General features: G+C 39.1%; 39 protein-coding genes, 1 long non-coding RNA gene and 3 other non-coding genes across 72 annotated transcripts; 23 read left to right on the forward strand and 20 right to left on the reverse strand.

Moving 5' to 3' along the window:
- Positions 1 to 202: 202 nt before the first annotated feature.
- On the reverse strand, positions 203 to 13,389 carry LOC143431249 (uncharacterized). Of its 3 annotated transcripts, none has more exons than XM_076907832.1 (7): positions 13,257 to 13,389; positions 12,229 to 12,436; positions 11,280 to 11,466; positions 9,866 to 10,066; positions 1,039 to 1,205; positions 857 to 952; positions 203 to 717 (listed from the first exon to the last, which is right to left on the reverse strand). In XM_076907832.1, the coding sequence occupies exons 2-7, from the start codon at positions 12,352 to 12,354 to the stop codon at positions 310 to 312; spliced, it is 1,185 nt and encodes a 394-aa protein (XP_076763947.1). In that variant the 5' UTR covers positions 12,355 to 12,436; positions 13,257 to 13,389; the 3' UTR covers positions 203 to 309. The 3 variants fall into 3 exon arrangements, with proteins under 3 accessions (XP_076763947.1, XP_076763946.1, XP_076763948.1); XM_076907831.1 differs by having other exon boundaries at positions 12,229 to 12,388; positions 13,249 to 13,367; XM_076907833.1 differs by having other exon boundaries at positions 12,229 to 12,403; positions 13,263 to 13,345.
- Positions 13,390 to 25,259: 11,870 nt separating this feature from the next.
- On the forward strand, positions 25,260 to 26,849 carry LOC143431255 (abasic site processing protein HMCES-like). Of its 2 annotated transcripts, none has more exons than XM_076907841.1 (6): positions 25,260 to 25,304; positions 25,392 to 25,614; positions 25,817 to 26,128; positions 26,206 to 26,313; positions 26,416 to 26,570; positions 26,699 to 26,849. In XM_076907841.1, exons 1-6 carry the CDS (start codon positions 25,285 to 25,287, stop codon positions 26,832 to 26,834), a joined length of 954 nt encoding a protein of 317 aa, XP_076763956.1. In that variant the 5' UTR covers positions 25,260 to 25,284; the 3' UTR covers positions 26,835 to 26,849. The 2 variants fall into 2 exon arrangements, with proteins under 2 accessions (XP_076763956.1, XP_076763957.1); XM_076907842.1 differs by having other exon boundaries at positions 26,657 to 26,778.
- Positions 26,850 to 27,678: 829 nt separating this feature from the next.
- On the forward strand, positions 27,679 to 38,839 carry LOC143431371 (tyrosine-protein phosphatase non-receptor type 2-like). Of its 4 annotated transcripts, none has more exons than XR_013102703.1 (9): positions 27,679 to 27,919; positions 28,858 to 29,019; positions 29,101 to 29,363; positions 29,452 to 29,677; positions 29,756 to 29,908; positions 30,243 to 30,408; positions 30,490 to 30,703; positions 30,979 to 31,245; positions 38,444 to 38,839. XR_013102703.1 is itself a non-coding variant. In XM_076908050.1 (9 exons), the coding sequence occupies exons 1-9, from the start codon at positions 27,824 to 27,826 to the stop codon at positions 38,508 to 38,510; spliced, it is 1,458 nt and encodes a 485-aa protein (XP_076764165.1). In that variant the 5' UTR covers positions 27,679 to 27,823; the 3' UTR covers positions 38,511 to 38,839. The 4 variants fall into 4 exon arrangements, 3 of the variants coding, with proteins under 3 accessions (XP_076764165.1, XP_076764163.1, XP_076764164.1); XM_076908050.1 differs by having other exon boundaries at positions 30,979 to 31,089; XM_076908048.1 differs by lacking the exon at positions 38,444 to 38,839 and having other exon boundaries at positions 30,979 to 32,136.
- A 1,928-nt stretch (positions 38,840 to 40,767) lies between these two features.
- On the forward strand, positions 40,768 to 41,138 carry LOC143431206 (uncharacterized). Its single transcript, XM_076907771.1, has one exon. The coding sequence runs from the start codon at positions 40,938 to 40,940 to the stop codon at positions 41,136 to 41,138; it is 201 nt and encodes a 66-aa protein (XP_076763886.1). The 5' UTR covers positions 40,768 to 40,937.
- A 2,705-nt stretch (positions 41,139 to 43,843) lies between these two features.
- On the forward strand, positions 43,844 to 46,630 carry LOC143431280 (uncharacterized). Of its 2 annotated transcripts, XM_076907877.1 has the most exons (6): positions 43,844 to 43,939; positions 44,289 to 44,543; positions 44,659 to 44,817; positions 45,278 to 45,673; positions 46,101 to 46,275; positions 46,433 to 46,630. In XM_076907877.1, the coding sequence occupies exons 1-6, from the start codon at positions 43,913 to 43,915 to the stop codon at positions 46,468 to 46,470; spliced, it is 1,050 nt and encodes a 349-aa protein (XP_076763992.1). In that variant the 5' UTR covers positions 43,844 to 43,912; the 3' UTR covers positions 46,471 to 46,630. The 2 variants fall into 2 exon arrangements, with proteins under 2 accessions (XP_076763992.1, XP_076763990.1); XM_076907875.1 differs by having other exon boundaries at positions 46,101 to 46,630.
- Positions 46,631 to 51,526: 4,896 nt separating this feature from the next.
- Positions 51,527 to 53,613, forward strand: LOC143431256 (uncharacterized). Its single transcript, XM_076907843.1, has 3 exons — positions 51,527 to 51,841; positions 52,340 to 52,699; positions 53,162 to 53,613. Exons 1-3 carry the CDS (start codon positions 51,824 to 51,826, stop codon positions 53,474 to 53,476), a joined length of 693 nt encoding a protein of 230 aa, XP_076763958.1. The 5' UTR covers positions 51,527 to 51,823; the 3' UTR covers positions 53,477 to 53,613.
- Positions 53,614 to 54,271: 658 nt separating this feature from the next.
- Positions 54,272 to 55,131, forward strand: LOC143431171 (uncharacterized). Its single transcript, XM_076907726.1, has 3 exons — positions 54,272 to 54,621; positions 54,696 to 54,843; positions 54,916 to 55,131. Exons 1-3 carry the CDS (start codon positions 54,500 to 54,502, stop codon positions 55,129 to 55,131), a joined length of 486 nt encoding a protein of 161 aa, XP_076763841.1. The 5' UTR covers positions 54,272 to 54,499.
- A 2,630-nt stretch (positions 55,132 to 57,761) lies between these two features.
- On the reverse strand, positions 57,762 to 59,012 carry LOC143431347 (uncharacterized). Its single transcript, XR_013102700.1, has 3 exons — positions 58,917 to 59,012; positions 58,647 to 58,750; positions 57,762 to 57,771 (listed from the first exon to the last, which is right to left on the reverse strand). It is a non-coding gene; the product is annotated as an uncharacterized LOC143431347 (long non-coding RNA).
- Positions 59,013 to 59,445: 433 nt separating this feature from the next.
- Arpc1 (Actin-related protein 2/3 complex, subunit 1A) lies at positions 59,446 to 61,395 on the forward strand. Its single transcript, XM_076907835.1, has 6 exons — positions 59,446 to 59,881; positions 59,954 to 60,214; positions 60,296 to 60,586; positions 60,661 to 60,839; positions 60,900 to 61,169; positions 61,242 to 61,395. The coding sequence occupies exons 1-6, from the start codon at positions 59,815 to 59,817 to the stop codon at positions 61,278 to 61,280; spliced, it is 1,107 nt and encodes a 368-aa protein (XP_076763950.1). The 5' UTR covers positions 59,446 to 59,814; the 3' UTR covers positions 61,281 to 61,395.
- Positions 61,396 to 62,785: 1,390 nt separating this feature from the next.
- LOC143431250 (uncharacterized) lies at positions 62,786 to 72,214 on the forward strand. Its single transcript, XM_076907834.1, has 7 exons — positions 62,786 to 62,924; positions 66,937 to 67,295; positions 68,625 to 68,918; positions 69,260 to 69,551; positions 70,430 to 70,625; positions 71,252 to 71,400; positions 71,757 to 72,214. Exons 1-7 carry the CDS (start codon positions 62,828 to 62,830, stop codon positions 71,903 to 71,905), a joined length of 1,536 nt encoding a protein of 511 aa, XP_076763949.1. The 5' UTR covers positions 62,786 to 62,827; the 3' UTR covers positions 71,906 to 72,214.
- A 1,358-nt stretch (positions 72,215 to 73,572) lies between these two features.
- On the reverse strand, positions 73,573 to 74,612 carry Polr3h (RNA polymerase III subunit H). Its single transcript, XM_076907845.1, has 5 exons — positions 74,441 to 74,612; positions 74,178 to 74,361; positions 73,957 to 74,097; positions 73,762 to 73,883; positions 73,573 to 73,673 (listed from the first exon to the last, which is right to left on the reverse strand). The coding sequence occupies exons 1-5, from the start codon at positions 74,549 to 74,551 to the stop codon at positions 73,620 to 73,622; spliced, it is 612 nt and encodes a 203-aa protein (XP_076763960.1). The 5' UTR covers positions 74,552 to 74,612; the 3' UTR covers positions 73,573 to 73,619.
- Positions 74,613 to 74,671: 59 nt separating this feature from the next.
- LOC143431254 (ribosome biogenesis regulatory protein homolog) lies at positions 74,672 to 76,407 on the forward strand. The gene is made up of 5 exons (XM_076907839.1): positions 74,672 to 75,123; positions 75,198 to 75,456; positions 75,535 to 75,836; positions 75,920 to 76,093; positions 76,166 to 76,407. Exons 1-5 carry the CDS (start codon positions 74,981 to 74,983, stop codon positions 76,293 to 76,295), a joined length of 1,008 nt encoding a protein of 335 aa, XP_076763954.1. The 5' UTR covers positions 74,672 to 74,980; the 3' UTR covers positions 76,296 to 76,407.
- A 338-nt stretch (positions 76,408 to 76,745) lies between these two features.
- LOC143431253 (uncharacterized) lies at positions 76,746 to 84,095 on the forward strand. 3 transcript variants are annotated; one of them, XM_076907837.1, is made up of 4 exons: positions 76,746 to 76,925; positions 80,609 to 81,154; positions 83,073 to 83,222; positions 83,461 to 84,095. In XM_076907837.1, the coding sequence occupies exons 2-4, from the start codon at positions 80,714 to 80,716 to the stop codon at positions 83,953 to 83,955; spliced, it is 1,086 nt and encodes a 361-aa protein (XP_076763952.1). In that variant the 5' UTR covers positions 76,746 to 76,925; positions 80,609 to 80,713; the 3' UTR covers positions 83,956 to 84,095. The 3 variants fall into 3 exon arrangements, with proteins under 3 accessions (XP_076763952.1, XP_076763951.1, XP_076763953.1); XM_076907836.1 differs by lacking the exon at positions 76,746 to 76,925 and adding an exon at positions 78,356 to 78,449; XM_076907838.1 differs by lacking the exon at positions 76,746 to 76,925 and adding an exon at positions 79,505 to 79,689.
- A 147-nt stretch (positions 84,096 to 84,242) lies between these two features.
- Positions 84,243 to 85,586, reverse strand: Nf-yb (nuclear factor Y-box B). Its single transcript, XM_076907844.1, has 2 exons — positions 85,317 to 85,586; positions 84,243 to 85,048 (listed from the first exon to the last, which is right to left on the reverse strand). The coding sequence occupies exons 1-2, from the start codon at positions 85,429 to 85,431 to the stop codon at positions 84,501 to 84,503; spliced, it is 663 nt and encodes a 220-aa protein (XP_076763959.1). The 5' UTR covers positions 85,432 to 85,586; the 3' UTR covers positions 84,243 to 84,500.
- Positions 85,587 to 89,046: 3,460 nt separating this feature from the next.
- Positions 89,047 to 90,641, reverse strand: LOC143431272 (uncharacterized). Its single transcript, XM_076907867.1, has 4 exons — positions 90,197 to 90,641; positions 89,704 to 90,012; positions 89,352 to 89,554; positions 89,047 to 89,288 (listed from the first exon to the last, which is right to left on the reverse strand). Exons 1-4 carry the CDS (start codon positions 90,552 to 90,554, stop codon positions 89,121 to 89,123), a joined length of 1,038 nt encoding a protein of 345 aa, XP_076763982.1. The 5' UTR covers positions 90,555 to 90,641; the 3' UTR covers positions 89,047 to 89,120.
- A 589-nt stretch (positions 90,642 to 91,230) lies between these two features.
- Positions 91,231 to 93,204, reverse strand: LOC143431270 (alpha-(1,3)-fucosyltransferase 7). The gene is made up of 3 exons (XM_076907862.1): positions 93,001 to 93,204; positions 92,376 to 92,533; positions 91,231 to 92,249 (listed from the first exon to the last, which is right to left on the reverse strand). The coding sequence occupies exons 1-3, from the start codon at positions 93,202 to 93,204 to the stop codon at positions 91,316 to 91,318; spliced, it is 1,296 nt and encodes a 431-aa protein (XP_076763977.1). The 3' UTR covers positions 91,231 to 91,315.
- A 136-nt stretch (positions 93,205 to 93,340) lies between these two features.
- Positions 93,341 to 95,656, forward strand: LOC143431172 (ribosomal L1 domain-containing protein CG13096). Its single transcript, XM_076907727.1, has 4 exons — positions 93,341 to 93,548; positions 93,967 to 94,671; positions 94,742 to 95,307; positions 95,404 to 95,656. The coding sequence occupies exons 2-4, from the start codon at positions 94,058 to 94,060 to the stop codon at positions 95,574 to 95,576; spliced, it is 1,353 nt and encodes a 450-aa protein (XP_076763842.1). The 5' UTR covers positions 93,341 to 93,548; positions 93,967 to 94,057; the 3' UTR covers positions 95,577 to 95,656.
- LOC143431374 (ankyrin repeat domain-containing protein 40) lies at positions 95,598 to 96,950 on the reverse strand. 2 transcript variants are annotated; one of them, XM_076908056.1, is made up of 3 exons: positions 96,652 to 96,950; positions 96,261 to 96,532; positions 95,598 to 96,156 (listed from the first exon to the last, which is right to left on the reverse strand). In XM_076908056.1, exons 1-3 carry the CDS (start codon positions 96,822 to 96,824, stop codon positions 95,810 to 95,812), a joined length of 792 nt encoding a protein of 263 aa, XP_076764171.1. In that variant the 5' UTR covers positions 96,825 to 96,950; the 3' UTR covers positions 95,598 to 95,809. The 2 variants fall into 2 exon arrangements, with proteins under 2 accessions (XP_076764171.1, XP_076764170.1); XM_076908055.1 differs by having other exon boundaries at positions 96,246 to 96,532; positions 96,652 to 96,944.
- A 281-nt stretch (positions 96,951 to 97,231) lies between these two features.
- On the forward strand, positions 97,232 to 102,918 carry U2af50 (U2 small nuclear riboprotein auxiliary factor 50). 4 transcript variants are annotated; one of them, XM_076908052.1, is made up of 9 exons: positions 97,232 to 97,320; positions 97,444 to 97,480; positions 98,154 to 98,383; positions 98,473 to 98,733; positions 98,819 to 98,969; positions 99,078 to 99,133; positions 101,669 to 101,950; positions 102,173 to 102,337; positions 102,402 to 102,918. In XM_076908052.1, exons 2-9 carry the CDS (start codon positions 97,459 to 97,461, stop codon positions 102,531 to 102,533), a joined length of 1,299 nt encoding a protein of 432 aa, XP_076764167.1. In that variant the 5' UTR covers positions 97,232 to 97,320; positions 97,444 to 97,458; the 3' UTR covers positions 102,534 to 102,918. The 4 variants fall into 4 exon arrangements, with proteins under 4 accessions (XP_076764167.1, XP_076764166.1, XP_076764168.1 ...); XM_076908051.1 differs by lacking the exon at positions 97,232 to 97,320 and having other exon boundaries at positions 97,327 to 97,480; XM_076908053.1 differs by lacking the exon at positions 97,232 to 97,320 and having other exon boundaries at positions 97,327 to 97,480; positions 98,819 to 98,957.
- Positions 102,860 to 103,860, reverse strand: Hoka (hoka). Its single transcript, XM_076908058.1, has 3 exons — positions 103,686 to 103,860; positions 103,257 to 103,340; positions 102,860 to 103,182 (listed from the first exon to the last, which is right to left on the reverse strand). Exons 1-3 carry the CDS (start codon positions 103,726 to 103,728, stop codon positions 103,022 to 103,024), a joined length of 288 nt encoding a protein of 95 aa, XP_076764173.1. The 5' UTR covers positions 103,729 to 103,860; the 3' UTR covers positions 102,860 to 103,021.
- A 3,239-nt stretch (positions 103,861 to 107,099) lies between these two features.
- Positions 107,100 to 112,459, reverse strand: LOC143431369 ((E3-independent) E2 ubiquitin-conjugating enzyme). 2 transcript variants are annotated; one of them, XM_076908047.1, is made up of 9 exons: positions 111,986 to 112,459; positions 111,537 to 111,710; positions 111,301 to 111,459; positions 110,587 to 111,243; positions 110,302 to 110,512; positions 110,036 to 110,219; positions 107,960 to 109,941; positions 107,507 to 107,878; positions 107,100 to 107,337 (listed from the first exon to the last, which is right to left on the reverse strand). In XM_076908047.1, exons 1-8 carry the CDS (start codon positions 112,205 to 112,207, stop codon positions 107,514 to 107,516), a joined length of 3,954 nt encoding a protein of 1,317 aa, XP_076764162.1. In that variant the 5' UTR covers positions 112,208 to 112,459; the 3' UTR covers positions 107,100 to 107,337; positions 107,507 to 107,513. The 2 variants fall into 2 exon arrangements, with proteins under 2 accessions (XP_076764162.1, XP_076764161.1); XM_076908046.1 differs by lacking the exon at positions 107,100 to 107,337 and having other exon boundaries at positions 107,398 to 107,878; positions 111,986 to 112,457.
- Positions 112,460 to 112,815: 356 nt separating this feature from the next.
- Positions 112,816 to 115,365, reverse strand: LOC143431269 (uncharacterized). Its single transcript, XM_076907861.1, has 9 exons — positions 115,121 to 115,365; positions 114,733 to 114,919; positions 114,512 to 114,647; positions 114,210 to 114,427; positions 114,086 to 114,146; positions 113,857 to 113,985; positions 113,447 to 113,782; positions 113,287 to 113,369; positions 112,816 to 113,196 (listed from the first exon to the last, which is right to left on the reverse strand). The coding sequence occupies exons 1-9, from the start codon at positions 115,155 to 115,157 to the stop codon at positions 113,070 to 113,072; spliced, it is 1,314 nt and encodes a 437-aa protein (XP_076763976.1). The 5' UTR covers positions 115,158 to 115,365; the 3' UTR covers positions 112,816 to 113,069.
- Positions 115,366 to 115,799: 434 nt separating this feature from the next.
- On the forward strand, positions 115,800 to 119,890 carry LOC143431214 (galactokinase). Its single transcript, XM_076907787.1, has 7 exons — positions 115,800 to 116,033; positions 116,545 to 116,731; positions 116,801 to 116,943; positions 117,014 to 117,311; positions 117,379 to 117,700; positions 117,779 to 117,850; positions 119,867 to 119,890. Exons 1-6 carry the CDS (start codon positions 115,872 to 115,874, stop codon positions 117,837 to 117,839), a joined length of 1,173 nt encoding a protein of 390 aa, XP_076763902.1. The 5' UTR covers positions 115,800 to 115,871; the 3' UTR covers positions 117,840 to 117,850; positions 119,867 to 119,890.
- On the reverse strand, positions 118,404 to 132,696 carry LOC143431213 (sodium-independent sulfate anion transporter). 2 transcript variants are annotated; one of them, XM_076907785.1, is made up of 11 exons: positions 132,673 to 132,696; positions 125,646 to 125,982; positions 121,931 to 122,166; positions 121,450 to 121,651; positions 120,963 to 121,183; positions 120,507 to 120,852; positions 120,012 to 120,314; positions 119,196 to 119,341; positions 118,913 to 119,083; positions 118,599 to 118,752; positions 118,404 to 118,512 (listed from the first exon to the last, which is right to left on the reverse strand). In XM_076907785.1, the coding sequence occupies exons 2-11, from the start codon at positions 125,836 to 125,838 to the stop codon at positions 118,475 to 118,477; spliced, it is 2,010 nt and encodes a 669-aa protein (XP_076763900.1). In that variant the 5' UTR covers positions 125,839 to 125,982; positions 132,673 to 132,696; the 3' UTR covers positions 118,404 to 118,474. The 2 variants fall into 2 exon arrangements, with proteins under 2 accessions (XP_076763900.1, XP_076763901.1); XM_076907786.1 differs by lacking the exon at positions 132,673 to 132,696 and adding an exon at positions 127,849 to 127,869.
- A 4,509-nt stretch (positions 132,697 to 137,205) lies between these two features.
- Trnas-gcu (transfer RNA serine (anticodon GCU)) lies at positions 137,206 to 137,287 on the forward strand. Its single transcript has one exon. It is a non-coding gene; the product is annotated as a tRNA-Ser (tRNA).
- Positions 137,288 to 139,109: 1,822 nt separating this feature from the next.
- Positions 139,110 to 149,050, forward strand: LOC143431131 (sodium-independent sulfate anion transporter). 3 transcript variants are annotated; one of them, XM_076907664.1, is made up of 9 exons: positions 142,072 to 142,294; positions 143,312 to 143,496; positions 143,793 to 143,930; positions 144,166 to 144,444; positions 144,686 to 144,995; positions 145,270 to 145,572; positions 146,658 to 146,892; positions 147,025 to 147,257; positions 148,694 to 149,050. In XM_076907664.1, exons 1-9 carry the CDS (start codon positions 142,105 to 142,107, stop codon positions 148,705 to 148,707), a joined length of 1,887 nt encoding a protein of 628 aa, XP_076763779.1. In that variant the 5' UTR covers positions 142,072 to 142,104; the 3' UTR covers positions 148,708 to 149,050. The 3 variants fall into 3 exon arrangements, with proteins under 3 accessions (XP_076763780.1, XP_076763779.1, XP_076763776.1); XM_076907661.1 differs by lacking the exon at positions 148,694 to 149,050 and adding an exon at positions 147,520 to 148,129; XM_076907665.1 differs by lacking the exons at positions 142,072 to 142,294; positions 148,694 to 149,050 and adding an exon at positions 139,110 to 139,269 and having other exon boundaries at positions 147,025 to 148,129.
- Trnas-aga (transfer RNA serine (anticodon AGA)) lies at positions 139,620 to 139,701 on the forward strand. The gene has a single exon. It is a non-coding gene; the product is annotated as a tRNA-Ser (tRNA).
- A 114-nt stretch (positions 149,051 to 149,164) lies between the features above and the next one.
- Positions 149,165 to 189,606, forward strand: LOC143431133 (uncharacterized). 2 transcript variants are annotated; one of them, XM_076907670.1, is made up of 8 exons: positions 149,165 to 149,254; positions 171,104 to 171,154; positions 177,998 to 178,258; positions 184,708 to 184,913; positions 186,053 to 186,254; positions 187,191 to 187,418; positions 188,314 to 188,624; positions 188,908 to 189,606. In XM_076907670.1, exons 3-8 carry the CDS (start codon positions 178,010 to 178,012, stop codon positions 189,416 to 189,418), a joined length of 1,707 nt encoding a protein of 568 aa, XP_076763785.1. In that variant the 5' UTR covers positions 149,165 to 149,254; positions 171,104 to 171,154; positions 177,998 to 178,009; the 3' UTR covers positions 189,419 to 189,606. The 2 variants fall into 2 exon arrangements, with proteins under 2 accessions (XP_076763785.1, XP_076763786.1); XM_076907671.1 differs by having other exon boundaries at positions 149,175 to 149,254; positions 178,001 to 178,258.
- A 2,258-nt stretch (positions 189,607 to 191,864) lies between these two features.
- Cluap1 (clusterin associated protein 1) lies at positions 191,865 to 193,864 on the reverse strand. Its single transcript, XM_076907678.1, has 6 exons — positions 193,722 to 193,864; positions 193,439 to 193,635; positions 192,966 to 193,364; positions 192,651 to 192,889; positions 192,397 to 192,575; positions 191,865 to 192,194 (listed from the first exon to the last, which is right to left on the reverse strand). Exons 1-6 carry the CDS (start codon positions 193,741 to 193,743, stop codon positions 191,926 to 191,928), a joined length of 1,305 nt encoding a protein of 434 aa, XP_076763793.1. The 5' UTR covers positions 193,744 to 193,864; the 3' UTR covers positions 191,865 to 191,925.
- Positions 193,865 to 194,080: 216 nt separating this feature from the next.
- LOC143431138 (large ribosomal subunit protein mL62) lies at positions 194,081 to 195,080 on the reverse strand. The gene is made up of 3 exons (XM_076907677.1): positions 194,861 to 195,080; positions 194,426 to 194,614; positions 194,081 to 194,350 (listed from the first exon to the last, which is right to left on the reverse strand). The coding sequence occupies exons 1-3, from the start codon at positions 195,017 to 195,019 to the stop codon at positions 194,096 to 194,098; spliced, it is 603 nt and encodes a 200-aa protein (XP_076763792.1). The 5' UTR covers positions 195,020 to 195,080; the 3' UTR covers positions 194,081 to 194,095.
- Positions 195,081 to 221,004: 25,924 nt separating this feature from the next.
- On the forward strand, positions 221,005 to 247,181 carry LOC143431128 (uncharacterized). Its single transcript, XM_076907648.1, has 7 exons — positions 221,005 to 221,065; positions 234,060 to 234,139; positions 234,829 to 234,916; positions 237,313 to 237,485; positions 242,015 to 242,976; positions 243,257 to 245,947; positions 246,039 to 247,181. Exons 1-7 carry the CDS (start codon positions 221,043 to 221,045, stop codon positions 246,300 to 246,302), a joined length of 4,281 nt encoding a protein of 1,426 aa, XP_076763763.1. The 5' UTR covers positions 221,005 to 221,042; the 3' UTR covers positions 246,303 to 247,181.
- Wmd (serine-threonine kinase receptor-associated protein wmd) lies at positions 247,067 to 249,381 on the reverse strand. 2 transcript variants are annotated; one of them, XM_076907674.1, is made up of 6 exons: positions 249,126 to 249,381; positions 248,388 to 248,686; positions 248,083 to 248,312; positions 247,790 to 247,926; positions 247,453 to 247,677; positions 247,067 to 247,340 (listed from the first exon to the last, which is right to left on the reverse strand). In XM_076907674.1, exons 1-5 carry the CDS (start codon positions 249,238 to 249,240, stop codon positions 247,466 to 247,468), a joined length of 993 nt encoding a protein of 330 aa, XP_076763789.1. In that variant the 5' UTR covers positions 249,241 to 249,381; the 3' UTR covers positions 247,067 to 247,340; positions 247,453 to 247,465. The 2 variants fall into 2 exon arrangements, with proteins under 2 accessions (XP_076763789.1, XP_076763788.1); XM_076907673.1 differs by having other exon boundaries at positions 247,067 to 247,677; positions 249,126 to 249,380.
- Positions 249,382 to 250,661: 1,280 nt separating this feature from the next.
- Trnaf-gaa (transfer RNA phenylalanine (anticodon GAA)) lies at positions 250,662 to 250,734 on the forward strand. Its single transcript has one exon. It is a non-coding gene; the product is annotated as a tRNA-Phe (tRNA).
- Positions 250,735 to 252,565: 1,831 nt separating this feature from the next.
- LOC143431137 (uncharacterized) lies at positions 252,566 to 330,288 on the forward strand. The gene is made up of 4 exons (XM_076907675.1): positions 252,566 to 252,952; positions 319,513 to 319,655; positions 327,866 to 328,160; positions 330,017 to 330,288. The coding sequence occupies exons 1-4, from the start codon at positions 252,886 to 252,888 to the stop codon at positions 330,229 to 330,231; spliced, it is 720 nt and encodes a 239-aa protein (XP_076763790.1). The 5' UTR covers positions 252,566 to 252,885; the 3' UTR covers positions 330,232 to 330,288.
- An 8,521-nt stretch (positions 330,289 to 338,809) lies between these two features.
- On the forward strand, positions 338,810 to 376,266 carry Engase (cytosolic endo-beta-N-acetylglucosaminidase). Its single transcript, XM_076907873.1, has 8 exons — positions 338,810 to 339,173; positions 339,242 to 339,685; positions 339,780 to 339,954; positions 340,030 to 340,248; positions 340,381 to 340,736; positions 340,822 to 341,004; positions 341,138 to 341,250; positions 376,146 to 376,266. The coding sequence occupies exons 1-8, from the start codon at positions 338,941 to 338,943 to the stop codon at positions 376,199 to 376,201; spliced, it is 1,779 nt and encodes a 592-aa protein (XP_076763988.1). The 5' UTR covers positions 338,810 to 338,940; the 3' UTR covers positions 376,202 to 376,266.
- A 213-nt stretch (positions 376,267 to 376,479) lies between these two features.
- Positions 376,480 to 384,947, forward strand: LOC143431135 (uncharacterized). Its single transcript, XM_076907672.1, has 5 exons — positions 376,480 to 376,922; positions 378,397 to 378,683; positions 381,687 to 381,980; positions 383,629 to 383,772; positions 384,236 to 384,947. The coding sequence occupies exons 1-5, from the start codon at positions 376,643 to 376,645 to the stop codon at positions 384,491 to 384,493; spliced, it is 1,263 nt and encodes a 420-aa protein (XP_076763787.1). The 5' UTR covers positions 376,480 to 376,642; the 3' UTR covers positions 384,494 to 384,947.
- Positions 384,948 to 388,558: 3,611 nt separating this feature from the next.
- Positions 388,559 to 392,316, reverse strand: LOC143431130 (solute carrier family 53 member 1). Its single transcript, XM_076907660.1, has 10 exons — positions 392,141 to 392,316; positions 391,760 to 391,851; positions 391,483 to 391,636; positions 391,136 to 391,380; positions 390,610 to 390,871; positions 390,179 to 390,546; positions 389,643 to 389,985; positions 389,277 to 389,446; positions 389,066 to 389,199; positions 388,559 to 388,990 (listed from the first exon to the last, which is right to left on the reverse strand). The coding sequence occupies exons 2-10, from the start codon at positions 391,826 to 391,828 to the stop codon at positions 388,729 to 388,731; spliced, it is 2,007 nt and encodes a 668-aa protein (XP_076763775.1). The 5' UTR covers positions 391,829 to 391,851; positions 392,141 to 392,316; the 3' UTR covers positions 388,559 to 388,728.
- Positions 392,317 to 396,959: 4,643 nt separating this feature from the next.
- On the reverse strand, positions 396,960 to 402,268 carry LOC143431275 (breast cancer type 2 susceptibility protein homolog). The gene is made up of 12 exons (XM_076907871.1): positions 400,546 to 402,268; positions 400,316 to 400,462; positions 400,151 to 400,239; positions 399,849 to 400,082; positions 399,609 to 399,759; positions 399,334 to 399,543; positions 399,044 to 399,254; positions 398,778 to 398,971; positions 398,429 to 398,688; positions 398,165 to 398,351; positions 397,713 to 397,988; positions 396,960 to 397,484 (listed from the first exon to the last, which is right to left on the reverse strand). Exons 1-12 carry the CDS (start codon positions 402,157 to 402,159, stop codon positions 397,128 to 397,130), a joined length of 3,930 nt encoding a protein of 1,309 aa, XP_076763986.1. The 5' UTR covers positions 402,160 to 402,268; the 3' UTR covers positions 396,960 to 397,127.
- An 836-nt stretch (positions 402,269 to 403,104) lies between these two features.
- Polr1f (RNA polymerase I subunit F) lies at positions 403,105 to 405,209 on the forward strand. The gene is made up of 4 exons (XM_076907698.1): positions 403,105 to 403,392; positions 403,571 to 403,713; positions 403,814 to 404,009; positions 404,082 to 405,209. Exons 1-4 carry the CDS (start codon positions 403,202 to 403,204, stop codon positions 404,956 to 404,958), a joined length of 1,407 nt encoding a protein of 468 aa, XP_076763813.1. The 5' UTR covers positions 403,105 to 403,201; the 3' UTR covers positions 404,959 to 405,209.
- Positions 405,210 to 408,545: 3,336 nt separating this feature from the next.
- Positions 408,546 to 461,363, reverse strand: Cyc (basic helix-loop-helix ARNT-like protein cyc). 10 transcript variants are annotated; one of them, XM_076907650.1, is made up of 15 exons: positions 443,244 to 443,412; positions 437,292 to 437,724; positions 428,098 to 428,538; positions 425,733 to 425,804; positions 424,100 to 424,337; positions 416,550 to 416,642; positions 416,160 to 416,277; positions 413,392 to 413,574; positions 411,845 to 412,085; positions 411,551 to 411,689; positions 411,289 to 411,407; positions 411,120 to 411,202; positions 410,463 to 410,623; positions 410,221 to 410,362; positions 408,546 to 409,251 (listed from the first exon to the last, which is right to left on the reverse strand). In XM_076907650.1, the coding sequence occupies exons 1-15, from the start codon at positions 443,257 to 443,259 to the stop codon at positions 409,067 to 409,069; spliced, it is 2,664 nt and encodes an 887-aa protein (XP_076763765.1). In that variant the 5' UTR covers positions 443,260 to 443,412; the 3' UTR covers positions 408,546 to 409,066. The 10 variants fall into 10 exon arrangements, with proteins under 10 accessions (XP_076763765.1, XP_076763774.1, XP_076763766.1 ...); XM_076907659.1 differs by lacking the exon at positions 443,244 to 443,412 and adding an exon at positions 442,769 to 442,898 and having other exon boundaries at positions 410,221 to 410,368; XM_076907651.1 differs by having other exon boundaries at positions 408,547 to 409,239; positions 410,221 to 410,368.
- A 1,461-nt stretch (positions 461,364 to 462,824) lies between these two features.
- LOC143431143 (nitric oxide synthase-interacting protein homolog) lies at positions 462,825 to 464,138 on the reverse strand. The gene is made up of 5 exons (XM_076907680.1): positions 463,916 to 464,138; positions 463,734 to 463,845; positions 463,268 to 463,668; positions 463,072 to 463,180; positions 462,825 to 462,993 (listed from the first exon to the last, which is right to left on the reverse strand). The coding sequence occupies exons 1-5, from the start codon at positions 464,089 to 464,091 to the stop codon at positions 462,922 to 462,924; spliced, it is 870 nt and encodes a 289-aa protein (XP_076763795.1). The 5' UTR covers positions 464,092 to 464,138; the 3' UTR covers positions 462,825 to 462,921.
- Positions 464,139 to 464,474: 336 nt separating this feature from the next.
- LOC143431195 (uncharacterized) lies at positions 464,475 to 465,355 on the reverse strand. 2 transcript variants are annotated; one of them, XM_076907753.1, is made up of 2 exons: positions 465,188 to 465,348; positions 464,475 to 464,999 (listed from the first exon to the last, which is right to left on the reverse strand). In XM_076907753.1, the coding sequence occupies exons 1-2, from the start codon at positions 465,210 to 465,212 to the stop codon at positions 464,545 to 464,547; spliced, it is 480 nt and encodes a 159-aa protein (XP_076763868.1). In that variant the 5' UTR covers positions 465,213 to 465,348; the 3' UTR covers positions 464,475 to 464,544. The 2 variants fall into 2 exon arrangements, with proteins under 2 accessions (XP_076763868.1, XP_076763869.1); XM_076907754.1 differs by having other exon boundaries at positions 464,476 to 464,999; positions 465,206 to 465,355.
- A 13,982-nt stretch (positions 465,356 to 479,337) lies between these two features.
- Positions 479,338 to 492,130, reverse strand: LOC143431235 (adenosine receptor A1). The gene is made up of 3 exons (XM_076907812.1): positions 491,881 to 492,130; positions 484,318 to 484,534; positions 479,338 to 479,998 (listed from the first exon to the last, which is right to left on the reverse strand). Exons 1-3 carry the CDS (start codon positions 492,128 to 492,130, stop codon positions 479,338 to 479,340), a joined length of 1,128 nt encoding a protein of 375 aa, XP_076763927.1.
- Positions 492,131 to 576,716: the final 84,586 nt, after the last annotated feature.

The following is a 576,716-nucleotide window of genomic DNA, read 5'->3' on the forward strand; positions in this document are numbered from 1 at the left end:
CAGATAATTCACGAGTGTGTCAGCCTTTTACTTCCGCTAGTCCCGATAAACACAAAGTTCCGTTGAATCGTCGCTGTGGTTTAAAACGACGGAAAAAATTCTACAACGAATTTTCCAAATAAAACCCCGTTATTGTCGATTGAATAATATCTATCATTCATAGACGATGGTATCGTGAAGTTTCTATTCGTAAAAATGATCGACGTTCCCCTAGAAACTGGTTTCGAAACTTCAGAACACTCCATCGTCCATCGTTAAAGAAGAATAACGCAGATACGAGGTATCCTCGTCAGTGGCGCACGAGTACTGTCATCGTTCGTTCAGATTCGGATTGTATATTGGTCTACTGCTCAAGAAATTGGCTCCACTGGTCGGGCTGGTCCTGACTTGCACGTATTTCGGTCGTTTGTGCCTGGTGCTCCAGTGTAAATAGGTATACCAGCCGGATATTAATGCTCCAAACGCGTTGCAAGTGGAGGAGAAGATCAGAAGAATGGTCAGGATGCTTTCGACCTCTGGACAATTTAGATCCACGTATTGAACCGTCGTCTCAGTCGAGTTTGACGAATCGACGCGAGACCTGCATACGCAGGCAGCTTGAAGCAAGTGCGCTGGTTTGCATTCCAGGCCCATGAGACGCGCCAGGTGCATCACTGAGAATACGCAGGCCAGGGAGCAGGTCGATGTCGCCAGAACTGCTAGTAACACGCTGACCAACTATTTAACAAGAGAAAAAAAGAGTTTGCGTTACTAAGACCATTCTAACACGAGAACGATCAAATTTACCATGAATGAAAGATGTGATTTACACATTTGAAGCCTTTAACGTGTTAATTTTATTTAAATAAGAAAAAACCTTGGTGGACGTGAGGCAGAACCCGGGGCTCAAGCCTGGATACTCCTTCTTGAAGCAGCAGAGCAAGCAAATGCCAAAGCTGCCCGAAAGTAACAACTGTAAATGAAGAGAAGAAAGTAGGTAAACGGTGATTCACTGGTGGGTTTTCCAGGATGATTCGAGAGGATCGTTGCGATACTCACCGGCATGCCACTCCAATAGGGATTATCCGCGACGGGGAGATGAGGTGCCCAAAGCAATAACCATAACGACAACGAAATGACCGCAACGCCAATAATTGTCTGCAGCGCCGCTAAGCACCGTCCTAATCGCCAGTGATAAACTAACGGCGGTAGAAATTTCTGTGGCCCTGGAAACAACGAAAGAGAAATAGAAATTAGATTCTTAACCATATAAATCGCTGTTACAAACATGAAAAAAAGAACTTGAAAGTAGAACTATCCGTTCTAGCAGTTGTGTCACAGCGTAATTTGCGTCACGATTGCGATATTGCAAGACAAGTGGTTAATGCTCCAGAATTAATAAAGTAGAGACGGTGTTCAACCTACATAAAACTTGACGAAGTGCTAAAGGATAGAATCAGCAATACCATTCAATCACCTATCAGATTACATAACACGTCCATCCTACATGCTCGTTCCTTACGCAAAGAACAGATACAACGTATCTATTATACAACAAGTATTAAGTTCACGCTATGTACAATTCAATATATGTAGACTTTATTAACAAAAAAAAAAAAAGAAAAGATACGCGGACAGATTTTTATTACTGAGTCATTCAATATGACAGAAATGATGTGCATAACATGACAAGCACTGTAATAATGCAAATTAAATGTAAATGTAAGAATGAGTGTGCAAAGAGAAATTTTGTGTGATTGCAGAAAGTACAAAGGAATAAAAATTAAACCAATGTAATATTGGGCAATATAAGAGCTGTACGTCTTTTTAAGCACCATTTATGCTGTTATTAAGAAACACTTGTAAAGTAAGTAGAAAATAAAGAAACCAAACCAGCTGTACTTTAATGCGAACCCTTCGTTTGACCTACATATGGAAGAGAAAGATTTCCTCTAAGCCTGCCACGCTTCTTTTTACACCGTACCGCATATGTAGACGGCGCTATCTCTCGGTGTTTTTCTCGCGGTTTGCGACACACATTTTCCCATAGCGATCGACGGTCGATACGAGACGGCAGATTCCAAGAAACGAATGTAGGGCCGAAAGAAAGGAGAGTTTCCGAACGAAACGGCCTCGCTGTCCCTCCTTACAAGGTATCCTAACTGAAACGATCGTGGCGTGCCGTCCTTGTCGATCTCCCGTCAGAAAATTCGCCCACTAGAGTCGTCTGTACGAGATCTCCAACGAGAATTCGAAAGTAGAGATAGAAAAAAAGGAAAAGAAAGAGCGAAAACGCTTGCACGCCGATGATCACTCGGACAATTAAGTTGCGACAACTTCGACGTAGATAGATCATGATTCCATTAACGATCTTGTGAAATCGGTAGGAGGCATCGTTCAGGAAGTTCACGTGGGAGAATTAACGAGTTTTCATACCTGTACAGAGATAGCAACGAATAATGAATATCTTCTTACACAAGTATTTAAAGAAATCGATGAAAATATGAATCCAATAAAAGTTATTGTAAAAATTAGAATTGTAGTACTTTTGTATCAAATTTAGCTTCCTCTGTGCTCTTTCGTTTCAGCTGTTCGGTGGTTAAATCGACCGGGACGGGTTCTTAGAAGGACGCTCATTGTTAGAAGGAAAAACCTAGGCCACAGAAGGGGAGAATAATCCTCAGAAATAATTCTCCCTGATTTAAGACTACGCATCTAGCTGTGGTTTCTTCTGCTGCAAAAGAAAAATGGCAAACTCGTTTTTAAGTATCTCACATACTGACCACTGAGCAATAAGTCTGAAAGCTACTGAAACACTTCATATATAATACTGACCAAAAGGAATTAAAATGCAAGCTTATACGTGTCGCATGAAAAGTGGATTCGTTCGAGTTTACAGAGTATCAGAATTGCGTACAAGTTTGAGAACTAGAATCTTTTTTATGGGAGGAGATTCTTTGGCTACAGCCCTCCAGGATATCAGTCAACGCTCGAGGAATATCAATGCGCAGAGAATCGTTGGCGAACGAATAACGCGCGCGGTGGAAAAAGGAATATGCACATAAAATTTACGACGGGCCAAACAACGACATCGCGTTTTCATTCGTGGCGCTACAATCGATATACGGAGGTCTCTTTCGCACGAGACTCGCATACGAAATGAGTTCTAACTGTACCAAACGTATACATAGAGAAGAATAAAGAAAAAGAAAAATTGAACTGCTCTAACAATAAGGCGCGTCTCTCGATCAGATTTGAATAGACATACATGCATACCTGTTTCTACAGAGCACGTGTAATTTTTACAGACGAACAAATACGCGGCGACCACGTCAAGGACGTTCTATGATCCATGATCTTCTTTTTAGAGAATGTTACAATGCGGATGCAGAAGTACGAGCAATGTTGTATTAAAATTTCAAGATCAATGTGTAATATTTTTAATAGAGCTTAAGTAAAGTGAAATCTCGAATATTTAGCGCTTGTAGATTGAGATATATGTGTCAGTTGCGAGTAATCTATCAGTTTTTTTTTTATAGAAGAAACGATTCACACGATGTAAGAATGCGGCACTTGAGTACGTGCCGTTCCCATTGTATACCGGTCTTATGTAGCGTTTGTACACGTGTGTACGTTCTGCTCATTATAAAAGAATTGAATGCCAATGCTGGTACGAGACTGTCTGGAGGGGCAGGGCAAAAATCGCGTCTGCCTACCTAAAACGAGAGATCCTTATTGCGTTTCAAATGGTCAATGCAAAAGCTTCAAAGTCTCAATTAAAAAAAGAAAACTATTAATCTAGCAATTACTGATTAACGAATGGAAATAGTCGACTAATTATTTGGACATTAAATACCGTATGGTTTGGAATGAGTATAGAATAGCTGAAGAATTTGTTGTAAATCAGCAGAAACGCAGAACGAGAATACAGAAGCATACTAAGTGGTACGTTTTTCATTATCCGGTGGCCTCAATGCATGGATAATGATGGAGTGTTCGACTTGCGTAAGAAGAAACACGGTAATTGTGTAACCGCATTGTACAGAGCCACTATCGCCCACGAATACTTCCGATCTCTTGGAAATCCACGATCATCTAAGGATACCAGTATGCGCGATCCCCCGTTAACTCCATAACTGCGACAAATCGAGTAAGCTTTTATCAAACAAATTGCAAGTGTATTATACATATATATGTGACAATTAAATTATTTAAATTGATTTCTATTGTATTGTGTGGATAATAACTGTGTTGAGTACGCATTACAGTCAACCCTTCTAAAACGTGGCACTCTTATAACACGGTTTCCATATAGCACGAAGCTAAAGTTGCAAAAGCCCTCCTAATTTTATTTTATAATCGTATGCATTATAGCTTGGTGATCTGAAAATAGAATTTTCATGTAACTCAGAACAGATAAAATTGATTTATATTTTACTTATTTCTGAGTTTCATTTAATACGGTTTCCATATAACACAGAGCTAAAATTGCAAAAACCCCCCTAATTTTAATTTACAACCGCATGCATCATAATTCGATGCTCTGAGAATGGAATTTCGATGTAAAATTCTTTACTTATTTTATTTCATAATCGTATGCATCATAACTTGGTACTCTGAGAATAGAATTTTCATATAACTCAGAACAGATCAAATTGATTTACATTTTACTTATTTCTGAGTTTCGCTTAACACGGTTTCCATATAACACGGAGCTAAAATTGCAAAAAGGCTCTCCTAATTTTATATCATAGTCGTATGCATCATAACTTGGTACTCTGAGAATAGAATTTTCATATAACTCAGAACAAATTAAATTGATTAGTATTTTACTTATTTCTGAGTTTCGCTTAACACGGTTTCCATATAACACGGAGCTAAAATTGCAAAGTCCCTTCTAATTTTATTTCGCAATCGTATGCATCATAATTCGATGCTCTGAGAACGGAATTTTCATATAACTGATTTATATTTTACTTCTGAGTTTCGTTTAACGTGATCTTCATATAATGCAGTAGGAATTAATCCAGTTTGCACCAAGCTAAATCTAAGTTTCTTAGCGATATAGGGTTGATTAAACCTGTGTTTTTTAAAAAGATACACTTACAGATTACACTATATATAGGACAAAAGAAGTTAGATTGTAATCAAACACAGCTATTGAGACAAGCGTGATAAATAATGTAGAGAAAACGATTCATCTTGATAGAACAATATAATTACAAGTGCAGAAGACAAGAGTAATTGGACTTCGTGGTATAAGTATACAATTGTTGATAGTATATATGTAGGTGAACATTTAGATACGAATGTTTTGATAACAAACAATTCCGGTGTGACTCATTTTTTATCGACGCAACTAGAACTTCCAAGGGTACGTGATAAACCTGCCGCGTTTATAAATCGTAAACTTCAAACAGGAGTTTTTTATAGTAATTAATGAGTTTCAGATAAAAGTTCTCTGTATCACGAAATCCTTAACATCTCTTTCTATCTAAATTTTTATCGATTCCTGCACTTTTCTTTGTTGATTTCTTCTTCTAAAATAGAATCTAAGAGCACGATTTTTCCTTGACAATTTTTTAATAAATATTACTCATCACAGTTATCAAAACAAGATATTGTGAAGAAAATTTTTATTAATTCCTGCACTTTTCTTTGTTGATCTCTTCTGAAAGTAGAATCTAAGAGTACGATTTTTTCTTGACAATTTTTTCATAAATATTACTCGTCACAATTATCAACACAAGATATTGTGAATAAAATTGTTATCAATTCCTGTACTTTTCTTTGTTGATCTCTTCTGAAAGTAGAATCTAAGAGTACGATTTTTTCTTGACAATTTTTTAATAAATATTACTCGTCACAATTATCAACACAAGATATTGTGAAGAAAATTTTTATTAATTCCTGCACTTTTCTTTGTTGATCTCTTCTGAAAGTAGAATCTAAGAGTACGATTTTTTCTTGACAATTTTTTAATAAATATTACTCGTCACAATTATCAACACAAGATATTGTGAATAAAGTTTTTATCAATTCCTGTACTTTTCTTTGTTGATCTCTTCTGAAAGTAGAATCTAAGAGTACGATTTTTTCTTAACAATTTTTTAATAAATATTACTCATCACAGTTATCAAAACAAGATATTGTGAAGAAAATTTTTATTAATTCCTGCACTTTTCTTTGTTAATTTCTTCAGAAAGTAGAATCTAAGAGGACAATTTTTTTAATAAATATTACTCGTCACGATTATTAAAACAAGATATTGTGAATAGGTACTTAGTGTACTAATAATGAAACTCAATTATATTTGTTATTCGAATCAAACTACCGCCTTACATGAAATGTTTCTACTTTTCGAGAGTGAAACGAGAGGATTCCTCGTGAAACTTGATGTCATAACGATGTTGCTTTTGAAAGCAAGTACCTTACGGCTTGTTTTATGTAACTCAATTGCAACTGGATTAATTGCAACCAGGCAATCCGCTGTGAAATCAAAATTTTCATCGGTTCGGATTGCACAGCATTGAATACAAAGTACGAATCGAGGAAAAAGGCGTTCACGAGTGGACGCAAAGCGGAACAAGCGATTAAAGTTACGCCCAAAGTTCGTGCACGCTAACCCGTGAACAAGCGCGCTCTAAAAAAGATCACATGATATATTTCCGGTTTGCTACTTCCGCTGCTCGCAGAGCGAGGCATGTATAATCACTTTTAAAGCGGCCACGGTGGCCAGCGGAGCAAGAAGTCTTCACCTCCTGCTTCTATTTGCTTTTAACGAAATTATTTTAGCAAGTTAATGAGACCCAGCGCAGGATGAAAAGGGAAACCTTGAACGTCGACAGAAAATACAGAATCTTTACCTTCGAGACGAAGACTATTGATGTTTGTTCACCAAAATGGTCGACGTGGACGTACAACACTTTGTTTCTAATATCTGGATACAAGTGAAATACCGTGGTTAAAGATGAAACAAGAAACCATCGAATTTACACGCTTTCCTGCATCCTCTCAATCATAATCTTCTCGACTGCCTTGGCAACAACCTCGATACCAGTCGTTTAACGCGGCACGAAATTACAACGGCCATGCAAATCACGACATCGTCGTTCGAGTAATTTTCAAGAAAAATGAACCTGTTCTACGACGGTTTACGTGCTGATAATTACTCGGTTGGACACTCGCCATGGTTGTGCGTGCGATCTGCTTTTTTTTTAACAGAGTTGAACCTCGAGAAGGAGAATTTTTGCGACAGTCTTCTTTAGATTGTAGATAATTATCATTGTCGTGTCATATGAAATGTCTTCTGCCTTTTTAAATACTTAAACATATATTTTTCCATTGTCCATCTCTTATTGTATGACCTTCTATCCTCAATGGTGCTGGAGATCTCTTTTTTTATCCACATTTCAGATATAATTTCGTACTCTGCAAGCAACTCATATTTTATAAGTAAAGCAAGAGAAATTTATGAATTAAAGTATCTTAAATTCTTCTAAATTACATGGAGAAAATATTTCTAATAGAAAATTCAATTTCTGGTTGTACATAAACTAGAGGTTCAATATTTATTAAATGAAAGGAAACTTAATACGCGTTCCTGGTTCTGGTCGATGAGTATGGAAAGAAAATGGTGTGCAAACATTTCTTGCAAATCCTGCACGTTGATCGATAAAGATATGTCAATTAGAAACGAAAGTGTATTATTTAGCCGCGCAGGAAACGAGCGTTTCATATCCTACGACCTCGCGTTACTTCACACTGACCTGGGTAGAAAAGAAAAAAACGATTCAAGCGGGAAATGAAATGCAACAAAGTACGAGGTGCAACGTAAGCCAGCGTGGACGCGCTTAAAATTCAATCAATTTCTGCTCTATCAGCTACGAATAGCTCTGAATTAACCAGTTAACTGTGGAATTTAGTTTGAGAAGATCAGCAACGACGTGTATACACGTCGAACGCAGAGCAAATGGTGCTATTATACATTTCTACGAGAAACGAGGAAGGATTACATCTTTATTCGTCAAAAAAGCTAACGATTCGTTTCTGAATACGTTCATTCTTACTGAAAGCTTGAAAATTGTCAAAAAATAATAAAATACGTAAACAAGAAAAATTGAAGATAGCAAGAATAAACAAGAAAAATAAGAAAATAGTTTACAAAATTTCAAGCTATGTATATAAAGGGAACGTACCACCAAATGATATTCTTATTACATTTTATTTTATTGAGATTTTGAGTTTTTGTAGTGAATGGTAATTTTTTATTTCACACGACGAGTATACACGTCGAACGCACTGTAGTGGAGATTTGGTTTGACGAGTATACACGTCGAACGCACTTAACTGGTTAAAGTCTAAAGTTCTTCAGGGAAAATCCCCGTTTCACAGCAAGGAAAATCTGAATGGAGCCCATCGAACGCGACGTAAATAATGTATTAACAGGTTCACGATGACATTGTACTTCCCTTCTGTTTTAAAGAGTACTTATTGCACCGTGAAAGGCTGATAGGCGACATTCGAGCCTCGCGCGCGTGAATTTATACTCGTTCCGTGTTCTGGCTTCGTTAATCAACAGCCGTTACGTCCGCATTACTCAATACGAAAGGAAAAAATTCAGATGTCATTTCGTTACCAAACACTTGACCATACAGAACATTCCTCCGCGTCTCGCGACTTTAAAAATTCTTGTTACTAAAATTACAGACACAGACGTGCACCAAGAATCTGCTGGCGACGGAAACCTTGAGGAAATAATTTCGAATCACCTAATCTAACTCTGATACCCTCAATAAACGATCGTACATGTGCAATGACTCGACGTGTGATACCGTGCGACTTGATAGGCACGTGCTTGGGTGAATTCTAGGTCTGACCCCTCGTTTTTCTAGAAAATTAGTCAATAGAGAAAATACAACGACCCATATACTTGTAATAATGTGAATTACATAGCATTAATCTGATAAGGTTTACTGTTAAGTTTGTTCTCTTGGAACAAGTGTATTATTGTAAGATTGTACGTTCTTATTCAGGGGTGGATTAAGCGATAAGCGGCTGTGTAGTGTCCAGGATGACAAAGAGCCTCTGAGGGGCTCCAAATTCTTAAAATATCCTAACCGTTTGAATGATAGACGGCGCGATCGAGCTCCTCCTTGGAACTTTGAGGCGTAGAAATTGAGAAGGGCACTGCTTGGAAGTTTTAAACGTAAGATTTCTTCGAAAGTCCGTGGTACTCAAACGGTTAACTCAAAAATTCAGGAAAACTCTCCATAAAATAGTCAACTAAATCTAAAAAGAAAATGTTAAATTTATGGCCTTTAAGTTGCACTTTTTTTAGGGAAGGTCGGCAATTTTTACAGCTTAGGGCTTCCACTTGCTTCGATACGTCGCCGTTTTTATCACGTTATTCTATTGCAAATAAATAAGAGCTTGGAACAACGAGCAGAGAGAAATAATATAATTATGTTGAGACAGTTATTTAGGTTCGCATTTCCCTGACAGACTTTTTATTTATAGCGAGATAAATTACAGCGTGTTGTTCGAGAGAAAACAGAATAACAAGCACAAATTTACAATGTAAAACGACCAAGGATGCCATTGTACTAACAGCGGTAAGATAAGATGTTCGACTCGAAGCGTTCAACGTGAAAAGTGTACCGTGGTATTAAAGAATTTTCTAGAAACGAATTAAACGTTCCATTTCTAAAAAAAGACGCTAATAAAATAAAATTGTATTCGTTGGATTAATATTTCTTTAAAAAAATCTTAGAAACGAAGGACGAGCAATTAAATCCTTATACTTGTGCCTATTCGAGGAGAAGCGAGGAAGAAATTAACGAAGCGAAATTTATGAGCCAGGTAAGGAAAGTGGTTGTGTACTCACGATGGCCGCTACGGTGCAGCACGATCATCCTGCTGTGCCTGAGGGAATTCCTCGTGGGCGTGTGACGACCGGCAATTTGAGCGGCTGCCAGATTAACGGGAACCGTGGTTGACAGACAATTGGCCATCGATGGGGCACGACCTAGCTCCTTCTCCTTTTCAGGTCGATAGATTTTACCGATGTTCCCCGTCGACACTGCACCTGTCGCGAGAAATTGCAGTCATTACAGAGAGAGTATGCAACGAGAGTAATAGAAAAAAAGATAGAACTTAAAAAAAAAAAGAAAATAAGGAAAGAAGAAAAAAGAAAAAGGAAAGAAGAATTATTTATAATAAATTTTCATTCCAACAAAATTGATATCTTGTTAAATCTGAATGTACAAAGTGAAACGAAAAATGTGGTAAGATAATTTGGCTGTTTCAAATATACAATAAGAATAATACAGAAAAAAAGATAGAACTTAAAAAAAAAGAAAAAGGAAAGAATTATTTATAATAATTAAAGATTTTCATTCCAACAAAATTGATATCTGGTTAGATCAGAATGTACGAAGTGAAACGAAAAATGTGGTAAGATAATTTGGCTGTTTCAAATATACAATGAGAATAATACAGAAAAAAAGATAAAACTTAAAAAAAAAGAAAAAGGAAAGAATTATTTATAATAATTAAAGATTTTCATTCCAACAAAATTGATATCTAGTTAGATCAGAATGTACGAAGTGAAACGAAAAATGTGGTAAGACAATTTGGCTGTTTCAAATATACAATGAGAATAATACAGAAAAAAAGATAGAACTTCAAAAAAAAAGAAAAAGAAAAAAGGAAGAAGAATTATTTATAATAATTAGAGAATTTCATTCCAACAAAATTGATATCTGGTTAGATCAGAATGTACGAAGTGAAACGAAAAATGTGGTAAGATAATTTGGCTGTTTCAAATCTCTCATTCCGATCGTTATTAATCGGCAAAGCGGTGCGGCTAGAAAGCGCGCGAAATTTTCCGCCCGGCTTTGTTTTGCTATCGCAACGCGCGCGAATAAAATGAAATTCGAGAAAGTTTGCTTCGAATATTTAGCGCCAACAAGGTGACGACCGAATTTCACCGGCGGCCGTTCTATTTTCAGCTGTTTAACTTTCCTAAGATAGTACAATGGCATATCCGATTTTGTCTGGCACCGAAAACTACGATGCTTTTCTTAATTAACTGTGCTAAATAAAAAAAAGAAAAATATCCAGACAAACAGTATTCCATATGAGTATTTCATTCTCCAACTTCTCCTAATTTTTCTCTCCTCCTTTTATACGGAATTACCAATTATCTATGGAATTATAAATGAAGGATTAAAGTAATTATTTTCGTCTGGGGATATTAATTGGCTGAAAGGGAAGAACGGAACGTTCAATGAACTTACCTGTAACCTTAACGCTGTGGATCTTCGACACGTTACCAGCACTGACTGCGCTGCTTACTCTATTATTATTGTTATTGTTTATATTGCTGGCCGTAGCCATCGACGAGTTGATGCCGTTGTCGCGAACCTGATTCAAGTTGTCTGCGCTCAAAGCGGAAGTCACGCAAGGTGTCACCATCGGCACGTCCTGTGGGGCAAGAGAAAGACGCGAAGGATTACTTTTAAAGGTATTACATTTCGGTTTCAGTGTCTCGAAGAATGCAACAACGATGCATTGTTTTTATACCAACAATGAGTCATTAAATACGTGCTATTGTTTATATCGCAGATAAATTAATTTTAATGGTAAATTGTGCGAATTCGTTTCGAATAGCTTCATCAGTATCAAGTTTAAAAATCGAATTTATCAGCCAGCAAATTATTCACAACTGCTAAGAACTTTGCATTCCATCTCGCCTAAAATTCTGACACGATTATGACAATATTAAATGCCTGGTCTCGAATGATTATGCCAGTCGATAATTCTTATACAATGCGCGTTGCGGTTTCGTCTCACTCTCATCTTTCGCGTGGCTAAATCTGCGGTTAGACTATCGACAAGTCATTGGCTACCAAATTAATTGAGCGCATTAAGTAAGTCAACTATAACGTTACTAATCCACATTATCTCTCAAACAATTTCGATTCACCATACGTATGCATTTAAACAACCTGTAGAAAAAAGAGAACTTAACGATCTGATTGTAAGTGAAATGAGAATTAATTGTAAGTAAAATGTTCTTGAGTTGGGTATTAAGTGAAATGAGAATTAATTGTAAGTAAAATGTTCTTGAGTTGGGTATACTTAACATGTATGTCACCATTTCTGGATATGTAACAGGTTCGTAGCACTGATTGGACTGCGAGATAGGAACGTAAACAGTGGCACGTGGTACACAGCGAAGCTCACCTTAAAATTGTCATAAAAGCTAACAGGACGGCTCCTTGGCGCGTACTGAATCTCCTCCTCGGGCTGCATTGTGCTACCACCGTATGTCGTCTGGTCTAAGGGTTGCGCGCGCACCTCGCCAGACATCCTGCGCTTCTTCCTTTTTTTTCTCTTTTTTTCCCTCCACTTCCGGCGGCTACGGTCGACACGATGAAACGTGAAAAAATTCCTTCCGTGATCGCGTCGGAGACACGCGCACTTTATTTAAGACAGATCTTTTTTCAAAAATCAACATTAATTTGCAAAAAAATTGCATTTTGCATTTGCAAAAAACAATCATAATTTGTAAAGAGTGAGGTACTTAAATGGAAACATTTAAATAATAACGAAATAAACGAGTAACTGGATAAGTACAGCGAAATTTTCATGAAAAAATATGCCTTTTAATGCATTAGTCTTTGTGCAAAAATTAATCAGAGATTTTGTAGACATCCTGCGGCAGAAAAACGACACGAATTATTAGTTTAACAGATATTTGTGTTCCATTATTGCAAGCTGAGTGAAATACTGACACACTTATTTGTAATTACTGAGTCTTATTTGCACACGTAATAAACTGTATCGATTAATACATTAAAAAGTTTGTTTTATCGTTGGATATAAACTTTTAAGCGACATGAATTTACCCTGGATTGTTATTCTATAGAATCATATGCAACGAAATTTAGTTGTTTCCATTTAAATACCCCAACTTGTATAATTAGCTGCAGCAAATAGGTACTTTCACTAAAGAAAATCTATAATACATAAAAAGCTAGTACATAGTAGAGCTAATACATTAAAAAATTTGTTTTATCGTTGGAGATAGATTTTCAAGTGATATGACTTTACTCTAGGTCGCTATTCTATAAAATCATATGCAACGAAATTTAGTTGTTTCCATTTAAATACCCCAACTTGTATAATTAGCTGCAGTAATAGGTACTTTCACTAAAGAAAATCTAGATGAAAAGAACCTAAATTCCAAGTAAATAGCTTAACATCCATACCAGAACTTTCGTGTCAGCTCATATCAAGATTTCACCTCGCACAAGCAGAGAAACCACTTTGATCTCCAAATCGCGAATCTTTAACTTCCTGGAAGCGCACCTGCGCCTTACTCGGTCGTCGCACGAGTCAGAATGGTCGATTCGCAGGCGATGGATCAACGCAAAATTTCTCTTGGCGTCCCTCGATGTGTTGCAAAACCCCCTGTCGAATTTTCTATCTAGCATCGAGCGAATGAAAACGAGCAGAGGATTGGCACGATCGGCGTTCCTTGATTTCTCTGACGATCCATCCGCGTGATCGAGTCACGTGCGCCAGCTATCCGTCACCCCGTAAACTTCTGAAAAACGAAGAGAAATCGTCATCCAGGGAATATTCGCATCGCTTTATATCAATTACTCGAGAGATGGAGCATGGTGTATCGATTGTTACTGCATGATTTCCCTTGAACGTCACTGAAAGTGAATTCAATGAATAAGCTTTTAAGATATAACGAAGGAATTCTAACTAAGTAACTAGTAACTCTAATTCTAAGTAATTAGTAACTTATGTGTCCATAACTAATTTTTACAAGCGTTTAGAAAACTATTATACACATGATTAATCTGAAATTTTATTTATATGAACGATCGATATATAAATTTATATAATTGAACTTAAGGTCAACGAAGACAGCCAACCTTTATGGAAATCATGAATCACTTGGAATTACAAAATAATGAAGCGTCACACCTCGTTGCACGGGGAATGTTTCTTCAGGAGGAAGGACTGACTAGTCCCTTTACAGACCCTCCAATCGCAGTTAAAGAAAAGTGACTTTTTCCCGTGGGAACTGCGGTGCTTGCCACGAGTATCGCTCACCATGGTTGATTCGATCGACCTGACCCCATGGGAGAAAAAGCTCAAGTCAATTAGATACCAGTTTCGCAGGTCGTATCTGTTAGAGCCGAAATTGTAGATCTGGACACACGATCCGGCATTACGGAATTCCGTCTCGTAATGTTTCGCAGATGAATTTCAAATGACCGCACCACGCGTACAGGAAGTTATGCAGAAGCTCAATGTGCAACTTCACGAGATCCTGTATCGTAGAAAGTATTATCATTCCGACAACTTTCTTCGCTTTAGTATTAAGTAACTGAGAATGCGAATGCGGAATCAAAAAATGTTAAATCAAACTCAATTATGAAAATTTATATTTTTATAAATATAGTTAAGATTCTTCTATACCTTCCTGAGTATTGAAATTTCTTAAAGTGAAGAATGACTACAATTGGTCTTCTAATCTTCTTCGTCCTACGGTTTAATATTCTTTACTGCATTTTTTAATGTCAGTAGATGGCGCTTTGCTCTTAATTCACTTAACAAAAAACTTTCTGTCCTACGCTATTTTAAATATTTCTTACTTTCCTCCTTGCATACATTTTGCGTGCATTATTCTTTCTCTCGACTCCCTTTTCTACATTTTAACCCTTTTCTTCTCCCTTTTAGTCGCCTCTTACGACAATCAGAGGATTCTGTGAGTGTATTCTGATCCCCATCAGCACAGAGATTTCTCCTTCGTCCTATAGTTTAACATTCTCTATTGCATTTTTTAACGTTAGTAGATGGCGCTTTGCTCTTAATTCACCTAAAAGAAAACTTTCTCTCCTACGCTATTTTAAATATTTCTTACTTTCCTTCTTGCATACATTATTTTTTTTCTCGACTAAAATTCATTACCCTTTTCTTCCCTCTTTTAGTCGCTTCTGATGACAATCAGGCGATACTGTGGGTGTATTCTGATCCCCATCGACACAGATTCCTCCTTCGTCCTACGGTTTAACATTCTCTATTGCATTTTTTAATGTCCGTAGATGGCGCTTTGCTCTTAATTCACTTAACAGAAAACTTTCTGTCCTACGCTATTTTAAATATTTCTTACTTTTCTCCTTGCATACATTTTGCGTGCATTATTCTTCCTCCTTGCATACATTTTGCGTGCATTATTCTTTCTCTCGACTAAAATTTGTTACCCTTTTCTACATCTCAACCCTTTTCTTCCCTCTTTTAGTCGCTTCTTATGACAATCAGGGGATACTGTGAGTGTATTCTGATCCCCACCGACACAAATTTCTCCTTCATCCTACGGTTTAACATTCTCTATTGCATTTTTAAATGTCAGTAGATGGCGCTTTGCGCTTAATTCACCTAACAGAAAATTTTCTCTCCTACGCTATTTTAAATATTTCTTACTTTCCTCCTTGCATACATTTCGCGTTTAATATCTTTTGCGTGCATTATTCTTTCTCTCGATTAAAATTTCTTACCCTTTGCTAAATCTCAACCCTTTTCTTTCCTCTTTTAGTCGCTTCTTATGACAATCAGGGGATACTGTGAGTGCATTCTGATCCCAATCGACACAGAGATTTCTCCTTCGCCTACCGTTCGACAATTGTGAGCGCGACTTTACTTTCACGATACCAGATCCGAAGTTAATACCGACCGGTGTTGCACAACATGGTACGCAACGCAATGAAACCGTGGCGCGTTGGGGTTCCGTACAATGATGTGACCTACCTATGCCCAGGCCGGTGTTCGGGTTACGGCTGGAAATAAGTCATTTCTCCATTAAGCCTCTTTATGCGGCTCTCACAGCCACGTCACCGTGACCGGTAGTTTACTGCACTCCAGAAAATTCCTGAACGTCTACGGAATTACGATGATTAACAAGCTAACGTGGCATGTTCGAGAACCAATTAAATCATTCGATATGCAACAATAGTTCGTATCTCGTGATCTTAAAGAGAACTGTTCAAAATAGATTTACGTTTCACGTAAAGTGACCAGACGTCCCACATTTGGGTTTCTCGTCCCACTTGGGCAATACTTTGCGTTTTGGAAAGAAACAACTGTGTGTTCGTTAATTATTTACATTTTTTGCAAAGTCGATGTTCGAGTTGATATTGGATGGACTTAGAAATGTTGAAGAATATATTGCGAAAGAAGTGGAATTTCTTTAATAATTGCGAGGAATATTGTAGCAATCAGAAAATGATGAATTATTGAAAAAGATTCATAGTTTGGAAATAATACCTTTAATTGCTACGTCGAGGTTTTAATTACTTAATGTTTGCGTCAGTCTCACATCTGATCACTTTAGTTTCGTGTGAATTGCAAGATAAATAATAACAAGGAAAACTTAGCTAACATTTAAAGCACAAAAATGCTCTGAATAAGACTGTATCAAGTGGAGTCTCTATCAACCATTTCCAGATATTTCCTTCGATTTATCTACTGCGCAACAAATCTGCTTCTTTTTTTAGCTCGCTACATGATCACATAAAGTTTACGCATTCCCGTCGATCTTCATGTAAAAATTACGTGACTAGACTTCGCGCGCTTAATTATAGGAAACGAGATAAACCCATCACGCTTCTATTTGTGCATTACGTGGTATTACGGATGCACGCCTGCCAAAATGTAGTGTTGCCAACTATGAGTAAAACAAAAAATTGCTAAAATTGCGTAACCGCTTACTGAAGCAACATGAACTTGTTTTCTGCGTAGAATCCTTCCGTTATAGATTCAATATTTGTTTATAAACTTTTTTATCCTACATTTACTATTTTCTCTACGAAATTGAGTTACTTAACTATTGCATGCTATAATTTTGAGTACTTTGTCAGAAAATAATATTAACAGAAAGAGAATTAATTAATTACATTGGATAGATTTTTCTCGCTATTGACTGTACGTGATAATACGTGTTTGGATTTTCAATAATATGCTATCAGAATAAAGTTACTATTTTATTACTATTATTTACTATTTTCTCTACGAAATTGAGTTACTTAACTATTGCATGTTATAATTTTGACTACTTTGTCAGAAAATAATATTAACAGAAAGAGAATTAATTAATTATATTGGATAGATTTTTCTCGCTATTGACTGTACGTGATAATACGTGTTTGGATTTTCAATAATATGCTAACAGAATAAAGCAATAAATTATTTTGTCGATTTGATTTAAAGCATACCACAAAGTAAATTAAGAAATTATTACCAGACAGTAAATATCTTTTTTTATCAAATATCTCAAGCTTAGACTTTCTCCAAGATAAATGTAACATCATAGTATGTTAAATTACAGTAAATGTGTACCAATTAATTCGAAGTATCCCCGTGATTGAGATCACGTCGATGAACATTGCGTGTCTGATTTAACAATTGCGTTTACTAAAATTCAATCTACTGCGTCCATAATTGGTACGGCTATGTATGTGTGTATATCATGATCAGAATAAAATAAGATACTTATCAATGTCTAATTGAGAGGATAATTTATTTAGAAAATTATCTGTGTTCCTCTGGCATCGACCATGCAACCAAAAAGCAAATTGTAATTCTTAATTAAGTTGCGTACGCATTGTTGTTGTTTTTCTACGTATTTTAATCGAATAATCGAAAATGAATGGAAAATTCGACGCGTTCCAAAAACACTTTAAGGCGACAATTCTGTACGACCACGCGAGAAACATTCAGGACGTGCGACTTGCGGTTATTCTAATTAAATTCTCCAGTTACAAAACGGTTCCCAGGGTTCACGAACGCGCGACACTTATGCGAGGCCTGAAACTGCGATATCGCACCGTTTCGCGCGCTATTGTCCAACGTCACTTATTCCAAATGAGCTTTAAAAAGAGGCAATATCACCGGAAGGATCCCCGTCTTCAGCTTTTGAACGCTTATAAACGCGCAACGAGCATCTTCACCACGTGTCGTCCACCCAAACGCTTGCCAGATCGCAATTGGAGTTTTAACAAACCTTTAAAAAGTGTACAACTACATTTTCCTTAAAAATAACGCATCCCTTAACGTTGAACGATTTAAACAAGGTAAATATAAAAATTCTGCAATACGTTTCTGTCAGGTTTCTCTTAAACGATGACAAAATTAAAACAGAGTGAAACTGTTGGTCTCTTTTGTCGAGAAGAGATCAAATAAAAATCTTAATCAGACGCTTCTCGATACAGAGGCCTTCGTTTTTATACGTTTATTGTGCTGTTATCATCGCGCAAGACAAATGTTTCTGTTTTTCATTTACGACTCACGTACAGCTGCTGACTAAATCTGGTGCGCACGAACGTTTAAGCGACGCGAGCATATTCAATTCCAATTTATCAGCCGAACGAGAGTGAAACGAAGGAGAAATTGCCAGCATAAATACCTAGGAATCGCATAATCGTCGCTGGAGAGCCGTGGAACATCCTCCGTCGATTCTCATCAGTTTCATCCACAGGTGTCGATTCCTTCGAAATTCGTTACGCAGCTCGCGCGAACCGTTCGTTTCGACTAAAAAATACAATTGGAATTCACTGTGCGTGGCGTTACATAATCAGTTCTATGTTGTTCCTCTTCACTGTTTACTCCTGAACGTTGCGCGTTGAAACAGCGAGCCACAGAAAATCCAACGCTGGAAAACGAACTTCCTTTAAAGGTGGATGTCTCGTGACACCGATCGTAGAGTACTTCTGATGCAGTGTAAAAAAGTAGCACGTAGAGGAGACCACTTGTTGAAGGTTGGATCGAAGGGATTGTCGATGGAAATTTTATTCGTGCGCCGCGAAATTTTTTTGTCTGGAATTAACGACAGGCTCGAGAATAATTTCAAACTGACTGTGAAAAGATAAATAACACGTTGTTACTTCGCTGATGCCGCGGTGACAACTGAAGTCTCCGGTTTCGCGCGTCTCGACGAGGCTCTCGAGACCCCACCAAACTGTTCACCAAAGTCGTGGCGCACCAGGTGTCAGCGGGCCTCAAACAGAACGAGTCCGTGGCTCAGGTAAGGACGAAGGTACGATACATTCTGAGGAACGCTCCTTCGAACTAGAGATTCTACGATTTGGTAAAAAATAAAAAAGAATAACGACCGCTACGGTCAATAAAACGAAAAGTGGTTTAACCATTTGTTCACTGAGTCTCTAAAAAGTTCTCTGAAGCTTGTTCTAATTTTTTTAAATACTTAATGTAGGTGTAAGTAAGCGCTTTGTAATTTTAAGTCATCGTCGAGATTATATAATTATATAGAAGTGGATTTCAATGTCCCAATGGACCTCAGAACGTTTAAATTAACGCAGTGAGGAAACTTATTAGTTCTATCAGTGAATGAAAGGTTGCATTATGCTTTGCTTTTATTTTAAACGTAATGGTTTCTAATTAGTTTTGTACTTACATAATTTCAATCATTTGCAGTAGAACAGTATGTCATATGTATACGTTTGTCAAAGCACAAATTTAATTGCACAATTTATGACAATTGTTGATAATAAAAATCCGTATTGGGTAAGTAATTTATGATTTTTTTTTTTTATATACTAAAAACTAAACAGCTGGACATACAAATATGCATCGCCGTAAGCAATAAAAAAGTCGCACAAAAGTTGTTTATGAGATAAACACGTAGTCAACAAGTGGGCACATGTCAACTGTTAATTTATGTTGATTCTTGGAACAATTAGCAAAATTGTTTACGTAATATTTTTTATACAGCAATTATGACATCAGAAATGTTTTATTGAGTAATAAATGTACGCAAGTGTCGTCTTCCATTTTCCTTGTTACATCATTTACACAGCTTTATAAATATACAGAATGTTTTTACAGTTGCAAGAAATCTTTTTACAAATTAAATGACTATCAGTTTTATTGCCAAAATGGTCAGTAAAAAAATATTAAGCGATCAGTATAAATTAAATTAATTAGTTAAATTAATAAATGGACAATATAAAGCAGAAAAGAACATAGCATTAAACTCGTTCTATTCTAAGTCGAAAAATAATTACGTTTTCGACTAATTGGTACTTACTTTAGCTGCCAGTGGCGGCTTCACATATTTTCAAGAGATACTGACCCTTCACATTTAAATTACCAATCAAAATGGATCAAAGTACTGACCACTAAAATACAAGTCATTCTTCCAAATATTTAATTTAAGACTGGTTAGTTTTCGATTACGAAACTGAGAAAAAACTTAGCTCCCTTTTTTTTTAGTATCTGAGCACCACTGTCCCCTCACTTTCACGTCGTTCACTGGCGTTTCAGGAGGCTCGATGAAGGAAGTTGTCATAGCGAGAAAAAGGGTGAAAGAAGAAGGGGAATCGGTCAAGCCTACCGGTTGACGTTTACCTTGAGCGATTTCTTGCAGACTTATTACATCTTTTCTTTCGATATTCTTCTCTTTTACATTTTACGGCGATGACTACGATGAGTATGCATTGTTTTTCTTTAACACATTGACGCTTGCTCTAAATTAGACGATGATCTGCTAAAAACGATTTGTTCTAATCAGTTGACTCTTAATATCTCGGATGAACGTTACAAACTTACAGAATAAAATTATTTTTTTTTTTAATTTGCGTCTACAGTCTCAAAACATTGAAGGTTTATCGAATAAGCTTCTTGTTGCAGGTGTAAGAAGTATCAAACCTATTGGGATCATTAAATTGTGTAATATTTGTTCTCACCTAAGCATTTAAGTTTCAGGAACTTCTAAGCAGAGTTCATTCATACTGGATTGCATCTAGGTCGCATGAAAAACAAAGTAAACGATTACCAAGTTCAGAATCGGATAACTTGGATCGTGTGTCACGCTAGAACACCTCGAGTAGACTGATCTTTACCTTGATTGCGATATCAACTGGCACGATTACGTGTTTTTATTTATTCGCGTAACTGCGATATCTAGGAAAATATCGCAGACCTACAACTCTTACGAAGGTTCAAGTACAAGACAGGTGACGCCTAAAATTCGATCTATCTCAGTGGTACAGGCAACCAGGAAATTCAGACGCGAACGAACGAATACATAATTTCCATTAGCGTGGCAATTCGCGCTGGTGCATTAAACGATGGTCGATTGTCTCACATTTTTAAGGCACACACTCTGCGCATCGCTCTACGCTCGCTTAGCACTTTTCACTAGCTTACGTCAGCCTCCTCGTTTTATCTCAATAAACTAAATAGATAAAATATTGAAAAACACGCGATCTTTTCCAGACCAGGCCGATACCGTGGCACGATAGAAATTTTTCAATCACAAAGCCGCTATTACGCTCCAGATAAGAAGAAAGGATCGAGACAATTTATTATCAAGCGCGAGCGGAACATTTCACTTTCGTTCGAGCTGGACGTCGGGGCAATCGCCAGCTGCCCACACGAACGCGCGCCGTTCATTCATCCACGATCACTTCCTCCGCCTTTAATGAGACGACACCACCTACGACCGGTTCGATGGAAATTATGATTCTTTCCCGTTCGAACGGAACGCACCAGTCTCTTGTCTCATCTGTCTCCTCGACTTTGTTCTCGTCGAGAGTCGTTAACGGTCGCAGGGGTGGGGAAAACGCCGCCAGGTTCGCGGATACCTGCAGATGAAACCGGTCTCTCGAAATCGTCTAAGTCGGCGAGCACAAAAGGACCAACCCGTCCAAGCACGAGAAATTCCATCGCCAGCGAAGATAACGCGTTGTTACTGATGTTAGTCGGTGCACTTTAATCGTTCGTCGATTTATCGATCGTTTTACAGCTGGACGTAAACAGGAAGCGAAGATCGGCAGGCGAGTATTTCTTTGAAACGATGGGAAATTCCTACAAGATGGAAAAATAAATATAGTTTCCTTTTTTTTGGTGAGAATATATGATCAGTTAATTAATTTTAGTTTAATAGAAATTATAGCGAAAATTGCAATTGGAGAGGAAAAAGCTTGGGAGCGGAGATTGAAGCTTGAGGGGGTCAACTACATTGCCCGACTTCCTCTTTAATTTACCAATACAACGGTACATGTTTTTCCAAAACTATTGAGTCGATTTTAACCAAATTTTGCAGGTCTATTCTTCGTGATATAACGAAGCTATTGAATGAGCAAAGTATTAAAAAAATAAATAATTGTTTTTTCTACAGCTTTCCAAACTTGGTGATTTTTTTTCATACTTAAAATTTCTTTTTTTCTTCAAGTAATAAGAATATGAAAAATTCATCTGTTCAGTTAGTTCTTCTATGAGTGCTTGATAATACAAAAAACAATCATCTTCTTATTACTTACAGTTTGTCTAGAATATCGAGAAAAATCCTTAACCATCTAACTTTGTCATTCTACCAAGTATTTTCACCTCGACAAATTAAAAACTAATTGTTTCGTCGCAATTTATTATTATTTGTATACTTTTATCATTGCATTCGATTTCAAAGAAATATTATTTTCGCCTCTATTCGTCGAATCATATTTCCTATAACGATTTGTCCTTGTTAATACTTAGAAGTTGTTACTCAAATTGTATATAGTAATACCATGGCTATATTTCGCAATATGTGTCTATGATGAATCATTGTGAATATTCAGTCCCGATTAGCACTCTAATTGAACGTTAATAGGGAACAGCTATTTTTGATTAGCACCGTCACACATTAAATTAAACCTCAAAGGTATTCCTCAAATATTATTTAAATTAAGTTGGACTAATCTGAAAGGAATATAAAATTTCTCTGAGGAGGAACGAATATTATTTAAATTAAGTTCGAATAATTGAAAAGGAATGTAAAATTTCCCTGAGGAGCAAAAACGATCGGGCAATGCTTCTCGTTTTTGCTTGTATTATAATTTACAAATTGTGTCGAGCGTGCTGGGGCTCTTATTACTTGCTGATTGAAGCCGTGGGTTTAAACCGGCAAAAGTGCACGCGCATACATTTCTGATCCGCGCGAATCAATGCGTAGACATGCCTCGTTCCCGACATGACATCAACATGACAATGAACCGTGATGAGGTGGCGTTCAGGAATTCGGGAGAGATAGAACAGGATTTTATACGAGGATGAGACAGGGTCCGGGAGCGCCCCACGAAACCATCGTGCTTTATCTACGAGTATCCTGGAATGTTAATGGCCCACGTGGGACCGGTTAAAATAGCCCCCAAAAAGATGTACAAACGAGTCGAGACGATAAAAAAAATTGCAGCCTAAAAAGCGAAAAATGAACGAGGAAGCTGACGCGACGCTACGATTGTCAAAAATCTCGGATAAGCCACACAAATATCGATGAGAAGAGTATGCATTAATAAATGGTAATAAACGAATCCGTGGATTGGAAAAAAAAGATGTAGAGCGAGCCATTGGATGTAGAAATCGGGTGGTATCGAAGTGTAAAAGAAGCCCAGCTATTATCGCGCGTTTATGTTTGCTTTCTAAAAAATGAAATCGAGACGTACCTTCTTGGACGGGGGTGGAAAATAAAAGCGGGAAATCGCCGCGAGGAATTGAATTCTATCGAAATGCGGAATGAAACCGCACCCACGGGGCTGAACAATGAGCGACGGGTCGAGAAGGAGGGACACATTCCTTTTATACGCGTATAGACGCATCATGAATGCTCGCTGAACGAACTCGGTGCATTTTGCCACTAGAAAATACTGGCACGAAACGCTTGTTAAGGTATAGCCACTAATTTGCGGCGCTAATGAACTCAGCGAGAAAAGCGATTGTTCCCTTTCGCGATTTCTCTTTGCAGACAGCGTATGCGTAAAGATGGGCGAGGATCTTCGCGAGAAAAAAGTATTGGACGAATTATTGCACGTATTTGAGTAATTGCACCCGCGTGCGGATGAAAACGAAATGCACGACTGGATGAAATAGTGAAATGCTTCATCACGTTCCATTGCCCATATAAGAAGCCATACAAAATTAAATATACCAGAGTTGGCATTGATTGATGTTATACAAGATTAAGAAAGTCGTTACGCTCGAAATTTGTTTGCATCAGTGTCAGTATTGTTCACATTATCACAGAACTATTATTGAACCCATGTATCGTGTGCTAACTTGTGTTAAATGAGTCCTTTAATGTTAAGTGCTACAATGACGAGAAACGAGTGACGAGAAAAATCATATTGACTACGAAAATTTTACACATATTACCACTTTTTTCCGTCGAAACTCGCCGTCCAGGTCTTTAAAAAAGAGGGTGAAAACATTTATCGAATCTGCAGAAACTATGACAAAGTTCTTCGAGTTCAGAGTGACTGCTTGCTATGATCTGACCTCTCTTGTTTCGAATAATTCTCGAAAAGTTCTTTGAATTGGAATCTTCCCAGACCAAAGTTTATCTAACACAAAACAATACAAACAGAAAACTTTTAGTCATTTTCTGAGAAGATCAAATGAACGTTTTGATGAATGACTTAGCAATACATTGCACTTCATTTTTACTCTTTGAAAATGTCAGGTTGGCAAATATATCCTTCCCAGAAATATAATAAAACGACATACTACTTTTAATTCTATCAAATATAAAAGAAACTTGTACTTTACTGTTCAGTATTTTAATCTTCGTTGATCCAGTATTTAAATACGAAGGGTTAGTATCCTTTGAAAATATATGAAGCTCCCACTGGCGGCTAAACAAATACCAATTAGTCAAGAACCTAATTATTTTTCCACTTTAAATAAAATAAACTTAATACTATGTTTTTTTCTGTTACGTATTGTTCGTTTATTAATTTAACTAACTAAAAGTTAATTTAAATACTAACCATTTAACTAGTTGCCATACAACAAATGTTATTACCAATTACAGATCCATCGAAACCAGGAACAACTGTCTACCTCTATCGGCAGCAAGTCAAGTAACCATAAAGTCCATAGATATTCTATCATAAAATAAATATACTCCTCGCTCGAAGAGATATAAAAACAACAAATAAAACGATTGCATTTTTTCTACATCCACGATAGCCACACAATCAGCAGCAGCCCATGACTAAAATTGAACGAAGGTGTAACTCGCAAAATCGAACGACCTTCTTCTATTACCCTAAAGAAGGAATTAAAGGGGCGCTGCAGTGGCCACGTTCGAAGCTGCGCCTGCACACAACAATCGATCATTTTAAGAGACCACAAATTGCGAATCTTCTTATGAAGATCCATGAATTACCGTCCGAGATAAAGCATCGAAGTTGGCGCCGGATAAGTGCACGGAGCGGCGTGTGAACCATGTGCGGTCGAACGGCTTGGTGAGTAACCTAATCACGTAATTTCGATAATTAATTCGTGACACGCGATTCTCAAGCTGCAAAAGAAACTTACGAACATTTTTACAGCACCCTAAATCCGGATACCTTGCGTCGTGCTTGCAACTACGAGGATGCAACCGGCAAACGACGCACCACCGCGTGGACCAAAAGTGATGTTGAATACGTTCCATCAGCCAATATTGGGCCTAAGGACGCTCTTCCGTGCATGGTTGCTGGCTCACACTTTGGCAACGAAGACGAGAGAGTTCTTTGCGCCATGATGTGGAGCATGATCCCACCCTGGCACGAGGTTGGTGTTTACAAACAATGTTAGGTTGACTGGCGTTTTATAGCCTTCGAGTTGGAGGAGTGGGGGAGAGCGCTGTCACGTGGTTGGTATTTAATTAAACAATTTAAACGGCTATCGCAATACTTTACGAGATATCGATATCTTACTCGTTTTTGTTTCATTTTGATGATGCATGAGTGCAGAAAAATTGTTGATGTTTCAGGGTGATTACAGGAAGCACAATTTGTCGACGCATAACGCGCGTCTCGAGAATATTGGCAATTCGAAATTGTACAGTGGGCCACTTCGCAAAGGGCAGAGGTGTATTGTGATCTGCGAAGGGTACTACGAATGGAAAGCTGGGAAGACGAAGAAAGATGGAAAACAGCCTTACTATATTTATGCTGCGCAGGAGAAAGGAGTTAAAGCAGATGATCCGTCTACGTGGAAGGATGAGTTCTCTGAGGAGGACGGATGGAGAGGATTTAAAGTTTTGAGAATGGCGGGGATTTTTAATACGTTCAAGACTGTTGAGGTAATTGGAATCGGTAGAATTTTCCGTGCGTGTGAGATTTAAATAGAAGAAGCTACTAGGATTAATCATGTTTTCAGGGTAAAGTGATACATAGTTGTACGATAATTACGACCGAGGCAAACAGTGTTCTCTCCTGGTTGCATAATCGGGTGCCTGTATTTTTAAACAAAGAGGAAAATGCCAGAGTAAGGAAACAAATATCTATTAAAGATTGTTACCGTGTTACCATGTTCCAATACTTTTCAAGAGAAATGAATTTTTTGATACACTTATGTTCTCCGTAACAGGTTTGGCTAAACGAAGAGCTGTCGGTAGCTGAAGCTGTTGACAAATTAAACAAATTAACATTATCAGATGGTGATTTAAGTTGGCACACAGTCTCGACTCTTGTAAACAATGTACTGTGCAAAAGTAAAGATTGTAGGAAGGAGAGAAGTCCAGTGTGCGTACAGATACGTATATAAGCGTGTATAAAATGGTGCAATTAATAATTCGCTGGTGAAATTATAAACTTTTAATCCCTTGAAGTGACACGCCAGACTATTGATTCAGTAATTCCATTATGTACAGGGAGGAGAAAAAAAACAGCTCCAGTAGTTTTATGGCTTCTTGGCTGAAGAAGGGGTCTGCAGAGTCAGCTAAGAAGAGAAGCATCGAAACGAACAAAAATGACAAAGTACCTGAAAAAATTTCAAAAATGGAATAAGTTCCTGATGCGAAAATACGCGGTCAGAGTTTCTCAGAAATGTTCGTTCTCGTAACGTAAGATTGTATGTAAATATCGATATTTTGTAACGAATAATTTTGAAGTTAATTTATTTAATTTATAATTTTGTACAATTCACTACTAATGATAGTAGTTGATATCTTCGTTATAAATGTAATAATATTTGAGTTTCTTTTCCACAACGATTTCACAAGAGCTATTTTATATCTTACAAACGAAACTCCCATTGGTACACGTACATTTTCTGTTCTATTCCTCGATGACAAACGTTTCTCATCGTGTCATAGTTATTAATAAAAAAAAGATGAACAAAAAATACCAGAGTGCGAGTGATGATTACTTTCGCAGAAATGCTATGCGTGTTAAGAGCAGAGGTGCACACGGATTTACGATAGCGTAAGCGGTGGCCACGTTTGGGCCAGTAACTGGCCCCGAAATATTCCCGTAATTACTCTTTAAAGCACGATTCCGCGAAACGAAATCTTAATTGGCGCTTATCGCGGCGCATGTGCAGACGGTGGCAAGATGGCAACGAGGCATTGCTCCGATCTCATTCGGCGGTAATAAAAAAAAAACCTAGGAAAGGTGGGGAGGGCGGCTAGAGAAACTCCGATTTCCCGAAGATGTCAGCACGTTGTCTCGTATTTCGCGCTGGTTGCAGCGGCGGATAAGGCGATCGGTGGTGGTCGGAAGACGGTGAGTGGTGCAGTGTGTACGATAGAGAGCGAAGGTGTAAGTGGCACCGACTCGAGAGCTGTGGTTGCGCGTTTTCCGTCTCCCGTGCGGCGGGAGCTGCCCTTCGCAAGGATCCGCGTCACGCATGGCACCGCTCCGTGCCTGAGACGCCTTTTTCTCGGAGACAGAGAGAGCAAGATCGCGCACGGCCGGGGCCCAGCCTCTTCGCGTGCCTCGTCTCGTTTTGCCGTTTTCGAGCGCCGGAGAGACCGAGTCGCGAACGAGCCGACAGAATGACCAGCCAGGAGACGCGCGAGCATAGCATCAGCAACGTAGAGACCGAGTACCTCGAGATCAACTCGGAGGGAGCCTGGCCGACCCTCTATCAGGTACTCAGATTATCGCCCCTTTCCTCTCTTTCTTCCGTTTTTGCGTCTTTCCTTCCGGTTTCAGCGAGAGACCGTCAGCTTTCCCGAGCGAAGGGGACCAACGAGCGCACGAACGCGTCGACGGAATTGTTTTCCGCTGACACGGCCGATCATGCAGAAATTACGAAATCCTGCGAGCGTGGCTGATACTGCTCCTCCTCCTAGACCCTTCTGTTAACGCGCGTCGATCCGGATTAATTACGCGGGCCACATTGTCCGCGAGATCGCGGACCTTCTTTTTTCAACGGTCGTCCACCCGCTGTCGGGAGTGGGAAACCCGTGTAACAGTAACGTGTATGTCACCCACGGGCCTGTTATCGGAATTTGGTCCGTTCAGCGGAGAGGACCGTTTCACGTTGGTCCGCGTTCAGCTCGCTTCGCGATTTTTTTCTATCCCTGTTTTTTTTTCTTCTTGCCTTCGTTGCTCGACGAGCAACGTGCTCGATTAATTTATGCTCTATAAATAGACTCGATTTACCGCAGAACGATGTTATTCGATACGATAACAACAGGCGGACAAATTTCCTCGCGATGTTGTTTGTTCTTTATCTGAACGTCCGCCTGTGAACGTTCCCGTTTCTGCTGGCACGTACAATGCGCGGATTGTTTCTCGCGATGTCCACGGCCGTGTCGTTTTACTTTCTCGGAAAGCGGTTTTCATGGGAAAATTCGCTGGCCGCGTACAGGCGCGTGTATTATGAGTTTCTTGTCCAAGGTCGCGATGGATCCGTCCAAAAATGTATATGAATCGTACACACGTGTCCAATGGTTTGTGTTGACAACCAGGAACACACGAGATTTGTTTACCAACGTGCACGCAAAAATTATGCGCATAACGAACAGAATGAAAGGCTGTCGTTGCTCTGCGTCTCTAATCGATGGAACGTTACCTTTTCCAGCACATACGTAACGAATGTAGCAATTTTACGTATACGTGTAACGAATCAAAGAAACCGCAAAACAAAAATCTGAACCGTTATAGAGATGTTCTGCCATATGATCAAAGTAGGATCGTTCTTAAAAGAGGTCCATGTGATTATATTAATGCTAATCTCATAAAGGTAAATATCGCTGATTACGACAGCTTCGATCCCGTTTCTAAGCGAAAAGAGTGTAATGACAATTCTGTGTTTTCATTGTAGGTAGATCGCGCCCATAGACAATACATACTTACGCAAGGACCATTGGAAAATACCGCTGGCCATTTTTGGCTAATGGTATGGGAGCAAAATTCAAAAGCCGTATTAATGTTAAACAAAATAATCGAGAAGAATCACGTTAAGTGTTATCAGTATTGGCCTCTTGGCGATTCAGCAATTAATACTATGGTTTTTGAGGATGTTGGTATAAAAGTAACATTTATCAGCAAAACAGAATCGTCGGATTACACAACTAGGACGTTAAAGTACGAGCCTAACGTAGAAGATTAAATTGTATACGCTTAAGGCATTCGAAGAGGCGTCTTGTTTCATTGTTTGTAATTTGTTCCACAGGTTAACCGATTTGGAAACGAATGAAAGTAGAGAAATATTACATTTTCATTATACCACTTGGCCAGATTTTGGCGTTCCACAAAGTCCGACAGCTTTTCTACGCTTTTTAACGGATGTTAGGCAGTCCCAAGCGTTAGATCAAAATGTTGGTCCACCTGTGGTACACTGTTCCGCAGGGATTGGAAGATCGGGAACATTTTGCTTAGTCGATACGTGTCTTGTTTTGGTGAGCACATTATATACGTGTCAGATATTAAATGACATTATTATCAATAAGAAAGACATTCTTCTTACTATGTTATAGATTGAAGAAAATGGGTTAAATTCCGTGAATGTTAGGGAAGTATTGATAGAATTGAGGAGATACAGGATGGGTTTAATCCAAACACCGGATCAGCTGAGATTTTCATATGCTGCTATCATCGAAGGAGCGAAACAGTTGCCATCCAACAACGTGGTAACTAATACCAATTCACAGTGGTACAATGTTATTAGTTTCTTATGGATTAATTTAACGAATAAATATTTTCATTGTATGTTTTATGTACACATAGGGTAATTCATCTAACTGTCGCCTGAAATTACCCATAAATTATTGTTATATGGAAATATCGTAAATTTTAAAGGATGTATATATTACAATAATTTTTATTATTTATCGATTTTAACTGAATCAATCTGTGTTTGTCCTTGTAGAATCCTGTGTCTGATGTGAAACTAACTCTAATAACATTGTGCCACTGTGGTGCGATGTAACCCTCGACTGTCACTAACTTTTGTGCTATTTACAGAATATTAATAACGAAGTAGTAACAAATCATTGCAATCTGGTAAGTAACATTAGTAATTGTTCGAACGAAGACGAAGATGAACCACCTCCTTTGCCACCTCCACGAGGTGAATCCTTAACACGTAGCAGGGAGGCAAATTTAACTTCAAATCCTGTAACAAAAAATGGTAAACACGCCTGTAGTCAGTAATTAATGGAAGTTCGTAATTTTTTAAATATAGTATTTATTTTTTTATTTTTGATATCAGACGAATTAAGTGGACCACCCGATAAACCGTTGCCCAGGGAGCCGTTAGTTCACAGAGAAGCACCCACCACCAATCCACAAAGTGGTGCGAACTCTACATTAATCACAAATAATTTACACGAACAGAACTCTGATGGTGTTGTAGTGCCTAATGATACTGTCAGCGACGGTGAAAATTCATTACAAACAATTAGTCCTCCGTCCAGTCCCGATGTGTAAGTCATTTAACACTTTTAAGTCCATTTGGGAGTCATTTGTGTGCACTGTCAATTACTTTAATCGAATGGATTATTTTTCACGCTTTCCTTGTATAACCAAATTCTGTTAAAATTTTATATTTAACTACGTTAACTATCTCTTAAGATTCGAAGGGATACTTGATTAATTATTAATTGAAAATGAATGCGTCGGATATGAATGATGATGAGATAGATTACATTTACATGTTTCGATGTTGCTTTATCCTTTAATATTTATGTTGCTTAAACAGGAAAAACGAAGTACGTCATCGTAACAAAGAGAAGAAGGAACGTTTGGCTGCACAAGTGCGAGAAATAAAGCGCCGACAAAAGGAGACTGAAGAATGGCAGAAGCTCAAGAGGTCATTATTTAAGCCCCTTTCAATAGGCATAGGTGCCGCAATTGTTGGTGGGGGTATTCTAGCAATCTGTGGCTATCTGTACATGCGTGGTTAGGACCGAATTGTTTTCTATGTCACACACGTGTACATGGACCATCGAGTTCTCAGTGATACTAGGTGATTCGCACATTCGAGAATAGTTACTTTTACCACGATGATAATTAACAGCTCCATTGCACATGCCATTGATTGCCGTTTCGAAAAAAAAGAGAGAGAGAGTAATTAATTAAGAGGGAAAAGTATTTGGTGTTAAATAATCTGAAGTAAGACACACAGAGAACACACTTTTACACACATACAGTCGTCGTGGAACGTTATATCGATAAGAGACTATAAATTGAGTCGGCAGAAGGAGAGACACACGCTGATTATCAAAGGAACGTTAAAGAGAAGTAACTTATTCTAATGAAGTGCATTTTGTAAATGACATTGTTGCACGATTTAAAGGTGAGGAAAAGAAAGAACGATCAGAGAAGTCAATGATAAATGAAAACGAAGGAGAAGAGGGAAATCTTCGATTTGTATTTTTGTATTGTGATTCACTCGATATGAGTACGTAGCATGTATACTAGAAGGTATACATTTTTTTGAAAGTCCTTTCGTTAGGTTTCCGTGAAAGTTGCACTTTAACGAAGTGGATAGAATCATTTCGTGTTCGTATTTCCGATTATATAATGGAGTAAGAGCCGCATTAAGTTGGATTTTTACCTCGTGACTTTTTTCCCTCCTCAATTAAGAGTAGAAAGTGTATCTTTTTTTCATTTAGTTGAATGATAACAATAACGAGGCATGTCCTGCTAACGGGAAGAAAAAAAGCACGCGTAAAGATCTACAAATAAGTGAAGAGTCAATGTCTTCTTATTCGTGTATTGTAATGACCTGTAGGCCCTTTGTATACTATAGACATTACACACGAAGTAGGTGGCACGACGTTTCAACGAGCAAATCGATTATTTACTTTCGAAAGTAATAATCAATACAAAGGCAATTAAAAGTATTAATTCACTACTTCTTTTTTTTTTATTTCTTACAACACTTAAATAAATTTAGATTTCTGTTTTTCTTTTTCTCTTTTCTATAATTTAATTTTCTTTGCTGGTGATATTTACGTTTTTAACAACAGATTTCAGTATCATTGAGTTGTTCAAACAATTAACCTTCGATTGAATTAGATCTACTATTAGCAATTATCCAGGGTACCAAAATCATTCATTAAGAAGTTTATAACCACTCGATCATCTTGCTAGATTTTAATGAATATATTCGTGATAGGCGTAGAGAAATGTTAACGATCTTTATACTTATATAGCATACTATATAAATGTTTTTTATAAATAACTTGGTCATCGAAGTAGAGTTCATTCTTATATAGAACATTTGTGACGGGGTGAAGTCACGCACTAGAAATTAGCATAAGCGATGCCTGTGACGTACCATGGCCCATTCTTAAACAGTTCAATGCTATTTGTTTTAAACCAAACTCGCATCGGTTTCGTTCGAAGCTTGTTCCTGGGGCTATGAGTAAAAAAAAAAGGCAAAAAAACAAACAAAGAAGGAAAAAACGAACCATTTTGACTTTCTCTCTTCCTTGAAGAAACGCAAGTCACCGATAATATTTCATTTAATAATGGCAACTGGTGCCTTCGGTATTTTGTGCACTTCGTAAGTAACTCACGCGATTTCATAAAGGAAAAATCTCATGATCATTTATAACGCGAGCGATTTTGTATATGGCGTAGCTGAGAGAACTTTTTACACGAAAGAACACACACGCTTGGTATACGGAAGACCGACAATTAACGAATTTTGTTGGGTAAAATTAGCGGCAACGTAGGAATATGATTTGATTAACTTGCTACGGTGCTCGTCATATGCTGTTCTGCGTGTTGGGTTCCCGCTTTTTCGTTGCGCGCGATTAAACTATTGACAATGTGGGTGCCAAACGATAAAGAAGCCAACAAGAATTTTGTGTATCGTCGTGCATAATTAGTACATACAGAAGCGTCTGATATTTCAGCGAATCGATTTTCAGCGTCAGTCTTGAATAAGTGCATCAACGAGAGTTGGGCATTATTCCTTCGAGCTTCGAATTTTTATTTGTTCTATAAATAATATCGTTATACGTTGTTTAAGAATAAATCCTCGGATTTTATTCGTTATTTACTATTTGTTATTCGAAGCGGAATTCGCCCATCTCTTTGCACCAATATTTTAAGTATCAGAATTGCTATCTAGTTACGTACAACTGCATCAAGTACTGGATTGACTAAATTCGAATAGCAGTCAACGATTCGTAGGAACTTCCTCGCATGTTTGAAAACGAAGTACAATGACCAAGGATAATCCTGTCAGCTTATTCGAAGGCTACTTGAAAGTTATCCACTCGGTTACTGATACTTTCTGTGCAGTTTACAGGGTGCAGATATCAGAACTGATGGTGAAAATCGATTCAATCAGGGTAACATGTTACGACAACAAAAACCGTATCATGATCGCGTTAGTAAATTCTTTCTGAAACACGAATTCTAACTAATTTGCTCAATGGTGAACCGTTGAAAGCGCACCGAGCATCGCGGTAAGACTGAGTACACCTAATTGTTTCTACGAGCAGACGGAAGTTTAAATGAGAAAATAATGCGTAACATGTTTTTAAAAGAGAATTGAAACCTGTACTTTTAAGCTGAGCTTCTATGTAAACCGTCACGATCAGTCGAAAATTCTAGGAGTTTTCGTAGGATCGTGTTCCACGGAAGAGAAGAGGAGATCGAGACGAGGGACCGTCCGTGTCGATCTCCTCGTTTCTTCGCGAAGAAAACGCGCGTGCCCGTGAACGAACGTATTTTGTACTTTTGTACTACGTTGCTAGCTATTTAGGTGGACGATTGGAACGCGATCCGATGCGTGTGCGAGGGGAATTAATTTTCGCATACCCGTTGCATTCACCGTGTACGCGTCCGCGTGTCTACGATGCACCAAGTGCGTACATCTCATTTCATCCAAGACGAGACGTTCCATTTTAGGCGATGTTAAAGCATATTCGACGTTAAATACAGTATTCTCTCGTCGGTACAGTTCACCTATGTGTGTATGTGCACCGTTCTATCTTGTTACCTGATTTTCGTGTGGAACAGGCGTGAACAACCCGCGGAACTAAACAAGTTTCGTCGTTACCGATTTCTAAGTAGTAGAATACAGCCACGATCAAGGTTTTACGGTACAATAAGGACACCAGCGAAAGTAATTTATTATAAAAGAAAAGAAACATTTAAAAAATATGAATCGATATTATTTAAATGTTTGAACATTTTTATGAATTAAAATGAGGGTTTAAAAAGCGTAGAGATGACTTTGTATCCTTATTGCACTTGTTGCTCCAATGAAACGATTAGTGGGAATCTAAATTGAAAGAAAAAGTGTAATGGAATGGAAGTGGTTGTAAAAAATTTGCGATAACGTCCACGATTGCGTAGAGGACACTGCGATTTTTTTTTTTTTTTTTTATCACTTCGATTCCATTGTCTTCTTGTTATCTTTGGATTAGATCTGCGGCGAGAGAAGATTGTTCATTCCTGGTCTAAGATATATCTATACGTTTATATGTATTATCGTTAGACGCGTTCCCTTTTCTTCGTTTTAACGATTTTTAACGAAGCGCTCGAACAAATTAGCGGTCAAAAGGTGTGAGAGCAGCGCGGAGACGGTCTTCTTGAAACAAGAAGAGCGACACAATTTCGCTAGCCTTCGCATAAAGCCATCGCGTTGAACGAAAGTAACAAGTAGCGTATTTAGAGAATTCAACGAATTCGATATTTTTTATATTTTCTTTTTTGACCTTATAGTAAGGATATTTTGTAATTGGAGATTTTGTAGTCTGAGCTGCGTTTAAGGCTTCCAGGTGTTCGGTTCAACGCCGTTAGAAGATGATTTGTACGTTGTGATTAATTCTATTTGAAGCAATTTGAAGGTTTTCGAGTAGGATAAGGAAAATGTTTCTTTGTTGTGTCAGTGTGTAGACAACAGTGCACAGACTTCTTTCAATTGTAGTGTAATACTGGAATTAAAATTCTGATGTAATTGGAATTATTCCAATTTGAGCTTAGTATTTCAAATATTAGTGACATAAGAATTTTGTAACAGACCAGGCACTTATCTCTTGATTCATGCAGAATACCAGTTCCACGTGATTTAGAAAATGCATTAATCGACTTTAACATTGTATGAAATGTTAGTAATTTGAGTTCAAGAGATCATACGACTTTAATGTTGTTACTAGCACTATTGGAAATATCTATCTGATCAGTGTTAGAGTTATTTTAGTAAATGTTATCAGAAAATTATTTTCTGACTGTGTAAAACCAGACGATATAGTCTGTTACACCTGGAAGCTTGTAACAGTTCAACAAACGAATGAAATTAAGATGGAAATTCGTTTAAAGCCATGTATAATTCGGTGTCTTTCGTCGTGAACAATCCATTGTGGCGTTCCATGTTTCTTCGCCTAAAAATTCTCCAAATTCTAACGTTGTTCTTACTATTATTGAGGAAGAAAACACGAAGGTTCGGCGTCAAAACGTTTGTCCAACTCCCCTATTGTCGTTAATCGAGGGAAGCTTCCTGACAAGAGAGAGAGGGAGAGAGAGAGAGTGTATGTGTGTGCGTGTGGGAATGCGAGGGCGTATGCGTGCGAGAAACGAAGAGTGACAGAGGAAACGTACTCTCGAGAACTAAAATTCACGACAGACACGGTGCTAATTGAAAGTTCCAAAAAAAAAACACTGAAGAAAACGAGGCAGAAGCAAGGCAGAAGAGGAAAGGAGGAAAACACGGACACGCTTCGACGCGCGTGCATGCATGAAAGAGCGAAAGTGAGTGCTGAAGGAGTATGAAAGGGAGTGAAAGGAAGAAAGACAAAATGAAATATTAGGGAGTAACGATCGTAAGATTTCGCTCGAACGATTTTCATACATTTTGCTATAGAAGAGTATTAAATGCGAGAACAAAAGAAAGAAAAGAAGAAAGTCGCAGTTTAATGCAGCTTTAGAGGATCGATGCCATCGATTATGGTAGAGCATTTTATATAGAAATCGCACGATCGAGCTCGCAAAGAGGATTAAGAAAAAAAAAAAAAGATACGAAGAGGGGAAGCTTTTGTACGCAATTTCCGTTTTTTCTCCACCGGTTAATCTCTCCGTCGTGTGTACAATAGACATAATAGTTATGATACTACAAGGAACCGCAGAAACATAGCCAAGTGCCTACTCGTACGAAAGAGGAGGAAGTGAAAAAGGGAATACCTTTAGTGAGAATACGACCGGTAGTAGCATTTAATAGTTATGACACTGTACGCAACCCCTCGCCTTTTGGAAGAGCGTAGCCATCGAGCAAGTGAATCCTTTACTATCCGACAATATATACTTATACTTACATATATACATATATTTAGGAATAGATAATCGTTCCAATAAATCTATTATCGTGTGATAATAGATGATGATAAAACTGTCCGACACGGTCGAGCCACAGGATTTCGAGCTCACCTTCCTAGACACGTACAAGATTATTTACGCGTAACATAGTATTTTAAAAACGAAATTCTCGAATGCTAATCTTACGAGACACGATCGCTCGGCGATGCTTGTTGGAAGAGATCTGGCGAGCTAATGAAAGCAATACACAGTGGATTGGAAAGTGATAGCACACAGTGTTGGTAGTGCACAAAATTAAATAATTACATTTTAGAATCGTTTTTGAAGAACGTTGACAAGTACTTGTCGCTACATTCCTTCCAACGAGATTCAATTATACAAGGAGAACGGAAAAATGGTCTTTGTGGTTCGACGCGCGATAGTGAAATCACCTAAGGCTAAGAAACAAGTTACGCATGCGAAACGACAAAGAAACGATCGAACGAACTAAAGGACGAGGATCGAGGGTTTTTTTCTTAAACAGCGATCCGTAGTTATCCTGTTTGCAAACAGACGAATCACGGGTAATGGTAGGAAGTTACTTCTCCCTGAAGTCAGACTGCAATCCTCGCAACTCGACTTCAACGCAGTTAACTATATTTGCAATGTACCATCGTAGAAGTGTATCGAGAATGTGGTATTTTAAATTGTAAGGTTTAAAAAAAAAAATACGAGAACACACACGAGACAAATAGAAACGTTATACTTGGTAGAGTTAGAGGGAAATATGATATAGACATGGAGGGTCGAAAGAAGTGAAATGAGAGAGCGTACGCATCACTGATTCGATGGAAAGAAAGAAAATGGAAAGGAAAGAGTATGAAACATTTTTGCAATTTCTTCCAATTGGCAGCAAAGAATACAGTTTCGACGAGAACAGCTGGGAAAATGATTCGAACGTCACTTCGCTTCTTTACACACCCTAATTAGAAGGAGTTAGACCCAGGAAAATAAAAAAGAATCAATGGATAGCATGGGAAACGGCTTGCATGCAATAAAACGTTGTTTACGCGACAAGAAAAAGCAAAGGAAAAATCTATACGTGCGGCAGCATCGATGCCCTCACGACGCATATTCTTTTTTTACTCCCAAATGTAGAAAAAAAAAGCAAGAACAACTCGTAGACGAGGTTCCCCGATTGCATATTTAGATCGATCAATACAGGAAAGGATTTTTTCGTACTTTCCAACTTTTTTTTCACTACCACTACCCCCTTTTTACTAACACGGCCGGACGATCGACTTTGGATTCCAAAATTCTAAAGTAATCGTTTCATTTCTAAGAAATCTGTACACGTGTTCTAATTTTCAGATGATTGTAGCACTTTCAATTAAAATTATATACAAAATTGCTGCAACACGAGTGTTCACAAAATTAAGGCGTCTCGCTTGAAATTTGTATGTAACAATTTCGAAATTTTATTTGTTTTCTTTTGCCACTAAAACTTCAGAACAAAAATAGTATTACATAATAGTTACTGTAAGGTTTGCCAATCGTAAAGAGAGTGGTTAAACATATGTTTTAGAAAGTGCATCTGGTATCTGTCGAAATATGTTTTTATATATGAGAAAAGCAATGCCCTTTTAAATTTTTTGAAGACGAACTTTCGAATTCATAGTCTATCGATCGGTCAGCCCACCCCCAACGTTTCACCTAACAGTTCCCACGGGAAGATTGGTATGAGTGAATCTGAGTCTATCGATCCCGATATATACTAACAGCTCTAACTCGATCCTCGCGTGTCTAATAGATGTGTCTGTACTAATCAATTTTGTCTTGCGCTTGTTTTAATTTCTCGTACTTGTCTTCCCAGCAGCCACGAAATACCCTTATCTGGTGATTTCTTTCAGATCTAAAAGCGAAACTACTACCGAAAGCGGCGAAACCGTGCACGAGGAGGCTGAACCTGCGAATTAAAAGCAAAACAAAAAAAAAACAAAACAAAAAAAAACAAACAAAAATGAAAAAATAAAAAAACATAGAAAAAGTAAATATCTAAACGAATCGCGCAACAAGATCGCGTTAACAGTTTGAAAAGAACACGGAAACAAAACAAAATAAAAAGTACGGTTCCTCGTTTCCTAAATCGAGTTCTTTAAAAAAAAAACAAAAAAAAAAAAAACAATGAACATACAAATAAACACAGAAATATACGCGAGAACATTCTAGAGAAGCGAACGACGTATTTATTCGACACGATGAATGCCTAACTGAAGAAAATAAATCGATTTGTTTGGTACCAGAAATGCTACACTTGATTCGACGTTTTCAATCCAACGAAGCATAATGCTTCTCTCTTGAGACACATCCTCTTTCCCAATCAATGAATTATGACTCTCTGCTTCCTCGTGATCGATGAGAAGAGAACGTGTTCAGATACCTTGAATCGATCGGAGTCCTTGAGCGATTCACTTCGTTATTGGAATTCTTGGCCTTTGAGTACACTGCAAAATGGGATCATAAAGTTAACGGGGAACGTATTGAAGTGTATACGAGATATATTAAATCAGTCAATCATCGAGTTGAACGATTACAAAAAAAAAAATCAATAAATTAATTTTGTTATAAAGAAAAGGACACAGCAAGTTAATTCTGTCATTGATAACTGCATTACCTGTATACTTACTATATATTTAAGGCTATAGAATTTAAGTAATACCATTAAATTTGACAATTTTTTAATTCTTCATTCAATGAAACTCACCTTTCTTTATTTTAAATTTAATGTTCGGTTAATCTGGAACCTAGTGCATAATAAAAAACAATAGTACAATGAAAAGGGAGTAGAGTAGAATCTAAAAGATATAACTATACATGGATACTTAACTGCCAGGTCATACGATGTTATAAACGACTTACGTCACTTCAATCTCCATTTTTCAAGAACGATAATGGACACTGTATTAAATTGCAGCACTGCCATCCTCAACGCAATTGTTCTAACATTTTTAATATCCTCGGACAACGACACATAATCTGTACACTAGTAAATATCAGATGTAAAATAGTTAAAATAAAGAAACAGTTTGTTTGCAGACTAATCTCACGAAAAAAAAGTATATCGAACCTTCTAATTTTGTTCAAAAGAATAACAGATACGTAGAGAGGAAACCCCAGATATTTCAAAACCATCTAAAAAAAAATCAAAGTTAGTAGTGGGACGATCTAAATTAAGAAGAGTAATAAAATAAATCACGAAATGTTTGTCGTTCGATTCCATTTGAACGAAGCTAAATTTGAATGCCTTAATCAAAGAAGAATTATGCAATAACAACGCAGTTTGTAATTTATACAAGTCAGCGGAAAGTACGTAAATTCTCGTCTAATAAACGCGTCGAACGTGTGAACGAACCAACAACCGTACACTAAACAAAATATCGTTCAAGCGTAAGCTCTTGCCGGCTCGTTGCGCAATTTCAGCGTCAGCTCGTATCAGGTTCCACGAAAATGCAAAACTGATTCATCGTTCGTCATAATCGACTCGTTAATCAAACATCAAACATTTTCCAGCGCTGGAAATGGAAGCGAACTACGGAGATTCGCCTCTGTTTGATCAGGATTGACGCGCGCGGCGTTCCCCAACGCCAGCGTCGCGCTTCACCCCATTTACGCTCGTTGGTCACCTGGTAAACAGGTGGAATGACTAAAAAACATGCACTCGAGGATGCATCCGATGCTTCTAGTTTACCAGGTCAGTTATCACTTCGCACAGAACGTCATTGTACGATTAGCGTGCTCCCGTTTGACGTCATTGTTTCCTATAAATGCTGCAAGGATGCTTTGCCAGGGCACAAATCCAACACGAAGCTGTTTCACGCAGATCTAGTGACTTTTCGTAAGACAGACGCTGACTAGTACAAGTTTGAAAACTGTGCTCTTTTTATCCTTATTGAGTGACAATTGTCGAATTTTCGTGAACAACTTTCGAAGAGCTCTACTTCCCTGAGTGTTTTGAGGCTTCGATACTGAAGTACTGTGCATTTCGAGGGAGCTTACACTGAAACAACAAGATGGTAAGATTACGTTACAGATGTACACTTTGAATTCTTTTTTAGTTCAGTATAAAAATAAGTAAAGAAGATACTTTTTCAAAATTGCAAACATCATTAAGTCTAGAGTTTTATCAAAATTAATATCACGCAAGAGTAGAACGTAACAAAGTGTTGCATTTCTTGATTTCAGAGGTCCATAGTAATCGTTTTGTTCCTAACATTTTTGGGCTGCTGTGTCGCGCTTCCGGTTCTACCGGACAACTCCAGCCCGATTATTGCGATACCTGTTTTCCTCCAAGAACCAGAGAGTCCTGAGAACAACCGACGCGATAGCTCATCGCCAGTAGCTTACATGTTTCTCGATAAATTGACCGCGCCAGAAGAGCGTGTTGGCGGCGCCTTGATCGAGAAGCGCAACGTGAAGAGTAACGACGAGGACGATCTTGAAACGGCCGCTGGCAATTTCGCCCTTCGACCACTGTTCGTTTATCGACAGCAAATGGCTAATAGGCACCGAATCAGGGAGGCGAATAGCCGCAGGAACCGCTTCTGAGTCACGTTAATGGGGCTGGTTTATCCTGTTGACAACCTGACAGACCAAAGGACTGCGATTTCGAAGGCAACGGGACGCGAAACTTTCGCATTCCACAAACGAGAAACACCTCCAGCGACTCGTAATCGGATACCCACGACCACCTGTGGACAAAAAAGAAACTTGAGGTTCCAGAAGAAGACTGTCGTTATCAAGTGCAATTTCATGAAAGAGAGGGATTAACTAACGATAAATTATGGAGACTAAACGATTTTAAAGAACAAAAACAGAAAGGAGAGCTGAAATTTTGAATTATGGATTTTGGAACAAATCTAATGAGAAGCATTGTTTCTGAAACGATATGAAACAGTTTAAAAGGAAGAAGAATCTGAAAATAAGCGAAGGTTTGAATCTAAAGAGTTGGATGCGATGATGTGTTGCTTTTGTTACTGAGAAACGCAATTGTAAAACCTCTCTGAGCATGAAAATCAGTTTCTTAGTACCGTTCGATGGGGAATACTTAATTGAAGACGGAAGTAGATCAGTCTTGCAGAAGCCATTGCTCACCACTTAACGAATTCGTTAGTGCACGAGTATAAATAGTAGAGCTGTTAATTTGACGAGCAAACAGACGATGTGACAAGCAGCAATGTTACTCCTGCAACAAAACAAGAACACCCTTGTTATTTAATACGGCTATGAAATATGTCTCGACTTACTCGCGCTTTCAAACTCATGTTCCATAATAGGATAATGAATTTTATACTATTTTTTGTAAGATAAATAATACTCTAGTTTCAAGGAAAAGCTATTAACCAAAGTGATCACTAAAGTTATGCCTATTTAAAGCAATATTGTTAACTATACTAGCTATAATGTTACCAGTAAACTATTTTTAAGATACAATTTTTTTATGTATAATTGTTTATTAATGGTACTTAATAAATTTCTTATGATAGTTTAAAATTTAATATGTTGTTCTGACATTTTTATAACTATATTAACTCTAATCCCTACAAATCCGAAACATTCTGTTATATCTGTTAACAATAGATGCCTTATTCAGCATATCTTCTTACTAATCAGTTTCTTAGAAATCATTATTGCAATCAAACTATTATAAAATCTTTTAGCATACAGATTGTTTGTCTTTAATTTTATCTTTATTTTTATTTGCTATATATTATCTATGGAATCATTAATATTGACTAATCTTACAAGCAATCGTTATAATCTATGAAGTACAAAAATCATTTTAGTTATAGAAAATAAATAAATAAATAAAGCATTCGATTTTTCTTTTTGTATGTTACAAGGCAGCATTTTTTTTTATTGCAAATAATTAATCAAACAGTTGTTGTCTACTATCTATATTTAAGCGAAAATATTATTTCCCAGAGAATATGGGAATTCTAATGAAATTATGATGTGGTTTCCTTTGATAATTGAACCAGTGTCCGCCATCAATTCCACTTCTGCCTCTAGATTCTACAAGACCTTTTTTCCAAGATCTCATACCTTCTTCTTCTCCTTCATCTTGGACGTTCTGAGTATCCCATTCTGCGTGATCAAGTTGATTAGAATATTCTTCGTTAGGCAGGTTATCATTCAAGGAATCTTTCGTTTCTTCCTCTTTTGCAGCTCCATCGCCGTTTTGAAACGAATCATCTGTAATTATTTCTTGATCAGAGTCATTAGAATTATACAGCTTTGTATATTCTGCATCTTCATCGTCTCGTCTAACGCGATACCAAGACTCCTGAATGAAATTTTTAATTAATTCTTCTTGACTTTCTTTTTCATCTTTACTGTATTTTGAGACAAACTTTGCAATATTCAATATTGGCGATTCTGTTGGTGAAAGTTTACTCCCTTTTGCAGAAGATAATGGTCTTTCTGGAGTAATTATTGAACTCGAGCCATTTCTTAAAATATAATAAAGTCTTCCATTATCTGTCTTTGCGTTAACATTAGAAGTATTAAAAGTTGAAACAGTTAGGGGATCTATATTGCTACATTCGATTGGCTGAAGAATTTTCATTAACAAAATCCAACTGAGGAAATAAAATTTGCGCTCCATTTCGTTTCTGTCGTCACTGATGAGAAATGATTCGATGTTAATTATTGATTCAACGATTAAACGATACGAACTGGTCAAACCACAATGAGAAACTAAGAAACCGGAAGACGGAGTTCGTTCTTTTATAGTCAGCGAAACAGAAACAGTCGCTAAATTGATCGCTAAACATTCCAATATTGTTAACGACGCACTAACCACGAAATTAGGGTCGAGGGAATCCGGATGATCTAGAATTACGTTTTCCGTTATCAGGATTCTCCAGCGTCAGAAAACAAAATGAACTGTTGCGAATTGTTCGTGAGACTTAAGGCTCTAATAAATAAAAATTTGTATCATCATCAGCCAGCTGATTTTCATCGTTGAAGACAGTTTATCACCAGCACAATTGTTTCCAAAACTCATTGCTTTCATGCGTCACATTCTATTTCCACTGAAAAGAAAGAGATGATGATTCTGCGATTATTTTCGATTAACAGGAGTTTACAATAAACATGAAATTACAAACGAGGGGACAGGTTCAAGGTGCAGCTAGCTGAAGTGATGTACCGCAAGGTTGATACTCACGTCTGTTAGCAGGACAACGATAATTCTTTTGGCAGCTGGTATAAAACGAGAACGAACCGTTATCGCTGGTCAGAGTCATAAAGACATCGCCCAAGTTTTGATCCAAAAGAGAAGAATTCGAAAAGCTCAGGTGGAGACCGAGACAGATTCTATGGCTGGAAAAATGCAGTACAAAATGGTACCACAAAGCGGTATAATTATCAATATTAAGGCTGAATGAAACGAATAGATAATAAATATATAGAACATACTTTTATATTAGTAGAAAGAACGATTGCATTATATTAATAAAACACTGCATCATGTAAATAAAAAGAAATAAACGAAAAATTAATGACCATGTTAATTGTGCGCTGTGATGTTTAAAGAAATTATTGAAAGATGAAAAATATTCATAATAGTCCACAAGTTTAGATTTTTCATTTTTCAATAATTCCTTTAAATATCACAGAACCCAGTTAACATATTCATTAATTTTTCGTTCGTTTCTTTTTATTAATTCAATATTGCTATTATTTCTTTTGCAGATATTTCTGTTAGAGTTTCTTTTTTGTTTGATCCTAATTCTCTGTGGGAAGACATCGATGGGGAAACCTTTGACTCCTGAGGACGTGGAAGACTTACTACCACCGACACCACACGACAAGAACGAAACAATGGCTGCAGTCGTTCAGGATCCTGTTATCCAAGATGCTGTGCATCTCGCAGCTGAGAATACATCTTTAAATGGATTAGTCGTTAAGAAACATGTTTTCATAATGCCAGCTGCTAATCCTAATATGGTTTGTACAAAATTATAAATATTGCAAACTTTAGTAATCAATTTTTAAACCTTTCTATAACACAATCAATTAGTCATGATACTTATTCTGAAATTTTTTAACTATTTTTTTAAAGGTGATTTCGAAGCGCGAACATCTTCTTGTTGTTCCCACCGAGAATTTGGAAGACGTGCGAAAAAACATAACTGAAACCAAGCAAACGGAGGCTCAAGAGGATTCTTCGAAAGATGCTGAAGCGTTCTTCGAAAAAGATGAAAGTACTTACGCGTCAGAGGTAAAGTATGATAAACCAATATGGGACATTCCACTCGATCGAATCCTTGTCCGTGCTCACCGTCGACCTGCAAATAAACGCACATCTATTATGTTCCATTCGTATCTCGTTTTTCAACGAATTATTTTATTTGCGTTTAGATTGATACTTTCACAAATTCTTTTTTCCGTTACAGAGTTTAACAATTTTATGTAGATTGAAAGATATTATTCATGAGCGTGAACATAACAGTTATTCCTGAATGCTATACTTTAAACTTGTCACGTTATAATTTCAATTACAAATTGCAATTAAGACGCATAATATTCGAGTTTGAAAATGAATTATTTATTTGAGACCTATAAAGAGGGAGAGATAAATTTATAGAAGATAAAATTTCTAGTTCGTCCGCGATTCGTTATCTCACTACTACTAGCGAATGTACTGAACAAACCATATCGTCGCCTTTCACGATTTCTAGGAAAACGAAAGCCCATCAGAGGGAAATAAAGACGAGTTCTTCCCAGAATCGAACGTAGCCCAGTCGACGGCCTCGTCAAACGAGAAACGCAAAAGCCCAACGGAATTCCTGCAAGATACGCTGAGTCACAAAATCACGCTGCCAGAGGATCCCTCCACGAAGAAGGTGCCCGTTCCAATCGTCGCGGTCATCGATCCCACGAAGACTGAAAAAGGCGAAGTGAAAAGTCCCATCGTGGCTATTCTGCCCAACCAATTCAACGGTGATGCTTTAAACAACCAGGTTCAATTCTTGAAGGACAATAGCGACAAGATCCAGAAGAAAGCCCAAAATTATATCGACCAGAACACGTTGACGGTTGATCCTGATTATTGGAGGTTCTCGACGCCATCAGAGGTAAATTGCGAGACAGAATACATGTAATAAAATAACAAATTAAGGTATTATTTATGGTGACGGTGATAGAAATGCAAAAGGGTAGATAAAAAGTAAAAAACTAACAATGAGTAAAGTTTAAAAGAAAAAAAGAGAGATTCCGACTTAAATGTGGTGCAAATAGAGAAAATATCGGGCCCTGACAAAATTTAACAAACTAAAATGGTAAAATTTGTAGAGCAATAGAAGATAGAAGGGATAATAACGATATAGGAAGGTCGTTGCATTTGTTTCTCCTCTTTCTTCTACAAAATACTATTCTTCTTTGTACACAAGAATTACACGAATTGCGACACGCTATTATCCTTTGTAAAGAGGAAGAAGAGAGGCAAAAGCTATGCCTTCGCATAACACGATCAGTAAGAAAGAATTTCCCCTTCATTTACAGATTACTAACGCTTTAACGCCGACGCAAGAGAGCGCATCGATCTCTTTGTATCAAGATCATCAAGTCCCAAGCATGGGGACGGAAGAAATGTTTCTGACGCCAGTAATGCTCCCGCAATGGCAAATGTTCGCTGCAACTGTACAGAACGAGCAAGCAGACGTCTCGCGTGAAACAGGTGACATGGACGTAGCTGAAGATATTATATTTAGGCCTCTGTTTAAATATCGACACCAAACACAGCAGCGGTCTAAATACTATGACGAAAGCAATCGACGATACACATCGTATCGCGACCGTGGCAGTTATTATCCGAGACGCAATTATTTTTACAGACCCCGCTACGACGAATATTAAATACGAAGCGGATTAACAGGGGCAGAAGAATAGAGGGAAGCACAATTTATGCTTCGAGAAAGCATAAGTGGAAAAAAGAAGAAATTACGGTGTAATATGTTTATTACGCCATTTTCTTATGTATTTGTTTCACGACTATATGCTTGTATTTATAATAAAAACTTTGTTTCGATTTATATTGATCTGTTTCACTGTTTCATTGATGGAAGCATCATTGTGAATTGCATATCTATTTTCTGAAATGAAACTTCTTCTTCGTGTGATATCTATTTTCATTTGTATGATTTTGCAAAGGTAATAGATAAGTTTAATTGTGCAGAATAGTGCAGAATTATGAATATATGAATTGAAACAGCAAGAGCCAGCTTAAGGCTATCAGGATGATTAGAGCATTATGAATGACGAGAAGGTCGTCAACTAATGAAGATCTCAATGGCATCGCTACTTCCGCACGGACCTTCAATGATCACTCCAATGAAAAAGAACGCGTTTACATCAATTCAAGACTTTTCTGCCATCAAACAATTTCTGCATATTTATCTTAAAGCCTGAGTTTTTCTATTACTAAATGAACATCACTAATTTTCTTTAAAACCTTTCTTAAATATACTGAGGTTTTTTCTAAGGCATGAATATTTCCAACATGAGTACAGATATTACTGAATGCCAGCACTTGACCTCAATCTTTAATAAAAAAGAAAAATGAAGAAAAGACACTACGCATACTAGGTACTAAGTGCACACATTTACCAGACTACATGTATGTATGTTTCTTCAATGAGATTGATGTCACTTCCAAGAAATTCAACGTGCAATAGACGAGAATCGCAAAACACAAAATCACGGCGAGACAAGATCGGTTAGTTCTAAGCATTCTTTTGAATAATTAAGAATAATTGTATTATGATCGTAAAATAAGTAAGAGTATTAATTATTAGAAATCATATAATTGATAAAGTATAAGACAAATAATAGATCAATGCGTTTAGCGTCCTATGATTTTACGGAGGCTGTACAGTCGTTGTACCTTTTAATGGCCTTGAAGGTTTGGAATTAAATACAGATAGTAACGAGACTTTTAATGCTGAAAATAAATATTTAAAAAAAAACAAAAAAAATGAATAAGCATTTACAAAGTAAACACTGACTCTGCTCTCGCATCTAATTGCTACAAAGAACCTAATATTATAATTATAACTTGAACAATTGAACTCTGAGAAATATTGTAATATCACAATGAATCAATTACGAATTAATATAAATTTATACATACGTACTGCTTTCTTACCTTCATGTTATACCTTCTTTTAAATGATCAATGTATTTTCAAATTTCGTAAAATACATAATATCTTATTACTGCGTTAATTGTTATGATGCTCGTCGATCCTTATTTTTCTTCTTTGAAAGATGCAATTTAAATAGAAAATCTGTAACAGAACAAAACGAAGCAGTTGAAACACAAATATGTCATGGTAAATCCAATTATAGTGAAATTATACAATAATCAAACACAAATCATACTTCAAAAGTGTAAGTAAGATCTATGTATATATAGATGTAGCAATTACAAAACATTGAAATACATCAACAATACAATAACAAAAGAAAAACTCAAGAATCTATTTATATTTATAATAATAACGTTAATCGAAAATATATATTAATTAAACAACGATAATAAGAGAATAATAATGCCAATAAAATAATAATTTGATACAGTACGCAGTCGATAAGTAAGCTTACCTATATACCTCAAGAATAGACGCACACTTTATCGACACGACGAGACTACACCACACTACATAACAAATCGTACTACTACGCGCTCCTTGCGACCTGTACGTAGCACCACTAAACATTTTCCCCCATTCTGCGTCCATCTTATGTCGTCACACTGTCCCCCATTTTGCTATCGCTGTAAATAATTCAGCAGATACAAATTTCCCTAAAAATCCATAATATGTACATAATTATTCTACCTTAATAAAAGAAATTCGTGCTGTACTCTTTCAATTTATTTTGTATTATATAATATATGGTATAAAATCATTCTTTGCTTTATTGCATGTACAAATTTATAGTATTTGTAATACATATACATATATATATCATATATGTAAATGTGTTCAAAGAAAATAGTATGAATCTGTTTTATTAAAATAGTATAATTATGTACGTATTATGGATTATTTTTTGGAAGATTTATTTATCATAGATTCTCTTTTAACACATTTACTGTACATTTTTTCATGCAATAAAGCAAAGAACGAATTCAACTTTTCATCGAGTAATTTTTATTATACACAAAACGATTATTTATATTATTGTATTGTTTATACGATGATTATTGCAAATATAACATATTATATATTTAAATAATTGATTTAGTGTCGTAAAAAGGTATATAACCAAAGAAATCTCATTTTCTTCAAGGAGAAGTTTGTCAGTCGAATGGACCAAATATTTCAACTTACATTTTTCCAAAATTAGTTGAAAATTTCCATGAAAAAATAGCACAACACGTTCTAAAGGTTACACTTTCACTTTTCAAGAATAATTTAACCATTAAAGCTCCATTTATTCAACTTAAAAATGAAAATTTAACGTAGCGACAAAAAGAGACGCTATCGCCATGACAGTTTCAACTGTTCTACGAGAAATTTGAATTTCGACGAACGTTCGAACGTGATTAATGGAAAATTTGAGCAATATTGTTATGTTATTGCTCCTACTGCGAATTAATTTATTTAATACGTGTTAAATAATTAATTATATGGAGAAAGTACTATATACAAACCGAGCTGAATTAATAAACCGAGATTTCAGCAATTTTTATTATCGAAAGCGAGATATTACGTACCACAGGAAACGTAGCTTAGTAAGAGTAACCACATCATTTTTACTTACGTGTTTCGTAAAGAAATGTTGAATAATTTGCGTAAGAAATGATAAAATCACGTTTTCTTTATACTTCTCTGTCTTCTTTTCAATATTTAGAATTCACGAAATACAATTTAATATCCTGTAAAAGAGATTTCTGTTCACTGATTAATAAGAGATGCAATAGCGACGAAAGCACAAGAAGGAAAACGAAATCAACCGAAATATTTCCGCCCAGCATAACTAGTCAATTGCGATTGGTCGAATTCAAATAGAACACCCTTCGCGGCAGGTGCAGGCAACCTTTTCTAAAAAAAAATATTAATAGCTATTGTTATAAACTTTTCTCTAGTCATTGATAATGATTCAGATACACTGACACGAAAGATATAATTTTAAACTATTCTAGGCATTCGTTGGCCAAAATTGAAGATCAAATACATAATGACAATAAATTATAACCAAAATATTGTAATCACAATTACCAATTTGTCTTCGAGGAATAAAATTGCGATCAAATATGTAACCTGCTCTACGATTTCCATTCGTAAACTATCGACATCGAAAGACGACAATGAATAAAGCAAAAAAAAGTTCATTTAACGATACAAAAGGCACATCTTACCACAGACGATATACAGAATAGATAAATCATCCGAAACATTTTTATGTCCTGTGATTTGGGGTGTCTAGAGCCATCATTTATCATTTAAATATCGTTTCATTGTCACTCGCAATGTTACCGATTCAGTATAAAAAGATTGGAATTAAAAGTGAGTGAAATAATACAATGTACCTCGTCTAGAATAGTAACGAAATAATTATGTGCGAGCTGAATATCATCATGAATTTTCAGATGTATCTATCAAGGTAGATTTAATATTTTGTTGCTTGGATTGAACGTAATTCCTTAATTCTTGTTGCTGTTTTAAGTTGTAGAGGGCACAGCAAAGCCTGTGTTTCTTTTGCATAATCGGTGTTTCGAAGCATGGAGCACATAAAATCCTATAAGAAGATTATTCTAAGAGAGTTAATAATATAAATCCTTATGAACAATCTAATTCAGCATGAAAGGGACAAGGCTGTTAATCCTAATTAATAACAGAAAATCTGAATAAGTACAGATTTTTCCTATTTGATTGAGTAATGATAGGATTCAGACTTACTGCAAGATTCTTGTGGTGATTGAATGTGTCCGAGGAACAATTGCAAATTAATTTTCTACGAATAGTTTTCGATCTATGCACCATAGACCTCAATTAACGCTACGTTGTTAATTGGGGAAATAGTTAGTCATTCATTTCATCGTTGATCCATTCATCGAAGATGTCGGGCAGATGTGCGCGTAGGGTGTGTTACACGTCCAACGATTACTGACTGGACATTTAACACCTGTGAAACATATGTGCTGACTGGTTCGAGAAAAACGCTGGGAAAATTTGTCGCGTCAATGCAAATAACGAATGAAATCCTTTCTAAGAAAAGAATTAAGGTTTCAAGAAAAGAGGGCATGCTCTAAATAATAAGCTGAAGATCTAAAAAGAGGTGATTCCTCAAGAATGAATATATTGCGGTAATGTGATTTTAGAAATTGTACAAATCTTATTGAAATACGATTATTTCCTGAATAATTCGGGGATTGATAATAAAGGAATGTCCAGTTGAGGTTTGTGAAAATTAATTGATGATACTATGAATCTATGATAATAATAATTCTACTTTATAATAATAATTTCGTATATAATTTATGTTTAAGGTATTTGAAATAAGACTATTAAGACCATTTTATCGATGCAAATAGGAAGCGATGGTTTTTAGGATCTGTGGCTTCCTTCCTGAGATAACATTTATTAAACCACGATCTAGAGAATCTGTTGCTTCTTACAGTTATGTAATTGCGATACAAAACGAAATTGTGGCAAGTAAAAGAAACTTGAGCGTTAAATTATAGAAGAATGCCGAATAAATAGAAAGAAGTGATCGATCGATAGTATTCAGAAATTTACGTTCTCCTGGAAAAAGTAACAGTGTCCTACAAAAAGAAGAGATCCAGGTCTCGATAAATTGATATTCAAGAAGTCACAAACGATACCGCTATCTCGCATTATACGCAGAATCAAAGGTCGAGGAAGAGAGAGAAAGATCGAATTCGGAGAGGAAACGCGTTCGAGCTTACTAAAAGCCAGTTCGAAAAGGATAAGAGAAGCAAGACGACCCTCTTCCCATTCTTTTTCTCGGGGATCGGGCGTGAAAGGTGACTCACTTCTAAACTGGAAACCGCAACTACCGCCTTCCTCTCCCTGTACACGGCGTGTGTACCAGCGTTTTAACTTAATCGCGTTCCTTGAGATCGGAAACGTACCACGTGTATATAACCGATGGTCGGATAATCTGTTCCCTCAATCGTGATTCAAGTGTCGCTGAGGACACAAATCGCCGTGTTCGCACTCTCGATCCCCTGTAAAGTGAAACGTTGATCTTAACGCCATGTGGACCGTGTTAGTGGTAAGGTCATTTCCTGTCCTGCTACTCCTTTGGAATCCTACATCGATTTTTTCTATAAACATTTCCGGTACAACACAATTCCAACAATTTAATTCTTGCAAAATGTATTGTCGATCTTTTCAGAAATTCGCTTCGTTCTTCTAAATATTTAATTGAATATTTAGAATCAATTATAATCGTAGTGGTGTGCGTTAACGATTTCATGCTAGTAGCTTCTACAATAATTCCAGAAATAGTAATAAATAGTGGAAGTAATATGACTGAATGGTACGCATATAGAAGAAAATATTTGATGCGAGCGTAAATAAAATTTGTTTATCATAACATTTAGATAGCATGCCTTATGCAATTAATACGCAATAAGAACAGCCCAGCCTCTTTCATATCGCGATAACGATTATCTTGAAACCACAATACAAAATCATCAACACATTTCTTAAACACGTATAGATATGTAGTTATAAAATAACGAGAAACTTATTTAATATTCTTTTACAGGTCGTTTGTTTGATAGCATCCTTGGATGTCAACGCAGAGGGAAGATCATTGCACGGAGAGACTTCTTTAAGGCAGTCTGATTCCGCTGTGGCAGGATTAAGAACCGTAGAAAATATACCGTACAGATTTCCAAGAAAATTCAGGGAAAACACTCGTACTAGGAGGTTGCACATAAAGAATCAACATGGATTCGATGGAAAAGTCGATAAGATTCATATCAATTCCGAAGAGGATCTCCCTGGAGTGAGAGCATATGGACTGCAAAAGAACGATCTTAAGAATAATGGCCAGATCGAGAAAATGATACAGAAACGCAGTATGAAAGAAGTCGAAGACGCTTCGAGAAGAGCTGCGCGTTCTGTACGTAAAGAAAATATTGCTTTTTTCAAATTTATTCCAAAATTATTAGACTCTTTTATAACGCGATTATTATGTTACACGGTATAAGAAATCATGTATGAGAATTTTTCTCGCATAATGCGTACTCATATCGCTATAATATGAGCCGTTTATTTTCAAAGTGCCCCAAGTCAATTTTTCAAAAAGATTAAGCGAGCTATTTTAATATTTATATATTATATTTTTCTATCAAATTAAAGATTCTCAAACTTTCACAGACTAATATTGGATAATTATCGTTGTTGAAGATTTCAGGTGTAAATTACGTCTTTTTAGAAAACTGCAATGAAACGAACCGCAATGTTTGCGAAACATTTTTGCTGAAAAAATATGGATTGCGTAAAAAATTCTCAGCTATGATAACTCCGTAAAATTCGCTGATTTAAGCACAAAGACTCATCAGTTTTCCTTAACCAATTCCAGATCGAAGCCTACGGAAAATCTAAGGAGCAGCTTGAAATGAACGGACAAATTGAAACCGGACATTCTTCATCATCGATCAGACATCCATACCCTAATGCTTCAGGAATCAAAGTAACCAGGTCCATTGAAACAAACCTGAAACAAGATAAACCGACAAATGAACTGACAGATCTAGAAGGCCAGGATGCCAAAGTGTTCAGACCACTATTCGTGTACAGGCAGCAAGTGGCAAAAAGGCAACACAGAGGAAGGAATCGCAATCGCGGTTTCCCGGCTGGTCAGAGGCCTTATTACAATCTACGACCAGTTTTCTGAAAAACGCCGTCCATCGATGCATCCGCTTCATTTAATTGCCCAGGACAGCGTCGCGATAATACAAAATGGAATAAAGAGAAGTGGCCGACCGTTTTACGAGATATATGCAAACGAGAAACCGACTGAGCGGAGTGTTTGCGCAGTGAATCCTTGAAGACGGCTAATTATCATAATAATTAACCGATTGAGTCAGCGCCGCTCTGTGCTATAAAAGAAGAAAGCGGTTCTTGAATACTGTTGACGGGAATGAATTACTTGTAATGATCGAAAGCGCGATAAATTGCCGATGACGGCTCGAAGACAACGTTAAACGTCGGAATTCCAATTAGCATTGCTGCTAGTACACGATGATTGGAATTTATGATTTTTGTAACTACGAATGATGATTAACGATTGACTTCTATCGTGTAAATGTAGTTCGTGCAATTGTTCAGAATCAGACACTTTACGAAAGGAAATATAGTTGTAGTCATATCAAATTTTGTTTGTTTGTTTTATACACGTGTGTATTTCCTTTTTGCAAGGAAAATGTATGAAATTTAATGTATTATGAGTTTCCAATTTTTATAGTTAAATGAAACTATGTAATGATCAACATTTAATTATTCCTATACCAATTATTTGAGATCTGATATTTTATAGTGCACCCTATAGATTTTTGTGATAACAATATATTAATTTGACTATAACTCAATGGCTTGTGTAATTGAGTTAAATATCAAAATGCGTAATATAATTATGGTTGATTTAATTATTTAAAATTTTTTTTTAATTATTTTAAATTTCTTGTATTGTATTATATCGAATATAATAATATTATCGTATTATATACGTATATATAAGTAAAATAAAAACAGAAGAAAGATGGCTATACGCGATTATATTTATGCTATACGAATTGTCCAGTATGACAAATTTATAATGAAATATTGTCATAACAAATACTTCCATACTAATCGTCAAGAAAAACACTATTCCTTAGAAAATATTTTCAGTATTTAATTTACTTCAATATCATTTACCATGTGCGACACAAAAGAAACAATTACGTTATTAACCGCTAAAAGTCAAACGAATAGTAAGAATAATAACGATCTAATTGAAATTAAAGAAGAGAAAGAAAGTACACAAAAAATAGAGAATGGGTATTTCAGAATTCATAATATTACTGAATTATAAATGTGATAATAATGATAATAGAATAAGTGTATTATTTTAGGCGAAAATCGCCAATCTTTCATTCGATATCCTTAATTGTGTTGCATATACTGGACTCAATACTTCTAATTATACTTTTGCCATTTATCATTTGGCAATGGGTTGCTGCTAATGATCAACTGAAAATTATTTTAAAAGCCGTGGTAGAAGTAAACATCCACTCACGGTATCAATTAAAATTTTAAACGACCTAATATTAATATTTTTTACGATTCACTTAGGTCGCAATGGAGCTAGTTATGTGGATAATTTTCGCAGGAGTATCTATTTTTATGACCACCACGTTTGTTCTAGAAGACGTTTACTTTCGAAAAAACGACTCTGAAAAATTGGAACAATTACTGGCGACTGGAAACGGCGCTTCATCCAGCAATAACAAAATGCCGAATGATTATAACAAACAGGATAAGATGACAGCTTCTGAAAGCAAAGATTGATTCTTTCTATTATTCTTTTTTTACATTGTTATATTTTATTTTTACCTTTATTTTTTAGTCTTTTGTAAGATCACCTCTGTAAACTGGAAAAAAATGAAATACAACTTTTTTATTGGCAACATGTTCATTATTTCAATGATTTACTGATTTAAATAGATAATTAGATAGGCAAAAGGTATCGTGACAAAGGTGAAAGTTTCCATGGAATTTAAATATTTGGAAAGTCTTGAGAATACCCAAAGGGCAAGAAATGTGATAAAATTTGTCCATTACCGTTAGAATGGTTCTGCTTATATAAAAGGATAGTTCAATTTTAGATACTACTCAAGTTCTAATCATAGGTACTATGCAGTTGTTAAGCACAATCCTTCTGCTTGTAAATTTCTTACCAATTATTTTTTTTGCACATCAAAGATTTACACTTTATATAAAATAACTCTTCTGTAAAATTTTTTTAGGCCTTTCTTGCAATAGGATCGTCGCAGAGACATTCCATAGTACAACCTAAGGATTCCAGCATCAGCAAAACACTTTTTAAGGACGTGATGTCTCACGAACTGAAAAAATCACAAATATTAAAAACCAAAGACACGATCGATAGTGTAAGTGCTACGTATACAATACTAAAAGCTTTAAAGAAACCGGGCAGCAAAATACTGGACACAATAATCGACACGGCATTAACTAAATTAGAGGTGCCTAAGGCTCTCTTACTTACATTTTTAAATGTATTGTCCATTCAAATTCATTCTTTAATGGATAAAATTGAGAACGACGACGTTACCTATATATTAGAATCGTCTGTATTTGATTTCGTCACAGAAGTGATGATGCCATTATTATCTGAAGGTAATAATAAGAACATTTGGGAAAATATGATGGATACCGAGAATACTTTTCCTACGAATGACCACTGGTTACAAGAAGAGATGGAACAAACTGAAACTGATAAAGGTGTATTAGTAGAACCAGTGATTGAAGAACCTTTACTAAAATCGCCCACGGCATCATCTCTGCGAAAAGTTTTCAAATTATAATATTTCTCGACGCTTCTTCGAGTGTCTTGAGCGGAGCAATGATCTATTCATTGAACAACCAGTCACCGAAATGTAAATCTGAACTTCGGCCTTGAACTTTCTCTTGCTGCTACTCCATTCAATTATTTGCTTAAAAAAGCAATCCTCTGCGTTTCTAATGTAAATAGTAGAAAATACAGAAATAAAAAAATTAAGTTCTGATAAAGATCAAAGATGTGAGCTCTCCAATTAAGTTAATTTACATTAATTCACCATTCTTGAGCAACCAAATTTCCAGTAAAAATATCAGTGCTTTCAGATGTAAAATAAAGAAAATTCATCAAAGCAGACATATTTCCGCTGAAAAATAACAATCTGAAGTGTTTTCCAAATTTATATTCGTTTCTTCCTATCATTTGACAATCATTTTATGATTGTATCGTATAGCGTACCGGATGTAGCTATGTATTCCGGATTTGTTGACCTGTGCAGACCTTTGCCACGATAGTCATCAAATTGCAGATCATTCAATAAAAATTACAATAAAACCAAGGATGGTTTCACAGTTAAAAAGAGTTTATTTTCAATTATGCCATCATCGTCTCGGTGACCAGGGACCCCTGGGGATCTTAGAAAGCGCAGGTAGGCGATCCAAAACAGTTAGGAGGATCCCAGTTGATTAATGGTGTTTGCGAATTTAAGAAATTCGAAAGTAAACGCGTGTGTATATAGAAGTGTATGGCTACAAAAGGCTTGGCCGTTTAAACGATTTCGTGTCTTCTCTTAACACCACGTGCGATAACTTCGTTGTGCGCATCTTACTCGTTGCACTTTTTTAACGGTGAGTTGCATCACATTTCTTGATTCTTCACGCTATATTCTCGAAGGATCGTGGGAAACTCTTCTACCTAGAAGCATAATATATTAGACATTTCTATAATATTTTTGATATGAAATCACTCTTTCATAGTCATGCTTCATAATTCAAAGTAAAATTAGTCGATCAGTATTAGTAAGGTACACACAAACTACAGTTCAATCTTACATGAGTCAGAGTTAGAGGAAAAGTTTCTTTTTAATACCACAATTTCCTGCATTTCACGTGATGTGTAAATGCTAAAGCTATAAAAATATTTTTCCTTGTTATAGTTCCAGTACAGTTTGGAAATTACTAGACCACAGTATATCATTACTTTGCTCTACTATATATTCTCATCCGTAGCTCAGTATTATCAAATTAATAATTTCATTAGAACACTGTGTGTCCTGCTGGTAATAACATCTTGGTACAGTTTTCTCTAATCTAATTTTTTGTGAAGAATATTCTGACATATATAAAAAAAATTAATACCAATTTCTGCTGCTCAGAAGATGAAGAAAATTCTCGCTCTGTTCCTGGTGTGTTCAGTGGTCGATGCTAGCCCATACTGGAATTTCTTCAACCGTGGACATTCTGGGCCTCATCAGCCAACAAAATTTCCTTCATTCGAACCCCCACTAAAACACATGCATCAACACCACCATGACATACCTGAATCGTATCACTTAGATAATATACGGCTCCAAGTCATTCAGAACTGCGATCCGAAAGACGAATGTTCTCTTGCAGTGTTGTGTCGTAATCCTGCAACAGGTGTTATGGTAAGTTGTTATATATACTGAAATTCATGATCAAATTATATACAGTCTATTGAAAGATGTAATCAACATATTTGCATATGAACTGAAAAATGTATAATGATCAACAAATATCACCTAAATTAATTTGGTAAAATGATTTAGCCAACAAATAATAAGCAAGCAGAAATAAATTCCAATTAATTGTTTGCAGATGATTACCGAAATTGGTAGCGCATCAGTAACAAAGCAAACTGAAATGCCTAATACTGACGATCGTTCTGTTGATGAACCTGATACACAACATAATGATAATAAAAACCCAGGTAACGGAGATTCTACAGTTACACCACAGCATATTATTTCTACACCAGAGCCTCAAATAATTAAGGATCCCCCCCCTTACTATGGAGGAGAAGGTCGCATTGATGTAAGATTCGGAGGCGACTAAATGATTAGAAATTTTAATGAGATTTAATTAAGTTTATGTTACTTATTTTCACTATATGTATCAAATTCATATGTATATTCCTAATAAAATTATAAATATAGAAATGTTTTTATCCTTCTTAATATCTTTGCCCATAAGAAGATCTGTTACAGAACATATGCTGTAATATGATCCAATACTTAACATACCACATATTACATTCTCATCTACATCTTTCTGTCTCATCGACAGAAGTTGTCTTTTTGTTTCTAACGCATCAACAATTACATCGCCATACATGATTCTTAACGTATATAAATACTATTTATCAACATGAAATAAAAGATTATGAACAAATGCGATTCTCTCTTGCTGCAAGTCTGGTATTTGTCGAATAGTGTACTCGATGAATCTCATTGAATATGTAATAATTTTACTTTCCAATAACTTACGTTTGTCAATATATATTAACCATTCTTGCTGTAGTTAACGCTTCGTATCATATCAACGACGTCTCGTTGTCAAGCTCACAGGTCATTGGAAGAGAAAACAAAAGCTGAAAAACAAAAGTGAAAGTAAAACACTGCAGTTAATTCTGGGATTCCCGCAGAACATAAGTTGTACGATGTGGCTAGGCACTTGATACTTAAAAGAAGGACCTTTAAGGACTTACTGAATTACATATATCGCTTAATATAATATCAATGATAAGTTAAAAATACCTTTATAGAAACTTATTGCGATGTTCCATATTCCAACATTACGTTAGATATTTCTACAAAATCCAACATAAACTGATCACTCGATACCCAGGAACTAGTGTACCGCGTTTTTCAAATTGGGTTTAACATCAGGACTACCAACGTGGAACATTAATATTTAATTCAAACTTACATTTTGCAAAATAGAAATAAGTTAATAAATAAAAAGAGAAAGAAGAGAAGTAAAGCAACATATTCAATCCAATTTAATAAAAATAATGAATAATAATTAATATTAAATTTTGAGAATAATATGTGGGATATATATGAAATATATGTATATATATCTCTCTTGTACATTAATTGTAGCCAAGTTTGCGATAAAATCTTTTTGTATATAAACAGTAACGACACTAATAACGAAATGGCATTAACGAATAGATTTGACGATATTTATACGTAGTTCGTTGATTTCTATTAATTTCACGCATAATATCACTAATGTTTTCAATCGATGTTGGTAGTAAATTTTGATAGAGGACGCTCTGATAAAAAGGAAAAAGGTACTGGAGTGTATCGCACACTATAATTCCTATCTGGAACAACATAACCTTAAAGGGTGCCTTGATAACCCGCTGTAGGCGGATGAACTGTCAATTGTGGTGTATTTAGGGGAAGTGTTGTGCATCGTATAATTGATCATCGATTTGGGAAATTCGTGTTGACTGACCAGAGTCCACGAATTTCCGGCAGATTTTTCTAGAAAATAAAAATTCGTTTACATATTAATACGTGACCGCACCCGTCTGTGAGTGGTTACGTGCAGTGATTCATAGATATAATTCACAGTATCGCACGTTTCTTCGAACGATATATCGTATGTAAATTTATCGAATTTCTCGTGAAAATTAAATAGAAAATGACAGAAGTTCATAACTTAGGTGTTGATGCCATCAGCTGTCATGCTTGGAATAAAGACAGAAAAGGTTTAACCATCGTTTAATGAAACAAACTCCCCATTGGCTATTAATGGATTAGTCTTAATGTACTTTTTCCAGAGGTGGTTATCTGTCCGAACAATAATGAGATACAAGTTCACAGACGTACGTCGAGCGGTTGGAAGTTACTGCAAAATCTACAGGAACATGACATGCACGTAATGGGTATCGATTGGGCGCCTAATTCCAATCGAATAGTGACATGTTCCGCAGATAAGAATGCGTACGTTTGGACGCAAGAGAAAGATGGAAAGTGGAATCCTGCATGGGTACTTTTAAGAATAAACCGAGCAGCGACTTGTGTAAAATGGTCTCCATTAGGTATATTATTAATCTAATTTAATTATAATCTAATTTAGATTAAGTACGGATAAATGTAAAGACTGATGTGACATGTTATAGAAAATAAATTCGCTGTTGGGTCTGGAGGTAGAGTAATAGCTGTTTGTTATTTCGTGTCTGAAAATAATTGGTGGCAATGTAAGCACATAAAGCGCCCGTTAAGGTCTACCGTTACTACGGTCGACTGGCATCCAGACAACAAAGTTTTAGTTGCTGGATCCACAGATTACAAAGTCCGTGTGTTTAGCGCATTCATTAGTGATATGGAAGTTGCACCTGGTACTGGTCCATGGGGTCACAGTAACAGTTTAGGAACATTACTTGCTGAATTCCAAAATACTCCCAATGGAGGTAGAGAGAAGTATTCTTTTCTTAATACCTTGGATAGTATCAATTTTCTTCTAATCTCTTTTATATGTATCTAGGGGGTTGGATACACTGTGTCGCATTTAGTCCTTGTGGTAATAAAATTTGTTGGGTAGCGCACAATTCGTCAATTTGCATTGCCGATGCTACCAAAGGAAATGCAGTAATACGATTGTATACGGAGCATTTGCCATTTTTAAGTTGCGTTTGGATGGGGTCCAATTCCATTGTCGCCGTGGTATTTATTAAATTATAAATTACCAACAGTAATGAATATAATTTAATTACTCTTTTCTAGGGACATAGCTGTATGCCAATGCTGTATTCCATAGACGATAATGGTCAACTATATTTTGTATCAAAATTAGACAACACGCAGAAGAAAGAGGCTGCCGGATTGTCTGCCATGCGTAAATTTCAATCGCTAGATCGTCAAGCAAGAACTGATACAAATGACAATGCCTTGGATAGTATCCATCAAAATACGATCAACTGTGTCCGCAAAGTATCAGATAACGAATTTAGTACGAGCGGTCTAGATGGTCAGTTAGTAGTTTGGGATCTCAAGGTAAATATCAGCCCTTCTCTATGTACGATCGATACAGACGAATTATTAAATCAATCTCGTTTCCCAATCTAGCTTTTGGAGAATTCTATCGCTGGTCTCAAGATAGCATAAGTGAAAATCTTTTTTTATACCAGAAGAGAGAAGACGGAAGATATTACATCAAATACAAAGATGTATAAATGTTAAATCTGAAACGAAAAGAAAGAAATATACGATTTCTCATTAATCTGGTGATTTCGATTCTTTCTATACAGGATACACGTTAAACTTCTAATTAATTATATCATTACACAACATAATATTCCATAAGAAGTATTGTCTAGTCGTTTAAAAAATTACTTAAGAAAAAAGTAACTCGCTGAGACAACACTTCTACGGCGATTTTACGTCCATGTAGAACCCCCCACGCAAACTACCAAGTCGATTCCCTTGGTGTGCGTGCAGAACGCTCTATTCAAATCATATCTGCCACATCCCTCTTCCTGATTTTCGCGTTACGTCACGCTCCATATCGTAGCGACGAACGCGACGTCTGTCTCGGTTCGACGAGCAGTTTGCATAGTTTCAGGCGTCTAACGACGCGTATGTCGGTTCACCGGTCGTCAGGCGTAAAAGGCTGGTTCGCGCCTGGAAACCACACGGTCTCGTGCGCCTCAAGTGGGGGGCAGCCGGACAAGTTCAGCGCGAATATCGATTCAGTCTCGCGCAAACCACCCCCATGTACCGTGCTCGTTGCAGCAGCTCCACCTTCTAGTTTTGTTTTCCGCTCGGTGTCATGACTGACACATAAACAGTCCAAGATAGCGACTGGTGCACCGCGGTGAAAAAAGGACCTGTACGCGGTTTGCGTACGAGAGTGACGCGTTCAAACGTCCTGACGAGCATCAGGAGGACGTGCGAGACGCGTAAAACAAGATTCATCGACGACAGAAACATCTGTACCGATGTTGCTTATCGATTCGACAATCCCTCGAAGGCATTCCATTTGTTCACGCTGCTAACAGTGAGGTGGTCGTCAAGTTTATTACATAAACTCGTGCCGTGACGTGATATCGAACGACTTGCTCCCTTCGTTCTACGTGAATAATATTGCTCGTCGAGCCGTACACGGTTGTATCTTATCTCGCGCCCTATCGAAACGTAGCTCCGTCGTTGCCCCTTATTTTCTCTCTCTTCCCTCGCCTTCCGTTTTGAACGTCCGCGTTCTTTTTGTTCCTCCTTGGTACACCTTTCGCCGAACGGTTCGCGCGACAGTCACGGGCTGTCGATTAAAATAGATCCTTCCAGCGAAACGTTCCATCATCGATTCGCCGCGTGCGAGCAGCTCTCTCTCTCGAAGGGTCGCCTTTCTTTCCTCTTGGCCACGCGCGCCGATGCAACCGATAAATTTAGAAGGCTGTCGAGGATTATGATCGAACATCTTTCATGGAACTGACGCGGTCGAGGATCTGCTAATTGCCATCGCGTAAGCGGAAGGAGAAGATCGAGGCGTAAGAAACGGAAAGGGTAGTGGCGGAACCGTGCGAAGTTCCGAAGATTGAGTTTCGTTCGCGTGCCCGTCGAATATGAATCGCTTCAATCACGGCACCACGCGTCCTTATACGTCTTGACTACGTGTCGTGGTTGAGCAAGGGGAGTGCGCCTCCGCTTCTTGAGAGATGTCTTCGATATCAGCGCAGGGGGTTGTCGAAAGAGCCAGCGCCGAATTGACCAAGAGAATCAACGGTCTGGGGCTGAGAGCATCTAAACATCATGGTTGGTCAATTGTTAATTAACACTGTTCGTTCTTTTATCGTGTGCGATGTGCAGCTTGAAACAATTGGAGATGTCTATCTTTTGTACGCAAGGGATTTAAGAGAACGTGCTTGTTGTTGAAAAATTGAAAGGCATGTTCGATGTTTAACTTTGTTATGTCTCTGATTTCTTCTCAACACTGTGGAAAATTCGTGTACACTAATTGTGTATCGTTTAAGAATGTAAAACGTACATAGCAGCTGTTCTGCTTTTTTATTTCTTACATCTAACTTTTGAACCATCGAGGGTAGCTTATCGAGCCTTAAACTGATTCGAGTAGACGATACTCTAATTATTTCAAGCATCTCGCAGCTCATTTTATCCTTCACCAAAATGGCCCTTTGTTCGAGGAATGATTTACAGTCGACAACGTTGGTCGAGAATGATGTGGAATTCTATTGGAATTCCAATCCAACGTGTCGCGATAATGTCTCGACTGTTAATTGACCTTTTTGCTTGTTCCATTTGTGTTAGAATTTTGAATGGTCGCCGAAAATCATTACGTAATCACGATAACGAATTGATTTCTTGTTGAACCGCAACCCTGAGCAGCTCCTTCCGTGGTGTTCCTTAATTCTGCATTACGCAACGTCACTCGAGCATCGGTTGATCGTTTCCTCGTTGTTGTCCCGGTGGTTCTCCTCTGGTACGCTCGTTAAAACGGCCACCAGGTGCCTTTAGTCGCAATCTAAACTGCAATGGAATCGATAGCATTCGTCCTCGTGCACGTGGAGACGTAGAAACCGAAAGAGCTGTTTCTAATGGAAAGAACTTCCTCCTCGAGTTCCATTTCTCGTCAGCTTCAAAAACTTCCCTGCATGTACAACACAGAATTAGTCCTCAACGTCGCGTACAATTTTTACTTGCCACTTTACTCGTCACTCTCAAGATCAAACTGGATAACTACTCTGCTCGATTCAACTTACGTTTTTTTTTGATTCGAACTTATTTTCCATTTCTTCTTGGAGTTAATTTTAGTCGAAATTTTACGCATCATTTACATAATTCACGGTGAAACCAACTCTTCAAGTGCCAAGCGAATTTTACGAACACGTTCCCAAGAACAAATTTAACGTCCGCCCTAATTTCGACCGGTCCGATCGTAAAAAAATGCAAACGATGCGTGTGGATAGAACTCGCTCGATTCTTCTGAAAACTACATATTATGATAAGAAAACAAAAATTGTTCGAAAGCAAAGAAAGATTCTTTTGAACGATAAAAATCTACCTGGCTCTCGCGTTAGTCTCGTGAACTTACAGAATTGCCAATGTCCACCCACGCTGCACGTTTTACAGCCACCGCGCAATTAAAATTACAAATTCTATAATCAATCCAAATGTCAGGCGACTGTAAAGCGTGTACCGTTAAATTGATTACACCCGATTAATTAGAAATTCGACGCTTTACAGCAAAATTTAATTACGCTCCAAATCATTGACGCAAAAAAATGTAATTTGCTTCCCAAAGCGACGAGGTAACAGCGACCGCAAACAGGCGCTGTTATATGCTTTTGACGGTAACAGCTGGATTTATTTCGACCGTTGTTAATTATCGTTAATTGTTACCGTAAGAGAGTCGCGTCTGTTGACGATTCGTGCTTGAAAATACCAGCGGATCGACGATTTGTCGTCGAACGCGAAAAATCGGGCGTCAGGTTCGAATAGAGAAACGGAAGGGACAAAAGGGCCACGTACACACGCGTGCACGCATGTTTTCGAACAACGAAGAACCCGCGACAGGGCAGAAGATTTATTTAAACGCGTAAAATAGGCAATCACGGTGGTTGGATTGCCGCCAACCACCCGAGTGACTGATAAAATCGCGGAGGATCGGCCAGGGTTCTCCTCGAGGGCTATTAATCATTCGCAACACGTCGTCGGGCCGATCATCGCAGTTTCTCGAAACGAGCAACCCAAAATCTAGCTCCTCCGCCTTCGATTACCGTTCGAGGATTAATTACTAATTTATTTCATCCTTTAATCTAGCAACGTCTATTTTATCTTCGTTCTGTTACTAAATCGTGATTTACATTGGAAATTGAAAGTTGTAATCATCTAAATAATCGTCACAGATTTTTAGATTTCCATTTTAGCAACTGTACGTAGATATTTTGTTTTTAGAGGACAGTGGAAGAAATGATTGGAAATTTTTATTCTCTATGCAAATGAAAATTGTCGTGCGCAGTTTTCCAATAGAAATTTACGTGTATTTACATATCACGGTGGTATGATCAACGCTGGCAATAAATCCGAAGTACCGCGGCGCTTAGAAAATTGCAGGGCCGCGATGAATTCCGCGCGAATTACTTGGTAATTGCGAATCTCCATCGATTTCGGGCGCCTGTACTGCTGCGTTATGCTAAACAGAGGTATCTCGTGGTCGAATCGAATATGAAATACGCCACTGTTCGCAGATTAACGATACAGATAAAAGGACGGGAAGCCTGGTTGCGATTTAATCGTGAGTGGACACGATCCGCGGGAAAAAACGTTAGACACGCAATAAAGAAATAGAGACGTACCCGGAGCCAAATAGGACGTACAGCTCGGAAATAAAACGAAAATAACTGCTGCATCTTCGCCGAGTTTACCTTTCGAGAAACGCCTTTAAAGACACGCTCGCCAATCCACGTTATGCGCACGAAACACTCTCGAAAACAATCCCATCGCATTTTCATCTGGATGTAGAAATCCTTTTTTTAAAACTGAAACACACAACGAGACGACTGTTAGAGAAGACACAGATTTTTCTTCTAATCGTTTTCTTGAAACAATTCATTTTTACAGAGTTGCATCTAATTACGTTTTGCTCAGACTTTGGATAAGAACTACGGATAAATAAATTGTTCGTGCATGGTGATTTATGTTTACGAACAATTTTAAGAAACCCTAAATCTTGGATCGATGGTCATTGTGCATGTTTGCGTGAATGAAGGAGAGAATTCATTCTAAATTTGATTTACAAGAGAACATTGTAGGTATTCGGATTCTCCGAACATCATAGGTTTTCCTACAGCCGAATGTTTCGATATCCACGTTCAATTAATTCTCTTACGACCGCCGATGAAATATTTCGCGTCGCTTATGCAACGTCATGGACGAGATATCTGGTGTGTATTTTACTTGGACGCGAAATGTATCGTCTGAAGATTTTGGATGAGACATTCGTTTTTGCAAGGTATCTCGTCGTTGTTGCAAATGCGACGTGAATGGTAAATAAAATACAACGTCCAACGAGAGACGTTTAATTGCAAACGCTGTGGTAAGGCGAACTAGACGCAAAATATTTTGTGTATATAGTTATCGTATCCACAGTGCGTGTTTACCATCGAGAAAAATAAATATCACTTCACGGGAATGATAAGACATGCTTTAACATTACGGAGTCTTCTGAAACCCTATACTTTCCCGCTTTATCGCGTCAATATTTCCCCGCCATTGTCCAAAGCAATCAGGATAATACATTTGCAAATAATTCACGAGCTACCAGTTCGCAGATTATTTAACTCCCCGGTCATTTGTATATCAAATATTGCATTTCATTTCATCTGCCATTAACTGATGAATTCGAGGGCCTTGAATTATCTCTCTATAAACATAAATTGCTTCTTTTTTAGCTTTCTCCATCCTAACATATCCTTATTATTGGGAAAAGTTTCATTTGAATATTTCAATGCATGTAAATTACTTTGAACTAATTGGCTCTACGAACCAGCGGCAGTTAAATATAACTTGTAAGAATGACATAAAGTCGTCAGCGTGTAAGACATGTGACAATAAATTTACTTCACAAGATATCCAACGTTAAAGACATCCCTCGTACAAAGTCCCAATAATACCGTCGTTCGTGAAATTCCAAGCAATTCGCGTAGCTAGTCCTGTGATCCTAACAATTTCTCTAGCAAGTCATATTAAGTATCGATTCATAAGGAAAACGACTACGCCGCTTAAATAAACCGACGGAATGTTTCAGGTGGGGGAAAGGCGAGCGTCATGGAACGCGTCACGCACGTGTTCTGCGGGAGTGGCGGTGTTCCGTACACGAATTTGCAGAGCGCGAACAATGCGAACGCGACCCCGGAAAAGCCGAGCAGGAGCGTGCCAACATCGATGAGCAACATGCCATCGACGAATAACAAGAGCCTGAGCAACGTTGGTACCCCAAGCAGGGCAAGGATATCGAGGAATCGACCGAAAAACGTGCCATTGGCTAGCGGTGGTACGGGCGGATACGTAGCGGCCACCACGTGGGATCAGCTGATGCAGGACGATCATTTTCTCAGCAAATTCTTCCTCTACTTCACCGCCATCGAGAGGAGAATTTTGGCTCAGGTGCCAGCGATTGAACGATCGTTATTAATTAAACTTACTGCAGACGCGTCGCTTTTATTCCTCTTCTTCTTTTGGCTGACGGCTCGGTTCGAGCAATCAAGTCCCATTAGAATATTTCGTTAGAACCAAATGGCACGTGTGCGCACTTAATTCCTCGCATCTCTCGTTGATAACTTCTCGTTGCGCAGGAATTCGAGCGCTTTGGTAAAATAATTCAGTTCAAACAAGCAGTTGCAATAGAAATATTTAATCGATCGGAAGAGCGAGAAAGGAAATGCATCTTCTTACCCTTTTTCTAGAGGTCAACCCTTCCAATCGCTGGCTAATAATGCAATTTTCCTTATTATCACGTCGTTCGTTCGCAGTGAAGGTCATTTGAAGCAAAAGATCACTTACTCTAAATTCCTGGCGCTTTGATCCATTTTTGCATCCATATTACTCGGTATAGCAAAAAGCACTTTTGTTTACTCTATGTTCAACGAAACTTCTGTGTCTGCCAATTACCATGAGTCACCACTGTCTCGCAAAATATGAAAAACATTAATCACTTGAATCTCGACTTTAACTTGCCACAAATTTAACGACAAAATAAACGATACGAACTGAATAATAACTGTCTTCCTAGGATAACAGGACGATTCTTCTTGATCGTAAAATAAGTCAGGTATGATCGAGAAGAGCGCAGTCGTGAGAGACTCTTCGTTAATACATAGTCTATTAAAACCAGACTTCGAAGAAGCATTATCCTATTCTGGTCGGTAGTCACTTTGGCACAATTGTGGATCTCGCTTCTCGACTTAGAACAACAAAGTGGGCAACGAACATAGATGAACCTGCAAATTATAAAGTTCACAAGAAAACTTAGAGCGTTCAACGTATAACGAGAAGATAGGGAGAGAAATTCTTTAGTGATGTTGTTTAAAACTTAAACTGACAATTCTCTACTTTGAACGGAATATTAATATCGATTCGATCTTGATGCAATTTTAACACAAGGGTGTCCCACGGGTTTCTGCATGAACTTCATCAGGGTAATCTACGGTTAAAAATGGAAGCAGTGCGCATAAGATTATAAATATTTTACTAAAAAGTTACAACAATAATGCGTGCGCGAAACATGAAGAAAACGCAATAATAAAACTTGCGATCTACCGAATTTTTATAATCCGTGGAAACTTTTTGGACGTTCTGTGCGTTTAAAAATAAATCAGAAAATGAACAGACATAAAAATTTCATTTTTCTTTGTCTTGGAACGTCCAAAAATTTTCCGTAAATTAGTGTGAATAAAAATAATAGTGAAGTGTAATCGTTCGTTTAATGATTTACAGGTATGCTCAAAATGGAGAGATATACTTTACGCGCGACCTCGATTATGGGCAGGCTTGGTGCCCGTGGTGAGGTGTCGCGAGGTGCGCGCCATGCCTCCTAGTTCGCGTACGCGCCTCTACGCATCCTTGGTAAGAAGAGGATTTCATTCATTGGTCCTTCTCGGTGCCTCTGACGAGGATATCCCGGAACTGACCCACGGATTCCCGTTGGCGCAGAGAAATATCCATTCGTTATCATTGAGGTGCTGCGCAGTTACTGACAGGGGGCTGGAAGCCCTTCTGGATCACTTGCAAGTGAGTTATCGATGGAACTTATTAGTCAACTAAAATCGAAAATATTTGTTAACATGCGAATGTAAGAATCGAGAAATTCATTTTGAAAGATAAGCAGTGGAATGTTTGTACACAAGTGTATCTACATTGGATCTCTTCTACAAAAATACATTTGTTCTTTATACTTTTTAATAACTTTTGCTTTTTCTTCTAAAGCATTCAAGTATACACTTTTACGAGCGTTCCTCTCAGCATATACACATCGAGTGTTCGCTATTAATAAAACAAATACCACGAACAATGAGCACAGTGATCAGAGGAACGACAATGTGAAAATATGTTTAATGCTTCTATATTTTTAGGCGTTGTTCGAGCTTGAATTAGCCGGCTGCAACGAGATAACAGAAGCTGGTCTGTGGACTTGCTTGACACCTAGAATAGTATCGCTTTCCTTGTCAGATTGTATCAACGTAGCCGATGAAGCTGTCGGTGCAGTCGCTCAATTGCTGCCGAGTCTCTACGAGTTCTCTCTGCAGGCTTACCACGTAACCGACGCTGCCCTTGGATACTTTCACGCCACGCAAAGTAGCTCACTTAGCATCCTCAGGCTGCAGTCCTGTTGGGAACTCACTAACCACGGTGTAGTTAATATTGGTAAGGAAGCTTCCTTTTTAACACGTTTCGTGTCCAACGACGTATACATAATTCACAAGAATAGGGAAGAAATAATACATTTAAAGACATTTGTCGCCATGCAAAGTGTTTGACTGCGAAAAAGTTTGAAATCGAAGAGGAGATTGTAAAGATCAAAACAAGACGTTGTATCATTGTCACCTTAAAGTGTGCTTCATTTCTGTCAGGACCGTTTTCTCAGAATTAACTCCGTTGATATTGATGCCTCTTGTTCTAAGGTATAAGAACGTTGTAACGAAACTTTTTCGTTCGAATTTAATGTTCTCGAAGTGACACTGGAATACGTGTTCTGATGTAAAAGACGCACAGACGTGATTCACACGGCGAGGCAGCACCGCGTAAAGCGGGACAGTTGCAACATCGTTCCGCCAGGATCCAGGTAGAAATAATTCGCGATGACGATAGCGTGAAATTAAGTCAGGTGGTGCACAGCATCCGGCCATTATAAATTTAGAATTAAGGAACACCGCTTTATTTAGCTTTCAAGCTGTCACCGTCAGCCTTCAGACTCAAGCTCCTAGATGAGAACGCGTACTTGGTCCGAGGACAACGACCGATTGTCGTTATTTATACAATAGGTTACTGTTTCCCTGCAACAAATTATGTAACGTTTAACCGTGTCCTAAAGCTTTTACATCTCGAAAAGACAAGAAGATGTTGCGACTGTATACCTAAAGCATTTACTGAAAACGTATGCAAAAGCAAAGCTGCATCGCGAAGACCATTCTTACTGAATCATGTTTGCGGAAAAGGTCAATGGTACAAACGTTCACGTAATCCGTATCTGAAAGCGTTGAGTATCGAGAAATTAATGTATTACCCTTTACTTCAATTTTCAGTACATTCCTTGCCCAATCTGACTGTGCTATCGCTGTCCGGATGCAGCAAAGTAACGGACGACGGTGTTGAACTGATAGCTGAAAACTTGTCCAGGCTTCGTTCGTTGGATCTGAGCTGGTGTTCGAGGATCACGGACGCGGCCCTAGAGTACATAGCATGTGATTTGAATCACTTAGAGGAGCTTACGTTGGATAGGTAAGAGCCGCTTAACAGAAACATCCGGCTGCGGAACAACGAGCGGTCGTTCTCTTTTTTTTGTCTTTTTTTAAATCGCATTAGAGCCGCGCTAACCGCGGCTGAATCCGTACGATCCATTCATGTTCTAAATACTGAGAGCGTTAACGAGCGTTCTATTTACGAATCGGCTATTACGCAACGCGTCGATGAATCAGCAATCGTGAACGCGTTCAGACGTCTAAGGAGACGGACTTGCGATCCGCTTAAGCCAAACTTGGCTAACTATATATTGTTTTGCGAGAGCAGAATCTTGGAATCGAACAATTTGGCACGCTATATCGTTTTCCTGTCCACATCAATTTGTCTTAGATTGAGACGTTAACGAAACGGTGATGTCGGTCGAGTGGCCGTCGGATGATTGAGCAAGAAGATAAGATGCTGTTGGCTCGCGATGTTCGAATAATTATAAGATTTATAATGTAAAACTGAACGGTAATATAACATTCGTATGAATATATAGTAGAATGGAAATATTCAAAGTCGTAGAGAGGAAGAAAACAAATAAACTCGTGAATGTTTTGTATTACGAGGATTTGAAGCGTTTCCACATGAATAGTTCGTTAAACTTTGTTCTTCTCGCACAGGTGTGTGCACATCACAGATATAGGCGTGGGCTACATCTCCACAATGGGATCATTGAGCGCATTGTTCTTGAGATGGTGCATACTACTTAGAGACTTTGGACTTCAGCACTTGTGCGGCATGAAATCCTTACAAGTACTCTCCGTGGCAGGTAAGAACAACCTAAGGCCTGCTCTATACAGTGTCCTACATTGCACATCAGAACCTAAAGAATAGAAGATTCAGCGTACCGCTTCTCTGAAACACGACAATCGACGATCAATGAACTTATACTACTTTAAAACTTATTTTATTTCAAGAACATAATACTTGCCTCATACGATGTCCTACCCGGTTGGAACTTGGAGAATATAAATCACGTCCAATACGTTCCTTCTCCTAAAAACATGAACAATCACTAATCAATGACGTTGAGCTATTTAAAAAAAGAAAACATTTAATTGCAATAAAACTCATTTTGTTATCTCGTTTTATATATAAGGTACTAAAAAGTTAAACATTCTACAGGCTGCCCATTGCTTACAAGTAGCGGACTATCCAGCTTGATTCAACTGCGTCACTTACACGAGCTAGAATTAACCAACTGTCCAGGAACGTCTCAGGAGTTGTTCGACTACCTGCGCGAACATCTGCCGCGCTGCCTAATCATTGAATAAATGTATGCTTCGGTTGAAGCACGGTACCGGCTCTGAGAATTCCTTTGCGTTCCACCCAGAAGGCACTTCTATTCCTAATCTAGAACGAGACAGCAACAAAGAAATGTTCCACGTTAAAGCAATACTTAGAGTGAAGGAGAGCACGATGACTGTATAAGAAGAGACGATACGGATATACAGATAAAGAGAAAGCAATTGACGTCCAAATGCGAATACTACCGCGTACTATGTTCTCGCTCTTGTAACTATAAAGGATATAAAATGGAAAAAAAACAGATATAAAAAAAGAAAAAAAGAAACACTAGCCCCGCCCCCTCAAAAAAAAAAAAAAACGAAACGTGCAAACGTTAACACTAAGATAGCGCTACGCATTTTTAATACACTAAAGCTCCTGTATGAATCGCACTCCTTTCTCGCCGATGCTAGACTTTCGATCGTTGTGTTCTTCTTTTCTTTTCGTTATCGTCGAAACTGTTAAAAAAAAAAAGTGAAATGTAAGAAAAAATGCAAAAGAGTATGCGCCTCTCAATAACTCCGTACACTGAACAGATTTTATGCGTCGCCGCTTGATAATAGAGAAGAAAAAAGAACAAAGAGACAGTTTAATCATAGTACATACATAGGTTCTTGCTAAAAAGAAAAAAAATTAAAAAAATAAATAAATAAAAGAATGTAGAGATTGTCTAACGAGACGACACAACAGACTCAACAGTTAGAACTGTGATAAATTTTTATTATACGTATATTGTTCTACTTTGACTATGTTTACGGCGTTGTTTAATCCGCTTCATCGTTTTAAGAAGACGCGTAATTATTGATGCGTTAGACGCATTGCTTTTGGAAGAAATTAAAACAAACGAGTTATTATCCTAGTCAAATGATTGAAAAAAAAAACAGGGAAAAAAAGAAGAGAAAAAAAATATACAAAAAAACATTCCGGTTGCGTCTTAAAGAAAATTTTGTTTTGTGAGAATCACGATTTCGCGTGTTTCCTTTTGTTCGACGACACGTGTTGCTGAATAAACGAACAAAAACAAGAAAAAAAAGCGTTAAAACTCATTGCACATCTACGTATTATCTAGAAGAGAAACGAGGTTTTTAACTTATATTTTACCTATGTATATTCTGCTGTCATGTAATTAATGTTTCCTATATTTAAGGCTTATACCTAGCTAAGTTCTCGAATGTTTTTCATTAAATGTGAATGATGTATCGCAATATAGAAGAAAACATATTTTATGTGTTTAATACTGTTATATAATACTTCGACGGTTATTTAAGACGAATGAGTGTCAAATACACATACACACCACACTCCAAATCAGCACGTATGATACTGGAAGGATGTCTTATGCCGCCGTTGCAGCTGGACATGTGAACGTTTTTTATGTTGAGACTTGTAACTATCCAGACAACTTCTGTGTAACGTTTTTAGCATGATCTCAACTTCTATACCGAACTGAAATTATTTTTTGCGTGTTACCACATGTTTTAGCACATAATGTCTTTGTATATATTGTACAAATATACAATTAATAATTCTGTTACTAATCAAAACTAATTATATAAATATATCCGCACAGTCGAAATTCTATCTGGGTTCGGGTCGCGTGCGATGCGAGTCACGGATATAACTTATAAAAGTGATATATGATAACACGATGGAATGTGCTGTGAAATAAAAATTTATTGATCCGAATTTATTTTTATACTCTTAGGTACTTTCCCACCAAGTGAGCAGCCCGAGACCTGGTTCATCTATAGCAGCCTGGGAAAGGGAATTAAAATAACCATTAGTTTCCACTAAAATATATGTATTGTAATCAATATTTTGTTAATCAGCTAACGATACGTACTCCTAAGGTAAACGGAGATGTATTTTTAGCTTCTGACTTTTCAGTTTCACCGGATGCATTTGGTCCTGTAGGTAATGCCTCTGTGAATGTTTCACTTACTATCCTGAATCGTATAATTTCTCCTAAAATTCGCAGCCTGTTATTGTCTTATATATTGAGCATTCATAAAGTGATTTAAGTTTCTATAGAATTTACCTGCATCCATAAACAAATCATGCTTCTCACCATTTCCTGTATCATATTCCCACACCCATGCTTGTTCCATTTGATCGAACCTCGATGGGTGTTGCAATTTGTGAGGAGGAATTACAATATCCTCAAAAAACCCTAATGTTACTGCAGATGGAAGTAAAAGTAAAATAATAAATAATTCGTAAATTAATATAAATAACAACAGGATATGCTGCAAATATTACCGTGGACACCATCAACGCTGCAGCTCCGTATTTTCCCTATTAATATTTCTTCCATAAATGGACGAAATACAATGAAACGGAATACTACTTTAGTGTGAGATGCACCATCGCCAGGAAAAATGTATGATTCCTCAATTTTTATGATATCATGAAGCGCAATGCAAAGACCAATGTTTAGGTAAACCTAGAGTGAATATATTGATAGCAATTTAATATTCGTTAAAATGCTAGCAGGCTAAGGAATTTTAGTTACAATGATGTACCTTATTAGCTAATTTTCTATTAAGTTCATCCGTAATAGCATCATTTAATTTTCGTTTGAATTCCCATGGTGGAATTCTTACTGTGTCTTTTAATTCCGCGAGAACGAACATTAGAACAATATTATGACATAAGACATGCGTTTCAATCTTGAAGTAATAAAATATACTTCTTTCATATATTTCTAACTTTAATTCACTTACGCAATATTTGTCTTTTTTCTTTTAATAAATCTGCAAATGTATGATTTTTGTTTGTTTATAGAAAACTGTTTGCTTCAAAGCGAGTGTACCGTCATATCACATACCGAGTTTGTCAACATAACCTCCAATACACGTGCTTGAAGACACTCGAGTGAAGGATAGAAATAAATTTGACAAATACCATAGTTAAATACTCCAATCCTTCTGTAGACTCTTAAAGTGAAATATATACATAGTACAAGTAAGAGATAAAAGTTACTGTGATATATATATTTAAATGAAAATAATATTAAATATTTACTTGGGCATATTATTTTAATTAAACTTACAATTAACAGTATGGATGTAGTAAATTCAATTCTGCAAGACAATACACAAGAGAAAGATCCGCGTAAATCTACAGTGGTAAACAAAGACGTGGAAGTAGATGTAGGAACTCTGTTAACATTAGATTACAACAGTTTGGATTTGAAAACATTCAGGTAACATAGAAAGTTTAATGGCTTTACTTGGATGTGCTTCTTTCATATTAATCACTCTCTTCTATGTCTTATAGATCACAACCTGAACAATATCTGAAAAGTTTAACAAGAGACAATGTCCAGATATTAATTAACAAAATTTGGGAACTTCCAACGGAACGTGTCGATGAAGCAATAGTAGCAAAGTTGCCTAAACAAACATTTGTATTACCCAGATCTCGGCAAATTCCAAAACCGAAACCTTTAACAAAGTGGCAACAGTATGCCAAAGAAAAGGGGATCAAGTCCACTAAAAAGAATAAATCCAAACTTCAATGGGATGAAGAATTACAGGTAAGTCTTTCTTTCGTATTATGTTATAAGCCTTTCTGATAAATGCAAACAAATGTGTTCATTTTGATATATTTGTAGAAATGGATACCTACGTTTGGTTACAAACGTAATAAAGCTATAGAACAGAAGGAATGGTTAGTAGAAATTAACGATGAAGGTAAAGCCATGGAGGATCCATTTGCAGCCACAAAAGCAGCAAAAGAGGAAAGAAAATCTAAAAATGAATTGCAGAGGCTGCGCAATATTGCTAAGGCAAAAAATATTAAACTTCCTAAAGTAGGACTTCCAACTAGAGAACATTTTCCTGATTCACAACAACTGTCACAAGCAATGACTATTGCACGTACGTCAACAGCCTCTCTTGGCAAATTTCAAGACAGGTATATTCTATGCTGCGTTCTTAAAATGTATGTTACAATATTTAATGTCAATTTATATACATTTAGTACACATTAATGTATAGGCTATCAAAAGAAAAAGATGCAAAAGGTATAGCGAAACAAGTTCCAGGAATGAAAAGGAAAGCTGAAGAAGTTCCACGAAACTTAGAAGATGAAAAGAAACGAAATACAAATTTAGCAGATAATATATTGAAGAACAAAACTAAAATCCTTCGCGAAGATTTCTCTGTACCAAAGTAAGAGCTGACATTTTTTACAAGCTTTATAAATGTGTTGACTCAACATAATCGAAAATTTTTCTCTCGCAGAACAAAACCAGCTAAGACAGAAAAGAAAAAAGGTAAAAAGGGAATAAAAAGTAAGGGGGCAAAGAAACCGAAGGGGGGCAGAGGGCAACGAGATATGAGGCTTAGAGCTGGTGGCAGGAAGCGAAGATAGAACAGTTAAATATTGAAATCTATTCATGCTATTTCAATCATTTCATCTTATGTTTACAAGTTAAAAAGTATCAAATTAAATATATACAAATATTAAAGCAAAGACATTGTTGATTGTTGCAAGAATGTCTAATTTTACTGAGTATATTTAAACTTAAAATTATATATCAATTTCCATTAAATAATCAGTTTTCTCATTCCTACAAAAAAGATTCAATAAGTAGATTTAATACTGTCCCTTTTATAAATATACAAAAATATACAAAAAGAAATTGTCTGATTACAAAAGACCATTAAATAATTAAAAAAGATTAAACAATTTGAGGAAGTAGAAAGTAAAAGCATAATCAAAATACAAAATGCAGAAGATATATATCAAAATAAAATGAATATAAAGTATAAATTTAAATTACGAATTCTTCTCTCCGTCTTGTGCAAGAGTATAATTAGAAAAGTGGATCAAACAATCGTGATTAAAATGAAGGAGTAGCGTTTCGAGTCGATAAGGCAGGTTACCCCGTAGCCACAGAATCAGGGTAACGCGAAAAAGGTGAAAGGTCAAAAGCAATACGGGATATCGACTCGGTGAAGTCGAGAGGGCGAGGTAACCTGGCAGCGGATACAAGGGAGGGTAAGTGCGAAAGCGGGTTGTCCTAGAATCTGTAAGGGGTTCCACCCCGCATGTGGTTTTGCACGTATTGTATATGTGTACACGTTCAATGCCATCTAAACGAAATACAAACGCATTAAGATATCTTGCGTAATATTGTTGAAATAACAAACACATATACATATATACCTAATATTATTATTTCATTTAAAATCTTAGTTCGAAGAAGAATACTAACATAATATAATACTGATACTGTGTTATGCATCGCGTACTTAAAAATTACGAAAAAAAAGCGAACCTTACCGAATGCAGTATACTGTTACAAGGCTAAGAGCACAGTAATATCATGTATATAACATTTCATATCGAAAGTGCATTATCTAACTCACGTGTCCTATTTAATCACGTCACTGTTAAGTTTCGACGTACAGTAATATTCATAAACCGTATTAGATAATACACTGAATCTTCAAGTTATGGTTATTAGCGAACATAACGGATAAAAAAATCGAACATTCAAAGAGAATCGAATCTCGCTATGGGATCGATGAAGAATCGATATTGTCCAGCAGAATATTTCGATATTATCAATACAAAACCATAACTGCGTCGATACTCGAAATTTACTATCATCCTGTAATCAAAATATAAATCATTCATCGTACTCCACCCTGAAGAAACCTGCTCATTTAAGTCCAATTTTCGATTTACTCAAGACTAAAAACCGTTCTGTCGATGATGCGTGACTGGTGTTCACCACGAAGTACATAGAAAAATCGAACATCGTTACGTCAATGTACAGTAAAGTAGCTGTAACGTTGAAAAAATCATTGCATGGGGAAACAAACAGGTAATAAATTTCTCATATGGAATGAATTAATTCGTTCTAATGAAGAGTACGATTACCTAAAACTGTCCTACGTTTAGCTCAGAGCGAGTCGAGATATTTGGAAAAGACGATTGAACAAAGGGCGTACATAATCGAGCGACGTAGCGCGCGTGCGACTAAGGGTGTGTAGGAGGGGAGAGGGTTGCCGAGCAGGAGGGCAAAGAAGTAATCGCGCGGTGCTCAGTCGGTGGTTGCTCGGGACAAACGGGCGCGTCCACGAAGTGCGGGATAACGATGGAGGCTGCGTTAATTGCGACGGCTGAGTGATACGCACCGTGTATGTACACGGGGATCGCGTCCTGGATTCGTGGCCCGCGTATCCTCTACGCGCGCGCCTCCCGCCCTCTCCCCCCTGTGCCTGTGTCCGTGCTTCTGTGTGCGTGCGTGCCCCTCCGACACACAGTGGTCTTTTAATATTTCACGGCTGAAGGGATAACACGGAGGAGAAATAAAGGAGTAGAAACACAGTGGGGAACGAGACAGAGAAAGGCAGAACGTACGAGAAAAATGTCGCCCACATAATATCAAACAAACGGAAATAAAGAAAGAAAGAGAGAGAGAGAGAGAGATTGAGATTGAGATAGAGAGAGAGAAAAAGAGAGAGAGAGACAGGCAGGTGGAACACACGGTGCAGTGGTTATCCTAAGTTATTGGTACGCGCAGCCTTTTGGTGTTGCTGGCTGATTTGATGCCTGCTTTGCTATTGCTGTTGCTGCCGCCACCGTCGAATCGCCGCCGACGTTGCTGCAGCAGTTGCTAGCGATGCGAATTGAACGAGAATAGAAAGAAAAAGAGGAGGATAATGTGTTATTGAAAGGGAGGGAGAGAAAGAGAGAGAGAGAGTGTGTGTGAGAATGAGCGTGAGAGAGGGTGAGAAAGAAACAAATGTAGCCTTCATTGTTCCGTCGTCGTCGTTTGGTCGTTTTATTGTATAAACTGCTCACTGTCAATGCGCGTTTTCCTAACTTGAGCAAAAAAGAGAGAGCAAAAAAAAAAGAAAAAGAACCCCGGAAAGAAAAACAAAAAAAAAGAAAGAAGGAAAATAATAAATGTGACGTGCCCATCGGCCACCAGCCAGCCTTTTATTTTTTTACGCGCTTCGTGTGTTCTTTCTTTTTAGGGAAATATACTTAAGTAGGACAATCTGTCGCTGAGTACGTCTTCGTCGTGGAGTTTCTCGATCCTTTAGCATTTTTTTTCCAAGATTTCATGTTACTTGTCTTTGTGTACCCTTTTTTTATTCGCTTTCTGCACGCATGTATCATTGCATGTACGTACATCGATACGTGTATACATTCATTTGCCGATATACATTGCCATAGACGGTAATCTCACCTTTGTCTGCTTGCTTTTTTTGTACAAATTCGTTATCCTCTTTTTTTTCTGACTACCGCTTCTTTTTACCGTCGAGTCGATCATTTAAAGTACGATAAATACCCGTTACGATTAGCGTTGTTTCGTGCTGAGTATCGCAGTGTGGCGTGCACATCTGATTTGTTTACTTTTCCCACCTATATATCTTTTCTGTAAGCATACACTGCGTGTGCGTATATCTGACATTACTTAACGACAAAGAATGGTTGACAAGAAGTAAAAAAGAGGATAAAGAATCAGACAAGATGGGACTGGAGAGAAGTTCGAAGGAGACAGAGATAGATAGCGGAAGGGTACTGCAAAAAAAAAAGAACAAAAACATCAGGGTGGGATAAAGAAAGGGATAAACTAGAACGTGTCACGAGAAAAAACAATAAGGAAGAAGAGGGTTTTTCGATTTGTTACATTTGTGTCAGAACCACTTGACCCATTGACGAGTCGAGGAGCAGAACGGAAAGGTGTCAATGCAGAGATCCCCTAATAAAAAATATTCAATTCGAGAATTTTTTTAATTCAGAGGTAAAAATAAGAACCACCGAGGTAAAGATGTGTGTGAAAAAAATGTGATTAATTACTGTGCACACATGTATACGATGTGTTACAATGTACATACATGTATAATTTCTGTAAAAAATATGACAAATTAGTTGCAAGTTATTTTTGTACAAAATAATTGGTTTCTTTTATATTTTTATGAATCTAACATAAGAGAATATCTTCCTTTCGTTGTTCTTTAGCATTAAAAGTAGATAATTCTTATATTTTTTTTAGACATTTTTAATTTTGTACATACCAGATAATCAATAATATTACGTGTTTATTTATCTTTAGTTAGCATTTCTTAATTCGTTATTATACTATCTATTCTTTTATTTAGAATAATTTGTTTAGTATAAATAATAAAACATGATGAATTTTTTTACGTTACACTACAATCATAAACGATTCTACTTCTTACTTCCTAGTTGTATACATATCGATGTGTATACATCGCATGACATGCTTAACTCTAATAATCGTATATTGATATAACGATGGAGCTAAGCAGTTTATGTTTCCCAACGTGTGCTTTCCGTATGTAGAAAAGGAACCGCTATTTTTTGTCATACTAAACATTTAAAATTGGTATCATCGTATTGTGCCAAGCTAATTTTCTCAGTCTACAAATTTCTTTCACATCTTAAATAACGAGTGAACGATTTTAGATACATTACTCGATGCAGAGAATTAGTATTAACCGTAGACTTGAAGAGTTACCTGAAAAGTACTAAAATTTAGTCGATACGTTGTTCGTATATTTGTTTGAAATGCGTACATGTAAAATATCGCTGTAAATAAAACGCTTTTCGTGTGCTTTTCGCTAGAATCGTTAGCGGTAGAGTTAGAATGACGGCCGCCGATAGCGGGCGGATATCCGTCATGTTTCTTGCCTTTGCAGAGGAAAAAGACAGGAAGACGATGCGAAGGGATCAAAACTCGTAACAGAAAGAACGCCTGGCCCGAAGGCGTTAAACCGGGAAGAGTGTAATCGGCGTGCGAAGCGATGTATGCAGCTGCGGGTGGCGCCAGTATTGCGAATAGGAGGAAACAAAAACGGTTGCAGTTAAATAAACGCGTCGCTGAGGGTACGATCCCGTCACGGCTGAAGACTGTTCCAGCTTCTCAGCACCAGCAGCAGCAACAACACCACCACCACCACCACCCCAGCAAGTTTGCTCGTCCGCACGTTGTTCCACCATCTTCCACACCACAACCACAACCACAGCCACCGTCATCTGCATTCCATAGCATCGATCGACGGCGTCATGTCGAGAAGCATCGGCAGGTTGCACCTGTTTCTCCGATTCAATTCCCGATATCACCACCGCCGCTATCCCTCGAGTCACCTAGCTCTGTTACTTGTGCCACAAAATCCAACAACTTTCCATTCCCACCACCATCGATCCTCGATCTCCGAGTTTCACCATCTTCTTCAGAGCTACAGGTGGGTAGATCTGTTCAGTATTTAATTTCTTAAATTGCTCTAGGGTCGTTTCATAATCTACTATCGTCTATTAGCTCTGTTTCTCTTCTTTCTCTATCACACTATAGTTGCTCTTGCTAGGTACCCTATCACGTATTTATACGCAGTCTCCTTGTTGAAGTATTTGATAAATCCTCGTTGCACTCCGCACCTTCTTCTTGCTGGCACACTTTTACTTATAATTAGGAACACACCATCGATTGGCTGTCTGGTGGCGTATGTTAACCCGCGATAACACATCCTCATACAGCTCCAGGTTCGTTAGCTGGTTATCCATAAATTGTAACTCTTTTTTTTTTAGTAATTAACATGTCCCCACTGGTTTGTACCAGCGGATACGAACATCGACTTATGCTGGAGGCAGACAGTGCAATGTTAGGAGTAAGTTGTAGTGTCTGGTACCAATCACGATTGGGAGACCTTTGAGGAAAAACTTGTGTGGTTTTCTTTTTTGATTTTTCGTTGAGGCAGAGGAAGGATAAGGAAATAAAGTTTAAGTTGTATACGGTGTATAAAGAAGTGAAAAGGAGGAGGAGGAGGAGAAGGAGCAGAAGGCCGGTCGAGATCTTAACGATCAATAAAACAGGCAAATGAATGAGCGGAATGCAGGCTGCTTTATTGATTAGAAGGGAGAAGCAACGGTTACGGGGGGGTAAGGTGGTGAACTTTAGAGAATTACCCTCCAACTTGGCCACCAGACTTATTCCGCCGCTTCCACGATATCCCCCACGTTCTTATGTTTACGGGGTAAGTATCAAAATCATTCCAATACGCTGTATCGTCAACAGTAAGCTGTTGGTATCAGAGGGTAACTGCTGCTTCCCTAGTTGATTATCTGTGCATCAACTTTCTGTATCTCGTTTTGAAACAAACAAATTCATATTGTAGTGTATACATGGTGAATACCCCTTTTTGTTATTATCTCTTATCATAGAACAGATGAGCGTCCTCTATATTATTATGCATCAACTTTTGTTCATGCTCAATAAGTGTGATTTCTAAACGCAACTAGAAGGATTGAAATGTATACAAGATTACAGATTTTTCATATTTTCACACTACTTTAATATGAACATTTTAGCAAGACACTAACATAAGTTATTATTTAAAAGTTAAGGGTAGCAAATGATTGTGCGATTTCTCACCTTGAAAAGGTGCTTTGAAGGAATTCTTTGAATAGTGAGATGTATAACAGTCTTTGGACTAGTATTATTATAGTGCAAAAAATTGTAATTTTTACAATGTGCACTACATCATACTCCACAGCCAGAGGTCGATAACTGCTACCAATTGTATTTAATTCTTTATTGTCAATCAGTATGCAATGATTACAGTGTACTTGTGTAGACAAGTTCTACGATACATGTACGTATGAAAATGTTTATTCACATCTCAATTGGTTCCATTTATACAAATTTTTTTCTATGTTCTTATTTAGTACATGCATGCGTGTTTTTATCTTATTATTTATGTGCTGAGTAACGAGGAGAAAAATCATTGCGTTTTTATCTTATTATTTACGTGCTGAGTAACGAGGAGAAAAATCATTGTATTAAATTTTTGTAATAAGATAGTAACAAATAATAGATGTTTCTTTAAATATGAACATGGTTTTAAATGATAGAGAAAGATGTTAATTACATAATCATAATATTGTTGCTTCTGTATTTCACATTTCTTTATATATTTTATACTATAGTACAGAAATACTATTTAAAATAGATTCAGAAAAGTATTCAAACATTTACTTAATATATTAATAGATTATTTGCAATTGTATTAGCTCAAATTTGTTAGATATTGAAACTCTGAATGATTTTAATTGTAGTTTCCAAGGAAAAGTTTATAACGTTAATGTCTGAATGGAGAATAATTTCAGTGTGGCGGAGGACCTGGCAAAGCAGCATGGCAAGGATGCAGCAGACCTTCTCCCCTTCCCTTATCTCCTATGTCGCCCCACGTATGTCGTGGAGATGGCTACAAGACAAAACAATGCGAAGCTCATCGACGATGGATGAAAAGGAACAGGGTAAGTAAACGTATATTAATAAAAATCAAACAAGAAGTTTATAACTTACCTTATACGTAACACTCGATTTACCACTACTTGTTAAAGAAACTAAAAATTTCATTTACCATTATATGAATTGTAATAAATGAAATAACTGTTTCAACGCTTGCTATTATTTTATAATAATAGGTGAAAAAAAAATGTAATTTATTATACGTTCAAACCGTTGAAATACTGTACAATCTGTCGTTCTCAGATAAGAGACGCGAGCTATTGCTATGGGAGCAGTGGAGAAGATGACGATGAAGAAGGAAGCAGTAATGCAAACCGTCGTAGAGGAGAAGTTAGTGCGGCAGTGAATACCGTACTTTATGCGGGGCTGGGAACTACAGCGCTCGGATTAGTTATATCGTTTGTCGGCACTGGAGAGAAAGGATTCCTCAGTCCGGAATTAAGGCTGGTGGGTCCTTCGCTACTGTGCGCCGGTTTACTGTGTTGCCTATTTCGGGTGCTGCTCTGCCTCTGTTTATGCCGTTGCGGTCAATGCCGCTGGCGGTTTTGCCATGTTGCTTCTGACAAGAAAGAGAAAGTGAGAAAAACGGATGCACGTCCAGCTGGAATATTGCCTACCGCCTCACTTTTGTCACCAACGCAGCATCATCAGCAATCGGCCATGTCTTCGAGTGGCGCTGCATCATCATCAACAAAAGCACACGAGCTCTTGCTCTCTCCTGCCCAATTACCAGAGTGAAAACACCATTTATGAACGTTTTCTACGAGAAACTACACGCCGATTAACTGCCGGTTCTTGTCTAACATATAGAGTATCTTTGTCTCCATTCGACCTGAACCGTTTTCGCAAACAAAGAAGAAAAAAAAAGAAATAAAACCATCACAGCCTAATTCTAGTTTAAATGCGAATTCTAGCGCTTAAAAATAATAGTTGAATAAACAATCGGCTATGTTTTTCTACCCCTACCGTGTTTGAACAAAGTAAAATGAAGAAAAGCATAATTATCAATGAACTTTTGAACTTAATTATCAATGAACTGCCTCCTGGTTTATTTCCTTCCACATTTTCTTCATAAGGATTACCTAAATTTTAGTTTATCTTTCTTTCATATGCACATCGATCTATTCTTACAATATCAGATCAGCTTGCTATTTTAAACCGATTTTGTAAAAGTCTCTTACAAAACGCAATTTTCACGTAATAAAAATGTACGTGCATAATTGAAACTTTGTAAATTGCGTCTTGTATTAAATAATTTATAACATCACTTGCGTACACTGCGATCAGGAAAGTTGAAATTGCATTTGGTCAGTAGATGTATAGCTGTATATAACAGGTGTATCAGAAGTAGTGGCACTAGACGCAGTCGCAGCAATAGCAAATAATTGATCTTCATATATAGCTCCTTGCGACTCAGCTTTTCCATTCCCTGTTGTTGTACCAGTTCCCGGTGGATTATCTCCTTTTGTAGCTTCTCGATATTTTTGTAGATACACTTTTAGTGGTTCTACGTAATTGTCAAAGCCAAGAGTTGTCATAGCAAATAGGATGTCTTCACCATTAATAGTTTTGCGTTTTTCCATGTGACACCGATCGCTTGCTTCAGATGTGATAAACGATATAAATTCTGATACGCATTCTTGAACACATTCGCGTGCATCTTTTGCTATTTTTCCAGCTTCTGGTATTGCCCTCTTCATGATTTTAGCAACATTTGCTATTGGAAGAAAACGGTCTTGTTCGCGGAGGGGTCCTCCACCGCCGCCACCCCCAGCTCCTTGCAAGGGATCACTTACACCATGATTTGAATCGTCTGTATTTTCTGGGTCATCTAAAAGAAAGAAGAAGCTTAACATCTTCATTAATTTAAGTTAAATTATAAAGTCTACTTTTCCCATTATTTTTAGTCTTCTCTTTGACTCTTGAGTATAGGATACATACATAAGTGTAACAATGATGTTACACTATGTGTAAAAATAATAAATTTAAATATAATATATGTATTTATTTTTTCAGCACAATAGCAATTTTAACGTGTAAAATATGGAGATATGCAGTTATGTTTATTTAAAAGAATTTTCAAAACATTGCTAACCTACCTTCCATATCGTCAGATTGAACGCTAATATATGATGTAGAAACACCACTTCCTCCAAGGAATGCAGTTGGACCTAAAGGTCCTCCATCGTCACCGCTTTCACCACTATTTTCCATTTCTAGTTCAACTTATACTAAATACACAGCACAACCACTTTAATTTCCTTAACCTGTTCGGAACTTTGTTTCCGCAATATTTTACTGCATTTTTTGGCATCAACAACTTCGTAGCATAAACGAGGCATAATATAGATTTATCATCCAACATAAGGTTGTGTCTCTTTTATGTTACATGTGACATTATCGGCAAAGTATAGAATAGAGCACTGATGGGGTTTTGTTAAGCCCTTTACAATTTAGAATAGATAGTTTAGAAATTATATTTAATTCGTCCATCGAAATAGAAAGCTATTTCAACCTATAATGTATTTACATTTTCACGAATATATGTAGTTTCCGTGTAACCTTTTTTATACTGCTATGTATAGTCATTGAAATATTGTTCTTTAAGGATCAATTGGTAACTGTGATTAGATCTTCAATTTTTATCAAATGTACCTAAAACAGGTTGATATTACATTATTCATTTGTATCAATACATCTGCATTGTTATTAATTATAAAAGAAAATTTTCTTAATAATTACAGACAGATTTTCTTCAGAGAAGATTTTAGTTTCGCCTGGAAAAAGTTGCATTTGAATTTGAAAGTTTTCAGTTGTTTTTCTCTTTCTTTCTGTATTAACATCGCGAGTATTTCTTCCGTTAATCAGTGAATATTAATCCTTCTTACACGGTATTAAATTATATTCCATGGGTTTCAAATATTTAAGGAATGAACAAAAATTTAAACAAAGTATGATTTTATATCCTTCCACGTGAGTTTGTTAAGATCACTTTTTAAAAATATATACGTATATTTCTCTTCTCGTACTTGTATTAAACTTTCATTTAAGTAAAGATAAGTAAAAATATTTATGCATGATTAAAATTTAAAAAAATGTGAAGGAAAAGCATAAGTTATATATATATTTTAGCGAAATGTGAATTGAGACTTTTCTCCTTTCAAGTACGTAAATTTGATTTTGATACATTACGCAATTTGTCTGTTTAAAACATAAATTCAGTAAAATATTTTTTTGTATAATATTGAATATTTTACAGAAATTGAATTTATGTAAAATTTGTAACGTGCAAGGTTTTATAGTATTAATTAGCATTGTTGTTAAAAAGAGAGGGTAATATAGACCACACCGTACTAATTTTCTATTGGTCAATAGCTGATTCGCAAAACAGTATATAAAGAGGTTGAAAAGGGCCAGAAAGCACAGTTTATATTCAGGAAGAGTAGCAAGTGGTCATACTGTAGTGCATCCAGGAACCAGTGGAATCCAGGGACCATCTATAGCATCTAAATACATTTTTCTTCAGTACAAATTAAAAATTGTACGTTTTTACATTTTGGAACATGAAGTAAAACTACATATTAACTGATAACATATTATATATAATAAAAAATAAAATTTGTTTTGCTTAGAATTACAGACCTAACTACTTCAAGTCATATCAGGTTGCCAATATTCTGGTGCAACAAGTAGTCACTGCTTTGGTAAGTTATAGACACAAATGTTTTATTTTATAAAAGAAAGCATAAAATAATACACGAGAATGAGCGTAGTTTCATCTAAAAATTAGGTTAAGAATAATTATATCAAGCCTGGGTTTGCTTGTCATGTTTCCTTGTTAATATATAAATAAAATACTGCGCTGTGTTTTATAAAAAATACAGATTTTTTCAATGTTTCAAATTTCACATTAGACATTCAAATTTATTTTTAATCACAAGACACATTGGACATTCAAATTTATTCTTAATCACAAGAATGGTACCAATTCCAATAACATCATCTAATATCACTACTAATATAGCTTCTGTGTTCTGTGAAAAATACAGATTTTTTCAATGCTTCAAATTTCACATTAGACATTCAAATGTAGATAAGAACACTTTAGTAGCGTTGTACGCAATGGTCACTAGTTTCGTCAGCCGATTACAGCTCTGGTACGTACCCTTAGAGTGTGCAAGGTGTGTGCCAAGCTCGGGTGTCGGAGGCATCCCGGACGTTCTCTCTAGTGTAGGATTATTGCGCCCGGGTGTTTGAGTGAGAATTTTCGGGGGTGAATGAATGTGTTGGTGTAAATCTTCTGCCATTTTTAAATATAGGAGGGCTAGGTAGGTAGGTAGTTTACTTCTGGTATGTTTGTCTGATAGTTTTAAGTAGGTACTGATCGGGCAGGCGCGTTTTTTCTCGCGTGGTTCAACCTGTTTCAGGGAATCAGATTTGAATGATCGACAGTTTAGCTGGCGCGGACGGGGGATGCTGTTCGCCATTGGCTTTACTCGATCCATCATTCGAATCGCCCCGCGGTCGCGCTCGCGATTTGCACGAAACGAACATTTTCTGCTCGAGATTTAGCACGTTTGCACGGACAACTCCCGTTTCATGTTTTGATTCGTTTTTTGAGTCACTTGTTGGTTTAGGGAATCTCGAGCTTAGATATAAGTTTCAGGGTCCTGAGCTTCATGCCCGAAGAAAGAAGAGGCTATATGCTGAAGAGGCCCGGAGAAGAGGGCAACTACTAATGACTATGCATTCAGAGGCAGGCAACCCTCTCGATGCAAAGTCATTGCTTGTTACCACTTTTTCACTATGCTCGTATTTGTATAGTAGTATCTTGTTATGTATCTTGGCCAGCAGAATACTGGCCTCACTGATTTTTGGGCAAAACGCGGTTTAACTTAATTATTAGCGTTGCGAATGATTAACTACGGTTTGCATTAGAGTTGCGTATGATTCCAGATCGCGATATTTTAATTAGAGTTGCGTGGAAATGATAATCGCGATTGCTCCTTTAGTGTTGCGATATACAAGATCGCGTTGGATTTTTAATTGTAATTTGTTAATATTGTTTTGAGAATAAATTATATTATATATTTGATCTTAGAGTTGTGATAATTATATAATTAACTTGATGTTTCTTATTTACTTTGTAGTGTTGCGATTATAAGTAACGCGAGTATTAGAAAGTAGATATAATGTTTTTCATTTTTTTAATTTTGCTTTGATGAATAGTTTTACATTTAGCGTTGCGATCTAGAATTTTCACGGTTTTCAGAGTAGAGTTGCGACTATATAAAATGCCCAAACCTTCCACTGACATTGTGGAAATGTTGCTGCAGACGAGTCTCCAGAGTAGCTAGAAAAGCTACGTTGCAATGTGGGAACATTGCACCTGAAAGGATCGCTGTTTCAAAACTTTTTATAACGTGGCTGCTGTCGTGAACACGCTTTGTTGATACAGTCTTTATTTTATGTTTAATAAACTTTTTTATTATAGGAATATTTCATTCATAATTTTAAGAAAATGATATTGAATATGTACTTGTTTTGTTTATGGTGATACAGATTGAGCATTTGTCACGAAATACTACAGAATAATGTAGTTATTTGTTATGAAAAGATATTTTCATTTCATTTACTGTTGTCTAACATGATTTCTATGATGTTTCTATATCTAATATATATTTTCTTTGTTTGTTCCTATGTGTAACATATATTTTTAATATGTGCTTTTATTAATCCATGAAATAAGTTTGTTGCAGATTTAGAATTTCAGGAAGAGTATGGTGGTGCAAGATACAAGATACATTGTTTTTCAAAATAGTTACATTTTGCTTTGGATCATTTTGTCCTCAAATTATAAAAGTAGATACATATAGATATGGATTTGAGTTGTTTGAAATATGCTATGCATCGATTTTGGATATGTTATATATACAAATGGGCTTATTTGTTATAGAATGTAGTTCGTGTTGCACAGCAATACCCATTCTGTGTTTGAAAAATTCTAACACTTTCCTTGCAATCAGTTTATTATTTTCGTGTACCTCTGAATGTTCCAAATAATCACTCACCTAAAAATAATAATTAGATACAATAGTAAAAACGGCAATTTGTAAATGAATAATGAAAGTTACCTTCATCCATTTGCATTCTGAAATTTCTTTTTCACATTTCTTTATACCACAATCTACAGGAGTTAAATAAGCAACCATATATATGTCAGAACAACCAAACGCGTAATCATGAATATGTCTAAAACCTATTATACATTTAAAGCTAGTTTGAACACCAGTTTCTTCTAAAACTTCCCTTTTTATAGCTTCTTCTAAATTTTCTCCTACAATAAAAATAAATTTATAAAAAATATTATTAGAGATATGATTACAAACTTCATGAGGTCTAGAAATATAAACAATATTATTCGATATATCTTATATTTTATTAATCCATTAAAAAAATTTGTTAATTTGTATCAAAATTATATACCTGGTTCTACGTAACCACCTGGCAATTTCCATCGTGCAGCTTGACTTGCATATTTTTCTTTAATTACTAAAACCTCTTTAGTTTCTTCATTATAAACAAATCCTCCAACTCCTAAATTTGTATGTGCGTAATGTGGAACATTGCATTCTTCACCTATAACTAGCCATCGATAAAGCATAACGTATTCTTGCCTTGCATGATGAAATTTAAATCCTTCTTTAACAAGTATCGGTACCCATTCTGAATGTGATAAAAATACACGAAACCATATCGTGCGTTTTTCATTGCTTATCCAGTGTTGTAATGATGCTGTAAAAATTATGCTTGTACAATACAATTGTAATATTAATATTTTAACAATCAAATGTTTACATGTATTCCTATTGAAATACGGTTAAGCAAATATTTTTTTATTTTATTAAATATCTATATATTTATAAATCAAACAATAAATCTTTAAGATATAAGAATATTAGAAAATTCGATTATATACTTGTAAGGCGATCAGCGAACTCTTCAACTGGGCAAGACTCCTCGTTTGAATCGATGGTTACGCCATTGTAGTGGTCATTACGTCCTTTAAAACATTTCGAAGCCATTATTACAAAATAATTAGTACAATGTTCTTTACGACACAGTATAGGAAAAATAACAGTTCGGTATTTCGGTAAAAGTGATTGTCGTTTTAACACCGTGGTAACATAACAGAGTTTTGAAGTTGCGGTACTGTACATCGGAACATTTACGAATCTATGCTGATGATAAACATTTTCGTAACTTTTCCAACGCAATATTTTATAATCGTGTCTTACAAGGAAGAATATACACTGTGAAAAGTCTTTACGTAACATAGTTGAAACTTTTTTATCCTGGAACACATGATATTATCTTTAATAATATGAGGCATTCTAACCTAATATATGTTCTTAATATAAAAGTTTACAACAAAAGTGTTATATAATTCCTGATAAATACGTTATCTTGTGTACATATAGTACTTAATTATTACATTTCAATTGAACATATACGTTTCAATTAAAATATTATAGTTCAAGTAATATCCATAGATTAATGTATTGTTTTCAATATTTTAAATGAAGTCTAAAATACAATTTTAATTATAATTAGGCAAGCACATTATAGAAATATATATTTTATAGTAGTTCTAGTTACTATCATAATACATGTACACTTGTTGTGTACAATAGTTAAAATACAAGGTATGTTGCACAGTGATCTATTGCTTATTAATATTAGCATATCTACTATAGTATTAAAATATAAGATGTTCATTATATACTGTTCTACTTTTTTCAAATATTTTGTTTTCAAACATGTACCATTTATAAATATATCTACAAATGCAGTAAAAGTATTAATTGTACATCTATGATTTAGTCTTTTTGTCCAATTTTATTTACACTTATAACATATATATTATTACACATTAGCCAGAACAAAAATAATAATTAAAATAATTGTAAAGAAAAAGTAACCATATTTCACTGTAATTACATATATGGAATTTTACAATCTTACACTATAATAATTAAATTAAGTGATATTAAATAGTAATAACATTATCATATGGAAACAGCTTAAACATCAACTATCAGGGAGTACAATCTCGTTTTTTGTTCCAAAAAGATTCTATATCCTCATACACTTTAATAACAGGGAAATTATAATGTAGAGCCTCGCAAATCCGACAATAATGTCGTGAAATACTACCAAAATAACCATGTTCATTGATTACTTTATAGTATTTACGCCATTCATGGTACTCGAAATACTTATCATCGTGCTGATTAAGATAACGAATATAATTCGCTAAAGCTGTCGGATTAGCAAAATCACTAACGTGAAGAAATGAACGCGGTGGTAATAATTGCTCGCAATCCTTCTTTGGTGCTCCCATTATCACTGGAATTGCTAATTTGTGATAACCGTGCCAAAATACTTTCTCCGTTATGTACTCATTGCAATTTGAATTTTCGAAAGCCAAATAGAACTTATACACTTTTAAAGCAGCGCAATCTTTATCGAAATGACCCGGGCATGCGGTTATATTACCGTTTAGGCATTTTCCGTATATGTCAAGATCATGACCCAGAATCAATTTCAATTCGCTAACATAATCCCATCGCCCGTTAGTGCCTGCACAATTGCTACCCATCACTGTCACTAGTTTAGTCTTTATTTTCTTGATCAAATCCCTGGAAAAATTTATATTTGGCGAATTTATAAACGATCTGGAAATCGTTCGACCGTAAGGTACAGGCACGTCGCTGTTCATCCGATAAGTCATAGACCAATTAAATAAACCGTTATATTTAAACAATTCTTGATTTCCGAAAAGAAAAGTATGCATTGGCGATTCGTCGGTCAGAAATATCCATTTTTGGTTCCATTGAGTTCTAATCGGTAATTCCAACACACTTCGTGTAAGATGCAAGTGGAACACAACTGCGTCTGCCACGTCTAAATCTTTCGATCGGTAACTCAATACACATTTTTGCACCGTACAATTTTCCCAGGGTGAAAATCTAAAAAGAGAATTGTAATTATATTTGGATTGAAACTTAAACAAAATTATGGTTTAAAGTATATTAACGTTAGTAAATTAATAAGTGTATATTCGTGTGTCGATAATGTTGTATGTTCTTATTAACTTTTTATTTGTGAAACGTTTAATGTGTCTGCGTTCCAAGAACTTTCCGTATTTCCAAATTAAAATTAAGAAAGGCCTCTTTTTCTTATTTATTACCGGTGGCGGTAAACTTCCCTCAGAAGATAAAAGCCATCTTCCTAGCAAGGACGTCTTACCAATCTGATACGAATAAAGGCGCGCGTTAATAATATTACGTAAATGCTACGTAATTGCACTGTGTTTTATAACTACATAATAAAACCACTTAAAAAATGTTAAATATTATATTACGCGTGGATTAAAATGGAACTAAGATTTTAATATAAAAGAATAAGGGAAGAAACATTTTGTTTCACGACAAAACCAAATACCTAAGCACAGACGTGTATTTCTGTAAAAAGCGATGTTTGTGTATTGATCACTATATTGATCATTAATGAATGTATATTTGATTTAATACTAATCGTAATGTGTATAAAGCGAAAAGTTTGATTGGTGGTTTTGTAGTTATAATACGCAGTATAAAGTCTGCAGCACCATTAACACTCCCTATTTTATAATATACAAAAAGTTCACATTCTTACTTTTTCATAGTAGTTAAAAACAGGGCCTGTGATAAACAATTTTATAACGTAAGACAGACGTACCTGGTTGGCTGTAAAATTTCGCTTTCTCAATAATATCGTAAAGTTGTCCTGTGTTTGTTTTCGATGTTCTGCCTGACTTGTAGGTGGTTCTTTGTCGATTTTTTTACCATGGTGGTCCGGTAATGTAACAAATATCACACAGAAAATCGTAGAACCGACACAAAGAAGTAGTAGTATTCGCACATATCGTGAAATTCCGAACATTGTATTTGCAATTTTTTCGACGACAGGTTGTGGCAAGTGTTAACCGAAGCATATCGGTACTTGGTCGTGACTGCGTTCTTGTTCTTCGTGTTGCTACTTTTCTTTGCCGAAATCACGAATCGCTTAAATGAAACGAAATTGTTCTCCAGTAGAAGACTTTGTTCGAGTGTTACTATAATGATACGCTGAAACGATGCAAACTTTTGTTGTCTCTATGAAGTCTAATAAAATGTAACGAGGTGAAGGATGAAGGGAAGATGTATAGAAGAAAGAAATAGGCCTAACCAACGACCAAGACTACCGTTGACGTGTGCTGCAAGTGATCGTTGATCTCGATTCTCTTGGTTAGCTAAGTGTGACGTTTATGTTGCAGTTGTCAGTGTTGATAAAATATTGTACCTTTACTGTTGTCTTCTTCTGACGAATGTATTTATTCAGTAAACTAAAACTTAACGAATTTCCATCGTTGGCAATTTGCAATCAGTTTGATTTCATATTAATCGTAATGCTTTAATGTCAACAGTTAGCACTTTACCAGTACAATATGTCTAAATTTTAAAGTTGGCGGTTGTTCAATTCATTAATATTTTTTCTGGTATCAAAAATAAATGTGAAATTACTTAATTATTTAATACATCAATTGAGATTTATAAAGAATAATATATATACCTGTATGTATCTATTTTTGTATATCTATATACCTAAATTTTATATTATGTATATTATGTCAATTTATACTGTATATCATTTTTTGAACTATAGGTGGCGTACCGTGACAAATCGGATGCTTCTCTCTACTCTCCGTTTCCGTTTTCAGTTGGAGTTGAAAGTAGGGTAATTTACACGTGTATAAATGAAAATGGTAACCCATAAAATGATTAAAAAGCATAAACAATCGGTAAAAGTAGTGAATGATACAAAAAAACAAAATGTAAAGCTAAAATCAAAATTGAAGTCTGATAAATTGAATAACAAGAAATTAAGTCAAGGCAGAAATACAAATATTAAAAGTGTGCAGGTTAGCGCTGAAAATATGAAGTCGGGTAACAAACAGCTACGAAAAAATGTTAAAATTGATGCAAACGGTAAGAAACTAAAGCATGAGAAAAACACAGAGAGTTATAAAGTGGTAAAACATGCATTAAAAAAGAAATACTTCACTAGAAATAGTAGGAGAGACGTACAGAGCAATACAAAATTTGATTCACGCACAAGCACAACATCTAGGGTTATAAAACCACAGAAACGAAAGAGAGTAGATAGCACTAGTAAAGAAGAAAATGCAGACTGTTTAAATTTGAATGATTTATCAAAAGAACATATATTACAATGCATTAGCGCGATTTTTCATTTAACTGAAGAACAGTTGAAAAGTAAAAATGCATTGTTTGATGGTGAAAGTCAACCAGTATTTATGCAAGTAACATGTATAAGGGTTCCTAAAACTCCAAGAAGATGTATGAGAATGTAAGTTCCTTATGAGAAATCGTGATTAAGCTTTTATGAAATATTATTTATTGGTCATTTTGTTTTTCAGACTATTACCATATACAATAGTATCATCAAGTGATGAAGTAGCACTTTTTGTTGGTGATCTTCAAAGAGGTAGAAGAAAAGATTATGAACCAACAGTAGAACATTATCAGGATTTATTACGCAAACATGATTGTACAAGAATAAATAGTATAATACCAATGAATCAAGTGAAAACAGAATATGATCAGTATGAATTAAAGAGGAAGCTTGTCGACAGCTATGATTACTTTCTTGTTGATGGAAAAATAGCTGGCCATTTATCTCATTTATTAGGAAAAGAGTTTTATAAGAAGAGAAAATTGCCAACACCTATTAGAATGCAAAGTAAAGATTTAAAACATGAAGTAGAGTATGCTTTGAGGAAGTCTATTATGCAGATGCATTCTTCTGGCGATACTCATATAATTCAAGTTGGACATACGTCTATGAGAAAAGAGGAAATTCTAGAAAACATATTAGTAACGTGTAGTTATTTATCTAAAAATTATCCAGGAGGCTGGGCTAATATACGTTCTGTTCGTATTAAAACATCCATCAGCTTAGGACTTCCTATATACATGACATTAAGTATGTTTTAGTAGTTAAATGCATTTCATTTTAACTCTTTCCATTCTCATATAAAAAATATAGTCTATATATAATATCTTCCTTTGTTTATTTTAGAAAATAAAAACTTGGTTGATGTCCCAGTAGTACAACCTAAACGGCCAAAAGCTTATCATGATGTGTCAGGAGAATTAACCACTGCATCTGGTATTGCTGCTGTAACTGTTACTCCTGAAGGAGATATTACTGTTGTGCAAAGAAAGAGAGGATATAAAAACAAAATAAATTAACAATGAATAAAGGATTGTAACTGTTTTTTATATTACTTTATTAAATCTAGTAAACAAAGTTAAAAAATTATTCTTCTACTTATTATTAGGTTTACATTATACATTTTGTTAAATTTAAAATTTTCAATTATTGCATTTCAAACATTATGTAATTATATATGTACTGTGTTTCCTGTTAAACATGTTTCTTTTTTATTTAAAGAGTGATGAAAAAAACTATGATCTCTCTACAATTAATATAAAATAGTTTGATCTTTTTTAGAAATACTTTGATAACCATTTGCTGGTGTTATTGGAATGTTATTTGCTACACCATTTGTATTCTGAGTATATTTATATGTATTTGTAGTATTCGTAATAACTTCTATCTCTTGGAAATTTTGAAGTCGTTGGATATCTTCATCTTTTCTTAACCTAGTATTGGGCAGTTTTCTTAATTTTACAATTTGATTGGGATCAACATTTAATTCTTGAGAACATATACGAATTAGTGCCTGATACGTTAGATCATTTTGTGGTAATTCAATTTCTATAAAGTCTGGGTCAGGAGCATCGGCAATGCGGATTTTTAATACCAATTCTAAAACAAAACATATAAACTTAACATTTTGATTCATATAGTCAATTCCTAATCATAATTAGTAGTATAGAGGTATTTTAATTTTTTACCATCTTGGTACACACTGTTATTTTTTATTCTAGGAATTCCTGAATCTATTATTCCATGCATGTAATCATTTTTCATATATTTAGGCATTGCATTATGTACTGCTGGTTCGCTTATAGTTCGTTGAGAATCAACTGGCACATCCAAAAGCTGTAAAATCTGTGGATTGGTACACACAAATGCTGGAGTTTCTCCAATGTCGGATCTTATGTTTTTATCTGCACCATTTTTTAAGAGCAAAGCAGCTATGTCCAAGAAACCTTTTTTACATGCCCAATGCAATGGTGTCCTTGAAAAAAGATTATGTTGCTGTTTTAGAGTTCCGTTTGCACACAAAGCTGTTTGCATTTGTTATAGATATAAATGAATGAAAGTATTTTCTAGTATAATAAATTGTGACAGAAATACCATCCATCTATAGGGTTTCGAGCATTAACGTCAACCCCTAAATTAAGCAATTCCTGAATAACGTCTGTATGACCACTCCAGACTGCTTTTTTCAAACGCTCCTCTAATATTCTTTTATTTTCCATATTATCATAACTCATAAACAGGTCTACAAGTTTCACATTTTTTTCCATTTCGTATTGATATAGGACATTTTGAAACGCAAAGGATAGCGTTACTTGATACAAGTCTTGGTTTCAACTGAACTGCTATCTAAGCGCCGCGGGTGGTAGCTTAGAATATCTTTTAATGGTTATCAATAACGTAAACATTACAAGTTTGGATATATCAAAGACTTTAATATGAAACGTTACAATTATAAATACTAAAAAATATGTAAAAGTTTCCCTTTCTTGTATTAATCAAAATCTTATGTGAATAAAAAAAGTACTAGCATCTAGTGCACAAAATGATTAAAATTTATTTGTAATAATCAAAAGTATTTTTAATGATTTTATAACTTAATATTGAAAATTCATAATGGGTAATACAGTAACGTGTACTAATTGATCATCAATACATTCAAGTCTAAATATTCATTGCAGTAATGGACCACACAGAGATTAATTCCAGTTGTTCTTCACGCCATCTACTAGAGACAGACATTGTATCAGAATAATTATTCACTAGGTAATATCTACCTATGCAGTTTATCGCCATTTCAGAATAAAAATTTGTTTTAAGACCAATTGACATTTGTTAGCATCATTATTATTTATATTATTACTTCATCCAAGTAAAATTGTGTTACAGATAATAAAGTGAAAAATGGGCGAAGATTATAATGGAGGTAAGCATTGTAAAGGTTTCCAAGTATACTGTACTTTTCGTCACTGTTCCCGCGTTACAGGCAGGTAAATAAGTCGGATGAGATTGTAATGGCCGAAGAAAGATACTCGTGAGACTAGTAAACATATCACGAATCGTTTTGTTTTAATATTTCTCTCCAGAAGTCGTTTGAGATCATCAAGCATTTAACCAATTTTAACGTGAATAAGATAACATTCGAGTATATTTCGTTGAATCGTGTGAATTCATCGATAACCTGAAAATAAGCACCTACGGAGATCGTTCTTATGGGTACATTTTTCATTATGTATATGAGAAATATTATAATACTTTAAATTATAAATTATACTGTGTGCGGTTTACTGAATTAATTTGAACATTGGATTACTTATTCATTTTTTATTCTTTATAATATATTTAAGAGTATTTATAATTTAAAAAATTATAATCTTTGCACATCAATCTTTAAAGTTTAGGTGTAATTTTGCATAATGTACATGCATATGTATGTTGTAAGTGATGCATATACATAAATAATTAGAAAACTTAACGTAGATGTAGAAACCATTGAAAACTGTACATTTTAGAAATTATTCATAGTATCAGCATATTTTTTGTGCTATTAATACCATGTTTCCTGAATGGTGCTGTTAATACTGTGTTTCCTGAAACAGATCGAGACCGTCAAGATCGAGACAAGGATAGAGACAGGGATAGGGATCGTGATAGGAGACACAGGTCTCGCAGTAGGGATCGTAGAAAACGTTCACGTTCACGTTCTAAGGATCGAAGAGATCGTAAAAGAAGCAGCTCGCCTAAAAAGAGTCGTAGTTCTAGGAGAAGGAAGCCATCTCTCTATTGGGATGTTCCACCACCTGGATTTGAACATATTAATCCTTTGCAGGTAATGTATTAAGTTCTATTAAATTTATACTTGAAATGAATTAAATTTTCTGGGGATGTACTATTTCATTTCAATGTTAATTATAATAGTATAAAGCTATGCAAGCTGCTGGACAAATACCTGCAAACATTGTGGCAGACACACCACAAGCAGCAGTACCAGTTGTTGGTAGTACTATAACCCGGCAAGCAAGGAGACTTTATGTAGGAAACATTCCATTTGGTGTAACTGAAGAAGAAATGATGGAATTCTTTAATCAACAAATGCATCTATCTGGTCTTGCTCAGGCTGCTGGAAATCCAGTATTAGCTTGTCAGATCAATTTAGATAAAAACTTTGCCTTCTTAGAGGTAAAACTAAATTTACTTGAGAACGTTTTGAAATTTATTACTTTTTATACTTGCACAACGATTTATTGACGAAATTACTTTTTAGTTCCGTTCAATAGACGAAACAACACAAGCTATGGCATTTGATGGTATCAACTTCAAAGGACAGAGTTTAAAAATCAGAAGACCACATGATTATCAGCCAATGCCGGGAATGACTGATAATCCAAGCATGAACGTGCCAGGTACGGTTCCCGGTATGTTTTATACATACTTTGTACATTACTATATACGCTGAAAAAGATCAGTTTTTGATATCCTGTACAATGTAATGTAACTTACACATTCATTATCTGTTCTTACAGATTCTCCTCACAAGATCTTCATTGGTGGTTTACCGAATTATTTGAACGAGGAACAGGTATGCAAACAAGTCTGTAATACATTTCTGTTTATTGCACACCTTTGGAAGCAGTTCTTATTCACTGATGTCTACATATATCAAAATTTATTTCGTGCTTGTGTAGTATTATTTGCAAAAAGATTCAATAAATACATTAAATATGATCAAATGGCATCAGAGATTAAAACAACTGTGCTGCTGTATAACAATGCTGTAGGATTACTTTGAACATATGCTAGTTCTCAGCATTGTGAGTTATACCAAAGGATTAAATTATAACATAGGTATTTAGCTATTTAGCGGAGATCAAACTTACGAAGATGTGTCAACAACCCAAATGCCATAGAGGTATGTATGTGTATCCATTGGATTCCAGCGTCGACTAGGTTTTATTTAGCTAGGTGGTTCGAATTCCAATTCTGTTTGTGTTTGATCGAGTCTAAGGGCAACGTAGTATTCCGTCGTTTTCATATTCGTTCTTCTGAGACGCCATCGTTAGATAGATGATAGGGAAGTGGTTAGAGGTGTTGCAGCATTCAGATGGCATGCAGTCTCGCAGCAGTCGCATTTCTTTTACGATCTTTCTAGGAACATCGTGGACCCAGCCAAGGGCATACGAAATTTTTCAATCAATGACTGAAAAAGGGAGGGGTAGGAGGGGAGAAGAGGAATAGTCGTACTCAAAACAGTCATGCAAACATTGTTAGGTGTAAAACTCTTCAAGAGTAAAGATTCTTCATGATTTTTTTACATTTGAAACCTACAGAATGAATTCGTTTTCAGTGGTGTTACGTGTGAAAAGATTTTTTAGGACTCCAACAGATGAATCAATCAATTTTATCTAGTACAGCACTTTTTGTTTTTTTTTTCTTGATGGGATTACAGGGTCAACACATAATCTTATGTGCATCTGGTAACAGCTCCAAGCTCTTTTGGCACCTATTCTTTTCAGGAGTATCATTTCTCTTGCAGCTGTTTTCTTTACAGGCTTTTACAGGCTTTACAGCTCTTCGTCCTTGTGCCTTGTTACGTTTACAGGTTACGCGAACGAACTTATGTGTTCGAGTATCAGTAATGCGCATTAATACAAAGACAAAGTGCAAAGAGAAAGTAAGAAAACTAAAAGTCGGTAAATGTGAACCTTAAACGCCGAAAAAAAGTTAATACTGTGTTATTACAGTGGTACATTGTTGAAATAATACAATCAAAAAAAAAAAAAAAAATATAACCACTTGGTTATTGTATAGTAACTGTGGACTGATACCAGTGCCCTTTCTCCCCATTTCTTAGCTTAGGGTTGCGCCGATCAAAAGCATTTGCTTACCACTACCACTACTTCTACCACTACTTCTACCACTACTACTACTACTGAACATGACAAAATACCACACTGCCTGGAGAGAGGCTAGCCCAGTCCCTCGAGGCAAGTACTTATATCATTTTCATGCCTTCGTATTGGGCCTATGCGACCTTTGCAGCCCCCTTTTTGAAGATCTCGGTTCGTCGTTACAAATGGTGCGTTTTGTAATTGGATAGTTTTCCACTGGTAATAGCGTGTTGCTTACTGATAAAAAGGTCAATTATACAATAGGGAATATTGATTACTATATATCTTTCTCTTCTGAAAACAGTATCTAACTGCATACCTCTTTTCGGCTAAATACACAGTTTTGTAATAATGTTGTTCTTGTTAGAGGATATATATACAGATATTTAGAATTGTTGATATCATATAGCTTCTCAAATATTACTGATTCAGTGATATATAATGGTGTAGCGACACATCACGCTGCATTTACATACATCATGATAAATTGAATTGACATATTTACAAGCATTTACTATAAACCTATGTAGATCACAAATACCTGGACATTTTGACTTCTAGAAATAGATTATTGAATGCAACATGCTGTTATCTCTGCTTCAGAGTTTTCAGTACTTCTCAGGAGTGGAAAGACGTAAGTAAATCTAAGGTCTATGCTTTCTTTTTGAGAAAGAAAATTCAGATAAATGTGAGGAGAGGTCCACATTTGGAGAACAAGAGTGTTTTGATCAATTGGTAAAGGTCTGTTCCAGACTGGAATAAGACTTTTGTATCTAAGAGAGACATTAAGTGAAGATGTTAAATGAAACTCGAGTAGGCGAAATACAATTCATCTATGTATTCATAGTGAATTTATTATTTTTCGATTATGCAACTTTCATATTTGCTTTAAGTAATGGTACTGAAGTTCTTGGAATATAAAGGGGAATACATTATATATTTAAAGATTAATTTTAATATTCAGATATGAAATTTAACATCAATGCATTTATATAAATTGATTATAAATTAATTTAATCCTATGAATAAATAAAATTAAGTTTGCGCTATTCAAATTATATTTTTGATATCATTATACGATAATCAGAAATATTAAAGCAATTATAAAGACATTTTTTAATAAAATTAAGTATAATTGTAATACAGTAAAAAGTTGCATAATCTATACTAATGTCAATTATATTAATACTATATGATAAATAAGTAATGTTATTTGCACAATACAGGTGAAGGAGTTATTGATGAGCTTTGGGCAACTAAGAGCATTCAATCTAGTAAAGGATTCAGCTACAGGTCTATCCAAGGGTTATGCATTCTGCGAGTATGTTGACGTGTCAATGACTGACCAAGCAATTGCTGGATTAAATGGAATGCAGCTGGGTGATAAGAAACTGATTGTCCAACGAGCTAGTGTAGGTGCTAAGAATCCTATGATTGGTGCACAAGCTCCAGTCCAAATTCAGGTCCCTGGATTATCAATGGTGGGTACCAGCGGACCAGCTACAGAGGTAAGATCATTTGAATTATAATTTTATTAACCACTAAAGAGTTGGAAAGTCATTTTAATGGCTTCAGGTAATATTGAGTTAACAGTTCATAGAAAATAATTGTCTTTTTTTAATATCCTCAAATATCAATATCTGTTAAAAATGTCATCAATGTTTCAAGTAACCAAATATATTATGATTAATAAATAATAATTTAATAAAAATTATATTATGCATCAACAGGTTCTGTGCTTGTTAAATATGGTAACACCTGAAGAATTAATGGAAGAAGAAGAATATGAAGATATTTTAGAAGATATTAAAGAAGAGTGTAATAAATATGGTGTAGTTCGATCTGTGGAAATACCAAGACCTATAGAAGGTGTTGACGTACCTGGCTGTGGGAAAGTATGTTTCGCAATATAATAAAATGCCTTAAAAATATATATTAACAATTTTTTAAATGTTTTAGGTATTTGTCGAATTTAATAGTGTGATTGACTGCCAAAAAGCACAGCAGACACTTACAGGAAGGAAATTCAATAATCGCGTCGTCGTAACATCATACTTTGATCCTGATAAGTATCATCGCAGAGAATTCTAAAGTATAGATTTCCTTTTTTTCATATACCAATTAATAATAATTGACTCCAGTGTATAATATATATATTGAACGAATAATCTAATGAGCCCGAAAATTAATAATTCTCTTTTATCAGAATGTACAAAACGAGATATAATTGATTTTCGATCATAATGTGCATTAAATGGTAATTGTTGTAATTTACGTATCATTCGATGAAATAACCATATATACATAATCCATAATTTATGAAACGGTTAGTGAAAAATGCTAGGAAAAACGCTATTGTACGAATGCCAACATCATGATTTTCGATAATCGATTAGTGAGATTAAAGTAATGAACCATTGTCAAAGGCAGAATTATATTAAAATAAATAGTACATTGTCACTGTGTTCATACAAAATTTTTTCTATAAAAGTGTTTTGATGTGATTTATGTTCATACTGAAATATAAAGAATGATATAATGAGTAATAATTAAGTTATACGTGCATTTGATATTTAAATTCAAGCTTCATGTTGTAATGCTGGTTGATATGCATGACCTTCTCCAGTGTCAGCATTGTCAACCACGAATTTTTGTAATAAAACGTAGAGTCCACCACCGGCAAGTAGCATGCCAATTCCTATCAGAAGTACTATAGACCATGCTGGTATTGCAGTTCCCCCTAAAACGTTTCATTTCCTTGTTTATCATGTACATTATATATTCCTTTTATTTGTACATCGCTATTATACGTACAGTAGTAACGTCTTGTAATTGTTTTTCGTCCTTTTAAAATTTTACGTCTTGCTTCAACTCCATCCATAAAGACTCCCATGATTACTGTTTAAAATTAATAAATTAATATAAATAAAGTGTTATATTTTTTAACATATTTGCAAATTAATTAATTGATATTAATATTTCAATTAATATATTGCTTTATAATATAACATAACTTATTTAGTATTGACCTCTATATAATTGTCACTGATTTTTTTTTAATTTCCATGTTACTACTTTGTGCAATCATTTGAAGAATTTTTGAAAAAAAATTGTGTGAATACCTTACTATGTATATTTATTGTTAATATTACTTTATTAGTGAAGTTTTAGAATAACGATAGAAGGAATAATTTTGAATATAATTAATTGTTTATGGATATATAATTAACGTTATTCACTTACATAGGCCAATAGCTGCATAGCACAATAACTTTCTGGAACACATTTTTATAAAGAATATGCAGACTACACAGATGTAATTAAAGAAATACTTGTGGACGAAAAAACAAGGCGAATAACATTCGAGTTGTATTAGAGTATCTACGTGATATGGACATGAACTAGTTATGAATCAACTCTCTGATAAGAGATATTGATAACAGGTGGAAAACTCATCATATCTTATGTTTACCAGAGATAAAAACCGTTAATACGAAGACCCGTTGGGCTTGCATACACAGTTAATATGCTTTTATTAGTCTATATTTTCAATTTGTTAATTTTATTGTTTTATTGATAAATATTAAATATTTATTTTATATTTATTAAATTTTATTCTAACATTTTGATTGGTACACTTGAAAAATAATCAAAATAAGAGCATGTACATTATAAATAATTAAGTAAATATGAAGAACAATCCAATTTAGTTGGAATAAGTTTATACAAGTATAGTGATATATATACAAGTTAAATTTATATAAAATATTTCATTGGAAATATACACTATTGATTTAGGTCAATTTAAAAGTTAGAAGTTGGACTTTCATAAATGAATCGACACTGAATTAGCTACTAAAGAAATGTGGAAATCTAGAAACCTAATTAGAATTTGGTATGGTATGAATTATTGATACAGATTATTGCCAGGAGTGCAGGTTGAAGAGGATTCGCGTGAGTATGGATAAAATCTACAAAACATAAAAGGTGTATATAATTGGTTAGTAGTTTTTAGTCGTATACTGACTTTTTATTAAATGAAGATCAAAGAAACCAAGTTACAAATAATAACGTATTACATGATCGTTGTCGTATTAGATCGACCGATATTAATATAAGAAGATTATCGATTAAATATGAAGTAAAAGAATTATTATTTTCTTAAACGATACACGAACAAAATTATACGCAACATCGAATAACGTACTTGATATAATTGGAAACAATATTTTAGTGTATGTACTTACTTTAATATCCCACTAATCTTTTGAAATTTTTATTTCAACTAATATGAAGATTTCAATTAAACTCTGTTTTTAACATCTGCACTTATGAAATAAAGTATTCGTTTGGGATACGTTTCAAAGGGTTGTGAAAATCGATTATCGAAGCAGCATTTAAAATTGTTGGTATCAACGTTCTGTTTGCGGACTCGAATATTTAACTATATTTCACCTTTCTCCCTCTTGTTTTTCTTTCCTATAATTATTAAGTAATTTGCGGCAAAAATAAAGCACATACATATACTGTGCAACTTATAAATATAATTATCATCATAATGTAAATAGAACTAGCTGGCCCATACATATAAAACACATTCCAACACATCACATTTCACAATAACATATTCCTCCTTTTGTTTTAAACGATAGCATTCACATCTCTTCTTTTCCTTTCATTATTTTCTTCATCTATATAGTATTACTATATTTCTATTCAATACATTCTATCTCATGCGCTCTCTCTCGCTCGCTCTCTTTCTCTCTTCCTTTCTTTCTTGGAAACTGTTATTTCCGAATTATAATTGTAATTGTTTCCCTGTCTCACTTTTTTGTTTACATATTCAGCACCTTGTGATTTCGAGGAAACCTTTGCGCAGAGTACATGCTTTCTTCTTTTTTCTCATTTCTGTACCCATTTTGAGTATACAGTTTTGATGCCAATAATTCCAAAGTACCGTATTTTATGGCAAATACTAGGCGATACTGCAATCCAGTCGAAGAATATCAAATCTGCAGATTTTGCCACAGAAGAGATACGCTTCGATATGTACAGCATTATGTGACGCATGCCTTTCATCACACGCAAATATTCGTTTATATTTATATGCTTGTGATAAAAATTTAAAAGAAAAACATAAATACGCAATTAAATATAATTGAAACATAACATAGAGATGAAACGTATATTGTACGTATGCGTAAAATTATTGACTTTGTTTAAAGCTGACTACTTATTTATTTTTTATATACTTCCGTACGAGCGTAGAACACGAGTTTGTGCATTAATATTTCAAGTCGCGCGTGCAACTTTATATATTCGGTACTGTAGGTTTCAGAACGATACGATCATCTAAATGATCCATGTAGTGCGTTTTAATTCCCACTCGTATTCTCGGTAATTATTTAATAGAATTAAACATCAACTTTAACGATAAATATTTCACGACCTTTTATTAGCACATAAACGTAATCATATAAATAAGGCAGAAACAAAAATATAACGTGCAAATATAACTTAGAAATACAGAAATATGGTTGAAAATAAGCCTTTTTCGAAAGAATACTTAAAAAAAGAAGGAAAACATCTTTTAATGGAATTATATCCTTGCTATAAAATAATTAGGCGGTTATATAAATAATTATCAAATTATACATACATTCTTAGGTTTTAATATGAAAAATAAAGAAAATACAACAACATAAATAAAAGAAAAGTAAATAAATGTATATGTTACACTCAGCTATTCGGTTCTCATTTACTTTGTTACATGAAATAGATCTGTTCAGAATAGATTTTCGCGTAATCCCATTTAATGTGTATCGTTTTTAAATTTACAGAAGTACGACTCTTTCAAATACATTCTATGTTACATTAAGAGAGTATAGCATTAAATAAAAATAAATAGAAATAATACTGTAAAATCCTTCCATCTCTCTTCCATATAAGTACTAATCGTTCTTGTAGCTGTTGATGGCAATACTAAGTACTTGATTATCAAATTACTTGCGGCATGTTAGAAAAGAAAAAAGAACGAGGACAAAAACAAAGATAATATTTCTCTAGAAACATACGAAATTGAAATCATTGCTAAAGGAATTTTTTTATCGTAGATAATAGAGCACCTAATAATTTACTATAATTTACAAACTACATTAGAAATTCCTAATAACATTGGACATTAGTTCTCCATAGGTTTCTCATCTAAATACGACGCCTTTGTGCCTAATCTACAACCTATTTTGCAATCGAAATCACTTCGTAATTTTCACTTGAAATACTGTATTAGTGGATGGCATAATGATTTTTAAGGTAATTAAAGGATAATGAATATATCTTTTATAAGTCGGTGGCGTTATTACTCGAAGTATTATTCATTGAAATGCATTTAGAATTAATAGTTATTATTATCGTGTTTCTTAAATGCTATTGCGAATTATTCTCATGTTGGCTTAGTGTATTGCTACCAGTTACTTTACCTTTCATTTCAATTGTTATCATCTCTGCTATCCTCTCTTTCTGATCTTTTTCTTTGTTTTAGTAATTAAATCAAGTTGTTCTTACTCTTCAAGAAACGTTCTCTCTATTTTCATTCCAGAACTAAATGCGTAAATGGTATATTCCGCATATATTTTTATCCCCTGGCCAAGTATATTAATTTTACATTTGTTAATATTATAATATTATATATCATATATAACATGTTATCATTATATATTCCATATAACATTATGAAAGAAATCATGTAATACGACCCGCAAGTTTTACGAAATTTGTTTATACAAGAACAAGATCTTATTTGCCCATACGTGCCTATATGGTACTTAATACGTTACTATGTGGTTACTCTACAGTAACAAGTATCTCTAGCTGCGGAGCAATGACAGCGGCGTTTCTGTTAAAAGTTATCGCTTGTTAGTAGTGGTGTTCATATTAATAAATAGATACCGCGAACATCATTGAACATATCTTTAATAAATGTTTATATATAATAAATTAATTGAGAATATATTACCGAATAATCGTGTACCTTTTACGCACTAAATTTTTTAACTTAGGTTTACCTTGTGGCTAGCTGGTAGTATGATCCGAAGTGGTATTCTTCGTTTCACTCAGTGGAGTAGTAGTAATATTCGTCGAAGAAGATGAAACACGATCCTTTGATAGACTACCGTTTGGAGTTAATTTGCAGCTCCCTTCGCTGTCTTTCTTTTTACTGCCGCGTTCCGCGGTATTACCGTCGATAATTTTCCTCGTTTCGTGACTTTCGCTCTTTGTCACCTCTTTGACATTTTCGCAGCGTCGTGTTTCATTCTTTCTCTCTATAATACCTTCTTTAATCAATACCTCTTTGAACGTGGCTAAAGTTTTACGGAGCGTTATACAAAAACCTCTGGATGCTGGTATTAATGGGAATTCCGGTAAAATTTTATCATCTAAACGTAAAAAACATTATCAAGACCATCAAATTCACATTTTCACCTATATACATATTATTAACGAAAATTGTAACGTACCAACGTCAGATATTTGTTTAAATGTTGTAGGCGTTACTGGAGACAGAGGATGCTGATTATTATGCTGCTCCGAGATATCCATCCACAACTCTAAACGTCGTAATAATTTTGTTGCGTGTCTCTTGAAATGTCCAATAATAATATCCTTAAATACAGGTGGCGGATGCAGTAACAGTTTAGTTTGCGCTTGAACTAGTTTCAGTACAACCATTTCATTGTACATCCTTGAATTTTCTTTTCCTTGTTGCGAGCCTTTCTGTTTATCAAATCCGGCCTCGTTGAAATATGGTTCCGGCACAAGAATAAGCCCTTGGATCGAGACTATAACTTGCAACAATGTTGACGAGCTTGTCCACACTTCCGTTCCACGACCAGACCATGTTCCGAGTAAACTTACACATACTTTGCCATCCTCGTACAGATTGGGATTCAACCTATCGTTACAGTAAGAAATATAATGACAAAGTGGCGGGGCAGCTGGATAATCAGCTGATAATTGAAAATCAAAAAGAAAGAGACCATCTTCGTATGGTGTTTTCTCGGGTCCTCGAAACATCACAGAATACAAATCTATTCTGTCTTCGAATCCTTTCACCCATATACCGGGGGGAAGTGAACTCTTCAAAAGTTTTAATTCCTTCGAGACGGTTCTGAAGAAATTTGTTGGATCCGTAGGCTGGAACATTGTCAATTTAAATTTATGACTATCCGGTGCAGTCTCTTCTATAGAAAATCCTTCTCCCTCCGGATATACTGGTGGTGGGATCTCTACGGAACATTCTGATGGTTCTTGTAATAGTTCTATGCGTTTCTCTTCTTCTCTCTTTTGTTTCTTTAATGGAGACGACCCCTTCTCGGCATCGGACAATGACATCTTTGATAATCCAAATCGTCTGGAAACCTCCGCATGCGCTAGTACAAGCTGAGCTTTTATCAGAGTACACAGTTTCACGCAAACCTGAGAACTGGCCACATGAGAGCTTGTTATATGCATCTGAGTCTTCGAGGCCTTATTTGCTCCCATTTTCTCCGTTGAACGATCAGGTACGTTATTCACATCCTCGCTAAGTAAGAATTCTCCGCTCGACTCACTGGAACCCGACTCCTTCTTCGAATTTTCCGCAGAATACAATCCAGAGTCCTCAGGGTTAGGATTAACATTAATGAACAAACGGTCGATCGATTCTTCGCCCCTCACATTTTGTTTGTTGGTATCTTCGTCATTTTTACTAGTTATAGGTTCTGTCATATCCGTTACAGTAGTTATGATTTTTTCATACGGATTATTACCAGACTTTATACTGTTGGAATTTTCCGTGTTATCCTTTTCCGCGTTATCCTCCGATCCGTCGGATTTATGCGTAAACAATCTCGTTACTTGATCCGCCATACGTTGCGCAACATTTGCTCGACCACGTTCTCGGACTCTTTCTAAGAGCCCTTGAAAATGACACTCATGAAAGAAAGAGGTGCCCATCAGTTTATCCATGTAACGACAATCTTTATAAACTTCTAGCAACTTTCTCATAACTTCGGTTGTCTGAAGTGATGGGTTTTGCGTGAAGATCTCTTCCAATCTGGACATTGCAATGCGAGCTTTCTCGATATGGGCAGCCAGTTTCGGTTTTATATTTCCTAATTCTGTTTGTTCTGTACCATCGGTATCAGCGATGAAACAATCTTCTAATTCTGTCTCCCATGACGCGTCAGACGATACATCATCCCATAGTTCTCCCTCGTCGCTATCATATTCACCTACTTTATACAGATCTTGAGGCCAACACATACTTACATGTCCATCAACCCACCACACTTTAACTCGTCCTTCTGGATAGTTATCTAGCACTTGACCAGCAGTACATCCAGCATCCTCGCCTTCAAAATTAGCTATTCTAATTACTAATGTACCTGGTCTATACTGAAAGTCTGGATGATCTTTCAAATCGTACACACTGACTTCGCGTTCTTCCAGTAAAGTTGGTCTAACAAATATTTAACGACAGTTTAATACTCTATTTTTATTTTTAATGAGATTTGTCCTTCTTGATTAAAACTGTATCGATGAAAATTACTTACTGTGGACTTTGACTAGAAGTGTATGTTTTAAACCACTTTATTTTGGCTGTTCTACCTTGATGATCGACACTTTGAACCACACCATACATTCTGGATTCCTCTTTTTGATCAACTACAAAATCACCTGGGAAAAACTCTTTATCATCTAAATGATGAATTGGATAAAGTTGTGTTGATGGAATTCCTAAAAAGTAGAGGAAATTGGAGAATCTTTTATGTTAATGAGACATCGTGAATAATTAAGAAAAACTATTTTGAAAATTTACCAAACTCCACTGAACCATCCTGCCACACAACGTTAGCTTTCGTACTTGTAGATAAAGTTTCAACAACAATTTTGGTTCCTGGAATGAGCGGAACTGGTGGAACCTTTTTCTTTGCTTTGCACAGTTTTTTCTTCTTCAACACTTTTGTCATTAAAGCTGGACCCTTTTTCTTTTTACCCATAGATGACATACTGGAACATCCACTAGATATCTACAACAAATTAAACATTTGATTCATTATTAATTGCGTGTAGCCATACATAAAACCAACAAAAAAATTCTTACAGATGCACTATCACTTTGTGATCCTGTATCTTCTGTATCCCAATCATCTGAACTTTCAGTATTCTGGTTTTGTACTGGAGGCATTAAAGTATTATTGCTTGTCACATTTTGTAAATTGTTAATATTATTTTGAGCATTCTCTTCTAATGTCTGGTGTTCATTAACTTTATCTTTGTCTTTCTCTTTTTTCTTATCTTCAACCGGCTTTGTAACACTGATATTTGGACGTGTTTTCTTTGGACTATGTTTAGGAACTTGAAAAATGTCTCTCTGTTGCTTTCTCCATTGTTCTCGTGTAATAACATTTTCATCGCCTTTGATGACATAAAAATTTCGATCTCCCACTTGCACAGTAGACGGTTCGAAAACGTTTAATAACTTCAATTTTTTCAAATTTTCCCCCTCAACTACAAATTTTGGTTGGGCTTGATCCGACCAAGCACCATCCTTCGAATATGCCCTACACTGCCAATGTACTCCGATCCAATCTGTCTCTACTTTTTCTACGATCACTTTTGTCAATTTCTGTGGTTTAGATTTCCTCTTTGCTTTCATCTCTTTTGTACATGTGATCCACTGTGCATCTTCTAGGCAGTGAACTGGTCCCCACAGACTTTGACCAGGATAAAATTCAGATGAATGAGGAAAGTCATTGTCCTAAAAAAATTTACATTGTATTTTGGTATGAAAGATTATTTTGGGTTTGGAACTCACATTGTCACGCCTCTCCTCTAATTGTCCTAAGACACGAGAATCTGTTTCGTTTATAACGCAACGAGATCCATCAGGTGTAGTAAGCCACAATTTGAAATTGGCCATTTTTATGCCACCAACCCATGAATCCATACAAACAGCAATGTCTGTTGCAAATTCCTATAGACAAAAACTATTAATCATAGTATATAAGTTACTTTGTTAAAAATATTCGCTAGAAGTGTTTGATTACATACTTCCAAAGGAACTAAATCCTCGCTCCTAATATTGGTAAGGACCTGTTTAGTACCGATTACTTGAACACAAGCAGTGAGCTCGATATCTCTGCAATATCCCCTTTGTGTATCTTTTCCTTTGATCATCCGACGTACAACATCCCCTGGCATAAGCGTTCTATCTGCCAAATGTACCTAGAAATGGAGAATTAAATTCTCAAAAACGAACCGATACCCCTTATAGGCGACGAAAGGTCACGATTACGATATCGGACTGAAATTCAAATTTGAATTTAACATTCAGGTCGAGCGACAACATTGATATGGCAGGTGTCGCTTTTCATAAAATTAAAAACAAATACGACAGAAGGAAAGAAGTGTCCCTGACACAGTGGAAATATTGAAAGAGGCAGTTTTTCTAATTTTTCGAAACGATACGCTTTCTTGTGCGATACCAAGTGTAAGAGTACCTTCTTCGAGCTGACCAGTTCCTCGACACCGGAAGGATGCCAGACCACGCGAATCTCGCCCTTTTTCCTCTTTGGGCTCTCCTCGCTGTCGGAACTTTCCTCGGACAAATCTTGATCATCATTTTCCATAACGATACCGAACACAACGTTACCTTTCTTGTCCACACGGTAGACGACATCCTCATAAAAATACTGACACTCTACCCCAAAGTTCGCAGCCATCTTTCCTCTGATCACTAAGTGCTCGCTCTCTGCCGACGACGGTTGACAGAAGGTTACACAGCGCAACGGTTACAGCGCACGTCGCAAGCAGGGAACTTGACTCCGACCCCAAACCCGACCCCAACCCCGAGTTAAGAATCACCGATTCGAGATGCCTCTTAATTGTTCTCACCGATCGAGTTTGTTATCGACTATTTTCAAACCGAGAACTGTTCACATCTCGACCGTGTAACTCCGTTGCGGATCTATCAAAATAGTTTTTCACTTAACATCTTATAAAGTATATGCATACTAATAAAGAGTACTATAGGCGTATTAATAAAGAGTACTATCTATAGTTTGCGCATGGAAGGTATATATTTAATATGTACTATGCGTATGTAAATGCGCCTGCACGCTCGAAGAGCGGGATTGATAAATTAATTTTATTTATCAGCTACTTTCGTTTGAGAAGACAAAATTTATATATTGTTCAACTAACATTGGGAGATTAAATATACTCCTTTTTTTTTTGGAATAGTACTTAAAAAAGGAATTAAATGTTATTTTGAAAAATATAAATAATAAAATCTTATTTAATTATCTAGAAACGCAATTAATCTTTTTATTTTCCAATAAATAAAACAATTGATTTTATTTATCTTTCTTAGAAATTATTTAGTTTTACTTTGCTTGGAACAATTTTTCATAGAATAAAAAGTTTACTAAACGCTAAAATAAATAGAGAATGCAATTCATTTGGTATTGAGACTAGATATGTAAATAGGAAATGTTTTAGGAACATGGTACTACGCTACACGTAGATCGATTTTATCGTCGAAGAATAATTTTTTTATAAAATTATGTTTCTTATTTAAAATGATTAAACCGCGAAATGGGTGCGCTGAAATCCTTGACCTAAGCTTTGCAATATTGTTTGCACTTCATTTTCGTTTTCGTGGTAAAACACGTACGCATCAAACTTGGTTGCTAAATTACAATTAGTGTCTCTGTAAATAAAATTAAAAGTACATTTAACAGCAGTTCCATAAAAAAAATAGATTAAAAGTAATTATTAAATACAATATTATTTTTATTACCCTGCAATAAATGCAAAATGATTGGGAATATTTCCAGTACGACCGCAAGATGAAATTTCCATGTAACTTTGTTTACATAGGATCTAAATATTTAAATAGAATTTGCTGTTATGATATATATAAATTTATATACAATATAACGAAAATTATGTTTACGTACATTATCGTCCAAATCTCGAGTCACTCTGATACCTATTTCTAGGCATTCGAATTTTACTGGCACTAATTTTAAGTCTTCCAACTTCAGTACTTGCAGAATTGCTCTTTCTATTTGCTTTACATCTCCCTCTGCACCAATATGTATGGATCCACAAAATTTGACGGAAAATCCAGCATTCAGTGATTTAGTCTCTAATTTAGATACTTCACGTTTTTCATTCTCATCTTGTACTTCGGAATTAAATTTTTTTAATATTTTTTTCAAACCCTCAATTCCTGAGCTTCTTATGAGATGTACAATCGGTATATACAATTGCCGTGTTTTTTTGTTGCGATGCTAAAAATCCATGATACGTATAAAAATACATGGTACTATAAACATCTAACATTCTGCTACATTAAAATACATACTTTAACTACATATAAATATACTGGTTGACCTACTGTTTTTCTCATAAATTTACGTAATTGCCCTTTAGTATTAGATGTTATAACATTTCCATTTATTTCATCTAATACATCTCCAACTTCAACTTTATCCTATATAAACGTTAAGATTAAAGTGCATTAACACTTTAAACAAAATATCCATTTTATGTACGTTTACATATAAATTTTAAGGAATTATAGTGTTTCTTACATCTTCTGCAGCAACAGAATTTTTGTCCAAATTAACTATTAAAGCTTTTCCGTTAGTAAAGCTGTAACAATATGAAATATTATTAATAACAATAAATCTATCTTTAGTAACTAATCTTTCTTACCATACAGAGATACCTAAACTTTTGCATGGTACTAATTCTAAAGCCAGACATTCTGGCAAGTGCCAAGATTCATCCAAAAAACAGGAATTTCGTAAATTTAATTTAAAATTTAATTTACTGCTTTGCAGCAATACTGATAAAAATATTTCTCCTAGAATATTATCTCCTAAAATACTGTTTTTATCATAGTAGTCTGTAGCCATTAATGGTGTTCTGACCTATGGAATTTTGGATATAAGAATCATTATAAAAATAATTTATGTATTTTATTCAAAGCATTGCTAAATATAATTGATACGTACCAGCAATTCAACTGGCATATAAAGGCACTTTCGCATCAAACATGTTCTAATTAAAAGCCTAAGTTGACCAGTAGGTGTATGTACTTTTGAATTCTGTTTCACTTGCTCAATCACCAAGGAGTAAGTGCAACAAGAACTAAAATAATGTGCGCATATTATTGAATTTTTCAAATATTAAATAAGTTAGAAGAAAATTGTTCATTATGTGATTTTATGGAAACCTAAAATGTTTTTCTGCAATTTCTTCCATCCAATACCAAGCATCAGGTAATTTTGGAAAACCAATGGGATTTAGGCGCATCAGTACACCTTTTTGGAAGCATTTTTCTAAACTTTTACAGAAGAAAGGCAGATCTTCATTTTCATCATCAATTTCTTTATCACTTTCTGTTAACTTCCGTGTCCAACCTAGGGTTTAAAAAAATTGGTTGTTTTACAATGACACTCTCATGTTACAGTATAATTATTTATAATTCTAGAATTTGTTATATCTAAGAGAGACAAGAGAATACAATACTTTTATGGTTAAAATATTTTCATCACTACAGAATGCTGAATTTACTGAAAGCTTTATCTAACCTAAAAAAAATGTTATGCTGTCATAATTACCTTTTAATTCTTTAATAAGAGGGTTTGAGACCGTCATGGCATTACCAATTAAAGATTTATTGTCACAATTATTTCATTAAATAATCTGGTTGTTAATTACGTAGAAATTTGTGACGACCATAAGAAGTATCATTTTAGACTGATTTAATGTCATGTATTTATCGTTTTAACAGCATGAAGCCTTTCATTTCATGCATCGTACGTCAATGCTGCTCAAAGTATTATATTTATGGTGCGCATGTTGTTTGTCATGCAAAGTGTGCATTTATATTATATCAAATGAACACGTATATTTATATACGTATAAGTATTTAATTGTACCTTTGTATAGCACGAAGCACACATGTAAACAACGTTCAATTGATAACGTGTGATTAATATTATTTCTGATAATATTCGACGCGTAGAGTATCAAATGCAGATTTTAACTCTAGTCACAGTTTTAGTGTCGCGGGCGTCAGTAGCAAATAAAAAAAGCCAGCACTTTTTATAATTATAAAATCTCAACCTTATTATCTTTTATTCATCTTTTATTCATTGCAGATATATTGGACCATTTATATTTTCAATACGCTACGAGTTACGTAAATCTGAGAGAGCGAATAAGAATTCTCGTAAGTTTTTAAAAATAAAAAATATATATGTAAATGATATATATATTATAATGGCTGAATTGAAACATTTATAGTTATAGGTGGATTTTTGGTGTAATTTGTACGAATTGAAATATTCGACAATAAAGTCGATAAAAATGGCCACGCTTATACCAAATGTGGATGAAATGAAATCAAGAGCTTTAGAAGCTTTTACAGCCAAATTTGATGATGTTGCGGATATTTGTGTGTGCGCACCTGGTCGTGTAAATTTAATTGGAGAGCACACCGATTATAATAACGGCTTCGTTTTACCGATGGTAAAATTCTCGTTATTTAAGGAAACATAATGCATTTTATCGATATTAATTAAATTAATTAAAAATTTAATTTTGCAATTGTCCTTATTTGTGATTAACTGGAAAATGTAAAAATATACAGTTTAAGATGTATCATCTTTCACGTATATATGTTTGTATGAATATTTGTTTAATTTACAGCAAATTTATCTGTGATAATTTATCGATAAAATTTAATTATGTTTATCTGATTAACTGATATCTTATTAGTACTGTACACATGTATATACAGGGTCATTCATTTACTTAGAACGCTCATGCGCGAGGATAGAATGCGAGGCGCAACGAACCTTGTTATTTGTACTTATCCTGATTACATAATCGTATTGATATCACCTACTTTTTTCTATCTTTTTATCATATATTTGATTTAATTTGAATTTTTCAAGAGTTTTATTTTGCATTATTATAATAAAGTTGTATGACAATAGCAATTATAAATTGAACATAACAATTTTTTTCAAATTTTCAGGCACTGCCTATGGTTACAGTCATAGCTGGAAAACTAGCCGATACAAACAAATGTAAGATTTTCTCTCTTAGTGAAGCAATAGGTTTAGAAAATTATGCTGAATTTGAAATTGCCTCACGTAAAAATATAAAACCAGGAGAACCAAAATGGGCTAACTATGTAAAAGGATGTATAGTAAATTTTATTTGTGAGTTTATCTTGTTTTTAGAAACACAATGAAATTGTTAACATTATTCTAATACTTCATATTTTTTAGGCGATGTACCATCTTTTAATGCTGTGATTTTGTCTTCGGTACCAGTTGGTGCTGGTCTTAGTAGTTCAGCTGCTTTAGAAGTTGCCACCTATACATTTCTAGAGGCATTAACCGGTAACACATCTGTGGGATTAGTGGATAAGGTATAATTACAGAATTTATTTTATTCACTTTTGCATTGCTAAGATAGAATTCATAGAAAATATGCTTCAGGCCTTAGCATGCCAACGTGCTGAGCATGATTTTGCTGGAGTGCCATGCGGTATCATGGATCAGTTTATTTCTGTGATGGGCAACGAAGGTTACGCTCTTCTTCTTGACTGCAAGGATCTTAGTACTAAGCAAATACCAATGTCACAAATGAATGATTATGTATTCTTAATTACTAATTCTAATACTCCTCATAAATTAAGTTCAAGTGCATATTGTGAACGAAGAGATTGTTGCTATGAAGCTGCAAAAATATTAAATAAAAAAAATTTACGAGAAGTATCTATAAGTGATATTGAAGGTAAAAAAGGAAATATATAGTTATGTTAGAAAAAAAAATTATTTTTTACATTTCACTTTATTTTTAGTTTTACAATTGCAAAATGTACCCGAGAAGATGATAAGAAGGACTCGTCACGTAGTTACGGAAATTCAAAGGACAATTGATGCTGCAGTTGCTCTTGAAAAAGGAGATTTCAAGAAGTTTGGACAGTTAATGAATGAAAGTCACGATTCATTGAAGAACGATTATGAAGTTTCTTCTATTGAATTAGATACTTTAGTAACAGCAGCTAGAGAAGTATCTGGCGTTCTAGGAAGTCGCCTAACTGGCGCTGGTTTTGGAGGATGTACAGTAACGTTATTAAGGAAAGATATAACTAATAAAGCAATTGAACATATGAAGGCTAAGTTAGATTTTATAATTTTGTAACAGTTTTATAACTTCACAATTTGATCAGGATTTTTACGAACGTTGCTTTGTTATAGGTATTCCGGGAATGCAACTTTTTATATAGCGAGTCCTGCAATGGGTGCAAGAGTTTTATAGCAATAATACATGTAGGTTGATAAAAGATTCTTAAGTTTTCGTAGTTACGTTAAATACATTTGTTTAATTTCAAGCAAAGAGTGATATATTTTTCAAACAAATATACCAATTTATACATATCATCCTAAAAATATTTTTTCCAATGTTTGTTAACATTTTTTATCGAAGTAATGCGAAGTATACTTAATATAGTAAAAAGTAACTTTTAAATAGACATATACTAAATTGTATGTATATAAAAAAAGTCATATAAAATACTATTGCCAGTTTATGTAGGCTTGCGTCGATATGTTCATTTATATATTTATGTACACACTTTATGTTCCTAATTATAATGTTGGCACAATATTGGTGCAATATAATTTTACTGTCCATCTTTGCATATTATGTTGTTCGAAATCATTTTATATATCACCAATATCACATATTTTTTTTAATAACAAAGAATCCTTATTTTGTATACACGCAAGTATTCATTGCGTTGGAAGGATTGATCATTATTTTATATAATTGTTCGCCTTTATCTCATGTTCGCTTCCATCTAATACTGATATATATATATGTATATATATATATATAAAACAAAAAAGAGTACGAAATGGGACGGTATCTTTATAAGAGTCTAAGTGTTATCACTATCTGTCCATGGTAGTCGTCGAAATATTTGAAAATTCTGGAAATAAAAAGTTTTATACGCGTTGACTATATGTATGCATATATATTTAGTATTATTATATAGTTTATTTCAAGATTAGTTACCTTTCAGGCAGTCATTAAGTTCGAGTTCGCTAGAACTACATCTCAGACCGGAAGGTTTTACGCCTTTGAATATTTCGATGATACTCGGCTTCAAATTATGAAAGATCAAAGGTTGACCACGTTTAGAGAAGTCCTCCGTTAGACTTTTAATTCCCTAAACGATGAATATGCACATTAGAATGCAGTTAATAACAGTCTCAAGTCTCGAGCGGATATAATTTAAATGTGCTAAAGACGCTGCGCATAGTAGTGCATCTTTCGATATAAATGTTTGAAACAGACGTTTTTAAGACGACATAAGACACGAAAAGTACCTTTGCCGCTGTAAAATCTGCTGCTTGAATGTGCGTTGAATCAATGACAACGGGTACTGCGCTTCCTTGTTTCGTACCTTGCTTACTAATTACAGCTCGTACGTATTCAACACTTGGGAAAACGAGACTTCTATCCGGTGTTATTACAAGATATTCACAGCCGTTGGTACTCTGAAACGGAAGTTAGTGAGATAACTTAAAAGTTGTAGAAAATTTTTATTCTTAGTATCGAGAATCGAAAGCAAGTTGATAAGCATACTGTGTGATATGAAAGCTTTCTTACTGTATCTTTATGAACTCGTAACGACGGTCTCGCTGAAGCGTAAAGTAGGAACAGGACATTTATACCGATTCCAATCACTATACCTAGTTCAAGTCTTATAAAAAGACAGCATAAGAATGTAGCTATTGCCGGTATGAGATCAATTTCTGAAAGAAAAAAGAAACAATATATTAGTAATTATATATTCGTGTACTCGTTGTGCAGTGTGTAGGAAAATTTTTCTGGTAATTCTCTTCTGATTTTTGACACCAATCTGCTCTCAGATCACGTCGGCAGGTTCTAATTCTAGAATACGAGCCTAATACGATCATACAGTTACTCCCATTAATATCCGGACATCATTAAAATTTTAATGTCTAAGCTTTTTATATCATCCGAACTATACAACCTATAAAGAGGGTAATAATAGTATGTAATTATACAATTATGTATGTACACAGGTTGTACATTAAAATTACTTTTTAGCTTCACTACGGACATTTAGAAAAGGGGTCCGAATATTAATGCAACTTTAAATTTAGGCATTACTTCATCGTTAACTGTGTATAATGTAATCAAATATATACACAAGAAAGTATTTCCTTTTTTTACCTCGAACAAAATCACCATGGGACAAAATAAAAATTGTGTAGTGTCCGAATATTAAAGTTACTCACTGTAGATGGATATAGATCTGTTTCCAGGTCCTGGACGAATCTGGAGCCAGACTGCTGCCAAATTGCAGTCAATTTGCTCACTGGATATGTACCGTTCAAAGAACAAAACCGTATACAACATTCTATTTGTAAAGTAGTAGAAAAAGATTGTACAACGTACTTTTTGTCCGCCATATTGGCTTGATCACATGCAACTCCACCATGAAGATGACCGCCGCGATGATGATTGCTGCAAGGGCTGCGTTAGGGATAAAATACAAATACGGAGTGAGGAACTGAAGCGACACGAGTACCAAGAGACCAGTATAAACACCGCCGAGAGTTGTTTTTACACCGGAAGAATGGTTGACGGCTCCACGGCTGAGGCCACCGCTGACGGGCATAGAGGAAACGAAAGCCGACACAACGTTGCATACGCCCAAAGCCAACATTTCTTGAGTCGCATCGATTGGTTTGCCCTCGTCTACAAACAATATGATTTTCGATAAATGTCGTTCCCTTCTTGGGCTGATTTATCTTATAATAATGCTAATTTCTATTTCAATTTGCTAATTTCGTGAATACTTCGTGAAAGTGGATCTGATTGGCAATGCCTCGAGTCAAGTACTAATGTCTTCCCTCGGTATTCATCGATTATTCATACTTTTAGACTTACTAAAGACTTTGGCAATGGAGATGCTCTCCAGGAGGCTCAACAAAGGAATGACTAGACATCCGGAACCAAGGGTAGAAACCATGTCGACGAAATTGTATGTTTCGTTCTTGTGGTGGGTTTGAAATGGAGGCGGTCGAAATTCCGGAAGTCCTTGTTTTACATGGCCCGTCAATCTAACAGGTGAGGAACCTAAGTGACTTTCTAAAAGCCAGCACATAATACCGCAGACGAGGACTACGAGAATGTTTCGAGCCGTAGAAAGCAACCAGAGGGACTTCTGCATAATCATCTGTGCTTTCGACGACATTTTTTGAGCTTTTTGCATAAACGGTATATCTTTGATCTTCTGCAATAAAGAAGAGATTACAAATTTAGTGTTTACCAGTGTTAAGCTTCTAGAAAGACGAGCTATGTTAAGCGTTATAGTTTTTCGTTGACAACTGAAATTTTACTAACTCTAAGCAGAAGTAGAACGATTATGCAGGTAATACCCAACGCAGTATCCCAGAGTTTAGTTTCGCCAATTTTTTCGAATATGTTGTGCCATACTTCGACAAATTTGCTACCACCGATGTGGATGCCTAAGATATCCTTTACTTGACTGGTAGCAATAATGATCGCTGCTGCTGATGTGAAACCGACCGAGACTGGTCCTGATATGAAGTCCAACAAAAAGCCTGGCAACAGAATATTTGCGTAAAGATATTTATTAAATTATGCGTAATGGCGTGTATAGGAATGTATACAGGCTTGCACAAGCGTCGCATTATCTATTGTTTTTATAGATTTTCTTAATAACATGTCCTTTTATGATTTTAGAACCTACTTATCAATGTTAGCCAGAAGGCAGAAACCATTAAATAATATATTAGTTTCTTAGAAGTGTTGACGAGCTTGAAACATATGAAAAGTTGAAATATTTACCTAATAAGGATATAATTACCTAAATGTAAAATTCCCATCAATAAACAAGCACAGCCAGAGATGAAAGTTAAGAGGACTGCAAAATCGGGCTCTAAATCAGATTTCTGTAGCGTTTCTCTGGTCAAGATCGCGATAATTGCGGTTGGGCCAACTGGTACGTCCTTGCAGGATCCTAAGATGGTGTAGACGAAGCACGCCATGAAGGATGAATATAAACCATACTGAAAAGTTGAAAGAAATTGTCAACTATTTCTTCTACATTAATCATACATTTCAACAAGAAATCACTACAAAAAGAATAAATTCATTTAGAAGTTAAAAATGCAATTGTACTTGTCAGATGTTTTATATTTCCTCCGGAGGATATGATTTATATACAGAAGTTTTCAACAGCTTTAATTAATAGTTGTCAAAAAGATTAAGGAAATTAAAGATTAAGGAAAGATTAAGGAAATGTCAAAGGAAAATTTCCAAAGGTGAACGAACGTAAATATCCTCACCTGCAAAGGAAGTCCTGCGACGTTCGCATAAGCTATCGCCTGTGGTATAACGGTAAGGCCTACGGTAATACCAGCAACAAGATCACTTACTATGTAGTCTTTGCGATACTTTGGTATCCAAGCTACTATAGGTATCCTTTTGTAGAGTAACTTTCTTTTGCAAGATCTTTTCACTCTTTGGTATAGCCACTTCCTTCCTAGGGAGTATAATAGATCCTTTTCACGGCTCTCTGGAACTATAAAAAATTTTAGGTAAATACGGAACACCTCAAGAAAGAAGCATGACAAGCTATAATCGTTGATTTTATACATTTAATTTTGTTTCAGACCGCGGAAGGGACCTCAAATGCGCACAATTTCCGCGAATAACAAATCTTCATTAACTCGAATTTTTCAGACAGAACAATGATACGTAAAAACAATCGAATAACAGCGATGATCGCACGGTTAGCCGCGGAATATTAATTGGCGAGCAAATAGCAATAAAATGTACAGAATTAATTAACACGTGCAGGAAGTTTCGGATAGAAATGTAGATTCTTCAGAACGCGTAACGACCTTTTCGAATAGCGACTTTAGAAAGTACTACGATTGGAATATGAGAAGAGAAAAAGGAAAAGGTGGAATAAAAATTGTAGTCACGAGACATCTACATATTAAGATTATTATAATGTATGCGAGCGTGTATGCACGCTGCCGGTGTTACCGGATAACCAACGATAATTGCATCCAAAAGTGAAGTTGGACAGGTTTAACTGGTTTTGAACGTTAACACGTGATGCCTGGGGGAGAAAAATGTGCTCGATTAAAAAATAGATTTCCATTCAATTGACATTATGCTCGTTACATTGATTTAAACTCCACCGGATACACGGTTCTTAGTTTGTTTTATGGTGTAATTAGGAGGATCGTGGTTCAATAGTTTCGTACTTTAAAAAGTTGGGAAATACCAATTTTTTTATCGTATTTATTGTTAACAACAGGAAAGAATGAAAAATTGAAGAGGATTATAGTCATTTAGAATGAAAATGTTTAAATGTCCTCTTCATTAAAAAACATTTATGCATAATTCATCTCCAACTAAACTAATTGCTTTCTTGAAACCTTTGAGACTTGTAGGCACTTCATTTGTCTTTTCTTGACAAGTTATTATCAATGCTTAAATACACAATGATCTTTCAATACATTTGTTAGTTCTATGTCGTGTATAACAAATCATTCTCAATTATTTTATCATTTTTTATGCATTACTAAATAAAATGCAATAATAATTGACACGTGAAGTACGTGGTGATTAAAAGATAGCACATATATAAATGAAAGAAACAAATGCCTTTCTGAAATTATTGATTTTTTTTCAAATTAGTGTTTCTCACTTAAGATGCTTAAATTGGAAATGCTTCAAGAGCTATTGCAATGTTAAAATCGACTGCATCTATGTAAAAAGATAATATAAGAGCGCCGTGGTGCCAATTGCGAAATCCCAGTCATAAAAATTTGATTTACACTATGTCGTGCAATTATAAAAATGCCTCTATAGAAAAGGAATGGAATAGCGTTTATGAGAAAATTTTAATCAACGGAGTCACGGTAGAATTATCGATTATCTCCGTTATTATCGATTAGTTTCTACAAAATGTTTTGTTTCTTATTCACAATTTTAGTCGGACAATTCTTCCGTGTTTGACCATAATTTTTTCTCTCACGTTACAATGTATCTGTTATCATCAATAAGGAAATTCAATTTTCCAATTTCACACGTTTTTCTTCTTAGCGAAGTCCAAAGCAATTTAGAAAAGTTTTTCAATTTTTTTTTGTTGGGTTACTTTATAAGTGTAGACACTATCTCGTTCATCGTTATTGTACAGAAGTACGAATCAGGTGTATTTGCAATAACCAATTTTGGCAAATCGTCAGTATGTTTCGTGAAATACGATGATGTCACTCGTATTTGCAGGATCTTCGAATTCGTATAGGATATCATTTCTGACAATGCTGAGCTCTTTCCCTTTGATCAGTTAACCGTACGGGCTATTTAATATTCTTAAATGACATGGCGTGAATTTCCCAATTTGGTCAACGCTTGGAAAGGGAAAGGAAAATACGGTTTGTAAATTCCCAACGGAGCTTACGCTCCGACAGGAATACATTAAGACGAAATATAGGCTTTGATAGCAATCCATCTGATAAAGTATCTGTGACAACAATCGTGTGCTTATCTACACGTTTCAGCATGCAAATTTAGTGAATGAGAGACCACTAACAATAGTAATCATGCTTTTTTTTTTACTGTTACTTTTTCTCTCGAGTGCACAGGGTTATCGAGTGGATTTTTAGAAATTACGTTTGGTATTTAAGTAACAGTCCCACCCATAACTGTCAATAGCAAATGTGTTAATGTTACATTAGTATCCATCTGTGTTATCGAGTACAATGATCAAAAGAAACCAAAAGTGTTTGCTTCGCAAAGTTGCAAATTATTAAGTTAAATAGTTAGGGAATAACAGACCGGGCCAACTATGTAAAATGTAGGCGTAAATGAACGAAAACAGGACGATAAGGAATAAGACAACACGAGGAAAAATATATTTAGATGGTTCTTGTTGATTCAACAGAACCACACAGTCTGGCAGCACAATTAAACTATAAAAATAATGCTTGGCATGTGCGTCATTGTTTCACAAGAGGTAAATTCGCAAAGCGAGTCAGACGAGTCGATGGATTCATAGATTCTCGAAAGAATTCTTCGCTATTGATCGAGCGCATTCTCGCGAATTAAACGTGGAAAATTAACGAGCTTGCCCAATAAAAATGCCACTACAACGCGTATTTCCCCACACGTGTTTCCTCGTTGAAATTTAAAATATCAATCACGTTAAAGTTCACGTTACCACAAGCATTGCTGCAGTTACCGAAGATCGATGCAACAAACAATATCTGCGTTTTTATTTTTATCGAACTCTGGTAAATTCGTAATTGCTATCGTTATGTCGTACAAATAAATTGGTAGAGACCCGGTCAAGTGTAACACTGGTATAATTGTCCGCTGAACTATTAAAAATAACCAGAAACATTTTGCAATTTATACGAGCAGATGTTGGAATTCATTTGCTCAGGTTCAAGAACGAAAATGTCGTAAAACTTGAGCGCACTTGCAAGCATAGTTTTCGTTCGAATGATATATTATGGATTATTAAGTTCAGCTACCATTTTCACGGTCATAAATTTGATTAGAATTTCAAGATAAGCGGGTATTAAAATAATAACGACTTAATAAATCTAGTTTTGTAAAACATCTAGTTTTGTAAAAAGAAGTGACGACTGCGAATTATTGGATTCTACTTTAGCTATCGGAAGCTCGATAATTCATCAAGATTAAAAAGATCTTTCAGATTGATAAGCACAAAGGCACGCATTAAAGTAACGCAGCAGAAGAATTCTTAATACTCTGCAATTAATCGACTCGATCGATCAAACAACTGCTCAACACCTGAATCGTAATATACTTGGATTATAAATCAATAAATCTATTTTGAAGAAGAAAAAAATCACAGGATTATATTAGAATGAAAATTCTTGCAAACGAGGAAGTTATCGTCTTCTATTAATTATCTCTTCAATTAGCATATTAAGACGCATACCTAACTGTATGTTTATTGCATTTGCCTTGTCCTTATTCATAATAATAAAAGAAGAAGAAGAAGCACAAACTTACCATCGCTGTTCGCAGTTTTGTCGTCTTGGGTGGAAACGTGGACGTTATTGAGTCTGTTGTCGAGTTCACTGGTCTGATTGGAATCATTGTTATTGCTACCAAGCGGACCCTCGAAGGCAGCGTTACTATATCCGGTCAACCGTACCTCCTTCCCCGTTTCGAGATCGTACTCTTGAATATTGTACTTGGACATGTTCGCGGGGAATTTTTTCGACGCGATAGAAAGTCAGCCAGTTTTACGATCGTTCTCCACCCTGGTACCAATGTTCAAGGGAAGCAAAGTTTCACGAGCAACGCTTAAGCTGACTTCATTTTTCAGTTCGTGCGCCTCGCGACCCTGAAAAATAAAAATGCTCGATTAATTCATCGCCCTGGTCTCGCGGTACCGTTACATTTTCTTTCCATTCGCTTTCTAGAATCGCGTCTTCTCATCGATTTTTTTTTTTTACACGAACCAGTAAACCTTTTACTAACAGCACCAACAGTTGAATTTCGTAACGTGTAATACATTCAAGGACCTTTATTTTCTCACTGCACCACCTTTTTCCTTCGTTCCCGTTATCCTCTTTTTATTCGTCTCATAAGAAGTGTCTGGTCTTTCTTTAGCTTTTTAGATCAATTTTCTTTCGATAGTATACAATAGGACTTAATAAAGAGTGAACGTAAAGAAGTCGAAATAAGAAGTACGATAGTTTTTAATATATCTATGTTTCTTCTTTAATTGAAGCGGCGGTGAAAAGCAATTACTTGTAACGATGTAAAATGTCCTAAGCAAGAAGAAATATTTCTTTAAAGTTAAGCAAACAGGGCAACGTTTTTTCAATGTTATAGTTACTTTGTTGATGCAGCGATATGCTAAACCTTAGAAAAATCTATTTTCCATGATTTTAATATGATCTTAATATGATGAAAACACGTGCGTCTAGGTTACTGAAAGGAGGCCAAAAAAATAAGTTTCAGTATAGAATCTGCCTAGTTATCTGTTCCCTATAAAAGTTCATTTGCATAATCGTTCGCAGTTCAGTCACGAATGTAATTCCACTTCATCAATGTCAAATCGATCTGCAAACGAATACTAATATGATATTAGAAAATTTTTCAACGAGGTTGTCTCATTAATTGGAGGGCCGATTGCACAATTGGCCATTTGTACGCTAATATCAGTTTCGTTAATGAAAGTAGCCTTGGATCGTCCTTTTGTACCAGCGTCTGCATAATTGTTAAAAATCAATTATTCATTTGGCCTGTCATCATCTTATATTTGCAGTTACATATCGAACGACATTTCAAATAGATGATACTAGGAATGTCCTAATGATACATAGTTCGTTCATTAACATTATAGCGCTGCGGTTTCAGTGTGACATAACGCACGTGGACAGAATACGAATTATAAATTCATACGCAATGATCGAATTATCATGGGACTTGCGTACATTCGTAAATAATATTTCTAATTATTATTTTTGTTGCAGGGTATCGCACAATGAAATTCAACGGCTTGTTCAACGATTGTTCTGGAAGAACACAGTATCCGTAAATACGAATTTTCTTGCTAAATGACAGATCGAAGCGAAGAATCAGTAGGATGTAGATCAGCAGGTAATTGAAGATAATTAAAATGCGATAAAATTTAAAGAGCGGTGTATAATATGAAGATAAAAATACCAGTGGTCTCGATTGAAATCAGACCTCGCTCGTAGATCTTTTCGAATCGTTTCGAATATCGATCGCTATCAGTAACGAAGTGCTAAATCAAGGAAACGTTAATTATCGATTATCATCTACTCCGTACGTGACATAACTTCCCTCCGTTCTGTGGTTTTACAGCTATTAAAAGTGGTCGATCGTTACGCAACCTCGATTGATCGATACAGCGGAAAGGACTTTTGGCGGAAAATGTAATATCTTCAAGTAACTAGCCATCGTAATGGGACAACATGATGAATTACATTTAACGAGCAACGTCAGTGGCTGCGGTTACAAATATCGTAATATTACAGGTGCGAGTATGTTCATTTCCTATCAATATATCCATTATGTAACCTCACTAATAATTATCGGAATCGTACGCGCAGTTGTCACACACTGAACCGCAAGAAATTCCTAATGCACCTATACATAGTAGGGTGGATGGATTCTAAATCGTATGCAATAAACGGCACGGGTAACATCATCTGAGAAACGCAGGAAACTGTCTTACACGTTCATCCACTAGCTCGACAACTGCGTAGACACGATTTATTCAGATCGGTTCTTTGCGTCAGAGACTTTTTGTATTCTCGATCACGTGCAATTAGTCGATAGGCACGGGATTATGGTTAAAGGTAAAAGAACACACGTGGCTGTCGAGTGGTTGTACTTTCTGCGCCTAGTAGGATTTCTCCGGTTTTTGTCTCAAAACTGGCTGTTTTCGACATAGAAGAGTCTCTCCTACGAATATAAATATCAGAGTCGACAGAGACACATAAGAGTTCGAATGAATAAATTGTTGGATAACGGAACTATCATTTTCACGATATCCCGTTTATTTAAGTAGTATTACGTTAGACATACATATGTATGTCCTCTACTGTTCCACCTCGCGTTAAAAATGTTTACCCGCGCGACTCTTAAAACACGCGAGAATGACGCTTCGATATTCTTCCCGGAGGAGTTGTTGGTATACAATCCTCGATTCGAATAAATAAACAGTCGGCAATTTACCAAACGATTAATCAGCTGGACGATCGCTTCTTTTTCCGGCAAACGATCGATGTGCAGCGTAAAGCGATGGTCATTCATATGAAACGAATTAATGCCTCGGGAATTGTGTCATCATCGTAATTAGATACCGTTAGCGCTACTGCACTTGCCTCCTCGTCATCGAATAGTTACGTTCGATCGATCGCGTTCAGCAGTGTCGGCTCGCGCGAGAGCGCAACAACAGAAACGATCCGATCGAAGCATATTTTCTTCGATCGAATGGATCAATGCTCGCTCGATGATAATTGGACGCGATATGCGCGGTTCAGCGTTATCATCGTTTCGAATCGTTCGCCTGGATCCTTGCCGCCTTCCTTTCGAACGATCGGGACTGATTTTCGAAACGCGCGCGCGCTCGATTCGAACGGCTCGCGCGCGTGTTTTTTTTTTTTCCCACCCGGCTCGATATCAGCCGGGACGCTTCACGAAATTTTAATTAACCGGCCGTGGTTCGTGTGGCACGTCCTCGCGGGTCATCGGCACACATTTCTTTTACACGCGCGTAATAAACAGCGCGTACGAGGCGATAATTTCGTGAAAGTGTTAAATAATTCATCCGTTATTGCTCGTGGTCCGAATTGGCTTTCTAAACGGTCAAGCGGTTTCCTAACCAGCTTAACGATAAGACGCTCGGCTTAATAACGCGCGCTCCCGTGCATCCTGCACGTAAACGCGTTCGTTATTGTGCGTTATGATTTCGTTCGATAAAATCTCGTTTCCTTTCTCGTCCGTGCATACGATTGCGAGCCTACTGTCTTGTTAATCGCTAAAGGCGTTCTCGAGCGTTCTTACTACGTATAATAGCTACAATCGGTCTGGTTTCAACGACGGTGAAGGCATCCAGGGACTCGCAGACTTTTGCACGGAGAATTAGTTAAAAGCGTAGAGTATAAGTCACCATCTGCGATCAAAATTGATCTATTGGAATATCCACTGTTCTGTTCTGTTATTTTGTAGGGAAACACTTTGTTCCGATGTTTGATCGTTTAAATAACGAGATAATAGCCGATGTTATCAAGTTAGATGCTTACACGTTGTGCCGTCGTTTCATGAAAAATATCAGTAAACGAAGGACGAGAGATTGTCTCTGTGCGAACAGTTTACAGAACGCTGCGGATCGCGCGAACAATTGTCCACGAACGGTTCAGTAAGGCGTCTGCGAGTTCGTACACGCCTTGACAATTAAAGAGTCAAGATTCGTCGCGAAGCCGCGAGCCAGTGGAAACGCTTGCAGAGAAACGTGAAACTGTTTTAAATGTCCCGGGTGTAAGTTAGTCACGGTGGAACCATGAATGGCTCGTCGCGTTCTCTTTTAATAATCTCGTCTCGCGATAACGGGTCTCCGAGAACGGTCGTAAGTCTCGAAATTGGTTTCGAAAAATGGATTCCAACGACTCGCAAGAGCATCGTGCGTTCGCACCCGGTTTTACAAGTTCATCGATATCGTAAACGCGCTTTTTGGCGTTGCATAAGCGACGTTCTCTCGTTTGGGGAACTGTTAGCCTCGCGATTTTCAAAGTTTACGGTAGCGATTAAAGACTAGCCAAGGTCTCGTTACGTCTTTCCCGGTCTACCTTTTTTTGATCCACATTTTTTGCTCCCCGTTACGGATTATTAGGTATCGCTCGTGCATCGTCAAACGATGATCCGTTTTTTCCCCTCATCCTGATTCTTAAATCAGCCATCGGATTTTACGATTTACTTCACGAGGATAAAGTAAACTTGAAGATGTAGACGCTCAAACTTTAACGACTACTAGAAGTACTAACAATTTTATGAAATGGTAATAAATTGATACAAGATGTATATTTTATGGAGCTAACTTTAAATTATTCAGAGATGCTGAAAGCAGTCGTAATATTTGCTGGAGAATTAATTACAGTTTTACGTCCTTAATTAACCTCTTCGTATTTTTGATGAAAATTATTGTATTCGACTAAATTACCTTCGATGGCTATCCTCGATAAATTGAGTTTAGATAAATGGGTCTAACATCTTATTTTAATTTCAAATCAGTAGACTTCACTGTGCTTCTCTCTTCCTGTCGCCATCAATGGTTTAATCTTGTTTTCTGTTGGCCTAAATTCTGATTCCGCTAAATTCCTGAATGTCCAGCACACACGTTGCCATTTTCAATGCATTGGATACCATACGGCGTGCGATCGTATTCATCGCAATTAATTTCGACACGATTTTTCTCTTCTTCTTTAAATTCTCGAGTCGCCACGCGTAACAACGTAAAATCGTTCACGTTTCCGCAACCGTACCGATTGTTATGTAGTCGAACATAGGAATTCTTCGCTTAATTCGTACCTACTCGGTCATTTCAGTTACGTATTCGACTAAGTGTGTGCGAAAGTTTATTAGGAGGCCTATAATCCTACATAAAAGCGGATGATGCTTTCTCTGGACGATCTCGATAAATAATGTTAGTACCAACCAAACTGCCTCAGTTTAACTCTCATTTACATATTAAGCTATGTAGATATAATGTTAATAGGTTTGAATGACATTCGTTTATTTTTGCTCGAACGATCATGGCCATCTCAACTAATGTTGATCGTGTAAACATTAAAAAAAGTCAGCCGACGAGCAACTCTTGGAACTCTCTATAAAATTGCAAATGAGTTGGCACAGGTCGACAAATCGGAGTATCCTCTGCAACATTATGTATGTTTACAATGCCTCCGATAATTGGGTAATTTGCTTCTAAATAGATTATTCAATTTTCTCGAGTAACACTTTAATCTTTGTACATACATTTTTTCGAACCAAGATTTGTTTCTTATTCTTCTTAACGATGGTATAAATTCAGGTCGTTTCACCTATTAATTTTCCAAGCAACTTTAGCCTTTCGCATGGTAATCGTTCGGCTCTGTAGATAATGTGAAAAACGCATATAAAGTAATGTAGCAGCTGAAATATATTGTGCAATTTGTTGTGACACGAGTTATCACTGATATTCCAATTAATTTAATTATTAATATGCATTCTACCGGTGTGTAATACAGTAGTACTAGTGGTACAATTAATTTGGTAGTCTAGGATTTATGTAAGATCGTCCAGGGGATTATTTATGAACTGTCTAAGCAATTTCTAGAAAATCTATGTTATGCTAATGCAAACTCTTCATTGATAAAGAGATAATATCCAGACAGTTCTCATAGAATTACTGCCACGGTAGTAATTAATTCTACTCTTCCTAAGTTCTCAGAACAGATACTTAAAGAATATTAAAAAACTTTCTTATTTCATTTTATTACATTAACGTGTTATTATTGCGACTATATCTTTGAGTATGAATTCCTATGAATCTAAGGATAAATATATGTTTGTGAATTAGTTAGAAAATTATAATTATTCAAGCTATTTAATTAAATTAATCTGCCATATGTTTTTCTTTCAATCATAATTTGTTCAAACGACTAAAGTGTTCGTTCATTATTTTTCTATTACATGTTATATTTCCATTTTTATATTTACTTTGATCAGATCTTTTACCATCATTTGATCATTCAAAGTCATTACGAACATACGGTTATCAATTGTCCTTCTAATATACAATTTTCAGTAGATAAATAGAAACGATCAGTGTCTCAAAATTAATATGTATCATAGTAGATTAATATTTCGAAATTTTCAGGGGTGCGTATTCTTTAATTGCTCTATTCAGTACATGTTAATTACTTTTCCTCAACTTACCCAGCGAATTTTCCGACACATTCTACTTTCTCGCAAATATCTTTCGATGCCATAACAATTTACACGAAACAATAGCTCGAGTAAGGAAACACACATGCTTATATATGTAGATATACCTCGTAATTAGTGTCGCATCACATCGACCAGCGAGTGTTGGTAGCTGCGATTCCTAAAGCCATCATGACGACTGGCGTGTCGTTCTCCCTGCGAACGCCACGAACGTTCACGTTCCTTTTTATTCCTCCTTTTCCGAGCGCACTCGCGGAGAGTTCACTTGCGTCGCGGTAAACGTGCCTCCTACGTATGCGACGTTTTACAGGGACCGCGACAGCGATCGTGGAAAGTTAACGGGAAATTCTCACCACGTGCGACGGGCCACCTTGCACGGTACGTTTGAATCGTTCCAGATTCTAAGTCGCGAAAAGCTCTCGCGACAATTCGGATTAACGCGCAGACGGGAAAGCAAACGGGCTTTCGCTGAATTATTCGCCGTTGGTTCGACGCGAGTCGAACAGAAAGCTTTATAAACGTTCGAACGTCGCAAACGTCACCGTGTCTCTCCTCTGAGGGGAACGCTCACCTGAGCTGAAACTTGACAGCCGAGAATTCGCCTTTGCGCGGTGCGCTGATGCGTCTGCGCATTAATACCCATCTCTCCTAAAACATCGTCACGTGCTTCTGAGTCAGTCCACGCTACACGTTGATCGCCCGTGGGTTGGAGCGCAATGAAAATAGAGAAGAAAAAAAAAATGCAGAAACGGAAGTGGCCGGCGTGAATCCCCGGGAATGGATAACTATCTTTCGAAAAAGTGAATAACCCAACTTGACCGTAAGACTTTCCTTATGAAATTTCCTCGGTGAGTATTCGTTTCTCTCGCGCAACACGCGGGTAAATGGATTCCTACGTAGCGAAACCTGTTTTTACCTCCTGCGGTATCCATTTCGTAGAACTTCTTCAGCTTCCCTTTTTTCCGCAGATTCTGATCCTTGGTTAATTGTTTCATTTGCAACATCGCATCATCCTCGGTTTATTCGACGTTTAAACCATGTGAATCAAGTATGCGGGAGGAAAAGGTAACGAGTATGCGTAAACCTTTTTTTCCAGTGAAAATGCTCAGTCTAGCTTAGGTTACGATACGATAACTATGATAAGGTTTCCTCGACAAGTGGTATCTTCTATGTTACTTCTTGGTTGGACAATTTTTACATCCAATCTCCGATTGTCAAGGATCAGTATGAGTTATTCGATTGTGCCAACGATTGTTGTCACAAAAGAAGTAAAAAGAAAGTAATTATCGTGTCGAAGGATGTAACAGCGTACTAAAAATGTAGCGTTCGAATTTCTTAAGTAGGAATTAAATTACTAAGTAGATTATATCTCGAAACATGTTCTCGAGTGTTACTAATGAGTAATATTATTAAGATAAAAAGATTCTTTGACTTTTCTAGTTGCACAAGTTTTGCAATTATTCGTCAATGTTATTAATGAAATTGCATTTGCAGGATACAATGCAAAAAACAGCATTAGGTCCAGAATATATTAGGATTCGTGCACATGTTGCGTTGCGCAGTTTCTGACCCACTTATTCGATGTTTTTATTTTAAAAACCTGTTCGTTCGAAGGAAAAAAAAAGGTCTTTCGAGGGTAAGGACGAACGCATGTATTGTCCAGGTGGATATAATGGTCTGACTTGCATTTGAGAAAAGTGTTGATACTTTTGCATATAACAGATTGGGTATCTTAACGTATAGGCATTAAAATTATAGAAATATAGGAAAACTATACATATATAACAACAATAATCAGTGAATGAATATAAAAGGAAGAAGATTCACGCAATAACTCCAAAGTACGAATTAGGAGAAACTGTTATGCTCCTGCTCCTTAAGCGATTATTAAAATCTCTCGATAACGAAAGCGCTATTTTTTGAAAATTCTTTTACCACGATCACATTAATCACTGTTTACCAGTTACAGCGTTATATAATTCGGCCGGTAGTCGCGTGGATCGTTAAGGATAAATCCAGTTGCCTCCTTTACGTGTCCAAGATCTTTTTTACGTGTCTGCTTGCTATCTTGCATTTCGTTTCCGTTCACTTACATCACAATGATGTATACCGGTGCATATATGCCACAAATGAAATTCATGTGAATTGATACCTATTGTTAGTGTAATCAAGCCAGAAAATAATACCGTCCGCTCGAATCATGTGGCAAAATCGAACTGGCGGAATAAAAAAGGTCGTTTGCGATTAACTACTCAATTGAATGATTCGGTACTCTGGAAGTTAGCATCCGGTTTCATTGTGTCCGACGCGTTTTTTTCAGCGAGGAAACCTCTGCCTCGTCGGGACACGTAGAGGAGACGAACCTTCGGACTAAAATAGGATGTACAACGATAGGGAAAAAGAAAAATTCTGCCCCACGCAATCTCTCGTACGACGGAAAAATATGATTTTCCTCCTGCGCATTAAAATTACCTCAAAGCTAATGTAATCGGTGAACGGTATTACGTTTTGAAAGAAATGTTCGCATGGTTCACCTGCGAATCATTCTTCTACTGTCATACCTTCAATTATTTATATACAATTATCATCCTCGATAATTGGACGACCTGAAATGTTCGTAAATTTAAGTTGCCATAAAATCCGGTTTATCGGAATGTTGGAATGAATTTTAATCAGAATAAAGAATACTATTTATGATGATACTTTACGCGCGTTTATAGCGGAGACATAAATCAAGGGATTGTTATAACAGTTTTTTTTTTATTGAGAGCGCATTAACTCACTGTACTTATGTAAGTTCTATCATTATCAATAATTTTTTGCTGGACAATGGCTTACCTAACAAACAGGGTATATTTAACGAGTGTCAATTTTGATAATACTTGCTACGTTTGTTTGGAACATTATCAATCGCGCTATCTATGTTACAATTCAAATCTTTTTCCTATATTTTTATTGATATAAAAGAGATTATATAACACGCTAATTAGAGAGAGAAAGTGATATTAAATAGCATTACTTGTAGATTTCTCAGGCTTTTATTCCACGAGGTGACGAAATGTACGTGCGTTACGAAAAATAACACATTCCATTTGTCTTAGAAAGACTAACACTTTGGATTTTGTGATCACGAGAAGCAGCACGTTTCAGTAGTTCATCGTGAAAAGTAGTACGGTTAATTTCTAGTCGTGAAAAGTAGCACGTTTCGCATACACACTTTTAGCTTCGAAAAACATCGCGTTAAATATCTCGGTTGTTTTAACATTCTACTAAAGTGTTAGTCTTCGTAAGATAAATGAAACATGCTATTCTTCGCCATAGTGTTTCGAATATATTGTTACTGGCGAGCTATAAATCGTACTTGCTATCGTAGTCAATGTTGTAACCAGCTAGTTATCGATTGAAAATAGGATGAAACATGTCCGTTTTCTTAAAATATGCTATGTCCTGGCAAAATAAAGAAAACGTACTGCCTGACGCGCGTAGGAATGGTTTTATTTCCCAAAATATTGTATAAATATATTTCTAACGCATCATTTTTTTTTTTAGGTGCTGTCTTAAATGGTCTTCGACGATGTCTGCTCCAGTAATAATAAAATCAATTAAATGACGTCTCTATATTGGCAATAAAATCGATTAAATGTTGGACTTAAGAAATACAAGTTGCACAAGAATTTTCTACCAAGCAAGCCAGCAATTAAAAGATTAGGTATACATTAACTGCATAAGATTGTTATATGATGTAATGCTATTTGTCAGGTATGTGTATAACAAATAGAACATCTATTTATGTATATTTATACACGGAAAAAAACGTAAATATCCTCAGTGTCTAACAATACATGTTTATTACAGACGTATGCAAGCATGTCGAATAATTTAGCTACTTAGTCACGAGTACCTATAATAAACGCGCAACGGAACTTTTTCACTACAATAACTAGTTCCTGTGATACTGATTCAACACTGCGATGGATCTTCTAGATTATAATGCCAACGTGCGTTTCCTCCCAATTAAGGTAATGTTTATCGTTTCTCATTTTATTAAATATTGCTCATTACAATTACAGTATAACGTACATGTTCTGAGTAAAATAAATTTCGTTTCTTAATTAGTAAGTTTTTCCGTTGCCACACGAAAGAAGCGTGAAATAAAATTGTTACGCTATTAGTGCGTTAAGTACGTCGAAAGAGGGGGAGAGAGAGAGAGAGAGAGAGAGAGAGAGAGAGAGAGAGAGAGGTGTTAGATTGAAGGAAAAAAGAACCACTCATACAAGAAACTGTAACATTCCTCGTAAACCCGTGACTAACATTATTCGGGGACTGGTTAGAAAGCGCTCCGCTAAAACGTGAAGTTCATGGAAATGAAGTAGGAACGTTGGCTCAAGCAATAATCACGTGATCTAAAGAATTCTCAATTTCACGACTGATATGTATGTAAGTAAACTGCGACTCTCCATTATCTATGATCGTACGTGCATTGTCTTCGGCTGGCAATTATTTGCATTCTTTGTAAGTTCTTGTAAAACACGTCAATGTCCAAGTCCGTTATTTCAGAATTCTTTCCCGCGCGCTCGCACACTCGTTTCCTTTTTTTTCCCACCTTTTCTGAATTGCTGATCGAATTATGTAACGCACCTTTCGTGCTATATCCGCGTTTCTGAGATCAGGAATCACAGGTAATTTGTTTTTCGTACTTCAAGTACGTTTTATCGATTTTCTTTTTCAAATGATCAATGCGCATTACTGAAACAAATTGCACGTAATTATAATCCTTCGTTGAATATTGATGGTCAATTTTAAGCGATGTGTGAGAAGTAGACAATATACGTTTCGTTCCTCGCAGATTTTATTTACTTACTTATGTAAGAACTAGAGAACCTTAGGTAAAACAGCTCAACTTTCCTTTTATTGAGTTGAAATGATTGTTTGGTTACACTGCAAATAAAATATTGGTGACGGTGCTGTGCGAATTTAGGAATAGTTGGGTGGTGTGAACGGTAAGACAACTGATTTAATATGTATAGTATTTGAAATAAATATTTTAATATTATTGCAAAATGGCGCATGTGAAATTGATTTTGTAGAACAGCGCATGACATCGGACGAGGTGGCCGAGTGGTTAAGGCGTTGGACTGCTAATCCAATGTGCTCTGCACGCGTGGGTTCGAATCCCATCCTCGTCGATTTGCTTTTTATTGTTACCTTGCAAAAATGTCTTTATTAGAAGAGTGTGTGTATGAATGAGGAAAAAATTTTGTATCAGAGTAGTCAGAAAAACTAGAAGTAGTATTTATGCAAATTTCTCTTTTCTCTTCAAGCACACGTACACATACGTATGCCAAATAATGATAAAGTCTTTTGTTAGATTTAAATATATATTCTTCGGATAAAAGTGTTGCTGTCGAGCGTTTCTTGCCGTTGCACAATCAATTATGTAACTACGAAATGTGCTTGGTGTTCGATTATGAATTTTTTTGAGGACTCGTTCCGGAATGCTGCGATTTACACGTCGACAGCCGAGTAGATTCGAAAGAACGGCTGAGAACAATCCCAGAATCGTTTACAATGTAATTGAACAATTAATAGGAATCCCCTATGTCTTACGGGTTGTTTAATTCATCTTAAAACGCAATACCGCAAGAACAATCGATCTCTATGGATTTTCCTCTACCGCAGCTGGTATTTACGTCATTAAGCATTGCGTACTAGTAAAATAGTAAATTGTAAATTACCATGTGAGCATTGATCTACATGTTTGATGAAGCATAACATTGCTAGCTTGCAGAACTGTATTCAGTATTGAAATCAACGTTGTTCGTATATACCAAATGAACTACTATAAAATATAGTTTTGTTTAAATTTATTTGGATCAGTCGCGTACTAGTTTACTGTGTCAAATTTTCTTTAGTGGATTTCTCTTTTCTTAGTCGTATTTATTACATTATTGTAAATTGCAAGGAGCTCAAATTGACTACTGATTCGTAACGACATTTATATAAACTTCTTCGTAAGAAGTTTATCAGGACGGAATTCATTGTTTTCGCAGAAGTCAGTTACCTTTGATTCAGTGCAGAGATATATGTATACCAGCGAGTAATTATATAAATATGAATGAATAATGACAAGTCATTCTTTAGGAATTCGTCGACTTTATCGAGTTTAGAGAACAATAGCTTGCAAGTTATATTCTGACTCTTTTTTAAACACAATAGGCAATCAGTGTCGTTATGTATACTTGCGAAACGTGTACTAATGTTTTGCAAGTGTTAACCGTGTGATCGTTGAAAAATTTCCTGACATAATTATTTTGCAAACTGTTGCGAGCAGAGATATCGCATTGATCATGATTGAATCGATAAACTCTAGGAAGCACGATCGTCTATCTGGCATGCTGTCAGTGTCAGATTTATTTAACCATTCAGTGATATGCTAAAATAGTCACAATTAGTGCATTTTTTAAATAGTTATCGATTATCGTATATTCAAGGTGTTCCTGCTTCTATCCTGCGCAGAAAATATAATTTTAGAAACTTCGATAACAAGTCCATTAGTTTATCTATAATTTCTGTATTGTTTAGTTTCGGAACACTAGAGACATTCTATTCAAGATGTCGTAACCGACTGCCTCACAGCAAGCGTATCAAGAGATTTTCATAAATATCTTGAAATCATCTAATTTTCGTCAAAAATGGGTGGGATACAAGTACGTTCAACGCGTAAGTAGAATAACCGTGAGAAACAAGTGTCAAAATATCAAATTAAAATTGGAATGGATATTGGTAAAGTGAGCTTAAGGTATGAGAACTTTACACTTCCACAAAAATAGTTCTAACAATAGCAGAAATAACAATGATTTTTTTTTTTTAATTTAATCATCTTTATGTTGCAATGCACTGCTCCAGAACAGATAAAGCGGTTCTATTATGTATAATGTTCATGAGGTTGCGCACACATGTTCAGGCGATAACACTGCATCGGCATAGGCACGATCATGCTTAATAATCATGTTCTGTTTTATCGACGTTACCAGATTACATGTATCGCATAGAATATGTGAGACTTTTGTGTTGGGCGTACGAAGGTAGCTGCTTTGATTGTAGAATTCGATTATGCAAAAAATGTCATACGTCAGAGGAACTATTGGGGAAACAACACCGTTGTTGAGTAAGTTTTATTTCCCATGCCCCAATTTATCGAAAACTGTACTCGCAATATCGCGTTTAACCCGTTCATTGTTTTATCATGTTCTCTACGCTTCGCACTACGATCAAATCTTTGTTTGCCAGATTATAGGCACTTTCAATCGTGCAGAACCTATGAATCTTGGCCATCGCAAAATTCTAATTCACTCCGGTACAAATACGATGATTTGGTATGGTAATCAAGAAATTTGGTTAATATTAAAACAAAGAAAATGTTAAAATAATTTATATTTGCCTTATAACTTTGAGATCGTCCAACTTTACTCGTAGTTTATTTGCATTTCTGCAGTATAATAGAAACATGAAATTGTAGCAGTCGTGGCCGAGTGGTTAAGGCGTCTGACTAGAAATCAGATTCCCTCTGGGAGCGTAGGTTCGAGTCCTACCGACTGCGGTGGCAAGAAAACTTTTTTTTTTTTCCTTTCACGTTGTTTTCACTATAACTAGTTTCTTGATTCTATCTTTACTTTAATCTAATCACTCTTCATTCTAACAAAGAATAATAGAAGAAGAATACATACTTATTTTGTTATGTCACTTCTACTTGTACTACTTCTCTTTTGCTTGTAGTAACATATTACAGTTACATTGTTTAAGAAGAGATTTTTTAGAAGAGATTAAAGGGAAATTGGCAATGTTACAAAAGCACCATTCTTCTGACAACGTAACGAACACATTCGACTTTCACTTTCGACTCTCTTTTCGATACTGACCTTTGGCAGGGAAAAGCCTTTGTAGCTGAGAAAGGTTTTTCTCTCCCACCACACTCTAAAACGTTGGCTACGACCACATGGGACGACCACCCATCCGTTGCGACTGGTTTTCGTCCGTCGTCGACACCTCTCCTTTTTATTGCATACAACCGAGGTTTTCTAAAACTGTGATCCTAAAATATACTTGTACGATGTTATATATAACAGACCTCCGTGGAAGACAACCCATGAATTGATAAAGAAATGCAAGGACAGTCTCGTTTTGTCTTATCATCACTTTTGTCATATCCAAACATATAATTACTTAATCATGAGGTGAGGTCGCTCTTTTCTACTTCAATTTATTTATACCATCGCTTAGTCGTCGTTAATGCTTTCCTTCAATTGCTACGTCTATTTCTGAACATGCTTTTGTCTGAGGTTTACGTATCGAAAAAATATTCCGCTTCGTAGACCTACTAGGTCATGTTTGTTCTTTGATAGTGCGTTCTTTTATATGTACATCATCGTTTATTCATTTAATAGCGTGCACTAATATTCCATTGACGATCCTATATTGAGTCGAAACTTACCCGTTTTTCATTGAAAAAAGTTTCGACGAGACACTAACACGATAAACAAAATTGCACCACGATTTATTGATCAGAGGTAAAAGATACTAATTACGAGATGATTAAAGGATAGTTATTGGAAACAAACGTCAATTACGGATAAGGAACATGAGTCAGGGTATGTTATCAATGCGAGTCGATTCTACGTTACCAATGGTATAGTAATTGATGCGACACGCAATCCTCATCCTTCTAAAAAAATTGATTACTATTGTGTAACAACACACGTAAGACTCCGTTTCGTACGATATAGCTTATTATCGTGGTGCGTAACCCCGCGAAATCCTTGCGCGTACTAAAATACACGTTGGAGTCTGCTCGATGAGCGCATCGGAGATTATGCGTGCTCAAGTGTAATTTAATTGTTTTTATTAATCATGTGATCCGTTATCACGTGGAATTTCTAAGCTCGCCCGATAAAGCATTCTCCCGAGATCAGACTATCTCGGTGAATAAAGAGATTCCCCCTATGCAGTGTCAATACATCGTCGTTTCGAATGGCTGTTATCTACGGAACCCCGTAATCGCATATTAAGCGTGTTATCTGTGTGTGTTGATCTTATATCTGAAAAGTTCCCCGCGACGGGCTTTTAATTTCAACTGTGCCCAACTAAATGTGTCAGTGGCCGAGCATCGCGGACGGTGAGCGTGATTGAGCGTAAAGGGTGCCTTGTTTCATGGATGCTGTCGAATTTGTGATTTCACTTTTCGCGAAACCGGTTCGAACAGCCCAGTACGATTGTTTCATCGACTGAGAGGAGATCGCGTGCTTCCAATGATGTTCTGTACGTATAAGTATGTATATGTAATACGTATGCGCGTTATGAAGTAATTGGATGTTCATTGATCAAAATGGGCTAATTAGTGGAAGATGTTTACGTTTTTATCATAATTGTGTAATATTAATTGGGAGGTAGCCTCCTCGGTTTGCGGTTACATGTACAGCATAATATTTTGATAAGCGTAATGAAGGGAATGGATTTTATTTTTTAAATATCATCACGTGTACTTGACTTTGGCTATTTTATGCACTTTCTCTGCTTCGCGTGTGCTTTGTTTTAGAGATTTATACGCCATTTATTTAAAAGAATGGGGACACGTCTTATGTAAACGTAGCGGTTAAAAATGTAGCTGCAAGATTTTACAACACGGTTTGATTTATAATATAAATATGTTATATTCTCTCTGTATGCTTGCGCGTACAGTATATGTATAGAGTTCACGTTATCGCATGTTACCTGAAATTACAAACAGTAAATCTTTGAGAAAAGCGCGCGAGAAATAGTTGGTCCTCTATCGCTTAAAAAGAGGTGATGTAAATTAATGCTAAAAATTTATTACAAGTTTTGTAGCAATGTTCGAAGCAATATTTTCTTGATTTCTCGGTTCCTGTATGTAAAATGGTATCATAAATTTCAAAGAATATGCTGACATCGCGAGGACACTAACAACATAAATGTTGCAATCAATATAATGGACGTGTTGCAATGTCTCCTTATCGAGGACTTAATTTCAGTCCTCCTCCTTGCGTATCCGGCGTTTATTGTGCAAGATTCGAAGTCTCGTTACATTCGCCTTAGAAACAGATTGTCAACGAAAGAAGGCTCGTTTTACGGAAAATTGATCGAACTAAGCGTCGATTCGATTCAGAGTAATTTTAACGGTAGTTGCTCACCTGTCGAGTGTAATTTTACCGTGAATTATAATTAGCGAAAAATGTCGGGAATGTTGTACATTCCGGTTTCGACGAGTAAGGATATTTCTCAGTCAAGTACAGGATCGTATACCAGAATAGAACTATATCTGTGCGTCAATTAGATGTCTTTCGAGAAATTTAAGTGCAAACTTGAGTGATACTGTTAATAGAAATCTTTCACCAAGCACGTAATTTGTACCAGTGAATTATCAGATTTAAATTACTTCCAAGTATTTTGATCTCGTTTTCGATCGATTTCAAAATTGTGCTTTCGTGTTTATATTATCTCTCGACGATAGTTGTTAATCATTATCTTATATGACGTCCGAAAATCGAGATGCTAAAGAGCATAATTTCATTACTCTCTTCATATTTTCGAGAGGTGAAGCGATTTAATGGCATTTATCGCGATAGTATATAGCCTGTGCATTATTTTCACGGATAAATTAATGTTTATCTGCGCGAACATCGATTCACTGGCTAATACCTATATATGTAGTACTGGCCTAACAGTTGATCAGTATAAGGTGGCTTATCTGACGTTCAGCAAATTGATAGAAACGGTGGATTTCTGTAACAATCAATATCGTGCGATCGTATACAAATTTAATCTTCGAGTAAGTGAAAACTGTTGTCAATTGAGATCATAATAGTCGCTACTCGTCGAACAAAAAAATCCATCGTCGACTTAGATATGACGTCGAGGATAATCGTATTATCGATCGATTAATCACTAATTTTGGATCAACAACCAAGTGAATTGGGAATTTACAAATATTTAGATTATTTAATCAAATTTTTTCCCTAACTTTGATATTACGAATAAATGATGCAGATTTGCCAGATAAGTAATTGTTCTACTGGAACACTCGTGGTATCCTGTAAGTCTGAATACGAGAGATTCTATTAGCTTCTAACATTCTACTGGTAGTTGATGAGTAATTAATTCTCCGCGAATAAATTGTGAAACCTGCGAAATTTCAGGGCGTAACGTGGCTTCCGGGTTCAATTTCAAGCAGCTCCTTCGACGGAGGATACCGATTTTGGCATGGCTGCCTCAATACAGTTTGTCGAAACTTCTGCAGGATACTTTGGCAGGACTGACCGTTGGTTTGACTGCTATACCACAGGGTATAGCTTACGCGATTGTGGCAGGTCTTCCGGCTCAGGTGTGTACACATAGAAGAAGTTTTATCTATTATGAAATACGTTTTTAAGTGGTCCTTTATGAAAAATCTCCCGTTGATCCTTACAACGCCTTGTCCGTTTCTGAACGTTCATTTTCGCTGTCATCTACAGAATCCCGGTCCTTTGAAATTTCGTCATTAATTCACGAATTGCCCCGGCCGTAGAACCTTACTTATCAAACTTTCTCTCTAATCGTCCTTAGCCTTCTTAGATCATTAAATTCAGAACAGATAGCTGCAGAGAGGATTCTCGTCAGATGGACTTTTGTAAATTTCAGTATGGCCTCTACAGCAGTTTCATGGGGTGCTTCGTCTATTTGGTGTTCGGTAGCTGCAAAGACGTCACGGTGGGACCTACGGCAATAATGGCCCTACTGGCGCAACATCACGTTATAAATCTCGGGAACGATATTGCGGTGAGTGCATCGCCGCACTTTTTTAATAAAACTCAAACCCTGTCTTTTCTTTCGACCAAAAAATCACTTTGCTCCGTAAAAGACGACGCGATCCATGCGAACAGAACGATGCGAAGCTTTGAAAAAATGATCCATTCTTCGAGTCATTTCTATTCTCATCTCCATAAAATTAATAATGCAGGTTCGATAATTTTATAATGATCCATATACGTGTATTTCTTTTTTTTTTCATCAGGTACTTCTATCTTTTCTGTCAGGCTGCGTGATTATGCTTATGGGACTGTTCCATCTAGGATTTCTTTTGGAATTTGTTAGTATGCCGGTAATTTCCGGATTTACTAACGCTGCTTCTATAATAATCGCAGCATCTCAGTTGGGCACTTTGCTTGGTTTGAGCGGCAGAAGCGACTCGTTTATCGATGCGATTGTTAAAGTTGTTAATCATGTGAACGAAGTTACTCTATGGGATCCGATATTAGGAGTTTGTTCAATGGTTATACTTATTTGCCTCAAAGTAAGTTTATTTTTTAATCATTTCCATTTCGACGATAATTTTAGCCTCCTCAAATGGAGGAATGAAAGCAGAATATATGAAATTGTTAGAGTAGAATTGCTTGTGCATTCGTTTTCCTGCTTTATATTTAATTCACCGTTCAGACTCTGTTGGTTTTGATTTTTCGAAAAGTTTTAATTAATATTTCTGCCCCGATACTTCGCATTGCTAAATGAAACGCTCTTTTAAATGTTAAATGCAGAAATTACCTGGGAAGAAGAGCGGGACGGCGTTCGAAAAATTCCTGTGGGTAACATCGCTGGCCAGGAACGCGATAGTTGTAATTTTCGGGATTGTATTAGCGTACACGTTGCACCGTTACGATATTAAGCCGTTTAAAATTACTGGAAACATAACGGAAGGTTTACCACCGCTCGCTCCACCGCCATTTTCCACTGTTAAGGGAAACCATACGTATTATTTCGACGAGTTGGTTAGCGAACTGGGAAGCACTATCATTTCAGTCCCGTTGATCGCCATTTTGGAGAGTATTGCTATCGCCAAAGCTTTCGGTATGTTTTATGGATATATCAGTTGTTCTTGTCCCACCAGATTCTTATAACATTCAAAGGGAAAATTATTTTGCGAGAATTTGAAGTGAAAATTGTAATTACCCTCAGCTCAGGTAAAATAAGAAAAGCGTTTCAAATTACTTCCTCTCTGTCTCGAAATGAACAAACTTGGTTATACCCTCTTTCCACCAATTAACGATACTTCTAGCTGTTATACGTATATATACGAACGCTTTAATCGGACGCAATTTCCGGTTTAATCTGTCTCTCGCAGCTAAAGGAAAGACGGTTGATACTAATCAAGAGATGCTGGCTTTGGGACTTTGCAACGTTTTCGGGAGCTTTTCTCGATCAATGCCAACCACGGGAAGCTTTACAAGGACCGCTGTAAACAACGCTTCGGGCGTAAAAACACCGATGGGCGGTGTAATTACCGGATGCCTGGTGCTCTTAGCCTGCGGCCTTCTGACCTCGACTTTCGAATACATCCCGAAAGCAACGCTGGCTGCAGTGATTATAATCGCCATGTACTACATGCTCGAGCTTCATATCTTCACCGTGCTTTGGAGGACGAAAAGTAAGATCCGATTAAGCGGAAACTGCGCCCTGCTACCAACCATCGTTTCGGTTCTATTTCGTCCCTTTTGCGTACAGAGGACCCAAAAGGCCTTAAAAAAGAATGCTTTACGCGCGAACACGACGACGATACACTCGACGCGACGGTTTTTCGTTTATTAAATTTCCACGTGAGAATAACAGAAGCGGTTCCCGACGCGAATTGATTCCTTGAAAAGTGCACTCTGACAATAGGATCAAGTTGGGTTCGGTATATTTGGACGATACGCGAAAAGTAGCTGAAAAGATCGAGGACATTCTCGTAACACGAGCCGCGAGTAAATTGAATGATATTTTTGATTAAATAAATTCGTGGTAACCCAGCTAAATGGTAGAATGGGTTCTAATTAAATTGACTTTGCACAGAAGCTTCGGGGGGGGACATTTTTGACAGAGTGTACGCACGGTGAAACCTCGATTATACCCGGACCAATCGCGACACACGCTTCTCGATTAATGGAATACTTCGGATAATCGCATAATTCCCTTTTTACGCGAAAGAGGATCGTTTATTTTCGAATATTTCATAAATATTAATATTAAGTAAAAACGACAACATTTTTCGGTTGATCGACGTTCTGTTGTGTTTAAAAAATTTAATTCCATTATTTTAATCAAATACTCAGCGTACCGTCGGAATAAGTGCACCTGAAATTAAAAATGGTAAGCTAACAAACGGTAATAAATTTCGTACGCATACTGAACAGTTCTGTAAGAAGTTATTAAGAGCGCGATTAAAAAGTTCGGTTCATAACTTCACCCGTACGGTACGCAAGGGTTACACGTGTATATTAATGCCATTTTTAACTATTCTCTTAAAGCGGACTTTTCAGGATTCGTTAAAATTGATTTTCTGCTTTATTTTCGCGTACGAACGAGTAGGATTCGCGAAAAGGTAGAAGACTTTCCCTATAAAACAGTACTTTACGATATTGCTACCGATTTTAACGATAAACCCGCCTTCAGCGAGGAAGTTCGATTCGATTCTGCAATCCACCTTGTGCCTGGGATCCTGTATAGTAATTCAGCCTTTGTCTCCGCCCGTAGAGATCGATCTAGTACCTTTGACGGTGACTTTGTTGAGCTGCCTGGCGATCGGTCCAGAATACGGCATGATCGCTGGAATCGCGGTAAATCTAATTCTGCTGCTCTATTTCGCGGCCAGGCCTGGATTATTGATCGAGGAACGAGTCGTCGATGGGCTGACGATTCTGTTTGTATCGCCGAAACAGTCATTGAGCTATCCGGCCGCGGAATACCTTCGCGAGCGGGTGATGTCCTGGTGAGTAAAAATCATTCTCCTTAACCGTCCACTGTCACTCCGCCGTAATTGGATCATAAATTCGTGGCTCAGAGGTCTTGCGTCGGGTCGTACATTTTATTTACCCCGTAACCCGACATTATTGTCGTTTAGGTGTGACAGGAGAACAGGAACTATCCCGGTGGTAGTGGAGGGCCGTCACGTGCTTAGAATCGATGCAACTGTTGCCAAGAACCTCGCTTTGCTTTTGGCCGACCTGGAGGCAAGGGACCAGAAGCTCGTCTTCTGGAATTGGTGCGAGGAGGCCAGGCGAACTTTGATAAGCTACGACGCGTCCCTGGCGATGTCCTTCCGAACTTCCGGCAGCATAGCTCAAATATTTTCAGGTAGAACCGCGTCGCCCCGCCTTACGCGCGAGTGAAATTCGAAATCTAACGAATACGCGGGACACTTTCCTTGGAATGGGCCCAAGCGCGCTCGAACTTCGAACGAGTTCTGTTCGCAGTTTTAACGAGGGCCCGTGGGACGTAGAGCGTATTTTATTTAGCGGGAGAGCGCGAATACGAATGCGAGGTGTGATTTAATTCCAGCAGCGGACCAGTCAGCCGTGTAACGATTTCATTCCGACCGTATTTGCGCATGTTTTAGTTGCTACGTGCACGGAGTCGTCCTTTGTCGACGTGGCATAAAAATGCGCTCCTCGCGAGAGACTTTCGGCTCGAAGAATCGATTACCCACCTAGATCATCTTGCCCACTCACTCGACTCTCATCCCCCCTGCGAGATTTCTAGCCTTTCTCAAGATTAAAGAATGCATTAACAGGACGAAGATTGTCCGATATCGCCAACGTCAAACATAATGTGATAAAGTAACTTGACAGTATTTCAGAAAAGGATTCTTGGTCTGTTTCCAGAATCGAATGCACCGTCTAACTCACCGTATAGTTGCTCAAGGAAATTACTTTGAAGGCAGGCAATAACGATTAACGTACAGTTCCGTACATGTATTTTTTATAGGTGTATTTCGGGAATTGTCACACCTCGTATATGTAAATGGCCCACGCGGAATTTTGGACACTTTCAGCTAGACTTTTCTTGCGCCATAATCTATTCGGAAAGTCTGAATCTCGTGAACGTATCTGATGATAAAGGTGTCGTTCCAAGCAATGTCTCAACCACACGGTTCTTTAAATGATGGTAAAAAGAACATTTGTCTTGCTCACCTTTCCAATTAAATATAATAGCGACAGTTTTTATAATTGAAAAAATTCTTTCCTCTAATGAAATAAGTTACGTATTCTCAGATTTATATCACTGTGCAATCATTTCGATATAAAGCTGTGAAGTAGTAATTTAATTTTTCAACTAGTATAATTAACATAAAATGCTGTTGTACCTGCGGTAGAAATAAAAATATGCTTTATAGTTATTCCTGATTGGTGGTTTTAAACTCAACTAAACGACTTTAAAGTAAAGGGATGAAAAATGTGATTATTTAATACAAAAAATTTCGAATATTTAGGACTTCAATTGAATAATTAAGACAGAAACATTGTCAATCCTGAACATTATACGTATGCACGTATACGTTTCATCAGATTAGTTATCAGAGAGGAATCATCCCCTTACATAATCGATAAGAAATCAGCATATTCCGTTTTACTTAAAAAGAATTATTTCAACTACCGTGCCAATCAATTACCGACACGCCACGCTGTTATTTGAGCACATTAGTTACGCGCATCGCGTGCTATTATACACTTTTACAAATAACAAAGGCATCCTTTGTCCATTATCCTGAAATAGCATTATCCTTTTTTTAGATCAGAACGAATGATTGCGATTCACTCGAGACGATTCGACAACATCGGAATGTAAGAATCAAAAGCGTAGCTCGGAGGGTGCTTCCGCGCCCTTTTTTTCATCTCGACGATACGCAGGCGCGCGAAGTATTTCGCGTTCGCGGTTGCGCGCGCATCGACGATCGGCCAATAGGATTAGCCGGGTAGTAGAGGGTGCTTCGATCGATGCACTCGCCCTAGGAGCGTGCGCCAGTGAGCGACCGTATACAACGCGATAAGCGTCGCGTCGCCCCTCAACGACAGCCAAGTCGAGGACGTCGTCCTAATACGTCCGCTTTCCATTCGGTCGTGCTTCCTCGCGCGGATTAGGTTCGCGACGTTTCGCTAGGCGAACGAGCCACGGTAAATCGTCGAGTGTTATTCGAATTTTTTTTTTTATTTACGACGACGCGAGCCCGTCGACACGATCGCGATGAGACAATAATGCAGCGGATCACGAGCAGCGACAACTGTCAAGAAGATGCCGGTACGTCGCTCGAACGCAGGAAATGCGGGCCAGCTGGACAGTGTTGCTGTGTAATCGTGAGTAATTCTGCGTCTCGTTTACAAGAATCGTTTACGAAACGTGGCCACCAAGGCCCACCTCGACGCGTGTCGAACAGTTTCCTTATAGAGGTCAGTGTACCTGACATTTGTTCGCCTCCTGTCACTATTAACCGATATACGGGGAAGCTGTCTCGTGGATTCGTCCATGTGTGTCACGGAATCAGTTCGCTCGAAACGATCTTAACCTTCGTCGGATGATAACATTCCTCTCTTCTCTGGTTGTATCTCGAAGCGGTATTTTCTCGTCGTCTCGATCGACACTTGAACGTTCGCTCGTTCGCGCTGATTACCGATCACCCTTCGCGTTTTCAAACGAGAAATTGATCTTCCTCCCGTTTTAGAATTTAATTAGGTTATACGTGAAGATCGATTGGGATTTGTTTTAGTTTCCATTCGAGATTGTTAAATGTCGCGTGTTGGAGACGAGTGACCGACATCGATCACTCATATCTCAGAAAAATTTCACATTCTTATCGTCTCCTTATCGGTTCCTATCTAAAATACCACAAGCGGGGATTCGATGTCAATCATTTTTGAATCGTGCGAGATGCGTGCACTTATTATTCGTTAATATTTACGAATAACATTTGTGTTTCTCGTGAGAAGTATAGAAAAAAGAATAAATATCGTAATATTCGTTCATTTAAATGATTCGACGTGTCGTTACGCTTTGTTCGCGGTAAAAACAAATCGTTTGGCGATGTTTTACCATCGAAAGCACAAACGTAACAGGTAAGAAGGATTCTCGCTTATGTAGATTGCGTGCAATTGATTCGAGGATACCAGTTTTCAATTACGTTTTAATAGCGGAAGTCCTCTCGACATATGCACGGTTAACGAATGACAGAAGCATTCGGGATGAATTTTAATTCAATCGAACGATCTTTGCGACCTCGTGAATCAATTACGAACCGCGCTGATACGGGCTTTCCATTACCTTGCGCTACTTGATTGATTATTGTCAGCTGGCAGTTTTTAGATGCGTACTTTTATACATTCAACAAAGGAGCGTTATGGCGCATGAATTTGATGGCCAACAGTACGCAATAATTAGTTCACAATTAAGGAATTATTAAATTACATTAGGAGGATTAATTAAGTAATCAGATGATTAGATTAATCCTGGCATTGATCCGTGTAAAATGTGTCACAAAATAATGCAACTATTCAGAACTGGTTACAATTGTTAGATGAATACGAGGGATGTAATTTTGCCATTATTTAAATAATTTCAGTAGATAACTTAATTGTTTGGAGAGTTTCATATCCGTTGAATCTTTTAACACAACGCTTCGAAAATTATGTTGAATATTAAATAGCTTCCGTGATCTTTAGTTAGCTCGTTTTAATTATATCGTGTAGCGTATTAAAGTCAAGTCTGGCGCATGGCTAAATCACAGGGATCGCATCGAATAATTAATTTGTTCGCATAAAAGAGGAATTCTTTCAGCAAATTTTCACCATCATTTTTATGCATAAATATTAGTCCGGTAGAACGCAAATGTGTATTCGTGTATCAAACGTTTCATCGATAATGACAACAGTCCTTGCGGACATTATATAATGCTAATTACTATCACAATTTATGTTATATCGATGTGGATAGCGTGGACACACATAAATCTACACGCGACAGTGCACGCGTAATTCATGCGAAGAAAATGATAACACGGATCATTATTTAATTAATTTATCATACGGTTATTTAATTTGGAAATCATTCAATTACCGCTACGTTGTTAAATGTAAAGTACATCAAATTTCTATTTAACCACGTTGAGCAAATTGAATAATTTGTCAAATTCGGTGCACCAATCGAATACTTGTGTTTTCTCTGCAATTTCGATGATTTTTATATACGTTGCGGAGCTAATATTTTTCTGTACGCGTAACTGGGGGTTGGTTTTCGTTTTCGAGATACTGACGATCTTTTTCGCAAGTATCTCGACGACTGGAGGCCACTTATATATCGTTCGAAAATGTTGATTTCTGCAACACATCTCGAAGCTACAGAGATTAGAGAGAATCAGTGTGTATTTTTACGTGAAACGTTTCAATAGGGAATACCATGTTCATTTATTTAAATTTAATTTCGCGCAGTCAAACATCGCCTAATGACGGCTCTATACGCGAGCAATGTGCAGTTACAATCAGCAATCGACGATACTGCAAAGCGAAACTACGGTCAGAGTTAAAATTGAACTTTGCCAGAGGTACACGGCGCGTCTTTACTTTATCTGGACCGTAATCTGTGCCACGTTTCGCTGGTGTTTATAAAGCAACGGGTTAACGTTCCCAGCTGGAACCAGAAGTATTTCGGTCTCGACAAAGCGCTCGTTACGCGTGTGTTCTCTGCGGGAGATGCTCGCTACCGAATTCCAATTGATTAGCCCCGACTAGCCACCAAACTCGCCGTTATGCTTACCGTTGCTGGCAAACACGCGTGTCACAGGCGCACACGAGGCACCCGTTATATTATTCACGAAAGGGTATCGCTGTTTCAAACGAGCAGGCGTAAAATTCCCGACACAACTCTCGAGGACGGGATCATCCGCGCAGCGAAAACAAGCTGAAAAGTGCGAAACAGAATTTCCACGCGCCTCGGTCCACTTTCCCAGGGAATTCATTTCGAAATCCGCGATGTACGCAGTCGAGGCTCGATAAACTTTTGATTTCCAGCCGAGGATTCGCCCGCACCTTTTCTCTCTTTTCCCGTCGATTTAATCGAGAAGCTGAAGCATCAGCCACGTGCTTCGAGTTGGCTTTCGATTCTTCACCAACGAAGAACGTGTTCGCAAAGCGTTTCCCTAATTTTGTCACTCAACTTCGGAATGTTTGCGGTACGATTAACGTCTCGCGAGAGTGTTTCTTATTCGCGAACGTTAGCGTAGCTTGGCGATGGTCAGATCACGGTAAACTGGTATTTCATTTCCATGGAGATATTAGGTGCGTTTAATATTAATCCTTGTCGCGGGAAGTGGAACGGAAATTTGACAATATGGCCAGGTCGAATTTGGGAGGATATTATTACAAAATTATTGCGTTAGCCGTGCATCGCTAATGAATTATTAATACACGCGAAGGCTTTAATCACTTAGCCGCGATTGGTGCGCGCTGTTTAACATTTTAGCGTTACACTGCGCGCATTTTAATGAAAGGTATCCTGGCGTGATGGATGATTTAGTAGTTCGCGATGCGTGATGCGTAATCGCAGTTAATTTCTCGATATATCGGTCAATTTCTACTGAATTTCCGTTTTGTCCAGAGAAAACCGCCAAGGGATAGCGGGTAGCTAGCTGTGCGTGGCGCACACGTTGCCCTCGTGATCAATGGCCGCGCATTTGTTTCTTCTAACCGATCTTGCACTTTCATCTATGATTAAAACCATTAAATCACCGGCTTATCGTCGAACAGATAGATATACCCAGCAGGGAATTGCTTTCTCGAATTAGACATCACCCACCGCGAATGACTCCTACGACCACGAATCTCCATTGCCTTCCCTTAATGGTTTCGCCGGCAGTGAAAAATCTCGAGCTGTTAATCACCGCTCGAATAATGCGCACGAGTACTCGTTATTATCCACCAGCCTGGCTATTCCCAGAAATGATAAATCACTTTCGTTAATACCAATGCATGCAATGTCGGGTTCTTAATAAAGTTGAAACTCCTAATTGGAGGCTATCACCGCGATACGCGCTACGTCTAACTCGCGAGTTCGTGAGAGCTCGCTCGATCACCTTTCAGCTGAACCACCGTCGTTAAACGTATCGTTAACACACGCGTTAGTTATTTCTTTTCAGTTCGTCGCACGTTCTTATTTGAGATTTTATACAAAACCCAGGTTGGTACTGAAAATCGCGACGAAATTGGGTAAACGTTCGGTGTAGACGCGTCTTCCGTTCCGCGTCGTTCAGGAAAATGCAATATTTCCATTTCACCCACGTGGATCGTTAGAATTGGCTATTATACGCCGGCGTGGCATGCAATTTGTTGGCTCACTTTGACAGAAGTGAAACGCCGGGCGCAGGCATCGTCGAAAAGTAGCGGCGGCGTGGCAGAGCAATTAGGAGGACGATAAATTCCCGCTCATGCTGGGAGGCTTTATTGTTTTCCATCCCGTGACAAATGATCCTCGAGTGCCTTCCTTAATTCATCACTCGTATTCAGTTTACTAAACGTCAGCATGGCGGATCCTTCGAGGGTGAAGCGACATAAGGATCCATCGGTGCACGCTGTAATTAATGCAGAGTGACGCGTAACGAATGCTTGGCCGATGCTCCACGACGATTAAGAGAATGGAGGACACCGTTGTCCAATCGTTTATTATCCAACAAATCGCGGGCAGTTAACTAATCGCGTTTTTATTCTATTTTAGTAGAGGGATCGAATAGAACGAGTGGCACGCTTACGTATCGTAAGAAATTGCAAAATGGTTATAGTAGAATCGATGGTTAAGTGCTAGAATAGTGTTGTAAGAAATTCTACCCTGCCAAGGGCCTGAGGCGCAGTCCTCGTGAATTCTCGAGCTCCATTTGAGGCACAAAGTTACAAACATTTGAAGAATGACTTTTAAAATTTTCGTACAGGGGAATAAAAATGTTATGAAAGGGAATGTATAATTCTGATCATCCCTGTGCGGTGGGGATCAGAATACACCCGCAGTATCCCCTGCTTGTCGTAAGAGGCGACTAATAGGGGTGGAGGAGTGGTTAACGAAGGGATGGAAGACACCGAGAATGTGTTGTTAGCGCAAAAAACGAAGCAGAAACGTAAAGTTAATAGCTCGGAAAATCGTATATCTCCTTCGAATCGTAAATGGCTTCCATTTGCCTTCGTTCGTAAACAACAATCCGTTTTTGAAAGGCGAAAGAGAAAAAACAGAGGCCCCGCATCGAGCGAGCAACCCATGCATTTACGATTAAATTTAAAGCATCGATGCTGCTTGAATACAAATTGCAGGCGCGTTCCGCGTCGATTTTATAACAGGCGCACAATGAATCCTCTCCGTCTGTTTCCCTTTTTTTTAAATGAGTCCATACGTTGTAACTATCGAGCGTACTTTACTTAATTACCTTAGAAATTGAACAAAAATTTTCACAGGGAAATCACGCGCTCGGTGGTATTTTCGCTAAAAAAAAAAGAGGTCGATTCTGTTACCGTCAGGTTTATCATTCATACCGCACAGCGAGCGTTATTAACCCGCATGGGTCGATATGTTAATCGGAGACTGAATATTCGCAACTCATTACGTCATTGGACATCGAATCGCTGCGAGGAAAAAGCGAAAAAAATAGAGAGGGAGAGAAAAAAAGCGTGACGCGAGGGATAGAAAAAATAAGCCAAAATTCGCTGACCACGGGGATGGTCCTTCTCGTTACACGTTTCACATATTTCGGTTTTCGGTGTGCCCGTTGGTACGCGTTGATTTGCCGTCGCGTACTCGCGGGAAATTTCACGAAAATTAGAATTTTCCGCGCGCCCCTCCCGCGGCCAGGATGCTAATTGCAAATTGTACGACCGAATCGTGGTCCAACGGCATAATTTGCGTTTTAAAGAGCAATATCCGCGCAAGGTGTGCGCGCCAGTTTCATCCTTACAGTATCAACAAGTACTGGACCGTAAATAAACGATAATAGCCGGTATTTGCGAAAGAATTTACGAGATCTCCTCTTTGAGTATTGTTTCGAGACATCGACCCTTTCGAATTATCGCGAAACATCGAGGATTCCTCGTCGACGAACGTTTTTAATACTGCACCCTGTAATGAATACAATCTTTCAAGTCCAGCAACTTCGTTTATTAGGATCTTGTAGAATCCCATAGAAATTTGATTTAAAAGAGATAAATTCCGCTATAAAATTCCAGAATCTCCGTGTAGTCGCTAATAACCAGAAATATTGATGCCATTGTACTTTACAACCCTCTGAGAGAGGGTTGATCTTCTCGTACGTCCTCCATTCATACAATTTCAAGTAAATTATTCATATTCTACGAATCGATTGAAATGAGAGAAGCCATACGCGAAGGATAACTTTGTATTTTAAATTCCAGAAGATTATAAAGATCGTGTTTCCATCGGTTTAAACCGCGACAAAAAAATGGGTCCCGATTTTCGCGCGTCCTCCTCTGCTCGCCTTCCCCGTCCGCATCTTTTCTTTTTACTCTGTTGCGTTTCCACCGTTGCTTTGGATGGCTCGGTTGATTTATATCGCGTATCCGAAACGTTTTACACGTAATCGGAATTTTTTCGAATTAGTCGCGCGTTCACCCGCGCCCTGGCAGTTTACAGCAATTACGCTGTTGCGGGGGTGATAAATTTCCGTCGCCGTGCAAACGCGGCGGATAAGCTCCGGAAATAAAGAGCCGGATATTTTTAACGGGAGCTTTTTATTTTTTTACACCCAGCGATCGAACGTGTTCGAGCCTGGGATTGATTTAAAGTTATCCGGACGATAATATATTATAGTTAGTTGCTTTGGTAGAAGCAAGAGGAAAAATTACTGTACCGCGTCAGATAATTAGGGAATCGTAGAACGCGTAATATATATTTTTGACAAAGAATTTTGTTTCATATTAACCCATTAACGTCCATCATTAATTTAACGCAACATTTTACTTGCAATTTCGTTTCAATTAATTTAACTCACCGATGTAAATTGACCGACAATGAAATTGGAAGTGAAATGTTGCGTTCGTACAATGCTGGTCCTTAATGGGTTAATGCATTCCTATGCTGGGCATCGTTCGAGGGGTATACACAGTATATTCTCTGATGTATGACCGTTTATTATGAAATTCTATCGTAAAATGTAGCGAGCATAAAAATTCACCGCGCACACTTTGAAAGTAACGCGAAAAATTGTACACCTCAAAGTTATCCATAACTAATGCTCTTCACGTACGTTAATTTTCAAGTAATTCGAGGGATGCGAATTAAAATGCGGGGGATGTAAGACGAATGATACGCGGAATGTCGATAACGCGTCGCATATCGAAACCATAAATGTACATTTCGGATTCAAATCGATTCTGCCGATGTTTAATTATTTTGAGCAGCGCAAATCGCGGTGGAAACGGAATTTTACCGATACGAGAGATTACGTTAAACGCGAAGCTGCGAAATTTCATCATTCAGTTTGATAGATCAATAAATAACACGGTGATTAATTCGCCGAATTGATTGGAATACTTAATACGGAGAGTTAGATTCGATCAACGTTCCAGATGTTATATTTGCGAACAAATACGCGAGTTACTTCTGTTGCTGTATTTTATGGGATCAATCCGAGCGATATTTCCTGTTACTCGTCGTGTGAACTGCAAACAGAAATTGCGATAATCACGCGTGTCGACGTTAAAATGCTAAGGTTGAATTCAAACAGAGTTCATTGTTAATGCCAGCTATAATGTGGGCAGTCAACAACTTTTTTATTCTCATCTAAAAAATGCAAAAGACCAATGTTAATAAATGGTGTAAGCTCTAGGAACGTTCGCATCAGTTTATATGGCAAATAGATCGTGTCTTTTTTATATTTTCACGGAGATCAGTGTTCGCTGCTAGCTGTATTATATGCTGCTAGCTATATTATAATTTATTAGAGATCAATTCTCACTTGTGCCTGCTAATAATAGAGTCAATCGGTTAAATTTCATTTGGGATATTAGCGTGAAACATGGGAATGGAAACGATCAACATTAGCACTGTGCATGGCAAATAAGACTGGGTGCAAAATGTGAATGAACGCTTGTCCGTTTTAACTTCCAGTCGCTTTAAATGCCGCAGAGATGATACTGTATTAATATATAATTATCGCATAAAAGTTGCGTTTTCATCTTAGTTTTTAAGGTAGTTTAATTTTATATTACGATTTTCGAGGGTGTTGAAAAGTTGAAAAATTGCACACCTTAAAGTTAATATCGCACATAACGAATACTCTCCAGGTACTTAATCGAACTTACGAAGTATCCATTTATACGTTAAATCGCAATCAACGGAGAGACCACACCCCTATCGTAAACTCAGTCCTCGTCACGCGAATCTTTGCTTCCGCTATCATTCACCGTCTCGGATAATCCTCGTCGAAGAAATCTTCGCCATCAATATCTCAACGCCACTTGATAACCCCCACAAACTTGTCGCGAACCTATTACGCTCGCATTTATCGATAATGCTTGCTCCACACGATCTCACCCGTTTCTCGCCCAAAGATCTTCGACTTCCTTGGTGCTCGTACGCGAGCCGCTTTAGCAAGACAGATTCAGAGAGGAGAAAACGATATGCTTCGAGCTTTTAATGGATTGATGTAGAGCGATGAGACGTTCAGTCGGATGCTGCAGCAGCGGTTTCCTAACGAATCACCCTCTCAACTGGAGCCTACTCGCGCGGTAGTCACTTTCACACCCTCGCGAGAACTGCTGTTCCAACGCCCCCCCCCAGCGAGGGTGCCAGCTCGAAGATACGTCCGCGGATTATTTTATCCGTCGCTGAGGGCTCCATTTAAGCTCGAGCAGACGGTTATAAAACCTGGCGATTCACTTTTTAAGCCGTCTAATCCCGGTTTACCGGGTCGCGCTCTGTCGTTACGCGTTCACCCCGTCAACCTGGAATTGTACCGCTGTCTTGTAACCGAGGTTCACAGAGATCGCCTCCCAGGGGGGGACAATAGCCAGGCGCTCTTCGAATTAAACGGCACGCTGCGAGTCTTTATTTTCGCGTTACCGCGGTCGTACGGCTCTATTGATTCCAGGAGTCCCAGTTTCGAGCGTTTTAAATCTCGAACTGTGCGTGCGACGGGAACTCGGTCGAGTTTTATGCCTGACCCACATATGCGTATTGAAATCGAACTGGGTTCTGTCGAATTTTGCGTTCATTTCCAATGAAAGAGTGTTCGATTTGGTGAACGCGAAATCTTCGTTCACGTTTGAGAACTTGTGCGATGGACTATCGTGATTTTGCGATACTCAATTCCCTCGACAAAAACGTTTAACTTCCCACAGCAACTTGTTTCTTCCTTCAGTAATGGAAGCGCTCGGTGGCACTTGAATTCGCAGACTTAAACACGTTATTAGCATTTAATCTGCCCTGTGTTTGTAGCGAGAGCAATTTGCTTTCCCGGAACGGGTCATTGTTTCCGCGTTGTTGCTACGTGGACGCGAAAAAGATTGCTCTTTAAATTTCAGTCCTTCCTTGGAAATGTAACCTGTGTCTAATGTGTCTCTTAATTAACTCGATGGTTGTGTACAAAAGACTCGTCGGAGTGAACGACGTTTGAAAGAATTATACGTAATTGTTACGTGTAGAGCGTTGCTGTTCGAGTTAAACGAGACTTTAATTCTCTCTTAATGATTTCGTGCCGCGTAAATTGCCCCAGGGAAATTAAATCGTTCGGTTGCAAAAGATGATAATTGTCATTTTATGTCAATGAAAACGAGTCGTTTGCAATATCATTTTAAGTATCGTATAATTTTTACATGTCAATTAAATGATTCTACATCTGCAATCCAATGTAAACTTGTTAAGTTCTGAAAAGAACTCGCAAAATTTAAAGTGGATTGCAGATTACTTAAGTCTAACACGTAGTCCTTAGCATGATATCGTTTCAGGGAATACTATATCCCTAAAACGTTATCAAGTATCCAGGTCCACCCCGTGGAGGTGACTACGCAGGGACCCATCCCTAGAATAATCCCTAATCCCATCCACCCTCCATTACATCTATGTGTCCTCGGTACAGAAGGTACCGAGGACTGACTCTACTTGTGAATTTCAAACAACCGAAACCGTAATGCATTTTCCAAAATCTAACATAGACTTTAGAAAGTGCAGTATGAACTTTACGATAGGGATATTGGGGGAGGGATAGGAGGGGAAATTACATACATATATAAAAAATTACATACATATATAATAATGAAATTACACACATGTATAATATAAAAATATATCAATAATTAAAATCCCTCGGCGCTCCAACGGCGCTCCAACGGCGATCCATCGGCGATCCATCGGCGATCCATCGGCGATCCATCGGCGAGAACCTAAATCTAACACAACTTAAACTCTAGGTTAACTAACTACACAATTTACAATCCAGTACAAGGTTTTCAACTAACTCAACATTAGAACTACCCGCAATAAAAGTATTTTGATTTCATGCGAACAAAGTAGAATGATAGAAAGAATAGAAAATGAAAAGTGAGAAATGAATTTAAGTTGATGCGATGTTATAGAAAATTCTAAAAATTAATGTATAAGGTCTATATAAGACAATCAGTTGAAATGCTTTGGTAGTTCTAATATCGAATTTACATCTGTACTTAAGTCTACGCGCGTAGTCCTTAGCTTGATATCGTTTTCGAGAACGCAATCTCTCGAAAACGTTACCAAGGGCCCAGGCCCACCCCGTGGAGGTGACTACGCAGGGACCCATCCCTAATTCCCTAATCCCATCCACCCTCCATTACATCTATGTGTTCTCGGTACAGAAGGTACCGAGGACTGACTCTACTTGTGAATTTCAAACCGAAATCCATAATACATTCTCCAAAATCTAACACAAAATTTAGAGATTGCAGTATGGGCTTTACGAAAGGGATAATAAGAGTGCCACTATCTTAGCCAAAGTGAAATTTCTAAAGTGAATCTACTGACACTTTAAACAAATTCAAGTGTTCTACGGTACGATATGTAAGATGAAATTAAACTAAAGTTAAGAAAAGGAATTAATTTGAAGCAAAATGAAGTTCGCGACGCGAGCAAAACGAACAAGTACCAATGAACCTGCGTCAGATTCTCGCGAGAGCATTCTAACCCGATGCTTCAGCACTAGTCACCAGGCGAAGCGTACCCGTCGCGAATCGCGAGCTAGTTATGCCACGTCTTACGTCGAAACAGCTGATACCACGCTCTCCCTAATGCTGAATGCGGCTACCATCAAGATCTCAGCGAGGCTTAGCAGTAGGACGCATTGCCCACCGACAAGAACGAACTTCGCAGACCGCCCCAAGTCGTCTTACAGCAGGCCCGAAGGCCCCAGCGACACGGGGTAGGAGCTGCTCGGAACGAACCGCGATGAGCGCGTCCAATGTGCTAAGCCTATACCCAAGTCGAGTACCCAACGGGCGTACCAATCGACAAGGGCTGCGAAATCTCAATGGGCTCCGAAAACCACATCAGTTTGATTGAATATCGACTATCTCGCTGCGTGACTATAGAAAACGAAATCTCGAACGAATAGAGAAAAAGAAAACTACGTGAAGCGATTTCACGTAGCAGAAACTTAGAATGCTCAAGCAAGTATCTAACGCATGTTTACCAGTACTGACTAAACGCGATTATTGAAATGGCTTTCTCACTTTGGACAAGAAAATGTAGTCCTTTACAATCTTTTTACAGAGGAGAAGAAGGGAATAAGGGCATTACATACATATATAATATATAAGAACAAATAATAAGATACAATATAACATACAATATATAAGAACAAATAATAAGATACAATATAACATATAATATATAAGAATAAATAATAAAATCCCTCGGCGATCCAGCGGCGTTCCAGCGGCGCTCCAACGGCGATCCATCGGCGATCCATCGGCGAAAATCTAAACCTAACTTAATTTAAACTAGAAGAGAATTAATTACACAATTACATATTAATTACAAACAATCAGAACTTAAATCTAAGCACGTAGTCCTTAGCTTGATATCGTTTTCGAGAGGGCAATCTCTCAGAAAACGTTACCAAGGGCCCAGGCCCACCCCGTGGAGGTGACTACGCAGGGACCCATCCCTAATTCCCTAATCCCATCCACCCTCCATTACATCTATGTGTTCTCGGTACAGAAGGTACTGAGGACTGACTCTACTTTAATCATTTAAACGCGGAATCCATAATACATTCTCTTTACATAGATTTTAGAGATTGCAGTATGGATGGATTTACGAAAGGGATGATAAGAAATGCCATTCTCTTAAACAAAGTGAAATTTCTAAAGTGAATCTACTGACACTTTAAACAAATTCAAGTGTTCTACGGTACGATATTTAAGATGAAATTAAACTAAAGTTAAGAAAAGGAAGCAAAATGAAATTCGCGACGCGAGCAAAACGAACAAGTACCAACGAACCTGCGTTAGATTCTCGCGAGAGGATTCTAACCCGATGGTCCACTACTAGTCACTAGGTGAACCATACCCGACGCGAATCGCGAGCAAATTATATTTATGCCACGTCTTACAACGAAACAGCTGATACCACGCTCTCCCCAATGGTGAATGCGGCTACCATCAAGAATTCAGCGAGGCTTAGCAGTAGGACGCATTGCCCACCGACAAGAACGAACTTCGCAGACCGCCCCAAGTCGTCTTACAGCAGGCCCGAAGGCCCCAGCGACACGGGGTAGGAGCTACTCGGAACGAACCGCGATGAGCGCGTCCAATGTGCTAAGCCTATACCCAAGTCGAGTACCCAACGGGCGTACCAATCGACAAGGGCTGCGAAATCTCAATGGGCTCCGAAAACCACATCAGTTTGATTGAGCATCGACTATTTCGCTGCGTGGAAATGGAAGACTAAATATCGAGCGAGCAGAAAAGAAAAGAAGAAATACGTGAAGCGATTTCACGCAGAAGAAACTTAGAATACTCAAGGGAAAATGTAACGCATGATGCATCGGTACTGACTAAACGCGATTGTAGAAATGGCTCTCTCACTTTGGATAAGAGAATGTACTCCTTTACAATTTTATTAGAAAGGAGAAGATGGGAATAAGGGTGTTACATACATAATATACATAAAACATGTACAATATATATATAAAAATATTTATTATTAAGGAGAAGATGGGAATGAGGGTATTACATACATAATATATAGAAAAATAATTATAATTAAAATCCCTCGGCGATCCAACGGCGCTCCATCGGCGTTCCAACGGCGCTCCATCGGCGATCCAGCGGCGAAAACCTAATTTAATTTAACTTAAACTATACCATAATCAATTATACAATAACAAAATACAATCGAATAGAAATTTTCAAAGTCCTGAGAAGGACTTGGAAAATTTCGACTTAAATCTAGGCACGTAGTCCTTAGCTTGGTACCATTTTCGAGAGACCGGTCTCTGGAGAATGGTACCAAGGGCCCAGGCCCACCTCGTGGAGGTGACTACGCAGGGACCCATCCCTATTTCCCTAATCCCATCCACCCTCCATTACATCCAGGTGTTCTCGGTACAGAAGGTACCGAGGACTGACTCTACTTCAATCATTTAAACGCGGAATCCATAATACATTCTCTTTACATAGATTTTAGAGATTGCAGTATGGATGGATTTACGAAAGGGATGATAAGAAATGCCATTCTCTTAAACAAAGTGAAATTTCTAAAATGAATCTACAGACACTTCAGAAAAATTCAAGTGTTCTTCGATACGATGTTTAAGATGATGGAAGCAAAATGAAATGAAACTAAAGTTGGGAGGAGAAACTAATTTGAAGCAAGATAAAATTCGCGACGCGAGCAAAACGAACAAAAATGAAGCTGCGTTAGATTCTCGCGAGAGCATTCTAGTCACTAGGCGAACAATACCCGACGCGAATCGCGAACAAATTACACTTGTACCACGTCTTACGTCGAAACAGCTGATACCACGCTCTCCCCAATGGTGAATGCGGGTACTATCGAGGTCCTAGCAAGGCGTAGCAAGTGGATGCATTGCTCTCGATAAAGAACGAACCGAGTAGACCATCCGCGCCGACTTACAGCAGGTCGAAACCCCAGCGACACGGGGTAGGAAAACAACGTCGCGACGTCATCGAGAGGTCCATCCACTTGCTAAACCCATACCCTGGTCGAGTACTCCCGGGCGTACCAATCGACCAGGGCTGCAAAACCTCGATGGGCTCCGAAAACCACATCAGTTTGATTGAGCATCGACTATTTCGCTGCGTGGAAATGGAAGACTAAATATCGAGCGAGTAGAAAAGAAAAAGAAGAAATACGTGAAGCGATTTCACGCAGAAGAAACTTAGAATGCTCGAGGGAGAATGTAACGCATGTTCATTGTTACTGACTAAACACGATTTTACAAATGGCTCTTTCACTTCGCACAAGAAAATGTATTCCTTTACAATTATTTTAGGAAGGGGAAGAAGGGAATAGGGGTATTACATACACATATAATATAAAATAAATATAACTAAATGAAAACAAGTGTAATTAAAATCCCTCGGCGCTCCAACGGCGCTCCAACGGCGCTCCAACGGCGATCCATCGGCGATCCATCGGCGAAAACCTAAACTTAACTCGACTTAAACTCTAGCTTAACTAACTACACAATTTACAATCCAGTACAAAGTTCGCAATTGACTCAACATTAGAACTACCCGCAATAAAAGTATTTTGATTTCATGCGAACAAAGTAGAATGATAGTTGTGCGAAAAAGTAAAAATACTCGAAAGGGAAAGCAAAGAATAGAAAATGAAAAGTGAGAAATGAATTTAAGTTGATGCGATGTTATAGAAAATTCTAAAAATTAATGTATAAGGTCTATATAAGACAATTAATTTAAATGCTTTGGTAGTTCTAATATTGAATTTACATCTGTACTTAAGTCTACGTGCGTAGTCCTTAGCATGATATCGTTTTCGAGAGCGCAATCTCTCGAAAACGTTACCAAGGGCCCAGGTCCACCCCGTGGAGGTGACTACGCAGGGACCCATATGTTGTTCACTTACCCAATTGGCAGGCAAAAGTCGTTGTCATCACTGTCCACCACAGTCCACCACAGTCCACCAGTGTTCACTATCCTTGGTTACTCCACTGCTGTCCACTGTCATCCACCACCATTCACAATGATCCACTAGTGTTGACCACCATCCACAATCATCCACTAGTTATCCACTTGTATCCACCACCATCCACAATCATCCACTAGTATCGACTTGTGTCCACCACCATCCACAATCGTCCACTAGTATCGACTTGTGTCCACCACCATCCACAATCGTCCACCAGTATCGACTTGTGTCCACCACAATCCACAATCATCCACTAGTATCGACTTGTGTCCACCACCATCCACAATCATCCACCAGTATCGACTTGTGTCCACCACCATCCACAATCATCCATCAGTATCGACTTGTGTTCACCACCATCCACAATCATCCACTAGTGTCCATTTGTATCCACTTGTGTCCATTTGTATCCACTTGTGTCCACAAGTGTCCACCACCATCCACAATCATCCACTAGTGTCCACAAGTGTCCACCACCATCTACAATCATCCACTAGTGTCCACTTGTGTCCACTAGTGTCCATTAGTGTCCATTAGTGTCCATTAGTGTCCACCACCATCCACAATCATCGACTAGTGTCTATTTGTGTCCACTGGTGTCCACTAGTGTCCACTACCCTTGGCTTGTCCACAGCTAGCCACCAGCAGCGACCAACCCCATTTTCACCATGATCTTCTCACCTCGGCAGCCAAATGACCAAAAGGCTCTTGATAGTCTCGCACTGCTTTTATACACACGCCCCTCCATTCCATCTACCCCCACTTCCGAAGGTCGCGGGTTAACAAAATCAATTTTCATACTATAACAGCTCGTAATTCATTAATTTTCACATTTTTATTGGAAATCTATGCTTTTTGCAATCGTGCAACGTCTGATTGGTCCATACCGCACTTTTTTACGATTGACGTAAAATAATAAGTATATAATTAAATTTAAAATTAATAAAAATATAAGTTAATTTCGATCGAAGTTTGGCGCATCGTGATAGTTTTTAGTAAAATATTCGGCGCGTATCATCTTTTTATCGGTAGTCATTGTTATCGAGGATAAAACGGAGCTGATAAAAAGAGCGTGCGATAAATAAAAATACAGGAAGCGCAGTCAATCGTTCGTATTAGCGCTTTTGGTCCCGTGGCCGTCGAAGTATCAACGGTAATCCGTACAAGATGTTGGATGGTCGAAGGTAAAATCGATTCGGTGCAACAGGCGGAAGGAAGTAATATCCAGGCGCGGGCGGACCGCACCGCACACGTTTCTGCCGCACGACTTCCTTTCTTCCAGGACTACCTGTATAACTTGCGCGGGACGACGTGCACACAGGGAAATCGGTCCCTTCGGGGACGTGGAAAATCAATGCTCGAAGTGTGCTGTCTCGTGTCGGAAAAGCGAGCAAACAGGCCGCGGGGGGAGGCAAAAAGGGGAAGAAGTAGAGTGAAAAAACGATGAATAAAAACAGCGAGCAAACTAAATATTGCAGGTTCCCTCGTGCGTTCGTGTCGAGGCAACGTGGACCCGATACTTGAACGGATTACCTGCGCACGCTTATCGTTTTCGAATAAAGCGATGCTTTATTGATTCGCACACTGACACCAGCGATCGAGTTTAGAGTTTTACGCCCGACACATCTATCCAATTGGATTTATGAGAGCGGGACGTACAGTACGGTTTCAAAGATATCGCCTGGCATTCATACGATCGAAGATAGGAGGCGGACACCGCCGTCACCGATTTATTTTTCCACGATATTTCGCTCGATACTTTTTCTGCTATTGCGTTGCTGTTTCTCGAGAGCTGGTCGGGGCTAAATTTATTCGTTTCCTGGGAATCGAGAGACCACGAGTTTTACATTTTCTTTTGTACGACTCCCTGCTGATGGAACGGGGTACACCGGTTTCTGGTATTCATTGCTGCTTCGAACTTCCGTCGCGTTTAGGTATTATTTAGTTCAGTCTACGTTTGGTTACAGAATTTGAAATCTGTTTTGCGATTGTTGCCACTTGAAGTTATAATCGAGTCAACGGTAGTGTTAAACTGTAATAGACGGATGAACACGTACTTCTGAGACCTGTTTCATAGGCCACAGATCAAAAGTTGAAATTTGTACGAATTAAAAATTTATTGAAATCGGAAGCAAACACTTTGAGGAACAATCCGGTGTACAATAAAAATTGCAAAAATATCCGCATCAATGCTCTGTTGATTTATCGTTCGGATAGCAATTTTGTAAGTTTTCCAAATGCAAACAATTCAGGAGTAACTCATATTTTACTTTCGCTGACAGATTTAAAACAAATATCATCGGAACGATACGATTTCATATTTTCTACCTGGAACCATTATTTTCCTGGAATGCAGCTTTCAAAATCGAACGTATGCAACGTCCACGTGTTCGATCGCAGATTCAATCTAATAGATTCCGTTACAGATCGATGCGACATATTGCATTTGCATGGAACAACAATATCGATCGCTCCCACGGGACGGAGATTAAATAAAATAATAAGATGTACATGTTACATTAAAACAAATGTCCGCTTTCCATCAGTTTCGATTCGTCGCTTGTAAATTTTCGATATATCGCTGTCGCGTTTTGGCATTTCACCGCAGGATATTGAAACGCAGGAATAATGTATAACCACGCGGTATATTTGTGCGAGCCATTAGCATGCGCGAGTATAAATGTATTTCAAGTTTCACTTTTTTGGGAAAAAAAAAAGTTAGCTCGCAATTGGGAAAGAAATATTTCATTATACACGTTTCTCCACGTTCCGCGAATCTTTTGATACGAACAGCTGAAATTGGGAATTCGCGCAGAGTATGATATTCAAATATTTTCGTCGTAATTACGAGCATCGCAGCAATACGAACGTAATGGGATGTGTTGAATAAAAGTTAATAAATATGGATTGTGCGGGTACTTTCGAAACGTCTGATTTTCATATCGAATAATATCATCGAACGATACGCCAGTCATCGTACATCGGTTGTAACGGATATTGAAAATGTGTGTTTCATTAAAACAGATTCGATTATAATTAGCAGCTGGTAGATCTTATTATTTGTATAGTCTTTCATATTTTGGAAGAGCGATTTTGCAGTCTTATAATTAATATCTATTTTTTATTAAATGGCCTTCGTAAAATTCAGTACGTAATGTTGATCTACGTTTGGAGTAACCAGGAAATCTCATCTCCTGGAGCGGTGATCAAACATCTGACTGTGGAGAACAAACAGATCCAAAGGGGGGAAAGACGTTTACCAAACATTTAGCTCGTACCTGCAGTCTTCAAAATATTGGCTACCACACTTGAACGCATAATTCGTTTTCATCCTCTGATTCTCTCGTCCAGTTTGCATTTGCAATTATCTGGGCGTTCATCCCGACGTGAACTTCGAATCGAATGTATAATTTACAACTGGCAAATTTCAGTTAACTCGTTACAATAGAACGGTGATAATTAATCATACCGTTACCAATACGTTACTTTATCATATTCATACGATTTTCTCAATTTGCCAGAGTTCAAACCGACGTATCGAGTCTCCTCAAACGAAACATCGATCCGAATGAAAAGATTCTCGACTCGCGTACGATCGAACATTAATTTAACCCTGCCATTTATTCAGCAGGTCTACCCGTTTCCCTCTTCTCATCTAGTTTCAATCCATCTCGTACCGGTACGCGGTCGATCGAAGATCGTTCTGAGATCGTAATCGTTTCGATGCGTCGCGAAACGTTCCCTGGAAAATAATTCACCCCTGCTAATAATAGAAATGCAGTTCATCAGCGACCTCGTTTGGTCTCAGCTTTCTATGACGTTCACATGCACCGCTTCGTAAATGCGTTTTCGTAATTAACGCGAACGACCCCCTTCTTCGTGCGTTCGGAATTTTACTCTACTCAGAGGGTGCGATACAGAGCGAACTAAATACGAGTAGTTCGCAGGTCGATGCGAATGCCTGGAATTTTTGAATTTTGAAAAATTGCGATGCGCTGCTCCAGAAAATGATAGGACGAAGGCGAACAGTGGAAGGGTCGGATGAGAGGCGAAGAAAAAATAGAAAGCTTTAACGTTCCTCGCGAGCTCGAACGAGCGCTCTAAATTAATACGAGTGCAGGGGTGGAAGGTTCGCGTAACGAACGATATTGTTATGTTGTTCGTACGTGGCTGTGCGAGCGCGTTGCCTCCTCTCGTCTCGATCGATCGAAGGAAATAGGGGTTGAATGCACCGGCGTCGTTCGATCGTTGAGGAAATTTTTCGTCGGGTAAATTCAATGATAGTCCCAGCGGGAGTTCCAACTTGTTCGATAATAATTTGATCAGCGCAGTAAAGGTTCGATCCGGGGGAGCACGCGATAGGAATATGGTTCGCTGATGAAGCTTCTTGCCAAAGGATATTAAAGATTAAGTATCTGTTGATACGAAGCTTCCGATTTTTAGCTGGAACGAGCTTTCCATGCGAACAAGTTCTTCTTTAATCTATGCACGCACACAGTTTTTGCTTCCTCTGCGATCGAGCTTCTCTTCTTTTCGATGAAGTTCCACACTGTTGTAGCTGTAGAAACTTCCGATTTTTTACGCCCAGTCTCTTCACTTTGAAAAATGAATATTTCGACCGAGAAAATCCGAATCGAAAGCCTCGAGTGCAAGTATAACACTAAACGATCAATTTGGTTAATTGCTCGGATAATGGCTGGCCGTGTCGAAAGTTCCTTAATTTCGTTATTAATGAATTTCCCTGGCGAAAGTTCATTCTCTTATTATAATAATGGCTTTCTTCCCAATGAGGTTGCGTGGCATCTTCGAATGGAAAGTCTCTCGAGCGTGTACAAAGTCCGCGCCGCGAGTTGACTCGAAACTTGAATTTCGTTCTCTCTCTGCGGGCAGAAGCAGACGAACTTCGAATTATAAATTTCTAAACGTAATATCTTCTTCGTCGCTTCATTTTACCGTGAAATAGACTTCCTAGATATATATATCGAGCGATTTAACACAAATTTTTCCTTAAACGGGAGCAATTTTTCATCGCTACGGTTCATTTGAACGCCATCTATCGTTCGATGGCTCGGAGAAAAGGAATAGCAAAATTCTCAGCTGAATTCGATGAGATGCATTCCGAGTTCCGTGGGAATAGGGGTTGCTGTTCGTAAAATATGAAAATAGAGAAAAAATGCTGATGCCTTCTTTGTATTTTTTTTTTTTATCAGCGTTCTCTTTTTTATCATTGCCGTTGTACACCAGAAATACTTATGAATAATTCAGCCCTCTCTCGTGCAGAGAGTTCGTTCCGAGCTTTTTACGTTAATAAACGCGTGGCGATCGAATTTCGCCCGGTTGGCCCCGGTTCTCGACGTTTCTGGTTCGCGCGGCTGGTTTCTCGTCGAAATTAAATTTTTCAATCGGCTGAAAAATATTCAATTCGAGAATCGTTGCTCGATAAGCATAACTCGATGTCTCTTCTGGAAACTGGCTTCTTCCCCGTGTGCCTTCAATTTGCAACCGTTCGAACTTTATCCTCGCGTTTCCGTTCTCTCGCCTCTGTGGCGGCCTTTCGACTATCGCCACTAGAGGGACAGCACAGCCTACAATTTCCTGAAAGTACTCGCTAGCCTCTCCTTTCCAATATATAGAAGTTCTGAACTGTCCCTAATATCCCAGCGTCTAAGGCAGGGTCTGCTAGGAAGCCTTACTGATGTGTCCACTGCCCATGTGCCCAGGACGAAACGTTCTTCCCCTCTCTTTTCCTTCCTTTCTTTCTTCCTCCTTTATTCTATAGCTACCTGAAGCATGCCGCTTCACCTCTATTAGACGTCGAGCGGACATATGCTCGACGACGATTTAACGAAAAACTAGTTCTCCGTTCATCTCGAAACCGCGGCAGCAGCGAGAAATAAATCCGTCGATAAAATTAATAACACGTTGCGGTATGGAAAGGAGTTCGTACGGGAGTCGCTCGTATGAAAGTTAATCAATGGAGTCGTCAACGTGGACTCTGTCGATAACACGCAGCTAAGCCTGCTCTCGCTCTCTCGCGTGCTTGCACGCCTCTATCTGTCTCTATGAAGTATGCACGAGTCGGGTAAAGCGAAGTTTCTGTTCCTTTGGTCTTTCAGCGCGTGGAAAAGGGGAAGGCGGATAAAGCGCCGACAAAAAGCACGAGTCAGAAGTTACACGAGCCAGCAGCGCGTGGCTGACCATGCGAGGATTTATTCACTGTTCCAACCGGGTCGGGAAACTTTGGTCTCGCTTCGTCGTCCGCCATCGCTGGTTCTCCAACGGTCAATTACTTATCGTCCGCGTCCCCTGGTCAGAGGTATCGTAATTAATTCGATGAAAAATTTACAGCCTTCTCGGAGGGCCCCTCTACGTAACGATTCATCCAGCGGCGTCGCGACGTCCATTTGATTAGAGAGCGAGTAACTCGCTTCGAAGAAAAATATTTGCTTCAGGTTTTCAGCTCTGCTCGAAGAGAGAGAGAGAGTTTCCGACGTTCGTCGCGGTTTCTGGTTGATTTTCGAAAGTTTGCTGATAGATCCGGCAGAGTGGCGAGAATTAGGTGGCGTTTAAAGGGACGCCAAGGGTGCGCGGTATTATTTTGCGCTCGATGGACTCGTAGCGATGGAAGCCGAAGGAATCGACGCCGTTTTCCGTTTCGCACGAACGACGTAACCGAGTTGAATAATTTGTGCTTTCGAAGCAACGTGTACGCGTTGGCTGTTAGATATGTATCGGCGAGGGGGCGTACGTAATCGCGGTTAAACCTCGCGAGTCGAGTGTTCGCGTTCATTGTTTATAATTACGTATTGTTTCAGCCGGCGACTCTGAAATCGGGAAATCGATGGCGCGCAGCTGGAGGGAAATGCGCGTTTCAGAGAGAGCTCCGCGATATATCTTCCATTGATTCGACGAAGCAATGAAATTTTTACATTTTAAACGCGTCCTCGCGTTTTTTTCCATTAGACTTTAGAAAATTGATCGATCGTTTCGTCTAACGTTATCTTTCTATTTGCTTGCAGAACGAACTACCGCCCCCATGCTTGGCAGTGCCTTTCCTGGGACCACTTTAGGTGAGTCGCGCGACACCAGTAATGGAAAATCTGCTATTCAAATTTCAGGCAATAAGATTGTTTGCGTTCCATCTTCCACGCTTTGCCAGTCTCGACGCGATCGAAACCGATCAGCTCGCGTTTATTACAGATCGATACGGTGGTATCCTTCGAGGTTTCTAAAGAAAAATTGTTACACCCAGCCGTGGGGGTGGCGGTGGCTCTTTAGCTCGATACCAGGTGAAAATTCCATCCCCCATCCGCGATACGAGGCAAGTCGGAGTTCCGTTCGAGGCTGATAAAGTTGATTTATGCCGGGCAGCGTGGCATCGGTTTACAGACGCGAATATAAAACGCCTTCGTGTCGATTATACGAGCGCAATTTGTCTTCAGGCTGTTGCAGAATTTTAGCCGAAGCGCAGCTAGATGGAAATTCATTTCCTCTGTTTTTCCACCTGCGTCTAAACGGAGTGCCTCCCTTCTCCCCTTTCGACGATCCAAAGGCGTGTTATTTACGAACGAAAGTAACAGAGAAATATCGCACGAGGTTCACGTTCCTATCGAATGAAGACTCCAAACTGCGGTGCAAAGCGACGCGAAAGAATTGAACGTAATATGAAATGTGCGGATAACAACAGACATCTCGTTGCAGAATATAAAGTAGTCTATCGTGATCGTTTTATCTCTATTCTCTATTGTTCCTCGTCTTCTGACGAGTCGATGCGACTGCTAGTGGGCGTCGCGCACGACAATCGACTCTCAATTATCACTACGTAAGGATAGTAGCTAGTAGTTATGTAAAACATTTTCTTTATCGAACTTTCTTCCCTCTGCCTTCTCAATTTCCACGTCCCAAAGTTCCAAGCAACGCGATGACACTGTTTCAAGCAGTGAAACACGAGGATTGGCGATAGCGTCGTTTGACACTCAATTGGTTAATAAATTTGTGACCGGATGGTTAATTAAAAATGCATAGATAGAACGGTGCACGAGTGCAACTAGATAAGAATCGGTGTGTCAGTAGTGAGGGCAATGTGACGGGAGTAAGTAATCACACTCAACCTCTTTTGCTCTCAATTTAATATATGACAATCAACAATAACGAAACAACAAGTCTTTAAATGTTGAGGGCGGTGCTATGGCTACGATTCCCTTCACGTCGCTACGCGACTCTAATGAAACTCTAATTGACCTCACAATTCTTGACGAATATGGAGGTTGTTCTAACGAACAGGGTGTCCTAGCCGAACTGTATGCTTGCGTCGTTCTAACCGAACTGTCGCGAGGACGAAAATGTCGTCCCTTAAAAATGCGTATAGAAGAGGATGGGAAATCCCAGAATGAAAAGGATAGATGCACAGACGAGGAGAGTGAACGTTTCCACGAAACGTAACGGACGGAAATTGGTCATAAATAAACCAGGTTTAAGGATCTGCCGTGCGCGACTGGCAATGCTCAGTCGCGACGAAATCTTAAAGGAAATGTGGTGGCCTTTCGACTATCGCCACTAGAGGGACAGCACAGCCTACAATTCCCTGAAAGTACTCGCTAACCTATCCTTTCCAATATATAGAAGTTCTGAACTGTCCCTAATATCCCAGCGTCTAAGGCAGGGTCCGCTAAGAAGCCTTACTGATGAGTCCACTAGCAAGCACAGGACGAAACGTTCTTCCCCTCTCTTTTCCTTCCTTTCTTTCCTTCCTCCTTTATTCTATAGCTACACGAAGCATGCCGCTTCAGAAACAATTGCTTGGCCCAGATGATGGACACAAACCAGACGGGTATCGGGTTTAGGAAACACGCGGGCCTGGTCGCCAAGTGCTAACCCGCGGTGACCAGACCTGCGTTGTGTCGTAGGAACGCGTTGTTATTTCTTTAGGAAATTTACGATTAGAAAATACCGGGAATCGTAGCCGCCACAGTAGTATGCGAGTACGGTCGCGCCTAATCGGACGGGCGCACAGTAGATTCCACTACTTTTAATCAGGCAGTTGCGCAGTAGATACGCCTGCTTCCAATCAGACAAACGTGCAGTAGATAGAGACATTCGCAATCGAACGGCCGTACCATAGATACGAACGCTTAGAATCGAACGGCCCCGCAGTAGAATACGGACACTTCTGATCGGACAGTCGCGAAATATGCAAATGACACGGGAAAAGCTACATTTCAATTAACACTTGGTGTTAAGTCCCAGTGGACTTTATTGTTCGAAATATAGCCACGTTTGGCAAACAGATGTCCTAAGCAGGAATAATCTCCAAAAAGCCACTACTTTCGAAGTCGAGGCAATTACTGTTCACTCCACATACCTACTAAAGGTCGTCGTCGTTTCTTTAAATCTTTGTGCCGTTTTCCTATAAATCAAGTCGAGGCGCTTTTTGGGTTTATCGCTTGCTACGGTCAAGATTAGGACATGCGGAACTCACGTGTGCGTCACCCGAGGGTAAGACTGGGTACCTGCGGGTGACCGACGGTTTGGGGCGGTTACTTTATCAGAATTTGCAGTAACCAGTAATAGTCAACAGCCGCTTCCCTCACCAAACTTCGAAAAATGTGTAAGGACGAATCCGCATGTCCTAGCTAAAAAACACACCCACCGGCGAGCCTTTAAATACGCCGGAATAGTTAGAAAGTCAGAAGAAGAAAAATAACAACTAGAAGAATAACAACTACACGAGAACACAAACCTTGTCGACTACACTCCCCATCAGTACCGAAATATAAAGTATAAAAAAAACATAAGTGGTTAAGGATCATTATTCAACGAAGTATAATCCCTTAACTCACACCCGCGTTAAACCAAACGTCGGGACGTAACACTTGGCACGCGGGTATTCTTCGCCGCCGAATTACGCGTGCAGCGGGCGTTTTTTCGTGAATCGGAAGTTTGGTTATTCAGAAAGATCGCAGTAAATCGAAACTTTTTTTATTTTACACTTAGATATATACTTTATGATTATTTAACAAAAAAAAATAAAAAACAATATTTTTACGAAATCATAAAAATAAACGATTTTTAAAATTTTACAATGATAATCTGTCAGCGCATATTTCTTCGTCGCTATCTTTGTCACAACGGCTCATTTTATCAATTTTGTAATAAATAATAAAAAAGCAAGCTCCAAATTGACAAAACACGACTTGTACATTCTGAAGCTAGGAATTCGATTGAAGACGAAATAACTCGGCAAAAGACCGAGTAACTCGACAATTATAACTTGTGGGGAGAAAAAAATGCAAAGCATTGCTTAGCAACGCAAACAATATGCTTATAATGTCACGCATACGTGTAATTATTTTTATGGATTCATATTTAGTAGATTTGTGGTGGATACCCGCTAAATACGTATTTTTACGTAATCCACGCTCCAGTGACAGACTGCAAGAAAACGTAAACATACGTTATCCACATGCCAAGTGTTAATAATTGATATTTTTCACTTTCTTGACGGTGTTTTCTCTAATTTCAGAACTCCACAGACGGGTACAATTAACCGTAGATACGATATTAGAGGATAGAATCTGATTAATAACAACGACTGTTAATTTATATTCGACTTCGCATCTTTTATATTATAATAATTGAAGACAGGTGTTTTTATTTTGAAAATTTCCACGCGCAACGTAGATATGCCGCGAGTACAAACTGGAAACCATAAAGATATTTGCAGGCTCCGTTGTAACGCGTTCGGATGGGTTGTTCAAAGTATTTGCAAGTTGATAACGCGCTGGTTATTCGATATTTAAAAACGATCAGGGGTGCGCGTACCGCGAGAAAAGTTTACTCCCGGAATAGCCGCGCCTTCCCACCCTTTTTGCAATGTTACACACGAGACAGCCGGATGATTCGATAAAAGAAAGTTTTTTACCTTGTTATACTGTTCAGTGGTAGACAGATCTAACGCGGATAACGGGAAAACGTACGAGGCTCATCGTGACTTGCTGGAATTTAATTCCAACTTCCCTGGGGATCAACGGTTTGATCTAAATCCGAAGCTGAACTTCCTCCTCGACACTGTATGCACATACATAAGCAGGTATATTTGCACGGCTGGCTGTCCCGGAAGTTCTCCCCACCGGGCCACTGGCTGGCTTAGATATATCAAATAAAAACAAAAGTTTCGCCATTTCAGTTATTAGCCGGTTTTTTCCTACGTTTTGTCCCGTCCCACCAGCTCCGCGACAACCCCCGAGGGAAGTAGTTTAAAGTAATTCGAAACAACAAGATCTAGCTTTTCGAGTCGAGTCAGTTGGTTGGTTAATAATTTCATAATCTTTCTCGTGAATTGGCTACGTTCAAAGTAGGAGAGGAATTTTCTCGATTCAAGCAAACGGCTTCTTTGAAAAGGCAGCACATTTCTTGAGCGAGGGGTTGGTATTCTTGACGATTTTTCTTTAAGATTCAACTTTTACTCCGCGAAGATTAGTAAATGGAAAGAATAATGTTTGTATACTCGACGAGGAAATTTTTTACATCGTAATAATTCATTTTTCTATCAATTTTGCTGCGACGTGTTTGAGTTCTGCCCTCGACTGGGTACACATTTAGTTCCATCGCCCATCTATTCATGCGATCGTCCAAATTACATTCGTTAAATCAATATTCCTTGTTGATTAAAGGCACTATACAGTTTGGTTCTACAAATGAACGCGAATCCTCTGCCGCGGATTATTATCGTACATCGTTCGTAACGGCGTTAATTAATTGATCATCGCGATGAATTAGAACCCAAGGTAGTCCATTTTACACTTTTAAATCTTTATTTCAATAAATCCACCGTAACATGCTGTCGCGTATTTTAATTCCGAATTAAAGGCTCTCGAAAGGGCTTGGTGCCTCGCGTGGTTGAAATTGTAATTAATGGGTTTGTTCAAGAAGCCGGTGGCATTCGTTCTAACTTCTCAGGTGGTGGTCGTTAGAATGTAACACGTAATGGATGGAGAGATTCCCAACGAACCCTGGCAAGTCTCCCTCCATTTCGTTCCCAACAAAATTACAAAATTCCTCCTGGTGTTCTAACTTTCTACAAGAACCTCAAACTTCCCTCTCGCATTTCGTGGGTTAACACCAGTCCTAAGGTGCATTTCCAGCTCTCGAGACGCGCGCGTATTTCGTCTTGAGCAGAATTCATCGTATCGCGCGAATCCCTTATTATTCGACTTCATCTTATTCGAGGGAAAATGTTGCCGCGCCGTTCAAAGCCGTAGAACGACCAGCGGGGCCTGAATAAAAAATTTCAGCTTCGCGTTTCCAACTGATAAACTATACATCGACTTATGCTACGAACAATGTCGTAAAACTTGAAAAATCAAAGGGAAACACGCCGTTCGGAAATGGCGGACTGCAACGAAACGACGCGACGAGCAGATATAATTAATTAAAGAGCCAGGCACAAAGGAGCACGACCTCGACCAAACCGATAGCTCTTTGACACGTGTAAATAGAGATGAAGCGGCTGCGTTGCTTCCTTGTGTGCTGTAAGGGATGGAGGAAGAAAGAAGGAAGGAAAAGAGAGGAGGGAAGAACGTTTCGTCCTGGGCCTGCTAGTGGACTCGTCAGTGCGGCTACCTAGCAGGCCTTGCCTTGGACTTTTTTTTGTAATAATGCGTTTATTGGGCCAAAATTAACAGTATTTACAATGAGTACAATAAACAGAAACGCACAACAGTTTCCTATCTATAACTTACAACTAGATTAATGGCTTTATTGGTCTAAAGCACTCGTAATCAGATTGGTAACTTGGGATTTGGTGATTGCACTTAATGCCGCTTATTTTCTATCTGTTGGTTGTGACCTGTTTGGTAAGGATTTCTTGGGATTTATTTCTTTTTTTTGTAGATTCCAGCACGCGATCGTACAAAAGGTCGATTACATATGATACATATTTTTGGGTGGCGCTGTGTGTTATTTGGGATTAGCCGAGGTAGACTGATGAGATGGTACTTTTGTTGGAGCCACCAATATTTTTTAGTGTTGGTTCTGTGTTTGTCTTTCGTGTCGTAACTTGTGAGTCTGCTTACGAACCGTATTTTATTGATTTGTCGCTGATTTTTCTGTTGCAATGGTATATTAGGGGTAGGTTTGTTTCTGTTTTGTATTAGTTCTAAGCTGTCCAGATGTATAAATGCCTGTGGTGGGCATAGTCCTGTAAGTCTGATTCTATCGTAGTAAAGTGGATTCGGACAAGTGGAGCTATATATAAGGCTATTCGCCCAGTGGTTTCTGATTACTCTGATTATAAAAATGTCTATTCTTTCAAATTTTGCGTGTTCGTATAGGATTTTGTTGTTCACGTATTTGGTATAGTTCGTTCTAGCCGATCGGTACACGTTTAACCACGCTCTTAGGCATCTTCCCTCGAATTTTCCGAGTTTTTCCGCGGTGTTTGCGTTTATGTTAACACTTTGCCGTCCGCACATTTCTCGAGCCGCCGTTGCGCTGCCGCCGGCGAGATTCACGTAAGTTCTACTGCTCTACACTCTCTCGCTCAAAGAATTCAATAAAACACAATCTGGTAAATTGGAAGGGGAAAATAATTGAAACAAAGGTTCCCTGTTCGTCAAACATTGCTCCGCAACAATGAATCTCCCCGCACAAACATGAAAATTAAGCCTAACCGCTGGAGAAAGAAAAGTCACGCGTACGTGACAGCGGCAGGCAAAGTGTTAAGACCTGCCTTGGACGCTGGGATATTAGGGACAATTCAGAACTTGGAATTGGAAAGGAATTCCGAAATATTGGAAAGGATGGGTCATCGTACGCTTTCAGGAAAGTGTAAACGGTGCTGTCCCTCCAGTGGCGAGTGCCGCCGCAGGGATTTCCATGCGCCTCGAATTCATTCGATTCTCTTCTGTCCGTAGAAGCTCTGGAGGATGGGTTCCCGGAGGAGCGGTTCCGGCGGGAGCCGTGCGAACGCCGGCGTTCTCAAGGAACGGGCCAACATGTCGTTCATGCTGGTGGTCATGTTCTTCGCCGTGTTCGGGCTGATCGTCCTCACGGAGATATTCCTGATCGACGAGAGGCGCGGCGTGGGCGTGGGTGGCACGGGTGCCCTAGGAGGTCACAGGAGCGGGAACCGTTTGCCGGTTGGGCCCGATCGTCCGGATTACGGGGAAATCGGAGTAAGTACGCGATTAGAACCATCTGTATCGAGGTTAATTGAACGCGCCGCCGTCGATATGAATCCACGGCTACGTTTAACGGTGAGAATTGATTCCGTCGCTCCGATCGGGAAAGGGGCTGACAAGTTTCGCGATTAACCGTGCCACGGCGGCGCGTTTAACCTCCTCGCCGCACGGTCGTTTCCGGGCGGAACTGCCGTTGGCCTTTAGCGATTTAGTTGAACGGTTTCACTTTTATTTCGATCCTTTCCACGCAATCCAATGTCGTTGCTAAAGATGTAGACGTTCAAAGATTTTTGTTAATTGTTTCAGCTGTTGAAAATTGCATCTTCGAGATTGACTCGGTCAATTTTCATTCGAACGAGACGATGTTTATCAGCGATATAGCTAAACGCTCGCGCAGAGTTGAAAAATAGAGCACGCGATCGAGATGACGGGTTTTCGTGAAATTCCCAGGTGTCTAGTGCTAACGAATTATTTGCCAACGCTCGATGGACCGTTCGTTCAACGAGCGGTGTTTATTCTTGTTTTGTTAACCGCTTTAAACGCCGTTAGCCGTAGACAAATATTGACCCGATCTGGGGCTGGATTTCCGTCGAATGGAAGAAAAAACATGAAACAGTCGACTGGTATTCGGATCGCGGTGACTTTCGTGGCGATTCTGAATTTTATAGAGCGATAGATCGCTCTACATTTTGGATATTTAATTAATGCCTCGACGTAAGGGTCGATCTCTGGGGAGGGCACAGCAGGTTGCAGGTGACTCTCCCCTCTCGAACCTTCTCTCAATCGGTCCAGGAACCGTTTTAATCTCCGCTATAAAGTTCGCAATCATCGGGAATAAAAGCTCGCGGATTATGACCTGAAATCGTGCTTTTGGTGTCTCCGCGGCTCACCCTCGGGGAAATTAAAATGTCTCGATGGCCGTGGGCGATCCTCGACAACCGAGTTATACACTCCCTTCCGTGGACCCGCGTGCCCCGCAGCAGGCAGAACTTTCTTCGTCGCGTCCTCTTCGAGACCCCTTTCTCCGGTTGGTAATAAGCAAAAGATATCCGGCGAGCGAACGCCCTTCCATCGTGGAACCCGGCGTGCAGCGTCGCCAACCCACCCCCCGCCGCTTCGGAGGTCGATAATCCTCAAACGTTTCCTGTTGGAAGCGAAAGGGAACTGGTAAAAGACTTTCGAACTAATGGCAAGGGCTCAACTTTATACCCGGCCGCTCTTTGTTCGTACAAAGCGGAAGAAAAGTGGAGACGGAAAACTTTGCCATCCTGGTCCATCGATTTCTCCCTGTCGCTGCTTCCCGCCGCGCCACCCACGCTACTATTTTTATTCCACCCTTCTATTTCGTGCTCTTACCTCCTTCCCTCTTCCTTTTTTACCTTTTTTTTTTTTTTTGCTCTCTTTCTCCATTCCCCACGCTGCGTCGTATCGTCGCGTTAACCTGCCTCGGCTGTTTTATGCATGCGTCCTCCCTTTCCTCGCTATTGCCGTGTACGGAACAATGCTTCGCGGGGACAGACTCGAGTAAGAACTAGTCCGCGTCGGATCGGTATAGCCACCGCTTAAAGCGATATCGATTGCAGGCCCGTTTTCCCTCTGTTTCGAGTTACCGTGCCAGGGGTGAAGGACGCCGTTCGTCAAAAATTCCCACACGACTACGGTGACACCTGAATAGTTAAACCGTGGAACGGGTGTTTTTCAACGCTCCAGAAGATGATACATTACGATGATACCTGTCCCTAAATTAAAATTGTTTCTCATAACGCAGCCAACTATACGTATTTTCATATCTGTCCACTTGCCAACGCTCTCGATTATTCGATACATCGATATGGCTCCCTTTCTGCGCGGTGTAAACATTTTTCGCGCCCCTTACTGGAAATATTATACTAATAGTATTATATAAATTCGAAATGCGTCGAGCGTCGCTTTTTCAGATATTTTCCACAACGGGAAAATATCACTTCGCCATACGATACGTGTATCGAATAAAAATAGTTTCATTTCACTCGTGATGTAATATCGATCGAATGAATTGCCACTGTCAATTTAATTAAGATAAAATTAAAAGTTAAACGAAAGCTCCCTCGTATTTTCCCGCTCGCGATAAAAGGGTACCATTCTTCGAACCCTGCTGCTTTCCCTCCTCGATTTAACGCGGACATTTGCAAATCAGAAAATTGATGTCGTTTAATCGATAGGCATTACCAGAGATTTAATTCGCGAATGCTTCGTATCAGCCCCTTTCGCTCGAACGATCCGCAACCGTTTCAGAATAGCAATGATTCTCGATTGAACTCTGTTTCCGTTCCGCGCGGCCCATTTTTTTTTTGTTCACCCTGTCTTCTCCGGAAACCGTCCTCCCCCTCGCTCCCGTCGAAGCGTCGTTTCTGCATTTCCTGATCGCGGGAAGTCGGAAAAAGCTACGTCGCGCTCGAGGAGTAAATTGGTCTCAGATGATTTCCGAGATGGAAAAGTGGCCTCGCCCAGCAGGAAATAGCTTTCGCTGGATCGGTACACGTGACTCTGTTCAACCGTGATGTAGCGCCGTCGAGAACGAACGGGGATTCCATTGAGTCGTGATAAATACAGGGCTCGAACGGATCTTTAATTTCGTTCCGCGTTCCTGCCGCGATTCAAATTCAGACGAAAACTGTATCGATCACCGGTTGTCTGGACGAATCGACTGAATTGATAATAGGGCGGATTGAGAAACGCTCGGTAGAATAACCGATTGATACGAGATTCAAGTTTGGAACAATGCGCGGTTATTTTCTAGCGGAGCGACCGAATGGAAATGAAAAGGGGTGAAGGGGAAAAAGGGGGAAAAGAAATAAGCGGAGTTTGGCGTATTATCGCGACGTGCTCGCGATTTCGAATTCACTTTGCGATTAAGAGTTTCCGGGGCGGTTGAAAGCCCGCGTACGACGTATTTCGTGTCCGTAGGGAATAATGGAAGTACGTGGCCGTCCGGAACTTTACCAGGGGTAGTTTCGCGGATTTCCTCGCGGCGGTCATGAAAAGTATAGGGAATTTGCATTTCCCTCGGCTTCTTTCCCGGCCCCGTTATTAGCGCGACGCCAGTCTCCTCCTTATTTGCCCGGTATCCTAATTAGGAGTCCCTTGGGCAGCGGTTTTCAATCTCGTCGGGATCACAGAATAGCTTTGATTACGATCCCCCTGTTTTTCTTTTTCCCCCCTCGCCTAATTAGCGCCGCGCCGTCATTTATAGGTTGCGAGGCCACGAGAGAGCGAGGCCGTGTAAATTGTTGCTGTAATTAGTCGCACGGATTAAATCCAGGTATGCGAGCCGACCAAATTTTAATTAAGGGCTGCTCACTTTTGCTGCGACTGAGACCAGGCTCGGTTCCTTTCTCCTGATATTCGATAACTTTAGAAAAGACTATTGAAAACATTTCGCAATTAACAGCTATGCTAGGTAATTATCTTGAGACTAGAACTTTTAAGAAAAGGTATCCACTGTTCAGACGAATATAAAAAGTTTATTAACGCTTATTTTATATAAATTAACCTCGAAACAACCGAGTGCAAAGGATTAGAGTTCGCGATCACTTTCCGATCGAACAGCTGAGCTGAAGTTTTTATTCTGAAACGTTCGCAGACGCGATCGCTTTAAATTGGAGGGAATCGGAAGTTTATCGAGAGGAAAACAACTCACGCTACGGTCGCAGTAATTGAAATAGGTTCTATAAATTCTGAATGACGGGCGGATGGGCAAAAACACATCGCAAGATTGATCGAGCTATTGAACTAAGATTAGGGGTTGTTAAGGCCGCGAGGAAGGGTAGCGTATTACCTGCGCTAATTAATCATCAAATGTTCGGGACCATATTCGATGCTGCTAATTAATTTCTGGCACGCGTTACAGATACTCGCGTGGATACATGTACAGGGTGCTCGTTTAAATCGAACACATTAAGCTTCAGTCATTAATGTTCAGTCACTTGCACTTGTGAAAAAAGTCATGGAACATAATTTTATCGTGTTCTACTTAAACTCGTGCAATCGTAGTTTAAAGTTTCCCACGCGATTCGCTGGATATCCTGCAGAGGACTCTACACGGTGACTCGAAGCTCGTCTCGCATCGAACGGAATTAAAGTCGCGACGCGAGGCTGCAAAGAAAACGGCGTGGGATACAAGCTGGAGGCAAATTGAATTTATCACCCGTCACAAGCTTCCTCACACCTTATTGTGGTTCAAAGTGAACAAGATTGCATCCCATTAGGCGACCGCGCAGCCAGTGTCGAGTGACTGAATTTATGGCGCGCCTACCAGGTATTTAGACTCTTCTCAGCGCGAGATTAAGTCCAAACGATGGTAATTTGTTAATCAAACTTATCGAATACAAAATTAATACGTAAGATGTAACCCTTCCTCGTTTTACCTCGACTATCTCCGTAGAAATCTACAAAGGACGATCTCCCTCGAGATTTTTCAAACTGAATTTCGCAGGCAGCTGCTCAGGAATCAATTGGCGCTCGACAGTCGATACCCGTTGTCAGATAGGAAGGAGGTGGAGCGAATCGAGCGACAAATTGCAGAGACACGTGCGCGAACGATAATGCACGCGAGCCAGCCGAGGGGGTGATGAACGTACGCGCGCGTAACAGGTGCACTTAGCGATTTTGTTTTATAATCATCGCAGACGCCACCGCGACAATGTCACGACCGATGTGCCGCGCGGTTGGAGTATCTCGCGCGTGAGAAACGCGGAAACAACAAAGTTACGCTGTTTAAAACGGAAGCGGCCGGTAACTTGTAAATAACTCCGCTCGAGGGTAGCCGCGAGGATAAAATCTACCAGGGAAATATGCGAGTCCACCGCTTTCGTAGAGATAAGGATAAGTAGCGTTGATGAAACAAGTTTAATTGCGCTTTTTTACAGCTTTGGGTATCTTCGTGGAAGACTTTATAGCAACAGCTTCGCGTTTCAACAAGGTTTCGTCGTTTCTTTACTATTACACGGTCGCGTTACGTTTATTCGATAATCGTTAGAATCACATTTTACCTTTACAATTTCGTACAATTTCACTGGGCAATTGGATGATAATATTTTTTAAAATCAGTATTCCTCGTTTTTACGAGGTCGCGCACCCATGTCACGCTGCAGAAGGCAGAGGAGACGCGGGATATGTTCACCCTTCGAGGATGAAGTTGTTAACTCCTATTCCAACTTCGCGGCCGGGTTGAATTTAAAATTCACGGCTGTCTGAATAATTACAGCCACTGTTGCGTCGACGGTGGTTAATATTATTCAAATACGCGATTATGCAGAGATTATGGCGGCAGGGGAAAAAAAAAGGGGGAAGAGAATTCATTTCGCCCGCGATGTTTATAGCCGAGCGCTGTGGCGTTCTGACGCGCGTAAAAATGGGAGAAGAATTTTACCGGTGGCTATAACCGAAGAAAGATGATGCCATTTTTCACATGGCCGCAGCGCCACGCAATCCAGTCGAACTATCGATCATTGTGCAATGAAAAAATGCACGGAAGCTGCGACGATGCGAGGGTGCACGCGCGTAGGAACGACGATCGCGTGCGTACACGCGACACGTTCGATAGCGCGTCCAAAAGGATGAAAGGGGAGCCGTGGAATTCGCGCAAATGAAATTTTTTCGGGTGTCAGGCGGTAGAAATAACGCTCGACAAAATTTGCGCACCCCATCCCGTGAAATAAACGTAGTTTCATGCTCTGTGGAGGCTGAATGTGGAGGGGTCGTTCGATTAATTAAAATAGAATACTCTGAATGCGAATGAAATCGTACGATTCCTTCTCGTTTGTAATTTCGAGAACCACTTTGCTCGATAGAACTGATACGGTAAAGTATATCGCTCGCAATCTCGAAGTCTTTTGTGTACTTGGAACACTTGAAGCGGACTACAATCTGCAGGAGATAGCTTTGAACTTTTTACGAATACTCGATGAAGCGAAAGGGGTAGTTTTACGTGGAATCAAACCCCGAGCACGTAGATTCGTGCATGACTATCTTAACCGGCGATTTCGCCCCCCAACCATCTATCTATAGGTATACCTTCCAGTCAATGGAAAAGCTCATCTATCGGAACAGACTTGAATTCGTAGAATCGTAAAAATTCTACTTTCGTCCATCGCTGTGCATGTTCTCGTCCTTCTATCAATGACGGCAGTTTTGACAAATTTTTAATCATTGTCATTTGTTCCAACCCTTTGCACTCGAGGGCTCTTGAATGGAGGCAGTGCGAATAATTTTCTGTTGCTCTCTCTTTCGAGTGTAAAGGGTTGATTATGTACGTTGTACCGATATTGGCGTGCAAGTTACCAGTAGACATTCGATACGTGGTAATAGATCGGTTTCACTTAAGAAAAGACAACAGAGAGACGTGCAAAGGTTTGAAATCGAAATTTTGTTACTACCACTATTCGTTCTGTTGGCTTTCACAGACTGAAGATTATATTGGATTGAAGGGTAGCTTCGACGAGCATATCGGGTTATTGATGCGTGGCGAAGACCGAGGACAGAAAACCGCGATACAACCGGACCCGAGAGGTTTACCGAGTCTACCACCGAACCTGGAAGCTCGTCTACCGCAACTCGATCAGAGCCTCAGGATCACGCACGCGGAATGGCTGCCAGTCACGAAGACTAGGTGCGTCCACCAACGGTTGATAAAGGCTTCTTGAATATTTACCGCCGACAATTGTTCACGCTTAACCTCGCACGCGTTCCTTTAATCGCCGACAATTTCCTGCCAACACGTACACTTTCGTTCCTTTCTTTTCTCTCTTCCATCGCCGTACGAGCAATTAATCTCTAAGATACGGATTAAACCAGAAGTGATTAGTCTCTAAGATATTTTTAAGTTTTATTATATTAATAATTCGAAGTCTCTTCCCTCTTAGGAGGCATTGGAATGACCACAGCTTCGATAAGTCGATTCTTTAGATTTTATCTTTACTATTCTAAATTTCTTCTTTTCGAAGATTCTCTTCGTACATCTTCGATGGAAATAATTGGACTTCTCTGTAGAAAATTGCACGATACCAAAAGCAGTAATTATCAGTCGAAATAAATTCAATCGGTAGAATATTGTATTTGTTTGACATTTTTTATATATAACACTGATTGCCAGAGACACAACAGAGACTCCACTAATTGGCTATTTCATATTTATAATTAGATATTTAGCGTAATACATGGAATAATATCATTTCCGTTTATATCATTGCCCACGTCGATTAAAAAGTCAATCAAGCGATCCGTGTATCGTGAGAGAAATTGTACGTCGATCAGGTGTACGAAGTCGACCGTAAATGCTGACATTTGCATAGAGAACTTATATAAAATGAAGGGAAAAAAATTGTTAAAGATAAAAAAGCCGAAGCAAGATCGTTTTTAGGTCACGTTTTTATACGTGGCTGAATTTCCTGCGAGATCCTCTATTCATCGTATATTTTATTATAACACTAAATTCAGTTCCCCCCGTGAAAAGCTTCCAAATTGTATTAGATTTTCTTTTTTTTTTTTTTTCTCTTGTTTCGAGGCAACGAAAGGTGATGGGAGAAAGAATTAGAGCGGGTCATTACTCTTTCAAACTTGACGTATTATCTTTCGTCATTGTACAAGTTCTGCAGCTACTCTTGTTTCCTCGTAATTAACGTCCACGGTTTCACGTGAACAATTACAGCAGCCGATAGAAGGTAATGCGTAATTATGCTGACCGAATGTTTTGTTGATTTTGTTGATGTTGATTTTAAAGAGATCGTATTTCTGTTTTTCAATCCTCAGATTCAAATTCTTTGTATACTCAGCGTACTTCGATGACAGGGTCGGCGGTGTTGGGACAGCAGCGAATAAAAATCAGGGCATGGTGCGCATAATAAGCGCAACAAAGACAAGAGGACCAGAGCGTGTTTGGTGTAGGCTTTGGTATCGACCAGAGAACGGAGGGAACGTAACCGCTTCCGTAACGGTGGCCGCTAAAGTGAAGGTGTGTTAAGGAACAACAAAATTAAGGGGGGAGGGACTAAAATTGAACACCACTCTTCTAACGTTGCCTTTGAAACCAGGCCAATTATAAAGAAACCTAAAGAAATTCAGCGAAAAAGAAAATGAAAAAAAAAAGAAGAATAATGGCTTCCGTAAGAGTAACGTAACTTACCATGGCACGTGTGTAGACGTTCACCCCTTATTTTGCATAATATTCATTTCTTTTTAGTACCTCGAACAAGCTTTTACCTTGGATAAATTAGAGGCAACACACTTGCCAGTTGCGTGCAATTTTCGATAATACCCGAAGAAACCTTGTTCGAGGCTCTAAGAAACGTTTAATTAGCCACCCTGAGCTGCATCGAGCCGTTTCGAAAATGCTACGAAAAAAGACGACACGATTGATAAAACTCGAGGGTGAAAACAAATCGTGCAACAATGAAATTGTAAAGTTTGCTCATGATACTTCGAAAAAGCCTGCGGAAAAGGACTCGCAAATAAAAAAATACTAACAAACGAATGACACGAGCCTGGTGCAAGGAAAAAAAAGTCATCGCGCGTGTTTCATGCTTATTGAGCTGGCAAAAGTTTGTGTCATGCTGGGGAAAGCTGGATAAAAACGGGTAGCTGGTTTGGCGGGTCAAATCGAGTATGTACTGCTGGTTCACTGCGATAAGGGGTGCGATATGTGGCCAACGCGTAGCATTAAATCTAGGCCAACCTCCGCAGTGATTCGAGATGTACGATGCAAACAAACGAACGTTATTTTTTCTTTAAATGTGTTCATCGGCTATTTTTACCACGGAAAATAAATTGAAGCACAAAATGCAGTATAGGGACTTCGCGCAAAGATTAAGAACCACTGCTCGCGAGGGGGTTGATTAACGCGACCTCGTCGCATTTTTCTTCGACGAAACTGACGTGATCGTTCCGACAGGTGATCAGAGAGAACTGGAATCTGAGGTACAGCGCTTGCTTCGTGATTTGTCCGCTGCCCAAGGAGTCACCCACGACGGACAGGGTACCGGAGACGGTGAGCGTCGTTGCCAGGCTGAAAGCAACCCCGACGAATCGTATCCTCGTGCAGAACCGGCCGGAAAGCAGGACCAAAGACAAAGAGTTGTTGGCCGTTTGCGTGAAACCTCTGCATTACGACTACAACCGAGTACGTTCCTCAGAGCAAGATAATCGAGAGGGCTCGATGGAAAATAGAAATGTAACGTAAAGGGGAAATGTTCGCGTCGCGATTAACGCATTCGGCTCTATAATTGTAACCCGGATAGAGCAGGTCGTCTCAGGGAAGTTCATTTTCATCCCTTTCGGTGATAAGCAATTTTTTAACGCGACCAGCGCGGTGCTTTGAACTCGACGAATTTATATATGATGTCAATTATTTATCTTTTAAAGAAGCAAAGGCCTAATTCACACATATGCGATGCATTATTGCAAATATGTTAAGATTAATATGTGTGTTGGTTATTCAATGTTTCTGCTTTAACATACCGTCACGAATGCATGCGCCACAAGCTGTTTAGAAGCGGTTCCGCGACAGTCGTTTTTGTACGCTTTACGTATGCAAATGCAGAAACATTATACGCGACTTATCGTGTGGAGCTATAATACTAAAAGCAGAGCGTGTGCTGTGGTAAAGGCTTTGCGAGATACAGCGTGGTAACTAACGTGTCAAGACGTCCTGAACATCTGGAACAGACGTATTTGTGCTATCTGGGGGCGTGGAGTTCCCTTATGCAAATGGCGAGATCGTTTCGTCGAATGAAGCTACATATCGCGGCCTCGTTGTTTGATCCTCCTTTCGAGAGCTATCTCTCCCCCATTCCCCTCGATAAGTAAACGAGGATTTCAACTAAACAGTTGATGGTGTCGAGTCACGATAGAGTCCGAGCTAATTGATAGAGACGGGTACACTATTTAAGAACTGAATAAAAAACAAGCAAAATGAAAAAAAAAAAGAAGGAACGTGGACATGATAATTTGCAGAGTGCATGTATTAAATGTAAATCGGGGTATTTTAGTGATGTTAACGGATGAACATTTTGTAGGTGTTGCAGCTGATAGAGTTTATCGAGCTGCACAGACTGTTAGGTGCCAGCCATGTGACTCTGTATAATGATACCGTCGGCGCAGAGGCCGGATGCGCCCTGAAATACTACGAAGCGAAAGGTCTGGTGACCGTGTTACCTTGGCATCATTTGGACATGATCTCGCAGCGAGAGATCCGTACGGAGGGACTGTTCGCCGCCCTGAACGATTGCCTTTATCGATCCATGTACAAGTACAAGTACGTGGCGTTGGTCGACCTCGACGAGTTCATTATACCGAGGCACAACGACACGATCATTGATCTCATCAGGTGAGGATTCGTCGAACGATCCGACGCGATGCAACGAAAATCGTGAAACGTCGTTTTTCTCTAACATTACAAGGTATCAATTAGAACGGTTAAGATGAAGTGGCATGTAACTTTATTCATTTTACGTTAGACTTGATATCGTACAATTTTGAGCGAAAAAAAGTTCCGCTGAAAGTATGTTGAAACGAAGAAAGATACAGGTAGACACTTGTTGCCTTCGAGTTTAGAATTCAGGATCTAAAATGGATTCGATTGACATTAAAGAGAACGTTATATATTTTAGGTGGATGAGCAGTCGTATAAACACCAAAACCACCGGAGCGTATTCCTTTCAAAACGCGTTTTTTTACCTGCAATGGGCGGACGATCCTTTCGTGGTGACCAGCCGGACGCCCATAGAGGCTGGCCTTATCACCCTAAGGAAAACCAGGCGCAGAACGAAGCTACACCCGCACAAGCAGCGCTCGAAGTACATTTGCAAGCCTCAGGACGTCGTGGAGGCTGGCAACCACTTCGTCTGGGAATTCATACCCGGCCATGGGACTCTGAACGTCCCATCGGACGCCGCGATACTGCACCATTATCGGGTATGCGAGTTCGGCGGCGACGATTGTATAAAGACTCAGTCGGTAGTCGATAGGATGGCCTACAAGTACAAGGATAGATTAGCGGAGAACGTTGGCAATACCTGGACAGATCTGAGCGCCGAGTGCTCGCTGCCAAAGTTGGAACCAGTGCCGGCGTTGAACACACCGCGGATGAAAGCGAACCCCGTGCTGAAGTCGGTCAGGTAGCGAAAGACCATCGTTAATATTCTTTGGGATATCGGCAACTTCACCGGTACACCAAAGGTAGCGAGGACCTACTTCTACAACTACGATGGCACGTAGTCTCTCCCTAAGTGGACGCGGTTTTCCGCCACGTTGGGGTACCACATCGCGTTTTTTCTACCTTTTGCGGTCCACGGTTGATAGATCTCGTCTCGTAAAGAAGAGAGCGGGGTGCCTGTCTGCCAACGAGCCAAACGGGACAGTGATTATTACACTGTGTTGAGGAAGGCTAAGCATACGTTACACACTTTTTGTCTGTACACAATTCACTACTAGCTACTGGGAACTGTAGGTGTACATAGAAGCGTGCACGTCAAGAGACGTTGCTAAAGTAAGGGAATACGAATCCAAACGCACGGGAGGAGCGTATGCAGTCTCGAATCGACGTTGAGACCGTCACGCGCCTGTACAAATACATACGGGGACACGCGTGTAGGAAAGAAGGTTGTTTCTCGAACGGTGAGAAGCGTACAATGAGCTGAGTAGTTGTTCACTTTCCATGCAAGCTGTATCGATTCCATTTGAACTGATTTGTTGTTATCGTTAGAAGCAGAGGCAAGAGTAGGGAATCGGATCCAAATAGTTGTTCGTCGAACCTTAAATGGGTTTGTAGCAGGGCGGAAACGAGTTGGTAGTCCATACACACACAGGTTCGTAGGGTTGGACAGGCTAAGGTAAGCTGTTAACAAAAGGTTTGTAATGCGCGTTTAGCCAGAGGCGCGATGCTCATCGAGAAGCTGACGAATAATATTTTTCTACGTGAGAAAGGCTCATGACCGGCCGGGAAAATATAGACGAACGATCTTCCCGGTCGATCCTGCATATCTTACGCTATGGTGCTTCTTTCACGATTTTATACGGTTATTACATTTACGTACGAATCACTTTTCGTTCGGACGAAACCGATCTACGTGAAAGCAACTATGTACAGAGGGATGTAAAGGTAAAGATACCACGCAAGGGCCTACGTTTTCGGTCTACATTGCCCGGCTCTAACGCGAGATACATCCGATATTACACCGTTGTCTTGTTGATACTTCTTTTCTTTTCTTTCTCGACACCTATAAGTCCGCACAACGTAAATAATGAGAGAAGAAAAAATAAAAACGTACGCATATCCATAGGATCAATACTTAGCCGTAGTTTATGTATGTATAATATGTATCTAGAACAATCTAGCATTTAATCTGATAGCGACGACGCGTAGAATGCGTAATGTTTTTAAAACGCCGTTTACAACGTAGCCGATTTGTATTCGATCGGTTCATTACACTGCGAAGGATGTTTCAGTTCCATGAACGATTTGTTCATCCTCTATTCTGAATTATCGTTAGTTACATATTGCAGTTTTATTCGTTGTCGAGCCATTTTACGACTGGTTTCCTCCATTCACACCATCTCAGAATAAATCTTGGACAGTGTTGTCTACGTAATTAAATAGGTACATTTCAAGACGTACATATTGTTGTTAATTATGTACCCTGGAACCAGACTAACTCAGATCCACTTTCGTTTCACATTTAATTATATACACCATTTTACTGCTCTTTCTATATTTACTAAGATGCTGCGAATAATTTAACTCTAGGAATACCAAGGAGAAATTCCTCGAACCATTGACTGGAAAAAGAGTCCAATTTGAACTATGTTCTTTCTGTAGAATTAATATAATTGTTTGTAAGAATATATAATACTTTTACATATCAGAATTTTGTGCATAAATAAAGAAAAAGTCAAGGCAAAGGTATATTCAAATATTATAAGACATTGCGTTAAATATAATTTTCTTTTTGATAAATGTATAAAAAGACGTTCGGTTAGGTCATGGCTCGGTATTCCCAGAGTTAATTTCGAGAAGGAAGCGGACTCGAGTTAACGTGGCTCTCGGGTATATAGAATTGTGCTCACAATGGCAACAAAGGGGGGGAGATATTACTGTCAGCTAGATAGAAGTTACAGATTTAAGCGTTATGACAATGAATGCGGTAAACTGTTTCTATTTCTTTCGTAATGTCACATTTTTGACGCGCACACACGTTTATGTATATATGTGTATACACTGACGTGTACGTAGCATTTACGTACACAGTATGTAGGATAGGTGAATACGTACATATGATCGGTGCTGAGCTATAATCAACACGCGGTTTGGACGTGTTGAGAAAGTTAATAAATATTATACGACGACAATACGTATTTTAATTCCCTTGAAAATATATTTCTTAAACACGAGTCTGGAATACGGCATGTACAATAAAACGAACGCTCGAATCTGATATTCTTTAACACATACGTACATCGTGTATATATGTACACATATACTTTTAAGTATTTTTAAAAAAATTATTCGACCACAATATACGATCTATTTACATTGCTAGTGTAAAATTTCTGCGTATAGAAATCGATAATGACACTGACGGTATATATATATATATTTTAATGCTTTTGTAATTGTTCTTTTGTAACTGTTAAAAATCCTCGTCCGAATGATCCAGCTTACTAACGGCTCGTTTTTCTTGCCCAACTTTCAGATCAAAATTTCCAATTTCTGGCCCTCCTACAGAGTCTAGAATATCGTCATCGTCGTCATCGTCAAGATCACCATCGATCAACAAATCGCTATCGCTGTCCAGCGAGCCACCACTGTCATTTGATTCTTGAATAGTCCCTCTCTGACGTCCAGACATACTGCCGTATATTCGACGCTGTGATATTTGCATTCTTGACGATCGTCCAGCTAGTGCGTTTAAAAACGTAGAGATTAAGTTTGTTCAGAGCAAATATGTTGTAAGAATGATTGTTATTCGGCTATAGATGCACTCTAGATTCCTCCAACATCCAGAGAAAGATTCACATCTATCTGCGCTCACATTAGCTTTATATTCTAAAGTCAAATACAACCATTCTATGTTTCGATTTATTATTGTGTACGTTCTTACCTGATTTCAATCGACTGCTGGATGTTGCTTTTTCCACACTTGGTTTCTCCGTATCAGTGAGGGGAGGTGGAGGTTCCTGAAGGTTTGTTGGTAATATGGAATCATTCCCTTCCATCATGCTTTCAAAGTTGGCATCTTCCGCTCTCATTTTTTCTAACTGCTTTCGCGTTGCTTCTTGTCTGTTGTAGGGTAAAAAGTATTGTAAGTTTGCGTCATGCTCCTTTCACAATGAATTTTATTTTGCATACACATACCTCCTCTCAAATCTTTCTTGCTCTGCCTTAGCTGTATCTTCGTACAGATGTTCGAGGTATGCAAGGTAACGAAACTTTTGTATATAGTCATTATATAGTGCTCTTAATTCAACTTCCAGTTTCTCAAATTCTTCCATGAAAGCTGGTCGTACCTTTTTTAAAGTTTGCAGCCTCTTTTGATTTCTATCAAGTTCCACGCGTCGTCTCTCGATTCGTGTATCTAAGTTTTGTTCCGTGTCCTTTGATACATAAGAAAAAAAAGTTATACCAATTGTCTAAATAATTTTCAAAATAGATGAGTATAACGAATGGTACCTTAACGCTTTCAATTTGTTTTTTGGTATCATCAATTTCTTTACGTGTATTTTCGATGACACTTTTCAAGGCAATCTCTATTTCTGAAGTGTCAAATTGTCTAGCAACTTTTGAATTGCGAATTTCTCTAAGATCTACTTCACGTCCTAGCAAATCAAATAGTGATGCCCCAGTGACAGTCAACTGGCTGGCTAATTGCCTGGTTGACTTCAGTTCATTTAATTTGTCAGAGATATCAAAATTTACCGTATTAAAATTGTCATCAGACATTATATTATTATTATTACTGTTATTCTGAGCATCATACAGTAATGTGGCTATTTTGAGTAATTCCTTTACAGCATAGCCATCAGCTTGGTATAACTTTTTCGTGTTTAATTTTACATTTGTTTTTAATGCCTGTATTAAAATTATTTAATATTGTTAATATCATTTAATATAAATGGTATCCAATTTAGTACAAATGGTATCACCATAAATTCAGCAATAGCACGTATCAAAGAGATACGCTCTTCTTCTGTATTGTGTTCGCTAGATATATCTGTATCGGGATCAAATCTTTTGACTAGCCAAACAAGAATTTCTGCAACCAGCGGGAAATTTGGTAAACGAAAGTTTCCAACAGAAATTAGCCTAGGGTAACCAAGAACACGCATCATCTCTGTAAAATCTATTAAAAAATAAATACAATAATTATTTCTACATGTCTACAGAGATAAACCATTTTTAATTGAAAGAACGTTAGCTTTTATTTACTTCTTAGATCACGAAACGACATATTTTAGCATCAAATTTGGATGCAAATAAGTCAGAACACTTATCTTCGACTTTCCACGTTGTGTTTTCATTTAACTCGCCGACCGTTGTCAAGGAAACATCGAGTTACATATGAACATCAGAATAATGAGATATTATAGAAATATCTATACATATTCTAAATTTTCATTTTATTCAAAGAATCTAAGTGTTATTCAATAAAGAGCACACATTAATCTGTTGCGATTGCATTACTTAAATTGGAACAAAGTAGAAAATTATTAATATGAATTCTACTTTAGATTTTATTAAATATATTTAACATTTTATTTCAATTAGGTGTTTCCTATATACAGTATATAATATAAGAGAAATTAAAACAGTTCAGGACGTCTAGCTTGTTTCATTTCTGACTTCCTTCGTTTCTCAAAAAGCCTCTTTCTTGCTGCAGCTAGGTGTTGTTTCCTTTTTAATTCTAGAGTTTCGGCAGGTATTTCTGATGGTGGTTTCACAGCCTCCCATATCATTTCTCTTAACTTTCGAAGAGCATCTGCTAGGTTTAATTGCTGAGATCTTGTTACTTCCGACTTTATTACTAAATAACCATCCTTAGTCATTCTATTCTTATGCTGTAACAGAATCATAAACCGTTAATGTTATATAAGAATTTTTCTATGAAATTAATTTTGATAAAAATTAGGAACCTTTTCGAACAACTTGCTCTTCACATCTTCCTCCAACCATGTAGCATTCTGTAAATTAAACCTTACGTCTACTTTGCTGTTAGTACAGTTCACGTGTTGTCCTCCGGGTCCGCTGCTGCGGCTATAAGTAATATCAAGTTCTTTAAGAGGTAGATAGCCATTGAATTTCGCTTTTGGATCTTCTGGAGTCTGTAAATATATTTACAATGTATTCGTTCCAAAAGGTATCATACAGATTTGTTTTTGTAATAAAAAATTCAATAGAAAGTATTATTATCAAAGTACAATGCACACAAATTTGAAAGTTTCTGGACATGATATGAATAAATAGAGAAGCATATGCAGAAAGAAAAAAAAAATGATGCAGGATCAAAGTATATCATTCAGTAATTCCTATTTTACTTCAGATATGTTTCTGCACAGTGATGAACTCACGAAAGTTGGCGTAAAAAGTTTCAAATTGCTCGTGGGGTATAATTTCTCAAGGGAATAAGCACTTTTGTAAGCAAGCGTCCTTCCAAGGATACAAAAATGATTCTGACACGCTACATCTGATTTAAAAATACGTATAAATTGTCTACTAGCAACATTCATTTTGCTGTTTGTTTAAACATCAAAACAGTGCGATATAACCTATGCGTATATTAAACAGAAACAGAGTTTGGCATTCCTGGGGAATAATATAGATTGGTATTCTTTGCAGTTGAACATCGCTCTACTCTCTGTGACCTGTTCCTAGAAATAAGTCATTTCATGGGGGCGCCATGATACCGTGCTTTTTGAAATGTTATGTGATTTGCTGTGTTGTCTGGGAATGAAATCTTTTTAAACTTTAAGGTAAACAATGTTCAGAACCAAGAACTTGATCATTCTAAATTATATCAAGATTGTCAATACTTTGATACAACAAATAGTTAAACACTGATTTGTTAAGTAACGAATGTAAATATTTTAATTTATCAAAGTAAGCATAATAACGTATATCAAGACAATTCTAATTTAGTTTAAAAAATGGTCAAAAACATTTAAACTAAGTTTTTTATATCAGATTAAGGTCCTCCTGTCTTGTTTTCTTATGTAGCATGACAACTTTGATATCGATTTTACGTATAAAATATTAATCTTAACATTAATATTAATATTGTGGCATGTATAATTAGTTTTATGTAGTTCTCTTTATTTCTTTACAATTTTTACAGGTTCTTTGAGAGTACTAGGCATCAGCATTTGAATTGTATGAGTATAAAAAATAATAAAATAAATGGGAGCTGTGAAGGAGTCATCGATTTGCCAATTGATCGTAGGTGCTTGATGGAAGCATGTGGAGGTAATGATGTCCTGAAAAAATTCGCAACCCTTATATACCAATCTGGTGTACCAGCAGGTGACCAATCAGAGAGCGTTCAACAATATTAACACATATATTAAATTAATAAAATGCATATTAAATAGAATATAAAATACAGGCATTCAAATATTTAAATATGAACATAAAGTAGATTGCGAAAGCATGTAATATTTGTATATTACATTTATATGTCAGATATAGTTCGAATTTTTATATTTATAAATTCATTACTGTTATTTTATATCTTTCGATCGAGTCTATCATCTTTCAACCAATCAGAGTTAGGGAAGCAACCACCTGTACGAGCAATCTGATTGGTTCAGAGTTGGTCCCAAGTTCGGGTATACAAGAGCCGGGAATTTTTACAAACCCCATTGTCAAATTGCGCTTGCTATAGAGAAGACGTGTACGAAATTTATTTTAATAAATTGTTCTGACGTTCGCGTTCAACAAATCTACAAGACGTCCTGTGTTCTTTATCATATGAGATGTACGAGGAATTATTTGGCACACAAGAAATATTATTTCAAGAAACAAGTAAATAGAAATTTTAAATTTATATTAAGATAAGCCAAGAAATCGCGTAATGTAAGAAAATTCGTTTTCGATGTCAAATGTTGTAGAAATAATATTTCATTGTTATATTTTTCATATTTATGTTATTTATTGGTATTGTCGATAGTAATAAATGATTAGAAAGCGTTCTTTTATGCGAATAAGAAAATAATTGAATATTGCCCGCTCGCGTAATGGCTGCTAGAGGGCTGTGACGTAGCTGCAGATTTCCGACCAATCACGTTCGACCTTTCAAATGCCTCGTAGTCTAGTCGGAGCTGTCATGGCGGTGGCGTCTCTTCTTCGTTCTTGCTTTAAATTTTCATTTTTAAGTTGAACAAAGTGTATTTGCATAGTCGAAATGTTAATAAAAAGTGAGAATATACCCTCTAGAACACGTTGTGCCAGTTCGTGAGAGAAATCTGCAGCTGACTTTGAAAAAATGTGAGTTGAAATATTTCGTCGTACTGACGCGCGAATATTCCCTTGAGAATCTGTGAGATTTATTGCGTTATATTTCTTTTTACGATATAAAGTCATGTATTTGCGTATAAAATATGTTACAATATAAGCAATAACCATTATGTGAACAGTAGAACGATATATTGTATGTGTATATAACTTGTATTTAATAAAGAGAAGCACATAAATTTTTCGACGGTGATAGCTGGTGTACGCTGTAGCATAGATTGTATTGTTATTCGACTTTTCTTGGAATTTGTGTTTCCGCAGGTGCGTGTTATGTATTCCAGGAACAAATTTTAATTTAGTGTCCTGTTTATAGAGTAAGAGCCGAGCGAGCAACAGCGACGTCGCCAAGGGCACGAAGTGGTGGGGACGTGCGATAACGCGACAGACGTGTTATTCTGTGTTACTCCGCCGTACCAGTCGGAACCTGTCTCGCTGCTTTTAAGGTACGTCGTACACTTGTTTATCGGCTGCGTAATATTACACTTGTTATCCTGTAAGCTTCTTTAACTCTTTATTCGACTGATATCAACTCTTGGTTAATTAGATATCGATCATTATTAATGTATCATAGATGTAAATCGGTTGTTTGAATTTTCTTTGTCTACCTTTTGTATATACATTTTATTTTAGTTTCCTTATACATTGTTTGTAGTTTTTACATGTGATTTGTGTTTGATTATTGATAATCTTAATATAATTGATTGTATTGTTATACATTATTGTACAATTCGTTTTGTTTTGTTCTGTTACAGATTATTAACTAATTACATCTTTCAAATGAGAGAAGTAAAGGTTTACGAACATCACAAGGGAATGTAAGGAACAGCAGCAATGGAAAACAATTCATTTTTATGGAGGTTTGGTAATATTGTATTTGTTATTAAAGAAGGTAAAACGTAATGGTGACGAATGTATTCGTATGTATAAATTTACATTATGTTTTTATTCATTCATTGATATAATTGATTGAGATGATGTTTTGATGTATAATTCATAATATATACAATGTATAATAAACGATTAACTTTTGAATGATTCTTATAATCATTTTTGAATAGTTATAATATATAATATCGAAAAGTTGTGTACGTTATAAATTCTGATAACAAATAATTGTAACAGAATGTTTATAGATCAGTCATATTATATTTTCACTATATATATATATTGAAATATATATATAAATATATATATTGAAAATATTTTGTAGTATTTATATATAATGCTTCATATGTTCAATCACACATATTCATAAGACTTAATAATAGTTTCAAAGAAAAAGGAGTACTAAGTAGTCTTGAACAAAGGCTCGATGAGAAGAAGATGAAAAATATTATGAAAACAAAATGGTGTTTTATTTATTTATACCCTTTGTTCCCCCATAATTTTCTTTCAGAATATTTTGGTGACCGCGCGCAATGCGGTTGGTAGAATCAGTGTTTGAGGCGTAAAATATTTTTAATGTTTTGTAGAGCACAGCTGCTCTAATTATAATTATATTTGATCTTTTATAGTAATCATACGTGAGAGTCGAGTCAGTGTTTGCTTCGTAAATTATAATATTATAGTAGATTTTAGTCTTTTATTTATTTTCTTTTAATTTTTTGAAATACTTATTTCGGGTATTAGAGTCATATCACCGCCTGCTCAATTGGATCTTGCTGTGCTTCAGAAGCCAAAAATGTAATTATCTTTTTTATTTTAATTATGAAATTATAAATTTCAATAAGAACTTTTGTAAACCTAATCTTAATAGTTTCGTTCTTTTTAAAGTTTTACAGTTATTCTGCCATGGATTCATCTACCACTTCTACCCTGCCGACAATGTTCAGGATGTCCCTCTGGAGGTAAGCAGCATCTCTTAATATCTTTTCTTATCAGATCCATTGTGTGGTAATGTGAATTTTAATTCATAATATGATTTCCTCCAGGCGTTTGCAGCATCTTTGACGACCTCTTCCAGGCAGCAGCAACATCTCTGATGACTTCTATGTGAGCTACTCTACTTATTGGTCGGTGAGTCGCATGCTTTTCAGTTCCTCCGGTCACTCAATCATGTCGTAGGACGAAAGGTCCAAATCGACACGGGTGACTGGTTGTATTTATGTAGAATTTCAGTAACGAGCATAGTGACCATAGGTATACAATCATACCTATGAGTGATAACATTTATTGTGTGTATTATTTATTAGATCAGGATAGGTTTTCTTGCACTACGCGTTTTTAGATATTTTAGTATAATAGTAATGATACTGCTAATTATTAAGTAAGTAAATACTAGTATTATAATACTTGTGATGCATGCACAGATAGTGTGAATATTTAGAAAGTTTAAATAAAGATTAATATTAATAATTATATACACATATGTATATATAGATAGAATATAGTTTTATGAACATATAAAATATATATATTACAACTGCTTTATTGTAGCAGTGCATAGTGGTGAAGTTGGATATCCTCCGACTTCGTTTTTGTAATAATTATAATTGTTGTGTAATTATGTTGATAAGCTGTATCATTATTAGTACAATGATATATAATATTTGCTATTTAATATATCTAGTATGATAGAAACTATTGGATTAGTATTTATTGAAAATTTAATGTATAAAATAAATCATATATATATATGATACATATCATATATATGGAACATGTTATAAATATATAGTATAACTTTTGTTGTTGCCGAAACTATGTCACATTACATGTGCAAGAAGACATTTCGCGATGATTGAGTAGATTTCGAAATCGAAGCATAAAACTTGAATACCATTTTCACATTTTAGAATCACTGCTTTGATGACGGAATCGCTCGAAAATATTACAGTTCTATGAGAATTAGATTATATAGAATTACAATCGTTTTAAAATAATTGGATTCCATTCTATAGTTAGATTATATTGAATATTGATCGAGACGATGAGAGAACTTGCCAAGTCCTTCTATCATTATAATGTACCGAATGCAAAATAATTAATTTTAAATTTGATCTTAATTTAAAATCTAACTTTGATTTTAAATATAATTTTAAATTTAAATTTAATTATTCTTTCAATAAATAAATGAACTTCACGTTCATTATCGAGTAGCGAAGTGTTCCCACTATAGCGTCCCAGTATTGGCCTCTACCCCGTTGCGTAAGGCCCTTGGTTATTCCAAAAGGCAGACGGGGTAGTCCGTCACCCCCACCGAGGGCTTCGGTAGTGGTGGACTGCGTACTAGATACTGCACTGGGTTCACTGCCGGCTGATTGGGCGTATCCCAATCCCTGCCTCAAGGGAGGTCGTGCCTTGGTGTCACCGTCGGCACCTGGTCACGTTAAACATCTCGCGGACGTGAAAATACGTCAAATGGTACTGGTGGCTGTAGTAGTAACCTCTTATGGGTTTGCTTTGATTCTCTTTAAGATCAGATTAAGGGAGGGTTCGATTCGAAGGAAGGGTTACATCCCAAAGGATGTCGATAGCTTTTCAGGGACTTTGTTCGCGTCGCGCCGCGCTTTTCCACTCTGTTTTATACATTATAATGTTAAAATGAATTGTCAAGCTTCTTTTTCATGTCTCGATCAAGATTTAATAATTGATAATTAATTGCTCCATTGCTTAGAGTATTAAATTCACTTTCCTCATATATTTGATGGCCGGTTGAAGTAGTTTATCGTTGCCGCTATTGCGTCCCAGTCGGGCGCCCTCCCCCGTCCGTAAGGCCCTCGGCTATTCCGAAGGGCAGAAAGGGGAGCCCGCCACCCTCACCAAGGGTATTTGGTAGCTGCGGATCTCGCTTAGGGGTTCGTGGCGCGCTAATTGAGCGTATCTCAATTCCTGCCTCGTGGGAGGCCGTGTCTGGAATGTCAATCGACGACATTCTGGTCGCGTTAGTTATTTTCGCGGACGCGAAAATGCGTCAACCACACTGGTGGCTGTAGCGGCAACAAAAAAATAATTAGAAGAAATATTAACCGATTAGATACGAAATATGTTAGTGTGTACTAATCGTTACATTTAGCTCAGGATTTTCAGGTTTAATCCTTGCCGTGTTCATTGCCAGGACCCCATTCACGTGCCCAGGTGCAACTTGGTTGGGGAATAGGCGATGGGCACGATGATTGTATAATAACTAATTATGTGTGTTTTTTCGCGACTGATGTGCTAGTGTATCGTGCACGACGTAATTTCCACGTTGTGTGTGTGTGTGTTGTTAGGCCGTGGAATTGCGTCGTTTCCATAGAAACAGTTTACTATTGCCTACAAATGGTACCGAATTTATTCTGAATTACAACACTGCTACCAATTCCAATAATATCTTTGTCACTAATAGAACTCTCTGCGTTTTATGAAAAATACAGATTTTTCAATGTTTTAAATTTCACCTTAAACATTCAAATGTAGATTAAAACGCTTTACTGGCGTTGTACGCAATGATCACTAGTTTCGTCAGTCGATTACAGCAGTGGTACGTACCCTTAGAGTGTGCAAGGTGTGTGCCAAGCTCGGGTGTCGGAGGCGTCCCGGGACGTTCTCTCTAGTGTAGGATTATTGCGCCCGGGTGTTTGAGTGAGAATTTCCGGGGGTGAATGAATGTGTTGGTGTGAATCTTTTGCCATTTTTAAATATAGCGCTAGGTAGGTAGGTAGTTTACTTCTGGTATGTTTGTCTGATAGTTTTAAGTAGGTAGGGCCGGGCAGGTTGACCACAGTCACCGATCGGGCAGGCGCGTTTTTTTTCTCGCGTGGTTCAACCTGTTTCAGGGAATCAGATTTGAATGATCGACGGTATAGCTGGCGCGAACCGGGGATGCTGTTCGCCATTGGCTTTACTCGATCCACCATTCGAATCGCCCCGCGGTCGCGCTCGCGATTTGCACGAAACGAACGTTTTCTGCTCGAGATTTAGCACGTTCGCACGGACAACGATTTCTTAAATCGTTGCTCGTCTTGCGTGTGGTTAGAAGTCTCGCTTCATGTTTTGATTCATTTTTTGAGTCATCTGTTGGTTTGTGATTAGGGAATCTCGAGCTTAGATGTAAGTTTCAGGGTCCTGGGCTTCATGCCCGAAGAAAGAAGAGGCTATATGCCGAAGAGGCCCGGAGAAGAGGGCAACTATTAATGATTATGCATTCAGAGGAAGGCAACCCTCTCGATGCATAGTCATTGCTTGTTATCATTTTGTCACTATGCTCGTATTTGTGTAGTAGTACTATGTATTTCTTGGCGCCAGCAGAATACTGGCCCCACTGATTTTTGGGCAAAACGCGGTTTTAACTTAATTATTAGCGTTGCGAATGATTAACTACGGTTTGTATTAGAGTCGCGTATGAATTCAGATCGCGATATTTTAATTAGAGTTGCGTAGAAATGTTAAACGCGATTGCTCTTTTAGTGTTGCGATACATAAGATCGCGATTGCTTGTTGCTTTATTTTAGAATAAGAATGTATTATATTTGTTGTTTGAATTTTAGAATTGTGATAGCTAATTAACTTTGATGTTTTTAATTTGCTATATAGTGTTGCGACTTCATTAACGCGAGTATTAGAAATTAGAGATAGAATAATTTTCAATTGTTAATTTTGCTTCCATTTAGTGTTGCGATAAGAAATATTCGCGTTTTCAGAGTAGAGTTGCGATCATAAAAATAAAATGCCCAAGACTTCCACTAATACTGTGGAACCCTGCACAAAAGTTACCACTGTAGCTGAAAGAGCTACATTGCACTGTGGTAACAGTGCACCTGAAGATGTAATTTCATAAAGATTGGTTTTATTAGTGTTGCTAAATTTAAATTCTGGGTGCATAAATTAATTTTTCGAACTATAATAAGCGCCCTCAGGCTGCTCGCGTATTGCTTTTTTTTCTGACGCACCCCGCGATTAGCTTATAATAAATTAGTGTTGCGGATTATAAAGAGAACCCTAACAGGGCTTCGCGATATTTTTGCTGATTCTTTCGAATTTGAAATCATCAAAATCTTATGATGATTTATTGATTAACTATGAAATATTCTTCGCTTCGCATTTTATTATTCATTTTCTGACGAAAAAGTTAAAATATTGCACTCATTTCTGGTGATAATAAGAACAAATTATAATGAGTGTCATTTCTATCTTAGTCGTCACCAATCGAGCTTTTGTCAGAGAATAAACAATAACAATCATTTGTTATAGAAAGATAATTTCTTATCTGTAGAATCAACTCATTCACATGACTGATCTATAAATATTTTGTGTATGTTTTGTTCATCATTATTTATGACATGTTTAAAAATTGTAAGGTACTGAGGAATATGATGACATTAATAATATTTGATTATAGTATTCATTTTATTAAGAAATTGAAATTTTGTTAGAACTAGAAAGTGTATTTTGAATTATACTACATCATAATACATATAATATTTCGATAAATTAATGTTTTCGTGTTTAACATGTATTCTTTTTATTTTAATATGTGTTTTTACTAATCGATTAAATGAGTTTGTTCCAGATCTACGATTTTAGGAAGAAGACACAGTGTTCATTGAAATAATACGATCGTCTCATTAAATGGATATGATTACCTCAAACCAAGGAGATGGAGGTATGGTTATATATATATCATAAGCAACAGAAAGTATTTCTATTTATACATATGTTTTCACGAAGTTTGTTCCAGATGTTCCAGTGCCTGTAATTTTTGGATATTCTCTCATCTGAATCTCGTTTGTTTCATTGTAATTTTTGTGTAAATTAGTTTGATCTTTCGTTTTTGGTCTTGCATGCGTATGTGTCTCTCTAGTTGTTCGTTTTTATCTTCAAGTTGACTTTGAAGTAGATTCAGTAGGCTTGATAAATTTAGTAGGCTTAGTAGATTTTAAAGTAAATATTTGGTCAGGTAGGGTTTCATTTCTCCGCGAGAATTCTTTATAAAACTCTTTTTATTGTCCATTTGCATAGCGATTGGTGATGAAACGCGTTGCAAATGTATATTAAAAGGAAGTTGTATTCAATGATAACTTGTGCAAAAGGAGGGTGGATGGGACGCGGTTAGGGTGGGTCTCCATTTGCAGCAACCTCCACGTGGTGAGACCTGGGCAATGTTTGTTTCATATATAATTGTTAATTAGATCATACAGTGGTACGATACAATTAGTAATTATATATCAAATAATTCAAGCTAATGGCTGCCATAGGTTAGTTTCGTCTAAATTAATTTGAAATAGAAATTGTTCGAAGTTAATTACGGTAGATGATAGAGAGCATACATTGTTGTACGGTACACAAACCATTCGCGCAATCATAGTTTTGCAATCGTTCGACGGATTGCATAAACGCATTCTGGAAAAGACGGTAATAATTGACAAACGATCTGCCGCAAGGACGCTGAACTTCTTAACTCGGCTGTATGTTTTTCTAAGCTAAATACTGTGACAAGGCTGGCGTTTTGCGGTTTTATGGATTATTGCACTGGCGAAAAACTGTTAGTCGACGAGTTAGAAAATTGACTGGAGCTATCGGTTACGTGCAATCGTTACATTTGAAATACCACGCGAGTCTCTTCTGCACAATCATTGTGCGAAATAAATTTAATCCAGTGTCGTATCCTTTCATTTTGTTAGGTATACAAGAACTCCTAAATAATATCGGTAAAATCGGTATATTCTAGTAAATGAGGTACAGAGTGGACTTATTCCCTCTGGACACAGCTTACATTCAGTGTTAACATTCTAAACTGTGAAATAAATGATATCCTCAAGATCCTCATCAAGACATAGTTCCATTGTGAGTAGCATTTTTTAATGATGCTTATTTTTTTCTATTAAAAACAAATATCATTAGGTTTATTTTATGTTTGTTGTAGATTTTTTGTCGGTGCTTGGCGACACGTGCACCATATAGTAATATCTCGAGGATGGTACATTTGTTAAAGGGGTAAGTTGTGATTGAATCAAGTCTAATTTTCTTACTCATCATCTTTCGCTATTTTTACCTGTTTGGACATGCAATATAAAATAAGTTTTATGGTTCATATACGTAGTGATAAAAGATGATAAAGGAAAAGATAGGACAGATTAGGGAGAAATAATGCTCGTTAGAAAAATCGTCATGAAACCAAAGGTTTTCGTATTACCAGTTTCCTTCTTGTAATCCATCTCACCTTGTCCAGTGAAGTTCAGAGGCTCGAAGAGTCGGGGCTCATTCCGAAGATGAGCAGAACTCCAGAATCGCAGGTCCATTCATTGGAACGGTTGATGCGTAGCGAAATTCCCGCAGTCAGTAGGGTACGCGGGAATTCAATCGATGGAATAATTAATACGGTGGATGATGAAAACGACGCGTGAGTGTGAATCGGCGTGCCGCCTTTTGCGGCATTCGCAGAACGTTGCATGGGCAACGTGATTTTATGTAACGACGACGCGATTTTTCGCCTCGTCGTGACGTAACGCCGTCGTCCGGCACCGTTGGATAACGGTACGTGTATGCATAATTGAGTTTACGTTTTCTAAGCTGTGTCATCCCGTTGAACGGCGACGGATATCGTGGTCGAACAGGACGAGGGAACGCGAGTGGTGGGAACGAACGAGGTGCAGAGGAAAAAAAAAATGGAGAAGAGAGAGATTGCACAATTTGGCACGTGATTGCAGCCTGGTGGAACGCGCGTCCACGTACAAATACATGGACACGTGATTTGTCTCGGTGTTCTCGCGTGGCAGCGCGATTTTATTCTATAGGCCACTGTGCAATCCGCAACGTGGATGTACGAATAAAATATCCTCATAACACTTGTGAACTTAAATGGCCTTTGTAGTTGCTGGTGGGGATTCGATGGATTCGATTCGATAGAGAGGGTTGAGATTTTGTTATATCTAATGAGGGCGGTTGGTGGTCGGTTAGCGGCTACTACATCAGAGTTAGATCGGTCAGGGTATTTACAGAGCACTAAAAGTTCTTGTACCACTTTTCTAAGTATACCTTAGTCAGCGAAGAGTATGCAAACGATGATATCTGATCTTTCTAGAATCAAGGTTTTCGACAAAATTATTTTAATGACCGTCGCAATAGAAGGAGCTTATCGAGAAAGTTAGGAGAGAGTCGAATTCGAGTTAACTTTCGTATGTTTCGAGAGTGAATTGTTATTAAATTTGCAAGTTAAAGCTGATGGTATTTTGAAAAAACCTGCTTGACTTTCGAGAAACGACCGGCACCATTTTCTTCCCTTACCGATGCGTATTAATATTAATTACACGTCCGTGTTTATCTGATAGAATGCAACGGAACTGTAAATCCGTGTAAATCCTTTCTATATGAAAATTTATCAATCGTAATCATTGCTAAGTATGTTGTTCGCTGGTAATACAGGCAGTAATGCGTATGAATCGTTGTTTGTAATGGGGAGTCGCAGGTTGATTGTTAATGATCTCTTGTACGTCGTTCTTCTTCATTACGTGTACGCTCGACCAAGACGTATTCCGCTCGGTGGCATGGCTGTTTTGCTGTTTTCGTAATAAATTATGCAGGCGAAGATGCGGCTCAGTTGTTCCGCACACGGAACCGGATCTAAATTATTCTCTTCGCCCGAGGGAAACGCAATACCATGAAAGATGAGAATACGGTTCGCTGAAAGAAATGGAAATTCCATCGATGTTATGAGTTTCTTGGAAGATTCACCCTTTTTTTCTCAAAGGATTTTATGATTTGCTACTCGATAATATTTAAAAATAACTTCGACCGTACGCACACTCGTCACTTGCTTGGCGAACTGTTCTAAAGTAGAATGGTTGCTAGTTCTTACGATAAGGTTAAAGATTTTGTTTCAAAGACTCGAAAAGGATTTCAGTTTTGTTAAAGAGGACTTTGAGAGACTATAGAAACGTGGAGTTACCATTTTAGTACCCTCTTTCACTGGTATCCTAATGTCAAGTGCATTTTTTATCTGCAATCTGTTCAACGCGTTTACACGGAGATTGATCGAAGGTAGAACTTATCTGGCATATTTGCATTGACTTCAGATCCTGGAAAGCGTATTTCAATCGGTTGCTGCTCAGTTTACGTAATTACTTTTTATCTAATTCACGCATGATTGATGTTAAACGATTACATTTCCATAGAGGAACTCTGTTTGTCCGTGAACTTCAACAATTGTTCACGCAAACCTATGCAGAATACGGTTAAAAGCGCTTTTCTTTACGGTTACAATAGAAATTTATTTTTACATTCGTCTTAGACCTTACTTTTTAGGCTTAGATTTGTAGACTGCTCACGTTGTTCAGATTCCCTTCGGTTTACCCTCATTTTTCTCACTTTTGTTTCTCAATGGACTACCTCCCTTCTACAGGACACGGTTTCAATTACGTATTCGTTCACGTTACTCCAATTTCCCCAGTGTTCAGTTAAAAATGTAGTATAAAAGGGATACGTGGCTAGATTTACTTCTTAATGGGTAAACTATAATCGTTACAACGTTACTTTCTCTGACAATGACGGAACATTTATATTTATAGAGGACTCGTGAGACGCGTGTAAAGAAGCACGCTAGACCGACGAAATATACGCGTTTCTGTGCGTGGAATGCAGGTCTGCAGCGGATTTACAAATCGTTGCACGTATGCCTAGAAAATCCAATTTTTCTTTTATGGTACTCAGTTGCCCAAGAACTTGTCGACGTGATGGTAGGTCACAATCGTCGGTTTAAAGTGACACTCGATTTCGATAGTGGTTCACCCGAATTTTGTCCATTTTGAAAACGAGAAAGACTGGTTTGAAGGGTTATCATTACTCGGAGTTCAACCAGTTTTTTTTTTTCTAGAATTTCATTTCAATTAAATGTATCTTGTTTCATCACCGTCCGGCAGTCCGTTTATAAAACAATGTAGATACTTGTATGCTACTTCTTCTCATGCGATTAAAATAAATTAATCGCACACGGGGAAACGTGTAAACCAGCCACGCAAAATTAATTGCAAAACTATCCGTACATTTTCTGATATCAGTCATATATTACGTCATACGTTCACATGTAACTTTTCATGGATCTTCGATAATTTATTTTACGATCAATGGGGGAATCGCGTTACATGCCGCTTTACCCACGATTTCTACTTACTGCTTCGCAGCTGACTTATATAAATGAAATTCCGCCTTTCTCATAAATTCTTTTAACATTAGGATTAAAGTAACGTCTATAAATGTCACCTTTTGGTATGGACATTTTTACCAATCTTTCCTAGAATACCTCGAATTCTCTGACGCAAACAGATCCAAAAATAATTCTCGAATCTCGCAAACACAGATCCTGCAGAGTACTTTCGCTGGACAGCTACCATTCGATACTTTGTTCCTCTTCTTCTCGTCGAAGTGTTGTGGAATTTTGCGCTGCAGCCACAGAAATAGTTTGCGTAATTCGTAATTAAAGGAATTTTTAAATGGTTCGTACAAATAGCTTCATTTTTGGTAGCCTTGGTAATTACTTTTCTTGTTACGTTAGACAACGTCGCTCGAGATTCCGGACGGTTGTAACAGCCGATCCATTTGAAATTTATGCACCTCAAGACCGTGACCCACCTTGATGAATCGTTTGCAATCGATTCTCTGTTTCCACATGATTCGAATGAACGAATGATCGCACGACCTTCGATGCGCGCTTCGTCCTCAGCTATTTTCGAGCCTGATCGCGCGCAGGTTTAGCAGAAAAACCTCTTTCATTGGAACTAAAATATAAATCAAACTGTTTATGGGTAGTTAACCAGGAACTAATTAGGTTCCTTTGTCTGCTTAGAGAGAAACAGACTTGGGTATTTTCGAATTCGCGTTTATCCATGCATTTCCACGATGCATATGCGTTCCTCCTCTTATTTCGAATCGTGCGACTAAAAGACGTTTAGATAGAAAGGTCGCGAATCCTGTGACAGAAGTAGCGAAACCTCTACGTAGATTCAGGCAGCCTCGATCCTTGTTCGTCCGCGTCCTTTCTTTTCGAGGCGACGTCACCGAAATTTCTCAATTCGTTCGCTGGAAAACAAGTTGCAACAGAACGAATACATCTTCTCGCAAAGGTGTTAGAAGAACGTTCATTGTTATTCCGTGCTGTAAAGGCAATTGATTGAATGGTAATTTGTTGATTGATCTGCCGTGCTCGAAGCTATCGAAAAGTGGAAGTAGGCGCGAATAAAATGTAGAGAGATTATAAAATATTCTGAATTAATTGGAAATACGTAGTAGCATATTCTTTAGTTAGTCTACAACGATCCTCTAATTATCTGAACTCAGTGATCTATATCAGAGCCACACAGTCTTCTTCGTTATAGGTCAAAGCTGCAAGTCTAATTCTTAGTAAGCCAATCGAAGATGATCCAATTATTCTGAAAGGAAGAATAGATCGAAGGACAATTGAAATGTTAAAAAAATCATCATCGAAAGCACTTTTAAACGGGTTCAAAAACGGCGCAGCTAGTTCGCAAAACTTCAACGTATGATCATCGAATACCACATCGAAGCAAAGAAGAAGGAAAAAGAAACGAGTGAAGCGTCTGGTCGAACGCCATCTCTGTTCTCGATCGTTCCACCAATTAGGTCTAATTATTGATCCATCGGGAAGGCTGATCGTCAACGGTGCGAAAAAGGATCGGACGTGGGCGCAAGAAAACTCGCGAAAGTGCACAAGAGGCAAGTTGCCGCGGCGATTACTCCGGCGCATGGCGTCTGACGAATGCTCGACTACGTCTGCGATCATTAAGGACCAATCCCTCGGTATGGCAGGCACGCGTCTTTTCTCATCTACGTGCAGCCAGTGTGCAGAGTGTTCGCAGCCGCGCGGCAAACGAGTTGCGAAACGGAGCAAACGGGTCTTCTGGTCCGTTGTGCTGCTCGAGTGCGGGGAAACACGCTAGTTGACTAATGCACGAAGATGCATCTCTCCCGGGTTACAACAAGCTAAGGCCCCCTAAGCGTCGTTCAGCCGCGTGGATATTATGAAACAAGGATGTCTGCGGCGGAAAGCGGGTCAGTGCATGGTTCGTTTATTCGTTGCACCTGGTTCCTGAATCGTTTCACTTAGAGACGTCCCCACCGCTTTTGTTTTTTCCCTCGACACATCGAAAACGTCTCGATCATAGCTCGACAGTTCACGCGATACGCCGATGTGCAGCCTAAGCGGTTAGTTAGGTGGTTCGTTGAATGGTAGCACGGCTGTGAGTCGCATGCGTCGTAAAGCAATCGAACGGCTGAGTGGGAAAACGAATTTTTGCACTTAATAATTCGGTTGTAAAAATGATAATGATTCGTTAGAGAGAGATGAAGTTTGAGGTAACGAATGTTGGTGTAATTGAGTAATTAAGATGGAGGAAACAGGTCGGATAATTGATGTGATTTATAACTTTTACTCGGATAGTTCAGGTAGCTGAAATAATCGGAATAACTGCGGTAATTGAAGTAATTTATAATTCAGATAACTCAAATGGTTAGAATAATTGAGATAATTCCGGTGATCAGTGTAATTTATAATTCTGTTAGCTAAGACAGTTGGAAGGAAATTGATGAATTAGGTATGAGAATCGTAGAATAGGTGGATATAAGTTAGATTTACTTGGAAACACCTGATATAAATAGGCAAACAGACGCAAGTAGCTATATTGAGCAGATGCCATACGTGACATAATCGTAAGTGTCCTTGACACAACAGTACTTTACGCCACTCGTCGAGCCAACTCGTTGCGTTAAATCGAGGGGGAAGAATTAGAAAAAAATGACCGTGTCCTTTCGCGCGCCCCCAGTTGAACAGTTGAAACGGGCAGAGATCCTCAGGATCGAAGAAAAAGTGTGTCCTTGCGCGACACGAGTCCGTGATACGTTAGAATAGAATTCCATCGAGAAGCTACTGACCTCCTTATACTCGAAGCAGTCCTACTCCACGTTGGAAAGGTTTCGACTGGAACCTTACCGATTGCACCTTGTGTGCGCCCTGTCACAAGAAACGTCGAGCACGTTGAACATCTTCCAGATCGTGTCGCGTGATAGAACACGTTTAACCATTCTAGAAAGTCTATTTCTCGATACGGATACCTATTGAAACACACATAAAATATTGTTCGATGCATTCGATGGAAATTTACACGTATTGTCAGATTTTTCTCGAGTATTTGGATTTATTAATTCTCGTTTCCATAATTATTCTTCTCCTCGCGAATATTCACATGTCCTTCGTTCGAACATGCTCCTATGTTTCTTAAATGTCAATGCCAACGTGCGCACGCTTGAGCATTAAATTTGTCGTTACTTTTACATTACTATCATAATAAAACCACGAAATGATGCTGACATACGTCGTAATTAGGGACTTTAATAGCCATTAAAAGATTAATAGGCTGGTTTCATGCTTCTTTTTGCAATCGTACAGATGAATCTCACTTTCTCTCTCGTTGATTACGCGTCAGCAACTTAAATTATAGTGTCAAATAAGTAAAATAATAGAGTACAAGCTAGTATTAGTTCTGGTGTATTTTATTACGTAGTTTCTAATGCACTTGCAAATTAAATGGGCCATTTCAGGTACCAACAACTACTTTGCATTTGCGCCGTTTATGGAAATCGCCTTTACTCTATCTTTATTTAAATATGAAAATAGACTTTGTAACAGGTATTATGCTAATTTGGTGTTTTATTATCCTGATATTACATTTGCCGCGCGTGCACGATAAAAGTCAACCAGAATTGCCCAACTTCGTCCAATTAACATTCATTAAATCCACGATAGGCTGATAGCGCACGAATTCGACCGACACCTGTCCCATTTGCGATTGCATTCCAGAATAATCCTCCTGGCGTAACGAGATGTAACGCAAGTAAGAGAAAGTTGTTATGTTTTTAGCGCATATTACCTGCCATATTTGACTACGTCGGATGACTAAATCTTTATACATAAACATGCACGCACTATAATCGTGTTCAGCGAGCGTGTATAAGAGGCGTACAAATAAGCTGAGCGTGTTATATCTTGTTTGTTTTTGAGAACATTTCGATGCATCTATTTAAACGATCTTCCAGAGAGAAATTTGTTTGGATATGCTAGCATATTTCATTTGCGCAGAAAAACATCTAGTCATAGGTCCACTTAGTTTCTTTACTCGATTCTATGTCGTAAACAAAGTATGTTCAGTCTCGGAAAAACTGATATAACTAACTTGTATTATATTTCAATCCTTGCACCTATCTGACCAGTTTCATCGTAGAGTACAGTCTGTGATTTCATAATCTGCAGATACATGCGTATAGAAATGGTCACGAGGAAGTGCGGATTCAGGAAACATTAATTACATTTAATTACGAGATTCTTGATTTTGTTACTGCTGGAAACGCTTGATATAATCCATACATTCGACCAATAAAATCTTTAATCACAGTAGTTTTCTCCATTCGAATGCTCGCATCAAAGTGTACATCTCGGAAACAAAGCTTAAGAAGAAATTTAATAATTGCAGTAGTTGTATCAGATTCTTCTTAGATTATGTTTCGCATTTAACAAACAGATAGATAATCTAGGATGACAGAGTAATTCGCAATTAAAACGCAATCGTTTCCCTTAATTACTATCGACGAATAATTACATAATAGCAATCTGAGAAACAGGAACTCGCTGTACTGCTCTCAAACCACTATTGAATACACCAGAAATTTCTATCATAAGCACTTTCTTCGTTAGGTACAAGTTAATTCTGATTACGCTACCTTAAACGAAAATAAGTCAAGCATCTATGCGACATTTAATCCATTTCAGTCAATTTTCGACTTGACCCATCTTCATCGTTTTACACCACCAAATACGATCATGTGTCGATCGCAAAGATCTCAAAGGCCAGAACAGTGTTAAATAGCACAGCCAACAATATCCCTCTTCTCCTAATGTAGGTTTTACCTCTGCTAACTAACCTCCATCGTTGATAGTCAACACGCCATTGTGTTAACATTGAGTTGAAGAGCTAGTCATTCAATTATCAGAGCAACCATGCTTTTAAAAAATAAATAAAATTTTTACATAGGTACACCTACCGTTAAAGAGCGTAGAATTGTACTAATCGTTCGATTATCGAATTTTCTTGAGTCACCTGCCCGATGAAAGCGAGCGAATGGCAGAGATCCGCAAGTGCGTGAGTCAACGTTTCTTCTATAAGCAGTTTGCGTTTAGTAGACCAACCAAAAGCGGACTTAAAACGCGTACGTGTCGTTGCTCGTGTCTCGCTTCCGTTTACGAGCCTTCGCATTCCGATGCGACGCGAGTTAATCGATGATCAGTCCAAACCTTGAACCGATTTCGATCGCATGTTAGACACGAATGCGGGTGACGCCATATCCTTCATTCACAGGCGCGAACATTTCGTAGACGAGATTTTCAAGGTCTTTTTACGACCGATTATGCATGACCATCCTTCGAATTTGGGGACGTTAATGCCTTTCACGGAACATTACGATACTGTGTGTCTAGCGATGCTAAGCAGCGAGAATCCTTAACCTTTAGAAGGATGCCAACATCCAATCGTGTTCTTTTATCGCAGACATAGTTGCTCGACATAACAGCAATATTAATATATTACTTGTTTAGTATTTGAGGCTACAGTAATCCGTGAAAGTACGATTAGCACGCATGTGTCTCGCATATTCATCGTAAAAAAGGTATCTATCTAGATATGATTTACATTCCCGTCGATTAATGTGGGGTCTGGTCCAGGAAGCGTGTTCTCTGGGAAAACCGCCTCGTGATTATACATTAGTTGATTCAACTACACTTTCTCTTGCGCGGTTCGATAACGATAATGTAGATAATGATTATGCGATGGTAACGTCGTTGAGCTATGCCCTGTTCGACGATCGATGATTCGTTCTAATCGATCATCGATCGTTGACGCGAGAAAAAAGTACCATTGAAACAAGCTGGGATATTGTAAACTTCGTTATGTCATATAAAGTTTTGCGACTTGAAAGTTTGTTTAATTCCAGTTAAATGCCTCCCGCAGAAGTACGTAATAGCGATTTGCGGTCTATTTTAATACCTGATTACGAATCAGGTGACGATAATAGGAGAGCCGTTAGATGGAAGGCATCTACCTGGAATTACCTTTGGTTCGTTCAAATTGTAACAACTAGCAAGTCATACGGGGACGTGACGTGTACCGGCAAACGCGTACACGCGCATGGTATGCTCGTCACACGCGGGAATTGCTTATTGAGTAACGCTCACTCCCGCTATTGATAGGAGCCCGTATGACATACTGACACAGAAATCGACTTATGGCGGTCGCTCCTCCGCGTGGATCACAGAGGGGACAAAAAAAAAAAGGAAGGAGCCGGTATTTTGACGGTGGTAGTCATTTCGATGCTGTGATCTTTACGAAACACCTAGTTGAAATTCATCGTTAAACTTTGCTATCCTGTTTTTCCGCTTTTTACCTTCCCTGTTTCTTTTCCTGGAAGATGTTGTTTTTCATTCGCGTGAAAAATGTCCTATAACGACTACTGTCAACAGTGTCCTTTAAACGTTTAAATGATGCTCGCTCGAGATGTAAGATGTACAGTAAAATATGATATGGATGGTGGAATGTAAAATATAATAAAATTGCGGCATTTTACATGCGAGATCACTCGCATCAGTCATGTTGTAGGTTGGTGGCATGCGTCGAGTGCACGTAACCTCGAATAAACGACCTTTCGAATTTCACTGGAACACCGAAGAAATTCCTCTCTCTTCCACTTTCCTTCTTCGTTCTTTTCCCTTTTACTACTGTTAGACAGAGGACTCGGATGATCGAGTTAGAATCGCGAATTTACGATTTAATAAATGTACACTTGTACTCAAATACACCTAGACAACAAGTGTTTATTGAGGGATGATCGAATAACTATAGGCGACTTTTTAATATTAATCTCTTCCTGTGTCCCGAATGTATGAAAATAAATTCGCTGACATTTACTACTGCGATAAAGATATTTAAAGGTTAATTAATGGAATAAATTAATTGCTCAACATGATAGGTAATATTTAAAAAATTCCATCATATTATGTAATAATGAAGTTCATTTATATTTATTTAGATATACCATGCGGTCTATAATGGATTGGAATAATATTCATCAACTGGTACCACCTTTAATATACCACAGTTTGATTTAATTATTAAAAATGAAGAAACAATGCGACTTCTTAATACGTGTTGTTTCTATTAATAAACCTTTATGTCATCTTTATCTACGTTTCTCTCGTATTCAAATTTCGTACATTTATAAGGAGTCTACTCACCGATGATAAAGTGAGAATGTCTTAATTCGCCGCTTGAAAGCGTGTTCTTTAACGGCGGTGAAATTTTGTTTTGAAGTTTAATAAGCTGTCTGCTAGGAGGCTAATAATTTAACAGGATGGTGTCTCTTTGTTACAGAGGTGCAGTTTTCAATTTCGAGGAGGATTACATTACTCGGAGCAGTAGAAAGCCAGCAGCGGTGCTCTCTCAACGTTATGGTTCTATCATTACCATGACTTGTGAGTATCAATAAATATTGGCATTTCGAGATGGCACGAATTAATGTAGACGGAGAAACTTTTACTCGATCGAGCGAGTCGTAAAATTTAAATTAACCTAGGGAACATCAATGTTTTTGGGACCACCTTCTTCTGTCTTTCGATTTTTGTTTGCTATGCAAAATGTTACTGTCACGGTACATTTCAGTGATGAAAATTTAACGCCTAACGTAGACAAAGTTTTTACTTTCCATTGTTCGTTGAAACGCGACGTGATTCTCAACACCTTTCCATTTGTCGATATTAGAATGCGGAAATCTTCGATCTGGCGTACCGTACAGGAGCGTAATTCAACAAAGTCGACTAGCGTTTCTCACATAGGACACCTTACGACATTTCTGACTAAACGGTAGAGTAAAATCCACAGACGAACGAACAGCAGTAAACGTCTCTGCCAGCCGAAATCGCGCATATTTGTTCTCTGGTTTCCGCGAGTCTGCGCGATTCGACGTTTTCTCGCTCGTCTCTTTTGCTGGACGCACATCGGCACTGTTAACACCGCGAACAGAGAGGGGAAATAGCTGGTATCCTCCTTCTCTCTCCTTTGAACAACACTTTCACTACAAGTCCCGTGACTCTGATCCCCTTGCCTCTCCCCTCGAGCTTGTCCTCCTTAGGATAGAACCGAGCAGCTGGGGAAACAATTGTCCATTCCGTTATCCCTTGTTTCGCGTGCAACGCGTGGACGATAGTTTCCCGGGAAATGCCTGGAATGAGGAAAAATGGCGGCGAGTTGTTTTCAAGATCAACTTTGACGATCGCCTGGTGAATTCGAAAACTTGTGTTCATCGCCGATATCGATCGACTTCCTAGACGAATTGGTTATTCGTGGGCCAGTGCTCGATCCCATTTCCCTGTTTCTAATTCTGGGATTGCGTTGGGTGGTGAATGCCGATCTTTTATGGCTGAAAATGTAAACAGCGTACAAGTGCTCGAGTTGACGATCGGTGGAAGTTGAGAGTAGAAACTTGGATGATGTTTCGAGTGAAATTGAATCTAATATCAAGTGAAATGAGTGCTTGATTCGATCAACTTGATCAGTCCGCGCGATACTTCAAAATTACATAGTTGCAACAGGAGAAATGATCCGTTGTTGGAATACACTGTGTTAGCATAGCGCAACGTTTAGATAGAGCAATATTCAAGTATCGCAGTATTTGGATAAATTGATATTCATGTGTGAAAAGTTCTATGGTAATATGAAACAGGCATGTTTAAATGGTATAGCGTTCCTAGCATCGGTACATCGATAGCATACTTTTCAGACGTGAAATCAAATGCACGAAGCGTTATCTAAACGTTACGTGAAAATTCGCAGCTGAAATCGCAGAGAATTTCGATGTACCGCATTTTTCGTAACAGTAGATTTCAAGGAAGATAGTCAGACGAAGCGTGTTTCGCTTTCTTGCCTTCGTACAATATCGACTTCCGTCGTAGCTGTTCGTAATTTATTAATTCAGCAGCACTCACCTAATCGTGACATATTCCTTCATTGATATGCGATTAGAATAACTTACGTTATAGTTAATTCAAGAAAATTTAGATAGAATTGATCGAGTAAAATTTTCTACACGTGACGAAGGGCATAGATTCTAATAATGTAATAGATAATTCTCTTGCTGATTGATGGTTGTTTGTTCGAAATAAAATATCCCCATTAATTATTGCAATTTGCTGACAGTGGTGAATTAATAATGCACGTTCTACACAATTACTCATTCCTAGTATCGCGAAGTGTTCGTGCTTCTACTTCAACCTTAATGTACTGTGACTACTCGAGAGAATGGCAGGTTAGATCATCGGTATATTAAAGAAGAGCCACTTATCCGAAAATGACTTGGCCAGTGAAAACAGAAGTAAAACTTCCCTGGGACTAGGAAATATGAACGAAAAGTGTAGCCTGTCGGTTCATGTATCACGGGTTCAAAGCTCCGAGTGCAGGAAGTGGTATTCACCCTCAGGCGAACGTTCACCTTGGTTTTAGAATCGTGGTTGCTTCGACTTTGCTCCTTTCTTTCTTCTTTCTCCCGTTTCTCACGCATTTCGATCTTCAACGACGCTGTTCGATTTTCTTTCCGTTCAGCCAGAGAGAGAGTTGCAGTTTTTCGTGAGAAAGAAATCAAGATACCTGTCTTTGCTTTTATAGAGAGTGTTTCCAATTTAGCGGTACACCCGGAAAAGGATTAAAGATACGTGAAAAAGTAGGAAGGAAATGTAGAATAGTATCTCTTTTGCGTGAAGTTTCGTTTCCAAAAAATTGCTCGAACCGAGAAAATAAGTAAGTGGAATCTGCAGCGTGGTAACCTCCCAAGTGTTACTTTCACATTTGTGGAGCCGCATCGCGAAGAATTTTATCTCACACTTTCATTCAGAAGCTGCTTTGTAATAATTACATCACAAAGTGCTGTTTATTTTCGGTATGTAAAGGTATCTTTAAATAACTAATTTCGATTCATGTGCTCCTTGTCGCTACCAAGGAAAGGGATAATATATTACACGAATACATAAATATCGTCATACACGAAATACGCAGGAATAGTTTCAGTACAAAATTGATCAATCATTGCGAACGTCTCTGGTCAGCAATAATAAAGTAGCGGATGTACGCACGACTTCCGATTCAGCAACGAAATCGAAGTTTCTCCGCGGATGAAAGTAGAATTGCAAGTAGGATGTCGATTTTTGCCCAGGGGTCAAGGTCATGACACGGCTTCGACACCAAAACAATCAGAATTGGGCGGTGTAAGTAAGGATCCTCCCTCGTGTTCCACTTTACCTGGCCTCGTTACTCTGCTGCTCTGTTAATTCGTCAACTTGTACAGTTCAATTAACTATCTTGAGATAAGTTCGACGAGAATTTTGCTGATAATATTATTAGAGGAAAGTAGGATTTCACTGTAATACAAAATCGTTCCACAGTTTCTACGTTTACTAAATTATTTACATTTGCACCCCTCGTCAGGCTCTTCCAGAATTCAAGCTTCATTTCAGATATCAAAGGAACAGGTTTCTACATCCTCATTCTTTTCTCATTAAATTCTTCGAGATATGACGTCACTCTCGCATCAACAGATTGGATCATGTAGGTCTGCGTGCAAAAATTCATTTCTCAAGTATTACATACCATCGTGTTAACAGAAACACCTTCATTAGGGAAATCAACATATACGAGAGAGAGAGAGAGGGATTCAAAAGTCAGAGTTGATCAATTTTCATTTTCAACTGTTACAAACGCTTAGATTCAATTTTTCAATCGTCGACTCTTCCTCGAAAGCAGCGAGCTAAGCGCTGTTCAAATGAAAGAAAGAATAAGAGTAAGAAGGCTGATTCAGCTGTAGCCCGATGAGTTCCCAGTGAACGGTGCAGGATGCATCGTTGGACGATCCTTTTGTCCGATCACATGACAATTACGACACTCTGTTCTGATCATCGAGAATTCCTCGTTCGTCGTTTCTTGGAATTTTTGTCATCCTTCGTCCCTGCCTGTTCGTCGAACGCCTCTGATCCTGTTGGTATCCACGAACCCTCCTCTCCACCAGCCCTTCTCCCCTGAACCACCGCCACTTGTTACGCGTTCAGCAAGGATGAAAAAATGCGAAGCACAATAGAAGCGAATAAGAGAGTCGAGAGGAGGCGAGCATAGGTGCATCGTCAGCTCGAGCACTCACGTGACAGACAGGAGGCTCGACAGCGTAACACACTTCTTGGTGAACGTTTCTCGCTCTTGGTGTCTAGGATCACATGAGAAGGAAACAAAGGTGATTCGTAGATTGCGGATTTATGCAAACATATATGTTTATAGAAAGTGCAAAACCCACGCAGAACTTTATAACGAGTATTAAACGTACAGCGTGGCAGATCCTCTAATATTCGAACCACTTGGTAGCAGCTGTAACTTCGATGATTTATAAAAGAGTTTTGGGATTATTCCATTTCGTTGATATGTTATCGTATGTATACGTTATGCATCGTATGGCTGATTGGTTACTTCGTCTATCACACACTAATCTTGGTACACGTATTTTCAAACCTGTTTTGTGCAGCTATCGAGTTCCTAGTTATGTCTAGCTTATTTCTTTTAGTAAAACAAATAGATTATTCGATTGAGGTATATACATACCTTATGTAGATATATTGCTCGTCGTGATTTTTTTTTTGTTTTTTTAGATATAGTATCCAACTAAATTTATGACCGAGATTATGGAACAAGTATGCAAAACACGACGCGCTCGTACAGTGATAAATGGGTCAATGTTAGGTATAACGATAATGAAGTATTTATGGTACAATTTGTGAATTATACGCGTTCGTTCGTATCAAATAACAATTCAGCTTTTGCTTCAAGACTGCGCTTACTTTGTTGCACATAATTGCATGTATCCTACTATCTGAGAAAATAGAGGTCCATTTGATGCTCCAGGTTCAATTTGTACCGAGGAAGTCAGCGTTAAGCAAGAGAAGAAGAAACGAAGTCGATAATCTTTAACAGTCTTACTTGTTCCCAAACGGTGTACGCAGTTTGAAGACAAAATACAATGTTCGCTCGCGGACGTCCATTTAAAAGTTGCCGCGAGACACGCGGAAGCACCAGGGGGAAAAGAAACCGTCTAGCAGAGAGCGAGCAACAAAGTGTGAGAGTAGCAAGTGGTCACGAGATTGAATCCGTCTGAAAAGCGGGTGAACCGGGTGCGTATCGGTCGGTTCCTTCCGCGTGGTGCTTTCGCCGGCAGTCCACTCCCCGTCGCTGCAACCCGTTTCTTCGGTACGGTTAGGTTTTCCTCGGAGCACATGACTAGTGGTTCACAGCCGGCGTCCGCTCATCCTTGTTCGATTCCACTAGCTCTATCTCGCGCCAGTCTACCAGCGCCTCATAAGCGTGTCCCGTTTTTCACGTGACAGGCAACACTAGGTGCTTTCTCTCTCGCTTAAATCGGGTCTATCGAGTGGTAACGTAACGGAGGAACGGAGCGTTCTAGCAACCACCAACAGCTCGATCCTCCTCCACGGCCCGCCATCCCCTTCTCTTCCCCAGCGTCTTCTCCGCCACGCTCTTTTCCCTCCACCCGTTGCCCCCTATAGGGTTTTCCCTCTTGGCGCGTAATTGCACCGTCGTGCTTTCTTGCTCGCTTGAATCAGCCCTCCTCGTTGCATGCACGTAACCAGAGGACCATCGTCCTCGCGCTTCCACCGAGCCCGGTTATCCTCCTGGCCCCTTCTCGCGTCCACTAACCGCGTCTCCATAAGTTTGTCCTTGTTTTCACGTGACTGAACCGTCGTGCTTTCTCGCTCGACCACGCGGTCTCGCCGTCTTCCTCTTTCCTGTTCAGGCTCGTGACTCGTCGGGTCTTCGGCTTGGTACCTCTCGCGGCACCTCTCGCTTTCACTCGTCCGTGTGAAGAGGCTATCGCGGGCCCGGAGAGCTCAGTATCCGCCGGACCGTCGCGTGGCTCGATGTCGTGTGTACTGGCTGACTGATGCATCGCCTCAGAAGAAAGTGTTTGCGATCGTCGTAAGCTTGTCGGTTAGTTAGTTAGCTAGTTGGCCCCGTCTTCGTGTTTCCGCCGTTTAATCGAGAGTCTGGGGACACGCCAGTCTTTCGTAGAACAAGTGATCAGGGGAGGGTATACACGGGACAGAGAGAGAGAGAGAGAGAAATCTTCTGAAGGATTCACGACGTGCATCGTCCTGTATCGTCATTAGAAATGAAGAGACTCGATTCGTTCAGGTAAGGACCTTGTCGATTCTACGTCAGCTTCTTCATGGATGGGTTGTCATAACTTGTAACGTGCAGTTTCTATTGTAACCAATAGTACATAATGTTGCTAGAAAGTCAGTTGAGAAATATCATTTGTTTCTTCCTTGTTTGCTTTTCGTACGAATAAAATTGTGACGTTGAAGAAACTCTGAAGTAAGGGGTGCAAACCCACCCCTTCGATACTTGGTGCGAATGACTTACGCGGAGAATCTAGAATCATTGACTTTTTCACTTATCTCGCGTAGTATGCGATAAGTGTAAGGAATGAATTTGAGCACTGTACCTTTGCACAGCACTGTACGCACACACTCCAGTAGATATCGAGTATAGAGACATACCGCTCGATGTCTGACTAGAATAGGGACTCGCGCTTGAAGGCTGATGCACGGTGAATCCTCGCGGGGGCTCGTTGCGTCTATCTTTAATTGTGCTCGGTTGCTTAAGATCTGACGTGTGTATCAACGTAACGAGTTAAGTAACGCGTAGGCGTTCTGCGTATACGCGATATAGAAATGTCAGATTTCTCATGGTAATCTCGCGCCGCGTTTCAAGCGCTGCCGACGACGCCGCGCGTCGCGCGCGGCATTTTCTGTCGTTCTCCGTTGCCCGCGCGTGAGACGAATGAAAATCGATTCGTAATTCGCCGACGGGACAGGAAGTGGACGTCGAACAGTGAAAGTAGACGGATTCGTTTTTCAAAATTTTTAGTCACGAGTCACGTCTCGACCCTCCCGCTTAACGGGGGGGAGATAGAACGTTACTGATAAAGACGTGTCGCGCGAAGGGGTTTCGTTTTTACCGTGTTACGATGATACGTATATTTTATTGTCGCGTCGTACTGGACGATCGTTGGAACGATATGGCCCGTATAATGGTCTCGGTTGTCAAACTGGCTGGTACGAAGGAACTGCGATGCGCTCGTTGAGAAATTGTATGGAAATTCGAGGGAGGTACGGTATTCTCCTTCGCAGAGCAGTTCAGGCATGGTTTTAAACCGTACGATGACGATTGATAATTTTATAGGGCGAGCAAGTATTTCTGTAGATTTGCAACATTCGTTCTCCTCCGTTCCATTCATGAGAATGTAATGAAGAACCATAGCACGTCACTCCTGGAAATGAATTATTCTGCTGCTTAGTTTCCGGTAAATTGTCCCGCGTTAAACGTCAAGAAGATTACGAATGGATTTTCCTTGCGAGTATCGTCGATTACTCGTTGTAATTGAACCGTTTAATCGTGTATGAATGCCACGTAATTCTTTTTCCCAGTCGTGAATGCTAACCGTTATTATTCAGATATTGTTTAGTACGTAATGGAAATTGACAATTTTTCTTATAATTCCGATCAGATAATTCCGTAAATGAAGAATTCTAATTGGTAGGCGTGTTCAAGCTTGAAGTGTTGAATTAGGACAAGCAGTACGTCCCGTGCAAGTAGTACGACACACCATGGGTCAGACCTGAATGGGTTCCCGCAGCTATCGGATCCTATATTCAATCTTGATGTCGCTGGAAATTTAAAACAGCGTTCCAAATTTCGTTAACTATGTTTCGCATTGTTTAATGAGCATTGTGCAAAACATAGCAGATCATTATTGTCATTAGTATGGTAATATTTTCTAGCGTTTCATCTCGTTATGAATTTAACGTCACTTTTGCTCTCGAGAAACCAATACAGGTTTCTCGTTCCGAGTTAATTTAAGCGTCTCGAGGGTATTAATGGCGCTAATAGTTTTAATCAGTTGGCCGCGATAACATTGTGAACAATACGTAAGGCGAGCAACACTTTCACAAAATTCGCCAGAGAGCACGTTACTTTTTTTTTCACCCAATTACGTTGGCTGCGTTCTAATTCATTTAGCATCAGAATGAAATATTTTAGTCTTTGTTGTACGCTCGTATTTCTAGCTCATTAAATTAAGAGCACCGCATGAATAATTCACCGGCTCCGTCCTTCGTTTTTCTGTTGGTAGAAAGTTATTGTAAAAGTAAAGATTGATAGAAATCATGCGTGCACATGCAGTGAAATCTTTGCCATTCCCGTGCAACATTTCCGAATCTAGTTTTACTTTCAGTTCGTTGTCCGTCGAGCAGCGTTGAAGAGAACGAACACCGATCAAATTTTTTATTGCTGTTCACTTTTTCAGCAAGAAAATCTACCGATCTTCCTTTCTCGTAAAGAAGACGATACACCCTTTGGCTTGAACATTAGTAGCATCAGGTATTAAATATGATGCCGAACAGGAAGCATGCATGTTATTTTATTATTAGCTCGTAAATCTATTACTCTGCGTTGAGCAGTCTTCGCGAAATATCGAATAAACAAGATGCTTTCAAGGAAATAATTTGAAATTTAAATAGGAGTGTGAATGAGAATTCTGGAAATTCTTGAAATTCTTCTACTTCATTTCCCATACAATGCCTATGAACTTGCTCATCCTCGATCAAGACAGCGAATCGTACGAACAAACATTATTTTATCGATTAATTTATTCGTTAGACACAAATGACGTGACGATCTTTGTTAGAACGTAAAATTTACCATAATCCAATGCAATGTAACCGGACAGACAGCATGAATGCTTCCTTTCATGGTTGAAAGTAAAACTTTGCGCAAATATTTATTCGTTTTACGATAGGAGGTACGAAAACGTCGATGGATTGACGGGGAACGCGATTAACCAGTCTCGTTGCTGACACGATAAATGAAATAAAAGCGTTTCCCGGGAACTAGCGAGTTATCGCGGTAAGCTGCTCTTTTCAGAAGCGCGCGACTTGGTAGCCGCGGTCGTGGCGGTCGTGTTCATCGACTCGCGGTTCTTTTTTCTTCTCGTTTTCCCGTTTTCTCGTCGCCTGAAAATTTCCTACCACGAGCAACGGTGATGAAACTGCGAACGCGCACAGAGACAACTCGAAGGACGTTGCACTCGACGAAGGATGCCTGTGTTTACAACCGTAGTGGATTTACGGTAGAACGAGCACATGCATTATTAGATTACTAATCGCCGTAATGTTCGTTATGTAGGACAGTAACCGTAACACAGATGCATGGACAAGAATCTGTTAACCTGTCGATCGATCCTCGTAAAAGTGCATGGTCGATGTAGTATTAAATTTGTTTCAGTTCCACCTAATGTTGCGATTAGAGATGTTGAATTGTCGAATCTTAAAAAATTGCTTTCGATGCCTTCGTTGGTCTGCTCCATTTTATTTTATTCTTTACAATAAATGCACAATGGAACGATACGTCTTCGTCTGATTACAGTCGACGTGTAGTCATTGTCCGCGTTAGCGATAAAGATGAAGCTCGAACAGTTCTTCAAAGAGAAATTTAGCACAGTCCTACTGTTAAGGCATTAGAAGCATGATTGTTTCGATTCATCGTCAAATTATCGAGGCTACGTCTCTATCTCCTTCAACTTTGCACACGGATAATTTCTTTACTTACGTATTATGCGTGTATTTTCAATAATTTCGAATTCTATACTCAGTCGTCTGCTTGCGTTTTAACAAGAATACATTAACCTCAAAAAAGACGGCCTCTCTCAAGCATAATCACACCGTTCCACAGGCAAGAACCACACGAGTTACTTTCTCTCTCGAAACCACGAGCTATGAAGTATTTACACTCTTCCCATTGATATACTTAAACACGCGCTCTTCGAAAGCAACGGATTACAACGCATTAAAAAAAGGAAGTTGCACATCGAACGCGACGATATCGAATCGAAGAACATGCGTAATTGCAATTTGCTTAATGCTATCAGGATAAGCTCTGCTTTCACCTTCTTTAAGTCTCCTCTGTAGTACCTTTTTTTTTTTTTTTTATAATGTTGCATATGTGGCATGAGGCTCAACTTAAAATCGTCGTGATTATTCTAATGGAATCCGGATGTTCGCGTTCTGCATACAACTACTGTGGAGGATTGCAAATTGATGGAAATGTTGTCTACCAGCAACGATAAACTTTTGCGGAACAGTGCGTTTAAGTTTCTCCGGAAGGCGAAATTGAAGGAAATTGCTAATTGTGTAGGAGTGAATAAACAAAGATCCCACGATTTCGAGGATACCAAATTTTAGTTGATTAATTCAGTAATCGATTTCATTGAAGCCTGTCGGTATTGAATCGATGAGAAACTTTCGAGGTATTTGGGAGAGTATCGTAACGTTGATAAAATTAAAATGATCAATTCTAACCAGATAAATTTCGTAGATCTTTTTTTTTTAATCACTGTTAGCAATCGGTAGACGTTCAGAAAGTAGTTAATTTTAAAGAGCAATGACTCCTGTCGAATGATGCCGCGTAGAAGCACGCGAAATGTTACGTAAATTATTGTCACACCTGTGTATTCGCGTGATTATAGTAAGACGCGTTTGTAACGAGGATAACGATGTCAAAGATGATGAAGTCAAGGAGAGCGACTTTTAACTGAGGTCTTTCTCTTTCTCGTTCCCATCCTTACGACAATTTTGATTTTTGAACACTGTCTTAATCTCGCTTTAACAGCGCGTTAGGAATGCAAGGAAACTTTCTAAATGACGTTACGATGTCGAAGAAAACATTTGAATTCGTTCGCTTCATCTCGAATGATTCTACTGTCAAACTCTGATCGTTCTCCTTCTTTTTAAATGCGTATCCATTATGCGGTTGGTAATTCATTCCGCCTTAAATATCGCTGCTGTGTGCTCGATAAGAATGTAATACGTAATCGAATGAAATTTAAAAGTTCTGCGTGCTGGAATTATCTGATCGAATAGGTTGATAATTCTATTGTTCAATGGGACTAGGCTCGCTCGACATCTTCGGCTCTTGACGTCGATACGCAGAGTTATTATATGGAATCTATAGATGGAAAGTGAAATCGGATGAGTAATTATGCCAATTGTTTCAACATATTGTTGATTTATCGATTGTGCGTGAGCGTATTCGTAATTAGATTCTATTGCATTTCGATCAGGTATCCTTTCAAATTCAAGAATTTTCCCACGAATCATCTAACGTTCAAGAAAGCAAACTGTAGCGCAGGTTGCTCTAAATTAGAAAATTGTCAGAAAAAAAAGGGTTCGCAGAAATGATGTTAAATTTATTTTTAACTTTGCTTGCATAACATGGCGCGTCGATATACAGGAAAGTGTTTGATTCTATAGATTGGAATCTTACAAAAATATGATATATATTTCCGGCATGCTCGGTAGTGGACAACTTTGCTCGTTTATCCTATTGCATAACAAAATTCGATATCCTTGGTGGTCATAAAACGGCGCTAAAAAATTCGGCAGTCAGTTACATAAAAATTAACGAATATGCTGAATTTTTTATTTCGTCGCTTTCACTTTCATTTGGTTGCCAGAAATGTTTGTAATATCAATTAAAAGTTCATCCACAAAGTGCAGAAGGAAGCACTCGACACTGTAATCGAGGGTGATAAAGATAAATATTGTTTGTACGTGAAATGATGATTCTTCGTGCCGACAAGTTATGCTCGCGACGATATTTTATTCAATTCGAAAGGAGTAGACCACACAATTATGTTAGCCGTTACTGATTCTATTTAGAGACTGAACGAGAAGAAAAATGTGCATCAATCACAGCTAATCGGTGGTACAAACGATAATCTGATCAACCTAACGTTACCTCTTCGTCATGTTCACGCTTTCATTTCAGATTATTTGCACCCAACAACGAGTATTAGTAGATACTTTCCCAAGATAGTTCATTAAGAAACTATCAAAACTACTGACCGACATTCGTAAAACTTCATCGCTCCAGTTAGTGTCTCGACCAGTTTGTGTGGTGAATTCAACGTAAAGTTCCCAGGAGGATGTTTGGCAATGCTGACGAATTTTCTCAGACACGCGTCAAAAGTTGATTTTTTAATTGGGTTACCGTAATCGTGGCGACCTTCGATCGCGTCGCGGCGTGGAAAGACGCGTCCATGCCGTCCGGCACGGAGCCGCTTTTCTCATGGGCGAACGTGTCGGTCAGCTCTCGACGAACGTCCCAGTAGCACTTTCACCCACGGACACTTCCTCGACGGCTTCAATTTTATTCCCCGTTGATTGCCCCGGGGAATGCTCGACCCTCGCGCGACCACGCTCATTCAACGGGTCGCCCTTCTTTTCCTCGAGCACGTTTTCAGAATCGAAGCGCGCCTTCTACGAGCCGGTCACTCGAAGAAGCAACAAGGTCGTGGAGCCTTATATAGGATATTCGGTTAACTGTACCGCAACCGTGAAGTGTATTGCGAAAAGAAAATTGGTGAATGGCGTAGAATGAAAAATATGTATATCTTCGTCTAACACCATTCACTCGCGCGTCTAGCGCAGTCGAAGTCATTAGGTCCATTCTTCTCTCAGACACTAAACAAGCAATCAAGAGTGTTTTTCACCCACGGTAGCCTGTGCTCGAACGTGATTTCATAATGTTTTAATTGCGCTTTAAACAAGACAAGCTTAATAGAACGCCTTAAACGGTTCGTACGTGTTCCATAACTCAATTCTTCGGTATCGATTAGGCACAGTCGATATCGATGATATTATTAATCGTACTCGAGCTGCTTTAGAGTTGCACATATTTGGAAATGTCACATCGACTTCACGTTCGATACTGCCTCTCGATCAGCCAATTTGTCCGATCGTAGATTTAAAATGTTCGATCGTGGCATCGGAGAAAGGATAGGTTCTAAGTTTAGCTTGCAGAAATGCTCGAATGGCAAAAAAGAGAAAAAGACATTTATATAATATCGCCTTTACGTTGGGTAAAAGCAATCCTCGAATAGTTCCGTTTAGTTTCTCGTTTCCCGAAGGGTTTATCCCGGAAGGATAATAAATAATGCGCGCAAGATCAGGTAGAAAAAGCAGACTCGGGTATGTACCGAAAGTCTGCAAGAAAACGTCTCGACCATCCCGTTCGCCACTTCGAACTCTAGTTCGTTCTCACAGTCATCGCTCAAAGTCACGATCCGACCGTACCGTTGGCGTTCTAGAAAAAGAACAATTAGAAAAGCATCGTACGATCACCGTGGTAACGGGAAGCTGGAAGGCATCGTTTGCTAAGAAAGTCCCCCTTTCTAAGTCAAACGTGATGCTAAAATCGGCGTGCGATCAGCGGATACTTACGTTCACTTCTGATCGCGCGGCGCACGTGAAAGTAACAGTGCGGACGGATCGTCCAATGGGATCGAAACGTAGGAAGGGAGAAACCGGAAAACGACGCCAAATAAAAGGACAGACCTAATACGAAAGAAACAAAGCAGGAAGAGAGGGATCTAACTGGATCCACCGGGTAATACGTAACTCATTAACGAGCGTACACCGTCGAGTTCCCTCTGTGACGTTCGTTTCCCGATGGACGAGATGTATGCGCGTAACGAGGGACCGTAAAATGTGAGATCTCTGAAAGAGAGGCACGCGCGTAGTCGCGGGGAAAGATTTCTCCAGTTTCCGTTGACCCACTGACACTGAATCACCAAGTGTTCGTGCATGGCTCGTGCCTCGTGGCCAACCAAGAGGATAACCTCGCGTCGATCTGGCCTGTGCTAGAGCACCATCGTTTCTGGTAGCTTGTACACGATCCTGAGTCTCGTATGCATCGAGGATACAGATGTTTAGTCGCTTTGCTACGTTAGCGTCGTTGCACTTAATCTAAGTGGCTATGGAAAGTGTTGAGAATTTTGATAATCTGTAACGAGGGATTTGCGCGAAGAAATGGATTAAAAGTTGTGTAAAATTGATCGATCAGTGGTAATTGTAATCGCGTTGTACGCTTTTCGCCATCGAGGCGTGCTAAATTGATCGTGCATTTTCGCGTTTAGGCGAAGGTCGCTATCCCACGATACGGACGTTGCGGTGCAACGATACCGTGTGGTTTCCCGTTTAGAAAGGAAGAGCCGTCCTTGCTTCTTGTACTTAGTAACCTTTGAAAACCGCTTCGTGAACTTCGCGCTAATACACTTCGTTACAGTGTATTTCCGTTTCGATTGACCAGTGCTGCAATATTCGAAAGTTCTTAAAGATTGCGCGTCTAGCTGCTGCAAGTGATAAGGCATAATGTACGAATACGTAGAATTTTGTAGAAGGCTGTTTTACAAGGGTTGAAAATTGCGGAACAGTAAGTGTATAGAGAAACAGCGTATTTTTTCTATCACTTTCATTCGTAGAATTGCATCAGCGTTTTCCTGTGATCGCAATTAAAATTCTAAATTCTTGTACTTAAGAGAATTTTCACTGTAGGTATGTCATTGTAATTTACAGGGCGTTCATCGAGATAAAAGTAAAAGTACGGAAGTTGGTTATCTTCGATGTTAGGAACATAGTCTTTTTTCAATGCGATCTTCCAACTTTCTAGTGCAAACAGTGCCGGCAATAAATAATTTGTATTTTGATTTTATCGCGTACACGTTTAGAACGTCGTTTATATAATTCCCCGTGTATCTTGCATTAATTAAAGGATACGTGTCCTACATTCGTACGTGCATCAAAAGCTTGACAACGTTACGTAAAATTTAGGGGTTTAACGGCTGAAATTATATAAATGCTTGAATTTCTTACGTTTGCTGTAACTGCAACAGTAAACATGTTAAAGCAGAAAATTACTTTACATCACATCTCGCTCGAGAAATGATTATAGTCGGTTTCTTTTATATATTTGTCCTTTCTGCCAAATTCGAATTAAATAGCAGACATTACTATAGAAATAAGGAAAGCGAAGTGAAAAACTGTAGAAACGATCATCGTACAATACCAGCTATCTAGTCAATTTTCTACTTTCGCTAAATTATTACCGTTACACTAACAAGCGAAACAGGAAGATGTAAAACTTGCAAGTTTTCCCGTGTTAGGTGTTTATTAATTCTATGCAGTGGATAGAAAACAGTTTCTTCGAACGAACTTTATACATCTCACCTAAAATAGCGAGTTCTAAAAGAATGGAAGGCAGGATACTTAAAAATCGTAGAAGAATTTCGTTTTCCACGTCGAGTTCCCGCGAGGAACGAAGCTCGCGATTGGCTTCGTGGAAAAGGAAATTCCCTGGGTGTTGGATTAGGAAGCGGCGATGGAACTTCCGCGTATCCAGCCATGTACGTCGATAACGAGAAAACGAGGAATGAAAATCAGTATCTGGTTGAAGCTTAATTGCGAGTTGATCGATGTCTTTTGATCTCGAAGCGTGGCGGTCAGTCGATCGTCGAAACAATGTGAAATCTTTAAAGTCCATCGCCGCGGTTAAAGAATCGTCACGTATATTATTCAGCTGATTACTTTCCTACGTACACGCGCGCATTACGGTCAGGTTTCTTGGAAAATAACGATTCATAGCGATGTAGATAGAGGAATGTTTTAATTGCAGTTTGCCAGTGGTGTTTCAACGATTTATTGGTAGGCAGATATATTCACGAAGACGACAAGTTGTTCCTAGTAATTTCGAAGGAGATTTGCATTTGGAATTTAAGATTTAGAGACAAAGATGTGCATTTATCGCCTTTAAGAAATAAACGCTTAAATATCTCTTCTTCTGAAATGAAGAAACAAGTCACGAAGGAATAGTTTGTGAAAAATCGAATCTACATCGTCCATCGTTTTACATTTTTGTCTTGTAAGTGTCACACGCGTGTCTTCGAGTTGTCCAACCTACTCTTTAGGACCGAGCACAGAATTCTATGATCGAAATTGAAATGGGAGAAATAGTCATAGCGAGTAATAAAAGCTGTTTTACATATGAATGTAAAAAGAAAGTCCCGTCAGTTCAGAGACCAGAATCAAAATTCCGCACGATACATTATGCTAAAAATGCCTTGCCTCCATCGAATAACGTAAACAGCCGCTTTTAATAGGGAAAACCGGAACCTGACGAACGGAGAAGCCAAAGAATAATGCTCGACTCGAGTTCTCTGACATTGAATCGGTTTGTGGAAGTGACTAGGAAAGTTTTATGCATCGGCGAGCAGAGCGTTCATTGAATGTGGCGAAGGTGAAGAGACTGTAGAAAAATAGGAAATCACTTGCACCATTGTTCCTCGCCAACGTTGCGAGATCGAAAATGAAATTAAATACGAGCTCTATTTCTTTCGAATCTCTCGACAATCGTCGAAGGAAAGGAAAACGGCAAGTTCATCGTGTTTTACACTCGCGCGTCCGCGATCTGTGCCGGTTTAGAGAATTTAATCAGGGAAACCGACTGAAAGCACGATCCGAATCCACCGCGATACGAGTTAATGCGATCGCTCGTATATAACCGAGGATGCATCTGCGGTCGCGTTTTCCCACGCGCTTGAAAATTTCCATACAAACAAACGACACGATCGTTCGAAGAAAAATAACGAGTCTTTATTAAACAGGTTCTCTTTCTCCCAGCGACTTTCTTAACGCTTTCGAAAGCCGTGAAAGGAATTTCATGCCACGTTCCTTCGATAACGGCCGATCTATAGGGTGTTTCCAAAATCTCAGGGCAATCTGATCAGGAAGCGGTCCCTCTAGTTGAGATAGAGGGTCCACCGACGAGGACGCGTAACGTTTTGTTCGCCAGCAAATCGCCTTTAAATGTTCGTCGGATGCGTCTGCGCTTGATTCGCTGTCGAGATCCACGGTAGATGCAGCCAGTTCTAATATGAAGCTTCATATGGAAGGATTGATGTAATCCCGCATTTTGATCTTATCTTCGCTTCGAGAAAGTGTCTTCTTTGATGTGATTTCTAAAATACTTCCTACAGTTCGATTTCAACCTCTCTGGTATCTCGTGAACATCAAATGATATTCTGATATTCCGCCTCGGCTGAAAGATTAGAAAGGATTATGGGTTGCACCAGGTTCGATTTTTTGCGTTATTAACAAGGTCGACTCACCCTCCAGCTACGTCAGGATTCTTAAACTCGCTCCTGTCTGGTCTGGTTTCTGTTTTGCCCCGAGAGAACCAGGCAGACCCACCTTTTCCTCTGTCCACCTACATGTATACGATATCGCCGAAAGTCGAAATCGAAATGCCAGTGTCTCCCAACCGGGCAACGCATTAATGTGCTCGTTCTGTACTGCAGTCGCTCGTTCGAACGTCGAAGAGCTTTAAAAAAAAGCTTCGTCGTACGTGCAAAGACACGCCAGACAACTCGAGCGACCAGCGAGTCGCTTATCGGTGCGCTAAATTATTAATGTTTGGAAACGAGATTGGATACGAGTGTTCCTCGTAGGCTGTACATTGTATTTAGATGAATGGTGGATAATTGCGAAACGACGTTAAAACTAGATGGCCGATTCGAGGCTCGCAGTCGGTGGAAATGAGATTCAGTTGCAACCTGATTAGATCGCGTATCTAAAGTATCTCGAGGCAACCGAGCCGCTAATTGTACACTTTGACGTATCGATATCAACCTATAAAAGGAGCGTAACAAAGAGAGATGGGTGAAAAAAAGGGGAATAACGAAATACCTACTCGGCAAGATTTATGGTACGAAAGGTCAACGATTACGAAGTAATCGGTGTTTTTTTTCTCCCGGAGATCCTCCTCGTTCCTCGCAACTCGCGATCACCCACACACCCGGCTCACTTTCGAAAAATTCCGCTTAATTCAGTTGTTCTCAACTGCCCGTTTTCTCCTTTGTGTTCTAGCTATTCATTTTATCGCCTCCATGATGAATCATTAGAAATTGCGTAAACTATATAATTAATCCACCGATCGAAGGCATCGTTAGCTTCAGCGAACGATCCCAATTAGAAGGAGGAAAACTAGAAACTAGCGTAAAGTATTTATAAAGTTGCATTTCATTTTTTCTTTTTTTTTTTGCAATATTATCAATTTGATGTCAATTTCGTAAGACCACGATCTCTCTCTCTCTCTCTCGAAGCCTTCGGTTAGCAAATTGTTAGAGAAGTTTATTATCAAACAAGCAAGAAATCGAATCGACTCTGTTACAGAGATTACATCAACGATACTAAGAAGGATTTCCTTTTTTTTTTTTTGTTCTTGTTCTCTTTTTTTTTTCGAGATCACGTGCGTGTAGCCCACGCGGAAAGACGCTGTCGCAAGCTGCACGGTACGTGTAACACGCTCGCAACACCGTTTGCCGGTCCGGTGATCTTACTACGAGACGAGAGGGAAATCGAGGTTGTAAATAAAGTTTTCGATGCGTAACTCGCGAGTCGAGATTGCAATAAAACGTCGATCGGAGCGGGGAATAATTCTCCTGCTTGATCCTCGAGCGAATCCGCTCGCTGCTCTTGATCTTTCGTGGCCTTTCTCTCTTTCTGTCTCCCTTTTCCCTCCTTCCCGATCTATCTTCCCTCTCCCTCTCTCTCTCTCTTTCTCTCGCGTCACCATTGGAATCTCTATTGCTCTTGCAGAGAAAGTATGCGCGGTTCACCGGGGACATTCGTGAAGTCGCATACCGACGATTTTGAAGATACTTGCAAGCATTCGCCAACCACGGCACTCGCCTACGTTTCGACTCCGATTTTATGCAGTCACAGGTGGCATCAACGATGGCGCATTTTTTCGCTCGAACGGTAGCACTTAAAGCTATCGCCTTTAATTGGATAACAGTCGTTCGCAATTGTTTTTATTGTAAATAAAAAAAAAAAAATGGTACGACTAGGAAGAACGAATTTAAATCGATGACTGAATTGCTCACACGTTTCCATTTACGCAGAATAATGCACGTTTCGATCGAAACTATGCGGAACTTACTGCATATTCATACACGCATAGTCTCGTGCAGCGTTATTGACCTATTTATATTTAAATTCTTCATAGTAATCGTATTAGGCGGAGTTGATCAATGGTGTTTGAATTTTTATCGGCGCTTTTGTATTTGTTTTCTGTTACGTAAATCAATTGTCTGAATAATGTTTACAAGCTGAAGAATTATTGCGTCTACTATTATGTATTATTTAACAGAGGTTTCGATTTCATTTCGAGGACTCCACAGCAATGTAAAATGATTTTTTTTCTAATAAAAGTGTTTCTTTTTTCGTTTTAGGTGCAGTTTGGTACTGCTATCCAGCCTAGTACTTGTGGCATTAGCGATCACAACGACAGTCCATCATTTCGACATTTCAAGTAAGCAGAGATTCTTAATTTATTCTTTGAAATTCATCCAAAACTCTTCATCGAGTATCGTAGAATATTCTGCCAGTTTATGTTTAGAAATTTCTGACTCGAAATTACAAAAACTGGTGTTCCTTGAAAACTTCTGTCGCGCGTTACAAAGTTCAAGGAATTCTTAAAGATCGTGCTAACAAAATTAAAATATACCCGTCCAAGTTTCGGAGAATCGACTTTTTTTTTAATGGGCAAATAAGCGTTATGCAAGGAAACGCGTGCGACTGTTGCTGTTACAAATTCGAGAAGAACCAGCGAGAACAATAGTGAGATTCCTCTCACGCCGTCGTAAAAATCGGTTGTTGTTATTGATCGTGATGATGTTGCATAGTTGCGTCATAAAATCGACCCGTGAAGAATATCTCGTTAGTATCATGGAGTTCATTAGTGTAACTGGTCTTGTAGTTGCTCGATACTTTGCTGAAATTACTTCTGTTACCGACGTCTAAGATATTGCACGAACGATATGTAATGAATTTTATTTTCATCGAGCTATTTTTCAAATTATTAATTGTTTCCTTGAAATAAGAATAGCCTTTGTCTTATCCTTGAAGTGGTTATAATTCGCGCAGTGTAAATTCGGTATTGTAGGGCAAGTACGGTATTTCTCGTTTTATATTTACAGTAAAATTATGGTTTATTCACAGATTACGTCTATGGGGTGGATCATGATTTGCAAGCAAGAGCGCGTGCAGGAATCGAGGCTGAAAGGTTTACTTACCAAACCAAGGCTAGGTGAGTTTCTCTATTTAGTGTTCAATATTCCATTACCTAATCGCGCAATTTCGCATTTCATATTTCTCGCTATAATTCTGAGCGATTCGACATTTTGCAAGTCGTCTGAATGGTTCACAAACTAATTGAAATTAATCAGTAAGAGTTAAAAGTACATAAAGTATCAAGTTGTAAAATCGTTACAGTTAAAAGGACGTACGATTAGCGGAATCGAGTATAAAAAGAATTCAATTTGAATCAATTGTCGAATAATAATTCCAAGGTATGCTAATTCGTAACTTTCACGTAATTAATTGTGCAACGGAGGGTACGTCGCTGTTCATTCAAGGTTTCAACGCAGTAATTGCCTAATCCGTAATTGTTTTAGCGAATTTTCTATGCCAGATGTACCGAAGGTCGCTTGCTCCATCGGAATTATAGTGAAACTCGTCACAGTTCAGTTAGTGAAATCCTTCTGTACAATAGCAGTTTATCTGCGCTATTATGCATTGTAAAGCGTAAGGTATTCCATTTAGTTTTCGCTTAAAACAGGAATTTTACGCAACGTCGTGGGAACTGCGCGTACGGAACAGTTGATGGCAATGAATTACCCCAATTATTTCATTGATCGCTTCTAGAATTCGTATGAAAGAGTGGCAGAAAATCGTCCTCATTAAACGTCTAAGTAGAGCAAATCGATTGGCGCACGAACTAACGTTACGATGGGGAAGAAAGCATTCCAGAGGTAAAAGAAACAACGAAAGTCCACTGGCAGACTTGGCGAGGCTCCGACGGAGCAGTGGTCAATCCGGCCTTCGTCCTTCCTGTTCCATTTTCTTTCTTTTTCTCACTGGGTCTCCGTCACGAGGCGGACTTTTACTTTCATGGCCGAGAAAAGGAGTGTCGGCTGCCGGCGCGTCCTTCCGCGGTGGCATTTCAGCCACGAGGACGGTTTCTCGTCCGACCATTACCGGCACTATCCCCTTTCTTCGGGCATCTGTTGACGCGCGCGTCCTACCACTTCTCCGCAGGGATTCCGAACGTTCCAATTTCCCCGCGAGAGTACCAGGTTTTTAGCTTTTTCTTGGCCTTGTCCCACAATTTTGTTGTCCCACAAAACTCATTTCAGGTCCATGACACATCGTTATTTAAAGAAAAGGGAATTTCGGACACGTTCCTACGTCCATCGCGAATTGTGCGCGACGACAATTTCATAGGGTAACCAAGGTTCGCCAAGACGTTTTAGCGCGTCAAATCGGTTTCAAATATAATTTTCACTTGCTCGCAGTCTGAGAAAGATCTGCTATTCGATGTATCGTAGTGAAACGAGCGCGCACAAGGACCGCCTGGGGCCTTCCTTCCTGACTGGCCCAACATTCCGACCGGCTCATCGTCTCTTGTCCCGTTGCTCGACGGCTGGTTTATTTTTGCGTCCGATAGAAAGTTGCCACGGTCGCTTTAATTACCAGCGGCGGGCTCGCTTTTTTTTGCGCGGCTCCTTTCGGTTTCTATGGCTCCTTCGGAGAAACGACGGTTCAATCTGTGCTTGATTAGCGGTAGATATAGTCTAAGAACGAGGTTAGACTCGTTAACGGAATATCAGGACACATTTTCGAGGCAGTCTTTCTCCTTTCTCCCGTAGAAACAGTTTGTTGGGGATAATTTTCATTCTTAAGGATATGATTTGTTAAAAATTCGTTACTAGTAAGTGATCTTTGTAGAGGAACGAAGAAACGGATCCGATTGTTTCGATTATCCTTCGATCGCTGGGGACTGCAGCTCCTGTAATCGATAATACCATCATACATCTGATACAGCTTCGGATATTGTTTCCGCGGAGCAATTTGTATACACACACAACACGCAATCGTTTACTGTGCGAACGCAATTTGATTTATAGCCGTGCACATGCATCAGCACGCAACTCTTTATTGTTGGAAATTTTACATGGCTCACATGACTCACGCGTGAATTATACTTCCTCGTTCTACTCGTTTCGTCTTCGATTTTCGTCTCCATTCTTCTCTTTCCCCTTTTCCAAAGTCTTCTCCGCGCGATTCAACTGTCCGCTTCGTTGCAGCATAGAAAGTTGCAACGATCATGCACGTCCACAATGCACTAACTGATCGAACAGGAGTATTACGCGTGATTTATCGCTGTCCGTAAAATGTTACACCGCGAGAAACTGAGCTAACTGCTCGACGAAACAGAAAGCACGCGATACCGAAGATAATTATTGCAACATGCGAGCTTGTTAGCGGATACGAAAAATTGTTTGTCAAGGGAGAAAAAACGTTTCCATTTGAGATGTTCTGCAACCACTTGTCGAAGATCGTACAATCCCTTCTTTTTATTTTTTTAATACAATCGAATGTGTTGTGATATTTCGTGCAACCATTTCTTCAATTTTTTTTCAGGTACCAAAATAAGCAAGAATCAAATGATGCTGCGTGCAGAATCAAACCGGACAGACCTTGTCCGCCAAGCAAATACAGGACACCATCCGGTGCTTGTAACAACGTGAGACATCCGGTTTGGGGTGCTCGCGGTGCACCCTTCTTAAAATTATTACCAGCAGCGTATTCTGATGGTGAGTCTGCTGCAATTCTTTTAGCTATCGTATTTTTCTGTTAATCCTTATTTCCAATACTTTGCTTTCTGCAATAAAAAGAAAACGAGTTATCCCAATTACCATCGTAAGCAATGTCGATAGTAGAGAAGTACAAGTCTGTACTGAGAATAGTGGAACCACGGTGAATGTACAGGGTGTCGTGTAACCAGCGATTCCAACCGAATAGAACGTAATCTAGGAAAACAAAAAATGAAGCACAAATCGAATTTAGATATACGTCTGCTCAACGAATTTCACTGTGCCATTACCCGTTCGCCATACATCACACGGCGAGACAGAACGCGATTCATTTAATCGGTTCAGAGTCGAATAAAATAACAGTAAATATGGAGATGGCACTTAAAAAAATATTTATTTCTTTCGCCGGTGAAAGTGTCGATTGACTTATAAATTATTAAAGCAAACGTTCAAACACGATTTCCTCGAAGAAAAGATCTCAAACGACAAGTGTTCCTCCACGCTTCCGGTTTATTCTTTTTATGTAATATCACGATTGTAGCATCGGTTACAAGGGTAGTTACGCACAGCTGGAGCAGATCGTATCTCTTTTCTGCTAGCAATTAGAAAGAAACGTTGTGGCAAAGTGAAAACTCAGGTTTTCTTTGCACAGATCAGACTTTCTTGATAATCCGCGTGGAAACATTTAAAATAGTCAAAAAATGATAAATTCGTGAAAGCAGACTTCATATATCATTTCTCGTTCTGAACCAATTAAGAATTCATACGTTCATTATTAAAGGAATACATATATTTAAAATATCTACGGCACTTGATATTAATTTAGCTTCGCGAAGACATTCACTTTTCTCTCCTCCAACGTTCGCTCCTCTAAACGCAATTAGTCGCAATGAAAAAGGAACGACACGAGGTTTCAGAGTTTCGTGGACCGTTCTGCGCGCAGGACGCGAGGACTCGTCGGCGGCAACCGGTCTTCCTCGATCGTCCGTCGTCCGCCTTCTCGTCGTCCCGTTCCCGCGCGCACTTCCCGTATCGCGAATGGAAAGTGAAAATTGGAACGAGCTAGACGCGCGAGCTCAGATCCATTTTGACGAGCGGTTGGCATGCTCGCGAGGATTAGAAACGGCGAATTAGCATGCCAGAGGGAGCGGCGTGCCAACGAAATAGAGAGTCCCTCGACGAGCATCGATTGCGCCATCGTCCGCGCGAATAATAAGCGATTCCAAACGACGACCTCATCCTCGTCGACGAATTCTGTTACGCGTACGCCGACAAAGCGGAACCATTCGGGCCAGCAATCTTCTCCGAGCGATACACGCGTAACAATAACATAATATTCGCTGCAGAAATAGCTAGCACGGTTTGTGGTGTGCAGGATAATTAAGCTACCTCTGAGGAGACGTTTTAGCTTTCAATATTTTTTAGAAGCAACAGAAAAATAAACTTTAAGCACGTCCACAACGCTATAAACCGAGGAGACCTGAGCTCAGCGACCCAAATGGCCATGATCGTTAGGCCCCAAGTAAGCGAACCTCGAGAAATCATGATCGATAAGGAGGTCTAAGTCATAGGATACGAAATCTTTGGTCAAACGTTTTCTCCTCTCTCTCTGTTCCCCTTGGTACGCGTATTAGGAAGGTTTATCGAAAAATCTGTTACAGGAATTATTATTGGTAGGATATGGTTGTGGGAATAAAGTATAAGTGTTTGTGGACCAATGAGACTAAAAAGTAGGCACTCTGTTATGTATGAAAGTTCGATGGTTTATTAACAGGAAAGGGAACACGAAAGCATTGCGATTCATTGGTAAATATTCTTAAATTGTAATGGTACGCGTGTCAATTGATTAGCATTAACTAAAATCGAAAGTGTGCTTATTACCATCGTAGGAAATTGACATTTCCTGTTACAATCTTACATGTTATTTAGGTTTCTGGTTAGAAATTGAGCAGGAAGAATGGATTTTGAAATTAATCGGTTTTATTACTTTATGTAAGCATTCAGTTGCTGAAAGAAAGTAATCGATTTGAAAAGTATCTGGATTTATAGAATAGAATGGGTAGCTATGGAATAAAAATTGAATAGAAAGTCACACGCACTTGGATTACTGTACGGATATGCGAATAGTGTCCCGCATTACTCATATTTCTTTTTCCATAGAAACCATTTTCCACATCGTTAGATCGCGCATAGGAACATTGTTAAACGCAACACACGATTCTCCTTCTAGTTGCACAATTTCGGTTAGTAGAAACGGGTTTCCTCGTCGCAGAGGTCGGCTCCACTAAAAAGTGAAATGTTCCCCGCGAGGATAACTTTATTAGAAGGTGCGAACAAGAAAGAAACTGATCAACATACATTACGTCGATCGAAATTTACGAGGCACAAGAAAGAAGCCGGCGTTAATTAAAAAGTAGAAATTGTAGCGGTTATCGGAGGCGTGCTTTGCTCGACGGTGAAAAAGGAGGCGAGAGACAGCTGGCGCCTGTGCCCGGAGAAAAAAATCCAAACGAAAATATGAAAGTGAAAAGAGGCGAAGAAAGTGACTCAGGTGTTCTGGCCAGCGGTTCCCTGAGTCTTCCTTTCGACAGCGTTGACCCAAAATACTTTGATCGTCATCGAACGCCGGCTTCCACGTATTTTTGTCGCGTCGATCCAATCGAAAGTCCGTGATGTAGCTAAACTATCCACGCTGGCTAGCATAGCAATGGACTCCTCGGGGATTCGTGCAACGTAATACACCGGTTTCGTTAATGACAGCCAGGCGGTGATGTCGGGACAGTCGGAGGATGCCTGTCAAAGTGAGAAATTTGCTTCAACACCGAGCAACCTTCGCTGGTGCACCTTGAACTTGATTTACCGTATAATCGAACGACGCTGTCTTTTTATTTCTGTCATCATTTTCTTAAATATCGCACTACTTTTTGCTGTTAGCGCTGCAGCCTAAAATACTCGTTTTACCACTGTAATACGTAGCAATATCATACTCACAAACCTCGACGAACTTAAAGTATATTTTGATGAGTCAAAAGCACGATTTTATCCATCGATCGCGGTTAGAAGGATCTCTGAGTAAGCAGCTGCGACTGCGGTGCGTTTACGGCGATATTTAAATGCCGTCGTTTCCCATGCTTGTCTCTCCATACATGCACATGAATCAACTTAATTAGGGACAAGGTCTTGTTAGAGTACTTTTCGAACTATCCGCCCGTTTTCTATCGTCAGACGAATATTCGTATCCGCTGGTAGGAAAGTGATGAAATGGATTAGAAGCGTCGATCAAAGAGTATCATCGTGTCACCGTAAATCTTGGCAGACAACGCGATAATAGGATCGTACAGGTGTGTCGATAGGTGGATCGAACTCAGAGAAAACGATCGCTGCGTAGGAAGCCACGAATGGCTTATTGTCAGCCCACTTTTCCATCGAGATCCATCGAGTACGGATAGCCATGCGTAACCGTGACACAGAATTTCGTAACACGTTGCACATTTCGAAGCTCGCGTTGGTCCTCTTCCTTTGCTTCGTGGAAACGTCATTAAGGGATCGCGTGAGTCATCTGAGAAAATCTGCAAGTTTTTCACGAAGCTATCCGATGCGTTTCGGAGAAAATGATGAAACACTGTGTAGCCAGAAGACCTCGAAAATTCAATGGGAACGAAAGGAGCGAATTTATTGTAACTTTCTAGATTGACCCTGGACCGATGGCTATTCATCTCTTGGTTGTGCGCGCTCGATGCTGGATTCGAATGATACTCATTAGAAATTGAAAGCCTTTCGTTGTTATACAGATTTGTTGTCCGCTTACAAGTAATTTGCGCGCACAAAAAAATTCGCTATTTCTCATTGTCAAACGTAATGAAAGCTGAATTACTTTCATTTTGCACTATTTATCGCATTAAAGTATCGTGCGGACGGTTAGTCATCAATTTTCCGTGTAATATGGTCAGAAATAGTGAACTGTGTTATGTAACGTCTAATTTGACGCAGATATTAGCGATCGTAATTTGCAGCGGGTAACGATTTAATCTCATTTACGTCGCACACCCTCGTGAAGTAAGAGTGAAAATTGCGGTCATAGCAAGCTACGTGGAGAGAAAATTATCTTTCGCCGTTTGTGACAAAGTGCTGGTGTAATTTAGAAAATATGGCCACACTCTTCTCGTGAAGCTTGTATCGTCAGTTCGCCTGTAATTGATGCGCTGGTCGTTTAGAAAATATTGTCTGACATTTACGAAAAGATGGTCATACTCTGCTAGTGCAATGTGGTCGCTATTAATCTACAAAGATGCGCGTAATCCTAAGCATCGATTACGAAAAAGAAGTATAAGCAAATGCAAAACTCATCAACATAAATTCTATTTTGAACTGGAACAATAACTTTCTCAGAACGATCCCCTTTATATCTCGCTCTAGCATCAGAGTGCTTTCTCCTTTCGATACACCCATATCAATCTCCCACGCTACCTACAATTTTCCGCAATTAAAAATTTTCACTTAATCACCCGTCTACGTTTCACTTTTACCAGGCATCGCTAGTCCTCGGCAATCAGCGGAGAACCACGCGCTCCCGACGTCGACGAAAGCCGTGTCGACGCTGATAAACCATTTGCGACTGTCGCCAGAAGCTCACGAGGGCTTGACCAGCTTATCCGGCGTCTGGTCTGAACTAGTGCTCGAGGACATCGCGTCAACGGTCCATCCGTCGAACAAGCAGAACATCTGTTGCTCTGCGAACTCGAGACACCCGGAATGTTACGAAATCTACGACGATCAAGGCGGATGTACGGAGTATTGGCGCTCAGTGCCCAGTCTGACGGTGCACAAGTGCAACTTCGATACCAGGGAACAGATGAACGGCGCGTCCGCGTACTTGGACGGCTCTCACATCTACGGGGCGACCGACGAACAATTACATCGGCTCAGAACGTACAGCCAAGGGAAAGTGGACATTTCTGCTTGCGAAGTGTGCAACGACACCGAGGACAACGCTCTAGGGACGATATACAGTGCGTTTTTGCGCGAGCACAATCGTATAGCCGAGAAGCTGGCGGAGGCTAACGAGCATTGGTTCGACACGAAATTATTTCTGGAAGCTCGTCGATTGGTCGTGGCGCAGATCCAGCACGTCACTTTGAACGAGTACGTGCCGAGCATCCTTGGGGAAGAGGCTCGAACCGACCGGGAATTGATGCCAGTTACCAACGGTTTCTACAATGGATACTCATCGTCCCATGTGGCGGGCACATACGATGCTGTTGCGTTGGCGGCCCTCCGCGCTCTGACGTCGCTGCGTAAACACAGGATCGACGACGCCACGTGCTTGGAAGACCACGTGCTGGCGTCGGCCAATCGCGTGAGCCTCGACCTTAGCCGGACTGCTTTCGAACCGCGGCTAGACGCGGACGCGCGCTTCGTCCACATGGGCCGTGATCATGGAATTCCTGGATACGTGCAATTTGTGGCTGAATGCTCTGGACGCAATATCACGGTAGGCTTTTTATTTCAATCGTGCGTGCTAGTTTTTAAATCTGTAATTATTTACCTCTGCTGAGACGGCTCCGATTAGGTCGTTTTTACACGCGTTATTAAAGACATTATTCTATGGAACTTTTCCTAATTGCTTAATGGACGGTCTCTCGTAGCTTTCGAGATGTTATCGAGCGACCTGGATGATTCTTCCATCCGCGTTTTTAAATTGGAAGAAGTTTCTTTCAATTAGAGAAAAAGACGAGTGATAATTAAGTTATGCTTTCTATGTTCCTCTCTAGGTCCGCAATTTCAAGGATTTGGAACGCTTAATCAGGCCGGCGCACGTGAATCTCCTAGAAACCATATACTCACGAGTGGAAGACATAGATCTCCTTCTCGGTGGAATTCTAGAAATTCCTACGAGGGGCGCAACAGTAGGTCCAACGTTCGTGTGCCTTCTCAAGAGGCAATTCATCAAAATCAGAAATTCCGATCGATTCTGGTACGAGAACGACATTCCACCCTCTGGCTTGAATCCAACTCAACTAGCAGAAATCAGAAAAGTTTCTCTAGCTGGCATTCTCTGTGCCAACACGAAAATCGAGAGAATCCAGCCGAACGCGTTCGTTCAGCAAGACCCATACTTGAACGCTAGAATCAACTGCGATCAACACAGTGCACTCGACATAACACCGTGGAGAGAAGAACCCCTCCCAGAACCCAGCAAGGAAATAGCGCTAGGTAAAGCATCTATTACCTTAGAGCATATACCAGAAATCGAACCCAGTTTGATAGAAGCAGCCGTGAAGAAAGCAGAAGCGGATTTAATCGAAAGGAAACAATTAGAATACAACTCGTGGTTAGAACAGAGAATAGCAGATCCTAAATCACCAGCTGGGACAGCTGCCAGTTTCTCCAAGGCGAATCGAGACGCACTTTTGTTAGCTAACTCGTCGATCATGTACGAGCTGGCTACCAACGAAATTTTAAATGGCTTGCACGGCTTGAAACGCCGGAAACGACAAGCCTTTGACACGACAGATAATATTCTCGGCTTCCCTAACAACGATTTCTCCGATCTGCTGCAAAACGTAGACATTTCTGGATTCCTGTCTCAAAAGAAGCCCACAAATCACGACGAAGTCGAATGCCCCGTAGACGACAGTCCTTGCGATCCTACTAGCCCATACAGGACTTTGTCAGGCCACTGTAACAATTTACGTAATCCTAATCTCGGCAAGTCGTTGACTACCTTCGCTAGATTGCTACCACCAGTCTACGAAGACGGAGTGTCGAAGCCTAGAATAACGTCCGTCACTGGAGTACCTCTGCCAAATCCGCGAGTGGTTTCCACGGTGATCCATCCAGACATCTCCAACCTTCACAATCGATACACGCTGATGGTCATGCAGTTCGCCCAATTTTTGGACCACGACCTCACGATGACACCCATACACAAGGGCTTCGCCGAGTCCATACCAAGCTGCCGCTCTTGCGACTCTCCTCGTACGGTTCATCCTGAATGCAATCCATTCCCAGTGCCACCTGGTGACCATTATTATCCGACAGTGAACGTAACTTCCGGCGCGCGAATGTGCTTCCCGTCTATGAGATCGTTGCCGGGTCAACAGCACCTGGGACCTCGAGAACAGATCAACCAGAACACCGGCTTCTTGGACGGATCCGTGATCTACGGTGAAAACACTTGCATTTGCAATATTCTGCGCGGTTTCAACGGTCGCATGAACGTCACGCAGAGTCCACATCGCGGGGCGAAAGACCTTCTTCCGCAATCGCCTACACATCCGGAGTGTAAAGCTAAGTCGGGATACTGTTTCATCGGTGGTGACGGTCGTGCTTCGGAACAGCCCGCACTGACCGTCATGCACACGACCTGGATACGAGAGCACAACAGGATTGTCGAAGGTTTGAGGCAAATAAATCCTCATTGGGATGGCGAGAAATTGTTCCAACAAGCTCGTCGCATAGTTAGCGCGATATTACAGCATGTGACGTACAACGAGTTTCTACCGCGAATTCTCGGTTGGAACGCCGTCACTCTTTATGGTCTGAAGCTTCTACCTCAGGGCTACTACAAGGAGTACTCGCCTACTTGTAATCCCAGCGTGCTCACAGAATTCGCTACGGCTGCTTACAGAATTGGCCACTCGCTTCTGAGGCCGCATTTGCCGAGAATGGATAGCAATTATCAAAATATAGAACCTTCGATCTTGTTGAGGGATGGATTCTTCGACCCCGACATGCTGTACCAGAATGGTATGTGCGATGAGATGATACGAGGTCTGATAGCCACTCCTATGGAAACCTTGGATCAATTTATAACCGGCGAAGTAACCAATCATCTGTTCGAAATTCGTGGAATTCCATATTCTGGGATCGATCTGGTGGCGCTTAACGTTCATCGTGCCAGAGATCACGGCGTACCATCGTACAATAACTACAGGGCTCTGTGCAACTTGAAAAGAGCTACGACATTTGAAGATTTGTCGAGGGAGATGGCGCCGGAAGTAATAGCTCGCATGAAGCGCATCTACGCGTCCGTGGATGACATCGATTTGTTCCCCGGTGGCATGAGCGAGAGACCTCTCCAGGGTGGTCTCGTAGGACCCACGTTCGCCTGTATAATCGCGATACAGTTCAGACAATCGAGGAAATGCGATCGATTCTGGTACGAGACCGACGACCCCAACATCCGGTTCACCGAGCATCAGCTGGCGGAAATTCGTAAAGTGACACTGTCAAAAATTTTATGCGAGAATATGGACGACCACAACGAGATGCAACGAGCCGCGTTCGATTTGCCCAGCAATTTCTTGAATCCGCGCGTCCCCTGCAGTTCCATGCCGCACATGGACCTATCCGCTTGGAGAGAAACCAGGCATGGTTGTCAGATAGGAGGGAGGAACGTGGCTCTCGGAGAGTCTGGTTTCCCTACGCCCTGCACTAGCTGCGTTTGCACAGCAGAAGGCGTACGTATGCTTTTTAATTAATATTTTGTTTAGAATAAGAATTTTAAATATTAAGCAAGCTCTTATTTTTCGTCATTGGTTCGCGTTTCAGACGCAATGCGCTTCTCTGAGGATCACCGATTGCAATCAGCTTCTTCGCGAAGCTTCTCGAGAGGCGATTTTACGCGACGACGTGTGCACGGCTCAGTGCGGCTTCGTCTTGGCGGCCACGGAAGCTACCTCGAGAATTCAACAGTTCACCACGCCGACCAGCTTTCCCGGTTTCGTGGCGCACAGAAACAGTTTAAGAAGCGCACCCACGCCGGTTTCGTTCAACGGCTTCAAACTTCCCGATCTCTCGCAATTTATAGGCTGAGCGGGGGGAAAATGTTAACAAAAGACTTTCAAGTATAACTGGTCGCTTATTAATTGTCACACGCAAGAGACTCACTGCTTCCTTCAAAGAGACTGCACAACGACAGTGATGCTCGATTTCTAGCGAAGCTGCGCTCATCGTTAGACGGTTCATTAAAACTGCTGTACAGAAATACGAACCAAGGATAATGACGAATGGGTGTTATGTGTACCTGCTCGTGCATTTTAACGGAAATCATTCATTAAGAGGTCAAGAGAGTCCCGGAAGTAATATGTTAGGATTCACGAATGTATTATATATTCGACTGGAATTGTTTTGAAACATTGTTTCGTTCTATAAGAAATACCTCTCACATATTTTCTTTTTTTTTTTTTTTTATTTGTTATGTTTAGTGTACTATTATCTTTGTAGATTATAAGAAATATTTAATTGACGGAAGGAGTAAACGAAGGCGTGAAGAGGTCAGTACACGATGTGCCTTTGTGTAAAGCTGTCATTGCCAGTTTGAAGGAAAAGTTGTACAGTGATCTCGTAGAACATAAATGCAGTGTGAAGATAAAGAGGACTCAAATGAATTGTCATGGTATACGTTGATATCGTGACGCATATTAGAGACAAAAGGGATAAACAAAAGTGAATATCGTTAACGGGTGGATAAGTGATATGTGTATCGAAGGAGTTTGCACTGGTATTGTCCCAGGCAAGTCGTTTTTGTACTTGTATAGTATAATTATAACGCGAAAATAACAAATGCGAACACAAAATTAAATTCTGAGTTGTCTTTTTTTTTTCTTTTTTTATCATTACACCTCTATATAATTTTGTAGTATAATAATGTGACATGTATAACGTTAATAAATGTTAATGTTTCTTTTTTTCTTCCTTATAATAAATAGTGAACGGCGTCCCATACTTCCACGACTTATCAGACTACAATGAAGGTTGGTCCGCTTTTTAGTCTTCTCCGGAGTATGGCTGATTTGGAACGTTGTTTTATGCAGATCTGATATTTACAAAACGCATGGCAGATACATCAGCCTATAAAATACAATTTCAACCCGAATATTCTCAATGACTCGTTCTGCATTGTCTCACTCGCACACTTTTAACTGCGAAGAGTTTTGTTTTCCTCGATGTTAAAATATTTTACTTAAGGGTTGTTTTTAACTGGCAGGAACTTCTTGTTTATTGTTAAGCACAGTAGTAGTCTCTTGCATTACAGGTGATTGCTCTATACACCGCCAAAGACCGTACGTTTTGCCAACGGTCGTTTGCCATAATCTTAATGTACCATCCTCCGATCCACTAGCGTATAATTCACCGTCTGGCGAGAAACGCACGCAATGTACGGGTCCAAAATGTCCTTTGAATGATTCTGTAAATATATTAATAGAGAGTTAAATGCAATCGAGGAATAATGAAAATATAGTGTTCGTCGCCGCGTACGATTTCGCGTATCCGCAGAAGGGTTTGTAATTTTAACTTACCAATTTCAGCCCCTGTAGAATAATCAAATTTGTACATTTTTAAATCCTCCCCTCCGCATACAAAAATACTACAATCTGGATGCAAACTGGCACTGTTCATTTGCGTTGGAGCGGTGTATTCGCGTAATTTAGTTAATCTGCAAAGAATGATTAAAATTTGTCCCAGGTACGACGAGCAAGGATATAAAATCAATTGAAATGTACAGTGTTGCACCAGGAAGAACTTCCTAGTGGGCCAAGGTTAATTTAAAAATTATGCAGCAAGTCCATGTTAAGTGCCAAAGTAAACATACTCTCTGCTATTCCAAAAAGTGACTATATTGGAATGAGTAGTGGTAATGATGTTGCCATCCCTTGATACCTCCATGGAATTTGGAATTGCTGGAAAGTCTAGCCTTTTTATTTCTTGACCGCTATTTCTATCCCAGACCCTTAATGTCTTGTCATCGCCACAGGTAATCAATGCAGTATCGTTATTGAAGAAGGTAACATGTCTGATACCATTTTTGTGGCCTGAGAAAATCTGTTGATATCATCAAATAAGTAAATCAATGCAAAATATTGTTTCTTTTAGTAGCGTGATAATAAATATATGTACCTGTGGTGCAGCTTCGGGTTTGTTAAGATCATAAATTCGTACAAGTTTCTCGTTAGAACCGGTACATAAATAATTGGAATCGGTGCTAAAGTTGACAGACTTGACTATATGTTTATGTTGAAACGAATGGATTTCTTCTCCCTTAATCGCATCCCAAACTTTAGCATTGAAATCTGCAGCACCCGAAGCAGCTCTTGTAGCCTGAGGGTTCAATGCAACACCCCACACTGCTCCCTTGTGTCCTTCAAATGTTCCAATCCAATCTCCAGTATCTCCTTGTCGTAACATAGGCTTGCCATCTAAAAAAAATATCAGATCTGACACAAGACAAATCCTTGAAAATCATGCCCGCCTTACAAACATTCGTACCATACTTTCTACATTTATGTATCTCATATTTACATTGGCAAAGGTATATTATTATTCACGACACAGTCGAAGCAGACGAATTTAAATACCCCTCAGATCTAATCGAAATTTAATTTTTCAGGGACCGATATGAAAATCTAATTTTCTGCTAGAGGAGCCGAGCACACACAGGAAATCCGTAACGATGCGAGTATATGGCATCTAACCTCGAAACTTGTAACTTGTAAAACCTTGGGTTCCCGATGAAACTGGGCCAAGGCGATCAAGAACTGACCGTGCCGATCGTAAAGAACTAAAGAAAACGAAGATCGTCCGATACGATCGACGAGCGGGTCCCTCGTCAAGCCAGAGGAATCGTAGCCTAATTACCTTTGCACGCCGAAATCAGATAATATCCAGACTCAGTGATATCGGAGAAGGCGAGATGCACCACAGGCCTGGTGTGTCCGCTGCACGTCAGTGGTGTCTGTTTCAAATTCGCCATAATGCGCGATCGCAGCCGGGAACGGTCGTAGTCTGTTCTTTCTTCGATGCGCCTACACCCGGTAGGGCGCGAGGAAGAGATTTACTCGCGAATCTGCTTCACCACTCGTCGCGAACGGCTGATACGTTCCCGACTAATATCTACAGAGGCTTCCTCCCAGCGAACCGTCACCATCTACGTACGACGCGACACTGAACGTCGTGAACGTAGCGAGCGCGCTAGACTGTAGGCCAAGTTCAGACAGGAAGCACGTTATGGCGGCCTCGGGAACATTTCAAGTCGCTTCAGCCAGTTTCGAGGACGGCACGTGAGAATGTTGTGTTCGTTCCTGTTCTTCCTTTAACAGATGTGCACACGAATTTATCCCTTCCTCGACGTTTCACGAACGTTATAACAAACGTGGCATTGGATCTCCTTGGAACTTGAGTCGCGTGAGCGTTGAATCGTTTCCAATATACTCGCCTCGATGTTTAATACAAATCTATTACTTGTACGGTTTTGTATTTTTCTTACAAGATTTCTGAAAGTGTATTTTATGCATTCGAAGAGAATTTAATAAGTTAATTTGTAGTATATTTAATATAATTTGTGGAGATGAGTTAAGTATGGTAGAATCTATCGAATACATGGTAGAGACGAAGTTTTCAAAACCTGTGAACAACGGGTTACATAAATTTCAAAAGAATTGGTCCGTTTGATATTTCATCGTGATGGATTAAACAAGTTTTAATACATTTTTTTATTCCTTTAATTCATGGTTTGTTTTTGCAGTATCTCGTCTTCGTCTACCACGTGATCTTTCGCTGGCTGACCATGAGTTCGAACCGATCTCTTTCCCTTCGAATAACCTTAAGGCCTGTTCTGGGAAATGTAAACTTGTGCACCGTGCAAAGACTGGCAATCAGAAGGATCATGCGAAACAATGTGATAAAAGTAGGTCGAGCTAGAGAAAGGAATGACGAATACCAGCTGTGGAAAACAATTCGTTGTGAGTATACAAATTAGAACTTAACTAGCCATCGTAGCGTATCGTTTTTCCTTCGTTAAATTTGTCAGGAGTAAATTAATACATATTCGAGTTTTCCATATGCTTTGAAACCTTGTGTTGTTAATGAAGTAGATTTTACAGAGATTACTTAACAGAAATTCTAAATAATTTATATAATTTTACGATACATAAGTACCTACTTATGTCACCATAATTAGTTCATGGTTTATGTTTAAACCACCATGGTTTATACTAAATAATTTATGGTTTAAAGCGTGGCAAAAGTCGTATAGTTTGTATTTATGTCGAAAAAAGTTAGATTGTTCGTTTCGTATGAAATGAATTGAACGATTTCATTATTCTAAAATTAATTGAAAAATAAGTTAATTAACAGGGTATTTCATATTTTTACATAAGAACGCCCATATCACGAGCCGAAATAGCTCAGCTGGGAGAGCGTTAGACTGAAGATCTAAATGTCCCCGGTTCGATCCCGGGTTTCGGCAGTAGTTTTTTTTTGTTAGCTTCTTTTATTTATTACATGCGTATGCGTAACCTTTTTCTGTAAAAGTATTTATATAAACAAATGTACATATATAGAGTTGGAATAATTGCATTTTTTGAAACTGTAGGGCTACCTCGCTGAATGCGTCCGGCAGTAATAAATTCTCTCATACGAGTAAACGCTAAACGACCCCATTTTTCGTGGAGGAACGATACAGTTTGGAATTACAATGCATAAATAATGGGCGAACAAACGGAAGCATGGCTGGATGTGGATTTTCAGGTAACATTTAATTGCACTGATAAAAAGTTAATTTGAATTTAATAGTCCCACATATTTACGTATAATATTAGTATTCTTTAAATTTTTTCATGAATAAATTCGTATATATATATATGTATTTTAAATGAAAAGCAATTTTACTGGTGCATGTGCTAAAATAACGCGTCGAAAGTTACGTGCTCATGTGTAAAATTTAATTTTCGAGTAAAAAGCGGTTGCAGTGCATAGGGGTACGCTTTCGGAAGTAGGAACTTTTAATTAAACTCGTTGAGGGGTGTGCAACTCTTAGATATAACAGGTGAAGGGTGAATAATGCTATAAATTATATTGCAGAATTATTTTAGGAAATAGCTATAGTACAGTTTTCTCTAAATAATGTGATGACTGGCAGATCATAAAAACGTATTTCAACATTTATTAGCAAATTTTCATTTTTACATCATCTCCGTATTTTTGATAAAATCAATATTTCTCTTGGTTTTGGCAACGTTTTCAATTTCACGTTAGATTTAAAACAAATTGTATATTGATGTAAACGGTACACACATTCAATGACTTTTATATAATCTAGATTAATACAGTCCCGATTTTGGATCAGCTTATTGCGGCGGATAAAACAAAAGCTAATGGTTCGTGCTGCCTTGCTGTTGCCAATGAAATGGGGATTTTCATTTAAATCCATCAATGTGTTCTTTTTGCGTTTTAGAAATATAACTTCCATTAGCGAAATGATTTTTTTTTTATTAAAAATTATGAAAGTTTCATGTTGGAATTGAAAAACAGCTGACATATAAAAATTCATCTTAAATTTAATTCTCTTTCTATAGATTTTTCTAGCGTCGTTATGAACCATTCTAAATTTTGTACTTTCAAAGTACCATTTCGCATTATCTGGAGTAACAATGAGTTCCGTTGAACCCATCTTCATCAATGTCGCTAACTCGATAGAAGGTTTAATTACTCTAGAAAAAATTTAATTACCACTCAGTCTTCTGTTGCCACTTTTCATCGCATCAGCTGATCTCGTTGTATGCAAGTGTAAGAATCTTATCGTATGTAATTTCTAAAACTCACCGTAAGTAGGAATGTTAGATCCGCTCGTAAATCTTTTTCCAACTGTCGCATGCTTGAAATATAGGAGATTTCGCATTTTCGCGCGCCTGTTGCGCTGCGACGTGCGTGCGTGCGTGTGTACATTCGCGCTTTTCGCGTTTTATACATACGACTGGCACGTTACTTGGCGTGTACACCCCCCCAGTCGAAGTCGTGTGTTACAGAAGGGAGAGCACGTTGGATGTCAGAGTTTCACGATGACAGGGGCTCGTGAAGTTCGTTTCCGCGGCATGGCATCTGCGGATCTCGCGTGCGGAAACAGGGAAAGGCACTTTTTAAATCCCAGAAAAAAATCGCAAAAGCGTCGCGTGCGGCTAGCAATGGCTATCCGTGGGTCCCGATTGGCGAACACTCGCACGTGCGCACAACCCCGTTCTCGTGCAACCAAGCGAGGAGATTCGATGTGCCATGCTCAGTCGGTTGTAGCCTTCGTCGTGGAGAGGATGTTGTTCGGTGGTTTGCCGGCGGCGAAACGTCAAGCGAAGTTCGGCTGAATTCTTCCATCGCCCTGTCGCGGTTTCGAGCGTTCATTGTTATGGGACAGTAATAAAGGAGGCGCGTGGACAGTGTCGCAAGAGTTGACGTCGCATTCGTATGTGCTAACTTCTCGTCATTCCTCTATGTTTACGTAGTTAACGCCAGTGCATGGACAGAGGACGTAGAGGGTAATTTGGAGAGTCGCGATTGTGCAACCCCTACACGTGCGTCCCCGTACGATTCGATTCGAACGTTCGTCTTTTAACCAGGCCTGCTAAACATGAGAACTGCATCGTTGCTCGCACTGGTCGTCTGTCTGCAATGCCATGTCACTGGTTCCCGTGCTGGTAAGTCATTGTAAATTACACTTCTCTATTAACACGTCTCGAATCCGTACAGGATTTGTTGTGCAGTGACAATCCGCGTGATCATCCAATACGAAATCGATATGTTGTCACCATTGGATTTAGTAATATGGGCACTATCTCTTGTATTATCATGTGTATTGTTTGTATTTAACTCCAATGGAGTAATATTTCTGAAGATTATTAAAGCTTTCTGTTTGTTTTGTGGCTGTTCTATTTGGGAATTTCGGAGTTTTGCTTTCAATCGTTAACCATTGAGTTGCGAACAACGGAATGGGTTATTGATGTAAAATATTAATAACGAAAGATATCAGAAAACTGAATTATTGACAGTCTTTCAAACATGCCAATAACCATCTTCTATACATATTCCATATGAAGTGAATGTACATGTAGGATTTTATAAAATTGATTTGTTTCACATTTCTGCAACAAGTAGCGTTCCTCTTATCTACGCTGTTAATGTTTCTGGAATATTTCCCATTCTGTTAATTTGTTACTCGATTTGCAGGTAAATGTGCAGCCTGTAACTCTGAAATTGCTTCACTTCCTAGATATGAATATACATTGATTGAAAAATGTATTATCTGATAGTGTATACAGGAAGTTTGCACGATTTTAGTCTAGATAGTCCAAGAAGAACAATAAGAAGGGTACAAATACGAAAAGAAGTTTCTAATCATTGGAATAAGTGGTTACCACGTACGACTGGACGTAATGCCACGAAGAAAAATATCGCATACATCTCGCAGAGCCATTTTTCTCTGACACGCGTTAAAATTGCTTGAATTTGTCTGGGGCCTAAGGCTAGCGTTGAAACGTCCTTCACGGCTACGATGGAAGCGAAAGTAGAAATTATCTGCTGTAACGTGTGCGATCAATTTTAGAATCTATAAATCGATAAAAAATTTCAGGATCTATATCAGAAAATCCTTCGTACGCTTAGCCATGATCTTGGTAAATTTTCAATTACCGCGCGACAGACGTTCCAATATCTTCCTCAGAACTCGTGCAACTCGTGCACTAACAACGCTCCGCACCCTCGACGCTGTTTCTCAATTTCTTGGAACAGTATTTTTTCGCGCGAACTTCTCAAGATTTAGTGCCCTCAGTTTGGCGTGAATTGAAATTTCACGTCCACATGTTTTATGGACGCGGTGTTACGCCGCTCGTTGGAACAGTCGCACGATGCTTTATGGGAAACTGGAATCGCGGGTCTGCACGCCCGTGGAAGTTGTAACAGCTAACGAGTAGGGTGGAACCCGCCCCATCCTCTGAAGTTTCCTCTCTGGCGGGCCTTTAAGAACCGCGTCGATTCTCCCTCCCTCTCTCTCTTTCTCTCTCTCTCTCTCTTTCTTTTTCGCCGTGCCTGCTCTCGGAAACATTTGTTTCCATCCTCTCGAGCGGCGTGAGGGCAGGAAAAAGAGCCGAGTAATTTCGAGGGAAATTTTTGGGGCTGAAGTAATGCAGGCACAATTTCAGCGATAACCTTCTTTCCACCGGGCTCCTTTGTCTTTTTCTTCGACCCTTTCTTTTTCCCATTTGTTCTACGTTTCTTTGTTCGGTTTGTTTGCTTGGTCTGGCTCGCGCAGAGATTTTCGAGCGTCGTTGTCCGTGTTCACTCACAGACGGTACTTGTTGAGGGATTTTCAAACGGGCTTTCGAATCGTTTGGAGTAACAGGTTAACCGGGACACGTCTCTACTGGAATTTTCCCCTACGGTTTGAGTACTATTTAAATGACAATTGTATTAGTTTTCTGGATCGTACTCTACTTCCTTACTCTTCATCCATCGACTTAAATCGATTTCTTAATTATTAACGAATTTACTTTGCTTTATGCAGATGCGAGTTCAAAGAAGTTTTAATGTGCGTTGAACATCGTCTGTACGTTCTCGTATGTCTTTAGCGAGCAGAGAGCTCTTTTATAGCTCGCGTTTAAAAAAAAATAAGCGGTCCACTTTTGTAATCAACGTCCATTGCACTTTTTTATCCCCATCGTCCCCCGTTTTCCGTTCACTGTCGGCGACTTACGTCGCTTAATCGTATCGTAGTTATCCGAGACAATTATCAGCCTGAATTTCTACGCTCTTCCCGGTAATTAGCCAGGGAGTATCTTTTTGCCATCCACGCGAGGCGAAAAGTACCTCTGCTACTTTTTCCCCTCGAAACTTTTACTCGAGGGCGTCTTGAAAAGGCAACGCCAGTGTAAAACCGAAAAGAAACATCGGGAACGCGTTTACGAATGGCAAAGCTGACCCAATCAACCGGTGGAATTACAATTTTGCAAATCGCATTGTCTCGTAACGAGAATAACGTGGCGGTGCGCATTGCGTCAAGAGATTCTTGCCAGGAGAGTTTGGGAGGGGGCTTGATTAAATTTCTTGATTATCTTGATTCGCCGGCTGTACGAATTGGCGAGGGGGTGTAGGTTCGTCAAAATCCAGAATACGAATTCCCTGCCTGGGATTGTCTGCCTACGAACTGCGCTTTTCCTGTATCCTTCTATTCTTTTAGGCAAATTCGTCCTGCAGTTCGCGACTGTATCCTTCGATACGTCTGGTGTTTTGATTCAATCATTTTTTTTCGACAGCGGTGTGGAGTTAAAAGTTGTTAGGAGGGTCGTTCGAATCTCTTAAGTATAATACAAACGAGCAGGTCTTGGTATTCTTCTGGAAAATGTGCTGTAAGATATGATGAATAATGCATGTCTGTAATTCAAGCGCCATCGGAAATGGTAAAAACGGAATAGAGTGCCTTTAAATTGTAGATTAAACTGGAATGATTCCTTTATCCTGTCGGCGCGGAGGGACGATTTTTAAAAGGTTAAGCGCCTTTCCTTTTTACGGTCGGTTTAAATCAATAGGATCTGTTTGGAGAGAGAAGTAGCGTTTGGATCGTGTCGAACTTATTTTCATTCTTGAGAAGAGGTTTGCGTGGGGGGTGGTTGGAAAATGTCGAGGAATTGGTGTAATATCTTACATAATTAAGACTCGTGTAATAAGAATGAGACTTTCAAATGTGAAATGGAATGAACAGATCATCCCTGTGAGGTGGGGATCAGAATACACCCACAGTATCCCCTGCTTGTCGTAAGAGGCGACTAAAAGGGGGAAGAGAGGGTCAACGAAGACGAGAAGGGATATGATTTGAGAGAACGAAGTGGTACGAACAAGGTGATTGAGGTTCAAGGTACGTTTGTTAATTGCGAGTACCGTGCAAATTATATTTATGTACGTTTGTTAGCATTTTATTTGGGAGTAGCAAACCAATTTGCTCCGGTATCGAGCAGACCAGAGTGGTTTCCGTTTGTTTTTCCAATAAAGTTTGAAAAATTTCGACGCAGTTAATCAATAACGTCTATGTTGAACGATTTAATTACATTCTTCTTGCTCGTCGGTATTAAATTCTCGAAAATTTCGCAGATTTTCGTTTTTCACATTTTCACATAGACAGAACGTTTGAAAAAGGGGGGTGAAATTATAAAGCCAGGCATCAAGCAATCGCGTGCTTTGTCGGTGAAATGTTGAAGCGTTAAAAAAGTGGAGTTAATTACTTGCAAATCGTTTCGTTTGTAAATAACTGATCGCGCACGAGTGTCCGCAATATTACAAATTTTTCATTATTACGTTGCAATGGGGTGCTCGTTCATTTACTCGACGACAAAAAAGGGGGAGTATTTAATTTATTCTGAACTCTGTAGAATTATTTATCTTACCGGTAATACGAGAAGAAAGAGTAACGAGCAAGTGGTCAGAAAGTAATTCTGATAAACGCATTACAATTAATAACTCATTTATTGATTTACGATTAATGAACCCCGCATTTGAAACATATTTCGCAGAATTAATTATCCTTTTAATTATACATGTTAATTACCGGAGCAATCATTTATTTCGATTGCCAAAGTACATCTACCGTTGCCTTTTATCGAAATTAAATAAAATTAACGCGGACATTCGATTTATCGATTTAAATGAAATCATTGCAGACTTTTCGTTCGAACTGCAGAGCGACACCAATCTGCGGTATCCATTTCTACCGCTTCTTAAGGATCGACACGAATCCGAGTAAATTCTCTCAATGTGGAACGCGATGTAAAGAAAATGTTCGCGTATGATATATCGATGTACCGTGCACTGTAGCCACGAACAATTTAATTCGCGAGCGAACAAACTTGTCTCGGCGAACGCGAGAGGGCAAAATGATAAAAAAAGAAAAGGGGGAAGGAAAAACAACTGCTTCGAAAGCAGACCGCAGCCGCGTGTCTCACCAACAATTTCCACGGAGCAACGGTGCTCGACACCGTTGGGTGGCGTATTTTGCATAAACCCATTACTTATCCTCGTTTCTCGTATAAAGCACAGGCAAACGGCAGGGAAGTATGAAGAGAAGCGAAATAAAATAGGCTGGTCCGCGGGATATTTTGCCCCGCGTAAAATGGGCCGCGACCGAGAAACTTTGAGGAACATCCACCCCCTCTGTATATGCGCACCCACACGCAGAGAACGAATGCACACGCGAAACGGGAGTATCGCAGTTTTCCTGGCTTTCGACCTTCGTCGGTTATTAGCGCAAACTTAAATGTCCTTTCTCGCAGGCGGAGTGGAAAAATCTCTCGTTATCTTTGAAAGCCGTTTCACCTCGTGCCAGAGCCTCGACGCTTGCCACGCTGTGCCTGGGGGATGCGGAAACGTGGCGAGATATAAAGTGAAATTGAAAGGAGACCAGCAATATTTTTCTCCTCCCTTCCTCTTACACCCTTTAATCTAAATTCCCATCTCTCTCTCTCTCTCTCTCTTTCCATCTGTCTCTATTTCTCTCTGTTTCTCTTTCTTTCCAACTTTCTAGCTATCCGTTCTTCTTTCCGTTTGCACCTCTTCTTCTTTCTTTCTCTGACTTCTTCTTCTCCCTTTTTCTTTCCTTTCTGTTCATCCAGCAGGTCGTCTCTCTTCTCACTCCTCTTTTTGTTTCTCCCTTTCTTGCTCGATGGCAATCAGTACACGACGACCATTGGACAGACGGTTCGCGTAAAGCTTCGCCAGTCTTATTTAAGTAGCGGTAGAGGCATGCGTATAGTCAGACGTCGAGCGTTTTTTTATCGAAGCTCCTTCGTCGCGAGTCGTTCCACGTTGGCTTCTGTTTTCGATGCTTGAACGCGTTCCACGGTGATTAATCGTTCTTTGATCACCTTCGTAGTCGCTCGACGGTTCGTTGGTGATCGATGGTTGCCCATAGTGATCTTTGGCTACGAGTTAATAATCGTTCAGACGCGATCCGTTCGTTTGCGACTCCTCGCGAGACAAAGAGTGCGTAAATCGAGTTTTGTACGTTTCATATATCGGTATTATTTATTTGTATCTCGATAAATTTCATCGAGAATCGTCGAAAAATTGTTTCTTATTCTGAAATTTTGTTTGTCCTTTATTCCAGTCACGTAGTAAACATTTCAGGGATCTCGTTCAATTACTATCGAGCGAGGATGGCCTCGGAAAATCGCTGGAATCGCGAAACAGCATCGTCTAACCGCGTGAATCTGTACCAGTTCTTCTATACATCGTAAACTTATGAAACAAGCCCCAAGAGTATCTCTCGAATCTTATTGCAACGCGCGTATGGCGTCGTTTCTTCTACCGTTACTTCTTGCTGTATTTCTACCCCTTGGCACGTCGTGCTGCAGCGTTTATACCCGCCATTGTCTCGTTTCAACCCTTTAAAGCTGAAGTTCCTTACGTTTTAAAACTATCAGTCGTTAAAGTTATCGATGGACATTTTTCTCTGCGCGCAAAGAATCCTGCAAGTCTCGTCTAATTTTCAAGCAGAAATTAAATTTTTTAACTACGATATAAATCAATTTAGCGAAGTTGAGAGAGCCAGCAGTTACGCGAAATTATTCATCGAGTGTTATTCGCGCTTAAATATCATTCATTAGATTTTTGTTTCAGTTGCGAACAAAGTTTCCGACGTTACACTGTCTGGAATAAAATTCGCTGGACAGTTTCGAGCCACCCCCGCGTAATGAGTTTCGTTAATGGGGGCGTAAAATTTTTAAGTAACATCTTCCGGTAGAATCCTCGACGATGAAACTTTCTGTCACGCTCGAAAATACTATAACAGGTCACGGTTCGCGCGATGTTTTACGGGACAGTTGGTTTTGTCCAGCTACGATCCTACCTTGCTACGCTTCATAATGCAACCTTTTCACTCGTTTGCCCTCTTTGTTTGGTCCTCCTTTCGGTTCGTTCTTTCCTTGTTGCGCAGAAATCAGGTTCACCTTACGTCTCGTGCTGTTATTATTTTAAAAGCAAGTTGATATACGACCTCCTTTTGCTGCGGATCATTATTTTGCATTGTAAGAAAATAGTGGCGCGTAGAGAATTAATTTCTAAAATTATCATTTCGCATTCATTTGTTAATAATTATAGCTATATAATATAAGAGTCAGGGTCTTTTATCTCGCACAAAATAATAGCACGTAGAAAATAATCTCTAAAATTATCATTTCGAATTCATTTATTAACAGTTGTAGCTCAGCTTTGGTTGGTACAGCGTCGAGGATTGGATTTTCGGGACGCTTTATCCAAAGGCGACAGTATCATCTTCTTATTGCACCGACACCACTCTCTGGTTCATTCTGTTCCAACCAGAAAGGATTTCCTTTATTCCACTGGCGCAGCCACGGTAAATCCTTATAATCAGGATTTCCAGTAGTATCGTTCTTCTCGCGGCTAAGTGTTTTCGGTCGTAAACGTTTTCATCCGCCAGTTTCTCGATTCGAAGTAACGTTGGTTCGAACGATCCAACCGTGGATTAAAAGTGAAACAGTTAGACGCCCGTAGATTTAAATTCGCGCACGACCAGCCAGATGTTTCGATGTCCTACGCGTTAAACGTCGCAGCGGCGAAATTGGAATCTGTAACACTCGGTATTCGACGCTGTAATTAATTAAATTACTCAGACATCGCGCGCGTACCAGTTTAAATGCAGGATCGCGTGCTTGTAATTTCTATTATGTAATTTGCGGTTGTACGGGGCTGTTCGATGTGTTTGGTTTTCGAAGGAGTGGTAGTTCGCTCAAAACAACAGTACAATTTATTGCTAGCCCTACAAATCAGTCCCACACCCATATATAGATGCAGAGAGCAGTCCATAATTTTCTAAACGAGCCGTTTATTTTGAAAGTGACCTAACTCCATTTTTCAACTTTTCGACGGTTACCATGGTTACATGTACAACTTTATGTTATATATCAGTGAAGCATTTCAGGTTGCTTATATTCAGAGCAAATACAATAAATTTTTCACACATAAGTTTTCGGAGTTAATTAGATAACTGAGCCGTGTAGTTTGAAAGTGGCCCAACTCCATTTATACGTCTTACTTCAACATATTTACTATTGATAATGTCGGAAAGCATTTTATTGTAAATGAAATGAGACAGAAAGATTTTGTATCAACAAAATTGTTAGAAGACGCAATTTTTAAAAGGGTAAAGAATTCTGATGGAGAATCAGTAAACTGGCTAAGAATATGTTGGATGCGTTTTGTCAGAAATGAACCATAGAAAATTTTCTATAAGACATCAACGAATGAGAATGAAAATTTCAAAGTCCTGAATTTATTACCACGTTGGGGTAGACCAAGAAAGTTCGCAAATATCGTATTGACACCATTGTATAAAACTATTAGACAAATTATAACAGCAAAATTTAAGGACATAATTGACCTATTACGATACATACCACCAGAACATCATGATTTCTTCAAATCCCTTTCACACGCACAAAATGTAGACGAATAGTAAATTGTTTTGTAATAAATTTATGTTTGTAATTTTCTATGCTCTGTAATAAATTAAAATAAATTCAGTAATGTTTTTTTTTCAATTTGAAACATCTTAAATTATGTTGAATGGACTTGGGCACCTTGAAATTTTATAATGAATCTGGCTGTTAATTTGAAAGTGGCCCAACTCCATTGCTGATAAGAAAACGCACGTTATTCACTTAATAATTGCCACTATTTTAACAGGAACTTTAAATTTAACATCTTTAGATACGCTTAAGCAGTATAAATCATTACTATCCTATACGTATATTTTTAAATTCATTGGAACGCAAAACTTTAAATATCTCGATTTCAAGATAAATGGAGTTAGGCCAGTTTCAAAATAAGCGGCTCAAATATTCATTCAACATTTGCAATTTTCAATCTTCCAATGAGATCTCATAGTTTTTCCATCGTAAATTTTAGAAACCTTCGATTTCGCGTTCTTCTTTCAGATTCCTTCACCGTTCATTACACACCCGTCCCACTTTTCGCTGCTGCAACAATAGCGTTTCCTGGGCCCAGTTGCCGCGAATTTTGTTCCCTTTAAACGATCAGTTGTTTCGTAGACGCGGCTGTATCAACAGCGAGCTATAGCCGCCGCGTACACCGTTTCGACGGGATAAATGGCGCGTTGTATAAGGGTAATTTAATGGCCGAGGAGGCAATGGACCGCGGGCAATTTATCTTTCTCGACCGGCGCTGGTTTTTGTTCCGCGCGGCGAGAGGAAAGCCTTGGAGAGTAGATATCGTCGCGAGGTTCGAGGCGGGCGTAGAACGTGGCGTCGGTGACCGCTAAAAAAGGAACGTTGCACGATGAAAGGGTGAATCGAGGGTAACGGGAAGAACAGTGATCGGTCGTGGTCGATATTGGAATGCGCTCGTCACGGTAATCCCTCGATCGAGCCCTGTACAGGCTTTTATTACTGTCATTCATCCACTCTCCTTTAATGCGACACAAAAACCTCGGTTTAATCGAGAACCACGAAATTTTCTATCCATTCGAGAGACGCGATGCGGTATTTCAGCTGATCTGCGAGAAGCAAAGTATATTTGAACTACTTACCAGCCAGAGTGGTCAAGTCTGGTGTATAGAAGGCGTGGAGGCGAACGAAACCGCAGACGCAGGCAGGAAAATGAACTGCTTCGTTATTATAATTAAAAAGAGATTTCGACTATCGCCACTAGAGGGACAGCACAGCCTACAGTTTCCTGAAAGTACTCGCTAACCTATCCTTTCCAATATATAGAAGTTCTGAACTGTCCCTAATATCCCAGCGTCTAAGGCAGGGTCTGCTAGGAAGCCTTACTGATGAGTCCACTAGCAGGCCCAGGACGAAACGTTCTTCCCCTCTCTTTTCCTTCCTTTCTTTCCTTCCTCCTTTATTCTATAGCTACACTAAGCATGCCGCTTCAGATTGATAAGGTAGAGTTGTCGTTGGTCACTTTGGCTGGCGAACGAAGGCTGATACGTAAAGTCGTGTTAATGACATGGAAATTGTTGCGCAACAGCGGAATAACGAGCTCGCATTCTCTGGATATATCGATCGGGTTGCTCTCGTTGAACTTTGCTCCACGTTCGAGCGGCGAGTTTCTTTTGTCGGTTCGTCGGAAAGTTGTAATAACGATACAGGTAATAAAGCGCGGTGTAAAGTTTGTGTATCGGTGTCTCTGGCCTCGGCACTAAATGCGGCCGTTCGCTGCCCAGTTTCATTGACAGTGTAGAACAAAAGCTCATAAAGAATGGACCGTGATCGAATGGTCGTATTTATCTCGCACTGTACGCCCAGCAAATGGAGGAGCTGTATTTTTCGCAGCGTTGTTACTCCACGATCAGATACGCTCTTTACTGCCACCAGCTGCGCGGACATTTCTTACGTTGCGAATATTTAAACTGCATTCAAATGTTAATTCTGCACTAAATTCAGTGATAAGCGGTGGAAATCTCTTAGAGCTTGAATCTTGCATAGGAATTTATGAAAATACCAATTCTTTTTTAGAGATATGGGCCAGCAAATATGTCACAGTGCATTAGACGCTCGTGTCTGACCATTGCTAGTCTTGTATCGCTGATTTTCTGTATTCTCTGATGCAAGTTCTTTTCTCCTCGTATTTTAACTGTGCGATTAATTTTCTTTACGAGGATCTTTAATAAGTTGTTTCTCCTTTTATCTTGGAAACGAAGAGTGATATCTATGTATTGCACGCGGTATGTCTGACCATTGCTAGTCTTCTATCACTGATTTTCTGTATTCTCTGATACAAGTTCTTTTCTCCTCGTATTTTAACTGTGCGATTAATTTTCTTTTCGAGGATCTTTAGCAAGCAGTTTCTTCTTTTATCTTTGCAACGAAGAGTGATATCTATGTATTGCACTTGGTATGTCTGACCATTGGTAGTCCACTACCACTGACTTCCCGTTCATCTTCTTCGTATAAAGAAGCAATTCAATCTGTCTCATTTAACAGAGTGCAAGTTGAACAGTTCTTAATGCACATTCGTTTTCGTCCGTGCATTCGAAACGTCACGTCGATTCGACGGTCTCGTGTGTTAGGTGAACAACGCGAAACGGTCGCAGACTATCGCCGTCGGCGATGAGACGAGGGTGCAAGAAAGGGGAAGGAAACGGTGGAGGTAGTCGATAAGTCCGCGTCGATAAGGGTTCCATCTGAAAGTCGAAGTGACCTGCGAAGTAGCGATACGACAAATAATCCTGGCGAGGCTACGGAATACGTATGTAAGGCGGAAGGAGGACGTATCTCGCTGGTACCTTGATACGCTTTGGATCACAGCGAGAGAGAGAGAGAGAGAGAGAGAGAGAGAGAGAGAAAGGGGCAAGATAGAAGTTGTTCCGTTTGACAAAGTATCGTGAGGTGAATAGGACTCGAGGATAGGAACCCGGGGCGAAGTTTGCGCAGTCGAGATACGAAAGACTGGAGGTACTGGCTGAACTTGGAATCTCGCACGCGACCCTGCCTTGAATTTCCCAGCGAATTTCAGGGGTGGTGCTTGGACGAGGAACAAATTGGCTGATGAATTTTTATCAGGGATCGACTTCGATTTGAAGATGCGAGACGCTCCAAGTTTTGATTATTTTCAACTGAACTACTTTCTCTTCAATTGGATTCTTCTAGATCTTCCTTCTTCCGTTCAGTCGTCTGGTTTCGACGAGACACGGTGCATGTTCTCTTGATTTGTGTTACCTCCAGGTGTGTCTAGCTATGTTTTTGGGGTTGCGCAATATCGTCTCGATGAGTATGGCAGTTTAATCCACAAGGTTCGCGGCTCGATGCCATTCGCGCGAAAGAAAAAGCCGTCAGCGGAACATTAAAGGGAGAGCCTGCGCCCCTCGGTTCTTGCCACTTGAAAAGATAACGCGGCAGGCCTGCGCCTGTGACGTTTCTCGCCTAAATGCTCTTCGTGGCCGGTCGCTTTTAGCGAGAAAGCCCTCTGCCTTGTGTACAACTCTCGTTCCCTTATCCCTTGTGCCCAGCCTTTTCCTCTTCCAGCCTCTACAGCGCCCTCCAAGTGTACGCTGATACCCGTTAATGCACGCCTTCCTCACGCGAGGAACAAAAGACACGTTTGACGGACATTCCATGGCATTGTGCCGCCATTTCAAACGAACCTAGACGGTTCCACGGATTCGCGAGTGTTTCCAAGGTTTTGCTCATAATCCTGCAGGCATTTATTCCGTCATTTTTCGAGCGACACGGTCCGCGTAATTGGATCGCGCGTTCTGGTGAGAAGAATTCAGCAGGAATGGGAATTGTAGGTGTTAGAAATTGTGGGTAGGCTCGTTACGACCGTGTCGGTAATCCTCTTCCTCTGTAACGAGATTCCACGGAGCCACGGTTATTTTATTTCATTAGATGGACAGCCCAGGATCCATTAGAAACGGAACCACGCGTCTGAAACGGATTACACGGATGCGAGAAATTTCGTTGACTCTTGGCTGTTCGAGCGTTAACGAACAGCGTTCCTTGGTAGCAAGGAAAATGGCCGGGTCTCGCGAATGAAATTAGCGATTTAATCTGGGAGTTACGAAAGAAAAGGGAAACTCGCGAGAGCTGTTTAGGAAAGTTTGCTCGCCGTTGTCTGAAAATTAGCGGGCCACCCCTGCTGGATACCAACGGGGAGGACTAAACTTGTTTGCGGTTTCGCAAGATTTCTTCCTTCTGGACACATACGTGGAACGTGCAACGATATTCTTGGTAGTCATAGCTTGGTAGAAAATATACAATATGATTAAAATTCTTCACGGTAAATGTACATCTCTTACAATAGAGATTACGTTTAATGAATATTCGATGAGCTTTTCTGAAATTTCGTAGAAAGAGAGGATTCCTAGAGGTATCCGATGGAATGTCGACGCTTTGTCAAAGGGGGACGATAATTTTTGTTTTTATTGCAAATATGATAACGTTCAGGCAGGCTCTGCAGTTTCCGAGACAGAAGGGAAAAAGCTCGTATATCAGTGAGAGCTTCAGCTTCATCTAGATTGTTACGAACGGCTGGAGAGAATGAAGCTTTTCCTGCTATTTTTTCCCCTTTTTTCCCTAAACTGCAGGTAGGAGCGTACAAAAGGTACTCGGATTGCGTAACTGTACAATTGTTTTCTTTTTACTGCATCCGCTATTGTCTCGTATTTTAAACCACTACATAATTGTTGTTCGTCAAATTAACTGTAATTTTAAACAAATTTATGAAGAGGCGAACGACAGTTTTGTCATAAAAAAAATGTTTACATCCAGATGTTTCCTCTTCGTATCGGTAGTTTAATAATTCATGGCAATGTAACAATATTCCCGTGAATTTGAATAATGCGGTTCGTTTTGTAGCTAAACCCTAGATAATGTACTTGTCTGGGTGCAGCATAATCGAATGAATTATACAGCACTGCATCGGGTTTAAATAATATTACACGTAACAAATTCATACAATATTCCCATCTGAAAGTTTCCTTGTACATTCCACGTTTGTTTCCAAGAAGATTGAAACAAAAATATAATTAAATTAGGAAAAAATCCTTTTACAATATATGGTTTCCTTGTAAACCATTTCATCGTTTAACGCAAAGTAGGTCTAGGCTTCTAAACAAATTCAAAAAATTTATATTAAACTTGTTGCTACTACCTTAGCTGATTCTTCCATTTTCGAGAGATTACAAAGCAAAATTTCTCTCGTATTGTCATCGTTTAACACAAAGTAATTCTAGGCTTCTACAAAAATTAAAAAAATTTAGATCAGATCTGTTGCTACTACTTTAGCTGATTCTTTCATTTTCGAGAGATTACAAAGCGAAGTCTTCCTCGTATCGTCATCGTTTAACACAAAGTAGTTCTAAGCTTCTACAAAAATTAAAAAAACTTAAAAAATCTACAAAAATTAAAAAAATTAGATCTGTTGCTGCTACCTCAGCCCATTCTTTCATTTTCGAGAGATTACAAAGCAAAATTTCTCTCGTATCGTCATCGTTTAACACAAAGTAGTTCTAGGCTTCTAAATAAATTAAACAAAATTTAGATCAGATCTGTTGCTACTACCTCAGCCGATTCTTTCATTTTCGCGAGATTACAAAGCGAAATCTCCCTCGTACCATCCTGTAACTCAGTTCGCGTACGAAGGGGGATGTTATTACCCGCGTCGCTAAAGAAAGAATTCGTTTCGAAGTTGGCAGAATGTCAGACATCTCGACGCAATATTCCCTCGCTCGCTTCAGCCGTCTACCAAAAAAAAATGATCAGCACGATCGGCTCTCGGCGTCGAAACGTCTGCGCGCGCGGTTAATCGAGCGGGTACGATTGTCCGCGCGACGGGAGGAGCAGGCGAGAAATGAGAAAAGAAAACGGGGGGAGATTCGAGGAGGGTTTGACGTACTAAAAGGGCACTGTATTCTACTTACGCGTGGAACGGGGTTACACGAGTGCCTTCCAATTACACGCTCACTTGACACAGATTGTCGTCCCTCAAAGTTGCCCGCCGCCTACGACTTTAACTGGCAGCGGAAATTAGCGGGCGACAAGTATCGCGTAGCCATCCGCACGCGTCTAAAACGTGTTAGGGCGGTCGCATAGTTTACAAGGGCGCCGTTCCCGCCTCCGTCGAACCTGAGGGAGTGCAGTTTAACTCGCGATCCACGTAAAATCATTAACGAACACGACTCTGGCCGATTCGATTTCGACTGAACCGTTCAGATTAACCTGCGATGTAATTTTCAAGCGGTTGCGAATAGCTTTCAGATGGAACAGAAATGAAGTTCATAGTTTATCTATTATTATCAGATCCCGCCATCGAAATCTGATTTATCGATGGACAATTATCTGAAAATCGATCTCGCGCATGATCGTGTATAACCTGTATCTACTTGTTTTATACACTCGCGTGTATACATCACGGTTGATCTAATATCGTGGCCGCCAATTTCGAGCGTGTCCCACAATTTCAGTAAGCACGTTGATTAGAATCGTAATTGGCATTGTCGCGAGAATTTTGCCGTTAATAACGTCAGACCAGTAAATACGTATAATTTTTGCGCAACGTGGATGGAAAGAAAGTTCCCCAGGGGTTCGTGGCTGTGTTTTAAAGTCGCGGGACGGGCGTGGCAGTCGCGAGGTACCCCAGCCTTAGGACCCAGGGGTGAACAACCCCTCGATCGAAAATTAAATAAACGCTCTCGTCCGCGCTTAAATTAAAGTAATAATGCAAATGGGATGCGATCAGCAGAGTGTAGTGCATTATAAACAAAATCTGCATAAATAACATGCGAAACGCAAGGTGGAATAATTTTCGATAATAACATCGAAAATATTCAAGACGTACCTACCATCAATTTAGTCGGTCGTTTTTATGCAACAATTTGCAAAATTGCACGCAATCCACCCTCGCGATGGAACAATTTTGCCTGGTAATGTTTCGCCTCGTAAACAGAATTCTTTATCGACGAAACTCGTCCACGGTCGACGCAGCGGGATCGAAGAACAGGCGGGTTCGAAAAAATTGCTGGTACTTTGGAAATTTCCCCGTAATCCATCCTCGAAACGGATTAGTCGGCGCGGACACGTATAATGCGACTGCAATTTAGAAGGGATTTCGCTTGGTAGCTTACGAGCCGGCGGCGTGGAATCCTCTTGTTTTTTCCGCTTTGTCGAACGTTTTAAGCGACCGAGGGAAATGGGTCAGCGTGTTGCGAAATCAACGGCCGTGCTTTATGAACTGCTTTGTGAATTTCTATATTCAAGCGGGGCGAAAAATTCCAGGCATCCCGTCGTTCCTTTAGCGAGGGATCGCTGGAAGACGCGATGGTACAACGCGACGTCGATCGAGGATTCTCTTTCCATCGATCGAACGTTCAACTCAAACGTGATACAAAAGATATTTTCAATATCAGAGGGTGCGACAAACATTATTTTCGATATCTGAAACGCGTTTGCGTTTGAAATAAATGAACGATGATTCGTTTAACCAATTTCACAAGTACCATGAGTGCTTCGTTGTAATCGTTGAAAATGTTTGCGATGGAGAAGTCGAATAAATGAAACTGAACGAGGCTTAATTCGAGGTGAAAAAAAAAACAGTTGTTTCTGGGTCAAGGGAATTAATTTCCGGGTGCGTTCGATCTTTGACCAAACGTCCTAATTAACTTAATTTCATGGCGATCGCGGTCGGCGTATCGGTGTTGCGGTGCGGTTTAAGTGCAGGAATTTGTAGATGGCATCGTGTAATTTGCACTCCCAGCTCGAGTGCAATTTCGATGGGATCGCTCGATCTGCTCGCGTACACATTGTGTCGCGGAATGCTTTGAACAATCTGCAGCTTGTTGTTTCCGGTTGCGTGTATGCCTACAACGGAGCAAACGATTTTTTGTTCGTTCAACAACGTCGCCTTTTATCTTGCCAACTTTCGAGTTGGCAACTCTTTTCACGAAATTTTGCGCGAATTCTTTCTACAATTTTTCTGAGCAAACTAGATTTGCCATAGAGAGAGAGTCGAAGTCGATCAACTTGATTAGAGAAATGTGATAGCAGGTCGATAGAAAATTTCTCTGAACGCATCTGACACAGAATAGCGACCATTGTTCCATCCGCTCGCTTTGATCGGCGATTTGAAAACGGTGGAAACTGTTGGAACGAATCAAACGTAACTCTAGCCAGGAGCGTAGCTCGCGTCGCCTCTGGGTTTCGATAAGAAACCTGGCCGCGAAGATTGAGGGAGAATCGCTAGACAAACACGTGGGTAGGAAACCCTTTCATCCAGCACGCTGTGTACCTTCTGGATAAAAGCGTGGCGGATTTTTCGTGATTCTTCGACGAGGCGGAGTATCGAGACGCTACCGTGCCACCTGCGATTCTCTTCCATTGTGTACGACCAGCCATACTCGGAAAATCTGCGACGAATCATTTACCGCCGGTTTCATCTTGTCTCTTGTGGCACAGAGTAGAGATGACTTTTTCGCGATAAAAAGTAGGACTGCCTCTCGTATCGCTATGAGAAATTTTTGTCATTCTTTAATGATCACGCTCCATAGTATTTCACTCTCTTCTTTCAAGAAGGATTTTTCATGAACGCTTTTGTTCTCGATCAAAGGCAAGAGTAAGTTATTTCTCCCGTACGTTTATCTGCTTTTTAATTCACGCATCCTATGTGTTTTCGGCTTCCTCTTTGTGGATCCTTGTGAAACTCCTCGATTATGAATAAAAAGCAGCGTTATTTCACGGACACCAAGTACGTGGCGCGATATTAAGCCACGGAAGGAAATATTCGAGCGGTGGAAAAAAAAGAGAGGAGATCCGGGAATGAGAATTCCTACCTACCTACCTACCTTTGCTGCACCCTAGTTCTGCGACTTCGTTTTCCATATTTGTATCGTTGCTCGATTTTTTATTCGCTTATCCATCCGTTTCCTTTGTCGTCTCTCTTCCTCACAGATTTTCTTTGCCTCGTCTGCTCGCTTCTCGTCCGTTTACAGTCTCTCCTCGTCGTTCCTCCGCTTCGTTCTGTCGCAGCGTTCCTTCCTCGAACGACACCACGTCGCTAGCTGCATAATTCAATTGCATTTATTTACGAAACACGCGGGAACGTGCCTCGCCAGACGCTTGAACGCGGCTAAATTGCGCTGACCGTTTTTCTCGAAGCGCCTCTCATCCCTCTGTTCCGTTATTTAGTGGCGCCTGCGGAGGAAGCCGCTCTAACGAGATTTGAGCCCTCAACGGGCGCCTAAGTAGGGCAGAAACAGCTGCGATAAAAGCTCGACGAAAGAACGCGCGACATACGCGACGTACACTCTTCTCCCCGTTCCGTTCTCTCTCCTCGTTCTTTTTGTCCACTCGCTGCAATTTTCCAAGGAATTCGTCATCCACGTTGATCTCGAAGCCATTGTACGTTCACCTAGCGAACCTGAACGCGTTGGATCCTCCATTCTTCCGTGCGATCGCTCCTCGAGGACCAGAGAACGAGCTCGATCGAACCTATCTCGCGAATGCTGAAGACTGTCGAGCGAAACTTGCGCGTGCTGACATTTTCAGATGCTTTTGAATAGCAGCACCGATGATGCTGAGAAAGAACTCTAGAAATTGTATCATTTGCAAGTACCAGCAGTTTCTCTTGCGATTCGTAAACGTCTCGAACAAAATTCTCAGATTAAACGCCAGAAATGGTACATTGAGATCAGAAATTGCGCAGCTATGTCAAATATTTCGCGTGGAAGAGCTGAAGGTCCGCGAGATGGTTTCCAATGGGAGCTCCTGCGTCTCCAGGGAGTGATCACGAGGAAAGGCGATCCCAACGTCTCCATTAAATCGTAGCTATGCGACATACGTCGACTTGGCTTCGAGTTGCAGAACATAATGGGTGCGAGGAATGCAGCTGCGCGTAGTTCGATAATCAGAGGCACATTGCACCGTATCGGACGAAGGAACTGTACTGGTCTCACTTTCCTTCGACGAGAATAGACGAGAAGAGATCCTGCATCTGTTCGCTGGATCTCTTGGCTATACTCTCTTCTCCTTTTTCTTTTCTCTCTCAAAGTATCGTGGTCATAATATACGATATATTTACTCTTAACGACGGATCGAAAAAGTGTTTTTAGTGATTTGGATGACTTGTCGAGGCACGACGCTTTCAGAGGCGAAATAGTCGCGGATGAATCAGGTATGAAATAGTTTTGGTGCACTGTGTGCGCAGTGTGTTCTTCTGTAGGTTTCCATGCCAACTTCGCTGGTGTGTTTTACAGCCAAAAATGAGGCTAAAATGATACATAGCAGCAAAAAGTTTATGCACCGTAGCATAGGTTTCCAGGCGAACTTTTTCACTGTGCTTGGGAGTAACAAAGTTTGATTAAAAGTAAGATTAAAATGTCGTATTAGAAAAAGCTCGTAAATATGATTTATTTAGCAGTCGTAACGGAAATGGGAACTGTAGGGAACACGATAATGCTCTTTGTTTTAGCTCGTGGAAATTATCGACTATGATGGATTGATCGGGAGAAACTGAAACTCTTGGCCAACGTTTGGCTTTTTACGATTTTTCGTTCTGCTTGAAACAGACCGCGCAAGAATTAATCGCGAAAATTAGACGAGATATCGTCCACTCGAATTTTAAAGAATTTTTATTCAGCAATTCGTGAAAGTTTGAAATCGAAAATTAGAATTAAACTGGATTTAACGAGATTTCTATTTGTTGCGGTAATCGAAATTGTAAAACGGTGAATAGGGTGTAAGAATTTTGCGCAAGGCTTTCTTAAAGGCAGCATGAATAATCTAATATCATAAACGCAACTGTGCATGAAATACTGCCCCGCATTCCTTTCCCACATAATTCACAAAGCTATATTTCCTGGCCAGGATTATTTAGTTCCCTTTTACATTATTTACACCCGTTGGTCCTTTTCAAACTGCACACTCTCTGCTTGAACAGGCGCCTGTTCTAAAATAAATGACAGAAGCATTTCCTCTTTCTCGTGAAGCATACTTTCCAAGTACTTCAAGCGAATGCTTTTATTAAGACGTGCAAAAATCGAATAACCATTGTATAATTACTTCCACCACAAAATCCAGTATGAAGAAAATAAAGAATCGACTCCAAGTTCTAAATTACGATACGTACGCAAGGTATCATCTTATCTGAAACAGCCAAAAAATCCATAGATGTAGAAAAAATTGCTTAATCGATCAGCCAACACAGTTTAATCACTTCCTCTACAAGATCCAATATGAAGAAACTAATTAATCGACTCCAAGTTCCAAATCACGATACGTATGCAGTATCATCTAATCTGAAACTGCCAAAAAATCCATAGGTGTAGAAAAAAGTGCTTCATCGATCAGCCAACACAGTTATCTTGTGAATGCGTTCGTTAAGACGTACAAAAATCGAATAACCATCGTTTAATCACCTCCTCTACAAGATCCAGTACGAAGAAAATAAAGAATCGACTTCAAGTTCCAAATCACGATACGTACGCAGTATCATCTAATCTGAAACTGCCAAAAAATCCATAGGTGTAGAAAAAAGTGCTTCATCGATCAGCCAATGCAGTTATCTTGTGAATGCGTTCGTTAAGACGTACAAAAATCGAATAACCATCGTTTAATCACTTCCTCTACAAGATCCAATATGTAGAAACTAATTAATCGACTCCAAGTTCCAAATCACGATACGTACGCAGTATCATCTAATCTGAAACTGCCAAAAAATCCATAGGTGTAGAAAAAAGTGCTTCATCGATCAGCCAATGCAGTTATCTTGTGAATGCGTTCGTTAAGACGTACAAAAATCGAATAACCATCGTTTAATCACTTCCTCTACAAGATCCAATATGTAGAAACTAATTAATCGACTCCAAGTTCCAAATCACGATACGTACGCAGTATCATCTAATCTGAAACTGCCAAAAAATCCATAGGTGTAGAAAAAAGTGCTTCATCGATCAGCCAATGCAGTTATCTTGTGAATGCGTTCGTTAAGACGTACAAAAATCCAATAACCATCGTTTAATCACCTCCTCTACAAGATCCAATACGAAGAAACTAATTAATCGACTCCAAGTTCCAAATCACGATACGTACGCAGTATCATCTAATCTGAAACTGCCAAAAAATCCATAGATGTAGAGAAAAAGTGCTTCATCGATCAGCCAACGCAGTTATCTTGTGAATGCTTTTATTAAGACGTGCAAAAATCGAATAACCATTGTATAATTACTTCCACCACAAAATCCAGTATGAAGAAAATAAAGAATCGACTCCAAGTTCTAAATCACGATACGTACGCAAGGTATCATTTTATCTGAAACTGCCAAAAAATCCACAGATGTAGGAAAAATTGCTTAATCGAGCAGCCAACGCAGTTATCTTGTGAATACGTTCGTTAAGACGTACAAAAATCGAATAACCATCGTTTAATCACTTCCTCTACAAGATCCAATATGAATCCAATATCATCTAATCTGAAACTGCCAAAAAATCCATAGATGCAGAGAAAAATTGCTTAATCGAGCAGCCAACACAGTTATCTCGTTAACCGTACCCCTTTCCGCCGCCAACCCCCAACTCGACCCACCGGATATCTTCTCGAGCGGTTCCACCGCGACGAGGTCCACCTCGATCGTCGAATTTCCAACGCGGCTAAGCTTTTCGACGGCGGCAGGTTTAATCGAATCCATCCGCGATAATTAGTGGGCCGCGATACCACGGCGCGGCCTAAGCGCGATCCAATTTCGCAATTAGAACGAAGTTTGAACGCCGTCTACGCGTACAAACGGGCCGTCGCGTCCCCACGATCCCTCGCGATCAATCGTCGCAGATCGGTCGAGCGATCGACGTCGAAACTCGGAGACCGTTCCGCTGGATCGAAACGTCGGACGGACCAGGGGTTGACGCGATTCACTGGCTTGAATAATTCACTCGGAACCCGGCCACTGGTCACGCTGAAAACCCGTTGACTTCCGACTTTCGAACGATCCTGCGGACGCAGCTTTCGCGGGACTCCAACTTTCGGAGGGGACGAAGCTGGCGAATTTGGTGTCTGGCGTGAAGTTTTTTGCGATTCAAGGTCAAGTTTTGTAAAAATGCAGATATTTAACACGTTGACGCAAATGACGTCTATAGCCGTCTGATACTTGGCGTTTTGTAGGCAAATGACGGTTATAGCCGTCGTGCATATTTCAGTCAATTAAAAAAAAAGAACAGCGTTAGCACGAAGTGTAATTAATTATATTATATCGACATACACTTGTCAATTATTGAGTAACACATGTAGAAAAAAAGTGATGGCATGCCAGACAGCATATTAATTGCTTTTTTGAGCAAATGACGATTATAGCCGTTAAAAGTTTTTTGGGAAAAACCAATACGCGTCAACGTGTTAAGGAGGATTAGGTGCATGTTTATTTTTTGTCTGATTAGGATCCTTAATTAGGATCCTTAAATTTGTTCTGCAAATAGGGAATGAAATAACTGTGTTTAAGATAGGAGAGTAAGATGTTATGAAGTGAGGTAATTTTTAGAGAGGAAGTACCTTCTTTTTTGTAGATGGATGGAGTCTCGTCGTTATTATTTGGATGTGTAATTCGAGAGCAGATATACACTCGGTTTTCCTCTGACGGTAGCCAGGAGTTTTTGTTCTCATTACTTCCGTAAGAAGATTATCATCGTTATGATGCTTCGAGTATTAACTGCGGATTACGCACGTGTCTCCTAACTTTTGCAGTCCGCGCTTTAGCCTGCGTTTAAATGCGAGGATTAATTATAATAATTGCGAGCGCGATCGCGTTAAAACGGAAAAAGTTGAGTATCGCTTCGAACGCGATATAATTACTCGATGCCTCTGCTGCTTAATTAGTGAGATAGCGAAGAAAATAGAAGGGAAATAGTCGAAATTTTAGGGCGAATACCTAACGAAATTCCTATTTACCGTTAGGAATTCTCACTTTATCACACATGTATTAACACACGCGCACTTTCGTTCTCCACACTGTTGCAATGACGAATTCCCGGGATCCTTGCTTGCCAAATATGCTCGAATAATTAGAACAGTACAGCCTCTATATTTAGAGAATTCTAATTTCGATTAAATCTCGACTTAAATTCTCGACTCATCGTCGCTCCTTTAATCATATTTATCAAACAACGAATCGGAATAAACGTCCACGGTGTAGTAGCTACAATCAATCATGAATTTATATTAATTTGGCTACACGGGGGAACCGTTGAACAATCTCTGTTCAAGAACGATCGTATCGATTTCACGTAAACGGCCCTCGCAGGTCGGCAGGGTATTTCGGAAGCATCTAAAGTGACAATTAGGATAATTGCCGTGTGATGTCGTCGTTAGAGTCGATTTGGGTTACGTACATCCACTCGGTAACAGAATAGAAAATAGGATTTACTTTAAAGCCGAGCGTTCAATTGAACGTTGCTCTTCTTAACGCTCGAGAAGAAAGGGCCCCCAATATTTGCGCCATTACGCTGATGGAGGCCAATTTCGTGGCATTATTTCAATCGCTCCCCGGGTACGTTTCAATCCGTTCGAATCGCGATGATAAGCACAATGGTATCGCAGTTCTTAAAGCGGATGCGGCGAAATTTTATTCACTCAGAAGAGATGATAAAAATGGTCCTCAAAGGTGATTACATTTTTTTATCTTAATGTTAAAATCGCCTCGTTTGAACATCTGCATGTAGCTGCGAAAAAAAAGGAGCCACGGATCGATAATACACACTCGAGACGAAAATAGAAGCTACTTAATTCGAGACTCGTATCCTTAACCCTTTGCGATCAACCTTCAAAGGGCAGCGTCGAGCGCAACGTACTCTCTCTTCTAAATGTTCTTTCATTCATTTCCTTCTCAATTAATCGATATTTATTTTGCTATAATTTTCTCCAGTCACATTGCCAACTTTTAGCAAATATTTTGCTTTCGATATTCATTTCAATCGCTACATATTGGGGTAAAACTCACGCAAGCTTAAACAGAAGAGACGTTGCGCTCGCGGTTGAACGTGCACCAAAACGCGTACAAGATTTCGCGCGCACTTGGAAGGCTTCCAGGTATAGTTTCAGCTGGCAGGCGTCGCGACGCTTCGAACAAAGCCTGCCGGTACTTAGTTCGAAAGGAGACGCCACGTAGTAATTAAACGTGTCTCATCCTTTCGGTACTTGCAAAGGATTTTCCCTTTCCTCCTCCTCTCTTTTCCGTATCGACCATTTTTTTCACTTCTACTCTTATAATTTGTCTCCTGATTCTTCTGCTTCTTCTTCTGTGATTATAACAGATGAAGAATCGCTCGCTAGAATAAAGGTAAAGCTAAAGTATATTTTCGTTAAGTAATTTTACACGCAAAAGAGCTTTTCTTTTTGGGAGAAGAAAATCGAAATCGTGCCATTTTTGGTTTAGATTGTTAGCGTAGAGTATATAGTTTTTTAGTAATTCAGGATTGTCGAGAAAGGTCGATTATTCTATGTGTCGCAGCTCTTTTTTTTACTTTTACATTCCAATTTCGTGTCACGCTTATTTGATCCTTTCCTCTGTCCGCGTTTCCAGTTTTTCCCTCGCAGCGCGTCGCTTTTCGTATTTTTCTATTGTTACCCGGCCCTTTTTTTTTTGTTTCATCTTCCTTCCAGTTCCGCTGGAAAACTTTTACAATTTTTGCATTTTTTCCTGTCGCGCTCTTTCGATAAAAGTGTTTCTCCGTTTATCGATTTTCTTTGACATACCTGTGGCCCAGTTTCTGTTGCCAGTCGGATGTATTATACGCGAATTCGTCATTATTCCAATTTTTAATGAGCAAATCATACAGTGAACGCAACAGATCCGATAAACTTTTAATATTCCCCAGAATACTTTCGAAAAACTTGATTGCAAAATTGATCGCGCGTTCAATTATAATTTCCACCCTTACCTCTGCCAATCCTGTATCATATAAAACAACTGTACACTTCAACGAAGTAATTAGTCGCCAAAATAGATGTTACAACCCAAACAGACTCTCGTCTCATTCTGCTATTTGCAATTAGCACGAAACTAACAAACGCAATATTGTCTCTAGTCTTCCGCGAGTCAGAACCAATGGTGCACACTTTTGATCGTGCTGCATCGTACCCTTTTTTAATGCACACATTTACCAGCTACCTTACTGCATTTTCGTTCGATAAAAGCTCGCTCGTATGACGTAATGTGACAAGAACAAAAGAAAAAAAAAAAAAAAGAAGAAGGAGGAGAACAACTCAATACTGTTAGCAGATATTGGCGACGTGTACAATTATCAGCCGGGCTAGCCTATCGGTGTATCGATCTTCGTAACACCTTCTTTCTCTATTTTCCGTTTCCTTTTGTCGCGAACTGCTCCTCCACCTACAGCGTTGTCCACATGTCCAATCGTATCGAACGAAAAACGCGACTACATTGGATTGGTTCTGAACTGTGTTAGCTAAGTAACGCTAAAAAGAAAAAGTAATACAGTCGAGAAAGATTGACGCGAGAATGAATCGAGAATCTGATGGCAGAATTGTTCTGTCGCAGAACACGAAGGAATATATCGACCATTATCGTATAATAATTATTTTATTGTATAAACTCGATGGTAAAAAGAGAGACGAAATGACACTCCATCGAAGAGGTGTATCGCGTAATGAATAATACCTCGATTTTCCTTTGTCTGGTGATAAAATGGGCTTCAGAATTTATTTCAATTTTTGCGTAAATCGCGTTTCGTGTGATTGAAAGGTGATTGGCTCAGCCTATTTTCAGAATGACGGCCCATTTTCGACAATTAAGTAGATGGCTGTAATCGAGTCTCGAATCCGTCGATTACGCGTCCGTGCTTGACGCTGTGAGCGATTTCGAATCGATCGATTTTATTTTTATACCTTCGAAAGCGATTCTTGCCTCTCTATTTATATTAACAATTGTTTCGATTTCGAATTGTGCAGCATAAACGACAGTGTACTTATGTTCCGTCTCGAAAGTCCTCTCAGCTTGTCGCCAGTTCCGTTTCCCTCCTCGAATCATCGCGTCGTCTGGTTGGTACCGATCGTGCGACACGTTTCGCATATGAATCGACGTTAACGAGCCCTGCTCGCCCCCAAAGGGAGCAATCGTCGCGAGTTCGTCCGTTCTGAGAGTCGACAAGGGTGGAAATATGAACTTGGTCTAAGATTTTAAGCACGCGACGCGCTTCCGGTCGCAAATAAGCCCAGTGGCTGGCTGAAAATTTTCTTAAGCACAAATTAAGCGTCCTCGAGCCGGTACATCGAAAATTGCGGGGACCACGGGACGCTTCCTGCAACTTCCGGCGTTCCATCAAAAGCCAGCCGGTCGCCACTGTTAATTTCTTCGCGGACTTCTCTAATTAACTCTTTTCGTGCACCTTCCGCCTGCTCATCCTGTTCTTTTCATTTTTGGTTTGGCTTCTCTTTTTTTCTCTTTTTTTTTGGTTGGCTGAGTGCTTTATAATACTCTGAGTATCTCGTACGTTTTGATTAAAATCGTGCCAGCCGCTATACTAATTTGTGCGTGGTTTCTTCTAATTAACTACACTCGCGTGTCTTACTTTTTCCTCGTCTTACTCACTCGTCCTGGTTTCCATTTTTCTGCTCCTTCCCGCGTGTTGTTTTGGCCGTCGAGCCTCTTCAGGGATATTTTGTGTTTCAAGCACTTCGTACAATCCTTTCGGAAGCGTGCCGCACAGTAATTACACTAATTCCTCTGCGGACTTCTTTTCCACGTTTTGCCTCTCTTTGGCTGACATTTATTTTTTCTTTCAGCTTCGCGTTTTGAACGAGAGTGGTCGAGGAAATTTTGCAATGTTCATTTCTCGATTTTTGTAACGTGACAAGTGTTGGGTAATTTTCTAGATTAATTAATGCAATTATTTCGAGTCTCTTTAAGTACATCCTATTCTTGTCGACACACTTTACTTTTCTTTCTAACGAGAAGCTGGGAATGTAGGTCGTTAACCTTCGTTTCGATAAATTATTCAGACTGAAATGACATCCGTTCAGCTAAAAAAAAAGTCGAGGCTGAGAAAAAGCATCGTTGATAAAAATATATCATCGTGAATATTCTAGCCTTCGATCTCGAGGGGGTGCAAATATCGAATATCCTTAAAAAGTCAGAAATACGAATGGGTGCATTGTATCCTCTGTCTTTCGATTTCCTTTTGACAACCTGAAACTAAACGCAGACACTGTTTAGTCAATTACAATTTTTGCAAATAGAAATTAGGTGAACAAAATTAAAATTCTACGCGAACGTTAATTAATTTTTATGTTGCAAATTTATTCGACATCGTTTCAAAACTCTACCATCCTCAGACGCTTGATATTGGCTCTTGTCCAAATATCTTAACTTTTTATCGCATTCATATATGGCGAAGTTAAAAGCTTTGGAAGCTTCTGGTGGAACGTCTTTCAAAATATTCTCTTCGACTAGCAAAGCCATTTGTCTTCAGCTTTCTCAAGAAATTAATAAATGTCAGAACCACACGAAAGATACTCCATTATCATCGAACTCAGGGTTTAATTACGAGCTGTTCCGTAACGCAGTCTAACAAACACCAATGTAACGAACGATCCAACGAAAGAGAACTCGCTGCTGAGTTCAACTTCCGCTACTACAATTTGCCCTACGAACGCGACGATTCGCGGTTCTAAGTTCGTTCAACACGCACTAAGGGCTCGCATAAATACGACGTTTAAATTAAATCGCGTAATTTCTCGCATTGAATCGACAAAGCAAACAGGATGCACGTGTACATCCCGCGGAGGATACTTTTTATCGTTGAAAATCGTTAAACGCGTGTGTATAATTGATCGCGAGTTATAATATATACGTTTCTCACTTTTCATCTGCTTGTGTTTTTACATGTTACTTTTGTTTTCGTTCGTCAATTTTCCAGCTCCACGTCGGATCCATCGCGATCCTCTTTTCATTGAATTCTCCCTGTGTAAACGGGGAAATTCAGTTTCACCCCAGCTGCAAAAATGTAGCGATATTGTTCGTACAAATAATGGCGGCGATCGATGTTTCTCTCGAGGAATGTTTAACTCGGGAATATTACAACGAGGCGCTGTATTCGTTACTCGTTTTTGTTTCAGCTGCTTCTGTGGTCCTCTTTCTATCGTAACTCGCGATGTTTGCTGCGAATTTCGATTTCGAACGAACGAGAATTCTCGAAACGGTACACGATATCTCCTTCCATGATTTCATTCCATGGAGGATAAAAATTTGGCGCATTGTCACCGAATAAACTTGGCTAATTGAGCAGGCCGTGCACGAGCGACGACGCATTCGCTCGACTATCGATGAACTGTAAAGGCCGCGTTGCAACGGTGACATTTAACCAGTTAACGCTCTGAATAATCCACGCTGCGGCATTACGCCGCGAATCAATTGACAATACCAGTAAGTTTTGCCCTGTTGTATCGCGAGCGATTAAATTATGCCAGAGGGTTGATTGCAATTAGACAGCGTCGCGATCGAGCACTTTTCAGGGGCTCGACATCCAAGAGATTCGCGTTCTCGATCTAGAGTTCCATACGACACGTGTTCGACGTCATCGATCATTTTTTTCATAGCTACAAGGAAACCCATGACGCTTGCAGTCTACAGAATTCAGAAAAGCGATTCAATTAAATGAAGACGACTCGATACGAAGCTGTTCAGGGCTCGTAATCAACTCGCAACAGTACTGCGCGCAGTAAAAGTCGCGACTCGCGCCACAATGTTCGCAAGCGAGGCTGTCAAAGGCCGTTCTCCGTCATCGCGTGCGAGACTTTCCCCTATTCAACGGCATTAATTTTGCCGCGCTAAGCTCGTGGGTTTTCAGGTTTGAAAGCAGGTTGATGAGGTTGCCCGTTCGCGCGCTACGTGTCGCTAATATTTACGCGTCTGCGGAGTTCGAACTGCGGAACGTGCTGCACACCCCCTGGGCAAACCGTTTAGCTCGAGGCGCGAGAATGACCCTATTTTTTGTACGCGCCATTCTCTCCAATTTAATCATAAATGAGACACGCGTAGAAAGATTAGGCGGTACGAGAATCATCCTTATATAAATTACATATCATAGCTTTCAAGAATCAACCCTCTCAATCGTATGCAAATCAATTTTCGAGCAAACTCAAATCTAATCATCAATAGAACGCAGCGTGGAAATTATTAGGCGGTACGAGAATCATCCTTATATAAATTACATATCATAGTTTTCAAGAATCAACCCCCTCGATCGTACGCAAATCAATTTTCGAGCAAACTCAAATCTAATCGTTAATGTAACGCAGCGTGGAAATGATTAGGCAGTACGATAATCATCCTTATATAAATTACATATCATAGCTTTCAAGAATCAACCCCCTCGATCGTACGCAAATCAATTTTCGAGCAAACTCAAATCTAATCGTTAATGTAACGCAGCGTGGAAATGATTAGGCAGTACGATAATCATCCTTATATAAATTACATATCATAATTTTCAAGAATCAACCCTCTCAATCGTATGCAAATTAATTTTCGAGCAAAGTCCAAGCTAATCATAAATAGAACGCAGCGTGGAAATTATTAGGCAGTACGATAATCACCCTGATATAAATTACATAGCATAATTTTCAAGAATCAACCCCCACAATCGTACGCAAATCAATTCTTGAGCAACCTCCAATCTAATTGTCCATATCATAATTTTCAAGAATCAACCCTCTCGAATCGTACGCAAATCAATTGTTGAATAAACTCAAATCTAATCATCCGTATCGTAATTTTCAAGAATCGACGCAATCGTAGGCAAACGAATTTTGAGGAAAATTGCGAACGAACCGCGCCAAGAGCCAAGGGACGCGAATATTGCGTTCGATAAATCAGCGTCCTCCGCGTGACAATAGAGAAGTGTTCATTTCGTGCGGTGCGCACTCGAGAAAAAAAAAAAAAAAATAGCTCGTTCACGTCCGGACACTTAAGCGTCCGCTGGCTCGGTATTTTCCCGCATTTCCCACTTCCGTGTCCCGCGGACCGAGGAAAGAAAAAAGCGGCGCGGTCGCCTAACCGGGGGTCTCATTTTCCGGTCTCGTACGAACGGAACACGCCGTTCGCCGGTCCCACCCGCAACCCCTCCCACCTTTTCCGTTTATCCGCTTCTCATTGTTTGCACGTCCGTCCGTGCATCGAGTGTTCCACGCGATCAACCGCGAAATCTCCGAGCTTTCGATACCACGACCAGGATCTCCCTCGGATCCCGTCGAGATCCGTGGAAAATTGAAACGAACCTCCGCCGCCATTTCATTGTCCTCTGGTCCCCTCCGCCCTCTTCGTTCCAGCCTCTACCTCGATGCCAGTATATTAATTTATCGGACATTTCGGGGCCAATCAAATTGACAACGACGTCTCTCGAAGCCCCTCGCGAAGGGGCGGAGAGCTCGAGCGTGAGGAACTTGAGGTTATATAGCCGAGGAACGTGTGGAGTGTTTGACCACCGCGAAAGAAGAAGTTTCGTCGAGTGATTCGAGAGAATGGCAGAGGGTAGAGATCGAGAGAGACTAGATACTACTGGTGTATTCTAATTTTTATATAATTTCTATTTCGAAATCTTCATAGAACCAGAAAAGAATTGTCGAGGTAATTAGAGACAATTTGCAGCGAGTTCTCAGGTACAATCGAGTGATTCGTCAGCTTCGTCGAACTGGAACGCAATGGATTACCAAAGATCGTGTCGATCGGGAACAATGATCGCGAGCCCGGTTTCCAGGCGATATTTTCCACCGTGGAATAATTCAGTGATTCGAGAGACTGTCACAGAGTAGAGAAAAAGAGGGACTAGATACTACTGGTGTATTCTAATTTTTATATAATTTCTATTTCGAAATCTTCATAGAACCAGAAAAGAATTGTCGAGGTAATTAGAGACAATTTGCAGCGAGTTCTCAGGTCCAATCGAATGATTCGTCAGCTTCATCGAACTGGAACGCAACGGATTACCAAAGGATCGTGTCGATCGAGAACAATGATCGCAAGCCCGGTTTCCAAGCGATATTTTCCACCGTGGAATAATTCACTGTCCCGGGCCAGCCGCCGTAAACAAGATTACGAATTCAATAACATCGCGGAGCCCGGTTTTTCTCCCTTTAATCCCGTCCGATCATTCGAAATTCAATTAAACTTCAAAGCGGTCATTTACGCGATCCTGATGCCTCGTTAATCCTTGATCGCGATTATCCGTTAATTCTTAATTACCCTAAGCGTACCCTGCGGCCTTCTTTTCGCCCAGTTGGCACCCAACGCGCCTCCCGTCTTTTCTCCCTTGGACCACCCCCGATTTCTGGTTGTTTGCGCGGCTCCGTTGGTTCATTAGAGGCACCAAGGGGGCCTCCGTCGTAATTCTCAGCTCCCAGATGCCTCGATCGAGCCTCTCCTCGACCGACGAGATGCCTGCTCGCTTCCTCTTCCTCGTACAGGACGACCTGTACACCTTCCAGGTACCGTGTGTTCAATCGAAGCGTTGCTTTCTCGCAGCTGTTAATACCCTTGACGCGAAAGCGTAACGTTTGAGCGGTGGGATATGGGGGATTTGGTGTGGAAGTGGGTCTTGGATCGTGGTCCGGTAAAATAGACGCATCGAAACGAAAATAAACTCTCTCGAATTCCTTACTGTTGTTATTTCATTATTGCTTTCGAAGTTTCTTAATTTGAAACGCGTTGCTTGGGTTTTGCTGCGAATGAAAAAGGTGAGAAGCAAGGAAAATAGAGGGCATTACTCATCAGTAAAGCTAGCAGGCTCTGTCTTAGACACGGGGATGTTAGGGACAAGTCAGAAGTGGTTGTTGAGAAAGAAATGTGAACTTTGGGGAAATTGTAAGCGTCGATATCTCTCTAGTATCGAGTGTCTAAAGGGCGCCACAAATTTCTAGACGAATAGTGCTAATATTCATCCCTGTGCAGTGGGGATCAGAATACGCTCACAGTAACCCCTGCTTGTCGTAAAAGGCGACTAATAGGGGCTTGGAAAGGGTTAACTAAGGAGTAGACAAATGTAGCAAAATTTAATTAAGGAAAAGAATAATACGTAGAAAGTTATTAAATAGAAATACATATCCTTGTGTGCTGGGGATCAGAATACATCCACAGTAACCCCTGCTTGTCGTAAAAGGCGACTAATAGGGGCTTGGAGAGGGTTAACTAAGGTGTAGACAAATGTAGCAAAATTAAATTAAGGAAAAGAATAATACGTAGAAAGTTATTAAATAGAAATAAATATCCTTGTGTGGGATCAGAATACATCCACAGTAACCCCTGCTTGTCGTAAGAGGCGACTAATAGGGGAAGATGAGCTCGATGTAGACGTGGAAACAAATGATTGAACACTTTGAAGAAAGTGCAGAGAATATTAAGTCCAGAAGAAAAGAGTGAAATCAAAGTGCTTACCACTTCCTCTGTTCTCTCTTCTCTCGTCTACACTCTTTACCGTGAACGTCGTCGTCTGGTCCCCCGGAAACCACGACCTCGATTGGTTAATACACTGATATCGTTCCCAGCTTGATAGCCAATCACTTGGCCCGGCCGCCGATGTTCATTTGTTTTGCGGCGCAATGTGCCATCCAATTTTCTTGGCGAACGATCGATCCTCCAGGCTGGCCAGGGTGCCAAGGGGTGGTGCGTCTTCCCGATACCACCCCCGCCGTTTGTCAGCTGTCTTTCCTGTGCGGCGCATGTTCGTGTCGTGATTAGTCGCGCGGTGATGCCATCGACAGCGTCGTTCGTTTGCGTAAGGATTTATTTTACTCGACGAGTTATTTCATCGAAGGGTGACCCGCGCGATATCTCGAGTCTCGACGCCACGAACGAGCTGAGCTTTCGTCGAGCAGATCGTAAGTTGGAAATCGAGATTTGCTACATAATACTTATTTTATAAGAATTTTTATCGAAGCCATTTCTCGTATTTTTCTTTATCCCCGTATTTGCATAGCGTAACAATCCAGCCACGGAGGGACGGAATAAGAGAAACGGAGGGAAGAACTGCTTTTATTGTGCAGTTCGATAAAAAGCTTGTAAAATGTGTTTTATCGTGGCACGGTGAAGATCTCGTTTTAAACCGTACATGGAAATCCACTCAAGTTTAATGCGCGTTTTAATCGAATATCCGTAATAAAAACTCGTCTCTGTCATCGATATGAAAAAGAGAAATTCCTTCGATCCGCGGGAACGGTTGCATGGTAAATACAGAATAAAAGAACAAAATCACCGTGGGATAAGATATAAACGTTCACAGTGACGGAATCACGTTTCAGATCTCGTTTTTCGAGAGAAGACCACTTCGAAAAATTCTTTTGTACTCGCGCGCGCTAATTAGCAGGGATCCCTGGAACACTGCAATGCGAATACTCGTGTGCACGTCGCGCGACGTACCGTCAAGCGTACTTATCTTGTGCAGACAATCGTGCACTTGCTTAAATCCCAGAGAAATTCAAAACAATTTAGAAGAATACATCGAAATTCTGCCTCTCGCGTTTCGCGTTCGTATCAACCGTTATTATTAAATAATAAAATATCAACGAACGCGTGCGAAATAATATTCGTAATTCAACCATCGAGGCAATATCGTGCACCATCCTCGTATCGAGTGGCGGGATGATCGAGACGAACATTATCGCGATGTTGAAAGGATCGAAAATAGGAACGAGCAAGACGCAACACACAGGGACTTTTCAATTTTCCTCGCGACGATAGCAATCTCAGCGGGAGATTCGTAGCGCAGCTGGATTCCCAGCGAGGAAAAATCCTGAACGACCTTAATCCTGAAATCCCTCGATACCGAGGAGGATCCTTCTCACGTGGCGGATATCAAGAACCAGGTGCTGGTTCGAGTCGCAGAAGGGACTGCGACTCTAATTAGGAATTACATCGGGTCGAGATTAGCCTGAGATGCTTTTAAAGCCTTAGCTTCTGTGTTTATTTTACTTCAACGCGATCCTGCGTTACAGCTTGGCTCGCATGGTCGCTCGACCATCTTTCTTTCGCTTTGTTCCATAACGCGAGATATATTCGAAGAAGATATTATTTTAATTCATTTATAAACGCAATCAATTCGCGAGAATAATACTGAAGTATAAAGGATTTCTAGATTTCACTGTTTTGCTGAACTACGGTATACTGAAGTTTAAACTTCGATGGTGGACGTAGAATTAGTTCGCGATTGTCACATTCATCGATATGCAACAATGTACAGGAGTAATCAAATCACATCTGCAAAATATTCGAAAAAGTGAAGGGGAATAATTTGATACAATTGGAATGCGAAAAGTTGCGTAACGTCAAAATTCCGGTAGTCACGCGTGTTCCATAAAATCCTGTCGATGGAAAATTGTTGAAACAAAAGAAGGCTGTTGAATATCGATGATACATCGTAATATTGGATATATAATACTATGAAAATTCAGCAACGCGAGAAGTACAGTTTTTATTAAAATATATAGGAAAATTCGGTTATTGATGCGTAGTGAAAATCAAAAAATCGTTTGTTACTTTATACGCTTCGGATATGGAATATAAAAGCGATTAAAGGATAGCTGTACCTTCGTGCCTCTTCACGGAACGTAAATTACGATCGAGCATATTTCCATGCTGTTTGCAAAATTCGTAATCTTCCGTAATGGAATTACACTTGCATTTCATCGCAAGTTCTTAATTAAGATTCTCGCGAAATTTATTATTCCTCGTTATTCTCCAAGTTGATGGCAGACTTCAGTGTGATTTAAGACCGTCCAATCATTCTCGACTATTTATCACGATGATTCGCTTGGAACATTGTTAGAAATGAAATTAATTAAACGTTCCGCGTTCCACTTTTGAAATTGTCGATTTAAACGTATGACGTTTAACGGCTTCGAATTATTCATTCCCTCGAGATCTTAATTGGCGGTGTTTAAGGTACTCGTTCGAGTCGTTGTAATTTAAAATGCCATTACACGCTGCCCCTTTGGAGGGTGTTTTAAGCGCCTCATTGAATTTTAAAGGGACTTCGAGGAGAAGTGAATATTAAAGTGAAAAAAATATGCCCCGCGAGTATGATTGATGCGATGTAATCTAATTTTAATGCCACCGAGTCAACCGCGGTGAAAACTGAATTCTAAAAAGTTTCCAGCTTAACCGTTGTCGCTCTTTGCGTGCGTAATGTATTTACCCGGGGAAAATGGGAATGAAAATTCAAATTAAGTGGAAAAATTAATTACGCGGTAAAAAATATAATAAACAGCTGGAAATGGGGAACACGTTTGGTAGTAAAAAGGGCATTTTAATTCTTAACCGCGGTGCTGGCAATTTGATTAAATTTCATTGCTTTTGTTGCACATCCGCGGAGGGGTTCGCACGATCGTAAAAACAAAACGGGACAAGGTACGCGTTTTTGCTGCTATTTGTTAAAATATCAAATAAACCTGCAGCAAAGCTTCCTTTAAATAATAGAATTCTTTATTCGCGTGTCTTTCAAATGTCGAGGAATCGTTCGTTAAATTAACTACTGATTACGAAGAATCGAAGTAAATTGAAACGTTAACATTTTCGAAAGTTCTCCGTCGCGAATTAAATACGAATCGATTAAAAACTGTGGTGCCCGTGCCTCGTCAAATTCAAACACGATTAAGATTTAATTAAACACGGTTAAGATTTAATTGTTCTCATTATGCTTTGTAGTCTCGTTACACTTTCATGGGACTCCAAGCACCCTTTTCTACACGCATCAGATGGGTGCTGAATTCTAAATGAGACGGTAAATCGTCTAAATGGGCAAATGTCATATTTGCATCGAAAGAGCTGGCGATAATTTGTTTGTGCGAAATTAATAATATATTTCATTGAAGCATCAATTGATACACTAAAAATGATACAATGTTCGTTCGTCGTAACGCAAAATTATCGCCAATGAAAAAGGTAACAAAAATCGAAGAAAAAGATTGATTTATCTAGATTTATTTAAAATGCGAACGATCGAATTTTTCGTCTCAGAAAGGACTGGTTGAAAGGCTTCTCAAGAGAGATCCTAATCCTATAAACATAATCCGCAAATCCTGAGCGTCTAAGCACCTCGTTGCACCGGGAATATCAAGAAGCAAGCGCTCATCCAACTTCTCTAGCTTCGAGATCCACTGTAATCAAGGATCAACCTGGTGTACAACGTATCTTCGTTTCCTAGCTCTCTTGGTTCGCGAACGAACTTGGATCCGACAATTTCGCGAGCTTCTCCACCGTCGTTCGGCTCGTTGTCTCGCGAACTTTCTTCCAGATAGCTCCAAGAGGATGCGAGATTTAAATATTTGATCGTAGCTCCCGCATCGTCACAAATAACGCAGAAATCGCGTCGCGAACTTGTCGCGGGAGACTCGCGAAATCGCGTAGCAGAGAAGCGGTTCGATGGTGAAATAAAATCTATTCGAGGTCCTCGTTACTTTTCACACTGCGAGCCTGTATCGCGACGTTTCAACGAGTTAGACGACTTTAATCTCTTAAGAAGAATCCTCGAGACTCTCGAGCGAAGTTAGCGGGTTCGTTCTTTCACCGAGATGGATCTTAAATCTCGCGGCTGCGATCAGCCAGCCAAGAGATTCCTCGCAGTCCGTTCGAACGCAATTCCGCGACTGAATCTCGCGGTAATTTTCTTACGCGAGCGTAACTGAACTTCTTCGAACGAAACTATCGCACTGAACGATTTTTCTCGGTCGATCTGGGCGATCGACGCGTTCAATGAGAAGCTCGCGGAATAATTTCGCGGCACTTGGCCCAAAAGAAATAAATGAATATTCATTAAATCAGACACCGCGCGTTGTTTCGACCTGCAACTTGGTAATGAATGATAAACATTGTAACAAGCTCGTTCCACCGTGTTGGACGGATGATTTTATAATGACGATAATGCAGCAGTGTCGCGAGCAGACGCATCGCGCGTTCAAATTACAGGGACACCCTTCTGTCTCATTAAACGACAATTTTTTTTTGTTTTTTTTGCGTTAAGGGAGTGACACGGTTAAATTGGAAGTTTAATGCACGTCGCGAGTTTCGCGGCTTCATTTGGTTTTTCTCGATTACGTTGGTTGAATGATGTTTCTGTTTTTTTGGTTGCAGTGGACTTGTTTTGCGACTGAAATTTTTATTCGTTTTATTTCAATTCTAATTGCGTGAGAAATAATGCAATATGTATAATGAGGAATAATGATTATAATAATAATGTAGAGATGTATAACAGTAGGAGCGAAATTTGTGGAACACTGTACAAATATTTGTTGCATTCAATATTTCGTGGTGTGCAGAAAATAATTACAAAATTTGGAGTCGTTAACACAGATCTTAAAATTAACAATGATAATTATCGAAATTCTTTTTTTTTTCTCTGCAGTTAAAATATTAAAAATTTCATTGTAAAGCAATTCCACATTCAGCCACCGTTCCCCGTTAATCCAATTCTATTAATTAACATCCAACTACCGTCGAGGAGCTAGCAAACGCGAATTAAGATTCACTTTGCCGCAGCATCTAATTGGTTTATCGAAAATTCATGCGAACACCGGACGCATTTGGTCGGTTTCGGACTTTGCGGTAAGCCAGTTTCCTCGAAATTAGAAACACATGCTACGATGTTCGCGCATTGTACGCGTGCGATGCGATGGAGCCAACGTTTCTCAAACTTTTCCCATCACTGAACACTTTCCATATTCTAACATTTTTTGAACAAACACTGGAATAAATTTATGTTTGCAATTCGCATTGAACACATAAAATCAGAGAACTTTTCATTGCTCTTTAACGTCATTTTCATAATTTATCACGAGACACTTAGTTATTGAGAAACACTAGAATAAATTTATGATTGCAATTCGCATCGAACACATAAAATCAGAGAACTTTTCATTGCTCTTTAACATCATTTTCATAATTTACCACGAGACACTTAGTAATTGAGAAACACTAGAATAAATTTATGATTGCAATTTGTATTGAACACAAAATCAGAGAACGTTTCATTGCTCTTAAAATTCATTTTCATCATTTATCACGAGACGCTTACTGATTGAGAAACACTAGAATAAATTTATGATTGCAATTTGAATTAAACACAAAATCAGAGGACGTTTTATTGCTCTTTATCGTCATTTTTATAATTTATCGTAGGGCACTTAGTAATTGAGAAACACTAGAGTAAATTTATGTTTGCAATTCGCATCGAATACATAAAATCAGACAACGTTTCACTGCTCTTTAACGTCATTTTCATCATTTATGACGAGACACTTAGTAATTGAGAAACACTAGAATAAATTTATGATTGCAATTTGCATTGAACACAAAGTCAGAGGACGTTTTATTGCTCTTTAACGTCATTTTCATCATTTATTACGAGACACTTAGTAATTGAGAAACACTAGAATAAATTTATGATTGCAATTTGAATTGAACACAAAATCAGAGAACGTTTCATTGCTCTTAAAATTCATTTTCATCGCTTATCGAGGGATACTTGGTGATTGAGAAACACTAGAATAAATTTATGTTTGCAATTCGCATTGAACACATAAAATCAGACAACGTTTCACTGCTCTTTAACGTCATTTTCATCATTTATGACGAGGCACTTAGTAATTGAGAAACACTAGAATAAATTTATGATTGCAATTTGCATTGAACACAAAGTCAGAGGACGTTTTATTGCTCTTTATCGTCATTTTTATAATTTATCGTGGGACACTTAGTGATTGAGAAGCACTAGAATAAATTTATGATTGCAATTTGCATTGAGCACAAAATCAGAGAACGTTTCATTGCTCTTTAACGTCATTTTCATCATTTATTACGAGACACTTAGTAATTGAGAAACACTAGAATAAATTTATGATTGCAATTTGAATTGAACACAAAGTCAGAGGACGTTTTATTGCTCTTTATCGTCATTTTTATCATTTATCGTGGGACACTTAGTGATTGAGAAACACTAGAATAAATTTATGATTGCAATTTGCATTGAGCACAAAATCAGAGAACGTTTCATTGCTCTTAAACTTCATTTTCATCGCTTATCGGGGGACACTTGGTGATTGTTCGCCAAGAGCAGTTTGGCAAACGCTGCGATGGGGTGTTGCGAGGCATATGCAAAATTTAGGGACAGCCTCGAATTTCTGTCCGTGAGTGCATTCACAGTTCCTGCCTTGCCGCTCGCAAACCGCCGGAAACGGGTTTCGGATGGAAACCGACTACGTGGCTCGATGTAATTTGAAAAATTCATGCTGCGAGCGCGCAGCAAGAATCCGCCTACGATTTGGCTTATAGTATTAGTGATTTAGAAACTCTGAAACGTTATAGTATCTCTTATATATATTTGTTGAATGCTGTACGCTTTTGAAAGTGAAAACTTTGACGGAGAAAAAGAAATAATTGAAGATTACATTTTCAATTTGTTGTGGAAAGAAAGTTATACAATTCTGCGACGAATTAATTTCTTAAGATCGCACAAAGTTTATTAATTTCCCTCTGTAATTCGTCGTTGCTGGGCATTCAATAGCTCGTGACTCGTTAAACTATAGTATCTGTAACTAACCAGCCAGTACTGGGTACAATTAGCTATCCAGTTAATTGTTAATTAACAGAGGACTTAATTAGAGCTCTGACCATCGATCAGTATCCAAGACACCTAGGTTTCCGCCGGATTAATGACCAATTAGATTCGACTTGCAATTTCGCAAGGTGTTTCACCTGCTAATTATTCTCTCGTTTCTATACACATACATATCAGAATATAAATCAACGTTCAGAAGGTAATTCGCGTCAGCAATTAAACTTAATTACGTCTGAACGAACACAATGTTCGAGCCATAATTCACATTAGCGAGTGCCAACGCTCGCCTGAATACCTCAGCACTCGTCTGAAACTTCTCCAACAGTCGACTAACTATAAATTAGCAATACCCAATCGCCGTCTAAACGTTTGAACGCTTCGCACGCGAAGTCAGGCTCGAGCGAAAGAAAACTGGTCCCTGGCGTCGCGACGCCCCCCGCGCTGTATCGTCAGAGATTGAAATCAGCCCGCGGATGCCCAACGGGAACGACGCGTAAGAACTATTCCGAACTGAAATTAGAAGCACTTTCTCGTCGAACTTTGCGACACTCGAGCTTGCTGTTGCACGATGATTAATAAACTTGCCTCGAACTCTGACGAGTGTCTCCCATTACGCCCTTCCACATCGTTCCAGTCGCCTATCGAGGGGGTGGTTTTTGATGCGACCCTTGTGGGACACTGTCATCAATGTCCACCACATACGTGGCACACATACGCGCGAGTCTGCCTCGCGTGTTCAAGGTACATCATGGATCGCGTTCTCATCCCTGTTTCCCTCTTATCTAGAGGAACATTGGTATCCGTGGAACGAACCCTAATGAAACGCTGCGTCAGCTTTGGATCGTTGTACGCGCGATAAATAACGTTTGGGAATTTCCTGCAGCGAACGGGAACGGCGAGCAGCGACGCGAAACTAACAGCTAGCCTGTTCCATTCGCGGTGAAATTAATAAATATCGTTTTCATTTCCTACCGTTAAATCGCGACTGTCCTCGACGCGTTTACGCCGCGCACACCCCTCGTCAACCCCCTCGACGCGTAAATCAGTGGCTCTATTAGAATCTCGTTCGTATTTTTTTGTATCTCGTAGCTTTTTGGATGATAGGATGAAGATGATTTTTCGATATTAATTAATGTCGATTAGTCGCAACTTAATGCTGCATAGAATAACATACGATGGAACAAAGTTACTTCAGCTTCAGACGAAGCTTCCTCCAACCCCTAATTAGAATTTTATTCATATCTTTTTGTATCTCATAGCTTTTTGAATGACACGATAAGGATAATTTTTCGATATTAATTAATATCGATTAGTCACACTTAATGGCTGCACAGAATAATATACAATGAAACAAAGTTACTTCAGCTTTCTACGAAGCTCGTCCACAACCCCTACAGTCAACTTTATCCGATGATCGACGATTCCCTCGACGATAACCAAAGATAATCACCACCAATTATGGTCATCGAATAAGGCTAGCTGAGATTACACGAAGCTAAAGTAACTTGTCTCGTTACTCGACCAGTTAAAACCCTGTCTATCAGTGACGCCCAGCCACGTTGCCACCCTTAATCCCCGTAAACATCGTAAAAGTCGTTCGTAAAGGGCGATTGATTCATCTCGTCGACTTTAGACGCTCTCGAGCGACAATAAGTCGCTTGAAACTGCCTCGTAATCCCTCCAACGACCGCCATATCCCCCCTCACAGGGATGACAATACGATTTTCACCGAAAATCCAACCGGTAACGAATTCATCGTCCGCTTTATTAACCCCAGGTACCGTCATCGAGCAATAGAACGAGACTTCGCGTAGACGGTTCGAGCGTGCGCTCTGGAACTTGTTCTTGTCGCGCTTAATTAAATTTCGGACGATTAATGGGCCAACGACCCTGGCTACGTCACCGAGCGGAGAACAATGGCGGGCCTGTGCCACGGTTGATAGATTCGATCCCAGAGGCGAGTGCTCGGGAACTAATCGGCTAAGCCCCAAGAAAGAACCGCCACGCGGACGTTGAATGGGATACGTTCTCGCGTGAACGGAGGATCCTCGTGAAAGAAGAAGGTTATTAATCATTGCGAGCCGGTGAAAGAGCCGTCGCCTTGCGGACTCGATTAGAATTGGATACCAGCCGGATTACGTATGGTCGGTTCGTTCCAGACGCGACGATCGATGGAGCTATGTTTTTGCCAGACTGTATTTTCGTTCTCGTTGATTTTACCACTTTGTTCAGTGTTATACTTGTGCATTGTATATTGTAGGACGTGAATTTCAATCCTGATGAAGCTTTTAAAATTTTAGAAAATGTCGATCTGGGTGTTTGGGGGAGAAATATGAACTTTATTAGCTAATAAGCTTGTCTACTGAACACTTGTTCTCTCTGACTCGCTATTCCATGGATACTCTGGTCTTTACACTATCGTTGCTCGTTGGATACTGATTCTTTCGCTCTTCAGATTCACCCTGTTCTCCATGCACCCCTCAGACGCGACGATCCATGGAGATATGTTTTTGCCAGATTGTATTTTCGTTCTCGTCGATTTTATCACTTTGTCCAGTGTTACACTTATTTATAATCTATTGTAGGACACAAATTTCAATCCTGATGAAGCTCTTAAAATTTTAGAAAATGTCGATCTGGGTGCTTGGGGGAGAAATATGAACTTTATTAGCTAAGAAGCTTGTCTACTAAACACTTGTTCTCTCTGACTCGCTATTCCATGGATACTCTGGTCTTTACACTATCGTTGCTCGTTGGATACTGATTCTTCTGCTCTTCAGATTCACCCTGTTCTCCATGCACCCTTCAGACGCTCGCAGTCACGTCCACTCTACCCTTAACATCCCCAAACGATCTTGTTGCCAGGTTTCAAACACTCTTCTTTCACACCTGGGCCTCTCGAACTCAATCTCACGCAGTCACTTCACTTATTTCCTTTCCAAGCACTCTTCTTTCGCAACTCGACTTCTCAAACCCAATCGCACACAGCCACACTCTATTTATTTCGTTCTAAACATTCTGGCGTCCACGCATACCCATTCGCACGCACTCAAAATCATTCATATCCTGCAATATTAACGTACATGTTACTCACACGCAGTCACTTCACTTATTTCCTTTCCAAGCACTCTTCTTTCGCATCTCGACTTCTCAAACCCAATTGCACAAAGCCACAGTCTATTTATTTCATTCTAAACATTCTGGCGTCCACGCATACCCATTCGCACGCACTCAAAATCGTTCAGACCCTACAACATTAACGTGCATGTTACGTGATAGGAATAAAATTAATAGGCGAAGGTAGAAACGACAGAAAAAGCGTAACGTGGCTGGATGGCGAGGGTTAATTCAAACATTGTTCAAAGCGTGAAACGTCGGTGTTCCTCGACGAAGAAGCTGCTCGCGGAACAGCGAGACCCGGCAGCTAGGAGCCTAATTAAAAATGCTTCCGTCACGAGCCCGCGAAGACAAAAGGAACTTATGAATTACACGGAGAATCCTTGAGCGGCCGCGCCGCTCGTCGCGCGAACAAAAAGACGCCTCGCGGAGGGGGTTGGAGGAAAAAAGAAAAAGTAGAAAAAAGAATAAAACGGAACGAGAGATTCTGCAATTTTGCTTCTCAATTGTTCGCAGTCACAATCGCGAATGGGCTGAGGAGAATCGCAAGGTTGAATCGGACGGTGATTAATTATCTTTTTCTACCCAGCTCGGAAGTGATTAACGAACGAATGGCGGCCGCTGTAATCGTTGATCGTCGATCAGCTCGAACGGCGAATGGTAGTCGTAAAATTGCTGTATTGGACTCGCGTGATCGCTGGTAATTTAGAAGCATTAACCGCGCGATTTATTAGCTATATTATACGCGCTGGACCATTCGCGAGTTTATATGAAATATCGACACGTGGATCCTATCTAAAACCATCGCGTATCGCATTATCCTTTAAAGCGTGGAATTTTTAGCTTATCGTTACCATCGCACGCGGAAAAACACTTAAGCGTTTAAGAGGAACATATTCAAATGAAAAAGTAACAATCGAACAGCGACTGAATCGAAATAGTTGGACGCTGTTTGGACGCTCGAGATTCCACCCTCGCGAGTGGATCCAGCAGAGAAATTTCGTCCCTCCTTGGGGCACGATGAATCCGTTGGATTTAGGCATATTCGAGATATTTGGGTCAGTAGGTAAATCCGCAGGATGGGTCCAGACCTCGACGAGATCCTCGTTTGCAGACGTGAAACGCTGGAACGCTGGGGTCGCTGTGAAATGATTAGACGTGACTTTGACGCGGACCGCCAGTGACTAATCGGTTCGCAAGCCAGCCAATCAGCCGATACACGCGTAATGGAGACAGTCCGCGTGCTTTTGGTGTCTGCGAGTGTTCAGGTTGGATCTAATTCGAATGGAGAATGATAGTAGTTTAAGTCGAACGCGGGCACTGTGAGAGGTATCCGTCGAAGCGAACTATATTAGAGTCCAACTGTTGAAACCGATTCGAAGACCTTCTCTGAACTTCGTTTTGACGTTCAGATTGTTGAGGAATACTAGCTTAACACTTTGACGCAAATGACGTCTATAGCCGTCAGATCCTTGGCGATCTATATGCGAATGACGGTTATAGCCGTCGTGAATATTTTAATCAATAAAAAAAGAACAACGTTAGTACGAAGTGTACTAACAGATGCACTTGTTAAATTATCGAGTAACGCATTCAGACAGAAAGTGATAGCATGCCAGGCAGCATATTCGTTGGTTTTTTTTCGTTTCGAAACATTTGAGTATCTAGAGACAAATGACTGCTATAACAGTCGTACCAAAAGTTTAAAAAGTTAATATATACAAGTAGTAAATTGTAAGTAGTTAGCTTAAATCTTTGGCTAACTAGCTTAATACATATAAGTAGTTAGCTTGAATTTTTGGCTAGCTAGCTTAATACATATAAGTAGTAAATTATAAGTAGTTAGTTTGAACCTTTGGTGACTAGCTTAACATATGAGCCGTTTATTTTGAAAGTGACCTAACTCCATTTTTCAACTTTTTGACGGTTACCATGGTTACATGTACAACTTTATATTATATATCAGTGAAGCATTTCAGGTTGCTTATATTCAGAGCAAATACAATAAATTTTTCACACATAAGTTTTCGGAGTTAATTAGATAACTGAGCCGTGTAGTTTGAAAGTGGCCCAACTCCATTTATACGTCTTACTTCAACATATTTACTATTGATAATGTCGGAAAGCATTTTATTGTAAATGAAACGAGACAGGAAGATTTTGTGTCAACAAAATTATTAGAAGACGCAATTTTTAAAAGGGTAAAGAATTCTGATGGAGAATCAGTAAACTGGCTAAGAATATGTTGGATGCGTTTTGTCAGAAATGAACCATAGAAAATTTTCTGTAAGACATCAATGAATGAGAATGAAAATTTCAAAGCCCTGAATTTATTACCACGTCGGGGTAGACCAAGAAAGTTCGCAAATATTGTATTGACACCATTGTATAAAAATATTAGACAAATTACAACAGCAAAATTTAAGGACATAATTGACCTATTACGATACATACCACCAGAACATCATGATTTCTTCAAATCCTTTTCACACGCACAGAATGTAGACGAATAGTAAATTGTTTTGTAATAAATTTATGTTTGTAATTTTCTATGTTCTGTAATAAATTTAAAAATATTTTGAATCGCATAAATTATGTTTCCGAAGTGTTTTCAACATATATAAAATAAATTCAGTAATGTTTTTTTTTCAATTTGAAACATCTTAAATTATGTTGAATGGACTTGGGCACCTTGAAATTTTATAATGAATCTGGCTGTTAATTTGAAAGTGGCCCAACTCCATTGTTGATAAGAGAACGCACGTTATTTACTTAATAATTGCCACTATTTTAACAGGAACTTTAAATTTAACATCTTTAGATACGCTTAAGCAGTATAAATCATTAGTATCCTATACGTATATTTTTAAATTCATTGAAACGCAAAACTTTAAATGTCTCGATTTGAAGATAAATGGATTTAGGCCACTTTCAAAATAAGCGGCTCATATATAAGTAGTAAATTATAAGTAGTTAGCATGAATCGTTTGGCAATAATATCGGTCCACGTTTGATAGAATCAATTGAAATTATGTCGGTGGCGTCGATCGTATTGTCGTTGCTTCTGAAGCGCACCCTCGTACATTTTGTTCCTCGATAAACGACGAGGCGTCTATGTGGAAGGTTTCGTCGATGATATCGTCGAAAAATGTGACCCAGATCCACAGGAGGATTCCCTTATCCGTCCCTTGTCCCTTCGATTAACGATCGTTGGTCGATTCGTAATTTCGTTGGACGGTCAGCGGCCCCGTAACGATTTAATTTCCGGGACACGAGGCGGCGAACGTTCCCTGCGGGATCGCGTTTATCATCGCGCGCTAGCCGTGTTGTTTTAATGCCGCGAAATTAGCTATTTAAAATTTCTGCACGCTATTGCCACGCGTCGAAATTAAAATCGATTCTGCGCGACGAGATACGAGAACGATCGCACCGTTTCGTAACGATCGATGTGTAATTAAAATTATCCAAAGAACAATTACCTCGCTCTGCTCGTCGAACATTGCTTCCACTCGTTCTCGAGGAATACACATCGAATTATTAAATATCGTGCTAACCAAACATTCGACATTGCATTTAAATCAATTGCAGATATATTTAAGTGAACATCCATACGATAAATCAGGCACCTGAGACCACTCTTGTAAATCTCGCTGGTAACGCTCGTTAGCTGCATCGCGTTGAACAATAGATTACGAAACGACGCGATTACTTCCAAACGGATCAGCTGATCGAGTCGAAGATAAAATCATTTTATTCGACCAACGCGTCTCGCGTCTGAAATATAAAAATTGATATCGCGTCGACAGTCGCATCGTCGATTGTGCCTTCCAGACGCGATAATCGCGAGCCAACCGTCCGCTGATTGGATAACGATGAATTCCGTGCTCATTAACGGAGAGACCTTAATTCGATAAGGGCGCGAGCCGATGCGCGCGGACTCGAGGATCACCCTGGTTCGGGGTGGGATGATTCACGGGCCAGTTCGTGCATCTCGATTAATCGGGGCGCGGATTTTATCAGCGGAAACGATCGAACGCGTTCGCCACCGGATGTTGAATCTTCGTTATCGTTATCCGGCTTATTTCATAATCCGCCTATTACTGGCGACGAAATCAATAGACGTATTAACGCGCTCGACGAATTGATACGTAACGACGAAAGGGTTTGGCGCGTGTGATACACTAAACCCTGATACGTTAAATACAATCGATGTCACGTTTGAAACAATAACGTGTCTTTTCTTTTCTTTTTCTTTGCTACGAACGCTGCTATTTTTTATGAACTACCAAATGATTTACGTGGATTAAAAGGTGGGACTTAAAAATGATGATCTATGTCGCGTTAAGGTGCTCGTAGATACGAGAGACTATAAAACTCTGACGTCTCGTATTTTTATATTTCATTTTATTCGTTTATGCTTGTAAAACATTTATGTTCAATTTCGAACAATTTTTCCCGCCGTCCAAGCTTTTTTTCTAGTTGATTTTCGATGGTCGTTTAATCGAAACGTGCGGAAGCGGCGTTTAACCGCTCGTTCGAGTAGGCACTTCGTACCCAAGTTTCTCGACTGTCGATTTGCGAGAGCTCGGAAGTTTTTCGAATTCATTCGAGCATGCGCGATTTGTGCTCTGATTTTTAAATCACAAAATTCATTCGTACGAGTCAGTGAAACGATGCACGATTTCCATATCTCGCGTGTTAATCTCTGGCTACGAGAAATTCTGTGGAAACGTTCAATTACGAACGTCTCGTCTGTTAAATATTATCCATGTGTTATCCATGTGTTGTAATATTATCCATACATATCTCGCGTGTTAATCTCTGGCTACGAGAAATTTTGTAGAGACGTTCAATTACGAACTTCTCGTCTGTTAAATATTATCTTGATACGTGAAATTACCAGATATTCGCTTGAAAAAGAACGCCTCGTTCCGCGATCGCAGAATCTAATTATCCGTTGAAGCGGAACCGCGGTGTCCTCGACGACAACAAGTGTTTAATTAATATCGAACGATCAGCAGAGCTACTCTTAATTCGCCGCCCGTTTACTACCCCGCCTGGGAAGGAAACGACGGCCCGTTGTCCCTGTGAATAATACAACCATTATGGGTGGCGGTATGGCCTGTAAAGTTGTCCGCGTTTAACAACCCTACATCGAAGACACGCCTTGGTATCAATGGCGCGCGTGCTCCTTCCGTCGAGGGAGGTTCAGTTGGCTTATTAATTATTAAACGCGTCCACGATGTGATTGCCGGCTGTCGACAACAGGGATTTTCATTCTGACAACAGTAATTAACGAGCACAATGAGCTGTTCCATGTATCGTACGGGTGGGAGAGAGACGTTTCGTGAATAATTAAAATGGCCACGGGACGCGGTTGATCGCTGGAGGATCTCCTTCTCACGCATGGCTAGAAAAAAATTGCTGTAAAAACGGAAAATTAAATCTATCCTCTGCTACAGTAGACATAATTCTATACTATTTTATTTTGAAAGCACATGATTGATTAGAAGACCTTTACTCTAATTTGTACAATACTGGTCAACTCTTTGACTTGATCTAAAATAATTTAAGCTGAGATCTTCCACGTGTCTATCAGATTTCTTCTCTAACGTTATTGATCCACGATCACACAAACGTAGATTTCGTTTTTTACTCTAATTTGTACAATACTATCAACTCTTTGACTCAATCCAGAATAATTCAAGCTGAGATCTTCCACGTGTCTATCAAATTTCTTCTCTAACGTTATTGATCCACGATCACACACACGTAGATCTCGTTTTTTAGTATAATTTGTACAATATTATCAACTCTTTGACTTGATCTAAAATAATTTAAACTGAGATTTTCCACGTGTCTATCAGATTTCTTCTCTAACGTTTTTGATCCACGATCACGCACACGTAGATCTCATTTTTTACTCTAATTTGTACAATACTACCAACTCTTTGACTCGATCCAAAATAGTTCAGACTAAGATCTTCCACGTATCTATCAGATTTCTTCTCAAACATTATTGATCCACGGTCACACACACGTAGATCTCATTTTTTACTCTAATTTGTACAATACTATCAACTCTTTGATTCGATGTAAAATAGTTCAGACTAAGATCTTCCACGTGTCTATCAGATTTCTTCTCTAACGTTATTGATCCACAGTCACACACACGTAGATCTCGTTTTTTAGTATAATTTGTACAATACTATCAACTCTTTGACTCGATCTAAAATAATTCAAGCTGAGATCTTTCACGTGTCTATCAGATTTCTTCTCTAACGTTATTGATCCACGGTCGCAGACACGTAGATCTCGTTTTCCTGGAAGGGTTCGCACGTGTGGCTCGGTGCCACTGCACTTGCAACTCGTGGTTACATTTCCCTGCTTCAAGGCCAGCTGCAGCGTCACTGCAGCTGCCTCAAGGCTAGGTTATGCATACGTATATCCTTCTGCCATCACGTGTGTCTCTCCACGTCTGCATCGAGCAGCTGTGCCTCGTCGTGTGCAGGCTGCTTTACTCATAAAAGGCCAATACACGAGTACTCTTCTATAAAACTCGCTCGCCTCGACTCGTTACTGAGCAGTTGCGACTGCTTTCACTCGACACAGGATAGTATAGAAGCTCGCTTGTTGCATGAGAGAGGGTCTCTCGGTCTTTAACCGCGTGAAAATTGGAAAAAAAACGAGGTCTCAAGAGTGTATAGTATAGAATTAAAAGTTAGATCAAAAAGAAGTCATTTTTTTATGTGTTTGGAAGTTGATAACCGCGATAGAGGCTCCAAAGACGCTTTATTAATTGTAATAGACCTGGTAGAAGCTCTGTGATTGCAATAGACACGCCAGAAACTTAATAATTGCCGTAGACGCGGTAGAAACTGGATAATTGTAGTAGACGCGCTACAAACTCGATAATAGTAACAGATACAGGAGAAACTCGATTGTTGCACGAGAGACTGCAGTTGCAACGAAGAAGTCGATGTAATAGTCGAGACATCGAACCAAGTCGCGCGAGATCGTTCGTAATATAAATATAATATACACCCCTTTCCATCTATCTATCCATTCACTCTCTGTAAACACACCAAAAATTATCACACAGAAAGAATAATCAAAAGCAGTATTATTTACAAAATTCTAAAAGTATTTATTTACAAAACTCTATAAGTATTTATTTACAAAATTCGAGTCTTCGCCAGATTTCATTTCAGCCAGTTCCTTTATACTTTATAAAAACAGTATCTGACTTGGTACCACACCTTTCTCCTGCTCCAAGTAACTAATCAGATCGATGCAGATCAATCAACTGCTTCGCATGACCAATAGATCTACGATCGCAAATTTTCTTCTCTTCTGGTTCCTCCTTTACTCGTCCTGTCCCTTCCTCTTGTACTTGTTGCGTTTCGACCACCATGTCTGCCTTATCAACCACTTGTTGTAAGCATAACAGCACTTTCTCACCAGCTTCGATCCTGCGTATAGCTTCTACTTTGCGTTTGATCAAGTTACTCGTGTACTTCCGCTTCGTGGTCATTGCTTGTCCTGATTTTTTGTTTAGCTTCTCGCGATTTCGTCTTTGTCGACGCTTCTTCGTGTCGTTCGTTGGTAGCTAAGCTACCAGTCACAAGAAGTCGTCCATGGAACGCAATGGCGAGGTTCGCGTGCATGTTATCGAGGTTGCAACTACTGTGCACAGTTCGTAGGTGGCACGCAGGACTGCAGAGGCTTCTGTGGGAACACCTTCGTGCAGTTCCATCCACGATAATCTGCAGAAGCATTCATACTGAGGATTTCGATTGACTCATCGATGAAACATTTTTTATCGCCTTCTATTGGTGTATTTTCAATGATTTCTTCAGGGCAAGTAGATCAAGGACGATCAGGTTATTGGAGACACGAAGTATCGATAGCATAGAGTCTCATATTTAGTGCTCAATGTTAGGATAGATTGGTAATTTGTAGAAATGCTTAGTTAAAGTGTGTCGATATGTTAATTGCGTTCTTGTATTTAATTGCCAGCGTCTGAAAGCGAAGAATCGTTTGGGCCTCCGAACTCAGACCTAACGGATGAAGTTTCGAACTTGGAATCACTTGATCCGGCAGAACTTTCGAATTGGTCGAACTCCTTTCCAACTATTCTCGATTTTCCGTACCTCGAACTTCTCGACTTAATAATTTTGCATCGAGGACAGCGAGAAATCGTTGAAAAATCTGCTGCAACGTTCGTGCGTGATAAATATGTGGTAACGTTGAATTAGCAAACGTTGCCACGATGCGAATTACAGGAAATGGAGTACAGGAAGGGGTGGCGAGAATCGAGTTCTCCGCGTGATCATTGGAATTCGTTATTCGAGTCGTGTAATAGCGCGTAGCTACAATTTCTCAGCCGTGTCCATAAAATTCGATTCGCCTCGCGTATTCCATTCACGCTTCGTTCCTTATCTGAATTTCCTGACTTAGATTCGCATCTGGTATCGAATATGCGATAAAGTTCCGCCTTGGCTGGAGATACGACACGTGTCCAGCTCTTTAGTAACCGTGAATGACGTGATTTACGAGCCTCGAGCTTTCAAGCGCGATTCCACGGAGACTGCCTCCAGACGAGACGTTTCTTGTCGAGCGAAACTTGCATCTCTCGAATAAGCCACGTAATGCACAATTGTGTCAAATTAATTACTCTGTTTAGAGCGTTGGTAGACTTCGAGAAAATCAGAGTGTCGTTCGTGGAGCTTGGGAAAATTCTCTCTCGATTAAGATTATCAGAAACTTCCTCAGGATAGATACACTCGACTACTGAATTCCCACCGATCAAACACGTCGAGATTTTCAAGTAACGCTGCCAAAATGACCGACGTCTCCAGATATCACTTCGACAGGCACGTTTGTTCCCAAACTCCGCCTCTGTCTCTCTCTCTCTCGATTAGGCTGTTCGATAAACAGAAGTAGCAGCCGTTTCCGGTCAGTCGTAGCGCGTGGCACGTTCCTCCAGTGATCGATACCAACGTCTGGTCAGACAGTCGATGCGTCAGTATCATACGAAAGCTGTGGATGAAACGTTCAAATAGAATCGAATCAACAGAAACAGTTGTAGCGGCTAGCATCGAGGTATAATAGAAGACCTTTTTCGCTACAAGCAGCTAGCACGATTTATGGTATGCGCACAAATGAGTTACTTTTGAGAAGACGTCCTTAACGAACTTTCTCCGCATGTTAGTTGTAAATCTTAGTCGACGAACTCAGTAACACACGCGGACTCCATAAATCGAGGGTTTCCAAAAAGGGTCTAGGCCTACGGTGAAGAGGTTACAGCCTCGACGTGAGAGGAACCAGACCCAGCGGAAACCCCGCTACATTGCCAAATGTAAAATAACAAAACACCCCCACTATACCTGCTGCCGCCCTTCCAAGTAAACGCGCTAAGGGCGCAAAAAAAGGCGGCACCTAGAGATAAACAAATACGTGATTGGCTAAGGTTGAAGCACCGACTTAGCCAGTCATGCAACGTAAAGAATTTGTACAAACGCGGCTGCACACGAGAGAACCGAGAAAGCACAGTTGATCTCGAGAACTAGCCGAGTGCAGTCGCTCCAGAAATAAAAGAAAAGTGAACATCCTACGAACCATCCGATCAGTCTAATAACGAACCCCTCCAGACAGTCATAATTCTCTTACTCGTTTACCATCAGCAGTGGATAGTTTCTTGAAGCATCGTTCGTCTAAATTCGAAGACAAAGTTTGTATTTGCCAGGATACAACGTTTCTATCGATTGCTATCGGGATGTACAGTCGAAGCACTGTTTGCCTCTATAGCCATAATTCCAGAGACGGTTTTATTCGTCGAACAACACGTCGTGCATCGTTCTATTTACAATTGCCCGTTTCGAATGGCTGCCTTGATCCCAGCCCCGCGTCTACGACGCGCGTCCGTACGCGCGGAATTCATCAACCGCTGGCTATTTGTTATGTTTATGCGGAGAACAGGGGAATTAATCGTGCCGATTGATACGCCCGTGCTGGCAAGCGGCCGCGAGGATCGAATCGAATCGCGAGCGGACGCGATTGCCACGATAATTCCCTGTGTACTTTACGCTTCGAGGTTTGCTCTCGCGCGTCCACGCGCCCACTGTTTGCCCACGAGGAATAGAAATCGCGAGCGCGCCATTCATTGGCTGCTGATGAAAAAGCTGCGAGGAAATTCGATTTTCCATCGTGTCACCTCTTCGTCCTGCATACGAGCCTTTCCTCTTCGTTATCAGCTTCTCGAATGGTCGACAACTGGCCAGAGAATTTCCCAAGATTCACATCTCGTCCGGACGAGATGTCTCTTCTGTCTCGCGCGAACCTAAAAACCTTGTTCGTCCATCAGACATCTGGAAAGACGTATCACGAGGCACAACGTGGAGCCGTAAAAGACGTCTCGTCTCGATGCAGGTAGACGCAAAATCCGGTACACGTCGCGGATTTACTGGCCAGCCAGGGAGAACGGTTCGCCTAGCAACAGATATCGGAATTGAAGGGTCGTTTTAAGCGGTAGAAAATAGCTACGCTGGCAGAATTCGCCCTCGAACGGTTGCATCGAGCTGGCTGTTGCTCTTTCGGTTGCTTGGCCCCGCGCTCGTTGGCCCCTTTTCAATAACGAGCGATAAAAGAGCCGGATAAACGCGGCAGGAAGAACGGGGCGGCGAACGTTGCGCGTTTCCAACCCCTCCGTGCGCCATTTACGAATCATCCGACAAAAGTGCACCTGCTTGGACATTATCTCGCGTAACAATGCCGATCCTGCCAGCCATACCGAAACGTAGACATTAAAAATATTGCGACTGCATTATTGCCTTGCCAGCTGATGTTGTTGCCGTTGTCTCGCGATTGCCTGCTGAATTTACGCCGCTTTTGTCTCAACCCTTTAGCGCACGGTCGTTGATTGGTCGTATTGAACATTTTCGAGCACGACGAGAGCTTGATTGCTCGAATTAATCGTGACGTATACTTGATTCTAGTAACGAAGTATTGCTGGTCGCAGAATAATTCTGGTTTTAAGTGCAGCGAGATCGTTCACTTCGATGTTCGTCGTTAATGTTTGGTAAAGTGATTTGGAGATTTTAGTCTGGTGGAATTGATGGGAGTGTCTGCATTTTTCGCAGAAAGAAATTGTTTGAAATGATGCAGAGGTTGAATCGTGGCGAACGATCCATCATTCGGCCAACGGGGTGAAAGTAGGCTAAACTGAAAGAAAACTCGCGCCGGACGTGGGAATAGGCAACATGTTTCACGCTGAAAGATTTCCAAAGTACCCTTAAATCACGAACTTTCACACGCGCACAGTTTTCACGCGCAACGAATGGCTGGCTGGGTTTATTTATTTTTTGCATCCACGGATATTCTCGATCTTCCGGTACCAGCAGCTGTTCTGTGCTTGAGAATCTTCTCGAGGAACTGTTCGATGCAGAAGTGAAACAGATTCGAAATCAGGTTGCGAGGAGTAAGATTCATCATCCTTTTTTTCCATTCAACATCGCTCGTACTGTTGTATTATACAGAAACGAAACAGATTCAAAATCAGGTCGCAAGGAGTAACATTCATCTTCTTTTTTTCATTCAAAATCCTTCATACTATTGTATTATACAGAAATGAAACAGATTCAAGATCAAGCTGCAAGGAGTAAGATTCATCATCTTCTTTTTTTTAATTCAAAATCCTTCATACTATTCTATTATACAGAAATAAAATAGATTCGAAATCAGGTCGCAAGAAGTAAGATTCATCATCTTTTTTTCATTCAAAATCCTTCATACTATTGTATTATACAGAAATGAAACAGATTCAAGATCAAGCTGCAAGGAGTAAGATTCATCATCTTCTTTTTTTTAATTCAAAATCCTTCATACTATTCTATTATACAGAACTAAAATAGATTCGAAATCAGGTCGCAAGAAGTAAGATTCATCATCTTTTTTTCATTCAAAATCCTTCGTACTATTGTATTATACAGAAATGAAACAGATTCAAGATCAAGCTGCAAGGAGTAACATTCATCATCTTCTTTTTTTTAATTCAAAATCCTTCATACTATTCTATTATACAGAACTAAAATAGATTCGAAATCAGGTCGCAAGAAGTAAGATTCATCATCTTTTTTTCAACATCCCTCGTCGTACTGTTGCATTAAAAATTAAACAGGAAGAGCTTTTTAATGATCTCGAATTGTCTCTGGGCTTTGAAAATTTGCCACCTTTTCGACTCTTTCGCGAAAGCAAACCTTTTTTTACCAGTAACCTTTGATCGAGTCGGCGATTTTAATGACCAATTCGACAGTGACTTTTCGCAGGACGCTTTGAAACGCGAAGAAACAATACGGCGGTCGACGTCGCGGTAAATTGGAACGGTGAAAGTTCGCGCCAGCGGATTCAATCGGGAAATCAATGACGCGATAATTTCGCGCCACAACAAATTTTCGCTTCATTGACGAGGGAAAAATCGATACGTGTCAACAGCGACGGTGAATTATGCTTGTTGTGCCACGAGCGAACCGTACAGCCCTGCTCGAAATTATTAAGATACTTGCTCAATTGGGATTCAGGCAATTCGAACGAAATTTTATACTCATCGACTAATGAATCTCGTTAAACGTTTATGGATCCTGTTACCAAACACGTTGCATCGATATTTCATTAAGTATCTCACCAATTACGTGTCCACGAAAATAAATAGCGATACCATCTTTCTTTTGCCTTACTTCCAAAGGTTACCTCGTAATTTGATAATTGGTAACTCTTGCAAGCATTTTACTTGCCTCGTCACTTTCGTAGTCTCTAAATTCACGAATTCACATGTTCGAATCAGCGTCGTATACTCTCGTCTCATCCCTGACGACGATTTCAATGATTCTCGTCGTAGAAAAATCCGTTTCAACGTGGCAAGCCTTCGTTAATATTTATCACTGTCCGTAGCCGGAATTCTAAAGCTGCGACGGTGCAGTTTGAACGGAATTTCGCGAAGCGTGAAGAAAACAGGAAGAAGTAAAACTGGCGCGTTTTAAACGCGGTCAAGTGTCCCGGTTCGCTGGATACGCTCGATTTTTATGCGCGAAACAGACTTATTATTTGTCACGTTTAACGTTTGTCCCCCGTTTCGATGCTCGCGACGCCTCGTTTCGCGGTCGCGTTCTCGCTGGATGAAATTATGGGACCGTTCATCGGGGGCGGTAAATTACACGGTCGCGAACTTGTGAAGTTGCGGTTCCGTTTGTAGGTGTTCGTCCATTGTGAACGCGCCAGGCGAGCGATACACCAGGCAATAGCATATTCTGTTTAATTGCTAATTTCGTGTTGATATTTGAGTTGGCGTCGTTGTTAAATTATCCTGCCTCGCAGGGGGTTAGATGAGGGTAATTAATTTTTTCGCTGGCTCCTCTGCATTTTGCCTTAATGAATCACCCCGCATTTCTCTGCGCGATGGTCGACGGTTGATGTCTTATTTAGAAAAATAATCTTCTCTGTCTCTACGATTCTTCTGCAATTTTTTTCGTTCTTACATTTGTTGATATAAACAGAGTGCGAATACTTGCGGATTTACGAAGAATGCAACGATGAATTAAAAAAAAAATATTGCTCGAATAAAAGGACATTGAGGCGTCTGAATATTGCATCGTGGAGTGTTTCGACAAAAGCTACCTTTAAACATTGAAACCTTTTAGCAGCGTGGGCAAATAATTCAAGAGCACCCACGCACCCCAAAACAATATCCAGTACGCTTCGCAAAACTAGAAAAACGTCAAAATGAACTTTCGAAGGAACATTCTCACGAGCACCCTCAAAGCACTCCAAAACAGTATCCAGTACGTTTCGCAAAATTAGAAAAACGTCAGAATGAACTTTCGAAGGAACATTCTCACGAGCACCCTCGAAGCACCCCAATACTTTATCCCTACTTGTTCTAAAATCGACATTGAATATACAGAAATTAATTATTAAATAGCTAATAACCAAAGATTACACAAAAAAGCAACAAACAACTCCACCATAACAGTAATACATCACACACACCCATGAACTCGAAGATCTTTAAAGCTTCGCACCATCATACGTCCACCCTCAGAATGAACCTTCGAACGAATAACAAGAAACTAAATGAAACAAGGAACATTCTCATGAGCATCCTCGAAGCACCCCAATACCTTATCCCTACTTGTTCTAAACTCAACATTGAATATACAGAAATTAATTATTAAAGAACAAATAATAAACGAAGATCACATAAAGAAACAACGAACAACTCCACCATAACTGTAATACATCACACACACGCATGAACTGGAAGATCCTTAAAGCTTCACCCCATCATACGTACAACCTTTAGAATGAACCTTCAGAACGAATAACAAGAAACTAAGCGAACCAAGGCACCCTTGAAGCACCCCAATATCTTACCCCCACTTGTTCTAAACTCAACATTGAATATACAGAAATTAATTATTAACTAACAAATAACCAAAGATTGCACAAAAAAGCAACAAACAACTCCACCATAGCTACAATACATCGCACACACGTATGAACTCGAAGATCCTTAAAGTTTCACCCCATCATACGTACAACCCTCAGAATGAACCTTCGAACGAATAACAAGAAACTAAACGAAACAAGGAACATTCTCACGAGCATCCTCGAAGCACCCCAATACCTTATCCCTACTTGTTCTAAACTCAACATTGAATATACAGAAATTAATTATTAAAGAACAAATAATAAACGAAGATCACATAAAGAAACAACGAACAACTCCACCATAACTGTAATACATCACACACACGCATGAACTGGAAGATCCTTAAAGCTTCACCCCATCATACGTACAACCTTTAGAATGAACCTTCAGAACGAATAACAAGAAACTAAGCGAACCAAGGCACCCTTGAAGCACCCCAATATCTTACCCCCACTTGTTCTAAACTCAACATTGAATATACAGAAATTAATTATTAACTAACAAATAACCAAAGATTGCACAAAAAAGCAACAAACAACTCCACCATAGCTACAATACATCGCACACACGTATGAACTCGAAGATCCTTAAAGTTTCACCCCATCATACGTACAACCCTTAGAATGAACCTTCAGAACGAATAACAAGAAACTAAACGAACCAAGGCACCCTTGAACTCAACATTGAATATACAGAAATTAATTATTAAATAGCAAATAACCAAAGATTACGCAAAAAAGCAACAAACAACTCCACCATAGCTATAATACATCGCACACACGCATGAACTGGAAGATCCTTAAAGCTTCACCCCATCATACGTACAACCCTTAGAATGAACCTTCAGAACGAATAACAAGAAACTAAACGAACCAAGGCACCCTTGAAGCACCCCAATATCTTACCCCCACTTGTTCTAAACTCAACATTGAATATACAGAAATTAATTATTAAAGAACAAATAATAAACGAAGATCACATAAAGAAACAACGAACAACTCCACCATAACTGTAATACATCACACACACGCATGAACTCGAAGATCCTTAAACCTTCACCCCATCATACGTACAACCCTTAGAATGAACCTTCAGAACGAATAACAAGAAACTAAACGAACCAAGGCACCCTTGAACTCAACATTGAATATACAGAAATTAATTATTAAATAGCAAATAACCAAAGATTACACAAAAAAGCAACAAACAACACCATAACTATAATACATCACACACACGCATGAACTGGAAGATCCTTAAAGCTTCACCGCGTCATACATCCACCCACCCCTCAGTCTCTAGAGGGAGGCAACAGGATATTCCGATAAATATTTGAAGCGAAGTGCACCGCGCGTCCAGGAACCAACCAGACAATGCCTAGAGCGGTTCGAAAGCGTGCACGCGAAACCGTGAACCTTGTCCAGGACGTGAATATGCACGCGCAGAGATCGATGGCCGCTTTCAGTAGCTGCTGGCCAGTTGAAACAGTGCTGCGGGCGTGCGGCGTGCACAGTTGGAATTTAAACGCAAATGTAAACGACCGGTTTACCGGAGGCGCGCAACAACTTTCCACGGCCGAGAGAAATCGATTCTTCCCGTGTCGGTGGTCCGTGGCCGGCGCAAGACGCTAGCTGCACCCTCGAGAATAATGGAATCCTGGATTAGCCACGAGAAAAGGATCGCTTCCTCGGCCAGCCTGGCTTTCGTCCTCGTCGCCAGCCACCAGCGCATTGTCGAGTAACCCCCTTCTGCCACCCTGGCTCCGTTGCATCTGTTCTTATTTGCGATCCCATCTGTATTTATACTGGGTGGCCCACCGTGAAATATCCTCATCTCTGCCTGATATATCCTCGTCGCTTTTAAGGGCTCTGAGAAACGTTCGAAATTAGTAGACGTTTTTCTGTTACACGAAAGCTGAACGAAATCAGTGCGCACTCTTTTTTTTCTCATGCAATTTTTTAATATGAGATACGATATTTTTTTATTGGTTCTTTTTGTGCGATGTTCGCTTCGTCGAATATTTGCTTCCTCTGGTGTCATTAAAATGCGAAGGTGGTGTAAATTTTAATCTCGCAAGACCTGTCCCGCATATTTCGGAGACCTCTGCCTCGCAAAGTATCTCTTCGCGTAGAATCTTCTTAGGGGAGACGAGGAATGTAAAATAAAGTAGGAAATATTGCTGTTGTACGTGAAAGGCAGCAAAAAGTGCCCGCCAAATGTGTTCGTACATCCCCGTACTTTCCCTGCACGCGGCTGTATTTCGATTCTCCCTTTCGAGTTACGTTTTCTTTTCGTCGCACGAGGTTACAATATTTGCGAATAAATCCTCTCGCAGGGATATCCAGAAACGAAAGCTTATGCACTTTGCTCTTAACCTCGAGTAACTGCCATGCAACGTTTGCGTTAGGATGCAAAACGCCAAGGCGCAAGAAGCATTAAACCAGTGGATTACTCGAAACTGTGCATCGTTGCAAAATAATTTTTCGTTACGAAATCCGCGTACGTGTCGCACTCGCGTTTTGGTTCAGGCGCAATCGAGTTTGCGAGTTAAACTCACCCCATGGAACACGTTCGAAACTTTTCAGACGAATGACTGGCGAAATGCTTGGAGAACCGCTTGCAAGCTGCGATCGAAACTTCCCGTGGCCATAATGAAAAGAACTTTCGAAAGATCGGTCAAGACGCGTTCCCTTTGCTATGCAAACCCCGTCCTCGAGATTTATCGCTCTTATCGTCTTCGACAGAGACGAGATTTCTCATCAGATCACCCTGTATCCTTTTCCTGCAGGAAGGAGCACGGAAATCCTCGTAGCGTCGGTTCTCGAGATCGCAGGAGAAGGTTAAACGGAGCGTCGAGGACGTTGCTGGTAGTTGGAATCGATCAATTTCCCAGCCAGACCACGTTAGACGCTGGTATCCGTGAGAGAATGCGTCGAACGATAAAGTATCGAGAGTTTCCTCTATTTTATTAATCTCATTCTCGAACCTGTCCGAATCGACAGAGTCGCTGTCGACGAGATTGCTGTTTCAGGTACGCTCGCGTCGAGTTCGCGAGCACGCGAAGGGTTAAACAAACACCAGGCGAAAGGCCAACAACTCCTTTCGACGACCAGCAAACGCTCCCACGGCGAAACCAATCGTTTACACTCGAGCTGCAACAAATCACCGCGAATGTTCAAACATATCGACGGCAACAAGTAACGGAGCCACCCAACGATCGATCCGGCAGTCATCAAACGTTCCTCTGCAACTCTGCTCGCACGCGTCCCATGCGGTTTGTATTTTTCAGCCCCGCAAGCCTGAAGCAACTGAAATTGACAGTTAACCAACGACGGACCTGTAGAGTCTTTGTTCGAGCGGGGTGTACCGATGTATCAAACCGAGTATCAACCAAGAGAGAAAGAGAGAGAGAGAGAGAGAAAGATGGAAATACCGTGAGCTAGATTTCGCGAACCGTCGTTTACATACGAGCCAGTTTTGTTGACTGTGGATACAGTTTAATGTCAACAAATTCGAGCTACATAATTGCTATCATTAAACCCTGCGTCAGCGATGAGCACACATTTTGTTAAGTAAAGATACATTTCGTCACGCGAAGTTCTATTCGTATAAAAGAAAAATAATTGCACTAGGTGATTGTACTGTACCAATGGTTGTACCAATTTATTGATAAGAGAAAAATAACTGCATTTTTAGTGCGATTGTATGTTGTACCAGTGCGATCTCTGGACAGTAAGTAAAGATATATTTCGTCACGCGAAGTTCTATTCGTATAAGAGAAAAATAATTGCACTACGCGATTGTACTGTACCAATGGTCGCACCAATTTATTAATAAGAGAAAAATAATTGCACTATGCGATTTTACTGTACCAATGGTCGTACCAATTTATTAATAAGAGAAAAATAATTGCACTATGCGATTTTACTGTACCAATGGTCGTACCAATTTATTAATAAGAGAAAAATAATTGCATTTTTAGTGCGATTGTGTGTTGTACCAGTGCGATCTCTGGACAGTAAGTAAAGATATATTTCGTCACGCGAAGTTCTATTCGTATAAGAGAAAAATAATTGCACTATGCGATTGTACTGTACCAATGGTCGTACCAATTTATTAATAAGAGCAAAATAATTGCACTATGCGATTTTACTGTACCAATGGTCGTACCAATTTATTAATCAGAGAAAAATAATTGCATTTTTAGTGCGATTGTGTGTTGTACCAGTGCGATCTCTGGACAGAGGCGCACTGTCTTGGAATTACCATAGACAAGAGAGCAACCATTGCCCCAGCGCGTGGAAACCCGGCTTAACAGGCTGTGTACAGACGGACGTGGTCTTGCGGAGCGTAGAAATCGATTTGTCGTGTTCACGCCCTCGAACCAACGAGCGAGACAGAGGATGGATGGAACGGGGGTAATGGGATGTAGGATTAACCTGGCGAAGAAGGATCGACCGTTCCTTCCTTTCTACGAATTACCAGTTGAAGGGACGCTCGCGATGGCTCGCGCGTCCTCCGCGTCAACGTCCTTCGACCTCTTCGCCAACTTTCCTTCGACCCTCGATCCGCTCTGCGAACGTAAATCTTTGCGGTTCTTCGGCTTGTTGCGTTTAATTCCCGTGTCGATCTTCGCAGCTGTTCTGATCTGTGTTAAAAAGCACTTTCTATCGTCGTTCTTTGCTTTCAGAGTTTAAAAACCAAAGTTGGTCTATTTGGTAATTTTGTGGTCCTTTCTTTGGTTGGAATTTCTCTCGTTTTCTTCGTTTGGTTCTGCTATAGTAGTGTTTGAATTTAACAGAGAGTACATTTAGCAAATTCGTGATACTCGAAGTTCATCTGTCGGATGATTCAATCGCGTAATTTCTGTTATTAGTAAAAATTGACCAAAGAGTCCATAATTTTATGGTCGTTTCTTTGGTTGGAATTTCTTTCGTTTTCTTCGTTTGGTTCTGCTACAGTAGTGTTTGAATTTAACAGAGGATACATTTGACAAATTCGTGATACTCGAAGTTCATCTGTCGGATGATTCAATCGCGTAATTTCTGTTATTAGTGATAATTGACCAAAGAGTCCGAATTTCTTTCGTTTTCTTCGTTTGGTTCTGCTACAGTAGTATTTGAATTTAACAGAAGGTACATTTAGCAAATTCGTGATACTCGAAGTTCATCTGTCGGATGATTCAATCGCGTAATTTCTGTTGTTAGTGAAAATTGACCAAAGAGTCCGAATTTCTTTCGTTTTCTTCGTTTGGTTCTGCTACAGTAGTGTTTGAATTTAACAGAAGGTACATTTGGCAAATTCGTGATACTCGAAGTTTGTCTATAGAATAATTCGGTCGCGTAATTTCTATTATTAATGAAAATTGACCAAAGAGTCCGTAATTTTATGGTCGTTTCTTTGGTTGGAATTTCTTTCGTTTTCTTCGTTTGGTTCTACTATAGTAGTGTTTGAATTTAACAGACGATACATTTGGCAAATTCGTGATACTCGAAGTTTGTCTGTAGGATAATTCGGTGGCGTAATTTCTGTTATTAATGAAAATTGACCAAAGAGTCCGAATTTCTTTCGTTTTCTTCGTTTGGTTCTGCTACAGTAGTGTTTGAATTTAACAGAGGATACATTTGGCAAATTCGTGATACTCGAAGTTTGTCCATAGAATAATTCGGTCGCGTAATTTCTATTATTAATGAAAATTGACCAAAGAGTCGAGGGAATTTCTGAACAGCGATAGTGTATCGGCGGGTTTCACGCGGCGCGAGAGTTATACCGTGGAATTTAGTTAATTAGCGGGAGGTGATGCACACGAGTTGCAAATTAGCTGGCTTTCGGCCAGAGTTTCGAAAGTGGCCGGTTTAAGACACGTTATTAGTTCGTGATTACGTTGTCAATTAGGAAGTTCGAGACATTAAGGTGGATACGTTGTGTCGTTTTCGGATAGTCTGACGAGCTTAACGCAGAGAATTCGTGAAGCGCTTTAACACAACTTAACACAGTTTCGAAGAAGAAAAATGAGCGGAAGATAAGAATAAAGATTAGAACGGAAGAGAAGATGTCGACAGAAGTATTCCTCGAACTAGTGTAAAAAGGAGTAACTGCTACCGGCAACTTTCACGCTAAATCAATATTCCGATAGGAATTCGGATGGTTCGTTTAAATTCGAAAGGCGGTATTTTGTATTCTTGGCAGAAAACCAGAAATAGTGCGGCCCACTTGCATTCGTTAGCCCCGAGTGCTTTGTCAGAGAGCAACGCGGCTCGAGTTTAGCGCGAGGAGGCTGCTTTCTTCATTAAAATGTAGAGCGTTCACCTTATTACCAGCCATCGTTTTTCTCGCAAATGCCAGACGAACTGACGCAACGAAACTGCGTTAGAATCTCCCCTTTATCGTTTGCTTCCTTCGATCGAGCTCGCATTAAAAATCAACCGTGAAGCGTGAGAAAAAATTACGCTTGAACCAACGAGTGATAAAAAAATAAACGACGAAGAGAAAAACGAGGGATGGCAGCAACGAAAAGGGAGAGCGATATCGAGAAAGTTTGTGGACAGTTGCCCAGGGACTTTTCCATGCAGATGCTCCTCGTCGTATCCGGCGACGAGCAAATTAAACGCGCGCACACACAGGCGTGAACACGGGCCAGATATGAAGGCTCTCTCGAAGACAGCCGCCTACGATATTGCAGCCGACTCGATGTAATCTCGTAATGCCTCCTGCCTCAATTACTTCGAATGGCTTTACCTGTCGCCCCTTGTGGACGGCCTGTCAATATTTAGAAGCCGTTTCAATCTGTGTCGCGCGTTGTTCGACCCTGGACAGAGGGGTTCGACGGGAATTTAAGAGGTTCGCGCGAGAACCAGACAGCTTGATGTTACACAATTTCGAGGGGGTTGACGAAGGATCCTGTGGAACATTCTTTTATTTTATGATCACTTATCGCGTTGCTGTTGTTAGCTTGGAATAATTAGAACTTTTGAGAAGAAAAATTGAAGCTGCTTTGGTTTTTGTTATATCATCATTATTCGCAAATCATTAAAAAGAAGCACGCGTCCACGAAGGATGCGTTTTCGCGAATAAAGACGACGCTTTCATTGGAAATTTGATGAGAAGCACGAACGAATTGATTGGTGTTCACGCGAGAACAGACAGCTTGATGTTACACAATTTTTAGGGGGTTGACGAAGGATCCTGTGGAGGAACGTTCTTTTATTTTACGATCACTTATCGCGTTGCTGTTGTTAGCTTGGAATAATTAGAACTTTTGGGAAGAAAAATTGAAGCTGCTTTGGTTTTTGTTATATCATCATTATTCATTGATTCATTTCTGTTGTTGAAAAATCATTAAAAAGTAGCACGCGTCCACGAAGGATGCGTTTTCGCGAATAAAGACGACGCTTTCATTGGAAATTTGATGAGAAGCACGAATTGCTTGGTATTCTCTTATTTAAAATTTCTAGGGGTTGACGAAGGATCCTGTGGAGGAACGTTCTTTTATTTTATGATCACTTATCGCGTTGCTAGTCTTAGCTTGGAATAATCAAAATTTTTTTGGAGAAAAATTGAACTTTTTCAAGCTGCTTTGGTTTATGTTATATCATCATTATTCATTGATTCATTTCTGTTGTTGAAAAATCATTAAAAAGTAGCACGCGTCCACGAAGAATGCGTTTTCGCGAATAAAGACGACGCTTTCATTGGAAATTTGATGAGAAGCACGAATTGCTTGGTATTCTCTTATTTAAAATTTCTAGGGGTTGACGAAGGATCCTGTGGAGGAACGTTCTTTTATTTTATGATCACTTATCGCGTTGCTAGTCTTAACTTGGAATAATTAGAACTTTTGGGAAGAAAAATTGCACTTTTGAAGCTGCTTTCGTTTTTGTTATATCACATTATTCATCGATTCACTTCTGTTGTTGAAATATCATTAAAAAAGAGTACGTATCCACAAAGGGTGCGTTTTTCACGAACAAATACGACGCTTTCACTGGAAATTTGATGAGAAGCGCGAACGAATTGCTTGGTATTCACTTATTTAAAATTTCTAAGGGGTTGAAGAAGGATCCTGTAGATCATTATTTTATTTTATGATCACTTATCGCGCTGCTAGTCTTAGCTTGGAATAATTAGAACTTTTGAGAAGAAAAATTGAACTTTTTCAAGCTATTTTGGTTTTTGTTATATCATCATTATTCGTCGATTCACTTCTGTTGTTGAAATATCATTAAAAAAGAGTACGTATCCAGAAAGGGTGCGTTTTTCGCGAACAAAGACGACGCTTTGACGAGAGGCATAAACGAATTGCTTGGTAATTGCGAGAAAATTGGCAGTCAGCGATGGTCGAGTAATACTGCGGCGTCCTCGATCGCAGTTCGCGAAGGTGGACGTAATTCGTCGTAAATATGCAGCTGCGTGAAAGAGACAGGGAAAAGAAATGGCGGAGAGATATGCGGGGCCGCGTAAATGAGACTAAAACGAGAGTCTCGGGGAAAATCGAACGTCTCGAAGGAGAGCTCGATGTTCGAGCAACCTGTTCGACGCTGGCTCGTTGATTCTCGATACGCCTTTGAATCTTATATTTTATTTCCCCTCGCCCCATAGCGCTCGCCCCATTTTGCTCCCCTTTGCGCTCTCTGCGATATCTACACGGTGTATCGTGTAAATGAAAGCTCGATATCGTCGATTTCTCTCTTTCTCGATGCCCCATTGCTTTCTTCTTGTATTTGTCCCATCTTTGCATTATGCGCGGCAATCGAGTTTGTAATATCGAAGGTTTTCTCAATCCCTTTCATCCCCCTTTTTTTTCTATTAACGTTACTCTTCTTTATTTCTTTCGTTCGTTGTTTCTTAAATAGCCTTTCAGAAACCAGTCTGATTACTTTCCAATATCGTGAAAGTGAGGTAACTTTTATATAAAAAAGTTTGAGGAAGAATTTGAAATGAATTATTTCCCTTAATTTCGCGTGCCTTCGAACAGCGACTCAAAATTAATTCCTCGAGCACTTCGACTGCCTCGAAGCGGGTGATTCGAGCGAGAATTCCTAAAAATTCACGCCACAATACGATAAAAGCGTCGTTAAACAGTCTCCCAGGCATAGTCCCTTGAGAAAAGCATTAGACCTCGCTGGAAGTAAGTAAATTTCGCGGCAAAAAGAATCGAAGAACGTCGAAGTTCGCGGATAACGCGCGTTTCGCGTGCAGCGTTACGGAAACTTTTCCCATAACGAACGAAAGAATAGCAGTGTGGGAGCTCGAAAGTTGGGGGGTTGAAAAATTATATGAAAAATTATAATAAAAAATAGTACAAAAGAGGCTGAGAACGGGAGGAAACGATCGAAGAAGGAAATCGTCGGCAAGTTTTCGCTGGTTAGATGATTTTAGAGAGCAGTGCCATTTTATCGCGCTCCAATAACACGATCTTGAACCGCGGGAGGGCGGTTTTCAAAGGTGAGGAGAGACGCACCCTCGCGAGGGCCACTCAGAGGAGAGATTAATGCTATCGCTATCAGCGGGTGCTCGCTCTCCAACTTACCACTTACGGGTTACTTAATCGATGCATTTACGGGTTGCAGTATCCCTTCGAAGGGGATTCGTTATTGACGGTGCCTTCGCGGCTGGCCAACCTCTCCGCTGGAAAATGGAAAAACTTTGTTTCAAAGCGGACGGATCAACGGCTGTATCGTAAAAATTAAAACCGTTTTTACCCTCTCGATGAGAACGGGATTTCGAAACGGAGGCCAAAAGCCTTTGTACGCCTTTCTTCCTCTTTTTTTTTTTCTCTATTAGAGAGTATCGATTTGGTATTTATTGCACTGTTGGTTCTTGTTCGAATTTTCAACTATTTTAATTAATCAAAAGCAATGATATAGAACTAAATGAGGGTGGAAAGAAAAAGAACATGTTTAAAGTAATGGAAGATAACAAAAATCTTCCTCTTATGAACCAGTAAGTAGTATAGACAGAGTTATAGATGAGTTATTCTTCCTCTTTTTCTCTCTGTTAGAAAGTATGGATTTGATATTTATTGCACAGTTGGTTCTTGTTCGAATTTTCAACTATTTTAATTAATCAAAAGCAATGATATAGAACTAAATGAGGGTGGAAAGAAAAAGAACATGTTTAAAGTAATGGAAGATAACAAAAATCTTCCTCTTATAAACCAGTAAGTAGTATAGACAGAGTTATAGTCAGACGAGCAGCACTTCTTCTTTCTCATGCAATTTTTTAATATGAGATATGATATTTTTTCATTGATTTTTCAGTATAATATTCGCTGCTTGAACGAATATTTGCTTTCTCTGGTATCATTAAGGGCTAGGTAGTGCAACGAAATAAGTAGAAGAGATGGTTAAGATCATAGTGTTAACGAGACGTGATACTCTATTAACAATATCCTTAAACAGTACAGAACACCATAACCATGAAATAAATCACTATACACTTTCTATTCTTTTTCCACGTTTACAATACACTATATAAGCAAGCGTAAACATCGATTAACGAAAGATTTCTGTAATCTAACGTGGACTTTTTTTTTTAGTTCCAGCAAGAACGACTGGACAGGTGCTACTTGGAGAGGTGGACATAGCCGTGCAAGAAAACGCTGAGAATGAAATAACGACGGACGAGCCGTCCCCAAAAAAGTGCATCGCCGATGGAAATACGTATGCTCATGGCGACACGGTACTCGAACAATCCTCTTCATCATGCTTTTTATACTTTCGTTTATTTCTAATTGTTCTCCAACAGAATCAACTTCCACTATTCTCCACTAATCCTACTCTTCGTATCATTTTTTAATTAACTCATTGGACGACCAACCACGCCTACAATTTGCGTTTCAAGGATGTGTGAAAAATTCCAAAAGAGCTTCGTCCTTTCATCGATTTAATGATCGCCTCGCAACGTAACCAGTCTTATTCCTAATTATTCTCTAGCAAAATTAACGCCTATTATTGTCTACTAATTTTACTCTTCGTATCATTTTTTAATTTACTCATTGGACGACCAATCACGCCTACAATTTATGTTCCATTGGTGTGAAAAATTCCAAAAGAGCTTCATCGTTTCATCGATTTAAGTTATCGTTTCGCAACGTAACTAGTCTTATTCCTAATTATTTTCTAGAAAAATTAACGCCCACTATTGTCCACTAATCCTAATCCTCATATAATTTTTTAATTTATTCATTGGACAACTAACCACGCCTACAATTTATGTTGCTTTGGTGTCATAAATTCCAAAAGAGCTTCATCGTTTCATTGATTAAGTTATCGTTTCGCAACGTAACTAGTCTTATTCCTAATTATTTTCTAGAAAAATTAACGCCACTATTGTCCACTAATCCTAATCTTCATATAATTTTTTAATTTATTCATTGGACAACTAACCACGCCTACAATTTATGTTGCTTTGGTGTCACAAATTCCAAAAGAGCTTCATCGTTTCATCGATTTAAGTTATCGTTCTGCAACGTAATTAGTCTTATTCCTAATTATTTTCTAGAAAAATTAACGCCCACTATTGTCCACTAATCCTAATCCTCATATAATTTTTTAATTTACTCAGTGGACGACCAATCACGCCTACAATTTGCGTTTCAAGGATGTGTGAAAAATTCCAAAAGAGCTTCATCGTTTCATCGACTAAATGATCGCCTCGCAAAGTAACCAGTCTTATTCCTAATTATTCTCTAGAAAAATTAACGCCCACTATTGTCCACTAATCCTAATCCTCATATAATTTTTTAATTTATTCATTGGACAACTAACCACGCCTACAATTTATGTTGCTTTGGTGTCATAAATTCCAAAAGAGCTTCATCGTTTCATTGATTAAGTTATCGTTTCGCAACGTAACTAGTCTTATTCCTAATTATTTTCTAGAAAAATTAACGCCCACTATTGTCCACTAATCCTAATCTTCATATAATTTTTTAATTTATTCATTGGACAACTAACCACGCCTACAATTTATGTTGCTTTGGTGTCACAAATTCCAAAAGAGCTTCATCGTTTCATCGATTTAAGTTATCGTTTCGCAACGTAACCAGTCTGACGAAATTCTCTGAGCAACCGTGTAAGTAGCACGCGTCGTACAAGCTGGTCGCGTTTTTCAATAACGTTACACGGCTCCAGCGTCGGCTTAGAGGACACGCCAGGATAAGCTCGGCCGTTAATAACGAGCGGAAAGCCGTTCTCAGCGAGGGACCAAGCCTGAAATGAAATACGTGCGACGAAACGATTGTAAAGTTCATCGAGAGAGACCGTCTCGGGAATTGAACGTTGGCTGGCGAGTTACTGGCCTGTACGGGTCCAATTTGTGGCCAACGGTTACGTGACGTTGGATACGGAACCGTCGACCATGTTCGAGCGTCCAGAAAAGTTCGATGCAGTTTCTCTTCTTCTTCACTGGCACATTCGTTTCGTATCTGTTGAAAAATCTTAGGATCGATGATACTTTCGTAGCTGTGGAACGTGTCTCAATACTTTGGCTATGATTGTACAGCAGGGTGGTATAGGATGATTCAGTTAACGTGATATGAATCGAAATATATTATACACGGATGATATCATTATTTATTTCCTGTCAGTGTTGTCGTTATCTTAATCACCAGCGATGCATTAGTCTCTGTAATGGTAGCAGGAAGCTAATGGTTAGACAGCGGATGCTTGTGCATATTTTTATCAGAGAATAATCGCACTGAGGTCAGATAAATATTGGAGATTAATTTCAAATATGCATTCAATTCTCATATACGTATGCAACTCAGAAAATTCTACCACTGAAAATCTTATAGAAAGTTAAACTTCTCACAGCTACCCTTCGCATTCCTTTCTGCAAAGCTACCCTTCGCATTCTCCTCTGCGAAGCACGGTACAATATAAAACGAGCACTTAGAAGCGCCGTATCATATTCAATTAGGATTAATTTCAAATATGTATTCGATTCTCATATACGTATGCAACTCAGAAAAATTCTACCACTGAAAATTCTAGAGAAAGTTAAACTTCTGGAAAGCAAAACTACCCTTCGCATTCTCCTCTGCGAAGCACGGTACAATATAAAACGAGCACTTAGAAGCGCCGTATCATGTTCAATTAGGATTAATTTCAAATATGTATTCGATTCTCATATACGTATGCAATTCAGAAAATTCTACCACTGAAAATCTTATAGAAAGTTAAACTTCTCTTATAGAAAGCAAAACTACCCTTCGCATTCCTTTCTGCAAAGCTACCCTTCGCATTCCCCTCTGCGAAGCACGGTACAATATAAAACGAGCACTTAGAAGCGCCGTATCATGTTCAATTAGGATTAATTTCAAATATGTATTCGATTCTCATATACGTATGCAATTCAGAAAATTCTACCACTGAAAATCTTATAGAAAGTTAAACTTCTCTTATAGAAAGCAAAACTACCCTTCGCATTCCTTTCTGCAAAGCTACCCTTCGCATTCCCCTCTGCGAAGCACGGTACAATATAAAACGAGCACTTAGAAGCGCCGTATCATATTCAATTAGGATTAATTTCAAATATGTATTCGATTCTCATATACGTATGCAATTCAGAAAATTCTACCACTGAAAATCTTATAGAAAGTTAAACTTCTCTTATAGAAAGCAAAACTACCCTTCGCATTCCTTTCTGCAAAGCTACCCTTCGCATTCCCCTCTGCGAAGCACGGTACAATATAAAACGAGCACTTAGAAGCGCCGTATCATTCAATTAGGGACATTCGCAGCTGGAAAGAGACGCCTCTGTCTCCGTTCGCAAAGTATTCGTTCTCGTTAACTCCGTCAGCGGACTGAATAACGTACCAGGGAACGTCTCAGTCGCGGCTGCACCCGAGCAGAGTTTCATCGTGTTGCCTATCCGTTATCACATTCGCGGCACGTGCTGTTTAAAGCAATAGATGTACGCGCAGCTACGAATATTCGTACGGAGATTATTAATGGGTACGCGTACCAGGGCTGCGACGGGATAAGGAATGAATAAATATTAGAAGAGACGATGCAGGGGTGGCTGAGGCTGCTGGCACTGTTAACTAAGTCGAGCAATTGCCACGTGCTCGTTGATCGCTGCTGCCAGAGTGTTGTTGTTCCGTATTGTCAGTTTAATTGCTCGATTATTTGATACTCTGCGAAATTGTCTTGTGGTGAGACAATGGTTGAACGATTCTAACGCATGCGTTGTTGTTTCTAGAGAACTCTTAACGAAACTTGGAACATGGTTAAGGTTATAGAGTGAATATGGACAGTTCTGAGGAAAAATTGGCGTTTATCGATGCAATTATTACTAAGTTACGTCGTCGACTTATTTTTTTTTCGTTTTTTATTACACAGAATATTCTACTTGGTGCAGGGGAAGCAGACGTTTCATTATGTGAAAATTTCCTTAGCTGACTAATCCTGCCGCCCTATTAAACTGGATAATAGGGTGTATTGTAGTATATGTTGCAGCGCACGTGTTGACCAGGGGAAAGCAGGGTTAAACAATGGCGCCCTGGGGCCATTCTAGCTGTAAATACGCCATCCAACTTCGCCGCTGTGAAAATCTGTACGTGCTCGCGATATTTCCCTTTCTGAATCGCTGCTCCTCCCTCGACGATGATTACCAAAGCGATATCTTTGCGAAAATCTGGATTTTCGCTATTAACGAGCCTTTGGACGAAGGTTTAAATGGTTCTTCCGATTTCTACCATTTCGTTCGAAGAATTGCAGATTTGTTGATCAATGGTGGGTCCATTGCGCGATCGTCACATCGTGAAACGGTAGGTTCTCGAATCGCAACACTGTTCGAAGGCCAAGTTGCACGATTTATCCAACTCAACCTCAATAAACTTTCGTTCGAGGAACGAACTTAAACTAGACGCGCCATAAATCGTCATCAGCCCCGTTGACGACTCCGTTTCACGGTCGTAACTCGATGAACGCGACGGCCCCGCGGACCGATCCTTTCTCGCGGCGAAGCACAACAAATCGCCGCTCAGCCGACGAAGAACTTTTCGAGAAGTTCCCCACACCGACGTCATGTCCGTGATCTCGTTTCCCTGCAAATCTCCGCCGACATGGTTGCACTTTTACGTTTTCGTCCCCCCCCGTGGAAACGCATCGGCTCCGCTGGCTTTCAGCCTGCAAAGTTTCCGCGTCACGTCGACGAAAGAGAAACGAATATCTCTCAGAATTTTCGCTTGCCCCTTCCTCTTTTTGCTTGCTTCCATGGATCCTCTTCTTCCACACGAGACGAGAAAGAAATTTAGCTACTTGGACGCGTTCTGATCGCTCGATGACTGCGCCCACATTTTTTCACTCGTACCTTAAACTGTTCAATGTTCTCATAAGTATCGAAATCAGATGAGAATTCTTCCATCTGTGCTTTTCTTCCACACGAGAAAGAAATTCAGCTACTTGGATGCATTCTGATTGCTCGATGACTGCTTCCAAATTTTTCACTCGTACCTTAAACTATTCAACCTTCTTCGTATCGAAATCAGCTGAGAATTCTTCCATCTGTGTTCTTCTTCCACACGAGAAAGAAATTCAGCTACTTGAATGCATTCTGATTGCTCGATGACTGCTCTCACATTTTTCACTCGTACCTTAAACTGTTCAACCTTCTTCGTATCGAAATCAGCTGAGAATTCTTCCATCTGCGCTTTTCTTCCACATGAAAAAGAAATTTAGCTACTTGGATGCATTCTGATTGCTCGATGACTGCTCTCACATTTTTCACTCGTACCTTAAGCTGTTCAACGTTCTCATAAGTATCGAAATCTGCTGAGAATTCTTCCATCTGTGTTCTTCTACCACATGAAAAAGGAATTCAGCTACTTGAACGCATTCTGATCGCTCGACTGCTTCCACATTTTTTCACTCGTACCTTAAACTGTTCAACATTCTCATAAATATCGAAATCTGCTGAGGATTCTTCCACATGAAAAAGAAATTCAGCTACTTGGATGCATTCTGATCGCTCGACGACTGCTCCCAAATTCTTCACTCGTACCTTGAACTGTTCAACCTTCTTCGTATCTACTTCGAAATCTGCTGAGAATTCTTCCCCACGAGAAGGAAATTCAACTACTTGGACGCGCTCTGATCACTCAATGACTACTTCCATCTTTCACTCGTATCTTAAACTGTTCAACATTCCCGCAAGTATCGAAATCTGCTAAAAAATTTGTCGAATCCTACCACGAAAGATTCCCACAGAAAGAATCGACTGAAAAGAGATTTCGAAAAGTGTGCAAAGGTCATGACTCGTCTACATACGAGGCTCGTCTCGTGAATATTCGCGCGTGTCGTGATCCTGGCAGACGAGAGCAACCCCCATAAGTAACGTCTCTCCGCGCGACAGCTCGTCGTTGTCCAATTAACAGAGTGCCGCGTTATCGGTCGACACCTGCGAGAATAGATCGGAAGTCGTCGCATCGCGAATTTCCACGGCGAAATTAATCACACCGTAGCGCACCGCCGACTTTTCACCCTCTTCCGCGTTTTCTACCCGCTCGAACGAGACTCTGTCCTCCGCGCTGCTTCTTTTTTCCACCCCCCCAACGACGACATCCCTTTCACCATTCGAACGTCGCGTAATTATTTCTCTCTCTCTCTCTCCCTTCTTCTCTTCTTTTTTTTATCAGCCTCATTCGCTTTTCTTTTTGCCTGGCGTCCTCTTCTTTTTTTGTTGTTGTTGTTATTTATTTTGATGTCAGGTTCAGCGTCGATATTATTAATTAATGTTAGACCCGCGGGGAGGACTCTTCGAATGAGCTTCGAGTGGTTACGCCACGGACTCGCATCCCTTCGTTAGACGAGGAACTTGTATAGTAATTAATGACACGTTTCCGCGAGTCGTCGCTTCTTTTTAGTCTCTCCTTTTTTCCTTTGGTTCCTCTTTTTTTTTGTGACAGATGTAAACTCGCTGAGAGTACGCGGCATTTCGCGTCAGATTCATTCGACTGCTTCTCTGGTATCGTCAATGGTCTCTGGTCTTTCGAGTTTGGAAGTGTTTGCGGGTATTTCAGCTGCCAATTGGGGGCATCGATTTTCGAAACCAGATTTCTTTCAATGTAACGAAATTAAATTAGTAATTATCGATGCTGGAGCCCTAAATTAACCGCCGCACTCGAGTCGGTTCTCTTTGTGGCGGAACGCGAAAGAAAAATCGCTTTTACCTTTTTTTCGTTCGCTGTTCCTCGAAGGAAATATATTTTTCAAGCATCTGCAGCTATAATTGAATTCAACGCGAGCATGCTCGCGTTCAAAGTTAGTTGATAATAGACGTTGGATACGCTCTTAGCGTGTATAAAACAGAACCTTGTTAAATCTTAACAAGCACGTTGGAATAAGCTCCTCGACGCATGACTAAAATATATGTGCCTCGATACGAATGAGAGTAATTTGAATGAAATACATTATTATATCACTGGATACGGTGGAAAGGAAACACGGTTCCATTTAGAATGTGACCAAAGGATTCGAAAGAATGAGTTCTCAGGCGAACGCGAATTTCGCCTACGCGTTCGACTAATTATAAGATTAATTTCGCGCGCGGTTAAATAGAATTAGTGGAGTCAGAGAGAGGATGTAGGCAATTATAGGGAGTTTCAATGAACACTCCGCGGATATTAACATTTCGAAATAATACAACTTTATCTTTTAATTTGCTCGGTCTCTTTTGTCCGGCTCATTTTTTTAATTACTGCACCGATGCTTCTCTCATTTTTAAAACGCTTCGTCCTGAATAATATTAATATTCCGACATGCTTCAAATTTCATAATATATTATTACCTGAAATTTTTATTTCATACTCTTAATTGAAGAATTCCTAAACCAATCACAAATTTTAATTATTCCTTTCCCCAAACCCTGGTATTTAATCAAGGTACAAAGGGATGCACCCTTGCATTACCTCTGCAATTCTCATTAACAAATAAGAGCATCACGCTAATACTGTTAACATCTCAACAACCACTTCGTATCATACTCTAACTAATTATAATCTCATCCTTTTTATTCCCTTAATATCTACACACTGTGTCCGCATACAATACCATCAATATCTAATTTTCCTAATTTAATCCACCCACGCTCAACCCGTGAAACTCTCGATTAAAGTGTATTAATACATACACTTGTTAAATTATTGAGTAACACGTGTAGAAAAAAAGTGATAGCTTGCCAGACAGTATATTAGTTGTTTTTTTTTTTTGGCTTCGAAATATTTGAGTATCCAGAGACAAATGACTGCTATAACAGTCGTCACGACGGTTATAACCGTCATTTGCTTTAGGAATAGAAAAATGACATGCTGAGCAAATGACGGTTATAGCCGTCGAAAGTTTTTTTTTTGGAAAAACTGTGGCAAAATGTGATAATTTTCACTTCCAAACATATTATACAATTTACACCCGATTTCATCTGGCAGTGATAAACAATCGAAAAAAAAAATGTGTTTCTGAGGGCGATCGTAAAGTCAAAAATGTGCGTCAACGTAACTCGTACAATCTGTTTAACACGTTGACGCAAATACCGTCTATAGCCGTCCGATCCTTGGCGACATGTAGACAAATGACTGCTATAGCCGTCGAAAGTTATTTCGGAAAAACTGTGACAAAATATGATAATTTTCACTTCCAAACATACAACTTACACCCGATTTCAGTCGTAGACAATCGAAAAAAAAAAAGAAAAGTGTTTCTGAGGGCGATCGTAAAATCAAAAATATGCGTTAAAGTGTTAAAAAAAAAAAAAAAAGAAAAAAGGAACTACTAAGAACGCACCGTTGTCCGTGGGAATCGACTTAGCCAGCCCCCACGGACGCTCGCGAATGATCTTGGCAGCGCGGCCGTGGAGCGAGCCGTATGAATCCTCTCTTTCCGTTCCAGATACCGTCGTACGACCCGAACTCTCATTGTCTGTGCGTCGACGGCGAGGTATATTGTTGGTGGCAGAATTACAATCCGAGCACCGAGCCCTCCGCGGGCCCCTCCTACCTGCCATCGACGACGATAGAAAGTAATTACACGCCGTCGCTGGAGGGAATCACGGACGCCGTCGACAGTTTGGAAGCTTCCGGTGATCCGGCGGAGGAGCCTGGCGTCGAGCAGCAAGGATACGCGGAGATTAACGGGAACTACACGAGCACCCCGCAGCCAGCACCGACTACGTGCCTCGTCATGGGTAATAGATCAGTCGCAGTTCATTTCGCTTACCGATTCTGAACGCGAGTCCGCGGGCCATCGATTCCACACGGTCGCCCCCGTTGCCACTGGGGGTGGTGGTGGGTGTTTTAAGCCTGGTTTCCACGGATAGCGAGTTTATCGACGACGGATCCCTGTGCGGTGGGGACCAGAATGCACCCACAGTATCCTCTGCTTGTCGTGAAAGGCGATATAAACTCTAATAGGGGGTGGAAAGGGGTTGACGAGGAAGGAATGTTTTGTTGAGAAAAAGAATAATTGTGGAACTTTTCTTGGGATTCGATTCTGATTTTGAACAGAGATTTTGACGCGAGAAACGATCCTGTTGCCAATCCAGTGGAGGTAATGATACTTGCGCGTGGAAGCCCGGCTTCAGAGCGCAATTAGTCCCGCGTACCTCGTAACAGATTTCCATACGAAAGGGTACGGATATTAGGAAGGTGTGTCGTTGATTGATTAGCCTTTTTGGAGAATCACACCTGGAAGATAAATTCCATAGTACTGCTATCCCTGTAGAGTCGCGTATCATTTGTCTCTACGGCTTTTGTCGTTCATTAATCCTTCTTCAACTCCAAATCTAAATCTAAACCATTAAATTACACCCAGTTGCTGTATAAAATATTTCAAGCTTCGATCTATAAATTTTCAACAATATTTAAAGAATAAAATCGTCAATACCCTCGTTTGTCGCTGTTTTTCACCCTCGCAAGGGGGTGCGATGACTAAATCTAAACCATTAAATTACATCCAACTGCTGTATAAAATATTTCAAGCTTCGATCCATAAATTTCTAACGATATTTAAAAGCAAAAATCGTCAATGCCCCTGTTTGTCGCTGTTTTTCACCCTCGCAAGGGGGTGCGATGACTAAATCTAAACCACTAAATTACATCCAACTGCTGTATAAAATATTTCAAGCTTTGATCCACACATTGTCAACAATATTTAAAGAATAAAATCGTCAATGCTCTCATTTGTCGCTGTTTTTCACCCTCACAAGGGGGTGCGATGACTAAATCTAAACCACTAAATTACTTCCAACTGCTGTATAAAATATTTCAAGCTTCGATCCATACATTTTCAACAATATTTAAAGAATAAAATCGTCAATGCTCTCGTTTGTCGCTGTTTTTCACCCTCGCAAGGGGATGCGAGGACTAAATCTAAATGTGGATCACTAAATCTAGTGGTGCGACCACTAAATTATATCCAACTGCTGTATAAAATATTTCAAGCTTCAATCCATACATTTTCAACAATATTTAAAGAATAAAATCGTCAATGCTCTCATTTGTCGCTGTTTTTCACCCTCACAAGGGGGTGCGATGACTAAATCTAAACCACTAAATCACATCCAACTGCTGTATAAAATATTTCAAGCTTCGATCTATAAATTTTCAACAATATTTAAAGAATAAAATCGTCAATGCCCCTGTTTGTCGCTGTTTTTCACCCTCGCAAGGGGGTGCGATGACTAAATCTAAATCACTAAATTACATCCAACTGCTGTACAAAATATTTCAAGCTTTGATCCACACATTTTCAACAATATTTAAAGAATAGAATCGTCAATACCCTCGTTTGTCGCTGTTTTTCACCCTCGCAAGGGGGTGCGATGACTAAATCTAAACCACTAAATTACATCCAACTGCTGTACAAAATATTTCAAGCTTCAACCCATACATTTTCAACGATATTTAAAGAATAAAATCGTCAATGCTCTCGTTTGTCGCTGTTTTTCACCCTCGCAAGGGGGTGCCAGAGTGAGAGGAGCGAAAGAATGACCGCGATACGTAAAACACCGTGTCCGGTACGGACACGAAACTCTGATTGCAGGAAGGGAATACCGTGAGGGCGAGGCGCTTCCGCACTCGACCGGGAACTGCATTGAATGCAGCTGCGGATCCGAGGGTCGCGTGCAGTGTTCGCCACGGGACTGTGTGGCCCTTCGACCCGAGATACCAGTTGCGCCGGATATACCGGACGCGCCTGACGGCGATTTCGAAGTGTTCAACCTTGCCAGGGACCGGGGCATCGACGAGAGCTTCTAAGGAATCCGGACAATAACGATCGTCGCCTGTTCGACGAATTCCTCGGACGCGTGAAACGCGAGCGAAACCCACAGAGCATACGATCACGACCTTCTGCAGGGTTCACGTCCACCTTTTTCCGTTCCCTCCGTTTTCCTCGTTTCAGGGCACCGTTGATCGATATGAATTTCTGCTGGAAGATTCACTTTTAACGTTACATGCGAAGTTTTAATTTGTCGCATCGCGTGTAAATTTATTGCTGTACGATTTTTAAAATGATTGGTTGGCGGATGAGAAGTCGGGCATATCGAAGTCAATGGAATCGTGTGATATTTTATTGTAGTACGTGTAATTTGGAATTAATTGTTGACCTTTAAGTAGTTCTTACGTAGTGTAAGGATAGATTGGCAATGAGGAAGTGGTAAGGTGTATATATAATTATTTGGATATTAACTAGATATTGATTCATTTTAGTTGGATATTTGTAGAGATAAAATGTTTCGAGTTTGTTTCAAATGTGTATAGCTCTCCCTCTGGTTTGAAAATAATATCGTTTAATAGTACAAATGATAGGAGTAACTTGTTTAGATATTTTGAGAGACATATCAATACATTAATTGTAAATAGTTCGATTAAGGATTGACTGCAATAACTTCCACGATTATCTTCATATCGATCAACATTCTAAACCCCAGTTAACATTAATCAGCCACTGTCGAACGCCTAAGAATCGATCGTTCGACCGTGCAAAAGCCTTTCCAAGGGATGCCTCTCTATCAGAAGCACAGTTGCCGTTCGAAATTTGTATTTTTATGAAACGAAGGCGGTCATCGAGGCATTATGGGTGCCTTTCGCGAGGTTCGAGCAGCGAAAAGATTTCAACGGGGGAAGTATTGCCCGACTGAAAGTGATTACACGGTTGAACGATCTCTAAGTGCTAATTAATTTAATTCAGATACCTTGGTATCCGCGTTTCTCTCGAGCTTCCCGTCTTTTCTTCGAATCGCGATTCCGGTCGAGAAGAGAAGTACCATGAAAGAAAGCGAGCAGAGGAGAACTCCACTGAAAAATTGATTGCCGATAACGGGACAAAGGAGACCTTAAACGCTTTTCTTTTCTCGCGCCTTGAATAATTACACGGCAGATGTGCGTACAGAGAACTGCGATGAAAATCAATTATCGCGAGTATACAACGATTATTAGACGAAGAACGAGAAACGAACGAGAATGATCGAACGACCAAGGTTGCAATCGAGGTTGTCGTTAGAGCGACATCCGGTAGGCTCGCGCGAACGATACGCCTCGCGTTCTCGAATTTAGCGATCTAACGAAGATCGAGAACGAAACGATACGTTCACAGCTCGATTTAAACGATTTCAACGAGATCGATAGAGGCAGCTCTAAAGTCAGCATCCTCCTAGGCGATGCACCAGCGGACTCTAATTTATTACCCCAAGGATTTCTAGACGTTTCACTGGCACGGGCCTAATTTATCAACCGCTGGATCTCGCAAACGATCCGTCTATATACCGATTAATCATGAACAAGCCCCATCTAGTCGTACCGCGCTCGCAAATTGCGTTTCTTCGCCCAGGATTGATACCGCTATCATTATTACCGTCTACTGCAATTTACCATCGCCCACGGAGAGATTGATAAACCTTGGAAGAATGCCCCTCACGCTAGAACCTTCAGCGCCACGAAAGTACCAAACGATAGGGTAATAGCGACTTAAGGGCCCCCGTAGAAACTCGTGTTACTTGGAACGTTCAACCCATTGACTGTCGACCACGAAATATCTCGTAGTAAGCGTCTGTGCCAAAATTGCCAGCTACGAGATATCTCGTAATGGGTGCTGCGAGTTTAGATCGGTTACAAATGGCTATTCGAATTAGGAATTATTAGAAAGGATGAAGGAAACATTTATATAGCGCAGAGAATATGTAAATTATCAATTTTTATTATTAAGATTGTTATTGGAACTATTAAAATTATAGCTGTTTTCTTTCAAATAAAACCGTGGCGCCCAGGGCAAGATGCGCTAAATTTGTGTGGCAGTCAATGGGTTAATCACTCGTGACACTCGTCAACATACTCGCAGCGCTGTTTTCACGTGAAAATTTTCGAATCCAAACAAACTCTGTCACTCACGATTGATACTTTTGATAATTTAATGCATTTCTTTGTCACAGTTGCTCTGTTTCTTCGACAAAGAATTGGTAACGATACGTTCATATAAAATGAGAAGCTCGAACGCAGAGCAATCAGATTTGCTAGATCGAATATCGAAATATCAGCTGCGAGTATGTTAGATCCGATTCGAAGCCCACCCCATTACTCTTTCCACGTTTGGAAAAACCCTCCGTTTCGACGAGAAAGTAGTCGAGACTCGCGCGACCAAGACGAGATCGTCGTCATTTTTCTATAAGACGACCAGTCGACGATCTATCTGAACCGCTATGTAAACGAATCCTCGCGACGATCGTCACGGTATCGCGATCGAGCGAGGATCCACGGCCAGTTTAGCCGCGCGTTTTCTATGTAGACACCCTTTAGATGTTAGCCTGTAGATTTTTAAGATAGATCCCAGGCGCTTCAGCCTCCTAAAGGACACACTGTACACGTTGATCTCGAGATCTGTATCGCGATACAACGCAAAAGCAAGCGAACGCTTCCGAATCGAGCACAATTAAGGTTCGCCACCCTCCCTCGATCCTTCAAATCTCACGTCAGTCTTCCTCCTCCGCTGTACGAGAAAACGTAGATCTCAGAGATGATTTCGAGCTGTCGATAAATTACCAAACGAGAGTCGATAATTAAATGCACGTATGCTTAACTTGTATCGATACACGTCTCGCGGGCAACGCGGAAACGTGGTCCTCCGGTTCGAGGATCGCACTCTTAGTCTGTCGTACGGCGTTTTGTATGCGCGTTTGATATGGCAACTGGCGAAAGTTGTATTCCACGTTGCGATAGAGACGATGAGGGAGATATGTTATAACTCTGTGTAGACATCGGCCTACAACGTACGAATTAATTAAATCGGGTACGAGATGAACGGCCACGCCGTGATCGAGTACCCGTGTCTAAGAGGAGAAGCATCGCGGAGCTCGATCGATAGTCCACGATCTTCGTCCGCAGAGATCATAGGTAATACTTGTGTCATTCATATCCTTCGTCATACATATTCTAGTCGAGACGTAGTCATATCCTGTCCCGCGGCCGTTTCGCTACGCCCTGCGGCCGCTAAGACGACGGCATCCTGGGTACCTCAGTAAAAGTACCAACTGTGCGAGGCGTTCCGGAAGTTTATCGAGCGAGCTCGATCGTGGCTTCAGACGAGGCAATTCTCTTTGGCGAACGATACTCTCGTTAGGATCCGAGTGTTATTCGAGAACCATACTCTGTTGAAACGCGAACGTTTAGTGGGAAGATGTAAGTTCGATTGAATTTTGTGATTATTGATATTTTTCTTGGATAAGGTACATTTGTAACTAGGGTCATGGATTAATTGGATGATAGTCGAGAACCATACTCTGTTGAAACGCGAACGTTTAGTGGAAAAATGTAAGTTCGATTGAATTTTGTGATTATTGATATTTTTCATGGATAAGTTACATTTGTAACTAGGATCATAGATTAATTGGATGATAGTCGAGAACCATACTCTGTTGAAACGTAAACGTTTAGTGAGAAATGTAAGTTCGATTGAATTTTGTGATTATTGATATTTTTCTTGGATAAGTTACATTTGTAACGAGAGTCGTGGATTAATTGGATGACAGTCGAGAACCATACTCTGTTGAAACGCAAACGTTTAGTGGGAAGATGTAAGTTCGATTGAATTTTGTGATTATTGATATTTTTCTTGGATAAGTTACATTTGTAACGAGCGTTATGGATTAATTGGATGATAATCGAGAACCATACTCTGTTGAAACGTAAACGTTTAGTGGGAAAATGTAAGTTCGATTGAATTTTATATTTTTCATTGATAAGTTACATTTATAACTAGGGTCATGGATTAATTGAATGATAGTCGAGAACCATACTCTGTTGAAACGAAAACGTTTAATGAGAAATTTAAGTTCGATTGAATTTTGTGATTATTGATATTTTTCTTGAATAAGTTACATTTGTAACGAGAGTCGTGGATTAATTGGATGATAGTCGAGAACCATACTCTGTTAAAACGTGAACATTTAGTGGAAAATGTAAGTTCGATTGAATTTTGTGATCATTGATATTGTTTTTGGATAAGTTACATTTATAACTATGATCAGGAATTAATTGGATGCGTTACGTATTATCGAAGGCACCAACGACATTTGTGTTCGAAAATTGACTAAGAATTCTGAATGAAAATCATTTAACTAATTTCGCAAGTCACTTCGAATTGGCACCGATCGCGTAAGCGGATCCAAAGACTCGAATAAACCTGATCGAACACCTCGTACAATGACATCATATCACGAATGAATAATCATCAGAGCGAGAGTGAGAGAGAGAGAGAGAGGAATACCAAAGTTTTAGAACGAGTCGATTAGCATAGTAAACGATTTAACATTAAGGATAAATTAGCGAATGTCAAAGTGATGAACGTAGAATGGATGCGAGTTATCGAGGATAGCTGGTGTTCGTGTATACCGTTTAATCATATTGGGACACGTGTATCACTGAAACCGCGTCGCAGAATGGTGAGCATTTTTCGGTGGAAGGGTGCTTCTGTTATATATAAACGTATACAAGGAAGAGGCAGCGAGGTGGAATAAATATTTAAGAAAAATCGATAGCGTGTCTCGCCGCCTGAGTTCAATCTCGGATAGCCCCTTGATCTTATACATATATGTATATGTGTATCCCTCTTAAAACAGAGATAAACGAAATCCTGTATCGTACGGATCGACCTGCACAATATAATTAATTAATACATTTCATATACTATATATTCGTATATACTTAAATTATATACATATATATATAATATATACATGTACACGTATCTACGCTATGGCTCACAAGTGTTTGCCCATCCATCAGAAGATGTATTGTATTGTTCATAGAATGACATATCAAAATGTAGAGCAAATAATTTATTTAAAATCGTTGAACGTTTATCGTTAAAAGTAATAGCTCTCGATTTTTAAGTTGTTGCACTTTATTTTTTTTAATGTAGCGGAAACACGATCGAGTGGGCGAATACTTGGGAGCAGGTAGCGTGCATGCATTACACGAGGAACCAAGTATCGAACGATAATATTGTACGTACCTATGCATTAACGATACATACACGTATGAAATTTAAATACACATAGAGCGTAGGATACCCAAGCGTTTCGACTTGTTGTGCACCATTTTGTAGATACGCGTTCCCGCTTGTTCGTTTCGCGGTACCGTTTCCCGCTGTATAAGTGCAGCGAGTTTCGATAGTTTTAGCGATTTGCGATCACAGAAGACGGAATGATTTCGAACGGAAATTAAACAGCAGCTACGCACGTTTCGTTGGCCAACAAAAATGGTACCTGTAATGTTGGAAGATAGATGGACCAGCTGCGTTTCAAATAAGTTTCCTTCGTCGTGTCTAAAATTATTTTTAATAAGTTTCGACGAATTTCTCTGAAGTGGTTTCACAAATTTCACGTGGTAAATTGTAAGCAATAATATCGACAAGCGTACTCGCGTACAGGATACATTTGGCAATAAGCTATTCTATAATTGACGACTGATGGAGAACGGTAGTATCGAGAGAGCAAAGGTTTCCGTGTTTTGAAAAGAAACGAGCCATCTATCTTCGAATATAACGCCACAGATACACCCGTACGTAACACATAGACATTCGATTATGAAGAGAGATCTATCTCACCGTACAAATAGCTACCAGTCTTATGCTAGTACCGCAATCAGATACGAGAAAAGCGAAGGGTTGTAAGTATAATTTTACGACGACGAGTTAATTGTTCATAGTTAGTCGCATAGTTAGGTAGAGATCCAATGTGATATATATACATTCAAAAGAAAAGAAAAGAAAAAAAAAGGATAACTTTGTCTAAAAAGTTTTACAATACATAGAGAGAGAAAGAGAGAGAGAGAGAGAGAGAGAGAAGATACGACATCCTGTCGCAAGATTCGCCTGTCGTGAACTTTTACGAATCTCCGTTGAATTTAGAGATGTGTACAACGCAGATAATCGAACAGTATCGAAGAAAATCGCCAGGTTCGGTTCTTGCAACGACTAAAATTTATTATCGCCCACGATAATCGCGTTTTCTTTAACGAACCTGCGTAAATCGACCGACAACAATCGACACGACCTGTACCCTCGCGTTACTTAAAAACATTTAATCGAAACAGGAAACAGGACGATCTCGTGCGTTGCGACTTCAGTGCTTCTTATTTTCGAGGGAATCGTCGATGATTTGTGCATTGTCGTTTCGTAGTTAGAATTATTCCCTGGAAATGAATGCACGAAGTTGCGCGAAACGGATGAATAGCAGGAAAATAAAGAAAAACTGAGGATATCTGTACCCTCGCGTTACTTAAAAACATTAATCGAAACAGGAAACAGGATGATCTCGTGCGTTGCGACTTCAGTGCTTCTTATTTTCGAGGGAATCGTCGATGATTTGTGCATTGTCGTTTCGTAGTTAGAATTATTCCCTGGAAATGAATGCACGAAGTTGCGCGAAACGGATGAATAGCTGGAAAATAAAGAAAAAACTGAGGATAATATGGGGAAAGGTGGGATCATCACGAGATCACGCGGGACCATCACGGCAGTTCGGTTTTTCGTTAGTTTTACATTTATGTAACGATCTCGTACGTCTTCCAACCATCCCACACATCGTTGTGTCTGTCTTGTACCCGTGGGATCTCTTGTCTTCTTAAAAAAAAGGTTGTACGCTAAATAAAGGAAGATCTTACGATGCGTCGACCTGTTCTTAATGGAACCCATTTTATTTTTTTTTTTTTTATTTTTTTCCCTGCACGAAGTTCCATGTCGCTAATACTATTACAATTTGAAACGTTCGTTTCTTTATTTGCAATTAATGGAACTTAATGGAACCCATTTTATTTTTTTTTTTATTTTTTTCCCTGCACGAAGTTCCATGTCGCTAATACTATTACAATTTGAAACGTTTGTTTCTTTATTTGCAATTAATAGAAAGTTTTAAAATAGTGGGATCTCTTGTCTTCTTAAAAAAAGGTTGTACGCTAAATAAAGCAAGATCTTACGATGCGTCGACCTGTTCTTAATGGAACCCATTTTATTTATTTTTTTTTTATTTTTTTCCCTGCACGAAGTTCCATGTCGCTAATACTATTACAATTTGAAACGTTCGTTTCTTTATTTGCAATTAATAGAAAGTTTTAAAATAGTGGGATCTCTTGTCTTCTTAAAAAAAAGGTTGTACGCTAAATAAAGCAAGATCTTACGATGCGTCGACCTGTTCTTAATGGAACCCATTTTATTTTTTTTTTTTATTTTTTTCCCTGCACGAAGTTCCATGTCGCTAATAGTATCACAATTTGAAACGTTCGTTTCTTTATTTGCAATTAATAGAAAGTTTTCGAATAGATGTAGGAGAGATAATTTTCTGACTGCGTAAAGTGAGACTTCCTGTAAATTGTATCCTGCAAACTGAAGAATAATATTATATGCGCGTATATAACGCGTACGAATCACTTGAGAGTGATAAATAGATTGATTTATGTTGTTATCAAGTCTAAAAGAAAAAGTGAAACACAGATTTCTACAATTTCGAATGTAACATGCAAAAGTTGCCACTGTTTTCTTCTTTTCTTTTACTTTCTATTTGCGTTTTAGTTACACGCAACTATACTTAATTATCGTTCGCAATTTAAACGCGATATTTCAGTAATAATTAATTATCTCTCAAGCTTTCTGTATCCTCGAGCGTTTATTCTTACTTTCATTTGTATAATCTATAATAATACGTAACAATGCAATCACAGACAATGGCAATAATGATGTTATAATTTACAGAGGTGCACAGCAGAGAATAATTAATTTATAATACAGGATAATCGAAGAAATTAATTTCACGAAATTATTTGGTAAGGAAATTACTTTTAATTTCACCCAGAAAAATATTACAAATACAATTGAAAAGGAAGAAAGGAAGGACGAAGAAGTACAGTGAAGGAAAAGTGGGGGTCGAAGAGTACCAGTGTGTAAATAGTGGCGCATGTCTAAACTAACCTAACAAGCTCGTCGAAGAGAGAAATTAACTGTTTAACGTGTTTATTGAAATGTTAAGTTAAATACAGTATTAATTGTAGTTAAGTTAAATACAGTATTACAGTATTTTGTGATATTGTTTGCTTCGAATTGTTTATTTCGAGTTGACAGACGATGTTCGAGAATATATACTTCTGTAAATATATTTCTGTAAACGAGTAAATCGATTGTACACGTTAATAAAATTACGCATGTATAAATATAAATATAAATATAATATAATATAATATAAATATGTATGCATTAGGAACCGATAACGTCATCTTATCTATTTTATTTCAGATAAGAAAAACGAACGTGGTATGTCATCCACTTTAACAGCTGGAAGATAGTATTGAAAAATAGGATGTGGATTGATATGCCCAGTTCCGTATAGTGGAACCGTTATCAAGGAAAACAGCTTTATTTGAACTAATGAATCCGAACTATTTTATTTCGAAGACATACATTGAACAGTGTAAATCGGAGAGATGGCGACTGAAATCACCGAATCGCAACCCTTCAAGAACCTGAAGGAATTGTACGACAATGTGGGTAACTTAAAGAGATGGCCAAATATTAAACAACTGAGAGAATCAACCGAGTACGTGTACCGTGGTTCGGAAGTAAGTACGCGGAAAATGGAGTTGGAACAATGTGATAGAGAAAACCAACCCAAAACTTTACTGTGTCATGATATGAAAGGCGGTTACTTGGAGGACAGGTAATAATTACAGAAATGTCAAATATAATACATGGAATATATATTACATGTAACAATTTTTTTTCCAGGTTTATTAATGGATCAAAGTCCTATGATTCTTATCTGTTCTATCATTGGAGCATTATTGATACTTTTGTATACTTCAGTCATCATTTCGTAACTATACCGCCGTTTGGTTGGATCAATGCGGCACACAATCACGGTGTTAAGATTCTTGGTACTATTATTACCGAAAGAGAAGGTATCTGGGATATCATACTTGAATCTCAGGAGGAAGTAAGAAGGTTTGCGGATGCACTAATTCTTGTTGCAAAATTTTATAAGTTCGATGGCTGGTTATTAAATGTTGAAAATGTAATCAAAAGCGAGCAGATTAGCAATTTAATTTATTTCGTAAAATATCTAACAGAAAATATTCACGAAGCAATTAAGGATTCTGAAATTATATGGTACGACAGTGTAACCAATGAAGGAACATTACGCTGGCAGAATGAACTTAATAGCAAAAATATGTAAGGCTATTTTATTCCGTTCCTTTTTTATAGTTATTTGCATTCATATAATTTATATAACACATAATGGCGTAATATAAATTTAATGTTTCAGAGATTTCTTCTTAAATTGCGACGGTATATACTTGAACTACAATTGGACAAAATTGAAATTAGAAAATAGTCGTACGATCGCGAGAAATTACAATCGAAATGTATATAACATTTATGTGGGTCTAGACGTTTGGGGAAGAGGATGTCCTGGTGGTGGTGGATTTAATTCATCATATGTAATTATAATCGTATCGTACATTCTATCGAAGATGAAATTATTTAATATGTAACAAAAATGTTGTAATTAACAGGCCTTGGAAAAAATCCGACACGAAGGACTTTCCGTCGCAATTTTTGGTGCTGGTTGGACTCACGAGTACTTTGGGCCTAAAACATTTCAAGAATTGGAAGATTTATTTTGGGCACAACTCTTCCCATACTTGTACATTCACGTTCCTATCTACGAAGGAGAAGTTTTTAAAACATCGTTTTGCCGTGGAAGTGGTAGCACATATTACCGCTGTGGTGAGGTATATTAAACATAGAATACATGTTTGCACATACGAACCAGATGCATCATTTTGTGATTGCGTCAATAAAATATCGCATTCTGATAGGTGACGTATTTAATAAACGTAGTGCAATGTTAATGTATCACGCAGGTACAATTGGACGTACGCGTTGTTGATGGCAAAAATACGATCGAAGAGAAATCATTTTACAACCTACTGATGCAAATGCCTCAGATTTCCGTGACTATACCACACTTGAAGTTTGACCGTGTCCCGGAAATACCTGAACCTAAAAATGAGAACGATCGTAATGAATGTTGGAAAAAGGATACGTTATATGTTTACGAAACGAGGAAGAATGTTATACGAATATTGGAGAGGGTTGTAACCATTGAAGATAAAATGCCAATGTTAGATACAAATAGCTTCAAATTTTGCAAACAACTTTCTTTCGAAGGCGGTGGTTGTCTAGAATTAATTACAAATGATCTAAGGACATATCATAGGTGAGAATTCGACGTTTCACCATATACGATATTTATTTCAAATTATCGTCGTAGAAAAAGGCTTTACATAAATAATTATTCACAGATTATTTCTTGTCTACATCGAGTTTGAACATGACATAGAAGCAACCATCGTGTACCGTGAATCGATGTCGTCAACAGCGAATGGAAGTCGAACTGAGCCAATTCTCATTCTGGGCAACAATAGTGGCTTAAAGTCTATTATTCATTATAAAGTGGAACAACTGAACCATGGCTGGAAAAAATGGTAAGTGCATCGAATCTTCGAACAAAATATCCAGCAAATTTTGAATTCCGTAAACAGCCACAAAGTCACGTTCGTAATAAGACGAACCTCGTATACCTTGCGTCTAACAGAAAATCTTGCTTTTTGCCGGCAGCGTTTACCTGACAAACATGAGGACCGTGAACGAGATCGGAGTATCCTTCGCAAGGAAGTGCGTCTGCTATCTGGGAGAGATCATTCTGGAACAAAAGCAACGGCACCTGAACGGTAAGTCCACACCTCGTAGCTTGCACCGTCACTTGCATTCCTCTAGGTTCCCTAGAGAAGTGTACATAGCAGGTGGATTGCGTCACGATAAAAGTGTATCGCCAGATGGCGAGGTTCTCAACAAGAAAGTCGCGGAGAGAACGGTTCCACGGTGAACGGGCTTAGCATGCGTGTACACTTTTCTGCTTTTGAGAACCGCTTTAGTGAAAGGAATACCAACGTTCTACGATAGAACGCCTATCCAGTGCAACTTATCGCTCGATATTTCACGAGCTGCCTTCGCGATTACGCGATAAGACCGTTTCTCATTTGGGGCATTCGCTCCTATCGGCTCAGAAAGCTGCTCCTATTCGATTTCTTCCTTTCTTAATTTTGTTACGACTTAAACTATTTTCGCGTGTGTCGTCTCAATTATTCTGTCATGCCATTACACTGACTTAAACTCAGCGACAGCTGCTCAGTGCGATATTCTTCTGTGTAGTGCTGCGTAGGGCCATTTAATTACAGTCACTTCCTATTGAACGGTGGTCGATGATGATCATTGCAACGCGTTTGTGTTTATTCGCACGTCGCTACAGAATAATCGAGGCAATCTGTACGTGCTTTGATGCTAGATAGTACCTCGTAATTAGTTATTTAGATATTTCACTTACGTTTCTCTTGAAATGTACATAAACTCTAAGCTACAACGGACAGTACGCAAACGCGAATAGATTCTATCGTCAGAATTCCACTCTTGACTACAGAAAGGTACAAATTTGCAATTCAAAAGCGCACACGTACTTCTGTACTTGCGGTAAAACGGCCTTTGTTTTTCGCATAGGTCGTTGCAACGAAACGCGCGATTCAGTTTTTTTTCTTTTTTTTCGCTGCGATTTAAAAGTCGGTTACCGTTCGACTGGTTCCCTCGACGTGTTATTTTCCTGATACAAGGGTGTCTGCATTCCACGGGCGGCAATTTGTTTGTCGGAAGGCCGAAAGATGCCCGTGAGCCGTCTCGTGCAGAGAACGAACAGACCAGCCGCGGAACGAGGTCGCGACACCATAACTTCTAGCACTTTTTTCGTTCATTAGTCGCGTTTCATACGTTGCGCAGAACACAGTTGACTTCGATTCATCGTTTTCAATTGACGTAAATGCACTTCTGGGCCGTTCAGACGTCGACTGTGAACCGGATGACCGGTCAGGATGGAATGTGCTCTAAGTAAGAGGCATTATTTCTCTCAGAAATTTTCTTTCTACAAATCTTACGGGATAGTTCAGACGATTGCAATCTTATTTTCAACATTTTCGAATTCTAAAATTGAAAATGTCAGTTAATATATAAACGTCGTCTGTTAGGTGTAGTATCAGCTGTAAAATTTGTCACACGAGTAGCAAATCACCCTGTATATATATATATATATATATATATATATATATATATATATATATATATATATATATATATATATATATATATATATATATATATATATATATATATATATATTAAATAGAAAGTTTCCTGCGAGCCAACGATGATCAAAGTAGCATATTAATTACTAAATAATAGGCGCTTTCATATCGCAAAAATAGTGTCACTGTAACAACACGTTATCATCGGCTACGTGGTCATCGACAATCTTGCCACTGTCAAAATCGGACGATTGAGAATTCGTGTCACAAATCCTATTACAAATCTCGACAATGCACAACACCCACTTGGAAACGAACGGTAGTCGGAAGGAGGACATGCTTGGCGTTACTGTCGGCTACGTAGACGTAAATGTCGAAGACACATGAAGAAATGTCAATTGTAAAATATCGTGCATCTTATTATTTCAACTTTTAATCAGTTACAAACGCAAGTCACTGTCTTACAGTGTAAATGAAAGAAGCATCGAATTAGCTGAAATTCGTCCTATATATCCACTCCATCAGAGATCAAGCATTGTGGAACAAACAAAAGGAATAAAACAGCGATCGCGCATCTTATTATTCTCAACTTTTAATCAGTTACAAACGCAATTCACTGTCTTACAGTGCAAATGAAAGAAGCATCGAATTAGCTGAAATTCGCTCTATATATCCACTCCATCAGAGATCAACCATTGTGGAACAAAGAAAAGGAATAAAACAGCGATCGCGCATCTTATTATTCTCAACTTTTAATCAGTTACAAACGCAATTCACTGTCTTACAGCGTAAATAGAAGAAGCATCGAATTAACTAAAATTCATCCTATATATCCACTCCATCAGAGATCAAGCATCGCGGAACAAACAAAAGGAATAAAACAGCAATCGCGCATTTTATTATTCTCAATATTTAATCAGTTACAAACGCAAGTCACTGTCTTACAGTGTAAATGAAAGGAGCATCGAATTAACTAAAATTCATCCTATATATCCATCCTATAAGATTCAAGCATCGCAGAACAAACAAAAGGAATAAAACAGCGATCGCGCATCTTATTATTCTCAACTTTTAATCAGTTACAAACGCAATTCACTGTCTTAAAGTGTAAATGAAAGAAGCATCGAATTATCTGAAATTCGCTCTATATATCCACTCCATCAGAGATCAACCATTGACGAACAAACGAAAGGAATAAAACAACAATCACACATCCTATTATTTCAACTTTTAATCAGTTACAAACGCAAGTCACTGTCTTACAGTGTAAATGAAAGGAGCATCGAATTAACTAAAATTCATCCTATATATCCACTCCATCAGAGATCAAGCATCGCGGAACAAACAAAAGGAATGAAACAGCAATCGCGTGGAATTGGGTCGAGCAATCAAAGCGTGTCTCGATGATCTATCGCACCAATTCCAATACTGTTTAAATCGTGACCGACAATAATCAACAGTTTCACTGACCACGGTGATAAAGTTACCGCCAGCAATTTTCGGGCGTGCACCAGTCGCTAATAGCCGGCCATTCATTACTGGGCCCGGCTGTTTCCGAAGCGAACAGGTCACGGACCGCTGGCTCGTTTGTTTTACCAGTCGCATCGCGAACGAGCAACCCAAATTACGTCCCCTACGCCGTGTGTCGCAACACCAGCCATTCGTAACCGGAGAATGCGACCAGCTCATTGATATTCCCGCGGTTATCGGGTCGAATTTTTTCTGCGGTCCTACCTGCCGTTACACCTCGCGTATTACAAGACTTCTTTCTCTCTTCGAGACGACGTGTTACGTCAAGAGTGTACGTCGGTTGCTTTCGATTCGCGTGCAACCTTTCCGAGAACGCATCGTTTTTCGACTCGCAGATGGTCTACGAACCATAGCACTCGCGTAGGTATAGTAAAAGAGCGTTCTAAATGGCTGAGTTTCTTGTTACTGAATCCGTATCGCTGATCGTCCGATCAACTTTCTTTTTCTACGCGCGACGATCGTTTCGTTTTGTATTTTCGTACGACAATTCGTCTCGAGTAGGTCTCATTCGCGAGACGTAACAGAAAACCATCTAAATCCGTTCTGCTTTTCAGATACAGATGGAACAAAATAGACTCTTTCTCTGAGTTTCGTCTCACGAATTTGTATGCGGATAGGATTAGTCTCAAATCGACATCGTAATCGACGTATCGAAAATCAAGCACCGTGAAAGTAAAATTCAGTTCACAAGTGGGACGATAAACGGTACCAAAATGGCGTCTGGTTGGCTTGCGATACAGCCCATCCGAGGAGACGATAAACACACCGCGGAGTGACGTACCAGAACGAAATATAATGCTTCGTTATCTCGATGTTCGATGCTCGTTTGACAGCAGGCTATAATATTTTTTTTTTCCCCTCTCGAGTTCGCCGTTATGCCGTTTAAATTACGTCAACGATGATCAGACCGTGCCGCTCAGGGAACGTGTAATCATACGCGGCTCTGTCATGGTCGATAAAGCGAAAGAATGTCGCTTCTAGTCCTTGAGCCACGCCAAAACGCTCTTTTTCCTCAACTATTCGAGCAATATCGTAGATAACGCGTTTCTTTCGAAGCATAACTCGACTTGGTTCGCGATGGACGATCGATGAGGCTTCCTCTTTCCGTTCTCCAGCTTCCATCCTCGCGTTGGAAGCTCAAATGTGCGTTGTACTTCGTTAATTATTCTAGTCCTTGAGCCACGCCAAAACGCTCTTTTTCCTCAACTATTCGAGCAATATCGTAGATAACGTGTTTCTTTCGAAGCATAACTCGACTTGGTTCGCGATGGACGATCGATGAGGCTTCCTCCTTCCGTTCTCCAGCTTCCATCCTCGTGTTGGAAGCTCGAGTGGGCGTTGTACTTCGTTAATTATTCTAGTCCTTGAGCCACGCCAAAACGCTCTTTTTCCTCAATTATTCGAGCAATATCGTAGATAACGCGTTTCTTTCGAAGCATAACTCGACTTGGTTCGCGATGGACGATCGATGAGGCTTCCTCCTTCCGTTCTCCAGCTTCCATCCTCGCGTTGGAAGCTCGAGTGGGCGTTGTACTTCGTTAATTATTCTGGTCCTCAGTGGAGGATTGAAATGCGGTTTAAGCAACCGCTACAGAAGAATAACGAGCGTCGCTTATAGGCTTTAGTGGCTGAGTCTTCTTTTCGCGTTGGGTTGGACAGCATGAAGGGTTGCTGGTGAAAGGGGTGCGGTCGTGTTAAGGTGCTTAACGTAATTCGAGAATGGTCACGCACTAGGAACGACTTAAGTATTCTTCTCTGTAAATTTAATGCGATAATGAAAAGGAGAGTCGCGGAATTTTTTCGAATGAAATATTTAAGGAAGCGAATGTAACGCGCTTTAGGTTTAATCGTAGCTTTGCGAAACGTTTAAAATTTCCAATGCGAGATATTTCTTCTGATTTTGGATGAGTACAGTAATTTATTTAGAAAAACGTAGCTTTAGAATCGTATTTGTAAAAATCGTGGAATAATGTCATAATTATCGTTAGACGATTTAGAATCGTTTTCGTCCCGATTTCGCTGATTTAAATTGGAAATTCCCGTCGAAAGGAACGCGAAGCTCTCGAGCTGGCGTGGAATATAAATAAACCGATAATTATAATTAAATTACTTAATGGTTTTATTATCTTCTGTTTATTCGATTGCAGCAGTTAGATAGCTCTCGCGTGGATATCGATTAGCTTCCTCGTAAATTGGAGATACATATCTGAAAGAAGAAGAAAAAAGAGTCGAAAAACCGTAGATGTTGATCGGTTTTTTAGTGAAATCATCGGGTTTATCTCTCGAGAGGAAGTCATGACATAATTCTTCCGTGTAGGTTCAATGACACGTGTTTCTGTTTCACTTCTATTGGGTCAACGACCAAATAATTCCCTCGGTGAAATCTTAGAAACATCTCTGCGCGGCATTTCAATCGCTGCGCGCAATTTTACAGCAGTTTACCGCGTACTACGTTTCCTAAGCGCCAGTTTCTTTTTTTTCCACCCAATCGTAACAAAATATAGGAAAAACCGTTCTTCGTATCGTGCGAAATTATAAGTTCTTCGAACTCTCTCTACAAATGAATTCGATGTGTAAGAATAACAAATTTGAGACGTTACATTGTCAAATTTCGAAATCAATAATGGTAAAGCAAGGAAGGTACGAAACCTCTTTAGAATTCTCTATATTTCTCGCCTTTCATCCGCGCGTTAACTTTTCCACTGAACTCGAGCAGCTCGTTCGAAAGGAGTACGCTGCGCGATAAACGCACAAAAGAAAAGCTTCTTCCGTTACATCACATCGCACGTCAGAAACCATAAATCACCGTGTCACGCGAGACCATCGAGCATCCACGAGGAACACGCCATGTCGAAGCATCGTGAAGCGACATCTTGGTTCTCGCTGCTTCAACTTCCCTCTGATACTTCCCTCCATCGTTCAACCCTCTTCAATTCTCGCGAACGATTAATCGTTCGAGTCGATTGGTCGCCAACCCTTTTGCACCAACGCAATAGTCGATGGATATAATGAAAATCATATAATGGACCAATCTCTACGATTGTTGCTCCCGTAAGGACAACGCTCGCGTCGGTTCCACAGAATCTACGCCATTTGGTGGCCATTCTCGAGAGGCCAACAAGTGGAGGAACGTTCATATTTACAAGATGAGATCAGACTGTTCTCCAGCTCGGCCAAGGCGATCCGGTCGTTGGTTTCGCGTGTACGAGTCGAGATGAAGAGAGATCGAGGTTGCCAGGGCTCGTGCCTCGACCATGGCTGCCATTTTTCTTCAACCGTGCTTCAACCAACGTCGCGACCACGTTTTCCTGGATGCAAAACGCAGTCCATCGTGTCGCGAAAGTGAAACGCGACTAATAACCGACGAGAGCCCATCGACGGCTGCTTCGATTCGAAATCAGCTTCGTCGAGCGGATCGAATCCTCGTGATTACTCTCGTTGAGAAGTTGATCGCTTCGCAGGGGTTGTTATATGGTCGATGGAGCGTTGGATGAAACTGTTCTACGTTTTGCTCAGTGGGAGGCAGAGATGCAATGAATTTGGAGAAGATGAAATTTTTTTGTTTAGAGTGCAAGAAGCAGTCTGAGATTTTTACAAAAATCACTCGTTCGTTTGATGCATTTTTTCTTTTTACTATCTTATGTAATAGAATTCAGTGTTTTGATTATTTAAATGTACTTTCTAAGGGCTGCACTCCCTAAAAAATGAAACTTTTTTGATTAGAGTGCAAGAGGCAGTCTGAGATTTTTACAAAAATCACTCGTTCGTTTGATGCATTTTTTCTTTTTACTATCTTATGTAATAGAATTCAGTGTTCTGATTATTTAAATGTACTTTCTAAGGACTGCACTCCTTAGAAAATGAAACTTTTTTGTTTGGAGTGCAAGAAACAATCTGAGATTTTTACAAAAATCACTCAATAATTTAATGCATTTTTTCTTTTCATATTCTTATACAATAGAATTCAGTGTTCTGTTTACTTGAATGTACTTTCTCATTACTGCACACCCTAGAAAATGAAACTTTTTTGTTTAGAGTGCAAGAAACAGTCTGAGATTTTTATAAAAATCACTCAATCATTTTATGCATTTTTTCTTCTTATATTCTTATGCAGTAGAATTCAGTGTTCTGATTATTTAAATGTACTTTCTAAGGGCTGCACTCCCTAAAAAATGAAACTTTTTTGATTAGAGTGCAAGAGGCAGTCTGAGATTTTTACAAAAATCACTCGTTCGTTTGATGCATTTTTTCTTTTTACTATCTTATGTAATAGAATTCAGTGTTCTGATTGTTTGAACGTACTTTCTCAGGGCTGCCCTCCTTAGAAAATGAAACTTTTTTGTTTAGAGTGCAAGAAACAGTCTGAGATTTTTATAAAAATCACTCAATAATTTAATGCATTTTTTCTTTTCATATTCTTATACAATAGAATTCAGTGTTCTGATTACTTGAATGCACTTTCTCATTACTGCACTCCCTAGAAAATGAAACTTTTTTGTTTAGAGTGCAAGAAGCAATCTGAAATTTTTATAAAAATCACTCAATCATTTTATGCATTTTTTCTTCTTATATTCTTATGTAATAGAATTCAGTGTTCTGATTACTTGAATGCACTTTCTCATTACTGCACTCGCTAGAAAATGAAACTTTTTTGTTTAGAGTGCAAGAGACAATCTGAAATTTTTATAAAAATCACTCATTCTTTTGATGCATTTTTTCTTTTTATATTCTTATGTAATAGAATTCAGTGTTCTGATTATTTAAATGTACTTTCTAAGGGCTGCACTCCTTAGAAAATGAAACTTTTTGTTTAGAGTGCAAGAAACAGTCTGAGATTTTTACAAAAATCACTCGTTCATTTAATGCATTTTTTCTTTTCATATTCTTATACAATAGAATTCAGTGTTCTGATTATTTGAATGTACTTTCTAAGGACTGCACTCCTTAGAAAATGAAACTTTTTTGTTTAGAGTGCAATAAGCAGTCTGAAATTTTTATAAAAATCACTCAATCATTTTATGCATTTTTTCTTCTTATATTCTTATGCAGTAGAATTCAGTGTTCTGATTATTTAAATGTACTTTCTAAGGGCTGCACTCCCTAAAAAATGAAACTTTTTTGATTAGAGTGCAAGAGGCAGTCTGAGATTTTTACAAAAATCACTCGTTCGTTTGATGCATTTTTTCTTTTTACTATCTTATGTAATAGAATTCAGTGTTCTGATTGTTTGAACGTACTTTCTCAGGGCTGCCCTCCTTAGAAAATGAAACTTTTTTGTTTAGAGTGCAAGAAACAGTCTGAGATTTTTATAAAAATCACTCAATAATTTAATGCATTTTTTCTTTTCATATTCTTATACAATAGAATTCAGTGTTCTGATTACTTGAATGCACTTTCTCATTACTGCACTCCCTAGAAAATGAAACTTTTTTGTTTAGAGTGCAAGAAGCAATCTGAAATTTTTATAAAAATCACTCAATCATTTTATGCATTTTTTCTTCTTATATTCTTATGTAATAGAATTCAGTGTTCTGATTACTTGAATGCACTTTCTCATTACTGCACTCGCTAGAAAATGAAACTTTTTTGTTTAGAGTGCAAGAGACAATCTGAAATTTTTATAAAAATCACTCATTCTTTTGATGCATTTTTTCTTTTTATATTCTTATGTAACAGAATTCAGTGTTCTGATTATTTAAATGTACTTTCTAAGGACTGCACTTCTTAGAAAATGAAACTTTTTTGTTTAGAGTGCAATAAGCAGTCTGAGATTTTTACAAAAAACTCTCGTTCATTTTATGCATTTTTTCTTTTTATATTCTTATGTAATAGAATTCAGTGTTCTGATTGTTCGAACGTACTTTCTCAGGGCTGCACGTCTAACGAGAACGTTTCACCGTTCTCGATGTACATCGCGAAAGTCTGCTCGTAGTTTAAAGGGTTAAAGAGAAGCCACTCGCAGAGATCCTCCTTGTAACCGTGACTTTCTATCGAGCGCAATTAGCGCATTCCTTCATCCAACGAATTGTAAACGTGATCGCGTTGGTCGAGGTATCCCCCAACTGGCTCGCGATTTTCGCAACGCGAATGGCTCGCTTCCGCGATTTTGCCATTAAACGGGCGGACAAATTAATTTGCGATCGCGCGCGGCTGTCTGGCGCCGAAAGTGAGCACCAATAGTGAAACCTATCGCGCGTTAATTAAAATGGGTCGTGTTTGAAATTTTTAAACGAACGAAAGCGACGGAAACGACCTTTCGAAATCCACTGGCGGTTGCGAGTCTTTCTTTCTTTTTTGGCAGACACGTAGACGACACGAATTGGGCGTGAAATAACAATTAAACGAGGGAGACGAGGCGTACATCGAGCGTTCGAGTGAACGCTGTTCACTGCTCGATTGAATTCTAACGAGTCTTGCAAAGTGCAAGGTGCAAATGATTTTTAGCAATTATTGTACTTTTCTTTTTGCTCTTCGCGTTGTACGCTGAGTATTCGTATGAGAGACACGGGAAGTTGCTCTTTAAGTGCTTCGTTTTTTATCCAGAGAAACATAATGCCATTTTTTGCGCTCGAAAATGTTGCATCACGCGCACACTTTTTCCTCGTGTCACTCGCGACGCTGTTGCAACGCATTTAGCGGGACTTCCATGGTAATGTATTGACAATTTCCATCGTGTCATTAGCCAAATGATGATGAAATCATGAAAACAGTTTTTTCGTTATGGCACTCTGCTTAATGTATTCTTAATACTCGATTCGTACAAACGTTACAGTAGATAAGAGTTGTTATACCAAAATGAAAAAGGCTTCTGTTGCATTATTTTCGTGGATAAATGATTATTCAACCTCCACACGAACGTTCGATGTACTCTTGCGTTAGAATTGCTGCGGTTAAATTTGCGAGACGATTTTTGAAAACGATCGACAAGAGCATAACAGCAACCAGAGCGTAGAGCTCAAATCCTATTACGTAAATTGTATTAATCGTTCAATTAAACGCACATCGTCTTAAGATACGCAGGTTCACGGATTTCTGTAAGTTGAACAATGCCAATTCCCAGGATCAGTTTCAGAGCAGAACGATGAGCATTTGGTACGGTTATTTAATGAACAAGTACCACTATTCTTGAACAGTAATAAAGATCATTATTGCATTAATGTCACGTGTACAAGTATTCGATAGATTCATTTAGATCTGATACACATCATTCGTTTAAACAGAGAAGTTGCACTTCCTTAAAAGCAGTCGATGATCGAACGAAGTTTCCCTTTTTCAACTATTTTCTGCTGCACGATGTCCAAGTGATAAGTATTTGCGCCTTGCAACGCTCGAGTCGACGAAAAACTTTCCCCTTTTCAGGCACACCGTGTAACCTTGCTATGCCACCTCGCTAAAAAACGTTTCTGAATAGCTGGCATACCGCAATTTACATGCCGCTCGATACCTGTGCGAGATTTCGAAACTCCAAGTATTTACGGGATACGCGTTCTTTTTCACTTTTCATTTCATTTAAATGCCCGTTTCCTGGAGAATGGCGAGCTCGTAGTCGCGAACTTTGCATATTGTCCGCAGTCTGTACGCGTCTATTAAACGACACTTCCCTTTTAAGCGTCTCGTCGGGACGACGCCATCTTTTGTCGTGAACTCCAACAAAAAATTGCTACCATTAAGGTAAATTTATCTTGATCCTTGATCCAATACCGTGGCGATCTTTCGACACTTGCCATTAGAAGGACATTGACGCTTGCAGTTCCCCAAAAGTTCACATTTCCTTCTTCGTTTTAATTTCTGACTTGTCCTTAACATCCTCATGTCTAAGGCAGAGCCTGCTAGGTATCGTTGCTGATGAGTTCATTAGCAGATCCAGGACCAAACGTTCTTCTCTCTCTTTTATTTTCTTCTCTTCTCTTCTCCATTAATTGGCAGCAAAACCAAAGCAAACTCGTTTGAAGAAATCCAGTAAGTTCGTGTAAATATATCCAGATATGGCTTACAAACTGTGAAAAATAAATTCTTCAACTTCTGACTTGTCCTTAACATCCACACGTCTAAGGCAGAGCCTGCTAGATATCGTTGCTGATGAGTTCATTAGCAGGTCCAGGACCAAACGTTCTTCTCTTCTCTATTAATTAGCAGCAAAACCAAAGCAAACGCGTTTGAAGAAATCGAGTAAGTTCGTGCAAATATATCCAGGTATGGGTTACAAACAGTGGAAAATAAAGCATCCTATCGAACGATGGAGTAATTACGATCGAGTGCTCCAATATCCATTCATATCAGTGGCAAAAATGGCGCGCTGAAAACAGAGCCGTCCGTGCGTAACCGTGCACACGAAAAATCGATCCTGTTCGAAATCATCTGGCTTTTTCATGGATCTTTTTATAGCTCGTGGAATGGTTGCACCCGTTAACGGTGGATCGAGGTAAAATCGTTGACCCGCGAAAAAGTTAGCAGCGATTCGATGTTCTTCTGCTCGCGGGACTCTGGAACAGGTGGACTTCATTTGCAAGCGATCAGGCTGGACGTTCAGATGGGTCGTTCTGGATAACGGAATCCATCGAAATTATCCGCGAGAACTTCTCATTTCTGCGAGAGCGAACAAGTCATTAAGTCGTTACGCGTTCACGTAATTATCTATGCATCTTTCGAATTACCTTCGCATCGTTTCCGATAATACTCGAAACTGCGAAACGTGCTCGCAGTGTTCGTAATTATTAATCCAATGAACGATTAAACAATGCAATTGAACCAGTGGACCGTATTAATTATCACGTGGTTCAGATTCAACTTAAAATCGTTCATTGCGATTGCTCGATCAAATGCAATTAATTGTTTATGCAACCGTAAGCTTTAATTGCGTTTAACATAGTTCATCGTCCAAAGGGTTGTAAAATTCCATTCTTGTAAAATGCAACCTTCTCGATCCTCGAATTATTAAAATACAATGCAGCATCGATCACTCCTCCTTTCGCCATGAATATTCGAATCGATTATAATAAATCAATGGAATCGCAGACTCGATATCCGCTTCGCACGCACGTGGCATACTCGAGCGCGTTTCATCTTCGTCCGAAGCGGATCGTCCCGTTGCAAAACGAGCATTCGCATTCTTCTGGCCGACGCAACGTCCACATTAGTGCCCACGTCGGAATAAACGTACTTAAACGCGTGTCCACAGCGATTTTCACTCGCGAACGGTTCCGCAATAGGGCGATCGTCCTGTTGCAACCAGGCGCGGCCATTTGCATGGCAAGATGCGTGGACCTCGAGGATGTCGATGCTCGAATAACGCAGCGTCGTTTGCACCTGTTGCGTGTGTCTCTATCGAATGCAATTAGCTCGTTTCTCAACGAAACGTTTACTTTGTTCCTTGGAATCGCCAATGAAACAGAGGCGTTCTTAACCAACGTCCATCGACTGTTAATACTCAGACTTCGTAGTTGTTACGAGTTTCCTCACATTCTCCAGGAAACGACCGATTAAATGAAAGGAGTGACCAGAAATAATGCGTGCCTCGTAAACTTCGATTTTATGGCGATCTAAGCAGCTTCGCAATTTTTTCAAATCGAGCTGTTCTCGCTCTTCTCGTTGGTTTGTCGTGGCGATCTAAACAGCTTCGCAATTTTTTCAAATCGAGCTGTTCTCGCTCTTCTCGTTGGTTTGTCGTGGCAATCTAAACAGCTTCGCAATTTTTTCAAATCGAGCTGTTCTCGCGTTTCTCATTGGTTTGTCGTGGCGATCTAAACAGCTTCGCAATTTTTTCAAATCGAGCTGTTCTCGCGTTTCTCATTGGTTTGTCGTGGCGATCTAAACAGCTTCGCAATTTTTTCAAATCGAGCTGTTTTCGCGTTTCTCATTGGTTTGTCGTGGCGATCTAAACAGCTTCGCAATTTTTTCAAATCGAGCTGTTCTCGCTCTTCTCATTGGTTTGTCGTGGCGATCTAAACAGCTTCGCAATTTTTTCAAATCGAGCTGTTCTCGCTCTTCTCGTTGGTTTGTCGTGGCGATCTAAACAGCTTCGCAATTTTTTCAAATCGAGCTGTTCTCGCTCTTCTCGTTGGTTTGTCGTGGAACACACTCGTAACGCGGTCTGTTTCACTGTGATCCACGGGTCGACGTGGGCCACGGGGTTAATCACGTTGCGAGATCGATGCTTAATTAGATAGCCGTTAATTAATGGCAACCGTTAATGGCTAAGGGAGCACGCTCGAGGTCTCATTGTGGACCGCGTCGGGAGAGTCATTAGCGGGTCGAGGATAAGCAGAAACGACGCGATCCTTTGGAAAATTTCATCGTCCACTTGTTGATACTGTTGGAGAAACTTTGTTAGAGATTCTTAGATAGGCAATTCAAAAAAGAAAATAAATAATAATGCACAGCGTTCTTAAGAAATTGATGTATTTATTTCCACACTATGGCTTACTCTACTCACATAATCTCTTCTAACTCTTTTCAAAATAAACTCTAAACCACTGCTTCTTTAGTCTGGGCTTTTAACGCAAACCTTGGCAGTAGACGTTGACATTTCTGACCAATTAGCTGTTTTCAAAACGTCTGCTACTTCATCTTCATTAAGACGCTCTCCTCTTGATGGAACTTTCTCAGTTTTTGACGATGCGTCTGTCGAACATGTGGGCCTCAAGCTCCTCCTTATCCTTTTCCCTGTTTTGCCTGTAATACCAAAAAATCTCGTCGTTAATGAGAACCAATCTCGAGTCGAATAATCGTCAGTTGCTATCTATACAGTTCTCAAAACATTACAATGCTAAAAGTACACATATTCTGTTCGATTTTATCGTAAAAATTCTACGCGTTTGACCTCGATGTACGATCGTTTTCTTCTTCAAAAAAAAAAAAAAAGTAGAACCTTTCCGCTCTCTGCAGAAATGTTATCTCTGTGGAAATGTTAACTATAGACGGCTGAAGAATCTAATGAAAAGTTGATTAACAAGCGGTGCACTGTGGATCGAGGAGAATTTCATACCACGCGAACCTCTTGATTCCAGTCTCAATATCGCGATAGAAATCAGAACGATCCTCCGCAACGCGTTTCCGGTAGGCAAGCGCGAGCCACCTAGCGGCTTCTGCTTCGCATAAGCGTCTAATTAAACATCCTGGCTCGCGTCTGACCTATATTCAACCTCGTGAAAGCTGCTCTGGGAACGATTCTCCACTAGTTTACGTAATATTTCGCGTTTAAGCGCATACACACGAGGAAGTTTGAGCCTGGCTTTCTTATTGCCTCGAGTAATCGAACTGCTCGATATATTATTCAAACTGTAGGAGATCTATCGCGTGAACCAGGTCAGATCAGTTAAACGTCACTTCGTTACATTATAAAATCGAAATAACATTTTCTTTCTATTTCACCAATGTTCTACTTTCTCATTTAGCGTCGTACAATTCTCTGGTAGGTGAAACGATCGTTTATGCACCAAAGATCGATCAGTTGCGTTTGAAGAGTAGCTTTTGTGCTCGCAGACGTGTGTCGAGTTTCCAGTGGAGGCGATTTACAAAGGAAATGTAACAATTGTCGATCGATAACGCGTCAGGCGAGAAACGAACGCTGTTATCGAGGAGTGAACGGCTCGCGGAGTCGGTCGACGAACCCCTTCGATTGAAAACCAAAAGGATCAGCCGGCAGAATCCGCGGCAGGGCAACGAAAGTCCGTGTCAGGTGGAGGAGCGGTCGTTAACTTCGCTCGACACGAATTCGCGACTCTTTCTCCGTTTGTCCCCGTCACGTAGAGACTTTCACCTCTGCGGACGCTAAATAAGCGGGTCGTTAAGCAGGAAGGGTCGTCGCGCGTCTAAATTATCAACGATCGATCCATCATTCGCGAGGCGCCTCGCGAATCATCCGCGTCTCTGCTTGCGCGTTGCTGTTCTTCTCTTTTTTTTTTTTTCTTGGACCAAATCGTGTCTAAAGTCGTCCTGTGATCGCTTAATTTCTTTGAAGTTGAATATCCGCGTCTCTCCTTGCGCGTTGCTGTTCTTCTCTTTTTTTTTTTTTCTTGGACCAAATCGTGTCTAAAGTCGTCCTGTGATCGCTTAATTTCTTTGAAGTTGAATATCCGCGTCTCTCCTTGCGCGTTGCTGTTCTTCTCTTTTTTTTTTTCTTGGACCAAATCGTGTCTAAAGTCGTCCTGTGATCGCTTAATTTCTTTGAAGTTGAACATTCTTTGGTTGGATCGTTCGATCGTTGAAGCTATGGGCGCGAAGCCGTGTCTGAAGTCACTCTGTATTAGTTTGATTGGATGACAGTAATTTCTTTCAAGTTGAACAATTCTTTGGTTGGATCATTGAAGCTATGGGCGCGAAATGATTGCCAAAGTGGATGCAAGCTGTCTCTAAAGTCACTCTGTATTAGTTTGATTGGATGACAGTAATTTCTTCGAAGTTGAACAATTCTTTGGTTGGTTCGTTGAAGCTATGGGCGCGAAATGATTGCCAAAGTGGATACAAGCTGTCTCTAAAGTCACTCTGTATTAGTTTAATTGGATGACAGTAATTTCTTTCAAGTTGAACAGTTCTTTGGTTGGATCGTTGAAGCTATGGGCGCGAAATGATTGCCAAAGTGGATGCAAGCTGTCTCTAAAGTCACTCTGTATTAGTTTAATTGGATGACAGTAATTTCTTCGAAGTTGAACAATTCTTTGGTTGGATCGTTGAAGCTATGGGCGCGAAATGATTGCCAAAGTGGATGCAAGCTGTCTCTAAAGTATTAGTTTAATTGGATGACAGTAATTTCTTCGAAGTTGAACAATTCTTTGGTTGGTTCGTTGAAGCTATGGACACGAAATAATTGCTCAAAGTGAACATTGCAGTCAGCGATAAGATCAACTGTATTACAGCAAGTAGGCTCGAATCTGTTGTTACGTAATCACGAAACAGGAAGAGTAACGAAATTCTGTGAAATATCGCGAATACCTTTAATCGTGACAAGCTTGTTACCAATTTAGAGCAACATAATTTCATACAATAAATTGGAATTGCAATTAGAGGAGAAATGATCTCCAACGGTCGGTTGCGTTACAAAATTCCACTGAACGCTTTTCAGCTATTTCCTCCTCAAGGACACTCGCACCTGTTTTTTACAATTGTGTCACGAGCGTTGCAGCACGCTGCACGTGGAATTGAATCGAGCTAAATAATATGGACGCGAGGTGCATCGTGAACTAACGCCAAACACAGGTTCTCCAGAGTCTTGGACGTCGATAAATATAGATAACGCGGGTGTTCGAAAGAGTAACGATCTCCTTTTTCGTTTGACGAGACCTCGCCAAACGTGGCGACGAAGGAGACGAAGGCGAAGCGCGCTGCCTTCGCGCGCAAACGCTTAAGGCTTGGTCGCGGACATTTTGATTCGTGGATCGTGCGCGAAAAATGGCCCGTTTACTGTGTCGAGCAAGGCTAGCCTGGTTTCCACTTGCCACGTTCCATTGACGCTCGATTTTATCACGCGTTATCGCGATTCGCGGGCCAGGGGGGAAACAAGGAAAGGAAACACCGTGGAAACTGGATTTTCCGGTCGATGCTGTCTCTGTTCAGACCCAATAACTCTTGCGAGGATAAAACGAACAGACAAAAATCCTTTTTTTTTTACGTTAATTATTAATTATTTCAGTGGCGGTTGGATCAAGCGAAAGAAACCTTCCGTTTGCAGCACTTTTTTGGCTGCGCTTGAATAAAATTATCCACGTTGTCTCTGGGTCGTTAATCATTCTTTTGTGGGCAGATCGTGTTGCGAGCGCGCATTGCTAACGTAATTACTTGGAGCTTGCGGAACTGTAATATTTCACGACTCAATTTTTCTTCTAATCAATTTTTTGCTTCACGCGAACAGCACGTTTATGCGGTTTCGAGGGTTCATTACGCGATAGCCAGCGAAAATATTTGTTCTTATATAAATAATAGCGGTCGAAGAAATTCTACTGTCATTTATTCAGTAATGAGATTCTGTTTTTACATTCGGCTAATTAATCTTGCCCGCGCGGTAATGGCGAGACAGCTTGTTGTACCCCCGTATAGGATGTGTGGTAAAGGTTTATTTAACGAACCATTTCCTAATTCATTTCGTGCCAGTAATAGATTGTTCGTTAAGAAGGGGAATTTCATTCGATATACCTCGTTATTATTAGTCTCTCTGATTATTATTACGCTCTCTGTATTTATGTATAAAGTATCGTACAAAATGAACACTGGAGGCGATAAATCTCGACTGAGCCCACCAAAGAACCACACGTTTATTAAAATAAAAATGTATCATGAAATATTAACGTTCCATCGCATCAAGTGATTGAGCAAAATAATTTACGGTGTCTCGAAATATTTTTAGTCTACGAAATCGTCAACTCGAGTCCTGCTCGCATATTCCGCGTGCGCGTTGCGCAAAAGGTGGATCGCAAAAAAGTGGGCAGCGCGATTTAAAACGAAACGTTGTCCAGCCGCGGGCAAGAAATGATCTCCATAATGCACGCCGCAAGATGTTTCGTACGTGTTGCTGGATTCTTTTTCAGATTTTAATGCTGCGCCCGGATAGCTGTTAACCTGAACTTGTTTTTGCGTGCCCAGGCGCAAGGGAACCGTGGCAAGACACACCGCGTGTTTCCCCGCACGATGACTTCATGTAACATGGATCGCATTCTTTGCCGCTTCTTGTCGGCTACCACCGTCTGTGGGCCCCCCTGCAAATTTTATTCCGGAAAAAATGCCGAGCACGCGGCTCCAGGCAATTACTGGGATCCTCGAATAACGAATCAAACGCGAACCACGAAAGAAATACGTCGCGTTTTAATACGACGAGCCTCTGTTACCATTTCTCCCGAGAATCTTTCAAAATCTAATCGAAGAGCGATCTAAAAATCGATTTTCGATAGCGTAAGATCGCAATCGCGGCTCGAATAATGAATCAAACGCGAATTATGAAAGAAATACGTCGCGTTTTAATATGGCTCGTCTCTGTTACCATTTCTCTCAAGAACTTTTCAAAATCTCATCTAAAAATCGATTTTCAATAGCGTAAGATCGCAATCGCGGCTCGAATAATGAATCAAACGCGAATTATGAAAGAAATACGACGCGTTTTAATATGGCTCGCCTCTGTTACAATTTTTCCCAAGAATCTTTCAAAATCTAATCAAAGAGCGATCTAAAAATCGATTTTCGATAGCGTAAGATCGCAATCGCGGCTCGAATAATGAATCAAACGCGAATTATGAAAGAAATACGTCGCGTTTTAATATGGCTCGCCTCTGTTACCATTTCTCCCAAGAACATTAAAAATCTCATCCAAAAATCGATTTTCCATAGCGTAAGATCGCAATCGCGGCTTGAGGCAATTACTGAGATCCTCGAATATCGAATCAAACGCGAACCACCAAAGAAATACGACGCCTTTTAATATACCTCGCCTCTGTTACCATTTCTCCCAGGAACCTTTCAAAATCTAATCTAAAGGCGATCTAAAAATCGATTTTCAACAGCGTAAGATCGTAAGACAATTACTGGGATGCTCGAATAATGAATCAAACACGAACCACCAAAGAAATACGACACCTTTCAATATAGCTCGCCTCTGTTACCATTTCTCCCAGGAATCTTTCAAAATCTAATCTAAGGGCGATCTAAAAATCGATTTTCAACAGCGTAAGATCGTAAGGCAATTACTGAGATCCTCGAATAACGAATCAAATGCGAACCACGAAAGAAATACGCCTTTTAATATACCTCGCCTCTGTTACCATTTCTCCCAAGAACCTTTCAAAATCTAATCGAACAGCGATCTAAAAATCATTTTTCAATAGCGTAAGATCGTAAGGCAATTACTGAGATCCTCGAATAACGAATCAAACGTGAACCACCAAAGAAATACGACACCTTTTAATATACCTCTCCTCTGTTACCATTTCTCCCAAGAACCTTTCAAAATCCAATCGAACGGCGATCTAAAAATCGCTTTTCAATAGCTTAAGATCGTAATCGCGTCTCGAGGAAACAGCCACAGAGGAAACGGACGATTCGAATCGCGAGATCGTAAGAAAGTCGAGAGGCAACGGCTCGATCCGCGGCGTGACGAAAGTAAAAGCAAACCGAGGCCGATTTACTTTTTAACGCGCGACCAGCGTTGCCTCCGTTGTGTGCTCGCCGCTAGGATAATGCCTGCTGGTAATCGCGGATCGATTTCGTTTTGTTTCGCCGATCGCGCGGTTTCCCTTGCGCCTGGCGAACGGTGGAGAACGCGGAGAACGCGCCCGCTGCGTAACATTGGAATTCGTTAGAGCACGGTTCCTTTATCGCTGGCTATCGTTCGTCGCGGTTCCAACAACGATTCCACGCGTTCTCGTCCTCTCGTGTAGATCATTCGCGCAGCTGTTGCGTTCTCCAGGCGAATATCGAACATCAACCTCTTAGACACTGCTGAATTTTGCGCGTGGCTGTTTCTCTGTACGACAGAGTTTAAATGAGAATTACGTGTAAATGATACAGCACTGCAATGTGTAACGAATAATGCTGTTCTTTACACGAGTACATCGAAATCAAGTGTTCGACGATTATATTATAATATTTCTTAAGGACACGATACACGCATTTCAACTGTAACAATTTACTTGAGTAATTAATAATACAATTCAGTATGGTTCGTCTTAAATCCACGAAAGCTACTATAATGGCGTATAGTGTCTAAGATGTTAATTGTCGTCATCAGGGTTTCGTTTTTGAGGCTCCAGCAGAAATTGTCCAGAAGTCGATCTAGAATTCGCAGACGAGGATGTGACGGATAATGCTGTTCTTTACACGAGTACATTGAAATCAAGTGTTCGATGATTATATTATAATTTTTCTTAAAGGCATGATACACATGATGCATTTTAACTGTAACAATTTATTTTAATAATTAGTAATACAATTCAGTATGGTTCGTCTTAAATCCACGAAAGCTACTATAATGGCGTATAGTGTCTAAGATGTTAATTGTCGTCATCAGGGTTTCGTTTTTGAGGCTCCAGCAGAAATTGTCCAGAAGTCGATCTAGAATTCGCAGACGAGGATGTGACGGATAATGCTGTTCTTTACACGAGTACATTGAAATCAAGTGTTCGATGATTATATTATAATTTTTCTTAAAGGCATGATACACATGATGCATTTTAACTGTAACAATTTATTTTAATAATTAGTAATACAATTCAGTATGGTTCGTCTTAAATCCACGAAAGCTACTATAATGGCGTATAGTGTCTAAGATGTTAATTGTCGTCATCAGGGTCTCGTTTTTGAGGCTCCAGCAGAAATTGTCCAGAAGTCGATCTAGAATTCGCAGACGAGGATGTGACGGATAATGCTGTTCTTTACACGAGTACATTGAAATCAAGTGTTCGATGATTATATCATAATTTTTCTTAAAGGCATGATACACATGATGCATTTTAACTGTAACAATTTACTTTAATAATTAGTAATACAATTCAGTATGGTTCGTCTTAAATCCACGAAAGACGCTATGGTGGCGCATACTGCCTAAGAGGTTAATTGTCGTCATTAGGGTTTCGTTTTTGAGGATGTGACGGATAATGCTGTTCTTTACACGAGTACATTGAAATCAAGTGTTCGATGATTATATCATAATTTTTTTTAAAAACACGATACACGCATTTTAACTGTACCAATTTACTTGAGTAATTAATAATACAATTCAGTATGGTTCGTCTTAAATCCACGAAAGCTACTATAATGGCGTACAGTGTCTAAGATGTTAATTGTCGTCATCAGGGTCTCGTTTTCGAGGCTCCAGCAGAAATTGTCCAGAAGTCGATCTAGAATTCGCAGGACGACGAGGATGTGACGAAACGCTGCACGAAGGTCCTCTTTAGTCTGTTTAGTGCTAAGTGAAGCTTACTTCATCGGCTGTTATGCAAATGAAAATTTTGCAACCGTGCATAATTCACGAGACGCTGGTGTTGCGTTGCACGTTTCGCGGTTTGCTGAGGAGAAAATGAGAAATTCGCGGCGATCCCGCGGATCCTTTACAACTTCCTTATCGAATCGCATTAGCCCAAGCCTCTTCTTGCTGCTGGTACACGGAACCGAACACGGATCCGCTTGCATCGATTTGCATAGGTGGTTTTTCTGCCCAGCTGATCGTTGCTGCGCGCTCGATTCTCCTTGTCCCGGTTAAATTAAGTTTCCCATTCAACGTCGAAATTAATTGACGATTCGACGAAAAAAAAACCCTCGTCGAGCGACAGTGACGATTAAGCGTTAATTAATTGATCCACGTGTACGTACTGTGACCGTTCATAAACGCGATACGCTGAGAGAGGCAGAAGAAACAAGAAAATTAATTATCAACATCGATTACAGTTTAAAAAATTCTTCGACCATAAATCGATCAAAGTAAAAGAAACTCTGATTAATTTCGAATTGCGAAATTAAAAGATTGGACGTAGATAAGAGGTAGAAAGGCAGTTACAAACGGAACCGTGGTAAATGGATTTTACAAATTGAAGCAAAATTAGTCGATCATTTACTTCAATTGCTGTTACTTCGAAAATAGCGATCATCGAATTAAATAATACTTGAAACAACAGTTTCGACATGAATGTACGAAGCAATTTAAACAGAGCGTAGAGACAAGCTCGCGCTTCGAAGTTGCGTCACGTGTGTTTAAAAAAAAAAATTGCTACCTCGACGGAGAAAATCGTCTGCGAAGAAAAAAATGAAATCGACGCGAGCCTTCTGGGGAGATCCCAACGATGGGCGTGTTTTAAACGGGACACGGAGGCAATATGTTTCAAAGTTGTGCCACATAGACCTCTAAAAGGAACGCAAAGCCGGTGGAAAAGGTCAGGTTATTGCATCCGGGCAGATTGTTTCTTCGTCGAGCGTGCCATGGCTCTCTGTACGCGACCATACCCGTGATTTCCCACGACCAACGTTTTCTAACTTTCCTCCACAGCCAGCTAAGATGAATTCGCAGAAGCTGACGGTCAAATCGCGTGGTACTTTCGCTGGTGACCTCGCGATCGATGCGTAAATCGGTACTTAACGAGTGACGCTACAGATCTGCGACGATCTTAGCCATTTTTGGTGTGCACTCGTTGGGAAAACTTGGAGAAACTTCGATTTTCTATTCATTTCGAATGCTACTTTTCAAATAGTTATTTATGAGACTGCTATACGGATATTTAAATTAGGAATTTCATCTTCAACTTCGATCGTTTTCGTCTCAAATCGAAATGGTAATACATCAAGTATTACAAGAATCGTTCGTCTTCGAATCTGCAACGATCTCAGCCATTTTTGGTGTGCATTTGTTGGGAAAACTTGGAGAAACTTCGATTTTCTATTCATTTCGAACGTTACTTTACAAATAGTTATTTATGAGATTGCTATATGTATATTTAAATTAGGAATTTCATCTTCAACTTCGATCGCTTTCCTCTCAAAATCGTTCGTCTTTCAAATCTGCAACGATGTCAGCCATTTCTGGTATACGCACTCGTTGGGAAAACTTGGAGAAACTTCGATTTTCTATCGATTTCGAACACTACTTTTCAAATATATAATAGTTATTTATGATACTGCTATACATATATTTAAATTAGGAATTTCATTTTCAACTTCGATCGTTTTCCTCTCAAAATCGTTCGTCTTTCAAATCTGCAACGATCTCAGCCATTTTTGGTACGCACTCGTTGGGAAAACTTGAAGAAACTGCGATTTTCTATTCATTTCGAACGTTACTTTACAAATAGTTATTTATGAGACTGCTATATGTATATTTAAACTACGAATTTCATCTTCAACTTCGATCGCTTTCGTCTCAAATCGAAATGGGAATACATCAAGTATTACAAAAATCGTTCATCTTCGAATCTGCAACGATCTCAGCCATTTTTGGTACGCACTCGTTGGAAAAACCTGGAGAAACTTCGCTTTTCCATCGATTTCGAACGCTACTTTTCAAATAGTTATTTATGAGACTGCTGTATGCATATGTAAATTAATAACTTCACCTTCAACTTCGATCGTTTTGGTCTCAAATCGAAATACTAGAAAAATCGTTCTTCTTTCAAATCTTCAACGATCTCGACCATTTCTGGTACTCATTGGAAAAACCTGGAGAACCTTCGCCTTTCCATCGATTTCGAACGCTACTTTTCAAACAGTTATTTATGAGACTGCTACATATATAAATATATTTAAATGACGAATTACATCCTCAACTTCCTCTCAAATCGAAATACTAACACTAGAAAAATCGTTTGTCTCTCGAATCTTAATCAGATCTCAACCATTTCTGGTACTCATTGGAAAAACCTGGAGAACCTTCGCCTTTCCATCGATTTCGAACGCTACTTTTCAAACAGTTATTTATGAGACTGCTATATATATAAATATATTTAAATGACGAATTACATCCTCGACTTCCTCTCAAATCGAAATACTAACACTAGAAAAATCGTTCGTCTCTCGAATCTTAATCAGTTACGCATTGTTCGCGAAAGTTTCGCGAGGCTGATTTAATCTGCCGTCTCGATCGGCTGCGAAAAGCGGAAGCGAGCATCCGAAGATCCCCCATGCGAGGAGGCGAGCTCTACGATAGATCAGTCCTCGATCGTTGCTTTCTTCGACCTTCGTCTGGTTGGAAAAAAAAAAGCGCAACCATAGTCACGAGACTTTCGCCGATTTCCTCGTCGAAGAGGAGGACTGTTTTAACGAGTCTCGATGTCGACGATGAAAAAATGATCGCTCGCAACGGCCAGGCAAGAAACTCGCGATAGATCTTTCCGCTTTACGACCTTCGATCGCTAGAATTCGTTAGAAAAATGCAAATTACCATCGTTGCGTTTTTCCCCCACTTTTTGCCGCTTTTTCTACGAACTGAGCGTTCGATTGAATAAAACCAACATCGATGGAATCGTGTTTCAGAGCCACGGATACGAATTTAATTACGCGGTCCATTAACCTTTCGCTGTTGAGAAACAGTCAGGTATTTCTTTTCGATGGCGATTCGAATTGAGAATAGGATCCATCGAGAGGTATCTCTGAACATCTTTTCCTGTCGAGGAGAAGAAATTCACTCGAGCCAAGTTTACATTATTTTATTTAATCCAGAGAGAGAGGTATGTGGGTTGTCAAGATCAATGACCTGAGAATGCCACACTTATTCATGGAATCTACCCTCCATCAGATTCAGATTACAAGAACACTCCTTTTTCTAATTACTCTAATCTCATCAAAACGACACTTTTCTTCTAATCTCTTTAATCATTTAAATTTACCTCTGAAGAAACTAATACATAACTCGTCCATATACTTATGCTTGCTAATATAATAATTTTTCTCTATCTCTCTAATTGTTTAAATTTATCTCTGAAGAAACTCGTTCATAACTCGTCCATATACTTATGCTTGCTAATATAATAATTTTTCTCTATCTTTCTAATTGTTTAAATTTATCTCTGAAGAAACTCTTACATAACTCGTCCATATACTTATGCTTGCTACAATATAATAATTTTTCTCTAAGAAAAAAAAATTTATAAATTTATCTCTGAAGAAACTCGTACATAACTCGTTATATATTTATGCTTGCTACAATATAATAATTTTTCTCTAAGAAAAAAAAATTTATAAATTTATCTCTGAAGAAACTCGTACATAACTCGTCCATATACTTATGCTTGCTACAATATAATAATTTTTCTCTAAGAAAAAAAAATTTATAAATTTATCTCTGAAGAAACTCGTACATAACTCGTTATATATTTATGCTTGCTACAATATAATAATTTTTCTCTAAGAAAAAAAAATTTATAAATTTATCTCTGAAGAAACTCGTACATAACTCGTCCATATACTTATGCTTGCTACAATATAATAATTTTTCTCTAAGAAAAAAAAATTTATAAATTTATCTCTGAAGAAACTCGTACATAACTCGTCCATATACTTATGCTTGCTACAATATAATAATTCTTCTCTATCTCTCTAATTGTTTAAATTTATCTCTGAAGAAACTCTTACATAACTCGTTATATATTTATGCTTGCTACAATATAATAATTTTTTTCTAAGAAAAAAGAATTTACAAATTTATCTCTGAAGAAACTCGTACATAACTCTTCTATATACCTGTTACAATGTAAAATGGAACGGTAAAACTGTCAGTATTGTTCAAATCATCCGTGCAAACGTAAAATCGTGAAACGTTCGTGTCTACGAAAATGTCTGTCTACAAATTATCGCCTCGAACGTTTGCTCGGTGCATAGTTCCATGCTGAACGAAATGGACAAGACGGTTCTCAGTGAACGCCACGCGAATCGTCGCGAGGCGATGGATGAAAACGATGGCACGCGTGCAGAAACGTCCGTTCGAGGTAAATTCTAACGATGATTGAAGCCTGTCGAGGAGCAAAATCGCGACAGGCGTCATCGAACTATTAAAAGATCCGATCGAAAGGAGGATTCCGGGCTCGTCAGCGTCTCTTTGGTGGCGCATTTCTCTCGAGGTCGCTTTAGAAAGGCCGGAGAAACGTCTGGAAGCGAGGCACTCGGTCTCGCATCGCGATCGTTGACGTACCGTTCCTCGTGGATTTTTCAGAGCCACCGGTGCACATCGGTCTCTCCCGTCCGTCTTCGACTTTTCTTCGTCCCCTTCGATGTTTTCCTTGAACGATATAAAGCGATATCAGCGGGAAAAATAGCTGTTTGCTGCGCGTCGCGAGTCGAGTCGCTTCGAATCGAATCTCCAAACAATTTGATTGGTTTCATTAAGATTGCAGATGAGAATATCTGTATACGAATTCGTTTCTCGTTGTTATTTAAGAATCATTGGCTCAACAGCACCATAACTGGTGATTTCAATTATGAACTCTGTTATCAATCGATTCCTCTCACGTGATACCAACGAGAAAAGCACCAGGACATCCCGACTCTTCAAAGAACCCTCGAATCACTTCGAATCGAATTTCCAAATAATTTTATTAGTCTCATTAAAATTACAGACGAGAACATCTGTATACGAATTCATTTCTCCGTTACTTAAAAATCGTTGGCTCATCTGGTATCGTTAATCGCGATTAACAGCCCCGTATAATTGGTGATTCGAACCATCTACTCTATTATCAGTCGATTGCTCTCACTTGATACCAGCGAAAAAAAATTGCAACTTCTTCAAAGAACCCTCGAATCACTTCGAATCAAATATCGAGACAATTTCATTAGTCTGATTAAGATTACAGATTACAACCTCTGTATACGAATTCATTTCTCCGTTACTTAAAAAATCGTTGGCTCAACCAATTATGTTAATTGCGATTAATAGCATCTTAACTGGTGATTTGAATGATCAACTCTGTTATCAGTCGATTCCTCGCACGTGGTACCAACGAAAAAAACCCCAGGACATCGTGATTCCTCAAGGAACCCTCGAATCACTATAAATCGAACTTCCAAATAATTTGATTAATCTGATTAAGATTACAAACGAGAACATCTGTATACGAATTAATTTCTCCATTACTTAAAAAATCGTTGGCTCAACCAATATCGTCAATCGCGATTAACAGCCCCGTATAATTGGTGATTCGAATCATCGTCTCTGTTATCAGTCGATTCCTCTCGCGTAATATCAGCAAAAAAAAACACTAGAACATTGCAACTCTTCAAAAAACCCTCGAATCACTTCGAATCAAATTTGCAGACAATTTGATTACTCTGATTGAGATTACAAACGAGAACATCTGTATATGAATTCATTTCTCCGTTATTTAAAAATCGTTGACTCCACCAATATCGTTAATCGCGATTAACAGCCCCGTATAATTGGTGATTCGAATCATCGTCTCTGTTATCAGTCGATTGCCCTCGCGCGGTACCAAAGGATCGTCGCATCGATCGAAACTCGCGAGTTGGAGAACCGGATGGAAAAAAGACGCGCCACAAGGCCGTTCGTCGACTTTTCGCTTTTACTCGATGTCGAACGGGAGGATTCCTAGAAAATTGCCCCCTGTCTAACGAGAACCGTCGTACGTGAGGACGAGGTGGCTCCGTGTGTGAAAATGATTGCGATAGGAAGGAATTCGCGGGAGATCCGCCGTGGATCAATTTCATTATCGTACTTCGTATCTCAGAGAGAACCGTCCAGTCTTCGAACGGTTTCAGATATTCATCGCGTGACTTTTAACGATCCGCGGAAGTTGCGTTTAGAAAACGATCGCGATCCGACGACTATCGGCGATCCATCGCGTAAAAATGCTTCCGTTCCGTTCTAAACGAATTATTTTACTTTTATACGCGCAGCAGTGGAAAGTCTAAGCGGCACAAACGAGCTGGTTAAACGAAACGTCGATTTCAATTTACAGTCGATTTTTGCGAGCGCGAAAAAAAAAAAAAAGAAAATAAACTCCTGAATTTAATAATGCATTAACTGCGAACGAAAGTAATGTTAATTGACGTACGAGAAACAGTCTATTTTAACGATCGAATTGAGCATCGTAGGAGGAGCGTATCGTCTGGCTTACTTCTGCGGTATTTAAATCCTGCGTTCAGACACCCGGAAGTCGAGCTCTCCTCTTTAATTACAAATGATACGCGCGTCTGATTTTTACATACATACCACGGAACCACGCCAGTGTTTTATGAGATCGCGCTGAATAAGCTTGCTGCATTCTTTCTGAAAGAGCTGAGCATTGGTCTGCGACCAGTTGCGACTGCAACAGCCTCTGAAATCGATGATTAATTCCGCGGAATGCAGCGTACGGAGAATTTATTCCTTGAACTTTAAATACAGAGGAGAACTATTTTCCATATGGCATAAGTGCCGTGTAATTAACCGTTGTGTTCATTTTGTAAAAGTACTTTCACTTTTCACTCAGCTTCGACGTCCACGTTTTTGCTCCATTTTGCATCCGATCGCGTTACCAACTGGAATTTTCCTTCAATTTCTTGGCACGATTCTAGTAGATAAAATAAAAAAGCCTGATGCAAATAATTATTAATTAATTATTACTGTGTGCTACGATTATTGGACATTTTCTTTAAGAGTGAAATTTCATTCGTTGACTTTCATTCGTTCGTGATTAAAGGAACTTTCTTAAAACGTAATAACGATGCGATGAGCACCGAACGAGCGTCGTGTTTAACAAAATTGCGAAACTCTCGAGCAAAGTGCCTTCCATCCTCCGCGTCCCTCTATAAATATTGAACAGCGCGTCGATCAGAAAAATGGGACGAGCAGGCGGTTATTAGAATTCTAATTGCTTAGCTACGACGAGAGACTTTCCATTTTAATTGAAATCGAACGGTAAGTAGTGTATCGCGAGTCGAATCGCAAGTACTATACCCGTTGTAACCGCAGAAAGATCCAGAAACTCACTGTTACATCACAGTGTGCAGAGCTGAGACCTTAACCTTTTAGTTGCTCTGGGGCTACACCCTTTGCGTTCAGCCAGTGTTCAGTAACGAAAAACTTCAGTAACCTTTTGCAGAGAAAGTCTCCTAGTTCTTCATAGAGAAGAAGAAAAATTTCGATAAACTTAAATCTTGCACAAATACAACTAAAATTTGTAATTACGGAGGTACTTTGCAAAACTTCAAAGTGTCTTCTTAAGAAAACTAAATAACTTATATACATTTATTTGAGCATAATATTCTAATCAATGCCCTTTAAAAGTATTTATCATCAATTTGCCAAAATTAACCCAGAAGCGATATAATACTGTAATCGCAGAGGTACTTTGCAACACTTCAAAGTGTCTTCTCAAGAAAACTAAATATCTTCTATACATTTACTCGATCACACAAACTCTAATGAAGTGCCCTTTAAAATCTCATCCATCGTCAATTTGTCAAAATTAACCCAGAAGCGATATGGTACTTTACAAAACTTCAAAGTGTCTTCTCAAGAGAACTAAATACCTTCTGTACATTTGCTCGATCACACAAACTCTAATCAATGCAGTGTCCTTTAAAAATATCCATCATCAATTTGTCAAAATTAACCCAGAAGCAATATAGTACTTTACAAAACTTCAAAGTGTCTTCTCAAGAGAACTAAATACCTTCTGTACATTTGCTCGATCACACAAACTCTAATCAATGCAGTGTCCTTTAAAAATATCCATCATCAATTTGCCAAAATTAACCCAAAAGCGATATACTACACTCGTTACTAATTAGCCATCGCCTAAACATTCGATAACAAATAAATTCTCGCCCATTTCTGAAGCAAGTCACTCGAAGCCTTACATGCCAAAATGAACCCAGAAACGTTATAGTACACTCGTTACTAATTAGCCATCGCCTAAACATTCGATAACAACCAAATTCTCTCAAGCCACTCGAAGCCTTGCAGTAAAATTAGTTCCACGCTCGATACATTTACTCGATCATAATACTCTAATCAATGCAGTGCCCTTTAAAAGTATCCATCATCAACCTACCAAAATGAACCCAGAAACGATATAGTACACTCGTTACTAATTAGCCATCGCCTAAACATTCGATAACAAATAAATTCTCGCCCATTTCTGAAGCAACCAATCGAAGCCTTGCAGTAAAATTAGTTCCACGCTCGATATATAATTTACTCGATCATAATACTCTAATCAATGCAGTGCCCTTTAAAAGTATCCATCATCAATGTACCAAAATGAACCTTGAAACGATATAGTACACTCGTAATTAGTAACGATTGATTAGTAATTAGTAACTAATTAGTCATCGCCTAAACATTCGATAACAAATAAATTCTCGCCCATTTCTGAAGCAAGTCACTCGAAGCCTAGCAGTAAAATTAGTTCCACGCTCGAACAGCTAGCAAGGACTTAATTCCCACGGTGTTGGCAGGGCATGCGTTACTCGCGGATCGCCTACCACCTAGACGCTGACGTGTAGCCGATCCCTGGCGGGAATTGAGCAATTTTCGGGGTGTTTCGAGCCGATGGAACACTGGGCTGCTCCCCAGCGCGAGAAAGAGAGAGGGTAGGGGATCGAGCGGCGTGGTGTTGCTTCTATGCAAAAGAAGAGAAAGAGAGACGGAGAAAGGCTCGAGGAGAGTTAGCCGCGATTGCTACGAGCCTCGCGAGCAACACTCCAGTCCACGATCGAGTGTACAAGCCGGCGGTCGTGCCAGCTGCGAACACTTGTCGCGTTGTTCGATTGCCAGCGCGCGCGATTCGCAGAGAACCGTACAGTGCGTGACGTTTGATGACCAGTGATGTGGCCTCGCTGTGTACCATCCTGCTGACGGGGTTTCCGCGATGATCCCAGGCGAGAACGAACGGTGACGAACCACGCCAGAGACCTGGTACGTTCCATTCGCGAGCATTCTGCCGCGACGAGCGGGTGAACCGCGCCAGAGCGGACTCGAAGCGACTGACGATCTTGCGTCGCGATCGGATGGACCAGTTGGATGCGATAGACTTTGGTCTCTTCGACTTTGAGCGATGTTTCGGTTCTTTTTTTTGAAGAGAACGATTTTCACTGGTGCTTTTCTTAAGATTTCTAGTCGTTGTGAGATTCTTAAAGAAAGATTGGTGCTTCTCTCAAGGTTCCTGGTCCTTGCGAGATTCTTGGAGAAAGATTCTCATTGGTGCTTTTTGGATACGATAGACTTGGTCTCTATCAGATTTTAGAGCGATGTTGCGTTTCTTTTTTGAAGAGAAAGATTCTCAGCTGGTGCTTTTCTCAAGTTCTCTGGTCTTTGTGAGAAAGATTCTCACTAGTGCTTTTCTCAAGCATTTTGGTCCTCGCGAGATTCTTAGAGAAGGATTCTCACTGGTGCTTTTCTTAAGATTTCTGGTCTTTGTAAGATTCTTAGAGAAAGATTGTCACTGGTGCTTTTCTCAAGCTTTTTGATCCTCGCGAGATTCTTAGAGAAACATTCTCACTGGTGCTTTTTGGATACGATAGACTTGGTTTCTATCAGATTCTGAAGCAATGCTTCGTTTCTTTTTTGAAGAGAAAGATTCTAAGCTGGTGTTCTTCTTAAGCTCTTCTGGTCCTCGCGAGATTCTGAGAGAAAGATTGTCACTGGTGCTTTTTGGATACGATAAACTTGGTCCCTATCAGATTTTGAAGCAATGTTTCGTTTCTTTTTTGAAGAGAAAGATTCTCAGCTGGTGTTCTTCTTGAGCTCTTTTTAGTCCTCGATAGATTCTTAGACTATCAAGATAATGAAGCAGTGTATGATTTTTTATATAAATTTGATGGTCGTCGATCATTTATTTTCGAGTTGTCAGTTGCAGCAAGAATAGGTTTAATTGGTTCTTTATGATCCAGAGAGTTGATTGTTGATTTGCAGGTTCTCGTATTGGTATTATAAAGTAACATTAGGGGTTTTTAAATTGTGGTGATGGTAGATTCGCGTGTGATGTTGGATGAGACTGATTCTTCCTTTTCATCTTGCTTTACTTTATCCACTTAAGTGAGTAAATCCTTGAAAAACAGCTGAAAGGGGTGTTCATCCCTCTAACGAAATCTAGTGGAAACGAGCAACCAATCAACCAAAGTTCTGACCCTTGATTCGTGGTATTCTTCTACTAGGAAATTAAATTGTGTAATATAGTAATTTCGTTGGGTAATGGATTTGGTGACGAAAGGAAGTTTTGCAACGAGTTGATAAATTACTATACCAAAGGTTTTTGTCAATCAGAAATTAGAATAGAATAAAATTTGTACAATGTGTCCTCTGTTACCAGTTTGTAACTTTATTTTAAACTTTTCTATTATATTTATTCCATTACACGTTACCTATATCGATTTGAAGGCAGATTTTAATTAGACCCAGAAGATAGAATCACGCAAGACACCATATAAATTTCAAACGAGTACAAATTACAATAACAACAGAATAATTCTCACGTTAATTACTAAAAAGTTATCGTACCCTCTTCGTTGGCTGAAAAAAAGGGGAACTCAGTCCAGGAAATTAGATCGTGCGAGATAGAAATGTCAAAACCGTGGCAGATTTGTTAATCGAAGAAAGTGTCTTAAATGAACGGTGGGATTCGTATCGACTCTTACAAAAGAGAAAATTCGCGAACAGATCCTCTTCGTGACGTTTCGTGGTCGATGAAAACACGAGCAAGGCTCAGGTTCTGGAACGGTTTTCCTCGTAACTCGACGAAAGGTCCGCGTAAGTTGTTATTCTGGGAAAGATTCGTATCTGCGCGTGAATTACTCGTTCTAGTTCGATAATAAAACTGCGTGAGAAGTCTCTGAGACGTAGCCACTTCAATTGTTGAGCAATCTCCATTTTCTTCTTTTCGATAATTCGGCGAAAGGTTTATGTAAGTTATTGTCAAAAGAATTTCTAGTCTCCTCGAATGGTTTAGAACGCCAATGCACGAGTTTTCTCGTAATTAGGCGACAGATCCGTGCGAATCATGTAAATCGTTTCCTGCTATTCTGACAATTAAATGGCACGACATGAATAGGCCTGAGAAATTATTACTTATACATCCAGTCTATTTTTAAATAAATTCTTGGAGCAGTGACATAAGCAAATACGTGTAAAAATTAATTTATACACTGCTTGATCTTCATTTAACCCTTTGCACTCGATGGTACTCTCTGGAAGCATTTAAAATTTCTTTCAACCTCGACGTCTCAAGTGAAGTCATCGTTTCTTCGAGAATTCCAGTCGATATCTCTCGTTTATCCTTCTGAACTTGTTAAATAAACAGTTAAAGAGGATCTGGTATTCAAATGAATGCAACGATTCGAACCGCAAAGCACGCGTGCACCGTCTAGGGTGAGCAGCGCGAAATAAAACGAGAGCGCGGTTAACAACACTGTGTAACTGTAAAGCCCAGGCATTAACGTGTGAAAGTCGTTGTTCGCCGTCCACTGGAAATATTGTTTCGAACAGGTGAACAACCACCAACCGTTCACCTGACCGATTCGCAGCCAGTTCGTACCGACGATTGCACCCATTTCGCGCACGCCACAAGGGCTGCACCCTGTGCGTACTCGTCCTCTCTTCCGGTTTGAAATTTAGCGTACACATCGCAAATTTCATCTACCATGAAGTATATCCAACACTAAATCTCGAATCTCAATGAGTTTGATCGTATTTTTCTTAAATTTAATTAGGAGTTTGTGAGTCGAAAGAGGGCAAAAGGGGTGCTCGTCCTCTTTTCCGGTTTGAAATTTAGCGTACACATCCCAAATTTCATCTACCATGAAATATATTCAACACTAAATCTCGAATCTCAATGAGATTGATCGTATTTTTCTTAAATTTAATTAGGAGTTGTTTGTGAGTCGAAAGAGGGCAAAAGGGATGCACCCTGTGCGTGCTGGTTCTCTTTTCCGGTTTGAAAGTTAGCGTACACATCGCAAATTTCATCTACCATGAAATATATTCAACACTAAATCTCGAATCTCAATGAGTTTGATCGTATTTTTCTTAAATTTAATTAGGAGTTGTTTGTGAGTCGAAAGAGGGCAAAAGGGGTGCACCCTGTGCGTGCTGGTTCTCTTTTCCGGTTTGAAATTTAGCGCACACATCGCAAATTTCATCTACCATGAAATATATTCAACACTAAATCTCGAATCTCAACATTTGATGGTATTTTTTTTAAATTTAATTGGAGGTAGTTTGTGAGTTGATAGAAGGCGAGTTAGTTTAGGGGTGGTTAATTACATTAGCAGGTTTCGTTATAGTAAATCGACTGTGTGAGACCATTTAAAAAATACATTTCTCAACTCTCTCTGAAAATCGACGTTTGCAACTAAATTCAATTCGATTTCAACGTGCATCTAATTAAGGATAGTTTGTGAGTCGATAGAGGGTAAGTCAGTTTAGAGGTGGTTAAAATTACACAACGAGGTTTCGTTATAGTAAGTCGACTGTGAAACTGTGAAAGCATTCACATAATTTAAAAAATACATTTCTCAACCCTCACTAAAAATGGACGTATGCAACTAAATTCGATTCAATTCCAACGTGCATCTAATTAGAGGTAGTTTGTGAGTCGAAAGAGGGTATGTCAGTTTAGGGGTGGTTAAAATTACACAACGAGGTTTCGTTATAGTAAGTCGATTGTGTGACTGTGAGAATATTCACATAATTTAAAAAATACATTTCTCAACGCTCACTAAAAATGGACGCATGCAACTAAATTCGATTCAATTCCAACGTGCATCTAATTAAGGGTACTTCGTGAGTCGAAAGAGGGTATGTCAATTTAGGGGTGGTTAAAATTACACAACGAGGTTTTCGTTATAGTAAGTCGACTGTGAGACTGTGAGAATATTCACATAATTTAAAAAATACATTTCTCAACTCTGTGCATCTAATTAGAGGTAGTTTGTGAGTCGAAAGAGGGTAAGTCAGTTTAGGGGCAGTTAAAATTACACAACGAGGTTTCGTTATAGTAAGTCGACTGTGAGACTGTGAGAATATTCACATAATTTAAAAAATACATTTCTCAACCCTCACTAAAAATGGGCGCATGCAACTAAATTCGATTCGATTCCAACGTGCATCGCTCGGTTCGTCCAAGGAACAAGGACGGGTTCGCGTTCTAGACTTCAAGGTCGCTGCACGTCGCGAACCACAGAATATTTCCGGGCTGGTCGTCTTAACTGTACTTGATTTACAGAACACCCAACGTCGCGTCTCTACCAGCGAACGTAACAGGGTCAATTTACGATCGCGCTTCAGGTAACTGCAGTACGCGAGTTCATTGAATTTATCGACGTTGAAAATCGAAAGGACGCGTTACGTTTTGTTAAGCAGCCTTTCGTGCAAATGTTAGCTACGCGTGTCGAGAAAATTTCACGATAATCCACATCGATCTGGCATCTGTCCATGGCTGTTTCTTGGTCCTTAAGTCACTCGAGTGGCACTCGTCGTCGCTCGAAAATTGCCAACTCTCGCTGCTTCAAACCGCAGCCTCGACACTGTCGACCAAAACCATAAACGCGATCGTTGCTTGCTTAATTTACAGATCGTTGGGACTCAACGGACTGTGTCAAACGGATCACCGACTCCCGCGTCTATTGACCTTTACCAAACCACGTGTGCACAACCACGAAGAGTCGTCCATGTATCAACTAAAAGAGAACCATCGAATCTAATAAAAAAACGTCGCTTTTATCTTAACCAGACTGCAAATGTTAACGAGAACCGCATCTACAACAGAAACTCGTTGATTCGATCCTTGAGTCATCGATGGACAAGAACCAGAACGCTGAAAAACGAATAACAAACACAAGCACCAAGTAACTATTACCAAACTGTTTTTATATGAATGAGAGAATCGAAATAAGAAAACTGTAGAAGTTTGAGTATTAAGAACTGCGAGGACAAGAGAAGGAGCTGATGAGAAGAGAAGGTGCGCGACAGGACGTTCCTGGAACGGTTTAGAGCAGAGAAAGAGGAAGGAACAGGTGTGTGCTTACAGTGATGCATTAGAACGTCGTCGAAGGAGAAAGAAGAGGAAGCATGGAGAACGCAGCGATCACGCTTGACTCGACAGTGAGGAGTCAGGACTCGAACAACTCGAAGGACTCGAAGGGGTCCAAGGATTCGAGCACCGTCGACTCGAAGCCTGAGAGCTGCCTCGAGTCGAAGCACTCGAAGGAGATACTGATTTCTGAGAAACAGCAGCGGCAGCAGCCACGCACGCAACAACGCCAGGACGATCGACAGAAGCTGAGGAGCGCTGAGTCCAAGGATGAATCGAACATCCTGATGCTCACCTCCTGCGGACAGTTGCTGCTTGGTGAGTACTTTCACGGATCTATCGACTTTCGACTTGTCGACACTCGAATTCTTAAGCTCTGGTAGACTTGCTCGATCAATTGAGAGTGGAAAGATAAAATAAAGATCGTCAGCAGGTGAAACAGGGAATTTTGAGAAATTGGAGATGACATTTTGAGGGAACTGACAGGAGTAATTGGCTGATTTGAATAATATTTGAATTACGTTGAACTTGGTAGCTGAAAAATATCGTGAAATCGGCCGTCTCGTGATGCAAACCGCGAAAACCTGTTTGCTCGGAGCTAATTCAATTAAATAACATCGCGAATTCACGGTAAACGTGTTTGCCAGACGATTTAATTTCAAGCAGATAGCGAATTCCGCGCATTAATGAAACGTGCTTCACGGGCGATGAGTGTTATTTAAATGAATGTAAATGTATTGTCCTCGACAGTTCATTCCACCTTTTTATCGTTCTTGATGGCTCATCTGATATAAAGAAACATTAACGGTGTCATCCGTTATAATAATGTCCACATCGATTGATTTATAGTAAAAGCACATTGTTTAACAAATTATGCGAGGATACAAATGATCATCGAAACCCAAGGAAAGATTAAAATACAATAATTTATTGATAAAATGGTACTCGTCGCTTGTACCATATACGAAACTAATTTAATCCAATTATAAACTAAAATGAATTAATTTAAAAATATAAATTTCACAACATCAATACGAATTATATACTGAAAGAAGGAAGTAGATTGAAAAAGAGGTGGTAATATTCATAACGCATAATTGAGAAATTCATTATTTTTATCAATAATTAATGCGACGTCTGTGAAACGCGTGTACAAAATTAAGTCGTTCTGTAGACACTCGTTAAGCAAATAAGTTCAGTTAACGGATTGCGATATGGTTTCTACTTTCCTGCACGGTATCTTGATCGTTTTTGACTTTTGTACAGAAGGAATGCACGGATCTCTGAACAGACATTTCTCCAAACTGCATAGAAATCGGCGTAAAAGTGAAAACATTTCACTTAGAAAGTCATACTTGTGTAACTCTATCCTCGAGTTTGCAAACCATAGAGAACCGACACGTTGCAAATCATTGTGATTCAATATTCCCTCTGTTACCAGTCCATTAACTCCTTTATTCATTACAACGTCCAAGCATACTCTGCCATCCTTGCACAAAATACAAAAATAAATCTCACTCTCGTAGCAATTGAAAATTTAAAAAACTCCTCGACACGGATGTCGTTTATACCTCTTTCAATGCCAACTGACTCGTCGTAAGCCCACGCACGGTTTAAGAGCAACAAAAATTAGCAAACACCCTTGAAGAGATACCAAAGTGACTCGCTCCATAAGATAGAAGCTTGATAAAAATCGTAAACGTCCTCTGCGACGACTAACGCGAAGCTCGAGTCAGGAAACAGGGTCACAAGGTCGCAGAATGTATGTTTTAACTATTTCACCGTTCCCCAGGTGTGGTCCTCGTGGTGTTTGGTATCCTGGTGTTGGTCCACGGCGCAGCGTTGGGCGGTTCCGGTGCAGGACTGTGGGCAGGCGTGGGTGCCCTCGTCGCAGGAGCGTTGGGTGTCGTCGCGACCCTCGCCACGTCCTCGAGCAAGACGAACTCGAGCTTCTCGACGGCCCATTTAGCCGCGAGCCTGATCGCCCTTGCCCTTTCGAACATGGCTGCGATCACAGCCTTGACAGCCATCGTCAGGGACTCCCAGAGAGCACCGGAAGTGACCTTGCTCACTGTTCCGGTACGTATTGTCTGTACACTTTCACCTGTACCCTCTTATCCTATTTCTTTTTCCCCTGCGAGCAGTTTATTGTTCGTCAGTAGTACCATGGATGTGTTACTTGTAATTGTTTTCTACGCGATTTCAGCTCGTTCTCTCTGCGAAATGAACGTTTCAATTGCTTAATTCGCGAGTCGTGTGCGCGTTGAACGCAAAGACGCAGAGGATTGTTCAGCTAGAGAATTGGAATTTTAGAAAAACTCTATAGTTTTATTTCTTTCTGTTTAAGTTTGAAGTGTGGATACACGTGGAGTAATATTTTTACACAGAGACTGGAGTAGTCCTGCATTAGCGAGTCGTCGAAGATATGTATTACAATGTGGAGGCATCGATTACGATCGATCACTAATGAAGCGATAAATGTAATTTTGCCTGGAGAGATTCCACTGGCGCGTGCCTAAGTCCGCGAAACTGCAGCAAAGCTAACGGTGACTCGACGAGGAGATCATCAGAGTGGTATCTGTGCGTGCGTGTGCCATGCGCTGGTTTACGAACGGGAAGCAAGAACGCCAGGAATCGATAAATAAATGGACAGCGCAGGCTATCATCTTCGTAGCCTCCTTTTTCCCTTCTTTTATAATTAAAAGGACGCAGAGAACGCGAGGCTGCGCAGAGAATTTATGAATCCCATTACCGAGGATACGTACCCGTGTTTATGTAACTATGAATGAGAACGTAACGCGAGCCGTCTTATTTTGCATTTCGTCATCGTTAATTAGAAAAAGCTACGCAATTCTTGCCAGGCACGCAATTCTTCTTTACTCTGTGTTAGCCAATTTGTTCTCGTGCGAGCATCATATCGCAATAGATTAGAGAGATATCTTTTATGTTCCATAGAAAACAACCCCTCGTCCAATTGTACAACCCCCTGGCTGTGTTTCGAGTCACTCTGTATGTAGAAACGAACACTGTTCCTCGTCCAGTTTCTATGAATCCATCAGCAGTAACTTTTGCGAATCCATCAACAGTCCAGAAATCATGGAAGATGAAAGATCGCATCGACGAGGATCGTCGATCGACATGCAGCCCAATTAGCAGGCGGCATCGAGCGGCTTGGATTCGTTTCTGATCGTTTTCTCGTCCAGCGTGTTTGGGCGTCGCGAACCAGCCAGAACAGGGCCGTTGAAACCGTTTGACCGTCGGAGAAAGTTCCCATTGCCAAGGCTAAAACGCGGTCAGGGCACAGCGTCGCGAGATTTCACAAATTGCTCCCGGCCTCTGGACCCCGATGGAACGCGCCTCTTCCGGTCGACGATCTAACGCGCACGCCTCTGCCAGATTCGACGAGGTTTCCTGGCAACCTCGATCAGAGAAGCACACAACGCTGACAGATCCAGAAATGTTAGAAGAAATTTTCTGACATCGATTACAGAAGCCATAATTCTTGGACGATTTAACGCGCACGCCTTTGCCAGATTCGACGAGGTTTCCTGGCAACCTCGATCAGAGAAACATGCAACGCTGACAGATCCAGAAATGTTAGAAGAAATTTTTTGACATCGATTACAGAAGCCATAATTCTTCGACGATTTAACGCGCACGCCTTTGCCAGATTCGACGAGGTTTCCTGGCAACCTCGACCAGAGAAACACGCAACGCTGACAGATCTAGAAATGTTAGAAGAAATTTTTTGACATTGATTACAGAAGTCATAATTCTGCGACGATTTAACGCGCACGCCTTTGTCAGATTCGACGAGGTTTCCTGGCAACCTCGATCAGAGAAACACTCAACGCTGACAGATCTAGAAATGTTAGAAGAAATTTTTTGACATTGGTTACAGAAGCCATAATTCTTCGATGATTTAACGCGCACACCTTTGCCAGATTCGACGAGGTTTCCTGGCAACCTCGATCAGAGAAGCACGCAACACTGACAGATCTAGAAATGTTAGAAGAAGTTTCACGATGTTAATTACAGAAGCCATAATTCTTTGATGAGGGGCGCACACTTTTATGGATATTTATTAACTTGCAGAAAAGTAGAGATTTAAATTGCTGACACACTAATTCGTGGTGCTAGTCGACTCTAAGTTAATCGAATTAATCAGAACGCATGGTTAGAGAGATCTAGTAACGTGAAATCGAATTATCGATGGTAGTAACGACGTTAGGTCGAGGCAAATAGACTTTGACGAGTATAGATTGCTGAAACTTGGTACAACCGTTTGACAAGTGAAAGTTTTCCGAAGTAGAGACGCGCATACCTTGTCTGCGTTTTTCACTCGAGCGCCAATTTATTGCTTCTCTGCGAATAACGTGCCGCGTGTAATTGTTGCGAATCCATCGCTTACTTTCCATTAAACTATTTTCATAATTTAATGCTCGCCTTCCATTGGCATATTAAGATAAACGAATCTTTTGATTTCTATACGATAAATAACAATTTATCTGTCATTGAATTATTATTGCACTCTTACTTCTCACGAAATTGACAAAACTACATTTTGTTTCCAATTTATGTCGCAGCTGAAGAACACTCCAGTTAACACGTACAACTAGACAACGTCTAGACTTCCATGTCGCTTTCGTAAATGGATATTCAAATGTCAATGTTGCTAATTCAGGTACGCTTGATGGCAGGAATAGCATAATGAGACTGCAGGAACAATAGGAGGAGAAAATGATAGTGCACCGGCATATCAAGTGTCGAAAGTCTCGTACAAATATTCCTCTACGCTTCTTGAATACTAACGCGTTAATTAACTGGCACGTTCTAAATGCAGATGCGGTAGTACATTATTATTCAATGATGAAACAAGTTTATCAATTTATTTTCCAACGACGTCGTTATCGTTCCAAACTAAGATACGACCACTTCGATCCAGCTTATTATCTAGACTAATTGATCGATCGAATTTCAATACCACATAAGTGCGTACAAGGGAAACTGAAAAAAAGAACACTCGTGTAATAAAATAAAATACATCAGATAATTGTAATAACAGAGTTACCATTTTTACAGGGTGAAGACGGCGACACAACGGAAGCAGAGGGTGGCTGGGCTGGTCTGCTCGCAAGCATAGGTCTGCTGGTCACCAGCGTGGCTGAACTGCTGGTTTCCGGCTACAGCTGCATGACCTTGGCCCCAAAGTTGTGCGGATGCCTGCGAACGAGCAACGTCGACGATCCCACCAACGACGGTCGCCTGAAGACCCGCAACATGGTCCACCAATGGGTCACAGCGCAGACCCACGTGCCCAAGAGCCAGCCAATCTACGTGGTGCAACCAATGCTACAGATGCATCCAATGATCCAGGTGAGATCTTCCAAATAAGTCACGTTCGACTCTTATCGACTAAAACCTCACGATGGCCTTTCTCTGCGAGTTCAGAAGTCTCAGAACCCTTTCAGACGCATTCAGTCTGCCTCTTCTGCCTCTGGAAGCTAAGATTGAGCCAGGGATAAGAGAAATTGTTGACACGCTTGAACGTTTGTCCGACAGGAACCGTGTTATCAGCGGATAAGAAGCTCGTGTCAGAACGAGCGGCGTGAATCGACCTTACAGCGGCTCGACCTCCTGCGAGCTCTGGAGGTAGGGATAGGTCAGTGACACGCGCGAGCTAGAAAGTTCAGAGCGACGGGAGAAATCCTCCTCGCCGTGCCGTAGCTCTGGGCGGTCTTCGTGCCTACATTTCGGAGATGCAGTTGGCGCAGGTGTTTCTGTGTCAACGGGATGAAGCTTTGGCCTGTCGTCGCTTTTTCGATTCCCTTTAAGCGCGCCTGAAGCGCGTCGTGGTCCAAATACTCGCGAGATTCTTGCGTTTGGATGTGCAGAAGTGGAAAAGATATCGAGGCGATTTAACTGGATCGTTGGCACATCGTGGTCGTAGAAAGATCGTTGGCGAAGAAGAAGGATTAGTCAGAGATTCATCTCGTAGTTCTGTCGCGTCGTTTAGAATTTTTTTTAGGATAGAGTAAGTTTTTCTCTTCAGAACTGTTTTATTTCTTCTCAGAACTGATTCAATTACGTGACCCACACTGTCGTTCAAAGCTTGGAACGGATGTTATGACTTCACTAGCCACGCATTCGGGTAATTGGACATACATTTGCTCGCTCGTCTGACCGCCAAAGGTGTTCGTCCACTTCAGTAGCCGTTTCGCGTGAACGAACACCAAACGGCTGCCGGTTTATTCGCACACACAATCAGGAGGACCTGTCACTCGATCGTTTCGATGCCTGCGCATCAATGCTTATCAGTGTCGACGACGTGTCACACTGGCTGCCCATTCGAGCCGATTCTGAATGTATGATCCAACATAATTGAAGTTAGAAGAATTCGTGCGATTGGAGTGGCGATCAGTAATAATTCAGAGAGTAATTGATACATCCATTGTGATTGATTTCGATGGAAAATGCATCGCACATTGCTTGTCGATGGAGCGTAGCGTTCATTTGTTTGATAGTTGAAGAGTATTATTAGATGACACCCAATATATAATGCATGTAATAAAATGATCAGCACAAATGATATAGAATTTATGTATGTGATTGGGTTTATGGTTGGTGTATAGTTGAATGGTTTGCTTAGAGTGATTTATAATGAACGGGAATGTAATAGCCAGTCCTTACTTGCTGATGATGATGAGTACGATTTTCACTGGATATTGATTGATGAATGTTCGTCTCTAACTAAAAATCGCTTTAGGGAATAGGTCAGCAGCATGGTGTGTGCTGTACGTACATCGCATTAGAACTTTCGCTCATTAAAAGTGACGTTAAGTAATAAATCTGATCTAACTTGGACAGTTTAATTAGTCGTTTCCAGAACATATTCTCCGTTTACTTATTTGTTTGCATTTAACGATGCGTTTAATATTGTTCAATACAGTCTGTGTTGTATACTCGTGGATATTGCAATTTATAGATGATAGAACAGTGATAATATTGACTCCGTTTGTTGCAGTCACCGTATGCAATGCCTGGCGCTCCTGGAAAATTCCCTGGAGGGTTCATGCCTGCTGGACCTCTACCAATAGCTGCTCCAGCTTATGGTGCTGTTCCTATATTATCACACATGCCATACGCGGCTCGTCCTCCATCGCAAATCGTAAATATTCTTTTCTTTAAAACTTTTAGAGTACACTGTACCAGTAACGAGCATTATTTTCTTCAGTCCTCTTTCGTTTGCTTCCTGTTTGCGTACGCTATAAGGATAGTCATTTAAAATACCACGAGCGTAGGACATTTCAGGTAAAGAAGTTTTAATAAACTCTCACACGAGGAAACCATCGCTGCGTCGCGATAACCGTCGATACTTTCGACATCGACTCGACGATCAAGAACGGAATGTCGTTGCCTTTGCATATAATTATAGTAATCGAGGGAAAAATTTCTCAGGAACGGTCAATACCGTTCGAACTTATCTATGATTCCTGTTTCGAAACGCTCTTCTCGTCTACGAGATTTCGTTGTTCGTGGAAGCGACGCGTAACGAATCACAAATTACAAGGTTTACTTATTTAGACGAGTCCCAGAAAGGTTTGAAGTTGCAGAATAATACCCAATTCCAGATACGACCGAAGCAGAAGCGTCACATAACTATGGAACACGAAGACACCGTGGAAAGGAAGAGGCAAGGTGAAAGAAAAACAGAGTCCCCCAAGAGGATGTCCTCTATAGGCGAAGACCAGGTCGATCTAGCTCAAACGTACACAGGACTGGACAAGAAAATCTCTGAGGAGTTCATCTCGATCGCCATGGATCCAGAGAGGAAGTCGAAAGCTCCCAGCAGTCATAGTAGCGAAATTGGCACCGCAAAGACATCTTGAAAATATGTCATCCATATTTTCAAGTTGTATCGTGTTATTCTCATGATCAGTATGTAAAAAAAAAAAAGATCTGCACTTGCACACGTAAGTGTACATTTATACAGTTTAGATTAGGAGACGTTGTTCGAGTCGTTTTCGCGACGGTTTGAACATTCGTTGAACTTGAACGTCGCTTTGCTGTTCAAGAAGCCGGTTGAAGACTTTATTCGAGGCTTTAGTGCTACAGTTTCTGAAACTCTTTGTTCCATCGTTATATCAGTTAAGTCGTTACGAGTATCGATAGATACGTATTGAAATTTTTATTAAGTTTTGTTGTAGATGTTAATTGTTAACCCTTAGCCTTTTCGCGGATACTTGCGTCCAGAAAATAATTCGCAATTGTTGTGTTATCGAAATCAGTTTTCACTTTTATCTTGTTTAAGATGGTCATTGGTATCATTTAATGTTGGTAATAATTTAACAACCGCAGCATGTTTCCTTTCTTGTCCGCGAAAGGGTTAACAGACCTGGATTATTTTTTAATGAAACTTAAAACAAAGTGTAGGTACACGTTGCTGTGTTTTCGAATGTTAAAAAATGATGATTTTATTTAATAAGTATTACTTTAAAAATTAGCAAATTTATTTATTTCATATGGTATCATCTTGTACCAGTTGTTATTTACTGTGTGTATATTATTCGTTGATAAATGCAGCAATATATGTACCTGAAAAGAGAAGATTCAGGCTTTGAAGAAGTATAGTAACATATAGCTTTGTTATACGATAATTCCAAAGGACAACCATAGTTGTAATGTTTTACTTTATGCGTAACGTTAAGTTAAAAGTATATAAATGAATTTCTAAAGTAATAATTAAATTTTAACGAGACACATTGGAAACGTTTTATTCTGCCAAAGCTGTTGTTTACTCTCTTAACTTTCTAATATACATATTGACAGTGGTTCTTGAACGCTTAGATATTTGCAGTTCTTATCAAAGTAAATATATTGCAGGAAAAAACACTCGCGACGCGTTGCACAAATTGATGGTATAAAAAAATTGAAAACTAGTTCAATTAACGGCACTACGTTCTATAAATTATACACAGTTTATCTTGATTCCATAATCGTAAGTAATACAATCAGGACTTGCAAATATAAGCCTTGAAACGTTTTCGTAAAACCACTGTGTAGATCCCTCTACAGGCACAATAGATTTTTAAGAGTATTTTTATAAATTTTATAAACTCCATAAATTATAAAATATCGTATACTATTTTTTTTTTTTTTGCATTTATCTCTGAAATCACTAAACTTCTGTGCAATCTTAACTAACAATCTCAACAGAGCAAATTATAGAAGTATATTGCACGTTTAACTTCCACGTATTTTTGTCCTACCCTATGGGATACTAAGTTGTACAATACTAAGATTACTTAATAAGGTAAAATCCTAAGATACCTGATATTAAAAAGAGAGACGATTAAAACATATACGTAATATATATATTATCAGTTGCATATAAGAAATGTAACGAAACATTAGTCGTTTGTAATTATTATTGTTTTCTTATATTATTATGTAGCCTGTAAACGCGTTACATGTGATGCCGATTATTAATATATCGCCATTTTATTGTACAGTCATTTACGTTACTGCTCGAAGTTGATACAACGCAGACTCTGTCGTGTATGTGTGTGTGAGTGTGTGTACATATATATACATACAAAATGTGTTAACATGTACTGTTATGAATAAATAAATTTTTAAACGAAACCCGTCACGGAACACGCAACCGTTAGAGTGACGCAAAAAGGTACAGAACAGGCTTTTGAATACTCAATATTTTATTAACGAAATATAAGTACCTTATATATATATATGCAAGTACACGTGCATACTCAATTCACTACTAATTACTTACAATAATAATCATGTAATCACATGTAGCATATACTACGCGCATTTCAAAACATATACAACTAATGTACACCCTTACATGTATATAATATAAAAATATCTGACACTTTTTTTTTTTTCTTCTTTTGGTAGGAATAAGTTTTCGTTCGCTGTCGTCGTTATTACTCTCTACTATAACAAAGTATATAAAAATACATGTAAAACCATCACAATATCATTGGAATATTTTGATACATTAACAGTATGTTATCGCAATTAATATATAACGCAATGTAAAAAGACGAAGTTCTCTTTAGGCTCGCAATTTGAACGAGTGAATTTCGATTGTTGATGTCCTTTGATATCTTCTTCTTACAGTATTTCTATTATACTAAACATACGACAAAAAAAATAGATTACAATTCATCCAGTTATGGCTTTCGACCTGAAGCATAAAGTACAGAAATCTGCGTGTATAGAACAAAACCTCGAAGCTATCATTTTTGCGTGACTCGTTTATGCAAGTTTTTACAAATTTATGATACCACAAATGAGCTGCATCGGTACTGTTGTTGATATTTGATATCAAAAAAATGAAAAACATTCCTTGGTATATTAAAGTACTTGGTTTGCTAACTTCTCGGAATATAAATGTGTAAATATCTCTACAAAAATGCTGTAGCATATATACAACGTTAAGTACTTTATATCTAGTTGAAAGTCGAAGGCCTACAATTTTCTTCAGTTAAATATGTTTCATTTATGTTTCATTCAATTACGACATATGCATTAGGTACGAAAGGTCTACATTCACTAGATACAAGCTCTTGTATTCCTAAACGTATGTCTTAACGCTATCTTTTCAGACATACTGCATCACGCAACACACAGGAATAAATCGGTCTTTTATCGTGGAAGAAGGCAAATTGTTACACGATGTATTAAAGAAGCGGATAAAGTTGCGAAAACATGCGATTATGGATCAAGGAACAACATTGAATTAACGCGATACTTCGCTCTCGTAATTTCTTCCATCAATTTAATTAAACGATGTAAATCAATCGAAGTAGTTACGCTTCGAATTTCACATTTATGTTCTTCCTTCTCCGTAATAAACGAACACGCCTGACTTGTTGATTATTGCATGATCTATCACGTTTTGAACGTATGAGAATAGCGTATTAAATGCTTTCTTAAACACGTCCATTAGCATCGGATATTGAGAGAAATGGTTAAGGCATGTTTTCGCAATTATGTCCAGCCCCTTAAAAATAACACTGCACGTGATACTAAAGACGTTATCATTGTGTAGGGTACACAATATATTTCTCGCTTACTATATTAATTTACAACTTGCTATTCTCGAAAAAATTACGAACAATGAGCGGACATTTTGCTTAAAAATTATAATACTAGACTGTACTATATTGCTTGTTGCACAAGTATAAACGGACGCTCGCATTTACGTGGGATCATCCCTGCCTCTAAATACAACTTGCTATTATGTACAACTACGGTATCCTATGTCACATTTTATACAATTTTTAGGTATGAAATTATAAATTCATTGATCAGAATTGAAGACTATAACATCTAACGAATGCATACATCATTCACACACAACGTATCACTAATAAATTAGTCTACCTTTCTCTAATAATTCATCGATTTACAAAAAAGTTCAGAATGTTAATTAGAGATATAAATAAAATCTAGAACTCAGACAAGAAATAATTACCGTATTTATATATGTATATATCATTAAATTGACTAATACTCGTACGTTCTCCAAATCAATTGATCGATAGCTGTGCATCAAGTGCCAGTATACCTTTATGGAAGACATCATAGTATAAGTATCATAGCACTGAATTATTTAAAAATATGTTCAACAAAAAATTTATTTAAGAATTGTATATGTATATATGTATATATATGTACAAGGCACTTGCAATAATTCTAGCCTTACAGTCTTCAATTTTGACAAATAATGGAACTAAATGTTAATTATTTATAAAATTCAATTTGTATTCCCCTAAACTATAAGGTTTGTTTTGGTTCCTTACTCTACACTGTTTTAGAACGATTCTAGGCATGCGCGATAGCTTTACACACTTTTAATTCCTATGGAACAAATCCCAAGAGCGTGTTTTTTCTTTTTTTCAGAACTAGTTCGTTACGAACATGTCCAGGATCATCGTTATTGTACAATTGACGCTACGCGATCCTACACCAAGTGCTATGGTCGATTACGCGAAAGCAAAACAAACCTATAGATTCTTACAAAACCTACTTGACTTTGGAAACAGTATTACCTTGTACAGGTATACGCAGCGACACGATCGAGCTGCTATTTTCAACTAGCGTTCGATATATCTATATCAATCGTTTCTTCTTTAAGTAGTGCTCGTTTGTCCTCTTTAGTGTTTGTCTGCCGTTTACCACCTACTTTGCGTTTACCCCTGTTAAGTACGCCGTTCTCTTCGTCCATCATACGTAAGATTTGCGTCTGATCGGAACTCTCTATCGGCGCGATCGATATGTCGCGAACCGCGCGGAATTTACCGCAATTGTTTAAGTGTTCGTTCTCTAAACGGAAGAAATTCCAAACGAATCGCCTAGAAAGTGAAACGTACTCTTGTCAGTCACCAGATCATCAAGTTAAAAAATTAAAAGCACGGCACACGGCTTACCTAAAAACTTCAAGAGGTGCTACTATGGACGTCATTAAGTCGCTGGACACGTATTCGCATTCGACTAGGACGAAACTGGCTATCCACGCGAATCTCAGGATGAAGTCCTCGATTATTGCGAAATAATAGAAACCCTAAATGAAAAGGTCACGCGTAATACATGTCTGGAAACGTAAGGAAGAAAGTTATGTGCATATGCTTGGCTACGTACCGCTGCTGAATATACTACTTCTTCGCGTAAAAATTTATTTTCACCAGCATTGCTGTCTAAGAGGCCCCAGTCCATTTTTAAGTCCCAAGTTAAGGAGTATATCGAATTGACGCAGCAACTGATCACCCAAAGCCACAGCCACGGATTTCCCCAACGTGTCTGGTAGTCTACTGAAATATTTATTTCCTTTTTATTGAGAACATTGCACGCAACAGAACTTCAATCGTCGATAGAATGCACTAAAGCCTCGAATAATGGAACTGAACTGATCATATTTAACGTTAACAAAAATCAGCTTTACTTCAGAAAGATCTTGATCAGTTCAGATACTCAAGACTCGATTAAAAACATTTAATTACAACTTACCAGCACGATAAGCGCACATGGTATTACACATCACGACGAGGAATGTAGTTGAATACTTTCCAGCATTAGCCAAATGTGGAAATGCCTCTTTCGAGTCACGATATCGTCGAATGCATTGCGCGAAACGGAACCATGCGGGTAGACAATTAACAATGGGTCTAACGAGCAAAGACCCAGACATACACTGCGCGCTATCGCCTGCATCCAGCCAGTTTCCATTGGTAATGTAAAAACACGTTAAAAAATGGAAGTCTAACAGCGCTACAGCCATGCTGTTCAATTGATCCGCCAGCCAGAAATCAGCGAAGTTCACGTACGCGAATGGCGATATTAAAACTCTTCCCTAAAGAGACAGAAATTACTTGGTTTTTAAAACAAATGGCGTTTCTACGCGATACGTATCGTCGTTTCAGAAGAACAATAATATTGTAGAAGATGAAATTACGACTCTGTCACTCTCTCAGTCGTATTTATAATTAAGTAGAGGATGTATCATTGCTCCTCTGAAGCAGCAATATTGCATTCACGATACTTACGATGATTTTCAGTAACCAAAATCGTGCTTCGTGCCGGAACATTTTCAACGGGTTCAAGAGAAATGCCAGCATGATGCAGACTAGAACTAACGGGTTTACGTATGGCGGAATGCTTAGGCTGGCACTGTACAAAAAGCTTAACAAACTAAGGGTCCAAATAACACCTAAAACAGCAGCCAATTCCATGAGGTGCTGCTCAGAGAGATGATTGCGTGGATCCAACTCGAATATCAGCACGTGATTCACACCAGACGATCGCCATCCGTAAACGTTGACGCCGATGAGGAATAAAAATTGTATAATAAGCAAAGGTCCGCGATATAATCTAAATGCAATCTTTAAGTTTTCTCCACCGTCGTGAAATATTGCTGGAAATTAAACGGAAGTGTATTTCGTATGTTTCAGTTTTAACCAGTGAGCTGTTATTTTACCTGAAAGTACAACTGCCACGAACAGGACGATGAAGCTGCCAGAGAATAGTCCGACCTTAAAAGTGGTCCACGGACTTTGATGTTCGCCTAAAGGTGGAACACGCAAACGTTTCATAGCTCGTTGTCTGTCTCCGCCCTCTAAATCGTTCGTCACCGTGGCCTCTGTATCCTGTATGAGTTTGTCTATGTCTTTTGACGTATAAAAGTGTGCAGTTTCGACGCATTCCATTCTCCATTTCGAACCAGTATCTACGCACAACAACTGAAAATAGAAATAAAAATGGTATTACACCTCCTGCAACAACGGGCGCAGCAAACACGTACACTATTATATGTGAGAGGTGTGTATTGGGTTTTTACTTGTGTTTAATAGGATAAGAGACTTTAAAATAAGCATTAGTTCTTTCCTTATTTATTTTTTCACTATTATTTAAATGAGCCTGTAAACACCTAGAGAAATATGAAAAGATTAAACATAGATCGGTGAAACATGTTAGCTAGGCCGCATCTCATGTATCGTATATACCTTATCGTGTTTTTTAAGGATCTTTCGAAAACCAGTGTAATTTAGATTCTGATAATTCTGAAGGAGTATCAGGGACAAGTAAAATTCTGAGAACGCTAGCTTCAATTCTCTCAGCTTTCTCGTTGGTAACAGAGGCTTAACGTTCACTTTTCCCTTATTCTTCCCTCCGCCGTGCTGCAGTTCCAATGCTGTTTTCAATTCACTTAAAAGACCTGCGTACTTGCGAGTGGCTTCTGCTAACTTTTCTATAGACAAATCATTGAATGATAAGTATCGTTAATAAGTATTACTGTAATCTTTCATCGAATGTAATTTATACGCACGCAAACTTAGCAATATTTCCTTACCAGAGTAGAAGGTATTAATCTTTTTTAATTCACGGTCGCAAAATGTGAAGAACACTTCATCGAAAGAAGCAAAGTGTCTGGATATCATTTCTGGTTCAACGCTCTCTGCGGATGGTGCCTCTTCCACAGCCGCGTAAAGCATGGCTTTCATTTCCTGTTAACCCAAACCCAAATCATTTTAATTATTGGTCCAATGGTAGATATTTCTATCGTTATAAATTAGTTAAAGTATAACAATGAATTTAATACAAAACATACTATTATTATTTCATTTTACCTCATAACTGATGTATTGCTTACGCCATTCAGGCGTAATATGAGCAGACAAATGCTCCGCGAACTTCATTCTGCTTAAATTAATACAAGAATCTGAAACATATAAATTTATTTAGACTATTGCAAACATAATAAAAATTAGTAGAATATTAAATAAATAATATCTACACGGTGCAACTAATTTTTATAGAAAAATCACTCGGTTCTCATACAAATTTCTGATGATAATATTTACTTCTTATCTGTGAATGAAGTAATATAAAAAGCGTACGCAGTGAAAGAAACGCAGATATTGTGCAACGATGATGTATAATATTTAATTGATGGTTGGAAAAGGAGGAAAGCGAGAAATTTACCTAAGAGATCTGTTGTATACGCTCACCTTTATACGAGTTAAATCACAAAATAGGTTACACGCGTCGGATATAATGCTCTTTAAAACCTTTGTCGGCGGCGCTAAACCAATATTTCCTCAATTCGTTTACATCACGATAAACCGCTATAATTTCAAAGATCCACGCGTTTATTTTTATTTCTTTTTTTGCGCTTGAACTTGTCAGATTTCAGGCGGACCGTGCGAGCACCATTCTTCCACCGTCGGTTGCTGCTCGCGGACGAGCGGACGCATTAGAACCAGCACCGCGGACGATTACTTTTATTAGTTAATTACCCTTTTACAAGACGACAGATATTCCCAGTCTGTCAGCAAGCGCGGTGCTGATTGCATCTGGCTAAATTGCTTTGATACACGCATCGTTCCAGAATCTGTTTGAATTAGATAAAGCACTGCACGATCGTCCGCGTAATAGAACTTGTTACACGCGATTTTGAATGGCACAATCGCCTCTAACCGCGAGCAGAGTTTGTCTATTATACGCTCTACTATATTTGTTTGTCCTATCTTGTTTCTTTCATTGTTTTTTTCTATCGATTTTAAACGTCGCTTCCGTCAATAAGAGTCGCCTTCGTTTTTATGTTGTCATTCTGAAACAAACAACTGTAAGTTTCAGTGAATACTTTGGAGGGATACATGTATATTTATCGTAGTGTTACCGCTTTAGATTCAAATGAATTTTTGCAAGTCGAGTCGATCGTTTCGCAAATGAAATTCACCCTTTCTCGAGTCTGTTACGCTGCTGGAAATTAATTGCATTGGTTCTTCGTTCACTTGAAGCGGCGCTTGATAATTTCATACTCAGTTTGTTTCTCTTGAGGATAGATTAACTTCTTAAAAAAACGTTCTGTTATCTCTTGCAGTCTTACTGTTAATTAATTCCAACGCTTGAGGAAAGGACAGAGCAGGGAACGGAATAACGTTTCGCATTCTTTACTTCGCATCGTTGCGCATATATTGCTGCAAAGTAATTATGTGTAATTAGCGTATCTAATTGTATAATAATAAGAGAAAGAAAACAGAACAATTTCCCTAAAAATAATGAATATCCATACAAAATTAATATGTATTACACTTCTAATGCTTTCCTGACTTAGTTTCCACTTCTTTCTCCTGCTCCCTGCTCCTCTCTCTCATCTTAATTACAGAATTTTTAAGTACTGCTGATTAAATGAAAGAAATTCCTTAATTTTCGTCGCGAAGAAAGAGTTAGACTATTTATTTCGCCCGCTTAGAGTTAAGAGAGAGAAAGATATATAAGAAAGCTATAAGAAGGAGTGAGAAGGATGCTGTTGACTCTCTTCTGGAACTCCTGGCGCCATCTCTTGGAGAACTGCTGAAACTAGTCAGGCATTAGTTTCAGTACTTTCCACAGAGATGGCGCTAGCGTTTTTAGTAGTTCACTTCGCTGTCGATAACGCTGAGCGAGCAGTTTGAGCACTTTTTACAGAGATGGCGCCAGGGGTTCTAAAGTAAACTTCGTATCATCTGTCTCACTCTTTCCTATAGAATTTTTATATATCTTTCTCTCTCTTACCTCCAAGCGGGAGATATAATTTAACTTACTCGTACTATTCAACAGAAATTAAGGAATTAGTTTAATTAATCGAGAGAGAGGAGCAGAGAGAAGGAAAGAGAAGCGGAAACGAAGTCAGAGAGGCAACGGATGTGTAATATATATTAATTTTCTGTGAGAAACATTGTTGTATAACTATTTATAGTATATAAAACTTAAGTTTTATTGTAAATAGTATTTTATAATCATTTGTAGTATAAAAAACTTAAGTTTTATTGTAATTTCTTGTATATTTAAATAGTTTTATTGTAAGTTATTGTACATATTGTTAATTTTATTGTAAGTTACTGTACATACTGTTAATTCTATTGTAAGTTACTGTATATACTATTAGTTTTATTGTAAGCTATTGTACATATTATAAGTTTTATTGTAATTTATTGTACATATCAGCAGTTTTATTGAATAAATCAATTATTTAAATGGAATAAAACCAGTTTTATCATTTGCCACTACTTCTGCCCAACTCCAATCCCTTATCCAAGTCATCATCATTAATTAGAATAAGTCGAATCATCTTATATTCGCTCGAAAACTCTAAAAATCGCAAGTTCCTGAGATGTGACGTCACTTCCGGGGATCGCCAGAATTCTTGGAATTCTTAATGACGTCATTTCCAAGAAGTGGCACTATTCGAATACCTCCTCATATGTTATGTTCTCCTGATACTTCGTCGATTTTTCGACTAAAATCTTCAAAATCCAACTTTGATGACGTCACAGGGGTTCTTGGCGATTCCAGGAATTCTCGATGACGTCATTTCCAAGAAGTGGCACTATTCGGATACCTCCTATGACGTCATGTTCTCCTGATACATTGTCGATTTTTCGACCAAAATTTCGAAAAATCGACTTTGTATCAGGAGAACATGACGTCATAGGAGGTATGCGCGCCACTTCTAGGAAAATGACGTCATTTCCAAGAATCGCCGAAATTCCTGGAATTCCTGATGACGTCATTTCCAAGAAGTGGCACTATTCGGATACCTCCTCACATGTTATGTTCTCCTGATACAAAGTCGATTTTTCGAGCAAAATTTCGAAAAATCGACTTTGTATCAGGAGAACATGACGTCATAGGAGGTATGCTTGCCACTTCTAGGAAAATGACGTCACTTCTCGGAATCGCCACAATTCCAGGAATTCTCGATGACGTCATTTCCAAGAAGTGGCACTATTCGGATACCTCCTCACATGTTATGTTCTCCTGATACAAAGTCAGATTTTCGGGTTTTCGAACGAAAAATTCGGAATTTTACCATCTGATGACGTCATCAGAAATATCGGCGATTCCAGGAATTCTTGATGACGTCATTTCCAAGAAATGGCACTATTCGGATACCTCCTATGACGTCATGTTCTCCTGATACATTGCCGATTTTTCGACCAAAATCTTGAAAAATCGACTTTGTAACAGGAGAACATAACATATGAGGAGGTATCCGAATAGTGCCACTTCTTGGAAATGACGTCATCGGGAATTCCTGGAATTTCATCGATTCTTGGAAATGACGTCATTTTCCTGGAAGTGGCGCGAATACCTCCTCACATGTTATGTTCTCCTGATACTTTGTGGATTTTTGGAAATTTTAGTCGAAAAATCGACAATGTATCAGGAGAACATGACGTCATAGGAGGTATCCGAATAGTGCCACTTCTTGGAAATGACGTCATCAAGAATTCCTGGAATCGCCAGGAACCCCTGTGACGTCATCAAACTTGGATTTTCAAGATTTTGATCGAAAAATCGACGAAGTATCAGGAGAACATAACATATGAGGAGGTATTCGAACGTGCCACTTCCTGGAAATGACGTCATCAAGAATTCCTGGAATTCTGGCGATCCCCGGAAGTGACGTCATATCCTAAGAACTTGCGATTTACTTTAGATTTTTCGAACGAAATTGGCGGGGACAAGGAATTGGAGGTGGACAGAGGTAATGGTAAATGATAAAACTGGTTTTATTCCATTTAAATAATTGATTTATTCAATAAACCAACTGATATATACAGTAAATTACAATAAAACTTATAATATGTACTGTAAACTTATAATATGTATAACTTACAATAAAATAATAGTATATACAGTAACTTACAATAGAATTAACAGTATGTACAGTAACTTACAATAAAATTAACAATTTGTACAATAACTTACAATAAAACTATTTAAATATACGAGAAATTACAATAAAACTTAAGTTTTATATACTACAAATGGTTGTAAAATAATATTTACAATAAAACTTAAGCTTTATATACTATAAATAGTTATACAATAATGTTTCTCACAGAAAATTAATATATATTACACATCCGTTGCCTCTCTGACTTCGTTTCCGCTTCTCTTTCCTTCTCTCTGCTCCTCTCTCTCGATTAATTAAACTAATTCCTTAATTTCTGTTGAATAGTACGAGTAAGTTAAATTATATCTCCCGCTTGGAGGTAAGAGAGAGAAAGATATATCAAAATTCTATAGGAGAGAGTGAGACAGATGATACGAAGTTTATTTTAGAACCCTTGGCGCCATCTCTGTAAAAAGTGCTCAAACTGCTCGCTCAGCGTTATCGACAGCGAAGTGAACTACTAAAAACGCTAGCGCCATCTCTGTGGAAAGTATTGAAACTATTGCTTGACTTGCCACTGGTTCTAGTGGAGGGTCAACAGCATCCGTCTCACTCTTTTCTATAGTTTTCATATATATCTTTCTCTCTCTTACCTCTAAGCGGGAGATAGAATTTATCTTACTCATTCTAATCAATGAATATTAAGGAATTTCATTATTTAATAGATGGATGGATGGTTAATTATTTAAGAGACGGCGCTTCTGATTCTGAAATAAAATAAAAATTGTATTATTCATTCAGGAAAATGTTTATAACAAACAATATTTCACCCACGATTTACATATTACAATATTTCTTACTTCTGTTTTTTAATTAAATATACTAACTACATGAAATAATTGTTTAAAAGTAATGTACATACAGCGATAGAAAATAAACGGTATAATACACTACTTTCTTCTCTTTTTTCTCTGCCCGTCCCTAAGATTATAAATTATATCATATTTTTAGCTAAACCTTGCTTGTTACTGTCTATCGCGACTTTAGGTACAATTAAATTAAAAAACTATTATCTGCTCTTACATATACATAAATAAAATAGGAATATTTATTTAAAAATCAATTATAAAAAATATATCATTTCACGGATAAGACAAATAGTTTCACATAATTCCAGATTTACTGTATCGTATATTTAATCATCGATTACATCTTATCGATAACTTGAAAATTGGAATCCTTACCATGTTCTTGAAAAGAAAAGGTTCAAACGTTGTAACAATCTATTATACAGAAAGTATTAAACAAATAATTAACAAAAATATATATTATCATCTGGAATTATGTGCAAATTTTGTATTTAGCGAAGTACGAGGTTTAGTTGATCGCAAAGGAGACTGAAACTCTAATGATACACGTTTGGAGCTGTTATTAAGTATAATTGGAGACAGACTAGATGGTTCACCATAGCATTGCAATTTTTCTATTCGTTTCTTTATAGCTGCGGATCTCACTGATCCATTATTTGTTCCCAGGGATCCTTCGAATGCATTAGAATTCTCATTCTGTACCATTTTATTAATATTATGCTTATCAGGTGTGTACTGATCTGATTTCCTTGATACTGACTTCTTCTGTACTTCTCCTACAATTTCTTCTCTACATGTACTTATGTACGCATTGATATCCTTTAAAAGTATAATTAATAAGTTACAATACTGTAGAGATACATGTAAAGTCGGATTTTAAGTTAAAGTAAATATAATTTATCTGTTTTGGAGATAACAGTGATAATAAGTAATCAAAGAACATATTAAAGTATTTGAAATTGTGTCAAATTAATTATTAAAGTAATGATATGCGAATATAACAGACAATTAAATATTAAAATTCTTTAATATCCTCAAAATATTTACCGTTATCGATCTCTTCAATTCTTCAAGAGGTTGCTGAAGATAATTCTGTCGAGGATTACGTGTAAAACTGCTTCGTTCTGTGCAATACGAGATTGGTATATTCCACGAAGTAGCTCGTCGCCATTCTAAGTTGTTACAGGCAATAAAAGAGCCTACGTTACAAATTTCTGCATACCCGTACGAGGATATTCCTTGCCAGAATAGTATCGACAAATAGAAGGACTGAGAATTCGCGTCTCGATACGCTAAATGTACAGCCTCGAAATTTTTCATACCCTACAAAAGTCCACGCAATTAATGTTAAATCTAATTAAAAATCGAAACAAGTAATGATTATAATAATAGAATGATAAATGTTGAAAATGGTAGACAGTTAAACTTCTTTTAAAAATATAATGTATTCGACAATAAAATAATAGTAATGTTAATAATATAATTTGCGTACAACTTACATACGGTTCGTTCCCGATGGAAACGACAACTCCTACTGTGTCAAATTCTCCATACGCAGGTGCAAAAGTTGGCTTACTTATGTCGCATAACGCTGTATACGTCCTTCGAGGCGAATTTGTCTTCGAAACTGAATTAATCTGGCTAAACATTGCATTTCGACCTGCAGTCAATTGCAGTTCGTTACCTCTGTTACAGTGAATAATATTATATCACGCTTGTACGATAATTAGAAATAACGGAAGAGTATAGTAACAAATTAATACCTCTTCATCGAGGGCATAACATTAGAAATCGATATATGATTTCCTTCTTTCAAAATGTCTAGAACCTCTTCGCTGGGAGACCAGATTGAAAGAACAGCGGTTATCTCTTCTTCGACAACGCGAATTTTCAAAACAGGTGTAACTTGTCGAGGTGGAGGTAAACTCTGCTGCAACTGCGATTCTAATTGTTGCCTGAATCTTTCCTCTTTCATACGACAGTTACTTCTTAACTGTTCAAACTCTCGCTGCGAACGAAATTCCTACAACAGATTACGTGTATTTAATAAAACTATATGTAATTGTATCGAACATAATTACGCTCAATTTAATTGAAACTTGATTTATATACCTCTTTAGATAATCTCTCGTAATCTTCATTGTACTCGATTGCTGCTAAATCAAAACCGTCTGCGTTCGAATCAGTTGCGTTCTTTCCACTATAAAAATATTTTTCTGCTTTCGCATAGAATGCTTCTATTAATGAACAGCGTTCTTTTTCGTAAGCAATGTTGACCTTCTCCTCGCATTTAAGGTTTCGAAAAACTAGAAACAGAAACGTATAGTTAGAGGGATTAAAAAATTGTGTAAAATGTGTTACAGACTTGTGAATCTTACTAGATTCTCCTGATGAAGTTTTCTCATGATATAGCATTGGATACACCCTTGCAATTGTCACTTTAATTTTTCCAATTAAACCGCCATGTGGATAAATAGTTTTTAATTTAATGCACATAGGGCCAGAAGGCACTATATAGCCCATCTTTGTGTCCCATCTTGCTCTTCTTGTCGAATTTGTATGCAATTTTAAACATACATTTTCTGGAACCTAAGATTGTTTCATCTTCTGAATATTCACCGCTAAAACTTCAACTAAAATATCAGAAAACTTTTAAGAGATCATTTACCTCCAAAGGAGAGTATCCTTGATCACAGTTTAACAATTCGCATCCATATGTTAATAATTTTGTTCCTTCCTTAACTTTTCCAGAGATTATATGTTTAATCAATGCCTGATCAACTGAAGCTTGAACACTGTACCAACCATCTGTTAATATCAATCTCTTCGATGGTGTTTTCAATTGATCAGTTTCATCTTCACTGATCGAGTCATTACACTGTAAAAAAAAAAAATATATGTACATATGTATATTTATATGTATTTACATTAAAAAAAAAATACCTCTTTAATGGATGCCACACATAAAACCATTCGTTTGGTTGAAGTATCATCTTTCTCCAAAATTCTTCTTAAAGCTGGTCTTTGAAATCTATCAATTTCTCGTTCATAACGGTACTTCAGTTCCATCATTACTCTATCAGGCGTTAATGCTCTAGGAAAAAATTCATTGATATTAGTATGATAAAAGATTCTCAAATTATTTAAAAAGCAGGTGCTCTTTAAGATAATTAAATGTTTTACCTTGGCAAATTGACAGAACCTAATTTTATTCTATCTATCGACGCCAATTTCCATACAATCCATTTGTAATGGTTCTCTACCCATCTGGTAGGAACTAACTTGGGATCTACACCTGGACTTGCCAAAAAGCACCTCTTAATTTCTGTTATTCCAGCATAACTATTTTCATCCAAAATCAAACGTCCACCATCTTCCAATTTCAGACCATCGATATTATTTTGCACAATATCTTGCCTGAACAATATGTACTAATGTAATAAATACGTGTAAAAAAAAAGCTGTAGACCAAACTTATATCTCACCCATAAAAGTCTGCGCATCGAAACTTGTATGCTACTGCATTATCAGCTGTTATATCCAGAATTTCAGGAGGTAATTTCCGTTCGATAAGCTAATGATAAACAAATCCATAATTACAATTATATTAATCAATTATATATCATTTAAAATTATTCTTCAACCGTTACCTCTTCATATGTACGTGGAATAGGTTTCTTTCCTTTACTAATTTGTTTCCAAGATACACGATTCTTGGCATTACTCTTTTTATGAAAATGTAATTTACTAATTGTTGGTTTAGGTTTATTTCTCTGTTTTAAACTGATTTGTTTATCCTGCAATTAACAATAATAATCTGTTTAGTCTTTCATTGTAAATATATCATTTATTTTAATATGTTACAATAAATATCACCTACTTGTTCCAAAGCAGCTTCTAAACGTTTCTCTAATATAGTCACAGATTGATTTATAAAGTCTAACATTAATTGAGAGTCACTAAATTCATTGGTATCAGTGAATTCATTGATATCCAAAGAATTAGACTTCTCTTCATTCTTCATTAAGTTCTCATTTTCTTTGTTTATACATTGTTTTGAACTTGCGCAATTATCATTTAATTCTAGCAAATTATTTGTACTTGCGCAGGTATTTTCTTTATCGTACACCTTTTTCCTACTTCTTGTGCCCTTTCGTTTCTTAGGAATAAATTGCCCTATCACAGGACTGGATGGAAGATCTTCAGCTTCTTCATCCTGTTTTACAACTGTAGGTGATGTCCACTGCTCAGTGAAATCTAAATTATTTTCATCTGCTAAAATTGCAACTGCACTAGTTGCAATTTCATGCGAAATAAAACAGTTATCAATTATTTCAGTTCCTTTAATTGTCTCAATTTTATCAGTGCCACTGTCTAATTTATTTGTACCGTGCTGTGTAGGCATTGAAGAGATGCTTGGAGTTTTCCCTTTTTCAATACTAGCAGAATTTTTATGAATACAACTTGAATCTCGAAATTCATTACTAAATCGTAACTTCTTGAACTGATTGGACTTTGTTCTCTTATTTAGTAAATTATCATCTAAATCTTTAATTTTTCGTTTCTGTATCGGTTTAAATAATGCAGGAGTACTCTCAGATTCCACTGGAACCTTTTCCTGATACAAAGTTTCTTTTATTGGAAACTCTGTATTATTATGTTGACTACGCGAAGTCTGAAAGTGAACATTTTCTATTTGCATTTTATGTACATTCATCTCATTTTCAGTTTTCCATGTTTCTTCATGGTCACTCTCATTAAGTTCCTCGGCAAGAAGCTTTTTTGCTTTCAATAACGCTTTCTGAGACACATTGATGACAGCACCACTGGCTGTACTAAAACCAGGGAACAATCCATCGCTTTTATTATCAATATCTGAAGTTTGACAATTAGTGCGTGCCTCGGATGTATCAGTGTTATTTTTAATGTTACATGTTTCTTTACAGTCATCAGTCTCTTCAAGCTCTTTAGCCAGAAGTTTCTTTGCTTTCATTAAAGCTGTCTGGGACAAATTGATCATATTACCATTGGCAGTAGTAAAACCAGACAAAAACGAATCGTTTTTATTATTAATATCTGAACTCTCAAAGTCCATATGTATCTCAGATACATCGATCTTATTTTTATTGTTACATGTTTCTTCGTAATCATTAGTTTCTTCAAATTCTTGAGCAAAAAGCTTCTTTGCTTTTGATAAAGCTCTCTGAGACAGATTGATCGTATTACCACTGGCTGTAGTAAAACCAGACAACAGCAAATCATTTTTATTATTATCCGAACTCTGATAATCCATGCGAGACACAGATGTATCAGTCCTATTTTCAACGTTACACGTTTCTTTACAATCATCAGATTCCTCTAGTTCTATGGCGAGAAGTTTCTTCGCTTTGGACAAAGCTTTCTGGGACAAATTGATCGTACTACCACTGGCAGTAGTAAAACCAGACGGCAATTCATCCGGTGGAGCTTTAAAACCTACATACTCATCGAACATGTCAGACTGACTTTCAGTTATGCATATTTCTTTGAATTCATCAGCGAAAAGTTGGTTCGCTTCCGCCAAAGCTTTTCTAGACACGTTGATCGTGTTACCACCAGCGGTTGTGAAACCCAACGAAAACCCACGACCTTTATTACTAATATTCATATTTACAGAGATCGTATAATCAATATGAACAATTACATCGAATAAATGAATATTTCAACGCTTCAAGCACTGTGAATCCCTTGATTATTACATTTCAATTCAAAACAACGGCATTGAGTGTAGATAAATTGTAGACACGATTCTTATGGGTTGCCCTACGCCATCTGGGTCGAATTAATATGAACCCACGTTGAACACTTCTCTTCCTCTAAAATAAATGGAATTTACAGACCAATAATTCAACATTTTGTTTTCTAAATTAGCTCGATTATTTTCTGAAGAGTTTTTTAAACCTTTTCAGTGATTTTTATAATCTTTAAGTTAAGATACTTTAAGAAACCAAAGTCCTACGCGACATCTAAGTCCGCTTACCATTTAACTAGCCCCTGTTCACTTTATAAGTTCTTGTGGCGCACATTTTGCATTCAATATCTTAGCATAGATTATTCTTTTTCTTAATTAAAATCCATTACTCTTTTCTACATCTTCGTCAACCCTTTCTTCCCTCTTTTAGTCGCCTCTTACGACAAGCAGAGGATACTGTGGGTGTATTCTGATCCCCACCGCACAGGGATGCACAAAAATTAAAATTTAATTAGTGAGAGCTCATTTTTACTGTAATAGGTTGAAAAATAGAAATTTAGATCTTATAGCAAGATGATTTTTATTTTAAAAAATAATTAGATAACTAGCGAGTCTATAAAATCGTTCGTTTCGCTCCGGTTAAGATTCGATTCCATCTTTTTTACGTCCATCATCTTTCGTGATTATGGTCGGTCATCTATTGAACCGGCAAAACATTTGTTTAACCTAAACACGTTTTCACGTACGCTGGTGAATGTGATTCGCGCGGGAGATCGTTCGTTGTACGGTTTTTTAAATAGTTAATATGAGATTCAAGGCGTACACAGGGATAACATGGTCAGATTTGGAGCTTATGGGCCTCCTGGAGGACGAGGACTCGCGAGTTTACTATGAAAAGTACAAGAAACACGTTGGCTTGCACCCGTTTCACTTGACGAATTTAAATGCCGCGTTGAATGAAATTTTATCCTCGAATTTAAATTCCTACGATCCTGAGTAAGTATGCGAGCCCTTATTAATTTTACTAAATACATTTATTATCTGGAACTTTTCATTTCCAGCTAGATTCACTTCAAAATATTGAAACCTTTGATAAACGTTTTTGGTTATATTTACAATTCTGATCTGAGCCATAACATATTTTAAGAAGTTCATAAGATTGCGTTTCTTGCAGCTTGAAAGGATTTTTGTTGGCGTACAAGAATCCAAAATTGTTAACACCACTGGGAGAGATATTTTATGATACGTGTTTCATTCATGTTGATATCGAAGCGGATTTTTATATATTCAGGCCAGAAGTTGGTTGCACGTTGAAAGGTAATACACTGTGCTGTGTGATTAACGCATAGAACTTATAGAGCAATTCGATACTTTGTTATAACAGTTTTAACGTTGTTAACGAGCATTAGTTTTTCAGGTGTAGTTAATAAGAAAGGATTGGATCACATAGGCATTCTTGTACACAAAGCATTTAATGTATCGATCCCAAAGAAGGATGACGAAGAAGATTGGGTGGGTGATGATCTTGAAATTGGTCAAGAAGTTCGATTTGAAATAACAATTCTTGATGTTGCTAGTAAATTACCGTTTATTCGTGGTTCCCTAAATCCAGAGTGAGTATACATGAACTTGATTCTAGTTGATATGAATTTTGAACATGTGTTTATAGAAATTTCTTGTTTCAGTGATTATTTGCGTGGTTGTAAATTAGTGCAAAAGAATGTTAATAATAGAAGGCTACCTTCGGACAATAATATTGAAAATAGCACTGAAAACTCGGTTAATAGAAATTCAAAGAAAAATTCTGCAAATGTTAAGAAAAAGAAGCATACATTTTTTGCAACTGATTCTGAAGTTACTTCCGATGAAGATGTGCCACAAGTGAAAGAAGAAATTGTTCGACACAAGAAATCTAGGAAAAAATCTGAGCAGGAAGAAGTAATTAAGTCTCCAGAGAAAAAGAAAAAGGAGAGAAAATGTGATAAAAATATTAAAGAAATTGACGAATCCGAATTTAAAGTGGCACCCAGTGAATATGCCAACAATTCATCCATAAATGGTGAAGTAGCGGATTATGAAGAATTAGCAAAACCTATCGATGTAAAAATTAAAGTTAAAAAGAAACCTAAAATTTCAAGTTCACAAAGTAGTATAGAGGAAGATAATAATGATGAAAAACCTATAAAACATCAAGTAGATAAAAAGCTAAAGAAGTTATCTAACTTGGACTCTAAAGCAGATGTTAAGAAATTTAAGTTCGAACTTCATCTGTCTAGTAGTGATGTAGAACAAATTACAGAAGAAAGCGTATTTGAAAGTAAACCAAAGATAAAGAGAAGTCCAGTGAAAAGGAAAGCACAACATGACAGTGATACATCTGCAAATGAATTCACTACAGAAAAATATATAAAGACTCCGAAATCCCCAAGTAAAAAGGATTTGAAGAAAATAAAAAAGGAAGAATTAATGCAAGTTTGTAAAACGGAACCTGTGTCAGACGTCGAGCCAGAGTTTGACTTTAGCAATGTTAACGTAAAAATTGAGGAGTTTAGAGATAGCTAAAAAATATGGAACATTGTACAAAAATATATAATATTATTTAATTCATTAAGTCTCTGGCTCAACGTTCGATTCGTATTTCTTTTTATTTAATTGCTTACATACTGAGATTTCGCCATACTTTTCCGCTATTTCATTATTTCGAAAATTAGTATTCTCTGTTTTTACCTTTACACCGCGAACTGTCTTATCTTCTGTCTTCTTCTTCAAGTGTTTCACATTACTCTGTCCATGTGTCTCGTCAACATCGATATTGTCATTGTTGAGTGGATCTCTTCTTAAGTGAACCTTCATGTCTTCATGAAACACCTTTATAGCATCGCGCTTTAGTATTTTTAGTTTAATTTCTTTGTTTAAAGATGACAAAAAAATACTTATAGCTATACATATGTATGTAAACGAATGTAATTGTATAGATATATATGACACATTCATAAATATGCGTACGCACAGATGTACATGTAAATATTAATTTTACTTGCTATGCTAATAACGAAGTTGTATATATTTCATATGTCATTGACTTTAAACACGGTCCCTTTCTTTTATGTGCGTTACACAATTTTATGTATCATATAATAATTTTTGTTTCAATTATGCAACGGTGAGTTCCACTTGTGTATAATTGTATCACGTCGCAATATAAGACAAAAGTGTAGTTATTTTATTACATTCAACATATTTTGAGGAATCAAAGTACAAATACAACTTCTAATTGTAAATGATACGATAATAAAATTTTATATTCGACTCTTTACATGTGTATACATTTTCCTGTTATGAAACGATGATGTAAAAATTCCAAAGAAATTATTTTATAATATATTGTACGGTTTGATCATACATGCGAAGCCAGCAATAATTTATATTAAGAAATATAAAAACATGTTTATTTACATACAGATTTGTCATTTTACATCACAATTATATTGCATATTTCGCAGATTGAAATTTTCGTTGCATACTAAATTCTTGTAAATACCAAAATTCAATAAATCATACATATATAAATGCTGAATTTTAGCATTTTATAAAGCATACTGCTTCATAAAGCATACTGCAAAAAAGTTATTATAACAGACGTATTGTACGATAAATTAAAGGATGATATTTTTTATCTTATTAAAAAGAAAATGGAATTATTAGACCCTACATCTGCAGACTTCAATGCGAGTGGAATATTTTTTACCGTCCTTTCACATTAGACTGGTATATAATAATCGAAAATATATTTTAAACACATTTTTCTGCAATATTTATACCTTTTATTTCTGTTAAACGAATTAAAAAAACGCTTAAAACATATATATATAAAAAATATGTACATATTGATAACGTAAACGATCTGAAAATCTTAAGTTTCTCACTTACGCCAAGGAATTTCTTGTAAAAGCAATAATTTGTTTATTATTATTATTATTTTTTTTAAGATTTACAATGAAAAATTTTTATATAAAAACAATTACAGCTTTGAAAAATTTGTCTACGTTAGCGGTGTGATCAAACATTCTTTCCCTATATAGTAACATTTATTTTAAAAGTACCATTTATACTATATTATGTAATAATATATATTTATTTACATATACACGCTTTATGTACATTAATTTTATGTAACATATCTAATTTACCGTTTTCATTTGATCGGTTCATCAAGCTGTATCGTGAAGTGATATAATCAGTTTCATTTTCCTGCACAAAAATATTCTATCTTTTGTTTTCTGCTTTTTCCCTTAAGTCAATGTCTAAGAAACGAAACAATGAATGACCACTTATGAAAAACTTATGTCAAGATGTTTATAAAAAGGTAACTTGAACTACAAAAGGGTAACTTGAAAAGGAAGCGTACACTCCCTTCTTCAGTTTAATTACTCTACCTAACGTTTTGAAACATCTGGAGGAAACTGAAGCTTCGCAATTTCTATCGTTCTCGTTTAGAATAATTGGACTATCTTGCAAGGATTTCCCTTACAATTAACACGTTCAGCGCGGAATCGAATACTGGGGGACGGACCAAGGTACATTTCCCTATAAAATGCAAAAACAGTTGTATGAATTTTTTCTGTCACGTTTTCTTTCTCGAAAAATACGTACACAGATAGATTTGTCACGTGTACATTCGCTTCATCCGCGCTGAAAGTGTTAACGATGCACTGACCAAACGTAATTGGCATCTCTTCAATGCCTGGCTGATACCATTGGAAATGTTGAATTTTGGAGAAGATATGGAATTCGTAAAAATTTGAACTAAATGGTTCTAGTATTGTCGCAAGACACTGTGTTGTATAAACAGCATTTTCTATTCAGAATACCTAATACATCACAGTATATGCTGATGGCATCGATAGGCGTTTTAATCGCTATGTCCGATTACAGAATCGTCTCTTTGTCGCGTGTTCTTTAGAAACAACATAATATGGCATGTGAAGAAATATGGGGGCACACAATGACCGCAGTTAAAGCTTTCAGGTGTAAGACTTGTACTTCTGAAAGAATTATTCCAATGCTCCAGAGAGCAGCGACAATTCTTTCAAAGAGGTATAGCTTACGCAATAAACAGAATGTACTTAATTGAAGTAGCTATTTCAAGGATTAAGTTATATTAGTACAATTCTTGTAGCGTATCCACTTAACAGCCTTAACAACAATCATTATGGGGGCTCGTGTTAGCAGCCCTTCAACTTCGCAGCCTTCGAAACGCTCTTTTACTATTTTCAACGTCCTTTTTTACAGTTTAGGTACGCTTTGCGTCATCTAACACGTTCCGTGGGAATACATATTTACACGCAAAGTTAATTTCTCGCTAAAACAACGCACAGGAACTTCGACCTCGACACTTGGTGTAGCGTTCGTTCCTCGACGTTCTCTGGGTCTACCTAATAAAACACTTCATCCCCCAACGCGTTCGACGAATGCACGATGGTCCGAGTTGGTTTGCACCGTGAGTGGCACACGCGACACAACATTTATACTGATTATCGTGTAAAATGTTTCAGATACATGTATGTACAGCGTTAACTTATCTCTCTGCCTTACGACAGTGTGCAATGAATATATACATATAAATATCCACGTAATTATCTTTTAAAATAAACATCAGTGTACGGTCTCGTTGACTGTTGCTTTCTAAATGCCCTCGGAACCATGTGGAACGATTTTGCCGCCTCTTTTTCCATCCATGTAATCGTTTTCTTCGACACAGACAACGTTAAATAATTTATTTGTCACTGTTCCGGTGGAATCTAGATAACAAGAGTCAGCGAATAAGTCTGCGAATGACTTTTCTGTTGATGCTGAAAAATAGAAGCGGAAGTGGATCAGTAGATTACGATGACATACAAATTGAGGTAGCGAAGCTATTGAGCGAAAATTCGAAATTGACACTTCTAAACAATCATCGGTTGATTAACGATACAAGTCGAACTGGAATACGTTAAAGTAAAATAATTTCCCACGTTCAGTCGAATCGTACCCTAGTCTTGTACAAAACCGAGAGACAGCAACTGTTCGGTTACAAATTATGGGAAAGAGTCATCTCATCAAGGATCTTGACTCTGCTGCGTTGAAATTACCTTCACTTACAATGCTCGACTATGGTATCCGAAATAGAACTCTGAAATCGAACTTTGATTTGCTCGTACCCCAAAAATAAAACGCGGAATAGAAACGTCCACTTAAACTTAATAGTAGATTAACCGTCCTGTACGTTTGATGTTCCGTTCTTGATCACAGAAATGATATGCCTATAAAACTAAAACGCTCGACGCGTCCTTTAGACAGCACCTTTAGTTTCAGCACCAAGATTCGTCTGCTTTGAACTCTGTCCCAAAGAAACCCGAGGGGCGAGGTGAACAATCAGCAAAGATGTTCGTACACACTAAACAGTCTCCAGACAGTTGGAACATAGACACGTTTTGGCGTGAGGGCTGATCAAGTACTTAAAGCACGACGAGAACTAAAGCAATGCGAAACGTTGGTCCTCACTTGATACTATTTACATGTACACACACACACACTATTAGCTCCCGAAACAGGCGGCATTTGGTACCTTCGTTGGACTGTTCCGGAAGCTCGGTTCAGTTTCGCGGTGAACAGGATAAATAGAAATGTACTATGGAAGCGGCCAGGGCAAACCAGAAAAGTCCACGGGACCACCTAAACCTGCGTCCGCCTCTAGGAGGCTCATAATCACGGCCATCGCTGCCTCGTCGTTACCATCCGATGGCACCGGGTTCGATGACTCGTTAATAGTGGTACCACCGATCATGTCCATCATATCCTCGTCTGGTGACGCTCCTAAAAGGAGGGGGATGTTATGTTATGCGCAACAGTCATTCAAGGGTGCGAGCGCGGGTGTCGTTGTGAACCAGGCCTGTGCAACTGGAGTCCGTACGTTTTACGTCTCGTTCGGAGGTCTTGATGGTGAGATAATTAGCAGAGATAGAAAGTGGACTACGAGTAAGATCCAGTAAGGTCCCAAAAGAATTTCAAGCGTACACAAATTCCATTCGGTGGGTCTGCTCGATATGAACGAACGATAGGAGAGAAATATTCCTAATTGGTCTGCATATAGATGGTCTCTGATGCAGAAGGTTCAAAATTAGAGCTTCCAATTTTGATGCATAAGACTGTACACGGATTTGTGTATACTTTAAATCGTATAATCAAGCGCCATACCGTTATAGCGATCCTGTTTGGTACCCTTGATGAAAATTGTGTTCGTGTACGTGCACCAATTGCATAGGCCCGCTGTGAACGCTACTATCGAAACTATAACGTTACACCAAAAAAAACGAGAGAGAGAGAAAAAAAACGTACTACGGGCTTGATTGCTGGATGTTCGAACCTTTGAAAGATTATCGAGAGGGAGCGGCAGGCTCCCGCTATTTTCCTTTTTATCTGCTTTTCGTGAAAAAATGGAACAGAATTTAGTAACAGGGTGTGCACAACGGAATAGAATTCGTGTAACGAAGTTAATCTATACTCGAGAGAAGTTTTCAATTATTTTTTTTTTTGTATTTCATCCACGAACGTTAAAAATTTCGATTGCTCGTTACACTGGCTAGCGCGACGATTTGTCAAACATCAGAACGAACTTCCTTTGCCCAATTTCGCTCAGAGAAAACTCGTGTATCGTGTTTCGTGTTCGAATAAGCATTTGACCCGGTCTACTTTTCTCTGAGCGACCTAGTCTTTTTTTTGGTAAATCCGGCAATCACACTACACACCAAGAAACGACTCCTTAGAGACAGTAATAGCTATGACCTTGGTCGTTCGCGATGCTATTCAGCTGCAAGTTGTTTGTTATGTGGTTGTATGTTGGTGTAGGATTACTGCTGCTGTTGTTGCTGCCCCTGGTTGGCTGCGCCACGTCCTGCACTCTCTCAGGCGATGCGGTTGTAGTGATCTGTAACTTGCAGAGAGAATCAAATGTTTAACAGAAAATTAATGATAATTTTTTGGGAAGACAAGAGATTTGGAATTGGAACTTGGATGATTATAACTACCTCAGTGTTTAATAAAGCAGATTCAGCTCCTGGCCCGGGGCTGCTACCGGAAGAAGAATCCTCACCGCGTCTTTGAAGATCCAGAACCTCTTCCGCTATCTGCCGCCCGATTTTACTTACCTCTACGTGACTTGAGATCAACCTTTCTAACCCGCCGTTACCTACAATTATTTTCAGTCATGAAATGAGAACGATTTTTAAGAAATCCTGAACACGATTGAAATAATCGTAACAACTATAACAATATATAATATGTTTATAATAGAATTCAATTCTGATGTTCGACGACGAGTGTTATTTAAAACAAACGAACAGGTTTCAAGCTTTCATATTTTATTGTTCAACTTAAAGTGAACGACTTGGTATTGGTATTACATAGAGTTTTTGTACATGGAACAATGCTTAAAGATAAATACTTTTTCTCCAAGCATTTGATGATCCTCCTTCCCTGTTAGTCGAAAAAGATGACAGAATATGCGAGTACATATCAATGAAAATCACTTTTAAAAATATTGTATTCAACTGACTAATATTTTGTTGTGTTTCTTCAAGTATATCCGACTGAAATAATTTCATTGGTACCTTATGTAAATCGAGGATTAAGCACAATTAAAAGCACGAGAGAAACACTAGCGTTGAATGCAAATTTCTACTTACTTTGCGCAAAATAGTCGTAATTGCCCTGAACGCTGGAATCCTCAGATCTGCTCCCACTATTCGTGACGGATCGGGAGTCACAACTGGTCATATTCACAAACGTACAAGCGTTTTAGTCGAATTTGTCAGAAGCATTGAAACTGTAACGCAGAATATCGTTGAAACTTACGAAGTAACGGAGTTCTTAGCTATTAGGCACTCGATATCTTTGGTCCACGGATTTCTGAAAGATTTCCATTCGGATTGAAGCTTCACGAAGTTCGCACCTTTGGTTCTAAACCTGTATATCTAAACAAAAATCACTGGACATTTAATACGCAGATACAAACGCAATGAGAATGAAAACGTCGAGATGAAACTCAAAGTTTTAAGCAACAAAACTTGTACTAAAAAAAAAAAGTAGAAATCTTTCTCTGAACGATGCGACTCACCTGTGTAGTTACACTCTCGGATGCCTGGAGAGCAGCTTTATGAGATTCCGCCAGATGAGGGATATCATCGTGGTGATAATATTCGTACATGCTGGTGCCCAGCAGCTCTTGGGGTAGGAAACCTAACACCAACGTAGCCCTGTAAATATTTGCTGTTCTATCATACAAATCATTATAATAAACTATAAAAGACCATATCCTTTCTCGACTACGTTTCACGTTACAAGAATTGAGAGAGCGCTTATCTGTTTTTTTATCTTGAATAGTACAGAGATTAATTGATGAAATATGAACCTCTGATCGACGAAAAGGAATTTGCCATCCATCGCGTGCCGCGAGACAAACTTTATTGGTCTTAAACGTGGCTTTTTAGGTAAGGACGTAGGTATCGTGGACTGCAGTCGACCAACTGCCACTAGACATGACAAATTGCAAGCCTCTCCGTCTCCGTCGCCTTCTTGCTCCTCGAGGTCCATTTTCGCAGGCGCCCAGGACTTCAAATAACCGGTACACTGAATTACACAGTACTTCCAGTCTATACAAAATAAATGGTAAAATTTAGTTTTAGATAACTCTTTCTTGAGAGTGGACTGCTTGTTACTGGAATATGAGGCGAATCTCCATTTAGATTCTATTATTTTTAATTTACATGAAGTGAGATTACTTAAAGTGGTACCATATAAGAGAGTGTAACTCTTTTCTACAGCACAATCATCAGTTTCTTTTTCGCAGCTCAAACGTTGCTGAATTTTTCAAAGGCAAACCCAATAAATTATTCGCTGACAACGATGATGAATTGTTCGATTGCAAAGTTCACCGTCATAGATGAACATAGATCATTAATTTTCCCTGGATTTATGAAATCGACAGAACGGGATTTATGCCACGCTGGTCTCGCGTCGCTTAATTTGTAACTATATAATGACAGCTAATAACTCTTTCTTCCGTTAGGTGCCTGATTGCGTGTTATTCTTATGAAGTGTGAAAGATGAACGATATAAATACTGTGGAATGGGAATTGCGAAGGATGAATAGCTATTGCGTAACAGCTCCGTTGAATTATTAGTAAGATACACGATTCAGAAGATGTCCCAAGTATTGGATGGTTCTTGTCATGTTTACTCAAACAGTTTTGCTTTTTTGCTAAACTGATGAGACGACTGCTCGAAACATTACGCGAACGCCTGCTAATATTTATGTCATATTATTCGTTCATTATTGGCTATAATTATAATCTCAAATATTTTCAAGTCAACTATTGACACTTGGATATTTTAATATTGCCGTTCTCGCTGTATGTTAACATTTATGGGTTTTCCTTGGCACTAACGTGTAAAGAAAATAATCCATATGGAAATTGGCAGTAAATTTGATATTAATAATAAGTAGTTGATGTCGTGTTGCATCTTAAGCTAGTAAAATTTTGCACCTCTTTCAAAATATCAGAGAAATACACGGTTGAAACTAGGAGACGAAGAAAGGAGGCGAGGAGAAAGCTGTGTAAAAAGATTCCTCCTATAGATCCTGAATGGTGTTCACTTTCCACCTTTGACGAGTCACGCGGCAAATATTCACGTCTCGAGATCTCAGAAACGATGAAAGGCAGCTGACTGTACTTGAAAACTTCCAGTGATATGTTCTAATATTTCTTAACACCGTATTCACTCGTTACTCCTCACCAGATTCCAAGTTTTTTCTCTTAACAGATCACTAAATGCAACTTTCTAATTTTTCTCTCATCTCAAGTTCCTTACCTGCAACACTTAATACATATGAAACACTTTGCACGGAACTATTTTCGAAGACTGATAAGTATTTTTAATAATAAACCTTCAGCTTACCGACGTTTTGCTGCTTTTTTCGTCGATGGTAACCGCTAGTAGTATCAGCTTCCTCTTTCACCTGCAATTCACCGCAACGAACACCTTCGACTTTCCGCTTCATCCTGCAGAAAAAGGACCTCCGTGCACCAGGACATAATCTCGACACTCCCTGGGGCACGTCCGTTTTCACTGGTAACATCGCTGAAACGATATTCATGCAAATTTTACTACCCGTTCCGCGTCGTTGGTTCATTTCAAACATAACTTTCTTATTTTTTCAACGTCGTTTACTGCAATATATTAAAAAACACATATTTCTCCCTATTTCTTCTTGATCCAGATGCAATATTCTGCAAGAGTAAAGCAAGCATTATACTTTAGCTTATTTTTTTTTATGCAAATGTTAGAGTATAATAAATGACACAATATATCGAGATGCACCAGGTTGCTTCCTTCTTCCTGTTTCTATTCTCTTTAAACTGGCGATGGCCCTTGCGAGTATCAAGGATCCTTTCGCATAATTCCCCACGGGGAATGCATGTACGTGTGCGCTACGCGTCTCGCATATTTCCAGTCAAATCGACCTTGACAGAAGGAAGAGACGCGGAGGAAGTTTGAGAAATGCGAACCAGAAATGCGACTGTTAACGATTCGATGGATACGTGACGATTTCAGGCTACTGTTCGATTGTTTTCTCTGGACAAAGGATAAGAACGATTAAATGCACTGGACGTGAATAAGACTTGCGGAATGCGGGTCGATGAATATTGATTTTCGATCTGGAGAATATTTTCAGGCTGAAATGGGGAGATTAAAAGTTGAGAAGGTGTGCTCGATGACAGAAGCGGATAGGAATCGTGACAATGCTGGGATAGCGTGAAAGAAGCTGTTACGTTGTGTCGTGTTCGGAGTCATAAAAGTTTTACGGTTCTTTAAACATCTATATCGTTGTGGCTGATGCATTACTATTATGCAGCAACGAGAAAACGGTCTTAGAACGTTGACGTGACGTTAACATGAACTGTGGGCGTGTTGATGGCCTGTGCAATCTCTTCTTTAGGGGGAGAGAACCAAGCGTCACAGTTATGCAATTAATCTTGTTGGTACTGTAACATGTACCCAATATGCAAAGTAGTTATCTTCCTCTTACGATGAAATTTGCTTTAAAAGGTTCGTCGACGTGATCGCAAAGCTTTCCTTTTTCGTTCGTTTGCAATTTCGATTCTTAATCGCGAGTGCTCTGGTTCAGTCTCTGCAGACAATTATAGATAGAACTGATAGAAAATTCGCAAAATTCTATAGGACAGATAATTATTCAAATAATAAAATAATCATTGTAAATGGACTTAACCTTCTATTGTTATCGCATATTTTATCGTTACAAGACACGGTCAATAAAAAATAAAATATGATAGCTATCAAAGATACGTGTAACGTCCAGTTGGTTCTACGAAGGTTATTACACACGATCCATTATAAAGACACAATTGCTGATTTTCCATATGCCTCGCAAACTTTCATCGCAAGATTACTGCTGCACAAACTTATGCAATGGTTTTTACCTAGAGAAACAGGTCCACAATTTTATATTCCAATTCTTTCATAAGTTTACGACACACACCGCGGTTACTACGGAGAAGTAATAAATTTCAATGTCTTTTACGGTTTTATTAGAACCTGGAATCTCGCCCTACTCGTGGACAATCAATCGTAAATCGAAACTACGATTTGCAACGTCTAAAATTAAAATAACTCCACTTATATGAGGAATATCGAGGATCGTAGCGTTGTAAGTTAACAAAGTGAAAAGGGCATCTCCTCGATTGGAACGTTGGCTATTTAATAATTAAAAAATGATAAATGTTCCCAAAAAATTTTCGAACTGGCTTAAATTTAACAGATCGATCAACAAGCACTAAGATTTCTCTCGAGGGTAGAAATAATTTTCCCACAACAAGAACCGCTTTCTCTCGCCGCTGTTCATTAACAATCTCTAAAAGGCACTTCAGCAGGCAGAAACATTGCGAAACGAAGACGTAACGCCGGCCAATTACTTCATTCGAGAGTTCATCAAACGAGACGGAATGGATGGCCACATAATTATCGTAATTTTTGTCGCCGTCACCCTCGCAGCGGCTCGGTTCGACGTTTGATCAATCGGCCATCAGACGTGGCAGGGAACGCGGAATCCTGCCTGTTTTCTGGTTCGATCCCTCGACTTATTAATTCCGTCGTAACAAGTGTCGATGATTAACGACTCTGGCACTTGGTCTCGAGGTCCTTGGCGCATAGATCGCGTGCAATAACAACCAACATCCTGGAGAATCCTCGTAACCAGACCTGTTCTCCCTCTTCTCTGGACGAGTCTCTTTCGCAACCGTCTTATCTCGCGGCGCTAATTCGAAGATGCATATCGGTAAGCAGATGCTGTCGAACGACTGACATTTATCAGGACGTAAACCTCATCGTCGAGCAATGAGCGTCTGACGACTATGGAACAGTATGGCTGGGGGAGTGTCGAATGATGTCACAATTAATGGATTCGTGCGAGGAACGTTGGGGGTGCTGAGTGTTTCACGATCGTCGACAGTAAATTTGAGACTGTAGACTGGAGTAGAACTGTGTCAGGAATAATAAAATTACATTTTAAGCTCAGTTGTGCCAAGCGTCGAAATGAAATGGATAAATGCACGCGCGAATGTCTTCGAGGTAAATTAGCGCGATCTCTGATTCCTTGCAGTCGATTTTAGTGTGATTAAGAGTATAACAGTGTAACAGGTACTCACTTTTCGCGTCAATTAATCGTTCACGTGGACTAAGATCCGAGGACGACAGCTGCTCCTTCACCTTGGCGACATCCTTCGGATGCAGGATGTCGAACCAACTCTGACCCAACAGGTCACCCTGCGCGAGCACAGAACAATTTATTTTACTAGACGATTTCGCAAACGAGCTACTATTACGAGCAAGATCATCGAAGCGTTCGCGAAGCAAAGGGAAGAATTGAAAATGAATGTTATCGATGAAATTGCGGACGTGTGTCCGCTCATTTTACAGTTAAGGGAACACAGATTTATGTTACTGCTACGCTATTTCTGTCGCGAACGAGACGCTAGGCGAAATTTATTTTACTGCACCGTGTTTTATTATCGTCGAAGCGGTCAGAGAGTGGATACCTGAGAATAATTGAGTGTCTGCAAAACAGACTCGGATACGTAGAGAATTCTTCCACGATCACAGCCCACCACGAAGACAAAGCCCTCCGCAGCCTGAAACAAGAGAAGGCGCCTCCGATAACGTCACCTGGATCAAATATTAATTGAGATTATGCAACAAACGCGGCGGGGAATTGTTTATGAAATCATTTCAGCGGGGCGCAAAGTAAAAGAGAGGATATGCAATAAACAGCTGATTGGTACTCTGTACAAACGAGCATTTATGGTCGTATATAAATCAGGGGTGGGTTTCAGCTTCGAGTAACAAAAATTAAAAAATAGAGTTGGACCTACCCCTAATTGTATATACTTAAACATTTGATTGCTCGATAAATACTCGTATACAATTCTCTTTAAATGAAAAGGGATCGTGTACCAAAAGTTTAGCTCTACATTTTCAACTTGCAGCCTTTGCACTTCCGTTTCTTGTGTCATGCTTCAAGAACGACTCGATACACGCTTAATCTACTCTGTCTTACGCTAAAATAACATATGGATTATATATTCATCACGGATGGGTTTCAACTTTGAGTATAGAAAATTAAAAAAATAGAGTTGAACCTACTCCTAATTATATATGCTTAAACATTTGATTTATGGTCGTATATACATCAAAGGTGGGTTTCAGCTTCGAGTAACAAAAATTAAAAAATAGAGTTGAACCTACCCCTAATTATATATACTTAAACATTTGATTGCTCGATAAATACTCGCACATAATTCTCTCTCTAAAAAAAAAGGGATCGTATACCACAAATTTCGTTTTACATTTTCAACTTGCAGCCTTTGCACTTCCGTTTCTTGTGTCATGCTTCAAGAACGACTGAGTACACGCGCGGTCTACTCTGTCTTATGCTAAAATAACATATGGATTATATATCCATTAGGGGTGGGTTTCAGCTTCGAGTAACAAAAATTAAAAAATAGAGTTGAACCTACCCTGTATAATTGTGTATACTTAAACATTTAATTGCTCGATAAATACTCGCACGTAATTCTCTCTAAAAAAAAGGGATCGTGTACCAAAAGTTTAGTTCTACATTTTCAACGTGCAGCCCCTACATTTCCGTTTCTTGCGCCATGTAAGACGACGACTTCCAAGAACGACTCGATACACGCGTGATGTACTCTGTCTTATGGTAAAAGTCGATCGACGACCCGAGCAGGTTCTCTAACGACGATCCTTGCCAAGTAGATCGCCAAAGTACCAAGGGACGACTCATCCCGCTGGCGATGGCGAACGTGAAATTCGATCGCATGTAAATCGCGCACTTTTAACGGCGAATCGACGTCTCTAAGTACGCAGACGTTAATGAATGTTGCATAGGAGGCGAAGATATATCGTCGTGGTCTTCGTAAACCCCGATTGCGTAACAGCGACGCATTTACGAGTCTGGCTTGACTTTACCCGCCAAAGAGATTGACGATACACGTACGAACACCGACGCGGCGTTGCTCCAGCGTTAACGCGATCGTTGGATAAGGATCCCTGGGTGTAGACGATCGAGAATAGCGAGTCGAAGTTGTAAGTTGCGACTGGTCGATCTCGATCGATTGTTTGCTGGCAAATCCTAGCCTCTTGGCTTCGAACTTTCTTTATTGCACGCTGTAGAGTAGCGAGCAAGTCGAACGTAGGAATGCTGAACGTGCACACCCTTATGTAAGGGTTGAACGCGTGGACGCGCCATCGCTTCAAAGTATTTCGAGAGAAATAAAGCTTTTCATTTCTGTTCGATTCAGTATCTATGATGAAGCTATATGGATTTAACTGAACCAGGGTTAATCTGAATTTTTCTCATCGTGAAACATTTTTTTTTAAGTTCTACAATTTTTAAGGGTGGTTCAATGCACGATCGTTAAGTTGGTTGTAATTGGTGAACGAAAAATTGTGGAATAACTCGAGAAAGCATCTTGCTTTAACCTGACGATGAACTATAACGGGACGTGAATGAAAAAACTTGTATAAAATTCAAATGGCGATAAAAAACGCATTCGTAACGCAATATCAATGAGTATAATCGTTGTCCTGTGAGGTAACTTCTAGTTGCATAATGTTCCTTGGAACGATACTGCAATGTTTATGATATATAGATATTTATCGATGTAATTGTACGTTATAGTGTCCTTCAGCATTAAAAGTTAATAAGGCGCGCGAGGAGATGCATCAGAGTTGATCATCGTTTAATTAACGGATAAATTTCTATTCGGTATTCGCGACTATAATTTCTCAATTTTTTTTTATCCGTTCATTGCTTGAACTTTAATCAAAGCTGGCATAAATAAAATTAAACAATTTCCATCATATAAATATGAATCAAATTAAGTTGTTAAATTCAGTGAACTGTTTCGCAGTAAGAATATTCCCACGTTATTTGCACAACTTTTATGGTTAATAACAGCATCCCAGTCATAAATATTATTCAAACTCTGACGTCTAGAAATGATTCAGGGTTTGTTAATGCTTTGGAAAGCATCTCAGTTCTTTCAATAGCAATTTTCCAATTTAAAACCACTTCATCAGTGAACTCTGGTGGATCGAGAAAAATATTTTCAGAAATCGAAAATTCCTTCTATGCTTAAATGTCATTAATGTCTTTTCTCTAAGTGGTTGTACAAAGGTTTGAGCAACTTCTACTTCATTGTCCATGATTTTCTTTGAAGATGAGACGATGCAAAGGGAGTGAGAATAGAAACGAACTTTTCCTCTAACAAAATGAAAGAAAGAGTTGACACAAGAGCGCTGCTGCAAACGCGGAAGTGGTTTCCATCTATGTTTTATGCAATAGTACGTACCACCACTGCAGATGCATATTCCTCGTTTATAACAGCTAATCCAGAGTGGAATGCTTCGAAAAAGGATAGTCGAAGCGGCTCTTTCGGTACGGTTATTCGCTGGGAATGAATTGAGAAAAAAAGAAGCAAGCTGATGACAGAAGTTTCGACTTAACCGGATTGCAAAAACACGATGCGAACGCTGTGGAAAGTGTTGCATAAGTGGGATAAAATTGAGAAGAAAATCTATAAAAGACGTGGAACAGATTGAAAGGGAAAGCTGTTACAAGCATTTTATGTGCCGATAAAATATGCAATGTAAAAGGTCTGCGATAGTACCACAAGTGTATGTAACATAAAATCTCTCAAATTCCTATTACAACAAAATCGATCACACAATGATGATTGATGACCCTCAAGGGTGTTTTAATCGACTAACAATTACTAACAAGCATTCTACAACATTCTAACTTAGTTCAACACAAACAACGATAAACTCATCCTTCAACTTTCTGTTTTCTCAAGAAGATCAATTCTAAAAGGATTCTAGTTCCAACCAATTGTAGGACTATACGAAAGGGTTCATCGTTAATCTGCAGGATCATAAAATTTCACAATTTCTCAAGAAAACCAATTCTAAAAGGATTCTAGTTCCAACCAGCTCTAGGACTATACGAAAGGGTTCATCGTTAATCTGCAGGATCATAAAATTTCACAATTTCTCAAGAAGACCAATTCTGAAAGGATTCTAGTTCTAATCAATTCTAGGACTATACAAAAGGTTTCATCGTTAATCTGTAGGATCATAAAATTTCACAAGAAGACCAATTCTAAAAGGATTCTAATTCCAACCAATTCTAGGACTATACAAAAGGTTTCATCGTTAATCTGTAGGATCATAAAATTTCACAAGAAGACCAATTCTAAAAGGATTCTAATTCCAACCAATTCTAGGACTATACGAAAGGATTCATCGTTAATCCGCAGGATATTAGAATTTCGCAATTCTTCTCGCTCCGAAAAGGAAAAAAAGCTACTCGTCAAGGATGCATACGATTACAGTTAACATCCGTCGCACGGTGGAAATGTTAATTTACAAGTGAACCGGATACCAGCGGTATTGGTGGTGGTAATAAACGTGAAGCAATCCACAATGAAAGTTTCTACGGATAATAATGGAGCCGTGGCCGTAGCAGGCGTCGATCCGAGTTGGTATGCCGGGTGTGGTCACTCGCTCGAATATTTAGTCGAGCGATCGGGATAGTGCAAAGGAAAGCCCCGATAAAAGATAAACGTCTCCTGTGCACGTAGAGTACGTGCATACGTACGCGACAATGAAAAATGTCGGTTAGCCACCGACACGAACTTTGTGCTCAGTCGCGTGACGGAATCTGGAGTGAAAAGGAACTGCAGAAATTCCCCGTTTCGTACGGAGACTCGTTCACTCTCAACCCTCTACTAATTACTAGCGTGTTGAATTCGATGCATCATGTTAGACGACAAGCTATTCGCAGATGATGAGAAACGTGCTTCGCGAACAGCTGTTTTTCTGTAAACTTCTGGTCTGAACGTCGAGGACGAGATTTTTGTGGTATTTAAATAGGTAGTAGGTGGATATTCGAAAGGCTCGCTAATTTGATATTGCACTGACTCGTCGCTGGTTTTCACTGAGCTTTCTTGTAAGTGCAAAAGGTTAAAGTATCCTTCGCAGTTCACTGCAACAGGTTTCTGCAGTTCCTACCAGCTGTGGCCGCTCTGGTCGCACGTTTCTCGTTTCGCGCAAAGTATATTCGTTCCTCACTGTTTGCACGCAAGAATTTGCTAAACGTAGATTAAGTATTGCAAAGTGTAACTTTACGTAGGTTTTTAGTACGATCATTCGTGACTCGTTCGAATCGAGTACAGTTACGAATTGAGCTAACGGCTAAGCGATACGAGACAACGATAAACGATAAACGAAGCGAGCGAGTAATAAGAAGATAACTACGGAATGATAAGAACTGCTTGTTTTCCTTTTTCAGTGCAATCAATTTACAATTAAGCGCGCGTGCAGCGCTATAAATAGTAATTGTTGTTACATACGCAATAGGAGATCAAGGCTTTTATAAATATGAAAACCAGCACCACGTGTGCTTCAAACACCAACGATACTCTTTTAAACTCCTTTAAAACCTGAACACTCGACAAGCCCCAACTAACTCCATTAATTCATTACGTTACCACCACGTGTGCTTTAAACATCAACGATACTCCTTTAAACTCCTTTTAACGTAACTCCTTTAAATCTTGAATGCTCGACAAGCGTCTGACCAAGTCTATTAATTCATTAGGTTATAATCCAAAAAAACTGGATGTTCCAAACCATCGTCACTCAAATCCATAGAAATAGCTGTTACTCGAATGACTTGTTCTTCCTTTTAACGTAACTCTTTTAAATCTTGAATACTTGACAAGCGTCTGACCAAGTCTATTAATTCATTAGGTTACAATCCAAAAAAAACTGGATGCTCCAAACCATCGTTACTCAAATCTATAGAAATAGCTGTTACTCGAATGACTTGTTCCCTCCTTTTAACGTAACTCTTTTAAATCTTGAATACTTGACAAGCGCCTGACCCAGTCTGTTAATTCATTAGAATGCAAAAAAACTGGATGCTCCAAACCATCGTCACTCAAATCCATAGAAATAGCTGTTACTCGAATGACTTGTTCTTCCTTTTAACGTAACTCCTTTAAATCTTGAACGCTCGATAAGTGCCTGACCCAGTCTATTAATTCATTAGAATGCAAAAAAACTGGATGCTCCAAACCATCGTCACTCAAATCTATAGAAATAGCTGTTACTCGAATGACTTGTTCTTCCTTTTAATGTAATTCTTTTAAATCTTGAACGCTCGATAAGTGCCTGACCCAGTGCCGAAACCATCGTCACTCAAATCTATAGAAATGGCTGTTACTCGAATGACTTGTTCGTTGGAGAAGTAAATCTTGGTCGGTGCTGTTGAAATAGCTGGCATACCTAAGTAACTTGTCGGCTGGTTCTCCAGGCCTACACGGTACCTTTAAACGGGGATGCACACGGTGATATAACGTACCCGTTCGATTACGAGACATTTTCCATAGGATTTCTCCTCTCGTGAGAATGGTCGAGGAATAATAAGTGGTCGAGGATACGGAACCAGCGCATATATAATCGATGATCAGAAGCGCGATCGAGGCGAGCGTCACGGGGGGAACGTATTATCAACAGTGACGCGTAATTGCAGATCTACATGCCACGGACCCTTCTCTTTCACCCGTCACGAGACCGATCTCTGTGAAAAATGTGTAGCACGCCGGAGAAAGGTTAGCCACGGCCGTTAGACAGAGTGCCAGGCCTCGCGTTCGACGAGGGGGGCGATTGCGAAACGCGCGGACGGCCTTTTACAAGCGGCAGGTAAAAACTTTTCTCCCGCATTGCTTCCAATTAGCTTCCAATTCCAATTAATGACTTTGGCTGCGACGCGCGATCGCACTCGCGTGCCTGTGGGAAAATGAAACGGCCGCGATTGAAAATCGAACGTTTCGAGTAAACGATCGACCGAGTTACCATTCTCTGAGAGCGCTGGAACTTTTGGCCTGCGAGCGTGCAACCCTTTCTTGAGACACATCTCGAAAATATTGTTCGTCATTCGATGTAACACGGTTAACGAAAATTGCAACTGTACTCTTAGAATAACGTTTCCATGCGTCAAGATTCCATAAACTTGAATGGCCCTGATACAACCCTTTCGCGACGCGTGTATCTTGAAAATATAGTATTGATGTAACACGGTTGACGAAAATTGTAACTGTACTCTTAAAATAACGTTTTCAGGCGTCAAGGCTCGATAAACTTGAATGGCACTGATACAACACGGAAGTGAAGAATCGATAGCGTCAGAGCATCTTTCTATGCCTCTTCCTATGAATATATTAATGTAGAGAAGCATTGAACGCATTTCAGAAGAGAAAGTGTATCCTAATTGGTCGGTTCTCCAGAAACACCCCCTTTCCCAGGAGTTTCAGAAGCAATTCCATCGCAAAGTTGCGTGGAACACCTTTTACGTCCACAAGCGAGAGAACGACGATTTGCAGTAAAAAATTGTCTCAGCGCGCGAAAAAGTAGCACGAAATTGTCAACCCGGCTGTCTATCTCGATCAAACGGCGCTCGAATCGAACTGCAGCATACGTATTACGCAAGTGATTCTGAAATACCAGGAAGTCTTACCAGAATGGTATGCACAATCGTATCTGCTATCTGGTTTTCCGAATAGGGAATCGGTAATGGCGTGTAATCTCATCGTCGGGATCGGCCCCTTTCGAGGACTTTTAGCCTTTTGCAATCGCCAGTAATAACACTATCAACCACGACCTAACGCGTATTATGTCATTACCGCGATTATCTTCTTTTTTTTTTTTTTCTTTTCTCTCCATCGTCCTTTTTTCCCATTCTTCCCCTGCAGAACGACAGGCGATGTTTCGAAATAATTGTTCGCCTCTGAAGAAGAAATCGTAGGAATCGATTGATTTACCGAGCATTCATGTTCGTCGATCGTATTTTCCGATCCCGTCGCGTTTAATCTCTGCGACTACTACTTGTAAGGCTGCGAACTTTCTACGATAAAGATCGATCGCCACGGCGGCGGTAAGGCCAGCAGATTCTTTGCCATTTTTTTTTTTTTTCTCTCTCCCTTCCACGTTTTCGCGTCGAACTCACTTGAAGTATGAGCGTCTTGAGCTCCTGATCGCTGAGGAACGCTGGCTTATAATGACCTTCCGTGTATGAGGTAACAGCCCCGAGGATGGTCTTTAAGTGTTGCACAGCCATCCTCAGCACGGTCAGCTTGTCGAGTTTGCGGGACATCGCGTGGCACATTGGCACCATCGCTGAGAGCTCTGTGATGTAGGTGTTCATTTTGTCCCTCCTCCTTTTCTCGATCTCGCTGTGATTTTGTCTGCAAAAAGTTCATAGAAGAAGAGAATATTAATTATTATTCATTGGTTCTTCTTCTCGCTGCTTCGTCTTAGTCTAAGCTAGTTGGATCTTCGCGTTTGTGCTCGCAAGGGGCCACGAATGCATTAAAGGTCGAGCCCTCGTGTCCTCCTCTTCAACGACTGTGTCCGTCTCGCGGTGAATCAATTGCAAAAGGCGATTCAGCTAATAAACCGCGCTTTTGTGAGCGAACGCCGCTGATTTGCCTGCCAGGAATTCGCATTCATGTCCCCTAGCGATCAATTGCGAAGCGGAAGTCTCAGCCACGAGAAACGAATTTGGCGCACGAGCAGAGTCGCGCGTCGATCTTTGCCAATTCGTAAAGCACACGGTTATTTCGATATCGAACGATTAATAAGCTCTGGCGACGGATTACACGTCGATCTGATTTCAATCGACGTCGACTCAACTCCGTTTGCATGTCGATCTTTGCCAATTCGTAAAGCACCCGGTTATTTCGATATCCAACGATTAATAAGCTCTGGCGACGGATTACACGTCGATCTGATTTCAATCGACGTCGTTCTCAACTCCGTTTGCATATAATCGCACGAAATGTCCAGCCAACTGCGCGCAAATTGCATATTCAGCGTTTCTGAATTAACTTATTCCTTAACGAGCGCGGACAATTGACGTAGATAAAGGAGGCGATTAGTACGATGACTGTTCTCCATCGTGGCGTCTGATAACGTGTCTTATAATTGAAACAACCGAACGATGGAATACAGTAATCAGGTAGAAACGAAATGATTTGTGAGTAGCTGTTTATGTGCGATCATGTTCCTAATTAGTATCGTTATATTCGTTCAATACCGCTCTATGGAATATCGTGTTTTAAACATTCATCTGTTTTATGATACGATCGATCAGCATGCTTCGTAAAAATTTGATAATTCATTTGCAACGTCGTCGATCGTTCTAAGCCAGCGTTCACATAGGCTGCGTGTAGAAAATAGTCTGTCATTTTTAGGTACGCGTGTAATCAACGCTGGCGTTGATTGGATTAATGACGTAGCTGATGAAGCCAGAGGAAAGAATTGCGGTGGGTCAAGGTGGCATTTACCTTGGCAATGGCTGACATAATACCTCGTAACCAACCAAGATTAAACTTTAAGCCACATCGCGGTGTCTAAACGCGTTTAAACTCGCCACACGCGTTTTTATGATAAACACTTTCACCGTGTGCGACACGAACATCAGATTTAGTGGTTAAATGATAACATCAACTTGTAACAACGACATCAACTTGTGACATTGATTTAATAATACGTTGGATTGTTTAATTGCAATTAAATTTCATCTAAACTGCACCACGTTCTTTCGCGCTTCGCTGATATTATTGATACGTTCCACTTACTTTTTGCTGTCGTCGTTTGTGCGAACTGATTTGGTATCGTCTCCCGCGTCGTCCAACAAATCGCTACCATCACTGAAACAAAATTCAGATGTACATTAAATATTTAGACTCACAGTACAGTAATGTGATTTAAATTAACAGACTTGATATTGCTACCCTCATTTTTCAGTTCGAACATTATCAGAGACTTGATTTCCAGCGTGGTGAACAACAACGCCCACCCCTCGCCCTCGAGTATGGAATAATGTAACCAAATAATAATTGAGGAAGACCTACTCGAGCGTTGGAACGTCGAAACGTCAAGAAACCAAGTATGTACATACCACTGAAACAATTTCTTGCGCGGCTGTTCGCGAGGGGCGTTAGCCCTTTGACGCAGAATTTCCCTAACTTTAACTGGTCCACAGTTTCCACGCACTTTGGCCGTACAAGCTCCAATTCGTACGCGTTACTCTAAAACACTCCCCTCGAAAGTGCCATCGCTTCGTTACTGATTATTTTATCGCAATTTAAACGAGAATGCCAAGCAAAACCACTGCGACACTTGTCTCGAGACGTATTTGGATATTTTATAGAAGAACCATCGACAGATTCGATATTCCGCAACTGACTGAAGTCGATGGTAAATTTTGTCCGAATTTTGGCCACGATGTTTCGACTTCACGGGCTGGTGGAGACGCTTAAAGACGCGAAATTGGATAGATTTCGATCGCAGGCACCGTCGAGGTGCCGTGGCAAGTGGCTAAAGCCAATTTCGACCGGAACAAGTCCCGCGAGACGCAAATCTTCGGCTCTATTAATGATTAAGTTAACCCTTTGAGCGGGTAACCGACACCTTGATTGGTAATTACTTGGAGTTGCGGTCGTTTAACAGGAAACGTCGCTGAGCACAGTGTACCGATGTCGAGTAGAGCTAGGGTGGAGAGGGTGGCGGCGGGTCAGAAAGATGTTTGTAGATGGAAATGTCACTTCTGAATGCATTTCTGTGGCTTCGTTTCCGACGTATTCTCCGCGAGCGCCACGTTAATGTGTGTAATAGCCCAACACGCTGTACGACTTCCACCTACGCCTGTACCCGAACTTGCTTTGTACGGAATAAAGTGGTTCTCGCGGTTTTTTTCTTTTTTTTACCACGTCGTGTTCTGATTGTGGTAATTCCATGCAGCTCGTTTCTCCCCTTTCCAAGCGTTATTATTTTAAGGGGAAAATCGTAGGCGTACCTTCGAGCAACTTGGAGCAATTCATTTTATACATTTCTTGGATCGTCAATTTTTCTCTTCAAGAATTCGAATTTTTACTAGAAATCTTCCTTCTAATCACCGTCTCCAGTGTTTGCACTGAAAATCTCGAGAAACGAGATCTTAGAATTTCTTAATCAACCAGTGATTCTTGAATGAGACTAATGCTCCAGTGCTACTAAAATCTACTCTTCTTAAATTCGAATTTTTACCAGAAACCATTTAATCACCATCTCCAACGTTTGCACCGAAAATCTCGAGAAACGAAGTCTTACGCAACCAACGACTCTTGGACGAGACTAATGCTCGAATGCTACTCAAATCAACTCTTCTTACTAGAGAAACGAAATCTTAGAATTCCTTAATTAACACAATCGCAGCCAGCGATTCTCGAACGAAACTAATGATCGAGTGCTACTAAAATCTACTCTTCTTAAATTCTTTTACCAGAAACCTTCCTTCTAATCGCCATTTCCACCGTTTGCACCGAAAAATCTCGAGAAACGCAATTTTAGAATTCCTAAATCAGCACGATCGCAATTAGCGATTCTCCAACGAAACTAATGCTCGAGTGCTACTAAAATCTACTCTTCTTAAATTCTTTTACCAGAAACCTTCCTTCTAATCGCCATTTCCACCGTTTGCACCGAAAAATCTCGAGAAACGCAATTTTAGAATTCCTAAATCAGCACGATCGCAATTAGCGATTCTCGAACGAAACTAATGCTCGAGTGCTACTAAAATCTACTCTTCTTAAATTCTTTTACCAGAAACCTTCCTTCTAATCGCCATTTCCACCGTTTGCACCGAAAAATCTCGAGAAACGCAATTTTAGAATTCCTAAATCAGCACGATCGCAATTAGCGATTCTCCAACGAAACTAATGCTCGAGTGCTACTAAAATCAACTCTTCTCAAATTCGAGCACCTTTTACCGGAAACCTTCTAATCACCATCCCCACAGCGATTCTCGAACGAGACTAACGCTCGAGCACTCCTCAAATCTACCCTTCTCCCTCGCTAAAAACTCCATCAACATCGAACTAAGCTACCACTCTTCGATCCCAAAATTCGACACGCCATAGAACCACGTAAATCCCATCGAACTCCCCACGAACAATAACTTACTGGCAGGAGAGCTTGCGCTTCTTCGAAACGGAGACGAACTCGTCGGAGGTGTCTGTGGTCGCTGGGCCATGGCTGGGTGTGGTGGACGCGCTTCTCTGGTGATGATGATGGTGATGATGATGGTGGTGGTGGTGGCGGTGATAGTGATGGCCGGGGGCGGGTGCCTGGTCGGGGACCATCGTCGAGGGTGTCTCCATGTGCTGGGGCGGTTCAGCCCCCGTTACGACCTGCGGGGTGGTGGCGTTGCTGGCGGTGGTGGTGGTGATGGTGATGGTGGTAGCGCCTGTGGTGCTGGGGGTGGCGGTGGTTGCGTTGTTGCTGTTGCTGGCGGGGGTTGGAATCAGGCTGAGACCTTCGCCACCCCCCGCCGAGGCGGCGGTTACTTCTCCCACCCCCGATCCCGTACCTATGTCGCCGAAGTAAACCGTGGAACACGAGCTTCTGGAAGAAAAAAAAGGTGCTGGTGAGTCGTATCGTTCGTCAGAGGGGATCCATACAGGCGACCATCGACACAGGTTCGTTTAAACGCTACGTATCAGCGAGAATTTTGGTTCAGAGCGATTCCACGTTTAGTTCGGATATCCTTAGATATCCTTAGATATCCTTCAGTTTTGTTCAGTCTTAGTATCTTTTCATTATGGTAATAGTGAGATGCGAGATAATTCTTGAATAGATGTGAAGGGAATTTTGGTTTCGAGCGATTCTATGTTTGGTTCAGACGCTTAATTTTTGTACAGTCTTAGTAATTTTTTCATTATGGTAGTAGTGAGAAGTAGAAGGAGGGGTACATAGTGACAACCTGATGGAGGCTTGTGAGACGCGAGATATTTCTTGAACAGATGTAGAAAGATATTGATTTCGAGTGACTCCACGTTTGGTTCAGATGCAACGATTTTTGTACAGTCTTAGTAATTTTTTCATTATGGTAATAGTGAAAAGTAGAAGGAGGGGTACATAGTGACAACCTGATGGAGGCTTGTGAGACGCGAGATATTTCTTGAACAGATGTAGAAAGATATTGATTTCGAGTGACTCCACGTTTGGTTCAGATGCAACGATTTTTGTTCAGTCTTAGTATTTTTTTATTATGGTAATAGTGAGAAGTAGAAAGAGGAGTATAATAGTGACAACTTGATGGAGGCTTCTGAGACGCGAGATATTTCTTGAACAGATGTTAAAGAGAATTTTGGTTTCGAGCGATTCTACTTTGGTTTAGGCTTAATTTTTGTTCAGTCTTAGTAATTTTTTCATTATGGCAATAGTGAGAAGTAGAAGGAAAGGTATACAGTGACAACCTGATGGAGGCTTCTGAGACGCGAGATATTTCTTGAACAGATGTGAAGGCAATTTTGGTTTCGAGTGACTTCACGTTTCGTTTAGATGCTTAATTTTTGTTCAATCTTAGTGTTTTTTTATTATGGTAATAGTGAGAAGTAGAAAGAGGGGTATAATAATGACAACCTGATGGGCTTGTGAGATGCGAGATATTTTTTGAACAGATGTTGAGAGAATTTTGATTTCAAGTGACTCCACGTTTGGTTTAGACGTTTACTTTTGGTCAGTCTTAGTAATTTTTTCATTATGGTAATAGTGAGAAGTAGAAAGAGAGGTATAATAATGACAACCTGATGGGCTTCTGAGACGCGAGATATTTCTTGAACAGATGTTGAGAGAATTTTGATTTCAAGTGACTCCACGTTTGGTTTAGACGCTTAATTTTTGTTCAGTCTTAGTATTTTTTCATTATGGTAATAGTGAGAAGTAGAAAGAGGGGTATTGCGACAACCTGATGGAGGCTTGTGAGACGCGAGATATTTCTTGAACAGATGTTGAGACTGTCTCGATGGAACTACGAGCACAACAATAATGACGCGCGACGACTGCCATGGATCGATTAGCGAAATTTTTCCCCACCTTAATGTTTCTTCTGTACAAACACACACGTATGTATTGCTGTTAACAAGTGGGAAATATAGTTTTCTTGTAAATGAAAATAAAATGCTTGGTTTGTATACTTGTGCGAAAAATAGAATTAATTGTTTTTGGTCTTAAGTTACGATGACTGTTCAGTATTCTAGTACCACGTGGATTCAAAAAGCAGAGCAAATATTTAGCAATTGTACACGACACAACGGAAGTTGTGTATGTAAATACATTGCAACCAGTTCTGCAGCCTCCTTGAATAAGTTCGTTTTAATTAGCTGCGTGATATTAAAGTGAAGTTATTTATATACCCGCATGTCAATGCAACAAACAATTTCTATTTTACTTAACGTTGTAACCAATCCATGACGCAGAGTAAATAAAATTTTTTCGCTCAACTAATCCAAGGTTTAAAGATCAAAGGTTACTTTCTTTAACTGATCTTTAAATGTACGTGTTAATAATAAGCTCGAATACGCATTTGCTTCTGTTCTGCATTCCAGAAAGCGTGTCATCAAAGACAACGGCTTTATTGCTCTGACCTCTTCTCACGTTTTTGTAACCCTTTGCACTTAGAGAAATCGATGAACCAATAGACACAACAAGTAAATATCGACTCGAATGTTTCTGATACCCAATCTTATGTCTCTCAGTAGGCGATAATTCTGTTATTAACGGAATCTGAATACGTTTCAACTTATTATCAGCTAGTACGCGCGTAAAGTATAAAATTTATTACAGAGATTACAAGGTATGGAATCTAACATTTACAATTCCTGTTCTGCTGTAGGTCATAATACTGTGTATTTTTTTATCTCAGTGAAAACGACCCGTTATTTTTTACAAAATATTCTTTTTTTTTTATTCGCAAGATTAGAGTAGAAGATAAACGGCGAGGTATTGAATAATATCCTGGCGGATAAATAAGATGCAAATTGCTAATTCAGCACAATAGAAAAAGAACTCTGACATTGACTAACCAGGCACAAGAACCATTTGATTAATGCGGCTTTGATATCGACAAACGGTAGCGTAAACTGGTTTATTGCTTCTCGTACAGGCTTTTTTTTCGTGTTAAGCTTCAACAGAGGTTGACAAGATCATACACGCACTGTGCAAGATCTCACGAACTCTTCGACATAAATCATCATTAATTTCAATAATTAACCTCTGGCGTAACGCAATTTTCATAGTCGAAAGCTTCGTGTGCGCATAAAAAGGGCACTTTTGACATAAAAAAAAATCCAATCTCCAACACTGTAGAAGTTGCATCGCGTAGACGCAACGTAGACGCGACATTGTCAATCGAACGACAATTAATCGACGCGAAACAAAAGATTGTGAGAAACGAGTCGATGGTAAAAGGCTTCAGCCCATGTATCAGACGAACGACACAGAGCACACAACGATTACGTAAATGTCGCTAATGGTAACGATTATCCTACCTTTTAATTACCCTCTAACCACGATCAGAGGTAATTCGTGGTCGAAGCCTTTTCTTTTCCTCCTATGCCGTGCGATTATAAACAATAGCGATTTAACTTTTACAGATGAAAGATTTCTATGGAAATACAGTTGGACTAAATTCTCATTCCAGGTCAATGGCGTTTGGTCGCGCTTAACTAAAATTTATTAGTAACCAATCGTTATTAGAGGCGAATCGAGGCAATCGAGCATTGGAATCTCTCGCGATGGCGAAAGAATCGAGCATACCAAACCTGCAAGCAATCGCCAATCTCGCCACAGTGAATTATAGTTGCTCGTTCCTCGATTCGATTTTTTTTACCAATCTCACTAACGCATTTCTTTACACTGTTCCGTTCACGCTTCATTGGGCAGCAAGTTTTTCCCTACAACACATCGAGTTACTCTCAAAGTTTGCAGGGTTCAGGTAGCGAACGTACGTATAATATGCGAGGTAGGTGGAACTGTTTTTTTGCTCGCTAAATCGTTAATAATGTAATCGATGTTACGCAGTGGAATGGATAAGTAATTACAGTGCGATCGAAATACTTAAGGAGATGTCATAACGTTTAAAAATTACAACGTCAGTTCGCATTCTTATGTGTGATATGGTATCGTTCATTATGTAATTCGCACGATATCGTGTAATTAGTGTAAACGATACATTCATTATGAAGAACGATAGATTAAAAAATTGTATGTCGAAGCTACCTGCAGAAATACGACGAAAATTATTTCGTTTCTTATATTCTTATTTGGGGGTTGCAAGTATAATTTTACTAAAAAAAATATTCTTTACAGCACAGCTTCTTTATTTTAACTTAAAGATGCGTGTGTGCTTTTCAATATTCTCGTATGTATTTTCTCAGCGATAAAATCGTGTTTTAGGAAACGTGTATTTGGGGGTTGCAAATATAATTTTCCTAAAAAAAAAATATTCTTTGCACTGCTTCTTTATTTTAATTTGAGGATGCGCGTGTGCTTTTCGATATTCTCGTACGTATTTTCTGGGGGTTGCAAATATAATTTTACTAAAAAAAATATTCTTTGCACAGCTTCTTTATTTTAACTTAAAGATGCGCGTGTTCTCGATATTCTCGTATTTATTTTCTGGGGGTTGCATATATAATTTTACTAAAAAAAATATTCTTTGCACAGCTTCTTTATTTTAACTTAAAGATGCGCGTGTTCTTCTCGATATTCTTGTATTTATTTTCTGGGGCTTGCAAATATAATGTTACTAAAAAAAAATATTCTTTGCACAGCTTCTTTATTTTAACTTAAAGATGCGCGTGTTCTTCTCGATATTCTCGTATTTATTTTCTGGGGGTTGAAAATATAATGTTACTAAAAAAAAATATTCTTTGCACAGCATCTTTATTTTAACTTAAAGATGCGCGTGTTCTTCTCGATATTCTCGTATTTATTTTCTGGGGGTTGCAAATATAATTTTACTAAAAAAAAATATTCTTTGCACTGCTTCTTTATTTTAACTTAAAGATGCGCGTGTGCTTTTCGATATTCTCGTATTTATTTTCTGGGGGTTGCAAATATAATTTCACTAAAAAAAAATATTTTCTGCACAGCTTCTTTATTTTAGATTAAAGATGCGCGTGTGCTTTTCGATATTCTCTTACGTATTTTCCTAGCGATAAGATCGTGTTTTAGGAAACGTGCAGCGATTTATCGTCTTCGATTGCACTCGTTCGCGGCGACGATTTCGAAAATCGTTTGGCGACAATTCTTTCCTGAGTCGCCGCGGGTAAAGACGCGGCGAAGGTCGGCCAAGTATCTACGCCGGCAGCGTATGAGTAGTTCCGTATATTATGATGTAACCTACGCAATTAGCGTAATTCTATTTATTCATAGATACGTCAGTGCACGCGACGTTCTTGGTATCACACTACGCGGTTTTGCCGCGACGGCAAAATTTGCACGCGACGCCTTCCACGAGTTCCACGTCCTGGCCGCTCGAGATTTATTTCCACACGTGGAGAACCAGCGATTCGACGTGTCTTTCCTCGCATCCACTAAGGATCGCGTCTTTTATCAATAAAACGAAAGCATTTCGAGTTTCAAATAACCGAATATAATCGAAATAATCGAATAACGTTCGACTCGCAGATGCTTCCTCCAGTTCATCCCTTTTACCTTGCATCGGATTGCTGTGCGATAAGAAAGGATAAAGTTACACTGCAAGGACTCAGCTTTACTGTTACGATATATTCAACGTAATCTCTGGCTACTCTCTGGAGAATATTCAATCGAGTACATCTCTTGTACGTCATCGCGGATTAAGAAATATGTACGTGCACGAGGCGTATTACATAACTTTGCGTGGTTTGTTGGAGAACGTGTAACGCGAAGGTGTGCATGTACTTCGTTTTTCCTACTCGTAAGCTTTGGAAATGCTGCTGATCTACATATAAAAGTTGTTCAGAGAAATCATTTCTTTTTTTTTTTAATTTGATACGTTCGTTAAAATGTTCGTCTGCTAAACGCGCAAGCTGGACGTGCAATTCTTGAAAAGAATGTTCGAACAGGTGTTACGTATTTCCATCGATCAGACGATGCCAGCGTAATAGTGTAATTGTTTAATTGCCATGAATAGCGACGTGTAAATAAAAGGCGACACGCGAATAACATTTGATTCGCCTTACTTTGTAAACGACGACACTGCACGGAGATGCAGCGCATTCCAGCATTGTTGCTTTTTACCATCCATAAATTTCCGACTTCGATATACAGGTATAATTACACTTAATTAGACGGCTTCGGAAGAATAACACGATTAGACGAGACTAATATGTTCTACTTTTTTGTTCTGCATTAGATGCTAGCAATTGTCAACGACACTACATGTCTGTTGAACGTTGCTATACTTTGTTACAGTCTTTGCACTCTAAAATCGCTATAGGAATTTTAAAAAATTAAAAAAAGTCCTTCACATCTTTCTATCTAACGATTATATAGTTGCACGATGTTTTCCATCAATGGCATTGCAAGAGATTTCGTATCTAAAAACAATCCTGTTCAAAAACAAATTTCTTAACCGTGTCCACGATTCCTAAACACGCGTACATGGCTGTTAAACGTTACTATACTCGACTACAGTCTTTTGCACTCTAAAATCGCTGTACGAATTCTAAAAAATAAAAAAAAATCCTTAATATCCTTCTGTTTAGCAATTACATAGTCCTATGATACTCTCCAGTAATTGCATTGTGTGGCATAGCAAGAGATTTCGTATCTAAAAGCAATCCTGCTCAAAAACCAATTCCTCAACCGTGTCCACAACTCATAAACGCTCATTCATGGCTGTTAAACGTTACTATACTCGACTACAGTCTTTTGCACTCTAAAATCGCTATACGAATTTTAAAAAATAAAAAAGAAATGGTCCTACGATGTTCTCCACTAATTGCATTGAGTGGTGTTTTAAGAGATTTCGTATCTAAAAGCAATCCTGCTCAAAAACCAATTCCTCAACCGTGTCCACAACTCATAAACGCTCATTCATGGCTGTTAAACGTTACTATACTCTACTACAGTCTTTTACATTCTAAAATCGCTATACGAGTTTTAAAAAATAAAAAAGAAATGGTCCTACGATGTTCTCCACTAATTGCATTGAGTGGCGTAGCAAGAGATTTCGTATCTAAAAGCAATCCTGCTCAAAAACCAATGCCTCAACCGTGTCCACGACTCATGAACACACACGACTGACCAATGGGACCAAGAGAAGAGGGTACAATCGCTCCTCGATTTGCGAGCAACGCTATTTACCAGCCTGCAAGGCTCGCGCCTCGCAAGAGCAATTCGATCTTCGCTTGAAACGCGATTATTATTCATTCGCTTGACTAATTGCGGTAGGTGAAACGTGTGCCAATCAGAGACGCGATGGCGCACGCAGCCCTCGGGACTTCTAGAAAAACTCGTAACCGGATTAACCGTGCCGGTTGGCTATCGTGCAACGAGACAATCGATGAAAAGCCGCGTTTGCTCGTAGATCTTCTGGGACAATGATAAAGTCCCACGGTTACGTAACGGCCGTTTTACGTGCACCATAAATCGGGACCAGGCCGTGAACGGGCAGCAGCAGCAGCAGCCAGAGAAAGAATGGAAAGTGAACCCCGTAGGGCAGCGCTCGATCGTTGCGCCATGCTTCTCTGAAAGTTCTCTCCTGCAGAGAACCCCGCTAAACTTGGTAGCGAGCCTTCTATACAGGCGGCAATTATTAGAAGAACACTCGATATCTCGTGTCGCAGCGATTCGTTCGACACGTCGCCTTTGGTAAAACGATCTTGGCTGCCCTCGAAACACTGCATGCTTATGATTATCCGTCGCTCGATCGAACAGTTATCCAGTCGATCTATGCTGCGCACCGATCGTCGATTGATAAGCAGCTGTTATTATGGTCATTTGAACGCTGATGGAATGCACGTTTCGAGTATGGCTAACGGAATTTTGGTCCCTACTGGTGAACGTAAGGCGTTGCTTTTGGGCGCCATTTTGGTTCCTGTCTGAGTGAATCATAAGCTCTACGTGTATACGAGAACTTTAGTTTGTAGATTTCATTTGATTGAGATTTTTGATTTTATTTATTGTATGACAGTGGTGGTGTGAATTGCGCGAGCTGTGGAGTCAGAGTTTGCAAGAGTAGTCGTGTGTCTGGCCAAGAAAACAGTGGACGAAGCGAACGTTTCAGTCGCTGAATGATAACGGTTGATATCGCTGTCTCGCGTTTATTCATGAATGGTGTTCTATGAAAAGTGGCGCCGTCCGCTGGTTTAATCTCGGCTGTTAACTAGAAAAGAACGCTGCCCCTTCGAGATCCCTTTGTTCATCAACTGCTGTTAAATCATCGAATGAACCCAATTGATTCTCTCATTGTCGTCGCGTAATCGGTCGCGTTTTAAAACTAGAGTGCTAATACGTATAATAATTGACGAACGGTATCACAACCGGATTCTCTTCAAGCGAGGCTGTTCCTGAACAGCGCTTGTCCGACAACAAAACGCGTCATGCAATCGACGACAGAGAAATCTGTTCGACATGTGAAACGCACACAAGCACGACTTACGATAACTTTCGATGGAGAGAAAAAAAAATGCATGCAAAACAGCGTTTTCTCAAGCGAGCGGTTAGTGATAATTGCGTACAAAGGCGGTTCGAAGCGTGCACCCCAGAGCAGCGGTGTTCAATGGAAACCGTGAACATCAGGAGTTAACAACGAGGTCGCGTGCTAATTCAAGGATAGCCAATAAACACGCGTAATCGTCTCATTATATCGCAGGTACACCGGGTTACGTCATAATCTTGAAAACCGACTATTACCATTAACTCGCGACTGGAGTCACGGATTTGCAGAGGTCTCTAAAGGTCGGCGTATTAATTTTTCACGAAATTATATGGCTAATTGACCAATGAACGTGGAGGGAACAGGCTTAATCGAACATCGATAACAACAACGATAGCACAAGTTACTCACGACACCTACAGAGATACATATATACACACACGTATACAAAATGGACTTTAAACATCTGTTCCACTGAATCTCAGGACAGTTCTACGCCATTTAAACTGTATCGAAAAATGGAGCCTGGAACATCAAAGCGCTACAAAGAGGGTGACAGAAACGGAAAAAGTCCAAAGATCTACTAAATACTGGGTACTCGACTACTTCACCATCGAACGATCCAGCGGTCAGCGAAGAGGGACACGAACGACAGCTATTTGTGACAACAGCGCAAGGTTTACTTTTTTTTTTTTTGGTGTTTGTTGGTTTATTTTTGTTCACTTACTCTTGAACAGCCGAGAGATTATAGTAACTCCGCTGTTGCTGGTGATGCTGGTAGAGATGAGCGCCAGTTGGGCCGCGGTTGTCGTGGATATGGTGTTCCTGGTGCAGACGTGGCTGCAGTTCCTCCAGAGAGATGAATTCCTGCGACTCCTGGCCCGGATGGAGGAGCTGCGTGTAACTCTGTGCCATTTCTTGGGCCACCATCTCCTGTTCCGGTGGTCCTCGAAAGCACAAGAGGTCTTCCAGCTCCTCCTCCCCGTGGCGGTGCTGGTACGGTTGTTGTTGCTGTTGCTGTTGCTCTTGTCGATAACGATGGCGTTGCGAGGGTTGCTGTTGATGCTGGTGGAGGCCAGTCGCACTCACGCAGGTGCCATCGCCGACCACAACATCGTTCTCCACGACACCACCGCTATCTGGCAGTAATCCACCCTCGTCTGAGGACGCACAAAGCACCGTTCTTTTATGCGGCCACTCGATTTCGTCGCGATCGCGTCGCAAAGTGGTCGCAACGTGCGAACGATTCGGGAAAGGCTGAGCTCGTTGGTTGGATACGAGATTTTTGGCTCTCTCAGCGACGGATTTACGGCTGCTGGGATTTGAAAATGGTCTACTGGGTGCGTCAAAGAAAATTTCGAATACCTGCGTGCAGTCTGTTCTGCTTAGATAATTGTTCGAACGAAAGGGACGTTTGTGGAACTAAAATCAGAGTTTGCAGAGAAAGATCGAGGAAGATACTTGTATTTGGGTGTTTAAAGGGCACAGAAGGCAGTCTGATTTTGCTTAAAGGAAGAGTAATCAAATGATTGACAATATTGTCCAAAACGAGAACTGATAGAACACTTTGGCTATGGAGAACAGCATGGTACATCGACCCTTATTATAAGATGAGCTGAAGCTACTAAAGATCAACGCTTATTGGAATCTAGAAACGCGATACTTCATTCATTTAACCAGTGACTGTATCAAAGATGGCAGCCTTTAATTGGTCGCAGATGCCTCCTACGTTTGCGAGCCTCGTTTCTTTTGCAACCACTCACAGAGATCAGTGATCCAGGACGAAACGCGATGCGATCTGCGATTTCTTTAGAAACGATCCCGTAGCTTCGACGAACCTCGATCGCTTTCGAACTTTTAAAATCGACAGTTCATTCGAAAGTGGAGCATTGCAATCGAACACTTCTTTCTTTGCCAGTCGTTCGTTTCGATAAAATCGAGCCCTCGCAGATGAATAATGGCAACGATGATCGTTGGATCGCGAGAAAGAGCCATCGATGCTTTCGACCGATGACAACGCGTGTGCATCGAGCTTTTTCCTTGGAACCAGCGTGCAACCAACGATTGGATCAGGATTTCGCGTGTTACGAAACTTGGCAAAATTCTAGGGATCGCGGTTGCATAAGTGAACGTGTAATTACTCATCGCGACCTGTGCATCGACGCGTAAGACTACTTTCTAAGTCGCCGACCTCGTACTTAAACAACTCATCGGTTTTCATCGATTCGTGATAAATGTTTCGCGTGCACGTATCGTCATCAACCTTGCCGCGCGTCGCGAAATGGAACCGTTAATGACGAATTACGCCTGCGAAAGGTGAAACAGGCAAATTGTATCGACGTTGGTCATCGACGTTGGCGTTAATCGATTTTCAGTTTCTCGCGACGCGTAGAGATTATCTGGACAAGTACCTCGATGTATATCAGACAAATTCGTACCATTTTCTTATTTCATTAAGATGCACGAGAGTGCTTTGCTTGAATTGTTAAATCTGCAAAATATGCGATAGTTATTGTACCGTGTTAAAGGGTTCACTGACACGAGATAGAAGTGCGAACTTGGACCAAGAACAGACTTAATGGCTAATAGCAGCGATAAGATTAATTGAATAAAACTAAATGCAATTGTTATTTCAGTACAAAGTGAGAGATATTAGTGTAGCGGTGGTGTCTCAGTTTCTACGTTAGTGATGGTGGTTAAATAGACAAAGCGTTGGCTAAGGTGTATTACTCGACTGAAATCGACTAAATATTGCACGCGTACGATTGCTGCGTGAAATAAAGGGCGAGTCGTGAAGGATACGGGTGAAAAAAAGCAATTAAACGTGCGTGTAATGCGTGTTACTCGAGACGTGCTATAAATGATTTCGAATTGAGTCACGTCATTAAGCGTTTTGTTAACAACAAAAGACACGGACGACGATGTCGCTCGCGGTACTTTTACCATCTCGTAATTACGTAAAAGTAATTATAGAGGAGAACGAAAATATCGTGCAGCCTGTAGCTGAATGGCCACGCACAGCTCTATTCGAACATCGAAACGGAACAATTCCACAGCATCGACGCTATTGTCCATCGAAAAATAAACTCCAATCCGTTGGTCCTATCCGCGCATAATTAACCTACTTCTTCACACGTGTTGGTGAACGTCAATTTTCTTTTTTTTTTTGTAACGTAAAACCAACGAAGCGCAGAATTTTATACTCTGAAGTTACGATTAATGGCAAGAACAGCCAATGGTCCTGACAACCATGATCGTATCTAACACGAAACACTCTGTACTTTTATGGATATTTCAGTGATATCAAAAGTAGCGCAACTAAGTTCATCGTATTGGATTCATAGTGTTCTAAAAAATTGTTTGTTAACCCTGACAAGAACAGCCAATGGTCCTGACAACCATAATCGTATCTAACACGAAACAGCCTGTACTTTTATGGATACTTCAGTGATATCAAAAGTAGCGCAACTAAGTTCATCGTCTTGGATTCATAGTGTTCTAAAAAATTGTTTGTTAACCCTGACAAGAACAGCCAATGGTCCTGACAACCATAATCGTATCTAACACAAAACAGTCTACTTTTATGGATACTTCAGTGACATCAAAAGTAATGCAACTAAGTTCATCGTCTTGGATTCATAGTGTTCCAAAAAATTGTTTGTCAACCCTGACAAGAACAGCCAATGGTCCTGACAACCATGATCGTATCTAACACGAAACAGCCTGTATTTTTATGGATATTTCAGTGATATCAAAAGTAATGCAACTAAGTTCATCGTATTGGATTCATAGTGCTCTAAAAAATTGTTTGTTAACCCTGACACCTCTTCCTGGCGTCCAATAATATGTCCTCATAGACAAATTGCCATTTGATACCATCTCTGCGATGTTACTTCGCAGCTAACTAATACATGAATTTCTCGACTTATCGTGTCCCAACGAGAGACGTCTACTCGAAGAGACCCATAAGAACACGACCGCCGTCACCTCAGCTTTATCTGATTCGCGTATCGCTGCGAAAAGCAAGCAGACGCTCGTTTAATCGAACTCGAAAAGAATCGCGGATATAATTAAATTTCAAAGGCAACAGTGCTGTTCGTGATCGCGCGAGGACAACGGGGATTGGAATCATTAGCGTGCTGGGTAGACGGCTGACAAATTGGCGAAGAATCAGTGGTCCATGGCGAATCGTACGCGCTTCAACCGCGCATTAATTGTGCCTCCACGTCTGACAGACAATTTCTGACTTTTTCTGACATTTCGCCCGCGCGCACGTGCTCAGCTGTGGATCTGCACGAACGATGGCTGTTGCGAGACCCTGTTGACCCTTCGCGAAGGATTTCCTCGCGATATGAAGTGACACGACTCTTTACACACTCGTTACCTTTAACTTGTTCGAAGAATCACTTGTTCTGTCAGCTGATTCGCGAGATGTAATCGATGGGTATTGTTCTAAACGAAAATTTCAGAAGAAATGTAGATGGAGTGTTCGCGTGCGTTCTTCAATGAAGTTGAGGACATTTTTCTGCCACTTTGAAAGTTCATCGTCGAGCAATGAACGAAGGTTGATAGAAACCTTTCGTTTCTCGTTTTTCTGATCACATCGCTACTATTTTCTCATCTAATTTCCCTTTTTATGGAATCTCACTGCAAAATGGTTAGACGTCGGTTGCACAATGCTGCGAAAATTGATTCAGCGATTCGAGGGATCTGTAAAGGAGGAAAGTAACGAACTAACGATTATGCATTGTGCAACGACGCAGATTAGAATTTTGTAATAACCAGTTATGCGACTTTTCCCTCGCGCGGAGGACATTAGGAATCAATGAGTTCTTCATCCTCTTACGCGCGAGATTTACGTAATTACAAGCGAAATCGATAATGGACGATGCATTGGATCGGTACGCGTAAGAACGATCGTGGCTCCTTTAAACATCATTCATAATCTTGCGCTTAACAATGAAACTATTGTCTTCACTTTCATTAAACAAATAATCAACGTAACCAACAAGCGTTTGTAAATTAATATAATTTTTTTTTTCATCGTCAACTATTTATTTAGCGTCCCAGAAAAATGCGTCTGCTGTTTGAGAGGCAAATTTCGCGTTTTCGTGCAACTGGTCGCGTACAAGTGGCGTCGATGCGAAGTTTCGCGGTTAACGCGCGATATCGTTTCCCTGTCCGGTAAAAGTTCGAAAGTAAATTGTCCCCACGTGCCACGCAGATGATAAGGGAATAATGACGTTGACTAAACAGCAATGACCAGAAGGTGACGTTGATTTGTGGATCGCCTTGGGTGAAACACGCCACACGTTTCACACGTCACAAAGTCTTTATCCATTTACAAATTGCAGCCGTATCAACGATAATATTAGATTGCAGAGACAGTTAGAAACCATTAGACATCGGCAGATATGAATTGCAACGAACATAATAGTTTAACCCCTTGTTATCTGTATTCTGCCGCGCAGTACTGGCTTATCGAGTATTTAACAATACGAAAAATCGGATACGCTCGCGTACACTATCATTTCGATCTGTTTTTGAGCGTAACTAACGTCAAACCACATTATCCACGCTTTGCAAGTCGAATATTAATCGAAGAAGGTACCCAATGTTCAATAACGAAAAAAGAAGCACGAGAAACACGATAAGTGCAATAGTTCCAATCGAGATAACAAAACTCTTTAAGTCTAACAATAAACGTTATCTCTGTCACGAATAAAACTGTTAAATACACACGTGAAAGTATCTCCAACTCGGCGCAGAATCTTCTTCGAAGAACGCGTTGACCAATTACGCGTTGATTGCGTTCGATTCACCTTGAAAGCTTGCGAGAAAAAAATGCCGCTTCGCTTGATATCCACGGTTGCAAAGGCGTGAGATAAGCCGGTGCTATCGAAGTCTGTATCAACGAAGAAAGCAACGGAAGAACGTAATTGTCACCATTGACGAGCAGATTGAAACGAGCTGAACTTTCGTCTGGGAAGTAACGAAGAGAGGAAGAAGAGCCGCGTCGTCCAGGAGGCGTGCGAACCTGCGTCGTGGCTTGCGAAAAAAGGGTCGAAGAGAAAAATTCCAGCAGATTAATCGCAGATTACGCGCGCACGTGTGTGTCGAGCGACAACGATGGTCTGTCGATTACAATGAGATCGTCGCAACGGATAGTCGTAGGCGATGTTAATGAAGAAAGTAGGGAGATACCTGGGATGCGCGACGTGGGGTTCCAGAGGCACGCAGTTCGTCGACGCGCGTTAATTCTATGCCAAGATCGCAGCATCCTGGAAGGACGGTGCACATTTTCACTGCCACGTGTCATTCCACCAAAAAAAACGTTCACCAATAGCAAAGATCGTTCGCCAGGAGTCGAAGTCACCGTATAATCCACTCGACGACCCAACAGAGCTCGAATTGGGGAAGCTAGTCGCCACGAACGACTCTCGACGCGAACTTGTAGCCAACAAAGTTATCTCCAATAAAAACTAAGAAGAACGAGAGATAAGAACAAAAAAACAAATATAAATTCCAACCACAAAGTCTCGCGTTCCACTCCAGAGAGACGTTCCTCGCGTACACTGTGACACTTTCCGCTCGCACGTTGCAACCACCGTTCGACGATCCTCCTGAGCGCTACGCGGTGTTACCAAACGCACGATGGCGATTCTGGCGTCGAGCTTACCGAGAAGCGCGTACATCCACGTCGCCGTCGACGACGAGGAAGCGGCGGCATCCTCGAGGAGCGAAGAAGGCCTCTCGCCTTCCCTCCTCTCAGCAGATGCCCTCGTGCTTCGAGGGTGCCTCTTCGACGACGACGAGGTCGTGCCGCTCGCGGATCACTGTCGCTGTGTGTGTGCGTGTCGCCGTGTCCCTCTGGCGCTTTGGTAGCACGTGCCCACTGGAAGAAGAGGCGGCCACTCTCAGTAAGCGGACGATCGCCCCCGACACGAACAGAGAAATCAACAGCGTCGTCAACCTTCGCGAGCGTTTACCGTGCCACTGCTGTGCCACGCGTGCCAACGTGGTGGTGGTTGGTGGTGGTGGTTTTCTGGTGGTGGTGGCCGAGGCACGGCTTGGCGAACTCGCGCGCACTCTTCGCCCGTCACGGCCAACGAACACTGAGCGCGGGTAGGTGGTGGTGTTGCCAACGGAGGTGGTGGATCCGTGCAGGAGGTGGAAGTGGTGGAAACACCGATGGTGGATCCTGCAGCGGCCGCACCACGTGCTCCTCGCGCGAACTCGACCAGGTGGGAGTGGACTAAAATCGTTCCTTGCTTCTGCGTTGGTGACCACTTCCGGTGACACCTGGTCCCGCGTGGAACTCGCGCCAGTCGATCACTGAATTCGACCACTTCGCGTATTGTTCCTGGCATCCGTCGACTCCGTTTTGCGATCTTGGTCGTACCAGTGACGGGTGTATACTACTTGGACACGATCGACTTTCTTCGAGGAGTATCGCGTCGTCTTACGTCATTGTCGTGTTCAATATCGTTTGTCGTTTCTCAATGTTGAGGACGAACAGAGGCTTTCCAAGTCAATCACTGATTCGAACGATATGACTTCGCTTCGTTGTGCGTTTACGAAATGATCGCCCTTATCGAGAGGTTTATCTATGTAGTTAGGGTACCAGTACCGCAAGAAGATGACGTCGATGGACGTTGGAAGTGCTTAAGTATTGGGTACGTATCGACTGGTGCGTCAAATAGAAGTTAGAACGTGATAATGGAAATTTTGTGTAATATATTAGCGAGAATAATAAGATTTCACGCTTTCGAATCTTAGATATTGCAATTTGAGTTAAGATAGACGAGAGTCGCGATTTGGCGCGAAATTCAGCCACGAGGGTATGAACCACGCGGTCGCAGGTCAGGGCGTAAATGGGAGTGACTGAAACCGCCCTCTGCGCTTAAGCACAATCGTTGGTACCGCGAGCATCGTACGCGGATTTCATCCCTTGGGAATATTCAATTTAAATACGAATACGGTTCACGTGATACCTTGGTCTTAAGAAACCCTTAAGATTAGTTTCAAGCTGATCGTTCGATCAGAAGGAACAGCGTCACGTCTCATATCACAGTATCTAATTACACGCATACATGTGAAACTGTCAGTTTGTGTAATACAAATTATTTTGCTAAAAGACTACGATCGTTCACGGAAGTATCTGCATGCAAAGATACCGTTTACTCGTATTGCACTAGTGTGCAGCGCATTTTAATTGCTGGCGTATATTTATTTAAATGATGAAACTTGTGCCAAGACTGTATCGTTGCCAAATATTTTCGCGTAATGCTAGGTGTGTGCGTAAATAATCACGCGTCATCATTCTCCATTGACGCGAGTATTACAGTGCAGAACCGTAATAATCGTTTGCATCCTGGAAACGATTCCGTCATTCGAACCGCTTGAGAACTGCGTACTGCGCGGCACGTTAAGAAACGGGCATCGATAACTTGTAATTTCACGTCTTATCTCAGATATGACACCAATTAACTCGTACAGCAGATTAAACGAGCGCAATTTCCGTCGCGTTTCGAATAGCGAGCCTCGTACACTTTTCTATCTCCCGTTGTTTCTGTTTTTCCCTTCCCCTGCCCTCTCCCGTTTTGCGTAACCGTATCGTTTTTTCGTTTACTCGCGAGACCGACATAAATTAACCCAGGAACGAAATCTCACGAGACGGATCGCATCGTTGTTCATTTTACTTTCAATTTTGTTGAATCATCGGCGTTATTCAATCGGAGCTGGTCGCGTGATTTCACCTTTACTCGTAACCGGTTTCCATCAATTTTATAGAATGTTATTAATCGCGGTGTAATTTGAGAGAAGGTAAAGGGGAAGTCGCCAGAGAAAATCGTGTACGAAACACGATTTTGTTGCCAGATAAAATTCAAATTTCAGATATCAAATCGAAGTTTCATAAATTTGTGAAAATTAGGATAATGCTCCTATAATTGAAAATATTATTGAGGGAAAGTAAAGAGAAAATCGTATACGAAACACGATTTTGTAGTCACTTGAGATTGAAATTTCAGATATCAAATCGAAGTTTCATAAATTTGTGAAAATTAGGATAATGCTTCTATAACTGGAAATATTATTGAGGAAAGGTAAAGAGAAAATCGTATGCGAAACACGATTTTGTAGTCACTTAAAATTCAAATTTCAGATATCAAATCGAAGTTTCATAAATTTGTGAAAATTAGGATAATGCTTCTATAACTGGGAATATTATTGAGGGAAGGTAAAGAGAAAATCGTATGTGAAACACGATTTTGTAGTCAGATAAAATTAAAATTTCAGATATCAAACTAAAGTTTCATAAATTTGTGAAAATTAGAATGATGCTTCCATAATTGAAAATATTATTAAGAGAAGCTAAGGAGGAAGTCGCTAAAGAAAATCGTATGTGAAACACGATTTTGTAGTCAGATAAAATTAAAATTTCAGATATCAAACTAAAGTTTCATAAATTTGTGAAAATTAGAATGATGCTTCCATAATTGAAAATATTATTAAGAGAAGCTAAGGAGGAAGTCGCTAAAGAAAATCGTATGTGAAACACGATTTTGTAGTCAGATAAAATTAAAATTTCAGATATCAAACTAAAGTTTCATAAATTTGTGAAAATTAGGATAATGCTTCCATAATTGAAAATATTATTAAGAGAAACTAAGGAGGAAGTCGCTAAAGAAAATCGTATGCGAAACACGATTTTGTAGTCAGATAAAATTAAAATTTCAGATATCAAATCAAAGTTTCATAAATTTGTGAAAATTAGAATGATGCTTCCACAATTGAAAATATTATTCAGGGAAGGTAAAGGAGAAGTCGCCAGAGAAAATCGTGTACAAAACACGATTTTGTAGTCACTTAAAATTGAAATTTCAGATATCAAATCGAAGTTTCATAAATTTGTGAAAATTAGAATGATACTTCTATAATTAGAACTATTATTCCACCAAAAGAACGTTATTTTTAGAAAGAATAAGAGGTACCACGCGTACTTGGACGACAAGTTTACTTGAAGAAATAATTAATTAATACTTCTAAGTACACTCGTCATTTGTCATAATATTTTACACACGGCACGCGAATTGGCATTGTCACCTTTAAAATTTGCATTTTAAAGAATTTCCTAGCGATATCTACCGCAGGAAGCCAACGAAATGTGCATTGTTCAGGGCAAAAGCTAATACGAGCATACTCACATATGTCGCTGGTATATACGCGCATATACTTATATAGTATTGAATAAAAAGTAAAGGAAATCGTTATTCAAGGAGTATATCAATCGAGCACATAAGAAACCCAACGTTCTCTCAGAGGTAATGCGAGAGAAAAATAAAAACATTAATCAACAAATTGTACGCAATAATTTGCATCTATTATACTGTCACAATTTTTCTATTCTATGATATTACATCTTCGTAGCATGAAAATAATTTTCAATCTAAGAAATGGCACCCGTTTAGTTGAAATATATACGTGATTCACTGCAACACATCCTCGATACGATGAAGAAGACACGGAATTACGTTTGCAGACTTCTTGTACAGAGACACTTCGTAAACACAGTAGCAACTTGAAAGAAACTACATAAGGGTGCTACGATGTTTTATGAAAAAAGTTTCCCCTATTATATCGTACGATTCGCAGTATCGTCGATATCTGACACGGGGTATACGAGCATTCGACAATTTATACTAAAAATTAATTGCAAGAAATTACATACATTTAAATCTCAAGGACTTTAATTAACGATCTTGTCATAAATTTAATAACACAAATTCCACATGTCATGTAGAATGGAAATATCAGAAGCAAACGAGAGTAACAACCCACAAAGCGACTTTCACATGTCGACATCTCAATTATCCATCTATCTAGCCTAATAATTCAAGTCCAATTATATCAGCTACTACTTACTAGAACTAATTTCGAATCGCAGATATGCTTCTAAGCGAATAAATGTTATCGTTACCTGAAGAAGCGATAAATGTTACCCATTAACGTTTCGAGTGGCAGTAAACAATAATCTTTCCGTGAAACGTGAAACGTAGGACTTTTAATCAATGATCCATCGAGAGTGATCGTTGCACGCGCATCAATCGGTCAAGACAGGGTCGTGCGCAGCGTTCGCCAAATCCGTCGTGGCCTGATCAATGCTGAGACTGCCCCGTGGCTCGAGTCTACTGCATTAATTAGCGTTAATTACGCGAATTAAGCTGCTACCTGTTTGTAACGCAACAGTAATTGTTGTCGTCGATACGCTCACCCCCTTTGCCGTGCATCAGCCCCCCAATTTGCGATCGACATTGACGTTTGAAGTGACCACAGTGGCCTTTCGCGATCTCCTCTCTAAATCGGCTCTGCATACTCATTAGCGTGATTTTTCGGTGACCAGGAGATTAGCCTGGTCGATTAATTTGCTACGATTTTGGGCCGTTTCGCACGCATCTGCCTTCTTTCACTCTTTTTCTCTCCCCTTTCTCTCTCTCTGATGCCGCACGCTTATCCAATTATTCGCAGAGAGATGATGCGTTTCAAACAACGATCCTTAACCTTCGTTAACGGGCGAGCCATCGGCTTAAACTGCGGGCGTAAACTTTTCGAAATGGAATATTTCGCCCCATCGCGAGTAATCCTCAAATAGCCATGACAAATACGGATCGAACGCTGGCCATGTTCACCTGTTTTTTTTTTTTTTTTTTTACCGTGGTTTATATCTAACAGTCAGTTTCAATGATCCAAAACTCTCTCTCTCTGTGCAGTATCTGAGAATCTCAATAACGACCTCGTTTCTTTATTTATTCACGAGCATTAATCGAAATAGTCCTATTATGAAAAAATGTCATTCTTTTTACGTCTAATGATAGATCCAGTTAATGGCCCCTCCAGCAGTGTGTTATTTATTCATTCGTGCGAGTTTTTTTTCAATTACTGCCAACGTATCGAGGTATCAATTATTTTCTCAGATACTTGAGTGACCAGAGATTTCGGAATTTTGTTCTTCGAATTGATTGGTAAGATAACACTGGTCAACCTTCTGTAATACAATCCCAGCACAGGAAATGCTGTTACCCGTGAAAGCATATTCCTTCGACCCTCAATTATGCTCGTATAACGAGTAACCGTTGACCGTACAATCATACCAGTTCGATACACCTAACATTCCTTCCCTTCCACCGCGTCGTTCGGATCTTTTTCGTTTTAACACGATCGAACGTGATCGTATCCTTCGAGGTGGTTCACATGCGACTTTCTGTTTGCTCACAGTGTACAATCGAACGAGCGGAAGTATTTATCCACTAAATATTAAGTAATTTATGCACCTAGACAGCCGCGAGCGAGCAGAGTATACTTGAATGGAAAATTTCAATGTTGAATAGTAATTATCGCGTATCCGTTTTAATAAGCGAGACTTCGATAAAATTGTAAATTTCTCCCTCGCAATCTATACGCGGAATTACTTTGTAAACTACATTGATTTACTTGAAATCGTACACTTTCCGAGGAACAATATTTTGTAATAGATAGAGAATGAAAAGGAAGCCTCGTTCTAGCACTTGAATTATGTCTTGCCACTGTTCCCTGCTTTTTATCGATGTAGATATACGAGAAAAATTAATAATGACGAGTCTGTATTGATAATAGTGAAAATCAGAAAATAAAAAAGAAGCCTCGTTCTAGCACTTGGAATTATGTCTTGCTACTGTTCCCTGCTTCTTATCGATGTGCATACACGAAAACAATTAATAATGACGAGTCTTTATTGATAATGGCAAAAAAAATGTATTAATGGTGATGAGAAAAGAATGAGATAATAAAAATAAATATCGTCCAAGGTGAAGTAAAATCTTGATATACCTGCTACTTCTTTCTGATAATATACTCCAGTATATCAAGAAAAAAATCGTTGCCTTTTGTTTCTTTTCAGCGGTGATAAAAAGTCGCGTTGCAAGACGTATTGCAATGATTGCAATAAGAATTGGTATAAAATTGATTAGACGTACCATCAAATCCACCTGGAACAGCTCCACTTGTCCCTTCATTTGGCTGCATGGCCCAATTATCTGCAAGCAAAACGAACCAATTACCCAACAAGTAGCAGCGAATCTTCGATTCTACGAAACGTAAAAGTATTGTTCGAAGGTTTTCGTCGAATCTGTCGACTATGCAGAAAATCCGACACCCCTATTTCAACGACACGAATTTCGCAGAGCAAAAGCCAACGGTTGCGTTCGATTTACGTCCGTATAGCATTGGAACAGGAAACATGCGTTGGCCAGCGATTAAAATCGCAAGGATAGCCATTTCGTTCCACGAGAATGGATCAACTTACTCGCGTATATTCTTCAGAATATAAATAATCCGATTTGAATGAATATCACCTCTCAGCAACGTGAAATAAAAATATACGATACTATAAAGATGTGTACAAAAAATTGCTGCTTAATCTGAATCACTGCTGATCATTTTTAATTATACGTACAACCTTTTACCTCATTTTTTTCTCTCAATTTCAGTACACGTCGATATCGTTCGTCGAAGGATCGCGAGGCAAATTAGTGGACCTCCTTTCTCTCGTTGTACACTTTTATAATTGGTCCGACAACTTGTTAATTAAGCTTCGAGCTGTTCACTCAGACGTGAAAGAAGCGCGAGAGGAACAACCCCCGCGTTTAAGCGCGCAGGGTGCGCGAGGAGCACCCACGGGGTGACAAATCAACGAGAAAATGAATCACCTTTTGCTTACCAACTTGACGCGTCTCATAATCATTGGCAAAAAGGTACGATCGAATCCAGGAGGAAAAAAAATCACGCTCAATACATTACGCAACGCGAATAACGATGCGCATAATACGGATATCGTAATAATTAATAATCGCAGCTGTTAGGCTGGAAAAATTCAGCTGAGCTCGTTCGAGCATGAAAAAGACTATCGATTTTCCGATCTTTCGGTGCAACTATATCTCGCGTATATTCTGTGACCTAATCGAGCTTGATTCGAATCCTCGATAACAGCTGCGTATGAATAAAAATCGTTTTCTTATTGCAATCTAAACTGTATGGCTATTAATCGTGGCATGGCGGTCGATGAGGAGATCGTTTCGCGCCCATATATTTAACGCACAACTATCGTTACGTTCGTGGTTGAAAGTTACGTAAGAATTTTCGAACGCAGGTCGATTTTAAAGCATGAAATCTCGATCGCACGGGTGAAAGTGTTATTATGCGGATCGTCGCAGGGTACGCCTAGGCAGATCGATGGTACGTGGTCGTAGCGCACATTTTCGTGCTCCTCGACGAGGATGCTGTTGAATTCCGGTTACATAAAGGCCACTGACAACAGTACAACAATTTAACCACGTGATTACATAAACGTCATCAAGCCTGCGGCTGACAGATTATGTCTTGTCGACGACATCCCCTATCGTCGCATCGGCGGGTCATAAAAACGGCCTATTCGTTCGCTGAACAATGACGACGTGGTGCGTCCAAGTCGGCAAGGAGCATAGCAGGCCAAACTAGCGATTGGTGGAAATATTTTAAGGTGTCTCAATTTTTATTCGCGTGCGATTCGAAATTCTAATAACTGCAATGAATGATAAAACCAACGAATGTCGAATTTACTAAGTTCCATTCAATCTAATTAGGAAATATTGCCTTATTTTTCAAGCAGCAATGTCTCAGCTACTCTTAAGGATGAACACAAATTTTTGTTCGCGTGCGAGTCGAAATTGTAGTAACTGCAATGAATGATAAAACCAACGAATGTCGAATTGACTAAGTTCCATTCAATCTAATCAGAAAGTATTGCCTTATTTTTCAAGCAGGAACGTTTCAGATACTTTTAAGGATGAACACACATTTTTGTTCGCTTGCGATTTGAAATTGTAGTAACTACAATGAATGATAAAACCAACGAATGTCGAATTTACTAAGTTCCATTCAATCTAATTAGGAAATATTGCCTTATTTTTCAAGCAGAAACGTCTCAGCTACTCTTAAGGATGAACACAAATTTTTGTTCGCGTGCGATTCGAAATTGTAGCAGCTACGATGGACGATAAAAGTGTACCAACGAATGTCGAATTGACTAAATTCCATTCAATCTAATTAGAAAATATTGCCTTATTTTTCAAGTAAAAACGTCTCAGCTATTCTTAAGGATGAACACAAATTTTTGTTCGCGTGCGAGTCGAAATTGTAGTAACTATAATGGGTGATAAAAGTGTACCAATGTCAGCAAGTTCGAATGAATCGATCTACGTACGTGTATGCAAGCCAAATTCCATTCAATCTAATTCAAAAATATCGCCTTATTTTCCCAAGCAGGAACGTCTCAGCTACTTTTAAGGGTAGGTTCGAACACAATGCTATCAGAAACACAGTTTGATACCTATCGTAATGACGTCACAGTTGTACAGAGTTGTATGGACTCAAAACTGAATAATCAATTATATTATGTTTACGACAGAATTATACCAGCACAGACGCAGGAGAGTGTCAGGTGGGCAATGAAGGGTCGTTGTTAGAATCTTTTCATTTAATGCGCCACCTCGTCCGCTTTGAACATCTGTATCCTCGAGTTTTCGAACCTATTATGACATTCACAAGCCTCTGGCTACAATGTGCGGACCTTTACATTGTTAATGCCCTGTTGGAACTGTATTAGACGTTGTACTAATATGCTCGTTACTCACGTCTGGAAACAATACGCGGTTCCAACGCAACATCCATTGTTGTTCTAAGAATATTCGTAACAAACAACCTGCACGGAAATCGCAAGAAAATCGCCCCATTACCGCGTGTATCCCGTTTAAGGCAACACGGAAATCACCCTCCTGCGTTTAAAATCTATCAATTGTACTACAAATATCAATGAGATTGCTCTTCTCGCATACGTTCGAAGTTTTCGATAAACGATGGTCTATCAATGGCTACGCGTTGGTAAAATACGTAACAAACAACTTGCACGGAAATCGCAAGAAAATCGCCCCATTACCGCGTGTATCCCGTTTAAGGCAACACGGAAATCACCCTCCTGCGTTTAAAATCTATCAATTGTACTACAAATATCAATGAGATTGCTCTTCTCGCATACGTTCGAAGTTTTCGATAAACGATGGTCTATCAATGGCTGATAAAATCGTACTTTAAGTCAGCTATACTTCAGGCAATAAGCCAAATGGCAGAGGAAACAGGTTCCGCGCGAAATGTGATGCTGCGGGGGTAGATTTCGTCACTGGCGAACGAAGGAGTGAATTCCTCCACGTAATGTCCAAGCAAAAACCGAATAAGGTTCACTACAAGCGTACAAGCGTCGAGCGCACGCATAATATAATGTAACGTAATCAAGGGAACCGATCGACTCGTTACGCGCGCCAGCGGGTGCGTATTTCTGTGATATAATGCACGTTCAATCTATTTGACTATTATAAAATCACGGTAACTTCTGTACATGATCGCCACACCGGCTTGTGATTCACGTTAACTCTCTCAGTGGTTGCGTAACACAAATACCCCGGAGAAATTAAACAGGTTACAAACGGTTGCCGACATAGTTTTCACCGTGGCACGTCGATCATGTCGATTATGTACGCGTATGCACAGTGGAGTACTCGTTTCACCATTTCTATCGATACTGATCGATATAAATGATAACTCTGTGTATATAATAATATCTAAGAAACACTCTTCGTCTTAAAGCTAATTACAAATTACGCTCTGATAAATGAAACCTTGGAAGTAATGAAAATTTTTGATGGAATGAAAAGTAAGCTCCAAGTAATATTAACCCTTTGCACTCTTTTGTCGACATCAGTAACTAAAAAAAAAGAAATTAAACCCCATAAATATAAAGTATAACAAAGTTTCAGAGTTATATTTAATGCAATTAGTAAACATGAAAATTTCTGATGGAACGAAAAGTAAGCTCCAAGTAATATTAACCCTTTGCACTCTTTTGTCGACATCAGTAAATAAAAAAAAAGAAATTAAACCCCATAAATATAAATTATAATAAAGTTTCAGAGTTATATTTAATGCAATTAGTAAACATAGTTGTTTACAAGCAGCAGTTGAGAAACAGTTGTTCAAAATAAATTTCAAATGAAATACTTAAAATAGTAAGCAGTTATTGGTAACGAAATCAAAAAATAATCCAGAGTGCAAAGGGTTAAGTAATATTTCAATAACAATGCACACGTACGCATCTTTGCTCTTATAATCACGACATCATCGATAACAAACTATGGACATACGCAAGCACTCCATATTATCTAGAAAAAGGCCCGTTTCCTGGTTAGTTATTGTAATACCGGATACGAATAGTTATTACGTAAATTAATGGATTTCAATGAACGATTCAACTGGCTATGCTCGATAGTCGACGATAATTCGCTACTTTATCTGCGTTGACGAACGCGAGGTGCAATAAGGATCCCTGCAAGTCCCAGTTTTCTGATGTGTGAGGCACCACGTCACGCGTTTGTTAAAACGACACAGCGAGTACTCATCCTGAGAACAGCTGGGTCGTATTTACGTGGACGGCAATGTCAAGGCGACCAACTTATTTCCTTATCAATGCGCCATTAGATAACGAACTCGTAGCAAGCCGATAGCAGGCGGCTCGCATTCAGTGTGTGCTTGACCTGTGACGTGGAACTTAACAGGAAGGCCTGCTGCTCGCAAGGCCGTTTTCAATATTTGCGAAGCTTCCTTCGTCGTCGTAATTGGACTTCGTTCATTTCTCGTGCCGTTTCACACGCTATTCGACTTCCGTCGTCGCATGATCGATGCTTGTTCTAATACACTGCGCGCAGATTCGAATCGCGCGCGTCTACTTTGGCGCGCCTTAGTGCCATTTTTTGAAAGTACATTACGATTCGAGAACGATAAGGCGTGCGAGGCTTGCATAACGCGAGAACATCGGAAAAATCGTGGAAATTACTCTGGATACGTTGCTCGATAATGACGATTTATGTCATACGATAAACGGCAAGTTTAGTAAATATTAATCTAGCTTCTCGTTTACTATCACAATGTACAATAAAATATTGTAAATATCTCGCCACTTACCGATACGACTTCTTTAATGACATTTCGCACGAATTTTTGTTACATCTAATCACAAATATTCTGAGAATTATGATATACAGTTTTCGTATCCAACTTATCTACTCCAAGACATTTAGAGCTAAGAGAAATAAATTATTGTTGAAAAAATGTCACAAATGCTGTAGAATATTTTTCTTTCTTTTTTTAAGATATTTCGTGGAACACTTTAGTTCGCGTCTCATCGAAGGAATATCGGTCAGCGGTGCAGGATTGCAAGAACAGTTTTCGCATCCAACTTATCTATTTCAAGACATTTAGAGCTCAGTAAAAGAAAGAAATCATTGCTGAAAAAATGTCAGAAATGCTGCAGAATAGTTTTCTTTTTTTTTTAAGATATTTCGTGGAACACGTTAGTTCGCGTCTCATCGAAGGAATATCGGTCAGCGGTGCAGGATTGTAAGAACAGTTTTCGCATTCCAAAACATTTAGAGCTCAGTAAAAGAAAGAAATTATTGCTGGAAAAAATGTCACAAATGTTATAGAATAATTTTCTTTCTTTTTTTAAGATACTTCGTGGGATACTTTAGTTCTCATCGAAGGAATATCGGTCAGCGGTGCAGGATCGTAAGAATCCAGAGCGAACGGTTCGCATCGGTTATGGTGAGCCGTATCGTAGAGAAAGTGAAGCAGGCAGTGAATGCAACGTACGTCGTGGACGTGACTCGGTCAACGGTTTTGGAATTTAATTTGATATTTCATGCCGCGGGACGCAAATAATTATCAAACGTAAAACGACGTTACGCTGGCCAACTGGACCCGCGTCCACGGTGCAATCACCAACCGGTATTATGTATGTACCCTTACGAGAGAAATGGTATTTGCATTTGAAACGCTTTGACCTTTTCGGATCTGCGCGCTGTGGTTGATTCTGGTTAGCCAGACTCGCCGTCGGCGATCTTGACTGGGTCATATTACTGTCGAGGTGCCACGCATCGGGTCGAATCCATTCCAAAACTCTTGCACAGACAGCAACAAGTATTCTCTTTCAGCCATTCTGCTCGAGAATCGAACAAGAAAACTGTATAAACTCGTAATCGATATTATCGTGAACGTAATCGCGTGACATAATCGAAAGGAATATTAGTAGAGTAATTAATTTCAATTGAAGTTCAAATGCGCGAGTGTGGATTTAGAGGGAAAAAAAGTTCAACTGTTTGAAATAAAGATTGCGTAATAACGATAACCACTCGAGCAACAGACTATTAACACGGTGACGTAAAAGATATGCGTTTTTTATTTCAGCATTATCACAACTTACGGTTCGCAAAAATTTCAATAAAAATGCGCACGTGCAACCGATAGTATAAACAAAGATTACATTCATTAGTCTACACGCTGGTTGATATACACAATTTTGCGCGAGATTATGCAAATGTAGTTTAATGACTTCCTTTGGTGTTACTATGTTTGATGCGAGTCTCTTTCTGTGACACGCGCACGCCGTTTTTCCTTTCAATTCAATGGCACGTACAAAAATTGTTTCGAATCGTTTCCTGGTGGCACGAGTTATGTTACCAACGCTTGCAATTAGGAACCTTTTGCTGCGAGATCGTTGAAATGGATTCTATCGCGTTAAAAGTGCGCACGAAAACGGTGATAACGCAAAATTCTCACGAGCAGCCTTATCTGCATACGTTCTGCGTCAAAATCTCTGAAACGAAAGCGTGTAATTCGTATTTGCGAACAACAAGATTTCCGTCTAAAAACTGGCGGAAACCTTGAAAGTGTAATACCTAGTTAACATATAAAGCCAAGAAATGTTGCTCATAAATAATTTACGCGCTACTCGTATAAATATTCTAATTCTTAAAACGTGTTATATAATTTCCACGATTTTCTACGCTCAAAGTTTTGTATCTCTATTACATAAGATTATAACATATAGTCGCAGTGGTTCTTGTTTCGAACGTCTCCGGTAAGATATATCTTCAGACTTCTTTTAAATAATTAGAACAAAATTTTGCAATAACAGCATACTTTCTGCATGCGATATTTAATATAAAACAGTTAAATTTAATTAAAAAAAAAAATTTCAAGTTCTACAGTGAACTAAGTATGAAAGTTATTAAGGACATCGAAGTAAGCTTGGGACGAGTCCTCAGGTTTTAGGCGATTTTTATCGCAGAACGTATCACCTCAGGGGCAGATTACTTACTCAAGGTTTAACAAGGAAGCCATCGCCCATGTTGCAGCCTAGCAAGTGTAATCGATGATTCACTTTTTCCCCCCGATTTGTGCATGACCGATATTGCGTTACGTAAACACGGCTGCGAGCCAGGATCTGCATATCGCCGAAAGTAAAATTGCCAAACGGAAGTGACATTACGGCGACACGTTCATGACCACAACGTTACACGTTCACACATTAACCACAAACGTTACACGTTCATTTTTCATCGAATTCACCACTGTACATTGTCTACTAAAACCTTCCATTTCTACGTAATCGAGTGATTTTCTACGAACATTAGACGGTAATTAAAATTGCAAATAAAATTAATCGCGTGTTCGTAGAAGGGTACTCGCGTGGTGTCTCCCGTGTATCCTGCACGGGTTTCGCAAGAAAGGAGGAAACAGTGATTTTTCAGCGAGGTGTATTTTCTAAAACGGAAACAAGATCACGCATATTTGAAAGAAGGAGGGAGGGGTAGCCACGGTGGGAAAATGACCGCGCCATTCTCGAGAATTGCTTTGATATGAGGTAATGCGCACCGCAAAACACGCAAGATGCATTACGTAATGTTTCAAGTGTGTACGAAGCACTGGTGACCGGGCACACTGCTACACATTTATTAACGAGCGATCGTGCCTAACAGTTTCCGCCAGGAGGAAACTGTTGCTCGTAATTCTCGCCTAATCGCCGAGAATTTGCGCGATCGAGGGAAATTTTGCGAAATATTTCGCGCTCGAAATGATCGTGTCGCATTAACGAACAAACAGGAACGTAATCGCCACGAATCTTTCCGTGATCCATTAATCCTAATCGCAATTGAATGAACGGCTGACGATGCCACGAGGAAATGTTTGAAAACGATGGTTCATGCATATAAACATCAGACGATTCCAGGTAACGTGAAATCACGTCTAAATTTTTCTAAAGAGAATTTTTTTATTCCCCTTGCGTAAGCGGCTAGTGTCAAAAGCGGAACATCGTTAGTACGTCTGTTTGAATTACACCATTGGAAGGCAGAATAAATATTTGTGAGAATTTGCTAATTTGCCAGCCACGACTCGACTGTCTTTCTTTACGAAACTAATTGTACAAATAGAAATGATTTATGGCGAAAGGTGAATGGTAGCTTGAAAGCTGAAAGCTCGAAAATTTCAAGGAAAGTATTTTCACTCTGCCTTCTTTCATTTGTTTCTGAGATAAAATATAGCAGATAAAATCTGACGTGCAATACAAGTGGATAATATGTACGACCAGGATGACAAGCGTGTTTATGATTACGTTTAGGTGCACGGGTGTGTCCACGAGTTTCTTAAGAGGCGAGATCAGTAGTTTAGTACGTCTGTACAACAAAGCCTAACTGCATACGGTAGTAAACTACTGTCAGTTCCTACTTTCTCTCCTGCTGGCTTCGTCGTTAATGAAAGAATCTCGCATTGCGCTCTTGAAAGTGACCAACCGATTAAACTCGCCTACAAAAAAGTTCCTGGGAAAGAAAAGCTACTCGAAAATGAACGGTTAACTCTCATATTTGAATTAATTAAGTACTCATACTTGCGATAATGGGCTACTGGTATTTTATACAGACAGGATTTGCATTTTGCCTTCGCTGATTGCGCTTTAATATAAGTATTGAATAATTATCGAGCTTATCTGATGGGATTCGATATGATTAATGGCAAGAAAGAACGTGTTGACATTCAAGTTAATTTAAAATAGTGTTAAAAGCAACCCTCTTGTAAAACATCCCAGTCTTAACGGTACATACATGATAATTTCAAGGAGTGCCTGAGTAAATACAAGCTTCTAATGTAAATCCATTCTCTTGGAGGCAGATACAAGCAATTTTCTTTATTTGTAGAAGTCAATTGCTCACGCTCCAAGACACATTATGATAGACTGATTCACAGCGACTACTACCATGAAACGATTCGATGGCGACCAGGAATTTTCCAACTAACTCTGTACCGAGAAATCTTCAAATTGTATTTAAACGTAATCTCCACTTCGTAGTAACCACTATCAAGATACTACTCTTCGCTACGTCTTATAAAAGTGTATACATGCAGTGAATTTATTTTTTTCCTCACCATTTCGTTACGTGATATTTTAGACTTTGTATAACATAACTAAAAATCATAGAGCTTGACAAACAAGTCAATATAAAATACATAAGCAAAGAGCATATCTGACTAGAGACGAGTTGAACGTATCACAGCACTACTGTGCCAATATTAAACATTTAATTTAAGAATAATCAACATCCAATTCATCTCAAGTTCGTCCGCCTATTGACTCACAATGAACGTCTTCGCCGTGCTACTGGCAAAGATCATCGAATCGATCAACGACTGGGCGTTTGAAATAAGTGCACATCGATCGATTCGCTGATCCTTACCAACGGCGGCGACGATGAACCGTTGATCATAGAGCTAATAGGTGGACGAACTTGAGATGAATTGGATGTTGATTATTCTTAAATTAGAGCTTCAAATATCCTGTGCGTGTAGCACGATGGATGTGCACGCGTATTAGCGTCTGTAGTGCGACCAAATCGAATGGGTGAAAGAACTGCAACGATCGTGTCGCAATATGCGCCATGCGCCTCGTAGACGATGATATAACGTTGTGTCGCCGCTTATCATCTACCCGTGCAGGAAAACACATGCACCGCACATATCGTGTTTTTGCTCTCACGTACGTGTTCTCGTATGATCAGTGCGAACTATTCGTTACGCATGTACTCTGCATCATGGTCGGTCAACCTAGCTTAACCTTCTATTACGTATGACACGTACACATGCGTGCGCGTACCGTCGCACACGCTGCCGGCACGTATTTTGTGGTCGTGTAGACATCGTGCAGATGTGCTTAGTGATATAACAAGGTTTCGCGTAAGTTTATATACATACGCAAACATCCAACACTGTTGCGAATACGAGTATCTATATACAAATATATATATATATGTACATATATTGCTATGTGTACGGAAGGTTATCTTACCATTGGTGGTATTACTGTATGTCAACATATTATCGAGAAATTTGCATTATTTTATCCAACCCCCGCCGTCAGATGATTAATGAAATGTGTATGTATTGTTCTGCGCGCGCGTGTCGCTGAGTAATTTATATGGAATCTATTTTATTGTTAATCGCGCGATGATGCCAGAGAGTGCGAGACGGACAATTGTACAAATGACAATGTGTGTAAATTACATCGTGGCTACCAACTAACTGGATCACTGTAATAAATTCCATTTTAACAATTACAGTTGTACACAAAGGAACGTTTAACCGCGAGTCGACAATATGCGTGTTGAATGCTAAGTTTGTTTTTCTGCCTGCTTTTTGTCAGACGAAATATTCGAAATGTTATAAACGTGTAAATTTATCGATTAATTGTACGATAAGTCACTCGAACCACTGTCTGTAATACAACGCGACTACAATTTCGTTTTTGGTCGTTTAAATTAGAAATCAACCGCGTTTCAACTATCGCGAGACAAGGGAAAATCAATTAATCGATAACTTAAAATCGATTTAGCTGATGCAATAAATGACTACAGTATAGGTAACTTGGTATATACTATACTTTCAATATGTTCAAAATATTATTTTTCGACCGATTCGTAAATCGTTGACAAACATAGCTAATATCCTTTATCCAATAGTAAATAGGAAAATACTTAACGATATCTGCATATTCGTGGTATCTTGAGACTAACTTTGTGTTCTCGCAGAAAATGCATGCTCGTGAAAAATGAGATGTCGTAGTGTCGGGTAGTGGGGCCGCATCGTGTTAAACCCGCGAACGCACAAACGAAAATGCTGAAAAGTACGAACAGAGCGAAGGTTAATGCTTGAGAACATCGTTGTGCTATACAATGTTTATCACACACAGCGTCGTAGCTTTGTTTATTGTCGAACGTTTCACATTTAACAAGAGATACAACACGAACGAGATAGAGGCACGTCGAGATTCCCTTCGAATTACACCAAGTCGCATTATCTCGCCATTGATAATTAACGAATCGATGAATTTACGTGTCCCACTTACGAATCAATTGCAGACGCTTGTTCGCGAAGTAAAGTGGAAACTTACAAACTTCTCGCTGCTCAGATATCCTACAAAGCACGATTACATTACATAGAATTACATTTTCTTCGTCGAGTTATCCGCCATCGCTCGCATCGACGTTCGATCTCGCTCGATGATTGTATCATTCGCGAAGCGTGTTACAAATTGTTCACTTACCAAATGCTAAACGTGGTTTACCCTCGAGATATTGCACGTGCGACGATACTTTGATCCAACAAGGGGGACACTTACGCGGAGAACCACTCACCTTCGATTTATTGGCGGACGATCATCGCGACTTCTGCACTTTCCAACCGATATCGTGCACGCGTTTATTCGAATAAAAGAGGCAATTGCGGGCAATCGAAGTTGGGAACGCGCGCAAGCACTACGAGAACAGAGAGCGGACACTAAACGTAGACTCGCAGATTGCCGCTTGGCCGGCAGAGCGGCAGAATTTCCGAATGCTTTAAAAAAGTATACACCTTAAGATGGCGGCACTTTCTGACTGACGCTGTGCGAGTATGAACAGGACCGCGAAAGGCATTCTGGGACTGTCGTCCTCTCATTGGCTGAAACGCGCGCTAAGAGATATTTGAATTCAGTCGAATCGCGTCGCGTCGATCCGCGGTTTCTCGTCGCGATTATTCGCGTCGCGTTGTTTATTTAATCGTAATATCGCGTTCAAAAAGGACAAAAAGTGTTCCATTTCGTAAATAAAGAAGACACAGCGTCGTAGAAGCAATGGTAAAATATTCTCTTTCCATATAAACTTTAAAATATAGTATTAAACCAAATACCAAAGATATCGCCATTATGAGCAAAATAAGACTTTTTTTTTAATAATTGCGGCGTAAATTATTAGTATGTATTAATGATAAGTTCGTAGAATCGTTAGTGTAGTATAAAATAAGACAAGTGAATTTATTCAGTTTCCTTTGTTTTAGATAAACTGATGCGACCAATGTTACGAGGGTTTGCGAAAATGGCGGTTGCAGAGCGGCAGAATTTCGGAATGCTTTAAAAAAGTATGCACCTTAAGATGGCGGCACTTTCTGACTGACGCTGTGCGAGTATGAACAGGACCGCGAAAGGCATTCTGGGACTGCCGTCCTCTCATTGGCTGAAACGCGCGCTAAGAGATATTTGAATTCAGTCGAATCGCGTCGCGTCGATCCGCGGTTTCTCGTCGCGATTATCCGCGTCGCGTTGTTTATTTAATCGTAATATCGCGTTCAAAAAGGACAAAAAGTGTTCCATTTCGTAAATAAAGAAGACACAGCGTCGTAGAAGCAATGGTAAAATATTCTCTTTCCATATAACTTTAAAATATAGTATTAATCATTGTAATGCTTCCTGGTACCAAAGATATCGCCATTATGAGCAAAATAGACTTTTTTTTTAATAATTGCGGCGTAAATTATTAGTGTGTATTAATCACAAGTTCGTAGAATCGTTAGTGTAGTATAAAATAAGACATAGTGAATTTATTCAGTTTCCTTTGTTCTAGATTAACTGATGCAACCAATGTTACGAGGGTGGACGAAAATGGCGGTTGCAGAACGGCATTCTTACTATCTTCGTAATGGCGCTGGTATGTAATTTTGTATTATTGGCGCACATTTTTTAAACATAAAGTTGAATTAATTTCTTTTTGGACGCGTATATTATTATTGGCGCACGTTCTTCGAACATAAAGTTGAATTAATTTCTTTTCGAACACGTATAACTATTAAATTATTTTGTATTTCATATTATGCATAGTATAATATAAAATAATACATAATATCATATATTATTTTATATTACGTAATTATATGTATGAAACGCACGATCTTTGCAATTGTCAACATGCCAGAGATTCGTCGTTCAGTAAAACAGAAGTAAATTACAGATTTTATTCAATTCCCTTAAGATTAACAAGTTTTACCCCTGTACATTAAAAATTACATGTTCATAAAACTTACAATGCGTAATTGTTTTACGCTTGTAATACTGGTCTTTCGTGTTTTCCTTCCAAGCAATTGTTAACAGAAGAATATCCAGTACCACCCTAAAAATAAGTAATTATACGTTAACATGTTTTGTATCTTGTACGCAATCGTATTTTACTTTTATTCGTAACAATTACCCTTTGTAGAGGTATGATATCTGCCTTGGTCAGTTTTGTACCATCCAAAGGATTAATCCAATCTTTCTTTATAATTTTCTCAAAGCATTCCATTGTAATCACATCACCGCTGAAAAAAAACGATAAAACATTTGTTTGTATTCAATACACAACGACTGATAGAATAGAAAGTATCATAAGCTAATGATATGCATACGTTGTTCTTATAACTGCACACGGTACACTGTTACTTAAAATATCATGCGTAATTGGGCACATGTATCTTGCTTGTTTAACAATAAGAGACTTCTTATCATCTGGATCTCGTACTTCGGTAAATTTTACAGGAATAAGATCTTTTATCTTTAATGGTTTCCCACTAATCGGACAGTAAATTGTTTTATCTGGTTTTTGTAATATCGTTTCCTTCGCCTCCGGTGTTTTAGAAGGGATCCAAAAGCTTGGTAACATTTTGTCTTTGCCATTACTCATATTAGAAACAGAAGACGTCGATTCATCGCCTGTAGTTTGACTTCTGCAAACAATGTTCCTCTCTCCTTTTAAGAACTTCTGCAATTTCTGCAATTCTTCGTTGGCAGTCTTTTCGTTAGATTGTTCCTTAAAAAATATATAAGAGTCAGTTATATAAAATACACAGTTTTTCATCTTTCATCTATGCTTACCTCTTCTTGCCTTTTTTGCTTCTCGTACTCCTTCAACTTTCTTGCGTATTCCCTTTTCTTCGTTAAAACATATTCCAATATAGCTTCCTTATCGAATAAACAACCATCTTTCCTGCAGATATAAAAGTTTGCATTGGTAATTATAAGAGTAGTAAATAAAAATCAGAAAATAATGTACGAACGTTACAACAGGATTTCTGCATGGTTGTAAAGTCAGACAGCAACAGTCGAAATCTTTAACAGAATCTTTCCCAACTCTTTGCGTATTTGTACCATAACCAGAGGCTGCTGCATCTTTCTTCTTCTCGTGATACGTATAAACGGCACCAGCCGTACAATTTCTTGCATGTCGCGTCATACTTTGTTTACCAATTTTACCTTGTCCTAACCCATACGCATTTCGTTGCTACTCTTGTGACATCTGTGCGATAATACGACTACTATGCCATCGGTTCGAACACGTGCCAGACGAGCATAAAAGTTCTGAATTTTTCTTCTGAAGATTTTAGACACAAATTATTCAAAGGCATTCTGAGGTATTATAATTTTATTTTCGTTTCTCATATTTTGCGAAACATAATACAAATGCATGTAAATTCTTTCATTCTTCCTTATTGTATAAATGGAAGTTTGTTTATACAAGAGAGAATGGAACAATTTTGTATTGCAACCATACATAATTTACTTAAATGTAGTCGTATAACGTTTATTCGTAAATGGTATAATTTTATTTATGTACATACATTGTATTTGTCTTTTCGAACAAGATATTTACAATGTTAATATTATTAAGTCATAGTAAAAAGATAAATCATCTTTTCTTGGTATCACGGTCACTGTCTGAGGAATCATCTTTTTTATGTTTCTTGTGCTTCTTGTGTTTAGATTTCTTCTTTTTCTTCTTATGTTTATGCTTCTTGTCTCCTTCGCTGGAGGCTTCTGATTCTGACTCACTATCGCTTGTTTCCGATTTTCTGCGCTTCTTAGACTTCTTCTTACTCTTCTTCTCTTTGTGCTTCTTCTTGGCCTCTTGGAGTTTCTTCTTTAATTCCTTCTCGCGCAGTTCAGTCAATGGAGTAATATAATTCTCATCGCTATCAGAACTTGTGCTACTAACATCTAAAACAATCTCCTTGTTCGGATCCACTTTGATGAAGTTTCTGCATTGATATGTAAGGTGTCCAGCGTATCCACATTTCTTGCATGCCGGACGTACGTGTTCTTTATTCTGCGGTATTAATCTAGAAAGAAATTCTGGGTCCATTCCTATAAAAATAAATATAAATATATATATATACACACATATCGATCTATATGCACGACTCTCTTATAAAAAATGAAGTAAATATTGTAAATAATCTAGAGAGACAGAGAAAGAATATTAGTATACATAGATATTGTATATTAACTTATAAAGTTATTAATCTAGTGCTTAGAAAATATTTAACACTAACCTCTGGTGCAATACAAACCTTGCATGTAAAATATTTATCTACAGTGAAGTTTCTCAGTCTGTTCAGTTGCTTCTTTAATTACTTGCTGTGTTTATAATTTGATGTTGTTACATGGTAATACAGAAAGTTGATTACAGACAACTATTAAAACTACAAGCAAACTTTCTAGGTAGCGTTGTAGTCGCGTATTCACGCCATCTATGTGTTACCTTATTTAATTAAAGATTGGCGGAATATTTAATCAAAAAATAAAAAAGAAACATCATGCTCAAACACCATATCCTTAGCAATAATAAATCGTATATTCTTAACGATGATAATCATCGCTCACTTTATAATAAAAGTAGATTGTAAATGATGTAAATAAGAGGCACTAAGTGTACTTTTTAGAAAGAATTTATAAATTGCAGCTTATCAGATTTTAAGCGGTATTTACACAATTAATATAAATATTCTCTACAGCTCTATCTCTACCAGTTCTATTGCTAACACTAACAACTACGTAACGTTAGAGACTAGATGAAAATAAATAAATTACAAACAATTTTGTGATCTACAACCGCGCGTGTCGCATAGGTGTGTCCGAGCTGTGTAAAAAGAAATCCTTTTATTACAACATTATAAAATCTACATTTACATAATCCACGATGAACAATACGTTCATAAAATGAAGGGACGATTTTTCATTTTCTCTTTTCCATTTTTAATCAAGATTCGAGGCGCGTGTGTATAACGTCTGGGTAGACGCTGGCAAAAGATACATCAATGCGAAATACATCCAGTACAAAATAAACAATGTTTATGTTACATTAACGTTACTATATTGGCTAAGAAAGAGGGTCTCGTATTATTTTTGATTACAATACACGTTATACAAGGCTTGTGACATTCATCTACTCAGCTAAACTAACACAATATACATCGATCCTAGCTACGCTATATATCTCGATCTCGATCTACCATAAGTCTCTTAATCGATGGTTAAATAATTTAGTATGCTTCGCCATGCTGACGATATAATGGACACTTATTCAGACACAACATCGACTTTGTTTTTCATTTTTTTTTTTTTGTTTTCTCTTTTTGCTTTTGATTCGTTTGGTTACTTATCGCTTATTTCACAGTGGAATATCAACGTTTTATGCGAGCATCGCGATCGAAGCGTAATCGAAGATCCTGCGTGTGGTACAACAATTTGTATTTAACGCTTCGATCGACGCTTACACGAAGGAGACGAGAAACTTTATTGTGAGTTTATGGTCCTCAGAGTTTCAAGTGTAATATGTGTAGTGGTTCTTGACAATCTCGTTCGAAAGGTCATTAATCTACCCAGACAGTCATTGGATGAGTCTTTAGAGAGAGAATTTGCTATTTAAGGAGAACTTTTTAACCCTCGAAACGAAGTAACGTACTGTTGAGAGGAAGTCTCTCCTTTTTTAAGCTTCGTATGATTACTGTTGCCAATTGCTGACAATGCGAACCTATCAGATCGCAATGTAACTCTACAGAATGGAATTGTGACAAATTTTCATCGTATTAAATCGTAGCAGTCTTGGTTTGTCGCATTGACTGACTACCTGAGTATCACGAAACAATGAAATAGTATCGTAAATCGTTCCTCGAGATCTGTCAAGTGCTTATTTCTATATAATTAGAGATATTACAAGTTACACACGTACGAACGCAATATGCATGTGTGGATGCAAACAATTCCGTATGTTCGCGACGTAAATGCTTGTTGCAAAAGCACCGCGGCATTAAAACGGCGGTGGTCAATTAAAAATGTGAATCATGGAAATTTATGATGTGCAACGCTGATATGCCTGGGTACCTTAATTAAGAATTTGTTCTCGATCCTTTTTTCTTAAACAACTTCCCGTGGCGTTATTCGAGAAGCTATTTTTACAACCTGCCTTCCCAATGAAATAAATAACGATGTACCTCGACATTTCCCAGTTCGTAAGAACGAACTTGTTCGAATTAATTAAAGTGCTGTTGCAACGTTTTCGATGCACACACGAGTCGACTGATACTCGTGTGCTTTAATGCTAGATCCTGCTAAATGCGAAATACAGGAAACGACCAAATTAGTCTCTTGTATTGAGTAAGGAACGAAACGTATTGCGTTCTGGATACTAAACTAATGATCTATTCATGCATCGATCTACTTGTGTGTTAACAATTGCAAAGGAATCGCGTTTTACGAAAACTAAAGCAGTAATGGAGAAGCACGAGAATCGTTCAGTTTCAATGAACGAACTTGGCTTAGAAAATTAGTAGTAATTGAAAAACGATGAGGACTTTACTTTGGTTATTTAAAACATACTGCTTCTTATTTCGTAAACTGCACTATGGCTACTTTCGTCTATCGCTAAGCTACTCAGAAAACAACGGACGCAGTTAACAATTTCCATATCCAGCGATATATACCACGTAGCACCATACAATCACGTGTGGTTCATGGGAGAAGATAACTCCTGCTCGATAAAAAATTATTCGCGTTTATTTGTACTAATGTTCATGTGTGTAATTTCGAAAGAATTTTTCTAACAATTCCAATGTTTCGCTAAACGATACGTTGCTCGAGTAGTTCTTATTACTTTTCTTTATTTTTTTTTTTTTTTTATTGACAATGTATCAAAGTACTCAACGAAACGACTTGGTAGCAAAAGAGAAGCAAACAAGCAACAAACGTGAAGCTGAAAAATCTGGTATTCGAACGCAGCGAATTCGAGAATACCTTCTCTCTCTCTCTCTCTCTCGCGATGAGAAATCATCGATCACGCTGCGAATACGCGCGTATCGTGTGACATTCGTATAAATTATGATGCGTCCTCGATGGTATACAGTTATTACAAAATAAGGAATCTTCTCGAAAAGTACAACTCTGGACGGACACTGCATAAATTGTGGGTGCGTTTCAGACAAGAAAATGCAATTATACTTGAACATAGAATTCAGGAGATATGCTTATAATCTCTTTTTCTTTTTTTGTTTCTTTTTTCTTTTTCTTTTTTTGCGACAAGCGATACGAATACGCATGCAGTGCCTGTCGATTATTCTCGCACACGTGTGCCTTAACGTGTTAATATTAAATATTAACGACCGCAATTATCTTAGATGATCGCACTGTCGCGTATTAAGTCGAAGACCACAAAGTATGCACGTTATAGACGCGGTTAACATAGTTCCTTAACTTTCATATTTCACGATCGACGACGTTTAGTAGAGGTATATTAAATGCAGATAATAAGTACAACGCAATTAAACAACGTATTACGTCACTATATATAGCAATATATCTGTTAATACCAATTAAAGTAGGAATGGTGAATTTTTAATGAATATAATAAGACTGGTAACAGTTGAAACATATATATATAAGTTAGTAATAAATTAATATACTTCTTCTGAACAAAAAATATAACCATCTTTGGTATCCAAGACTAGAACGAAGTTAAATTATTGATCCAGTTAGAGTTCACTACTTTTAAGTACAAAACGAATAGTTTATAAATTGTATTTTTTGTGCTGCTTAGGTGAAATATATAATCTCTCATTTTAGGCGAGATATATTCTATATATACGCACATATATGAATTCGTTAAAGGGTTATACAGCTACAAGTTATTTTCTCGATAGAACATAAGTTTCACGACCGCCACGCGTTTTTAATAGAAACAAACAGTCACGTATCTGTCCAATTTTACAGCTATCAATCTGTTTCTTCAATCGAATTGGAAAACATCAATTTGCTCGTGCAATGAAATCAGTATTTTGGTTCCTGTATAGTAACTTAATATTCATATTAATTCTATATCGTCAGACAATTATCCTGGTTCCTTTTAATTAGAATTTTCATTATCAACGAAGTTGCCTCGGTTCTGAATAAAGCAGACTGGTAAAATTGGACAGTACACGGATTAAAGTCGACTTGGCGAGAGTTGGCGCATAGATTTAACCTTTCCACTAGCTCCATCTGGTATTCATCATTCTACCCTTATCGAACCTGTTTCTCTTCTGGCTTAATTGTTCAGCAGTAATATTTAGCAGAGAATATATCCATAGTTTGATGATCAAATACCGATAATTCATACTGATAGTCAAATATCCAGTTTGCGTATGTAGATTACACAACACGAGAGCTGAAACTCACCCTGTGTTAAAGTATAACCCCATATCGAATGTACACATTTTTCTTTTATGTATTAGGCGATATATAGTCGATTTAGATATTTTTATTAGCTGCAAGTGTCATTCTTAATTGTCGTACTCTGTTCAGTGAAAAAACTAGTTAAGTTAAGGGTGTTTTCAGCAACTTCTCATCTCAATTGAGTAACTTCTGCCAGCCAGACTCTATACACGATATATAGTCGATTTAGATATTTTTATTAGCCCAAAGTGTCATTCTTAATTGTCGTACTCTGTCCATTAAAAAAACTAGTTAAGTTAAGGGTGTTTTCAGCAACTTCTCATCTCAATTGAGTAACTTCTGCCAGCCAGACTCTATACACGATATATAGTCGATTTAGATATTTTTATTAGCCCAAAGTGTCACTCTTAATTGTCGTACTCTGTCCACTGAAGAAACTAGTTAAGTTAAGGGTGTTTTCAGCAACTTTTCATCCCAATCGCGCAACTATAAGTATAATCCCATATCGAATGTACACATTTTTCTTTTATGTATTAGGCGATATATAGTCGATTTAGATATTTTTATTAGCTGCAGGTGTCATTCTTAATTGTCGTACTCTGTCCACTGAAGAAACTGGTTAAGTTAAGGGTGTTTTCAGCAACCTCTCATCCCAATCGCGCAACTTTCGCCAGCCAGACTCCAGCGTCGCTATATACGACGCGTTCGTCGCAACGGTCGTGGAATAAAAAAAGTGTACCATAAAAAAGTAGCCGGGAAAAGTAGTTACAACAAACTTTTTCCTGGTCCCATATCTCAAGCATTATCATTATCGGCATTCCTTAGTCCCCGCTCGGTTATTCGGCATCCAATTTAGACGGCGAAGCCAACCTTTGTACTCGTACTCGAACGAACCGATCTCACGGAACTTTCAGCGAAGTTCTCGTCGCGCTGGTCGTCTTTAACGTCAGCTTTCAATTTTGCACGACACCCTATGGAAGGTCTATCGCGATCTCTCGTGGGATTGGCGATCGAAGAATCTCACTTGAAAACGTTTAGGAATGTAAACGTACACCTGTTGTTAAACGCCACAGAAAATTGCGTCTGGTTGTGCATAAAAGATTAATTTGGTCCTCGAAGTGGTAATTTTATGAAGAGTATATGTGAATTGGTGTTGCATTTTATCTTCAATTTGTATCTGAATAATTGAAATATGTGTAGAGAATATTTTTATAAATTATAATATTGTATATGATTGGATAGTGTTAGAGGAAACGATGGATAGGGGAGAAATAGTGTCCAATTAGGATCGTGCAAAGATTGAAAGCTGTGACACACACTTACATTTCGTTACTGGACAATCATACCTAAAAGTGTGATCACAGATTGACAGAAGGCATGTAACATACAATATATCATAGATACAGTCAGAAGATACGTCATTGCGGTAATTGTCTGTTAACAAATAGAATTAGAAAACGAACTATGTGTACGAGTTGTATGTACAACGAATTGTATTCTTCGGTTTCGTTATAAATTTTCTGACACATGGTTCCTTCGAGTGAACGAAATAGACTCAGTTAAGTCGTTGATAGAAAGTACCCTTAACGCGGTATTATCAGGGTACTCGCTGTATCTAATACGAGGTAAATGTAAATACCCTTTTGGTCTTTCGAAAATAGCTCTCGATTCGACTGAAATCCCATGAAACGAGAAACTTGCCATGGAAATGAAGATTTCTTTTTTCAAATAAATACGAATACCTTTTCATGACCACGATTGGAATATATTTAAGCTATCTATCGTACGAACGAGTAACATGTAAACTTTTGCCCTTTAGTTATAATATTGAAACCGCGTAATATATATATAGTACAAGTAATTATTTGTTTATCAGTAGTTTAACATTATCTTTCCCCTTTCAAACGTGTCGTTAATCTATTGCGTACGATATTTAAGATTCAGTCGCGTCCCCTTTAACTTTGCACCCTCGATCTGTGCCTTCTCGCGATGTTTCACGCTGTACAGTGACGTATCTTTTGTTCTCTTTAACAAAATGCATATATGCTCTCTTAATAAACGGTTACTCCTGGCGTGTACGAATTTCTACGTTCTTCGAGACAGTCTTCATCGTGAGATTTCATCGCAATTGCAGCGAATTAAGTTCGATATCGTTCTACGATACTCGTTCGATAGGTTTGATAAGTCTCGTTAATATGTCGTGCAATAATAGGCGATTATAGGACGAGGATTGCTCTACGAACGTTCGTCTCTAGACGATGTCTCTATTTAACCAAACTGATGCAATTATGCTCGTACAACGTGTACACGTTACTTGCCAAAAGTCTGATATCGTCGTTGCCAAGGCATTAGTTAAAATAACGAACAATTCTCATCGATTATTCTTCTCGAGATGGTTGGAGTTCTTAAGATACGTAAAAATGCGAAACTTTTGATATATATCGATGGCGTAATGTGCACGATGTTCCACGAAAGTTGGCAAAGTAATAACAGGGGTGGGTTGCGTTCCTCGTACGCATCGAAACACGCGCCATAACCCGAAATTGCATGCATTCGTGGTATCCCACGAAAAAGAGGCATCGTCTAAATCAAGCAGTGGTTTTTAAATTCGTGAAATTTTCTCAGGATACTCGCGAAGGTGTTCGACGCATTCGTGACCATTCGTAGAACACCGGATACTCCGTGTCTCTTTATCAGAACACGAGATATCTCGTTCGAAGGCTCTGATATATTCAGTTTCTTATTCGATGAATTATTATCGCAACGATACCCATCAAGCGATATTGGGTCGTTGGATATCTGGTCTACGGTTGCGAACGGGTTACGAGCATGGGCGCACTCGAAGCGCAAACGAATAAAACATAGTTGGTGGTCGCGATATAGCGCGGTCGTAAATTAAGACACTCAGCAGGGACACCTATTGATTTAGTCCAACCCTCAGGGTTCTATGGGTTTTAAACGGCTTTTAGCGCGATGCGGGTGTCCGTGCGTGTGCAGCACCCCACTGGACAGGCCTGTTCAAGTCGCTGACCTCTGCATGGGTAGCTACGATAAGCGATTCTGTGAATATCTGCGCGAATTAAGAGGCGAGACGTGTTACAGAATAAACTACACTTTACGAAATCGTGGTCAAATATTTTAGAAGCACCTTAGAGAGCAGAGATTGAGGGGGTTGAAAGAAGTTTCCTCTGAGCATTGTTAAATTGGTCAAGTAGCTACGCTGACCTCTGCATGGTAGCTACACTTTACGAAATAATACTTTAAACACTTTTAAACACTTTACGAATAAGCTACACTTTATGAAATCGTGGTCAAATATTTTAGAAGCACCTTAGAGAGCAGAGATTGAGGGGGTTGAAAGAAGTTTCCTCTGAGCATTGTTAAATTGGTCAAGTAGCTACGCTGACCTCTGCATGGTAGCTACACTTTACGAAATAATACTTTAAACACTTTTAAACACTTTACGAATAAGCTACACTTTATGAAATCGTGGTCAAATATTTTAGAAGCATCTTAGAGAGCAGAGATTGAGGGTGGTCGAGAGAAGCTTCCTTTGAGTATTGTTAAATTAGTCAAGTAGCTACAATTTCTACTTTGCAAGCATCGAAGCATGATTCGATTAATGTATAGTCCACATTTTAAACGAAAGCAACGCCAATGCCAAGTAGCTCTGGTTCACTAAATCCCATTACAATTGCCTCCAATTTTCCTCATCACTTTTAACCAGCGTCAAAGCAGTAGTGCACTAAGAACGAGAACACTCTGGTGTATCTGCAAGAAACAGAATCCAGATGCTAAGCAAAGTGTTCACATCTTCATTATAACCAAAATATGGCAATCAAAGTGTAAGAAAATGATTCGATTAATGTATAGTCCACATTTTGAACGAAAAGCAACGCCAATGCCAAGTAGCTCTGGTTCACTAAATCCCATTACAATTGCCTCCAATTTTCCTTATCACTTTTAACCAGCGTCAAAGCAGTAGTGCACTAAGAACGAGAACACTCTGGTGTCTCTGCAAGAAACAGAATCCAGACGCTAATCATTAAGGCTGTTCTGCATTCAGAGAGGTTAGTGGCTCAAGTATGCAGCCTTGGCCTCTCGCAGACAACAGCTGATCAAAGTGCGAGCGACGTACACTGGTTAGAGCAGTGGCGTCTACGCTTGCAAGGGGTCGAGAGTGTCTTCACTCGTGGATGGGATCACCGCGATGCTCTCGACGGTTGGGAATGCGGTCTCGTGGCATGCCACACCGTTTTTGCTTTTTCTCACACGAGAATCGATCGCACGAGTGTCAGTTCGAACAGGCCCGCAGCAGAACAATGCCACGCTTTTGGTAACGAGAGGAACGTAGCTTGACGCGAGTGTTTAACCAGAGCACACCCCCTGTTTCCCTGAGAAACCACCTGCTCGCAACATTTCTCGCGCCATATGGCGCACGCCAAGTATTCCTGCTTTCTGTCCCTGCAACGCGAATCTTCGAACAAAAACTTTTGCTCTCAAGTGCTTCTAACTTTGTTCACCAGTGGCCAAGATGTCCTCTGTGAGAGAATTGTAGTAGCTTAGGATTGCGAATGCGACTCTGTGAAGCAATCTCGTGACATCGCGAGGTCCTAATGAGACGCGAGGGCCCTCGTCCACTCACTATTGTTTCAGACACCCGCAATTAGGCTCCTTTCACGCTTAATCGATTTTACGACTGCGCTGTATCGTTCGCAGCTCTTGAGGAGCGAGAGAAGAAACAGAGAATGTCACTCGAACGAACCAAAGAGAAATGTTTCTTGCATCTTTCACGTTTTGTACGTTTGCATTCTATAAAAAAATTTAGTGCTATTCTTTATTTAGAGAGCATCGAATTATCGAACGAAAATTAAAACACTGTAGTATGGTCCTTTCTTTTATTTATAAATACACTTTATCGATATTCTTTATTCAGAGAGCATCGAGTTGGAACGAAAAGTGAAATACTCTGGAACAGTCCTGTGCTTTTATTTAATTGTGCAGCGTTTATTTTATTTTATAGCCAGTACGGTTAATCGTATTGGAATTAGTTTTTCTTTACGACGCTGTTTGGTAACGTTCCTTGTTTCTCCGCCTCGCCTCGTTCAATTGTGCCATTTATTTCTCGAGCTCGTACCGTTCTTGCGACCTCGCGTGGGGAGGGAAATGATACGACGAAAACAGGTTCGCGGAGTAGAAATGTTAAAAGAAGTTTCGAGAACAGTGGTCTAAGCAGTATTATTTTTGGCGGACGTCAGCCGTATTATTTTCGTTATACAGAAAATCCTCCATTTTTGAGAAACTGTCGCGAGTCGCGAGGGGACGTTGGGTCAAAACAAGCGACCCAACAGTTCGTCGAGATACGCGTCGACTTTTTCCTTAAAAGCGTCCCCATTTTATGGCTGTCCCTCCTTTCTATGCCCTCGCGACAGAGAAGAATCTTACTCGTGGCCATTTTACTTTCTGTTCGTACAACAAATGTGGATCCAACATTTATTGCTGGACAATTCATTCGTAAATGGTTGAAAATATAGAAGTTTCATTAGATACAATTGTGCATGAATTGTCATTAAATTAATAAGGTGGATGAAAAGATCTGTGCCTTCTTTCTATGCCCTCGCGACAGAGAAGAATCTCACTCGTGGCCATTTTATTTTTCATTCGCACAACAAATGTGGATCCAACATTTATTGCTGGACAATTTATTCGTAAATGGTTGAAAATATAGAAGTCTCATTAGAGGTTATAATTGTATGTGAATTGTCACGAAATTAATAAGGTGGATGAAAAGATTGAACGTGGTCCTCAGAGATCAATACTAAACATTGTTTTTCATACGTTTTGCGAGAGATAAAGCTTCTAAAGTAATCGTTCAAGTATCATAAATATCAATTAAACGAATTCAGTTGAAAGTATACGTAAACATACAAGTAAATGGTTGAAAATATAAGAGTTTCATTAGAGAATATAATTGTATATAAATTGTGATCAAATTAATAAGGTGGATGAAAAGATTGAACGTGGTCCTCAGAGATCGATACTAAACATTGTTTTTCATACGTCTTGCGAGAGATAAAGCTTCTAAAGTAATCGTCCAAGTATCATAAATATCAATTAAACGAATTCAGCCGAAAGTATACGAGCTACTTACTTGATAAAAGAACTTTTCAACTAAATTAACTCGTAGACTTGGAAGTTTCGGACTGGCTGCCCCCCCGCGATGCGAGAAAAACTTTCTTCAATTAATCTCGAGCGTTAAATACGGGCATATTGTATAACTTGAACCATTGCTTGTGAGAATTTTGCAATTAAATTCTGCTCGACCGTTAGATTAAAGGGGGCTTACGAGTTTACGCTTAAGCGGTGTTTGAAAAATTTCTCAAGGAGGACGAGCAACCCGCGTCTTCTTCGTACAAGTTTCCAGACAGAAATGTGTATTTTATTACTATAGTTTCGACAATTTCTGTTTGTCCTGCTGCTAAAATTGCAATTATGCGATCTAGAAATTTTTTATGGAGACAAAATTATTTTTTGATGCATTTGAAATTGAAAAATATCGCGGTTTATTAATTGATCACGAATTTATTTCAATGCATCTTTTTCATATAAGTTTTTCAGATAGAAATGTGTATTTCATTACTATAGTTTCGACAATTTCTGTTTGTCCTGCTGTTAAAATTGCAATTATGCGATCTAGAAATTTTTTATGGAGACAAAATTATTTTTTGATGCATTTGAAATTGAAAAATATCGCGGTTTATTAATTGATCACGAATTTATTTCAATGCATCTTTTTCATATAAGTTTTTCAGATAGAAATGTGTATTTCATTACTATAGTTTCGACAATTTCTGTTTAACCTGCTGTTAAAATTGCAATTGTACAATCTTGAAACTTTTCATGGAAACAAAATTATTTTTTTATGTATTTGTAATTTGAAAACGTCGCGGTTTATTATTCGAACACGAATTTATTTCAAGACTGAAAAATTGTTAAGATGAGAAAGATTGCCTTTAAAAAAGTGAGACTGTATAAAGAAAATTTCTGAAATAAGAAACATTGCCTTTACAACAGTGACATTATATAAAGAAAATTTCTGAAATAAGAAAAATTGCCTTTACAAAAGTGGGACTATATAAAGAAAATTGTTGGAATAAAAGAGATTGGTTTTACAAAAGTAGAATTATATAAAGGAAATTTTTGAAATTTTAAAAATTGCCTGTACAAAAGTGGAACTATATAAAGGCAATTTTTGAAATAAGAACGATTGCCTTTACAAAAGTGAGACTATATAAAGGAAATTGTTGAAATAAGAAAGATTGCCTTTATAAAAGTGTGACTGTATAAAGAAAATTTCTGAAATAAGAAACATTGCCTTTACAACAGTGAGATTATATAAAGAAAACTTCTGAAATAAGAAAAATTGCCTTTACAAAAGTGGGACTATATAAAGAAAATTGTTGAAATATGAGAGATTGCCTTTAAAAAAGTGGTACTGTACAAAGAAAATTTTGTCTTCCAAACAGAAGAAAAACTGAGAAACGCAAAGCAGCTACACGTGTTCGCGTTCTATCGCGGAAATTGATTTTCGTTGGAACGGGTTAACTCGACTGTGTGCCAGAAACGGCGTAAAACACCGTGAGCGTGCGAGCCTTTTACAACCCCCTCTTTGGAAGGTCGTGGCAGTTTCACTTTTCGAGCAACTTGGGCGTGTTAAGCATAGTAGATTAACCGTAGTCTGAAATTTCGCGTTCAAAGAACATTTCTGCGACGGTGTTCGAATCACGCGATAAACTTTGAAGTATACCAACGTTAATTGCCGCCTTAACGTCGGGGTATTACAAGTGAACTCCATCCGGGGCTTTAATATATTATCGAGAAACTGCGTAGTTTAGATCTTCGCTCTCGATACTGATTGGGAGCATGGCGTTTCATATCAGATTACGTAGCGCGTCCCAACATAACCCTTTGCCCAGAGTAGATACCAGAATAACGATCTGAAACTATTGCTTGCATGGAATTTCCAACAGAGATTTTCGAAAACATCCTTTCTTCTGTTCACAAAAACTCTTAACGAAAAAATATAATTAAACAACTAGTCAATGAAACTTTTATATCTGAACCATGAAATTCCATTCTCTGTATCGCGTACAAATATCTCTGAAATTCTCGATAAAAAAGTAGAGACTCTACGTTTTAAGTTCGTGAAATTAACGCACCCCTTTTTCTCTCGCGAACGAATTCTCAATAAAAACGTAGTTCGTGGATGAAATTAACGCATCTTGATGTAACCACCCCTTTTACTCTCGCGAACGAATCGAAGGTGACTCATTCTCTGTATCACATACGAATACCTCTGAAATTCTCAATAGAAAAGTGGAGACTTTGCGTTATAAGTTTGTGGATGAAATTAACGCATCTCTTTTTCCCTCGCGAACGAATTCTCAATAAAAACGTAGTTCGTGGATGAAATTAACGCATCCCTTGATGAAACCACCCCTTTTACAATTGCATTCTCTGTATCACATACGAATACCTCTGAAATTTTCAATAAAAACGTAATTTGTGGGTCAAATTAACGCACCCCTTGACGAAACCACCCCTTTTACTCTCGCGAACGAATCGAAGGTGACTCATTCTCTGTATCACATACGAATACCTCTGAAATTCTTAATAAAAAAGTAGAGACTCCGCGTTGTAAGTTCGTGGATGAAATTAACGCATCTCTTTTTCCCTCGCGAACGAATTCTCAATAAAAACGTAGTTCGTGGATGAAATTAACGCACCCCTTGATGAAACCACCCCTTTTACTCTCGCGAACGAATCGAAGGTGACTCGCGTGGAAATGACCGGCAAAAAGAGCAACCGCGACGAACGTTTTCTCGGATATGTGACAATCGTAAAACACAGTCGACTCTTGGAAGAATGAAGACGGAAGAGACATCAAAGCGGATATAAGATACAAGACTTGCGATGGACGGCGATTGCACGTTTCACTCCGTCGATCTTTCACGTATACTCTTTCGATGCTCGCGTCAGAGGGTGGCGCGCGCTTCCGGTGCCACCCTGGCGACCATTGGACAATAATTGCACGCGTGCAAAGACTAGAAGAGCAAGCCTTACAATGGTACTTTATCAGCTCTGGAAACAGTGACGAAAGCTGCGATAATTTCCTGCTGAAGACTCGCGAAAGACGGAGGAACAGTTTTCTTTTCACTGTTGCGTGGATAATTAATTGCACGACTCGAACAGAACATCGCGAACGCAGTCGTATGTGTAAAACGCAGAAATAAAAATATTGCGTCGATAATTAAAACGTCCGTTGAAGAGGGGATTGTTTAAAAATCCTTCGCTGAGGATTCGAGAGCGCAGCGATGCTCGAACGAAGTAACGTAACTGCAAACAAGGGTTACAGTGGAACCTCGACTGTCTGAATTTCCAGCGCTTGAACATTTCATTAGAATTCCGCCACTGAAACGGAAACATCGGCCACGAGGTCTCCAATATCCGCGATATCCACGTACGCAATTTCATACGAATCTAGCGTGCGGATGCGATAGGCTCGATCCAGCGAATTAAGTTCAAGCTTCGAACAGTGGAACTGTATTCACGCAGATCGTGGATATGTTAATCATCAGTCGTGTAGTCGAAATAAAACAGCAATTACAATCGTACCAAAAATACCAGCGAATTAGTGCCTTTAAATAATTGAAACACTGAGCGTCTTCGTCAGACAGCAAAAGTTCCTCTGCATTTAAAATCCATTAAACCCTCCTGGTATTCCTAAAATTCTCTGAATGCATCGAAAAGCGACTTAGAAGAAAGCCCAGCATCGAAAAGCGCAAGCAACCCAACAGCGTAAGCGTCTCAGCGACGGATCGCCCAGCTGTTGCTCGAACTGAAGAAACAGAAGGTTAAGTTCACTACTGGACGGCGATCGTTTGTATCAGACGAGGTTGGGCACAGCTAGCTGGCCCTGAAGCGTGGCGTGGATCGTTTAGAGCTCGTAGACGTCGCGTCCGTTGGGTCTGCCGACTGGTGGTCGACAGGAGCCAGGACTCGCGTACGAATGGAAAATGTGTACCTTGGGGCGTACGTCGCCAGTGTTTCGACCACCCTCGCCGCGTGGTCTTCGCGAGAAGCTGACGGTGGTCTTGCAGCAGCAGTAATGGAACAGTTTGACGTAGGCGCTGCGGAAGTGGCGGTCAGCCACGCAGTAGAGCAGATTGTTGAAGCAGGACTTGGAGAGGGCGAACCAGGCCAGGTTGTAGAGGATGCCAGGGCTGATCGAGCGGAACGAGTTGACGCAGACTGCGGTGCCAAACGGCAGCCAGAACACCACGAACATCACGCAGCTGCACATGTTCGCCTTGGTCAGCTCGTAGTCCCAGGAGAAGGCGACTGGCGGTTTGTAGGAGCCCCTGGTGGCGCGTCTCACGCGGATTACCAGTCTTACGTAGAGGAAGGTGACGATCAGGATTGGCAAGCCCACCAGAAGCGTCGCGCCGATTATTTGCTCCAACGCTATCCCGGTTAGTCGACGCCTGCAGAAGTCGGGACCCACGTCCAGAAGTGACTGCAAGACCACTGTCATCACGGAGATCAACCAGACGCTGATGATCGTCGCTGTTACGCGGCTTGGAGTCAGCAGGGCGTATCTGAAAGGAGAGTTGGAGACGTGAGATTGGTTGAGCAGTGTTGTCTGTTGTCGAGGAGAAAGTTGTGAGTACCAAATGGCGGTTGAGGATTACAGAGATGCGAAGAGTCTGAAATTGGAACGAGAAGGTAGAGTGCAAAGGGTGAGGATACTTGAACAGTGTTGAGAAAAATGTTGTCATGAGTATCAAATGGTGGTTGAGAGATTTTCAATGGTTTCAGTGATGAGAAGAGTTTGAGGAAGATTCTCATCGTTACTCTCAGGTGAATGCTAAATCTGGCGATTGAGAGGCTGTCAATGATTCCAAAGATGGGAAGAGCCTGAGATGGTGGTTGAGAGATTGTCAGAGATTACACAGGTGAGAAGAGGCTGAGAAAGATTCTCAGGTGAATGCTAAATCTGGCAATTAAGAGGTTGTCAATGGTTACAGAGATGGGAAGAGTCTGAAGTTAAATCGAGAAAGTAGAATGAGAAGGATGAGGATACTTGAACAGTGTTGAGAAAAATGTTGTCACGAGTACCAAATGGCAATTGTGAGATTGTCAATGGTTACAAGAATGGGAAGACTCCGAGATCGAAACGAAAGATTCTTGTCTTTAATTTCTTGCGAATGCTAAATCTTGCAGTGTCACGATTACAACTGCAATTTGAACTATGCACGAGTAATTTCTGAACACGGACAAAAGGCACGTTTCTTCCCTGAAAGTGTTGTCGCGAGAGATAAGATCGTTAAAGGTTTTAGAGACTCTGGTAAGAATGTACATAACTCGAAGAGAAAGTTAACACATCGAAGCATTCGTGGAATTTCGAGCGTTTAAGGATAAAGTAGTGGTTCTCTACCCGTTGACCACGCACGCACGTGGATGCAAAAGACCGTTCAGTTCGAGTCTCACTGAGTCAAATCGCGGTAGCCGCTGGTAGAATGTGAAATTAGGAACTGAATCGCGACTGTGATGCTGGGAACTCCGTGAAACCGATCTACATCAAAGTCAAACTGTCGAAAGAGATTCGTGGCGTGGCATTAATCGAAATAGGTTTTCAGCCAGCCGCAACTCGACTGTAACTGATCACGTTTCCCGGTTCGATACCTTATGGACGATGATGGAACGCGACGCCATTTTAACGCACGGCAATTTCCGCGTGCGAATGTAATCGCCTCTTCCACTTCCGTTTGGCGAAATTGCTTGCGTAACGAAACGACACGCAAACTATATCTTCTAAAAATCTATCAAAATATAATTAATTACTGTTAGGTGTATGGAGCCTTTGAATTGAGGAGTTTTCCAATTTTTTAGGAAATTTAATCGGTTCCTCCACTTCCGTTTGGCGAAATTGCTTGCGTAACGAAACGACACGCAAACCATATCTTGCAAAAGTCTATTAGAATACAATTAATTACTGTTTTTTAATTATTTAAATTTTCTAATTTGTTAGCAAATGTAATCGGTTCTTCCACTTCCGTTTGGCGAAATTGCTTGCGTAACGAAACGGCACGCAAACTATATCTTCTAAAAATCTATTAGAATACAATTAATTACTGTTAGGTGTTTGGAGTCTTTAAATTGAAATTTTCTAATTTGTTAGCAAATTTAATCGGTTCTTCTACTTCCGTTTGACGAAATTGCTTGCGTAACTAAACGAAACGCAGACCACATCTTGTAAAAATCTATTAGAATATAATTAATTACTGTTAGGCATATGGAGCTTTTAAATTGAGGAGTTTTTTAATTTGTTAGCAAATTTAATCGCTTCTTCCACTTCCGTTTGACGAAATTGTTTGCGTAACGAAACGACACGCAAACTATATCTTCTAAAAATCTATTAGAGTACAATTAATTACTGTTAGGTGTATGGAGCCCTTAAATTGAGGGGTTTTCAAATTTGTTAGCAAATTTAATCGGTTTTTCCACTACTGTTTGACGAAATTGCTTGCGTAACTAAACTATATCTTGCAAAAATCTATTAGAGTACAATTAAAGACATATGGAGCCCTCAAATTGAAGATTTCCAATTTGTCAGTCTTGACAAGTCTTGCTAAAAGCGCGAACAATTTTATTTACACGAACGAAATAAAACATTCAGGATGGATAGTCCATTATGATATTAATCTTCGAAATGAACGACGACAGTCGAGCAAAGATCGAATTGCAGAGCATGCTGCACCAGTAATTTCTCAAATACTGTTCGCCCCCTGAGCTAATGTAATTTATCTGTTACGCGGAAAAGGTTTCATAAATCTATCGAAGGCAAAACTTCATAAAACTCGATCAATCAGAAACTACGCACACGTCTCTTCTACCCGTTTTAACTCGAAAACATTCTTATCGCCACCCTTAAACGCAAAACGACAGAACCGTTCAACGTGAAGCGTCAAATGAAACTTGAGCTCGTCTTCAGGCATATGTTAAGGGAGAATTTTCAGTGATACGAATCGAGGGACTTTGAAACAACCCTGTTTGTACTGAGGCCACCAAGTTTGCTCGAGAAGTCTTCATTCGTTGAAATTGAAAGATACAATATGGAGGGGACGTCGAAGCACACTGGCGAACCGCGTATTTCCCTCAGGGGTTTACACGTGGATATACAATTTCTAAGGAGGCAGTCGTACAACGTCCACGCGATTCTGTCGAATATAAATTCGCAGCCTTTGAATTCCCCACAATTTTTGAGCGACGTGTAACAAATTTCTATTCGCGATTATTTTCGAGTTCGAGGATTCTCGATCGCGATGAGAGAGGGTTGCATGCTGGACTATTCGTCATAATTTTCGAGCGACGTGTAACAAATTTCTATTCGCGATTATTTTCAAGTTGGAGTATTCTCGAATTCCCCACAATTTTCGAGCGACGTGTAACAAATTTTTATTCTATTATTTTCAAATTCGAGTATTCTCGATCGCGATGAGAGAGGGTTGCATGCTTGGACTATTCTCCACAATTTTTGAGCGACGTGTAACAAATTTCTATTGGCGATTATTTTCAAGTTCGATTATTCTCGAATTGCCCACAATTTTCGAGCGACGTGTAACAAATTTCTATTGGCGATTATTTTCAAGTTCGAGTATTCACGAATTGGCCACAATTTTCGAGCGACGTGTAACAAATTTCTATTGGCGATTATTTTCAAGTTCGATTATTCTCGAATTCCCCACAATTTTCGAGCGACATGTAAGAAATTTCTATTGGCGATTATTTTCAAGTTCGACTATTCTCGATCGCGATGGCAGAGGGTGCGCAACGAGAGGGTTGCACGCTGGACGTTACGCAGGCATTGATGTGAGTTTAAGGCTCGCACTGGAAGCTCTTTGATCCAATACGAGCCTGACGCCGCTGGCTGCAATAGCATCTGAAATTACGACTGTCCATGTTTAGTGTTTGGCAAAGCGTAAGGTGGTAGCAAATACAGAAGTGAAATTAACGTCGCGCCTCGTCCTAACGCGTGAACGTTCAACAACCCTTTCTCCCTTTGCTTCTTCTTTTTATCACATTTCAAGCATATGTAGAAAGCTTTATCGCAGTCGTATAATCCATTCTAACGAAGCTGGTAGAATTGAAGAGTCTCCACGAGCAAGGATGAACACTTTTTAATTGGCATCTACAATCGTAACCAACAGAGAAGTTGAGCGTTTGTCTTTTTTTCGAATTTCGTTTGAGGGATACCTGATCTGACCGTCGCAGTTCCCTAATTTAAATCAAAATCACGTTCTCCGGGTCTAAAGCTGATTATTATCGGATCACAGAGTAATCAGGTTGACAAGTAATCGGATCAAAGCGCGATTACATTAAAGCGGGTTTGCTTCGAGTTTTTAAGGGTTGTTAATTACTCTCTTTGAAAGAATCGAGGAAAAATTGTTCGCATTCGAATGTAGAAATGGCTGCTCATTTTATCCAATAATGATTTCTTCAAATTAACAGTAAAATTCATTCAAATAAAATATATAAAGAATAGCAAGTTCTATAAATATAATAATTATTGTTAATTACAGTCTCTGAAAGAATCGAGAAAAAATCTTTGGCATTCAAATGTAGAAATGGCTGGTCATTTTACCCAATAATAATTTCTTCAAATTAACAGTAAAATAAATTCAAATAAAATATATAAAGAATAGCAAGTTCTATAAATATAATAATTATTGTTAATTACAGTCTCTGAAAGAATCGAGGAAAAATCTTTCGCATTCAAATGTAGAAACGGCTGCTCATTTTACTCAATCATAATTTCTTCAAATTAACAGTACAATATATTTACATAAAATATATGAAGAATAGCAAGTTCTGTAAATAATATATGATAATCGCGATTATCGATTATTCTTCGTACCTTTCGGGTGGTAGACACAAACGAGCATAATTCTCAGCAGCAATGGTGGTCAACGTAAGCACCGTAACCAGGAAACAGAGCGCTTCGAGGGTGGATTCGAATCGACACGTGCTCAACGACTCTTCGTGCCCCGCCAGGATCACGATCACTGATACTGGTATCACCAAGCCGGTTACCAACAGATCTGCCAACGCTACGTTCACCAGGAACGCATTACCTGCAACAGAACAACGTGATCACGATTTAGTCCGAATGAAAAGCTGATAAGCGTTGATTAATGAACGCTCGTTCGTTAAATTCACACACGCACGGAGATCTGATTCAAACGAGACAGTTGTGTAGTCTCATTATCGCCGTTCGAGGACATAATTGAGGACTTTAAACCAAGAACGACTTAAAGTACATTGCCAAGCATTAAATCGACGCGTGGGATAATGAAAGGCTCGCTGTTTAAATTTATAAAAATTATTTAGAGACGAATTAAAAGTGGTAGAATAAAAATAATCGAAGAATTAATTTATTAGTCAGAAATAGGTATTTCTCGAATTATTCGAGCATTAAATTGACGCGTAGGATAATGAACGGCTCACTGTTTAGATTTATAAAAATTATTTCGAGGCAAATTAAAAGTGGTAGAATGAAAATAATCGAAGAATTAATTCATTAGTCAAAAATGTATGTTTCTCGAATTATGCGAGCTGGTTGTGGTGACATTAAAAACGCGCTACAGTTTAAACAACAGCACGCCAGTAAAGCAATAACAATAATCAATGCATTCGTAATTCTCTCACGACTTAACGAGCTGTTTTCCATACGAAACGCGGCCGTAATCAAGCAACCTCATTTGCGGGACGTCGTCGTAGAAGGCTGAATAATTCCGTGCACCGTCGATCGATAGAAATTAACGGCGCGATTGCCGCGTCAAACGCAAGGGGTTGCTTCGCCAGGACAGAGTCCCGCAGATTGCCAGTTACCACCTATATCGCGGAATTAATTGGCATTCCTAAGTTAACTGCTCGTTAACTCGTTCTAATCCAACGTCAGATCCATCACCATCCGACGAATCCGTCGAACAATTCCACTTGGCAATGCGCGTATGAAAATTTCCACCCCCTCGCCACCCGTTAACGAACTCGAGGCTCGCGCGCTTAACGAATCGGTTTATTCTCTCGTTAAATGTTCCACCGGAAGTGTTACCCAGCCGTCGAAATCCACGCTCGTTTCGCCTGGCAGCAGAAATTGGCAAACAAAATTTCAACAGTTAATAAATTCGACGTCACGCGATTCAATGGCCCCTTGACGATCTTCCGTGTACGTTGCCTCGCGAATTTCCATGTAATCTGGCTAATGAGAGGATCGTCGAGTAAATTGCACAACGCTACTCTTTTCGACGGAAACCATCGCGTTCGACATTGATTATAATTTCTTGCAACACTGTTATCTCGTTATTTTGTAAGTATCTTTGACGAAATCGCAAACCATCGCGTTCGATGCGATGTAATTTCTTGTAACATCGCTATCTTTTTATTTTATAAGTGTCTTTAACGGAATTTGAATTTTGGGGGTAGATTTCTTTAGACGTAACGTTACGCTTTTAATTTTGTAACTACCTTTAAAGAAATTTGAATTTTGAGGGTAGATTTCTTTAGATGCAACCTTACGCTTTTAATGTTGTAACTATCTTTAACGAAATTTCAATTTCGAGGGTAGATTTCTTTAGAAGCAACGTTACGCTTTTAATTTTGTAACTATCTTTAACGAAATTTCAATTTTGAGGGTAGATTTCTTTAGAAGCAACGTTACGCTTTTAATTTTGCAACTATCTTTAACGAAATTTCAATTTCGAGGGTAGATTTCTTTAGAAGCAACGTTACGCTTTTAATTTTGTAACTATCTTTAACGAAATTTCAATTTTGAGGGTAGATTTCTTTAGAAGCAACGTTACGCTTTTAATTTTGTAACTATCTTTAACGAAATTTCAATTTCAAGGGTAGATTTCTTTAGACGCAACGTTACGCTTTTAATTTTGTAAGTATCTTCAACGAAATTTCAATTTTGAGGGTAGATTTCTTTAGACGCAACGTTACGCTTTTAATTTTGTAACTATCATTAAAGAAATTTCAATTTTGAGGGTAGATTTCTTTAGAAGCAACGTTACGCTTTTAATGTTGTAACTATCTTTAAAGAAATTTGAATTTTGAGGGTAGATTTCTTTAGACGCAACGTTACGCACGTCGATGGTATCAATTCTTATTATCCATTGCGGTTGATTAAATGCAGTCGTTAATCTTGAGCCCCTTTGACGAAGAATAGCAAGTTATAGCCACGCTCGCCAAGGGATGGAGAATTATCCTGCGTGCAGCTCTCCTCTCGCATTTCATCTTTCTGTCAGAGATTTTGACGCTGCTACCACCATTGTACTCGCACCGTACTCGACTACCGGTGGTATTCATTTACATGACGAACGGACCGTGAATACGGGATTTACATTTTTCTGCCGGATTCACGTACAATGCTGACCAAATCTATTGTCGTCTCCTGGACAGGATTCTTCGCCATGGCACCACTGATCGATTCGCTCGCGAACGGGTTCAAATTGATGGTACCACCCGTCTGGGTTGTTTCACTTTGGTGGAACGTAATTCTTAGCGCTTCTATTGGCGACAATTTTCCACTGTACGTATATGCTTTTTAATTTTTAGTTAAATTGAAGAGGTGTTTCTTTGAGAGTATACAATGATAGTTGAGCGATTCTTCTCAGTGATCGTCACAGATTTAAAAAAAAACCTTAGACCAATCGAGAAAGGTGTGTAGCCTCAGTCTAGATGCGTCAAACATTAAACGAACGTGTCTCTCATCGCAGCAATTTTTATTTTAATTAAAGAAATAATTCTTGGTGAATACAGAACAGTAGTCGAGTGACTTTTCTCAATGATCATCATATAGGTATAATCGAATTTTAATAGAACTATAAATCATTCGATAAAGGTCTGTTACTTTAATCTAGATGCATCAAACATTAAACAAACGTGTCTCTCATCGCAGCAATTTTTATTTAAATTAAAGAGATGTTTCTTCGTGAATATACAACGATAGTTGAGTGATGCTTCTCAATAACCATCGCATAGGTACAACTAGATTTTAATGAAACTATAGATCATTCGATAAAGGTCTCTTATTAAAGGTCTCTGTCAGTCTAGATGCATCAAGTGTTAAACGAACGTGTCTCTCATCGCAATTTTCATCTAAATTGAAGAAATGTTTCGTCGTGAATACACAACGATAGTTAAGTGATCGTCACATAGGTATAACCAAATTTTAATGAAACTATAGATCATTCGATAAAGGTCTCTTACTAAAGGTCTCTCTCAGTGTAGATGCATCAAGTGTTAAACGAACGTGTCTCTCATCGCAATTTTCATTTAAATTAAAGAGAACTTCCTTGGTGAATATACGATGACAATTTTCTGATTCTGCTCAGTGATCATCACATATTTAAATAAAACACAGGTTTTAATAAAACTATAGGCCATTCGATAAAAGTCTGTGACCTTAGTCTAGATGCATCAAACATTAAGTGAACATATCTCTCATCGCAATTTTCATTTAAATTAAAGAGAAGTTTCTTCGTAAATATACAACGATAGTTGAGTGATTTTTCTCAATAACCATCGCCTAGGTGCAACTAGATTCTAATAAAATTACAGATAATTCGATAAAGATTTCTTACTTTAGTCTAGATGCATCAAGCATTAAACGAACGTGTCTCTCAACGCAATTTTCATTTCAATTAAAGAGACGTTCTTGGTGAATATACAACAATAGTCGAGTGACTCTTCTCAGTGATTATCACATAGGTACAGTCAGATTTTAATAAAACTATAGATTATTCGATGAAGATCAGTCATCTCAGTCTAAATTCATCAAGCGTTAAACAAACATCTCTCATCGCAATTTTCATCTAAATTAAAGAGAAGTTTCTTCGTAAATATACAACGACAATCGACTGATCCTTCCCAATAAATTCGATAAAGATCCCTAGCCCCAGTCTAAATGCATCAAGCATAAAACGACCGTGTCACTCATCGCAATTTTCATTTCAATTAAAGAGACGTTCTTGATGAATATACAACAATAGTCGAGTGACTCTTCTCAGTGATCATCACATAGGTACAATCAGATTTTAATAAAACTATAGATCATTCGATGAAGGTCTGTTATCTCAGTCTAAATACATCAAGCGTTAAACAAACATCTCTCATCGCAATTTTCATCTAAATTAAAGAGAAGTTTCTTCGTAAATATACAAGGACAATCGACTGATCCTTCTCAATAAATTCGATAAAGATCCCTAGCCCCAGTCTAAATGCATCAAGCATAAAACGACCGTGTCACTCATCGCAATTTTCATTTCAATTAAAGAGACGTTCTTGGTGAATATACAACAATAGTCGAGTGACTCTTCTCAGTGATCATCACATAGGTACAATCAGATTTTAATAAAACTATAGATCATTCGATGAAGGTCTGTTATCTCAGTCTAAATACATCAAGTGTTAAACAAACATCTCTCATCGCAATTTTCATCTAAATTAAAGAGAAGTTTCTTCGTAAATATACAAGGACAATCGACTGATCCTTCTCAATAAATTCGATTCGTCTCTCGATTCGACCGTGCCTCTCATCGCGAACGATCGCATCGCTCTCCCAAGTTACACACGCTCGAGCAGCATCTCTTTTAACGACCGTCTAATATCCTTTTCACACGTACCACTCAGCTGGGACAGACGCGACGTCGAAACGGTAACGCGGAATAGGTTCGCGAACGGGTATCGATTCCGTCGATACGACGTAGCAGTCGAACTGCGCGCGTTGAAAGTAGTCGTAAAGCAGGATTTCCTGGACAGGATCGATCCACGGCTGTTACCCTGAATATTTCTATTTATGGCCATCGTCGATGCGAAGTAGCGTAATTGTTACAGACGATCAGATGGGCACCCTTTCCACTTACTTAGCCGCTAAGCCAGCGACTGCGCTCGCTGGGTGTTGCCCGGAAGGGACGACGAGTTTATTGCCAGCGCGCAGAAAAAGAGAACAGCGAAGTTTATTGCCAGCGTAACAGCGGGAACGGAAAATCTTCCCGCTGGATCGCGACTCTTCCACGGAACACGGAATTATTTACGTCCCGATCGGGGCCCCCGTTTTCACAAAGGTCCTCGCTGCTGAAGATCCTTTCGCGAGACCCTTTCTCAGACGGAAGTACCCGCGAGGGATGATCGACTATGGGTGGAAGAGTCGTGGAATGCTGATCGTAAACGATGGACATCTTTCTATGGTCATTGGAAGATTGAGCCTCGCGTGGCTTTATATTTATTGTAATAATAAGGAAGAAGGTTCGTTTGTGGATGTTTATTTCGTGTTCATGTTTTTGTATTGTGATTAGAGGGGATGTTCTATTTAGGTTTGACTGAGATATGTGATAAGTATGAATGTGTATACTAGTTTGGAATATTTATTTAGAACTTCGTCAAATGATACGAAATTGGTGGGCATTTTTTGGTGTTCATTGGAAGAGTGATTCTTGTGTAGCTTTAAATGCATTGCGATAATAAGGAAGAAGTTGAAGTTTTCGTTTGTGGATGTTTATTTCGTGTCCATGTTTCTCTGTGCTGTGGTTAGAGGGGTTGTTTTATTTAGATTTGACTGAGATGTATGATAAATGTGAATGTAGATACTTTGGAATATTTATTTAGAACGTTGTGAAGTGATACGAAATTGGTGGACATTTTTTGGTATTCATTAGAAGAGTGATCCTCGCGTGGCTTTATATTTATTGTAATAATAAGGAAGAAGGTTCGTTTGTGGATGTTTATTTCGTGTCCATGTTTCTGTACTTTGGTTAGAGGGGATGTTTTATTTATATTTGACTGAGATATGTGATAAGTGTGAATGTATATACTTGTTTGGGATATTTATTTAAAATGTTGCGAAATGGTACGAAATTGGTGGACACCTTTTTGTGTTCATTGTGGCTTTATATGTATTGCAATAATAAGGAAGAAGTTTCGTTTGTGGAAATTTATTCTGTGTCCATGTTTCTGTGCTGTGGTTAGAGGGGATATTTTATTTATATTTGACTGAGATATATGATAAGTGTGAATGTATATACTTGTTTGGAATATTTATTTAAAACGTTGTGAAGTAATACGAAATTGGTGGATACTTTTTGGTATTCATTGGAAGAAGTCTTTTCTACTGTAGTTAGAAGGGATGTTCTATTTACATTTAACTAAAATATATGATAAGTGTGAATGTATATACTAGTTTGAAATATCTATTTAAAAGGACGTGAAATGATACAAAGTTAGATAGGATGTTAGATGTAATGGAGTACTTAGAGGGATGATCTATTTAGAATTAGCTAAAATATATGATAAGTGAAATATATATATTATTATGATATATAATTTGAAATATCTATTTAAAACGTCGTGAAATGATACAAAATTAGATAGGATATTAGATGTAATGGAGTATTTAAAGGGATGATCTACTTACAATTAACTGAAGTATATGATAAGTGTGAATGTATATACTAATTTGAAATATCTATTTAAAACGTCGTGAAATGACATAAAATTAGATAGAATGTTAGATGTAATGGAATATTTAGAGGGACGATCTACTTTCAATTAATTAAAATATATGATAAGTGTAAATATATATACTAATCTGAAATATTTATATGAGTCATCATGAAGTGCTATAAAATTGTGTACGATTTTATTTTTCAAATTCCCGGACGTTTATATTTCCTATTTTCCCCTAAGCTGAATATAGAGCAGCTGTACATCGTTACAGAGCACGCGAAGCAATCCCAGCTCGCATCCCATGGATAAACACTGCTCGTTTACCATAACCGCGTAACACATAGCGATTTGTCGGTCCGTGGGACGATAGCAGGATTTTTTTGCGGGAGAACGTCCAGGTTACATTTAAAGGAAGCCACGCGCTCTGGTATCTGTTATCGTAACGGTTGTCCAGTATCTGTTCAATAAATACGAGAGGTAAGGATCTCGGTTACCATAGGGGCCAGAAATAGAGGAATCAAAGAACGCTTCCTTCCTTGGTATTATCCTTCGTGTCGCCGGGCCAATGCGTAGGAGGCTTTTGTCCTTTTGCACACGAGCGAGGAGGACCCTTTCCGCGCTGGGAGATAAGAAGGAACGATTCCACAAAAGAGCGTCGAACGACTGTGTTCAGAGCGCGTATACGTGTGCGCTTAAACATTTATGGGGACCTTTCTACTTTGCCACGTGCGCCAGACGGATATTTACTGCATTGGGAATAGGTATCGCTTGGAGAAATGCACCTGTGTGACGTCTGCCCCGAAAAATCCCTACGACGACGTCCCCGTAGAGAATAAATTGTGAAACCAATTTCGATGGAATAACGAAAAGGACTTCCACCTTTACTCGCGACGCGCTCGCTTAAAATTTCAAACGCCAAGAGGATCGCGACGAGAACGATGCAGTTTGTAAAAGGAAAATGTGGTTACTGTACCTCGTTTTTTAAGCTGATCCTCTACGACCACCGCTGAGATCATGAAGACGTTACCAACGCTGCCACCGACCGCCATCGAGGCCAATAGAAGGAGCCTCGCCACTCGGGACCAGGCGGACGAGAGGGTGACTGGCGAAATGTCAAGGTCGCTGTTCAAGATGGTCTCCGCCTTGTTCATTCTTATCTGAGAATCGAGGCCCAAAATGCTAGCCAAAGTGCTCGTTGCACCGGGATAGCCAGTCGCGTTCATCCTGGAACTGAGATAGACAGGGACCATTTGTGAGAAACCAGAGTGACAGAACAATTCACTGTAACACGCTTAAAATTGTATCACGAGTTGCATAATCGCGTTTGTAACAAGCATTTTTGCAAATCTGACAGTAGAAAAGAAATATATCGTCTCATATGAAAGAGGAAGCATCGTCGCGTTCATTTTGGAACTGAGACAAATTGGGACCATTTGTGAGAAACCAGAGTGACAGGACAATTCGTTGTAAAATGCTTAAAATTATATCATAAGTGGCATAATCGTGTTGTAATAAGCATTTTTGCAAATCTGACAGCTAAAATATTTATATAGTCTCATATAAAAGTGAAAGCGTCGTCGCGTTCATCCTGGAACTGAAACAAATTGGGACCATTTGTGAGAAACCAGAGTGACAGGACAATTCGTTGTAAAATGCTTAAAATTATATCATAAGTGGCATAATCGTGTTGTAATAAGCATTTTTGCAAATCTGACAGCAAAAATATTTATATAGTTTCATTTAAAAGTGAAAGCGTCGTCGCGTTCATCCTGGAACTGAGACAGATTAGGACCATTTGTGAGAAACCAGAGTGACACGACGAATAATACTGAAAATTATATTATAACTGGCATAATCGTGTTGTAACAAGCATTTTTGCAAATTTGACAGTAGAAAAAAAATATATCGTCTCATCTGAAAGTGGAAGCATCATCGCGTTCATCTTGGGACTAAGAAAAATTGGGATCATTTGTGAGAAACCAGAGTGACACGATGAGAAATACGCTGAAAAATACATTCTAACTGGCATAATCGCGTCGTAACAAGGATTTTTGCAAATCTGACAGTAGAAAAAAAATACATCGCCTCATCTGAAAGAATGAAGTCGTCACGTTTGGAAGCGTCGTCGCGTTCATCTTGGAACTAAGACAGATTGGGACCATTTGTGAGAAATCAGAGTGACACGACGAATAATACTGAAAATTATATCATAACTGGCATAATCGCGTCGTAGCAAGCATTTTTGCAAATCTGACAGCAGAAAAAGAAATATATCGTCTCATATGAAATTGGAAGCGTTGCAGCGATATTTGTTGAAGAAATTGGACAGGCCAGATGTTGCGAGTGTTAGTTATCTCATTACACGGAGGAAATAAATTTCTCGCCAGGCTTGAAAATAAAACGACGCCAAGTATCGAGCTGCGCTTTTGAATTAAACAGGCCAGGGTACAGAGACACGATGAGTTCCTGGCTAATAAAGTCACGAGCATATACGGTTAAAAATTGTCCAGCGCCATATTGCGTCGCCCAGATGTTCCAAACAGATTAAAAACTACTTTATCATTTTATGAGCTAACGGGATGACGTTCGCGCGAGGACACGATTTTTCGCCTCCGCACGCGAACCATCGAGACGACTGTTTCGCGTCGAGGCTCAATGAAAATTGGATACAGCGATTCGCGGGTGGAATTGATTTATTCATCGAAATTAATCAACGCGGTTACACATTGACGCGGCTACACGCGTGCTAACTGAAGGTACACGAATGTTAATTGCACGAGCGATATTGACTCCTATTGATTATCGGGTATCAATTTATTTTCCAAAGTTCAATGCAGCAGTGTATCAATAAGAGTCATTAATATTGCATGACGAAATGATTGATAACATTAGACTTACCAACCATTGGTTCATAATTGCGAACGTTATTGCATACATGTTGCTTTAATTGGCTTCGCGAAACTAAAGGGGGACGTTCGATCGAGCACTAGAAATTAATTCGCAGTTTCTAGTCCGCTAAATATGTAATAATTCGTAATTATGGATTAATGGCACGGCGTAATTCAGGGGGAAATCGTGCCTTTCTATTCCTCTGTGATTAGAGCTGCATGTAACGCGCTGATCAATGGGTAGTATTATGTATGCAGGTCTACAAACAACCTTCCAAAATTGGACTCGAACGACAGGCACGAGCGAATGGTAACTCTCGTTCGAATCGACTTGCTGCTTCGAATAAGCTTATCCATATATCAGCTGTTTTTTTACTTTCAAAGTAAGTTGTATTACAATCTTTAGCTACTGAAAATAAGGTGTTCATAGCCTTTTATTTTCCTTAAAACTAGACTCTTCAGTCTATACAATAAAATATATATTATTATATAGATACTATTAACCGATATTTTCAAACTTCTTTTTATTACAAATTAGTACATCAGAATTTTCTAGTAACTGTCCAACAAATTGATCAATCGACTGAAAGGGAACTCTTACTTCCAAAGTAAGTTGTATTACAGTGCCCAACTATTGAAAATAAGGACTCCATAGCTTCTTACTTTCCTCAAAACTAGATTCTTCAATCTATATAATAAAATATATATTATTATATAAATACTATTAATTGATCTTGTCAAACTTCTCTTTATTAGAAAACAGTACAAAGAGAACTCTTACTTCTAAAGTAAATTGTATTAGTCTGCAATTATTGAAAATAAGGACTCGATAGCTTCTTATTTTCCTTAAAACTAGATTCTTTAATTATACAATAAAATATATATTATTATACAGATACAATTAACCGATATTTTCAAACTTTTCTTTGTTACAAAATAGTATATCAGAATTTTCTAGTAACTGTCGAACAAATTAACCAATCGAAAGGGAACTGTTACACGCGACAGCCCTTGGCACGCGATTGTTATAGATACGGGCACAGCATAAAACGCGAGGAATTAGCGATCGCCAAGCGATAGAAGGGCGCATTGTTCCCCTTTTCCTTTATTCGTCATTTCCCTTTATACAGCAGACGCAGCAGACGCTCTCTGAAGGAACGTTCGCCAAATTCGGAGAACAAAACCGAACGCGATGAAAATTTCAACGTCCGTAAATAGAAAAGAATCCACGAGGGCTATTTTACGCGTCTCCACTGGTCCAGCGAAGAACTGGCGGCAGCAACGCAAACAGATTTCGTTTCGCGCGGATTAAATGGCCCCATTAAGAGGAGCAGATTTCAGGGGACGCAATTAGTATGCCCCCCGCGAAGCAAATTTATGCGATGACATTCCAGAGAGACAGTGGCTACGCGCACTCTCTCTCTCGATCGCCGTTTGAGCGATCCTCCGTTTCCTTTTTCCTTTTAACGCAAACCTGATCTCGCGCGCCTGATTTTGCGTGTCTCATAATGGCAGCGGTTGAATAATTGCACCGCGTCCCGATCAAAATGAGACCAGTCCACGCGGGAACGAGGCTTGGCAGGAAACAGCCTCGCAATTTATGCTGGTTACAGATGATCAATTCTGGGAATCGTTACATGTTTATTGTCGCTTCGATAGGAATCGCGAGCTGTGATTCATTTTATTCGTCGAGCTTAACGAGAACCTATCAGCTTTTGCATAATCTCTGGCCAACACAGATCAGAGTACACTTCTGAGCAACCCTTTCGATACCTCCTTACTTAATGCCTTTGTGGTAGCCTCTCGATACTCGCCATTTGAGGGTCATTGACGCTTACAGTTTCCTCAAAGTTCACATTTCCTTCTTCGTTTCAACTTCTGATCTGTTCTTAACGTCTCAACGTCTAAGGCAGGGCCTGCTAGGTAGTCTTACTAATGAGTAAGGCCCTCTTTTTTCATTCCTTCTCTCCTCTTTCATCCGCTGCAAAATCAAAGCAAGAACAACCCCTTCGATACTTCCTTACTTAATACCTGTGTGGCAGCCTTTAGACACTTGCCATTAAAGAGACATCGACGCTTACAGTTTCTCGAAAGTTCACATTTCCTTCTTCGTTTCAACTTCTGATCTGTTCTTAATATCTCAACGTTTAAGGCAGGGCCTGCTAAGTAGTCTTACTGATAAGTAAGGCCCTCTCTGTTCCTTCTTCCTCTCCTTTTTCAACAAAACCAAAGCAACGCGTTTCACCTTCCTTTGCAAAACCAAAGCGCAGCATCAGACACGAGCTCAGCAGTGAAACTCGAGAAGTAGTTCTATGTAGTTGATGTAAACCACGATTGATCTAAGTAGAAAAAGGACATCGACGCTTACAGTTTCTCCAAAGTTCACATATCCTTCGTTTCAACTTCTGACCTGTCCCTAATATCTCAGCGTCTAAGGCAGGGCTTGCTAGGGGTAGTCTTACTAATAAGTAAGGCCCTCTCTTTTTCTTCTTTCTCTCTTCTTTTATCCGCAGCAAAACCAAAGCAACGCGATGCACCTTTCTTTGCAAAACCAAAGCAACGCATTTCACCTTTCTTTGCAAAACCAAAGCAACGCGCTGCACCTTTTTCTTGCAAAACCAAAGCAATGCGCTGCACCTTTCTTTGCAAAACCAAAGCAACGCGCTGCACCTTTCTTTGCAAAACCAAAGCAACGCGTTTCACCTTTCTTTGCAAAACCAAAGCAACGCGCTGCACCTTTCTTTGCAAAACCAAAGCAACGCGTTTCACCTTTCTTTGCAAAACCAAAGCAACGCGTTTCACCTTTCTTTGCAAAACCAAAGCAACGCGCTGCACCTTTCTTTGCAAAACCAAAGCAACGCGCTGCACCTTTCTTTGAAAAACCAAAGCGCAGCATCAGACACTGCTCAGTAACAGAGCTCGAGAAGTAGTTCTATGTAGTCGATGTAAACCACGACTGATCTAGGTTTTATTACAACAGAATGGGCGAATGCGTGCGAAAAATCGAATCGTGTTCGGAATTCGTATCTCTGCGAGAGGCTCGAGCACCTCTGCGCCGCGATCCAATTGATTTTATACGCGGATAATGAGAAGCAAGATGAGACGACAGGGAGAGAGGAAAAAAAGAGCGTAATCGTGAGAGAGGAAAACGGGAGGTGGACGCGTGTGTAACGCCGTGGCGTACGGTCGAACTACGGGACACGTGGAGGGACGCGCGATCCCGTGGCAGGGATGAAAACCGGGTTGCGGCGACTCGATATCGGGTTATTAAGCTGCACCAGGGGCTTTGAAGATTAAGCCCGACATGCTGACAACCCTAATTGCAAGGTATTGATCAGGCTCTATTACGGAAGATGGCCCCGCTGTTTTAATAATCGTCCGCCGCGATCGCTTTACGACGCGCGCCCCCTCCTTGTATCGTAAATTTTAGTGGTTGTTTCGCTGCAATAAAGTCGTTCACTTTTAATGGCCGCGGGTATTTTATTATCACGATATGTTCCACGGTCTGATGTAATAAACGGAATCTTCCGTTCGGAAACGGATTTCGAACAGAGCAGATATTCTGTTTACGGTGCTCCCTTTTATTCCCCGGAACTTTATTGATTCCCAGCGGGTACCCTGCGTCGCGATTGTTTTGCTTTCGTATCTCTTCCAAGATTTCACATAGAAATCGCCGTCGATCGCTTTGTTTTTCGAATGACCCCTGTAATTGTATTACCATAAAGCTCGTCAAATTTGTAGCGTGCATTTCTGCTTCCATATTTTTTATACAGAGTTTTTCTAAAGATTTTTCAGTATCTCTTCGAAGATATCACATAGAAATCGCCATTGATCGCTTGATTTTTCAAACGACCCCTGTAATTGTATTATCATAAAGCTCGTCAAATTTGTAGCGTGCATTTCTGCTTCCATATTTTTTATACAGAGTTTTTCTAAAGATTTTTCAGTATCTCTTCGAAGATATCACATAGAAATCGCCGTCGATCGCTTTATTTTTCGAATGACCCCTGTAATTGTATTACCATAAAGCTCGTCAAATTTGTAGCGTGCATTTCTGCTTCCATATTTTTTATACAGAGTTTTTCTAAAGATTTTTCAGTATCTCTTTGAAGATAGCGGATAGAAATCGCCATTGACCGCTTGATTTTTCGAATGACCCTTGTAATTGTATTACCACAAATTTGTAGCGTGCATTTCTGCTTCCATACTTTTTATAGAGAGTTTTTCTAAAGATTTTTCAGTATCTCTTCGAAGATATCACATAGAAATCGCCATTGATCGCTTTATTTTTCGAATGACCCCTGTAATTGTATTACCATAAAGCTCGTCAAATTTGTAGCGTGCATTTCTGCTTCCATATTTTTTATAGAGAGTTTTTCTAAAGATTTTTCAGTATCTCTTCAAAGATATCACATAGAAATCGCCATTGATCGCTTGATTTTTCAAACGATCCTTGTAATTGTATTACCATAAAGCTCGTCAAATTTGTAGCGTGCATTTCTGCTTCCACACTTTTTCTAGAAGGTTTTTCTAAAGGTTTTTCAACTCGAATTAATCGAGACAGAATAGCAAAAGTTGACTACAAAGGTACACAAGTTATGTATACAATAGATCTATCTAGAGTAGGTCAGCACCCTCGTTAAGGTGGCAAAGATTCGTTGCCTTCGTTCAGTGTTACACCAGCAGCTGGTTTACATTTCACGGAAATGGCAGGAAACCTGCGGTATAGTGTGCCGCTAGTTTTTTGTCACACGATATTGAATTTCATGGGATCGATGATGAGCTGGATATGGAACGTTCAAGTGCGTGCACGTAATTGATCGCGTTCTTTATATTTGCATATCGTTTTCAGTCCATTGGCATGTTTGACACTTCGCACTGCACATGCCTCGGACGTCGAACGAATTCTACTTGCGAACTATCCTCGAAACTACTCTAGAAATAACGTTGATCGATTATTAGCAAATAATTTTTATCAGTCAAATTTCTTTTAATTTTTATCACTTAATTTCTACGTTTCTCGTGCGATTTTCTGCTTGAAATAGAAAAATCATGGTCCATATTCACAACTTCCTCACCCATATGCCCAAAGTCTATCATTCTTGCTTAAATAAGTTCGAAACTCGAGAAATAATGTTGATCGATTATTAGCAAATAATCTTTATCACTCAAATTTCTTACAATTTTTATTAATTAATTTCTCCGTTTCTCATGCGACTCTCTGTTTGAAATAAAAAATTGTGGTCCATATTCCCAGCACCCCCACCCATATTTAAATAAATTCAGAACTCGAGAAATAACGTTGATCGATTATTAGCAAATAATCTTTATCACTCAAATTTCTTACAATTTTTATTAATTAATTTCTCCGTTTCTCATGTGACTTTCTGTTCGAAATAAAAAATAGTGGTCCCAGTTTTCCCCATCCACGTCCCCAAAAATCTATCGCTGTCGTTTAAGTAAGTTCGAAACCCCACAAAATAGTGTTAATCAATTATTAGCAAATAATCTTTACCAGTCAAATTTCTCATAACCTTTATTAATTAATTTCTACGTTTCTCGCACGACTTTCAGTTAGAAATAAAAAATAGTGGTTCCAGCTTCCCCCATCCACGTCCCCAAAATCTATCACTGTCGTTTTATTAAGTTCGAAACTCGAGAAATAGCGTTAATCGATTATTAGCAAATAATCTTTACACCTTTATTAATTAATTTCTACGTTTCTCGTGCGACTCTGTTTGCAATAAAAAATTATGGTCCATATTCCCAGCACCCCCACCCATATTTAAATAAATTCAGAACTCGAGAAATAACGTTGATCGATTATTAGCAAATAATCTTTATCACTCAAATTTCTTACAATTTTTATTAATTAATTTCTCCGTTTCTCATGTGACTTTCTGTTTGAAATAAAAAATAGTGGTCCCAGTTTCCCCCATGCACGTCCCCAAAGTCTATCACTGTCGTTTAAATATTGAACGGGGATATACGGCGCATCTGAACTGGAAAATTGAACCGGGCGCGGATCACGGTGAAAAGATGGGAAACGCGTCTAATCGACGTACAAATCCCGGCCAGTTCGATCGAATCGCGTCGTTGCAGGATCGTTGCAGAGCGTCGGATAGGCGTAACCGCGAATGAATAAGAAGTTGGCCAACCGAACCGTAACGATACCAACGAGCACTCGTCGCGTCCACGAGTTCCCAAGGAAATCAGTTACCACGAAACTCGGAATACTTTCGAACAAACGATTTTACAGTGCCCTCCCGAATTTCAACACCGTCGTTTCCGAGACGCGAACCGTCCAACTTTCGAGATAAAACAGATTTTATGCACGCTTCTCCTGGCGAGATTGTTCCTCGGTTATTCCCAGTGTCTTACAATCGACAGTGGGAACAGAAAAGAAGTTTTCGTACTTCTTATTACCTTAAACTAATATTAAATTATTTTTGAGAATCTCCATTTTATTGTATTCACATGTTAATGAGAATTATTGATTTAATTGTTAATAACTCGAATAGGAATTCTTTTTCAAGTATAATATACATAATGTGACAATTGTATGGTTTTTAAAAAGTAGAAGATTTTATACTAATATTAAATAATTTTTGACAATCTCCGTTTTACTGTATTCACAAGTCAAGTAGAATATTGATTAAATTCTTAAATGGTTTTTAAAAGGTAAAAGATTTTATCCTAACTAATATTAAATAATTTTTGAGAATCTCCATTTTACTGTATTCACAAGTTAATTAGAATGTTGATTTAATTCTTAATAACTCGAGTAAGAATTATTTTTCAAATACAATATATATAATATGACGATTTTATGGTTTTTAAAAGGCAGAAGATTTTCTCTGTGTTACACGTAACAGACTGTGATCGTAGAACATGATGAACTAATATTAAATAATTGTTGACGATCTCCATTTTCCTGTATTTACAAGTCAATTAGAATATTGATTTAATTCTTAATAACTCGAATAAGAATTTTTGTTCAAATACAGCTATGCATAATATGACAATTTTATGTTTTTTAAAAAGTAGAAGCTTTTTCTGTGTTACACGTAAGAGACTGTCATCATGGAACATGATGAACTGATATTAAATAATTTTAGATAATCACCATTTTACTGTATTCACAAGTCAATCAGAATATTGATTTAATTTTTAATAACTCGAATAAGAATTTTTGTTCAAATACAGCTATACATAATATGACAATTTTATGTTTTTTAAAAAGTAGAAGCTTTTTCTGTGTTACACGTAAGAGACTGTCATCGTGGAACATGATGAATTGATACTAAATAATTTTAGATAAACACCATTTTCCTGTATTTACAAGTCAATTAGAATATTGATTTAATTCTTAATAACTCGAATAAGAATTTTTTTTCAAGTATAACATACATAATATGACAATTTTATGGTTTTTTAAAGGTGGAAGATTTTCTCTGTGTTACACTTAACGGACTGTGATCGTAGAACATGATGAACTAATATTAAATAATTGTTGACAATCTCCATTTTCCTGTATTTACAAGTCAATTAGAATATTGATTTAATTCTTAATAACTCGAATAAGAATTTTTTTTCAAGTATAACATACATAATATGACAATTTTATGGTTTTTTAAAGGTAGAAGATTTTCTCTGCGTTACACTTAACGGACTGTCATCGTGGAACATGAAAATGACGTACATTCATTCCGTTTGAGCGGCGTCCAGGTCATCAGGGAACGCCTCTGCAAGTCAACACGGTGTGTAATCACTGTCTTTCACCGGCGGTATTGTTTAATAGAGTACATAGTATCGGACAAGAGGCTGCCAAGGGGAGACGTCTACATGGTAGGTGCATGTAAATGTCAGGTATCTTAGATAGCCTAGAGTGGCCTAGTCTAACAAGTCCTCCAAGTTACGGTTCGTTGTCCCCTGGGCTGCGTCGTCCGCTTTTACCCCTCTCTTCAATTAAAAAAAGTCATGCGCTGCTGTGACGTCGCACGTACCTACAAAGGGGTGGATAACAATCTTTTTTAATTGCTTCTTTGACTCTAGAAAAGACCAACTTTAATTCCAGAAAAAAGAGTATTCGATTGACTCTAGAGAAGGCCAACTTTAATTCTAGAAAAAAGAGTATTTGATTGACTCTAGAGAAGACCAACTTTAATTCTAGAAAAAAGAGTATTTGATTGACTCTAGAGAAGACCAACTTTAATTCCAGAAAAAAGAGTATTCGATTGACTCTAGAGAAGACCAACTTTAATTCTGGAAAAAAGAGTAAGCAATCGATCTGATGGCGAACTGTAGTTAAATTTAATTAGAAACAATCGACTGGCCCAAGAAGGATTGATCGAAATCGACGTTCAGCTCGATAATAAGGGCTGTTGATGTGTGCTCGACGCAAACGTTATGCTTTCAGATTACCACGCGAACGTAATATCCACGTTCACGCACACACACCAGCTGTAATATATTATAATTAGTGGTAAATCGTCGTAAATCCCAGGGGACTATCGGTTATGGGATTGGGCCAACGTAAACGTTTAGAGAGCGCTTGTCTAAGGGTGAATCGAGGCTGTTTGCTGACGGCACACAACCCTTGCAAATGTCACTGTTAAACTTTACCAGAAATTCCATACACCTGATGAACTTCTTCAATATTTTTTTTTAATATCTCTCGCATCAGAAACAGGATGAAAAATCTCTCAGATTAATTGTACAAAGTTCTGTCAACGAATGCTGGATTGAGACTCGAATCACTGACATTTACCATTAGAAAAATCATGCATTGAAAGGCGTCCAGTAAAATGTCATTCTGAAAAGAAGGTGTTTTTTCAATCAGCTGGATTCTTTCATCGTGCCAACCTAAACGAGCGTTTATTCAACGAGATATTTCCATCGTCATTCGTATCCTCTCCCAATTCTCTGGCTCTCTCAATTCCTTTCGACGATCTTTTTTATCGCTTCTAATAACAGAAGGCACAAAGCTGGTCGACTGCTTTTACCGTACTCTTATTTGGGACCCACGACACGGATCCTTTTTCAAAAAAATCCGCATCGTTAATTCCCGTCAGTAGAGCAGAACGCGTAAAAAAATGTACCGGGTGCACTTGACGGTTCCCAAGCTCGATCCTTCATGCCTGTGACGCGTATTCCCGCGGCACTGTGATTTGTATACATACGATGGAATAATAAAGAAGAATTTTAAAAAAAGAGCAGAACGAGATGTAAAAAAATGCTGGAAAATTTTCCAATTAGCAAGGAATTTAGAGTCACCCTTTGCTCGCATTGATAAACATCCTAGTGGTAGTGGTAGTTTCTGCTTTCTAAGGATAATTGCTAATGAGGACTTTAATAGCATAGATATAGAAATTTATAATGACGAAATAATAAAGAAGAATTTTAAAAAAAGAAATAGAACGAGATGTAGAGAAATACTGGAAAATTTTTCAATTAGCAAGAAATTTAGGGTCACCCTTTGCTCGCATAAATAAACATTCTTGTATAAGTAGTGGTAGTTTCTGCTTTCTAAGGATAATTGCTAATGAGGATTACTATCGACGAGTTTTAATAGCACAGATATAGAAATTTATTAAACATTTCCCTTATTAAACATTTTTTCTCACAGCAATACCGACAAATCTGTAGAATAATTCAACTTGTCATTGAAGTAGACGAAAAAAGGAAAATCTCGAGGATATTTCCAATCAGAAAGGAATTTAAAGCCACCCTTTGCTCACATGGATAAACATCCTAGCAATAGCTTCTTAAGGATAATTGCTAATGAGGACTAATATCGACGAGATTTAATAGCATAGATATAGAAATTTATAAAGACGAAAAAAAAAGAAAAACAGAACGAGATGTAGAAAAATGCTGCAAAATTTTCCAATTAGCAAGGAATTTGCTGTCACCCTTTTCTCGCATAGATTAACATCCTCTTAATAACTTCTTAAGGATAACTGCTAATGAGGATTAATATCGACGAGTTTCAATAGCACAGATACAGAAATTTATTAATCATTTCCTGTATTGATTTTTTCTCACAATAATACCGATAAATCTGTTGAATAATTCAGGTTGCCATCGAAATGGACGAAAGAAAGGAAAATCTCGACGATATCGTGCTCAATTGAAAATTTTCCAATCAGCAAGGAATTTAGAGTCATCTTTTGCTCGCATAAATAAACATCCTGGTGGTAGTGGTAGCTTCTGCTTTCTAAGGATAATTGCTAATGAGGATTAATATCGACGAGTTTTAATAGCACAGATACAGAAATTTATTAATCATTTCCTGTATTGATTTTTTCTCACAATAATACCGATAAATCTGTTGAATGATTCAGCTTGCCATCGAAATGGACGAAAAAAAGGGAAAATCTCGAATTTTTTTCAGCGCTGATTGCGTGTCCGCGACGATTCACCGCGGAACGATCCGAAAATCGTGTAAATCCATGGATCGCGATCGACGTTAATCCGGAGCCGCGCACACGAAAGCGATTAGCATTCATTTAAAGTTTCTCCCGTATCTCAAGCAGTCGTATAAACTACAATTACCACGACCACGATATACACAAATCGCAGTGGCATCGAGCCAACAAACTGTGTACATATTCCATTACAGTCAGACATTATTTTATGAACTGTGTACAACGTGTACAACTGCCGTGACACACGTATCACGGCTGTTGAATTAATCGCGCTTGGGCATTTAAATTTTATTCCATCGCGTTGTTTCGTGTGACGACTGAATTTATCGTTTTTTAGTTCGAATCAATTTCTGGAACGTTTGGGCCACAGTTTCTTGGGTATCGAATGTTTTATTATTTTAAAAGGGATTTAAAAAAATTATGAAATTAATGATTGTTGGATGTTAGTCAGTTTTACGATATTTATTTGCTCTTTACAGTCGTTAATTTTTTGAGCCAGCTTGGGCCACAGTTTCTTGGGTATCGAATGTTTTATTATTTTAAAAGAGACTAAAAAAAATTATGAAATTAATGATTGTTGGATGTTAGTCAGTGTTACGATATTTATTTGTTCTTTAGAGTCGTTAACTTTTGAGCCAGTTTGGGCCACAGTTTCTTGGGTATCGAGTGTTTTATTATTTTAAAAGGGACTAAGAAAAATTATGAAATTAAAGATTGTTGGATGTTAGTCAGTGTTGCTGATTTTTATTTGCTCTTTACAGTCGTTAATTTTTTGAGCCAGTTTGGGCCACAGTTTCTTGGGTATCGAATGTTTTACTATTTTAGAAGAGACTGTAGATTATGAAATTAATGATTGTTGGATGTTAATCAGTGTTACGATTTTTATTTGTTCTTTGCAGTCGTTAATTTTTTGGGTTCGTTTGGGCTACAGTTTCTTGGGTATCGAATGTTTTATTATTTTAAAAGCGACTAAAAAAAATTATGAAATTAATGATTGTTGGATGTTAGTCAGTGTTACTAATTTTTATTTGTTCTTTGCAGTCGTTAATTTTTTGGGTTCGTTTGGGCCACAGTTTCTTGGGTATCGAATGTTTTACTATTTTAGAAGAGACTGTAGATTATGAAATTAATGATTGTTGGATGTTAGTCAGTGTTACTAATTTTTATTTGTTCTTTAGAGTCGTTAATTTTTTAAGCCAGTTTGGGTCACAGTTTCTTGAGTATCGAATGTTTCTAGAAAGGACGGTAAATTGAAATTAATGATTGTGGGATGTTAGTCAGTGTTGCTGATTTTTATTTTCTCTTTGCAGTCGTTAATTGACAGCATGCTTGCTGCAATAATACCAGCGGTTAATTGAAATCGTGTAGTTGTCTCATCCTATGTAGGGTACCGCCATTCTTTCAGACAATCGAGCTTTGTACCTTTCAAGGAGTTCCTTTTGTGCTTCCGTAAAATCCATTGTTCTCATTATTGAGGGGAATAAAAAGAGTTAGACAAGTCGAAGGAAAAGTTTGATTAAAGTTTCTGCTTTGGTAGACTATTTATTGGCCAACAGAGTCGGCGATCCTTTCAATAAGCCAAGCGTTGTTTCCTCAATAATTTTATATTGCCTCGAAAGTGTCTCAGTTCGACTCTACCAGATATTTGTTACATTCCCCGAATTCTGTGCATCAGAATTCGAAATTGGACTGTATCGTTTCATTTGTTTAAGGCTCGAGCGACTTTACTTCCGTTCGTAGAAAACCGTCTTCCAAAATGGTTGCTGGAACGCTCGCGAAGTTCACAAACAAGCGGACCGTTCGATTTCCATCGTAAAAACGATCGAGCTACGAATATCCAAAGAAAAGGGGTGGCTAGTCCGTTAGCCGTGATTTGATTCATGCTTCCTCCCTGTTCGACCCTTTTGGCTTCTTCGTTCGAACCAACCCTTCATAGATAGACAACTTTCGTGGAAGATATCCACCGCGACGTAAGTTCGTCTCGACTTTTCTCGGCTCCTGTGGAACCGTTCAAAGGACTCGTTCAGTTCCGGCCAAGGAAACGAGGTAGAAAGTTCCTCGAGTACCGTTTGTTTCAATCGCCAATCAGCTGATAACTGAACGCCGCACTGGGTTTCAGTGGTGGTACTTTTTTGTGTTTTTTATAATCTAATAACAGACATTAATTCTAAAGTAACGCAGATTAACACGTTGACGCAAATGACGGCTATAGCCGTCTGATCCTTGGCAAGATGTAGACAAATGACGGCTGTACACGTCGTGCATATTTTAATCAATAAAAAAAGAACAGAGTTAGTACCAAGTGTAATTAATTATGTTATATTAGCATACACTTGTTAATTATTGAGTAACACGTCTAGAAAAAAAGTGATAGCATGCCAGACAGCGACATACAACTTTTACACCCGATTTCATCTGACACTCGTAAGCAATTGAAAAAAAAAGTGTTTCTGAGGGCGATCGTAAAGTCAAAAATGTGCGTCAACGTGTTAAACGAGTTATTGAAATACCTTCCATCAGAAGCTGTTCAGAGAGCGGAAGGCAACCCTCTGAAAAAATTATTGAATTGAGACGTTTCAGTGGTGATATTTTTTGGTGTACTCTGTAATCTAGTAATAAACATTGGTTCTAAAGTAGCACTGGTTAAATAAGTCATTGAATTTCAAACGTGATAAAATACTTCTCATCAGAAGCTGTCCTCAAAACAGAAAGCAGCTCCCCTAGAAAAATTGTCGAATTGAGACGTTTCAGTAATGATATTATTTAGTGTATTCTATAATCTAGTGACAAACATTAATTCTAAGTCACTAAATTTCGAGCGTGAATGAAATAAAAAAAAATTCCCATCAGAAATTGTTCGCAGAGTAGAAAGTAGCTTCCTAAAAAAATTATAGAATTGAGACGTTTCAGTAATGATATTTTTTAGTGTATTCTATAATCTACCAACAGACGTTAATTCTAAAGTAGCACAGATTAAACGAGTCATTGAATTTCGAGCGTGAATAAAATACCTCTTGCTAGAAGGCATTAATAAAGCAGAAAGCAGCTCCCTGAAAAAATTGTCGAATTGACACGTTTCAATGCTGGTATTTTTTGGTGCATTCCATAATCTAGCAACCAACGTTAATTCTAAAGTAGCACAGATTGAGACGTTTCAGTAATGATATTTTTTGGTGTATTCTATAATCTACCAACAAACGTTAATTCCAAAGTAACACAGATTAAACGAGTCATTGAGTTTCGAGCACGAATGAAATCCTCTCACCAGGAGCTGTCCACAGAGGAGAAAGCAGGAAAAATTGTCGAATTGAGACACGACTATTTAAGGACACAGCTGGAAATCCTCTTCGAGGCGAGTGAAACGTTTCTCTCGGTCGATTATCCCTCTGACAACGTAGAATTTAATATAACGATGTATTATAGCAGGGATAAAGATCGGGCGAGGTCTTTTGATTCCGTAAAATACATTCCGTGTGCTCTTTGGAGGAACAGAGGGGCCGCGCTCGAAAATTCCACGGTCCCAGATTCCGATTTTATTATTCCCGTCCCGGTTGACAATCGAAACGGTGTCTCTCTCTCTCTCTCTCTCCATCCCTTTTGCGCCCTCCAAGCGAACTGAGAGGAGACGTGCTCATCGACTTTTAATTAAATGGACCCAGAAAGGGTAACGTGAAACCTGTGCAAGCGCGGAAAACTCGAGTGTTCCTTTTGTTACTTTCTCAATGCTTCAATTTAGCCTTGGATGGTGCCTTAAATTGGACGAGACGCGTAGATGTCTGCCAGGTTGTACATTTTTCTTGCACAAAGTCGACCAACCCTCGTCCACCCTCTGCGCGTAGGGGCGGGAAACACAAATGCATTGAAATCGACCGCTCTTATTAAGACGCGATTCCGTGCATAATGGAAGAATAGATTCATTGTCATTCTGGCGATTGTACGGTGAAATTGAGCTACTTTTAGGCTGCTGAAATACAGTGTACAGAGACAGAGGTGTACACACCAATTATCAAGCCTGAATTCTTCCAGGAAGGGAAGAAAACCTTGGTAAGAGAATGAACGAGGCAGTTAGCAGCGACTGTGGCATCCGTTTTGCAGCCAGCAATCGTTCCTTTACGTAATGTCAGGGCGTTAATTAATTTGTCACCTTCGATGCTGATGTCGAACGCGCCGCGGAGCGCAAAAACCACCCTCGAGTGACGCAAGTGTCTCGAGTAATGGATGAAGCAATTAGAACGTTTTTCTGTGGACGTTCGTTCGAGGGAAACGGGCGCACCGTTTACTATCGATTGCAGAAGCGAAATTGCAGCTCGTCCAGCGAACTATCGCCTGAAAGTTGCGCACTGTCAATACGGTCAATACGAGGCAGGAGTACGCGGGTATAGCGGACGTTCATCCCACTTCCGCGTTCCACGAGAGACACTTCCACGTTCGAGAAGTTCGCCCAAATACGGGCCAGCACCTTTAGCCCAAGATTTATCTGCGAACCTGTTGAAGATCGAGATCCTCCGCGATGAACGTTGGCCTTCGTCCCCTTTGCAAAGTTTCTTTCGCTCGCGCGTTGCAAATTTATTTATTTGCTTTGATAAAAAGTGTATTTTGATTGGTCCATGTTTAGAAGTAAAATAAGGGCTAGCACCTTTATAGCAAGATTTATTTGCAAACCTATTGAAGATCGAGATCCTCCGCGATAAACGTTGGCCTTCAACCCCTTTGTAAAGTTTCTTCCGCTCGCGCGTTACAAATTTATTTATTTGCTTTGATAGAGAGTATATTTTGATTGGTCCATGTTTAAGAGCAAAATAAGGGCTAGCATCTTTATCCAAAGATTTATCTGCGAACCTGTTGAAGATCGAGATCCTCTGCGATAAACGTTGGCCTTCAACCCCTTTGTAAAGTTTCTTTCGCTCGCGCGTTACAAATTTATTTATTTGCTTTGATAAAGAGTATATTTTGATTGGTCCATGTTTAGAAGTAAAATAAGGGCTAGCACCTTCATAGAAAGATTTATTTGCAAACTTATTGAAGATCGAGATCCTCCGCGATAAACGTTGGCCTTCAACCCCTTTGTACGACTCCTTTCGTTCGCACATTAGAAATTTATTTATTTGCTTGGATAAAGAGTGTATTTAAGACGATTCGATATTTTGATTGGTCCATGTTTAGAAGCAGAATAAGAGCTAGCATCTTTATCCCAAGATTTATCTCCAGACCTGTTGAAGATCGAGATCCTCCGCGATAAACGTAGGCCTTCAACCCCTTTGTACGACTCCTTTCGTTCGTGCATAAAAAATTCATTTATTTGCTTAGATAGAGAGTGTATTTAAGATTATTAGATATTTCGATTGATCCACGTTTAGGAGCAGAATAAGGGCTATTGAAGATTGAGATCCTTCGCGACAAACGTTGGCCTTCAACCCCTTTGCACGACTCCTTCCGTTCACGCGTTACAAATTTATTTATTTGCTTGGATAAAGAGTACATTTTGATTGGTCCATGTTTAGAAGCAAAATAAGGGCTAGCGTCTTTATCCCAAGATTTATCTCCAGACCTGTTGAAGATCGAGATCCTCTGCGATAAACGTTGGCCTTCAACCCCTTTGTAAAGTTTCTTCCGCTCGCGCGTTACAAATTTATTTATTTGCTTTGATAAAGAGTGTATTTAAGGTGATTCGATATTTCGATTAGTCCATGTTTAAGAGCAAAATAAGGGCTATTGAAAATCGAGATCCTCCGCGACAAACGTTGGCCTGCAACCCCTTTGCACAACTCCTTTTGCTCGTGCATTACAAATATATTTATTTGCTTTGACAAAGAGTGTATTTAAGGTGATTCGATATTCCGATTGGTCCATGTTTAGAAGCAGAATAAGGGCTAGCATCTTTATCCCAAGATTTATCTGTGAACCTGTTGAAGATCGAGATCCTCCGCGATAAACGATGGCCTTCATCCCCTTTGTGCAACTTCTTTCGTTCGCACAGCATAAATTTATTTATTTGTTTAGATAAAGAGTGTATTTAAGATGAATCGATATTTTAGTTGGTCCGTGTTTAGAAGTTGAAAAATATCTCGAGAAACAGCCTTCGAAAAGGACGAGTTAATCCGTGAGGGGGTGAAAAGTGATAATTACACGTTCTTTGGATTAGCGTTCGTTTTAATCCAATGTAACGTCAGCAGGGAACTCTTGGCCCCATGAATCTTCATCTCAGCGCAATTACTTCGCAATTAAACTCGAACAAGGATAACCGAACCCGCGGGACAGTCCTTAAAAGCACATTTTTCAACCCCTCCCCTTCGAAATGACTTTCAGATTCGTTCGAGGCGGCTACATAGACCGACCCGTGTTGATACGAGTTTGAATAAGATAGATTCTGAAGTTTACTTAACTCTCTCGAACGAGCTGCTCGCAATCGACATAAAACATTTACCTAATGGTGAGCGTGATTAATGTCAAATAGCTGAATCGATTGTAGTGAACCATGGCTGTTCGTAGGGGGTGACAATCGCAACGTGACGCACCATTTCTATTGTTTACTTGATTAATCTAGAATAATTACATCTTGCAAGAAAAATTAATTTCTTGGCAATGCACGACCAGCTGAATTTGATTAGCCCAATGGTAAATTTGTTTTCTGAATCGACTGTGAAGAACTATGGCTATTTATGGGGGTTAAAATCGCAAAGTGATGCTTCATTTCTATTGTTTCTCTAGATTAATCTGAAATAATTACAACTTACAGGAAAAATTAATTTCTTGGCAATGTTCGATCAGCTGATTTTGATTAGCGCAACGGTAAATTTGTTTTCTGAATCGACTGTGATGAACCATGGCTATTCGTAGGGGGTGATAATCGCAAAGTAACGCATCATTTCTATTGTTTCTCTAGATTGATCTGAAATAATTATGGCTTATAGGAAAAATTAATTTCTTGGCAATGTTCGATCAGCTGAATTTGATTAGCCCAATGGTAAATTTGTTTGCTGAATCGACTGTGATGAACCATGGCTATTCGTAGGGAGTGAAAATCGTAACGTGACGCATCATTTCTATTGTTTACTTGATTAATCTGAAATAATTACATCTTGCAAGAAAAATTAATTTCTTGGCAATGTTCGACCAGCTGAATTTGATTAGCGCAATGGTAAATTGGTTATTCGTAGGGGGTGACAATCGCAACGTGACGCATCATTTCTATTGTTCACTTGATAGATCTAGAATAATTGCAGCTTACTGAACAAAATTAATTTCTTGGCAATGCACGACCAGCTGAATTTGATCAGCGCAATGGTAAATTTGTTTCCCGCAGAGGAACTTCCGATTTGGGGATGGAAGAGCCTCGCGCTGGAGCATCGTCGACCGGAAGCAATCGAGCTTCTCGACGATCGCATATCTTCGCGAACCTCTTTTCCATCGGCGGATTCCTGCAGGAAGAATGCGCGGCAATAAAATTCCAATTACCGCGAACCAGCGTCGCTCGATGGTTTTATGAAATTTTTACGAGGCCGCGACATTGCGCGCGCCACTCGCGATCAAGTTCAACTGATGTTTACTTACGAGGAACGACGCGCTTCCTGAGCGGAAATGAGCGTTTCAGCGCTAACCACCGAACAAACGATGGCGCTAACTATCGTTCGAATAAGTTTCGTTACGACGACTTTGGGCTGAATCGAAGCGCGTGACGCTCCTCGAGGATATTCTGCTTGCGTCGCCCACCGCCATCCTGACTTAAAGGGTGCGTTTACCACGGTTACAGACGCCTCGTGGCGATATTATCGCGTCGTGTCGTTAAACGCGAGTGATATACGCGAGAACGCGAAACCATAGAGGAAGTTCGACGGAGTTGGTTGACTTTCGAATTTTCTGGGACAACGAGCGTTAGAGATATCGATTGGAAACTTCGCGAGGTTAGTTACGAGCCTCCTGCCGTGTAACTGAATACTTTTTTACATGAAAGTATGTAATAGGGACTTGGATATGTGTACCGTCATGCTTGGCGTGACTCCAGCTCTTTCAGCGATACAAAGCCAGACGCGAGTTTAATTTATATGGTCATGGCTGTAGCCTAGAATGTTTGAGAAGCATTCGAGAACTTCCACCGTGGCTGTACTTCGAACACAATATACCAATTATTCACGGAAACGTACGAGTTTCACGCTGGGATAATTTAGAGATCTCTGTTTGTAATTTTTTGCCTGACGTTGGGATATTAGAATTGCATTCGCTTTGAATTGGATGTCGAATTAAAGTGGATAGGTCTGCTTTTAGTTCTCGCGAGATTTCACCAAACTAGTGGAAAATTAAACACTTTATCGCTGTAAAAAATATAATAAAATATTCTACTATCTCATAAATTATGATTCACGTTAAAGAATCGTCAATATTTCAACCTTGAAGTATCTTAAAAATTATAGTTCGCCACAAAGAGGCACAGAAGATTCCACCAAACCAGTGCAAAATTGAAAACTTCACCACTGTAAAAACCACAACAAAATATTCTACTATCTCATAAATAATAATTCATCAATTTTTCAATCTTGAAGTATCCCAAAAATAATAGTTCTCCATAAAGGGGTTGTAAACTTTAAATATTATCCCATCAGTCCACAAGATCCCACCAAACCAGTGCAAAATAAAAAACTCCAGCACTGTAAAAAACACAACAAAATATTCTACTATCCCATAAATTATAATTCACGTTAAAGAATCGTCCATTTTTCAACTCTGAAGTATCTCAAAAATTGTAATTTGCCACAAAGGGGTAGTAAACTTTAAATATTATCCCATCAGTCCACAGAATTCCACCAAACCAGTGCAAAATTAAAAACTATACCACTGTAAAAAAACAAAATATTCTACTATCTCATAAATAATAATTCATCAATTTTTCAATCTTGAAGTATCTCAAAAATAATAGTTTTTCACAAAGGGGTTGCAAACTTGAAATATCGTTCCATCAGTCCACAAGATCCCACCAAACCAGTGCAAAATTAAAAACTCCAGCATTGCAAAAGACACAACAAAATATTCTACCATCTCATAAATTAAAACTCATCAATTTTTCAATCTTGAGGTATCCCAAAACTAATAGTTCTCCACCAAAGGTGTAGGAAACTTTAAATATTATCCCATCAGTCCACAGAATTCCACCAAACCAGTGCAAAATTAAAAACTGTACCACTGTAAAAAAACACAAAATATTCTACTATCTCATAAATAATAATTCATCAATTTTTCAATCTTGAGGTATCCCAAAAATAATAGTTCTCCACCAAAGGGGTAGGAAACTTTAAATATTATCGCATCAGTATCGACTCTTCTCAACTAAAAAAAAAAAAGTAAAAAAGTAGAGGAAACCGTTGTTCGAAATGGTTGGAACGAATCGTTCCAGCCAATGTACATCCTTGTATACGGGCAGCTGCACATAACCTCGCGAGGGTGGACGACTGACAATAAATGGCATCGATCGTGGCAAGTGTCTAGACACAGCAAAATACAGGGTACAATAGAGATCACGATCGAGTGTGACATTTGCGTGTTCTCCATCAACGCGGAGTTACTTTCCTCCCGGTTCGAGCTACGCCCTGGCTCTACTTATCCGCCCTTTAAACTCTCTCCTATAACTCTGCGCGCTTTTAACCAGCTCGCTCATGCAAATTTGCAAATTGCACCCGTCGAAAATAGCGGATAATTCGTGGCTACGCGTCGATACGAGCCGTTCCTCGTCCACTTGACAACGTGTCCCATATCTCTCGTCGAGTTGTTCTGGCCAATTCAGGTCTGCCCTTCGGCTGATACGTATCTAACGCCACTCGTTTATTAAGATCGTTATCGCTGTACGAGCGATGAAAATTTTCGCGACAGGCTATTTTTGGCGCTATTCTATTTGCGGTCAGCTCGTTTCGTATCTCGACTCGTTTAATTATGCACGAGTCTGATTTTGGTATTCTAAACGCTCTCGCATTTTCAGTAGCGACAGCTGAAAGAATCTCGACTCGTTCGATTGTATACGTGTCTGATTTTGGTATTTTAAACGCTCTCGCATTTTCAGTAGCAGCAGCTGAAAGAATCTCGACTAGTTTGATTCTATACGTGTCTGATTTTGTTACTTTAAACGCTATTGTACTTTCAGTAGCAACAGAACCGTCTAACAGGAAGGAGTCAGACTAAACACTCAGACTTCTTTATTGCTTCCACTTTTCTATATTCAGCCTCATATATTTAATCCCATAATTAGAGAACTGTATCCTGTAATTAATACACGTGTATCCAGATCCAGGCGCGATAAGTTCGTCGCTAATCTAACATCTCGAGTAACAACCAGCGATAAATATTCTCGCAGCACTGGCTGGTAAACTGTGTTTCTTCAGAACGGGTACTTTTATCGTAATAATTGCATTATCAACGCATACGAATATCGTGAAAATTAATTCGAACTGCCTAGAGGGAATCATCGGTGTGTTTCGACATTTTTCTTCGCTGTGATAACGATCAAGATTTTATCTACCGATCGTACAGTCCTCCAACGCTTTTGCAGTTCTTCAAATAAATATGCGGACGCTGGTAGAAACTATCAAAGTTAACAAAATTAATTTTACATAGAGATTTACACGAGCAGACCAAGTCATCTTCAGACAGTCTTTTAAATAAATATACAGACGCTGGTAGTCACGATTAAAGTTAACAAAATTAATTTTACATAGAGATTTACACGAGCAGACCAAGTCGCGACAGTCCTCCACCACCTTCATAGTCTTTTAAATAAATATATAAACGCTGGTAGTCACCATCAAAGTTAACGTTAATTTTACATAGAAATTTAAACGAGCAGACCAAATCACCTTCAGACAGTTTTTTAAATAAATATACAGTTGCTGGTAGAAACCATCAAAGTTAACAAAATTAATTTTACATAAAGATTTACACGAGCAGACCAAGTCACCTTCAGACAGCCTTTTAAATAAATATACAGTTGCTGCTACAAATCATCAAAATTAACGTTAATTTTACATAGAAATTTAAACGAGCACACCAAATCACCTTCAGACAGTTTTTTAAATAAATATACAGTTGCTGGTAGAAACCATCAAAATTAACGTAAATTTTACATAGAGATTTGAATGAGCAGACCAAGTCTCCTTCAGACAGCCTTTTAAATAAATATATAGACGCTGGCATTCACCATCAAAGTTAATCTTAATTTAATAAATATACAGACACTGATAGTCACTATCAAAATTAACGTTAATTTTACATAGAAATTTAAACAAGCAGACCAAATCACCTTCAGACAGTCTTTTAAATAAATATGTAGACGCTGATAGTCATCATCAAAGTTAACGTTAATTTTACATAGAAATTTAAACGAGCACACCAAATCACCATCAGACAGTTTTTTAAATAAATATACAGTTGCTGGTAGAAACCATCAAAATTAACGTTAATTTTACATAGAGATTTATACGAACAGACCAAGTCACCTTCACAGTGTTTTAAATAAATATACAGATACTGATAGTCATCATCAAAGTCAACGTTAATTTAATAAATATACAGACACTGATAGTCACTATCAAAATTAACGTTAATTTTACATAGAAATTTAAACGAGCAGACCAAATCACCTTCAGACAGTCTTTTAAATAAATATGCAGACGCTGATAGTCATCATCAAAGTTAATCTTAATTTAATAAATTAACGTTAATTTTATACAGAGATTTATACGAGCAGACAAAGTCGCGTCGCGCGATTTTTCGCGATTTCCGCTTCGAGGACAAGCGTAGATCGCGCGAGCATCTGCCGTCGAGCGATCGACGGCCGCGGGACGGCCGTTTATAAGGGTTAATTAGCGCGAAAGATTTTATCGACGACGCGGCAGCCGATGAATTAACGTTACCACAGTGCACCACCGTTTGTATTATAAATTTCGCCGATTAAGCGACTCGCCGTTGCATTCTGTTTGCCCGTCGTTATTGCGGATCGATACGCGCGGGTCGACAATGCGTTCGCGTGTCAGCGAACTCCTGCACGCGGCTATTTTTCCGCGATACACGGCCGTGAAAATTCTATTTGATCGTCGAGAGAACCGTAATTTAATGTTGTACCATTTGCCTCTCAGTTGACGCCTTTTATTAGCCATTTCGTGGAAAATTTCTTTTTCTCAAGATATGATGAGTGGACAATTTTAGGGTTGCGATTTAAGGGTTGTTAGTTTAAATTTAAACTTCACTTTATAAGCTTGATGGTTTATATTTGTAATTTGATTAGTTGTTTGTAATTTAGTCCATCTTTTTCTTTATAAATCGTTCATCTTTTAGTAAATTTCTTTTTCTTAACATATGGTGGGTCGACAATCTTGGGATTGCGATTTAGGGGTTGCTAGTTTAAATTTGATCGTCGAGAGAACCGTGATTTGATGTTGTACCATTTGCCTCTCAGTTGACGCCTTTTATTAGCCATTTCGTGGAGAATTTCTTTTTCTCAAGATATGATGAGTCGACAATTTTAGGGTTGCGATTTAAGGGTTGTTGGTTTAAATTTGAACTTCACTTTATAAACTTGATGGTTTATATTTGTAATTTGGTTAGTTGTTTGCAATTTAGTCCATCTTTTTCTTTATAAATCGTTCATCTTTTGGTAAATTTCTTTTTCTTAACATACGGTGGGTCGACAATCTTGGGATTGCGATTTAGGGGTTGCTAGTTTAAATTTGATCTTCACTTTTTAGGTTTGATGGTTTATATTTATAATTTGTTCGATGTTGCCCCATTTGCCTCTCAGTTGACGCTTTTTATTAGCCATTCCGTACAGAATTTCTTTTTCTTAAGATATGATGAGTCGACAATTTTAGGGTTGCGATTTAAGGGTTGTTAGTTTAAATTTAAACTTCACTTTATAAACTTGATGGTTTATATTTGTAATTTGGTTAGTTGTTTGTAATTTAGTCCATCTTTTTCTTTATAAATCCTTCATCTTTTGGTAAATTTCTTTTTCTTAACATATGATGGGTCGACAATCTTGGGGTTGAAATTTAGGGGTTGTTAGCTTAAATTTGCTAACTTCACTTTCTAAGTTTAATGGTTTACATTTATAACCTCGTCAGTCGCTTTTAATTTAAGCGATCTTTTCCCAGTTTTCTCTATGAATCATTTATCTTTGCGCGTTTGAATCCAAGAAACAGAAAAGATGAATCACTGAGGAGGTAATAAATCGCATTGGTGTGCTGTTCACTCGTTATCTCTACCATCAGAGTACGCATCGAGTACTGAATAATCGTGTCTGCAATTGGAATGAACATTGGAATGATGTGTTCATTACGTAGAGAGGGTGCTGTTCCATGAAACTGACGAGCCATCCGCGTCTTCGTGCGCTCGTCTATTCGCAGGACGAACAGCTGTGCAACAGTGACTGGTCTGCTATTAAACAATTAGAAACAGTTCCCGCTGTTTTGTAAATCTAATCTCATCGAAATGATGTTCAAGACAACGTGTATAACCGTCTGCGCACGCATTAATAATTCATCGCCTGGTAAATAATTTCAATTAATTAGCGATGCTTAATGCACGCGTGTAATACCAAGGTTGATTTGTGCGCCTCGCGGAGAAAGAGATATACACAGTGGACGTTAAATGCGAGCCTGGACGTAATAGGAATTTGCCACGTATCGAAGAGGTTGGAATTATATCGCTGGGCGAGCGTTGCCACGGCAGCATAACGAATGCGGTTAATTACGATAATGATAGCTAGGCGCATCGCGGATTCTCTAAGTAATTATTATGCAGACGGGCCCCGCGAAGGCAATAAACAATTTTTACGATCGCAGACTGGTCAGCGTGGAGAGGCCACGCGAGGCAAATTTTATTAACGTTCGTTAATTCGATGGAATCGTCGAGATGATATCGCGTCCGAGATAAAACACTGCGGACATTTTACGTTCCCCGCAAAAAGGCGAATATTAATGCTCGATGACAAGAGTTGCCACGGTGAATCTCGTTGCTAACTCATTGAGCCATTTATTAGTTTGAGAGGTGGAGAAGCGAGATAAGGAAAATTGTGAGACGAGGAATATCGCGATGAGAAATCGAGGCTTCATCCCCCTTGCGATGGCCGTCGATACGCGAGAACGTTGACGCCAGATCGCGTCCTCGATACGGAATATGCTGCCAGATAGGAATTCGATACGAACGACCTTCGAACCGGTGGATAAAATTTTCAAGTCGTGGTTATACGGGTACATCGTCGTTGGAGGCGTGCGTGAAGGGGTGCTGGCGAACGCCAGAGGCTACGAATTCTATCCTCGACGATCGCTGCTGGCTGCTGTTAGAGAAACGCGATGTATCGCCAGTCCTCATCTAACCATCCAGATACTCTGGAATAACCTCTCGACCTGACTTCATTATCCTCGCGTTTAAGACTCACTTCGCCCTGCTGGATAGCTCGAGGCGCCCTTTCGATCCGTCAAGGTGTATCTATATAGACGTACACTCGAAAACGAAGGAAACGTACCTTCTGTTTGGTTTATTAAATTGTTTCAGGTTCCTGTAGATTTGATCCTCGCTTCAAGGAGGTTTTTCTAATACTTTCACGCACATTTTTGATTTTATGATCGCCCTCAGGAACACAGTTTTTTTCAAAAAACTTTCGACGGCTATAACCGTCATTTGCTCAGCATGAAACTTTCTGTTCCCAAAGCAAATGACGGCTCTAACCGTCGTTACGACTGCTATAGCAGTCATTTGTTTCTAGATACTTAAATATTCCAAAGTGAAAAAAAAGCAACTAATATGCTGTCTGACATGCTGTTACTTTTTTTCTACATGTGTTACTCAATAATTTAACAAGTGTACGCGTTAGTACACTTCGTATTAACGCTGTTCTTTTTTTATTAATTAAAATATGCACGACGGCTATAACCGTCATTTGCGCATACATCGCCAAGGATCGGACGGCTATAGACGTCATTTGCGTCGAAGTGTTAAAAAAGTATAGACATTTAGATCGCATCAATTTTTTTCTACATATCAATTTGTTCGTCTAAGGAGGCTTGTTTTAACCAGTCTATGTATTGAGTTACGTAAAATTCTCGTGTTTTAACTTAGTAACGAACTTTATTGGGATTCTCAGGCTCTGGCAATAACCGCGAGGAATACGTACAAGCGACTTGGTTGCACAAGTAATTCTCTTCGTGGCATCGACACGCAAGTTCATATAGTATATACAGATATGTAAATTATCCATCCCATAAGAAATATCCGTTTGGAATCTGAATTTCAATGGAGAAATGATAATTGGTCTATTTCTTATTCGCTAACTGGTTTAGTTTTCACCCCTGGTGAGAAGTAGAAATTATTCAGTCAGAAAATTATTCAATCTCTTGGTCCAAAGGTTTGTCACAACACTTAGAGAAATATTGATCAAATAATAATTCATCTATTTTCACTTGAACCATTTCTTATTTGCTTTGACCATTTCTAATTTGCTGGTTTAGTTTCCACCCCTGGTGATAAGTGAAAATTATCCAGGCAGCTCAAGAGGCCAAATTTCTGTCACAACACTCAGATAAACATCGATCTATTTTCACTTATACCATTCCTTATTCGCTAACTGCTTTAGTTTCCACCCCAAGTGATAACTGAAAATTATTCAACCAACTCTTGGCCAAAGACGTTTATCACAACACTCAGAGAAATATCAATCAAACAATAACCGATCTATTTTTCACTTATACCATTTCTTATTCGCTAACTGCTTTAGTTTCCACTCCAAGTGATAACTGAAAATTATTCAGTCAGCTCTCGCTCGAAAAGACGTTTATCACGACACTCGAAGAAATATCGTTCAAATAATAATTGCTCTACTTTCTCTTGGACCATTTTTTATTTGCTAACTGGTTCAGTTTTAGTCACCCCTGGTGAGAAGTGAAAATTATCCAGGCAGCTCAAGAAGCCAAATTTCTATCACAACACTCAGAGAAATATCAATCAAATAATAACTGATCTATTTTTCACTTATACCATTTCTTATTCGCTAACTAGTTTAGTTTCCGCCCCAAGTGATAACTGAAAATTATTCAACCAACTCTTGGCCAAAGACGTTTATCACAACACTCAGAGAAATATCGACCAAACAATAATCGTTCTATTTTCACTTGGGCCATTTCCTATTCGCTAACTAGTTTAGTTTTCAACCCTGATGATGAAAATTATTCAGTCTCTTGGCCCAAAGTCTTATCACGACACTCAGAGAAATATCCATCAAATAATAATAGATCTATTTTCACTTGGATTATTTCTTATTTCCTAATTGATTTAGTTTTCACCCCTGGTGATAAGTGAAAATTATTCAGTCAGTTCTTGGCCAGTTGATCTATTTTTCCTTGGACTATTTCCTATTTGCTAATTGGTTTAGTTTTAGTCACCCCTGGTGATAACTGAAAATTATTCAATCAACTCTTGGCCAAAGACGTTTATCACAACACTCAGAGAAATATCAATCAAACAATAACCGATCTATTCTAACTTATACCATTTCTTATTCGCTAACTGGTTTAGTTTCCACCCCAAGTGATAACTGAAAATTATTCAGTCAGCTCTGGCTCGAAAAGGCGTTTATCACGACACTCGAAGAAATATCGTCTGGACCCATCGTTCGTGGGATTTGCATCCGCACCATGGTACCCCATAATCGGCGACTTACGCCATCCGAGTGTTGTCGCCTTCGGCAGCAGCTCGCCGCTATCGACCCACATGACTCGCCGCTTCGAGTTATCGATTCGCGCGAGACCCGGCTGTCGTCGTAACCGGCTGCGACGATTCCGGGGTTATCGTTATTGATTCCCCGGGCCAGTGAATGGTCAGCGTTTCGCGCGTTTTACTGCCCCTTTTTCGCATTTCCCCGACGCCCCGCGTCGACTGCTGTTTTCGGCTCCCGAAATGATCGACGTCTAGTTTTACGAAGCGAACGCTCCCCTACGCCCAGATTGTATAGCTTAGAAATTACTCGAGCCCTTCTAGCCCTTTTTCAATCTTTTAACTATAAATCCTGCGAGTGGACGTGGGACGTTCTTGTAAGTGAGAATTTGCTTGAGGAAAAAATTCAACCCTTCTGGTTTGACGTTCTTTTTAGTTTGAAATTTTTTTGTAAGTTGTTGTTGGACGATTAACCAGTGTTTCATAAGTCGATGGTCGATGGTAATTATTTATTTTATTAATGAAAATCTTTTTCAATCCTTCAACAATAAATCCTGCGAGTGGACGTGGGACGTTCTCGTAAGTGAGAATTTTCACGTGGAGAAGATTCAACCCTTCTGGTTCGACGTTCTTTTTAGTTTGAGATTTTTTTGTAAGTTAGTTTTGGACGATTAACGAGTGTTTCGTAAGTTGATGGTACCATTAATGGAATAACAGTGGATGAATTCAGCGAGTGGACGTTGAGGTTGCTCATGAGTGAGAATTTACCCTTGGAAAATATTCAACCCTTTTGGTGTATATCTTTGTAATTGGATTCAACGTTCTTTTCACTTTGAAACTTTTTTGTAAATTGGTTTGAACGTTGCCTTTTAACAAGTGTTCCATGAGTCGATGGTGCCATTAATGGAATAGCAGTGGTGTCTTTGTCAATGACAGAAAATCTTTTTCAATCTTTGAACAATAAATCCAGCGAGTGCACGTTAGGGTTGCTCACGAATAAGAATTTTCACGTCGAAAAAATTCAATCCTTCTGGTTCGCCTTTCTTTTTACTTTGAAACTTTTTTTTGCAAGTTGTTCTGAATGATTACCAAGTGTTCCACTAGTCAATGGTACCATTAATATAATAGCAATAGATGTCCTTATCAATGACAGAAAATTCTTCTCAATCTTTTAACAATAAGTCCAACGAATGGACGTTGGGATTCTCGCAAGTAAGAATTTACCCTTAGAAAAAATTCAACCCTTGAAACTTTTTTATAAGTTGTTTTGAACAATTAACAAGTGTTTCACGAGTCGATGGTACCACTAATGGAACAGCAATGGATATTCTTATCAATGACAGAAAATCTTTCTCAATTTTTTAATAATAAGTCCAGGGAGTGGAAATTGGGGTTCTCACCAGTGAGAATGTACCCTTGGAAAAAATTCAACCCTTTTGGTTCGACGTTCTTTTTACTTTGAAACTTTTTTTTGCAAGTTGTTCTGAACGATTACCAAGTGTTCCACGAGTCGATGGTACCATTAATATAATAGCAGTGGATGTCCTTATCAATGACAGAAAATCCTTCTCAATCTTTTAACAATAAGTCCAACGAATGGACGTTGGGATTCTCGCAAGTAAGAATTTATTCTTAGAAAAAATTCAACCCTTTTGGTTCGACGTTCTTTTTACTTTGAAACTTTTTTTTGCAAGTTGTTCTGAACGATTACCAAGTGTTCCACGAGTCAATGGTACCATTAATGGAATAGCAATGGATGTCCTTATCAATGACAGAAAATCCTTCTCAATCTTTTAACAATAAATCCAACGAATGGACGTTAGGTTTCTCGCAAGTAAGAATTTATTCTTAGAAAAAATTCAACCCTTGAAACTTTTTTATAAGTTGTTTTGAACAATTAACAAGTGTTTCACGAGTCGCTGGTACCATTAATGGAACAGCAGTGGATGTCTTTATCAATGACGGAAAATCGATCCGCACAGGAAATGGGGGATTATCAATCTCTGTTTCGATAATTTAAGTGCGAACATTATCGCCGTTTGTGATCAGATAATTACTGGTATCGAGTGTAGCGTCTAGGGGGATGGGCACCATCGACGTCCGTTCCAGCACGCGAAAGGTCGGTTTACACCAGCCTCGATCAATCGTTAATCGCGGATATTAGTTTTGTTTGCCAGGAATGCGGGGGCGTCAAGTTCGTCGGCTGGGAATTATCGACGTCAGTTCCAGTAGCTTTAGGGTAGTTACGTCCGATCGGTTGGCTTGCCTAATCGTGGGTATCAACGTCGATGATCGGAAGATGGTGAACGTCGACTTTGACGACTGATTGTGAAGTAAAGTAATTTGTGAACAGTCGACTTTAAAAAAAAAATTCGTTGCGATATTTCCTCCAGTCTAAATTATGTTTTCACCCTTTGACGACTGATCGTGAGTGGATCAATTATTAAAGCAATTGATGAACAGTCGACTTTCAATTAAAAGAAAATTCATCACAATATTTTCTCGAGTCTACTCATATCCATTCACGTCAAGTGTCTTAAATTATGCTTTCTCCTTGTGTTACCCTTTGATGACTGATCGTGAACGAATTAATTATTAAAGTAATTTGTGAACAGTCGACTTTAAAAAAAAAAATTCATTGCAATATTTTGTCGAGTCTATTCATATTCATTCACGCCAAGTGTCTTAAATTATGTTTTCACCCTTTGGTGACTGATCGTGAACGAATCAATCATTAAAGTAATTTGTGAACAGTCGACTTTCGATTAAAACAAAATTCCTCGCAATATTTCCTCGAATCTACTCATCCATTTATGCCAAGTGTCTTAAATTATGATTCCACCCTTTAACGATTGATTGTAAGTGGATCAATTATTAAAGTAATTGATGAACAGTCGACTTTCAATTAAAAGAAAATTCATCACAATATTTTCTCGAGTCTACTCATATCTAATCACGCCAAGTATCTTAAATTACTTTGCTTATAGTGTCTTAATTCCACTCTTTGATAACTGAACGTGAGTGGATCAATTATTAAAGAAATTGACGAACAGTCGACTTTTAACTAAAAAAAAATTCCTCGCAATAGTTTGTTGAGTTTACTCATATCAATTCACGCCAAGTGTCACAAATTATGTTTCCACCCTTTGACGACTGATCGTGAGTGGATCAATTATTAAAGTAATTGGTGAACAGTCGACTTTCAATTAAAACAAAATTCCTCGCAATATTTCCTCGAATCTACTCATATCCATTCACGCCAATTACTTTGCTTACAGTGTCTTAATTCCACCTTTTGACGACTTGTCGAGAGCGTATTAATTATTAAAGTAATTGGTGAACAGTCGACTTCCAATTGAAAGAAAATTCCTCACAATATTTCCTCGAGTCTGCTCATTAATTCCAAGTGTCTCAAATTATCCTTCTATGGACCCATGAAACTTTCAGGTCACACTTTAATTTACCCACATTTTACAAAATAATTCGAACATTATAATCCAGTGTAACTTTGAAGTCACAAAGTGAATATATCGCAACAAAATAGTTTAAATACAAAAATTTGTATTCACTTGCACATATCAGTTTACAATTTCTGCTTTTCCACCACCACAATTCTTTGGTATTTAAAACAAAAATTCAGCCCATAGTAGGTTAAGTTTCCACCGTTTCAGAAAATCAGTAACGTGCCACATAGAAACTGCTTTTTGGGAGTATAAAACAAAAATTTCACCTACAAAGGGTTAAGTTTCCACCCTTTTAAAAAATCAATAACGCGCCACATAGAAACTGCTTTTTTTGGGATTTAAAACAAAAATTTGATCTATAGAGGGTTAAGTTTCCACCCTTTTAAAAAATCAGTAACGTGCCACATAGAAACTGCTTTTTGGGGATATAAAACAAAAATTTGACCTATAAAGGGTTAACTTTCCACCCTTTTAAAAAATCAGTAACGTGCCACATAGAAACTGCTTTTTTTAGGACTTAAAACAAAAATTCAGCCTATAAAGGGTTAAGTTTCCACCCTTCCAAGTAATCAGTAACAAGCCAAAAAGAAACCGCTCGAGCAATGCGACAAATTTAAATGACGCACTCGAGAATACCATTCTGAAAGTAATTACAATCGTTAGAGAAAGAGGAGCGGAAGTATCGCGAGGGTCCGCAACTCGACTCGACAGGACAAATTCGTCGCGCCCTGAGCGCATCCGCCTGAGAGATCCCGAGGAAATAGACTGGCTGATTGGACCAGCTTTTACGATTCTCTGGGAACGATCGACGCGATCGAGTCGCCCCCTTCGCCCTCGAATTCTTCTCCGGATGCACCCTTCAGCCGTTACGCCTCGAATTGGGTTAACACTTCATCCAGCGTTTCGTCCATCCCCTTTCTTCGCAGGATTCGTGCAGGGCCGCTGTGAGCAACGGTCGTTCAATATTCACGCAATTACACACTGATTGATTGCCAGTAAGAGGAAGAAATTGAAGCCTGATCCCAGCGAAAATGATCGAGGCTCGTCGAATGAATAATTCATGCGTGGGAATTCTCCGTATTCCGCTCGTGACTTGTTAATCGTTTCGTTCGGTTCTGTGCGCACGTTTCAGCCTCTTTTGCGGGTCAGACAGAGGGATTGGTCTATCAGGGTTATCAGAACGCGCGTGGTAGCTGCGATTTTGTCGTTGCGAGCACGATCGTTCTCTGGTCTCAATTAGTACCGACCCTTGTCAGCGGGGAGTACTTTTATTCGTAGCGTTCAGATAGCGTTCAATGTAACGTCCGTCTGTTAATGAAGCGGCTACTCGTATTTTATTAGCCTGACGCGGGGCAAACGGATTTATCGTGGCAATTTGCGCGAGCCGTGAATCGCGTTGCTGCAGGAATTTGTATAGCTCGATCGAAACGCGGCAAATCTGGCATCGTCAAAGGGATTCTCGAAACAGATAAGCTTGGAAGGAGGCTTTAATGGTCCGCCACGGTGCGTCTAGCTTGCTAATTACAACGTGGACGCCTTTGCGAGCGGGTTCGTTGACCTGTTGCCAAAGTTGCTCGTCGATACGCGATGAAGAAAAATAAGTTATTGTTGCGTAAAAATTGGGCAAACTGGCTTTTCAGGTTCGTCGTAATGCGTTTAGCTTGGTAATTACAGCGTGGACAACTCTGTGATTGGTGGTGTTGACCTGTTGCCAAAGTTGGTCATCGATACACGAAAAAAAATAAGTTTTTGTTATATAAATTTTGGCGTTATGAGAGCAACGATTAGTCTACTAATCCCAATGATGCGTTTAGCTTGCTAATTACAAGGTGGACGCCTCTGTGACTGGGTTTGTTGACCTGTTGCCAAAGTTTGTCATCGATACACGAAAAAAAATAAGTTTTTGTTATATAAATTTTGGCGTTATGAGAGCAACGATTAGTCTACTAATCCCAATGATGCGTCCAGCTTGCTAATTACAACGTGGACACCTCTGTGACTAGGTTTATTGACCTGTTGCCAAAATTTATCATCGATACACAAAAAAAAATAAATGTTATTGTTATATAAAGCTTGATGTCCCTTATGAGAGCACCTTATTCTGCAACGATTGGTCTACTAATCCCAGGGATACGTCTAGCTTGCTAATTACAACGTGGACGCCTCTGTGACTTGGTTTGTTCATCTGTTGTCAAAGTTGCTCATCGATACACGATGAAGAAAAATAATTTATCGTTGCATAAAAGTTGGACAAACTGAAAGGAGGCTTTTCAGATTTTCCACGATGCGTTTAGCTTGCTAATTGCAACGTGAACGCCTCTGTGACCGGGTTCGTTGACCTGCTACCAAAGTTGGTCATCGATACACACGAAAAAAATAACTTTTTGTCATACAAATCTTGACGTTTTGAAAGCAACGATTAGTCTGCTAATCCCAGTTCCACCGCTTCTTCAATTTCACGTCGCATCTCTCTCTCATTAAATCAGAATCTCCATTTACATAAACGATAAGACGGAGAGCTCGGCTAACTTCGTTCCATCGCGCCCATCCGACCGCATATATCGCAATTTGCCATTACGAACAAATTACAGAGCACTTCCGGTTGATTCACCCGACGCGGAAAGTTTAGCACACTTGATTGGTCGCTTGGTACGCGCACCAAAACCTGAACACTTAACGCACACGGGTTTACACGCGCGCAGACGAGTCCCTGCACCTCAAAGGTTTACGAACGAAAGGTCCATCGAGTTTCTACTCGCATAGAACCAGAAGCATCGCGATGACCCGTTAATGATTCGTCTGCGAGGCACAAAAGTGCCGTCTAAGGGCGAGTACTGTGCAAAAGCGAAGCGCGCAGAGAGCAAAGCAGAAATATTTTCCGCTCGCTTCGACTATTATTCTAGCCTCCCTTTGACCCGCGCCTGGGAATGTAAAAACATCGCGTTACAGGCGAACGTGTTCCACGCGTTTCGCTGCACGGAAATCACGGATGCGCCCGGAAACGTCTGCCAGCGCAAAGCGCTTGGATCAAAAGGGCGGCTGGAATTTGCCCTTTCAGAGAGCCGCGCGAACCTCGAAACGGGGTGCACGTGAGCTGCTTGGTTTAATCGCGATAAGAACCTTCCTCGATGCATTGTCGAACGATGCTGAACGAGACAGGCGTTTGGACACAGCGAGTTGTCGGATGAATTCAGTTTCCGTGCGTGGCAACAGTTGCTCGCCTCTTCTTCGCGTCTCTCGATGAAAGAGACTGCAGAGAGGGTGGATGATTGTTATTATCCTCGTCTCCAATTGGGGATCGCTTATTGGTGGATGTCGATCTTCATGGCGAGGCAAACGCCCTCGCTTTTAACGCTTTCCAGTTTGAGTAGGTGATAGTCGTCTTTGTAATTGGGTTCGTTGGTTTTTCATTAGCTGTTTGATGGTGAATCAGCTGTTCGTGTGTTTTGTTTGTGCTGAGAGTTGGTTCGTTAAATGTTGAAGTAGAGAATTTTGATATTTTGAAAAATTGAGTCAGAGGCTTGATTTTGCTTCTGATCTGTAAATACGTACATTTTGATCGTCATCTTTGTAATTAAATTTGTTGGTTTTTCATTATCTGTTTAATGGTAAATCAGCTGTTCGTGTAATACGTTTGCGTATTTTGTTTGTGCTGAGAGTTGGTTCGTTGAATGTTGAGATAAAGAATTCTGGTATTTTGAAAAATTGAATCAGAGGCTCGATTTTGCTTCTTATCTGTAGAAACGTACATTTTGATCGTCATCTTCGCAATTAAATTTCTTGGTTTTTCATTATCTATTCAGTGGTAAATCAGCTGTTCGTGTATTTTGTTTGTGCAGAGAGTTGGTTCATTAAATGTTGACATACAGAATTTTGATATTTTGAAAAATTGAATCGTCAAAGGCTTGATTTTGCTTCTGATCTGTAAATACATACATTTTGATCGTCATCTTTCTAATTAAATTTGTTGATTTTTCATTTTTATCCCTTTAATGGTAAATCAGCTGTTCGTGTATTTTGTTTGTGCAGAGAGTTGGTTCATTAAATGTTGACATACAGAATTTTGATATTTTGAAAAATTGAATCGTCAAAGGCTCGATTTTGCTTCTGATCTGTAGATACATACATTTTGATCGTCATCTTTGTAATTAAATTTGTTGATTTTTCATTTTTATCTCTTTAATGGTAAATCAGCTGTCCGTGTATTTTGTTTGTGCAGAGCATTGGTTCGTTAAATGTTGAAGTAGAAAATTTTGATATTTTGAGAAATTGAATCGTCAGAAGCTCGATTTTGCTTTTGAACTGTAAATACATACATTTTACAGTTCATTTGATCGGTCCAGATATGAAAATACCCCTGAACCGATATTTAATATTTAATTAACAGTATATCCAATCAATAACACAAATTGCCCACATATTTGCAGGATAAATTGTTGAGCTTGATGCACTTCCAAATGAACGTCCCTATTGGTAATTTATTTCAATGTTTAAAAGTAATACTCTTCGATTTAAACAGTGCAGTAAATGATTCTGCCATAACATTTTCGTGTGCTCTTATTTTCACTCAGAAATAGCTAACAATTTGCTGTTAACGTAACAAATTCGTCAATGTTACGGAAATTAGAGCGTTATTAACAATTACTGGAGCTACGAGAGTGGTAGCCTGTGTTAACGCAGTAAAGAACGAGCAGAGCACCAAAAGGTGCACGCGTGACACGTCTCAGCTCGTAATTGATCCTCCAGCTATGCCTCAGATTTCAAAAGAGCCTGCTTTATTGCATTTTACCGCGTCCTTTCGAGCGTGGATGCCAGGCTGCGCTTACTTCGTGATTACCCCCTTTCTAAACGGTTTTTAATTACCCATTAAGCGGCTGCGATTTCAGCTAAGCGAGATCGCTCGAAGCGTTCGCCTCTTTTTACGATCGATCCACTCATCAGACGAATATTTATTTAAAAGAACGCAACGACAACAGTGGAAACGACGGTTGGCACAATTCTGATAAACCTCGTCGTTCAACAGCGACTCTTTTAAGCTCCTCGTCTCACTGAATCGCGTATACACGTTCTCGAGTACTCTTCGTCTGCATCTCAGATTCCAACCCCTTTATTTCAAACGAAATTTCGAGATACCCTCGTCTCCTTATTAGATTGCATACAGAAATATTTCTCTACGGACGTAAAACTACTCAGAATCTACCCTTGCGACATTCCACCCCTTTATATTAAAGAACGTTCTTCAGTCGCCTGAATTGATATCTAACCAGTCATCGCTGGTAACGACCGTCTCAGATAACCGTGAAACATTCTCAATTATCACCAGAGAATGTTAATTTCGCGAACCTGAGGAGGAAATACAGTAAAACCTGTTTTTATGCGGTCCACCGCATAAAAGAAATCGTCCAAAAAAATATTTGGAAATTTTACTAATACTTAGAAAACGCAACAATTATTTACGAAATAGATGAGAGAATGCTCTCAATTAAATTAAATGATTAAATTATACCTGGAAGTTTTGAAATTACATTAAATAGTTCGCTGCTACTCGTCGTAATCCAAAAATGCGAATCTTCGTCTGACGAATTGGTCGAAAATCCCTTTCGTCACTCGAAGATACGATTTCAATTGATTTGTTTTTTGCTACCATAATGAACGAAGCATCGCGAAGTCCAGATATATCGTCGTCAAGGAGAGCACTTAATCAGTAGTCATTAAACTGTTGCCAACGCCGCTGAAATTCAAAAGGCGCATCTTCTTCTGACGAATTGGTCCAAAATCCCTTTCGTCGCTTAAGGAGATCACGTAATTAGAGTTCGTTCACACATGTATACGCACATTGATAGGAAACATTAAACTGAAATTCATATACCGCGTAAAAATAAATCGCACGAAAAAAGTGGCGCAAAAACAAAATCGCATAAGAAAGGAGCGTACAAAAACAAAATCGCGTAAAAAAGGACCGCAGAAAAACAGGTTTTACTGTACTAAATCGATGGCGATCAACGTCTCGAACGTTCGAGGCGAGTCGAAAGGGAGGAACGTCGTCCACGCAAAGGAATTCCTGTATCGATTTTAAAATACCTTCCGCAGCAACGTCAGCTGATATATATTATAATTGAAAATCGATGCCCCACCTCTTTTGCCGTCTTTTGTTCCCACGCGTGTTTTATGAGACCGCGCTTCGACGGAACCGCCAACCCCCTTCGACTCTTCATCCCTCTTTCTCTGCACGGCTGCTCGCGAACAAACGAAAAATGTAATTGCGAGCAATTAAAAGTGGACCAGCCGATTATTCGACCGAGGCATTTCTTCTCGATGCAATTAACGCGAGCGAGGGAAATAAACGAGATTATAATTCGAGCGATACAATTGCGAGCTGCGAAATGGCAGGAATGCCAGGGTGGAGTAACCGAGTTCCAAACAGAAGACACCAAAACGAGGAGGAACGTTTTTAAGGCAACCTGTGCGATGTAACTTTGTTTTCTCTTTTTTTCTGACAGAGTTCTGTAACGTTCTCTACTGAACCACAAACTCGAAAGCAATTTCGCTTTAATTTGAACTATGCACTCTGTTATTAAACGTGAATTGAATTTCGCGGTCCCCTCGCGTAAACCTTGAAACTGCACGCCTAAAAAGTTTACCTTTAAAGCTAGAATATTAATACACGTGATAGTTGACGAATTCTTTAAAAAATTTACTTTTAAAGCTAGAATATTAATGCACGTGATAATTCACAAATGCTTTAAAAAATTTACTTTTAAAGCTAGAATATTAATACACGTGATAGTTGACGAATTCTTTAAAAAATTTACTTTTAAATCTATCTTCACGAATTCTTTTATTTAATATTTTTATAGACAGAGAATAATTATTTTTTTTTTTAATTGATTTAATATTATGCTAGTTTTCTGAAATATCGTGGCTGCTTGAACTCTGGCGAAGTGTCTCGATGAAAGCCCATTTCCTCGTTAGCGTTGCAATTAAGAAGTTCGCGAGCTATCGATAGAAGTATCGGTGTTTAAATAGTGGAGGGGGTTTATTCTACTTTTGCTGATGAAATGCCAGCCTGCTAATTTCACGGTACACCGAGGAAGACGTATTCGCAAGAGGGTAATTGAAAACTGTGTCGAATTGTTTTCCGCGGGATTGAATCTGAAACGCGAATCGCTATTCAACGGTTCTGTTCGCATAAATCGAGGAGGGCCCTCGCGAGAGTCGAATAACGATTATTCGTAGCGTCAAATGGTACTTTTTTATTTCCATCCCTTCTCTGGAACACTTTGCGAGAAATATGATATAAAATTAAGTATTTTCTTAGCTTAAAATTAAGTATTTTCTAGAACGTAGTGTGAAATTCCTGAGAATCGAATATAACGATTATTCGTAGTGTCAAATGGTACCTTTTTAAAAAAAATTAAGTATTTTCTTAGCTTAAAATTAAATGTTTTATTAGCTTAAAATTAAGTATTTTCTTAGCTTAAAATTAAGTGTTTTCTTAGCTTAAAATTAAGTATTTTCTTAGCTTAAAATTAAGTGTTTTCTTAGCTTAAAATTAAGTATTTTCTTAGCTTAAAATTAAGTATTTTCTAGAACCTAGTGTAAAATCCCTGAGAGTCGAATAACGATTATTCGTAGCCTCAAACGCTACATTTTTATTTCCACCCCCTCTCTGGGACACTTTGCGAGAAATCTGATAGAAAATTAAGTATTTTCTTAGCAGAACGTAGTGCAAAATCCCTCCTATTGGAACTCATAAATCGTTGCCTTCCAAGACGATTCTATTCGATCTGATACGAGTTCACACGAAAGCCAGCAGATTACAAAGGCTTTTCTGTCGATCGATATTTTCGAGCTTCTCTACTGTTTCACAAAATTAATCATCCTTGTCTTCTGATGTTCGTCTGCAAATTCTCAATCTGTTCAGCTTACTAGTTAACTCAATATTCTAAATTGTTTAGTTTTCTATCAGTTTCTGATTAATAAAATTCATAAGAAAAAATGGTCGATTAACGAGATTGAAGCAATGTCTCAGCACAATTTCTGTCACAGTTCCAGATGACTCTTTCCAAGTGTAACAAAAATTAGCTAACTCGACACTCTAAATTGTTTAGTTTTCTATCAGTTTCTGATTAATAAAATTCATAAGAGAAATAGTAGATCAACGAGATTGAAACAATGTCTGAGCACAGAATCTGTCACAGTGCCAAATGACTCTTTCCAAGTGTAACAAAAAATGTTTCGAGCCTTAATCAAAATTCCCTTTCATTAGCAGAAGGCACACGAGTATCCTTAATCTTATATATCTATTAAGCGTGCGATGATTTATGGTTAACAGGTACATCTATGTAATTACGCGGCGGTGATTTATGACCGTGAATATACATAATGCATCGTCCGCCATTGAGAAGGTGCGAAGCTCGCTCCTCGAGAGTTTAGTCGCGATTTAGAAAGTTTGTAAAATCAATCGCGTTCTCTCAAAAAGCCCACGATATGGCATTTGACTTATACTCGTTCGAAATAACGAAACAAAATTATTTCTTTTAGCAAATAATAAATAACAAATTTTATAGTCGCTCAAGGTATCGACGCTATGTTATTTGGAACGTAATTACTAATTAACTATCTCTTAAAGGCTCTTTTTCTTCACATTATAAGTAATTTTCGCCTCCTTATTTCACTGTCGAAAAGGAGGGGGCACGTTTACAGAAAATGTCCTTAACTCTTTAATACACATTTTCGACTTTATGATCGCCATCAGAAATACAATTTTTTCATATTTGGCCAGTTTTTCAAAAAAAAAACTTTCGACGGCTATAACCGTAATTTGTTCAGCAAATAACTTTTTCTATTCCAGAAGCAAATGACGGCTATAACCGTCGTGGCGACTGTTATAGCAGTCCTTTGTCTCTGGGATACTCAAATATTCCAAAGTGAAAAAAAAGCAACTAACAGGCTATCTGGCATGCTATAACTTTTTTTTAGATGCGTTACTCGATAACTTAACAAGTGCACGCGTTAGTACACTTCGCACTAACGCTGTTCTTTTTTTATCGATTAAAATACGCACGACGGCTATAATCGTCATTTGCGTCAAAGCGTCGACCGTCGAAAACGAAAAGAAAGTTTGAACCCAAACATATGTTTAACGTCTCCAGTACTTTCGTTTCGAGGGTAAAGAATTTTCTTCAGCCCTGCGCCACGAAGTGCAAAGGTCGCCACGGGCGTTTAAAGTCCCTCGAACGAGGGAATTCGACTTGAAAGATCGTCGACTGTAGCCGCGAGAATGCGGCTCCGTTCGATCACACAACGGAACGCAGCTCCTTATCGGAGTTCCGGTTCGTTTCGACGCGGATCGATGTATCGTTTGCGTTCATCAGCGCGTGCACGCGACTGCTGACTCACCCCCGTGGCGGACGCGTCCCTCTCCACGGGGTTCGAATACGAATTCACCGTGCAGATGAGCAGACGCGAGGATCTGATATCAGAACAAACGCCTTTGACGCGGGGACCATCTTGTTCCGCGAGCCTATTTCACCTTGTCACGCGCACCCCTCGGGGAACAGACTCGCCTCTGATGTCACGTTGCACCCTCCCACGAGCTCCGCTTCCGTTGCTTTTTTATTAGACGCGATACGTGACTGGGGCACGCGTTGCTCTAGTTTTGCAATTTTTTTTTTTTTTTTTTTTTTATTCGTTCGATTGTACGTTATAATGATTGAAACAGTACTGCAGGGGGTGCATCGTTCAGGTTCAGTCTGACTGAATAAAATTTGTTTTTAAGTGACTGTGATGGGGTAATAGATAATGTGTGATATTGATGATTAAGGGGATGATGTAGTTATTACGTATTATAGTTTAAATAAATTTTTGAATACCTTTAATAATTAAAACAGTGCACTATTAAATGCATCAGTCAGTTTTAGTCAGATTGAATAAAATTTGTTTTTAAGTAACTGTGATGGGGTAATGGATAATGTGTGATATTGATGATTAAGGGAATGATGTAGTTATTATGTATTATAGTTTAAATAAATTTTTGAATACCTTTAATAATTGAAACAGTGCACTATTAAATGCATAAGTCAGTTTTAGTCAGATTGAATAAAATTTGTTTTAAAGTAACTGTGATGGGGTAATAGATAACGTGTAACATTGATAATTAAGGAAATAACGTAGTTATTACGCATTATAGTTTAAATAAATTTCTACCCTTCTAATCTAATACCCTTAATAATTAAAACAGTGCACCACTAAATGCATCATTTGGTTTTAGTCTGACTGAATAAAATTTGTTTCAAAGTGGCTGTGATGCAGTAATAGACAATATGAAATATTGCTAATTAAAGGAATAACGTAGCTGTTACACATTATAATTTAAATAAATCTCTGAATGCACTTAATAAAAAAGAGAGTACAGCAGTAGATGCACTATTCTGTTTTATTGGAAGTGAATAAAAAATTTCTTTCAAAGTAACTACAAGTTATACAGTAATAGATAATGCGTGATATTGCTAATTAAGGAAATAACAAAGTTATTAGATATTATAGTTTAATAAATAAATATCTGAATACCCTTAATAATTAAAACAGTGCACCAGTAGATGCACCATTCAGTTCTATCGAAACTGAATAAAAAATTTCCTTCAAAGTAACTGCGATACAATTAATATACAATGTGTAATATTATTATGTAATCAAAAGCATAACTCAGTTACTGCTTATTACAGTTTGAATAAATCTTTGAATGCGCTCAATAATTAAAACAGTGCACCAGTAGATGCACCATTCAGTTCTATCGAAACTGAATAAAAAATTTCCTTCAAAGTAACTGCGATACAGTAATATACAATGTGTAATATTATTATGTAATCAAAAGCATAACTCAGTTACTGCTTATTACAGTTTAAATAAATCTTTGAATGCGCTCAATAATTAAAACAGTGCACCAGTAGATGCACCATTCAGTTCTATCGAAACTGAATAAAAAATTTCCTTCAAAGTGACTGCGATACAATTAATATACACTGTGTGATGCTGTTATGCAATTAACAGAATAACGCAGTTATGAAAAATTAAAGGATTCGTGGATTGCAGCGGCCAATAAGATCAGCTGCTGCACTCAATCCTTTAGATAATGCACCAGCTCCAGGAGGAATTGCATGTGTAAGCAATTAAATCAACCCCTCGCGGTTTGACATGCACCCTCGCGCCATTCTACGATGCAGCACAATTACTCTAATGGCGTTTAACGCGTACACGCGTGATTTATTTCCGCCTTTAGATTAATCGACGGATGAAATTCCTTGGTACATACGCGATGCGTTTCCGCCGCAGACGGTGAATTTGCGAGCGATAAATTTCGCGTAGACAACGCGGAAATATTGCAACGAGCTGTTGCTAAGTCAGAAGACGATGCAGGATTGATTAATCGTCGCGTCTTAATTCCGTCTCAAGCATATTTCGATATTCTCCGATGTCTCGTCTGAAATTTTTCTATCCGAGGAGAATAATCTTTGTATTTAAATAGATGGTTGTTCTGCAATTTTATTAATTAGTGGACGTTATTTGGATAAAATGTATACTCTAATTTCTCCATTATTTTAATTAAAATTATTAATATTAACGTGTACATGGATAGTAAAAATATAAATTAGACGTAGAAATAGGGAAGCGATTTTTTTTCAAATTAATTGTGAGATTCAAGATTAAAATAGAGATATTTTCTGAATAGAAATTAATTTTAAAATCTATATCAATTCTGTATCGCAGTGAAAATAAATGTTATAGTGTTCACCACCGCCAGTGTGTTAAATGGACACTTGCAATACTTGCAAAATATTAATTACACATATTGGTGATAATTGAACTCGTTTTCTGCAATTTTATTAATTAATAGACATTACTTAAATAAAATATATACTCCAATTTCTCTATTATTTTAATTAACATTCACGGATAGTAAGAATTCTAATCAGCTGTAAAAACAGAGAAGCAATTTTCGAAAAATTAATTGTGAAGTTTCAAATAAAAATATACACATTTTCTGAATAATACGTGAATAATAATTATTTTAAAAGTCTATATTAATGCTATATCACAGTATAAGTAAATGCTACAGCGTTTATTTCACTGCCAATGTGTTAAATGGACACTTGCAATATTTGCAAAATATTAATTACACACATTAGCGACAATTGAACTCGTTTTCTGCAATTTTATTAATTAATAGAAATTATTTAAAATAAAATATGCACTCCAATTTCTCCATTATTTTAATTAACGTTATTAATATCAACATTCACGGATAGCAAAAATTCTAATCAGCTGTAAAAACAGAGAAGCAATTTTCAAAAAATTAATTGAGAAGTTTCAAATAAAAATATACACATTTTCTGAATAATATGTGAGTAATAATTATTTTAAAAGTCTATATTAATGCTATATCACAGTGTAAATAAATGCTACAGCGTTTATTTCACCGTCAACGTGACAAATAGCCACTTGTAATATCCGCAAAATATTAATTACACGTATTGGCGATAATTCATCTGCCAAATAGGCAGATTTACAAAACGTGCACAAGCGTATCGAAATTGGAAACTTACTCGTCGGTGTTCGGAAAAGCCGCAGGCGACACGGAAACGCGCGATCCTCGCTGAGACTCGAAATCGAGCGACACGTGCACTAATGCCCGTTTGTGTCGATACAATGTTATGAACAGCGATCGTCCTCGACGCGTCTCATTTACCGCGAATTTCCAAGGGTATTTGGCCACCGAAAAACAGCTAATTTCTATTCAGTGCTGGTCGAGAGCTTGGTGTGACTGTACGCGTCGCTGCTCTCCGTCTCTCTCCAGAAATTTCGTTCAACTCCTGCGTCTCGATCGTTCCAACGCGTATTTTAAGCTTCTAAATGGTCGCGTCAGTGATCGATCTTACGATAATCCATTCGAAATCGCAGAATTTTGTTATAAAGTGTCTGCACGTGTTTTATTTCGTCGTAGTTGCGATTGTGTGCGCGTGTGTGTGACTTAAAGGACACTTTGAAGACAAGAAGTGAATCGAGAAGTTTAAATGTGTTTTAGTGTTGTAATTGTTGCAGAGATGGCGTCGACGCGATCCTGATGGCCATTAAATGTCGATGGATGCAGTCATCCTGATGGCCTTAGCTGACTTAATTTTATGCTCATCCATTAAAAATTGTAGAATTCTGTAATAAAGTGTCTTTGTGTGTTTTATTTCGTCGTAGTTGCAATCATACGTGTGTGTGTGTGTGTGTCAAAGGACACTCTGAAATCACGTAGTGAATCGAGAAGTTTAATATGTTTTAATCACTGTTGCAGATGGCGTCGATGCTGTGATCCTGATGGCCTTAGCTGACTTAATCTTATGCTCATCCATTAAAAATTGTAGAATTCTGTAATAAAGTGTCTTTGTGTGTTTTATTTCGTCATGGTTGCGATGATATGCATGTGTGTGTGTCTTGAAAGACACTCTGAAGTTAAGAAGTGAATCGAGAAGTCTAATATGTTTTAATCACTGTTGCAGATGGCGTTGATGCAGTGATCCTGATGGCGACTGAACGTCGATGGACGCAGTGATCTTGATGACCTTTGCTGATGTTTCTGCTTTATCGTTTGACAATTTTGTAAGCCGCTCGTCGAGGTGGTGAGTAAAGCTTTGCAAGAGAAATAACATTCACGCCATACGAAACTGTGTCCGTTTGTACTCGCGACTGAAGGACACGTGGAAAGATACGAGAACTGTGTTTCGAAGAGCAGCCTTAGTATTGCTCTCCGATTTTTCTGGAAGCAAAACTGTGTTCGTCGAAAATCCTTCGATTCTTGCGCTTCTCGCGTAATTTCTGATCACATATCTTTCTTTTTTTTTGACTTTCACAACTCGTAGTTTTGGGAGCTGAAAAATTTCCATCCTTGTTGATGATGGAAATTTTTATTTTTCAATAATGAGCTCGCGATCTTTTTGTTGATGATGGAAATTTTTATTTTTCAACAATGAGCTTGCGATCTTTTTGTTGCTGATGGAAATTTTTATTTTTCAACACTGAGCTTGCGACGTTTTTGTTGCTGATGGAAATTTTTATTTTTCAACAATGAGCTTGCGATGTTTTTGTTTCTGATGGAAATTTTATTTCTCAACAATGAGCTTGCGATCTTTTTGTTGATGATGGAAATTTTTATTTCTCGACACTGAGCTTGCGACGTTTTTTTTTTATTAACTATAGATACAAATGAAATTAGTTGATTACGTATGGCTAAGTAGTTAAATATTTGGAACGTACGAATGAGACGCAGGAATGATGATGCGAAAAATGATGAGGACGTACGAGGACCATACGTTATCGACGACGTACGATGCTCAGTGAAATGAAAACCCTTTGACATTGAAATATTAAAAGCGCAAGAAATTGCGGTATTACGAGGCGTACTCATATTTTAGCGTCCACGAGGACACGAGACATTATTCTCGGTTGAAAACCGAGGCATTGATGTACTGTGACACTCGTGAAACTGACTTCTTTATTAGCGTAACCCATAAAGATAAATCAGTCACGTTTTTCTAGCTCCACTTTTAGCGCGATATTTTCTTCTTTTGCCAGTTTGTTGGTTTCTTTTTTTCTCGTCAAGCTGGCACGGAAGGAAAGACGTGGAAAAATTTCGAAAAGTGTCTAATAAATTTGCCAGGGTAGTGCCTGTTATACAGCCTTCCTAATTCCCCCTTTATTATCCGTGGCTATAAAATTCACTTAAGGGACCATTACACGTTTAACAGAGCGTCCAACGGGAAGTCTAGAAACCCGAAAGAACCTACTAAAAATTACTTTAATATCTCATTCAACGCTTCCTGCCCTGAAAAAGAGGCAGCCACTCGTTTCCGCGATAGCTCGGAACGAATTATTACATCTTCGTTTCCCGCTGGAACTCGCAGTTACGTACAATAATTGCCAAAAGTTTGGCATCTCAGCGTGCTCGAAGAAACAGAAGCGTTCGAGGAAGAAAATTAAAGGTAATCGCGCCGCTTGGACCATTTTTGCGAGTAGAATTGCTGCGAAAATAAAGGAATCTGCTGCTCGAACGTTTGCAACGTTCGTGTTTAATTAATTAGAAGATCGAATGGTGATTCGATAGGCGAGAAACCTGGGAAATAATTCGAACTTTTTACCTCCTAGTGCAGACTCGTTGATCTTCGAAAGAGTTCGCGTAGTTTCGTGAAACTCCGCGATATTAAGGCGTCGAGAAAGTTTCAAGGGTGCAGGAAACGGAATCGCATTTTCCACCGCTGATAGGGTGAATTTTTCGATACCAGTCGAATCTGAATTCTTGCTATATCAAACTTGAAAAAGAGTCGTGGAAAACTAGGGTTGTCTCGATGTTTTCACCCCTTCCTTCATCAGAACCAGATTCTCAAAGTACCAATACGTACACAAAAATAATTTTGCCTTCTAAATACATAAAAAAAACCATTCACACCCCAAACTAAACCTACGCTCTCCAATTTGTTATCTACCTTCACAATTCTGCTCGCATCATCCCTTAACATGATCTTCCAACGTTGGCTCGCCACCAACGAGTTCTTCAAACGCTGTTAACCCAGGTGAGGGCATAAAAAGCCAGTGTTCTCACCCTCCTTCATCAAAACCACATTTTCAAAGTACCAATACGCACGCAAGAATAATTTTGTCATCTAAATACATAAAAAAAAGACCATTCACACTCTCAACTAAGCCTACACCCTCAAATTCGTTGTCTACTTCCACAATTCTGCTCGCATCATCCCTTAACACGATCTTCCAATGTTGGCACCAACTCAAAGTACACCAATACGTACACAAAAATAATTTTGTTAATTAAATACATAAGAAAAGACCATTCACACTCTCAACTAAGCCTACACCCTCAAATTCGTTGTCTACCCCCACAATTTTGCTCGCATCTTCCCTTAACACGATATTCCAACATTGGCACCCTCTCCTTCATCAGAACGACATTCTCAAAGTACCAATACAAACACAAAAATAATTTTGCCATCTAAATACGTAAGAAAAAGACCATTTACACCTTAAAATTAATCTACGCTCTCAAATTCGTTATCTATCCCCACAATTCTGCTCGCATCATCCCTCAACACGATCTTCCAACGTTGGCTCGCCACCAACAAGTTCTTCAAACGCTGTTAACCCAGGTGAGGGCATAAAAAGCCAGTGTTCTCACCCTCCTTCATCAAAACCACATTTTCAAAGTACCAATAAGTACACAAAAATAATTTTGCCATCTAAATACATAAAAAAGGACCATTTACACCCTCAACTAAACTTACACTTTCCAATTTGACATCTAAATACACAAAAAAAAGATCATTTACACCCTCAACCGAACTTACACTCTCCAATTTGTCATCTAAATACATAAAAAAGGACCATTTACACCCTCAACTAAACTTACACTCTCCAATATGTCATCTAAATACATAAAAAAGGGCCATTCACACCCTCAACTAAACCTACACTTTCAAATTCGTTATCTACCCCCACAATTCCGCTCGCAACATCCCTCAACACGATCTTCCAACGTTGGCTCGCCACCAACGAGTTCCTCAAACGCAGTTAACCCAGGTGAGGGCCATAAGAAGCCAGCAGGAATTACTTCACCCGCTTCAGCAACGGGACCAGCCGTAACGAGGGTCATTTTCTCAGCTGGTGAACACTCGACTCTCTCGCGATGCAAATAAGGGTAGGCCTGCTGAAAAACACAGTGGAGGAACTCGAAGTAAATTGAACGGTGCATCGAGTGCATCTTCGAGTCTCGAAGGGGGTGGCTGGTCGCCAATCGATCCTCGTGGCCTTCGAAACCCACTCTGTAGAGACCAAGAAAAATTTCTGCTCTATTCGCGATGATGACTTTCACGATCTTCACCCGTTTAATCGACTTTCCACGATTTGGGTCGCGTTTCGAGGGTGTTGGAATTAATGGCCGTGCATCGATGCAGACGCTGCTGAGTCGCGTCGATTGATTTACGTAACTGGGTCGAAGTTGAAAGTGAATTGTGCGGCTCTGATCGACTTTTAACACGCTGATCGGTTTTCTCTACAACGTTGAAAGGTTTGCAATTTTACGTGGAATTAATTGAAGATTTAAAGTGCCATTTTTGTTATTTGTTTAACGCGAGCGTACACAGACACACAATTTATGCGATTAATTGGCATCCGAGTATCACTTTATTTGCGTTACGTCAATTTTATTGCGCAACATTATGCTGTTTACGTAGCGGATAGATTAATTGCCAATTAGACGCGATTTTATTATCGCTAAGTGTTTCTGTTTGAAATTCATATCGCTTCGAAGTCGTTTAAGCTTGTTGCTTGGGAACGTTGCGCAGGTAACATGCAACAAGCTTGCATAATGCACTCTCTGTCGATGATAAAAGAGCATTCGCCACTTCGTTCAGTGCTCGTTCGAAGTGGCACTTCATCGCCAGCGGAGACAATGTTCTCATTAATAACATAATTAATTACTGCGCGATTTCATGCATTATTCATTCTTATCTGCAATTAGAAATTCAATGCTACGATCCTAAATTATATACTCTTTTAAACGTGCAAATTATATTTCTATCTAAAGAGAGGGAATAATTTGAGTACTCGACTCGAACGTCTTTTTTTATTCTCTTTTTTTTAGTCTCGAGCTAATGGTCTGCTTTAGTCGTACAGAAAATTGGCGTGTAAGTTCGTTTAAGTTTCGCGCAGACACGGTAAAAGTTTCTGCGCGGAACTCGAAATTAAGTCGTCCAGGAAATTTTATTCCACGCGCTCCCTGAAAAGAGTGGAACGTTGTAGCTCACTTTGCGGAAAATTGTACGAGAATTTTGTTCATATCGCCTTGTAAAGAGGCGTCGATGAAGGAAATGAAACTCCTTTGCGCCAACAAATTTCCGTTCCTTTCGTTTATCACCAAAGAAGCTCGTATCGCCATATTCTCTTCGCTACAAAATTCTTGTTTAACCACTCGACGCATTTTATTTAACAAAGACGAAACAGTTTACGACTACAAATTTCGTAAATTAGCGTAATATCGAATTTTTATATGAGAATTCAAGAACTGAGTGGGACGAGAGACAGAAGATAGGGCAGATTAAGTTAGTAAAATTCTTAAGACAGCGCGTGCGATTTAAAATGTAGATTTTATGATACAGAAGGAGTCTTAGAACACCGCGAAGCAAGACGAAGCACGTAAGTAGGTCTCATAGATCATTGTTACGTCCTCCGCACGCAGTAAAACCTATATACATGTTACCCTACACACGTACAAGAGGATATGGCTTCCCAGCATGAAACGGATTTCCGTTTTCCTGTCTTCGCCAGTCGATGTCATTATGGTAGAAAAATGTTTTAGAAGTGGTTGCAAATATCCAGCTAATCATTTTCTATCATAAACGAACGAAACTCGCGTCTTTAACACTTTGACTAAATGACGTCTATAGCCGTCAGACCTTTGGCCATATGTATGCGAATGACGGTTATAACCGTCGTGCATATTTTAATCAATAGAAAAAGAACAGCGTTAGTGCGAAATGTACTAACGCGTGCACTTGTTAAATTATTGAGTAACGCACCTAGGAAAAAAATTATAACATGTCAGATAACGTATTAGTTGCTTTTTTTTCACTTTGGAATATTTTAGTGTCTAGAGACAAATGACTGCTATGGCAGTCGTCACGACGGTTGTAGCCGTCATTTGCTTTGGAACAGAAAAAGTGATTTGTTGAGCAAATGACGTCTATAGCCGTCAGACACTTGGCCATATGTACGCGAATGACGGTTATAACCGTCGTGCGTATTTTAATCAACAGAAAAAGAACAGCGTTAGTGCGAAGTGTACTAACGCGTGCACTTGTTAAATTATTGAGTAACGCACCTAGAAAAAAAATTATAACATGTCAGATAACGTATTAGTTGCTTTTTTTCGCTTTGGAATATTTGAGTGTCTAGAAACAAATGACTGCTATGACAGTCGTCACGACGGTTGTAGCCGTCATTTGCTGTGGAACAGAAAAAGTGATTTGTTGAGCAAATGACGTCTATAGCCGTCAGACATTTGGCCATATGTACGCGAATGACGGTTATAACCGTCGTGCGTATTTTAATCAACAGAAAAAGAACAGCGTTAGTGCGAAGTGTACTAACGCGTGCACTTGTTAAATTATTGAGTAACGCACCTAGAAAAAAAATTATAACATGTCAGATAACGTATTAGTTGCTTTTTTTTCGCTTTGGAATATTTGAGTGTCTAGAAACAAATGACTGCTATGGCAGTCGTCGCGACGGTTATAACCGTCATTTGCTTCTAGAATAGAGAAATGATATGGTGAGCAAATGACGGTTATAGCCGTCGAAAGTTTTTTTTTTTTTTAAACTGTGGCAAAATGTGATAATTTTCACTTCGAAACGTACAACTTAACAATTTAACAACTTAAAACGATCGAAGAAAAGAAATGTGTTTTTGAGGGCGATCGTAAAGTCAAAAAGTGTGCGTGAACGTGTTAATAAATTAATTAAAGAATCGTGTCGCGGTGAAAGAAAAATCCACCCTCGACCAAAGCCACCCCCTCGCACGCTTGCGACACTGAAGAGCACTCGAAACGACGGGCACCTTCGCTCAGCGATGCAATCGCGCGGCTAGAACGGCAATTAGACACTCGCGACGCCGTTGGCATTAACACTATCGTCGACATCGCAGCCAATAATGCCCCGCGACGAGCGTGCAATTACGCGAGACGGGTTTCTTTAGGCGTACGCGGATGACACGCGAGGACCAGGGCTCGTTTTTACCTTCTAATTGCGGCTCGAGCGCAGTGTGTCACTGCTTTATACTTGATTACGTTCATTAGCAGCGACGAACTGGTTCCACGAGACCCCATACGGCGATTGGTAAGGGCCTACTTCGACCAGCACGGTCCCACCGGTTCCCTTAACTCCTTGGACGCCGCCTCGCACCCCTTCTCGACGCTTTCTCCGCGTCTTTATTGCTTTTTATCCCTGCCAGTCGTTTTGTTCGCACGGGAGCTGAACCGCGTCGGACAACTCGGCTGCAGAGGCGGACGCCTCGCTTTGGGAACGTCCTCGTGAGCTGCGTTAATGAGACCTTCTGCTGGAGCGTGTCTGACGTACCCTTGGGGCCCTTTGATCGCGACGCACGCACCTTCGCTTTCGGTTTCGATCTACCTCGAGTAATTGCGATCGATTGCTGATAAACGCGCGATTTCGATCAGCTGTTTTCTGGCTCGAGGCGCTTGTTAAACACTACTTGCGTTCTTGATTGCGTTGATTTTCAGATTTTCTGTGATTAGGCGCGTAATCGTGTGGATCAAAGAGTGGAGTTAAGTACAGAGGTTAATTTGTGTCATTTGAAAGATGGATGTTGTTGGTGATTATCTCGATTTGGTGTTTGAGAAATTGGTGCGATATCGATCAGCTGTTTTCTGGCTCGAGGCGCTTGTTAAACACTTTTTACGTTCTTGATTGCGTTGGTTTTCAGATTTTCTGTGATTAGGTGTGTAATCGTGTGGATCAAAGAATGGAGTTAAGTACAGAGGTTAATTTGTGTCATTTGAAAGATGGATGTTGTTGGTAATTATTTCAGTTTGAGATATTTTCATGGAAGTTGATAAACGGTGTGATATTGATCAGCTGTTTTCTGGTTTGAGAGTCTTGCATTCTTGATTGCATCGATTTTTGGGATTTCGTGTAATTAGATATGCAATTGTGTGGACGAAAGAGTGGAGTTAAGTACAGAGTTTAATTTGTGTCATATGAAAGATGGATGTTGTTGGTAATTATTTCAGTTTGAGAAATTTTCATGGAAGTTGATAAACAGTATGATATTGATCAGCTGTTTTCTGGTTTGAGGGTCTTGTCAGAGAGTCTTGCATTCTTGATTGCGTTGGTTTTGGGATTTTGTGTGATTAGATATGCAATTGTGTGGATCAAAGAATGGAGTTAAGTACAGAGTTTAATTTGTGTTATATGAAAGATGGATGTTGCTGGTAATTGTTTCAATTTTTTATTTGAGAAATTTTCATGGAGATTGAAAACACTGCGATATTGATCAGCTGTTTCCTAGTTCGAGAGTCTAGTCAAGTACAGAGTTTAATTTGTGTCATATGAGAGATGGAAGTTTCTGATAATTATTTCAATTTTTGTTCGAGAAATTTTAATGAAAGTTGATAATTCCTGAGTCTAAGTTCTCGTTAAAGAGTTTTGCATTCCTCATTGCGTCGGTTTTGATGGTCCACTGTGATTTGATGCGATTAGATATGCAATTGTATGAATGAAAGGGCACAATTAAGTAGAGAGTTTAATTTACATCATACGAAAGATAAATGTTGTTGATAATCATTTCAATTTGTTGTTTGAGAAATTTTCATAGAAGTTGAAATGCAAATGAAAGGTGTAACGAACAATAGAGAAACGCTGAAGAAAATTGAAGGGGTTGAAGGGGTCGCATTCTTGATTACTTTAGTTTTGGTGATTCACTGGAATCAGATGCGATTAAATACACAATCGTGCGAATGAAAGAGTGCAGTGAAATACAGAATTTAATTTATGTGATACAAAAAATAAATCTTGTTGGTAATTATTTCAATTTGTTGTTCTGAGAAATTTTAATAGAAGTTCAAGTTCAGATGGGAGATATAATGTACGAATGGTGAAATTTTGAGGAAAATTGAAGGGGTTGAAGGGGTCGCATTCTTGATTACTTTGGTTTTGATGATTCACTGCAATCAGATGCGATTAAATACACAATCGTGCGAATGAAAGAGTGCAGTGAAATACAGAATTTAATTTATGTGATACAAAAAATAAATCTTGTTAGTAATTATTTCAATTTGTTGTTCTAAGAAATTTTAATAGAAGTTGAAGTGCAGATGGAAGGTACAACGTACAATGAGGAAACGTTGAAGAAAATTGAGGGGGTTGATGATCGCAATTGGCGCAAATACTTTCGAACAAGACTGTACGTATTCCCAAGCAGCTAGTAGCATAAACGAAGTTGCATCTTATTACACAAACGTGTTAATTAGAGGCGGTAAAGTAAACGTAGATTGGTAATTACATTACCAAGAACCATTACCTCTGTCCATGTTTCTGCCCGGCTAAAGCGACGCCTTTCACCGTTCCATTCGAATCTATTAAGTCCAGACAGTGCCTCTAATTGTCCTCGCGGACAAACAGGGTGGCGAAACGAATTCCTGCGCATTTTTATGTATCCCGTTTGCACCACTTTCTCCCCTGCGCCAGGGCAGCGCGTTAATCGGCGATCGCGAGCACGGACAGCCAATAACGAGCACAAATCCGTTGGCTATTTATCGAGCTAATTGGTACAGCCACTTAACGCCAGAGGTAGTTTCTAAAATGGCGATGAAACGAGACGATCCCAACACCTAACGATTACGTAGGCTACGGGTAATTAAATGTTCACCAACGATATGCTTGGCGGTGCGACTTTTTTTTTTTTTAACGCAACGCGGAGCACCTTGTAATTAGCTCGCTAAATTGTTGCGCGCAATTTTGCAGTCACGCGTGAATCATGCAAATTATTTCTAAGCGGATATACTCGAATTAACGTGCGAGATATGTTGATTTCTGCTTTTAATTATAATGGTACTTTGATTGAACGTCGAGTAACTCGTTGCATTAATCTTGGACGCATCCATGGGACCAAGAGACGATTAAAGATGGATACGCGTAATTATTTAAGAAAATACATTGATTTCTACTGTTAATTATAATGGTACTTTGATTGAACGTCGAGTAACTCGTTGCATTAATCTTGGACGCATCCATGGGACCAAGAGACGATTAAAGATGGATACGCGTGATTATTAAAGATATGTTGGTTTCTACTTTTAATTATAATGGCACTTCGATTGAACTCGTTGTATTAATCTTGGACGCATCCATGGGACCAAGAGACGATTAAAGATGGATACGCGTAATTATTTAAGAAAATACATTGATTTCTACTGTTAATTATAATGGTACTTTGATTGAACGTCGAGTAACTCGTTGCATTAATCTTGGACGCATCCATGGGACCAAGAGACGATTAAAGATGGATACGCGTGATTATTAAAGATATGTTGATTTCTACTTCTAATTAAAATGGTACTTCGATTGAACTCGTTGTATTAATCTTGGACGCATCCATGGGACCAAGAGACGATTAAAGATGGATACGCGTAATTATTTAAGAAGATACGTTGATTTCTACTTCTAATTATAATGGTACTTTGATTGAACGTCGAGTAACTCGTTGCATTAATCTTGGACGCATCCATGGGACCAAGAGACGATTAAAGATGGATACGCGTGATTATTAAAGATATGTTGATTTCTACTTCTAATTAAAATGGTACTTCGATTGAACTCGTTGTATTAATCTTGGACGCATCCATGGGACCAAGAGACGATTAAAGATGGATACGCGTAATTATTTAAGAAGATACGTTGATTTCTACTTCTAATTATAATGGTACTTTGATTGAACGTCGAGTAACTCGTTGCATTAATCTTGGACGCATCCATGGGACCAAGAGACGATTAAAGATGGATACGCGTGATTATTAAAGATATGTTGGTTTCTACTTTTAATTATAATGGCACTTCGATTGAACTCGTTGTATTAATCTTGGACGCATCCATGGGACCAAGAGACGATTAAAGATGGATACGCGTAATTATTTAAGAAAATACGTTGATTTCTACTTTTAATTATAATGGTACTTTGATTGAACGACGCGTAACTCGTTGCATTAATCTTGGGCGCAACGCAAAAGTGATTTAAATCCCGGTAGTAGAAGCCAACGAAAGTTATAGAACGGAACGGATGGTTCTCCTAGTTCTTCGGTTCATTTCTCACGTTGGCTTCGGCGAACCGTTGGAGAACGGATGGTTAAGTCGACTCGAATGGCCACCAGATAACCATTCGTTGATCCCTGGCTAAGGGGCGTCACGGTTTTGCTTCCTTATCGCCAGTGCCGTTTTCACGAGGGACGTTCCAACGAACAACTATTTGCGACGCGGTTGTCCCATCGAATTAATTATCTCACGCGAGATCGTGTTCCATGCGTTCGACCACCTTCTATGGGATCCTCAATTATTGATTCGTTGTTCAATGTTCAATGTTGCTTGCTCCAAAATGTTGCAACTTCTCTGACAGAAATTGTATTAGCTGTTTGCGAGAACCAAAACCATCGCGATTCCTAGATTTTTTGAGGACAGGATTTGCAAGCTATTTCGACTCGGTACCTTTTGTCAATTATGCGCTGGATCTCGAGATAATACCATTAGCTATTTCTAAAGACGAAAAACACCACGATTTTTAGATTTTTTAACAGCAAAATTCATAAACCAATGCAACGTGGCAGCTTCTATCAATTACACACTGCTTCTCGTTATCATTAACAGCAAAATTCCTAAACCAATACAACTTGATACATTTTATCAATTACACACTGCGTTTCGTTATCATTTCATTAATCATTTCCAAGAACCGAAAACACCACGATTCTTAGATATTTAACAGCAAAATTCATAACTTACACGCTGTGTCTCGTTATAATTTCATTAACTATTTCTGAAAACGAAAAACACCACGATTATTAGATTTTTTAGGAACAGAATCCATAAACCAGCGCAACTTGGTACCTTCTATCAATTGCAAGCTGTGTCTCGCTATAATTTCATTACCTATTTCCAAGAACTAAAAACACCACGATTCTTAGCTGTGCAACAGCAAAATTCCAAAACCAATGCTACTTGCAAGAATCGAAAACACCACGATTCTTAAGTTTTGTTAACAGCAAAATTCCTAAACCAATGCAACTCGGTACCTTCTATCAATTGTAAGCTGTGTCTCGCTATAATTTCATTCCTTATTTTCAAAAACCAAAAACCAAAATATTCTTAGATTTTTTAACAGCAAAATTCACAAACCAGTGCAACTCAATTACACACTGCGTCTCATTATAATTTCATTACCCATTTCCAAGAATTAAAAACATCACGACTCTTAGCTATTCAACAGCAAAATTTCTAAACCAATGCAACGTGGTACCTTCTATAAATTACAAGCTGTGTCTCGTTATTAATTTCATTCGCTATTTTCAAGAACCAAAAACACCACTATTCTTAGATTTCTTAACAGCAAAATTCGTAAACCAGTGCAACTCAATTACAAACTGCGTCTCATTATAATTTCATTACCCATTTCCAAGAACCAAAAACACCACGACACTTAGCTATTCAACAGCAAAATTCCTAAACCAATGCAACGTGGTACCTTCTATAAATTACAAGCTGTGTCTCGTTATTAATTTCATTTGCTATTTTCAAGAACCAAAAACACCACTATTCTTAGATTTCTTAACAGCAAAATTCGTAAACCAGTGCAACTTGATACCTTCTACAAATTACAAGCTATGTCTCGTTATCAATTTCATTTGTTATTTGCAACCAAAAGCACCGGACTTAGAGACAGTTAGATTTTTTAAGAACAAAATTCCTAAACCAATGCAACATGTTGTACCTTCTATCAATTCCACACTGCGTCTCGATAGAATTTCATCGCCCATATCCACCAACGAAAATTCCTAAACCAATGCAACGTGGTACCTTCTATCAATTACACGCTGAGTGTCTCATTATAATTTCATTACTTATTTTTAAAAATGAAAAACACCACAATTCTTAGCTATTTAACATCAAAATTCCTAAAAAAATGCAACATGGTACCTTCTATAAATTACACGCTGAGTGTCTCATTGTAATTGCATTACCTATTTTTAAAAATGAAAAACACCACAATTTTTAGCTGTTTAACAGCAGAATTCCTAAATTAATGCAACGTTGTGTACCTTCTATCAATTCCACACTGCGTCTCGATATAATTTCATTACCCATTTCCATCAATGAAAATTCCTAAACCAATGCAACGTGGTACCTTCTATCAATTACACGCTGAGTATCTAATTATAATTTCATTACCTATTTTTAAAAATGAAAAACACCACAATTCTTAGCTACTTAACAGCAGAATTCCTAAATTAATGCAACGTTGTGTACCTTCTATCAATTCCACACTGCGTCTCGATATAATTTCATCGCCCATTTCCGCTGAGTGTCTCATTATAATTTCATTACCTATTTTCAAAAACCAAAAACACCACAATTCTTAGCTGTTTAACAGCAGAATTCCTAAATTAATGCAACATGTTGTACCTTCTATCAATTCCACACTGCGTCTCGATATAATTCCATCGCCCATATCCACCAACGAAAATTCCTAAACCAATGCAACGTGGCAGCTTCTATAAATTACACAGGGTGTCTCGTTACAATTTCACCGGCAACACGCTCGTCGTACACGTTTGCCCCATCGTGCTATATCTTGTTTAACGAACGTGGCGACCTATCCGCGCGTTACTTAAAGTCGCGATCGGTTCCCCTCGACTATCAAGTTTTTCGTTCTGTCGCGACAGCTTCGGATACCCGGTTGTTCCTTGGCAACGAGCAGGAACGACGCTGGGTCCCTCGGTTTACCACGGTCCCCGTTACAGGTCAACGCGAACAGGCGACGACAGCCACGAGGACCTCCGTTGCATTCGTTTATCGCGTAAAAAATTTGGCACGCGGTCTCCTCTAACGGTGAATGGTTCATACTTCGTCTCTGTTCGAGCGCCACTGGACGAAACGGGCCAATGGAACTCTGCGACGCGGTTTTTTGCGACTCGCGACTTCCTTTCCCTTCGCGAACTTGTACGCGTACGTATTTATGGCTGACGGTGGTTGGGGCACCAATTTATGTGACACCCAATTGAGACGAGCTGCTGCTGTGGGCGAAGTCGATGAAGAGGGTTTTCAGTTGAAACTATTGTTTTAGAATTTTGTGCTTGAGTAGAAAGACTTGAGCGATTTTGATGAATTTAGACAGGGATGAGGTGTGAGAAGCAATGAAATTAGAGAACTTCTTTGAGTAACGTTGACGAAGAGGAGTATTTGGAGTTGAAATTGTTTTCGAATTTTGCGTTCGAGTGAAAAGAATCAGGCGATTTTGATGAATTGAGATGAGGATGGGATGCAAGAAGCGTTGGAAGCAGAGATGTTGCTGTGGGTTACGTTGATGAAGAGGATTTTGAGTTGAAACTAACGTTTCAGAAGTTTGTGTTTGAGTAAATAGAGTTGAGCGATTTCTATGAATTAAGATAGGGATGAGGCGATGAAATTAGAGAAGTTGCTATGGGTAACGTTGACGAAGAGGAGTATTTGGAGTTGAAATTGTTTTCGAATTTTGCGTTCGAGTGAAAAGAATCAGGCGATTTTGATGAATTGAGATGAGGATGGGATGTAAGAAGCGATGGAAGCAGAGATGTTGCTGTGGGTCGCGTTGATGAAGAGGAGCATTTGGAGTTGAAATTGTTCTTAAATTTCGTGTTCGAGTAGAAAGACTCTGATGAAAGATTTTGATGAATTTAGACAGGGATGAGGTGTGAGAAGTGATGAAATTAGTGAACTTTGAGTAACGTTGATGAAGAGGAGTATTTGAAGTTAAAACTATTTTAGAATTTTGTGTTGGGACGTAAGAAGCGATGAAATTAATGAAGTTGCTATGAGTAACGTTGATGGAGAGGAGTATTTTGAGTTAATACTTGCAGTTTTAGAATTCCGTATTCGAATAGAAAGACTTGAGCGATTTTGATGAATTAAAACGGGGTTGGGGTGTAAGAAACGATGAAATTAAAGAACTTACTATGAGTAACGGTGATGAAGAGGATTTTGAGTTGAAACTGTTTTAGGATTTCGCGGTGGGATGTAAGAAGCGATGAAATTAGAGAAGTTGCCATGAGAAACGTTGATGAAGAGGATTTTGAGTTGAAACTGTTTTAGGATTTAGCGGTGGGATGCAAGAAGCGATGAAGTTAGAGAAGTTACTATGAGTAACGTTGTTGAAGAGGATTATTTAGAGTTAGTACTTGGAGTTTTAGAATTTCGTGTTCTAGTAAAAAGATTCGAGCGATTTTGATGAATTAAAACAGGGTTGGGGTGTAAGAAACGATGAAATTAAAGAACTTGCTATGAGTAACGGTGATGAGGAGGAGTATTTGGAGTTAAAACTTGGAGTTTTAGAATCTCGTATTCAAGTAGAAACACGTTAATTTTTTGAAACATCCTGAAAATGAGGCTTCCAATATATTTTGAATAGAATTTCATTTCTGAGCGGAGGATCAGGTGTAAGAATGGCTGAAATCAGAGAACTTACTACGAGTAAGATGAATAGGAGTATTAGAAATTAACCCTCTGTGAGCCAAATTTTAGTTCTAAATCGCAAAAAATTGTGCGAGCGAGAAACCAGAGATTATAAAACAATACATGCAAATGAAAACAAATTTTTGCATTTAAACAATTTTATTGCGATATATTCACTTGGTGACTTTCAAGTCACACCAGTTTATAAAATTAGAATTATTTAATAAAATGTGACCTGAGAGTTACACTGGCCTATAGAAGGTTAAAATTGTATTAGAATTTCGCGTTCAAGTATAATAGAAATTAGATAGTTTCAACCAGAACCTTCCTCAAAATAAGACTTCCAATACATTTCGAATAGAATTTCATTTCTGAGCGAAGGATCAGGTATAAAAATCGCGAAAATCAGAGAAACCACTACAAACAAGACTTCGAGGACTATCAGAAATTAAAATTGTATTAGAATTTCGTGTTCAACGATAACAGAAATTATACAGTTTCAACCAGAACCATTCTCGAAATGAGACTTCCAATACATCTCGAGTAGAATTTCATTTACTACAAGCAAGACTTAGAGGAATATTTGAAATTAAAATTGTATTAAACTGTCGTGTTCAACGATAACAAAAATTATACAGTTTCAACCAGAACCATTCTCGAAATGAGACTTCCAAAACATTTGGAGTATTGGAAGCAAGCAAGACTTAGAGGAATATTTCAAATTAAAATTGTATTAGAATGTCGTGTTCAACGATAACAAAAATTATACAGTTTCAACCAGAACCATTCTCGAAATGAGACTTCCAATACATTTGGAGTATTGGAAGCAAGCAAGACTTAGAGGAATATTTGAAATTAAAATTGTATTAGAATGTCGTGTTCAACGATAACAAAAATTATACAGTTTCAACCAGAACCATTCTCGAAATGAGACTTGCCAATACATCTCGAGTAGAATTTCATTTACTACAAGCAAGACTTAGAGGAATATTTGAAATTAAAATTGTATTAGAATGTCGTGTTCAACGATAACAGGAATTATACAGTTTCAACCAGAACCATTCTCAAAATGAGACTTCCAATACATTTGGAGTATTGGAAGCAAGCAAGACTTAGAGGAATATTTCAAATTAAAATTGTATTAAACTGTCGTGTTCAACGATAACAAAAATTATACAGTTTCAACCAGAACCATTCTCGAAATGAGACTTGCCAATACATCTCGAGTAGAATTTCATTTACTACAAGCAAGACTTAGAGGAATATTTGAAATTATAATTGTATTAGAATGTCGTGTTCAACGATAACAGAAATTATACAGTTTCAACCAGAACCATTCTCAAAATGAGACTTCCAATACATCTCGAGTAGAATTTCATTTACTACAAGTAAGACTTAGAGGAATATTTGAAATTAAAATTGTATTAGAATGTCGTGTTCAACGATAACAGAAATTATACAGTTTCAACCAGAACCATTGTCAAAATGAGACGTCCAATACATCTCGAGTAGAATTTCATTCCCTCGTTCAGGATCATCGAAAGATCGCACGAATGATAGAACCGCAGAGGAGAATTCCATTAAAACCCGTAGGAACTCGCGGGACCGGACGTAGCCACCGCCGCCATTGATCGCGTCGAACCTTTCTAGAAATAATTTGAAACGAGAGCTACTTTGAGAACCGCTTGAGCCGTTGAAAGGCTATTGAGAGAAGGTTCAGCCTAGAATAGATGGCAATGAGTATTATGCACCAACCGGCTCCATGTGCCGCGGTTATTTACAATTACTCCCGCGTGTACCAGCAGGAAGACTCGCGCGCAGCAGAACCGGAAACGTGTACCGTTGCTCCTCGAAAACAAGTAAAAAAATAGCAGAATGGAGAACGGAATCGTCGACGATGGCGATAATCATAAATCGACGCTGCGTCAGGATTCAGCGTGTTGAAACGCGGTTGAAACACGAGGCTCTCGTGTGTCACGTTCGTTTCTGGCGAAATAATTCGAGGCAGACGCACGGAACTGTGGCATTTTCGACAGCAGCCGGAAGACTGGTATTAAATGAAGTATAAGCGGGTTCGACGGCAGGACAGGCTTCCTGTCGAGCAGCTATCCACCAGCTGTTTCTAAAATGTGCACACTCGCCTCGTAGTATCCTTTTACGAGTGTTTAGAATAATATTTTTATTTTTTAGGGTCGATTAAGTATTTATATGATTCATTTATTAGCAAGAGAATTGATTGTCGCTGAGATTGGGAGAAGAATTAATTATTTAGAGACTCGTGTTTAATTAATCTACGATTGCAAGAGTCAATCTTTGATCTACTTGACTCGAAAACGAAATTGAAGTATGTATTGAGAGAAGAATTAATTATTTCTTGAGTTCATTATGTGAGAAATCGAAGAAAATAATTTAGAGACTTGTGTTTAATTAATCTACGATTGCAAGAGTCAATCTTTGATCTACTTGACTCGAAAACGAAATTGAAGTATGTATTGAGAGAAGAATTAATTATTTCTTGAGTTCATTAGGTGAGAAATCAAAGAAAATAATTTAGAGACTTGTGTTTAATTAATCTACCATTGCAAGAGTCAATCTTTGATCTACTTGGCTCGAAAACGAAGTCGAAGTATGTATTGAGAGAAGAATTAATTATTTCTTGAGTTCATTAGGTGAGAAATCGAAGAAAATAATTTAGAGACTTGTGTTTAATTAATCCACGATTGCCAATAGACGAAAAGAGTCAATCTTTGATCTACTCGACTCGAAAACGAAGTCGAAGTATGTATTGGATGAAGAATTAATTATTTCTTAAGTTCATTATATGAGAAATCGTAAAAAGTAATTTAGAGACTTGCGTTTAATTATTCTACGATTGCAAGCAGATGATTTAATTGATCGTCCTGATGTGATAGACGTGTTTAATTAATCTACGATTGAAAAAGTCGATCTTTGATCTACTTGACTCGAAATAAATATATTCGAACAACGAAGTCGAAGTATTCCAAAGAAATCGGCTGGAATTGTTTGTTCGGTTGTTTGTTTCGCAGACTAAAAAGAAGCGGAACGAAATCGTGGCTAAGTCAGTGTTTCTGTTAAAAGTTTCGTCTGTGTTGCTCTCACGTAGCTAGTTACGAATTCCAAGCCACGCTGCAACCCCTTCTTCCTTCTCTACTTTTCCACTTGGGAGTTAAATATGCGCGCAATTGCTGCTTTAAGAAAATTCGTACGCGAAATTCTTATTTTACGCACAATTCATTCATCACACAAAAATAAAAGTTGTATTTTTATACAGACTAAGAGAAAATGTAACAGCTATCAGTCGAAATTAATTAATATTTCTATTTATTATCGCGTACATATTCAATTCCACAATGAAACACCTCTAATTTGTTCTCAAACCAAACCACAGGTCCTCATCAAGCGCAATCCTCCCCATTTTAACCCTCTCACACCAAAATTACATCCGCTAACGCGATCTTCCACTTCTCTATTCGATTTCTTCTCATTCGAAGCCTCAGAAAAATCGAAAAAAATTCTGACACACTCATTATAGTCTCTACTTTACTTCTACACTGATATCCCAATCAAATATTCAAACCCTTCTGTTTAACAATAAAAAATCGATCCTCATCAAATGCAATCCAACCCTCCACCAAAATGACTTGCACTAACGTGATCTTCCGCTTCTCTATTCGATTACTTCTCATTCGAAGCCTCAGAAAAATCCAGAAAAATTCTGACACACTCATTACAGTCTCTAATTTACTTCTCCACTGATCTTTCAGTCAAATATTCAAACTCCTTTGCTCAAAAATAAAAAATCAATGAAGAAGTTAAAAAGCAAGACTCTCGTCTTTCTGAGGACTCTGCGACTTCCAACTTCGTCTAAATTTTGTTCTCACAATTTATCTGAGCTACTTTAAGCTTTACGCGATCCATCGCCAATAAAAACACCAAAACGATTTCCACTAACGCGATCTTCCACTTCTCGACCCGATTTCTTCTCATTCGAAGCCTCAGAAAAATCCCAAAAAATTCTGACACACTCATTACAACCTCTAATTTACTTCTCCACTGATCTTTCAGTCAAATATTCAAACTCCTTTGCTCAAAAATAAAAAATCAATGAAGAAGTTAAAAAGCAAGACTCTCGTCTTTCTGAGGACTCTGCGACTTCCAACTTCGTCTAAATTTTGTTCTCACAATTTATCGCAGCTACTTTAAGCTTTATGCGATTCATCACCAGTAAAAATAGTCGTAGAATGCTCAGGCGAATTATTTTTCGAATATTCAGAGTGATAGCGTGGCTCGCAATCGAACGTTGAATAGTCGAACGCGAACAGAAGCAACGATTGCGTTAAAGCTGGCTGCATTTGCGCGTGAAAGGATGGCGTTCTCGAGGGCGATCGTTCCTCGTCGAGGAATTGAAATTCTGCTCGAAGCCTCGATTCAAAAAGTTCCCACGGGTAATTGGAATTACGTGGCGCGTGATTATCGTCGATTACCACGGGGAACGCGGGCAACGGGTTAAGAAAAAAGGTACCACGGATCAGCTGAATGTCCCGTCGTTATCGAAACGGCTATTCGAACGTTATCTGTGCTCAACAGGGCAAAAATACCCGTTCAACCTTGTAATCGCGTTTTACTGCCACGATGACTCTGCGTCCATTGCTGTTTTCGCTGTGAGCGATGGCTCGAACGATCCCCTCGCGATTCATTGCACTTTCTATGCGATTGTTAATGCGTTCGACGTGCCATTATTTTCGAGTGACGATTGTTTAGTAGAGTTTCTGGTCGTTCAATTCAGTTGAAATTAAAAAGCACTTGCTGTGAACAGAAAGTAACTATTGTTGGGTATTTTACGGCCACGATGATTACGTCCATTGCACTTTTTACTGTGAACGATTCTTTTGCGATAGATCGAACTTTCAATGCGATTAATTAATGCGTTCCTCTTCGTCGTGCTATTATTTTCGAGTGACAATTGTTGAGTAGAGTTTCTGGTCGTTTAATTCAGTTGAAATTAAAAAGCACTTGCTGTGGTCAGAAAGTAACAATTGTTGGGTATTTTATGGCCACGATGACTGCGTCCATTGCTGTTTTCGCTGTGAGCGATGGCTCGAACGATCCCCTCGCGATTCGTTGCACTTTTTATGCGATTGTTAATGCGTTCGACGTGCTATTATTTTCGAATGACAATTGTTAAGAGATTAAAAAGCACTTGCTGTAATCAGAGATTAAAAGTAACAATTATTGGGTATTTTTCTGCCACGATAACTGCGTCCATTGCTGTTTTCGCTGTGAGCGATGGCTCGAACGATCCCCTCGCGATTCATTGCACTTTTTATGCGATTATTAATGCGTTCGACGTGCCATTATTTTCGAGTGACGATTGCTTAGTAGAGTTTCTGGTCGTTTAATTCAGTTGAAATTAAAAAGCACTTGCTGTGATCAGAAAGTAACTATTGTTGGGTATTTTATGGCCACGATGACTGCGTCCATTGCTGATTTTGCTGTGAATGATGGCTCGAACGATTCTCTCGCGATTGATTGCACTTTCAATGCGATTATCAATGCGTTCGTCTTCGTCTTCTATTATTTTCGAGTGACGATTGTTGAGTAGAATTTCTGGTCGTTTAATTCATTTGCAACTAAAAAGCACTTGCTGTAATCAAAGATCGAAGTTGTGAGAAAATATTGCTGTAATCAGAGATTAAAAGTAACAATTATTGGGTATTTTACATCCACGATGACTACGTCCATTGCTCTTTTTACTGTAAACGATAATTCGAACGATTCTCTCGCGATACATCGAACTTTCAATGCGATTAATTAATGCGTTCGTCTTCGTCGTGCTATTATTTTCGAGTGACAATTGTTGAGTAGAATTTCTGGTCCTTTAATTCATTTGAAATTAAACAGAATTTGCTGTAATCAGAGATTGAAGTTGTGAGAAAATATTGCTGTACTTAGAGATTGAAATTTTGAGAAAATATTGCTGTACTTAGAGATTGAAATTGTGAGAAAATATTCGAGACACACAATGTGCAGAAGAGATGTGCTACGTTTTCGTTGGTCCATTTTCTAAGTGACACGAAGGGGTGGTTACTGGTAACGCAGTTGATTAGCCTCCATTGAATAGACGGCTAATAAGCTCGTTGAATTTGGAGCAATTGCGATTGATTCGTGCAGGGTACAGAATAGTAACTATCTGGTGAATTAAACCATATTGCATAATCGATCTGATGATCTTATGGCAACCACTTGTCGCTGTCGATTTTCTCTGCAACTTAAATGACACCTTTTTTAATTCCTTTTTTTGGTGTTTCATCACTCGTTGCATAGAAGATTTTTAAAGGAAATTTAAGTTGAGATCCGTCTACGAGCAAACACTTTTCAAAAATTATTTAAATTGGTGTAATTGGTTATTTAAATTGGTGTCTAAAAGTATTAGCTCAGGTAATTAATACTAATCAGCGTTCGATGATCTCAGAATTTAACAAAATTGCACAGGTGCATCCTCGTTTTTTCAATCTGTCAGACACACAACTTGTCATCGTCGATTTTCTTAATTTTTTTCTCCAATTTAAATGACATCTTCTTCAATTTATTTTTTATTGTTTCATCACTCGTTGCATGGAAGATTTAAGGGAAATTTAATTTGAGACTGGTCATACAAGCAGAGACTTTCCAAAAATTGTACAAATTGAAGGCTGAGAATCACTTCTCGACTGTAAAACGTTAGCTCAAGATAATTACCAGTAATCAGCGCTGGATGATCTCAGAATTTAACAAAATTGCACAGGTGCATCCTCGTTTTTCTAAACCTGTCAGATACCCACACTCCAAAGGCTCGCTTCCGCGTTACTCTCCAGCCAGATTTTTACCAGCTCAGAATATCTCGACAGCGGCACGATCGTTATCGAGTGTACGCGGCGGCATAAATAAATTGAAGAACGACAACGACGCAGTGGCAACGTGGAATCGTGCGATCCTAAGATCTATCGGCATCGCGACGATAGATCTATGCGTGAAAGTCGCGTGGAGAGACCAGCGCGGATAAATACATCAAGATGGACAGCTGATTAAAGGATTTATTGGCCGCGAAATGAAATGCGACAAAATATTCGCCCTTTAAATCCACCCTTTCTCGAATAAAACTCATCCTCTTGCAAAATAAATATTTTTAACACTTTCACGCACATTTTTGACCTTACGATCGCTCTCAGAAACACATATATCTTTCGATTACTTATTCAATTATTTGAAGTGAAAATTATCAGATTTTGCAGTAGTTTTTCTCAAAAAAAAACTTTCGACGGCTATAACCGTCATTTGCTCATCATATCATTTTTCTATGCCAGAACCAAATGACGGCTACAACCGTCATAACGACTGTTATAGCAGTCATTTGTCTCTGGATACCCAAATATTCCAAAGCGAAAAGAAAGCAATTAATATGCCGTCACTGTTTTTCTACGTGTGTTACTCAATAATTTAACAAGCGTCCACGTTAGTACACTTCGTACTAACGCTGTTCTTTTTTTTATGGATTTTAAAATATTCACGACGGCTGTAGCCGTCATTTGCGTATAAATCGCCAAGAATCCGACGGCTATGGACGTCGTTTGCGTCAAAGCGTTGAAAAACGATTAAACGCGCATAGAAGTGGAGAACGTTGCTCGAGAACGCGCGGAATATTTATTTAAACTCAGAACGATCGAGATTAGCCGCTCTCGAGCATCGATTGCAAACGCGTTCAAAGGTGCGACGCCCATTAGATTATTTGCAACCCCCCAGAGCGGGTTAATATTTATTATGACCACCTGGCGTGACGCGCGACGACGCGTTCTATATTTTCGAAAACGCGCGCGAAACGCATAATTCAGACTGATGCTCGCAGACGAATCCATCAAAGTGAAATACGCTCGTTCCGGTTTTACGCGCGTCCGATTTACGCTTGGCGCCTCGATTTACGCGTCTGGACGCGGGCAGCGATGCAAAAGTCTAATATCAACAAAATTACGCGGCAAGAAGGGCCAGGCTCGGTGAAACATGAGTTTAATGGCTGCTTCAACGAGTGAAACGGAAGCAACCGTGGCATTAACGCTTGATAACGTCCGCCACGCTTGCCCTTTGCCCTTTACCTCGCGTTTCTCTTCTTCGTTGCTCTTCTGCGGTTTATCGCTGGTTGGCGCTTGTTCGAAACAGCAAAGTACCTCGCAATTTTTATTACGTTGCTAAATATCGCTTTTATTTAACTAATTAACACTTTGACGTGAATGGCGAGTGGGTTAACGAGGGTGTGGGAATTAAAATGCGATGGTATCGAAATGAAGCGTCGTTCTTGCGTCGAATTATGATTAATTTTCTTGTCTCTGATGATCTCGTGTATTTTAACTTGTAGACGCAAATTACGTCTATTGCCGTCAGAATCTTGGCGATTTATACGCAATTTACGGCTATAGACGTCGTGAATATTTTATATTTTTTTATTAACGTACAGTTGTTAATTATTGAGTAACACAGCTAGAAAAAAAGTGACAGTATGCCAGACAGTGATATACAACTTTTACATACGATTTCATCTGGCAGTCGTAAACAATCGAAAAAAAGTGTTTCTGAGGGCAATCGTGAAGTCAAAAATATGCGTCGACGTGTCAATAATTATTGAATAATTGGTGGATTTTCAGGAAATTATTTATGCATCCTAGAAATGGCGCGTGGGTTAACAGAGGTGAGAATTAAAATGCGATGGTATCGAAACGAAGTGTCGTTCTTACGTCGATTTATGATTAATTTTCTTGTTTCTGATGATCTCGCGTATTTTAATAATCGTCGAATAATTGTTGGATTCCCAAGAAATTATTCGCGCATCCTTTCGAATGTATTTTGCATTTAATTGAAAGATTCGAGACAGGATTCATTGTGTTCATTGGATCAACATCTCTCAAGAGGAGATGCGAGCTTCTCCTCATTCAATTTGTTAGAAAAATCTGGAGTTTTCGGGTTGATTTGATGCCACTCTTTCATCTCGAGGCTTTCGTTATTCGTTTGGAATATTTGGGACCAAATAGTATTGCCAGGCGAATGCAAAATGCATTTCTCTGGTCCATGTTAAATTCATGCCAGAAAATCGTGTCAATTTGCTTTTTCGCTGTGGTACCGTTGTACAAACGGGACACAGGATAAGTGATAAAAATACAACGATGTTTGTGCCTCGAAATTGTACATCGTACAATAAACTGGAGTTGATAATAATCTGGTGTACCAAGCTAGAGTCCCCAAACTGCAATTAATTAGATTTCCAGGTTTATTAAATGGTACCGTATGGAATATCGATTCAGTCGTGCTCTAAAAGTTCTATATTATCAGCTACATTACAACACCCTAAATATCTCAATTCTTTACCCCTTTTTTCTTTCAATAACCAGTACTAATATTTAACTTCTACTTTCATTTATTATTCTATTTATTATATATATACTATATATTATGGTACCATATGGAATTTCGATTCAGTCGTGCTCTAAAAGTACTATATTATCAGCTATATTGCAACACCCTAAATATCTCAATTCTTTACCCCCTTTTTCTCTCAATAACCAGTACTAACATTTAACTTTTAGTTTCACTTATTATTCTATTTATTATATATTATATATTATGGCACCATATGGAATTTCGATTTCAGTCGTGCTCTAAAATATAGCAAACGAAAATCTACATCACGACACCCTAAACACTTCAATTCTTCACCCCTTTTTTCTTTCAATAACCAATAATAATATTTAACTTCTACCTTCACTTATTATTCTATCTATTATTTATATATTACGGTACCATATGGAATATCGATTCAGTCGTGTCCTAAAGGTATATCATATTATCAGCACCATTAGATTATTATCTGCTCCAAGTATCTATATTATCAGCTACATTACAGCACCCTAAACACCTCAATTCTTCACCCCTGTTTCTCTCAATAACCAATACCAACATACAACTTTTAGTTTCACTTGTTATTCTATTTATTATATATATATTATGGTACCATCTAGAATTTCGATTCAGTCGTGTTCTAAAAGCACTATATTATCAGCCACATTACAGCACTCTAAACACTCTTTAGCATTCTTCATCCCTTTTTCTCTCAGTAACCAATACCAACATTTAACTTCTACTTTCACTTATTATTTTATTTATTATACGTGTACATATTAATTTTTCAAGACTAAATGGCAGCCACCAAAGAAGCCATTAGATCAAATTCATCCCCCCCCAGAAAAGGATGCTGGTAACACCCTCGACACCAGCCCCGTCGCGTTTTCTTCCCCGCGTGACCGTAGTCAGTTTTATCGCCGCGACGAAAAGTCGATCCAACGGAACGGTTTTCGAGCATTACCGTAAAATGTCTGTTTTAAATGGGAAAGCTTTTAACGCGATTTTCGCGAGTTACCGTAAATCGGGCCGGTGCCACCGTAAAGTCACCCCTCCGTGGCCCCCGTCGCCGCTATTAATCGATCGAATCTATAAAACACCGCTCGGATGGAATAGAAATCAATGTGCCAAGAAAACGTTGCCGCGAAGTATGCTGGTAACGAAAGCGAATCTTTTCTTCTCGCGAAAGATCGTGCAGAGAGAGAAAGAGAGAGAACTTTTCTTCTCGCGAAAGATCGTGGAAATAGAAAGAGAGAGAGCTTTTCTTCTCGCGAAAGATCGTGAAAATAGAAAGAGAGAGAGAGCTTTTCTTCTCGCGAAAGATCGTGAAAAGAGAAATAGAGAGAGCTTTTCTTCTCGCGAAAGATCGTGGAAATAGAAAGAGAGAGAGCTTTTCTTCTCGCGAAAGATCGTGAAAATAGAAAGAGAGAGAGAGCTTTTCTTCTCGCGAAAGATCGTGAAAAGAGAAATAGTGAGAGCTTTTCTTCTCGCGAAGGATCGTGAAGAAAGAAAGAGAGAGAACTTTTCTTCTCGCGAAAGATCGTGAAGAGAGAAAGGTCGTGGAGAGAGAAATAGAGAGAGCTTTTCTTCTCGCGAAGGATCGTGAAGAAAGAAAGAGAGAGAACTTTTCTTCTCGCGAAAGATCGTGAAGAGAGAAAGGTCGTGGAGAGAGAAATAGAGAGAGCTTTTCTTCTCGCGAAAGATCGTGGAAATAGAAAGAGAGAGAGCTTTTCTTCTCGCGAAGGATCGTGAAGAGAGAGAGAGAGAGAGAGAGAGAGACATAATTTTCGATCAGTCGACGCTAAATCGTTTCTCTACCTCACTCTCTGGTTCGATGAACGAGTGTAATTGGTCCAATCGAAAACAATACGGCTATAAATTAAACGTTTCACCTGCTGAAAGAGCCTCCATCGGCGGCCATTCTCTCGGATAAATGGCGCGACATTCTGGACGAGATCCAGCTGGAATGGCTCTCGTGGAGGCCCGCCAAAGTTTACGCCGACGAGAGGAACCCTAACGATTTTTTTTCTCCACCTTTCGACGCTCGTTGCAATTTTGCGAACAATCTTTAACATTTTTACTGTTGAGAGAAAAGCTGTCGCGTTTGTTTTCTTTTCTAGCTTCTTAATTAGGTGAGTTTGAAGTGTAATGGCGTGTGGCGTTGGGTTATTTCTAAACTTGATTTAACACGATTTTGATTTTCGTAATAGTTGGTAGCTTGGTTCCTCTGATCTGCATTAATTCAAAATTTCGCTCAAAGCGTCCACTTTTATATCTCTTCTAACAACTAGAAAACTATATTGGGACCATTTTGCGACACGCTCGTTCGAGACGCATCAAAATGAAGTTCAACGAATTCTTGAAAGCTTGGTTCCTCTGATCTGTATTAATTCGAAACTTCGTTCGAAGCATTCACGTTTATATCTCTTCTAACATCCATCGAACTTAATTTCGACGCTTCTCAGACGAGCGTGCCGCAAAATGGTCCCGATATAGTTTTCTACTTAAGTTCAACGAACTCTTGAAAAGTTGGTTCCTCTGATCTGTACTAATTCGAAGCTTTAATATCACAAAATGGTCGATGAAAGCTTGGTTCCTCTGATCTGTACCAATTCGAGGCTTCAATGTCACAAAATGGTCGACAGTGCCAATATAATTTTCTAATTAAATTCAACGAATTCTTAATTCTTGAAAGGTTGGTTCCTCTGATCTGCGTTAATTCGAAACTTCGTTCAAAGCACCCACATTTATATCTCTTCTAACGTCCATCGAACTTAATTTCATCTTCTCGAACGAGCGCGTCGCAAAATGGTCCCACCATATTTTCCTAACAAAATTCGACGATTGTCGCGACTGAAGCATTTCGAGCATCGAAACATTTCATCGAGAATTCACAAAAGACGAAGAAAAATGTGAATAGAAAAGTAATAACAATCGAGAGAGTTTCGAAACGCGCGTACTTCAGAGGCGGAACACGGTTACGCGGTTCGTTAGTCTCGCAGACAGTGTTAAAACTTTATCGCGCGATTATTACTCTCTCTCTCTCTCTCTCTCTCTCTCTCTCTCAGAGTTTCTCTCTCTCTCTCTCTCTCTCAGAGTTTCTCTCTCTCTCTCAGTTTCAGAGGCACGATGCATAAAGCTGCGCCACGCTGGTGCATATCTAGCCACTTGGCGGCAGCTCGTAGAGCATACGAAATAAATGCGACGGTGCACGGGTGTTTAGCAGCGAAATCCTGGATCGGTATTGCGGCGGCAGAGCATGCAACGCACGCGATGCGATGCATGCGATGCACGTACAGGGTATTCCAGTTCGGATGCGAATCAATCCTCCCGCCCTTTTATTTGTACGAAACTGGGCTCCAAGTGAAAAGTTTGCCAGCTTTCATTGCTACCCTCGAATCCATAGAAATCGCTCGATTTATTCGAGTTAATCGACAAAAACGGTAATCTGAACGAATACTAAATTGTATTAATCAACAGAGATCGCTTGTGGATTCTCTATTTAACTAATTCGACTGAAATGTAGTTCTTTCTGTTCTTAATAGCAAATTGGTGGCATTTTGAAATTTAATCTGAACGAATACTAATTTGTATTAACGAACAGAGATCCAGTATTTAACTGATTAGACTGAAATATAGTTCCTTCTGTTTTTAATAGTAAATTGGTGACACTTTAAGATTTTACAGATAATTTATTAGTATCTGATGAAACGAAAAAAAGAAAGAGAACTGATATTCATATACCTCGACAATTAAAGATAATTATATTGCGACGAGCATCTTAATGTTTTGTTAATCGCTTGAAAATGTAATCCAGCAGCGATTAATCGTCGATATTTATACGAAACTAAGCTCCAAGTGAAAAGTTTGCGAGGTTTTATTGGCACCCTCGAATCCATAGAAATCGCTCGATTTATTCGAGTTAATCGACAAAAAAGGTAATCTGAACGAATACTAATTTGTATTAATGAACAGAGATCACTTGTGGATTCTCTGCTTAACTAATTCGACTGAAATATAGTTCTCTTCATTTTTTAATAGTAAATTGGACACATTTTAAGATTTTACGAAAAAAAGAAAGAGAAATGACATTCATTTACCTCGACAATTAAAGATAATTATATTGCGACGAGCATCTTAATGTTTTGTTAATCGCTTGAAAATGTAATCCAGCAGCGATTAATCGTCGATATTTATACGAAACTAAGCTCCAAGTGAAAAGTTTGCGAGGTTTTATTGGCACCCTCAAATCCATAGAAATCGCTCGATTTATTCCAGTAAATCGATAAAATGGTAATCTGAACGAATACTAATTTGTATTAACGAACAGAGATCCAGTATTTAACTGATTAGACTGAAATATAGTTCTTTCTGTTTTTAATAGTAAATTGGTGGCATTTTGAAATTTAATCTGAACGAATACTAATTTGTATTAACGAACAGAGATCCTCTATTTAACTGATTCGACTGAAATATAGAAAAGGAATAGAAAGGAATAGAAAAGGAAGAGAACTGATATTCATTTACCTCGACAATTAAAAGTAATTATATTGCGACGAGTATCTTAATGTTTTATTAATCACTTGATAATGCAATCCTCCAACGATTAATCGTCGAATCTGATCAACTTTAATTCATCTTGTTGCACACCTATGCACACTTATGCACAATTTAATGTTACCTTGATCAGCATCAGTTTATTTTAAATGAAAAAAAGTGGCACGCGAATTAATTAATAAGAGAGAAAAATTTGAAACAAGCGTCTTTAACTGTTCCACTAGCGCCTCCATTTTGGATCCTCCTCTACCAGCCGTTCGTTGTCCCCGTCGAGATCCAACCCGGAATTAATCAGGTATAAAGATCCCGATCCCGCGTCGAAATAACTGCACACGTCCGGTCCCCAGGTCGCGTGCAGTTATTCAAGCTTCACTATGCATGCATGCACCCCTCATCTCGCGTTACGCGAGAATAAATTACCCCTCCCCGTCTGCCCGTTATCAGAATAAAAACGGAACACGGAAGCAGGCATCCGTGGCGCCGTTTAAGAGAGGAATTTATGGATTTCAAAATGTACACAGTCCTGCGAAACAAATTGGAAAAATCGGTGGATGTCTTGCATTGAATCGTCCATTACTAATTACGCGTTCAGTTTTATTTTTTTAACGTTATTAAAATTAAACTCGAGAGGGGTGGTTATTAACTGTGGTAGGAATTTGTGGATTTAAAAATGTACACAGTCCTGCGAAATAAATTGGAAAAATCGGTGGATGTCTTGCATTGAATCGTCCATTACTAATTACGCGTTCAGTTTTATTTTTTTAACGTTACTAAAATTAAACTCGAGAGGGGTGGTTATTAACTATGGTAGAAATTTGTGGATTTAAAAATGTACACAGTTCTGAAAAATAAATTGGAAAAATCGGTGGATGTCTTGCATTGAATCGTCCATTACTAATTACTCATTCAGTTTTATTTTTTTAACGTTACTAAAATTAAACTCGAGAGGGGTGGTTATTAACTATAGTAGAAATTTGTGGATTTAAAAATGTACACAGTTCTGAAAAATAAATTGGAAAAATCGGTGGATGTCTTGCATTGAATCGTCCATTACTAATTACTCATTCAGTTTTATTTTTTTAACGTTACTAAAATTAAACTCGAGAGGGATGGCTATTAACTATGGTAGAAATTTGTGGATTTAAAAATGTATAGAAGCTAATGAAATAAATTGGAAAAATCAGTGGATGTCCTGCACTGAATCGTCCATTACTAATTACGTGTACAATTTTATATTTTCAGCGTTATTAAAATTGAGTGCGAGAGGGGTGGTTATTATTCGTGGCGCTGTTTAAAAGAGGAATTTATGGATTTAAAAATGTATAGAATCTAATGAAATAAATTGGAAAATATCAGCACATGTCGCATTAAATCATCTATTACTAGTTACGCGTCAAATTTTATATTTTCAGCGTTACTAAAATTGAACGCGAGAGGGGTGATTATTATCCATAACGCTATTTAAGAGAGGAATTTATGGATTTAAAAATGTACGCAATCCTGCAAAATTAATTAGAAAAATTAGCAGATGCTTTGCATTAAATCATCTGTTACTAGTTACGCGTCAAATTTTATATTTTCAGCGTGATTAAAATTGAACACGAAAGGGGTAGTTGTTGGTACCACAAAGCTATTCACCTAAACTCTTCAATCTCATCAAAGTCTGTGTCAGTGGCTGAAAGTTGATGAATTCGAAAATTCGCCAACTAACGACTTCGATTCAGCCAGTGAACAGAAATAAATACCGTGGAGCTTTCATCATTGGTACAGGTTCCAAGCGAAAAAAGTGTCCGTTCAGCTCGAATTGGTCGCTTCGGATGAAAACAGGTTTTTACTCTCCTCGCGGTGGGCGCATCATTCGAGATGCAAAGTGAAAAGTTTCCGAATGAAACGTTGCTATTCTCTTCCTCCTCTCTTCTCTCTTTGCACGCACTGTTCCAGATAATCATCGAGGCAATTTTTGTTCTACTTTGACGTACGTAAACGCGGGGTTTCCTGCAGTTCTCATCGCTCAATGCATTAACCAGTCAAGTGCGTTCGACGTGTACACTAATCGCATAGAATAAAAGATTACCATTCACTATAAAAACTCAAAATCTCAATAAAATGTAACAAGAACATTATTTGTAATCTATTTTCTTATTAATTCTTGTTTATTCTTGCTATCTTCAATTTTTCTTGTTTACGCATTTTATCATTTCTTTGATAATTTTCAAGATTTTAGTCAGAATAACGTGTTCAGAAATCGTTAGTTTTCTTGACGAATAAAAATGTAATCCTTCCTCGATTCTCGTAAAACGTATGATAGTAAAGAGTGCCCTGCGTTCGACGTGCATACACGTCGTTTGTTTTTAATCCCTTCTTCTCGTGATCTTTTGAAACTAAATTCCGCAGTTAACAATTTGCCGCACATCTGACTTTACGATCGCTCTCAGAAACACATTTCTTTTCGATTGTTTATGACTATGTTTGGAAGTGAAAATTATCACATTTCGCCACAGTTATTTCCAAAAACCTATCGACGGCTATAGCCGTCATTTGCATCTATATATCGCCAAGAATCGAACGGCTATAGACGTCGTTTGTGTCTACGTATTAAAATGCACGAGATCAACAGAAACACGAATGCAAGAACACTTCGTCTCGATATCATCGCATTTTAATTCCCAAGCGCCATTTTTCTTACTCCCTGCATCGGTGCTCGCGATTTCCAGCGCTCGAAATTAATGGCGCAACAGACATCGCATAAATACGTGGCTCCTTTTAGCGAGCCCGCTCGTTTCTGTTCCACCGCACCGACGTGCCTCTTTTCTAGCCCAACTCTTTATTTTCGAAACGGGCAAAGGGTGCGTAAAAAGTTCGCAGAGAGCGGCCAGTTTGAGGTGGACTGTCAGAACCACCGCGATTCGTTTGTCCGCGGGGAAAAAATATTCCAAAGGAGCCCGTTTCGGCTGCATCGACGCGGCTAAAAAGCCAGAAGAAACGAAAACCTCGGCTCTATTGAGAGCGTTAACGCGATATGAGTCGCGGCTCCGCTTTAATCAGTGGAAATTGCAACGAGCCGTGCAACTCGACGAGGGGTTGCTGTTGGAGAACAGAAGGTTCAACTTCAACGAACGTTTATTTGAAAATGTTCAAGCCTTGCCATTCATTGTCGTGCGAAATGAATTTCTCTGGCGATCAGTGCACTAATTAATTCACCCTCGAGAGGGTGAGACTCCTCTTCACATCCCTCTTCAGTACTTTTCATTCTTTCTTCTCTAATATACCAAATAAAATCACTGCATTGCATGTAAAATTATTATAAATAATTTAGATCGACTTTCTCTCCATTTCTATCGCTCGAAACGACCAAAATCTTCAAGTATAAATTTAGAGATTTTTTTGAGGCCAAATCTTGAGGGTGAGACTCTTCTTTACACCTCTCTTCAATGCTTTTCATTCTTTCTTCTCTAATATACCAAATAAAATCGCTGCCTTATACCTAAAATTATTATAAATAATTTTAATCGACTTTCTCTCATTTCTATCGCTCAAAAGGACCAAAATCTTGCGAAGGGTGAGATTTCTTTTCATCCCTCTTCAATACTTTTCACTCTTTCTTCTCTAATATACCAAATAAAATCACTGACTTACAAGTAGAATTATTATAAATAATCTAAATCGATTTTCTCCTCATTTCTATCGCTCGAAACGACCAAAATCTTGCGACAATTAATTCACCCTCTTGAGAGTGAAACCAGTGGTTTCTTCTCTAATGTACCAAATAAAATCACTAACTAACACCTAAAATTAATATAAATAATTTAAATCGATTTTCTCCGCATTTCTATCGCTCGAAACGATCAAAATCTTGCGATAATTAATTCACCCTCTTGAGAGTGAGACTTTTCTTTACATCCCTCTTCAATACTTTCCATTCTTTCTTCTCTGATATACCAAATAAAATCACTGCCTTGCACCTAAAATTATTCTAAATAATTTAGATCGATTTTCTCCTCGTTTCTATTACTCGAAATGGCCAAGATCTTGCGATCTACGAACCCAAACGAAAATCGATCATCACGGTTACCAAAACTGGTTCACGATTGTCCTAAATCAACTTGGAAAGATGCATCGTTCTGTAAATCGATTTTCTTCCCGTTTCTATCGCTCAAAAAGACCAAAGTCTTGAAGTATAAATTTAGAGATTTTTTGAGACCAAATCTTGAGGGTGAGACTCTTCTTTACTCACCCTCTTCAATACTATTCATTCTTTCTTCTCTAATATACCAAATAAAACCACTAACTGACACCTGAAATTATTATAAATAATCAAAATCGATTTTCTCTCATTTCTATCGCTCGAAACGACCAAAATCTTGCGATCTACGAACCCAAACTCAAATCGATCGCCTCAGTTACGAAATTGGTTCACCTATTTCAGCTGAGAGAGGTGCATCGTTCTGTAAATCGACTTTCTCTCATTTCTATCGCTGAAAAAGACCAAAATCTTGCGATCTACGAACCCAAACTCGAATCGATCGCCTCAGTTACCAAAACTGGTTCACCTATTTCAGCTGAGAGAGGTGCATCGTTCTGTAAATCGACTTTCTCTCATTTCTATCTGAAAAAGACCAAAATCTTGCGATCTACGAACCCAAACGAAAATCGATCACCACGGTTACCAAAACTGGTTCACGATTGTCCTAAATCAACTTAGAAAGATGCATCGTTCTGTAAATCGATTCTCTTCTCGTTTCTATCGCTGGAAAAGACCAAAATCTTGCGATCTACGACCCCAAACTCGAATCGATCGCCTCAGTTACGAAACTGGTTCACCCGTTTCAGCTGAGAGAGGCGCATCGTCCCGTAAATCGATTGTTCACGCGAGCCAGTCGCGGCAGAGTGTTCCCTCGTTATTTGCAGGCCGTGTGCGTAAATAACGGAAAACCGGCTGGCGAAAATTTCTACGCCCCTGTGTTTGAAAACGGAGAGAAACGCGGCGCGCGCGGGATTTACGCGGATGCAAATCGCGAACGGTACCAACGGGCCCCTCTGTCGTTCGCCCTGTCGTACGAGGATGGTACAAGTCGCGTAGACAGCGGTACATCTCGAACAGACGTAATAAATTCACCACCGTGTGCATCTTTACGACCATGCGTGCGCGCTCCGCGAGATCGTCGATTTAATCAACACCGCGTTTCCGTCCTGTTCCCGAGGGATCGCCTCTCGTAGCTACCGTGCTCGTACCTCCTTCCTTTTACGTCTTCCGGTTTGCCGCGACCTTTCGAGCGTTTCTCTTCGAGACTGTTGGACGTTTCTATTTGGTGATTGTTGAGAGTATTTGTTGGGATTTATTTTGGTATATTTTATTATATGATTGGAATAATTTCTATCGTAAGATTAGTACATTTTTATCATAAGATTACTCATTGAAATTTATCTCGCGTTTGTAAGTCAAAAACGAAGAGATTTCGAAAAGCAAAGGGACAAAATGAAATTAACGAATATTCATTGGAATTTGTGTACTTTGCTTTTACGTCTTCCGGTTTGCTGCGATCTTTCGAGCGTTTCCCTTCGAGACTGTTGGACGTTTCTATTTGGTGATTGTTGAGAGTATTTGTTGGGATTTATTTTGGTATATTTTATTGTAAGATTTGTACAATTTCTATCGTAAGATTAGTAAAATTTTTATCATAAGATTAGTACGTTTCTATCAGAAGATTATTGAGAGTATTCATTGAAATTTATCTCGCGTTTGTAAGTCAAAAACGCAGAGATTTCGAAAAGCAAAGGAACGAAATGAAATTAACAAATATTCATTAGAATTTGTGTACTCGCTTCGCTTTTACGTCTTCCGGTTTGCGACGATCTTTGGACCATTTCTCTCTGCGACACTTGTACATCTCTGTCAGATGATTATTGAGAGCATTCGTTGGAATTTAACTCGCGTTTGTAATCCAAAAACGAAGGGATCTTGAAAAGCAAAGGAACAAAGTGAGACTAAATAATATTCGTTGGAATTTAACTCGCGTTTGTAATCCAAAAACGAAGGGATCTTGAAAAGCAAAGGAACAAACCAAAATTACCAAATATTCATTAGAACTTATCCTGCATTTGTAATCGAAAAACGAAGAGATTTCGAAAAGCAAAGGAACAAACCAAAATTACCAAATATTCATTAGAACTTATCCTGCATTTGTAATCGAAAAACGAAGATATTTCGAAAAGCAAAGGAACAAACCAAAATTACCAAATATTCATTAGAACTTATCCTGCATTTGTAGTCCAAAAACGAAGAGATTTCGAAAAGCAAAGGAACAAACCAAAATTACCAAACATTCATTAGAACTTTATCCTGCATTTGCAATCGAAAAACGAAGAGATTTCGAAAAAGCGAAGTAACAAAGCGAGACGAGATATTATATTCAGATTCGCGTGCTCGAATCGTTGCTAAACTTCACACTTAGCGCGTAAGAAACTCGGAACTAAGCCAGACCGCAAACTAACTTCAGATTAATCCTAAATAAACTCCTGAGGAGCTGTAATCCTAACCAGCAAGGTGTCTGCTCGCTCCAGCCTTCCAGCCTTTCCAGCCCAAGCCGCTTACGAATTAAATCGACGACATCTGTGCGCTGCTCGATTAATTTCGAGCCACGTCAACGTGTCGACTCGATTATCGCCTGTACACCAATCCTCGTCGTATTTCAAACGCGTTCCAGAAGAGGACGATTTTTTTAATTGCACTCGCCACACGTTTGTAACGAATCGAATCCTACGAGCGCGATCCAGCGTTTGTAAATCGCTCGACAAATAGGATTTGGGCGATATCTTTCGTTCGTTAAGTCCCTTGGATGAGCATTCGTTAAATTAATATTTGGAGCTAGCTTTGTGTAAAATGAAATTTGAAATTTTTCATGTGGCTTTGTCGAAGTTAAGTGTAATTTATTTTATATTCGTGGTGGAAAGGTTCCAGTGTTATATGTTAGAAGTTGAATTATTTTTGCTGCATTTTCGTTAGAGTAGCGAATTTTCCAAGTTGAATTATTTTCGCTGTATTCTTCACCGTTCGAGCAGCGAATTTTCCGATAATTATTATTTTTGCAGCCTCCTTCACTGTTCGAGTATCAAATTTTCCAAGTTGAATTAGTTTTGCTGCATTTTCTACCGTTCGAGCAGCGAATTTTCCAATAATTATTATTTTTGCATCCTCCTTCACTGTTCGAGTATCAAATTTTCCAAGTTGAATTAGTTTTGCTGCATATCTGACCGTTTGAGCAGCAAATTTGCCAAATTTAATTATTTTTGCTCGAATTTTCCAAGTTGAATTATTTTTTCTGCATTTTCTATCGTTCGAGCAGCAAATTTGCCAAATTGAATTATTTTTGCTCGAATTTTCCAAGTTAAATTATTTTTTCTGCATTTTCCATCGTTGGAGCAGCAAATTTGCCAAATTGAATTATTTTTGCTCGAACTTTCCAAGTTGAATTATTTTTTCTGCGTTTTCTATCGTTCGAGCATCGAATTTTCCAAGTTGAATTATTTTTGCTATTTTCTTCACCGTTCGAGAGGCGAATTTTCCAAGTTGAATTATTTTTTCTGCATTTTCTATCGTTCGAGCATCGAATTTTCTAAGTTAAATTATTTTTGCTATTTTCTTCACCGTTCGAGAGGCGAATTTTCCAAGTTGAATTATTTTTGCTGCATTCTTCGCCCCCTAATTTCCCTTTCCCACCGCGTTGCACCGCGCTTTGTGACGACGCTTGTTACCGCGTTTTAATCAAATTTCTTTCCGCCTCGCTTCTTCAGCTTTCAGTCGCGACGAGTCTGATTAGTTTAGTTTTAGACGCTTCGTTCAGTGAACTGAATCGAGTAACAACGCGATAATAGCAGCGGTTGCAAGCTTAAGCTTAATAACATCGACACTTTAATCTGTTGTTCAACTTTTATTCGAGCAATCACGTTTCACGTTTGTTTGATCGCACAGACTCGAGTCGCAGAAAGACAGGGAATTTTTAATTTACGGTAATTACTGTTGCAATGCAGCAAGTCCACTTTCAGCGGCTAATTAAGCACAGGCATTTAACTCCAGACTAAACTAACTGTTTACATTGCTTTCGTCAGTTGTTCTTGCTAATTCATTAGCCTCAGACGCTCGAAATTAAAATCTCCTATGTTCGTACATATCTTAGCATCGTTTTTTAGCATCACAAACTACAAAGTTAATAAAATGGCAAGCTTAAGTGGAAATCAATCGATACTCGTACCACAATTTGGATCATGGTATAGAAACAGCGACGTCCAGCCCTTATCTATCTCATAATTAACTCGAACAGAGTTAACTCCTCCATCGATCAGCGACCAAAATCACGAGAAGAAGCGTAGCTTGCAATCAGGGTGCTCTCGATTCAAAACGACTTCGACTCTAACAACTAAGCCAATTTCTAAGTAACAACTAACAACTAAACTAATTTCAAATCTTGAACAGACACAAAAAAATGTCTCTTACAAACCATCAAAAATTACTTTAAATTCAAGCTACTGGTTATTACAGACTCTCTCGCGCGAAAAAAAATCCTTCTACGAGTATTTGCTGAAAAACCACAAAACTGTGCTGTTCTCCAGAAAACAGCAGGTGCACACGACCAGCAACACGGTCAATTCAGCACTGAAAGGGTTAAATATATGTTTGAGTCGAAATTTTCTCTTCGTCTTCGAGGGTTGAGGACGTTTTCCTTTTCGACACCCAAATGAGGGGGCTAAAATAAATGTAACGCGAGGGAAAAAAGCCCCTAAAAATTAATTAAGATTCAAACAGCATAGCATTCGTACATAGAGCAAGTACAAACTTCATTATTTGTTAAAATAAATTATTTAACCCCACACACGTAGGTTTTCCAAACTTGTATCGTCAACTATTTTGCTGATAGGAAAAGACCTTCGATCAAACGAAATTAAATTTCCACTTTTTTCTCCAAATGCACACCAGAAAGATGACACTAGTTTTATTTTACAATCATCGATGTTCAATTTAGTCGCCTTTCAGCTGATGGAAAAAGAACCACGATCAAACAAAATTAAATTTCCACTTTTTTCCCCAAATGCACGCCAGAAGGATGATACATGTTTTATTTCAGAGAATTTCCACTTTTTTCTCCAAATGCACGCCAAAAAGATGACACTCATCTTATTTTACAATCATCAATGTTCAATTTAGTCGTCTTTCTGCTGATGGAAAAAGAACCACGATCAAACAAAATTAAATTTCCACTTTTTTCCCCAAATGCACGCCAAAAAGATGACACTCATCTTATTTTACAATCATCAATGTTCAATTTAGTCGCCTTTCAGCTGATGGAAAAAGACCTTCGATCAAACGAAATTAAATTTCCACTTTTTTCTCTAAATGCACGCCAGAAGGATGATACATGTTTTATTTCAGAGAATTTCCACTTTTTCCTCGAAATGCACGCCAAAAGGGTGACGCTCGTCTTATTTTACAATCATGAATGTTCAATTTACTCGTCTTATGATCCGTGGTCGTTGATAAATGTGTTGGTCGTCGCAGAGACGTCGCGACGAACGGACACGGAGCACATCCGGCTGGACAAGGCGTATGCTGTTTCCGTGGCGGTCGCAATTCCGCGGCTGTAAAGACGTTTACAGGCACGCGGCTGAGGCGAACACTGTTTCAAACGGGGCGAGTAGCCTGGCTCGTTAATTAGACGTCAGAAAGTGCCTCAAAGGCGTCGTTCCGTTTCAGTAGCGGCGCTCCAAGCCCGCAGCCGAGCTTCCGCGTGGAACGACCGCTCGATACGGTGGTTTCCGGTACCGCTGCGAGCCGAGGAGGCGCTCGTTAAGTCCTCCCGCTGTTTAAGTGGAAAGTGTAAACGGCGCGTGCGATTCTGACGGAGGCTGTTTTTAAGCTCGACGCTTCTGCGAGTCGTTTTTCGTTTGCGAATAAGTGGCGTTTTCTTTGGTGAACGGCCAGAGAGGATTATAAAGCGCGTACGGGGTTTTACAGGCGTTTTTGGTGAAAAGATT

The sequence above is a fragment of the Xylocopa sonorina genome, chromosome 17 (assembly GCF_050948175.1).
Source record: "Xylocopa sonorina isolate GNS202 chromosome 17, iyXylSono1_principal, whole genome shotgun sequence".
Lineage (NCBI taxonomy): Eukaryota > Metazoa > Arthropoda > Insecta > Hymenoptera > Apidae > Xylocopa > Xylocopa sonorina.

Coding starts and splice junctions, on each gene's coding strand:
- Polr3h (XM_076907845.1), bottom strand. CDS start 74,551: ATGTTCGTTCTCGCGGAATTAAAAGACACAGTAAGAATTCCACCATGG. Junction 74,098..74,177: donor CAGCGTTGATGGTGTCCACG/GTAATATTTGCA, acceptor TTCCATCTGCAG/TAACATTAGGGTTTTTTGAG. Junction 73,884..73,956: donor TGATTTGTTTATGGATGCAG/GTAAATTCTATA, acceptor TGCGAATTTTAG/GAGAAATTATACGATTCAGG.
- LOC143431171 (XM_076907726.1), top strand. CDS start 54,500: ATGTGCGACACAAAAGAAACAATTACGTTATTAACCGCTAAAAGTCAA. Junction 54,622..54,695: donor ACACAAAAAATAGAGAATGG/GTATTTCAGAAT, acceptor GTATTATTTTAG/GCGAAAATCGCCAATCTTTC. Junction 54,844..54,915: donor TTTTAAAAGCCGTGGTAGAA/GTAAACATCCAC, acceptor CGATTCACTTAG/GTCGCAATGGAGCTAGTTAT.
- Arpc1 (XM_076907835.1), top strand. CDS start 59,815: ATGACAGAAGTTCATAACTTAGGTGTTGATGCCATCAGCTGTCATGCT. Junction 59,882..59,953: donor TTGGAATAAAGACAGAAAAG/GTTTAACCATCG, acceptor TACTTTTTCCAG/AGGTGGTTATCTGTCCGAAC. Junction 60,215..60,295: donor TGTAAAATGGTCTCCATTAG/GTATATTATTAA, acceptor GACATGTTATAG/AAAATAAATTCGCTGTTGGG.
- Cyc (XM_076907659.1), bottom strand. CDS start 442,883: ATGACACGTGGCAGTGAAAATGTGCACCGTCCTTCCAGGATGCTGCGA. Junction 413,575..416,159: donor ACGATTAATTGACGCGAAAA/GTGAGTACCTGT, acceptor ATATCGTTTCAG/CGATGTTACCAGTGAAAACG. Junction 409,252..410,220: donor TAGCATCGCGAACGACCAAG/GTCATAGCTATT, acceptor CCCTCCTTTTAG/GAGCGTCACCAGACGAGGAT.
- LOC143431250 (XM_076907834.1), top strand. CDS start 62,828: ATGTCTTCGATATCAGCGCAGGGGGTTGTCGAAAGAGCCAGCGCCGAA. Junction 62,925..66,936: donor GAGAGCATCTAAACATCATG/GTTGGTCAATTG, acceptor GGAATGTTTCAG/GTGGGGGAAAGGCGAGCGTC. Junction 67,296..68,624: donor AGAGGAGAATTTTGGCTCAG/GTGCCAGCGATT, acceptor AATGATTTACAG/GTATGCTCAAAATGGAGAGA.
- LOC143431130 (XM_076907660.1), bottom strand. CDS start 391,828: ATGAAGTTCGCGGAGCATTTGTCTGCTCATATTACGCCTGAATGGCGT. Junction 391,381..391,482: donor GATTAATACCTTCTACTCTG/GTAAGGAAATAT, acceptor ATTTGTCTATAG/AAAAGTTAGCAGAAGCCACT. Junction 389,986..390,178: donor TTTGGTTACTGAAAATCATC/GTAAGTATCGTG, acceptor CTGTCTCTTTAG/GGAAGAGTTTTAATATCGCC.
- LOC143431213 (XM_076907785.1), bottom strand. CDS start 125,838: ATGTCCAAGTACAATATTCAAGAGTACGATCTCGAAACGGGGAAGGAG. Junction 120,315..120,506: donor CTCCATTGCCAAAGTCTTTA/GTAAGTCTAAAA, acceptor TATTGTTTGTAG/ACGAGGGCAAACCAATCGAT. Junction 118,753..118,912: donor CAGATTTTACAGCGGCAAAG/GTACTTTTCGTG, acceptor TTCATCGTTTAG/GGAATTAAAAGTCTAACGGA.
- LOC143431270 (XM_076907862.1), bottom strand. CDS start 93,204: ATGTTCGGAATTTCACGATATGTGCGAATACTACTACTTCTTTGTGTC. Junction 92,534..93,000: donor GAAATTTTACAGCCAACCAG/GTACGTCTGTCT, acceptor TATTCGTATCAG/ATTGGTAAGACGTCCTTGCT. Junction 92,250..92,375: donor AAACGTTTCACAAATAAAAA/GTTAATAAGAAC, acceptor TTCTCTTTTTAG/ATTTTCACCCTGGGAAAATT.
- LOC143431133 (XM_076907670.1), top strand. CDS start 178,010: ATGGGTTCCCGGAGGAGCGGTTCCGGCGGGAGCCGTGCGAACGCCGGC. Junction 187,419..188,313: donor TGCATTACGACTACAACCGA/GTACGTTCCTCA, acceptor AACATTTTGTAG/GTGTTGCAGCTGATAGAGTT. Junction 188,625..188,907: donor ACGATCATTGATCTCATCAG/GTGAGGATTCGT, acceptor TATATATTTTAG/GTGGATGAGCAGTCGTATAA.
- LOC143431214 (XM_076907787.1), top strand. CDS start 115,872: ATGGCCACGCTTATACCAAATGTGGATGAAATGAAATCAAGAGCTTTA. Junction 117,312..117,378: donor ATCTATAAGTGATATTGAAG/GTAAAAAAGGAA, acceptor CTTTATTTTTAG/TTTTACAATTGCAAAATGTA. Junction 117,701..117,778: donor ATTGAACATATGAAGGCTAA/GTTAGATTTTAT, acceptor GCTTTGTTATAG/GTATTCCGGGAATGCAACTT.
- LOC143431272 (XM_076907867.1), bottom strand. CDS start 90,554: ATGTTACGTAAAGACTTTTCACAGTGTATATTCTTCCTTGTAAGACAC. Junction 90,013..90,196: donor GTTCGCTGATCGCCTTACAA/GTATATAATCGA, acceptor TAATTTTTACAG/CATCATTACAACACTGGATA. Junction 89,289..89,351: donor CAGAATGCAAATGGATGAAG/GTAACTTTCATT, acceptor TATTATTTTTAG/GTGAGTGATTATTTGGAACA.
- Cluap1 (XM_076907678.1), bottom strand. CDS start 193,743: ATGTCGTTTCGTGATCTAAGAA. Junction 193,636..193,721: donor GTCGTTTCGTGATCTAAGAA/GTAAATAAAAGC, acceptor ATTTTTTAATAG/ATTTTACAGAGATGATGCGT. Junction 192,576..192,650: donor CAAGAAAGATTTGAGAGGAG/GTATGTGTATGC, acceptor ACCCTACAACAG/ACAAGAAGCAACGCGAAAGC.
- LOC143431135 (XM_076907672.1), top strand. CDS start 376,643: ATGGAGAACGCAGCGATCACGCTTGACTCGACAGTGAGGAGTCAGGAC. Junction 376,923..378,396: donor CTGCGGACAGTTGCTGCTTG/GTGAGTACTTTC, acceptor ACCGTTCCCCAG/GTGTGGTCCTCGTGGTGTTT. Junction 381,981..383,628: donor AGATGCATCCAATGATCCAG/GTGAGATCTTCC, acceptor CGTTTGTTGCAG/TCACCGTATGCAATGCCTGG.
- LOC143431374 (XM_076908055.1), bottom strand. CDS start 96,824: ATGGAAAAAAATGTGAAACTTGTAGACCTGTTTATGAGTTATGATAAT. Junction 96,533..96,651: donor CGAAACCCTATAGATGGATG/GTATTTCTGTCA, acceptor TCTTTTTTCAAG/GACACCATTGCATTGGGCAT. Junction 96,157..96,245: donor TAACAGTGTGTACCAAGATG/GTAAAAAATTAA, acceptor GTTTTGTTTTAG/AATTGGTATTAAAAATCCGC.
- Polr1f (XM_076907698.1), top strand. CDS start 403,202: ATGAGATTCAAGGCGTACACAGGGATAACATGGTCAGATTTGGAGCTT. Junction 403,393..403,570: donor TTAAATTCCTACGATCCTGA/GTAAGTATGCGA, acceptor CGTTTCTTGCAG/CTTGAAAGGATTTTTGTTGG. Junction 404,010..404,081: donor CGTGGTTCCCTAAATCCAGA/GTGAGTATACAT, acceptor TTCTTGTTTCAG/TGATTATTTGCGTGGTTGTA.
- LOC143431195 (XM_076907753.1), bottom strand. CDS start 465,212: ATGCAAGGTTTGTATTGCACCAGAG. Junction 465,000..465,187: donor AGGTTTGTATTGCACCAGAG/GTTAGTGTTAAA, acceptor TTATTTTTATAG/GAATGGACCCAGAATTTCTT.
- LOC143431280 (XM_076907875.1), top strand. CDS start 43,913: ATGGCTGGAAAAATGCAGTACAAAATG. Junction 44,818..45,277: donor AAAGTACTTACGCGTCAGAG/GTAAAGTATGAT, acceptor CACGATTTCTAG/GAAAACGAAAGCCCATCAGA. Junction 45,674..46,100: donor GGTTCTCGACGCCATCAGAG/GTAAATTGCGAG, acceptor CTTCATTTACAG/ATTACTAACGCTTTAACGCC.
- LOC143431131 (XM_076907661.1), top strand. CDS start 142,105: ATGGACGTGTTGCAATGTCTCCTTATCGAGGACTTAATTTCAGTCCTC. Junction 142,295..143,311: donor GATTCAGAGTAATTTTAACG/GTAGTTGCTCAC, acceptor GCGAAATTTCAG/GGCGTAACGTGGCTTCCGGG. Junction 145,573..146,657: donor CGTGCTTTGGAGGACGAAAA/GTAAGATCCGAT, acceptor CTCCGCCCGTAG/AGATCGATCTAGTACCTTTG.
- LOC143431254 (XM_076907839.1), top strand. CDS start 74,981: ATGGATGTAGTAAATTCAATTCTGCAAGACAATACACAAGAGAAAGAT. Junction 75,124..75,197: donor TTGGATTTGAAAACATTCAG/GTAACATAGAAA, acceptor TATGTCTTATAG/ATCACAACCTGAACAATATC. Junction 76,094..76,165: donor GAAGATTTCTCTGTACCAAA/GTAAGAGCTGAC, acceptor TTTCTCTCGCAG/AACAAAACCAGCTAAGACAG.
- Engase (XM_076907873.1), top strand. CDS start 338,941: ATGGCGACTGAAATCACCGAATCGCAACCCTTCAAGAACCTGAAGGAA. Junction 339,174..339,241: donor GGCGGTTACTTGGAGGACAG/GTAATAATTACA, acceptor TTTTTTTTCCAG/GTTTATTAATGGATCAAAGT. Junction 339,686..339,779: donor GAACTTAATAGCAAAAATAT/GTAAGGCTATTT, acceptor TTAATGTTTCAG/AGATTTCTTCTTAAATTGCG.
- LOC143431253 (XM_076907837.1), top strand. CDS start 80,714: ATGTATGCAGCTGCGGGTGGCGCCAGTATTGCGAATAGGAGGAAACAA. Junction 81,155..83,072: donor CATCTTCTTCAGAGCTACAG/GTGGGTAGATCT, acceptor GAATAATTTCAG/TGTGGCGGAGGACCTGGCAA. Junction 83,223..83,460: donor GATGGATGAAAAGGAACAGG/GTAAGTAAACGT, acceptor TGTCGTTCTCAG/ATAAGAGACGCGAGCTATTG.
- Hoka (XM_076908058.1), bottom strand. CDS start 103,728: ATGTGTTCCAGAAAGTTATTGTGCTATGCAGCTATTGGCCTAT. Junction 103,341..103,685: donor CTATGCAGCTATTGGCCTAT/GTAAGTGAATAA, acceptor AATTTTAAACAG/TAATCATGGGAGTCTTTATG. Junction 103,183..103,256: donor AATTACAAGACGTTACTACT/GTACGTATAATA, acceptor GAAACGTTTTAG/GGGGAACTGCAATACCAGCA.
- LOC143431143 (XM_076907680.1), bottom strand. CDS start 464,091: ATGACGCGACATGCAAGAAATTGTACGGCTGGTGCCGTTTATACGTAT. Junction 463,669..463,733: donor AGCAAAAAAGGCAAGAAGAG/GTAAGCATAGAT, acceptor ATATTTTTTAAG/GAACAATCTAACGAAAAGAC. Junction 462,994..463,071: donor ATATCATACCTCTACAAAGG/GTAATTGTTACG, acceptor ACTTATTTTTAG/GGTGGTACTGGATATTCTTC.
- LOC143431255 (XM_076907841.1), top strand. CDS start 25,285: ATGTGCGGTCGAACGGCTTG. Junction 26,129..26,205: donor ATACGTTCAAGACTGTTGAG/GTAATTGGAATC, acceptor TCATGTTTTCAG/GGTAAAGTGATACATAGTTG. Junction 26,314..26,415: donor ACAAAGAGGAAAATGCCAGA/GTAAGGAAACAA, acceptor TCTCCGTAACAG/GTTTGGCTAAACGAAGAGCT.
- LOC143431249 (XM_076907831.1), bottom strand. Junction 11,467..12,228: donor GCTTTTATGACAATTTTAAG/GTGAGCTTCGCT, acceptor CTTGCCCCACAG/GACGTGCCGATGGTGACACC. Junction 718..856: donor TCTGCCTCACGTCCACCAAG/GTTTTTTCTTAT, acceptor CTTGTTAAATAG/TTGGTCAGCGTGTTACTAGC.
- LOC143431256 (XM_076907843.1), top strand. Junction 52,700..53,161: donor CGAGAAGAGCTGCGCGTTCT/GTACGTAAAGAA, acceptor AACCAATTCCAG/ATCGAAGCCTACGGAAAATC.
- LOC143431137 (XM_076907675.1), top strand. CDS start 252,886: ATGAGAACTGCATCGTTGCTCGCACTGGTCGTCTGTCTGCAATGCCAT. Junction 319,656..327,865: donor CGTATGCTCATGGCGACACG/GTACTCGAACAA, acceptor TTTCCGTTCCAG/ATACCGTCGTACGACCCGAA. Junction 328,161..330,016: donor GACTACGTGCCTCGTCATGG/GTAATAGATCAG, acceptor CTCTGATTGCAG/GAAGGGAATACCGTGAGGGC.
- LOC143431138 (XM_076907677.1), bottom strand. CDS start 195,019: ATGAATGTTGCTAGTAGACAATTTATACGTATTTTTAAATCAGATGTA. Junction 194,615..194,860: donor AACTTTTTACGCCAACTTTC/GTGAGTTCATCA, acceptor ATATATTTACAG/ACTCCAGAAGATCCAAAAGC. Junction 194,351..194,425: donor AGAGCAAGTTGTTCGAAAAG/GTTCCTAATTTT, acceptor ATTCTGTTACAG/CATAAGAATAGAATGACTAA.
- LOC143431172 (XM_076907727.1), top strand. CDS start 94,058: ATGAAAATGGTAACCCATAAAATGATTAAAAAGCATAAACAATCGGTA. Junction 94,672..94,741: donor CCAAGAAGATGTATGAGAAT/GTAAGTTCCTTA, acceptor TTTGTTTTTCAG/ACTATTACCATATACAATAG. Junction 95,308..95,403: donor TCCTATATACATGACATTAA/GTATGTTTTAGT, acceptor TGTTTATTTTAG/AAAATAAAAACTTGGTTGAT.
- LOC143431128 (XM_076907648.1), top strand. CDS start 221,043: ATGAAGAGACTCGATTCGTTCAG. Junction 234,140..234,828: donor CCATCATTTCGACATTTCAA/GTAAGCAGAGAT, acceptor GTTTATTCACAG/ATTACGTCTATGGGGTGGAT. Junction 234,917..237,312: donor ACTTACCAAACCAAGGCTAG/GTGAGTTTCTCT, acceptor ATTTTTTTTCAG/GTACCAAAATAAGCAAGAAT.
- Nf-yb (XM_076907844.1), bottom strand. CDS start 85,431: ATGGAAAATAGTGGTGAAAGCGGTGACGATGGAGGACCTTTAGGTCCA. Junction 85,049..85,316: donor TCAATCTGACGATATGGAAG/GTAGGTTAGCAA, acceptor TCTTTCTTTTAG/ATGACCCAGAAAATACAGAC.
- Wmd (XM_076907674.1), bottom strand. CDS start 249,240: ATGGCGAATTTGAAACAGACACCACTGACGTGCAGCGGACACACCAGG. Junction 248,687..249,125: donor TCTGATTTCGGCGTGCAAAG/GTAATTAGGCTA, acceptor TATTTTTTTTAG/ATGGCAAGCCTATGTTACGA. Junction 247,927..248,082: donor ACTTTTTGGAATAGCAGAGA/GTATGTTTACTT, acceptor CATTCTTTGCAG/ATTAACTAAATTACGCGAAT.
- LOC143431235 (XM_076907812.1), bottom strand. CDS start 492,130: ATGAACGCGACTGGCTATCCCGGTGCAACGAGCACTTTGGCTAGCATT. Junction 484,535..491,880: donor GGATCAGCTTAAAAAACGAG/GTACAGTAACCA, acceptor GTTCTGTTGCAG/GTAATGCGTTCCTGGTGAAC. Junction 479,999..484,317: donor TTGTGTCTACCACCCGAAAG/GTACGAAGAATA, acceptor CTCTCCTTTCAG/ATACGCCCTGCTGACTCCAA.
- LOC143431371 (XM_076908048.1), top strand. CDS start 27,824: ATGACCAGCCAGGAGACGCGCGAGCATAGCATCAGCAACGTAGAGACC. Junction 29,020..29,100: donor TTAATGCTAATCTCATAAAG/GTAAATATCGCT, acceptor TTTTCATTGTAG/GTAGATCGCGCCCATAGACA. Junction 30,704..30,978: donor CCTCCGTCCAGTCCCGATGT/GTAAGTCATTTA, acceptor TTGCTTAAACAG/GAAAAACGAAGTACGTCATC.
- U2af50 (XM_076908052.1), top strand. CDS start 97,459: ATGGGCGAAGATTATAATGGAG. Junction 99,134..101,668: donor ATTATTTGAACGAGGAACAG/GTATGCAAACAA, acceptor TGCACAATACAG/GTGAAGGAGTTATTGATGAG. Junction 101,951..102,172: donor CCAGCGGACCAGCTACAGAG/GTAAGATCATTT, acceptor ATGCATCAACAG/GTTCTGTGCTTGTTAAATAT.
- LOC143431369 (XM_076908047.1), bottom strand. CDS start 112,207: ATGGCTGCGAACTTTGGGGTAGAGTGTCAGTATTTTTATGAGGATGTC. Junction 111,244..111,300: donor TAGAGGAGAGGCGTGACAAT/GTGAGTTCCAAA, acceptor AAATTTTTTTAG/GACAATGACTTTCCTCATTC. Junction 109,942..110,035: donor ACTTCTAGTCAAAGTCCACA/GTAAGTAATTTT, acceptor AATATTTGTTAG/ACCAACTTTACTGGAAGAAC.
- LOC143431269 (XM_076907861.1), bottom strand. CDS start 115,157: ATGACGGTCTCAAACCCTCTTATTAAAGAATTAAAAG. Junction 114,920..115,120: donor TCTTATTAAAGAATTAAAAG/GTAATTATGACA, acceptor TTTAAACCCTAG/GTTGGACACGGAAGTTAACA. Junction 113,783..113,856: donor TATATTTATATGTAGTTAAA/GTATGTATTTTA, acceptor ATGGATTTTTAG/CATCGCAACAAAAAAACACG.
- LOC143431275 (XM_076907871.1), bottom strand. CDS start 402,159: ATGTTCGATGAGTATGTAGGTTTTAAAGCTCCACCGGATGAATTGCCG. Junction 399,760..399,848: donor GGTTCTGTCAATTTGCCAAG/GTAAAACATTTA, acceptor ATTTTTTCCTAG/AGCATTAACGCCTGATAGAG. Junction 397,989..398,164: donor CCATCGGGAACGAACCGTAT/GTAAGTTGTACG, acceptor GGACTTTTGTAG/GGTATGAAAAATTTCGAGGC.
- LOC143431206 (XM_076907771.1), top strand. CDS start 40,938: ATGTTTCTCGATAAATTGACCGCGCCAGAAGAGCGTGTTGGCGGCGCC.